Source organism: Drosophila pseudoobscura, chromosome 2, assembly GCF_009870125.1.
Source record: "Drosophila pseudoobscura strain MV-25-SWS-2005 chromosome 2, UCI_Dpse_MV25, whole genome shotgun sequence".
NCBI classification, from domain to species: Eukaryota; Metazoa; Arthropoda; class Insecta; order Diptera; family Drosophilidae; genus Drosophila; species Drosophila pseudoobscura.
The window spans coordinates 10,164,222-10,712,612 of record NC_046679.1 but is presented as its reverse complement, the minus strand read 5'-3'; the positions used below and the strand labels follow the sequence as shown (position 1 = coordinate 10,712,612).

General features: G+C 46.8%; 60 protein-coding genes, 7 long non-coding RNA genes, 1 other non-coding gene and 1 pseudogene across 139 annotated transcripts; 32 read left to right on the top strand and 37 right to left on the bottom strand.

Annotated features, from left to right (window-relative positions):
• The first annotated feature begins 62,229 nt into the window (after positions 1 to 62,229).
• On the top strand, positions 62,230 to 121,686 carry beat-VI (beaten path VI). 3 transcript variants are annotated; one of them, XM_033385881.1, is made up of 7 exons: positions 62,230 to 62,995; positions 88,530 to 88,581; positions 108,315 to 108,518; positions 109,707 to 109,798; positions 110,058 to 110,168; positions 119,069 to 119,338; positions 119,457 to 121,686. In XM_033385881.1, the coding sequence occupies exons 3-7, from the start codon at positions 108,401 to 108,403 to the stop codon at positions 119,835 to 119,837; spliced, it is 972 nt and encodes a 323-aa protein (XP_033241772.1). In that variant the 5' UTR covers positions 62,230 to 62,995; positions 88,530 to 88,581; positions 108,315 to 108,400; the 3' UTR covers positions 119,838 to 121,686. The 3 variants fall into 3 exon arrangements, with proteins under 3 accessions (XP_033241772.1, XP_001358428.2, XP_033241773.1); XM_001358391.4 differs by having other exon boundaries at positions 62,231 to 62,995; positions 108,310 to 108,518; XM_033385882.1 differs by having other exon boundaries at positions 62,891 to 62,995; positions 88,533 to 88,581.
• Positions 121,687 to 135,249: 13,563 nt separating this feature from the next.
• On the top strand, positions 135,250 to 170,300 carry Dhc98D (Dynein heavy chain at 89D). 2 transcript variants are annotated; one of them, XM_003736431.3, is made up of 46 exons: positions 135,250 to 136,784; positions 137,430 to 137,479; positions 138,103 to 138,226; positions 138,292 to 138,398; positions 139,830 to 140,056; positions 141,091 to 141,230; positions 141,311 to 141,939; positions 142,003 to 142,193; positions 142,248 to 142,842; positions 142,916 to 143,222; positions 143,311 to 143,691; positions 144,480 to 145,374; positions 145,437 to 145,790; positions 145,862 to 146,153; positions 146,265 to 146,423; positions 147,428 to 147,580; positions 147,968 to 148,186; positions 148,250 to 148,384; positions 149,588 to 150,009; positions 150,078 to 150,273; positions 151,314 to 151,547; positions 152,029 to 152,134; positions 152,545 to 152,665; positions 153,053 to 153,797; positions 153,852 to 154,379; positions 155,117 to 155,275; positions 155,781 to 155,891; positions 156,413 to 157,246; positions 157,376 to 157,468; positions 157,585 to 157,745; positions 157,834 to 158,158; positions 159,521 to 159,709; positions 159,774 to 160,570; positions 160,633 to 160,997; positions 161,070 to 163,375; positions 163,924 to 163,995; positions 164,777 to 165,242; positions 165,304 to 165,446; positions 165,732 to 166,062; positions 166,141 to 166,272; positions 168,214 to 168,425; positions 168,736 to 168,876; positions 169,013 to 169,117; positions 169,176 to 169,277; positions 169,490 to 169,636; positions 170,023 to 170,300. In XM_003736431.3, exons 1-46 carry the CDS (start codon positions 136,157 to 136,159, stop codon positions 170,170 to 170,172), a joined length of 15,279 nt encoding a protein of 5,092 aa, XP_003736479.3. In that variant the 5' UTR covers positions 135,250 to 136,156; the 3' UTR covers positions 170,173 to 170,300. The 2 variants fall into 2 exon arrangements, with proteins under 2 accessions (XP_003736479.3, XP_001358427.5); XM_001358390.5 differs by lacking the exons at positions 135,250 to 136,784; positions 137,430 to 137,479; positions 138,103 to 138,226; ... (6 more) ...; positions 142,916 to 143,222; positions 143,311 to 143,691 and adding an exon at positions 144,326 to 144,401.
• LOC6897141 (uncharacterized) lies at positions 170,222 to 171,366 on the bottom strand. 2 transcript variants are annotated; one of them, XM_033377037.1, is made up of 4 exons: positions 171,267 to 171,357; positions 171,114 to 171,209; positions 170,831 to 171,061; positions 170,222 to 170,762 (listed from the first exon to the last, which is right to left on the bottom strand). In XM_033377037.1, exons 2-4 carry the CDS (start codon positions 171,183 to 171,185, stop codon positions 170,427 to 170,429), a joined length of 639 nt encoding a protein of 212 aa, XP_033232928.1. In that variant the 5' UTR covers positions 171,186 to 171,209; positions 171,267 to 171,357; the 3' UTR covers positions 170,222 to 170,426. The 2 variants fall into 2 exon arrangements, with proteins under 2 accessions (XP_033232928.1, XP_002137321.2); XM_002137285.3 differs by having other exon boundaries at positions 171,114 to 171,366.
• A 118-nt stretch (positions 171,367 to 171,484) lies between these two features.
• Positions 171,485 to 193,282, bottom strand: Ppn (proteoglycan-like sulfated glycoprotein papilin). 6 transcript variants are annotated; one of them, XM_001358389.5, is made up of 18 exons: positions 192,639 to 193,282; positions 182,704 to 182,764; positions 182,456 to 182,634; positions 181,364 to 182,392; positions 181,002 to 181,305; positions 177,350 to 180,944; positions 177,093 to 177,272; positions 176,584 to 176,754; positions 175,422 to 176,479; positions 175,174 to 175,357; positions 174,918 to 175,118; positions 174,658 to 174,828; positions 173,835 to 174,403; positions 173,620 to 173,770; positions 172,654 to 173,082; positions 172,370 to 172,528; positions 172,189 to 172,305; positions 171,485 to 172,126 (listed from the first exon to the last, which is right to left on the bottom strand). In XM_001358389.5, the coding sequence occupies exons 1-18, from the start codon at positions 192,659 to 192,661 to the stop codon at positions 171,963 to 171,965; spliced, it is 8,745 nt and encodes a 2,914-aa protein (XP_001358426.3). In that variant the 5' UTR covers positions 192,662 to 193,282; the 3' UTR covers positions 171,485 to 171,962. The 6 variants fall into 6 exon arrangements, with proteins under 6 accessions (XP_001358426.3, XP_015037151.2, XP_003736478.2 ...); XM_015181665.2 differs by lacking the exon at positions 172,654 to 173,082; XM_003736430.3 differs by lacking the exon at positions 176,584 to 176,754.
• Positions 193,283 to 193,437: 155 nt separating this feature from the next.
• On the top strand, positions 193,438 to 194,549 carry LOC117183353 (uncharacterized). Its single transcript, XR_004468515.1, has 2 exons — positions 193,438 to 194,264; positions 194,334 to 194,549. It is a non-coding gene; the product is annotated as an uncharacterized lncRNA (long non-coding RNA).
• Positions 194,550 to 194,918: 369 nt separating this feature from the next.
• mIF2 (mitochondrial translation initiation factor 2) lies at positions 194,919 to 197,570 on the bottom strand. Of its 2 annotated transcripts, none has more exons than XM_002137284.3 (5): positions 197,317 to 197,570; positions 197,039 to 197,168; positions 196,411 to 196,979; positions 195,936 to 196,355; positions 194,919 to 195,876 (listed from the first exon to the last, which is right to left on the bottom strand). In XM_002137284.3, exons 1-5 carry the CDS (start codon positions 197,461 to 197,463, stop codon positions 195,043 to 195,045), a joined length of 2,100 nt encoding a protein of 699 aa, XP_002137320.2. In that variant the 5' UTR covers positions 197,464 to 197,570; the 3' UTR covers positions 194,919 to 195,042. The 2 variants fall into 2 exon arrangements, with proteins under 2 accessions (XP_002137320.2, XP_015037149.2); XM_015181663.2 differs by having other exon boundaries at positions 197,039 to 197,149; positions 197,317 to 197,445.
• A 1,506-nt stretch (positions 197,571 to 199,076) lies between these two features.
• Positions 199,077 to 206,529, bottom strand: LOC4801308 (sarcalumenin). 4 transcript variants are annotated; one of them, XM_001358388.4, is made up of 14 exons: positions 206,446 to 206,529; positions 205,626 to 205,855; positions 203,866 to 203,949; positions 203,730 to 203,804; positions 203,379 to 203,663; positions 203,271 to 203,309; positions 202,997 to 203,074; positions 202,857 to 202,934; positions 202,723 to 202,800; positions 202,034 to 202,659; positions 201,648 to 201,969; positions 201,401 to 201,573; positions 200,681 to 201,136; positions 199,077 to 200,609 (listed from the first exon to the last, which is right to left on the bottom strand). In XM_001358388.4, exons 2-14 carry the CDS (start codon positions 205,684 to 205,686, stop codon positions 200,178 to 200,180), a joined length of 2,787 nt encoding a protein of 928 aa, XP_001358425.3. In that variant the 5' UTR covers positions 205,687 to 205,855; positions 206,446 to 206,529; the 3' UTR covers positions 199,077 to 200,177. The 4 variants fall into 4 exon arrangements, with proteins under 4 accessions (XP_001358425.3, XP_015037148.2, XP_003736475.2 ...); XM_015181662.2 differs by having other exon boundaries at positions 203,379 to 203,804; XM_003736427.3 differs by lacking the exon at positions 206,446 to 206,529 and adding an exon at positions 206,206 to 206,357 and having other exon boundaries at positions 203,379 to 203,804.
• A 922-nt stretch (positions 206,530 to 207,451) lies between these two features.
• Cht5 (Chitinase 5) lies at positions 207,452 to 210,193 on the bottom strand. Its single transcript, XM_001358387.4, has 7 exons — positions 210,054 to 210,193; positions 209,156 to 209,795; positions 208,980 to 209,103; positions 208,405 to 208,896; positions 208,131 to 208,307; positions 207,879 to 208,061; positions 207,452 to 207,808 (listed from the first exon to the last, which is right to left on the bottom strand). The coding sequence occupies exons 1-7, from the start codon at positions 210,055 to 210,057 to the stop codon at positions 207,653 to 207,655; spliced, it is 1,776 nt and encodes a 591-aa protein (XP_001358424.3). The 5' UTR covers positions 210,058 to 210,193; the 3' UTR covers positions 207,452 to 207,652.
• Positions 210,194 to 210,643: 450 nt separating this feature from the next.
• LOC4801306 (acidic proline-rich protein PRP33) lies at positions 210,644 to 211,678 on the bottom strand. Its single transcript, XM_001358386.4, has 4 exons — positions 211,529 to 211,678; positions 211,371 to 211,450; positions 210,962 to 211,305; positions 210,644 to 210,903 (listed from the first exon to the last, which is right to left on the bottom strand). The coding sequence occupies exons 1-4, from the start codon at positions 211,550 to 211,552 to the stop codon at positions 210,740 to 210,742; spliced, it is 612 nt and encodes a 203-aa protein (XP_001358423.3). The 5' UTR covers positions 211,553 to 211,678; the 3' UTR covers positions 210,644 to 210,739.
• A 2,521-nt stretch (positions 211,679 to 214,199) lies between these two features.
• On the bottom strand, positions 214,200 to 260,568 carry kmr (pleckstrin homology domain-containing family A member kramer). Of its 10 annotated transcripts, none has more exons than XM_003736424.3 (12): positions 231,888 to 232,038; positions 229,183 to 231,553; positions 226,891 to 228,016; positions 220,336 to 220,646; positions 220,104 to 220,241; positions 219,621 to 219,914; positions 219,318 to 219,557; positions 217,601 to 219,019; positions 217,355 to 217,537; positions 217,201 to 217,293; positions 217,013 to 217,130; positions 214,200 to 214,647 (listed from the first exon to the last, which is right to left on the bottom strand). In XM_003736424.3, exons 1-12 carry the CDS (start codon positions 231,917 to 231,919, stop codon positions 214,526 to 214,528), a joined length of 6,447 nt encoding a protein of 2,148 aa, XP_003736472.3. In that variant the 5' UTR covers positions 231,920 to 232,038; the 3' UTR covers positions 214,200 to 214,525. The 10 variants fall into 10 exon arrangements, with proteins under 10 accessions (XP_003736472.3, XP_033232626.1, XP_033232631.1 ...); XM_033376735.1 differs by having other exon boundaries at positions 219,327 to 219,557; positions 231,888 to 232,037; XM_033376743.1 differs by lacking the exons at positions 214,200 to 214,647; positions 220,104 to 220,241 and adding exons at positions 215,909 to 216,179; positions 221,498 to 225,334 and having other exon boundaries at positions 219,327 to 219,557; positions 220,336 to 220,652; positions 231,888 to 232,041.
• Ubc87F (Ubiquitin conjugating enzyme 87F) lies at positions 256,983 to 257,817 on the top strand. Its single transcript, XM_001358383.4, has 2 exons — positions 256,983 to 257,123; positions 257,197 to 257,817. Exon 2 carries the CDS (start codon positions 257,214 to 257,216, stop codon positions 257,715 to 257,717), a length of 504 nt encoding a protein of 167 aa, XP_001358420.1. The 5' UTR covers positions 256,983 to 257,123; positions 257,197 to 257,213; the 3' UTR covers positions 257,718 to 257,817.
• A 1,828-nt stretch (positions 260,569 to 262,396) lies between the features above and the next one.
• On the top strand, positions 262,397 to 264,104 carry LOC26533867 (low molecular weight phosphotyrosine protein phosphatase 2-like; annotated as a pseudogene).
• A 350-nt stretch (positions 264,105 to 264,454) lies between these two features.
• On the top strand, positions 264,455 to 265,192 carry LOC4801300 (low molecular weight phosphotyrosine protein phosphatase 1). The gene is made up of 3 exons (XM_001358381.4): positions 264,455 to 264,583; positions 264,642 to 264,991; positions 265,058 to 265,192. Exons 1-3 carry the CDS (start codon positions 264,553 to 264,555, stop codon positions 265,139 to 265,141), a joined length of 465 nt encoding a protein of 154 aa, XP_001358418.3. The 5' UTR covers positions 264,455 to 264,552; the 3' UTR covers positions 265,142 to 265,192.
• A 147-nt stretch (positions 265,193 to 265,339) lies between these two features.
• Argp (Arginine phosphatase) lies at positions 265,340 to 266,218 on the top strand. The gene is made up of 4 exons (XM_001358382.4): positions 265,340 to 265,471; positions 265,535 to 265,719; positions 265,790 to 265,963; positions 266,027 to 266,218. Exons 1-4 carry the CDS (start codon positions 265,447 to 265,449, stop codon positions 266,138 to 266,140), a joined length of 498 nt encoding a protein of 165 aa, XP_001358419.3. The 5' UTR covers positions 265,340 to 265,446; the 3' UTR covers positions 266,141 to 266,218.
• Positions 266,219 to 266,238: 20 nt separating this feature from the next.
• Adgf-C (Adenosine deaminase-related growth factor C) lies at positions 266,239 to 268,357 on the bottom strand. 2 transcript variants are annotated; one of them, XM_015181652.2, is made up of 6 exons: positions 268,087 to 268,357; positions 267,524 to 268,021; positions 267,293 to 267,462; positions 267,004 to 267,188; positions 266,811 to 266,947; positions 266,239 to 266,753 (listed from the first exon to the last, which is right to left on the bottom strand). In XM_015181652.2, the coding sequence occupies exons 1-6, from the start codon at positions 268,178 to 268,180 to the stop codon at positions 266,290 to 266,292; spliced, it is 1,548 nt and encodes a 515-aa protein (XP_015037138.2). In that variant the 5' UTR covers positions 268,181 to 268,357; the 3' UTR covers positions 266,239 to 266,289. The 2 variants fall into 2 exon arrangements, with proteins under 2 accessions (XP_015037138.2, XP_002137317.4); XM_002137281.4 differs by having other exon boundaries at positions 267,004 to 267,185; positions 268,087 to 268,356.
• Positions 268,358 to 270,104: 1,747 nt separating this feature from the next.
• On the top strand, positions 270,105 to 272,056 carry Adgf-D (Adenosine deaminase-related growth factor D). Its single transcript, XM_001358380.4, has 6 exons — positions 270,105 to 270,265; positions 270,354 to 270,839; positions 270,909 to 271,078; positions 271,134 to 271,315; positions 271,375 to 271,511; positions 271,567 to 272,056. Exons 1-6 carry the CDS (start codon positions 270,199 to 270,201, stop codon positions 272,022 to 272,024), a joined length of 1,500 nt encoding a protein of 499 aa, XP_001358417.3. The 5' UTR covers positions 270,105 to 270,198; the 3' UTR covers positions 272,025 to 272,056.
• ninaB (neither inactivation nor afterpotential B) lies at positions 271,971 to 274,507 on the bottom strand. The gene is made up of 4 exons (XM_001358379.4): positions 274,368 to 274,507; positions 273,521 to 274,029; positions 272,414 to 273,461; positions 271,971 to 272,356 (listed from the first exon to the last, which is right to left on the bottom strand). The coding sequence occupies exons 1-4, from the start codon at positions 274,410 to 274,412 to the stop codon at positions 272,078 to 272,080; spliced, it is 1,881 nt and encodes a 626-aa protein (XP_001358416.3). The 5' UTR covers positions 274,413 to 274,507; the 3' UTR covers positions 271,971 to 272,077.
• Positions 274,296 to 279,628, top strand: f-cup (leucine rich repeat containing flyers-cup). 7 transcript variants are annotated; one of them, XM_033378780.1, is made up of 13 exons: positions 274,296 to 274,436; positions 274,999 to 275,049; positions 275,670 to 276,079; positions 276,759 to 276,949; positions 277,010 to 277,213; positions 277,347 to 277,470; positions 277,541 to 277,713; positions 277,779 to 278,155; positions 278,214 to 278,519; positions 278,615 to 278,758; positions 278,818 to 279,006; positions 279,074 to 279,259; positions 279,326 to 279,628. In XM_033378780.1, the coding sequence occupies exons 2-13, from the start codon at positions 275,045 to 275,047 to the stop codon at positions 279,429 to 279,431; spliced, it is 2,415 nt and encodes an 804-aa protein (XP_033234671.1). In that variant the 5' UTR covers positions 274,296 to 274,436; positions 274,999 to 275,044; the 3' UTR covers positions 279,432 to 279,628. The 7 variants fall into 7 exon arrangements, with proteins under 7 accessions (XP_033234671.1, XP_015037137.2, XP_033234676.1 ...); XM_015181651.2 differs by having other exon boundaries at positions 278,211 to 278,519; XM_033378785.1 differs by lacking the exon at positions 278,214 to 278,519.
• LOC4801295 (cilia- and flagella-associated protein 36) lies at positions 279,496 to 281,225 on the bottom strand. Its single transcript, XM_001358378.4, has 4 exons — positions 281,035 to 281,225; positions 280,761 to 280,969; positions 280,552 to 280,709; positions 279,496 to 280,491 (listed from the first exon to the last, which is right to left on the bottom strand). Exons 1-4 carry the CDS (start codon positions 281,135 to 281,137, stop codon positions 280,038 to 280,040), a joined length of 924 nt encoding a protein of 307 aa, XP_001358415.3. The 5' UTR covers positions 281,138 to 281,225; the 3' UTR covers positions 279,496 to 280,037.
• An 805-nt stretch (positions 281,226 to 282,030) lies between these two features.
• flfl (serine/threonine-protein phosphatase 4 regulatory subunit 3 flfl) lies at positions 282,031 to 291,023 on the bottom strand. Of its 3 annotated transcripts, none has more exons than XM_033378740.1 (10): positions 290,572 to 291,023; positions 287,549 to 287,957; positions 287,281 to 287,478; positions 286,246 to 287,184; positions 286,000 to 286,177; positions 285,670 to 285,925; positions 285,332 to 285,604; positions 285,123 to 285,256; positions 284,213 to 285,051; positions 282,031 to 284,150 (listed from the first exon to the last, which is right to left on the bottom strand). In XM_033378740.1, the coding sequence occupies exons 2-10, from the start codon at positions 287,657 to 287,659 to the stop codon at positions 284,049 to 284,051; spliced, it is 3,030 nt and encodes a 1,009-aa protein (XP_033234631.1). In that variant the 5' UTR covers positions 287,660 to 287,957; positions 290,572 to 291,023; the 3' UTR covers positions 282,031 to 284,048. The 3 variants fall into 3 exon arrangements, with proteins under 3 accessions (XP_033234631.1, XP_001358414.4, XP_033234639.1); XM_001358377.5 differs by having other exon boundaries at positions 287,281 to 287,468; positions 287,548 to 287,957; positions 290,572 to 291,022; XM_033378748.1 differs by lacking the exon at positions 290,572 to 291,023 and adding an exon at positions 290,316 to 290,548.
• A 174-nt stretch (positions 291,024 to 291,197) lies between these two features.
• PIG-H (Phosphatidylinositol glycan anchor biosynthesis class H) lies at positions 291,198 to 292,115 on the top strand. Its single transcript, XM_001358376.5, has 3 exons — positions 291,198 to 291,728; positions 291,784 to 291,861; positions 291,927 to 292,115. The coding sequence occupies exons 1-3, from the start codon at positions 291,273 to 291,275 to the stop codon at positions 292,077 to 292,079; spliced, it is 687 nt and encodes a 228-aa protein (XP_001358413.3). The 5' UTR covers positions 291,198 to 291,272; the 3' UTR covers positions 292,080 to 292,115.
• Positions 292,116 to 292,848: 733 nt separating this feature from the next.
• LOC4801292 (transmembrane protein 245) lies at positions 292,849 to 297,122 on the top strand. 7 transcript variants are annotated; one of them, XM_033378758.1, is made up of 10 exons: positions 292,849 to 293,088; positions 293,202 to 293,764; positions 293,819 to 294,421; positions 294,477 to 295,017; positions 295,088 to 295,117; positions 295,262 to 295,452; positions 295,513 to 295,922; positions 295,987 to 296,142; positions 296,312 to 296,341; positions 296,870 to 297,122. In XM_033378758.1, exons 2-10 carry the CDS (start codon positions 293,240 to 293,242, stop codon positions 297,012 to 297,014), a joined length of 2,631 nt encoding a protein of 876 aa, XP_033234649.1. In that variant the 5' UTR covers positions 292,849 to 293,088; positions 293,202 to 293,239; the 3' UTR covers positions 297,015 to 297,122. The 7 variants fall into 7 exon arrangements, with proteins under 7 accessions (XP_033234649.1, XP_015037133.2, XP_015037135.2 ...); XM_015181647.2 differs by having other exon boundaries at positions 295,250 to 295,452; XM_003736418.3 differs by lacking the exon at positions 296,870 to 297,122 and adding an exon at positions 296,206 to 296,212 and having other exon boundaries at positions 292,850 to 293,088; positions 295,250 to 295,452; positions 296,312 to 296,825.
• LOC4801291 (aldo-keto reductase family 1 member A1) lies at positions 297,029 to 298,805 on the bottom strand. Its single transcript, XM_001358374.5, has 4 exons — positions 298,589 to 298,805; positions 297,996 to 298,176; positions 297,246 to 297,933; positions 297,029 to 297,186 (listed from the first exon to the last, which is right to left on the bottom strand). Exons 1-4 carry the CDS (start codon positions 298,658 to 298,660, stop codon positions 297,138 to 297,140), a joined length of 990 nt encoding a protein of 329 aa, XP_001358411.3. The 5' UTR covers positions 298,661 to 298,805; the 3' UTR covers positions 297,029 to 297,137.
• Positions 298,806 to 300,942: 2,137 nt separating this feature from the next.
• On the top strand, positions 300,943 to 306,692 carry LOC4801289 (bifunctional purine biosynthesis protein PURH). Of its 2 annotated transcripts, XM_001358372.4 has the most exons (6): positions 302,427 to 302,563; positions 304,435 to 304,503; positions 304,561 to 305,633; positions 305,689 to 306,122; positions 306,185 to 306,311; positions 306,377 to 306,692. In XM_001358372.4, exons 2-6 carry the CDS (start codon positions 304,485 to 304,487, stop codon positions 306,494 to 306,496), a joined length of 1,773 nt encoding a protein of 590 aa, XP_001358409.2. In that variant the 5' UTR covers positions 302,427 to 302,563; positions 304,435 to 304,484; the 3' UTR covers positions 306,497 to 306,692. The 2 variants fall into 2 exon arrangements, 1 of the variants encoding a protein (XP_001358409.2); XR_004468915.1 differs by lacking the exons at positions 304,561 to 305,633; positions 305,689 to 306,122; positions 306,185 to 306,311; positions 306,377 to 306,692 and adding exons at positions 300,943 to 301,793; positions 301,913 to 302,163 and having other exon boundaries at positions 302,278 to 302,563; positions 304,435 to 304,477.
• On the top strand, positions 302,696 to 304,205 carry LOC4801290 (tRNA dimethylallyltransferase). The gene has a single exon (XM_001358373.4). It carries the CDS (start codon positions 302,779 to 302,781, stop codon positions 304,141 to 304,143), a length of 1,365 nt encoding a protein of 454 aa, XP_001358410.3. The 5' UTR covers positions 302,696 to 302,778; the 3' UTR covers positions 304,144 to 304,205.
• Positions 306,679 to 322,185, bottom strand: LOC4801288 (ATP-binding cassette sub-family G member 8). Of its 2 annotated transcripts, none has more exons than XM_015181644.2 (8): positions 322,060 to 322,185; positions 310,135 to 310,271; positions 309,735 to 309,866; positions 308,191 to 309,569; positions 307,663 to 308,132; positions 307,475 to 307,595; positions 307,122 to 307,402; positions 306,679 to 307,047 (listed from the first exon to the last, which is right to left on the bottom strand). In XM_015181644.2, exons 2-8 carry the CDS (start codon positions 310,263 to 310,265, stop codon positions 306,817 to 306,819), a joined length of 2,745 nt encoding a protein of 914 aa, XP_015037130.2. In that variant the 5' UTR covers positions 310,266 to 310,271; positions 322,060 to 322,185; the 3' UTR covers positions 306,679 to 306,816. The 2 variants fall into 2 exon arrangements, with proteins under 2 accessions (XP_015037130.2, XP_001358408.3); XM_001358371.4 differs by lacking the exon at positions 322,060 to 322,185 and adding an exon at positions 318,641 to 319,171.
• LOC4801287 (ATP-binding cassette sub-family G member 5) lies at positions 319,308 to 322,268 on the top strand. The gene is made up of 12 exons (XM_001358370.5): positions 319,308 to 319,388; positions 319,594 to 319,789; positions 319,877 to 319,985; positions 320,049 to 320,239; positions 320,294 to 320,438; positions 320,500 to 320,965; positions 321,031 to 321,148; positions 321,210 to 321,303; positions 321,364 to 321,502; positions 321,559 to 321,750; positions 321,815 to 322,001; positions 322,062 to 322,268. The coding sequence occupies exons 2-12, from the start codon at positions 319,730 to 319,732 to the stop codon at positions 322,173 to 322,175; spliced, it is 1,815 nt and encodes a 604-aa protein (XP_001358407.3). The 5' UTR covers positions 319,308 to 319,388; positions 319,594 to 319,729; the 3' UTR covers positions 322,176 to 322,268.
• LOC4801285 (mucin-5AC) lies at positions 322,060 to 331,439 on the bottom strand. Of its 3 annotated transcripts, XM_015181643.2 has the most exons (6): positions 331,334 to 331,439; positions 330,719 to 330,877; positions 328,347 to 328,570; positions 325,124 to 325,361; positions 324,805 to 325,056; positions 322,060 to 324,711 (listed from the first exon to the last, which is right to left on the bottom strand). In XM_015181643.2, the coding sequence occupies exons 2-6, from the start codon at positions 330,756 to 330,758 to the stop codon at positions 322,967 to 322,969; spliced, it is 2,499 nt and encodes an 832-aa protein (XP_015037129.2). In that variant the 5' UTR covers positions 330,759 to 330,877; positions 331,334 to 331,439; the 3' UTR covers positions 322,060 to 322,966. The 3 variants fall into 3 exon arrangements, with proteins under 3 accessions (XP_015037129.2, XP_033234668.1, XP_033234664.1); XM_033378777.1 differs by lacking the exons at positions 330,719 to 330,877; positions 331,334 to 331,439 and having other exon boundaries at positions 325,124 to 325,325; positions 328,347 to 328,710; XM_033378773.1 differs by lacking the exons at positions 330,719 to 330,877; positions 331,334 to 331,439 and having other exon boundaries at positions 328,347 to 328,709.
• Positions 326,082 to 327,806, top strand: LOC4801286 (uncharacterized). The gene is made up of 2 exons (XM_001358369.4): positions 326,082 to 326,230; positions 326,292 to 327,806. Exons 1-2 carry the CDS (start codon positions 326,228 to 326,230, stop codon positions 327,765 to 327,767), a joined length of 1,479 nt encoding a protein of 492 aa, XP_001358406.3. The 5' UTR covers positions 326,082 to 326,227; the 3' UTR covers positions 327,768 to 327,806.
• Positions 331,440 to 339,226: 7,787 nt separating the features above from the next.
• On the bottom strand, positions 339,227 to 343,309 carry PIG-S (phosphatidylinositol glycan anchor biosynthesis class S). Of its 2 annotated transcripts, XM_002137277.4 has the most exons (7): positions 343,123 to 343,304; positions 341,079 to 341,169; positions 340,872 to 341,011; positions 340,605 to 340,802; positions 340,347 to 340,541; positions 339,670 to 340,287; positions 339,227 to 339,605 (listed from the first exon to the last, which is right to left on the bottom strand). In XM_002137277.4, the coding sequence occupies exons 1-7, from the start codon at positions 343,175 to 343,177 to the stop codon at positions 339,292 to 339,294; spliced, it is 1,611 nt and encodes a 536-aa protein (XP_002137313.3). In that variant the 5' UTR covers positions 343,178 to 343,304; the 3' UTR covers positions 339,227 to 339,291. The 2 variants fall into 2 exon arrangements, with proteins under 2 accessions (XP_002137313.3, XP_001358404.2); XM_001358367.5 differs by lacking the exons at positions 339,227 to 339,605; positions 339,670 to 340,287; positions 340,347 to 340,541; ... (1 more) ...; positions 340,872 to 341,011; positions 341,079 to 341,169 and adding an exon at positions 341,267 to 342,929 and having other exon boundaries at positions 343,123 to 343,309.
• A 4,005-nt stretch (positions 343,310 to 347,314) lies between these two features.
• LOC26534015 (uncharacterized) lies at positions 347,315 to 350,032 on the bottom strand. Of its 2 annotated transcripts, none has more exons than XR_001451667.2 (3): positions 349,540 to 350,032; positions 348,342 to 348,859; positions 347,315 to 347,665 (listed from the first exon to the last, which is right to left on the bottom strand). It is a non-coding gene; the product is annotated as an uncharacterized lncRNA (long non-coding RNA). The 2 variants fall into 2 exon arrangements; XR_001451668.2 differs by lacking the exon at positions 347,315 to 347,665 and adding an exon at positions 347,988 to 348,246.
• Positions 350,033 to 353,372: 3,340 nt separating this feature from the next.
• On the top strand, positions 353,373 to 358,655 carry LOC4801283 (stearoyl-CoA desaturase 5). The gene is made up of 5 exons (XM_001358366.4): positions 353,373 to 353,758; positions 356,592 to 356,877; positions 356,947 to 357,283; positions 357,353 to 357,699; positions 357,784 to 358,655. The coding sequence occupies exons 2-5, from the start codon at positions 356,592 to 356,594 to the stop codon at positions 358,038 to 358,040; spliced, it is 1,227 nt and encodes a 408-aa protein (XP_001358403.2). The 5' UTR covers positions 353,373 to 353,758; the 3' UTR covers positions 358,041 to 358,655.
• Positions 358,656 to 359,014: 359 nt separating this feature from the next.
• Positions 359,015 to 360,207, bottom strand: LOC4801282 (uncharacterized). Its single transcript, XM_001358365.3, has 2 exons — positions 359,605 to 360,207; positions 359,015 to 359,552 (listed from the first exon to the last, which is right to left on the bottom strand). Exons 1-2 carry the CDS (start codon positions 360,110 to 360,112, stop codon positions 359,098 to 359,100), a joined length of 963 nt encoding a protein of 320 aa, XP_001358402.2. The 5' UTR covers positions 360,113 to 360,207; the 3' UTR covers positions 359,015 to 359,097.
• Positions 360,208 to 361,573: 1,366 nt separating this feature from the next.
• On the bottom strand, positions 361,574 to 363,126 carry apn (apnoia). Its single transcript, XM_001358364.4, has 2 exons — positions 362,123 to 363,126; positions 361,574 to 362,055 (listed from the first exon to the last, which is right to left on the bottom strand). Exons 1-2 carry the CDS (start codon positions 362,235 to 362,237, stop codon positions 361,766 to 361,768), a joined length of 405 nt encoding a protein of 134 aa, XP_001358401.3. The 5' UTR covers positions 362,238 to 363,126; the 3' UTR covers positions 361,574 to 361,765.
• Positions 363,127 to 364,275: 1,149 nt separating this feature from the next.
• Positions 364,276 to 365,548, top strand: Osi22 (Osiris 22). Its single transcript, XM_001358363.4, has 2 exons — positions 364,276 to 365,070; positions 365,134 to 365,548. Exons 1-2 carry the CDS (start codon positions 364,368 to 364,370, stop codon positions 365,457 to 365,459), a joined length of 1,029 nt encoding a protein of 342 aa, XP_001358400.2. The 5' UTR covers positions 364,276 to 364,367; the 3' UTR covers positions 365,460 to 365,548.
• Positions 365,549 to 366,472: 924 nt separating this feature from the next.
• Positions 366,473 to 368,023, bottom strand: wntD (wnt inhibitor of Dorsal). Its single transcript, XM_001358362.4, has one exon. It carries the CDS (start codon positions 367,787 to 367,789, stop codon positions 366,614 to 366,616), a length of 1,176 nt encoding a protein of 391 aa, XP_001358399.3. The 5' UTR covers positions 367,790 to 368,023; the 3' UTR covers positions 366,473 to 366,613.
• Positions 368,024 to 369,307: 1,284 nt separating this feature from the next.
• Positions 369,308 to 372,898, top strand: LOC4801278 (glutamyl aminopeptidase). Its single transcript, XM_001358361.4, has 7 exons — positions 369,308 to 370,648; positions 370,708 to 370,805; positions 370,872 to 371,189; positions 371,262 to 371,380; positions 371,448 to 371,533; positions 371,612 to 372,017; positions 372,082 to 372,898. Exons 1-7 carry the CDS (start codon positions 369,376 to 369,378, stop codon positions 372,728 to 372,730), a joined length of 2,949 nt encoding a protein of 982 aa, XP_001358398.3. The 5' UTR covers positions 369,308 to 369,375; the 3' UTR covers positions 372,731 to 372,898.
• A 342-nt stretch (positions 372,899 to 373,240) lies between these two features.
• On the top strand, positions 373,241 to 376,999 carry LOC117183220 (glutamyl aminopeptidase). Its single transcript, XM_033377322.1, has 6 exons — positions 373,241 to 373,473; positions 373,587 to 373,942; positions 374,358 to 374,502; positions 374,559 to 375,092; positions 375,175 to 376,106; positions 376,175 to 376,999. Exons 1-6 carry the CDS (start codon positions 373,282 to 373,284, stop codon positions 376,851 to 376,853), a joined length of 2,838 nt encoding a protein of 945 aa, XP_033233213.1. The 5' UTR covers positions 373,241 to 373,281; the 3' UTR covers positions 376,854 to 376,999.
• A 313-nt stretch (positions 377,000 to 377,312) lies between these two features.
• Positions 377,313 to 387,139, top strand: LOC4801277 (glutamyl aminopeptidase). 3 transcript variants are annotated; one of them, XM_033377307.1, is made up of 7 exons: positions 377,313 to 377,417; positions 377,486 to 377,922; positions 378,786 to 379,156; positions 384,506 to 385,471; positions 385,534 to 385,677; positions 385,741 to 386,232; positions 386,295 to 387,139. In XM_033377307.1, the coding sequence occupies exons 1-7, from the start codon at positions 377,408 to 377,410 to the stop codon at positions 386,968 to 386,970; spliced, it is 3,096 nt and encodes a 1,031-aa protein (XP_033233198.1). In that variant the 5' UTR covers positions 377,313 to 377,407; the 3' UTR covers positions 386,971 to 387,139. The 3 variants fall into 3 exon arrangements, with proteins under 3 accessions (XP_033233198.1, XP_033233199.1, XP_033233202.1); XM_033377308.1 differs by lacking the exons at positions 377,313 to 377,417; positions 377,486 to 377,922; positions 378,786 to 379,156 and adding exons at positions 379,376 to 379,508; positions 382,721 to 383,122; positions 383,905 to 384,391; XM_033377311.1 differs by lacking the exons at positions 377,313 to 377,417; positions 377,486 to 377,922; positions 378,786 to 379,156 and adding an exon at positions 383,816 to 384,391 and having other exon boundaries at positions 386,295 to 387,137.
• On the top strand, positions 378,135 to 378,586 carry LOC26533103 (uncharacterized). Its single transcript, XM_015181642.2, has 2 exons — positions 378,135 to 378,242; positions 378,304 to 378,586. Exons 1-2 carry the CDS (start codon positions 378,215 to 378,217, stop codon positions 378,513 to 378,515), a joined length of 240 nt encoding a protein of 79 aa, XP_015037128.2. The 5' UTR covers positions 378,135 to 378,214; the 3' UTR covers positions 378,516 to 378,586.
• Positions 387,140 to 388,080: 941 nt separating the features above from the next.
• On the top strand, positions 388,081 to 389,533 carry LOC6897132 (beta-1,3-galactosyltransferase 1-like). Its single transcript, XM_002137276.3, has 2 exons — positions 388,081 to 388,326; positions 388,387 to 389,533. The coding sequence occupies exons 1-2, from the start codon at positions 388,146 to 388,148 to the stop codon at positions 389,445 to 389,447; spliced, it is 1,242 nt and encodes a 413-aa protein (XP_002137312.3). The 5' UTR covers positions 388,081 to 388,145; the 3' UTR covers positions 389,448 to 389,533.
• Positions 389,534 to 390,971: 1,438 nt separating this feature from the next.
• LOC26533297 (uncharacterized) lies at positions 390,972 to 391,270 on the top strand. Its single transcript, XM_015181641.2, has one exon. The coding sequence runs from the start codon at positions 391,013 to 391,015 to the stop codon at positions 391,166 to 391,168; it is 156 nt and encodes a 51-aa protein (XP_015037127.1). The 5' UTR covers positions 390,972 to 391,012; the 3' UTR covers positions 391,169 to 391,270.
• Positions 391,271 to 402,480: 11,210 nt separating this feature from the next.
• PK2-R2 (Pyrokinin 2 receptor 2) lies at positions 402,481 to 407,219 on the bottom strand. 3 transcript variants are annotated; one of them, XM_033376489.1, is made up of 9 exons: positions 406,984 to 407,219; positions 405,885 to 405,959; positions 405,284 to 405,819; positions 405,048 to 405,213; positions 404,838 to 404,970; positions 403,944 to 404,142; positions 403,635 to 403,849; positions 403,458 to 403,571; positions 402,481 to 403,384 (listed from the first exon to the last, which is right to left on the bottom strand). In XM_033376489.1, the coding sequence occupies exons 3-9, from the start codon at positions 405,624 to 405,626 to the stop codon at positions 402,698 to 402,700; spliced, it is 1,857 nt and encodes a 618-aa protein (XP_033232380.1). In that variant the 5' UTR covers positions 405,627 to 405,819; positions 405,885 to 405,959; positions 406,984 to 407,219; the 3' UTR covers positions 402,481 to 402,697. The 3 variants fall into 3 exon arrangements, with proteins under 3 accessions (XP_033232380.1, XP_003736463.3, XP_001358395.2); XM_003736415.3 differs by having other exon boundaries at positions 405,885 to 405,926; XM_001358358.4 differs by having other exon boundaries at positions 405,284 to 405,959.
• A 4,142-nt stretch (positions 407,220 to 411,361) lies between these two features.
• PK2-R1 (Pyrokinin 2 receptor 1) lies at positions 411,362 to 418,108 on the top strand. 2 transcript variants are annotated; one of them, XM_001358357.3, is made up of 7 exons: positions 411,362 to 411,912; positions 413,088 to 413,698; positions 413,764 to 413,929; positions 414,658 to 414,790; positions 414,858 to 415,056; positions 416,587 to 416,810; positions 416,879 to 418,108. In XM_001358357.3, exons 2-7 carry the CDS (start codon positions 413,275 to 413,277, stop codon positions 417,629 to 417,631), a joined length of 1,899 nt encoding a protein of 632 aa, XP_001358394.2. In that variant the 5' UTR covers positions 411,362 to 411,912; positions 413,088 to 413,274; the 3' UTR covers positions 417,632 to 418,108. The 2 variants fall into 2 exon arrangements, with proteins under 2 accessions (XP_001358394.2, XP_015037123.1); XM_015181637.2 differs by lacking the exon at positions 416,879 to 418,108 and having other exon boundaries at positions 414,858 to 415,060; positions 416,587 to 416,793.
• A 14,457-nt stretch (positions 418,109 to 432,565) lies between these two features.
• On the bottom strand, positions 432,566 to 437,884 carry Elp6 (Elongator complex protein 6). Of its 2 annotated transcripts, none has more exons than XM_015181636.2 (2): positions 437,727 to 437,884; positions 432,566 to 433,423 (listed from the first exon to the last, which is right to left on the bottom strand). In XM_015181636.2, the coding sequence occupies exon 2, from the start codon at positions 433,408 to 433,410 to the stop codon at positions 432,655 to 432,657; it is 756 nt and encodes a 251-aa protein (XP_015037122.1). In that variant the 5' UTR covers positions 433,411 to 433,423; positions 437,727 to 437,884; the 3' UTR covers positions 432,566 to 432,654. The 2 variants fall into 2 exon arrangements, with proteins under 2 accessions (XP_015037122.1, XP_001358393.1); XM_001358356.4 differs by lacking the exon at positions 437,727 to 437,884 and adding an exon at positions 435,155 to 435,307.
• TRNAI-AAU (transfer RNA isoleucine (anticodon AAU)) lies at positions 433,752 to 433,825 on the bottom strand. The gene has a single exon. It is a non-coding gene; the product is annotated as a tRNA-Ile (tRNA).
• On the top strand, positions 435,509 to 439,614 carry Dic1 (Dicarboxylate carrier 1). Of its 2 annotated transcripts, none has more exons than XM_015181635.2 (3): positions 435,509 to 435,864; positions 438,271 to 438,702; positions 438,768 to 439,614. In XM_015181635.2, exons 2-3 carry the CDS (start codon positions 438,302 to 438,304, stop codon positions 439,213 to 439,215), a joined length of 849 nt encoding a protein of 282 aa, XP_015037121.1. In that variant the 5' UTR covers positions 435,509 to 435,864; positions 438,271 to 438,301; the 3' UTR covers positions 439,216 to 439,614. The 2 variants fall into 2 exon arrangements, with proteins under 2 accessions (XP_015037121.1, XP_001358392.2); XM_001358355.4 differs by lacking the exon at positions 435,509 to 435,864 and adding an exon at positions 438,054 to 438,208.
• A 113-nt stretch (positions 439,615 to 439,727) lies between these two features.
• CheA87a (Chemosensory protein A 87a) lies at positions 439,728 to 440,533 on the top strand. The gene is made up of 2 exons (XM_001358354.4): positions 439,728 to 439,987; positions 440,151 to 440,533. Exons 1-2 carry the CDS (start codon positions 439,748 to 439,750, stop codon positions 440,466 to 440,468), a joined length of 558 nt encoding a protein of 185 aa, XP_001358391.3. The 5' UTR covers positions 439,728 to 439,747; the 3' UTR covers positions 440,469 to 440,533.
• Lip3 (Lipase 3) lies at positions 440,461 to 442,573 on the bottom strand. Its single transcript, XM_001358353.4, has 3 exons — positions 442,467 to 442,573; positions 441,689 to 442,408; positions 440,461 to 440,897 (listed from the first exon to the last, which is right to left on the bottom strand). The coding sequence occupies exons 1-3, from the start codon at positions 442,545 to 442,547 to the stop codon at positions 440,517 to 440,519; spliced, it is 1,182 nt and encodes a 393-aa protein (XP_001358390.4). The 5' UTR covers positions 442,548 to 442,573; the 3' UTR covers positions 440,461 to 440,516.
• An 882-nt stretch (positions 442,574 to 443,455) lies between these two features.
• Positions 443,456 to 444,230, top strand: LOC6897130 (uncharacterized). The gene is made up of 2 exons (XM_002137275.3): positions 443,456 to 443,862; positions 443,918 to 444,230. The coding sequence occupies exons 1-2, from the start codon at positions 443,768 to 443,770 to the stop codon at positions 444,129 to 444,131; spliced, it is 309 nt and encodes a 102-aa protein (XP_002137311.1). The 5' UTR covers positions 443,456 to 443,767; the 3' UTR covers positions 444,132 to 444,230.
• Positions 444,231 to 444,380: 150 nt separating this feature from the next.
• On the bottom strand, positions 444,381 to 448,378 carry LOC4801269 (mucin-5AC). Of its 3 annotated transcripts, XM_015181634.2 has the most exons (9): positions 448,278 to 448,378; positions 447,200 to 447,303; positions 446,746 to 447,140; positions 446,186 to 446,638; positions 445,888 to 446,016; positions 445,500 to 445,824; positions 445,346 to 445,437; positions 445,152 to 445,281; positions 444,381 to 445,089 (listed from the first exon to the last, which is right to left on the bottom strand). In XM_015181634.2, exons 2-9 carry the CDS (start codon positions 447,285 to 447,287, stop codon positions 444,971 to 444,973), a joined length of 1,731 nt encoding a protein of 576 aa, XP_015037120.2. In that variant the 5' UTR covers positions 447,288 to 447,303; positions 448,278 to 448,378; the 3' UTR covers positions 444,381 to 444,970. The 3 variants fall into 3 exon arrangements, with proteins under 3 accessions (XP_015037120.2, XP_033240131.1, XP_033240188.1); XM_033384240.1 differs by lacking the exon at positions 448,278 to 448,378 and having other exon boundaries at positions 446,186 to 446,605; XM_033384297.1 differs by lacking the exons at positions 446,186 to 446,638; positions 448,278 to 448,378.
• A 564-nt stretch (positions 448,379 to 448,942) lies between these two features.
• On the bottom strand, positions 448,943 to 449,436 carry mRpS21 (mitochondrial ribosomal protein S21). Its single transcript, XM_002137274.3, has 2 exons — positions 449,176 to 449,436; positions 448,943 to 449,118 (listed from the first exon to the last, which is right to left on the bottom strand). The coding sequence occupies exons 1-2, from the start codon at positions 449,320 to 449,322 to the stop codon at positions 449,002 to 449,004; spliced, it is 264 nt and encodes an 87-aa protein (XP_002137310.1). The 5' UTR covers positions 449,323 to 449,436; the 3' UTR covers positions 448,943 to 449,001.
• Positions 449,437 to 449,957: 521 nt separating this feature from the next.
• Droj2 (DnaJ heat shock protein family (Hsp40) member A4-like) lies at positions 449,958 to 452,841 on the top strand. The gene is made up of 3 exons (XM_001358351.5): positions 449,958 to 450,109; positions 450,968 to 452,099; positions 452,183 to 452,841. The coding sequence occupies exons 2-3, from the start codon at positions 450,996 to 450,998 to the stop codon at positions 452,291 to 452,293; spliced, it is 1,215 nt and encodes a 404-aa protein (XP_001358388.1). The 5' UTR covers positions 449,958 to 450,109; positions 450,968 to 450,995; the 3' UTR covers positions 452,294 to 452,841.
• An 830-nt stretch (positions 452,842 to 453,671) lies between these two features.
• Positions 453,672 to 456,758, bottom strand: LOC4801266 (WD repeat-containing protein 36). Its single transcript, XM_001358350.4, has 3 exons — positions 455,495 to 456,758; positions 455,002 to 455,433; positions 453,672 to 454,939 (listed from the first exon to the last, which is right to left on the bottom strand). The coding sequence occupies exons 1-3, from the start codon at positions 456,636 to 456,638 to the stop codon at positions 453,765 to 453,767; spliced, it is 2,751 nt and encodes a 916-aa protein (XP_001358387.3). The 5' UTR covers positions 456,639 to 456,758; the 3' UTR covers positions 453,672 to 453,764.
• Positions 456,759 to 458,155: 1,397 nt separating this feature from the next.
• Positions 458,156 to 463,795, bottom strand: CCHa2 (neuropeptide CCHamide-2). 3 transcript variants are annotated; one of them, XM_015181633.2, is made up of 4 exons: positions 463,652 to 463,795; positions 460,280 to 460,360; positions 458,703 to 458,929; positions 458,156 to 458,635 (listed from the first exon to the last, which is right to left on the bottom strand). In XM_015181633.2, the coding sequence occupies exons 2-4, from the start codon at positions 460,353 to 460,355 to the stop codon at positions 458,528 to 458,530; spliced, it is 411 nt and encodes a 136-aa protein (XP_015037119.2). In that variant the 5' UTR covers positions 460,356 to 460,360; positions 463,652 to 463,795; the 3' UTR covers positions 458,156 to 458,527. The 3 variants fall into 3 exon arrangements, with proteins under 3 accessions (XP_015037119.2, XP_015037118.2, XP_001358386.3); XM_015181632.2 differs by having other exon boundaries at positions 463,537 to 463,790; XM_001358349.4 differs by lacking the exon at positions 463,652 to 463,795 and adding an exon at positions 461,002 to 461,287.
• Positions 463,796 to 465,578: 1,783 nt separating this feature from the next.
• Positions 465,579 to 469,106, bottom strand: GILT1 (Gamma-interferon-inducible lysosomal thiol reductase 1). 2 transcript variants are annotated; one of them, XM_033377923.1, is made up of 5 exons: positions 468,920 to 469,106; positions 466,519 to 466,653; positions 466,083 to 466,442; positions 465,895 to 466,023; positions 465,579 to 465,701 (listed from the first exon to the last, which is right to left on the bottom strand). In XM_033377923.1, exons 1-5 carry the CDS (start codon positions 468,989 to 468,991, stop codon positions 465,693 to 465,695), a joined length of 705 nt encoding a protein of 234 aa, XP_033233814.1. In that variant the 5' UTR covers positions 468,992 to 469,106; the 3' UTR covers positions 465,579 to 465,692. The 2 variants fall into 2 exon arrangements, with proteins under 2 accessions (XP_033233814.1, XP_001358385.1); XM_001358348.3 differs by having other exon boundaries at positions 465,579 to 466,023.
• A 1,383-nt stretch (positions 469,107 to 470,489) lies between these two features.
• Positions 470,490 to 470,997, bottom strand: Dpm3 (Dolichyl-phosphate mannosyltransferase subunit 3). The gene is made up of 2 exons (XM_002137273.3): positions 470,769 to 470,997; positions 470,490 to 470,706 (listed from the first exon to the last, which is right to left on the bottom strand). Exons 1-2 carry the CDS (start codon positions 470,916 to 470,918, stop codon positions 470,572 to 470,574), a joined length of 285 nt encoding a protein of 94 aa, XP_002137309.2. The 5' UTR covers positions 470,919 to 470,997; the 3' UTR covers positions 470,490 to 470,571.
• Positions 470,998 to 471,236: 239 nt separating this feature from the next.
• Positions 471,237 to 475,071, bottom strand: LOC6897127 (coiled-coil domain-containing protein 149). Of its 2 annotated transcripts, XM_015181631.2 has the most exons (8): positions 473,896 to 475,071; positions 473,500 to 473,841; positions 473,250 to 473,410; positions 472,600 to 473,190; positions 472,324 to 472,431; positions 472,163 to 472,253; positions 471,972 to 472,110; positions 471,237 to 471,907 (listed from the first exon to the last, which is right to left on the bottom strand). In XM_015181631.2, the coding sequence occupies exons 2-8, from the start codon at positions 473,555 to 473,557 to the stop codon at positions 471,313 to 471,315; spliced, it is 1,743 nt and encodes a 580-aa protein (XP_015037117.2). In that variant the 5' UTR covers positions 473,558 to 473,841; positions 473,896 to 475,071; the 3' UTR covers positions 471,237 to 471,312. The 2 variants fall into 2 exon arrangements, with proteins under 2 accessions (XP_015037117.2, XP_033233811.1); XM_033377920.1 differs by lacking the exons at positions 473,500 to 473,841; positions 473,896 to 475,071 and having other exon boundaries at positions 473,250 to 473,468.
• An 889-nt stretch (positions 475,072 to 475,960) lies between these two features.
• Positions 475,961 to 477,728, top strand: Ccm3 (programmed cell death protein 10 Ccm3). Its single transcript, XM_001358346.4, has 5 exons — positions 475,961 to 476,291; positions 476,401 to 476,578; positions 476,718 to 476,850; positions 476,917 to 477,081; positions 477,517 to 477,728. The coding sequence occupies exons 1-5, from the start codon at positions 476,220 to 476,222 to the stop codon at positions 477,599 to 477,601; spliced, it is 633 nt and encodes a 210-aa protein (XP_001358383.1). The 5' UTR covers positions 475,961 to 476,219; the 3' UTR covers positions 477,602 to 477,728.
• A 1,161-nt stretch (positions 477,729 to 478,889) lies between these two features.
• Rbp (RIM-binding protein) lies at positions 478,890 to 510,053 on the top strand. Of its 13 annotated transcripts, none has more exons than XM_033378482.1 (19): positions 478,891 to 479,287; positions 485,581 to 485,746; positions 485,817 to 485,915; positions 485,971 to 486,201; positions 487,802 to 487,925; positions 487,983 to 488,362; positions 490,320 to 490,842; positions 490,908 to 491,019; positions 494,918 to 495,063; positions 495,143 to 495,343; positions 495,578 to 495,768; positions 495,830 to 496,502; positions 496,578 to 496,855; positions 498,058 to 498,138; positions 499,673 to 500,356; positions 501,043 to 501,360; positions 501,710 to 501,998; positions 505,044 to 505,111; positions 508,514 to 510,053. In XM_033378482.1, the coding sequence occupies exons 1-19, from the start codon at positions 479,178 to 479,180 to the stop codon at positions 509,333 to 509,335; spliced, it is 5,496 nt and encodes a 1,831-aa protein (XP_033234373.1). In that variant the 5' UTR covers positions 478,891 to 479,177; the 3' UTR covers positions 509,336 to 510,053. The 13 variants fall into 13 exon arrangements, with proteins under 13 accessions (XP_033234412.1, XP_033234409.1, XP_033234415.1 ...); XM_033378479.1 differs by having other exon boundaries at positions 490,290 to 490,842; XM_033378471.1 differs by having other exon boundaries at positions 487,983 to 488,407.
• Positions 491,039 to 491,750, bottom strand: LOC117183699 (uncharacterized). The gene is made up of 2 exons (XM_033378542.1): positions 491,647 to 491,750; positions 491,039 to 491,595 (listed from the first exon to the last, which is right to left on the bottom strand). The coding sequence occupies exons 1-2, from the start codon at positions 491,698 to 491,700 to the stop codon at positions 491,125 to 491,127; spliced, it is 525 nt and encodes a 174-aa protein (XP_033234433.1). The 5' UTR covers positions 491,701 to 491,750; the 3' UTR covers positions 491,039 to 491,124.
• On the bottom strand, positions 491,825 to 494,280 carry LOC26533062 (uncharacterized). Its single transcript, XR_004468841.1, has 4 exons — positions 494,171 to 494,280; positions 493,318 to 494,111; positions 492,475 to 493,266; positions 491,825 to 492,423 (listed from the first exon to the last, which is right to left on the bottom strand). It is a non-coding gene; the product is annotated as an uncharacterized lncRNA (long non-coding RNA).
• Positions 494,522 to 494,886, top strand: LOC117183704 (uncharacterized). The gene is made up of 2 exons (XR_004468843.1): positions 494,522 to 494,806; positions 494,839 to 494,886. It is a non-coding gene; the product is annotated as an uncharacterized lncRNA (long non-coding RNA).
• LOC117183706 (uncharacterized) lies at positions 496,808 to 505,308 on the bottom strand. The gene is made up of 3 exons (XR_004468844.1): positions 504,719 to 505,308; positions 504,289 to 504,388; positions 496,808 to 496,899 (listed from the first exon to the last, which is right to left on the bottom strand). It is a non-coding gene; the product is annotated as an uncharacterized lncRNA (long non-coding RNA).
• LOC117183707 (uncharacterized) lies at positions 507,469 to 508,123 on the bottom strand. Its single transcript, XR_004468845.1, has 2 exons — positions 507,795 to 508,123; positions 507,469 to 507,725 (listed from the first exon to the last, which is right to left on the bottom strand). It is a non-coding gene; the product is annotated as an uncharacterized lncRNA (long non-coding RNA).
• A 1,841-nt stretch (positions 510,054 to 511,894) lies between the features above and the next one.
• LOC4801257 (sodium-independent sulfate anion transporter) lies at positions 511,895 to 516,781 on the bottom strand. 2 transcript variants are annotated; one of them, XM_003736406.3, is made up of 6 exons: positions 516,587 to 516,781; positions 513,788 to 514,446; positions 513,386 to 513,722; positions 513,055 to 513,317; positions 512,801 to 512,986; positions 511,895 to 512,736 (listed from the first exon to the last, which is right to left on the bottom strand). In XM_003736406.3, the coding sequence occupies exons 1-6, from the start codon at positions 516,615 to 516,617 to the stop codon at positions 512,377 to 512,379; spliced, it is 1,836 nt and encodes a 611-aa protein (XP_003736454.2). In that variant the 5' UTR covers positions 516,618 to 516,781; the 3' UTR covers positions 511,895 to 512,376. The 2 variants fall into 2 exon arrangements, with proteins under 2 accessions (XP_003736454.2, XP_001358380.3); XM_001358343.4 differs by lacking the exon at positions 516,587 to 516,781 and adding an exon at positions 514,523 to 514,700.
• Positions 516,782 to 518,846: 2,065 nt separating this feature from the next.
• On the top strand, positions 518,847 to 526,050 carry Atx2 (Ataxin 2). Of its 3 annotated transcripts, none has more exons than XM_001358342.5 (5): positions 518,847 to 519,402; positions 521,823 to 522,244; positions 522,309 to 523,242; positions 523,311 to 524,794; positions 524,852 to 526,050. In XM_001358342.5, exons 1-5 carry the CDS (start codon positions 519,326 to 519,328, stop codon positions 525,292 to 525,294), a joined length of 3,360 nt encoding a protein of 1,119 aa, XP_001358379.3. In that variant the 5' UTR covers positions 518,847 to 519,325; the 3' UTR covers positions 525,295 to 526,050. The 3 variants fall into 3 exon arrangements, with proteins under 3 accessions (XP_001358379.3, XP_015037115.2, XP_003736453.2); XM_015181629.2 differs by lacking the exon at positions 518,847 to 519,402 and adding an exon at positions 519,506 to 519,651; XM_003736405.3 differs by lacking the exon at positions 518,847 to 519,402 and adding an exon at positions 521,029 to 521,536.
• A 156-nt stretch (positions 526,051 to 526,206) lies between these two features.
• Positions 526,207 to 530,254, bottom strand: LOC117183668 (uncharacterized). The gene is made up of 2 exons (XR_004468805.1): positions 529,760 to 530,254; positions 526,207 to 526,840 (listed from the first exon to the last, which is right to left on the bottom strand). It is a non-coding gene; the product is annotated as an uncharacterized lncRNA (long non-coding RNA).
• Positions 530,255 to 531,684: 1,430 nt separating this feature from the next.
• LOC4801255 (protein kinase 4) lies at positions 531,685 to 544,895 on the bottom strand. Its single transcript, XM_001358341.5, has 5 exons — positions 544,032 to 544,895; positions 536,134 to 536,227; positions 534,832 to 536,017; positions 534,528 to 534,737; positions 531,685 to 534,464 (listed from the first exon to the last, which is right to left on the bottom strand). Exons 1-5 carry the CDS (start codon positions 544,096 to 544,098, stop codon positions 532,992 to 532,994), a joined length of 3,030 nt encoding a protein of 1,009 aa, XP_001358378.4. The 5' UTR covers positions 544,099 to 544,895; the 3' UTR covers positions 531,685 to 532,991.
• Between the last annotated feature and the right edge of the window lie 3,496 nt (positions 544,896 to 548,391).

Sequence of the window (548,391 nt, the reverse complement as noted above, 5' to 3'; positions counted from 1 at the left end):
TACACTTTCCCTTACCACACTTGCACACACACACAACAGACAAAGCCCAAGTGCACTCACCCAAAGCTGCAAGCTCGAGTTTGTTGTCGGCTTTGGGTTGGTTTTTTCGTTGGCATCCTATCTACCGCTCACCCTTCAGAGCGGTTTACACATCTCTCAAAGTGGCTCCTGGCAGACACTGAGATCTCCGATCCTACTTGATCACTACTCCACTTTCCAGCATCCAAAGTCACACATACAGCGGATATCTCTGGGATAAGACTTTGCCAAAAGTCAGTGCTTCGTTGCCACTGATTTGCCTTACAGGGAAACCACTTTCAGAGGGGTTTATGCATCTTACTAAGTGCTCCCGAATATTCTTGATCCTTTGTAATTCTCTCAGACCTCTCAAGGAAATACAAATTGTTGGGTGTATGTACTTTGAGGATATCTTAACGATAAGGCTTCAGCACGTGCGTGATTTATGCCAAAGTCTGTGTTTCATTGTCCCTGATTGCCCTTTGTTGCCAGCCCCGACTAAACATTCAATAAATAAGGCAACAAAATTATGATTCGTTGATATTTTTACGACGGCGACGTGCGCATTTAAAAGTGTTTTTGATTTGTTGCCATCGCCGTTGCCGGCACATTAAATTTATATGCCAACATTTCACGCACTTCTAATTTATGTGGCTAAAAGTTGATGTTGCAAGTCGTATTCTGCCGCCCAACAACTTTATTATTACGCTTCTTCCCCCCACCAACTGAACACTTGGGCGATGACATTTTTATGTCTGCTATGAAAAACAAAAAGCGCTTTTTCCCCAGGCCAATGAATGGTAAATTATTACACAAAAAAGATTTGTCCCTCAAGTAAACGAAAGTGAAACTACATATTAGCGAAGGAAGGAAGGAAGGAATCTGTTAAGTCTAGAGCCCATTATCATTTGATGATCCACTCCATGATTAATGATTAATGTACTGACACATGAATTACACATATGTATGTATTATCTGTTGAAATTATCTGAAATTGTTGCAAACAAGTTGGAAGGAAGTTGAAAAAAGGAATAAAATAATCATAACAATCAGAAATACAATTTAATTTATTGATCTATGTACTTAAAAACTGATGCATCCTTTGGCATGTGGCTTTATTGTAACATTTAACAGGATAACCTTTAAAAATACGACTAAAATTCAATCACGAAAACATTTTATCCCAAGTAAATAATGCACTTGAAACTTTCAAGTTAGGAAAGCTATCTATTGAAATCAATAATCTATTGCCTCTTGTGGCTGAATAAATTATTTCGAATTTGTGTATGCTGTTTTTTCTCTTCTATGTACGAATAAATTTAAAGAAAATACATTTTATTTTGGTACAAAATAAGACATATTTTTCATTGAAACTATGGAAAAGGAGGCTGTAAAATATGACTATTTCTATAGCTACAAGTATTTGTGGTGCGAGTATATATATGTAAATAATTCTTTTACAAATTTAAATAAAAGTGTTACAACATTTGGAGTTGTATTTGTATGTTGTTGTTGTATGAGTATTTAAATAATTTGACTAGACTTCATTAAGTTGAGACAATGTCAGGAAAAGAATGACAAAAATGAAACTATATTTATACAGTCAAAATTGTGTGTTGTAAGGATACGATTTGCTGATATCCCTTCAAGCCAATTAGGGTTTCCTGTGGCTGAAGGGCCCCAGTGGTCAGAGAACACTTAAGGAATTTTATTTAATATCCAAAAATTTGTAAGAGTTAACCATACAGGAATCTATTTAAAGCTCAGTTAAACTTTCTCTGAAGTGGCTCACATTCAGTCCAACATACCTCACATGCACTCGGTATTCGTGCAACAACAATTTGGAGAAGTTTTCAACTTTTAGTTCGTTATTGCCGGGCGATGTTCCCCGGCACCCTCGTTCCCTTAAATATAATTTTTTCGCTTTCTGCCCCTCCAGCACACACACACACACTGCTCGGTAGTTGTTGTCAGAGTCGCAGCCATAGACATGTAGCCATAATGCTTACCTGAGCGAAAGCACAGAAAAAATATACAAAAAATTTGCATGAAATCGCTTAAGTGCTTTTCCCATAACTTTGGAAGGCAAGAGCGGAGCACAGAGGGGTAGTAGCCTGTTGAGAACTTTTCATAAAAGGCAGAAACAACGGGAAATTGTGTGTATATATACAATATATATATAAATAAAGAAAAGTTGTGCACATGTGATGAGCAATAAATACAGCAAATTAAACAGAATCCAACAAATTAAAACCCCAGCAAGGAATGGTCTCCTTTTCGCTCTAGTAGTTATCGCTTGGTGTTGGACCTGTAGTCAGATCTCCAAGATGGGAAAAACTTCCGCATTGGGGAGTGTGTTTATCCATCCATTCATTCACTCACTTGGAGTTGGGGACCCAAACAGCCTTGAGCTGTTGAGGCGACACTGAATCAAACTTAGAATAAGCAGAATTTGCTCCTTTCCATTGACAATGTGCTTCCGTGTAGTAGCTTCTTTCTATCTTTCGTTGGCGGGGGGTTTTTTTTGAGACTTGCCATCTATCCAGGCAGCCATCTATCTATGTGTTCTATCCTCACGTAACTGAAAGCAGCTGCTATAGTTCTTCCGTAGCTCTCTTCATTTGCTTTTGCTGCTGCTCCTGTCATGGCTCCTCTCTGCCGTGTTGCATTGTCCGTATAGCTGCAGGCGCCATGTGTTTTGTAATTTCCTTTTGGCTCTCTCTCACGGATTGTTGCTACTTTCGTAGTCGCCTCTCCTCTCCTCTCCGTTGATATCCCATTCCATTTCCAGTGCATTGACCGATGGACAACGACCCACTGACACAAACTAATCCCTCACTCGGTCAGCACTCCTGAATGGCGAATAGTGAATGGCAGGAGAACCAAAAAAGAGTCCTATATCCAAAGATATAGGATCCATAGAGTGTGTGGGTGGTTTTGGTCTGTTCCATTGTAAATTAATTTCGTAAAAACAATTAAATTTGACAAAATGCAACGGAATGAAAAGTGTGCGTGGCCCGGTGGTTTCCGCAACCGAATGGAAAAACTCAAATGAAATTTAATTAGTGCCAAAATGTGGAAATATATTTCGCTAATGACACAGCAAACCAATTTACTTGCGGCTCAGCGGCTCCATTCCTGTCACTCTCTCTCCCTCTCATTGTGCCACATTTAGCTGCAATTATTCGTGTTCTGTTGGATTGCATTCCCATTGCCATTGCCCCTATCAATTTAAATTCATTGCGTTTTGTCCATTCATTTGTTTATCAGACAACAGCTTTTTGGCAGTCAATGGGACCGAGCGGTTGGTTGGGTTTGTTGGGTGGTTGCTTGTTGCTTATCATCGATTTTATTGGCATAATCAGCGTGAAAATTTGCATTATCCAACTTTTTGGCATCGGGCCACGCCCAACGCCCGCCACAAAGCGATAAACATTTATCTTCATTATCAAATTTGCGGCAGTCCACGGGTCCACCTTCTCATCCTCGTTCTCCGCCTGTTGTTGAGTTTCTTTTCCATCTTGTCGACCGCCTCCGTCATCATCAGCATCATCGTTGGCAGCTTAATGAAAAACTTTTTGCCTCTCGCGCATAACCCTTTTTAATTTTTATTAAGCAGAAAATTGCCTGTCGGCAAGGGCCCAAGCCCAGGTCCAGGCCCAGGCCCAGGCCAAGGCCCAGCGAAAGTAGCATAAAAATAACAACAGGCCAAGGAACACTGGCCCTTTGGCTTTACTGACATTCAGGGCGCTACTTTTTTGCCGAAGAGAGAGTCCTGTCTGAGGATAGCCTTCTTCGAGATGTCGGCATTCTTAAAGTGGGAAATGGACACACGTAGTTTCTATACCACTTCTTCTTTGGATTATTCTTTACTTCTAATCTTGAAACAGGATCCTTAGAGGTGTTCCTTTTTCCCATTTCTAAGACTTTGACATTCTTTCACTCATATCAAGTTCGAAAATACTTTTGAAAGCTACAGCGCTCTCAGATTTCCTCTAGGCCTGGCCCAAAATCTCCATTGTCTAACCCTTTTTTGTTTTGGGGCCACTTTGCTTTATCAACTTTTGCCTTGTTTATTTTGCTTCGCATTTTTCTGCGCTCTCCCAAAAATCTTTGCCCCAACTTAACATGGGGGCGGGGGCGGGTACATTTTAAGCTGATTTTCCTCGGCACTGAGGCTTGAGATTGTTTCTGGAAAAAACAAATTAGGGAAAAAATAATTGCGTTCTTATTAGCCGAAAGTCCGGTTCAAATATTTTCAATCAATTCAATGACTGGGACGAGGACGAGGACGAGAACAAGGAAGAGGATGCAGACAGGGAAATGAATCGTTTCTACTGGCAGCCCTGGCAGCACTTCAATCGGTGGCACGTGTCGCCTGTTTGCACTTCATTATTGTTAGCTCATCCATCAGTTGATTTTGCTGTTATTACATGTAAATGTACATGCCTGGCCACAATGAATATTTAAATGATTTCCGGTTGCCATATTTTTTTTGCTCAGCACCCGATTTAATTACACTTTTGTGAAAAATGACTCTCGCACAGTGCCTCACTGCCTCACTCTCTTACTGACTGAACCGTGGACAAAGTGTGCGAGTTAATTAAAATTTAATTTTATGTGTCATAAAAATATTTAACCAAATTTAGCAGAGCTTAATAAAATGCTTAATAGTTTATTTAGTGCGGCTAATTGAAATCATTTGCGGCTCACCCGGCGTATGAGTAATGTTTTAGAATACATTTGTATTCGCTTTGATGGATTGAGGCACTTAAGCGATTTAAACGATAATTGATCTGGAATTCAATAGACAGACAATTATATATTCGAATTCGTCTACATTTCATACAGAATATCCACCCTTTATTGCTTCGAAATGGGGATCCGATTCCAACTTGAAGGATGGCGGCCTAAGGCGATGCATTTAATAACCAATTGAGCGACCTTTAATATTGCTACAAATGTTCTCCAGAGCGCTTTGGGGAAACATGGGAAGCAAGAACTTCTCTCGCACCGCAGCAGGACTCTTTGTCATTTTACAAGCAACAAATTTCGACCACGCTTGCTTATTTAGTTAATTATCCCAGATTACTTGCTCTTGATTATTTTGTACCCGTCTCCAGACTTGCTCCAGATCCTTCAGCTCCTGCAGCTTTTGCTCCTTGCCAGCTGTAAAGTCAGCAACTTCGTGGGCCAACAGTTGACTGTTGTCTGGGTCCCCGTCATGTTTGCTTATTTTGACGCAGCATGTGGCCCTGCCAGCGCACAGCAGGCCAATGCCAGCTTGGATTTTCTTAGCTGACAAACGGAAGGACATACGGCACTGAGCGAGGGGGGCGAACAGAGGGGACATCTGGCCGAGTCCGTGGCTTTTTCCTCCAGGCTGCGATTCATTTGTAGCGTCGTAGCCATATCAACAATTAAATTAAACGTGTTTGCCTTACACAAGCGGGGCTTAAGCGTTCAATCAACGTTTCGTAGATGGCGGAGCTCTGCCCCGAGAGCTATTCAATGCACGTGCCGCATTTTAAATTACTAATTACTCGTGTTTCAGGTAGCATTTACCCAGCAGCCCAGCAGCTGCTGGCTGGCTTTCACTCACATAATTAGCTGCAGGCGGAACGGGTCTGGTAGAGAAAACTATGGATTCCTGTGCAAAAGATTCTTGTCGCACGATGCCGACATTCAAAGTCCAAGGTAGGGCAGGGAGCTCTGACAGAAGTATACCCTAATATCATTGAGGTTTATTTCAAAATTATGTCTCAATTAAAGCCTTGAATTTTGTCAGCCTGTTGTCTGCATATTTCACAGGCCATTGCAGTTCATTGATTTCATTTGTAGCCAGTCAGTGGCCGGCACACGTAGGGCGGTCAACATTCACAGGCAAAAGAGGCGCCCGACATCATCATCACCATCATCATCACTCTCAGCATCAGCATTGGTAGGCACACACAAAAACCCCAAAAACCCAAACTCAATTCGCAATTTCGTCGTCATAGTCATGACCATCCATGTCCGGAGCGGTCGGGCACCATTCTGCAGTGCAAATAAATACGCAGACTGCAGTTGCAGTTGCAGCGACGTGGCAACCCTAACCGTTTGGATAGCCCCCGTTGCAAATGAGCGGCAATAAACGCCAAAAGCAGAAAATTCAAGTTAATTACGTTTTTCAATTAAGCACTGGCTCCCAGCTTTAGCTCCATCTACAGTCCCATTCCCATTCCCCGCCCTCGGCTAGTCAGCCCTCATCAGCGCCCCATCGGTGAAAGTCGCCCAGTCAACGTGGTGGAGGGTATGGCAACAAAATTTTGGCATTGAAATTGAATTGATGATGGGAGCTTAAACCGAAATCACTTTACGGGCATTATATTCCTGCGAAAAGCCTGCGATCGGAATGGTACATTTTGTCCATTGGAAATCCAAGGTGTTTTAGAGACTTTCACTAGCCGATAGAGTGGTAGTTCCAGTACTTTTTTGGCTACTATTCTTTGAAAATTCATGAAAAGAGCCTCTAACCGAAGAATTTCGAATGAAAATGTAGACTGCGGAAGGATTTTCTCTTGAAGCCATTAGTGTTGGTCTCTTCCTATTATTGTGGCTGAGAAATTCATCTTGTTTTTGGTTGCAAAGAGCCTTCGATCTGTTTTTGGCTATCCATTGTAGAAAATTCACCACTTTGGTGCTTGATGATGGAGCTTAAAGTGAAATCAGTTTAGAAGTTGTATTTCACTAGAGTAATCCTTCTATCAGAATGGATAAAATGCTTTAAAGATGCCTTGTTCAGTAGCAAGAGGAAAAAGGAGAATGCTTTCGAGAGCATTCTCTACATCGATGCTTGACAAAAGTGGGATTATTGGTGATACTTTATATTTTATTGCTATGTCCGGGGCGGACCAGGGGCAGTGGGGCAGGGCACTGCAATATGTATCCCAAATTGACCACCAAATATAATTCATCATTCATGTGTCCAAACTGACACGTCTGTGGCCGCAACACACAAAATGAAATTCACTTTGTTTGCGGTTTTACAATTGTACCATGGCTTCGTTTTGTATTTTTGTATGCCCTTTACCCCATACATTTTTTTGTGCCCCCTCGAAGCGGAGGCCCCCTTTGTGGCATTAAATATTTATTGCCGAGCATTTTATACGTGCATATATCGGTATAGAATTAATCAGAAAAATATGCGCTCAAGTGGAAGTTTTTGTAATCATCGCGGTTGGCAGTCGATTAGCAGGATGTGTTATACTATGATGAGTACCTGGGAACCTGCAGGCACCTTGGGGGTGCCGAGAAAGCCATCAAGCCAGCTAATAACTCGCCTTGACTGTGTGGCACATTAAAAATTTATATAATTTTAATTTTTAAATAAGCAACTCGATGCTGAAACTTGAAGCGGGTTCCAAGCCACTTCCCCCATTCGACTCTCAGTCTCGCTCGGCAAGGAAGCCACTCGAAGCCGTATAAATCCAAGATTGTGGCCTCCAACTTGTCGCATGTGTGTGTGTGCTCCTGTGTGAGTGTATGGGTCCTTGTGTGGGGGGAGGGAGGGCCATGTGTGAGTGTGTGGCTGCTATCTTGACTTCATCCATGACTGGCACTGGAGCTCAGGCTTTGGCTTTGGCCTGGGCGATGGCCTGCTCCCATGCTCTCCTGCTCCTCTCTCACACTCTACGTTTGACTGTAATTGAAGCAAAATGAAAATCTTTTATTCATGAGGCTATAAAATTGCCCAATTTTCAGGCCATTAGCAAAATTTACGCCTTTTTCTCTGCACGCAGCGCATAGTGGCCATTAAGCACAGTCGCCTGCATAAGTATGCATGCCGCCATTCCGCCATGCCATGTGGTTGCTCTGGTGGGCGTTTAGATTTCTCAATCGCGTCTGCCGTTTCGGGTTGGTTTTTATTTTTAAATACACTGGTCGCTGCTCGCTGTTCGCTGCTCACTGCTCGGCACTTAACACTTTTCACCAGCTCCGCCTTGCCGTCCGCCATCCGCCTTTATCTTCGCCTCCTGCTGGCAGGGGCCATAAACAACGCGGCGTATGCTTGATTTCTGCCTTAGTGCCTCTTGACAGCGGCAGCGTCAGTGCCTAATCCTATTAGGCCCGCTTGCTCGGCTTGTATCGAAAGCAGCTTAGACATGTCAACGTTGTAATTAAAAGCAGTTGAAAACATCAGTCTCAGAACGCCTCAGAGCCCTCAGATCCTTCGTCGTCGTCGAAAATGCTGCCAAGTCACGCGTTGCCTGTCGGCTTTTCAAGCAAGTACTCAACAAAGAGGCCCTTCCATTCAGCCTGGCCTGGCTGGCCAATTATTATGTTAATTTTATGGTCAAGTGCGGCTCATTGAGAGTAATTAAAGTGCAGCCAGCGAGCTGTAAGCTCCACTACCACTACCACTACACCATGCCCATGGTTCAAGCATAATTAGTTTTGTTCTTAGAAACATATTTGCTGAAAAGTATCCGTTACTTGTGTCCTCATCCGGATTAACAGATTCATTAAAATTGTGCTTCGCTGGCTTTTGTCTGAACTTGACATTCCACCAGGAATGAGCCAGGAAACTGGAAACTAGGCGGATAATACCTAATAGATTTTCAATTTCAATTTTCCAGCTATTGAGTAACCACACGGCAAGCGGCAAGCGGCACGAGGCAAGAGGCAAGAGGCAGGGTGTAATGCACGGCAAGGCAAGGCTATACGTGGCTGCCGCACAATCTGCCAACTTTTGCCGTATTTCTGTTTTTATGAGAGTGCACAGGCACACATGGAGTATGCTTTTGCCTTTCGATTGCGTCTGAGCCTGGCTCTGAACTGTGGCAGCGTCAGCGGATTTATAGTCCTTTTATCCTGGTTAGGCTTCGATTCCTGGCAACTGTATCTACACCTGTTTGAGTGCGGATTTAATCGAATTTGTCTTCTTCTCTTTGACAGGCATATGTTCTGCTCTCTATGTTTTTCAATCTCTGTCTCTCTTTCTCTCTCTCTTTCTCTCTCTCTCTCCATCTCTTTGGCTCGTTTAACCATATTATGCATACATTCAAAGACAGGACTTGTGGGCATTGGCCAGATATTACTTACAAATAAATAGCCTCAAGCAGATTCCACATACAGACACTTTGGTCGGCCTCAGCTTAATAAATATTTATGAAATCCCCAAAGCATGCCATGCCATGCCTTTGCCAGTGAGCCCTCTGGCAAATTCTCGGCCCAGACATCCATCCATCCATAGTCTTTTTGTTCTTTGGTTAGTTAGCAACCGATTTAATCTGATCGAATTCGAATTTGGCTTTCTCTATAAGAGTATATGCTTGAATAATATTCAATTCAGTGCAAAATACAGCTCCAACAAACTGCCATTAGAAATCAAACAACAATGGGAAATTCTTCTGCTCTTTCGCTTCCATCCCTCTATGCATTTTCGGGGGCATGGCATGGCTCATGGTGTGGCCATGTTCAACATGCAAACAAATGGTCGAAAAAATGTTTGTTCACACACAGATGCACACACCATACACTATACACTATACACATACACATACTTACAGCGTGGCAAGCACAACTGTTGGCTGTGTGGCCGTGCCACACTCAAAGCGGAAGTATATAGGGGCATTTAAATATGCAAAGGAAGTGTGCACTTAATTTGTGCCATCCTTGTTGTTTGCCCTTGCTGTAGCCGTAGTTGTCGTTGTCGTTGTCGTCGCTTTTGCTTTTGTTTGTGTGGCCGAAAAACCCTCAAAATACGGAAAAAAAAATAAGGGAAAGGAACAGATGAGCAGTGGCCGATGTGACCGTAGAGCACAATATTCACAGCTCAAACACAAATCCCAACTAATGTGGGCCAAAAACTTTTGCGTGTCCCCCTCCCGATCCCACATAGGAGCAGCCGCCGCTGTGGCAGGCCCACAGGCCGGCAACCAGCTGACTCTGTTGACTGTTGAGTGGCGGAGTGGCAACGGGCGGACAGCAGCGCCGAGCAGAGGCAGAGGCTGAGGCAGAGCAGAGGAGGCGATCCGGCGGACAGACAGAGACTGGCGGGCCAGGCCACGCGGACAGCTTTAGTGGTCAGAATGTTGGCCGTGGCCCGCTGCTTTTGCCCTGGTCTGGCCATGTGCCATGGCCGTGCGCACAAGACAAAAGTTATCAGTGGGCCACAGCGTATACTCCCATCCACATGCAACGCCCCACCGTTGTTACCCCACTCGTTTTCCCATTTTCATCTGACAGTTTTAATTGCCTTGAATGTTTGCAAATTTCTTACGATAGGAACGGGGAGAAATTGTTGTACCATGCGGTTGGCTCGACAGACAGACGCCGCCCTCGTTGCTGGCCAAATGGCAGTGGGGAATGGGATTGGCAGCGGCAGGGAGGAGGAGCACGGACGAAGATCTTAAGCTGGTGAAAAGTTGTGCGTTGTATTTTTCTAAATGCTATTGCAAAAGTTTTCAGATACATGCCGTAGATGAAGTGACTTACACTGCAAGCGAGAACGAAACTTCAGAGACACAGAACAAGAGCTGGAGCTGGAAGGAGCTGACGGAGCATCGAGAATGGAAGCTGCAGTTGGCCATCAAATCAGTGGCCAAATGTCCTCATTGTCTAGGAGGAGAGAAAATATGCTAATTATACGAGTACGAGAGTTTTGTGGGTGCATTTCAATCTCCTGAGTGTGCTCGTAGTAGTTCTTAAATTGAATTTAATTTCTGGTGACGCACTGCGTCAGAGTTGATCATTAAAAATTATTGATTGACTTGCCAACAAGCACCCCTTGACTGCTTCATCAATCCTTGCCCTTAGCCGCAGCACGGATACTCGTACTTCTATTGTTTTTATGCCACAGACCACATGCATCAAGGGGCAATGTTATGTACAGATATATACATATCGGTGTCATGTCCCTGCAGTGGCAAGCTCATCAGAATGCCGATGCTGCAGCATCGTCATCCACATTCACATCCACATCATCATCATCATCGTCGTCGTCGTCGACGTCGTCTGCTTGCTAAGCGGTTGGCTCTGACTTTGGTTTATTGATTTCACAATGCAAGAGGAAAACACTTCCACTGCCAGGAAACGCCACCCATCATCCCACCATTCCTGCTAAGGGCAATCCTTCTGCAACACACACAGACTCTGCAACATCGTGTGAACACGGACACATGTGTCAACCACCTTTCCAGGCATGTCCTTTATATGCCATCCACCAAATGACTTTAAGCCACAAGCTTATTATCTTTCACAAACGTTGTTTAAATTACCGTCTGCTGGCTCGAGGGCAATGTAATTAAGTTTTAATCAAACTTTAAGGCACGAGTACTGCTCATCCGCCGTGTGTTACGGCTAAAAAAAAATCAACAGAGATAACAACAACAACAAAAAGAGAGTTGGGGGAATAAGGGGGAGTGAGTGCCAGACAATGAGCCAGAAAGAAGACAAATGTTTGATCATTATTACGCTACCATAAATAAAGCAGACGGATGCGGACCACGGGACAGACAACAATCCAACACAGACAACGACACGAACACCGGAGACCGAAGACCAAATTCCAACAGAGCAGGGACTCTGGCGATGGCGCACCTTTGGCCCACCTGAAAAGCGTAAATGATGACGGCCAAGATGGGTGGGCAGAAGGCTGAATGGTTGAATGGCTGGACTGGGTGGCGGTGGCTGGCTGTGGCCGTTTGAATAACTGCGATTAAAGCGGGCAACAAAACAATTATTGAGGATTTAATTGCTCGACAGAATGTAATTAAGCCAAGGTATCACGTTCTACCAGAGGCCCCAACCTACTCTCCCGCTCCCTCTCTCTCTCTCTCTCTCTCTCTGTGGATGGCGATAAACCACAGGATGGCTGGAACCTTTCTCTTCTTTGTGTCCTTTTCAATGCGATCGCATTAAACGCACTCGGGGGGGATAGTCGTTGCCTCAAGGGCCATACGGCCATAATGAAGTGAAGAGGCCTATTAGGGACAGCAAGACTTCAAAATCGTTTCGGCTGCTGACATGCCAAAAATGCCCCAACCAGCCATCAGCAACGCATTGGTGACAGGTCTTGGCACTTGCCGCGGAGGCACAGAATGCCTTCTGGCTTTGGCCATGGCTTTTGCTTCTGCCACACTGTTAAAACTTTGAAGCAAGTTTCAATTTATTAACGAAATAAAATGCAGATAAATGCTCTGGGCTCTAGGAGGTGCTGCTGCGCCATAAGCCGCAGTTGTTGTCGGAACTTTTGATGGCGCGCGGCATCAAGTTTTCTGGCGAGGCTAAAGTTCACCTCCGGCTGGGTGAAAGTAAAGGTGAGCGTGAATGCCCGCAGCCATATTTATGCATCGCTTGATTGACACTCGACACACATACGAGGAAGTGGCCAAGCCTTATCTTCCATTCCTTCCTTTCGGCCATGTTTTTTGACCAGGCTCCATTTTTGCTGCTATAGCTATTGCTTTGTGCTATTGCCACGAGTACTATATTGCCCCGGTTGCGGGGCGTTAGGCATCAATGGCAACGAAATTGCGGAATTTTATTTGTTACGCGCCCGCGATTTTCAATGCAATTTTCACCAGACACATACAGAGACAGAGAGAGACACAGAGGCCCAAGGAACGTCAGTGAAAGAGCTGCCCCGCCGCTTGCAATCGGATTGCACATTGCATGTGTCTGTTGCTCTACGAATTGAAATTTTTTCAACATCCCGGGGTTTCTCGTATTTATTTTTTTAGTTTCCTTTTCGTTTTTTTTCGAATTTTTTCTAGGCTCAGGCCCTGTGGCCTATGGATGGGCCAAAGGGACTGGCACTGCATTTATTGCGCTGACCAGCCAAAGCTGCGGGCGGCAATAATGCTCTCTGTGTTTGCTTAAACAGCGCAAGGGTCAAAGGGTATCGACTGAATGGTAAAAGGCATGCTGAGGCACACTCTCAGAAAAGGAAGAAACATTTCCCAAAATTTCTCCTTAAAGTCTAGTTAAGTTTTCAGGTCTCAATGGCTGTTTCCCCAACTTTGTTGCTATGGAAATTCCTTTCAATTTGTATTTCAGTGGCTGTGTAAACGATTTGCAACCACTGCTAAAGGATTTTCGCGTTGTATGCCTCACCACGTTGTTGCCCTTGACAGACAGCTGTCTGAGGGCCTAACCGACTGACGTACTGAATGACTGAATGTCTGTCTGTCTGTGTGTTGCTATGTTGTGGCAGCAGCCCACCGCATACGAATGAGCAATGGGTTGTGAAAAGTTTTTCGATTAAAGTTCATAATTACACTTGCAAGTGTTGCAACTACAGAGCAAGAGCGGCCATGCCTCACATATGCTGATTGCCAAAGTAGTTTTAATTGAAAATCTTTAGCATTCAACCAAAAAAAAAGAACAGAAATGATTCTCAAAATTCAGCGCAAATATAGTGGCAGTCAGCCGCCTGCAAGGCGCCATCTAAACTGCAGCCATCTGTATCTCGTAGCTGTATCTGTGTCTGTCTCTATATGTGTTTGTATCTGTATCTACATCCATTTGCGAGTGCATATGTGTGTCTGTCGTTGCATTGATAGCTTCACTTTGCCTTTTTGCTGTCCCTCTGTGAGCTTCCCACACATTTATTTCAATTCCTGGGGACTGTTTAGCAATTCTCCACCCGGGCAGACAGTCAGACAGACAGACAGACTGTCTGCTTCACTCCACACTCGACACTCTGCTGCGTGTGTGTGTGTGGGTTTGTCTCGAACTTGCTTGAATGACTCAAATATTTTAAATGTCTTTGTCTGAGTGACTGACTCGGTAACTGGCTCAGTGCGTTGTCAATCATGTGCATCGCTGGCTTTACGGGCTCCCACAATGGCAAATAGGAAAAGCAGAAAAATGGTAAAATGGAAAAGCTCTGCACACACACAGCCACACAGCCACACCCACGCACACTTATCAGTATCAGTTATCAGTGCATGTTCATCTCCGTGTAGTTTATGGCTTTATTAAGCCACTTATTTGCCTCCAACGAGTGAGAGAGACTCACTTGCATAATGATTTAATGTGCATTTTGTTGACCGTGTCAATATTTTTCCATCATTTAAGTTGAATTTTTTGGTCGGCTCAAATAAAACATGCCGAGCCTCCTTTCGCTCTCCCCGCAGCTACTTAATTTAATTGAATTTGTTCTCGAACCAACTTTTCCATGAAACTTTGGCAGGAATTTAAGAATTTTAATAAATAACATTTCATTTGTCAGTTGTGGGAGATGAAGAGTCCACCGGATAGCAGGAACAATTGCGAACGTAATCGAGTGGCAATCAGCTAAATGTCTTGTTTCAACAATATACTTTTCTATCCCTCTCCCCCCCTCTCTCTCTCTTTCACTCGGCTTATGTTTGTTTTTTGACAGCACCCCGAAAACAAAGGCCTAAGCATCCCCCACAGAAACACGCACACGCTCGCACAGGGATTCCTTTCTCTCGTTTTTAAACGGAATCTTGTCAACATATTAAGATAATACCTTTTTAATCCTTTGCCGTCCCAAGGTCACAGCTCACAGCTCCACCGATGGGGATGATGACAGTAACAAAAAATGCGCTCGAGTTTCACACAGAAAGCCTGGGCACCTGCCACATTTATCCCTTTTGGCTGGCTGGCCATAAAAACCCTTTTATAATTATGATGACAATAAACAAGGAGGCGCCTCGCCTGGCAAGAGTCGGCATCCCGTCCAGCCAGTCAACAATTGTTCCTGTCCCCAGCCCCAAGGCCTGTGTTTGCGATGCTTCATTGGGGCAAAGAATGGAGATGGAGGGGGTTTTGGGATCTCGACTTTTATTAGCTACTTTGCCACGGCATTGTTACACCTTTCATTATGAATCTGGTAGACAGTGGGATGCTATGCGACGGGACTGGGCACGGGTATGGGCCTGGGCCTGCCACAACAATGCCAAGACCAAGGGGATATTTCAATTTAGCAGCTCAAACAGTTGCCACTTTGACGTTTGGCTGTTGTCTCTGCCGCCTGGCGCCTGTTGCCTGCTGCCTTGGTGCCTTCCTTCTTCCATGGAATGTCAGACGTAGATATTTATGCGGCACAATACCGAATACGGAATACGGAATACGGAGGAGAGCCAAAGGTGACGATGTCAGCTTTTTAACAGCTGCGGAATTTGTTGGCTGTCTTTGTCTGTCGGAGGCAGCAATCTCAACTAATCTGCGGTTGTCGTAAAATGTTAGGAGCATCCGAGGTTGGCCATGGGTTTGTGGCTGGCAATGGGAGTGGGAGTGGGGGGGAAGAGTTATCTCAACAATGAATGACATGCCAGCCAGAAAATCCAACCATTTCATCAATCATACCAGGAATTCTTATCGCATTGACGAGTGTGTACAATGTGACCCATAGATATATGAAAAAAGATAGCAATGGGTTTATCTTTGGTATGTATTTGGACTTGGGTTTGAGTTTGGGTTTGGTTTAATTGTTCCGCCAGCATTCAAGTTCATTTTTCATAAGACGTAAAGAAAAGTTTAAAGATGCCTAGCAAGGACTTGAATTGGCGTCAAGGGGTCTGGGTCTGGGCTTCTGCCATTCCTCTTGGCTTTAAAATGATCATCAATCTTGTTTAATGGTTGTCCGCACGATTGAATTATTACATGTGTCAGCAGCTGCGCGTGAGTTATTGATATTATGTAACAAATGAAGAAAGCGCCCAAATAAAAATCAACCATCAAAAGATACACACACACACACATATACACATAAACATTACGAGCGGATGGTCCATAAGTACGGAGGAGTTTTACTGTAACTGTCTATTGATGGATACGAATGAGCGTAGCATACTTTTGTGCGTTATTCTTGCTCTCTCTCAATCGGTATTTTTTCTGTGTGCAACCAGTTGCATGCCACCCGTCAGGTGGTGTCGCTTTTCTGGCAAATTTCAAGCACTTTCAGCCGACCAAAAAAAAAACGAATCACCCGCCGAAATTGCTTCGAGTGCGACATGCCACATAAAATCGATGGCCAGCACCAGCCACCAACAAAAAACAAAGAAAAAAAAGGAAAAATAGAATTCCAACGTGATTTGCATATATTTATTTACTTGTAGCGCTGGGCAGAACAAAAAACGACAAAAAGAAAATGAAAAGCGTAACGAAACGAAAAACGAATTGAGCTGCCGACGTGAATCTGCTGAAAATCGAGCTCAGAGGCAAGTTTTTCCTTTCCACATGGCATAGCCAGAGCCAGAGCCAGAGCCCGAGCCGATCAGGCAAATACTCTTCAAGGCGACTTTGATTGCCCAATGCAATTTGTTCCGTTGCGGCATGGCATCTACTGTCCTGGGAAATATTTCCATCTGAGGGAGCCTCCTCCGTGGCCTTGGCCGATTCATAAACTTCGGAAATTTCTGCAATTTTTTTAGAGTATAGCCAGAATTTTTGGCAAGTCACGTGCTTAACATTGAAGGTATTAAACGAATATCTTAAATTGTCATTTCATATTTTTGGAATCATCTTTACAGTGCCAGAAATAAAATTTAAGCCATGTGCGGTAACTTTATGATGCAATTTTTGGCTTTGATAACCGCAATCCAGGGGGGTGGCAGAGCACATATTTATAGTGCGGTTAATATCTAATGTATATTTATGCCACATCAAACTGTGGCCATAAACTGCAGTGCACTGGTGGCAGAGAATTTGCATAATGTAAATCGGGTTCTGTTCTGGCCAGAATGGAGTCATCGAGCCATCGAGCCAGCTGGGATTTCACTCGTACTCTGATTGCGTTTGGTTTTAATGGATCCACCGAGTTAATAATTGAAGCATTATTTTTGGCCAGAAACAGCTTTCAGCAACAGGCTAAAAGACTGGACACACCGCCGGCAGCACAAGCCTTGGGGGGAAAACAGTGTGGACAAACACAGGGGAAAATCAGTGTGGACAAAAGATAGAACCGGGAGAAAAGTAGTGCGAACAAAGGTAGAAACAGGTGAAAACAATACATAGAAGGCTGTTAGCCGTTCGGGATAGACGATGGGTGACAAGCATTTGAAGCATGTCACAAAAAATTTCATTTCACTTAGCCGCCCCCCCCCCCCCCTCTCCGTCCTGTCACGGACACGGTGTCTCTTTGCATCCATCCTTCGTCCTCTGGTGTCAGCTTTTATTTTGGCTTAAAGCTGTAAATAACATTGAATGAAATAGCCCGTTTTCCGTGCTGATGTTTGCATTACCCTTTACCCTTTCTCGGAGGGTATAATAAGTTGGATGAGGCCTTTGGAATGGAGGGAAGGGTGTAAAGGGTAGAAAAATCGCAAACTTTGAAAATTCCTAGATTGAGATACTATATCAAATCGTAGCAACTACCCATTGACCAGGGTAACTACATCTTCGATCCCTAAAAAGACATGTCCCTATTCCCTTGTTTCCCCTTCTGTTTTTTTTTTTGGTTTTGTCTTTCTTTGTGTTGTTCTTGTTGCTGTTTTTCTTTTAGCTTGTTTTTTTCCCCCTGCACATTTTATCGCTCATTCGCTTTCTCGTTTCTGAAGGCGCGCTAAACGCTTTGGGGCGTGGCACTGATGCTGATGCTGATGCTGGAGCTGTTCCTCGCCCTCGTCCTCGCTTCTGACGCTGTCGCCGGCGCCGGTGTAAAACAGCATGAAAACTCAGTCACAACCAGTGCAAAAACATTTTGACACTAATTTCATTTTGTATATAGAAAAACAGGCACGAGTCTCCCTTTCTTTATCCGCTCCATTCTTTTTTTTTTTTTTGCTTTTTTTTGTTTTTGCTTGCTTTACTGGCGCGTCAAAGGATTTTCCGGGTACGAAAGAGAGCAAAAAAAAAGGTTGAAATAGAAATAGAATAGAAATGTAGACAACGACGAATGGCAGTGGGGAAAATGGAAAACACATTGCCACGGGGGAATTCAGGGACTCTGTCTCTCCTTATAGCACCCCAGGGGTGCCATGTCTTTGAAGTCGTCTGTTGTTGCTGCCACTGCTGCTGCTGCTGCTGCTGCTGTTGTTGCTTGCCACTGATTTGCTAAATAAAAATTTATGCGGCATGCTAATTGAAATGCCACACACAAAAATAACTTTCAGTTTGGGCAAAGCCAAAGCCAAGCCGAAATGAGAGCCGCATGCGTTTTATAATTAACATAATTTGCTCAGACTTTCAACACTTTCACACCTGTGCGCAGGGGTAGACGACGAGGATGAGGACGAGGGACTGTATTCGCCAGGGACATTTAACGCTTCGTTTGGGGCAGGCAGAAATTAACTGCCGTGAAAACATTTAACATTTTTCAGCAAGAAGCCAAAAAAAAATACAACAAAGGGAAATGTTTCGAAATGTACAGGGAAAAAAGTTTGTCAGTCTTCGACGAAGTTTGGATACGCTTTGTTAATCCGGGAACCCATTAACCATATCTGCTCGGATGCCTTAAAACACTTCAAACAGTTCCACATTTTCGGTGGGACCCAACTCTCTATTTAATTGCTTTAGCACTCGCCGAAAAACGAGCACGAGGCAAGTTCCCTCTCCGCGTGTCGCTCCCCAAGGCAGTTGCAATCCATTTACTCGCCCCAGTGGCAACAGTGGCAGAAGTGGCACCAACCAACTGCCAGATAAAATGCGCATGCCAGGCCAACAAAAAGCCCAGACGAAAATTGCAAGTGACATTAAAAGGTCCGTCGAGGGTCCCCAGAGCTCTTAGCAACCATATCGCACCGAACCCTCACCCTCACCCCCACCATCCGCCCCGAAAGCCCCACCGAAAGACAAAGGAGCTGACAATAAAACAGGGGGCACGCGACGGGGCATAGGCAAATCGTGAGCCTCGTAAGAACTTGGTTAATTTTCAATTTGTTGGCCAGGCCGACAAAATGGCTAAGCAAAAAGCGTTTAGTGTGCTGCTGTAGAGAGTTCTCTAAATGAGTTTGGCAAAGAAGAAAGTTTTCTCTGCCTGGGGTTTTCAATTTCCCAGAGAACACTGAAGAGGTGGGCGCAGCAGCAGCAGCAGTCTTATGTTCAAAGACAGAGCACGCACAATTTGGCAAAGAAAACATAAATAGTAGCAACAGCAAACAGATGTATGGTATGGTAAATGAGCTGAAGGATAGCCGCCCTCTCTACAGGAAGGACTCTCTACAGGGAGATGGGGAATTCTCAAAGCATGGGGAGATGTAACTGAGAAAATGAAGTCATGTGCTCCACCTGCTCGATGCATTTCGTGTTCATTTGTATTGTTGTCGTTGCTATTATCACAGCAACTGCTGGGGATAACATCCACCGCTCTCGCCAGCGGCGTGTCTATCGTCGCTACATGAATGCTACGAGTATATCCCCTCAATCGCCCAATCTCTCTCCATATCTCTCTCTATGCGTTTGCTTGTGTGTGTGTGTGTGTGTGTAAACATGATTGGAAATTCGATCACAGCTGCACACGTAGAGCACATAAATCAGCCTAGGACTCCTCGTCCCCGGACTCCACATTGAGTTGAGTCCCTTTCAAGGCTTCGAGGTGCTGCTCGGGTAACCCAAAAGATACACCCCCGGGCCCATGACCACGACATTTGTATGCGTGCGTGCGAGTGTGCCTGGGCCTGTGCCTGTGCCCTACACCCACATTGATATGCAAACGCTCTGTCGCCTGCTGTGTGCGTAAATTAACAGACCGCCTGGCCATGTCCGAGTCCATGTCCAAGTCCAAGTCCATGTCCATGTTCATGTCCGTGTCCGTGTCCGAGTGCAGGCGATGCAACAATTGATTGTTGCATTTAAGTTTTAAAACCACATAATGAATTTATCTACACGTGGTCTGTGGCCCGGCCAATGTTCCCAGGACTTGCTTAATATATGTGAAATCCTCATGGTACATGTGAAAAATCCATAACTTAATTATAAGGTCGAAACAATAAGACCTAAATTTGCAACAATAGCCGTAAATGATGGCTTTTGTGCTGCCGCTGCGGCACAACCGAAATGAAAAGTCAGGAGTGAGAGAGCATAGAACAGAGGAAGCCCGGCAGGACATTTAGACATTTAGTGCTATGAGCAGGCCTAGAGATATGTATGGCTATGCCCTGAGTATTTCCTGAATTTCCAAATGTAAAACATAAATTAAGTTAAATTGGCCATGCACATTGTTGTTGCCTACTGCCTGAGCATTACACAACGAACTAAAAAGAAGGGATATGTGGTGAAAGATAAGACTTAATGGTACCCTCGATGTGTGTGAAAATGAGGAGAATCTTAAGGCTATGATTTTGTCGATAGGCAAGCAAAGCTGGACACGCGCAAACTTCCCCCCAAGGGAGGGAAAGGATAAAAGGTAAAGGTTCAATGAGGTTTTCAATGAGTAATAGTATAAGTATTTCCTCACTATGATCTTTGATTCGACATGGAAATACCGGTTCCTAAGTATACTCCCATAAGATTAATGGCTCTCTATGATCCCTCTTCCCCTCAGATTCCATTGCTCTTCTTTTCGGTATGTTACATACCTTCCAAGCCACACATCATACCTTGCGGAAATCAACTTTACACCAAAAATACGTTGCATGCTTTTTAGGCTGACACTTCATTTTTATATCCACATAAAAATTGTTGATGGAAAATGTTTTTATTTTTAAACAAAAGCGCCAACAAAAAAAACCCAGCGAAAAAATAACAACTTTGGTTGATTATTTTGATGAGCGAATCGCGCATAAGCACAGAACAGTGAACATGGTTACCACACACACTCACACTCCCGCAATAGAGCAAACGCATGCCAACACACATACAATCGCATATATGGAATAGGCGGCACATGTCAATGACTTGAATGGGGGCACAAGCCATAGGCTGGCGCTGGCTAGGTTTCGCTGTTTTGGGCCATGGGTTGGTAGCCAAATTGGCATATTTGCCATAGAAGCAAAGAGCAATTCATTCATTTGCCGCAGACAAACAATCTCAGCTGAAACCAAAAATGATAGTAGTTTTCGATCGCCGAAGACTTCGATGCCCTTGCCAAAAAACCAATCAAGAATCTCGTGAAACGATAGACTACTTTGATTTGGAATCGGTAGATGGCATGCTGTCTTAAAAAGGTCCCATGAAAAGCCAGAAAATTATAAACTGAAGGATTAATTTTCATATAATTTGGCAAACATCGATTTATAATCGTTGGACCCCTCGAAAAGGGTATAATAAGCAAACACACACCAAACAGAGGCACAGATACAGATAAATACGCATATGAATGCGCGTATTACCGAATATTTAAAGGAGCCCTGAGAGCATGATAGAGAGAGGCCGTTGAGAGGGCAGGGGAAGCAGTGAAAGTGAGGGGGTGGAGCGTTGCCAGCGACGACGCCAATGCCACAAACAGCGACATATTTTCAAATCAGTGCAAAATGGTAACTTCCGCTCGTTAAGCAAGTGAAAAATTAACTCTCGGCTGTAATTTGCTTATGGACGGAAGGGAATGGGCATGTGAAAGGGGGGCGTGGGGATGGGAATGAATGACTATGCCACTGGTTGGGGGGAAAGAATGGGTATTGGTGGACTGGGAGGACGAGGGCGAGGGCGAGGACAAAGACGAGGGCGGATCGAGCTGACAATGATGCGGCTTATGTGGTGGCGTCGTTGGCGACGGCGGCAACAACAATAATTCGAGTAACGCTGGCGCCATAGTGCGCGTCTGGGCAGTAAATAAAAATAATTGCCTTCTGCTTCACTTCGTTGTCCTTTTCGGCTCTGTGTGTGCTTGTATCTGTGTGTATGTGTGTGGGATGCGTGTGTGCGAGTCATAAAAGCGTCTACATTATGAAGAAGCGGCTTAAAACTCACGCATGTCCGCAGTAGTTGTAGTGGTATTCCCACAACCCCCAAAACTGGAGGAGCTGGAGCTGGAGCTGGAGCAGTGGATAGCAGGGGCCCCTGAAGTTCGTTTTTGTATTCGTTTGCCTTTCTGTAATAAATGATTACTCTTGTGCCGCTTGTGCCACTTCCTTCTTTTTTTTCTTCGTTGGTTCATTGTTCGTTTGTGTGTCAAATGGCACACAATGAATGCCTCACAGTCCAGTCGATTTTCACTGTTAAATGAAACACGTGCCAAGGAAGCAATTTCTGTGCAATCTATGACACAGACGGCCCTGCGCCTTCGGCTCTTTGGTCACTTTGGCACATTTAAAACGCCACGAGGCTCGAATGGATGGCTCATGGACCATCCATGGATGGGACCATGGATGGGTCCTCGCACACACTCACCGTTTCAGCTCAGCCCGGTTTCGGTCAGGCTCTCCGCACATTCAATTTGGTTCGGCAGTTTCCGGGTTTTTTTCCTGCACTGGCCATCGCAACGAGCGGTGGCGGTTCGAATGCTGCAGGTTTGTTGGCCCAGAGTCGAAGCAGCCACGGCCAGGTCAGAGGGGCTTAGGCCAAACAATTCGAGGCCGGAGTCAACGCCATATCAGCGGAAGTTAATGTTTGCCTGAGCTCAGCCCTAGCCCTGAGCATTGATTTCGATTGCTACGGCTGCTGCTGTTGTACCTCCATGGGGCATGGAAATGAAAGAAGTCCACTTTTTTCGAGGACAGGAGCGGCAGCCCACTCAATTCTAAGTCTTCAATTAGATCCACGCCAAACAATGCGGCAGCAAAAATTTCCTTTTTTGCTTTATTTTATTTTTGGCCAATTTTTCAAGTGTATTTTTTTGTTGTTGCTGGGCAGCAGGGCAGCAAAATTTATGCAAGTTCTTGGCACGCTTTACCAAGAATTCTCATTATTTTCTCAAGATTATGATTTCATAAAAATTATGTGCAGAGCAACCGCCCAACAGACTCTGAATTCCCCGGACTCTCGGACTAGACTCGGCTTTCAAAATGACCCTCGGACATGCACACAGCCACACAGACCCACGAGCAAATAAACACACACACGCATACATATAGAGACACAGATGGGGGGAAAGAGAGAGGGAGAGAGTTCTAAAGTTTTTCTATAAAATGGAAATATTAATTTCCGAGCAAGAAATTTGTTATTTCCGCGACGCCTGCGCCAATAAGAGTGTGGATTGGAGAGGGGGGGTGAGGGGCGGATGTTAAAATTTTAATACGATAATAAATGACCAAAGGAGGCGGAGGTCCTGCAATGCTGCAACACTCCCTTTGCCCCATCCCTAAAGACCTGCATGTATTTAAAATTTGAGTAATAAATTTGTATGTTGCGCTGCAACTTTTCAGAGCCCTGAAAAGTAGACAACGAAAAGTTTTCGCAACAAAATTTAACTCCAACCGGAAATGGGATGACACTAGCCCACGCATACAGGAACGCTTACACTTTAAGTGCAATCTGAAGGATGAACATCATTAAATGGATCTGCAGACACGCATAATTGCTTAAGGCTCTCGCACTCTCTCTGTCTGGTTCTGGGTCCAAGACTGCTTACCATAAGTGTGAATTCATTTGGTTAATTAGAGCAGGATTGCTGGATTACAATGCATAGGGCAGAGCCAAGAGCCCAGAGCCCAGAGTGCAGAGCCCAGAGCCCTGACCGAGGTCAGGTGGTGCCTTGTGCAAGTGGGTAGGAGTCTGTGGTGGCTCAGATAGATTCAGAGACAGTCTCCATGAACGAACAGCTTCAAATGGATTGCGGTGACTGCCACTTCTCGGTTGCGTCTTGAATGGAAACCCTGTACCTCAGCAGGTTGCCATGATTTCGCTTGGGGTGTGATACTTAGCATTCACTAATGAAGCTGCCTGGATACCGTGTCAAAATCATTAAACCTGACTCAAACCCCAACTTTTCCTAATGTGACAACAAGTGCGTGACAAACTGCAAAACAACAAAACAGCAACGATTTTTCACAACTCAATTGTAAATATTTTGAACATTATGCAACAAGAGCAGGCAAACGTTAAAGAGAAGGGGGAGAGCAGGTGAAATTGAATGTTTTTGTTGTGTGCGGCCAGGTACTGGGAAAACTTTATGGCCACAAACACAAATTACAACTACAACATTCAGCAACAATGGCAAAAACAGCAAGAACAACACAAAGTTGTGCCATGCAAACAAGCCAGGTGGACCGGTCCGGCAACTGGGCAGCAGCTCAGCAAACGACGGTGCTCGGAAAACAGTCGCAGCAGGACACGGAGTACACGGTGGATGCCGGAAAGTGCTAGAAAAGTGCGCTGATTTACATGTTCGCCGGCCATGGACTCTCACGGCCACTAAATTAGAAGTTACTCTGATGCTGATTTCAAGCCGGCGAGTGGTGTAGCGGCAGAGTGGTAGTGCAGAGTAGAGAGTGGGGAGTGGGGAGTGGAGAGTGTGGCTGGTGGCTTCCATTTTATCTCAATTAAAAGTTGTCCTTCAGCATGTCAGCGCCGCAGCAAGCAACAGGAGGCGGAGAAGGTGGCAGAGGAGCCACGCTGTTGGCCACTTGAAAGTTTATGCCTTATGAGCCGCAAATGGCCACAGGACACGAACAGGAGAACGGACACGCTAAGGGACGATGTCTCTCTCTCCTGCTCATAATAAAGACACACGGACAAGGCAACAGGGACACGGACAGGAGCTGTAGCAGGACTAGAATCTGGGAGCAGGACCCACAGCCGTAGCTAACTAAGCCGCCTGCAGAGCCCTGCAGACAAAAAAAAGCTGCTGAGTCAACAGGAGCCAACCCCTGACTTGACTGGCTGCCTGGTAGCCTGTCTGCCTGACTGCCTGGATGGCCTCTGGGGTGTTTGCGGCTGCCGGCGGCACTGGCGCTCGTCATTAGCATCTATAGCAGCGGGAGGATCCGAGAAACACCTACGCGTTTGTCTGCGGTTCTGCACTCGCTGTGGCCAAGGTGCAGGGACCAAGCCAACCGCAGCCGCAGCACCGTCAGCACCGCCAGACTCTGTGCTGCAGAATCAGACCCGTGTCCGTGTCCGGGTCCGTGCCTTCGGCGGGACTAGCAGTAACAATAAAACCGAATATGCGCGGGTGTGTGTGTGTGTGGCGCTGTGGTTACCACAGTAAATCCCAAAAAAGTATGCTACAAAAACTGCACAAACTTAATTCAGTTTGTTTTGGGAATTTCTTGTCCGGTGCTTTTTTTTGCGAATATTTTTTCTAACTCATTTCGCATGCAAATAAAATCGCTATGAATTATTTATGCGTGCGTCTGGCTGTGTGTGCGGTTTGGCTGGCATTTGAAATAATAATTTTTTATGTAAACCTTCGTTCATGTACAAATTTTAATTTCTGTCCAAGCGAATTATGTGCAAACAATCATAAGCCTGGCGCTTTGCATCGGACACCGACGGCATCGGGTAGTTGAGTCTCAATACTGCGCAAAAAGTTCGGAGGGAATGACGCAAAAGATATTGTTGCACAAACCACATTATTCTATATACTCGTAGATTATAATATTTTAATTAAAACCAAAGCCTACATACATATATAGTTGTATTTTATATCAATATGCCATGCCTTATGCAATCAAATTGAGCCAATAAACATGCAAATTGAAGTTTTATTTGGTATTACTAATGCGGAATGCTTGCACAACCCAAAATCAGATCATATAATGCTCTCTGCTCTATGACCACTAGGAGCATTATGAGTTCCATTTGCACTTACATGCGGTTTCCCAACTGTGACTTCCAGTCAGCGATTCCTTATTCATGTATTGCATTATTCAGAGCTCTCATTTGGTCGGATTTCTCTCTCACTCTCTCTCTGATATATTTCATATTAACGGCATGTTTAAAATGTTGCAGCTACCCTCTGGCAAAACTCAAAATGTCTAACGGCAGAACAAACATCAAAACAGGCAATCAGCCCGCCTGCCACTCAGTCAGACAGCCAAACTGGCAGACTGTCCAAAGGGACGGCAACGGGTACCTGCGAAAAATGAGCCGCGTCGCTTTGTAATCATTTTTGTGGGGCTGCGTGATGTATTACACTGGCATATGATTGTTCATTTTTGGGAATTTACACATGTTTACATGACCGTGCCCAAACCATCTACCCAACTCCCACCTCCCTCCAAAACACACACACACACACATACAAAACATATGCAAAACTGCTGACGATGATGCCGCCACACCCCACCATCGACATGTACTGCTCAGCCGCGAGTGGAGTCGCTTGTTTTGTGATGATAAAGCATTATACATTTTCTGGTCGTATTATATTTGTCACCAGGCACCACGCTCGCACCTTAAATCCCGGTAATTTTGTTAAAATATTGTTCAGCTTTTGCAGCAGCAGCAGCACCGGCACTACCCCCGGCGGCAGTCCGTTGAGCCACGAATATGTTTGTTGATTTGCGGCTAAGCCGCTAAATGGTGCACGGCATTGTCGTCGTCAGCTTTGACGTGCTTTAAGATTTATTTCCATGCAGTCCATGACTACATGGAGGGATCGACAAAGGGCTGTGACCAGGAAAGGGCAGGGGTCCACGTTTTTATACTCTTTCCAGGGGATTACTATGAATCCAAAAGTATCCCAGCTCGAGTCACTATATTAAAAGGCTGCAATAAGAGCAATCCTTCTGCAAGGTATTTAAATCCTCGTTTCTCCACTTATCCTTTTCCTACCTCTTCTGCTATGTTTGATGCAAGTCGTGAAGGTCCTTTAACTGGGGTTGGCCTTAAGCCTCCCACTAGCTCTCTCATTTACCAACATTTTCCCCTTTCCAACTGGTTTGCCCATTGTCGTTGCTTTCACTTTGTGACCGCTCAGAATATTCGCTGTAGAAATTAAATGAAAGGATATTATGATTTTGTAAATGCATTTGCATTGCATTCAAAAGGGAAGGAAAGCTCTCTGCATAATTACGGAGAAGTTTTTAAAGCAAAAGCACAGTAGACTGAACTTTAAACTGTTGGAAAACACTTTCGCTGCTTGATTAACTTGAAACTTCGCCTAATCCTTAGAGTATCTAAACTTCATCTATGAAATCCGGAGGGGTTTCACTTTGCCGAAGAAAAGGGGTATGGCTTCTGGTTAGGGTTTGGGCCATGTTTTAGTTGCAAGGTCAGCACGTTTTCCGCACGGCTTGGCTGTCCATTAACATGATTAAAAACTGCTTAAGCTATTTTTAAAGCATTCGTTTTAGGCGCACAGATGACAATTTCACTGAGCAAAAGATAAATTTGGTTTACGTGCAACGATTTTCGCTGTGGCACCCGCTACATTTCGCAATTTACGAGGGGCACGGCACGCAGGAAAAACATTCCATGAAGAAAGACAATGTCTTCGGGTGTTGGGCCGCGTACAAATTCTCACATCAGGACAAAGCCGCTTAATCCTTTTAGTGTTAAACGCGGGCCAAGTGGCAACCGGCAAACGGCAACCGGCAACCGGCAACTGCCAAGCGAAAGAAGACAAGAGGCAAGACAACTTTCGCTTTGGGGCAACTCTCAGAGTAGTAGGAGTCCGTGTACGAGGAGAGTATTTCTTTAAAGTGAGACACAGCATGTGATGATGTGATGGGGAGCGGGGGTGGGTATGGGGAGGCATGGACTTTGCGCTTTACACGCGTGTAATGTGCAAAAACGGCGTTTAATGCCTCACTAATCCCTCAACTACAATGCTGCCAATTTACGCAAGTGGCGCCTCAGCTCTACAACTTGCCACTGGCGCTGGCGTGGCCTCTCTGGGCCTGTGGCACTGGAAGTGGCAGCTTTGCTTTGCTCGTAGCCGGAGCAACTTGCCGCATAAGTGTAATGAATGGGGACGTAAGAGTAAGAGCGCACAAGCTTGGTAAAGTAGTAAAGCATCAATTTATTTAAGTGGATTCCAGCAATGCGTATATCCTTAGTTGGAGTACATTTTCTTTTCCGCCATTAGTTTAGCATTAGTTGGAAATTTGACAATATAACAGGAGTATCCATTTTCATACATTTTCCAGCACAATTTCTGGCATGGCATTCCTCTCTGGAAACTGCTGCAAATGTCCAAATTTACCAACATTTTGTCTTTCAATTAACGGAAGCGCAGGCATTTCCCTCCCACTCAACGGTATCGAATGGATCGGCCAGCAACAATTGATGTCGCTATCATTCCCCATTGCCTTACTCCCCACACTTCTGATGAATCTCCCCACACACGGGCAGACGGGGCCTCGCACTCATATCATGTGCAGCGTGTAGCGTGGTGCACCCTTATACCCTCTAAATCATTTAGTTAAAATGAAGCGTTGATTGCCGTGAAGCTGTGCGTGAAAATGCATCAAACTTTGTTTTTGTCTGACCGCCTACCCATTGTCAGTGCTTGTGCGTGGGTGGGCCTGTTGTTTGTTATACAGGGTATAAGAACACCACAAAGGGTATACTGTGTTTTTCAGACTTTCAAGAAAATAAATAGGCATATCTGTCTGTATTTAAAGCTGCATTTTATAAGACATGCAGAAAGCTCGTAAAATTTGGTAAGAATATTAAAAATATTGTATTTTTTCTGTATACATTATAGTATGAATATACGATCTGCCGATCCATCCAAGTTTGTTGCGAACGTAAGCGCATATCTGTTATCTAAAGGACTTCGAATATTAGAGCTGACGATGTATGGCTCTGTGATATACTCGTTTATATTTATTGATATTATAGATAATGTGGATACAAGTAAGAAATGTGGCTTATTCATAGAATTTCTCCCTTTTACAGGTTATGACCTAGTCGTATCATTATCTAACAGCCTTTAGGTTGTTTTTGCTCTAGTGCATTGCGTTGTATCGCGCATATAAATTGCATTTTTAACAAACAAAATTTTTGGTATTGGTATTGCTTTGGCATGCAGCATGCAGCCTGTTTCCTTCTCTTTCTCTTTTTTCAACAGCAGCGCTTCTGTTGTAGAATTTTTCTGAAAGAGTGGCTGGGGGGCCGGCGAGTGTGTTTTAATTGATTTGCCGCATTTTTGTTCTAAATGGCCAAATGTTGTTCCCACATTACGCATACGCCGTGTGCGCCTGTGCGTGCGTGTGTGTGTGCGTGGTATTTCGATGTTATTTCGCTAACGCTTCTTTTTCGCTGGCTGGATCGTTCACTCTTTCGCTCTTTCGTTTTTGTTTCAGCCTCGGAAGTCTATCAAAACAAAATTAATTTGCAGGCATTGGCTGGTATTTGTTTTTTGGGGGTTCGAGTGGAGTGGTAGTGGAGTGGGGATTGCAAAACTCGTGCGAAAATTGAAACGAAACACTTGAGTGCCAGAGCACTTCACACAGATACAGACACCGACGCGCATACAGACATAGGCACACACACAAACGGAGGTGGTACGCAGGACAAGGACATGGCGGAGTGTATTGGTGTTGGGGGCTGGTTGGAGATTTTGGGGTGCAGGGAAAGTTCAGGCCAAAAACTTTGTGAAACCACTTGAAAAGTTATTTACATTTTAAGTTGTTGAGGTTCACACGACGTCAAGTTGTGTTGTGTCCTTGTGATGTGGAAAATATCTGTAGGCAGGCAGGTAGGCGATACACAAAGGAGCTGCTGAATGTGTGTGTGTGTGCGGTCGCCGGTGTCAAATCTGTGGACCACAGAGGCTTACATAGAAAATCTATTAAATTGCGGTGCCAGGACGGGAGTCCCTGTTGCTGTTGCTGCTTGCTGTCACTCCCTCCCCCCCCTTTCTAATGCTGCTACTCCTGTTCCTGCGGATGCTGAGGCTCCTTCTACTACTCCTCCTGCTGCCCCTCTTGCTGGTCGCTGGCAAAGTTTGCAACATAAAACAAACATTGGCGAGATATCCCATCCAGCAGTGCAGATCCCGAGCTCCCGAACGCAGGAGCAGCACCGCGCAAGTCTTGACTGACGACGTCGCACTCGACGCTCTCAATGGCTGACTAAACTTTTGAATAAAGGCAGACAGTTGGCCCGGAGAAGGGGACCAGGTCCAAGTCCAAGACTGCAGCACGAGCTCCAGCTGGAGTTCGGAGTTGCAGCTGGTCTGCTGTCGCTGCTGCGGCTGCCGTTGCTGCTGCCGCCGTTGGCTCTGTTGGCATTGCAGTTCAGCCGGAAAACATAAAAAACTACTTGATTCTTCCTGCTGGAGTGCCAAAAGTAAGCACAGCAGCGCCACATAATAAATAAAGCAGACGGCACGGCACAGCAGGGGCCAAGGCACTAGCAGCAGGAAATATGGCACTTAAAGTGCTTTAAATAACATTAGAAAGTTCTGCTGTTCACTTTCTTTCTGTATGTGTGTGTGTGCGATACGATACCTACCAGTGCGTACGTATATGAGGAGATCCTGTCTGGACTGTCTCCCCAGTCTCCCCCCGCCCCCGCCACTGCCCCATCCCCATCCCCATCATTGTCGACTTTGTCAGTCTGTTTGACTTGTGCGAAAATCTTTCAAGTTGAGACAATCTCAGGCAACGGCAAAGGCAAAGGCAATGCCAAGGCAGGGCATTGCATTTGTTAAAGTTGTTCATTTGCAAGGCAGTTGACAGACGGACAGAACAGACAGGAACGGAGACAGCAACTAAGGAGCTGCCTGTTCCCTCATTGTTTGTCTTGTTGCTACAACGCATATGACACTCGCCACGCCCCCACCGACACACACAGCACTCCAGCAAACGCCCATAAATAAAACATTTCACTTTGTTTTGTCGACTGCCTCTTAGCCTAAATAAACACAGAGAACAGAAGAGCCGAGCATCCCCTGGAAGAAGAAGCATCCTCAGATCCAGCCTCAGTCTCAGGCTCAGTCTCAGCATCAGGCATCAGCATCCTCCTTCCTGTGACACACTTTGATTTGACTTTAATGCACAATAACATTTTATACGGCACTGGAACTGCCTTTGGCTGTTTGTCTCGTGTCTCCTGCTGAAAAATGCACAAAAGCCGGAGCCAAATTGATGATGGAATGACGTTGGAATGCACTTCTCGAGTGCCACGGGGAAACCTCATGAATGTGCCTTTGTTGGCGCCGCCTCATGTTCATGTCTCTGTGCGTGGTGCCACAGGCCATTAATCATTATTCAAATCTGAGCAAAAACATATCCTAATGGAAATGGATACGCATTTAAAAGCCAATTAGAAGAAAATTGCACAGCTTTGTGGTTTCTGCCTTTGAGTCGAATCCGAAGCCACAACAAAGTCATTAAATTACGAAAATTCAAAAGGTAAGGGGTAAAGTTATGCCTGGAATTTGGTTCGAAATATATTTGGGTGTTAGCAACGAAATGCACTTTAAATCAGCAGAAGATTTACAGCATGAGTTGAACCATTCATGAACCCCCATTATTTCTTCTGCAGTTGGAATGAAATGTTTTCTGGCTCTCTGAAAGAACTGCCTTTCTATTCCTAACATAATGAACTACATAATTAGTTGAATGCAAACTTTTTTACGCTGACTGACAACTTTATGGAGCAGTGGCCCGTCCACGAACCTAATGCAAATTTCAGCCGCTCATTCTGTCTCAATTTTTTTGCGGGTGTGGACTCGGAAAACTTTGCTTAATTGGCAAAGAAACGAAAAAAAAAAAACGAAAGCGAAGGGAGACTGCAGAATGCAAAATGCCTTCAGTTTTCATAATCTGCTAGCCGCGAACATGTTTAACTCCTGCACAATGTCAGCGGGCCTGTCGCCGCCTTGGTCTTGGTCTTGGGTTTTTGGGTTTGGGCCCTGTCTCGACTTTGGCTTGGCTACATTTCAGGGCACAGAAGCGAAGAAGAAGCCCTCGACAAGTCGCAGAACTGAGAACTGGCGAACTCTGTGGAAAGTTTTCGGTTGCAGAGTGCTCTCAAACAATTTTTGAAATGCGCCTGGAAATTTGTTGACAGTTTGAGGTCGTTAACTTTCGGTCGCATTAGAGGTGCGCGCTGTTGTGCGGCGGGCGGCGGGCGGCGGGGGCGCCCACCAGTTAAATATTGAAAACGCGCACCGCACCCCAAGTTATTCAATAAATGTCAGCCGGGAAGCGATGTCTGCAACTTGTCAGGTAGATTTTTGGGGGCGCCGCTCGCCGCATCGCCGCATCGCCTCTCGCCTTAGCTTCAGAGATTGGCCAAATTATTGCCATGGGCACGCGCCTGTCTGGCTGCAACTTCACGCACAATCCTCACGATTCTGCTGCCGTCCTCTACTATAGGGAGTTGCTTTTTCTTTTCTCTATTTTTCGGTGGTTTTTCGCTGGTTGGTGAAAGCGAAATCCGCTGTGTATGTGACCTTCGCTCTCTCTCTGTGGCTAAGCAAATTAATGCTGGTGCATGCAAAATTTAAACTTAATTAAACTTTCCCGCGGTGCAAGTGCATGTGCATGTGTGTGTGAGTGTGTGTGTGGACTCCGCTTTTGTGTGGATCTGGAAGTGCAGTGGGAGAGCAAGCGCGAATTCAATTTTAATTATGAACTTAAATCGAAAAACTTTGCATTTACATGATGCCCGACCCTGGGCTCGAGTCGGTGTTCTGTGTCTGTGTCTGTGGCAGGATCCTGTCTGATGTCTGCGCCAACTACCGCTTTGACTGCTGCAAAGGCCCATTGAAACAGACACTCGCTGCATTCAGAGCATTCACTGCGGCGCTGCTGCCACTGCTGCCCCTGCGTTTATTTATGCAAATTTTCGGGTTGTTGCACTTGCGGCGACTCTCCAACGCGCTGCGGCTAGAGAGAGATAGTGCGAGAGAGGGAGCGAGAGGGTGAGATAGAGGGAGAGTTCTAGCCGAGAGCTAATTAAATGTGGCCCAAAAAGCCATAGAAAACCGAGCCGCAGGCGTAGACCGCACCGAAAATATGAGATGGGCTTCATGGGCATTTTTAAAGCTAATTTAAAGGGCTCTCAGCTCCTAGGGGATGGTTTTGGGGCATCGGCATGTGCCACACATCACGTGCCACGCGAAGACATTGCAGTCGATGTTCATGCATACAAATGCAGTCCTGGAAGCCGTGTGGCAGCCTTTTATGACGTCAGTGTGCGACTTTTGCCGATTGCCCCAGAAACTACTGCTGCTGCTGCGACTTTTAGTGTCGCCCTCGTCGTCTAATGCGACGATGCTACAATGTTGCTGCCACCACGCCCATCTTTCTTTACTCCCATTTCCCATTCGCCCCGGTCCTCGGTCCTCGGTTCCATTCCATTGTCGTTTTGTTTTTAAAACAAATTTCCAAAATCAATATTTGCCGAAAGTGTTTTGCATACCAAATAATTTGGCCAAACAACTTGCAAGGCAGCCAACCACCACCAACCAACAAGATGGGGCAAAAAAATGGAATTTGTAGTGGCAACAGCAGCTAAACAAATTGTCAACAAATGATTTTATTTTCCTCCTTTTTTTCGGGGCTCTTTCTGGGCTTCCCACACACACACACACACTCATATGCTAGAGCAGCGATATCCCGGCACTGGCCTGGCCGCAGGGTCCTGGGGCAAACAATGAAAAATTGAATCGAACTTTAAGTCGTATTGGAAATGAAAGGGCTCTAAGAGCACTCTCTAAGAGTCGAAATTTGAATGCTCTGGAAGGCAACGAGCACTTTTAAAACTTGAATTGTTTTTTTTTGTTAATGTGGAAATCGCCAATCAGGCGGTCTTTAAGACGTGTGGAAAGACGTCTGGAAATTAACTTCTTCCTGACACAGTTGTATCAGTCATTCCATGAGGAAGCCCTCTTCCTGGAGGCGGGAGACCTGTAGTCCGGAAATTCCTTCAAAAGCGGAAGTTAAGTTCACTTCACTTCCTGCTTTGAAATGAGTACACCCATCAGCCATTCCGCACCCCCACAGAGACAGTTTAAAAGTTGCCTAAGCAAATAAGTATTATTGCTTAATGTCCGCTCAAGTTTTCTTTAAGTTGTGCCCAGGTCTGTTTTTTACGGTATTTTGCATAAGCAAACAACAAGGGAATCAAGCATCAAGTCATATTTCAAGCGAGCAGCCAGCAGAACAGGGACAGCCCGACGAGGAGGTTCATTGATATATTACGTGTCTGAAAGCCGAGCGTTTGTTATGCCACGGTCCAGGCACCCGGAATGATCCGCGTTCTCCGTCCACAGTGTTGGCCAAACGCTAGTTGGCAACACTTCCGTCAGGCAGTGCAAGTTTGACACGCGCATCAACACGCGCTTTGTCAACCTGTGTCTCCATTCCACCCAGCACTGCATCCACTCTACCCACCGGTTGCAACAGGAAGAGCTCTCCCATACACACACACACACACAAATTCCCTCACGGACACAGACACAGTCACACTCATGGCCTAGTGGCTACAATGTATGTATAGGAAATTGGTTTCGCTTGACTGCACTTTGCTGAAAAACCAATACCAAGAGAGGGATAGAGAGTGAGACTCCGCCGTGCCGTGCCATCGGCTGGCCATTGAAGTCAGGGCAGGAAGTCTTCAGTGACCGCGTCGCACTCGATAATCAGCAATGACGGCCAGCCGACAGCCGGATAGCCGGACAGTCGGCAGGCCACAGGCTTAGCCCAGGTCTGGCCCAGGCGGCACGGCTATGCCGAGGCCGAGGCCGAGGCCTTTCCTTGCCTTCTTTGAACCTACAATTAATTTACTTTGTTTTTCCAGTTGACCAGACATTAACATTACATACTTGACTTCCGTGCGTGCCGTGCCAGGCACACATACTCGTATTCGACGGCCTGGATAGAGCGGGGGGCACAGGGACTCTTCGATTGCTGACCTGCCATATGCCGGCATTTAGCCATTTACTTGCTTTAAGCATCATAAATTATTTTAAGCTGCTCAGTTTACTGAATGCTCTTCTTGTTGTTTATATACGTACGTTACGTGAAGAGTATATAAGGGTATACTATATGTAGGGGAGAGTATGTTACATGGAGAATTTCGACAGACTATTTCTTCACAGAACTTCTCCGTTCAGAACTCTTGCTAAAGGGTTTTAGGAACGAATACTTATTATGTTCCTTAGATCGACTTCCCTCAAAACTAATCCTAATAGCGGGTATCTTATAGTCGTATTATCCACCATAGGGTTATAATGTGTTGGTCTGCTCTGCTCTCTGCCATAAGTGTGTGGGAGTGCGCGTTTTTTTGTTCTGGGGAAAATTCCCTTGAACGCTGAGCGGGGGAGCAAGGAAAATGTTTGGCAATTATGCCACACCTGGTCGCTGCTATTAGGGCGGCTCCTGCTCCTGCTCGGGCCGTCCTCCCACCATCTTACCTCTAATGACAGCCATTTGTGCAGTTTTTGTCAGTTGCGTTTATTTATTACACTTGTGTGTTGGTGTTGCCGCGTAATTTGTTTATTTGTTGCTTTAAAAACTTTTTCCATGCGACATGCAGGCAATTCCTTTCTCTCTTTATTTTTTATTTTTTATTATATCGTGCCGCAATGTCAACGAGAGTTTTCCCATTTCGCGCATTTTCTCAGCGGCGGACGAACATTTATTTTGCTTTTGTTTAAAGCTAAGGGAGAACGAGAGAGAGAGATAGAGGGAGGGAGAAAGTGAGCCAGTGAGTGGTAAAAAAGGGGGCAAGAACGAAGCGCATTTGCATACATTGGATTTAAATATTCATTTGCTGCAAGTTGCCACACCACACAATCAGCAAGCACAATAAACCCCTGGACCCCTCCCGACCACCGGACACTGGACAGCAAACAAAAGCGTGGCGGCGGGGAGGGGTGATGCCGTGTGGCATCATCCTGTGTGGCATCAACGGTTCATTGCGGGTCAGGCCACTCAATTTTCAGTTTGGTTTAACTTCAAACGAGACGCAATGACAGCGAAATTGAATTTGTTGCACGTCAAGTTGAGCCGAGCGACGTTCCTGTGCTAATTGAAAGGATTAGCGGAGCGGATCGAAGCGAACCTGACCTATGACATGCCATATGGGGCAAGGGGCAAGATGCTCGCGGGCCACAAATGGAGAGAGAACAATAAACAAATTAGTTCAATGCAGCATTAATTGAAATGCTTTGTCGCGGATTGAGATAAGATTTTATTGAATTTCCATCGAGCATAAATTTACATTGTTCCCTTGGGACGATATGGAAGCATATACCACCCAAAGAAGGACGCTCCAACTAAATGCCAATTATAGCAACGATACTACTGTTCACGGTTCACGTTGCAAGGGAGCTCCGCTTGTCCAAAGCGGAGGATTGATTCGACTTAAAGTTGGCAACTACTTATTTAATTAGTCGACATTTTAATAGCCGACTTTGCTGCACAGTTTGGCTTAAAGTGGAGTTCTGGAGTTGTGCTTGCTTGGCCAAAATGTTTTTAAAAATATGAAGGGGCAACTTTGCATATTGGCTAATTTGGCCAATGTTTGGGCGTACATTATTGTTTGCCCATTTGCCGGCATAATTGCCATTAAATGTTTGGATGTTTCAGGTAAATATAAATTAGAAATTAGTTAATTTGCAGTTGCTGTTGCAGTGCAGTTTGCGACCAGTGGCCGGCCTCCCGACCAGCAGCGGAGGCATGCCACAAATCAATATGCATGGGCATCCAATAAATATATGCATTGACATGCCGGCCAATTGCAGCAATATTTTAATTAAAAACGTTTGCTAATTTCATAATTTAAGCATATTAGCTACAGTCTTTTTTCCCGCTGTCTCTCTCCTTAAATACTTTTTCGGAAAGCACATTATTTATTTGCCAGCCATTTAATTGATTTTGATATTTATTTCAGTCAATTTTTTTCCACTCACTTCCACACGCAATCAGGTTTTTTCACGTTAATTTACCAATTTGTCTGACAAAAATTATATATTATCATTAATTGAATACACGAATGCATTCACCTAGACATTTACAAGCAATTGGCATTGTTTAGCTACTTAAAGCCTACAAAATAGTATATGCACATATGCAGTATAGTTTTTCTCCTCTTTGGGAATTATTTATGAAGCCTCGACCCTGCCAGTCGGATTGGCCCAACGAAAAAGCTCTCGACTACACATACTTACCTTTTTGGGAGAGGACCTTTCCTGCCATGGGCGGTGGCCACAAATTGAAATGCGAAATAATTTGCCAAAATAATTTCAATTATGAACAGATTTTAGAGAGTGCCTCGTTCTCGCTGTCGACACAAATGGCATTAGTTTTTGTGCTTCAGCTCGAGTGTGATTCAATTAAGCCTTGGACAGCCCGTGGCCCGTGGCTCCACTCGTACTTGTGTGTATGCCACACACTGGGTGTGTTGCAATTATGTATTTTACCATATTCAAGTGCACACTTTAAAGCATTTACAACATTTAAGTTAATTATTTGCTCAGCTGAAGCTTTCCCCCACACTATAAGGGAAAAGGAAATTAAGAGCAATCTATTAGAGTGGATAGAAAATTCCTCCACGCCCCGACTAGATGTAACCTTTCTCCTTGTTCCCTTCCACAACTAATAATTAAGCCCGCACATACTCGTACGTACTAGCGACACCTTAATGGTGCAACTCTGACAATCTCTTTTCACATTCCGGCCATGCCGCACACATTTTGCCACTCTGTGGCCTTCTAATTGATGTAACAAGTGTTTGGGCCATGTATCTGCCAGAATTTATAAGTGGCAAAAGAGTCAGCAGAGACAGGACACAGTCAACAGTCCAAGACGCTTGTCGATAGTTGTGTTGGCCCTAGGTCATCACCCACCGCAGACACACACACACACACATGCAAACAGGACACAGAACACAGAGGACACACAGTCAAACCAGCCATCCCCCCTAAGGATTCACACTCAATAGAAGGCGACACGTAGAGCTGGCCAAGTGAGGCAAGGCGAGCCAGCCAAGTGCTGATGGCCCAGACAACTGCTGGACTCCGGATGGTGGATGGTAGACGGTGGACTTCAGATCCAGATCCAACTTCGGTTCCAGCTTTGGCTGTTGCTTGTAATAAATTTGCTTCAAACATGCAATGCCCCTGGGGACAAATGAGGAGGACTCCTCTCACACTTTGGCCCCCACTTTGCTCGGGTCTTGCTCCGTCCCACAGTCCCACTGTCCCTCTGTCTGGCTTTTGTTCTATCCGTCGCTGATGATGTCGGTTTGCCGTGCAAAGCCACAAATTGCCACTTGGCTGCCCGCTCGTGCCAATCTGCTGCAATGCCTCTTCTTACTGTCGTTATTGCTGTTGTCGTTGGTCTCTGAATAAATCTAAAGAAATAGCATTTAATGTCTATTTGCAGGAGATTAAGATAAAAAGCATTCTATTGCAATGGCAGTCCGGAACGGAATATGGCTGGTCAATCGCCAGGGACTTGCTCTCGGTCTAGGAAGTTGGTCTCCCCGTCTCCATGTCCGTCTGAGTCTCCGTATTCGTATCCATCTTCGACTTTGAATCGAACCGAAGGGCGGCGGGCATTCGTGCGGCTTATCGATCCCGTATTTTGTGCATTGTCTTCTGTCATCTGACCAATCCCTTTTCAAATGGTACGCTCTCGTGGTGCTGCCACAAACAAGTGACACAATCAACACTTGATAGAACAAACACTTCTAAATTAATTAAATTGCAAATATCCTTGAAGCAGATGCAGTGCTCTTACACACACACACACACACACACACACACACACATATACCCCTACGTATATCCTATATAGTTGTCAACGTACTCTCGTCAATACTCTCCGTGCTCGTAGTAAGAGTCTGCTCAAAGATAATCCTGGCCATCAATAATGCAAACAGTTCTTCCTGGTGCGCCCTGGCACCCTGGTGCTGCTCCACCGTCCTCCGTCCTTCCCCCGGTTCGGAGGTGGAAGCGGGTCCCACTTGTTTGCCTTTTCCCACTGCCGTTCGCCTGCAGTTCTTTTATGCATCTTCCTCGGCTTGAGATAGTTTTCCTTTTGTTTTTTCCACTCGGAGTCGTTGCTGGCGGCCGTTGGCCAAAAGATTTCTCAAGTTGAGTTGAGTTTGGGTTAAACTTGAAAATTAAATGAAATATTTTGCAAGATACCCCCTAGCCCCGCGGGGCCTGCTACAATGGATCCAACATCCAACGTCCAACGCTTATGCAAATGCAATCAGAAAAATTCTGCAAAATTTGGTCACCTAAAACAAAGCCAAGGTAGAAGTTCATTTGCCCCCAAAATTATCTCCTTTTGTGACATCAATCAAAAGTTTTTTTTTTTTGGGGGCGTGTATACCCATAGATATAGTTTTTGCCCACCCATTTTCAATAGTGCCACGCCCATGGACGTAAGGACCCAGAGAGAAAATTGGCAAAGCCGCAGACTTGCTGCGGGCTCGGCGGCTGGTTTGGTGGTTGCGATGGCGGTTACGGGGCTGGGGATGGCTGCAATTACATAACACGAATATAAATTATGGGCGCATGTTAATTTTTCAATTGCTTAATGAGCGGAAGTGGCCATCATCGTTATATGTTTCAAGTTGTACATGTCGCTTAAATGAATACCCCCCATGGAATGGAATGGGCACCGAATGTGGTATATGGGCGTGGGCGTGAGCGTGGGCGGTGTTGGGGCGTGGCATCGTCAGGTGTTCCACACTGAACTGCATAATTAATTACAATTAGGCGCATCGTGGGGGTTTGATTGGGGGCGGAGGCCCCAGCCCCTTCCCCCCCGCCTGTTAATTTGTAAAAGTGTTGGCCCGTCCATTGTGTTGAAACGTTTAATTTATGGGCCAGCTGTTAAATGTTGCACTTTGTGTGACAAATAGCCTGCAAAGTTGCATATGCACTTTGTACTTTTCCAAGCAGCAGCAGCAGCAGCAGAGTAATTAAGACCTTGAGTGGCAACCAAATGTATGCTACGTTTTATTAGGAGTCTGAGAATGCATGGTAGTGCTAGAAGGGGAACATCCAGGCGGGGGGCTACTGTACTTCTGAGTGAATTCTTTGTATATAAATCTTCCTTTGCCGACTGATTTATGAAGCCACTAGCCCATTTTTGAACACAACTTCGAGCTTGTGTAAGAGCACGCACTAAGAGTATCCAAATGCGCTAGTGTTGTACAATATAAGAGCCAAAATAAAGGATCCTAGACTGCATAAAGTTTATACATATCAATGAATATTTACTAGGGGACAAGAGGGTACGATAGTAGTAAATTATCTGAAACTTTTTATGTAATAGAGAGATATAGAAACTGACTACCGGGGGTCTGAATGTCGAGGCACGTGTACTTCTATAAAAACCTTTGGACTGGTTGCATGTTAAGCGTTATGCAAAGTCCATCTGTAGACTTGGATTGAAAGGCAATGGGCAAACGCTGCTGCCTCTTGAGAACAAATTAGGACAAATCAGTGTTTGTTTTGTCCTGGATTGAAATGAAAATACATAGGTGACTGGGCTCCACTGGTTACCCCCCCCTGATTCGACCTTGTTATTGGTTGGACAATGCCAACATTTTTGAATTGAATTTCGCTATTATTTTGTCTGAGCTCAATTTCATGGCATTTAGAGCAGATTCGTTTGTAGCCGCCCGAGTGACGTAAATTAAATTATTGTCAAAAACCATTGTGTGTGTGTGTGTGTCTGTGGCAGTGTGAGTGAGCGAGTGAGTGAGTGAGTGAGTGAGTGTCTGTGCGTGCCTGACACGACCGACAAACATAATGACCACCGGCACCAGCAACACTAGCAATGCCAGCGAGCCAGCCAGCAGCCAGCAGCCAGCAGCACCACCATCAACAGAAACAGCAAAAGCAGCACCGCCAGAAAAAGGCAAGGCAAAAATTGTATGCAAATTATGCTTGACATTGTTTCAGCATACTTTTTGGCGTGTGCGCCAAGACAAAAGCTGACATTTAGCCCAAGGAGCATAAAAAGAGATACAAACGGAGGTTCCACAGGCAGTCACAGACAGCGAGAGAGAGAGAGAAGTGAGAGAGAGAGAGTGAGAGTTGGGTGAAACTTTGTGACATTTTTTGGCGCGCACAGCGGAAACGTGCAAAACTGGCAAATTTATAATGAGCCGCGGGTTCAACGTGGCGTCCGCATCCGCATCCTTGTCCGTTTCTGGGTTCTCTAGGAATCTCATCTGCCTTGCCTCTCTCCATCTCTCCATCTCTTCTCTGCACTGTTCTGTTCTCTTCTGTTCTCCCGTTCACCGCCAGCGGCGCTTTCTTTTGCTCTGCTAAGCACTAAGCGCATTTGTCGCACGGGTCTCGACTTTAAGGTTCAAAAGGTTTCGCTTTTGGCCAGAGAGCTAATACCTGAAAATGCTTTTAAGAGTTTTCACGCCTTGATTTATTGGCTTGCACGCACTGGGCTCCTTATGGAGTGAGCATTTGCATTTCAAATCTGCCACAAATTGATGCATGGGATCGGCGCCGATCCCATCCGATGGCTGAGAGCTGTCTGAAATCGGGGTGTGATGAAATTTATTGCATTATTGATATTAAATGCCATCGGACGTCGCTCAATGGGCCTTAATTTAAATTAAAATACGTTCCGAGTACTTTTTCCAGGAAGCTTTCTGCCGCTGGCATTGCATTCAAATTTATTTTTCACGCATAATAAATGCATTTCCGAACTTAATTGCTATAAAGGGGGCATCTTTCTGCCATAAATAAGATAGCAAACACCACAGAGCCACAACAGAGACCGCCATTAACAAAAACAATATCCGAATCAGGCACCAACCTCAATGGGAATATAACACTTTGTGTGTTTCCCTTTTAAGCCCGGCAAGGCTTGGCTTATTTAATTTCCTTCTACCGCCGCTCTACCGCTACTCTCGTGACGCTTCTCTCTTTGCCAATTGCTTTTGGGCCATGTTTCGCGAACTTTGAGGCAAGTAATCAGCTTGCACTTGAGCGGCAGGCATGGGTCTGGGGTCTGGGGTCTGGGCCTGGGCCTGGGCCTGGGTCTGGCCAAGCCGTTGACAACTTGACTAACTTTTAATGCAGCTCACTTAAAAGTTCTCGGCGACTGCAGCAGCGGTGGCAGTCCCGTCGTTTACTTTATTAAAGAAAGGAAAAAACCTTGATGCAATGTCAACTAGGAGCAAAATTTCCATACAAAATGTATCTCTATGTGCGAGCAAAGTGCTTCCTTAAAGGTGTTGGCCAACTATTCTCTTAATGGTTGGAAATATTTCCGGTATTCCATTTTCCGTAAATACTATTTTCACTTTGAGAGCAATTTTAACAGCATTAATGTCGAGCATATGCAAACATCAGCCAGGACATCCAACACCACCGCCCAGCCCAGGAGCCAAACGAGCGACAGACACAACAGAGAGTTGAGTCGAGTCGAGTCCAGAAGAGTCGGGCAGAGTCGATTGCCGGGCACTTGGACACATGTAATAATTCAATTGTGTGAACATCTATTAAGGAAGATTGATGACAAGCGGCGGGGCTACCAGAGAGTCTCTACTGCTGCTGCAAGGTCTGTCTGGACCGCTGCTGCTGCTGCTGTTGCTGGCTCCTCGGTGGACAGTTGCCGACAGAAAAAAGCAGATGCACAGACATACACACGCATACAGCCATGAAATAAATAAATAACAGCAGAGTCAGAGGCAGGGTGTGACGATGGAGGAGGCGAGGGCATCTATCATACGCGCCATGACTGTGGACTCTGGAGCAGCAACGCTTTTCCTTTTGACGACATCACACACGTAGTCAAGGTGTGGTGTGTGTCTGCTACTCATGTTCGGAGTTCCGTTCCAGAGCTTTTTTCCTTTTTGTTTTTTGTTGTTGTTGTTGTTGTATACCGCACAGTCTCGCATGTCAAATAAACGCTGTCAAATGGAAAATAATTCAAGCTGGGTCAGCCATGGCATTCCGCCACGGGGCAGTAGTGTTTAAAGCGCTAACAGGGGACCAGTCATTGAGGCATGATGCGCGGTAACCCGAGGAAGGACCAGCAGACCAGCAGACCAGCAGGGGAGCCAGCAAAAGCTGAAGCAATATTGACTTACTGCCGGGCAGTTTCAACCTTATTAAGTTGACATTGAGATTGAGGCGAGCAGCAGCAGCAGCTTGATTCTATGGCGCTCTTAAAGCTGCAATTCCAACTAGCAAGCAAGTGGAGCGTTTTGGTTGCACTCTCCCTTTATGACAATACGCTTGAGTGCCTGCCCCAGTGGCTTTAAAAAAAAGCAAGCACAAGAAGTGTGCGATAACTGGAAACAAGCTGACATTTATGCAGTTTGCCGGCAAGCCTGCAGGCAACCGCTCAAGCACAGCAGAGCACATACACACTCACACATCTCAGTCGAGCAAAGTGCACATATTTTGCTGTTTCAGCAGCAGCGGCAGCGGCAGCAGCAGCAGCGACTCCGCAGCAACAAAGCCAATACAAGGAACTAACGAGCTTATTTCCAGACACCAGCACACCAGCACACCAGCTCACCAGCACACCATTCAAAGTCGAACCAAGAGCTAGGGTTGAAGCTGTAGCTGCAGATGGAGTAAAAGCCTGGCGGGTACATCACATGCATGATTGACTGCGCAGTTGTGCAGCGAAACGACTGATAGTCGTCGGCCAACGACAGACAGACAGTCGAAGGGATAAAGGACTCAACTCCGAAACGGGGGCAGAACAGGTGCCATATCCCATCGATTGTCATAAACTTCAGTCACAGGCGCAGTCACAGGCGCAGTAACAGTCACAGTCACACTCACATGTCTTGGAGTTTCCTGCCACTTCATTTGTAAGTTTGATCTTCGGCAGACGCAACGGCGGACGATTATAACGACTCAGGTTCGAAGCGTCCACTGATGGAGAGAGAGACAGCGCGCGAGAACAGCAACAAAAGGACGCTTCAGCGTAAACCAATTAGAGAAAGCTGACTTAATAATGGTCTGTGCCGGTAGGACGCAGGTGGACGCAGGAAGATGCTGCAGAAAGATGAGCTGACAGACTGAGGGCCAAAGATGGAACGTCAGGCAGCATCTTTTAATAAAAATTGCATTAAAACTGAAGTGTGTAGGGGTAGGGGTTGGGTTAAGGTTAGGGGTTGGGGTTGGGGTGTTTGTGGGACGAAAGCTAAGGAAAGTGCAGACAAGAAAAACTCTGTGTTTCACGGGCTTAAGCTGCGAGTTAATTAAAAGTTTATTGCAACCCAGGGCTGCAGCAGAAGTTTATCGCTTGAATAAACCCAAAGTTCGATCACAAATTGGTAATTGAGAACAGCGCAGCGTCCCGGTATAAAAATTAACTGTGGAACGTCATAAACAAATAGTGCAGTCACATCCCTGTTCATCCCATCTATCATCCTTTCTCTCTCTCTCTCTTATCTCTCAGGCAAAGTGAGCTGCTGAACAAAGCGGCACTTTAATAAACTATTATTAATTAAATGTTAGTTCTTGTTATCAATTAAAAACGACTGCCATGGCAGCACCAAAGGATAGCGCCGATAGACCGGAGGAAAAAAAAAATACCAAGGATTATATGGGCATTCGGTGTCTGCCTCGCAGTCTATTGCTGGTCCTGCGTCCTGCGTCCTGGGGCCTGCTCAATCATTGCACGCAATCGCCAAACAGAACACAAAAGAGGAACAATTAAGGCAAGCAATTAACAGGCGATCAAATTGAGTGAGTTGCCTTGTTGTTTGTCACTTGTCTTCTGTCCGCTTCGCTTCGAGTCGATTCGTTTCGGTTTTATGCTCTTCTGTCTGTCGCTCTGGTGGAAAACCAATGCGAAAACACGACGATAGCAAACAAGGAAAACCAATAAAATGAACTTGTCATAAAATTAACGCATTTATAAAGCAAACAATGCGGGATTAACAACAGCTCTGTCGCTGCCACTGCCACTGCCACACATCGAGAGCCCAGAGCCCACAACCAGTGGCGCTGCTGTCATCCCATCGTTTGACGACAATGAGGAGCAGAATGGTGGCATAAAAACTGCTGTTGCCTGCCTCGTGCCGTCCTCGTGCTTCGTGCCGTATGTTGAACTAAAGCCATTTATAGGCCATTCGTATTTACATGCTGCGGACGAGTTGCGTGAGAAATAACTGCCACTTCATTTGCACAGGATCCTGCCTCCCGGGCTCCTGGCAAACAGATAAGACAAATATCGGGCCAACACACACAGATCATCATCATCGAATGTTTATGACAGCAGACTCAAAGTTGGTTGACTGGCGGGTCATTAAATTAAAATTTGCACACGATTTGCCTTGACATTTGCTCTGATGTATACTATGTATACTATATGTATACAGAAAAATATACAATGAGTTCAGCAAGAGGTATGCCCAATCTGTTGAATGGAACTTAAAGTAGTTTCTACTTAATCATCGGAAATTGAATCAGGAATTTTACCTTGTTGGGATTACAATCAGTAGTTAAAACCGAAGTGGGCACGCTCTAAGGAGCTTTATCTGGAAAAATTAAGATTGAGCAAGGAGCACACATCATAAAATATTTTTAAAAATTAAGGAAAAACTCAAATGAATCACAAGCCCAAAGAACATTGTAAGAGAAGCTCAACAGTCATTCGTTATGATTTTGTATTTTAATTTGATTGTTTCCTAGTGCAACAAGTAAACCTATTTTTAATGCACTCAAGAGTTACAATGTTATACAATTTTCTAATCAACTTCAAGTTGATCAAGATCAAAATCATATTTGACATTTAATTGAATCAATAAAGTATTTTATATTTTATCTCTTTCCTATTATTTCCTATATTTTGGTTTTTCTTTTGAAAACTTTTTTTTTATTTTAATTTTTTTATTTACTCTACTTTATTATTTTCTAGAAGTAGTAAAATATAAAATTAAATCCTATTTAACTTAAATCTAAAAAATATAATACATTTATTAATATAATCAATAGTTTTATTTATTTGTTTATATTTTTCTTGTGAAAAATTGTATTTTTTTATAGATTACTTTTATTTTATGTGTTAGAGTCCACATAGGAAATAAATTTTAATATGATATGCTCACACTCATGGGAGTGTAGTAATGAAGTTTTTGAAATTACTTCCATTCAGTGTAGGAAGGGTCTCCCAATTTCGTTGTGGCAGAAATGCTCCATATTTCCATTCAATATTCCCATTTTCTGTTGTAGTTATGAGAAAGTTATTGGTGTACTTGTTGTTTGTGTTCTTATGTATAAGAACATGAACATGTACATGAGTGCATGACAGCTGGTGGCGGCGCGCACTTTGCGCCTTTGCCCACAAATTACTGCAGTCAAATTGATCGATTGTGCCTGAAAAGGAGCGACAGAGACGGCCGGATACCGGTACAGAGAGAGAGAGGGGTAGCAAGGGAGACGCTAAAGGGCTGTGCTCGATGTCGTAATGGGAACAGAGACAGAGAAAGACAGCCAGAGGAGACCAGAAACGGCAGAGAGACAGAGAGAGAGCAAGTTTTATGATATAAGGCAAAAGGCACTGAACTGTGGTAAACGATTTGTTGTTGTTTTTGTCTTCCACATTGCATGCCACAAACACGCACACACACACACTCACGCACACGCACACTCATCTGACACACTGCCAGGAGAGAGGCACACACAAGGACTCACACACAGATGAATTGAATTAAATTGGATTCGTTGAGTTTGTGTAAACAAAATTTTAATGTCTTTTTGCTTTTGAAGTCATTCACTCAAACTCAAGTTGAGCTGTGCATCATACAGCACCCAGCACAGAGGCAGAGGCTCAGAAGCGAGGACCCAGGACCAGTACGAGGCTCAGGATCAGGACCAGGCCCAAACTCAGAACCCACTACGCGAGACTGGGGACACCAGACAGAGGCAATGAGAAGACAAAGGCGGCTAAAAGGGGGACAGGATGAGTGTGGGAGTCGGAGACGGAGCCGGCCATGATGTTGATATGTCTGACATAAATTTCATCAACTGTCTAAGTTAATGACAGTAAATTTGTTTGAAAATTGCTTTAAAATGGCAGGGCAACCAAGCAGCGCAAAAACAGAAAGAGCGAGAGAGAGAGAGAGAGGGTATGGGTGTGGGAGGATGAATGGGTGGAGGTGGAGGCTGCCACGTTGGTTAGTTGTTAAGGTAGGCGCACACACACACACATACAGCCAGAGATACTTCTGGCAGATACACACGCATACAACGAAATCGCTTGGGCGCCATGTCGCTCGCGCGCTGTGTGTCGCTGTGACAGCCATGCGCCAAAGACGCCAGCTAGAGCCAAAGAAATGACTGAATCCAACGAAATGTGTCATGATAACTCAAATAAAGAATGGAAGCCAACCCATGCTGAAGCCCGGCCCTGCTGCTGCCGCTGCTACTCTCCTGAGTTCAAGTCATTCAGCCAGCCGCGAAATGCAAAGTGCGCGCGGCAGTCGAGGCAGCGGAAGTAGCACACACATGGCCAACACGAAGGCTAAGAGAAAGAAATACGCAAAAATAAGCAAACAAAAAAAAAGGGATGCCAGAGCTAGGATGAACTTATTACGTAACGGCGAATTTATGAAGTGAAACGAGTTAAATGCCAGGCCAAAAAGCAACGCCAGGGCGTGGCATACAACAACAGCCCCAGACCACCCGCCAAAAAATTTTTAATCTGATGATGTCAACACAAATTGTGGCGCAGAGAGAGTCAAGGGGAATCCCCCCATCTTCTATCACCCGTCGTCTTCCAGGGCAAAACACAACCCGAAAAAAACAGAGAGAAAAATGCCACCACTCTCAAGGACTACACAAAATGCTCCGACGACTGCAAAAGGTTAGACGGGCATCGCTCGCCCTGTGCGCGCCTGTCGAGTGGCGCGCGCGCTAGAACCTGCAACTCAAACTGCCACTGCCACTGCCACAGCCGCAGCCACAGCCACGGCTACTGCTACAGCCACCGCCATAGCCATAGTCACAGCCAGAGCCGAGAGCCCAGAGCCCAGCGCCCAGAACCAGTGCCGTAGCGGCGGCCTTGTAGTGTCACTTACAGCACATAAATTTGCGCGGGTTTTTATTATTTTTCATACTCTGCATTATACAACTGCAATTTGCAGTTGCCTCTTTGCCTGTTTGCCGCTCCGGGGCCACGGCATCGCGCTAATGTAAGGCACCGCAGCATGAAGGATATTTCTTGGCTTGTTGAGAGTGTCGCTCTCGCTCTCGCTCTCAGCTCGTATCTCTCGGCGCTACTTTGGAGGCGGTCGGAGGTGGCTTCCACAGCGAGCGGACATTGTTGAGGGTCTAAGCTGCACTCTCGAGTCGACATGTGCTAAATGATGACGCTCTTCAGGCCTGCCATTGGACAGGTAATCATCGTGGAAGGGATGCGGAATCTTTGCGGTAAAAAGATGGCTAAAGCATTGCCATTTGCCATTTCATTTCCAATTAAATATATCAATATTTACATCGGGCAGTGTGATGTTTGAATGCATTTAATTAAGCCGGAAATTCAAATATGCACAATTACTCGTGAAACGTGCAGTGCAGTGGAGTGCAGTCCGTGGTCGCCTTGGGTTTCCTGTTCTAATGGATGGCACACAATCGCTACGTTTTCGCGCTTTCCCTCACCCGAAAATGCCACTGCCAGTGGCATTATTGCGCCTCGAGCTGCCGGGGGGTCACGTGTGGCATGTGGCATAAGGCATGTGGCATGTGAATGTGTTTCTATATCTCGCTTAAATTATCGGCAGCGCCCGCAAGTATATCAAATTTACGGCACACTCCCAGGGAGCATGCATAACAATGTGTGCGCCCTGTAGGTGGGGTCGTGGGGTTGTGGGGCTGTGGCACTCAGAACCTGCCAGAGGCGATCGGTTACAAATGCAATACAAAGATAACAATGACAGTGGCAAAAACAATGTTGTTGCACAATTAAATTGCATTCCGCGAGAGAGCGCGAATTATGGAAGCAAACTAAATGAAATGGCAAATGGTCGTTTATTAAATTTTAAATCAATGAACAAATGCCGGACTCAGACACGGCCACGGCTACAGAAGACAAAGGGAAAATGGCAAAGGCATGCCATGGCAAACGACAAGAAAATGCCAATGCAGATGGAGGGGCATGGGGCATGGGGCATTGGCAGGGGCAGGGGCAGAGCAGCACAATTTAATGAAAGTATCACAATGATTGGTTTCCACTGGCGACTAAGCAGCGGCAAAAATGTCCAGCATAATGAATGGCATTGGCAAAGACACTGGGCGCCGTCCAGGACCATCGTCGTTGTCGACGACGACCGTCTTCGTCCGAGTTGCATTAGTCGCCAACATGGAAATGCTATATATAAGCCCAGGCAGGAGCAGGAGCCCGGGCTGACAGGCAGCTTAAATCCTGCCGAAAGCGCAAGAACAGAGTAGAGCAGCAGGAGGAGCTGCAGCAGGAGCAGGAGCAGCAGGAGCAAGATGCATTGTTTGGCGTAGAATTTAATTTTAGTTTAACTTTGTAATTTATCGATGCCGTATGTCGTCGACGAGCTCAAGCTGCCACTCCTCCTCTTCCTCCTCTCTATCTGCTGCCACTACTACTATCCTTCGACCGAAAACAACAGCTACAGCAGCAGCAGCAGCAAAAAAATAGACAAGGCTCCGCCGAATGGGAAAAAGGTCCTTTTTTCTGGGATGAGAATGAGCCTTCTGCTGGTGGTGCTCCCTCCCTCCCGGACGGCTATCAAGCGCATTCGCTACGACTACCTTCATTAGTGTTTTGTTTGGCTTTGGCTAACCATGGGGGACAGCCGGGGAATCCCTTTTTTGATGTGGGCTCTCCGCTTTTTGAAGTTCCCGCCACTGCATTCCATGTTGGCCATGGTGCCCTCCAACCCCCCCCGCTTTGTACAGCTGCGCTCTGTCTTGCATTTGTCTTCATCGACAGCCAAGTTGTTAGCTCTTTCATTTTTCTTTTGGTCGCAAAAAGTTTTGACTCTCGCACTGCCACACTGCCACTCTGTTGCCAATCCCACTAGCTTCCAATGGCTGCTTCTGGCTGCCTCTGTCGAGGGGTATCACTGGCTAACTCGTTTGTCTTTTCAGTTCACTTTACGTATACGTAATGACAATTAGAATTGACAGACAGCGCTGCTGCTGCTGCTGCTTCTGATGCCCCGAAAAGTTGCTCCCTCGGACAGCTCGTACTGCTGCCCCAAGCAGCTGTTATTGTTGATTGCATCTAATCCCAAAGATTTTATACTCGCTGCACTTCCAGTTCCAGTTCCAGCAACAGCAAAAGCAACAGCAACATCAGCCCACTCCATTAGCTCTTAATGAACAAGTTGCCATCGTTTTGTGGGGAGAAAAGAAAGCTGACTTTATCTATACTCTGATGAGATGACTATCGTTCTCGGAATCATCAAAGCTGGGGACTCTTCAGTGCATAGAGTACTTGTAGAATAATAGTTTTGGCCCGAACCCAAGCTGAGGCGCTTGTTAGCAGCCGTATTACGTGCTTCATGCTTTTAATTTGTGGGTGTCGGGACATTCAACCCAAATCAGGACCCAAATCTGAACGAGTAGGAGGAGGGTGTGCCTCCTCCTCCTACTGCTCGTATCCGGAAGATACTTTCAAGTGCACTTGAGCCGGCATTTATACTATTTATACGCATAGCCAAGTAGCTCTGAGTCGGAGGCCAATTAATATGCTCGCATTACAAATATGCGCTCAATTACGCATAATTAGTCAAGCACGTGTGGCCCGCCCTGTCCATTACCCATTACCCAGTACCCATTGCCCATTATCCAGAGGCATATCCCTATAGCCTTGTGGAGGAAGCCATGAGAGTGGGGAGAGGCCGCCAGTCTGGCTGTCTCTCTGTCACTCCGTTGGAACGTCTGTCATGTACACGAAAATCCAATTTCGCGTGGGTTTCATTAGCAGCTCGACTCTCCCTTTGCCTTTGGCTTTGGCTTTGCCTTCTGCTGCTGTGGCAATAGTAGATGTCTCCTATGTGGCGGCTGCCGACTGGTGACTCAAGCAATTTGGCCGCTTGCGTTTTGCTACACACAAAAAGGACGAAACCGCAAAAAATAATTAAGCACTCGGCGAATTTTGGTCGCTTGACAACTGACATTGTTGCTCAGAAGCAGTCCCTTCCTCAGAGTAGAAGCAGTAGAAACAGAAATCAATAGCAACAGCAGAAGCAGCAGCAGCGTTATTGAAATATTTGCAGCCTTTTTTGGTTACAGTTTCGCTCTCTCCCCACTGTCACCCCCTTGGTACTGGGAAAGTCTTACGCAGCAGGGAAATTCTCTTGCCACGAGAAATGGCAATAACGGCAAACAACAACAGACATGTGTCGTTTAACATTGTGCCAGAGGCATTCGCAATCGTATTTACATTCGCATTCGCGACGTGGGCTTGCTTGCCATTGAGTTGTCTGCCCATCAGTCAGATAGTCATCCAGTCTAACAGTGGGTTTGTTTGTCTGTTAGTCAGTCAGTTGGCTCGGTGTGCTTGTTGGTCGGAATCAAATGAAGTGAAATCGATGCGCCGCTGACTCTATTCATATCAGGACAAGTACTCGCACAGCCAGGCCGAAGGCAGGCAGGCAGGCAGTCAACGATTCAGTCATCCGACCAGCTATTCAGAAACCAGCAACCAACAACCAGATACCATACTAACAACCATCTACCATCTAGCAGAGAGTATCCTGCTGCGGGCTAGTGCCATGCGGGCAGCTGTCAATGTGTCTATGGAAATGCGCGACGTACATTTGAGTGGATTTGCTAACTGATTTTGTTATATATGTAGTCGACTGGCGGCTGGCTGCGATGATGCTGCTGATTGCGATGCCGCCTCTCGGCTGTCCAAAGTGTCCTCAGAGTCCCCTCCCATATCCCTCCCATATCCCGCCCATATCCCTCCATATCCCTCTGTTTTATGCTGACAATCGAATTGTGTTGACGTGGCTGGATTATTACTTCATAAGCAGGGGCGAAACAATAAAATAATATTACAAACCCAAACCCAAAACGCAACACCAAACCCAACCCTCAATCCTAAACCAAGCAATCGAAATCGCAATGTCAATTATCAGCGATTCCTTGTCAGAGTCGTGCTCCCCGTTCCTTGCCCTTTCTCTCTGGTGGCCCTGCCCTTTCAATCCGACAAACCCATTAACCATTTCATTTGATTTTCGTATGCGAATCTCAATTGGGAATTGCCAATGGCATTCCCTCTACTATTAGCAGCGGCTAAGCTAATTTGCTGCCAAAGACATGGCGGAATCGGAATCTGAATCGGAATCGTGCAGACAACAATCCACTTGACAGACACACCACAATGCCAATTGTCACAGCAGCTGATGGGGCGTGGCCGTCGAATACAGTAATAAGCTGAGAGTGGAGCAGAGTAGTCCTCATTTAATTGAGCTCGAGGATCAAATCAATCAGTTTCTTGGGGCAGACATCGACAAGTTTATCCAGCACACAGCACAGAATACAATTAGTTGGTTACGTGTTAAGCGAATCAAACCAAAAACAACCAAAATACCAGTAGAATTGGGGCACTCGATTGAATCATTAATTAATTTCATTATTTGCCGCCTAAATTTCACCAAAAGTTTTGGTGTGGGCATTAATTAGACTTTGCCACCAAATTAAAACTTTAGAATGTACTTTTCACGAGATCAAATTGAGGTTGTTGGCCTAGATGTGTAGATTACTTCTTCATACTTAAAAAAATTGTAAGTAAAATTTTATAAATTAAAAAAACCACGATTTGGTATTTTTGCATTTTTGTAATTTTTACTCGACATCTGCAGCACGTGTATCCACAGAAATTAATGAGTTAAAAATATAATTGTACGACCTCTCACTGATGTTTTGATTCGTGTCGATAGAGGAGCTATGTATATCAAAAGTTCTAAGGTTTCGAATTTGAAGTTTTCTACCATTTTTAATGGTTTTTTTTAACAATTATTGGAATGTACTGCAGCATCCACTCTTCACCACATTTAATTTCAATGTTGTCTTCGTGAGTCTCCCATAAGAGCATATCTCAATCGTGTTCATTTAACTTTGAGCTCTTATTCACTCATTAATCTTTTACAAGAACGCATTCATCCAGACTTCGCTGCTGTACCTATCATTCAATTTGATATCACTTAAAAATCTACTCCCATCTCAGCATCATCATCATCGTCGTATGTGTCATGCATTTATTTCATTCAAATCGACGTTCCTTGAGCTTTTGGGATGCGTTTGATGTGAGCCACAATGACTCAACCTAACCGAATGGCAACGGAACGGAAGGGAGCGATGCAGGGTCCCAAGGCAGTTATTTCCGTTGGACGGAATGTCCCATCGAGAAGGGGATAACGGAAGAACGGGAGAACTTGTTAAGCACTAAATGTGTAGAAAATATTCGGAAATAAGTTCATTCATATGGTGGTAACGCTGGAGCCTGGAGCCTGCGAGCCGAATCCGACTCGGAGCCTGAATGAGAGGCTTCGACAGGATGAAAGTCCGTGGCCGGAACTTTAAATGGATTTTACGGAATCCTCATTTAAATACACAACGGGAGGGAAAACTGTCAAAATGTGGAACAACGAAGGCGGGATGCTCTAAGTAACAAGAAAAAAGTAATAAAGAAGTAGGTAGCACCAATTAATGCATTTGAAATTAATGGTAACGTCTTTAACTTACTTAAGGCAAGACTTTTTTTAATGGTAAATCTATGAAATATTCCAAATACCCTCTCTTTTCGGTAGGGTATTCATATGTATGGTATTTGTGGTGCATGGAAGCGGGCGAGCCGGTTCAGTAATCGCATGTGCCTGGCCGCAAAAACAACCCACATGCACACATCACACATCAGTGTGCGTGTGTGTTCCCCGTACTGTGGCATTGGGGGCTTGGGGGGTGGCCCTGTGGAGGTCAGTGGTGCTGGCTGGCTGGATGGCTGACTGGCGCTGGACCGGCATAAAAAGCTTGTTCTATGCAGTCGTTTAGCTTAACCGCAACATTATGTCGAATGCTGGAATCTTCAATCTGCTGATGCTGATGCTGCTGCTGCTGCTGCTGCCACAGCTTCTAAGCGAACCAGTGGGGCAGGCAGTGTGGAGTGCCGGCAGATCTGGGCCCTGGAGTTTATGTTTCGGGTCAAGCGTGAAGGCATATTCGCCAGAGAAAGAAAGAGAGCAGGGGTCCTGGGTGCGTGTGTGTTTAATTTTGAGAACGAAATTTCTGCCCAAGAAAACCGACTGTTTGGGGCTGCATTCCGTGTTTGTTGCCTAGACCCTGATGAGCCCGCTGAATGCGTGCGTCTTTAACGCCAATTTCCATTCAAATATTTATACAAGTTTTTCACTTTGAGGAACAACTTAATTCAATTGCCGCTGCACTCAAAAAGGAAGTTTGGGCCCGCCGCCAGATCCTGTTGGAAACGAAGGAGAGAAAGAGATACCTTTATTCGAAGTCACAGGCCAAGAGTCCATTAAGTTGCTTTAATTATTTAGCAGCCTTAAAAGCAGAGCAGAGCAATGGCAATGCCTGGAAAATGCCTTTGCGTTTTTAATGCCGACGAGCCTTTGCATTTAATTATGAGCAATTTTGTCTCTTTCGGCGACTCCTCTCTGTCTCTCTCTCTGCAATCGTCACAGAGTTGGAGCAAACTTTTGACCCAGCCATAAAAGGATCCCTTCGTCGTCTGATGGTCGACAATAAATAATACGACCCCTAATACGAGGGCGGGCTCAAGCGGTGTCGGCAGGCATATAAATTGTGGAAAAATTCCGATGGCTGGCCGATTGGCTTTTGCCACCTGACAGTTCAAAACTTTTGCCCAACGAATGGAGCCCAAGGAGCTAGAGCACATGCACAAAATCATATCCACGCACAACAAACACAAATCTTCCATATACCCCGAACATCCCTATATTATATATATATATACTTATTGATGCAGGATGCTAGAAACTTGAAGGGGGGCCTGATCCCAGAGACGAGAGCTAGCCTTGCGTCAACGGCACAATTTCGTAATTTTTATGGCAAAAGTTCTCTAATCAAATTTAATGAATTGTGAAAAAGGCAACAAATATACGACAACTTTTCTGGGAAAGTTTGTCCTCGTAGCTGATATTTCTTATAAGTAGACGTCACTCCACAATGTACGGACCTGAATGTCGGCTTTGGGATGTGGCTGAGGATGTGGATGTGGATGTCGAGGATGCCGCATCGATTTGGTTTGGCGTTGTAAATTGGCGGATGTGATTTTTGTGGGCTGGCATTATTAAATGCGGCATAAAACCGGGCCCGTAACCATACCCCTACATCAGCATCAGCTTCAGCATCAGCTTCAGAGTCAGGCATCCGCACAGTCCGCTCTCCGCATTGAAGTCTAACAAATGTTCACAGTTAGCAGGGGCAGCCAACAAATTGTTGTACACATTTTAGGCTGCTGAGAGTCCCACTCAATGCCTCAATGGCCTCTGTATGTGTGCCTTTTGTGTTGGCCTTCTCCTGGCATTGTTGAGGCACTTTTGCCCCGTCTAAAAGTTTGTCAATGTAACGGAAAACTGTGTTTAAGTACATTTTTATACATTTTCGGTGTCTGTTTGTGGTGGAAATTTGGTAGATTTGAATATGAAGGGAGATCTATGCATGGGAGATCTTTCATTATGTTAATTGAAAAATGCCGGAAAATGATAGAAAACCTTCTCTAAAATAACACCCTGTATGTGCCTTATGTCTCCCCTCATAATAAGCCGCCATAAATTGTTATATTTTATTAATGGGGGCCTGGCCTGCCTGTGAAAGCGTTGATGTTCCCAGCGCAGCCAGTGTGTGTGTGTGTGCTGGGTGTTGGCCATATGGAAGTATTAATCAAAGCAGAGCATACCAAAAAGGCGCTGCAAAATTTCGGCTATTTTTCATTATATTCGAAGAGGGGGGCTACGCACAATGAGCGAAAGCAATTTACGCATTGCCACAAATATTCGAAAGAGAGCCCGCGCGTATGTGTGTGGCATCATTATGATTACTCATACGCTGCGTTTGCAACAATCATACGGCACGTTATTAGCTGTGTCAGCCTTGCCAGAAAATAATGACAATGAGAATATGCCAAAAATATTTGTGTGTATTTCCCCACCCCTTCCACCACACACACACACACATATACTTCTCTCTGGCTGTATAATACATATAGAAGTGTATGTATGTACATAGTTTCCCAAGCTCGTTGCCAGATGATGATGTCTTAACTCCTCATTGCCGTCGTTGTTAGCGTCTTTTGCCTAACTGAAACGTTGAGATTTATGTCTTGGCCTGATCTTTTGTGCCAGCAGCTAAGAAAATATTTTATGAAACACACAAAAGCACACGCTTACACGCACATGCATGACTGCGAGTATATATACGGATATTTTGGGACGTTAAGTGCTTGCTGCTGCGTCATCTTTTTAGTATTTGCAGCATAATTAGCTTCCAGAGTGCGTGAGTCGAGTCCTGTGTGTGTGAATGTGTCGAGAGTCGAGTGTCAAGTCGAGTGTTGAACAGAGTCTCGAGTCGAGTTAAGTTGAGTCTCGTTTATTGTTTGCTGTTTTTCGGGCGTTTGTTCACTGGGTTTTTGTGTCCTTAAAGCATGTTAATTATAGGCTTTTCATTCAGATTCATTCCGCCTTTAAGCCTTTTGCTATTTCTGTCATGGTTTTCGAATGTCAATAGTCACAAGTCATGTTTGAAAGCCACCACATCAAAGGGGCAACCTTTTGGCCCTGGTCCTAGCCGTTTTTTTTGGTTGTTTTGTTCTCATTCCGAGATGTTTTTGCGAGGGAATTTCTAAGCCAATTAAACGTCAGATGGCTGGTCGTAAAATCATTTCATTCCATTGCAATACAAATGGAAAATGCTGGGCTCATAATTTGTATTTTCTATACTTTTTCCCAGGTCCAAATTGAGTTCATTGCACTTGTCAGAGGCAGGGGCAAGCTGCAGGGTCATGCGGTAGGAGTGAGGAGGCAGAGTACCATCGGCGGCATGTTGCAGCGGCAAGCGCGGCGTATGCGCAATATATGCTGGCTGTGCAGCATTTCTTTGGCACTTGGCTGGCCAAAACGCAGTCAGCTGAACTTTGACAGTGTGCCGGGCTCTGTAATTTATGACTTGTTTTACAACACTCCCCCACACACACACACACACACCCACCCACACATATGATTCTCCCCCTGCCATCGATAGATGGCGCCACTCGCGCAGCGAAAGACTTGAAATATTTATGGAGTTTTCTTTCGGTTACAATTTTTTTTTCGTTTGCGTTTTCCTTTCTTGTTTTTTTTTTTTTTTTTAGCTTGTTCTATCTCTGTGATGTGGTTTTATCTAAGGGACAGGACACGCCCCCACGCCTGACAATCTGGGCTGCACGGGGGCCGGGTCCTGGTCGCTTAGTCAACAGTTGACTTTGCCTTTGTTTATGACATGTCCCCTCATTCATTTTAATTAATTCTAGCTAGCATTTTGCGCCCATGGCAATGACGTCGCAATGCAAACAATAAAAAACCATCGCACAAAGGACGACTCCGACAAGGACTCCGACTCGACTCGGCTTCGACTTGGCTCGGACTCGGACTAGGACTCCAAAGCGTTGGCATTTGAAGGACTGAAGCACTGAAGCACCGAGAGGTCTTGGTCTTATGTAAAAATCACGGAGGCGTTTATGCTGGCCAACTATTTTTATTTTCATTTTCATTTTTATGCTCATTCCTGGCCCTAGCAACATTGCGATGTCGAGGCCATTCGCTGCGGCACTGGAGGCGCACTACGGGGGCATGGGGCATTATTGACGTAGTTTATGGAGCCATTTATGACGATTCAACATTTTTATTTCAACCACAGTGCACAAGGAAGCAAGGGAAACCTGGGGCGGGGGGAGATTCGAGCAAGCATCAACTTAAATTTACTGCTGGTAAAAGCCGCTTGCTCCGGTGTGTGGGTAAATAAAAACAAAAGACAACGGACCTTCGAAGGAGAGCCAGCTCTGAACAATGCCAAAACACATCCAAAGAGTCAGGCCATAGATAAAGCTTAGATGCGCAAAGCGTATCGAGTTTCTATTATCTTCTCGCCGTGGAGGAACCGTCGCGACGTCTGGGAGTCGAAAAGTTTTTACGCAAAAGACAGAGAACTTAAAAAATAAAAAAAAAAAATAAATAAGGCAGGCCACAAAAAGCGCCAGGAGGAGCATCGTTTCCCCAGCACAGCCAGAAGGCACAAGCTGAAGCTGAAGCAGAGGCAGAGGAAGAAGCAGAAGGAGCAGCATACTCACACAAGCGCATAATGAAGCGCGTCATTATCCTTAAGATACATAAACAATGCCAACAAGGAGCAGCAGCAGCAGCAACAGCAGCTGACTGGAATGGAATGGAAGGTAGAGCTATATCCATAGTCATGGCTGAACTATAAGCCAAACAAACAGAAACAGAAGCACAAGCAGCAGCAACAATAGGCCACGCGAAGGAAGCAAGTGAGTGGAAAATACTGCTCCGCTCCTGTATTGTTTTCCATGCTTTTCCCCAGCTTAATTACCAGGCCGAGGAACGAAGAGTAGATAGTTCCTTGAACTGCAGAAAAGTTTAACAGATGGGGGCACATAAGTGACGGAGTGTCGTTATGCAAAAGCTTAAACGGTTCTGCGAACCCACACACCGAAAACCCATTGAATATTGCATGAATAGTAGCAAAACCAATTTACTGAATGCCATCTGCTATGTGTGTGTGTGTGTGTGACCTCTGGATTGATTATGGAATTTCCAATTAGCTTATATAAATATTATTTCAACATCCAGACATAAACACATGAGAGGGAGCAGCTTTTTATTGTGGTCTGATTGGGGGAATAATAAAATTAATCAAAAAAGTGCATAGAATAATATGCATGGGAAATATTTTTAATAGATCAGTTCTCGTTTTAGTGTGCGGCATTTACAAGTTTATTTTCTCAAAGAAATCTCCCCCCTTTGTTTCTCGTCGAGAGCATTTATTGGTTTTTGAATTTTAATTAAAATTTGATGGCCAGCGGCGCCAAATGCAGAGAGAGAGTCAGCCAGGCAGCCATCCCGGCGTCGCCTACACAAATATTCCGTATCTCACAGAAGGGTGCGGCAGCTGGTTTTCCTATTGCAGAAAGAAATGTAATAGGGGCTCACAGATCATATCTGGCCATGAGCTCTGACCACCAGCAGAGAGAGCTCACTGCCTGCCTGCCTGCCTGCATGGCTGCCTGTTGTCTAATATTGTTCAGGATTTTGTTTGGCAGCTGCATTTTCAAGCCACGCACATCCGTACGTACATATGTTCTCGTCTTGCCAATAAAAGTTTATTAAGCCAACAAATGCCGGGCCATAAGAGTGGGCTGATGGATTGATGATAGGGAGAGAGAGAGAGACAGAGGGAGAGTACCTGGAGACCAATCAAATTACGCTGGCGGTGCAGTGAGCCCCGGAGCCACGAAATTTCATTTGTGTTAAGCTGGCTAAATTGTTTTGCTTATTATGTTGCTGCTATTGCATGGTGCACATGGCGTATGAGTAATGTTTATATGAAAATTATGCAAACTGCATATTAAAAAAAAGGGGAAAGCTTCCGCCTGCCGCCCTGCAACGGGTGTATGTGTGTGTGCTGTGTGTGTGCTGTAAAAATGTGAGCCAAAAGCTTCTTAAGGATTAAAAACGTCAGCAATTTTGCGGTACACAAAAAAAGGATACAACAAAAACAAAAAAGAAAGGCCAAAAGGGAAACAAAGCAAAGGCAACAGCCACAAAAATATTTAATAAATTTTACAAGTAAATAAGCACCAGAGCACCAGCCAGCCAGCCAGGCAGCAGCAGCAGCATCAGAAAAGTTGTAAAAACTGCAAAAGCGCAGGATTTTTGTTGTCCTTTCGTGTTGCAGAGCGAGAGTCCTGGATAGTCCGCTCGGATTCCGGGACTAAGGACCAGGGGCCAAGAGCCAACGCCACATGTTAATGATAGTTTGGCAAAGCCGCAGCTGCAACAAATCTGTTGCCACACCGTGGAAGTAAGCAAGCAAGCAAGGGGTTGCCCTGTGTGGCCCTGCTACACAGTTGTGTGGCAGTGGGCAGTGGGCAGGAGGCAAGGGCGAGTGTGTGCGCCTTAGTTGACTGACATGTAAATAAAAGTAAAGTGCGTTGACGGTTGAGGTGGGCGATGTGATGTCCGTGGCCGCTCATACACGGCACATTTGGCTTTAATGCTGCATAATCGCCAAACAATTTCATTTCTCACACTCTGCACTTCCCCAGCCCCAGTGCCATCGACGCTGTCATTGTCGTTGGCTTTTGGCTTTAGCTGTGGCTGCGGTGCTCCTGATTTCCTGCGAGTGTCAACAGTTTTGCAAGCTGCACGCAGGACCATAAACACACAAACACACACACACACAGGAGGAGGAGGAGGCATGAGGTCCTTCAGGTCTTCGGTTGGGCTGGTTTCGGGTCACTTAAGTTTTATGTGGCGAAACGCGTTACCAAATTGCGTTCAAATTGCGCACGCAGATAACAGTTTTTCATTACGGCACATAAAAGCGTTTGCCATTGTTCCCCGTTCATCCTCGCTGCTGTCTTTGCTGCCTCTGATGCTAGTGCCCTGCCAAAATTGTTACGCCAACACGTGCCACACTTTGCAGCTCATGTCAGCAGACAGGACACATCAGCAGAAGCAACACCCACCCAGCCACAGCCACAGGAACAGCAACAGCAACAGGCGTAGCTTTGTCCAGTGTTTAGTGCTCTACTCTCCAATTGCCGCACCCCCACCCCACACTGCCGCTGATGATTCTATGGCACTTGGAATAGAAGCTATCCAAAGGACACGCAGCAGCAGACAGGCGACACCAATCTATTCCCGGGATTTCGCTTATTTACTGGCGCCAGTTGTTGGACAAGTTAATTTTTCAACTGCCTAAGCGGCCGAAAGCCGATTCGAGTCTGTCTCCCCAATTCTGATTTAAATATGTCGCAAGGAGGCACGAAAAAGGCAGCGGGAAAAAATCGGAGGCTGGCAATGCCAACATTTTGCTATGGGAATGGAGAATGGAGATTGATTGGCGCCCGTCGTTAGTCGAGTGTCGAGTCTCTGCCTCAGCAAACGTTTCAGTTGCCATTGTGGGGTGTGGCATGGAGCTTGGGGCATGGGGGTATCGAGCACACGATTTTGGGCGCCGACAATGAAAAACTTTCCTGCTCATCATGCGTGCAAGTTTCCGCCGACATTTTAATTGAAAAATACTTAGCAAACTCGGGTCGTAGTCGCACTCTCAGCCGTCGCCCTACTCTCGCTTCGCACTTGTTGTCTCTGCTCAAGAGAGTGTCAAATGGCAAACACTTGGCCTGGGTCTCAGTCTCAGTCTCAGCATCGGCTCAGCCCTCGCCGTTGAAGTGCACTTAAGACAAGACCATCGCTCCCGTTGCCGCTGCCGCTGCCACTGCCACTGCCACTGCCGCTGCAAGGTGTGAAATGCACACGTATGCCATGGCAACGCCAACGCCAACGACGGCACGGGCCCTAGTCAATAAACCCTGCTCGATTTTAATTGCTGGCTTAAGTTGCGCCCGCTCTTCCTGTCGTCCTCGCGGTGTCCTTTCGCTGTCCTACTAACCTAAAACTCGAAGTTGGATGCCGGTGCCGGTGCCCGGCCTGCTCTTTCCTGGGCCAAGCCGCTCTCTTAGTGCGCGCTCTTAGCCGCCGGCCGACGCGACGATAGTGTTTTTAATTTGGCCAGGATTAGGATGGGGTTCGTGTTTAATTTCAAGAACTGCAAAAAAAAGGGTCCATGATTTTCCAGGAGCGAGAGTGTCTGTGTGCTCCACGCCTCACGTCCCGTCCGTGTGGCACGTCGCACTCTTTCTTATTACGCACTCGTAAAAGGAAACGGCTGGTTGGCTGACTTGTCCTGTCCGTTCGCCTCGCCTCGCCTCGTTTCGACTCGTTCTGGATTATATGCCATTAACTCTGCCATTGCATATCGCTGCGTGATGTCTTTAGCGCGTGCAGTTCTCGGCCTGGCTCTGGCTGGCTCTGACTGGCCTGGCCTGCTGTTTGTCACTGTAATAAACTCGGTAACAAATTGTTGGCTCCCCTTCTATCTCTCTCTATGTGATGTTTAACCCTTCAGCGTTGACGCTAACATTTTGACACGCACGTGTCGAAAAAAAAAACAAAAAAAAAGACGCGCATAAATTTTTAAGTGATTAAAAAAGTGCCATGCCATACACTCCATCCGCAGACAGAGAGAGCAAAAACATTTAAATGCCAGCAACGTGCAAAAAATAAATTGTTGTCAATGTTGCAAGTTAAGTGCCACACACACCACACACGCACACAGCTGGGTCTCTTATCAGTCGGGGAACGATATGGCAGTGGCACACAGCAGCACACAGCATCCACAAGTCCGAGTGCCATTTCCGTTTTGTTCCGTTTCGTTCCACACTTTTCGCAGGACTCGTCGTCTTCGTGGATGCCTTTCGCCCTGTGTGTTCCGAGGATGCCGCACGCTTCGGCTGTGCGCTCGTAACCGTTCGACATCGACTGCAAATCAGTTTGAAAATGTCTTTCGTGCGGTTCGGTTAGTGTAACGGGTACAATATCCATCCAGCTGTCGCTTCGGCTTCCACTGGGAACTGGGAAACAGAGAGCCCAAAAAGGCATGCCATGCCCCAAAAGTAAACAGCAACAAGAACAGCAGAGTTTCGCAATAATTAAATAACATTTGCCCAACACACACAAAATTGTGGCACTCGAGTGCTCGCATCACAGGGGACTACCCCACTACAAAAAACAATAGAATAAACACGATTCGAGTGAATGTATGCCGGCATCTATCTATATCTATGTCCATCAGACATCACACATCACACAACAACAAGAAACAAAGATAACCCGCCGATGCTCCGTGGTTTAGTGTCAATTTGCATTGATGAACTGTACGCCGGCACTCGCCGTGCATACGAAAAGAAAACCCATAACCCATCCATAAGCAGCCATCGATAATCAAAGTCTGCCAAGAACTGCCCCCAGACAGAGTGAGAGAGAGGGAGTCCTTTGAAGTCCTCGAACCTTTGTGCGGTGTCTGTGTAAGAGAGTGCGTTGACCCCCCCACAGTGTGCAAAAGTGTGAAAAAGCGCAAAATAAATATTAAAAGCAAAACGTGCGTGGATTAGAAAGCATAACCCGTAGAGCACCGACCATACGGCCGGGCTGCTGCTGGAAGGATCTGAAAGAGCTCTGCTCTGCTCCCCGCAATAAGGTTGGTATCGCATTTAGATGCTGCACGGTGGGGCACCCACAGCCAGTTCAATGCACTGGCTCTGCCACAGAGCGGTGTACATACTACATTGCCTTTCATTTTGAGCTCTGGTTCTGGCTCTCGTTGTTTGTTCTCTGTTTTCTTTTTGGTATCGTGTTTTTGTTTTCAGTTCCTTCGCTCTTTTCTATTTTTATTAGCGGGCGCGCACGGTGCCGCATAATTTACGCTAACTTTTATTCTGCCACGAGTTCGCGCTCGCTCGTCACTGGACTGGAAATTCTGTCCTCCTGCTGCCCGACGCGTCGTGCAAACAGAAACTGAAATTTGAATTCTCCGCTAAGTGGGTCGCTTGCAAAACTTGCACCTGTCATAGGGGGGGTTTCGGCATGGGGGGATGGGGGGATGGGGCATTGGGCATTGGGCATCAGAGCGAACATATGCCAAAGGCAAACAATCGGTTGACAACACTTCACCCACCTCCCCCTCGATCCACTCTCTCTATCCATCTTTGAGCCGTGAGGGTCCGTGAGTCCGTGAGTCCGTGTTGATTTATGACAATCGAAGATGGTGAAGGAGTTGTGTGGTCCAAAAGCCCAAAGGCCCATGCTCATACTATACCTGTCCCTGCCACCAAGTAGCTGCGCCACAATTTCCGTCCAACTGGAAACTAAATAATTATGTGGCTCAGGTGGGTGGCTGGGTGCTAGTGGCTGGGGAGTGGGAATGGGATGCTGCTCTTTGCCTGGTAGCTGGAGCCCCTGGGTCCCAGTTGCTGTTGCTGCTGCTGCTGCTGGTGTCTGTTGAGTTTAACGAACATTTATGCGAGTGCGGTTGTTTATGCTGAGCTCGAGTTATGTGGCACTTAAGAGGCGTGGCAACCACACACACACACACACACACATGCCTACATATGCAAAAGGGGGTCTCAGTCATACGTGTGCCATGCGTTCGTGTGTGTGTGTGTGGCACTCACAAGGCAAGAGCAACGTTTGCATATGTTCATCAAGAATGAATTAAAAGTTATTTTAAATTCGTGACACTCGCCTAATTTTGCATGTCTCTCAATGTGAGTGCACATGTGTGACTGTACGAGGATGAGTGGGGTCGCTGGCAGTGGTTCTGGCTGCTTTTGCCCGAGTTACTGTGCTTAAGTGTCTGTGTCGGCAGGAGGTGTCGGTGTCACCTGCCAGACTTACTACGTACTCGTCCTCCCAGCCAGCCAGTCTGACTGCTCCACGACTATGATGCTGCCACTCACAAGATCTCACACACACGCACACAGATACATCATATATGTGCCCCACAAGGAGTGTGTGTCGCAAGTGAATTAAATTTCAAATGTTTCCTAATTTACTTTTTCGGTTTCTCGTTGACAGTTCAAATTGCTATAACAAATTTTCTAGCGTTACGCATGCCGTTCATTCATTTCACTTTGCACCTCCGTCCCGCCCTCCCCTACGCCCCAGTGGGTGGGGGAGGGCGGCATGCCGCACACACATTCATAAGTGAAATATTATGTACAACTGTCGTTCGTCGTGTTTGTTTTTCTTCGTTTGGCTTTCTTTTTCGCAGTTTTTCCGCACATTTTTTTCGCGCGTTGCTCGGGATTTTTTCTCCGTGGCGAAAATAAATGAAGCCATTCGAGCGCAATCAGAATTTCGCATTAAAGCGTGCCACACACACGCATTGCCGATGCGATTGTCAGATTGAGAGAATGGCCACACCACACCCCCACCCAAACGACCCAAACATTCAACCAGAACGCCAGGACTCCACGACGCCAGGATACGCATATAGGAAACGCACAGGGGCAGCAGCCATGGCATGGGGCTTAGGGTGATTTCCTTGAGGAGTGTGGCTTACGTCTCTAACTGTTGCGGCTGCCAGGTGAAGATATCGAACACTTAATGGGAATACGAGTACGGTATACGGCTCCTCCGAGGAGGGATCCTTGGGATAAATCGGCTGAATGGAAGTGAAAAATTTCTCAACATAAATTCTGCTTAAGCGAAGATCGAGGTAGACCATAGGATATCCGCTAAATAATGTTATTTACTCTCTGTTTGATGGAGAAATCCTTCTACTACATTCAAACGGAATCACAATATATTTTCATATATTTTTCAAGAATCTATACAAAAATACAAATTTAAAATAAGTATATTGAATTTAAATAAGAAAATATTTCATTTAAATATGACATATATTTAAAATTAAGAGTACAAATTAAAACTTTTGGGCTCAAATTAAATTAATTAATGATACTTAAAGCTGCTTTATCCTCCGAAACTCAGAGTTTACAAAGAAATTAGGTACATTCAGACAAAGGTTAGTAAGCGGACAAGGTTATACTGTAATATATCCTAGCACCTTAGAAACGGAAAATACTCGGATGATACTCGTAGAGAGCTCTCCATCATGGTTTAAGCTCTAACAAGCGGGAGCCATCAACGGAGTGTCTGTCTGTCTGTCTGTGCCTTCGTTCCTTCGTTTGTCTCTAAAAACCATTTACAGTTTTCAGTTAACTCGAAAGGCAAACGGAATTGCTGCGTGCAAAATAAATAAATACTTTGGAAACTCTTTCAGGCAAACGGCAAGGCACTCAGACATCAGCCCATCAGCCATCAGCTATTCAGCAGTCAGCCAACAGCCAACAGCCATCAGCCATCTGTGTGGTGGGGAGTTGTATGGCATCTGTTTTTGCTAAACAGCTCGCAAATTGAACTTAAATGTAGTGCAATGCAATTACAACTTATTTTGGGGGCAGTGCAACTGTCTTTGTTTCCGATGCTGCAGCAGCAGTCGTTTCGTCTCCGAGACGGGGATGGCCACAAAAAGTGCTTCAACGCAAATGAAATTAGTGTCAAAACGCTGGTTCTGCAAGTGCTGCATGCCTCGTCAAATCCATTTCCATGGAAAATGTAGGAGTAGTCGTAGTAGTAGGAGGCTTGCGACAGGATAGCGACAGACTAACAGACAAACAGACAAACAGACAGACAGACAGGCGACAAGGCATGGCCCAAACATTGGGCGTATGGCGTCTACAAAAGTGGGCGTAATCGCTGGCATCATCATGGCTCCACGTCCACGTCCACATCCATGTCCAGGTCTGTGTCCGCTCTCTCTCTCAGAGATAGAAACCAACTGGCAACTGGCTACAACAGCAACTAAAACATCATTTTTCCCCTGGTCTGTGTTTAGTTTTCCTGCTGCTGCTGTTGTTGTTGTTGGGGTTTTCTTGTTGCCAATGCTTTTTAACTTGATTATGGGCCCAAAAAAAAAAGAAAGTAGAGCCAAGAGCGTGAGATGGAGAGAGTGGGGGGGAGGGGAAAAGCGGCGCCGTTGTGCTGAATGAAATTGATGAAGTAGTTTCGAAAGCTGCAACTGCTGCAGCAGCAGCAGCCGTGGCACAGGCAGCAGTGCTTCCTGCCGTAGGGAATGGAGAAAAAAAACCCCTTCCTGACCGAAGGTAAATAAGCCTTGTTTTTGCCTTCTGCTCTTTGCAACTTGTTTGCTGCTAAGTTTTTTTGCCAGAAGCGCCACGCTTTCACGCTGCAAATTGAATGGGATTTCGGGTACGACGGAGTAGGCGGCGCTCTGCTGTGCAGGTGCACGGTGCTCGGAGCAAGGCGGAGTGCAATGCCCTGGCAGATGATCCGGCGTACAACAAGGACAATGGAGTACATGAACCGAAAGCCATTGCGGGTTGCAAAACGGAGGCTTAAAAACTTGTGGCCTCGCGGCCTGGCGGTCTGGCGTTTGATTAACTTCAATCAGCGCTGGGGAATCGTTTTCAAAATTAAAATTTATTGCCAATTTGCGGGAAATTCGATTAAGCTTAGGCTCTCTCGGATACAAAGACCAAGCAAAAAGCAGGGCAAACCAAACCAAAGCAAAGCAAAGCAGGAAAAACACTCAGCTGGACATGGACAGGCAGGACATAGAGTGGAGGAGCACAGTAAGGAAATCCTGGGCATTTAAATCCAATATGTAAATGAAAACAAGACTAGGACGGGGACGAGCACCAAGAGCAGTGCCAGGCATAGGCATTCGCCCCTGCCCCTTTTCGAACTGTTGAAAAGCTGTTGAAGTTTATTGGAAAAATATTCAAATCACGTGGGTGGTCTCAGGCTCATCTCCCTAGCAACGCTTCTTCCTTCGTCCTTCGTCCTTGGGCTGTGTGATAAAAATTGCCAAGAAATTACTTATAGATTGAATGAAATCGTCAGCAGACTGTCGGACTCTGGCTCTGGCTCAGGTTCAGGCTCTGGCTCAGGTTCTGCTCTCTGGCACTGCTCTTGCTACATTTTTGATCAATTTAAATGCTCGGCTAAGACAATAAAAAGTCTTATTGGGGCGGCTTAGCTGGGGATTTCGAGAGGCCACTGTCAGAGGCAAGTCCCTTGGCATCCGGATATTTTTGGCATGCAATTAAAATCGAAGACGCCCCAGCAAAAGAAGCAGCAGCAGCACAGTGCTGCTATGGCAAATGGCTAAATGATGTACACGGACACGGTCCGGAACTCACCAAAAAACTTATCTAATAAGTGTCAGTGGAAGAACAGCAGGAACAACGTGCTGCGGCTGACCCCTAACCCCCGCCATTGAGCACAATGGACACAGTGGGTGTGGGGTCCAACCAATGGAAAGTTTCACTTTCACTCAAGACTTTTGTCACTTTTCCTCCGGGAGGGCTGCTGCTGCTGCTGCTGCTGCTACGGATCAATGGAGTGTGTCCGGAGAGTCACGGAAAATCAATGCCTATAAATTGCTTTACGCCTGTTCTCGCTTATTTATAGCATAGGGATTTATGTACGGCATATTTATTTATGAACAACAATTTGCCGGCTGGTTTAAGGCCTCATTGATGCCAATGCCGAAACGCCTAGAGAGTCAGCCCGAAGCCGAAGAGGCCCAGAGGCGATGTGTCGTAAATTAGCAACAAATGTAAATAGTTCAATAACAGAAAGGCCAATGGCAATGCCAATAACAATGCGTAGAACAGAGACCTGGCCTTTAGGGCAGAACAACGAGTCTAGAACGTCTGGTCTGTCTTTGGCTGGGGGCAGCAGCAGGAATAACAAGGTTGACATGTTTTATTTATGGCCCAAACGTAGACGACGACAAACGACATCGAAAGTAGCTGTTAAAATTGTTTTAATTTGCTGCCCAGAAACGCAGAAGAGAAGAGGGCAACATGACAGCGGCAGCAACATCGACATCGACAGAAGCAACAACAACCAATCATCAAATAAAAGCCCAAAACTGAAGGCCAACTGGAAGTCGAATGGGATGGGTCACTAAGCCAAGTGCCAAAAACACTGAAAGTGTGTTGGCAAATTTGGCCTCTTTGCTGCCAAAGACATAGCTTGGAAAAATCTTTCCGAATATTTTTCTGATAATAGAATTCAGGAGCACATTTGTCATGCTTTGGAAATTACAAATTTCGTACAGAGATGCAAAATTAAATCAGCAAAAAATAATGCAAGGCGGACGAAAAATATCTTCTTTTTGAAATAACATGCCTCGATCTTCGTCTGCCAATCGGTTTCTGTATCGGGAATCATTTTCATAGCCTTGGTTTCTGGACTGATCTGGAGGTTTCTTTTTATATAGAAACTGAGTTTTTCACGGGAAAAATGGAAGATTATCTCGTGAGGATTCTGCTACTCGTATTTCTCGGAAAAGCTTTATTTTTTCCTTTCTCCCTCTGACAGTGTACAAACAAAAACAATGTATTGAAATTAAAGTAATGAAAATTATCCATTCCTCAGTATCCTAGGAGGCATGATCTGCTTACACGAGCTGAAAGGCTCCTCGGCGAGGCGGAAGATACATAAACATGGGTGCAAATGCGTGTTGCGTCCTCACATTGGTGGCCGCTGTCACACACACAACACCCCTGTTGACTGTTGTTCTCGTTGTTGTTGTGGCAGTTGATGCTACATTGCTGATGTTGCTGCTGCCCCCTCTGCTGCTGTTGCTTTCGGTCTTGGTGTTGTCTTGTCCCCTCGTTGGCTGCTGGTTAAGTGACCAAATCGAGTACCAAATGGCCCAAACGTCTGCCTCGACCCTATGTAATAATTCAATTGTGCGACACAGCGAAGCGGCAGAGCGGGAGAGTGGCGAGCGGGGGACTAAGATTCGGGGCAACGCGACCACCCCAAAGATTGATGGCGTGCATTGAGACTTGCTTTTGGCGACATTTGTGTGACGTGTGTGCCAGCGTCTTGTTGAATTATGTATAGATATGTGTGTACGTGTGTTCGAGTGTACGAGTATATGTAGGTTGGAGTGTGCTCTGAGGCGCAAATGTTCGGGGCTAAAAACTTTGCCAACTTCGAAAAACAAAAAAGAGAACAGAACAGAACAGAACAGAAAGCGAGAGAGAGAGAGAGAGAGTTTCGGGATGGATGGAAAGAAAAGCAGCACGTGAAGCAAAGCCAAGGCCTTTCAGTGGATTTAAGTTGGCTTTGAGACTTGAAGTAAAGTACGAGTAAAGGCATGGCATAGCCATCGTCATCTAGTCATAGACCAACACACACCCACACTCGTAGTCGTAGAGCCCCACCAGATAAGCATTTATACGCATTAAAGCGACTGAAAGGCCAAATTTTTGACCAACTTTTCCCCTTGGCAGCGGCAAAGTTATCAAAAATTCCACTTGCGCAGTGAATCAAGTGCCATTTACTGATTGTGCCACGGCGTGGAGCAGCGCCGCCTTGCCTAATCCGCTTCACATTTTATCAGCGCTGTGACAGTGGCTCACAGTATCTGTGTGTGTGTGTGTCTGTATGTGTCGTATCTGTGTGTGTGTGCACGCGCATTCATAAGTTGGCCAAAGCCTGAGCCTCTGGCCTGAAGCGCTTTTAGGCGCTCTTAGCACCATACACACACAAACTTCTAGTGGGTGTGGAAACCGAGTGGAAGGGATGTCCTCGGCAGGACCCTATGGATGGGGTCGTGTTAAATCGACGCCTAATGCCGCATCTAAGCCCTTAACTACAACATTGACAGTTGTCGTTGTTGGCAGGACGAGCACTCTCCCTCTGGGAGCCCAAGGATAATGAATTAATCGAAGGCTAGACACGCATTTACATTTGTGCCACGCCACGACCCCAACGACTGACACTAAAACTATTTGAGGCACGGACTGCGGATTTTATCTAAGGAAAAGTTCCTTGGATGGCTCTACTTTAATGTCTTTCAGGCATGGTTTTTATTTAAAATTAATTAGAAACGCATTAGGCGTGATTGCAGGATTAACTGAAACTCAATTAAATTGGGCTTATGGTCAAACAGAGAGAGAGAGAGAGAGAGAGAGAGGATCCTTCAGCTCCACCCCAGAGATCGTATCTGTAGCAAAATGATTATTCAACATTTTAGTCCAAATGCTGGATTTCCTTTTTGCATTCTAGCAAACATTCACTCGAGAATGCCATGTAGATGGCAGGAGGCAGCACTCAACAGGCAGGCCCTGCGTCGCATGGGGATGTGTGCAGGCTCAGACCACAAAAATAACAAGCGATTTCTGGGGGTAAAATCAAAAATCAAGTCATTGCTTTTGAACTATGGGAAACATGGGACTGACTGCCACTACCGCCTGGGAAAAAGGCATACGGGGGAAAAGATGGGGCATGGCCAACATGGCTAAACATTTCCTCAATTTATTGGTGAAATACGTTCTGTGCCAGGAGACTTTTACGAACCCTGCCCTGTGGTGTGTGCTTTGCTGTTCTGTGCTGTGCTGTTCTATCGTTCTGCTTTGCTGCTTTTCTGCTTTTTTGAGGCATCAGGGCATTTTATGCAAATGTGGCAAGTTTATGGGTTTGTGCTGTTGCACTCTTGTGCCTTGCTCTCTCTCTCTATCTCTCTGCCTCTCTCTACGCAACCGAAGCATATGACTTTTAAGTGAAGTCTGGGGCTGGGGCCATCATTACGCATTACTGTTTCAAAGGCTTTCGATCAAGCAAACATACATCTACATACGTGTATGTACATCCATACTTATTTTTGCATGTCTTGGACCGAAAAATATTGCATAAACATGCGCTTGACCAGAGTCCTGAACGCAAGAAAAGTGACAGTGACGAGAGCCGACAGACGTTGGTGGCTGTAAGGAGCCAAATGGATGGCAGATCCTGCCTCAGTCGAAGAGTCGAAGAAGAATACACAGAGAATACACAGGCAGCAGAGAGCTAGAGCATTCATGTAAATTCGGTTGAGTTGGCAATTGCAATTTTTGCATTGCAGCAGACTTTCGTTTGTCTACTTTCTCTCTGGCTTTTGGTATGTTTTGTGGATTTGAAACATTGTTGCCTTTCTACTGCTGCCTCCTGCATATTGACAGATAAATCAATCAAAGTTTTCGCCTCATCCTACGGCTGCTTCTCCGGAGAAGTGGCAAAAGAATGTGGCACAGAGTCCAGGGTTTGGGTGCACGCATGTACATTGTACAGTCAAAGATTTTCAATTAAAACTCAATGTTTTCTGACTTGCAAACAATAACAAAAATGACTAAATTATCCCTCAGGCACATTGCCACATTGTGTGCTCTAACGAGAATTCAACATTCATTGCATCGGTCTCTGTCTGAGTCTGAGTCTATGGGTGTGGGCGTGTATGTGGTATGTGGCATTCTACGAGTATCTCTTGCCACAGCTCATAGATAATCGAAAAACTTTTGCCAGTCGTAGAATGCTTTGAGGGATTCTCCATTTAATGTAGCGTGCTCTAAAAAGCGATATCCGATCCCCATTAAAAGCAAAATTCATCCCTTTATTTAACGTGCAACTTTTCAACCATAATTAATCATTTCTCTGGTGTGGCAGTGCCACTCGCTCTGTGTAAAGTTTTAACTAAAAAATCGACTCCGACATTGGCATCAATTATAATTAGCTTGAAGCTTGAGGAATGAGGCAGAAGGCATGGGGCAAGGCCTTAATTATAGCGGCTCTGGGGCGGGGTGTACATCGAAACTATGGCTGATTGCCAATAATCAAGTATACGCCGCGTGGCTCCATTCAGTGTCCCGAGGGGTGGTGCGGGAGGCAGAACGAAAAGTTTTAAAAGCTGCGTGATTTGCGTTTTACGCTGCTGCTTTTAGTTCCACAATTTGTCTTCTATTGACGTTGGGGATATTGCGCATTTTAAACAATTTACGGAGAGGGTATCAATATTTGCCGAATGTGTTTTGAATATAAAATGAGACTCGAACACGAACTCGTTTCTGAATGCGAGAGCCCGAGTCCGGGCTGTCCTTTCACTCGGTTCAGGGCTTCAGGGGTTCAGGGGTTCAGGGTTCGGCTTTGGTTTGTAAATTCATTAAAAATTTGCTGCTGCCACACGGCGCGCGACACACAAAACACAAATCCACAGTGCAAATACAAATTTTGCGGCCTGAAAATGCGGGGGGAATGGAATGATAAAAGTCCTTTCGATGGCCCACCGTGGACGCTGTGGGTTCTTTGGGTCTTATGTTGTCTAACCGAACTATTTGAGCGTCTATAAATAAACACGGAAGCTGTTGAAGAGTTTTCTCTGCTGCTTCCTTTTGATTTTCCCCTTTATATATTTTTGTGGGGCGGTTGGGCGGTTGGGTGATTGGGGCGGGGGTTTCCCCAACCATAAATCGGATCTTATTTATTTTCGGTTTTGCAATTTCTTGAGCACGAGTGTTGCTTGCACAGATAAAACGTATTGAAAGCCCTCACCCACAAATCGATTGGGTCTCCGACTGTAACCATCATTTGTTGCCCCGAAAGATGCCTATGACCTTTTTTTGGGGATTCTCTGCCAGTGAAAGCGGAAGCATGGATACTTTGTCATCAAGGTGGAATCATCGGCAATTGGTGGCATGTACACATACCGCGTGGGAAATCTTTAGCTGTGTTGTGCTTTGCCTTTCATCTCGGTTGTCCAATTCTTTTGACTCTGTTTTCAATTAGATTATCCTTAACGGGTTGTCAGTGAAAGGATCGTCGAAGGATAAGAGCATTTGGAAGTCGCCACCAAGTCGCAATCGAGTGCGGGGTGGCGGGGCATCATCCTTTGCATCTTGTTGCTTTATTTATTTGCACACAGAAGCGACAGAGGCGAGGTTTAGCATGAATTCGGGTCAACTTTATGAGCAGCCAGGCGGCAGCAGCAGCAGCAGATTCCGGCGAGGCAGGGGCAGGGGCAGGGGCAGGACCGTGTGTGGGGCACGGTCGCAGTGCGTGCTGCTGCTGTCTTCTGTTGGGGCCTCCCGATTCCTTTGCGTCTACTGTGTTCGGTTTGTTTGTTTGTTAAATTCTGCAAAATCCTTTCATACAGAAAATGGCGAGCAAACACACTCGCACCGCACACACACACACACACACACTTGGGGCAGAGAGGCACACACTTATGGAGAGACAAAAGGGTGAGAGCGCAGCGAATGAATAAATAAATAAGCCAGAGCCCAGTGGCAGCTCATGCTACTGTTCCTGCTCCTGCTCCTGGCAGCTCCCTGTGAAGGAGCACTGCTCCCCAAAAACCCAGTGACGACTGACTGCTTGGGAATTTTTGGACAACGACAACGAGCAGCAGTGGCAGAGTGGCAGTGGCAGTGGCACTGGCACTGGCACTGGCAGTGGCACAAATGGCAAATGAAATGCCGTGCAAGAATTTATAGAAATTTATTTATGCTCCTCTCCGCTGGCGCTTGGAGCTACAAAGTAAACAAATCTTGAAACGTGCCCCACATGGCCGGAACCCACTCACGCATACACAAACACACACATCTGTGCCACATATGTGAATAGTTACGTGCACATCTGTCTGTGTGTGTGTGTGTGTGTATATCCGGCGATCCATGAAAGCGAGAGGCAGAAATTAAATTTTCCTCAAATTTGATTTGAAATGCGTGCGTGGAAATTCATTTAGCGTGCAAATTGCCCAACAATTGCAACTGCTTTTCTTTTGTATTTAATTGCCTGTTTATGCGTCAATCAATTGTGAGGCCTGTGGTTGGCCCCTGTCGCTGCCCCTCCCACTCCCACCGAGGGTGGCATCAACCTTTTGGGATTTCATTCACGTAGTGTCACGTTCTTCAAAATATGAAACGTCTTCTGATTTTTAATGAAGCCAAAGTTCTGTGTTGTCCCAAAAACTAGAACAAGAATCAAATACGAAACAGAGAACACAGAGAACAGAGAGGTCTAAGGGAGTGGGAATTCTTGGAAGCTAACTTCGAAGAGCTGCCACGGTCCAACCGAAAAACTTGCCACAGTCCTCGTCCTCTGATTAATACGTGCACTAAGCGTGTGGCAGTGTGGGGCAGGGCAGCATCGTTACCTGCTGTTGCCTGCGTTGGCCGTTGCCCGTTGCCCGTTGGCCATCTTCTCTCTAAAGTCCTGCTACATCGTTACGGTCATGTACGCAATAATTAAAAGTATCGAAACTTGTGTATGTGACTCTGTGTTCAGTCCACGAGAGTGGAGTGTGTGTGCCGGTGGCGGTAACGGTGGCTGTGGCGGCGGTGGCACTTGTCGCCTGGCCACGCGGCGGGCCACTCACTGCGGCTGATTGCAAACACAAACCAGGACTAGGGTCAGAGACGGGCCCCTTTCTCCCAGTCAAAGATATGCCACGTTACGTATACGACCCTTTGACCGATGGGTGTGTGTGCGGTACGTGCGCTTCAACAATTGTATGGGATTTCTCTGTTTTGTGTACCCTTTCCAGAGGGTACCATACGGAGAACAAAACCTCAAGACTCTATAGTTTCATGCCTCACACAAAAGGGTATCAATAGTTGTGGACACCCAGAAGCTTAACATTTCCCTCTGGTTTTTTCCCTCGAAAATCGAGAGGTTGTGTTGCCGGTTGCCTGGATAGTCAATTTAGGGGCACGAGCACTGGCAGTGGCAGTGGCACTGGCACTGGCACTGGCAGTGTAGCATAGATTGCCACAGAGCGCACGGAACAAAGCAAATGACAAATAAACAAACAAACAAACGAATGAAACGAAACGAAACGTAGCTGTAGCTGTAGCTATAGCCATTGCCATTGCCGTGTGTTGCACACACAGGGAACAGAACGTGTGTATAAATAAAAACTTTGCAACAGTCGCCTGAAGTCTGCAGAACGAGAAGAAATACACAGATTGGGGGCAGGAGACGCTCTGGCTTGACCCCGCCACAGATAGCAGCAACAGCAGCTGACGATGCCCTCACTAATACACAAATACACTTAAGTTATTGTTACTGTTATTTAGTTAGTTTATGCCACTTTGTGCCTCTGTGTGTGTGTGTTTGTTTGCTCTTTGTCTGCGCCCGTATTTGTTCTTCATTGTATTGCATTTTCTTCTGATTTTTCTTGCCACCACAAGCCACCGGAATCTTTCTCCCTTTCTCCCACTTTGCCACTTTGCCATTCTGCCACCCCCACCAAACAAATGAATCAAACAACTCCACTTTGATTTGATTGATTTGCTGCTGCGTCAGCTGCTGTACCCCGCACCCAAGCCCTCCCTCCCGGACTTGGTTGTAGAGTGTAAAATGGAAAAAAACGTAGAACGAATCGAGTGGCGGCTAAAGCAAACAGGAACATGCACAGCATATGGAATTCTTTTCATTTAAAATCAGACAAACAGACAGACGATGGAATATATATTTGATATCAGGTCGAATAAATAAACGCTCTCGAGGGTCGCTTCAAGTATGTAAGTACTTGAAATAAAAGTTGAAACGGCTTTAATTATTCAAACAATAACTCAAGTAATTCATCTCCAAGAAGGATACACTCAGAGCAAAAATGGTAAAGTTATAAGGATACAAAAGAGACATATTTAATTAAATAAACATTTTTAACATTAATTAACTTTGAAGTAACCATTTATTAAAACTCTATCCCATATTTCAAATAAATGATATTAAATTAAATTTGTAGGAAATAATCTAAATATTAAAAAACGTATTTGAATATGAAATTTTTGTATGATAAATATCTATAAAATACATTCTTTCTTTTTACAATCTCCACTCTCTGTTCTAATATAGCGGTATTCATTTGTAAATCTATAGTTATCGATTCTCAGGCTCTCTTTTTTGGGTGTCTCTTAAGTTCTTACTCTAGCGAGTAACTCGGTTTTTTTGTTTAAAGAGCATCATCCGAGCAAATATCGGTTTTCAATTGATTTCAAAGGCTTTATCCTGCCCCACACACACAGACACACACACAAAGACCTATAGGTGTTGCCTGTAACAAATATATGGCATAGGCTTAGGCACCAGACCCCAGTCTCTAGCCCTTCGATGGGGGCCCATCTCCTTTTTTTCGTGTTTTATTTGGTGCCGCTTTTCCCGGGAAACATGAAAATTTACTTTGCATGGAATTTGTGTGTTCGTCACGCTTGATTTTTTATTTATACATCAAACTCTGGCGAAAACCAAATATGTCACTCGGGTGTGCGTGGGCCCGTGAAGGGCTTACGAGGAGCGTAGCCATGATCCCCCAAAAGGGGGGAGGAGTATTTCCGGATAGAATGTGTCCTATTTTCCTGTGATAAATATCAGATACAGAACTTTCTGTTTTTTTTTTATAATTAGAATTGGTTTTGTCATCAAACACAGAACCCCTTTTAGAGCACACCACTGAAACCTACCGGAAGCTGGCTCCAACTATGTGCCTTTGGGGAAAGAAAGGTGTGTGGAGGCGGTTCGAGCACTTCCAACGTAATGTCCTCACCACAGCAGCCACCAAATGTACTTTGGGGCAGGAGCAGCACCAGCAGCTGTTTGGGGCATTAATACGAGGCACGAATTGAAGTGGTCCTTTGGCGGAGTAGAATTGTAGGAGAGTGAAATAGCTTTAGACATTTCCTGGGTAATTAAAAGTCACATTGTGCCACATAAGAGCACGAGTATGCATATGCAGCAACATGTCGAACAATAGGAGCCTTCTAGTGGTAGTTCAGGATTCTATCGGATTGACAGGAGAGAGGGAGAAAGGGAAGAACTGACGTGAAAGTTAGCCCAAGGACAGAAAGTGGAAACTCCTAGCAGGATGCCAGTTGAGGCTTATTAAAATTTTATTGCTCGGAGTCGGTGTTGTCCCAGCTGTCTGACCAGAGGCGGACAGGAGTTCGAGTCCAAGAACAGGACTACGACTACCTGTGCGAGTAGTTGACATGGGGAGGCGAGGCATGAGGCACAGACAGTCATACAATACAATGCCACACAATGGCAAAGGAGGGCGCCCTCGCGGGCGGTGATTGTCCATTGATGGGACAAACAAAAGGCAGGTGCAAAATGCGCACAAAGGAGCACTTACCCGACGTCTTTTGTGTGGCACCAGGTCGAAAGATCATCAGGCCCTGACGATGATGGGGCACTGAAACTTGACCAAGATTGCGTGTGGGGAGTGGCATGCCACGGACGGGAAGAGGAGCGAAAAGAACGAAAAGACCAGACAAAACCCAAAATTAGCAGCAACAATTCCCTCTCCGATGGTGGCGCCACAGTTAATGCTGGAAACTGCGGAAATATTTTAATAAAAATGTCAGCTTATGCTCGTCGGTCGACAGGTCGCGTGACATGCTGCCACAGACAGGTGGCAGTGACACAGCACAGCACGGCAGCGGCAGCAGCAGCAGAAGCCGCTGCACAGTCTCAAGTGTGTGGCATCCCCATCATCATCCGGCCTGATGTATTTATGATGAGTCTCGCCTCCCACGCTGCTCCCTCCATGCAGCATGCCCCATGCCCCACGCTCCACGCCGCCGACGTAGAAGTATGTGAAGCACGTTTTGCGATTTTGTGATTTTTGCGCTGAAAATCCATTTGCGAGTTTTTGCCGCACGGGCTTACAGTTTAGTTTATCTGCGTAAAAATATTTAAAGGACCCACCAGCGTGGCAGCGGCAGCGGCATCGGAAATCTGGAATCAGCGCATGTAGGCCTCATAATTCTGTCAGCGTCATAAACGCGTCGCGTTTGCCTCAACGTGTGGCAGCTGCATGCGTATGGAATAATAAAAGAGATGCCCCAATCCCCATCCACAATCCCCTTGCTCATCCTCTGGGCATCGCTTGCCACACACAAGCCCGTACTCTAGGGGCGGGGGGAAACACGCAACTGCCTGACTTTATGTTTTAATTTGATTTGATTTGTGTTCTGTTCTGTTCTGTTCGGGTGTCGTATGTGCAAATATTGTTAAGGCAACCAAATTTGATTTATCACGTGCCCCACCGCCCCGCCCCTTCGCACCCTTGGCGCCAGCGGGCGGGCATCTAAATTGGTTTTCGTGTGTGCCAGAGAGAGGCGAGAGGAGCAATTAGCTGCACTCCGTATGCCACTGTGCGGCGTGGGAACTTGTTAAGTGCCTTGCCACAAGTAGCAAAAAGCTGCCAAGTTTCCTCCCCAGCCCAAAAAAAGAGAGAGAGAGAGAGAGCGAATGAGACAATTGCCTGGCTAAGCTGCCAAGTGGCGGCCCTGGAGAGAGAGTGGAAGAGTGGAAAAGTGCTGCTGGAAAATGCATTGCCCAAAGCTAAGGAAATTCCATTTTAGAAAACTATTCCACAACTCATGCAACATTAATGGAAATGTATTTCTGTTTTTGGTTTTTTTGGTGAAAATAATTTGGCTTCAGAGATTTACTGGGGGGGATTATTATTATTATTTGCAGTTAGGCCGATAATTTTTGGCTTTTGTACGCAGGACATCGTTTTCTCAGCAGCTGCCTTTTCGGCCAGGATTGAACTGCCATTTAAATTATGCAGCAGGCGGCAGGGCAAGGCAGGGAGCCGACAGTCGACAGTCAACATTAAGGGCGCTGCCTTGCTGGGCCTGGAAAATTAATATAAAATAGCAAAAACTTTTGCTCCACTGCATTACGAAATTGTGCGGGGGGCGGCGTCGTGGGGCGTCGGCACAGTGGCTGCCTCAATGGCAGCTTGTGGCACAAATGCAGCCGCCAACTGCATAAAATTTAACGAGTCAGTCGGCCAGTCAGCAGCAAGAGAGGTTCTGGGCCTCGAGCCTTGAGTCCTGGGCCCCGCCAGCATTCAGAAACAATTTGCTGCAGATTATGAAAATTGCTTAAGAAATTAAATTGCTGCAATGGGCCGCGGCCCCAGACGCAGTCGAGGCTGCTGCTGCGGCGCGGGGGGGGGGCCAAAGGTTGCGGTCGCCGTTGTAGTCGCGGTAACCGCGGGAAATTTGCATTTCCATTTGCGGTTTACGTTAGGGGTCCTGGCTCCTGGCTGTGCCTTTGATTTGCCCGGCACGTAGCCACGAAGGGGCATGGCATGAAATGGTAGAACGGTAGAGCGGTAGAGCGGTGGCACGTGGGTGGCAAATAGAGCAAAAAGGATTTCTGCTGCCTGTCCACTTTCCGCCGCTCTGGTTACTAATTCAATTTGCAGTAACAACAAGAAAGGACCAGCACTAGAACCAGGACCAGGCTCGATGCTAATGCCGATGCTGATGCCGATGCCGGCCTCTAATTATATTGCTAGGGCGGCCGTTTGGTCAGCGGTAAAGCTGCTTAGACCATGAACTTTATTAAAAATATTTTTGGCCATTGCCAGTGCCTCATCTACGCTTTGGAGCGTACGATATCTCTGTGCTACATTTACATTCCTCCTACTTTCTTTGGAGTCCGTGATGCGCGCTGCGAGTAAAATTTTTATGACTTCTGCTAGACCTACATTTTTTGGAGACCCCGAGCACGCGCTGGGCCTATAAAGTTCCTCGATTGCTCGACGGTTTCCTCTCTGCTTTATACATTTTTTTTTTTACTGTTCAATTAGCATAATGGGCGACGCACAATGGGGGTGGGGCGACTGATCCTTTTGGCAAATAAATAAATGCATAAATATAAATACAGTTGCGGTCGGGGGTCGGAGGTCGGCGATTGGAGTGAGGTTTTGGGTTGCGTTGCCCTTTTTTTGCGGGGCAGCGAGGGAGGGAGCACTTCCGTTCATTTGGTCAGCGGACGGCAGGCGGGCGGCACATCATTTCCGGTTTGTTTACGCAAATCGAGACCACATTTCGCATAATTTCCTATTGCCAAAGGAATGGGGAATATGCGTTAGGGATTGAAGCTCTGTTTCTTACATACTCCCTCCACTCGTACACATTGATACATACACATATGTGCGCAATGTTTTTCTTGTGGGGCAAATTTTTATGAAAATGCTTACCAAATTGAATGAAAACATATTGACTATGCGATGACGATGCTGACGATGTCAACGATGGCAAAGAAAAACAACTCCTGCCATCATCAGGACAGGGATGCTCGTGCGGGAGGTCCTAGTTCCTAGTTCCCGGCTTTGGCAAAACGTTTGATGTTCGGGGACCCACTGTAAATACATGTATATTTGCCTATAAATGTGTGTGTACTTCGTATGGCTGTGTTTCTGTGTTATCGCCTCCTATTTGTATTTGTCTCCCGCTGTGTATGTCTCTGTGTGGTTTGCGGGGCTTTTTGTGTGGACTTTTTTCTGGTTTTTGGGGGGCTGAATATGTCTCATTTGAAATTGTTCTCTTTGCTATTTGCATGGCATTTTTCCTTTCTTGCCTTTTTGGGCTCTGCCCTCGAAGATATGCCCCCCAAAAACATTCGCCTTGGAATTTGATTTTCAAAGATGCCCTGCCCAGCCTCCTGCCAACAAAACACTGACCGCAATGGCTAATAAACAACAAAGCGCATAAATTCTGAAAGCCCTCTTGGCTCCTGTCTGGCCGTCTGGCTGTCGGGCTGGCGGTCTGTCGGGATGGCCTACGCCATGGCCAATTGGCTGCAATTTAACAAAGTGCAACGGAGCGAGTGTTGAGAGGGGAGCAGCAGCAGCAAAAACACACACATACACACAAAAAGTATAAAATGGAGTCCTGGCAAAAAATGACGAGAGAAATTTCCGGACAGAGGGAGGAGGAGCGGGCTTACAGGGTTGTTGTTACAGGAATGTTGTTTTCGTTTCATATATGAAAGGGAAGCGAAGCTCTTGAAGAACAGATTGCTATAATAGTTTTGTGTTGGAATTTTGTTCGGTGAGCGGGGGGAGGCGGAAAAAGCTAAAGGAAAATCGACAAGGGTTCTGAGGAATTTCCTTTAACTTTGTTGGCATAAAGTGATAATGATTTTCCCATGCACTGCAAGAGCTTTCTTTTTGTTGTTCGGACAGTAGGATAGTCGCTTCATTTGATTGTCTTTCGTTTCTTTCTCCGCCCCGTTGCCAGATACAGATACACAGATACACAGATGTGCTCTAGTTTAAGACGCCCGAACAGGACATCTCCATACATATAAATAACGTTGAGGCTGTCCTCCCTTTTGACTCCTTTGGCCCCGTGCATAATTAAATCAGATCACATTTTAAAATTCCATTTATATTTACCTCCTGTCTCCTGTTTGTCTCGTCCGCTCGTAAATCATGATTAAAAGCCTTGGGGCGACAGCAGTCCTCCAACTACTATGCCTAACACGTAGCCCAGCCCGAAAAAAAGGACAACAGCACCAGGATCAGGAGTAGGAGCAGGAGAGGACTTCAAATAAAAAGCGCTGCGGCCAGCCAGACGACAAGGCAAGCAGCGAGCTCTTGTAGTAGTTGTTGCAGATACACGTATCTAACGACAAAGATGGCAACTGGGCGAGATTCAATTCTGGAGATACAAGTGGCAAAACAAGCACAAGAAGAGCCACCGTTCCGTGTGCGGTGAGTCACTGCTTCGCACAGCAGCAGAAAGAAACACGAGCATCGAGAAGTGGCAAAGGCAGTAGCCGGCAACAAAAGCGGAAGCAACAAACACTATCAACCAAAAAAGCCAAAGAGCTCTCTGGATATGGCGGGAAAGATGGGGCACACATATGTATATGATGCTCCTCGGGATGTTGTATATAAGGCGAGATAAATCAAATGTGGCGAGAAATTGCAACAACAGTAAAGAGAGAGCGAGAGCGAGAGAGAGGAGAGGAGCAAGAAAAGCAACTACAATGGGAGTCGCCTTCGTTGGCGGCGGCGTCGTCGCAACGCTGCAAAAAATAGAACAGCGAAAACGCGAAAAATTTATCCAATTTGGTAAAAATTTAGGTCACAGCCGGGGTCCTGCCACATGAAAAGAGCAGCAGTGGCTCTTGCCCCATGTCCGTGTGCGAGAGGATGCCGCAGGAAGAGCAACTCAAGTGCAGCAAGTGCTGATGCTGGATGCTAGATGCTGAAGCCATTGTCTCGGTCTCGTTTCCAAGAGCCGAGTACCAGCTATTAGATAGCGTGAAGAGAGCAGCAGACCGGCCAGAGCAGACCGAGCAGCAAACTTAACTGAACTAAAAAAACGAAAGGAAAGGAAAGGCAAGCAGAGGCATGGCATGGAAAACCGAGGCGGCACAAGGCGCAGCCGGCACAAAAGTGAGATATGATAAATATGGCACCACCAGAGAAAACCGGGGAAAATATAAACATAAAACAGAGGAAGCCACTGAAGACTAAAGGCTGAAGGCTGAAGAAGTGCCTTCGGTCAGAGTTTGGAAAAAGTTCTCGTTCTCCCCCTAACAGGCGACACACAATTTACAGCCACTGTTCCGTCCCCTACTCAACGAACAACTACTCGTAATGGCACATGAAATGAGTAAATTATCACACTCTTCGAGGCAGCAGCAGCATCCCCCGTACCCCAAAGGGGGTTTACCAGCTAATTTGCAGTGAAAAGAAAACCCCAACAAGCCACAACATTGCGTATACGTGATATTTGCTCCCTATGTGCAATATTCTCTCTCTCTTTATCTCTCTTTCTCTCCCTCTCCCTAGAGTGGGAGTGGGAGTGGAGATGTGACCATGCGATGTGGCTGCCAGTCGAAAGATAAGCGAAATGCTGTAGTGTAAAAAAATCGAATGCATATTTCACAGAACACAAATGACACGGCAGCCACCGACCGAAGGGAGAGGAGAAGAAGAGTGGAGAGTGTGGCCAGAGCCATGCAACGAGGAGTCAGGAGTCAGAAGCCAGCAGCCAGGAGCCTGTAGCCAGGACCATGCAACAGTGAGAAAGGTAGAAACGGTAGAAAAGCCATGGCCAATAGCTTTTTTCTGAATTATTTCGCACGGTATGAACTCTTGCAACAAGTCTCAATAATTCTTAAGCTGCCAGGCTGGCCAAAAGGATGGGGGTGTGGGTGTGAGAGCGGAGGGTAATGAAAGGAAGCCCTCCAGATCCCAGATCCCAGTGGTCTTTTTGCTGTTGCTCTGCATTAAATCAATGAATCGAATGCGCAACGGATGTCAGTGAGTTGCCATTTTGAGAAATTAAAAGTGCCCATTGCCGTTTTCATTTCCGCTTGTGCTTGTCCCAGTCCCCCCCGCCACCTTCCGCTCCTTCCGCTCTTTCCGCCCTTCTTGTGGTTGGATCTCCCGCGGGGATGTCTGTGTCCTTTCTCAGGTAATTCCCCAAAACACAATCCTATTAAAAAATGCGTAGGATACTAAAATTACTTTTGCTAGAAGGACACAGGCAGCAGCACAGGGCAGCGCAGGATATAGCCGCAAAGCACTCGATAATGATGCCCCAGACTGCGCCACACGATAATAAGCTGCCTAATAACCCAAGGAGCGCGACCTCCCTATCCTGCCTGCCTGCCTGCCTGTCGAGGCTCCGAGACGGTTATGGCCAGTCCCTGGACCCTGGGCGGGCGTGAAGGACCTCCTTTACAGTTCGTCAATTTTAATGGAGGTCCTGGTGGGGGCAGGACACACTCGGAAATCGCTGCTAAAAGTAATTCACTTTTATATTAAAAAGATTTTCGCTATACGCGCGGGTCGGGTCGCTCATTTGCATGGCGCTTGTCCCCCGGTCCCCCGATGGGGGGCGTACACTCCCCTCCCCCCAAAAAAAAGCGTAATAAAATAAACAAGTGTCCTGGAAAAAAAGGAAACACTCTGGGTCTACGCCCAATGTCCCGGACTCCGACAAAATGGTGTGAAAGTGATTTATATTTTAATTCAAAAATGAATTATTTAGCACACTTTTTAATTCCTTTTTAGCTCTCTCGCTGCCCCTCTGCCAGCGCCTCTCATTTTATGGCTCGAATCTGAAATTCTGATTACTTTTTATTTGTGCTTTCGCTTTTCGCTTCGGCAGTTTATTGCATTTCGTTTCGTTTGGGTTCGCCCAAAAGAAATGCAAATATTTCGGCTCATTATTGCGCCACATTTAACGCGGCCCGAAAAGAGGCCTAAAAGCTGTTGACGGTCGGACAAGACAACACTCTCCCATCCTCCAGACAATTTGCTGCTCAAGCGTGCAATGACATCGCCGTGTGGCCAGGCCATGGGTGGGGCACAAACTTCTGCATAACATGCATAATAAAGCAGGCCCTTGGAGGTTGCTCCGTCCCCTTTCCACCTTCCAGGAGGAAATCAAGGAACATCACTAACAGCAACCAGAACTGGGAGCTGGTTCTCTTCTGCCCACTTTATGAGAACCCATAGCCATAACTAGTCCGTGTTTTCCGTGGGTATTACTGCTGGATAAATGCTTTTTATATCGACAGAGAATTTAAACGGCTGCATGCCGCTTTCTCCTACAACCGATTATTACGATGCAGCCCTAAAAATCCTTGGAGCTACAAGGAAAACACACAACAACGAAACAACGAAACGAACAAAATACAAAAAAAAAGGAAGAATAGAATTTGTAGTGTCCTGGTGGCCAGACTGCAGCTGCAAAAAAAATTTGAATATAAAATGCGTTATGCGGTGGGGATTCTTGTGGCGGTGGTGGGGGTGCGGGGGTGGCAGCAGATCCTGCGGCAACAATGAAATTGCGTATGTAAATTTTATGTCGTTACCAACGGCGGCGGCAACATTGCTGAAATAATTAAAGTGGAATGCTGCTGCTGCTGCTGCACCCACAAGAAAAAAGAATCCCGAACGCGGGGCAGTTTTTGGAGGAGTGGAAGTTGTAGTTTTGGTTGTGGCTATGTCCTTAGTCCCAGAGTCCTTGTCCCGTTTGTCTATTGCCAGCTTGGCAGCTTTTTTTTTTGCACTTGTCCTCCGTCCATATGCAAAACAGTGTCAGGCAGCAGCAACAGCAGCCGCACAGCTGCTTCTGGCTCCAGGAGCTGCTCCTTGGTTGCCCCTTCTTGCTGCTTGCATTGCAAATGTGACTCTGACTCTGACTCTGAGTGTGTCTGCAACTCTGACTGCAACTTGTCAAAAAATGTCGCAACAACAGCAGCGACAGCGAGAGCGACAGCGAAACGGGGGAATGGCAAACGCTTTGGCTTTGGTTTTGGTTTTGCTTTGGCATAAATATGAGTGCCATCAAATTAATATGCACGGGGCATATGGCTGCAACGATTTTATGGTACAACATGTTAAGTGCATTCAACGGCAGCTGCTGCTGCTGCTGCTGCATCTCCGGTGCTTGGGGACACTGGGAACTGCATAATGCAGGCAGCAGCAGAACCCAGAGATGACTCCTCGGCGGCAGCATCTTGGCAGGTTTTTCACGCTTCTTGAGTGACAAGCACACGGATGCCTGGCGCATGAGTTATGATGCTTAGCCGCATTGCTGCGTTTTCCACTGCCACAGCGACCCGCTCTCTGCGGCGGCTGTGGCTGGCGTGGCAAAGATAAAACTCACATCCCCTCCAGCGCTTTTCGAGTGTGCAGCATGGGAGGGAGAGAGCGTTTAATTTGACTCGCAAGTTGGCAACTGGCACGGCACTGTCCATGGGTGTAAAGCTTTTAGCGGAATTGTCTGTGGCATGTGTGGCACGGCCCCACCTCAACTCTCTTTGGCACATGTTGCACTGTCAGCTCAAGTGCAACTCCAGGTTAAAAACTCCTCCTATATCGCCATCGCCGTCGCCGTCGCCGTCACCTGTGCCCTTTGTTAATATTTCAAATGGGTCTCTGAGCGCCACACATTTGTGGCATGAGCGCTGTCTTTCGTTGGCGTTCTTCTTAATTTAAAAGCTTTTCATTCTCCAAAAACCTCACAAACAACAGACAAATGTCAAATTTGCAGAGATCCCCAATAGAGAGGCATCTCTTCCAAGCTTTTGCCCATCTGATGATCTATTTAAATCAAGATTAGTGGCATTTTTCCTGCTCAAGGACCGTCTTCTTTTGGACCATGGCTAATGACATGTGAAATGTGTTGATAAAAAGCGTGCGAATAGCACAAAGATATTATAAATTTGCGTTTGCCAAGCGTTTGGCAGCTGTTGATTCGGTCACCGCTTCAACGCTTCACTGAGCAAAAAGTGGGGGCCACTTTCGGCCGCCCTTTCGATAATCCTAGCTAACGGACGGAATCTAGACGGATGCTCGGGCACTGGGAAGCTGGATGAGCCGCAACGCCGTAACGCCCCAACCGTCACGCAGTTGTCCGTTCGGTCAAATGGGGGGCGTGCCCCACGCCGCCACTCAGTGGCATATTAGCCACGCATCAACGAACACACACACACACAGCACAGCCTTGAAAGTGGCCCCAAGGAAGCGGCAGCTGCTGTCGCATTTGATTAGACTTTGTTTGCTCTTCTTTTGCAAGGGGTCCTGTCCTGCCTGCCCCAAAAGGATATTGATAAAGGCATTTGTCTCTCTCTTGCGTGGGAGTGTGTGTCTGTGTGTGTGTCTGTGTGTGGAAAGGTGCGTTGCAAAAGTTGAGTCAAAGGTTTTCTCTTTGACTCGTAATTAATTTGCTTTGTTTCATGCGCTTCGCTGGTCAATAGACATAGGCCATAGACGGTCCCCCCGTCTCAAGCCACTGGCTGTGGCAGGGTGTGGGGCAGTGTCATGGAGCCAGACAGATTCGGACAAGTGGCAACCGCTGCGTCGCAGTGGGGTGCCCCCCAAAAATGTGCCTCAGGGCCGAAATCATAAATTATTTTATTAAGCCACTTCGGCCGGCCCTTCGGCACACCCCAAAGTTATGTGAATTATTTTGCAAAAGTTAATTTCATGCAATAAATTCCAAATCGCGTTGCCAGCCAACATTTCATGCCACACACCAGGGAGCAGGGAGCAGGGACCGGGACCCCCCTTGAGGGGTTTTGGATTTGTTTTTCTTGCGAGTTTTCCCCCGCTTTTCGGGCAGATGGGGAATCGTGTGAAACGAAGCGCCTGCCTCCCAAAAAAGTATGCAACATAATTACATTTTCAGCAGGTGATTAAATGAGGCCGTAATTGTTTCAGCCTCTCGCTCCTTCAGTTGTTTGCCGCTCCACTAATAGCCGTAATTAGTGGCTGATCCCTTGGCGGGGGACCACTTCGCTCCCCAGCTCCCTGTTGCCCCGAAGACTGACTTTAATTTATGCCCGCGTGTCTTCGAGTCGTTTTGTGCCGTGCCCCACGGCCACGTTTAAATTATTTCCATCGTGTCCGGCAATAAAACTTTTCGCTCAAAACAATAATTGAACGAATTTGTTCTGCTCAACGTTTGGCGGCCACTTAGCTTTCCCATAACACTCCTCCTCATACGTGTGTATATCTGTATCTGTTATTTTTATTTGTTCGGGCTACACTCGGAGATATTTAGCAGAAGATATAAAAACTGAGAGAGCGCAGCAACTTATAGAACTACTTGATTCCGATCGGCTCATTATTGAGGTCAGAATGACAGTCGTTTGGCTCTTGGAACACCTGGCTTCCAAAAACGAATCGTAATAATGCGAGAGCAATGCTTTCAGGATAATGCTTGGAAATATTGAAACCAAACGCCTCGACTTGGTTGTGTCTGTTATTTTTCCATTTCTCCTTTTCTTTTTTTCAAAGTGTATAATTTTTTCCGCCCTCTTTCCCCCTTCCCTTTGCATGGGGCATCAATAGGGATCTCTTGATAAATGTCCAATTTAATTTTGCTCTTTTTTTTCTTTTACTTATCTCTGGCGTTCGTCTTCGACTTCGTCTTTGACATCTGCCTGCTCTCCACATGGGCTTCTTCGTTTCATTTGTTCCCCCTCTCTTGTTGCCTCTCCCTCCATTTTCTTTTTCTTCGCACTTTATCTCATTCTTTGCCTTTTCCTCCACCCTCCCGATTTTATTTCATCGCGCGGCCACTTTGTCGGCTTCTTTTTATGCGAATGCGACGACGAGTACGAGTACGAGTGCCATGCCCTGTACCGCCCTGCCCCGCCCTGTAATCGTGATACGAGCGAATGAATGGCAATGGCATCTTCGTTTCCCACTTAAGAAGATAAGTATTTCCTCAGCCATTCGGGGCGATTCGGAATTATGAAAAGTTCAACGGGACAATTGCTCGTATTATTTCACGGTCTTTGCTATTTTTCCGGTCAAGTCGTTTTTTCCTGGAAGTCCTCAATTTTCTTGGAATTGTCTTCAGTGTATCTTCAGGTCGTATTGAGATCCATACATACATATATATAATATATCTTGAACTGAAGTTTTCTTTCCTCCGGTTTCGCCACATCAATTCCATGATTTTTGGTTTTTTTTTTTCTTGGGAAATTTATTTCTTCTTTTTATTTTTCTTTGGGGGCAGCATTTTTTGCAGCTTGCGCTTTAAATGTAATTTAATTCGTCTTCCCATCTCTCTTTTTGCTTGCAGCAGACATCGCCGCCAGCAGACGGCGGCGTCTGGCGCCGGAACTGTCTAGCGGGTAAGAAATATGCTGAGGCTTTGATTTAATTGAACTTGCGTCATTTGGAGGCACCAACAGACACACAGCCACAGCCAGAGCCAGAGCCAGAGATATGGTGCCATGCAGCTGCTCCGTATTTAAAATGCGGTGGCTTATTAAACAGGCAGGCGGGCGGGCGGCCCATGGGCGTTGGTGTTTCAGCTAATGGAAGACACCGACAGTGATACCAGCAGATGGGGAGCCGCCTCCTGTCGGTGGCATGATTTTGTGCCACATGTGGGCCACTGGAGGCCGAGGCAAATATTGTCTCTCATTTGGTATGCTGTGTGCCCTGGCCAAAATCAATAAATCAAAGCATGGGGCGGACGGAAAACAGTGTCCTGAATGCGACGTCACGAATGTCGCACTCTGGCGCGTGCCTTGGCCCCCAGCCGGAGCTTCCAACATATTTGCGTGTGGCAATGCAAACAATGCCGTGCTACTATCCTGCTTCACCATCCCTGAACTATCCTTTCAAGGCCGCTCGTTGCCTGCTTATAGCCGCCGCATTGATAGCCCCCGCATCCAATGTTTGCAGCGCCCTCCTGGCAACAGGTTGACCCGCAAAATCCGAGTCCCAGTCCCAGTCCCAGTCCTAGTTCCAGTTTCTCTACAGCATGCATGAAATGCAAACTTTAACCCCAACCCCAACGCCAACGCCAACCCCAGGGCCCCCAATCTCCAAGAGAAGAATGTATATAGAATATTTGCCTGCATGTCAGCTGGGACGGGGTGCGAGTGCGACCACAAAGGCAAATACGCTTGGCTAAAACTTGAAGCGGCTCAAAAGTTTCACGTTTTAAAGGCTTAAGCCGCCCACTCCCACTGCCACTCCGACTACCCCCCCGGCGACCCCATCATCTATTCTTTAGACCATTCGCAATCCGAATAGCAGAGGCCCCCAGAGTGCGGGGCTGTGCTGATTTTTTATGCGCCGCTCTGTGGGTTTAAAAAGCAATTCCGCAACTGTTTTTGCTCCATGGCCCATATGTAACTGCGAGAGGCAGAGAGAGACAGACAGAGGCAGAGAGAGAGAGAAAGAATGGAGCATATCCACATCCCAGCGGGCTGGCAACAAAGCTACAGGAGCTATCCTTAGTCCCAGATCCTCAACAATGCTGTCGTTATCGTCGTTTTCACTTCAATTAAAAGTTGGCAACTTTTCTTGCCATGTTTACCTAACTTGCCACAGGACGTCGACGACGACTACGACGACGAGTACCAGAGCAAGGATGTGGCTGCAGGAATACGAGTGGGAGAGTCAGGATTGGGGCTGGGCTCCAATTGCCATTATGCAGATTCGTATGGCTGATTACCAAATTACAAACTGTAATGGCAGCAATTGTTTTGCCTGTGGAATTTCCAGCATATGGCATTTGTGGCACACGCAAATAGGCCGTCAGTTGTCACAGCGAATAACACAAAAACACTCAATGCTCCAGCAATGGAACAATGTCATGCAACAACTTGCAGGGCAGACACACCCACTCATCCGCCCACCCATACACCCCCCCACCCACACAGAGAAAGAAGGTCAAAGAAAAGGCTGCTCTAGTCCTTAGACCTTAAAGGCACGTAGTATACGCCGCCGGAGTGGGGGCCGAGCAGTCGACTTCCGTGCTGTTCACGCCCCAATGCGTTGTCTACGCTGCATCGCTGCATCGTTGCCCCTGATCCGAGTGCCTGCCAGGAATTTCCACGAAACGTTAATTGCGACAAGCCAGCACTAGCACTCGGCACCCCAGGGGGAAGACCGAATGGCATCTGCTTGCACCACAGACAGACCGACAGACAGAGCGGCGACAGATGCCGCACACAGGTGCAGACGCAGGTGCAAATATAACAACTTAGTTGAGGGACTTGCGACGCACTCAAAGGAAATACTTAAACTAAAGACTCTGTAGGTGTGTGGCACACACGATAATGTTGCCTGAGAGCCTGAACGCCGAGTCTTTCCAGTGGGGGACTCCATTCCTTTCCATAAAAATATTTTCTACAAAATAATTAGATGGCAGGGCTATAAAATCTGCGGCTTTTGCTACTTTATTGTCGCGGCACAAAAGCTGTACGCCACAGTGCCACACAATGCATATGTTGCAACGTGAGAGGCACGGAGTGGAGGAATGTGTTCGCGCCATTTGCCATTTAATTCTGCCTTGCCGTCTTTCGCACTTCCATGGCCATTGAAGGAGCATCTTGGTATCATTAAAATTGATTTTGCAGAAGGTCTCGCGGAGAGCAAGGGATAGCGTTAGAAGTTGGCTTTTCTATTTGCCAAACGCCAAGGAATTTGCTAAATTGCTTTTCTACTGTGCAGCAGCCACACAAATACACACAAAAACACACCTTGCCACAGTCAGAGTCAGACGCGGAGGCTGAAGCTACAGAAGGAGCTGAAGCTGAAAGCCACTTGGATGTGCGTTTGGTTTTGCAATTAGTTTTTGTACCATCGGCCGCCACAAAAAGCTGCAAGTTGCTGCTAAGTCATACAAAGGGGAAAGCAGTGAGGGGAGCAGGGCGGGGAGGGGAATCGGTGGCGACACACACGCAACCTAAGCATTCTTTTTATTGTGGTATATTGTGTGGGGCGACGGCAACAGTAACAAAAGCGATTAAAACACCCATAAAACCATGAGCCCATTAATAGCCGCAATAATATTATCAGCTTATGTTCAATGCTGCATGCCTCAAACTCAAACACAAACTAAACTTTGTCTCTTTGGGATTTTCATTAACATTTATTGGTTTTTTACTTAGACATCAGAAACATAATAACTTTGTCCGTGCCCCCATAATATAACATCTCATACCATACCATTCCAGTGGCTCCTTCAGAGGTTCCTCTCTGTGTGGCAGCCAGCTTCTTCTTCCAGCCAGCAAGCAGCTCCTCCACAATATTTCGCGGTCGTATCAGCGTCATCATAAAATAACGTTAATGACGGGCAACAAGGTCGTAAAATCAAAATTTCTGCTATTTCAACGCTGAAACCACGGCGCAGAGCAGCGTTGGGAGTAGCTGATGCTGGCAGCTTAGCAACATTGTTGATATGAGACGAGACGATGCCATGGGAATGGGAGCGATGAGGATCAGACGCTGTTCATGGGAGACGGAAACAGAGACCGCGAGTGAGCGCCTGCAACCATCCATTCAGCAGCAGCAGAAGCAGGCGCCAGCTAGCCACACAATCAAACACATACCACATACCGCACATCCTACAGCCAAGCCGCAATGTTACTCCGCTGCTGTACCAAGTGGCGTATGCGTAATACCGCGAAAATTTAATTACTTTAAAGGCGCCCGAAGGTGGTTGGAGGTCAGCGGACTGGAAGGCAGCAATAAAGACATTAAAAAGTTAAACACTGTTGCTTCCAGTATCGTCCTGATACCGACTAAAGAAAGTCGAATCTAGAGGACATTTTTCACATATAAAATCACACAGAAAATCTCTTGATTTATCTGCAACTCCACAGAGAACCCAGAAGAGAAGAGTCATGTGGGGTTTTATTCCGCACTCAATGGAAATCGATTTTCGGGTCTTTCGCCTAAATAAATTTCACATTGTCTGGGGTCCTTTTTCTCTGTGATAGGTGTCCTCTTGAAAATGGTATTTCCAGCCAGGAATATCCAAGCAAATTTCATTTAATGTGCTGCCACAGCAACAGCAGTGGAAGGAGAGTCCTTCCATATATTCTCTCTCTCTCTCTGTGTGTGTGTTCCTCACCAATGTGTTAGTGGAACGTGCAGCATTTTAAATATTCATTAGGCAGCAGGATAGGAGGCAGCATTGCTGCCACACGGGTCAGGGTCGTCCGCCAAGTGAGAAATGATATTTGAAATTAATTTAAATCGTCGAAAATGTGAGCCGCCAATGAATTGGCGATTGGAAATTGAAGCAGCTGCTTCCTGCAATCGGGGATACGAGACTTTCGGCAGCGGCCCCAGCACGGGGCACGGGGCCACAGTGTCTCGGCCAGGGTTTATGGGCCATAGGCCGGGGTTTATGTAATGGCGTTCAGATTTTATCGCGTCGTAAACGTCTGTGCTGTGCTGTCTGTGGCCTAAGTAAATCAGCATAAAATCCAGCTAAATGAAGACAATCAAAGTGTGGCCACGCCTCGAATTGCATATAATATATACACGCTCTCATACTCTCATATATATGTCTATTTAGACATCTGGGAGGACAGCAGGACCCCAGCCACTTCAATTGAGTCACAGAGCAACAGCAGCAGAAGCAGCAGCAGCCGCAGCACTAGCCCTGCCCTGGCTCTTTGCACTCCAAATTATGCTGTGGCTAGGACTTTGCCTTTTGGCCTCATTCCTCGCAAAATATTTGCAGCAGCAGCAGCAACAAAATGTGGCACAACAATATGGTAAACTATATAAAAATCTGCCCAGTGTCCAGGGCAGTGGCCCGGCCAGGCCCCCAGACCGGTCGGTCGGCTGATGGACAAAAGGTCGGGGATAGCGACATCGTTATTGTCGTCATTGTGCTGGGCCTGGTCAAGTGGCTGGCAGCAGCAGCAGCAGGCGCAACCACGACTACGAGGAGCTGGACGATGTCAGGACGTGGCAGGCTACAAGGAAGATTTTTACGGTCCTAATAAAAGACAAACAAAAGGACCTTTGGGTTGCTGCCCCCCACACCATGGAGTGTAGGGGCTCTTTCGTATCGCAATTTTCATTATTTTATTTGCCTATAAACGAAGCCATATTTTTGTGCCAGTGTATGTGTGCAGATACAAGTGTATCTATGGCCCACGCACGCACACAAGCACACTCCACACTCGGCCTCACTCGCCCACACTCCATTTTGTTTATTTGCCTACACTACACAATTTTAAGCAAAATAAGTAATTAAAAAAGTCATAAAGTGGTCGGCTCTTGTGCTTCTACGATGAGTATCTCTTGGCTCCATAAAAATCAATGCCGACAGTCTGGGGCCCCGTGAAGAGGAGAGGAGCGGAGCGAAGTGGAGTGGCGTGGCGTGGAGTGAGTCCTTTTCCAGTGCTGCCTCTGTCCAGTGGGTCATTCGCGCTGAGGTCAATTCACTTGACTTTAAACGATAAACATGCTCCGGCAACAACATGGCAAACAACTTGTAAGCAATTAAGGCAACGTATTGACTCCTCTTCTTCTCCTCTCTTCTCTGGCTGTTTTGCGTGTGGCATGTGGCAAGGGTAGGAGTGGTAAGAGTACGTATATATGTATATATGACTGTGTGCATGTCCGGGGCAGGCTGTCGCCAAGCGTCTGCCGGACAACGGCGTCGATATCGATGTCGTCGACATGACAGATATTTCCCTTTTGCCCCTGGACACCGTTCCAACAAGCAACTGAAATGAAATTGTATTCCTTGATCGATATTTCCCGTAATTCAATATCAAAATCAGAACTCGGATAATTCGATTTATTGAATGGATAATTACACTGAACTGCTGCTGCTGCTGTTGCTGGGCTTTCTCCTGGCTTTCCAGCAGAGTATCTCCGATTCGGCTCCGTTTGCTGGCGCTGCTCCCATTTCCCTGGTTAAATATTAACTGGCGGGCTATTGTTGCTCTTGTTTTTCCCTCCGGAAAAGCTCTTGGGGGGTTATACTAGTGTGTGCGTACAAACAGCATGTTGATCCGCAGTGGATTTTTATTTCAACATTTTTGTGGCACACTGCTCTCTCGGGGGGCGCCACTGGCCAATTAAGAAGAATTTGTTTTCGTCGCTGTCTGCTTTGTGTATCACATATATATCCATGGCATTTTCGGCGTATTTTGATTTATTTTAAATAAATGTACTCTTTTCATTGTATCTATTTTACACTCGAAAAAATTAGATACATTTTATGAGGAAATTTAAGGGAAAATTTAAACTTTTCTACATTTTATGTAAAAACTGTAGAAACTCGTCTTGCAACCAGTCGAAACCCAGTACAAGGTCTCTGTAAATAGAAGCCATATCTGCGAATACATTAATAGTTTTTAAAAGCGAGGTGTTCAAATAGCCAATTGACACATGAGCCCAAAATTTTGTTCTTTCTGGCTATAATAAGGGCCCGATCGCAACATTTTTCCATCTTCTGCACAGGCAGTTTTCTGAAAAATGAGTTTGTCACGATTTTGCTATAGGCAAAAAAATAATTGAATAATTTAATAATATAGAAATTTACAAAAAAAAAAAAATATTTCCCTGCTTGAAAACATTATTAAATATTCTTGCAATTATCAAAAAATATCCTTCATTTTCTCGCTGTATATATACATAGATCTCTCAATATATATAGTAAATTTCGGTCAATGCGCTGCACAAGAGAAAAGCGATTTTATTTTGCATAAAAATAAAAAGTGTTTATGCGCTTGGAAATTGAGGTCGTCGTAGTCGTCGTCGGCGGCGGGTTTTTGGAGTACATGGTAGAGTGGTGCACATGTTCATGTGTGTTGGTGTGTGTGTGTGTGAGTGTGTGGCAAGTTTTGGCTCACGGCTGAAGTGCCGCTCTGCCCGGCCCCCTGCCACCCGCCACCCTGCTAAATGTTTGGCGACATGCACCAGAAGTACACAAGAGTACATATGAAAAAAATGAAAATTCTCCGCCTGTTTGCCACATATTGTGTGTGTGTGTGTGTGTGTGTCTTGTTCTTGCCACTGCCAGTGCTACTGCTACAATTGTTGCCGCGAAGTTGAGCTGTGTTAATGAAATGCGTTTTGGGTTTTTTAGCTGGCACAAAGCGCAACTTGCGGCAGCCACGGCAGAGGCCGAGCACGAAAACTTTTCCGACTGCCTCGCCCTCACACACCCCACCCAACAGTCCAACACTGTACAACCAACTGTAATTAAATGCAGCGCATAACTGCTCCGAGCTGCCGCTGCCGCTGCCGCCGCTGCTGCTGCTGCTGCTGCTGCTGCTGCTGCTGCTGATGCACCATTTATGTACAAGTGCACTAACACATTCGCATTCGAATGAGGGGGAAAGTATTTTTTAAAGTATTTTTTTCATATTTTTTTTTGTTTTTGGTAGCATTTTGACCTAAAATTCCCGCAGTCGCAGTCGCCGTTGCAGTCGCCGTTGCTGTCGCCGTTGCTGTTGCTGCCACCGCACTAATGTCAAGTATGCTTTAAGCAGCGCTGTCACCGGCAGCCGCATATGCGACGGCAATTATGTGCCCCCTTTCAATGGCTGTATACGCCGTGTGGATATGTGTGTGGGTGGCACAAAGACAGTAACAATAATTGCGGGTAATCAAGTAATGCTCATTTTGGAGCCAAGAATAAAGTGAATCGCAATGATAAAAACATCAGAGATGGCAGCACAGTCCCGTCAAATGTGGCATGTTAATTCCAGGCGAACGCACATCACCTTGCCACACGACACATACATACATACATACGTATATGTACACGCCCTGATGTCCCAAACTGATTGAAGTGCGACGCCTCAGCGATAAGGACATTTAACTGTGCAAACGTGTTGGCAGCCCCTCTCGGATATCCGATGGAAAAGTCTGCTGCCTACAAGTGCGATGCGTAAAAGGTGCGACACTTGAGAAACATTTCCATACACACACACAGCTGTGACATACACATGTGAGTGTCTGCGTTAGCCCTGGCAAATTGCGGTTTTATTGCAGTCAACTGTGAGAAGAGCAAACACTGTGAAGGGAAGAGAAAACACAACAAGACACACGCCCCGAAATCCCTCTCCGCATTCCGTTTGGAAAATTCCCAGACAAACAAGAGCCAAGTCAAATGTAAAATGAAACAAATTGCTGCCTTTGCTCATTGCAAACATTTATTTGCACATAAGCCAGTTCGTTCAACAATTTTTTAATTCAATGTTGCCCCATGCTCCCCCATGACAACATTGACAAGTGCTGTTGGAGAGTCCTGTTGCATGGAGGCAGCTGAGGCACAGACGGGCCAGACAGGGTTCTGGCCCTATCAGAATTTTGCAATTGATGAAAGCTGTAATTTGGCTGGCAATCAAGTGCTGCTTCTGCCTCTCAAAGCGTAACCACACGACGAGATTTTTGCCATATTTTTGTTGGATGTAGAAAACATCCGAGAGTTAAAAGATGAATGGAATGGGATGAGCAATCTCATACACTTTCAGGGGGTATTTGGCTTTTCATTAAAAGATATTGTTAGAAGTATTTGGGGAAATTTACAGCACAAAAAGAGAAGTAAGGGCCAAAAAGGCCAGAAATCACACGATAATTGGTCGAATCGATGCCAAACAGGCTGAAGCAATTAATAACTGGCTCAAACTGGTCAGAATAAGCAGTGGTATGTTGCTGTATGTCGGCTGTATGTTTACTAATATTAATTGTTTGAGCCTCCAACTAAGGGCTTATAAATTAGTTAAGGAGCTTCGATTGTCCAAGCAATTCATTTCGAGGAATCTTTTCGACTGGCTTTGAGTTTACAATCTTCGTGGGCTAATCGTACAACTAAGACCGCTTTTCTGCATCAGGATGCTGTACAACAGGATTCGCACACATATGTATATTCACATATAGCACGTAGACAGCAAACGAAAGGGAACATGGTATTGGTGGCTATCACTGTTATACTCGTGTACGTGAGCTGCAGCGCATCAGGAGCCTTGCCGACCGCTGCTGCGGATTCAGCTATTGATCTTTGACTAGACGAATAGTAAACTCTTCCAAAAACTCGTATAATATTTATGAGCTTAATAGTTGTATATCCAAGAGAAGAAGATTCCACCTTAAATAGATCGCTCTTCCAGGATATCCAACAAATATTCGCTACCCGCGGATGGGTGGATCCCATCCTATCTTTTTCTTCGCATTATTTCCATCAATATCCAGCAACTTTTTAGCACCCACCTTCTCCACTCTCCACTGTATCTCCCTACATTTATTTTAATTTATTTGCCTTTATTACAGACACACTCCTACAGGGCACACACACACACACACACACACATATATATATAAGCATATACTCGTATATCAACAACGTAACATCAGCGCTTTGGCAAAAGGCTAAGAGAGTTGCCTTTTTAAAAAAGCAAACTTTTGCTCTGCTTTGTGCAAAGAGCTAAAAAATAAAAAAACAGAGGCAGAGGCAGAAGCAGCAAAATCAGCGGCAGCGGCAGCAGCAGCAACCAACAACAGTTTAGCTCGTGTGGCAGAGAGTGTGTGGCAGTGTGTGTGTGCTGAGCAGCAGGCTGTCAAAAAGTTACTTATTTTCTTTTAAAAACTTGTATGAGTCTTTTGGCGCTGTTTTCGCCCTTATCCCTCGATCCCTTGACTTTCGACCTCGCACCAGCCCCTGGCCCCTCTGTCGTCCTGTCGACGTCCTGATTGCTCTGCCTCTGCCCTGTGCGATGTTTACACAGCTTTTGCTTTTGATAAGGTTAATCAAAAGTTTTTTAATCCATTCTGCATACAGGCAAACATAGACCCCACACGAGCGAGTGCGGGTGCGGATGTGGGAGCGAGAGCGCGCCACAAGAGGGTGCCAAAGGGGGCGAGAGATCATCAGTATCAGATTCGTGTGTCCTCATTATATATTAGTGCCAGAGGAGGAGCAGCAAGGATGTGCCAGAGCAGAGCAAAGCAAAGCATAGCACAGCACAGCACAGATAGCGAGGCCACTTTGAGAGCCCGCGGCTCATTCGAACTTTTCGACGCTGCAAAGTGAATTTCATGAATGCCGAATTACGACTATATGTACGAGAAGAGTATTTGTTGTCTTCAAGTTTTGCTAGCCCCCCTCCCCCGCGCGCACTAACCTCACTCGGCCACACTGCCACACTGCCACTCTGCCACACTGGCACTCGGCCACTCCGTTCCACTCTCTCCACTCTCCAGTTTGCTGTTTAAAAATCGCATAATTTATGTGGCAAAGTTCAGGGAAATCACTTTGCTGGCAGAGAAAACTTTGCAATTAAGCGCTGAGAGACATTTGGCAAGCGGCAAAGTGAATCGAACCGCTGTCGGAGCCGAAGCCCAGTGAGCTCGAACCACTACCTGGTTGCAGGCGGCAGCCACCAGGCAGCCAACTGCAACTTTTGCGATAACTTTAAATCATCTAATTATGAGTAGCAGCCATTGGACAAGCCAAAACCCCATGCCCCATGCCCCATGCCACATCCCACCGAAGGAACAACAACAACAACAGGATGGCATGGAGGATAGGGTCCTCTGGGGGCAACTGCCAGTGGCAGCATTTAATTTCCGCTGTCTCAGCTCTTAGCCCTGGAACCCCCTTCCTGTTAGACTCCCCTCCCCCTCGGCTTTCCCCCCAGACATAACTGACACTTTACTTCATTTCTGCTGACTGGAATTAATGGCTTTTGTTGGCATAGTTTTAACGCTTGAACTTCGGGGTTCGGTTCGGATCGGTGTATAAAATTTATGTTCGAATTTATTGCAAAGTTTATTAGACAATTTCTTGTTTTTTTTTCCCCCTGTAATTTTGCGCCAAAGAGAGCCAAAACGAAGAAGAATTTTTTGTGGAAATTTATGAGCTTCATAAATGACCAAAGCATAAAGACTAGCAGCAGCAGCGATCCGGCCAGAAGTCCGGCCAAAAGGAGAGACCAGGAAGAAACAGCAGCCTTAGTCCCTGCGTATGAGCCACGTGCCAATTGCCATGATATCTGTAACAGAAAGAGACAGCCCCGGGGGAGGGGCAGAGAGAGAGAGAGAGAGGTTGGGGCAGGCACTGACAAAGTATGGTTGGTGGTAACAGCTCTCTTCACATTACGAAATGATGTCCGACTGAATGCAAAAATGCCATAAATATGAATGAGCTGCCGTGCAGAAAGAATCCGAACGAAGCCTTACCGCATCCTCTTCCTCTGCCTTTGCCTCTGCCCCTGCCCCTGCCTGTGAGCATTTGCCCCATTGCTGATGTACTTTATTTGTTACAACATATTTAACTGTAGTTTGCCGCCCAGCAGCCTTCCTGCAGCACCTGCCCCTCTACATCTGTGGCACTGCCTGTGGGGCAGCCTTTTAGTTTCCAGTTTTCTGCTGCTGCTTCTGCTTCTGATTTATGGAGGGCGGCGCAGGCAAAACATTTCAAAAGCCAACCCCAGAAAACCGTGTCAGAGTGTGTGTGTGCCACTTCGGACTCGGGGAAAAGTTCTTCATAACTTTGCTGCCCCTGCCCCCCGCCCCCTGCCCTTGCTGGGCTGTCCATCCGCCTCTGCCACTTGTTGTGTGTGTCTCATCAAAAATGTATTAACGAGCTTCTGCATAGCAAAAGATTTTTATCTCCTGGCGTTGATTTCATTTTGAGCTTAGATCTGCCTGCCTGCCCCGCGGCCACCCTTCTGCCGCTGCCACTGCCCCGTGAGGCAAGTTTTGGCTTAGATTTGTATCGCTGGCGTTTTCAACACGTGCTGCATGCAGCACACAGCGCTGTATGTTGTGGCAGCTGCCACGGGCTGCAAAACTTTTAATGGTGCGCATTATTTGAGGCCATAAATTACGACAAAAAAGCGAGGTATTAACCGCTGCTAGCTGTTAGCAGATGAAAACGGTTAACATTTCGTGGCAAAAGTCGGCGCAAAGTGACGCCACCAATGACAAAGCTCTGTGATGAACCACCACAAGGCGCCGGTGGTGGTGCAGTCTTTTATTTGGCTGTTGATGCAGCGAGCGTAAGCGTGGCTGCTGCAAAGTTTTACTCCTAGGCGGGGCAAAGAAGTTTCAGATGCCACTTTAGACTGCAACTGGAAGGACGGGAGGCTGCAGCGACTGGAGGCAGCAAGGATACACTCGTATTTTATTTTGTGGCATCGCCATGCGAGTTGTCAGGGAATTTATGTGTGGCCATGGCATGGCTGTGTTTCTGCGGACTTTTGAGCAAAATAAGCAACTAACCCACGAAAAAGTTATGGCTACTGTGTCATAAAATGCCACTGCCACCGCCGCCGCAACCACCACAATGGCATTGGGGGGCATGGTATGCCACCTGCCACCTGCATGGCCATCAGGCGTACGAGTGTGTGTCTGTGTCTGTGTGTGGGTGTCTGTTGTTTATGCAGCAAAGCTCATTTCACGCTTCCGCTTTCTATTATGTAAGGAACAGAAAACGAAAAAACAAAATCATAAATTTCTAATAAAATAAATATTCCCTTATCCCACACGAATATACGGAAAAGAAAAGGAAGAAGAGTCTCCCCCTGAAAGTAGAGGCATAACTTCAGCTTAAGCTTACATACAATGCCCCACGCTCCGTGCCCCCAGCTCTGGGTCTTGGGGCAAGTTCAAACAATGTTTTCGTTAACTTTGTAACTTGGCTTTGGCTAACGAAAAAAATTAGCCGAAATTCAATTAAAAAAGCAGGCTAATGAACGCGTATAATCAAATTAAATGCAGCAAAAACAGCAGCCAAAGAGAGAGTTAGCAAAAGGGAAAAACAAGAAGAGAAGACAAGAGTATGACATAAGAGAGTCTGTCTCTCAAGAGGATTTCCATGCCACGCAGCGAAACAAGAACAAACATTAACCCCAACAAAAAATGACTGCAGGGGCGGCTTCAATCTCAGCCTGAAGACTGAAGGCTTCACCAGGCCTTGTGGCTGCCACGCAGCGCGTGTGTGTCGCCTACAATGTGGCAACATAAAACTATTACCACGACGACATGAACACAACTCCTAATTACCGAGGGATTTGCATTTGTCTTGCGACGTGCACACGCACATAGAGACACAAGAGACGCAGAGGAAGATATGTGGCATGTGGGATGCGGCATGTTCGTAGCAAGGGGCGTGGGTGTGGTCGTAGGGCGTGGGGGCGTTGGTGTCATAAACGAATCTTATCTGGCGCTCCCCTTTTTCTACGCCCAACTACTTGCCTGTCTCCGGCATGCATTCGCGTTTCGCTCTTTCTCAGCTTTTTTTCCTATCTGTTTTTCTTTTTGCTTTTCTTTTCTTGAATTTTATGGCTTGGCCGCCATTTGCTTTTCACTTCATTGCCATCGCTGCCGCACACCCCCTTGCTACCAAAAAAAGGCCAGGGGCATCCACTATTTAGCCCCGAAAGTCATTAGCTTGTCTCGTTTATCTTTTAATGAGTGTAAAATACAAATGAGGAGATGTGCGCAAAGAAGGGGGAGGGCGCACCCAAATTATCAGGCTGTTAAGGCTGATGCTGCTGCAAGATCCTCTTACTCTCTCTGCCACATGCTGTTATCAGGCAAGGGGAAACATAATCTAATAGCAAAATGCCTGCTAATAGGAAACATTTTCGTCATTAACTCCGTACGAGTATGCACGAAGGATATGCTGTAAAAACCTATGGGCGAGAAGGTAAAGCGCAATCAAGTGGAACATCTGAGGCGTATGCCATCCTGAAATATTTCCCATATTTTAGTTTTTCTTTAGGGTTATAATTTTTAAAGATTTTGTGCTTCAGCTGCCATCATTTGTTTGGCTTTTCCTGAAGGGCAGCTTTCTTAAAGCCTGATTTCTTGTGCTTTCTTTTGCTGTTTTACTATCATCTCCGTCGACTGCTGCCTGCTGCTGCTGCTGGCTCTTAATCTGCTGCTTCTACTTAACATTAAGCTTCGCCTTTAACCAAACGCTTGTCCACAAATCAAGTATACGCACTGGGGGACTGCCCAGCAATGTTTTAGTCACTCTCTCGGGGACCCCTCTACCGCTCCCTGGTGTAAGCTCTCTCTATATATCTCTCTCTCTCTCTCGCCCTTTCTGACTAGCAGACCGCCTCTTCCTGTTTATACTTAAGCTGCCACTTAATCCAGCCACTTCATCCGCTCCCGAATACCATTTCCATGTTTATAAACAGCCACGCCCCATGATTCGCCCGCCAGCGTGTGTTTGCGTGCGTTACCGGAGTTGCTGTTTCGTTTTTTTTTTCTCTTTTTGTGTGTGTCGTTCATCGATGAGGCAGCCAGTGCTACTCCTGGCTGTTCCTGGCTGCTCCCTGTTGGCCCTTAATTAAATATTAAACGCGCCTAATTGCGCATTTCATAACTCAGGCAACGCAACGTAATTAATTATTTATGTTCAACTAAATTGAGCAGCATCCTGGCGGTGCGCTCACACGCACCACGCGCCCAGCACCACGCACCAGGCATCAAAAGTTTCTTCTTCGGCTTGGTGCCCCCGAGGCTAATGCTGCAGACACAAATGTAGCAAAAAAAGGAAATCTACAAGGATATGTGGCATGTAAATTAATACGTCAGCGGCAGGCAGTCGCAAATTAAAATCTTTTGCGGTTCAATTTGCTCACCTTTCAAGGAGGAAAAGCCGGCAGGGTGGCAGGGTGGCAGGGCGGCAAAGATGTGGCACGAAGAACAACAAACAGTTGACTCTTGCGGCGGGTAACATGGATGACTTTGAAATAGAAGAAACTTATATCAAACGGCGCCCCGAGGGGCATTTAATTATGCAAACTGTTTGGGGTTGCACGAAAACTATGGAAAATGTGGCAATTGGGGGGGGAGAATTTTCATAGGAAAACCGGTGCCTGATTAGCTCTCCCGCCGCAAAACAATCCAAACAGCATCGAAATTAAAACCGAGAGAAATCACAGAGCTGCCTGCCTGCCATGTTCCGTCCATTGTTCGGCCACAATTTGCACAACTTTTGGCAGCAGCGGCAGCAGCCCAGTGGTTGCTGCTGCAGTGGGGAAACTTTCACAACACGAAGCCACATAGAGACACAGAATGAGAGGGAGATGGAGATGGAGATAGAGAGAGAGACACTGGGTACAGATACACTCCGTTTACCAGAGATACTGCTAGAACTTGCTTTGGAAACTATTTTCATAAATAGCGGCGTCGGCCAGTGTCCAAATGCAAACAGATTCAGAGTCGGACTCGGAGTCGGAGTCACCGACTGGCGCCCATCCGAAGGAAGGGCCAGCCTCTGCTTCTCCCTGTCTCCCTCTCTCTCCTGCCTGACAGTCAACGTGAATCCTTTAAGTTTCTTTTGTTCCGAAGCGTAGATCCTAATGCCAGTTTTTCACTCGTGTGATTTATCGGTTTCGTGGTTCAAAGTTCGAGTTTCAAATGCATTTTCCATGTTACCAGAGAGAGGCTGCTGTCAGGGCAGTGGAACTCTGGGCATTCCAGCGGCTACAACAAACTTCGCATAGCTTTGGGCTACCTCTCACTTCACCCCCCACCCACTTTCTCCAGCTCTCTCTCCCTCTCTCTCTCTCTGGTCCTTTGGCGTTTATCTTTTTGGCTTTGAAATTGTCAACTCATTTTGGCTTCGTATTTTTTACGCATAAAGTTTTCTTTTCCCAACAAATTTTCATTATGAAAGTCAAGATTTGATTTGAGTAGAGGCCGCGTTGGATTGTAATTTGATATGCCACACAAGACGATGCCGGCTGCAACGCCTAATTAAGCCCCCATTTGCCTCTGAGGTAGCCCCCAAAGTCAGTGAGTGACAGAAAGCCACCGGTCTCAATATTTGATTAAGTATTGACCTGCAAGCCGCTGGCAAAGCGCGCACTGACCACGTCTTTGGCATCCTGCAAACAATTACGTCTGAATTCATTAGCGAAGGACATGCATAATTAAAGGACACGTCGTGACATCTTCCTAGCAGTGGCTGTGGCAGTGGCAGTGGCTGTGGCAGTGACAGTGGCAGTGACACTCACTCAGGCATGGCCGCACACGCTCTCTTGTGTCTAAGTGGCAGGCAGCCAAGGGCATGGGATCGGATTGATGGGGCTGGGACTTTCGTATAAAAAAGAAATCAATGTCCTTTGCCAGGAAGTGCCTTGGCAATTTGCAATCCTTTGTGCCATTACACAAAGCTTCCTTCCGCTGGGGTCGCTCTCTATCTTTTCGTTACGATGGGGTTTGATCCTCGAGTTTGTGTCGCCTGCAGCATTATGCTGCTGCTGCTGCTGCCGCTGCCGCTGCTGCTGCTTGCTGCAATCAAAGCGTATCGGTGGCTGTTACTGTTTCAAAACCAGCAGCAGGACCAGGACCAGGAGCAGTAGCAGGAGCCGCATTAATCCTTCATTGACAATCAGGCGGCAGAACCTGTGATGAACTCTGCCCCCCAAACCCGAAGCGGGAAAAAAGCGGAAGTTGTAAAAACGCCAACGCCGCACAAAGCACAAACATAGAAGGAGGAGAATTCTCGGTGCTCTCCTCTCTCTCTCTCTCGCTCTCTGAGGCAGTAACCAGTGGCACGGAACCGATTATAGTATGCCGTATTTGGATTCCAGATTCAGTGGCAGATTCCGATTCCGACTCTGGGGCAGATTCCGATTCCGCCTGGAGGGCATTCGTCAAACGACGCAGCAACTGAAGCAATTGTTTCGCCAACTTTCCTTCTTTCTTTCCTTCTCGCTTGCGCCCTTTTGTTCATTATGTACTTTGCTTTCTTTTCTTTTCATTGCTTTTCCTTTATTTTCCTTTCGTTTCGTTTGTGCTTTGAAAAGCGAGAGGCAGGGCAGAGAAAGTGGGGAAGGAGTGTGGTGTGGCATAAACACTGATTGATTGATTAGAGGCTTGAGCCCTCAGACTCTCAGCACCACGCATGTGGCATTCGGGGGCACAGTCTGTGGCACTAAACCTAATGAGCAACCCCTCGAGCAAGTGTCGCATCAATCAAGGGCGCATTTAATGCGTTATAGCAACGATTTCTCTTGATTTGCGATTATTGTTTAGGTGTGTGAGCGCCCTCCACTGACAGACGGCGATTAGCAAAGTGGATCCACGGCGAAATGAATGAATGATTTCCTTCCACTATAGTCCGCCACAGTCGAGTGAATCCTTTAAGCAGCAAAGCCCAGCCCTCGAGTTAAAGTCCAGCCCTCAAGTTAAGTCCCAGCCTAAACGCACCTCTAGGGCCGGGCCAGGCCAGGCCAATGCCTGATGCCAATTTCTTTCGACTGTTATCTATGAAATTGACTACGTGGCCGAGTGGCTCAAGTGTCTGGGCAATCGATAGCCAGAGCTTACCTGATGCTGGTGCTGCCTCAGCATTGTTGCATGTCATGGCTTCCGCCTTAGTCAGTGTCCTTTTTCGCACAGGATACACCCTTAATGCCATTCCGTTACTCTACCTCTGTCTTGTCACTGCCCGGAAAATCATATCATCAATTCGCTCTGGCCCCCAGTTTTCCACACAGTCAGCAGTGCTGACATTTCTCCTTGCCTCCATCTCCTCCGGTAGCTGTGTCTGTGTCGTTCCCCCCCTCTCTGTGCGTATCTGTATCTGTGGCAAGTGCTCATTATCACTTGAAATGTTGTCAATTACGGATTTTCGTTTCGTTTCGCTTTGTTTTGTTTTCGATTTGACTTGCAATTGAATTTCCACTCGCTCTGCTCTGCCATTTGAATATCCCGACACTGGGTCGTCGTCCTTTTGTCGCCGTGGCTGACGTTGCCATCGTCACGAGCAGTTGCCTCCGCCAGCAATCCGCATCCCAATCCCCCTTAAGGAGGGGGCTTATGATGAGCGTTTCCGCTGCCCCTGGTCACATTTTCTTATTGGAAAAACTGCAAACTTTATACATAAAAAATTAATTTAATGAAAGCTTAGATTTGCGTTAATGATGGCTCCCATAATCAACTGTTTTATGGCACTTTAAAAAAGTTGAATCCGCCATACACATGGCCGCCATACCGCTCCTGCCCTTGCCCCTGCCCCCACAGGACATTTTTCATGCTGTAACTTTTTTAATTACAACATTTCCGCGGAGGAAAAGCCATCACCGCAGCCAAACATAGACATGTATGTGCTAAATTATGTTCCTTATTATTTCGGGGGGATCTATTGAAAGCACAATTGATTAATGCCAGCACGCCGCAGGACTATCTCATTACAAAGGCTATGAATGGAAATCAAATATTCACTTGATGCGAGAGATTCATTTTGCCCTTGTCCCTGTCGCTTTTGGTCAGAGAATTTTCAATTAAAATCATAATGAAATATTTTGGAAATTTGCTGTTATCCAAAAACTGTGCGGAAAGCATACCCGAAAATTGTATGAAAATTCCAATGGCAGAACGGCAGAAAGGCAAAAACAAAAGAGGCGGATGTGAATATTAGTTTGCGGCAGGCAGAATGTCCAACGCCCCCCACCACCCGCCGTCGTGGCAACCGCAAAATAATTTTCTCCAACAAAACGAAATACACACACAAAAGGCTATTACTCAGAAAATGTCTGTCTGTTCTAATGTTCTAATGTTCTGCTGTTCGGGGTTCTCTCCATTCAAACAATAACACACCGAAAAACACATTAAAGTTCAAAATGATGACCCGAACATAATCGACTTGCCTAAGAATAATATTTAAATTTAATTTAAATGCTCACATGAGGGCATTTAACAGAAAGAGAGTCCTGTCGTAGCCGCAGCGCCAGCCCCAGCCCCAGCGCCATCCCCAGCCCCAAGCGATGAGCAAATCGATGAGGAGGATGAGAGTGTGTCTGGATGTATCTCAATCTGCTGGACAATTTGCGAAAACGATATGGAAAAGGTTGATGGGCATGGCTGGCATGCATTCGTTTCCAGGGTCCTTCGGTTAATGCGTTTGTTGTTTTTGCGGCAACAATAACTTTCAGTCTTATGCTTAAGGACCCACACAGGGATCCCAGCACAGGACCAGTGGCTAATGTCATTTTATTGCTCCATCGTTGGGAGCTCTGGCTTTGGATCTGTGGCACAGTCTCTTGCCTCTGTCTGTGGCTCTGTGTATTTTGAGGGGAGTGAAAATTCCATTTTAAATTAGAGACAAACGAACATTCATTTGGTTGCAAGGCTTAATGGCTTTGGGTCGCCTTGAGTTAATGCGTTGATATGATGATATCATTAACAAAATTTGGCTCCTTGTGCTCCTTGCTTAGCTTATGCGACCATAAGCTTCTGTTTTTGCGGCCAGAGATATGGAAGCTAAACAATTGCAAGAAACAGTTGCTGATTTTGTGGTCTAATTGATACACAAGAACGACTGGACGGACAACTGGACAGCTGGACAGCAAAACAGGACAAGATGTCCTAGCCAAAAGTTACAAATGCAACGACCAGCAGCATCTGACAATTGTTTTCAATGTTGTGGTCAGCATCTATATATCTCGTTCTCTCTCTCTCTCTATCTCTCTCTCTGTCTCTGTCTCTTTTGTCTGTCCATCTGTCTGACTCTCTCACACATCCAATCTATTTTCAGTTGTCAGTGACACACAGTATTCCTTCAGTTCTCCTGCCCCCAAAGCTGTCAATCAGTGGGTGGCTGCTGATGCATCTGCCTGGGGCATACGCTGCGTATGCTTAATGCTATTTGCCACAAAGACACACACACACACACATCGTTTGTGTAGTGTCGTGTGCTGCTGTTTAGTTAAAGGTTTTTGTGTCTTATTGCAGCAAAGTTTTTAAGCACGTCGAACTCTTAAAACTTACGAACGACGCGTGTCATTGAAAGCCTTACACACACACACAGAGAGAGAAGTTGTCAAAGCAGACACGAGTGACAAGAGAAAAACGAGACAAAAGACAAAAGAGAGACATAGAAATAGACATAGACATAGACATAGACATAGAGGATGGATAAATAGACTAAAAGTAAGGGCAACATTTCAATTTGCAGCTACTGAAACTTTGACAAGTAGCTGGAGAGCCAGTTATCAATAAGCCTGAGAACAGAGTAGAGCACAGCAGAGGAGGAGCGGCATCATCTCAAATATGATTATACGCCTGATGCTTGAAACTTTTTGCTCATGCAATGCACTCTAAACTCTTTACAGCGCAGCAGACAGCCACAGACACAGGAGGAGAAACAGAAGAAATATCCGCAGAAGGAGCATCAGCATCAACAGTAGAACACACACAGGAAAAATGGCCAGCCAGCGGGAGGGAGCAAGATGTGCTTCTCGTCGAGGAGCAGGGCTCTTGCATTCCACATTCAATATGCTGGCATTCAGCTGGATTATAATCTCCGAGTTAATGCTCAGTGGTAAGTGTGCACGGGTCCCATATTGCCTGCCGCCAATCCCTCACGAGTTTCGTGTCATGTTAAACGCAATCTGAATTCCGAATTTATTATGCCAACAGCGTGTGTGTGCGCCACCATTTTGCGGTTAAAATTGATTATTTAATTTACCAAATAAGTGTTTATTATATGCACTGCCAGACCCCAATTCCCAATCTCCAATCCCCAATCCCAATCCGCGCTGTAATGCCATTTCCCTTTTAAAAATGACAAGAGAGAGAATGTGCCATCGCTTGCTTTTGATTAATATTGGTTTGTTCAATTAAAGTAGCCATAATTTGGCCAGCCACAAGCCGCCCTGTCAGCCCTGTCCGTACTGTCCGCACTGTCCGTATAGTCCATCCTGTGGCACCCACAAATCGATGGAAAAAGTCCAGTCGATGGACACTTCATTTATTTTAAATCAGTTTTCATGCCATAGCCATGCCACACACTCCACTCGCAGCACACGACTGTGCAGCATTTTTCCGGCATTCTGATCCGCATATCCGAATGTATTCAATTACGTTGATTATGTTTCAGCCATCGAAGGATATGGATGTAGAAACTATTCCCGAAATGGTCGCAGGATATCCCACATATGTATATCGCTTTACTGCAATTTATTTAAATTTCCCACTTGATGTTGGCGGATAAGTCATCGGATTTAATGCGGATAATTCGTGTGGCAACTGGCGCTCAGTAAATGAATCGAGCCCGAGATGAAACAGAAATGAAATAAAATGAAATAAATTGCATTAAATGCAAGTCAAATTCGGAGCGTCGACCATGGCGTCGCCCAGGGCCACTGTCATAAATTAACACTCAGGGGGGCAGGGGGATCCTCCCTCCCCCTCCAGCAAAAATAGCAGACCAGCAGGCTTGATCCTTGTCCTTTGGAAACTCCCGTGCATAATTGAGTTTTATTTGCACTTTTTTTGTTGGTTTGTTCTCTTTTATTGTCTCTTTGCCTGGGGCATAATCGAATTCAAATTGTTGCCACATGCCGTGTACGAAATTCGCAGTCGAGAACCTCTCTCACTGAGAGTCCTGTCACGAACATCCCTTCATCCTTCCATACATACATACATACATATGTACATATCCGTTTGCGTATGCCTTTCCACTCTGGTTGCTGATAGTGTTTTTGTTTTTGTTCTGTCCCCCCAAAAGCTCATTGCCTAAAGGATCTGAAGATATTCGTGCCGGAGGCCGTCATCATGGGAAATGCAGCGACATTGTCTTGTCAATATGATTTGGAGCAGGTAAGTGACGTATCCTGAAGGAACAACAGCAGCAGCAGCAGCAGCAACAACAGCAGCACCAGAAGCTATGAGGATATTGTCAACGGCGGCATGCTTAATTATTATAATTACTTGCACTTTGTCTTGCCGTTGTCGCCATTCTGTCCGTCCTCTCTGTCCCAGCTGCTGTGGCTCGGCTCATTGTCGCTGCGATGCTGCTGCTGCTGCGATGTCTATCCACTCAGGCTTTTCATTAACGCATTTTCCTTCCGTTTTACAGGCAGCACTGTACGCTGTACGCTGGTACTTTGGCCAGGAGGAGTTCTATCGCTATGTACCCCGCGAGGCCAAGCCCACATTTGTCTTCGCCGTTGCCGGCATTAATGTTGATGTAAGTTTAATTAAGCGTGGAATCTCTCTCCCACACAATGCCCTGGGACTCCTGTCTCCATTGTCTCTCCATTTAATGAACAAATCACAAGAGCGGCAGCCATGTGTTCAAAGTTTTTTCAGACTAACAAATGGGAAAATATTCAAATATTGTGCAAATATTTATGAATGTAGACAGTGTGGCGGTGTTGCAGCTGCCTGAGGCAGTTGCAGGCAGCATCGTCTTTTCCCTCTCTAGCCCCCATGGGCGATCTGTGTGTGTGGGTGTCACACTTTTCATTTCTATTGCTATCCCATATTTGTAGACTTTTATTTACAATATTCGGTGGTGTTTTCCATTTACATATGTGTGTGTGTGTGTGTGTGTGTGTGTGTGTATGCTGCACAATTGGGAAAGTGCCACAACGCCACACAAAGACCCAAATGCTGATACAGCCGCCGCTACCGCCGATGCCGCTGCTGCTGCCGCTGACTGAAATATTGCGAAAAGTGCAAAATAGTTTATGGCGCGCGCGGGCTGGGCTGGTCTGGGCTGCTAGGCAAACAAAAGCAAACAAATAACCGAAAAACCAGAAAACAGCAAGCATCTAAAGGATATGGGTACAATCCATCCTAGTGCACGGGAAATGCTCAGCATTTTGCATGCCATTCCATTCCATTCCGTTTGTTCCATGCAGCGCTCATTAATAAAAACAACAGCCGCAAAGTATGCAATAAATTCGGTGCCCCGAGCAGCAGCGCCGCAAGCGGCGAAATATTTTGGACACCATTTAAAAATCAGCATCCGGTTCCTGTTTTAACCATAAAAACACAACCCACAGAAACCAGACAAGGGTTCCCACTGAATATATGCTGCATATCAGGGAGGATACTCTATGATTCGAAAGGACTTAACCACTAGCAAAGACTGCACTGAAATGGAAGGCCGTCTCTGAAGATAGATGCAGAAAGATCAATTTGGAACCTCCTGTTCCATTTCGGTCATTCCATTAGAGCTCATTAATAAACCCCATCCGCCGCAAGGTATGCAGTAAATTCGGGTAGCCTCAGGCATTGTAATACCATTACACATTTTGGGAAATATTAATATTTAATGGAAAAAATGGACATGCTTAAACGTTAAAAACTGAAATATCATCTAGCAGATCATCCAAGACGTGCAGCTTCCAAAACCAGCAGCTGTAACATCTAGGAATCTTCCCATTCACTGATCCAATGCATAATACGAGTATACCCTGCAAAACCCTTGACAGTGCAGTGTATAAACCTTCTCTCCTCCATGGGGGCGTTCGTTTGGGGAAAACGAATCGATTGTCGTATAATCATAAATAAATAAAATTGAATTTGCCATGAAAAATTTGTGTGCGTTTGTGTGTGTGTGTGTGTGTGCGGGGGAAATATAAATTGAAAACTCATTCGTCCGCACATAAAACTGCAAACTCATTTACAAACACTTCGGGCCACATTTTTCACAAAAATTCGCAAAAAAAAATATATAAGAAAAGGGGAACGTTAAATAATCATAAATAATGGCATAAAGCAAAGGAGGGGGGTGCGGATGATGGAGTAATGTTTGTTTTATGTAATGGCGGGGCTGCTAGCTACCAGAATCGCTCCGATTTCCCATCGGCTATCACAATTGCCCGGTCGCTCGCATCGATAATGGGGCACGCTTGCCACATCAATCAGCAGGGGGAGTGGGGCATGCCGCCGCTGCCGGACTTGATTAATTTGCTTTGATTGTGTCTTTAATTTGCACTCTGGCCCATGCAGCCCTGGCAGTGGGACAAAAAAGCAAAAAGGGAGAATGAGCAAGAGAATGAGACTAGCCGGAAAAACAGCGAAATAAAATACGATAGCAAATAAAATAAAACACGAGAGAGAAATACGAGTGAATACAAGGAGGAACAACTCGGCTGCTGCTCGAATGTTAATTTGCCACTAATTAGCATTCAAAGGCATTTTTGCACTAATTAAATATTTCGATTGCAGCATCACGACGGGGCATAGGGGCCGGGGCAGGGGCAGAGGGCGGGGCAGTGGGCGTGCGGCTATGCGTGTTAATTATTTCCCATTTCCCATTTCTACTTACTTTCCTTTTTGCCTTGCGCTCTCTATCGATTCCTCGCTTGTTTTTTATTTTATTTGGCGAATCGGAAACTATTCATTGAGGGCATTGCTGGGTTAATGTGGCAGGAGAGCCTACTTATGTGAGTGGCACGCCCCCGAGTGGAAATACATTTTAATTTGAGAACAGAGCTCCTTGAGGATGCAATCAGCTATGAACCGCAAACAGGTGAAAAGCGTAAGAAAAGCGAGCTTTGTGGGAGAGGCGGAGGCGGAGGCGGAGAGAGGAAGAAGTGGTCATGGCCCAATGGAGAAAGCCATAGAGAGAAAGAAGAGCTGCGAAGAGAGGGTCGGAGGGTGGGAGGGTCGATTGCATAATGCAAATGATTTAGCCAGCATTCGCCATGCAATTAAGTTTGAAGGTTAGCCCATAGTTTTAGCCACAAGCAGCAGTGGAGCAGCACCAATGGCAGTGGCAGCACCTTTTGAACAAAAATAAAAGTTAACAGCCAGCACTCGGCGCTGCCCCCAGCCCAAGGGGCAGCAGCAACAAATCGAAATGAGGCGCCCCCAACTTAAATTGATAGCAGCTCTAACGAACGGCAAAGCGAGCGTCAAAGGCCACAGGCCAGAGGTCGAGTCCTGGTCCTGGCCACAAATGGAAAATGGAATTTTTAAGTTATGCCAAGGCATCAAGCATCTGCCACTACTGCCACTAATGCTGCCCTGATCTAGATGCAGATGGATGGCTGGCTGGCTGGCTGGCTGGCTGGCTGGTATGATGGCGGAGGTGCCTCGAAATTGTGGCAAGTGCCGTAATTGAGATTAAAACATTATAACTTGACTTGTTTTACTTTTGCTAAATCATTTCAAACAGCTAAACACGGGGCTTAATGAGAAAAGTTCCCGACCCGTGCGCCATTATGCATATGCACATACACCCATACATATACGCTCATATATATGATCATATGAGTGTGTGTGTGTGTATCTATGAGTGTCAGAGGTGGTGCATAAAGGAGGCAAACACTTGAATGGCAGCTGCCGCTGCTTCTGCTGCTGCCGCTGCATCTGCTTCTGCTGCTGATGATGATGATGCCGCTGACATGCCACCATGCCACCATGCCACCACTTCTGGGGGCATGGCCTCCGCTGGGTGGGGTGGGCGTGGCCGAGACCAAAGTGCACTCGTGTCGTCCACTTGAGCGTTATTGGAATGTAAATGTATGCATATTAAGGCGGATAGCACGAGGCGGCGGCGGAGGCGGAGACGGAGGCGGACGCAGATAGGAAGTCGCGTCGTCGACAAACTTCAAAAGTCATTCAGCATAGGAAAAGCAACACGCCCCTCCACTGCAGCAGCAACCACCACCTTGCAACACCACTCCACCTGGCGCACATGTCACCGAGTGGAAACATATATATGTTTGTACGAGTATATGCGAAAAAAGGGGAAAATGAACGGGAAAATCATCATGTTAAATGTAATTAAATTTTTAATTTAGAGACAGCCGCTCGCTTCGGTGGCGAATCTTCAATTAAAAACACAATTACCAGCGAACCACCCGCTGAGCGACAGGGCAGGGTAGCCAAAGGGGGGCGAGGGAGGGGCAAGGGTCACAGCAGGACAGGAATAGGATATGCCAAGTGCCCCTAAAGTTCTGCGGCTTATTCATTGTCCGCCACAACAATAAAAATCGCCAGCAAGCAAGAGGCCTCTTCTCTGTGTCTCTGCCGCTGCCATTGCCACTGGCTTTCGGGCCCTTTTATCCTCTTCTCCTCAGTTTGTGGACTCCCGAAAAACTTTTTGCACACTGTCAACACGGAAGGAATTATTCCGCATTAAGTTTGCGGTAATGGCAGCCAGCGCCAGTGCTAGTTCCCTGCCTCTGCCTCCTGCCACTGCCTTTCTTTGCCGGAATGTCCTGGCGTTTGCTTTTAACATTGTTAATAACCCGACACGCCGGCTCACATTTATGCACAGCAATGTGCCGCTTAAAATTAATGCACTCTCCGCCTGGAAATACCAGCATCAGCAAAAGCAAAAGCAGCCACAGAAACAGAACCCAAAGGCAGCCGAGGGCCAGGCGACAGAAGTGACCAAAAAGTTCCTCCAATGTAGATCCTGTATTTGCCGGGCTTCTTTCGGACTGCAGGACTTCTCCAGGCACAGTTGTGGGGACTGTTGTTAATTAGGATGCACCATGCAGGAGGGTTTGGGGGGGTATGTGGGAGTCCCCTTTACGGGCTTATCCGAAAAGTTGAAAAACTGTAATTGAGTGCGCGATGAAAATCTGCATCACCGATGGAACAAATACACTGTGAAAATTTGGAGATTAAAACATTATAACGAAAATAAGTAAGGAATATCAAGTCTACTTAATTGTAGAGGCAGAGTTGCGTTTGAGTCATGGCCAGAATGAACAAGACAAGTTCCAATAGCCCAATGACAACCTTGGGCTGTTTGAACACCTGGCTTTCGAACACCATTAAGGCTAAAGCGACGATAAATATTAGGTGCTTAAATACAAAACATATTGGAATTACATAGTATTCACTTTGATAACTTTTAAACAGTTTTTTTAATAAATTAAAAACACCTTAATATATATATTTGTGTGAAATATATTTAATCTTAGTTTTAAATTATTTAATTTAGATGCGAGATTTTTTTAAATATTTTATATAGTTCTAAATCAAATATTGTCATATTAATACCAAAAAGTTATGAAAACCACTTTCTTTTTACAATGTCCACTCTCGGAAATATTAAAATACTACAATTTCATTGCTTTTTCCTCTGGTTGTAGTTGTGCAGATAGCCCTTCCATATGTGGACCCTCATCCTATGGGATAATGAGAAAATGTTTTGATAATTATGTGACCACAATCAATGGAAGAATTTGTTGCTCTCCAGGGGTTGGAGTGCACTTCATCGAAATATTTCCAACTAAATATCCTCTGGCCATAACCCTCTTTATAGCCAGAAAGCACTTCAATTACCATTATCCACTCAAGCCAGTCACATGCAGGCCTTCCCTCTCCTCTCCACTCGCCACTCTGTGGCATTTTCCATTTTCTATTTTCCTGGCTGTTGTTTACGCCGTGCAGAGGCGGCCTTGGCTAAAAATTGTTGTGTTGTGTGTATGACAAATGGCAACAAATAAACATAATAAATAAAAGGCGAAATGCATTCCGTGAAGTGCAGGAGGCATGCAGTACGAGGAGGGGGGTGGGGGTGGGTGCACGGTATGGGGACACCAGCGACAGTTGCAATCGGAATCGCAGAGTGTAACTAGCTCTGTCCTCTGTCCGAGGAGCATCCACCATTGGCTCTTCACTGGCGCTGTTGTTGTTTGTTGTCTGCTGCCTGCGCCAACAATGAGCACAATAAAAAGCCATGCATTTTCCAAACACCCAAAAACTGTACGGCCACTGGCAGCCGGTCCTAGCTCCTAGCTCTGCCAGCTCTACTAGCTCCATGGTGCAACAATGGCGGTGCGAGTGTGAGTGGTAGAAGGAGAATAACAACCGCACCGGAAACATCTCATTCACTAAATTTGTGGTCGGTTTTTGCACAAGCGTTAGGCAGTCGAAGTTGTGAAATGCCAGCGGCAACTGGAGGATGGTGCGGGGTATGGGGTATGGGGTATGAGGCATGTGGCATGGGGAATTGGTTGCGAAGAGCGTCGAGCGGTAGTGGAGCGTAGGCAACGCCAACGCCGAACGCCGTTAGTTACAACAATGCTCGGAGGCAACGGAAATTCGGCATGACATAATACGTGCACATGTGAGAGAGTGTCTGTGTCTGAATCTGTGTCTGTGTGCTGCATGTGCGGCATGCGGCACTCGGCGTAGAGTGTGGATGGAATCGGAGTACGTAGCTGTGCATGTGTGTGGCCACCGCGACTTGAGTTGATACAGCAATAATTCATAAAGTGTTGCATGCAAACGAGGCTGCAGCTGAGGCACATACACATGCCGCATGCGACAGAGCGTTGGTAAAATTAAAATTGCTTCACAACAAACAGCGGAAGCTCAGCGAGGAGCCACACACAGCACATGGAGAGTGTGGCACGGGGCATGGGGGCACAGGACAGAGGATAGAGGAAGAGGCAGCGCCACACAACTGGGGGCAACTGCAATGAAATTCATTGTATTCTTACAACTCGACGACTCGACTCAGCCGGAGCTTTCTCCCTTTCTCTGGAAGCGTTTTTTGCTTTAGAGTTATTATTTCATAAAGCCAGAATTATTGAAACAATACTTTACTCTCACACATGCAACTCCTGGCACCACTCCACGTGTCCGCGTGTGTGTGTGTGTGTGTTTGTGGCATGCAAAATTACGCTTTAGTGGCATCATTTTTTTTCTGTTCATGCCACAAAGTTACAGCTGCGGCTACGGCTAAAGCAATATAAAATATAAATAGAAATTAAAAGCCAACAAATAAAAATGCAAAAAAATATATAAAAACAGGAACGGAAAAAAGTCGGGAAAAACTTTTCCACGACAAAAGCAAAGTTAAGTTGAGTTCTGCTACAGCCACTGCTACTGCTGGTGGATGGTTGGCTGAATGGCGGCTTGCCTCTCATACAAAATGGCTACAGTTTCACATGTGGAGAGGCAGCAACTCAAAAAGGAAGCAAGGATATGAGGGTGCACGACTGGGCATATAATTCCTCAAAATGGCAGACATTTGCGTTTTGTTTGGCGCGCTTCCTGGCGCTGCCACTTCCGCTTCCGCCGCCAGTCCCACACAGAGCAGAGAGGCACCAACAAATAAAGTCACATGCAATTAAATAAATATGACAGAAAGCCACACACAAACACTCACCCCTGCAACGGTATGAGGCAGAGCCGCGCTGCCTGTGGCATAAAAACTAGTGAATAAATAAAGGACGACAGGAACAACTTTTGCTGTGTATGCGTATATGTTTGATTACATAATTAGTGTCATTTAATTAGATGGGGATTGAAATCATATCAAGGGGCAAGTGGGAAGTGGCAAGCGGCATGTGGCGCCATGGACAACATTTATTTGTGGCAAAAGTTCAGACAGGCATTGCTTGGCTTTAACTCTTGTTTGAGTGCAAAACTATTTCCATAAACACATCAGAGATGGCCTCGGGACCCAGAGAAAAAAGCCCTGAATTTTAATATTTACATTTCGATGTGCTAATAGCATTGATCCGAGAGTGGAAATTTACATTTTGATATTACGACTATGAAAATATTTAAATTAAATACATTCCACATTCAAATTAAATATTTTTCATATTTACAATGAATAAATCTCTGCAAAAAAAAATATTTCATATAAATCAGTAAGTCGGTTAAAAAGATATAGCGGCTTGACTTTTGAAAATTGTTGAACCTATTCGGTTGAGCGGCACTGTAAAATCAAAATATTTTATATTAAAAAATGTATATTTATTTCATTTACATATCATATTTTACACTTATTTATCTATTTTATTTACTTACATTTCTATTTTAATTAAATTATATTTATTTTCCCTGTTTTTTTTTTTTAACCGAATAATTAAATTAATGTAATTGTGGGTGTGTTCATTTTTACTATGCCATTTTTCTCCGAGTGTACTCATGCAATACGAAATTATAATGTATATGGGCTATGCCCCAGTGCACATTATTCATGCCACACAGCATACACACAAGACTCGTCCCTCTCTGTTGCATATAGAGAACCTTATCAATACGTTTCGCATTTGTTTTCATTTTACGATTGCGTAACGAGATCAACGTCGACAAATCCAAAAGCCACTAGAACCACAGCTGCACAGAGCTATCCTTGCTAGCCCGCGGGGCCATAGGAGATCCAGGAGCCACATTCATGGAGCCAATATGCCAAAATGGCAACCGCGAGGTTGCATGCAGCAGCAGACAGCATTCAGGAGCCAGGAGCCAGAGGATTGTATGGTGCCTGGCGGCCCTTATCGACATTCGCGATATCTGCGAATGAACTGGCAGAAAACTAGAAAACAGCAAAAAAGAAATCAACAACCAACTAAATAGAAAAGCCGGGCTACGGGCGAGCAATGCTCGAAAGTGTTGAAACAATCGTAAAAAGCTGTTGTTCGCCTCGGGGCCGGGCCAGTAGTGGCCAGGATTCCTGGCATTCCATGCGGAGCTGAATGTGCCAATACGAGTAGCTGCATTCGGTGGCGCAACCAACAACAAACAACCAACAGACAGCAATGGCAATGGCAATGGCAGTGGCAACACAGCCATGCTTGGATTAGTACAGATGCAAATGAAACAAAGCGATGGGGCAGGGCAACGTTCGCGCTGGCTTTGGTGGCATATGCAAAACTCGAATGGGTTTGCTGTTTGTCTGAACTTAAATACAAAGGGCCAGGCCTGTGATAAAAGGACTTTCCCCCCAAAATACGCACACCATAGAGGGGCACATTGAACAGACGCTGTGGGGCACGGTAATCGCGACTGTTCGCTGCTGAAGTGGATTTTGAGTAGGATATTGCACAACTGTTTGCCAAGTGGCAAGCGATGGCTGGCAATTAACAGAATATGCTAAACTGTGACAACGATCAAGGGATGGGCTGCCATGGCGGGGGGATACCCCTCACAAAAGGTGAACAAAAGGCCCAACAAAAGCCCTCTGTGGCACTTGCTTCTGCCTCGTTGATTAACAACAAGTGCATTGCTTGCTCTTTTCACTGCCTTCAGTGAAGAGGCCAGCAGATTATGTTGAAAAGCATATAGATATAGGTCTTTAATTCCAATTTCATCACCATTTTTGTGGCAGGTTTTATCTGTGTGCGTTTCCCCTTCCTGTGCTCCTACTTGCAGCTCACCAATTCGGATGCCACGTCCGTCACGTTGAAAGGTGTCACCCGAGAGCTGAGCGGCAGCTATCAGTGCGAGGTCTCCGAGGATGCGCCGCTCTTCCACACCGAGATACGGTCGGCGCACATGCAGGTGATTGAGCTGCCCAAAGATGACCCCGTGATGCAGGTGGACAAGAAGGTGATTGGCGCCAACGACCACTTCAAGGCAGTGTGCACTGTGGGTCCCTCCTATCCGCCGGCGAACATTACATGGTACATCAACGGACGCAAGGTGAGTGAAGGCTAATGATTGGACGCTGAGAGAGCGAGAGACAGAGTGAACAAATATCTACTGATTCTTCCCATTTGCTTCCCTTTCGTTTCGTTGCCTCTTTTCTGTCCTTTTTCAGATTTACAAAACGCCCTTGCAGCGCATCACACAGGATGCGTTTGAAGGCTCGACCACATACTCCTCGCTGGAGATATATCCGCATAGCCAGGTGCTGCAGGGCTTCTTCCAGGCGATGCCCAAGTACCAGCCCAACATAATGCTGCTCTGCGAGGTCTCCATTCTCCATGTGTTCCACAAGAGCGTCCAGCAGCGTATCGGGCTGAGCAATGCGCCGCCAACCACCATTTCGCCCAATCTACTCGGCCTCGAGGGCTCCAAGCGGTATGCCAACGGCGATCCGGATAACTCGGCGCTCACCGGCGCCTCTCAGTGCATCTGCTGCAGCGCCGTGGGCTCTGTCACCCTCGCATTGGCCACGCTGGCGGTGGCCCAGCTGTGACCGGTATATGGAGCAACATAAACAATTATTATTGGAAAGCCAACGCAGAGGGAGGGAGGAGCAGAAGGAGGAGGAGGAGGCGGCACATAAAGTGTAATTAAAAAATAACAAAAACAAGAAACTATACAAAAATATGAATGAATATGTGGATGCAAAGTGCTTAATTGCAACACAAACCAGAAATAATACAACAAAAATATGGAAAAAGCAAAAAAAAAACAAAAACAAAAAATACTGGGAGGGGGTAAAAAGAGGAGAAAAATCATTGTCAGCGGCTAGTAAAATGTCCTTGCATTTAATATTGTTTTTTATTTGCCATGAAACAAGGGTCGCGCCGCACATCGCATCGGTTCATAGTTAAAATGGAGGTATATTTTCAATGCATTCATTCAGTTGCGCCACGCTACATGCAACATTCCGATAATAACGAAATATAATATAAATACATTCATAAGTGAAAGTTGCAAAGAAAGGCTACACTTTTCAGAAGATCAGGTGAGCGGAAAGGCGAGATGTTAAAATAATGAATGTAACAAAAAAAATACAAAAAAAAAAAACAAAAACAAAAGATATAGCATAAATTGAATACGTAACAAGGCGTAACGGATTGTTGTGGATCGTTGGAGGAGCATAAAAATAGGGAAAAGTAATCCATAAATTAAATTTAATTAAAATTAAAAAGAGCCCAACAGCGAAACTAAAGGGAAAAAGGGGGAAAACACACACAACAATTAATAAGCATAAGTCAGAGGTCGGAATGTTTAAAAACTATAAGTACACCCTACCACCCTCCAAAACAAGAGAAACGCAGAGCCTAGACACATAAGCCATGTAAATAATAACTGTAAAAAACATTTACAAAATAATAAATTAATACAAATAAATCAATGAACGAATAGAGAAAAACGAATAACAGGCACAAAGGCAGCAGCAGGACCCCCGTGCGGAGGCAAATATTAATTAAAGCTATGATAAAAAAAAAATAAAAAAACAAACTAATTAGTGGCATAAGAAAAATCAATAAAAACAAAATCAAAAGTGAATATCGAGACAGAATGCAGTTTAATTGGATTTATATTTGAATTTCAATTGTGGCTTTAATTTTGGGTTTCTATTTGTTTTCTGTTTTTGTTTTTGTTTGTTTGTTAATTTAACGGAAGACGAAACTTTGTTCTAGACTAAATTTACATACTAAATGCAAAATATATATATTAAATAAATACAATATATATTTATCTAATATTTAATGTCGAATCGAAAGAATTTAGTGCGTATGAGTCGTATGTGTTAGGATGGATAGGGTTGAGAGTAAATTCTACTGAAAGTAAAACTAAAAGCCAACTATTTTTGGAGATTCAGATGCTAAAGAACTCTGCATAGATTTCACAAAAAAAAAATATATAAAAAATAAATAAAAACATTGGGATAATGTCGACAAAAGCAAAACTATTGTAAATCAAAAACGAATGAAAATCTTCAGAAATAAAATGAAAATTATTTCATCGCAATGTTGCAGAGCGGTCAAATAACTGATAAATCAAAAACACAACAACTGAATGAAAAACTGGAAAACCAAAACACCCAAAAACTAAATTTAAAACTAAACTAAAAAACAAAAACACTAATAATAAAATGTAAAATCAAACTTAAATACAGGAAACACACAAAAAAAAACCAAAACCGAGAAGAGCATTGATGAAGCGCGATGAAATTATATATTAAATATGCATATAATTATGGATAATTTAATGGAAGTTAAGCAAAGGCCCCACAAAACGGTCAAACCCCGAATCAAACCACACGCCCCCTGGAGAGGCAACAAAACGAAAAGAAAAACCAAAAGAAAAAACAAATGCACGCCATAAAATGGGCGTGGAATTTAGCTCAAAATTAAATGCGATAATGGCAAGAATTATATGATGAAATAAATAAATAATAAAAAATGTAAAAAAATAAAGTTTTCTTTTATTAAAAGTCTAGTGGGCGAATTACGAACAACAATATCTTACTGAGTAAATTTCTATGGACCGATCATTAAATCATGCCTTAGCCACTTTGTGCCTAGCTGGGAAATTCTTTGGGATTGATGACTGTTTTTTCTGGTACGATTTCTGGACTCTTGACATTTAATATGAAAACCAAGAAATTTATTTAAACTCATACAGCTTTTTTGTGATCTCTGACTTAATTAAAGAATCCATCCCAAAGTGCATTAAAAAATCATTAAAATGAAAAGCCATTCCCAGGCGCTTTAGCCCTTTTTAATTGTACCGTTTCCCCCTTCGAATATTTTGGGGCATCCTTAAGGCAGCGATAATTAAGACAGCGAACCCGTTATCAAGCAGCGCTCAGACAACAGGGGCTACAATGTTTCCAGTGCCTCTGTCAAAGCGCTGGCTGGTCCATGTTCTCATGTCGCCAGTCAACAGCTGCACTTACATGCAACACCAGCCGGTGACTGAGACTGAGCCTGATACCGATGCCGATGTTGCCACAGCCGGCGAGAGAGTGTGAGTGCTGAGCATACAACACAAATAGCAGGAGGAGAGCATGAGGAATGGAAGCATGAGAGCATGGGGGCAGAGGAGCATGGACTAAACACCGAACGAGGCACTGAGCATCGCTGGCGTCTCATGTTTTGTAAATTAAGCAAACAAATTAAGTGCACTTGGCGCCCTGTTGCCACACACAAGCAGCCCCCTTGGGGGTGGCACGGGGCTCGCTGTTGCGCTCCGTGTAAACACATTGTGATTGTAACAAAAGCATATATCAAAACACGTACGCATCTCTCTCCAGATGAGGGTGGGAGGATCGGCTCGCCCTTGAGCACTGTTACCTCTCAAGGACATGTGTGTAGGGTCCCGTGTGCACGACCCCAGGGAAACCGGGGCACTCCCCGCCGCTCGCACGTTAGTTTGTCTTAATTAGTTGCACTAACAGCAGCAGCAGCAGCAGCAGCAGCAGCAGCAGAGCAGTGCGCGTGGTGGCACCGCCACAAGCCCTGCCACGATACAGCGGCCACAAAATGGCAAAGCCAGAGGCACCAGAGGCACCATTTTACCACACACACGCTGCTGCAACAAAGGGTGGAACCTTGAACGCTACGCCGCGCGACCTGCCACAGAGCTTACCTGCTCGTATTATTTACAAGCCATTGGCTGCAGCCAAGACCCAACCACAATTTCCCCACGCGCCATGCCCTATGCCGCATGCCCCCACGCTCCCTCTCCCACGCTCGGTGCCATAATTGTGCAGTCATCGTGCTGTTTAAAGTTTTACACGTAACCATATTGCCACACAGCGCCACATCTCCCAGCACGAAGCACATACATGGCGTATGCGTAACGCAAAATGAGTAGGCAAAACGAGTTGTGCCCCGCACACACGTGCCACCCAAGCGGAGGAGTAGGAGCTCTTCAATCCACTTGGATATTTTGCTGACACACACAGCTACTAAGTAAACGTGCGGGTTATATCCATTTTCCTGAGTAAATCAACTATAATTACGCGAAAATACTTGCTTCTCCGACTTTTCCCGACTTCCAGGGCAAAGAATGAAGACAGGAATGAAGTGAGAAGTTAAAACTAAAGGAACTTTGAATGAAGTCAGGAATGAATGCTGAAGGATGGCAAAATGAACCACGAATGAATCCCGACATGAAGGCAGAATGAAGGCTCTAACGAAAGCCAGAATGAATCCAGGATTGAGGCAAGAATTTCCAAGAATGAAGCTCAGAATGAACCAGCAATTGATGACGAATGAATCACGAATAAAACTAGGAATGAAGTCAAAATGAACCAGCAGTGAATGACGAATGAATTACGAAACGACGACTAGAATGAAGCCCAGAGCTAAGCCAGGAATGATACCAGAATATAGCACCGGATTAGCTGAAAATGTTTTTGCTGATTTTGCGCAGTGGAACGGGTCCAGGGGGGGTTTCGTAGTGCGTATAAGTAATGCTAATCCAAGCCCAATACTAATGCAAATGCTCGTCCCTTTTAATTAAATGCGTATCGGGGGCTACAAATAATGCAAATGGGATACAGGATACCAGGATACCAGCACCAAAACCCTTGCCAAATCCAAAAAAAAAAAATCAGCTGCAAAATGAGTTGCATATTTTGAAGCGTACGTACGTACGTTACGGAGTCGCAGGACAATGTTTCACACAGCCTCCCCTCCTCCTCCTGCCCATTCAGAATGGTGGGCGTGGCTGGCGTCGAACGATTTGGTTTATGGTCTTTGCATGCATTTAACAACAGAACAGAAAAACGTTACGGGGCAACACACAAACACAGTGGCTATTGGCTGACTGGATGGCTGGCTGGATGGCTGAATGACTAGATGGCTGCTCTGCTGCTGCTGGGGATGGCCGACAAAATAATGTTAAAATGCAGGCAACATTTTTGGATTTATAGCGCGCTAATCGCGGCCAAAAACAGCAACGAGGCGGGGGCGTCCCCGTCCCCATCCCCGTCCCTTCCCGTTTTTGGCATTTCCAAATTGTAATGGAAATTGAAATGCAAATGCATGGCATGACATTTACGAGTGCAACGGGCAGCGGCAGCGGCAGTGGCAGTGGCAGACGCACAGAACGAAGCACTGCCAAAAACTCAACAATAAAATGTTGCAACTAAATGCGGCGCCCAAGGATTACTTGGCTGGCGTGAGTGAGATTTCATTTTGCGGAAATTGCAAAACAAGACGCTGCTGCTCGCCACGCCACGCCCACCGATATACAGCCCATGGATTTACGAGCCCCCGCGCAATTAGTAAAAGATACAGAATCTCTTCCTCGTATCCCTCAAGAAAAGATTCTGCTAGGCGGCGTAGTTTGCGATCTATTTGTTAAAAGTCGACGATTGTTCAGCCTTAAACGGTTTATTGTGGGGGAGAAAGGTATAGCGAATGGTTCGGGTTAGGTTAACGACGAAAGCACGATGATTCTGTTAGATTTTTGCTTGATTGCAAGGCCAGGCGGCCGTTCATTCCCGCCACGCGTTCTCTTTTCCGGTCACTTCGTTCTTCTCTCTCTCGTCGAAAATTGCGTCAAAGCGCTCTCAGTAATACTGAACGTAAAAGAAGATCCGAAAGAAAAATGCAAGCGGGAGAGTGACAGATCGAGAGAGCGCTAGAGAAGGCGAAAGAAAGACGCGAGAGAACGTCTACGCAGCTGCTGCTGCCGTGCGGGAGCATGTGATTATCTACATATGTATGCAGATTACAAGGTGGTACAGTGGGCAGTGCAAACGGGAGAGCGACAGATCGAAAGAGCGCTGGAGAAGACGAAAGAAAGACGCGAGAGAACGTCTGCGCGGCTGCTGCCGTGCGGGAGTATATGATTATGTACATATGTATGCAGATTACAATGTGGTACAGTGAGCAGTGCAAGCGGGAGAGCAACAGATCGAGAGAGCGCTAGAGAAGGCGAAAGAATGACGAGAGAGAACGTCTGCTTGGCTTATGTACATATGCAGATTACAATGTGGTACAGTGGGCAGTGCAAACAACAAACAATAAAAGGGTTTATTACATTTTACTTTACTGCTGCACCATTGGCCATAATCTATGGATTACATATTGCCTTATATTAGGCTGCGTAGACCAACAGATTCTTTCTTGGATTATTTTATTCCAGGCGTGGCTTGTGGCACAAAATGTTTTATGGCATACCAAAAAACCGATGATGAGCTTCTTTTTTATGACAGCCCATCGGATGACGATGGATCCTTGGACGATGCAGCTGTTGACGGCTGCCACGTGATGAATGCACCAGGCGGCAGGCGGCAGGCAGCTCCTTGGGCATCATAAATTCAGAGCCTGACGTTTAGGAGATGCTGCATCCATAATGCTGCTGCTGCAGAGCTACGTGCATTCCATTTGGCTTTGATTTCCGGCCATTGATCACAGAAAGGCGAAAGCTGAAAGCTAAGTGTATTTTTAAAAGCAATAAATATCCGTAAGCCCCAAAAGTTGCACAAATAAACTTCCATATTACAAAACACATGCTCTTTGGCCCCTCCCCGCTTCCCCGCTCCCACGCTGACGTACAAAAGAAGGTGAGTGGCAAAAGTTTTCATGCCACAAATCGTCTGAACAAATTGACTTTCGTTGTTGTGTCAGCCGTTGTTTGGCATTGCTTGGAAATTTGTTAATTTTGCGTTGAATTAAGATACAAATCTGCTTACATTGGGCTTATGAAAAACCAAACATCCCCGAACACACCCCCTCAAAAGCCCAGCGACAGGATAGAGCCAAACCCTTTCATCAGAGAAAACGCTTTTGTTTCTCCAGCTCCAGCCCCAGCTCCAGTTATCCCATTCTCTCTTTCTGTGGCGCCTCCACTTGATTGTTTTCGCATCGGCAATAGCAGTCCGTGTCGGCTACAGTTTATTATTTCTGCTCATCAGTAGAGCTCCTCCATCTCCCTCTCCTTCTCCCCGCCCCGAAATAATGTTGTAGGCACTTTTTGTTTCTTTCAGGCAACACAATTTGTTGCAGAGATTAAAACTTTTAATTTGCTTTTAATTAATTAAGTTGAAAATCAGAGCTGAAAGTCACTGGGATTCCCTTCGCCGCCCTCCCACACTGCTCTCTGCATGCCTCACCAGTTAAGCAAAGAGTTTCAGCTTGCCCCAGAATGGGTTTTACATGCCCCATCACGCCGTCAGCGTCAGCGAGAGTCGTTGATTTTTCGGGAAATGAGAGTTGGAATCCCTGTGCAGTGTGTTTCTCCCTCCCCGCGTTTCTATGTGTGTCTCTGTTTGGTGTGGAAATTCATTTACCTGATGTTTAGTTTGCCATCCACGGCAGTTGGCCCTAACTTAAAGTTAGTTTTGGGCGTTAATTTCAAGGATACGTACCCCAAAAATAATTGCCACTCCACTTGGCTTCGAAAAGTGGAAAAGTTTCCATTCAATTTGCATTTGCCGCACATATTTCACGGCGAATATCAAACAGAAACCATTTGGGGGTGCCTTGGATATTGGCCAAATGAAGAAAATCCGTTTGCACTTTGCTGTGGCAAACTTTCCGGTTTTTTGCTCCGGGTTTTCCCTGTTTTGGTAACTAATTGAAAAGTTCTTCGATCGAAATATGTCTGCTGCTTATTTTAGAAATGAAAGCACAGTTTTATTTGGCATTTTTCGACCACTGACGTGGAAGAAAAGTCGTGTGTGCTGCAGCACACACACGCACACACACACATACGATTGTTGCAGCATTCGATAGCAGGTCTTTGATGCTGCTGCTGCTGCTGTTGCCTCTTGAAAAATGGAATATGGCAGGTTCTACGCTTTCCCTTGTCGACTTTTGGCCACACATTGCCAGATATTTTTCGGTGCGCCGCCTCACGTGCCTTGCCGCTCCTTTGTATGCTCAACGTGACGGAAATTAGCGTTGAATGTGTATCTGGGTGCATGCGACTCTCCTTCCGCTCCTTAGACTCACACACACAGACAGAGACACATATACAAATGTATGTATGTATATTTATTTAACACTCTGCTTCAGTTATGAATGTACAGAAACACACACACACTCGCACACAAGTGTTCTCTCGCTCAATGTGCATCTCTCGAATTTCAAAATTTCTCGCTGCTTATTTATTGTACTCTTTTTCACGATGGTATCCAACGACTGTCGGACGATCTTTTGTAACGGAATGAAACTCTAAGGGTTAAGGGACAAAGTAAAATAATAAATAATAATAAATAATATTAAGGTTATATTATACAATAAGATCATATGAAATTATACTATAATATAATATAATAATAAATATAAATATTTTAAAAAATGGTTATAGCTACAATAATTAATCAATTTCCGGCTAAATACATCCTCCTTTAAAGCCAAAAAAAATCAATGAAAATATGAAACTTAAGAACTTATTTTTCCCATGATTTTATTTTAACAGTGCAGATTAAAAACGATTATATTTCCAGCAACCAAAAGTCTGTATAGTTCGCGTTATTTTTGTCTGGTGCACAAATTAATAAATCAGAAATCAATCGCTTATCGTAGTTCTCTTTGAAAAACGTAACCCGGAAACCTACAAAATATGGACCATCAAGGGTATCTACAGCTGCTGCCTCCATGCGAATATTTTCTTCAGACTTTTGTGCCCTTTCTCTTGCTTGTTCATTGACAGGGTAGGGGACGGGCCCATTCCTTGGCTACTGTGATTGATGTGTGCACGTTGCTGCTGCTGCCGCTGCTGCTGGTGTTGCTGCCCCAAACTCCAGCTCCTTCTGCGAGCCGAGCCCCTTCGCTGGCTTTCGAAAGCCGCAAACCAACATTTTACGTTTGAGTACGCGCCACTTTTGGTTCGGCGCTCCATTTTATTCGCTGATGCTCTCCACCCCGCTCCACTTCAGTCCATTCCGCTTTCCGTTCCACTTCTGCTGCCAGAACACGAATTTGCGCATATTTGCTTTGCCACACACACACACACACACACACACACACTAATGCATATATGTATGTGCAGGGTGGCAGACACACATTTCAATCTTTTATCATAATTTCGATGCTGCATGCCTCATAAATTTGTTTGCGCAAAACATTTTCACTTCATTTATTAGAGAAAACAGACTCGACGCCCCATCCCCAACGTACTTGGGGGATGAAAACGACCCCCAATCCCCACCAACCCGTCATCACACTGCACACCTCACCCCCTCTCTTCACCTCTTTATCTTCATATCTCTCTTTAAGCAATTTTGCATATGAAATTGCAGCCTGACTGTTTTTCCATCTTGGTCAATTATTTGGACAAGGCCGAAGCGACCTTTTATGCGTTAATTGCTTGAAAATTGAAACATGAAATTAAATGAAAACAGCCTTCGTTGTCGCACAAGTGTCTTCCGGTCCCATCTCTCACTCTTACATATATCACGCATACGCCCTGTATCCACCGAAACAGACGACAGTTCGACAGATGGACAGACCGCCGTCTACCAACCGCCGCTCGACCGCTGTCCGCCACATGCAGGTAATTAATAAAAGTTCAGCTCTTGTCCCAGACCAAAAACCGCACCAGTACCGTGCCCTCAATTGTCTCCTTCTCTGTGTATGTGTTTGTGTGTGTGTGTGTGTGAGGCAGACAATCAAGTGAAATTTCTCAACGACTCGGCTGCTGCTGCTGAGGGAGAGGGAGAAGGGGAAAACGTTGGGGAATTATAAAATGCCAGTTGGCCAACGATGTGACGCGATGCGACAGTGCACCGCGTGACAAGTGACAAATAAATGCGCTTTCAATGTGTTTGTTGTCTCCCACCGTCTCTGTCTCTGTCCCTGTCCCTGTCTCTGTCTCTGTGTATCTCTTTCTCGCTCTCTCTTCTGTCCGTTTTCCACTCGATCCACTGACCATCCTGCCCTGACAGCTGCAGCAGCAGGACCATCCTGCTCCAGCATCACTTAAATATTGCAAAATATTTTCCCCGAACGTTGGAAAATTATGAAAAATTCCACCCCCAGCGCCAACCGTATATACCACATGTGGGTGAGCGGGGTGGCGTTTGTCTCTTGCTTTTGTATAATTTCGTGTGTGTTTTTATGCCGCAATATTGCTTGCATATTTTAATGAAACAACGCCGTATGACGGCTGCCGAGGCTGCAGAGGACATACCCCGTGCCTCATCCTCCGATCCCACATGGCAGGACTCTGGGGCTGCATCAGCTGCAGATCTCGAGAAACCTGCCGCTGGCAATATTGAATGACAGCCTGCCCGCCCACACCGTTTACGCACCTGCCACACAAAGGACAGTCTACAATTTAAGGACACACTTAATGGTGTAAATTTTGTTAATGAATGGGGATAATTCCAGGCAGATTAACCGGTAGGTCTTCAACGAATCAAAGCTGTATTTGACCCTTGGATAACATTCTACGAAATTGGTTCAAGAAATTTGTATGATTTCCAATTGATTTCCCAGAAAAAACAAGCTTAATTTTCTGCAACTTCTGTACTTATAAAATCGTTTTCCTCGAATATCTTTCTCGTCGATTTGTAGTTTTCCAATTAGCACAAGAAAAAAATTATTCTCTCGAGACCCGCTGCCTGTTGCTGCGTCTTCAGCCATTGCCAATCGTGGGGATAAGGCGGAAGTTTTCCTCCTCCAATGCACATTCGAAGCACATCCTTTCGACCAATGTTCGGACTAAATTTTATCACAGCAATTGGCTCGAATGGACAGCGAGAGAGACAACCCCTCGCACCTTGCAGCAGCAGCAGCAGGAGCAGAGCTTTCATGCTGGCTCTAACTTTATTTATGAGTCAATGACGTTGCCCCTGCTGCAACTTCCTGTGACGTGACAATTCCCACGAAGCACTTGGCAAAAAGGCGAGAGCGGAGGCGCCAAATGAAAACACGTGACGCCATCGCATCGCAATTGGTAAGCAACAAAGCTTCAAGCTTTGAGTTATGGCCAACACGCAACGGCCGAGGCATATACAAACAGAAGAGAAGAGAAGAGACGAGAGTCCTGGCCTGGCCTGGCTTGGCCCCACAACTCCAGGACAACCCAAGACAGCCCACTGGCCCACGTTTGCATTTCAATTGACTTTTCGGTGCGCTTCGCCTTTTCCTTTCCGTCGCTCCACGTTCACGTCCACGTCCTCGACTGCTCTGCATTTTTCACGATAAAATCATAAATCAGCGCTGGAATCAGGTAAATAAAAATAATGCTCCAACTCTGTATGCAAATTGAACTGAGGGGGGGCGCGCGCGGGGCGGAGCGCCAGAGAATCTCTCACTGAGATTTGACTGTGCAAAAATATGATAAAACTTGGAGTCAGTCAAAAAACTTTTCGACTGTGGCCAAAAGTTGACTTAGCCAATGCTGGAGTCGGGGACGTTGAATAATATTGTTGAAGACAAGTTCGGATTTCTTTTTCCGTGAAAACTCCTCTGTTGTGTGTGTTTGTATGTGTGCGAGGGATGAGAAATAAATGGAAATGTCCCTGCTGCAATCAGAGTAAAGCAATGTTAATTAGCCAACGAACTAAACGGCATATCAAATGGCCAAGAGCGACGACCGAACATCAGTTCGAATTGGAAAAGTCAAGCAACAGCAGGCAACAAAAACCGAATTAATGCCCCAGTAATCGCACAGAATACCCAAATCATTTAGAGTTACTCAAACTAGAGAGAGTTGAGTGCATGAACACACAGCCGAACATGCTCTCAATACTACGCGGTATTCCGTTCCATCGATCATCATTCTTCCGAAAGCGAAAGAGGAACAGGAACACGAAAAAGACTCTCGCTCACTCTCCATTTGATTGTCTGGCAAAGAGAACGAAAGAGAGAGAGAGAGCGCGCTATAAATACGAACGAATGTACAGTTTTTCTCTGCCAGCAAATCTTTATCAGCGTACAGATCAGGGCGCAGCGCAGAAACCAATTTAAATTGCAATAACAATTTTGCAGTTTCTTGCAGTCTCAGTCTCTTCGTCTTTTAGCAGAAGCAACAACTCTTTCGTTTGAACATGTCGGTGCAAGCTCAAATAATGTACAGCCGTGCTGTGAGATTGCTGGGGTTTCTTCTTGTTTGGCGTTAGTTTTTCTTAATTTAAGGTACTTTGAGATTAAATATTGGCCAGTTGCACAGAGCTTGTACCAAGGTCAAACTCTTGTCCAAAAATAGTGACCAGATGGACAAATTGTTCTTGTAATAACTCATTAACACACTTGTGAATTTGTAACTTTTCTGGTTCAAAAAGTTAACCTAAAATATGTATTATAAAATGTTAATTATTCCTTTAAAACCTGATGAAATGATAGTACGTACTCAGCATCTTCATTGTAAATATTTTATATATTTTTGTAGTATTTTTAGAGATTTGTTTTGTTTTTCATTCCATTTTGAGTACTTCAACCGCCTTTTCGAATCTGCGATCTGTGTTGGCTAGTGTAATTCGCAATCATTGCAGCCACAACACACACACACACGTATCCACATCCACTGGGAGGCGGTAAATGAGGGGCACGGGATGGCTTGACCTGCACTGCCCTGCGCTTTATTACTTCAAAAATGCGGCATTTGGGCAATGCTGCTCGAACGCTCAAAGAGATCGGCATCGAAGGGTGGGCATGTGTGTGCGTGGGGGAGAGGGAGAGGAGAGGAGAGCAGCTCTGCAGCATATTTTCCTCGATTGCCGGCCATTGAGCGTCGACTCAGTAACCATCCGCAAAGCTTGGCAATCTGTGCCAGTTTCTGGCGTTCGGCATTTGTGGCAAACTCAACCCGTAACTGTATTGAAATCGTTGAGGTTGCCGCTCTGCTTCCATGGTGGTGCCCGGCCGGCTTGCTGCCTTGCTGCCTCGCTGCCATGGCAATCGAGTGGCATTGCAGGCGGCAGGCAGACGTCGTCTTAAAGTGGACTTCGTTTATTAATTAACACATCCAAGCACACCCAATCCGAAACCCATGTCCAGGACTCGGATAGAATTCCACATCACAGCAGAGACCGCTCCACCGCACTTGGTCTGGATTCAGGACTCAGGACTCCAGGCGGACGGACAGACTCTTGAGCTCGGCTCTGGCGTAGAGCATTACGAGATTTCACTGTTGGAGCATTCGAGGGCATATTCTCGAATGCAATTGCCTTGCTTTGAAGGCATGCACCTCCTGCATCAATTATGGGGAATTTCCAAAATGTTTCAAACCCCGAAACAAAGGCCTCTGCGTTATGGAAATGAAATTTCCAAACGGCATTGTGCCTGTGCGTGCAGGCAGGGCCTCTCCTCATTCGATAAGCGGCTTTCCCTGGGAGCGTCGCCCTCTCCCCTGCACTTATGAGTAGCTGTTTATCTATTGGCCGACAGGTCAGGACCTGGCGCCCTTCGAAAGGCTTTAAGGCAGGAGAGATAATTTGAATATCTTTGCTGAATGTGATTGCAAGGTCTCCGCATGCCTCCAAAGGAGTATCGGGCTATTGAGAAGGGGTTTTCATGCCTAAAGATGGGTATCGTATCGTTGCACTTGCCACTAATTATGGTATGTTTTCCCCAAACACACACACGCACACACACACACTCACATTTTCCGTTTGATTGCGGTCTTTGGAGGAGTCACGCTCGGTATCATTTAAAAGTTATTAAGCACAAATGCAAACAAAGCGCTAGATGCTGTTCGAGATGTGTCTCCTAGACGTAGATAAATATGCAGTGGGACGCTGCCGAAGGAGCAGCAGCAGCAACAGCAGCAACAGCGGAAGGAGCCTCCTCCGCAACAGCGGAAACAGCGCTACACAAACAGAGAGCAGAGAAAGACACTTATAGATGACACACACACACACACACCATGCTACAAACACACCTCACACACACATGCAGAGTGAAGTCAATAAATTCTCATTTCGCTAGATGCGTGGAATATTTCACCTGCAAACAGAGTGTATGTACACTGAGAGAAAGGGGATCTGCTTCAAAATATCTGCCACATATACTTGTCTCTTTTCATGAAAATGTTCTTCATTTTCTCTCAGTGTAGGTACACTCTTGTGCAGCATTCGGTGGCAAAGCGACGCAATAATAAATACAAATAAAAACATGACGCATAAAGATTACAGCCAGCCACAAAACGGAACGTGGGAGACCCCTCTCCAGTCGTCTCCCTCCAGACCAATTCTCATCATCATCCTTTTCCAGGACGCACCCCAGGGCCCTGCGCTCAATACAATCTATATTAAGTATACGCACCGTTTGAGCCATGCATTTTAATGATGCCACCGCCATGGCATGGCCCCGGCCACGGGCACTAGCACCGGCACCGGCACGGGCACGGGCACGTCACCCTTCGTCGTCTAATCTTGTGACCCAAACCCTTGGCTTCAACGACGTAAATGTTCATTTATTTTAATTAGTACTGCCTCCTGCCAGAGGAGGCGGCAGGATAGATCAAGGCGACAGTCAGGAGTAAGGAGTAGGGAGAGCCGTGCCCGCAGGTAAAGTCAACACAAAGATTTTCCCAGGCCAAGGCTATTGAAAAGTACATTAATTTGATAGATTATCCCGATGACGAGCATATGGTAGGGCATGGTATGCCACAGCATGGCATGGCTATAATTAATGAAAATTCAATGTCAATCAGTGAGAGTTTATTTTCTACTCATAATGATGCTTTTTCGAGTGCAAGAGGAACAACATTTTCCTTTGCATTTTCCCTCGATGGAACGGTGCGGAGGGGGCAAACGAGTGTGCACTCTAAGTAAACTCATCAAAGACCTTTGCAGTCCTTGGTTGTTAGGCAATTTCTAATGGCAAAGTTGACTTTTGCACTTGCACTTAGCCACAGAGCCACAGAGCCATCGGATGCATCCAACAGCGACCCCTCCACCTTTTCACTTACTTACTCCATCCACTCATTTTGCCCTGTTGACGCTGCTGCTACTGCTGCTGCTGCGCTGCCGAGTAAATATTTCTATTTATGCTCCACCATACACAGTTATTGAGCCACCGACCAACCAACCAACCAGCCACGTTCCTGTGAACCCCCATTCCTGTGCCCCTCATTCCTGTGCCACGGCCACTTACTATGCGGCGGCCACTTGACCCGGCGCCTGGAAACGAACGTCCCTGGCACGTTGCTAATGTGCATAGCCATTAAGTCGGAGCTGCGTGTTTTGTTTACGCAACGGCGTGTGCCACCCAGTGCAACAGTGGCAGGAGGCAGGAGGCAGGGTACGATTTCCAGACATTGCCATTCCACTGTTGCATGTTGCATGTTGCAAATGCAGCTGACAGGTAGTAGCTGCGCTGAGAAGCAAAAGGCAACAGCAGTCGCAAAGTGAAAGGAAAAGGCAACAGCAAACATAATATTAAACCAATGGATGTGTGGGGGTTGCCTAACGACAGCAAAAGCAACGGCACAGAAGGGGCGAAGCATTTGATACCCTAACAAAAGGTTCACTATATTTGAAGTCAAAGAATTAGTCATTCCAGAGATCCAGAGATTTCAAGACGTGAGGCTTCAAACCAACGATTACACTTAGAGAAAAATAGCATTGTAAAAAGGAAAAAACAGAAAATAGTGAAATTTAATTGAATTTATTTATTTAAATGTAAAATAAAAATATAAATATGTACAAAACACTTTGAAACAATTATAAAATTATAAAATTGTATACGAAAAATATTTAATTGAATTTAATAAATATTTTAAAAGGATATATTTTCATATGAATGTAAAAATGTAATTGAAAACACGATATTTTTTACAATTTCCACTCTCTGAAATCTAACTTTAATATTCAAATTGGAGGGCTTTTTTTCCATATATACAGCTGAAAAAATGATTTTTTCTAGACAAAGCAAACATTTATTTAAAATCATAACACCCCTCAGCAAGTGTATAACAACCAAGGCAACAAAATAAACGAATCAAAACAACAACAACAGTACAGCTAAAACAGAAACAGAAAGTACTAGTATAGCCAGAAAGGGAATCAAAAGAACTAGAAGCGTAGCCGAAATCGAAGACTTGATAAAAGAATCAGAAAATAGTTGATCAAAGTGCACAGAATATTTTGTAAGATATTGATATTTCTAGCTACAGAAAATACAGACGAGTATGCCGTGAAAAATTCATTTTGGGAAAAGGTACCCAAAATAGGTTTCGTGAAGCATTGTTGACAAATTGTGAAGCATCTCGAAACGTGTCCGCGAATAGTTACTGCGTCCCGTGGCGGCGCTTGTGTTTGAATACCGAAGGGATTGAGCCAAAGGCAACGTATCTTCTGGGTATTCCCAGGCAGTATTCATATTTGGTTTTAGACAACGGCTGCCAGTTGGCCAGCGCCGCAGTTGCAGCCACTGCCGCCACAGAGCCGCAACTGTTGTCCTGGGATACACAAAAGGATTTGTAGGACGCCCAGTGAACACCCACACAAACAACAAGAAAGGAGAGGACGCCGCAAGGAAACGAACTTCGCAACGGCAGCTGAAATTGATTGAAAGAACAACAAAAACGGAAAGGAAAGGTGGTTTAGAAGGAGTCCTCACCCCCTCACAAGAGTATAGGTAGGACCCGAAAGAGACAGAGGGAGAGTAGGAGAAATCCCGCGAAAATCAACTCAAACGTTTGATGTGCAGCCGCGCGAAGACATTGCCGTGCCACAGGAGTGGCAGAAGCAGCAGCAGCAGTGGCAGCAGCAACAACAACAAGAGGAGCGAAGCGAAGTGAAGCCAAACAAGCAGCACCGGCAAAAGGCTGCTCAAGAACCAACAATCAATTCAAATAAGGGGAAAGGCGGGAAGGAGGGAAGGAGGGAAGGAGAGAAGGAGGGACTAGGGCTACCACTCCACAATGGCACATTTTCAATTCGAGGCGTCGGATGAGACGCCGATGTCCTACTCAGATGCCGGTAGCCTATATAGTCGCTCCATTGGCCACCGCTCCACGACCTACTCGGTGGGCTCCATTAGCAACGATGAGCCGCGCCTCATTTGGCTCAAGACGATAATTGCCAATACGCTGGGAGTGTTTGAGCCGGTGTATGTGAACGAATTGATATCCAAGAACCAGGAGGCCGTAAGCAATTTCCTGAAGAAACGCTACGAGAGCCAGAACGATCTTCACTATGTGGTGATGTTCGTCTGGCGCACCTTCTACGATCGCCTCATCGAGGAGGAGATCACCGTGCTCGAAGAGGTGCCCCGTCCGCCCAAGCCAACGGTGCCCGAAAAAAAGGGCAAGGGCAAGAAGGGCAAGGGCGGAGCAGGAGGAGCCACCAAGCAGGCACGCAAGAAGGGCGGACAGGATGTCGAGGCAAGTTCGGGACGTCCATCAACCACCGATCTGGACACGGGCGGGGAGGAGGGCACCTACACGGCCGGCGAGACCACCGATGCGGAAATGGAGGCGGAACTAGAGGGGGAGGAAGAAGCCACTGTGGGTGGCAGTGGCAAGAGTTCTGCTCGCTCCAGACGGTCACGTAAGTAGAAATACAAACGGGCCACCAAAAGCATCCATCGCTTCATCCACCAATCCACATTCCAAAAACTAATTTCTGCAGCCAGCTCTGATACGGAAAATGGTAAGGCTTTCCTTTCGTTTCCGTTTCCGTTTTCCTTTGTTTCTGTTCAAACCATTTTTTAATTTCAAAAGTTTTCCTCAGTTTTCGGCTTTTCTTCTGGCGATTGCATAAATTTTGTAGCCCGTCCAAAAACTTAATATCAAACGAAACGAATCTTTGGTCGCACTCTTCACATCATAAATATTTAAGGGCCTCATTTTCGGTTTTGCCTTTGCATTTCTTTTGTAACTTTTAATTTGAATCTTCCCTCCATTCCCTGCATTCCCTCCACATCCCCTCTATGGCCGCCTGTCTCCAAAGATAAGAGGCAAAGTTTCGGTTGTGGGCTCCATTCATTGCATTTAAATGGAATGCCGCGAATGCAGCGAATGCCGAATGCAAATTCCATTCGCTGCACTTTGTTCCATCCCATCAATCTCAATCAGCAGCTCAGTCGCTACGATTTGACACGCCTCCATTCTCCATTCGCCATTCTATCCGCCCTCTTGCACTAATGCACTCCAACGTTTTCCCCCCATCCACACTGTCCCCCCTCTGTAACAGGCCGAAAAAAGAAGAAGGACACGTATGTCCCCGTCTATGTGGAAGTGAAGGTAAGCATTGTGTCGAACTTTCTCTAATTGCAGTGTAACATTCATTCAGTTTACAAATTGAAATTGCCTCTCCGTCGATTCTCTATCGAATGGGCAGGATGCCACACCCCAATTTCCTCTGCAAACATCCTCCATTAGAGAGGTCTGCATGAATGCACTCAAAATGTGACATAAATAGAAATAGAATTCATTCGAGAACGAATTTTGATATTTTTTGAGCGTGTGAAGAGAAATTTACAATAAGAAGAATCAATCACTCGAATCGCTTGGCGATGGTTAATTTTTCGGCCACTGCACTATGGGCAAAAATTCGCTTTTTTTTCTGCAAAACTACAATGATAATTGGTCAGTACTTAGAGTACTTCAGAGCGCATTAATAGTATATTTTACAAATATTTTAGACATATTTATATCAAATAATATAAAATACGAGTATAGATAATTATAAATAACTCTTTATATCTAAAAACTGTCTTTCACACGAGCAAAAGAAATCAGACAAAGTCATACGAATTTGCATTCCAATTCACTCAATCATTTGCCATTTTGAGCGCATTTATGCAAACCCCTTAACGTTATAACCCTTAAGTACTGCAATGATTTTCCATTCAAAATGTCCACAGAAAATGGTGCCAGCATATGTTAAAACTCCGCGGCTGCATTGTCACTTTGGGGAAATGGATTCATCGACTTTGGATCCGAACATTAAATACGTGTACATTCTGCGCAAGAACCGCAGGGAGATACGTAAGTCGCTGACAGACCAGCGCCCTGATTATTAATTTGTTAACCTCAATGTGGCTCCTTTTCAGCCTGGTTCAATGAGATAGCCCAATGCTTTGCGGAAATGCCGCTGCTCTTCCTGTTGGGCTCCGTTCGGGGATCACTCATCGATTCTCTGCGCGACGACCTCAACTTGGTAAGTATTTCAGCCTTCTAGGCCGTAATCGGACATTAAAAGACGCATCACTTAATGCTTCCAAATTGTATATTGTATTCTCCGCAAAATCACTCAAATTTGCACCCGTTTTGCTCATTTCACACACCATAAAACGTTCGCCAATCAATCAGTGGAGACTTTAAGGCATTCAGCAGCTCCCATTGTTTCAAAGGCTCGTGCTCGTGGCATGTCCTCCGTCCTCTGTCCTCTGTCCGCTTCGGTCCTTCCTTCCTTCCATCCATCCATCCATCGGTTTGTCCATTCCTCAACCGCAAAACAAAATGTTGTGACGAATTGTAATTAATTCCCAAAACAAGGCAGTCATCTATCAAAATGCCCGCTGTGCCGCAAAGATTTTTCCGCTTCACTGCACGCCAGAGGATGGATGGATGTGGATGCCCCTTCGATGTGGGGCTTACATCCAGTGGGTGATGGTCTGGTCTGATGTCGGGGATGCGGGCTCGATGGTGGGGCGGTGGGATCACGCCTACCGGAGCCGCCTTAAGCGGTGACCGCCAACGCAAATTGCTTCATCATAGCTTCAAAATGGGCTGCGGTTTCCATTAGGCTGGTTGTTGCCCCCGCCCCATCCGGCTCGCCCTGCCACCCCGCACGACTTGGACTTTTGCAAATTTTGTGGTCCTTACAATAGAGAGGGGAGGGGAATGCTGCGAAAGCCATAATATTAGCTCTTTGCATGGAAAATAAATTGGAATATTTTTGAAAGTTGAAAATCTTTTTTATTTTTTTTTTTTTTTGCAAATTAACGCGAAGAACCAATTAGAAAGTCGTCTATACAGACCGCAGGCTAGAAATACACTCTGCACTTTGCTTTTTCCAACTTTCTCACTCATTCTCCATTTTTAATTGAGAACGGCTGGGCAGATTTGGGTAAAAATTTTTGTTCAGCTATTCGTATTTACCAAGAGGTTTTAAAAAATACAATTTTTAGAAAACCCATCTGCGATCGTCAAAAAATTTATTTTTGTTTTTTTTTTACATCGCTGCCGTAATATGCGAAGGGGCAATATTCGGAGTCATAGTCGACGATCAGTTCCAAACTCGAGATTTTATTCTCCATCGACGAATCAATTGAGCTATCCTCATTTCTTATCTGCAATATGCGCCACATTGATTCAGTCCTTCCGATGCCTGTTAAATATTTATCAGATCCCTAATATACTCCCTAGTTTAAGTTTTTTTTTGGGATCTCATAAAATTGCAAATGAATTTTGCTGATCGAATTGAATTTATTTTTTGGCTCGATTGAGGGAAAGATTTGTAGTGCTGTGATTACAGGAATACTCGTACTCCGGTACTGTGTTTTCCCCCTTTTGGTACATACATACATATGCATTTATGTTTATTTTTCCTCATTCTCATTCTCCCTTCAATCTCTCTACGCTGCAGGTTTACAAAAGCGCCATTCAATATCAATTTCGCGAACCGCCCACAACGGACAGCCAGCAAATGGACAGTTATGAAGGCCAAGCCGGCGGTGGCGGCGGTGGCGGAGCTGGCGGCGCCGCTGGGGATGCTGGCGAGGATGTTTCGAGCGAGGCCAAGGAATCGGGACCGGGTCTATTGGAGCTATCCAAACCATCGGAATTTCGTTTGAAAGCGCTTAAACTACAAAAGTATTTAACTTTTAACAAAGGCAATGCCACGCCATTCGCTCCGTTGCCCGTTGGCGAAATTCGTAGGGCGGGGATCGTAGATGTGTGGGGGGCGGGGGGGATGTAGAAGGATGCCTCCGGTGGCAGGGAAATGCTGCTCTTCTGCCTCGCGCGCTTTATTGGTTTCGGTGCTGAGTGGAGAAATCTCACTCCACTCCACTCTGCTCTGCTCTGGAGTGACTCTCCCTCTTTCTCTCTCACTCACACTCTCACTCTCCGATTGTGAATGTTGGTTTTCTTTCTCCGTTTTTTTCTGTTTTTTTTTTTTTGGTGGTGCAGATTTTTTTGTTTGCCTTTGTTTTGCGTTTATCGCTGGTTACCATCGAAGCGGCGGCGGTGGCAGCGGCAGCGGCGGCTACAGTTCCTTTTTTCCACAGGTCTTGCAGAAGAGAGAACGAACCCTTTTCGCACATAAATTACAGCGCATCCGATAAGAAATTTTTATTTTTAATCGGATTTCATGCTACCATCAACGGTGGCGCCACCATCTCGCGCCTTTGTCGTCGTCGTCGTCGTCGTCGCCGTCGCAGTCGCAGTCCGTGTTGCCGCTGTTGTCTTTTGGGCCATTTTCCATTTGTTTGGCAGGCAGCATTTATGGCAGCATCCTGTGCCCCGCCCCGCCTCATTCATCCTTGCATTGGCTTTGGCCTTTCATTGCGCGCAGCTCGAATGCCACTTGACCGCCGCCAGAGTTAACAATTTTTTTCCCTCGTTTCTGTCTTTTTTTTTAGGGGGCATGTAGATTAAAAAATGCCAACGCAGTCCGAGATCCGAGAGTTGGGTATCCCTCGTCCAGAGCGCATCCTTTGTTACCCCTTTTGTTGCCGATTTGTTGCTCATTTTGTCTCTTATCGGCTGCGGGCTGACGAGGGGGGGTGTGGCGGTGGGGGTGGGGGTGGTGGCTTTGCCTTTCATTACGCTTTGTGTTAATTTCGAATGCCGTTTCGCGGACTCCGTTAATTGTGTTTGTTTGTTCCCCGTTCCGTTTGCCGCAGGAAGAAGAAGGCGAAAGAGGCTCTGGAAAAGAAGCAGAAGAGCTTGAGGCCGCAGGGCGACACGGAGGCCGATGATGAGGATGATGCCGCCCAGGCCCAGGCCAGGGCAACAGAGATCATATCCTCGTCGGAGGAAGAAGGTGAGTGCGTAAATCTTTGCCTTTAAGATGGAGGAAATCTGCCTACCAGATGGTTTCACTCTGTCATTCCACACACACAGAGGAGCATAAGCCCGAGAAGCTGACGATTGGCGAGAGGTGGGAGAAGATGCTGTCGGAGACCAAGGCCAAGGTGGAGGCGGAGCACGCCGCCGAAGAGGCCATACCGCCACGCATCACCCCCATCCAGGGGCGCATTCTCAAGGAGATCGAGGACTTCGATACGGAGATCGCTTGGACCATCAATCACATTGTTTGGGCCTTCAGCATGCCCTCGTCGTATATCCTCCCGGGCCAAGGAGAAGTGGAGTTCGAGGAGGCCCTCATCCGCGTGCCTGTTGATCCCAAGCGCCTGGACCTTGTGCCCTCCTACACGCAGGAGCAACTGGAGCAGGTCGTCGAGGGTTGGATCAAGTACCTCAACAAGACAATGAAAACTCTGACGGATACTAAATTGGATGAGTTCACGCCGATGGCGGAGTATCGTTACTGGCACAAAATGGAGGTGGAACTCTATGGAACCCTCGAACAGCTGAAGACCACCTTTGTCCTCGCTGTCCTTCAGCGTCTTCGGAATGATCAATCCCCCATGATCGACGAATGGGAAAAGGTCTACGAGACGACAGACAATCGTTTCAAGTTGGCCAAAGAAAATTCGGATTATCTGGGGACCATCACGGATTACTTAGAGGTACTGATGCTCTCTCTCTATATGGAAATTTTCTTTGAAATTCTATTCCATATTCGATTGCAGAAAGTACGCAGCTTTGAGAGCTTCAAAATGACTGTCCTTCAGATACCAAATATAATGGTGGGCTTGCGCCACATTTGGACCATGTCCAGTCACTATTGCCGTGACTCCGAGATGCAAGTCCTGCTCTGTGAGATATCGAATGTGTTTGTCCAAAAAGTCAAGAAAATCATCAACTTTGAGAACATTTTCCGGTGAGTTTCCATCATCAAAAAACCCCTTAATTACATGGATTTCCTTGCCGTTAGATACTCTTCAACGTACACCCATGAGACGGCCACAAGCTGCGCCAATCTGCTGCGCTGCTGGAAGCAGGCCTACAAGCTGAGCCGTCGGCATATTGAGGAATCCGGTGCTGGCTCCCGCTGGGAATTCGATCGCGTGGCGCTGTTCAGTGAGGTGAATCACATTCACCGCGTGGCCGTGGACATTGCCTACATTGGCAGGGTGTTCATTCAGTACGAGAATCTGTTTGGCCATCGGCTAAAGGCCCTCATTGCGGACCCATCGATTGTTGATAATCTGATGCGAAAGGTGTACCGCATGCTGGATGATCTGATGAACAGCGTCGACTATGATATGTTTAGGCCGGGGAACTGGGAGAACTGGGAGTACTCTCTGGAGCAGTTCAACAGGCGGCTCGAGTCCTTGGAGATGGAGGCCAGGGGTGTGATTGACCAGAGCATAAATTCCCTGCTCTCCTCGGAGAAGGGTCTGCAGCTGGTGACCAATGCCATGAACATCGATACACGCAAGAGCCTGCAGGAGTTTGTGGCCACCAAGCATGAGAATCTTTTACGGTATTTTGTCACAGAAATCAATACCGTGGAGAGGGTTTTCATGGTGAGTTTTTATCTGTAAAATACTCGTGTCTTCATATTTCAACAGAAAAAACACTTTGTTTCCCTCTCTTTAGAAACATAAAAAATCCCCACCCATGTCCAAACATCAGCCGGCAAAGATAAGTGCCATTAGCTGGGCCCGATTGTTGGGACGAAAGCTGAAGGGCTCTGTGCTGGCTTTCAAGCGGGTGGAGGACGATCCGGCGCTGAAGAACAGCTTCCTCAAGCGCAGCTCCTTCAAGCAGTACTTTGAGCTGATGACCACCATGTACCAGTTCGAGAAGGTGCTCTTCGATACGTACCTCCAGAATGCCACGTTTCTGGTGAATCACACCAATCGCTCGCATATCCTGGCCATTCGTATTTGCAAGTCTGAAACAAGTGGGTCTTGAAATTCAAAATGATTATACATAGTTCTAGTTCCACAAAACTAATCCTCTGCCAATCGCTATCCCCCTTCTCCTGACAGTGGATTACATTTCCGAAGCCGTGCAAACGCTGAAGACGAAAGCTCGCGAGGGCTCCCATACGATCATTAGTTTAGGACAAAGTCCGACGAATTTGCATTCGGTTATCCATAGCGGCGTGAGCCTGGGCACCTCGTTCGGCTCAATGGCTTCCCTGGAAGATGTCTGCGACGATCCGACGGTGGGCGACGATGCCACCAAGACATTGATGTGCCGCATCAATCGATTCACCGTGCTAACGGCCATGATCATGTGGATGGTCAGCAATACGCGGCAGGCCAATCAGCAGTTGCAGAAATGCCTGCAGTTCATTGCACAGTTCAAGGAGAAGAAGGCCAAGGAAATCACGCCAATGGATAGGCATTGCTTCGCCATTTCGGAATGTAAGTAGAGATTCAAACCGACCAGGCTTTCCACCTTTTATGGGGCAACATTAGAGGTCTCCACACAGAGAGACAGACACGCAAGAACATATTCTTGCAGTGGAGAAAAAACCAGCGCAAAGAGTAAACTGCAAATAGGCAACATTCCTTTTTGTTCTCTAACCTTTTGTTTGTAGTTTTGCACGGCACTTTTTTGCTGCAAAATAATTTTGTAGCTTTTGGTATTTTCAGATTAGAGTTTTTAGTTTTCTTTTGGCTCCATTATACACTCGCCCAGGGTAAAAATAGTTCACTCAATGTGGCTTATATCGATAGCCGAAATATCGATAAGATTAATCAAAAGAAGAAGAACGTAAACAAAGCCAAATTAACTATTCCCCTGGCATAACAGCTTTTGTTGAGAATTATGTTTTATTGATTCAGCAGTAGCTGTGATAGTGATCTACTATATAATCGATCGTTTCCAGACTCTTGAGCTTGAGCGTGATTCCATTTTGTTACTGAGTGTTTTCTTCATACAAAACGCAATCACGCTCAAACCCAAAGCAGCTGGAATCCAACTTCGACATGAGCGTTTTTTTCCCACTCAATGGATCTAAAAAAGAGTTTTAAAACACTAGAAAAAAAGCAAAACAGCGACAAATAAAATGAATATTTTTCGCGGAAACTTGAATGTGAATGAGAATAGTTTTAGTTAAGAAAATGGAAAGGTTAAGCAATGCCAAAGATCGCTAATTATGGTTCTGTATGAAATTTTATTGTGAAATTCATGATCTGTTCTTTTTCAGTGATGGAACGCAGCGAGTCGCAGCGCCTGCTGCCCATTTGGCGGGAGCTGGTGGGCGAGAAAGTGCTCATCGAATATGATGCGGAATTTGTTGTTAATTTGAATCGCGAGATTTTCGACGTCCTGTTCGAGGGGCAGCTGTTTGAGCATCTGGGCTTTGAGCTGCCCTCGGTGCTGCGCACTGGGATCATGCGCAAGGATCTGCTGTTCAGGGACTACGAGAAGCTCAGCAATGTGATCAATCGCTACAAGGCCATCATTGCCAATCTATCCATGTCCGAGGTGATCTTCCTGCGCGGCCACATATACGACACGGAGCTGTTCATCCAAATGGGGCTGGGCCGCTACACCTGGATATCGTTCAACATTGGCAAGTTCTGCGACCAGATCAACTCGCAGCTCCGCAAGCTCACGTCCATTGTGTCGCAGATCAACTTCATTCGCATGGACCTGCGCCAGCGGATAGAACTAATCAAAAGCTACAACCTATTCAACCTGGATGCGGAGGCAATCGAGGATAAACACTCGACTGCGAACGTGGCCGTGAACTTCAGTCAATCGCGCAGCTCAATTGGATTGAAAACAGTACAGAGTCGCATTTTTACCTCCAGCACTGGCGCCTCCGTCACCATGTACAAGGACGATGAGGAGGAAAATGAGAACCAGAAACAGGCGCAGTACTGCGGCGTGGAAGTGTACCCGTGTGAGGGATACTTTGAGCTCTTGGAGACTTCACGCAATCGCAAGGCAGCGCAAATGAAGAAACTGTACGACTCGTTGGGACCTGTGCTTATCAAGCTGGAGAGCTTGGTTCTGGGCACATTCACGGGCAGATCGGAAAAAATGAGAACCTACTATGAATTTTGGGAGGAGGAGACATTCAAGTGTATTGTGGAGTAAGTATAACATTCGCTTTTTAGATTAATATGCGATTAAACTCCTTTATGTCCATGGACAGCATGACCTATCAGAATCTCAAGTGCTACATCAATCGCCTGCTCTCGGCGAGTCCCATGTTTGAGGTGAATGCCGTGCTGCTCATGTCGGAGATTGTCCTAGAACCATCTATCCAGGAGCTACAGAACATCATAATCACCGCATCCAAGGATTATCTGTCGCGTCTGAAGATCTTCACCCGCTGGATGGCCGGAACCTGCATCATCTGTCCGCCGATTGAAACCGGTGCCCAGTGGAAATTCAATTACACATACTACGAGGACATTGTCCAGATGAATTCCGTAGTGGAGCTCATCATAAATATTCACGATTTGGCTGGGAGAATTGCCATCGAAGCCAAGGAATTTGTCACGCAGTAAGTGACACAGAAAGTTCTTTCATACCAGTATATGTACATATGTGTGTGTGTGTGTTTCTCCTTCGAAGATTCCGCAAGTACTTCAATCTGTGGGCCTACGAGAAGAGTTTCATATGCCAGAAGTTTCTGATGCGACAAGTGACGCTTATCGAAATCGATGAGAAATTTACATTTTACTCGGCCATTGTTGAAACGATGGGCAGCATGAAGAAGTATCACGACGTGAAGTGTGTGCGCATAAATTTGCAACCATTGCTGCAGAGCATCACGCAGCATGCCCAGGAATGGTGCAACATACTGGGCGAGGAGCTATTGCTCCATGTCAACGAAAGCATGAGGGCAATGCGGAACGAAATCAAAGTGAGTACAGCCAGATGGCAGTCCCACAGCCTGATTGCCAAGTCAATTCCTTGCTCAAACCCTCTCCCTCTCCGTCCTCACTCCCATTGCATATCCTGTGGGGCTGTGCAGACTCTCAGCACGAACCTCAACAAGACCACACGCGAGCTGGAGGACTTTAAGCTGGTCATGCAAACAATCGCCACAATTCAATCGACGACGCTGACCAACGAGCAGAAGATACACGAAATGCAGGAGACATTCACGGTTCTCAGCGAGCATAAAATTACGGTAAGAATTCTCTGCCCGTGGATCTGATCTGATCCCAATCACAGCCAATGCAAAAACCAGATTGAAACGAATTTCCAATGCATATTTTTTTTGGCGCTCTGCCCTCCATTGATTGTGATTCCTCCGCCCCAAACGCCAGCCAGCAACCACCAGGCTGGTGGCTCTTATCCAATCCCTCTAATAGCTCCACATCCACTCATTCCTCTCTGCTTTAATGAAAGTTGCTTAAGTTTGCTAACCATGGCGCTTATTTGTGTATTCAAATGAGCAGTTTTACAGAGAAAATCCCCACCCAAAATCCTACTACGGACGGGGGTAGTCCCGGACTGCGACTGTTTCTATTTCTGTTTACATATGCATATTTGGCGGTGCTGGACGAGGACCATTTCGAAATGGCTTTCCGTTTTTGGCGGTTACATAAATGCAGCAGGACACAGCGATGGAGCGGAGACCATCAGCCAACGACCAGAGTCCCAGATTAGAAGCCAACCAACCAACCAACGAACCATCTCCGGCTGCCAGTGGCTATGCGTTTCTCTGTGCTGTGCTGTGCTCCGCCGTACTGTATGCCATTTTTCGGGATTCGTTTCGTTCATTTATTGATGGCATTTCGTGGCGGCGGCGACGTCGCTTAGCTTTCGGCCAGACAAAACGGAATTAACTTGCATTTTATATAAATTAATGAATGAATGCACAGACCCACACACACACGGATACACACAGCGACTGCCACTGCCACAGACGCAGACACATTGAATGGCGTTGCAATCCGCTGCAAAGGCCAAATGAAAATTTATGCGGTGGCGGCCATGAAAGCTATGCTATAGTTTTTTTCCACTTTCCACTTTCCTTTTGCGTTTTGCGGTGGATGGGTGGGCGTACGGCCACGCCTCGATGGTCGTTAGTGAATTTCGGGCACTTTTCATGATTATTATTTGCACTCAGCGATAATTGAAGGACACTGGTTAATTTTCATGTGCGTTTCCTCCATTTCCCAATTGCAGTTCCCCTACGAGGACATGCTGATGGCCCACCACCTGGAGAAGCGATGGAAGCGACTGTTCCTCTCCGCGCTGTATCGTTCGGAGAAGCTGCAACCAATTAAACAAAAGTTCGCCGATATGACTTCCGTTGAAATTGACGTTTTCTGCGATGATGTAAGTTGTCAGGCGGCCCAGCCGCAGAGCAGAGTAAAGAGGAAAAGGAAGTCCTTAGGGCTGCAAATAGGATTAAGAGCGGGGGCGCAGGGTGCTGTCGACTTTGCATTTCCGCTATTTGGCCTTTCGTTTTTTGTTCTCCAATTCTGTTTTGTTTCCTTCCCCCATTATTATTTCCTTTCAATGGCATTTTAATTGGATTTTTCCGCGCGCTCAACCATTATTGTCAATTGTTAGCGGCGGACGGCGTTGTCGTCAGCGTAAAATGAATTAACTTGAAGTGTTTATCATTTGAATTGAGGCGCAGATGACCAAGGATATTCTAGCTTCTATCTCTTTTGAGACTTTACGCTGCACTAACCTGCGTTTTCTATCCATCGTTGACAGCTGGACGAATTCATCAAGGACTGGGACGAGAATGGCCCTGGGTCGGTGGGCGGCGAGCTGGAGCGGGGCGTACGCCTCATGGATCCCTATGGCCAGAAGATCAACGAGCGCGAGCTGCGACGCGAGGAGCTGGCCAATGCCGAGCGGCTCTTCGATATGCCGATGGTGGATTATCATGAATTTGGACGCGTGCAAACGGAGTACGAGGGTCTTCAGCAGGTCAGAGATACTCCCCTCAAAAGAAGCCCAACGATTAAATGATCCTTTGTACTTGCATTATAGATCTACAAACTGTATAGATCGCAGAAGGCTGCCCGCGAAGTCTGGGGCAAAACCCTATGGGCCGACCTGGATCCCACTGTTCTGACCGAGGGCGTTGAGAGCTATCTGAAAGAGTTCCGGAAATTGCCCAAACCGGTAAGCTCGGGCGACCTCCGGGCGGGGCTGGGGCGGTGCGGGAAAACTTTGCCAATTAAACAAAGTTTTTGGCCTGCTTGGATTTTCATAAAATTACAGACGCCTCGAAACAACAGCAAAATACTTTTGAACTGTGAACTCATCCTCGTTCGCTCACTCTCTCTCTATCTGTCTGTGAATGGAAGGGCGGCTTGGGACAGTCGAACAGAATGAAAGATGAAAGAATGCCACATCTCCTGCTGGGTATCAGCCGTTCGAGCATCTCCACTGCAGCCGTGGTCACCTGAATTCCCCCCGGGCCACCCACACGCCTTGCAGCGACACAATTTTGCACCTAAACTGATTATGACAAATTGATTTATTTACTTCACTAACAAGTTTTTGAGGAATTTCAGCCCCCAAAAGTTTTGTGTGCAGCCAAAAAAGTTTTTCGTGCCGGGGCCTCTCCGTGTCTCCTCGTCTAGGGGGGCAGGTGGCTCAGAGAGGATGGGCTCTGGTATGGCTAGAGGACTAGATTAGTATGGCAAATATTTCATTAGTCTGGTGGGATTAATATAAATAGCGGGCAGAGTGGAGTGCGGTGTGTGTGCACAAATTTGAATATAATCATTCGACATGCACATATTTTAATGCACAGTTTTATCGCGCATAATTTCGGCGGACAGGCACGCCATGGCAGAGCACTGCTGCAAAAGGGCTCTACATAATCAGGCGTTCTAAAATGTAAATCAATTTGTTCAATATTGGAAATAATTAAAATGCCAGCCGGGGGGCTCCACTGGTCCTATCCTGTCCTGGTCTGTCCAGTCCTGTCCTGTCCTGTGTGCGTTGTCCCTTCCTCGACTTGTTGACAGTCCCAGTGCGCTGCAGTTGCCGCTGCCATTGGATTTATGTCCTCGCGTTGGTCGCGAGTGCTATGAATTTTGCATGTGCAAACAAACAGACAGCACTGTGCGCAAACAGAATGCGCTTTTTGGCTAACAACAGCAGCAGCAACAGTAACACCAACAAGAAGAGCAGTGGGAGGAGTTAACCGAGAAACCAAAAACCACCGCACCCACAGGACGGACGCGCGTTCGTCATAATTCAATGCGGGGCAACCACAGGCGGGGCAACCGCACTATTGTTTCAACTGATTTGGCATCACAGCTAACTAACCATCCTCTGGATCCGCCTTCTCTCTCCCTCTCCCCCTGCCTACAGATTCGCCTGCAGCCGGTGGGCCAGCAGGTGGAGCTGCACATGAAGCAGTTCAAGGGCACTGTTCCATTGATGGTCAGCCTCAAACATGAGGCACTGCGCGAGCGCCATTGGTTGCAGCTAATGGAGAAGACGGGTCAGTACTTCGACATGTCGCCGACGCGCTTCACGCTGGAAAATATGTTTGCCATGCAGCTGCACAAGTACCAGGAAATCGCCGAACAGATCCTCACCAATGCCATCAAGGAGTTGCAGATTGAGCGCGGAGTACGCGCCGTCGAGGACACCTGGGCGGTGATGAGCTTCAAGATACTCAAGCACTACAAGGGCATGGAGGATCGAGGCTGGGTGTTGGGACCAGTGGATGAGATTAGCCAGGTGCTGGAGGACAACGGCATGAATCTGCAGTCCATGGGAGCGAGTCAGTAAGTGAAATGAAATTAGTTTATTCAGATCTGAGTTACATTTCCTCCCCCCCATTCGATAAACACAGATTCATTGGCCCCTTTCTGGAGACGGTTAACAAGTGGGAACGCACTCTTGCTCTGGTCTCGGAGATCATCGACGAGTGGCTGGTGGTGCAGCGCAAGTGGCTATATCTCGAGGGCATATTCATTGGCGGCGACATTCGCACACAGCTGCCGGAGGAGGCCAAGAAATTTGATGACATTGACAAGTCCTATCGAAGGGTGAGAGTCTGGAGTCCCGAGTCTCGGAGTCCTCCTTCATTGCCGAACTTGTGTTTGCTTGTTCTGGTTATTTGGTTATTGGGTTATTTGGTTGTTTGCTTTCGACCGGGAGGCCAGGGGCATGCCACCAGGCATACTTAGTATCTGCTACAATTTATTTGAGTTGATTTAATGTGTGCCGACAATATGGCGACTCCTTACTTAACGGTAAACATAATACGCATGCAAACGACTGCTTTCTATAGACACACACACATACAATAACATGCTCCTCAGAGCACACAAACACACGCAAATTACGCATACGCCTCGTCGGCCCAGTACGGATCCAGGGAGAGTCCTTATGTCCACAAATGCCAAGCACTTTCACCTTCCCACTCACTACTACTGCTTCATTTGCTGCTACCTACCAATACCAATACCAATACCAACGCCAATAGCCATGAAATCTGCTTTTGTATGGACACAGCCGTAGTATCTGTGTGTGTGGGTTCGGATGGATGGATGGATTTGTGTTTGTGTGTGTGTGTGTTTGGCGCTTAACTTCACTTAACCTTGCCAGCCGCCACTTGCTCTCTCCGGTTTGCTTTACGTTTCATTTGTAACATTTGCCGCCATATTTGATGCCATTTGTGAAATGATTTATTATTTTGATTTGCTCTCCACATTCGTGTTAAGTTCATACACTCACAATCAGATGAATCTACTCAAAAAATCATTCTTTTAGACCCAGACTAAGAGTACAACTAATGTAGTTTATAATCGATAAAAATAGAAGATAGATTCATGATTTTTGAGGCTAACACTTACTCTTTACGTACTATATTTCATGCCAAGCGGTAGAGCATCTTTTGGCCTGCCTTCCTTCCTTAAATGTTGGTTTGCTCTCTAATATGTTTGATTGTATTTCGGTTTTGGTCGTTGCGCTCATTGGCTTTCATAATAATTTACTGCCCTAACTGGCGTTACCATTGGCGGCCGCTTCACTTCAGTTCTCTTCTCTCCTTTCCTCCTGTACTTTACTTCCTTTTCCATTGCAGATCATGGTCGATTGTGCCAAAAATCCGTTAGTGGTGCCATTCTGTACAATACCCGGACGCTTAGTGGATATACAAGGCTTGGGCATTGGCTTGGAAAATTGTCAGAAGTCGTTAAACGAATATTTGGACTCGAAGCGTCGCATTTTTCCGCGTTTCTATTTCATATCCACCGATGAGCTGCTCTCCATTTTGGGCAGCAGTGAGCCATCTGCAGTGCAGAACCACATCATTAAGGTGGGTACAAATGTGGGGTCTCGAGCTTCAAGTTGCTCTGTGGGTGGGGATCTCCTCCTGTGGGCGTGGAGGTGGGCGTCGGCGTTTGGGCTATGAAGTGGGGGCTTGGTTCGGTTTTCTGGTGACAACAACAGATTTGCCAAACTGCCAGTGACATTATTTTTATGTACGACTGGGCGTGTGTGCATGTATATGAGCAAGAGTCTTGCCATAAAAGTTAATGTCACTGTTTATTCGTTCTGGCCAATGTCCATGGCGGAAATTACGCCAATTTCTGCAACACATGCATGGCACGGAAACCAGTAGTAACAAGAACCAGAACCAGAACCGAACCCACTTCCATCCAGACGTCCCTTGAGCCGTGGTAAATTTTTATGAATTTATTTGGCTTATAAATAAAAAGTATTCCTTTCTTTTTTTGGCTTTTCCCTCTGCATTGATTTTGCAATTTTCATTTTACCCTCGCCAACCCGCTCCACAGATGTACGATAATATCAAGTCTCTGCGTCTGGTCAAGGAGGGCAGCCTGACGATTGTTACCGCCATGATATCCAGCGAGGGAGAGGTCATGGAGTTCCGTCACATTGGTAGGTACAGCATTGAAATGGTTGAAATGGAGCTCCTTCCAGTTCCGTTCTGTTCCATTCCGAACCGATCCGCTCCAGAGCCAAGAGCTTGCCACAATCCAACATTCAACGCAGTACGCACTGATTGCCAATTTTAAAATTGAACTTTTTTATGGCATTATTGTATTGTCTGGCAGTGGCTGTTGCGACTGGCTGTTTGGCCAATTTCTTTTAATTAATTTGAAGCCAGTCCGCAGTTGGCATTCGCCATTCGGCATCAGCATGGGTCCATGGGTCCCGTCCTTCCCGGAGATGATTGCTTCTTTCTGTTCGCGCTGTACAACAGCAATTTTATCGCTGTTGTATACACACTTATTGATATTGGCAACTGGGGTTTATTTATGCGGTTATTGTTTTTGTCTTCTCGCCAGCGAGGGCCCAGGGTCGTGTCGAATACTGGATGAACGATGTGCTGGATGAAATGCGTCGCTCGAATCGCTTCATAAGCAAGACGGCCATCTACGACTTTGGCACAGATCTGGTAATTGCAAGGTAAGTGAGAGTTCGTCCGAACGTCAGCTGGGCGGCATAAAACATATTTTATGCCTCCTGCTTCACATCCTCGACACTCACATCCTTCCTCTGCTGGAACAATAAGTGAGACAATCGGCCGGAGGGGGCGACGGACAAACAGACAAAGAGACAGACAGACAGAGACTTCGGCAGCCAATTCCTTTTATGGCCAGTGATTTACATTGCAAGGAGAGAGAGAGATGTGGACCGGGGATGTGTCCACCTCCCACTCTCGCACTCGGACTGTATAATTTTGTCATTTCGCGCGATTTATTATTTTGTTTGAGCCGCGACGGCGCATGGCTGAGCATATTTATGGCCAATTGTATTAAATTGACAGTCATTGGGCACTTTCGATTTCTATAGACCCGAGTGGCTAATGAACTACCAGGGAATGGTGGGTCTCGCAGCCAGTCAAGTGTGGTGGACCGCCGAGGTGGAGGAGGCCTTCGATCAGGCCCAGAACCATGGCAATATGCGTGCCATGAAGGATTTCCTCAGCAAGAACAACTACCAGATCGAGGAGCTCGTGCTCAAGGTGCGCTCCAATCTGTCGCGCAACGATCGCCTGAAGTTCAAGGCCCAGTGCACGGTCGATGTCCATGCCCGCGACATCATCGATAGCTTTGTGCGCGACAATGTCCTGGATGCCAGCGAATTCAGTTGGGAGAGCCAGCTGCGCTTCTACTGGGTGAAGTTCTACGACAATCTGCACGTCTTCCAGTGCTCGGGCAGCTTCGATTACGGCTACGAGTACATGGGTCTCAATGGACGCCTCGTGATTACCCCCCTGACGGATCGCATCTACCTGACCATCACTCAGGCCCTGCTCATGAATCTGGGCGGAGCGCCGGCCGGCCCAGCGGGTACAGGCAAAACGGAAACCGTCAAGGACCTGGCCAAGGCCATGGGTCTGCTCTGTGTGGTCACCAATTGCGGCGAGGGCATGGACTATCGTGCTGTGGGCACTATTCTTTCGGGTTTGGTCCAGTGCGGTGCCTGGGGCTGTTTCGATGAGTTCAACCGGATAGACATCTCCGTCCTCAGTGTGATATCAACGCAACTGCAGACGATACGCAATGGTTTGATACGGAAGCTGGAACGATTTGTGGTATGTAGAGCAAATTTCTCATTCTACTTTGATTAAATATTGAATTCGTTTCAGTTTGAAGGAGTTGAGATCAAGTTGGATCCCAAATGCGGTGTATTCGTCACCATGAATCCTGGCTATGCCGGACGCACAGAGCTGCCTGAATCGGTGAAGGCTCTGTTCCGCCCCGTGACCTGCATCAAGCCGGATCTGGAGCTGATTTGCCTGATCTCTCTCTTCTCCGATGGCTTCCTTACGGCCAAAGTGCTGGCCAAGAAGATGACGGTGCTGTATGCCCTCGCTCAGGAGCAGCTCTCGAAGCAATGCCACTACGATTGGGGTCTGCGTTCCCTCAACTCTGTGCTGCGTATGGCGGGAGTAATGAAGCGACAGTCGGAGGATCTGCCTGAGGCTGTCGTTCTGATGCGAGTGCTGCGCGATATGAACTATCCAAAGTTCATATTTGAGGATGTGCCGCTGTTCCTGGGACTCATCAAGGACTTGTTCCCCGGCATCGACTGCCCACGCGTCGGGTATCCCGACTTCAATTCCGCTGTGCGTCATGTCCTGGTCAACGATGGTTACATTTTGCTGGCCGATCAGGTGCGTCCGCCAATCGTCGGCTAGTTTCTGCCCTGTCATTACAGTGTTGACAGTAAACACAAACTGGAGACTGGAGGTTGGCCTTTCCTGGACCTGGACCTGGACCTGAACTGCTCCCGGACATGACAGTGTCCTTGTCAGTGTCCTCCTCCTGTCCTGGCACTTTGACACTTTGTAAATTGCGCCATGTCGCATAATCGCAAATGAAGGAAATGTTACAAAGCATTTTGCAGGAAAGGGACCAGGCCAGGCCAGGGCAGGGCAGAGCGGGACAGAGCAGGAAAGCCCACATCCAATTTCAACTTTGCTCTGGCTCTCTACTACTCTCCTACTCTCCAGCTCTCCTTTCTTGCTGCTGACAATTTTCACTAATACAATTTTCCATTTCTTTGGTCCTCCCACTCCTCGCCCACTCTTCCCAATGCTCATCTCCATCTCCTACTGGGTTTTTGTGCCACTTTCATCAAACAAAATGTTGCACAAATGTCGCACAAAACCACCCCGCACTGGACGCCCTGCACGCCATGGACATCGCCGGATATGGACAACTGCTGGACATGTGATGTCGTCGACTCCCTGATGCTGCTGCTGTACCTGGTGTCCGCTCCTGTCCGCCTCCGGCAACATCATTTATGACAACTAAATCCCAACAACGGCAACGCCTTCGGATTTGCTTTGCTTTGCTTTGCCCCACCTCTCGCTCGCTGCACGTCTCTCCGGGTTGTATGGAAGGACAGGAGGACAAAGTGGTGCAAATGTACGAGACCATGATGACCCGGCACTCGACCATGATTGTGGGCCCAACAGGTGGCGGTAAAACTGTCGTCATAAATGCTCTGGTCAAAGCGCAAACCCACATGGGCCTGCCCACCAAGTGCATTGTGCTTAACCCGAAGGTAAGTGCGGACGTACTGGACCCTACTTTTGTACTCCGCCCGCCCCACCCCACACACGGCAGGCAACACTCTCGCAAATTGCTCGACGGCAGGTCCTGCTCTGTATTTTTTCGGTCCGTTTTCTTGTCGTCTGCCTTTATGACCACCGGGGATAGGTCCTTAGGACCGTCCTGCACTTTCCCTTTGTTTTACGTATTTTGCTTTGTCCAATCTGGACTTAAGTGCTTGTGAAATTGTTCAATTGAATGTGCTATAATTAGTTGCCCAATAGATACACAGATAGAGGTATCTCCTCTAGATATCTCTCTCTCTCTCTCTCTCTTTCTCTAGAGTTCAAATAAACCAAATATTTGTGTTGATGATTTATTTCTTTAACACACATCTGTGTATGTGCATGTGCAAAAACATATCCCTTTAAATAAGTATCATTGGGCCATATGTGAAAATGTTTTTCTTACCGCTGCTCCCAGTTGCTGTTATATAATACCTTTTTTTTATACCGCAGGCCTGTTCGGTTATTGAATTATACGGCTATTTGGATATGGAAACGAGAGATTGGATTGATGGATTGTTTTCAAATATATTCCGTGAAATGAATAAGCCCATCGAGCGTGAGGTATGTATGTGGTTGAAGCTGTGGTTAAGAGGGGGGAGTGAAAACACCTGCCCAGGTGGCAGACAACGCCAGACAGAGTGGCGTCGTCGTCGTCGTCGTCGACGTCGTCGTTCCCAGGTGAATTTGAAGTGCAGCATCAGCGAATCTTTTTCGCACAACGCTCAATGTCAGTTCAGATTCAGTTCGAGGCTCAACTGCAGGCTGAGGGTTAGGTTAGATGCTCTCGATGGCGGTGTGCAGTACATCATTCATGCGGAAATCGCGTTCATACAGTAATAAGCTGCGATTGCACAACCACCAACCACCAGTCACCAGTCCAGGGTCCTATCCTATCCATTCGCCTCTGCAAAGTAATCTTTCGCTTTGGCATTGGGATGGATGAGGCTGGTGGATGGTGGGAATGGGGACACCGTCGACGTCGACGACGACGACGACGACACCAGTGACAGGCATTGTATAACACACTTAGGCTAATGCAACCCAACACCATCCACCATCTACCACCTACCACCCACCAACAGGAGCGACGCTATGCCTGCTTCGATGGCGACGTCGATGCACTGTGGATCGAGAACATGAACTCCGTGATGGATGACAACAAGCTTCTGACTCTGGCCAACGGAGAGCGCATCCGCCTCGAGAACTACTGTGCCCTGCTCTTCGAGGTGGGCAACCTGTCGTACGCCTCTCCGGCTACGGTGTCGCGGGCCGGAATGGTCTACGTGGATCCCAAGAATCTGCGCTACAATCCGTTCTGGCAGCGTTGGGTGCTCACCCGACCGGAGCCACAGCGCGAGATGCTCAACGATTTCTTCGAGAAGATCATCGTCCAGGCTATAGCCTTTATAGTGGAGGGATTGGATGGCACCACGCAGGGGAATCCCCTGAAGATGGTCATAATGCAGACGGACCTCAATATGGTCACACAGTTCTGCAACATATACGATGCAATGCTGCCCGTGTATGGCCCGGGCGACAACAAGAACTACGATGAGCCCGTGCTGAAAGTGTACAATGTGGACACCTTGGAGTGCTGTTTCCTGCAGGGTGTCTATGGGTCCATGGGCGCCTGTCTGCTGGAGAAGCATCAAATTGTGTTTGACGAGTTCATGAAGCGTATTTCAGGCTTTCCCCTGTTCCAGGATACGCCGGAAAATCCGGCCAGCGGCGGACAGTTCCCACAGAGCAAGCCAACACTCTATGATTACTTCTGGGACATCGCGGAGAACTGCTGGAAGGCATGGGAGTGGATTGTGAAGCCCTATACCCACGACCCGTCGGTGAAGTTTAGTGAGATTCTTGTGCCCACGGTGGATAACACGCGCACCAATCGACTGCTGGCGCTCATGAGTGAGGTGAGCTCTATTTGTGTGTGTGTGTTTGTGGAAAACCCATTAAAGTGGCTTTGACTCTGTGCCACCTTAATAATGTTTGTATCTCTCCTTCCTGTACGCGTACGCGCGGCTCTCTCCTTTTTCCCGCAGATCAAACGACCCGTTTTGCTTGTCGGCGAGGCGGGCACATCAAAGACGGCCACCATCATGCAATATTTGCGCAATCTCAATTCGAATGTCAACGTAATTGAAAAATCTCTCCCACAAACGTCAAATCCAATGCTAACATGCTCCCCTTCTGTCACTCCTCCACTCCCACTCCCACTCCCATGCCCATTCCCTGCTTCATCTCTTTTCAGATCATACTCAATATTAATTTTTCATCGAGAACCTCATCGTTGGATGTGCAACGCACATTGGAGGCAGCTGTTGAGAAACGCACCAAGGATACGTATGGGCCACCGATGGGCAAGAAAATTGCCTGCTTTATTGATGACATGAACATGCCGCAGGTGGATGAGTGAGTACAGAGGCAGGAGGCATATAGACGAGACGATAGAATGACAGAAACACTTTTTCCTTCTCTTAACTTCCTTTTACCTTCTCAGCTATGGCACCCAACAGCCTATTGCCTTGCTTAAGCTCTTCTTTGAGCGTGGTGGCATGTATGACCGCGACAAGGATCTCCTTTGGAAGAAATTTAAGGACATGACCTTCTACGCGGCCATGGGAACGGCCGGCGGAGGCCGCAATGAGGTGGATCCTCGCTTCATCAGCATGTTCTCCACCTACAACATTGTATTCCCCAACGACGAGTCGCTCATACAGATCTACTCATCCATCTTCAAGGGCCACTTGGACTTCATTAAATTCCCCGATCGATTTATGATGATTGCCGACATAATTGTCGTTATGACACTAAAGTTATTCAAGGTGGGTTCTTGGTTCTTGGCTTTATTGCAGGAGTATAATAATATTATACAGGAGCTATATTCATATTATGTGACACCTTGACTTCATTCAGTCGAAACTCTGTAGAAAGAAATCAATTCCATTCTCGAAAATGCTTTAAAGCCTCTCACAAATTTTATGAAATTCGATTTACATATGCAAATAACGACAATTTTTCATAATCTGCTTTGCTTTTCCCTTTCCCCTTTCCCTTGCCAACCATCCGTCTCTCAGTTTGCTATACAATGGAAATGGAAATTATTCAATGGTCTGTAATGCACTACGTAGTCGAGCTACGAAGCGGCGTCATCGTCGTAGTCGTCGTTCTAGTCCTCTCCATCGTCCTTGTTCTCAATCTCCTAGTTGCTCCATTGGTTTTTCGAGTGCAACTCAGTGCCGGAGCCATGCTATAGCTCTGCTGGTCCCCCGTTCTCCACCACTCCACAATGGTCACCCGCCTCGACTGCTGCCTAGTTGACTGTGTCTGTTTCTCTGTCCCTGTCCCTGTCCCTATGCCTCTGTATGAGTTAGAGTGTATGCCTCCTACCTCCTATCTCTTTCGGAATATCTCGGCCGGAGCAAAATTTGATTATGTTCAAGTATTGAACTGAAGATGGCTCTTTTCACAGCGGTGGGCGTGGCAAAAGTGGGGCAAGGGGCATTAGTTTATGGTCCTTTTAACAATTGTTGACACTAAAATATTATCGCATTTCATTGCGTACAGATAAAAATGCATTTGTCGCCACAATTGCCACAAGAAGCATCCCATCCCATCCTCTTCTCTCTGTTCCCAAAAAATATATAGAAGAAATGATTTACTCACACCTGCAGCTAGAGTCCGACCCGGAACAAGCACCCCATCCCCCATGGCCCATTCCTTCCTCTGCTCCTTCCTGCCACCCGAGTTCGTATGTCTTCTTTACACACTCGACGCGCGCCGGGGCAGGGATATTAATGCGCCACGAAATGGAGTGAAATGAATTATTTGAATAGAATTGCCGTTACTCAGACCCAATGCTGCCACAGCTACTGCTCGGTGGTGCTTCTGGTGCTGCTGCTGCTGCTGCTGTGGCAGGGCTGCAACTCGATAATGGCTGTAAATTCAGCAACTTGGCAATGTCCCCTCGGGCTTGTAGGAAGCCCATTTTGAATGCATATTGCTGGTCGAGATAAAATTGATTTGTGTAGCGTTGCCCCATCCTCCCCCCGTTCCAGCTCTGGCGAAGGGAAGGGGAAGGAGAAGGGGTGCCACTCGGTGACTGTCCATTGTGTGTGCAGTGGCCCGCTGCTTAATGCTAATTGTCGCCTCTGGGTGCTTCCGATTCTCCTCTGGCTCTCCCACAGATGGTAATTGTGGACCTGCCGCCAACGCCCTCAAAGTTCCACTACATCTTCAATCTGAAGGATCTGTCGCGCATCTTTGCGGGTCTGCTGCTGATCGAGCCGACATGTTTCAAGAATCTGAGAGAGTTCATCAGGGTCTGGCGCAACGAGTTTACTCGGATAATATGTGATCGCCTGATTGCGGATCCCGTAAGTAAATCTTGTCTATGGGTAACCACCATGAACTTCTTCATTCCCCATTCTCTAATCCTAGGACATCAATGGTGTTCGCCGTAATCTGGCCAACGAGGTGGAAGAGCGTTTTCCGCCCGAATTCGAGGAGGCACATGGATTCATTGATACGACCACCGCTGAGGCAGAGGCCCAGGCCCGTCTGCTGTATGAGGCCTATGCGGATGATGCCGCTGCTGCCGCTGCCGAAGAGGAGGGCGAAGAGGAGGAGGAGGAAGAGGGCCCTCAGGTGATAATGTCGCTCAAGGACTATGTCCTGCGAGATCCCATACTATTTGGCGATTTCCGTAACTTCACCAACGAAGCGGAGGCGCGTCTCTATGAGGATCTCCTCGACTACGATTCGGTGTGGTCGCTGTTCATTGAGATTCTAGAGGAATACTGCGAACGCAAGCAGAAGATGACCCTCGTCCTGTTCGAGGACTGTGTGGAGCATCTGACCCGAGTGCATCGCACGCTGCGCATGAATCGCGGTCATGTTTTGCTCATCGGCGTCGGTGGCTGTGGCAAGAAATGCATCACCCGCTTGGCCGCCTTTGCCGCCGAATGTGAGGTATTCGAGATCACAATTTCGCGTGGCTACAACGAGACCGCCTTCCGAGAGGATCTCAAGGTGCTCTATACATTGGCGGGCGTTAAGCGAAAGAAGGTTGTGTTCTTGTTCACGGCAGCACAGGTGGCGGAGGAGGGCTTCCTGGAGTTGATCAACAATATTCTGACCGTGGGACAGGTGCCAGCCTTGTTTGCTGACGAGGACAAAGATAACATTGTCAACCAAGTGCGCAAATTCGCCGAAGAAGAGGGACTCTCTGCATCCAAGTGAGCAACAGCATGACCCCTTTTTCTGTTACCCATCCGCTCAATCTTTACTCCTTCCACAGGGACTCCGTTTGGGCCTACTTCCTGCGCACCTGTGCGGAAAACCTTCACGTCGTCCTGTGCATGTCCCCAGCCGGCGAAGCACTCCGAAATCGCTGCCGCAATTTCCCCGGACTGATTGGCAGCACCTACATCGATTGGGTGTTCCCCTGGCCCAAGCAGGCGCTGTATGCGGTGGCCAAGCTGTTCCTCACCGAGCATGCCATGATACCGGCGGCCCATCGGGACAACATTATCGAGCATGTGGTTCATGTGCACACCACCATACAGCAGTACTCAAAGGACTATCTGCAGAAGCTGAGGCGCAACAACTTTGTGACACCCAAACACTATCTGGACTACATCAACACCTACCTGGGACTTTTGGGTAAGCAGTGAAGCAGTAGCAGTAGCGATAGAGCACTATTCGGAGCACTATATAACCCCGCACATCTTACAGAGGAGAAGCATCTGTTCATCACGCAACAGCGTCAACGGCTGGGCGAGGGCATCAAGAAGATTGAAGAGGCTTCTCTGCAGATCGATGAACTGCGGATCATTGTCACCGAGCAGAAGAAGAACGTGGCCGTTGCCTCGGAGGAGTGCGAGGCGATGCTGGTCACCATCGAGGCTTCGACGGTGAAGGCCAACACAAAGAAGGCCGAGGCCTCGGAGAAATCCGTCGAGGTGGAGATAAAGGGCAAACAGATTGCCGTGGAGAAAGAGGAGGCCGAGGAGATCTTGGCCGATGCTATGCCAGCCCTGGAGGAGGCCAGACGCGCGCTCTCAGAGCTGGAAAAGGCTCAGATCACTGAGATTCGATCCTTTGCCACCCCCCCGGCTGCCGTGCAGGTTGTGTGCGAGTGCGTGGCTATTCTGAAGGGCATTAAGGAGATTAGCTGGAAATCGGCGAAGGGCATGATGAGCGACGTGAACTTCCTGAAGGGTCTGATGGAAATGGACTGCGAGGCCCTTACCCAGAAGCAGATCACCGCCTGCCGCAACCACATGAAGACCCAGAACCTGGACGACATGGGTAAGATATCCATAGCCGGAGCGGGACTCCTGAAGTTCGTGAAGGCCGTCCTCGGCTTCTTCGAGGTGTATCGCGAGGTGAAGCCGAAGAAGGAGCGCGTCGACTTCCTGGTGGAGGAGCAAGAGGTGCAGATCAAGCTGCTCAATCACCTGAACGCCGAAATCACTAAGCTTGAGGAAAAGCTGGCGGCCCTCAACGAGAACTATGCCATTTCCATGAAGCAGATGAAGGCCCTCACCGAGATGATGCAGCAGGCGGAGCGCCGCCTGATCGCCTCCGATAAGCTGATCAGTGGGTTGTCCTCGGAGCTGATCCGCTGGAGCGCGGAAATGGCCAGTCTGGGGCAGCAGCTGATCGACAGTGTGGGCGTTTGTCTGATCAGCTCCTCGTTCCTGGCCTACACGGGCGCCTTCACCTGGGAGTTCCGCAAGGCGATGGTGTTTGACGACTGGCTGGAGCACATCTGCTCCCTGGAAATCCCCGTGATTCTGCCGTTCAAGATTGACGCTTACCTCAGCACGGACGTAGAGGTCGCGCAGTGGACCAGCGAGGGTCTGCCGCCGGACGAGCTCTCCGTGCAGAACGGCATCCTCACCATGCGCGCCTCCCGCTTCCCGCTCTGCATCGATCCCCAGCTGCAGGCTCTTCAGTGGATCCGCAAGAAGGAGTTCCGCCACAACCTCAAGGTGCTGTCCTTCAGTGATTTCGACTTTTTAAAGCAGCTGGAAATGGCCATAATGTATGGTCTACCAGTGCTCTTCGAGGATGTGGACGACTACATCGATCCTGTGATTGACGATATCCTGCAGAAGAACATCCGCATGCAGGGAGGCCGCAAGTTCGTGATGCTCGGCGACAAGGAAGTGGACTGGGATCCCGGATTCCGTCTTTATTTGACCACCAAGTTCTCCAACCCCAAGTTCGATCCGGCAGTGTATGCCAAGGCGCTGGTCATAAACTACACGGTGACGCAGACGGGCCTGGAGGATCAGCTGCTCAGCGTGGTCGTGGGCACAGAGCGACCGGATCTGGAGCAGCAACGCGAATTCCTCATTGCCCAGACAAGCGAGAACAAACAGCTGCTGAAGCAGCTCGAGGACTCGCTGCTGCGTGAGTTGGCCACTTCCACGGGCAACATGCTGGACAATGTGGAGCTGGTGGAGACACTGGAGAACACCAAGGGCAAGGCCGGCCTGGTGATGCAACAGCTTAAGCTGGCCGAGGACACGGCAGCCGATATCGAAATCCTCCGTAATGGCTATCGACCGACATCGAAGCGGGGAGCGGTGCTCTTCTTTGCCCTCGCCGACATGGCCACCGTCAACAGCATGTACCAGTATGCTCTGGCCGCCTATCTCGATGTGTTTGTCTACTCCCTGCGCAAGGCCGTGCCGGATACGGTGCTGAGCAAACGTCTGAATAACATAATCAAAACGCTGACTGAGAATGTCTACTCGTACGGCTGCACGGGCATCTTTGAGCGGCACAAGCTGCTCTTCTCCTTCCAGATTGCCACCAAGCTGGCACAGCGGGAGGGAGTTCTGCTGCAGACCGAGCTGGACTTCTTTATCAAGGGCAATATTGCTCTGACCAAGAGTGAACGCTCCAATCCATGCAAATGGCTGCCCGAAAAGAGCTGGGAGGATCTGCTCAAGATGGCCTTTGATTTCCCAGAGCCATTCGGCTCCTTGCCGGATCATTTCGGTCGCTACCTCACCGAATGGAAAGAGGTAAGTTTTGCCACTGCATTTGGCCTTTAAATGGTCCTTTTTGAATGCCCAAAAATGCATATCAACGAAAAGGATTGCTAAATGTTCATGTTTTTCATGTTTTCCATATTTTTTTTGTGTCTTCTTTTCCGATTTTCCACATTTCTCTTTTGGGGCTGCATCATCTTCAACGTCAACGTCAACTACGACTCCGATGCCGTTATCAAATTGCTGTTCCTGGTCCTGCTGCTCCGTGCTCCGTGCTCCGTGATGTTGGTTTTGCTGCTGCTCTTTCCTTTCGGTGCTGTGACGATGCTATAAAATGGCCAACAACAACCACAACAACTTGGACAACGGATGGACGATGGGACTGGTTCTGGTTCTGGGTCTGGTTGTGGAACTGCTTCTGATTCTGACTGGCATGTGGCATTCACTGACTTCCGTTTCGTTGCCGACGCTCATTTTGCCTGCACTTATCGCCCATCGCCCATCGCCCATCGCCGTCGCCGTCACCGTCACCGTCACCGAATGCCCATGAACTGTTCTGGTGGCCGTCCGCCCGTTCTCAGTGGTACGACTTGGAGAATCCTGAGGAGGTGGCATGTCCGGGCGACTACAACATCAATTGCAATGCATTCCAGGCAAGTGCCGGGTTGGGTCTGCTGTGTACTTTCGCTTTGCATGCTTTCAGCTCTCGAGTGGCGGCTCCTGGGTCTGGTTCGGTCTCGGGCCAGAAGCCGCTCCTCCTTCTACTCCTGCTGCTCCTTCTACTGCTGCCGTTGCCATTGAGCGTTATTGGATTTCGTACTTTATGCTCGTTTCTAGTGGATTATTATGTACAAGCCATACCCATACCCACAGAGACACATACCCCACGCACATACCACACTTTACTTTACTTGGGCTCTTGGGCGCTTAGTTTTACTCGACTTTCGCAACGTCCTGCAACTTTGGCGCACATTTTCATCTCAAGTTATTAGCAGCCTGTTTTTGTCAGCCAGCTCTCTCTCTAAGTCTCCCTGCCTGGCTGGTTGGCTGGCTGGCTGGCTGGCAGGCAGTATCTATGTGGTATCCTCTATATGAATGGTGTCTCTGTGTGTGTGCATTACCATATTTTATCAATTTTCCGAACCATTAGATGAGCGGCAATTTGCGCCCGCAGTCGCACTTGAAACCAGCGTCAAGCACTGAAGCGAGCCCAATTTGCACTCGAGTTTTGCTTGAAAACCGCAGCAACGACACCAACGATGGCAACGGCAATAGCAATAGCAATAGCAACATCTGCATAGGGTCCACGGATCTTTGGGCTAACTATGGCGCGGAGTGATGATGAGCTGTCAGGCAGAGCTCAGTGTCATTGTCATTTTGTTGTACTTATTATAATGTCTAATGCTCGACAATCTCCATCTACCGCCCCCTTAGAAACTGGTGTTTTTGCGCTGCTTCCGCGTGGATCGCATCTTCCGCTGCATAAATCAATACATTGTGGAGACAATGGATGAGTTCTTCATTATGCCGCCGGTTGTGAGCTTCTCGGCCATTTATGAGCAGACATCCTGCACGATGCCCGTCTGCTTTATCCTGAGTGCTGGATCGGATCCCACCAACGATCTCATCAAGCTGGCGGACACGATCATTGGCATGGCCAACTTCTGTCACATATCGCTGGGTCAGGGGCAGGAGAAGGCTGCCCTGAAGATGCTGGACACGGCCTTGCGCCAGGGCCAATGGCTGATGCTGCAGAACGGTCACTTGCTAATTCGATTTGTGCGGGAGCTGGAAAAGTACTTGGACAGAATCGAGAATCCGCATCCGGACTTTAGGCTGTGGATAACCACAGATCCCTCACCGGCATTCCCCATTGGTATACTGCAGAAGTCCCTAAAGGGTGAGAGATCTAGCCATTTGTCAGCGTGCCTGATGCTATAAGATGTTTGTCTCCTCTGCAGTTGTCACTGAACCACCCAATGGCCTGAAGCTGAATCTTCGCTCTACGTACTTTAAAGTGCGTCAGGAGCGACTCGAGAGCTGCTCCCATCGGGGCTTCCGTCCCCTGGTCTATGTCCTGGCCTTCTTCCATGCCGTCGTCCAAGTAAGTGAACCAATAGATACTCCAATTTATTGTCCAGGGCGCAGTTGGTCCGTTGAGTTGAGTGTGCTCTTCAGTTGTTTATTTATTAATTTCTTAATTTTGAGTAGCTGAAAGCTTTTCAGACCCAACTGCACCGAAACTGGTTCTCAATTGATGGAGCAGCAATTGCACTCGCAGTCGTCGCTGCCTGCAGCAAATTGTTATTGATCGCTCTGTGACGATGCGGGGGAGGGGCCCTGCAATTAATCTGTATACTCGTAACCGTTCCGTTCTTCACTTCCGCAGGAGCGTCGAAAATACGACAAACTTGGCTGGAACATAGCGTACGACTTCAATGATTCAGACTTTGAGGTCTGCACCGAAATCCTGCGCACCTACCTGAGTCGCTGTGCCGACGATAAGATACCCTGGAACAGTCTCAAGTATCTCATTGGCGAGGTCATGTATGGGGGTCGCGTTATTGACGATTTCGATCGGCGCATCACCAACTGCTATATGGGGGAGTATATGGGCGACTTTCTGTTTGACGAATTCCAAGTGTTCCACTTCTATGAGGATGAACACGTGGACTATTGCCTGCCCGAAGATGAGACCATACTGAAGGAGGACTATATAGGTGAGTGACGAGACAGAGGGGTCGGGTCGGTGGACCCAATGCCAGAAGCTATTTACATATGTAATGCATTGATAACAGCGCACATCGACAAACTGCCGTTGGTCAATAAGCCGGATGTGTTTGGTTTGCATCCGAACGCGGAAATCGGTTATTACACAATGGCGGCACGCAACATTTGGAACAGTTTGATTGAGCTGCAGCCGCAGACTGGTGAGTAGTGGCACACGACCAATCGAATCGAAGCGAATCGAATCGAATATGTATCCCATTTAGCCGCATTGAAGGCATATCTCTGTGGTCTAGCTCTGGGGGAATACCCGTGCATTGATAATTTGATCAGTGCTCGGGTGTGGGTGAAAAAATGATAATAATGTAATATAGATATGCGTTTACGTATGGCCAGGGCCAGGGCCAGGGCCAGGGCAGGACAGTGCAGAGCAGGCCAGGGCCCTGGTAAATGGTTCAATTTGCATGCAACGTGTGCCAATTGTCAGCCGTTTATTACATTTTATCTTGTTGTTGATTTTTATTCGCATGCCGTTGCCGCTGACGCTGCCGCGTGCCCTGGCTTTGCTCTGCAATGTTGTATTTTTGGCATGCTGAATTTTTAATTTAATTTAATTAATTAGTTGCGGTTTTGCAATTAACTTTATTGCATGCGCCATTATTGCAAGCACACAACAGCAATGCACACATTAAAAATTAAAATAGATGCACACACAAATGCAGACATGCCCTCCGACACATTCAGGACACACACACACACACACACACGATGGGTCAGGTTGGAGGGCAGGACAGCGGACACACATCCACTCACTTTCATTCAGTGCCCACAAATCGCAGCGAATCGAGTTCAAACCTCACCGCACCGACCGCCATCAGAAGCACCAAAAAATGGCGAAAACGTCACGCAAAAGTCGATAATTTTTGCGTTGCGAGCTTAAACGTGTTAAAACCGCCATCAGAGTGCACTTTTACCAGTGCACACCACACCCCACCCCACCCCACCCACACATGCGTTTATTTGCTACCCTGCACAGCCACTCACACACAACGCACACGCACCAACTCATGCATATATGTATGGACCTGTAAATAACTGTATATACAATTTCGAAAACTCTTTTAAATATATTCGCACACACGAAGTGACCAAGTGGACACCCAGCGAAGTCAATGCCGGTAAAGTATTCCGCGTAAACAACAGACCCCAACCACCCGCCACCCACAAGTTACCCCTCCTTGCCTGCCCATATACCAAACCAATACCCAATCGAATGAATTCCTTACTCAACCAGCCCATCCACCGCCACTGAAGTTTAAATAAAAATAATAATAATAAGGGCAAATATTTTCACTGATTAAAAATCGAGTTGAACAATTTTATTTCAATTCGCGGAGATATGGCCAAGTACCAATGGACCCAATGCAGTTCGGCTGCTGCGAATTTTAAAAGTGCTACAAATAATTGCGATGGAAATATCTATATTTATGTAGATACAAATCAGCGAAAGCCTATTGACTACCAATAGATGGGAACCCATTTCAATCGAATTTAGGAAAGATTCCCGAAAATTTCAAACAATTAACAGATAAATTATAGATTCGGTCTGCAACCCCCGTAAACCCTAATTAATAAAACATAGCTGCAAACTCAGTTTAGTCCCATTTAAAAGAAGCTTCGAGTATCCCAAAAACCTTCATAGAAAAGGTCATTTTTCCCAGTCGAAAACTCAGTTCAGATTCATTTGATGTGCCTTCGCCTCGCCAATACGCTCGATATTCCATCGAGTAGCTCCCAGAAAAATGGCCATAATTTGCATATTCATGAGCTTTAGTATTTGCTAATTGACACTTTAACAAAAAATAAAGCAGAGCATAAAAAACGTTCTATCGGGGTGCCAACACAAGCCAGATAAAAAGGAAAATTAATAAAATACTCGTCCGAAAAAAATACCAATACAGAAAGCATAAGATAAATGTACATAAAAAAGGAAAACGGAAAAACCACAGCCTCTGCATACATTACAAAGGTTTTTTCTCGCCCTTCTCCTGCCACTTTACTCTACCACTGCCACAATCCTTACTCACTCCTCTCTCTCTTTTGGCTGTCTTGGCCATCTCTGTTTCTGTGTTTGCCCCATGCAGGCGAGGGTTCGGGCGGCATCAGCCGTGACGACTTCATCGACATGGTGGCCGCCGGGATACTGAAGAAACTGCCACCGGCCTTTGAGACGTGGCGCATTCGCAAACAGATCCAAATGAGTCTCTCCCCCACCGGTGTGGTCCTGCTGCAGGAGCTGGATCGCTTTAATCTGCTGGTGATTCGCATCAAGAAAACTCTGGAGCTGCTCCGCAAGGTAACTACTATTAAGAGATTGTCTTTCCGGCTCTGGCTCTGGTTCTGGTTCTGGCCAAAACTGTCAATAGACGCCACACATAAATCCTTCAGGCTTGTTTTGTTGTGCATTCTGTTTATGCATTTGCCATTTGCCATTTGCCAACTTGGCTAAGGACCAAGCAAACGACAGATCCTAAGCCATGGCTGCATTGTGTTGCCAAAATAAATTTACAAATGCAAATGAACTCGAGCCCGAGTCACGCCCACACATGTGCCGCTGGGTGTGCCATTGTGAGCCGCTTTTTAATTTAATTGCATGCTCTCCGCAGGCCATTGCTGGTGAAATCGGCATGGACAATGTGCTGGACAACATTGCCAACTCGTTGTTCAATGGCCTGCTGCCAACATCCTGGAGCTCCCTGGCGCCGGCCACATGCAAACAGTTGGCCAGCTGGCTGGAACACTTGCGGGTGAGTTCTCCAATGCTCCTCCGTTCCATAGTCGTGACATTCGCTCTAGCGTAGCTCATTAATCAGCTTAGCGCTGAATCAATCAAGTTCCTGGTTCGTGTCCACTAATCAGCTCTTTCTCTCTCTCTCTCTGCAGCAACGGTCCGTCCAGTACAAGTATTGGTCGATATCGGGCGAGCCGTTGGTCATGTGGCTGTCTGGACTCCACATCCCGCAGAGCTATCTGACGGCCCTGGTGCAGGTGAGTCGGGGGTTATGGACAACGAACGAACGCACTCTTATTCCTATCGCCTTTGCAGATTGCCTGTCGCAAAAACGCCTGGCCATTGGATCGCTCGACGCTCTTCACCTATGTTACCCAGTATGCGGACCCCGACGATGTCGAGGAGCGTCCCGCAACGGTAAGTGGCATCTACCACCTCTTTTTCTATCTATCCATCTATCGCTCTAAATGCAAAACGATGACCAAACTGTCCGGTGCCGCTGCCGGTGCCAGTGCCAGTGCCAGTGCCGCTGCCTGTGTCCCATGCCGGTTCTGGTTCCGGTCCGAGAGAGGGCACTAATTCCGTAATTAAGAATTCTGTTTGCATTTTAATCGTTGAACTTTTTGCAGGGCTGCTTTGTGCATGGGTTGTACATCGAGGGCGCACGCTTTGACATGTCGACTAATCAGCTGGCGCGTTCCCATCCCAAGGTTCTGGTCGAGGAGCTGGCCATTTTGGCTGTGGAACCCATCGAGGCGCATCGTCTCAAGCTACAGGTCTGTATCGTACGGTTAAGGAGATGGTGGGTGGGTGGTTAGCCGGATAGCTGGATAGCCGGATAGTTGCCTGGAGATCCTGGGTTCGACGCCGTCTGCCAGTGACAAGTACAAATGTGCGCTTGTATCTACATACACATACCTGGGCGAGGGACGGGACGGCACCCAGGGCGTTTCCACGCTGATATTTGTTTAAATGCATCCCACTAAATTAGCAGCAGCTTCCGTTTCCACCCCGACTAATGGGGCATCTGCTGTGCTAATTGTTTCTGATTTTAAATGCCCGGAAGCTTTACTTTTAGCCGGGGATGAAAAATGTATTTTAAAGATGGGACTTTTACTAAAAATTTCGTTGATACTGAACTATGTTTTCCCTTATTTTACAGAACACATTCCTGGCTCCTGTTTATACCACATCCATGCGCAGAAATGCTATGGGCGTGGGCCTGGTCTTTGAGGCCAATTTGGCCACCTCCGAGGATTTGAGTCACTGGATATTGCAGGGCGTATGCCTCACCCTGAACACGGATCTTTAAGAGAGCTTTGTATATAGATAGGATATAGATACAGATTGAAAGACTGATGTTGGATTTTGTTGATATTGATTATTATTTATCGAATCATTTATACTAATGCCAAATAAATCTATGTTTACAGCTCTGTAGCAATGGCAATGGAGATTATCAAGTAGTATATACTCGTACGCGTATAGTATTTCTAGTGCCTGTGCCTGTCAATAACGTGATTTGTGCCTGACTGATAACCGACTGATATGCCGCTGCTCCCGGCATTACCTTCGCCGCCAGCAGCCGAAGCAGCTCCTAAACTTATCCAAAATAGTCGTCTTCATGGAGGGCAACAGGAGCTCGAGATTCTGCGTACCGGCACTGTCGTCCGACTCCAGATCCGACTCAATGGTCATTTCCTGTATGCTGAAAGTATCGGTTAGTTCGTGGTTCGCCTGCTGGCGACGCTTGGCCCGCTTCAGTTGGGCGGGAAAGAAGGATATCTCCTCGGCGTCGTCGCTGCTCTCAGACTTGTAATCGACCAGCGGCTTGTGCTCCGGCTCCCCGGGAATGGTCAATCGATTGATGGGGATCAGAGTGGACGACTGTGTCTTGGTTGTCTGGGGTATACAAGCACACTGCTATAGATATATATAGATTTATATGTTTAATGTGCTGGTGCACCCACCTGCTCTTCCTGGAACTGAGTGTAATTGCGCCTGGCACGCTCGACCTTCAGCTCCAGTTTGCGTTGCAGTATGCGGCAGGTGTTTGGTGGCTCGCTGCGCTCATGTCCGCCACGTGCCTCCTCCTCCTCATCGATTTCTATGGTCGTGGGGGCATACACCTTGCCGGCACCCCTGAACGCCACCTCGAACTCCAGGTCGGACATATGTTTGGGCGCTCCGCTGGCCGTTTTCTGCATTGACTTTGGCCATGAGAGTTTGCATTGTTTCGAGTTCGCTACTTACCAGCAGGCCTGAGGCCCCATCCTCATAGATATTCGACTGCCTATCCTCGCTATCTATGCCGCTATCCTCCATTTTGTGCTGGGAATTGGTTTAACTCTGGATAAATCTACAATTTAGCTACAAAAAAGAACCGCACGCGATGTCAATACAAACAATTTTTATTGTCTTCTTCAATGGTACTCCCAAACCAACTCCAATCAACCCCATGGCGGTGGCAGAGCGCAGGCTCCGTCGAACAGCTGCTGGGGCGGAAAAGGTTGGGAAAAATCAATACGATACCAAACCCCTTGCCGCACAGCGTTGCCAGATGTTGGGACACTTTCAAATGGTATTCGTGCAGCCCCCCTTTATGGAGTTTGTGGAGAAAGGCACTTTTTTATACATATGCACTCTTTATTATGTAGTTTTAATTTATTTACAATTATTTGTTTTAGGCTTAAATGCTTTACTCGTTGCACAAATGGATCGTAGATGCTAAGAAAGTAAAATGAAAATTCGTTTTAGCCGCTTTCCTCGATGGATTGAATTGTAACGTTATTCAAGAATAAATAGGAACACAAACATAAAAAACACTAATACTATTTTGAATTTGTTCTGGAAGTAGGCAGATATTTAATCGTATATACTAAATTAAATGTTCTTTTCGTTCGTTCTTGATCTGTCAGGCTAAGGCTATGGCTATATACGAGTAGGTGTTGGCTTTTTGGTCTCTCTGCTTTTGAAGTGGCCGCCCCGCCCACTTCGTTTCGGGGGTGGGTGGGGTGCCCTGAGGATGCTAATTATTCTTGTGTCGGTGTGCTTAAACTCAATTCAAAAATTCTGCTTCTCTTGTGTGCGTAGTGCGTGGAATTACAGCGCATTGGGATGGGGCTGCGCAATTTGGCCGGCCAGCGTGCAGGATCTACAGCAGAACTGGGCATAGTACTGGTTGATGCAGTACCTTCCCTTCACGATCAGCTTGCAGTTGGCAAAGAACGGATTGTCAATGCACTCGGGCGATACAGGTATGACAGCTAGAAGGACACACAAACGGGAATGTGAATTACCAAACTATGGATCTTGTTTCTTGACTTACATTGGATGGTAACCGTCTCCTGGCTGACGCTGTAGCTGAATGCATTACTAGCCTTGCAGCCGTATATGCCTGTATCCTCGGTGCTCACATCGCTGACAACCAGTCGATGGGGCTGGGCTGTAGTCGTCAAAGGGAATTCGATATCAAAAAGTGTTCTTAAGGAAGTTCTGCTTCCACTCACATGTAATCTGTATGCGCTCGTTGCTATACAGCGGTGTGTTGTCCTTGGTCCATGTCACATTTGGTTCTGGATAACCCTGCACCGAGCAGCTAATGGCGATGGTGGAGCCTGGAGAGTAGCTGTTCTTAGGATCCAGTGCCACCAGAGCCTGGGCATTCACTAAGAGCAGAAAAAAGGGAGAAACCAATTACTACAAGTCCCCAAACATCAACGGGATTTCGAACATAAAACAGTCAAGAAACACGTAAAATCCAAGGCAATCCAAAACATGCAAATCCACTTACCTGTCGGCGGCGGCACATAGACCGGACGAGATGGTCTATAGGGGTAGCTGGGTCTCTGTGTGACCGGCGCCGTGGCCGGATCTATCACATACTGCAAGTACTGGGCATCCTCGTTGGTCAGGGCCCGAGCGGGACCCACCGCCTTCAGCGTGACACGCAGCGAGACGGGGCGTCCCCGCTTGTTGTACACCTCGCAGGTGTACAGACCCAGATCCGACAGCTGGATGGAGCGGAACAGCAGCGAGAAGTCGCGTGCCATCTCAGCCCGTCCACGCTCCCGGTTGCCGAACAGATTGTTGTTGCGCCACCAGCTAACGTGCGGCTGCGGATAGCCACCGGCTGGGCAGCGAATCACCGCCGGTCTGTTCAACTGCACGATCTGAGTAACGTTCTTGTTGCCGTACACGTATGCGGCAGTGTCAACGGGTTCTACCATCACCAAGTCGTCGACAAGCAAAGGGATTAAAAGCAAGCAAGCATGCACACAGAATGCAGTAAAAAGCAGTTAGTTATAAGGCCAACACCAAACACGAAAAATACAAGAAAAACCAATAAGAACTCTACAGTCGATGTTCCGACTGTAATTAATACCCAATGCTCAGATTTCTTAGAATTCAAGGATATGCGATGATGAAATTTTGTTTTATTTCTGGCAGCAGCGAATATTAATTATTCAATATTCTTGAATATTCTTTGAATATTCAACAGGTTAAAATTTAAAGTTCAAAGGCCATGTCTTCAAACTCGTACAAAACAGACAAAAAGGAAAGCAAGTACGCGAATACTATTTTGTGAGAAATATTTGTTCGAGTAATCCAAGCATCGTTTATAAACAGATTCTTCGAATAAGCCGAATCTGAAATTCCCCTTCACAAATATCGACAATAATTATACATTCCATGCATGAGATGCAAGATCCCTTTAGAAGGAAATGAAATGCCTTAACATAGAAAAGTTAGCACGTACCTGTCACTTGGAGGGCAACCTCGCGTCGCACGGGCTCGCCCAGGCCATTGCTGGCCACACAGACATAAGTGCCATCGTCGGTTTGACGCACTTGCACGATGGTCAGATCACCAGTCGAGGTCAAGACATAGCGTCCTTGGTTCGTATCGATCTGTAGAGGATTTTGAACAAAAACTAAAGTGTCTGAAGAGTGAGTTCTGTCTTTGGAGTCGTACCACCACGTTCTTGAGCGACCAGGTGATGTTGGGGGCTGGATTGCCAGTGGCGAAGCATCGCAGCACGGCGATGCCACCGATGGAGGTCTGGACATCCAGCTCCTGCGGCTGCTTGGGCTCCAGAGCGGCCCTGCTCTCGCCCGGATAGACGACAGTTGGGGCACGAGTGCTGGGCCGCTGGGTGGGGCGGGCTGGCTGCACACAGAGATAGCCACAGCCATCGCTGCAGCACTTGTTCTCGCCACGGCAGTCAGCATCGGTGTAGCATTCCTGGGCACAGTTGCTGGCATTGGCCGCCAGTCCGGGGCAGACTCCGGGCTTGTTAATGTCGCGGCAGACAGGCGCAAACTGACGATCTCCCGTATTGGCAATCTCAATGGCACACTGCTGACCCTCGGGGCAGGAGTAGCTCTCGCATGGGTTCTCGCACAGGCACTTCGTGCACTCCGGCTGGGATCGGTCGGCCTCACGGCGAACGCCATAAGGACAGCGCAGCTCACGGCACTCGTTCTCGAAGCTCTCGCAGCGACCCTGTCCAATTTCGTTGTCAATCTCGTTGTCAACGGGCCCTGTGGGGAACGGAACGTAAAGGATCAGCCTTGTGCAGACCAACATTCTGAAGATATCCCAAAGACCCGTGCAATCTTAGAGCTAGTGAAAGTGCACTACAAATCAAGACTACTGATGCTACTTCTAATAGTTCTACTAAAAATCAAGCAGGTTGAAGGTGGGCAGAGTGCAAGGTGCGAAATTGGATGCATTTGGGGGGTGGTGGTGTTCTGGGGTGCAGAGTGGAGTGCATTTAGCTGGAGTGCAGGCTTACTTCCGCAGAGATTCGTGCATGCCTCAAATGAACGGAAGTTGTTCTGATTGCCGGAGCAACCCGAGTAGATGAAGGACACACAGGTGCCGCGCTCATCATCGTAATACCAACGACGCTCCTGCACCGCCGGTCCATTGCATCGGCCGGTTACCAGGGGCAGCAAACATATCTCTACTTACGCCATCGGGGGAGGGGGGAAAACCAAGAGAATCTGTTAACCGATTGTCCCTTTGGGCGCACGTCACTCATCAAAACGTTACCTTTGACAGTACCCACTGACGGCTCCGGCTCGCGGGCCGCAATGCAAACAGTTTGACACTCGTACAGATCACCGAAGCGATTTCCGGTTCCATCGCATCCACCGTAGGTGAACGGCTCGCAGGTACGGGAATCGCGATTGAAATAGTAGCGGGTCTGCCACTGAGTGCAGGGCCCCGTGGTCACTGGCTCATTGCAAACGTCTAACGCAAAGTATTAAAGCACCTGAAACATGAGGTTCCCTATCCATACACTTACCCACTCCCTTGAACTCGCCGCACTGCCTCTCGCACTGGTCGCGCGTCTCGAAGCGGTTTCCGTTTCCGCCACAGCCGCTGTAGGTGAAGGCCGTGCAGGCCATCTTCTCGTTGTCGTAGAACCAAGCCGTGGTATGATTATCGCACTCTCCGGCCTCCGGTGCCTGAGTGCACACGGAGTAGGTCTGCAGGAAAGAGAAATGTTTATTTTTTGAGACTGTCAGTAGTCTTTGCTGATAAAGAACTTACCGGTGCTGGTGGTTGGGGCTCGGATAGTGCCTGATCCCGGCAATAGCCCAGACATTCCCTCTCGGAAACGAAGTTATTGCGATTGCCGCGGCAGCCGGTGAACTCGAACTCGTGACAGGCGCCACTGCGTTCGTCGAAGTACCAGCGACGAGAGATGTCATCGCAGCGACCGCGCACCGGTGGCAGGGAGCAGGTGGTCTGGGCATCATTGCACTCGTTCTGGCACTCCTCCTCGGTGGCATAGCTGTTGGCATTGCCGCCGCAGCCCGAGTAGACGAACTCGTCGCAGAGTCCCTCCTGGCTGTTGTAGAACCAGCGAGTCTCGTTGTCGTAGCAGTTGCCCGATTCGGCGGGTAGGAAGCACTTGGCCGTATCCGGCTCTGAGCGGGGCTCCTCGGGTTCTGGCTCTGGTTCTCCGAAACGATTATCTACGCTGGGAGCGCAGCGAGCCGAGCAATCCTGCTCAGACTCGAAGCGGTTATCGTTTCCGCCGCAGCCGCCATAGTAGAACTGCTGGCAGCGACCGGCAGTCGCGTTAAAGTTCCACTTGAGCACATACTGATCGCAGTCGCCCGCGGCAGCTGGCTGATCACACTGGTGGACAGCAGCAGATGGAGGAGGCTCCCTGGTCTCTGGCGGAGCAGGTCGCCTAGTCTCTGGTGGTGGAGCCTGGGGGCTGACACAGCGCGCCTGGCAGTCTGACTCAGTCTCAAAGCGATTGCCGTTGCCAGCACAGCCGCCATAGTAGAACTGGCGACACGCGCCGCTCTCTCCGTCAAAGTGCCACTTAAGGGTGTACTGATCGCAGTCTCCGACGCTCGCGGGCTCGCGACACACATCCACGGTGCTGGGGGCTGGGGCTGGGGGTGGCGTTGGGGGTTCGGGCTTCTTCTCGCAGCGCGCCAGGCAGGCATCCTCGCTGGCAAAGCGATTCTCGTTGCCGCCGCAGCCGCCGTAGTAGAACTGGCGACAGCTCTCATCCTTGGTGTCGTAGTACCAGGCGGTGACATAGTTGGCGCATTCTCCCACCTCCGCGGGGATCTCACAGATGTCCTTGGCTAAGTCACACACACAGAGGAGGAGAGTGTGTTAATCGAACGTATGTTCTGGCGAGGCTTCGGTGCACACATTGAAAGCAGCCACAACAACATTTAAAGCTTACCAACTTGCCGGGGACAATGGTCCTCGCAGGACTCCAATGAGGGGAAGCTGTTCTTGTTGCCACCACAACCAGTGTAGTAGAAGGGCACGCAGCGCTTCTCGCTCTCGGAGAAGTGCCACCTGGCGTGCCGTTCGCTGCAATCACCAGTTTGCTTAGGAAGTGAGCATTGCTCTGAGGTTTTGGTGGTGTTGGTGGTGGTGGGTCATAGGTTGTAGGTGGTAGGTGGTAGGTGCAGGAAGGATGCAGGTGTAGATTCAGGATACGGAACGGGTGTTCGGATACGGGTATTCGGCATAGCAAGTAACCAAGCAAGCAATCATGCGCATACAATAAACCAAGTTCAAGCAATAGGAGGAAAAGGAGAGTGTAGGAAGAACATACCGTTAACCAGGATAGAGAATCAGGCTTAAGCTTAAGACTAACAATAACCCCAAGCAACACATTGCCGGTAACTCCCCAATAGTACAGAACAGGTAAAACGAAAGATGGAAATAGATCAGATCCCAAACCTTTGAGAACGCCCGGCTGGCGACAACTGTAGCTGCAGGCGTGCTCCGTCGGATAGTTGTTCTTGTTGCCCTTGCAACCGCCGTAGGTGAAGGGACGACAGATGTCGGTCTGGTTGTCGTAGTACCAACGCTCATAGTTTCCGGCACAAGGTCCATTCTCCACAGGCTGTTCGCAGGTGGCTGCAGGCGGAAACAGAAGTTTAGTTTAGATTGGAGGACACAGCCACACCGTCAGACAGTTGGACACTTCGACTTACGGATACTCTCACTGACAGCACATGTGCCCTGGCACTGTTCGAGGCTATCGAATCGGTTATTGGTGCCGTAGCAGCCGCCGTACTGGAACTCCTCGCACCGGTTGCGGTCGGTGTCGAAGTACCACTTCTTGGTGAAGCCCTGGCACGGTCCGACGCTCTTGGGCAGCAGGCACACATGTTGTCCGGTGTACTCCTGGCAGGTGTCCTTGCACTCCGCCTCCGTCTCGAAGCGATTGGCATTTCCATCGCAGCCGCCATACCAGAACCGAGCGCATCCGCCGTAGTTGGTATCGAAGTAGTATTTGACGCTGAAGTTGCCACATGTGCCCGTCTCCTTGGGCAGTGCGCAGGCCTTCTGCGGTGGCTCCTGGACATTCTCGCAGCCGCCGAACTTCTCGTCCGTGGCACTGCTGATGCCATCGGGACAGCAGCCAAACTTGCTCTCCACACACGTGCATCCTTCGAAGTTGGGACCCTTGGCCGGTGTCTTGTCGTCCTCGCAGCACTTGAACTCCGTCTGGGTGCAGTGGCAGCCGTGGTGGTGGGGTCCCTTGGCGAATGTGAGTCCGTCTGGGCAGCAGCCGAACTGCGTGGTCTCGCAGGGGCAGCCGTCGAACTTGGGTCCCTTGGCGGCCGTGATCTTGTCGGGACAGCAGCCGTGCGGAGTGCTCTCGCAGGCACATCCCTCCTGGTTGTATCCACGGGCGGCAGTCTTCTTGTCCGCACAGCAGCCGTAAGGAGTGTAGTGGCAGTCGCAGCCCTCGAAGTTGGGTCCTCGGGCAGCCAGAATATTGTCGGGGCAGCAGCCGAAGGACGTGTCCAGGCAGCAGCCCTCGCCGTTGGGTCCATGAGCCGGTGTCTCAGAGTCGGGACAGCAGCCGAACTGTTCGCGAGTGCAGGCTGCGCAGCCCTCACCTCCAGGACCAGCGGCAGGTGTGCGACCATCCGGACAACATCCATGCTCGGACTGATCGCAGCCCTTGGGTCCTTCTGCTGGTGCGTCACAGCCTTCGAAGTTCTTGCCCTTCGCCGGGGTCTTGGCATCCGGACAGCAGCCAAACTCGGCAAAGGAGCAGGACTTGCCCTCAAGATCGGGTGCCTGAGTGGAGTCTCCACCGGATCCCTCGATCTCGGTGGTGGATTCTGGCAGTGACTCTTCCGTGGTTGTGGTGGGTGGCACGGTGGTTGTCTCGGGACATCCCTCGTGGTCCTCGCCCTCGGCGGCGGTGAATTTGTCGGGACAGCACCCGAAGAGAGTCTCGGCGCACTGGGATTTGGGACAACCCTTGTTGTTCTTGCCTTCGGCCGGGGATACTCCGTCCAGGCAGCAACCGTATTTGGTGTCAGCGCAAGTCTTGGGAATGGGACAGCCCTCATCGAAAGGTCCCTTGGGCGTGGTCTTGCCATCTGGACAGCAACCGTACTTGGACTTGACGCAGTCGCTCTTCTTGGGCTTGCACTTGCGGGGCTTGTCCTTGGTGATGGCCGACTCCCAGGTGTTGGGAGTGCTGGACTCTTCCTCATTGTCGGTGGAGCTCCAAATGTCGCTGGTACCACTGCCAAGCTCCGTGGACTGGGAACTGTCGGTAGATCCCTCAGTGGTTCTATCGGTGGATCCTTCGGATGTACTCTCCTCGGTCGGACCACTCTCAGTGGTGTCAGTGGTGCCTCCGCTTTCTGTAGATTCAGAAGCATCGGTAGATCCCGAGGATCCCGAATCTGTGGATTCGGTGGATTCGGATTGATCTGTTGACCCAGAAACGTCAGTGGATGATGATGAATCTGTGGAAGTCGATTCCGTGGCATCTGATGAGCTTGTGGAACTAGATACATCCTCAACAGTGCTTCCTTCTGTGGTTGAGCCTTCACTTGATCCAGCCTCAGTGCTTTCTGTTGAGCCCGTGCTCGCTGCCTCTGTGGATTCCGTGGACAAGGTTGATTCGGGAGATTCGGTGGATCCATCGCTGGAGCTGACATCAGTGGAACCTTCAACAGTGCTTCCGCCCTCAGTCGTCGATCCGTCGCTGGACAACTCAGTCGTTTCAGTGCTGTCCGAGCCGGAAGAGGAGGAGGAAGGTGTGGTATCGGTAGAGTCTGATGAGCTGCCATCTGATGAACTCTCGCTTGAAGCTCCACTGGTCGAAGAAGCATCGGTGCTGGATGAAGCATCACTCGTGGAGGAAGAATCAGTGGTTGAAGATGCATCCAGGGTTGAGGACTCAGTTGTGTCGGTCGAGGTTTCGGGTGTAGTTTCCGTGGTGTCTTCGGAAGTGGATTCAGTCGATGCAGAAGAATCAGTCGAAGACGAAGTGCCATCACTGGTACTGTCAGAGGAGCTCTCCGTTGAGCTGGAAACGTCGGTGGAGTCGGTAGAACCTTCAGTGGTGTCGTTGGAATCAGACGCCGATGACGAAGCCGCATCAGTAGATGATTCGCTGGTATCAGATGTCTTGTCAGAGGAGTCTGAAGATTCGCTGGATGAGTCCGTTGAGCTAGAAGCCTCTGTGGAGTCCGAAGTATCTGTGGAGCCTGAAACATCAGTCGAGGCGGGCACATCTGTAGAGCTGGAAGAATCTGTAGATTCAGAGGTATCCACTGAGCTGGACGATTCAGTGGCGCTCGATGCGTCTGTCGAGCCACCAGAAACATCAGTGGACTGATCGGTAGATTCACTAGAATCGGATACTGATGATGCGGGGGCATCGGATGTGGCATCGCTTGATTCGCTGGAGCTCGACGCATCTGTGGAGCCGGACACGTCTGTTGACGCATCTGAAGATGATTCAGATGTTTCCTCATCGTCTCCGCTTCCTTCGGTCGAAATACCGCTGTCCGTCGTGGACTCATCGTCTCCTGATCCCTCAACCGTAGTGCCAGTCGAGGCAGATTCATCAAATGCAGTCGTATCGGGGCTATCGCTTAGCATTAGTTCTTCGGTGAAGAGCGTGGACTCCGTCTTGGCTTCATCGTCGAGATCGACGCCGTCGGAAATCTTCTGATCGCCTGGCAGACTATCTGTGACAAATTCCATGTCATCCTCTTCGCAGTCGTCCTCGTCATCGTCCTCAATGGGTTTGTCGGTGCTTGTCAGGGGCAGGATTTCATCTTCAGTGCAGGCCTCGGAATTGCACTTCTCGGATATGGATTCCAGCTTGGATTCGTCGCAGTTCAGGGCCTTGGTGCCATTGGCAAGGCACAATACCTCGCGAGTACGTTCACCTCCGCCGCAGGGCTTGCTACACTCGCCCCAAGGTCCAGTGAACCATTCTCCAGGGCACTCCTTCTCCTCGCCCTCGCATTCTTGCTCCAACTCCGGTTTCGTTTCCTTGTTGCACTTGGTGTCGTCGGTGGCTGGGGTCACGGTTTTGCCATCGAACTCTCCGCAGATGACAATGCGAGACTGAACTCCCTTGCCGCAGGCGGAGGAGCACTTGCTCCACTCCGATGAGAACCACTGAGCCTCGCACTTGGGCGATTTGCAGGGTCTGGACAGAGAAGGTACCTCTGGCTGACAGAACTCCTCTGGATATTCCTTGCCATCCTTTGACCCACAAATAGCGGTGCGGGTCTCCGTGTTCTGGCCGCAAGCATTGCACTGAAAGATAATGCCATATTAGTGGGGATCTAGGAAAAATGTCCCTCTAATACTTACTCCACTCCATTGGGAGATGATCCAGTCAACACCCTCGCAAGGGGTCAGAAGGCAGGTCTTCTCCACCTCTGGCTTATCCTCCACACAGTCCTCGTCGGGGAGGACACGCTTCTTTCCGTTCTCCTTGATAAAGCAGGTGGCCTTGCGGGTCTGCTTGCCCTCGCCGCACAATTTGTCGCAGGGTGTCCAAGGTCCCAAGTGGTACTTCGGGCAGTTCTTGACGTCCCGATTACATTCCTGGGCAGTGGCAGGCTTGTTGCCAACCTCCTTCAGGCACACTGCATCGTCCTCAACCGTATGTTCGCTGAAAGATAAATCTCTATTAGGATTGATCCTTCGATTAATGATTAGCTGAGTCTTACCCATCGGAGGAGATTCGTTCGCAGGTGACGGTTCGATTTTGGAAGCCATCAGAGCCGCAGCCCTTGGAGCACTTGCTCCACTCGCCCTCCACCCAGTGTGGGGCACAAGGCTCTGTGCCGCAGGCCTGCTCTTCAGCGGGCTTGGATTCCTTCTCGCAGAGAGCCGCATCGACCTCCTGGAGGTTGACGCGGTTGTTGCACGTGATCTTGCGCGACTGAGTGCCGCCGCCGCAGGAGGCGCTGCACGGACCGAACTCGCGATGCGTCCACGTGTGGGTGTCCGGCTGGCTGTGGCTCAGGGACTCGGGAATGCTGTACTCGTAGTCGATACTCACGTTCTTCTCCTGCACCAGCATCACGATGAAAATGCTCTCGGAGATGGGGCCGGGGCAGGTCAACTGATCGGGGGCGGCAAATCCCATGGGCTTGCGCTGGTAGTTCCACCACGAATCCGCATAGAACATGGGGCGGGGGAAGTCGATGCGCCAGTTGCCATTCAGGTGGTAGTGGCCCGATAGGTTGCGGCAGGCCAGATAGTTGTTCGACGGCGCAGTTTCCAGGATTTTAATGTTGGTGGCGCCCTGGGGAACGAGCAACAGATCGTTGTAGCCGGGGGCCAGATCACTGGAGCTGTAGGTATTGTGGATTGTCTTGCAGGTGCTGCCGTCGCCGCCGCACTTGCGGCACTTGTCCTCCTTGGCATCGCTGCCCAGCATCATGTCGCAGCCCACGGGCATGCACTGTCCGTTGACGCACACGTCGTTGTCCTTGTCGTTGCAACGGGTGCCGTCGACGACCTTCTCCTTCTGGCGATAGTAGAAGCGCTCGCCCTTGGGCATGCAGTTCAGCTCGCACGGATTCGGGGCACCCAAGTAGGGCACCCACTCGTACATGACTCCGTCGAACCTCTGGTCGTCGAAGCGCGAGCACTGCAGGGCCCTGAAGTCGGGATCCTCCTCCGGACAGTCCTGCGTGTTGCACGAATAGTAGCGACGATTGCCGCCGCTGCACTCTGCCTCGCCATTGTAGCTGATGGATTAGGGACTAGCTCGGAAAAGGGATTCTATAGGATCTGTGGGGCATTCTACTCACTCTCGGCGCAGGCATTCGCGCGTCTGGTAGGACACACCGCCTCCACATGTTCGGGAGCAGTCCGAGGGCGAGCTCCATTCCGTCCACTCATTGGGATCGTCGCCCTCTCCGCCGGGCGTCACGGAACTCTCCGGCAAATACATATTCGCGCCATATTGTCTTTTTTGTCTCAGTCCGGGCTGTGAATGGGGCGTTCAGTGAATGGGATCAGGGAAGGACCTTTAGGGAATCGTTGGGGCTATACTTACAAATCTACTCTGGGAGTCGGGTATGCCAGCCAGTACAATGAATGCTATCAAGGCAGTTGTACTGAAATGAGCAAAGTGGAAATCGATTTAATTAAACGCCACTCAAAGACATAACCTCGCCCAATAACAGAGAGCCAATACTAGGTCCCATTCATTAAACCCAACGACACTGCGTCACGTGTTGACTTGTTGCAAATATTTGTTGACTTTGCCGCATGCTTGGACATCTACAGACTCATTAAAGACGAAGCAACAGGCGGAAAGGGACTGTGGACAGTGGACTGTGTGGACTGTGGGTTGGGGACTTTCTCAAAGGGAGACCACACCACACCACACCACACCAGGCCGGAGCACGTCCAGCGAAGGGGCACAAATAAACTTTTGTGGGGCTTCGGCTTCCCAGCGACAAAAGGCAACATGATGAACTTGTTTATGCTCTCTCTGGCCAGAGCAAGCAAACATTGAACTTGTTTTTGCCACAAAAATGCAGTAGAGGGTGGGGTGCGAGTGCAGTCAGCAGGTCGCTGGATAGCGGGGGCTTGGCAGGGGAAAGGGGGAACAGAATATCGGAAGACTTGGTCAAGTAAAATTTGCAATTTCTTCGGTAACAATTTTTTATTATGCGCCGGGGCGACCATAAATATGCAATGCCACATAAACAAGACATAATTTAGCAGCACTTCCTGCCGATTTGCCAAAAAAAAAGCAAATACGAAAAACGGAGGAGCAGGAAAGCAGAGGAAAGGAAAAGAACAGGCAAATAATAAGTACCACGCCGGAGAATATATGATTATGCCGCAGACAGGGAGACGCCGCAGCAGCAGCAGCAGAGGCAGCCGCAGTGGCAGTGGCAGCCGAGGCCAAGGAGGACGACACGCCCGAGGACAAGTTGCGTGAATATGTCAAAAGCGTTCAATGTTGCACAGGCAACGCTTGCCTCGCTTGCCTTGCCCCATTGTTGGGGGCTTGCCAATTTAATTTCTGACGCTGCGTGCAAGGAGGAGAGCCTTCGTTTTGTTACGCTTGGACGCCTTCGACGGATGGCGCTTGCTCCTTCCGTCCTGGTGTATGGTGCCTGGTGCCTGGTGCCTGGTCCTTGGTGGCACAGCAGGCGTGCTGCTTATGACAGCAGCCGGAGTCAGGGGCAGGACGCCAAGTGTGGCCATAATTTTTATGCTTCTGTGTTGGCATTTTAATGCAATTTGAGCGCATTTCCCTTTTGAAACCAATGCCAGGACACCTATTGCTTTGGCAAGGACCAGGACCAGGACAACGGCAAAGGCAACGGCAACGGCAACGGCAAACGGCACACATTTCACAGTCCATTGAGCTCGCGCTGAACGTGGAGCGCTGGAGGCGGCGTCACCCAGACGCCTCCCATGGCATTGCGTCATAGAAACAGGATATGCCACAGCTACCTACCGACCAGGACCAGGACCACGACCACGGCCGGGACAAACTCCAAAAGAAGCGCTATTAATTGGGCAGTTCCCCTGAAAGCAGAAGCCAGCAGCCAGAAATCTGCTGAGACGGCAGAAACCACAAAATCAGTTCATGATTTCGTTGTTGTACGCGACGGCGGCTGCTGATTACGCAAAATCCTCCTCCATCTTCTACATCCTCTTGCGCCCAGAGCAAGGGAGTCGAGGGAAAAACATTGTTATTGCCACATGTGGCGGATGCCACGTGACACGAGCATAAACAGTTGGCGCAATCGTCAAATAAGTTACACATGTCATGTAAACCCCCGACTGAAGCCAAAGCCCCGGCCACAGGCCACAATCCACAGCCAGCCCCCACATAAATGTCAAACAAACAGAGGAAATGCTAAATTCGGCGGAAACTTTACAATAATACTAGTACAAGATATACTTGTACTTGTACTTGTTTTTCCCTGCCCCACTGCCCCCCCAGACTTGAACAATAAATAGTTCTTTGCACTGCAGGCCACAAAGCACTGCCCTGGCTCTGACCTGTTTTCGGCCTGAATGAAAAGGATTTTGCCCGCTAATAGCCAAGATCAAAGCAGCAGTCGAAGCGGGCCAATTAACAGGCAGGGCAACTGGTAGAGTTTCTGGCCAGAAATAGGGCCGCTTAAGCCCCCTCACAATAGCCATCCATTGTTCATTGTACTGCGGCCGCACAATGGCATCGGGATGGGAGGAGCAGCATCAATAAGTGCTGATAATAGTTTAAATGGGAAACGGCACATAGACTTAGGGAGGAGCATGCGGCGAAAGCTCTGCCCTTTTTTTTTAGATCAGACTCCACCTGGAATCATGATTTCGCGTCTAATCATAGTCATTTGGCCATCTTAAAAGGAGCTACAAATGAGATTTTAAATTGATTGAAAGGAGTCTCTCAAGCGAGTTTTATTTTCTAGATTTCAGAACTCGTTCCCACAGAGCATGTACTGCTTGAATCCCTTGCATGCCGAAGCAAGTAGAAACCAAATCAGGCCACAGAAACACCCCCCGTTCTCATAAGTAGCTCAAAGATACTTTTTTATATACACTTCACATCCATTCCATAGATATTCACGATCGTTTAATTGTTTGTAAATGCCTGGGAGGCAGGCAACAAGTGCATCTGGGGCTGGAATGCTGCAATGCAATGCTGCAATGGCCATCATAAATAAAGCGCCTGCTAATGAGCCGCAAGAATAGCACTGGCTGGCGGCACTTACTCCACAAGTGCGTGCACTTAGCCGCCAATCTCAAGACCGAAAACAAATTACATTTAATTTCATGGCAAACAATAAAGGAACCCAAAAAAGTAGAAGACCCCCAAAAACCAACGGAAAGATACGAGTGTGGTGTGGGGCGAGTAGTTCGAAATCTAAACATTTGTTGCTACCAAGAACAAATCAATTCGTAGCAGATTTCACACCTGTACAGGTCCCAGTGGCGTTTGATTTTATTTAGATGACTCATAGTCGAGGTCGAGGCAGTGAAATGAGGCAACCACCAGATCAACCACTCCGGCAACCACTTCACCAACCACTCCACCACCCACTTGGAAGCAGCAGCAGCCCCCAGAAGAAGGAGCGATGATTCTTGCCGCTGTTTCCCATGCCAATTGATTGGGGAGGCACACAAGTATGCAGCACATCCACATCCTCCTATCCGCCGCCTGTGTCTGTATCTCTGTCTGTGTGGATGAAGCCAATCGAATAGTGAGGCATGCAACATTGCTGTGTACCATGAAGATGGCACAGCTGCCTCTGCCTCCGCCACTGCCTCTGCCACTGCCACTGTTCCCGGGGCCTTTGATGAAGATGGAATGCCCATGGCCCCCAGTTGCCAGCTGCAATCATTTGACTTCTGCCTGGCCCCTTTCGCTTGTTTTTATTTTCTTCTGTTTTATGTTGATTGTAAAAAAGGGAGCAAGCAACACTGGAATTTTTGTTGCAACAACTGATTTAATTGCAACCAAACCGAAGTGCAGCCAAAGGCAAGGCTCTGAAATGGCCCTTCCTGATGAAATGCGTGCTTCCATTGCAGATCACTCCACTCTTAGAGGATATACTTATGCCCACTCTGTATCCTTAAGTACTCGTAATCAGCTTCATTAGTTTGAGGAGGCAGGCTCCAATTGCACTCAGTCTATTCACATTTTATTTGGCCGCAAAGCATCAGCCAGCAATTAGACGAAGATCTACCTCATTAGTTCAAAGGATACCCAAATACGTGGCTGTGTGTTGCACTCAAACACACACACGGCGCACTCATGACACACACGGCACACGCACACAATCACACATTTGTTCAAATACAATTACATAGTCATACAATTATCGCAAGACAAACATAGACTAATGCAAAACGCCAAATTGTGGCTGAGGTGTGGCCAGGTAAATGCTGTTGCTGATGCTGCTGCCTCTGATGCTCCTGCCTCTGCCTCTGGCTCTGCCTCTGCCGCTCTTGATGATGACTCTATGAAGATGCGGGCTGCCAGAGGCTTGGGCGGAGGAGGAGGAGGTGGGGCCGGTACGACGACATTTGTTGCAACGGAAGTAAATGTTTGCATTGTTGAAATTTTAATTGCATTTGCATAAAGCAACGCACACACAGACATATCTATGCCTCTGCCACTCTGCCACTCTGGCACTCCGTTGCTCCGTTGCTAATGCACTTGGCTGCGCCCTTGCCTGCATCCTATGCTGCTCCTGCAGCCATTTTGACTGGCAGCCAAACAGTTGCCACACAGAGCCAGACCTAGACACGGACCCGGCCGAGCAATTATCAATTTCAAAATTAATTTAACTTAATTGAGTAGTGAAAATAATAAACATACGCACGCCCGTGCCTTTGCCCCGAAGTGTTTACACCGAGAGTACTGACTGAGATTATGCAACAGAACAGTCTCTTCCTGCCCATCTCTGTGGCCCTACAAAGTTGCAGCTTTTGGGGCTAAAAGGCACTTCAGCAACTGCCATGCGACCGACAGTGCCAGGCAGCAACAAAGTGTGCACAAATGCCTAATGAAATATTTGTCACGCGTTTGGACAAATGAGCAAACAGAATGCCCTGTTAAGCGCAGCGAGAGAGAGTGAGAGAGTCGGGCCCAGAAAGGGAAAGACCCAGCCCGACTGTGTGAAGATTTTCCTCGGTTTCACTTTGCTTCTGGAGCCCCCGCCCCGTCAAACAACTTACTGACCCATAAATTTCACTCACTGACAAAATGTTCGACTTGTAAACAAATTTTTTATGGCAAATGTTGCACCAGCCACTTGAAGTGCAACATGCGACTGCCACAAGTGCATCCGCACTGTGCCAGGCAGCTAATTAGAGGCATCATAATGCCGCTGTCGCGACAGTGCTCCCTCCTCCCCTGGCCACACCACACCCTCTGTCGATCCCAGCCAAAAGACCCCCCGGATAAACATTGGCAATTTTCTATTTGCCCAACTCATTCGGTTCGAGATTGCAACAAGCTGCTTGACTCCCTCCAAGTACGTATATGTACGTATATTCACTTATAGCTAATAGCACTGGAGCAGGGGAGAAGGAGAGCAAAGCAGGAGAACTTTGAACCCACCACACATTTGAGTAGGAGTATGAGGAGGGATTCATCAGGTCTCTGCATAAACATTTTCGCGACCATTCATGATAAAATAAAAACGAAAAAAAATTCAAAAGAAACTAGCGCACAGGATGCCCCCATGATCTGGCATATTTCAGCACATAATTAGCGCAAACTAGCATTCAGTTCGCATAGAAAAAACGCCAAGAAGTATTCCCAAACAAATGGTATTCTGGGAATTAAACTATTTATAGGAATTAAGTTATGCTTGCCCATTATTTATGCGCTGCTAATTGAATACAGGAATTTATACTCTTATATGAACAATGCAATGAAGTGAATAATGTACGGGGCGGATTGAGGGGGTAAAACTTATTAATCTTCGCATTAAAAACACATAATCCTGAACATAATTATTCCAGAAGGCACTCAACAGCAACCTACTGCCTGACGAAATAAGTCTATATTTAGAGCAAACAAAAACCAACTCCGCTGCCTGACGCAAACAAATTTCAGTTATTTATAATAGCCTTCAAATGAAATGTTAGCCAAGCCAATTGCGTTAAATTTTATCATGCCAGCAGCTAACTGGCAGGTAAAATGTAGAGCAGACATTGATTTATAGCGCAATTACGGATTCCCTGGCATTGTTTCCACTGAGTACTCTTCAGTACTCTTTTCAGTTGTGGCAGTCGCTTCTTTCGAATTCCTCTTGGACAGCAATTGAAGGTGGAGGCTATTGCAGGCTGAGGATGCTGAGGATGCTGGAGAGAGGTCGTCCAGTCACCCTGCGTCCCTGTCCCTGTTCCTGACCCTATAACGGGCATCAATTCGGTCTCCAATCGGTTCATTTTCTGTCATCGAGATGCACATCACGTCCTCTCAAGAGCCAGAACCGATCGTCGCTTGTCGTCAGTCAAAACATTTTTATGGGTTTTATTTTTCGGGTTATTCTGCTTTGGCCTGCTCTCAACGCTGGCGGCAAATGTTTCACTTGTTGCTGCTGCCGCTGCCACTGCCGCCGCCGCCACTGCTGCACGAATGTCTCGCACTCCAATTCTCCATCTCTCCTTCTCCCTGCCACAGCGAGAACAGCGAGTTTTTAGGAACATTTTGCTGCATGTGACGCATCGTTTGTTGGGACCGTGGTCCCCTCGCCCCTCCTACTCCTGCTCCTGCTCCTACTCCTCGTTCCTGAATCTGCTGAAATTTTGGATATTTTTGCAGTCTTGGGTGTATCTTTTTTTGGCCTGCTTATACACTGTGCCCCTGCAATTTTGCGGCGGCATATTTTGGGGCATCCTTTTTATCTTCCGCGTTGCAGCGTACGTCGACCCCGTCTGAGGCGACTATCGAATTAATTGTCTGTGTGCTTGTGCGTGTGTACAGTGCATGAGGATCTGTGTGTGTGTGTGTGTGTGTGTGGGGTAAATATTAACATTAAAATATTTGCCACCGACACCATGCGGCTGGCATTTGATTTAGAGCTGCTCTAGGGAATAATTAAACGCTGCCATGTCGGCAGTCTTTTGTTAATTAAGCATAAAACATTAAGTCATGGGAAAACGATCTGCAGATCTCCAGATCTGGATCTGAAGAACTCCTGATCCCCATGGAGCGCTGTCGCAATCATCCAGCATGCCATGGGGGGGCCCCACCATGCAGCACATGTTGCAAATGCAGCATGCACCATTGCCGCGATGAACTTGGGAGGTAATTGAGCCATGGAATGAGCAGGGCTCGGGGAAGGACTGCAACGCACTCGTACTCGCACAAGGCGTGCCGTTTGTTGAATCATAATTTGCTACTCATTTGCCGCATCATTCGATATTCCAATGAAATCAAATCCATTCCATCTGCAGACGCATTTCCGGAGGCGGACTTCCCCCGAGAATCCCCAGAAGCACCCAGCGGCACCACTCACACATTAGATCAGCGTTTGGCGCTCTCTAATTTATTTATAGCAATTAAGGATCAATTATGCAATCCAAGTGCAAACACGAGCGAATGATTGGACGTGGTTTTACGGGGTTTGGGAAGGTCTTCATTCAAAGCAACCACTGGGGGTCTGCGTGTATCATTTTCAAAGCATAAATTTCGAAAAATTTACTGTTTATAGAAACAGTACGGCAGGGGTATACGTATACGCACACAGATCACCACTCAATAAACAATTTGGAATAGAAACAGCAACAATGTACTGTGTACATGTATGTACAACTATGTATCTAGGTGTTGCAGCATTTTCCTGTTGATTCTATTCCTCCGATTCACAGTTTGTTATTATTGCTGCTGGTCAAAATTTAGTGGTTTCCGCGGAATATTATCGTTCAAACATAACAAACAAAGTGTTGGGAAATCTATCAGATACATAGTTGGAAATGTACATATAAAATGGGAAATATCTCTAAATATACACAAATGGGAGGAGTACTCATGCAAATTCCCCCGAAGTGACTACTGACTAAGCACAAATGCCTTAGCTACTCGTACATTCTGGAAAAATTCTTCTGAACGTATTCCTTCCCAGATCTTCGCATCGTGTGAGACTCTGGAGCTCTGAAGTTCAAAGACGTCACGAGTCACAAATTTTCGCTTAATGTAAAGAGTTTATTCGGCCACTTAATGGCCACACACAGAGCCCGAGACAGAGACATACACTCAGATACAGAGTTACTGATTTACCGAGTGCGTTAAAACGTTTAGTTTGTACCATTAAACTAGAGACATAATGGTGTGCATAGTGTGTATCTCTCTCTGAGTGTTGACCCGCCTGGGCCCTGGGGTCTGGGCTAGCCGGCTGATCAGATCACCTACATACTCGCACATACATAGATGGGGAATGCTGCTTTCAAGCCTCAAGATTCTCAATTGATTTTCTTTATCATCGAACACAATTGTCAAGTTCTCGAGAATTTTTCCATTATATCCGAAAACTACAAAGCCTTGAGAAAATGGTGAAAAATAATAAATAAATAATTTCCGGAGAATTTCCGATTAAATCGCAGATAGCAGGCACATGTCCCCAAACCCAGACTAACGGGTCATGTGTTGGCCACATTTCGTGGCATGAGCATAGCCGTGGCAGCATCATCGTCAAAATCAGCTGAGGCCATAGATTCTTCTTGGCCTGCTCCGCGACTGCCGACTGCCGTTGACAACGGGGCCGGGACGGGCCATGCCGTGCCGTGCCGGGCAAAGAGATAGATTTTCGCTTTCAAGTGGTTGGGCACAGCATAGTTTTCGCGAAAAACTTTAAAAAACTTGACGAATGGATGCGCTAACTGCCAGTCGGCCAGATACTGCCCGAGGGAACAAGTTTCTGGGCTTTTATGTGTGGCTGTCGGTGTCGTCTTCGTTGTCGGGCACCGGCAACTTTATGACTTTGGCCAAAAATAAAACGCACGCAATTCTTGCGGTCAACAGGCAACATCCAACATCCAACCCGGAGCAGCCTCTGCCTCTGTCTCAGACTCAGACTCAGATCATGCGAAAGATATGTCCAGCATGTGCGTGAGAGTCCGTACAACTGCCTCGTCAAGATCTTTAAAGGCATCTCTGCTGGGGGGTAAGGTGAGTGCCATCAACTTTGAACTGGCAGTGCCACTGCCCTGACCGACGTTGTCCATCTCTGCCCCTTCCGAATGTTTCACTTCATCGCCGTCAGTAGAGCCGCAATGGGGTACTTTTTTTTTGGGTGGGGGGGGTGGGGGGCACTTTAAAGCGCACGCACTTCACCTACGCTGGCACCCAATCCGAAGGCAACTCTTTGCATAAATATTTACATTTCCATTCGAAAATTTGATTTGGTTTCTTTTTCTCTGGGCTCCCTGGGTATTGTATTGTGTGTGGCGGAATCGCACACACATTTTTGGAAAGCCAACAAAGACAGTGGAAAAATAAAAAAGGCCTGTCGTGATGGCACAGGTGAGGTAATGGCTTACTTTCTGGGGCACTGTTTGGCGGATGGGGAGGAGGGAGTGGCGAGCGGGGAGGGCCACCGATCAGGCTGTTTGAAGTACATAATTCTGTAGCAGGAAATTGAGATTTCTAAAAGGGGAATCGATCGACCTAATTACGGATTAAATTAGCTATAATACAAAATTCTCTTCGATGCCCTTGCGCTTTTAACTTTAAGCATACACGTATCCTTTGAATCCTTCAAATTTGATTATGCATAATTACGAAAAGTATCTCAAAACAAAATAGCCACAAAATTAGTTACAAATTTCAAGCATAATTGCTAATTGGAAACATTTTACCAGGACTTGGACAATCTGCAATCAAGGCACACCACCCATTAACCAAGAACAGGAATTGGTGGGCAGGGGGCAGGGGCAGGGGAGCGACAGAGAGAGGACTTTGAAAATGGTTTGAAAAATGTTGCAATTTTCATTAACAAACTTCAATTAAGTTGGCAATGCAATTTGGCATGCAAACAAAATGCTGGCCAGGATAATGGCAGACGCGTAGTGTCAATAACGGAGCGGAGCGCGCCTGTTGCACAGCGAGCACGTAGCCAGGATGCTCGTACTGCTACACTCCCACACACTACATCCGCACATGTGGACAGGACAATCACTGGAGGAAAATGCCAAGGATAGACGATGGGAAGAGCTGGGAGACCATCCAGCCAGCCAGGAGCCATGTCAAGTGTTTGCGCATGTAGTTCAAATGAAATTAAAATTCCAATTGACACAGTAATTTGCCAGCAACACAAAAGGAATCAATTTCGTTCCAAACACGACACACAGCTTGCCACTGTATCTGCCACTGCCACTGCCACTGCCGCTGCCACTACCACTGCCACAGTCACTGGTTACAATTGTATTTATCTGGCAGTGCCGTGCCGCATCTGGTAGAGTATTCCCATCCAGAAGATACATGTTTCATGTTTGTCTGATGCTTACCACAACCGCCTCGATAAATCCATTTTGCGGCTCCTTACTGTTGATGATAGCACAATAATCGAACCGTTCCGCGTCGTTGGGGCGGCTCCTTCTCGGAATTTCACGAATTTTGCACGCAAATACTTAAATCGAGGCTTGTTCTGTGTGGTTGACACTTGAAATGTTTTCGGTCGGGCTCGTGGCCACTTGAGTTTTAATTATTTGGCACACTCTTCACAACGAAAATGATTCTGCACTTTGCGCCTGCGCATGGCCAGAAAGGATACGGAATGACACTGAATTAATTTCGATTTCGATTTAAATTTCGTCCTCGGACCCGTCCTCTTGTTCTCGATCACACACACCCGCAGGGTTAGAGCGCACGCCAGCAACTGATCGAGTCGGAGCGTATACGATCGCTCTAATTCTGTCTGCCACTGCCACTGGCACTAGCAGCGAAAGCCGCAGCAGGCCCAACAGCAGTAGTGGCGCAGCCCCAGCAGCGCGCTGCGTCTGCGTCGCTGCCAGCGGCACTACTCTGCCACTGCCACCGATAGGGTCCGGTCCGTCGATGCGATAGCGCCACAAAGGACGGGCTGCTGTTTCCGCTCCTCTAATCGCACCCAAATTGAATGGGATTCCTACACTAGCTCTTGCTGTGAGATCCCCGATAATCAGCATGAAAGCAAACGTGCTCGGGCGAGAGACGCACTAAATATATTAAGTTTATGGCTGTCGCCGATCCTTTAACGTAGCCCCAACCAACCGGCTTCTTTTGGCCCCCATGAGAGACTGAAGATGAGTGCGGTTTTTTTGCAGTCGCTTCGCTGCACACACATCTTCAACTGGTTCTCTCTCCCATGGGGCTGGCTGGCTCGCTGATCTTTATGCGTTGCACGTGTGTGTGGCGGCGATCGGAGTGCTGTTGGTGTTGGTGTTAAAAAGTGATTTACTGTGCCAGCCCTCACATGTTCGGGATGCACTCGGAGTCGAGTCGAGTCGCCCCTGATGAACACATGTCGACAACATTCGTGGGAGTAGGATTTGAAGAAGGATCCTTCACGGATCCTTGTCATAAGTCAACTGCACCAGAAAAACCATCTCATCTCAATTCGGTTTAATTGCAGCCAACACATGTGCGATGTGTTTACTTTGATTTTTCACGCTCCATTCGGAACTGAACGGAAGGGAAGGAAAGGGAGGAGAAGGCCCCAGACAAATATAGATGTCCAGTGAACATGATCTTTGTTCGGTTGTGGGATAATTACTGTCTGGCATTGTCCGTGCGACATTGCTGGCACGGATCGGTTAACCAAAGCATCGATTACACCAAATTAGTCGAGTTCATTCATAAATTCATGAAATTCACATATCCACCAGAGTCTGAGTGACTATTTCCGCATTCCAATTAGAGCTATATATATATAGTATATTTCTAATCCAACTGCCAATCTCAACCACAACTGCTTCCGCCGAATTTTAGTTCCCTGATAGTGCGTACATCGAATTCGGATGAAGCCCCAACCCCACAAGAAACTATGAGTAACGGAAGGAACTCGATGTGGATGCCTGAAGCAGACTGCAAAATGCTTTGAGTGATTTCTTTCATTTCGCTCGAGGAAATATCTTGTGAATGTGAATGTAAATGTAAATGTCCAGCATCGGTTATATAAGCCGTCTGCCGTCACATTCTATTTATACACTCTCTCTTATCAGCGGCTCGCCAGGGAAAGTCGGAACCCAGTTAGCTAATAAGTCGCAACGCAAAAGGAATGAATTTATCCGCATTTCAAGGCGAGAGCAAACGATTCAAGAAATGTAGAGCGCACTTGATATTATACAAATTCGCACATAGCATAGTAGTTATACTCGTATGTATTGTATATACGAATATGAAACAAGTGAAATAAAAAGCATTCATTCATTAATGTAGGACTTGGCTCTAATTGGCTGGGCCTTAGCGGAAATCGTTTATCTGCAAGAAGTCGCTCTGGTCTATGGCCACTGGCTCTGCCTCTGCCTCTGCCACTGCCACTGGCTCTGGGTTGGTGTGGGTGAACTCCAATTAGCATTGCTTTGACCCATTTAAGCAGCTTCCGTCATAGGCGTTGGTATGAACAGCCAGGGGCACTTCTCTCGCTCTCGCTGTCGCTGTCAGAGTGGCTTATCTCGGCGACAGTTCCGTTGCCGCTGTGTATCGGTATCCTAAGCTCTAAGCATGTGGGTGAAGGGTGGCTGTGGCGGTGCCTCTGGGCGGCCGGCAGCAGCTCTAGCAGTGGCAGCGAGATCAACAGGAAGTCGGATAGTGGGATTTGTTTTATATAAACCGTACATAATAGAAAACTATAGATATAATATATATATAATAGCGATAACAAGGCAGAGGCAACAATCTAATGATGATTCTCGAAACAGCGCTCATCTACTAGAAACCTGGATCCCAATCCGTTTGCTGGGCCTCCATGTGCGTGGTGTAGCATTGGAGTATGTCGCCGGCCTGCGGCAGCACCTTTGCATCCCTTAAGCGCAGTCCACACTCCACGTCCTTTTTGATCGAATCTACTTCGTTCTTCAGATGACGCATCGATTCCAATTGTCCATCGTAGACAACTTCACCGTCACGCACCAATCGGAACTTTTGGGCTTTCTTCAGTACGCCCTTGGTGCACCGACACCCAGCCACGGGCACCTCTTTGCGTCCCTCGTTGATGATGAAACTCTGCAGTACGTTGGCCTCTCCCAGAACTTCCTCTACCTCCACAGGGGGCAGCTTGCTGCTAAGTTGCTCCTTCAGATCGTCAATCAACCGATAAATTATATTGTAGCTTCGCACATTCACATCTTTGGTGGCCTTGTTCTGGGGCGTCTCCACAGCAAAGGCGTAGATAATGGCATCGAATGCTTTGGCAAGCTCTAGGTCTCCCTCAGTTACGTTGCCCACGCCATAGTGCACAATGTCCAGGCGGCAGATCTCGTTGCTGCTGTAGGTCTCCAGCACATCCAGTATCGCCTCCACAGAGCCATGCACATCTCCCTTGATGATGACACTGACACGCGGCTTGCCTTCGTTCTCGTCCACCTGTTTGACCCGCTGGCCACCGCGCATGCGAAAGCGTCCTGCTAGGCGACGGGCCTCGCGCGCTGCCCGATACGTGGCCTGATGCTCCTCATCCTTTTTTCGTATCTCCTCGCTGCTGGACTCGATCTTCTCCTGCTGAGCCTCGTGCTCGCGATACTTCAGCACTGCATGGGCTTTTTTCTGCAAGAATTTTCTTGTTTCAAATATGTATAAAAGGGCAAAAAACTTTTCTCAAGTACCTCCGTTTCCACCTCCAGTATAAGATCGCCAGCCAGTGGCAGCTCTCGCCAGCCAAGAATCTCTACTGGGGTACCAGGAGGCGCTTCAGTCAGAGGCTTTCCATTATGGTCGAACAGACCTCGAACCTTTGCATGCGCCAAGCCACTCAGCAGCACAGAACCTTTGCGTAGTGTGCCTCGGGACACTATGGCAGTGGAAAGCTTCCCACGTCGAGGGTCTGTTTTTGACTCCACCACAATTCCCTCGACCAGACCCGAGGGGTCCGACTTCAGCCCCATGAGAGTCGCTTGTGTGCTGACTGCCTCGGCGAGCAACTGCAAGTTGGTGCCCTTTAGAGCCGAAATGGGTATGACCTGGATATCGCCGCCATGCTCCTCGAGAGCCAGACCCATTTGCGCCAGCTCTCGCTTGCTCTTTTCCTGAAAGATAAGCGACATTAGGAATCATTAATATGATAGATCCCCACTGACTTACAATATCCGCCTCGGGCTTATCGATCTTGTTGAGGGCCACGATTATGGGCACCTGCGCCTCCTTGGCCAGCTGGATGACTTCGCGTGTCTGCGCCATGACGCCATCCTCGGCGGCCACCACCAGCACTATGATGTCAGTGGCCACAGCACCACGTGCTCTCATTGCACTGAAAGCTGCGTGGCCCGGAGTGTCGAGAAACGTGACCTGTTCGCCGTTCTCCAGAGTTACAGTAAAGGCACCGATGTGTTGGGTGATGCCACCAGCCTCTCCAGCTGCCACATCAGCACCACGCAACGAGTCCAACAGCGTTGTCTTGCCGTGATCCACATGGCCCATGACAGTGACAACGGGGGGGCGAGGCTGTAGCAGCTCTGGCGGCGCAGGCGGCCTGGGCGTCACATCACGCTCCTTCTGATCGTCTTCGCAGGATGCTTCTGGTGTGGCCACCACGCGGGTCTTGGCTCCCAGCTTTTTAGCTATTTCTTGGATCATTTTGAGATCCGCCAGCTTAGCGGCGGGTTCGATGTTATCAGCGCCTTTTACGTACAACATGGCCTCCTGGACGTCATCTAGGGGGGAGTAAACTCTTTACAAAGTGACTCAAAAGATGGCTTAAGAGTCTACATACCGACTGGCCTTTGCAGCACTTTGGCCAACTGCGCCACGCTCATGTGCCTCCAGATTTCCGATCCACCAGACGGCAATCCATTCGCCGGCTGCGCTTTCTTCGGTGAATACTCTATAATTCGCGGGGATTTCTACATAAATTAGTGAGTCTGTCCTCTTACATAAGTTTATTCTTAAAGTACGCCATCAACGAATCAACTTTTCATTCATAAGTTAATTTTTTTCCTCCACAATTAAAACAGAAATTTATGTATGTTTTCCAATTACTCTCAAACCTACCTTCTCTTCAGCTGTTTTCCGGCGTTTTAGGCGTGCGGCGTCCACATGAAATAACCGAAACGTTGCCGGTGCCTGTTTCCAATGGCTGAAGGATTGGCTGCAGTGCAGTGCATTTGGTAGTCGATATAAACAGCTTATTCTTAACATTTTCTATGGTTAATTTATTTAATTAATTTATTTCTTCACACTTATTTTTTTCACATAACAGCTAAGTGTGACCGTTTTACAATAACAACAGCTGTTTCTAGGACAGTCTTCACTAAACTGTAAGCTGCGCCACCTAGCGTCTTTTTGGTGCAAGCGCCATCTAGCGCTATGAAATTTTGCGTCATGCAGCACAAAAAGTGTACTTTAAGGAATATCATCCCTGACGATTGGCGATTTTAAATCGCGCACGGTAAAGATTTTTTTCAGAACTGAAAAAAATAAAAATAAAGGAAAGAGGATTATAAGCAAAACTTCCAGGAAGCATTTAGCGGCCCGGCACTTGTCCGCCACTTCACATGCCACTACTTTCTTCCGACTATGATCCGATGTATGTCGTCTCGCAAGGAATACCAGGTGCAGCTCATAATTCTCGCATGGTAAGGCCACCAGCAATATTGGCTTGTAACGAATTCCCGAACAATAATTTTTGAAACTTTGGCACACAGGAGAAGATCAGCGTTGAAACGGGCCTCCGCGATCCCCCCACTTGTATTTTGTGGTTAAAAGAGCAGCAGCTGCTGGCCCATTGGTACGGGGCAAGGCAACATGGCTATATATGCACGTCCGATCACAGCGAATAATGTGAGGCCCCTGGTCGATACAGAATCGTTTTGCGCTTTATTGGAGGAAGAAAGCTTTTCGCTGAGCATTAAGGACCGACATCTATTTCGATGAAATGGCGAATGATCGGATTGCTTTGGACAATTTCATCAGCATGACCTTGATCTGGAATCTCCCACAAAACGTGGATCGCATAATCGCAACGGATCGCTGCTGCTGCACAAATGGTTGCTCGATGGATATATACTGCTCGGGTTCTCCAACGGCCAAGTGGTGGCCATTCCCACCCATCCCAAGGACGCGGGCCAGAAGCTTTGGAATCATACAAAAAACACTTCAACTGAATTCTCCTATTGCCCGACATTCGAGATCGTTGCGTCTCGTGGAGATAAAAAGTAAGTGATTGGCTTAATGGCTATTGATTAAAAACATTCAAATTCTGCGATCGACTGCCCACAATAGAAGTTCCAGCCACTACCCTTTCCTTGCGATTGCCGTTGAGGGAGAGACCACTTTTATAGCACTTCCGTCGTACTATTCTCTTTAAGAACCAGGACGAAAAGCCTCGTGAGTGAACGAAACTTCCTAAAGAATGTTACAAGTATGAAGATGAATGCTGAGTACTGTACCACCCTCTGTCCGCCTGAGTTAAATCACTTGGTACACAAATTTAGAGATTTTATTTCGTACCTCTTGTGATTTAAATTCAAGCAATTGCGACATGCTCACACGCACATTTTCGTTATCTTTTTCGATTCGTTCGTCGGTTCTTTCTGCACTTCTATTTCCCATGGTTTTATTCTTTTATAATTTTAAAGTATGCATCTTTAAGTTGTATTTTATCCATCCTAAGGTTTAACAGCATCCAGCTATTATTACAAGTTCTTGTTCTCCAGCCTTCGGGTCGCAAACTCGCAGAACATTGATTCCCAACCAACTTTTGGGAATAAGTAGAAACCCAGACCTTTATTGTTTTGTATTGAAAGACATGATTGCTTGGGGTTTTCTGTTGTTTTTATTCACTTGTGTATTTCACCCGCTCTCACAGTTCATTTTACGTAGATTCTCAGTTCGTAAAAATTGTTGTATTGTATTTAATTAAGTATAATCTTCTGTCACCTGCTCTGCAACATTTTCTGTTTATCTCACATATGCTTAGGTCGTTCATGAATAAATAAGTTATATTGTTATTATCGTCTTCACTGTGTTTGCTTTTATTAAAAAAAGTCTTATCAACTACGACATCGTCGGGGAGTATGCTCAAAACCAAAAAACGAAAAACCAAAAACCAAAAATTAAAACATTAACAATATTGCCTGTGTGCTCAAAATCTGAAATCTCAAACTCAAAACTCTGCGCTGCGCTGTTGTTCTTTACTACTACTTGGAACAATTAAGGGAAAAATCTAGGGAAATGGGGAATTATAGTCGGATGTTAGCCAATGAGGGAGGGGTGTGTGCGTGGGAAGGTTAGATATCGTCGATGGTTCGTTCGCCTTGCTCTCAGCTAAAATAGTTACTTGTTGATCTACTCTCAGGTATATTGTAAAGACCCCCATTTGCTACCTCTCTTCCCTGCTCCAAAACAAGTACAAGTGTGATGTGTGTGTGTGTCTGTTTGCTCTCATTTATGTAATTGGCTTCCCTCTCATACGGCTCTCAGTTCGGTTAAGTGTATTATAAGTATTCAAAATAATCAAAAGATCTATTGCAAATCGGTTGTAATTAATAAATTCTCTAAAGGCCAAGCATGGGCTCATAGCAACCGTTGCTATTTCAAATTGAAAAGTTCTCTCTCTCGTGAGTTCTCTCTTCTGTGTTCTGTCTTACGCTGTTGTTCTCCTACGATCGGGGACGGGGGGACGTTAACAAAGATATATATTCTCTCATATTTGCGGCCCTAAATATGTCCTTTTGCTCTCTCTACTCCTGATGTACATATTTCTCCCTTTCTCCTCTACTCTCCTCTCTCACTATCTTTTTCGTAATTCTCAATAGACGGTTACCGGTGCCGATGTCGATGTCACATTCTCTCTATCTCTCTTTAAAACAAACTAAATGGCAGGTTTTCTCCTCCGAGGGAGAAACAACACCTCAACTCGTCTTTTTGGGATCAGCCTGCGTGCCCTTTCCCTGTCCTTCCAACGCCTGCTGCTGCTGTTTCTCGATGTTGGCCAGAGCCGCCTCGGACATCTTCTTATACTTGCCGGCTAGCTCGGGCAGCTCGTACGAAATAGCCTGGTCCAGCTTGGTGATGGGACAGCCGCGGAAATATGTGCACGTTTCCGTCAGTTTCTTGAACTCGTACAGCGGATTCAGGCGGAAGAAGTCGCGGTATACCTCCGGATCCGGCAGATCGTAGCGCGAGATGTTGGTCAGCGTGGAGAGACCCTCGTAGATGTGGTAGTTCTGCGGATGATCGATGATGTCGTCCGAGATGCGCTTCTTGTTGCCGAACAGTGTCTTGTGGTTGAAGTAGGTGTTCAGATAGCAGTCCACCATCTTGGCGTGATTGCGCACGCGCACCTGCAGAAGAGGAGGATGGATCGTTGACATGAATGTAGACCCGCCGACTTATTGGAATGGCAGAGACTTACAGCAAATCGACGAGCACTGGCGATCTTGTGTTCGATGCGCTTGTCGATGGCCGTTCGTAGGTCACGCAGGAAGGCACGCTCCTGCGCCAGCAGGAGGCGGGCCGGGGCGCCGTCCTGGTAGGGATGCGTCCACAGCGAGGTGGTGTACATGAGTGGCGGCTGGGCCGACGACATCAGCGGCGAGATGTTCCAAATGAGGGCGCCCTGCACGCGCAGCAGCTCCTCGGGATGGACGGTGTCCGCCTTGTTGAGGATGATGCGCGTCTGGTACTCGCGCCCCTTCAGCTGGTCGAGAATGGCCTCCGTCTCGGGGCCCACATCCAACTTGGCCGGGTCGTAGACCAGAAAGATGATGTCGGCGCGATCGATGAACCACTGGCAGGCATCGTTGAAGGGGAAGACGCGGGAGACCTGCTTGCGCACCTCTAGAATGCCGGGTATCTCGACGATGTTGACCTAAAAATGCAAGATGCAGATGCTTAAATTTAGTAATGCACTTTTGCTACTTCTACACTCATTTATTAATAACGAAATTAATGCAGAATGCTGAATGCAGAATGTGTGCTAAAAGCTATAAATTGTGTCTGGCAGATGGCCAGCCATGACTGCATGCAGATAGCTCCTCGCCAGCAGATTCCCCATCGACAGGGCAGCTGCCCTGCCAAGAGCTGTCTGGGAGACGACAAGTTAATACGGCTGTCTGTCTTTCTGGGATCTTACCTTCTCGAGCAGCTTGCTCTTCATCTTCAGACCGCGCAGACGCTCCTCCAGGCCCTGGCCGAACTTCTGCAGGCCGGAGAACGTGTAGTCGGCGGCCAGCTGAGTGCCGTCCAGAACCTCCGTCTCATTGCCCCACATCAGGATATTGAAGTAGGCCGGAGAGGGTTCGGCACCTAAGATATGGATACAAAGATAAGACATACATCATTTGGTTTCTAATTTCATCTGATATTTGTCCGAAACTTACCAGTTCTCAGCGAATTGGGGGTGTACTCGTTGTCGGTCAAATAGTTAAGGATCGAGGACTTGCCACCGGACCAGGGACCCATGAACAGCACTAGCGGCTTGGAGAAGATCTCCGGATCGCTGAAGTGACGGTTGCTCAGGTCGCGGTACTTGTACAGCGTCTCCAGGGGCTTGATGGCGTTCTCATAGATGCGCTTGATGTCCTTCAGGATGATCTCGGCCACATTATCGGTGGCCTTCTCGCGAGCGTTGAACTCCTCGTCCAGCAGCAGAAGCTCTGTGATGTGCTGACGGCTGCGGCGGTTCTCAGGGATGGTACCTTCCTGCAATTACAAGATTCTCCGCATGAGTCCACATAGCGGTACTGGACGTACTCCTAAAACCTACCCAGAGAAGCTCATCTTCAGGTTTTGTGTCATCCTCGTCGTCGTCAGCATCGGCATCAGCAGGGGCAACATCTGCCTGGGGCTCATCCTGGGTCTCCTCAGACTCTACTGCATCCTCTTTGGCGGCTTCTGGCTCCTGTGGAGCTGCGGCTGCCTCTTCTGCAGACTCCTCTTTAGCTGGAGCCTGCTCGACGGGCTTTTCTTCCTCCTTCTCCTCTACCAACGGTTCCTTTTCTGCTTCTTGGACAACTGGCTCTGGCTCTGGTTCCTGCTCTTTCACAGCCTCAACTTCTGGTTCTGGCTCTGGCTCTGGTTCGGCCTCCACCTCGACAGATTCCTCCTTGACGATTTCTTCTTCGATGGGGAATTCCTCGGCAGGACTTGGGGGAGCCTCAATGTCGATGACTGGAGCGGCATCAACCTCACGCTTGCTGCGCTTCTTGACCTTTGCCTTGTCATCATCATCATCATCATCGTCGTCGTCGTCAGCCTGGCTATCATCGTCATCGCGTTCGTTCGGCACTCCGTCGCCATCGACATCGTTGTCGTGTTCATTTAAGATGCCGTCCCCATCCAGATCGTCGTCCTTGTCGTTGGGCACACCATCACCGTCCAGATCTTCATCCTCTGCAAGTGGAAAAACCAAAAAATTACACTTTCATGGAGGCATGAGGGTTGTTATGTTCCTACCGGTATTCGCTTTGCCATCTCCATCCAAGTCCTCATCCTTTTCGTTCCTCACGCCATCTCCATCGAGATCTTCGTCCTCTGAAAATCACAAAATGGCTATTAAGGGTTTTTATTGCAATGGAATAATATCCTACCATGATTCACTTTGCCATCGCCATCGATGTCCTCATCTTTATCATTCTGAACGCCGTCTCCATCGAGATCTTCGTCCTCTGCAGAGCGTTAGGGATATTATAGCTGAGATGTTTCAATATCAATTCAATGAGGAACCTACCGTGGTTGACCGTGCCATCTCCATCCATATCCTCATCCTCGTCATTGGGCACACCATCGCCATCAAAGTCATTATCCTCTGAAAACAACCCAACGGAAAGGATAAATTAGAGACTGATTATGAACTGAGTATCGATATAAGCAAGAGAAGCTCCTGAAAAGCAAAAACCAGATCATTGGATGCCAAAATATCTAGAAATTAAAAAAGCTTTCAATTAATGCGGAACTACTTTGCACAAAGAATACATTTATTGAGTGTTCAGGGATAGACCTACCGTGATTGGGAGTGCCATCACCATCAAGATCATCATCCTCTGCAGGATACACATGGAAAGGAAAATCAATCAATACATATAGCAGGGAAAATAGGAACTAACACTTACCGTGATTTACTGTGCCATCACCGTCAATGTCCTCGTCATCGGCGTTTCGAACACCATCGCCATCGATGTCCTCGTCCTTGGAGTTGGGCACACCATCGCCATCGATGTCGTCATCATCTTCGTTGGGCACACCGTCGCCATCCATATCATCATCATCCTCGTTCGGTATGCCATCGCCATCAATATCATCATCCTTATCGTTCGGTATACCATCCCCGTCGATATCATCGTCCTCGTCATCTGGTATACCATCACCATCAATATCGTTGGCGCTTATTGCGTCCTCTGTGGAATCCAATTCGACAGTTTCAATTTCAACAGTTTCTTTCTCATCAACCGCATCTATCCCACCATCATCGTCGTCATCGTCGTCGTCCCTACGGGGCTGATCGGATTGCAGTTCCCCAGAGCCATCTTTGACACCATCTAAAATGATCGCCGGTTGATTCGCAGGCACTCTACGAGTATATTTGCCGCGGAAACTCACCTGTTTTCAATTCATTTATGGCTCTTTCAATGTAGGGTCGACATTCAGATTCGCTTGGTCCGACATCGGCATTGACAAACCCAACTGAAAGTCGTCACCGAAAACATTACACGGGTCCGTGACAGGTTAATTTGTAATTTAAGTGGGTCCCACAAGAAAACAGCCCTACGAAAGGTAGGGCGGGTGCTATGCTATGCTATTTTGAGTGAAACAATGGCCGCACTTTCTCAGCTTTTTGTCAGCGCCGCGGCGAGGTCATTCTATCTGTTCAAACTTGACATTATTTATGGTACTATCCACAGACACACGGGCAAATGGACGCACACTTCGAACGAACGCTTCTGGTGGATTTATGAATGTTATTTTTAAAAGATGAGAACTCAAACATTCACGAGTACAATATTTCGCCAGTTTGTGGATGAGAGAATTTTCGGCACAATTTTGTTGGCTGCTCGCCCACTTTGGCCTTACTTCTTCATTTTTGTTTCTTTTGGCCACCTTACTGTCCGGCCTGCAGCTCCCCAGCTTTTGAGGAGGCGTACCATATGTACGGGAATATCAATTTTAATATGAATATGACTAAAGTTTAGCTTTTGCTTATGCTTTTCTTTTCAGTAATGGAAGGTCGTGTCTGCCTAGTGACAGGCTCGTCAGAAGGTCGCATTGCTAATTACTTTCGCATTGGCTGGAAATTAGGACAAATGCTCATCGGACATGTCCCAGCGGATGTCGGCATGAGATCAGCTAATGGGCCCACGGAAGTATCTAGGAATGGGCCATCAATGGCACATCAATCGTAGCCCAATTAATGTGCGATTTGGAAGACTTTTTGAATACGTTTTCAATGGGCAATATTTCTGTCAGCGGATAGTTCTTCAGATTTATTGCAAATACCGCGTGGGAATGAAGATATTCGAGCAATTTCGCATTCATTTCTATCCGCATTGATAGAATTATTTATACAAATTTCGGCCTGCCTGCATATTGTGTTTATGTTGCTGCAATCTATTCCGGCCCAACCCATCCCATCTTATAGAGTATATAGCATTTGCGCCATTTCCCCCATTTCTTTTCTGTGGTTTTTTGCAAAAACCTGAGCAAACCAAACAAAATATACAGAGACATTTCTAACACAGAAACACACACACCCGGAGAGATATATACTGTATGAGTAGACAGATATGTACGTAGATAGAGAAGACCCGAGCGCACATAAAATAACTTAGAAATTCTAAATTTATAAATATTACAAACGATGACAACGAAGAGCAACCAAGCAGGCGATCGTTTGCGTCTTAACGAACAAATCAGTTCTCAAAAAAAAAATACAGCTAAATATTAGAATGTATCTGTATCTGTGCTCCTGCTTCAGCTGCTGCCACTAGTGGTTGGCCGGCCAAGTCAAGTGTACACAAGGCTATAGAAAATGTTCGATTGTATTTTCAAAGTGTCGTCCGCTGACGTTTGCAGACCCCAACACACACACACACACACACACATAAACACACACACGGACACAACGCACAAACTCAGAGAAATATTTTTAAATATATATACAATATATTTTCATATATACTCGTATTTTTTCACAATTTTCCTTTTTTCTTGGCTTTTTGTGATAAAATTGCATAATGCTTGGCTGCGTGAATTTTCTGTCAAGGGGAAAAACTTTAAGTGCTGCTGCTGGGCCTTTGCCCTTCGCCTTACATAAGTGGAAGGGGGGCCGGAATAGGAGAAGTAGGAGGCGGATGAGTACTCACCATGATCGGAGACGGCGAGTAACGTTAGTCCCAGCAGGAACCAAATTGTTAGCCGCCCCATAATAATCTTTTCAACAAATTATCCTCGAGTTTCCAGCGCGGTTACAACTTTAGCCACGTCATAAATTCTCCTTTTTTTCTTCGCAACTTTCCCGTAATTATGAACAATTAGGAAAAATTAGTATTAACACTGCTCGTATTCTGCATGTATATGCGCTCGTTTAAATGCACTAGATGAAAGAGTGAAGAATTCAAAAACCAAATATTATTTGAGACCGCACCAGAGCACCGATAGATAGTTCTTATAGATACTTATGTAGGGGTAGTATGTATGGCATATGTGTGGGAATGGGAATGGTTTTCTGGTTCTGGCTCTGGTATTCATATATAGCACTCGCTATAGATGTGTAATTAGGCTCGCACAAATTTTGTCACAGTTTTAGAGGTCTGCCAATTTTGCACTTATTCGTATTTCTTTTCTTTAAATATTTCTTTCACTTTTGCAGATCGATTTGTATTATTTATTCTAGAATTTATTGAATTGTTTTATTCGCGGTGCCGTTAGCAAATTTAAACCAACAATCATCGGCTGGGTAATCCTTAGTGTCCCTTTCGACGATTGTTAGCCAAATAATTTTGCTTATTTGTGGCCGTTGTCGTGGTCGAAGTCGTCGTATTCGTCGTCTGTGCACGTCGTGTGCGTGTCGTTTTTTGAACGGGCCGCCTCGAATTTGGGACCCAACACACATCTATTTTCTGTTTTCTGTTCCCCAACACAAATTCTGAAAGGAGGAAATTTCGGTGTGCCTGCCTGCCGTACACGAGTATACGAGACGATCTCTCCCGGTCCAAAACCAATTCGTAACTCAACATGCATATACCATGAATTTACCTTGTGACCGCGAAAATTATTCGATTTTGATATTTTTGTAGCACGAATTTTTGTCAAAAGCACACATAGTGAGTGCGCGAGTGAGTTTTTCTCTGGTCTCTGGTCTGTGGTCTGTGGTCTCTGATCTCTTTTCATTTTTCTATTTTCTTTCATCATCACGCCGGGTGGCGCTCTCTTCTCGATGGCTGTTCGGTTCGGATATGTTCTGCCCGGTGATGTTTTTCGGGTCTTATGATAAACCCAAGACGGATAAAGTGCCTAAATAAAGGAAAAGGAATGAGTCTATGCTGTCTAGAATCAAAGAAATGCTTTTCCATCTAGAAGTTTGATTTGAAAAAGGTTTTTACTTTCTCAGTTGATCGCTTTTGGAGGAATGTTTAATTATAGACAATGCGGTGCTCATTTCGCATTCGACTATTACTCAGAGCAACTAAATTTGAGCTAAATGTTATCCGCATACACTTTTTGGTAGGAGGCAGCTTGAGCAGCATTTTGGGGCAGAGCCAGAGCTCTAGGCGATTTGTTTCGTGTCAAAAATGTTTAAAATTCACTCTCTCTCTCGCTCTTGCTCTGTATGATCTCTATGCATGACTGCTGCATGAATTGAGATTATAGAAATCAAATGTTAAGGATCAAAATTGAACATTTCGTGTAGCATTATTTATCATCGCTCGTTGGTATGGTTGATTGCCCAAACAGCTGCTCGCTGTGTGTGTTGTCCAAGGCTGCGATGATGACGAGTCGGTAAAGTGCAGCATGTCCCAAGTCATTGCGTTTATTGGCGTAATTAGGAATGGCAAATTCTCGTTCAAATTATGGCATTACGTATATGTACGTAGACCTTTATTTAACGTCAGATTATGCAAGGCCCAAGGCCTTGCTTTGTTTTGATTTGCCTATTTGTCCCACAAAATGATGATCACACTTTTATTGAACGGATCATTAAGTTCCATATTTATTTGATTCGAAACTCATATACTCGTATATTTTTATGGGTTTTGTCTCGTGCAGTAATCTCTTAGACGCACCTTATAACCCTAGGAAGATATTAAATTAAAATACTCTTACAGCTAGTCCTATTCCTATCTTATGCTAGAGTTGTTTGCAATAATTTAGAATATGTTTTAGTAAGTGCTTAGTGGGCTTCATTGCCCCGCTTTTTCTGCTTGATTCGGGTGCAATAATACCGATCGCTGTTCTCGATCCAATCGCAGACATTCAGGACCGTGTGGAATGCCGTCCCCTCCTTGCACTCGAACTCCACGGGCTTGCCATGGACACAGCGGAAATACTAATGCAAAAAATAGAGAGAACATTATTCGATTTGTATCTCTGGCCTATTCTACAGTTTGAACTTTTACCTTTCGGCAGTTTGGATGCGGCACAAAATCGCGATTGGTGCAATCGATTTCGCTGGGATCGAACTGCGGCTCCCCTGGCTTCTGTTCAGGGTCGACAACTATTTCGGGCTCCTCCGTAAACTTCTCCGGAGCAGACGTTGTTGTGGTTGTGGTTGTGGTTGTCTTCTTGGGCTTCTTCGGTTTCTGTTGGAATTTGGAGTGTGGACAATTTCATTAGAGATTCAGCCTCCGCTGGCACTCCCAAATATTCACCTTTGTGGTTGTCTTCTGGGTGGTGCTGGTCAGGGCTGGCGCCGGCGCTGACGTTGTGCTGAGTGGGCCTGAAGTTGGTTTTGGCTTCGGTTTCGGTTTCCGCGTCGTCGTCTCACTCTGCAGCACCGGGCCCTCGTCCGGATTGGGCGAAGTGGCGGGCGGCTTCGCCCACTCTGGCTGCAAATGCAATAAAGCAGAAAAAAATGGAAAACGAAAAATGAAAAATTTTATTTGCGTTCGCACGCCATTTGGCAGTGGGCCCGCCGTGGCTCACCCGCGGCGTCGTCTCCCGTGTTGGCTCCGGCACTCGATAGCCCCTCATGTTGTCGTAGAGTATTTGCATGAGCCCGTTCTTGCGGCCGCAGAGTCCGTGGAAGTCGTCCATGTCGATGGCCCAGGTCATGGCGCCCGCATAGCCCCGCTGCTTGATAAAGTCCATTTTGATCTGCACCGAGGCCTCGTTCTCGTAGCCCACCCACTGGGTGTCCTTGTAGGTGAAGGGCACCATGCCGGCCTCATCCCACTCCACGGTCCAGCCCTTCGACTTGTCCATCACCTCCGTGCATATCTCGTAGTACGCCAGGAAGCCACTGGCATTTGTGTAGGGACCTGGCGCCCCGCCACCCGCCTCCTTGTTGATGTACGTCCCCATGTTGTAGTTCTTGTTGGAGTTGCTCAGCGTGAAGGTGCGTCCGTAGAACGGAATGCCGACCACCAGCTTGTTCGCCGGGCAGCCCATCTCCTCCCACAGCGCGAGGCCGTCATTCTTGAATGGCGATGCTAATTAGTTTGGCACAGGGAATGACAGTGGAACGATGGCAATCGCAGAGCAATCGCACTGGCACTCACCACATTGAGGCGCTCGTAGGCGTACTGGTCATGCTTGCGCTTGTAGAGCGGACTGTGTGTATCGGCGAAACCGGCCCAGTTTCCGCGCAGGTCATAGGTCATGGCATGAATGGCATCCAACAATCTGCAAGGACCCAGGGTTAACTCTTTGCTAAAATCAAGTGCTCCAAACTTACTCGCAGAGCTCCGGAACGTGGTAGCCCTCCTGCAGCCTGAACTTGGCCACCGGCACTGCCATGGTGATCTCCCAGCCGCGTCCCTCCCGATCGAAGGCGCGTCGCAGCTCCTGGACAAAGTACAGGAACTTGTCCTTGTCCCCGAAGGTGCCGCCCCGATCGGTGGCCCCCGGGTACTCCCAGTCCAAGTCGAAGCCATCAAAGTTGTACTGCCTCATGAACTGGATCACGCTGCGGATGAAGCTCTGGCGACGCTCCCGGACAGCCACCATTTGCGAGTATTTCGAGCCACCCTCGGCCCAGCCGCCGACGGCTATCTGCAGCTTCAGCTTGGGATGGGTCTTCTTCAGCTGCGTGAACTTGCTGAAACCCTCCTGGTCCACATCCAAGTCGGGATCGATCACCAGCACATCCCAGCTCTTCTCCTCCACGCCTATGAAGGAGTAGATGAGATGCGTACAGAGATCGGCGGGCACATCCTCCAGGCCGTAGCGTCCGATGCCCGGACGGTACACTGCCCAGTTGCTGAAGTAGCAGACAATGCGAGCCGGCTGATCGCTGGCCAGGATCACACAAGGCCAGCCACATAGCACGCCCAGCAGCAGCAGCAGCGGCAGCGGCAACATTCCGTGTTGATGCACTAGTCGAGGGGTTAGAACAAAGAACTCGGATTGAATTTACTACGAAATCGATAAAGATCCCTCAGAGCCGCAGTAACGACTCGTTTTTCGAGATCAACGCGACTTGCATATATAATTCTAGACATGTCGACAGTCGTCGTTCCCTGTTTTGTGTTGTTTCGGTTTATGGTGGTACTAAGGCTGTGTGTCCATAATGCTACCGCCACTCAAGTTCGTTCACCGATCGATGCCCACTCTGTATGCAGGGACAGGCTTACCCATTTCTTAATGCTCCAACACGATGCTCTGGCGACGATGGTATGGGAACAACTGGACGGGACTGGACTGGACTGGAGCCAACGATTGTGCGTTGTGCGTTCTTCTTGCGACGCTCGTTTGGCGTCAAATGACAGTCAAACTCTCGCCCGGCTTAGCTTTTATAGGGGGAGGCGATCGCGACTGGAGGCGAGTCCGGTTCTTTGTTCCTGCGTAAGGTGCGTGAGAGGCGCGACTCTCGTCTCGGACGATCTCGATGACAACGAGAGTGGGTTAGAGGAAAGAACGAATGACACTGGCAATCTGAACGCTTTTGTGCTGTGCTGTGCTGTGCTCATTTCAAGATCGGGTTAACTTGTTTGTTTTCGTTTCGTCTGACGACTTTCTTTCCGATTGTTTTGCATTCGCATTTTATTTTACTGCCAGCTCTTAAGACTCCACTCCCCCGCCCCCCACAAGCGTGCGGTTATTTATGCTCTAGAATTACCATATTTCTGGAATGGACTGGCACTGGGAATGGACTGGACTGAAACGATCCCTGTAAGGGGCCTGGCATGCAAGAGTGCATCAGGCTAATGGTAATGGATAGATGTCTTGTGGTTAAGGCAGCAGCTTTAATACCAGGCAATATGTAGATAAAGCAGAATGAGGTCTTAGGTCTAGGTACGAGTATACATATGCACAATAGCTAGCCAATGCGTATGTCAATGGCCAAGGGGCTGTCTTCTGTGCTGCTGCTCAAGGGAGGCGCTACAGTGGTTGTCGTTGTGGATGTTGCCGTCGCCGCTCTTGGGGGAGCTACGCTGCTGGTGCGTGTCTGACTGGGACCTGGCCGGAAGTCACCATTATTGTCTGAAACGTAGTGAATGCTTTTGATAACAGTTTACAGCATCTAAGGGGTATGCCTTACCCTTAAAGGGCTCCAGTTCGGCCTGAAAGGGACGCTGGTGAATGTCGTGTCCGGGCGGACCAAAGCCAGGGAACGGCCCAAAGCCGTTCGGATACGGATCGAAGCTTTGCGGTGGTCCATGGTGATGGTCCGGACTAAAGCGCTCGTGGCTGCCGTGGTGGCAGCTCGGTCCGGGGAAATGGTGATCCCAGTGTCGCTTGTGGTGATGGTGTCTGTGGCTACTGCTATCTCCGTGGTGTCGCCGATGTCGCTTGTTCTGGACATGGCTCAGGGCAGGCGCCACCTCTTGCTGCCAGGCCACGGCCGCCGATTCCTCGGCCAATAAATCTTGGCTGGTGAAGGCACTAAAATGGGAACAGAGATGATGGCGACTGCAATGGAAACGCGACTAACGGTTACTGATACTGACGCATTCTCAATTGCTGGAAACGGTGCTGGGGCGGCCTGGAGCAGCATCTGCTTCTGGCTTATCACGGCCAGCAGCGCCAACTGTGTGAAATATGGGATTGGGATGGTGTTGGAAATTTACGGCACGCCAAGGGATAAACCCTTTATATATGTACTTACACAGGCGGCGACGTGGGCTAACATAATCCGTGGGAACCCTTGAAACTCGTATGTACCTCGAACCTCCTCACTCTTTAGACGCGCAGAGTCGACTAAAGCTGTCTTGCTTTAGTCTCACTTTGCTCCGCACAAATAATGCCGAGACAATGTCGCATATCGGGGTTTTTTTCTGTCTTTATTTCGTATATGTACGTACGTATGTATTTGCTCCCTTACTCACTCAGATTTTGAGTTGTTTTTATGCGCATCATCAGCGTCCGACGCCATAAACCTGATTGGTTAATGATAATTCAGGTTTCCTCATATCTATACACATGTTTAAATACAGCCACATATAGTCTTCGGGCGTATTGTAATTAGCTTGAATGCAATGGGCCAGTCGCTGACCCTGCTAAACGCACTTTAATTGCCAATTGCCAGCTAATGTGACAAGTCTTTGTTAATTTTGCGGTCGAACATTCAACTGAATCACCATTTGACAGTGTTGAGAGAAGAGAGTGTGAAAATGGTACAGATTAACGACTTGGCATACTCGTAGATGAATATGTATGTATATTAATTGGGCGATCCCAGATCACTCTCGATGTGGGCGAGCTGCGAGTCACGATTATGTTAATCGGATATTGAAATTTGACCGCTTTTAGAAAGCTACCGAATGCTCTACATTTGACCCGATACACCCACCACACGCCACACGCTTTCTGGGAAACGAATCCAATCCAAGTACTGGATGTTGCGCACTCTTTCGGCTGTCAGCAGCCAGCGGCCGGCGCGGCTCATTGTGATTCATGGCAGCACTTGGAGGCTAGGCTCCACCCCTTAACATTGATCTTGAATAATGCCGGCAATTGAGGCGGTTCCTCTTCCGTGCAACCTTCGAGCTGTAACCAGACAATAACCAGACCCCTTGGGTAATTTGAATTTTCAACTATAATCTTTATTGATAACATTTCTCGTTCGTTCGCAGTTTATCGTCTTCAACTCTTATCATATTATGACGTACAGTTTGTATATGTATTTGTATATTTATTTATATGTATAGTATGTATATAGATGTATGTATATATAGTATTGTATGTATATGCAATAAATATTTGTTGTGTTTGTGGTACGAGTATCTAGGGAGTACGAGTATGCGTGCGTTCTATGCTTAGTGCAATTGCAATTTCAATTGTAACCCCGATAAGCCTGACAATCTACATATATGATTGGACTCTGCCTAAATGTTTGTGTGTTCCGTGTGGGTGTGCACGAACTTAGGAGAATAACTTGAGAGCAAATAATTTACATATGTATACACATTCCATATAGCACCGCGAAATGTACAAACAACTTGCTGAATCTTGGGGGAACTTAGTGTTAAAGATAAAATAACCTTAAACCATACGTAGCGTAGCAATTAGATAAAACATAATCATCGCGATAACAACTAAAAGCTAACAACTTAAAATATATTTTTGTACAATTTTTGCGTGGATTGGATACATAAGTTTACAGTATATTGAATTTATATTCATCTCTCTATATATTAACAATTTATCGTTGTTGTTCTTGTGGGCTAGGACGATACGATATAAATGATTACTCATGCATATATGTATGTATGTATGTACTCGTATATGTATGTATAATTGCGAATAGCTAATGCGACTTTCAATAACTTTTAAAGTTATATAGACATTAAATTCAACCAGCGATTGCGTACGAGTATAATTATTAAACATATCCATATCTGTAGCTGTATCCATATCTGTATCCATTGACTTGCATTTGTTTAAAAACATCCATCCAGCCATCAGCATGATCAATGCGTGACCTCTCGTCCCCTCGGAGCTCTTCTCTTTTCACTTTAATTGCCTGGCTAATTGACCTACATTTAAATAATTATGTGTACGTGTGTATTTTTATAGCATTATGCCTGTTTAAATATGTATCTTTCATTTAAAATTAATATATGCATGTCGTAGTTCAGCGTTGCTTTTTCATTTATCATTTTCTCGTTTAAATACAATTTAATTATATTTGCCGTCCCTTCATTTATTCATGTGTAAATATTATTCCATTATTAATATTTGCGATAGGTACATTTTGGAAAATTTTTTGCAAAGGTCTGAAGTGCTTTGAGTGCGCTGTGCGTTCCCCTTCCCCTCTCTCTCGCTCTCTCTCTCTCTCCATAGGAATGATGCTGAGTGAGTTCTGATGTGGAGACTCTATTGTAACTATGCTGCCCCATGCTGTTGCTGATCTTAAAAACTTGGATTGTATCAAATGCATTTAATATTGGCTCCAAAAATTGTTCAATTGTTGTTACTGGTTGGTTGTTTTGGTTGTTTTTGTTGTTTGTTTGCGCTACCCTTGAAAAGTCCGTTACAAAAGTCTTTAAAGTTATTGTTTTTAGTTGCCATGAATAAGTTTTGACCATCTGCCCATCACCTCTAACCTTTCTAGTCTGTAAGCCTGCACAGGAACGTGTTTGATTCGACTCATCCATTGCTGATACAGCTGATACAGCTGCTGATACCCCTACAAACATACGCAGACATAGCAGATACTTCTACGAGTATATAGACCCTTTTCCTACAGTTCAAGAACGGCCGCTAATTGTGTGTAATTGATATCGTTTGAGTGACTTGCAACACGCTTACATTGATATGTTGAATCTTTGATTTCCATATTGTATATGTTGTATATATATATATATATCAGTATCTGTATCTATATTTCATAATATGCATTAACAATCAATCGCGTACTGACTCTCACAAAAATTCGTTAATTTCTCCCCGGCTCTACTGACTTCGATTTGTAATAGAATAGTCTCCGATATTCAACAGATATTCCCATATATAACTCAGTCACATTAAGAATTGATACGATTTTCAGTTAAAATTTTTAGCAAATTTCCTAGTTTGATTCTGAAGATAAATGCAGCGCATATTGTGCTTGATTATTATACGAGTATTCGCTAATCGGAGTTAGTTATTTAGTTGATTTCGTTTAGCTGTAGAAGTTATCCCGTTGCTGGTACAGCGGCAGTGATTCGGTCGGTGAATCCGATCCTCGCTCCTCGTCCTCGCTGCCCTGGCTCGATCTGTTGGCCGCCTTTGACATGGCTTTCTCTGTGGGTTGACAAGAAATAAAAGAGTTAGTTCCACTTCGTTCCAGGCTACCATTTCCGTTCCCGTTCATAGGCAAAAAACCTTCTTCCCAAGCGTGCTGTAAAAGTTTTCGAGTATAAAAAAAGTACACCGATAACCAGTTCTATCCAGTATCGTATCTGTGTTTGTTGGCTTTGGTTTTGTGTAGGTTTTATTTTGTAAAAGGTTGTGTGTCTGTTGTGTTGTGTATCTGTTCTGCCGCTGCTCCTTGTGCATCGGGCATATACTTACTCATATGGGCAGCGATTTAGCGCCTTCTTGACTCTTTTAGACAACTTTAAACGCATTTTAGGCAGTGCAGCAATTTTGTTTAGAAACTAAGCAATTGGCTTGAAAATTTGAGTTAAAAACTTTCGCAAACATCTATGGTAAAATATCTCCTTGACTTTAAAGTCCCTAAATAATTTCAATATTTTGATGTACCAATATTATTGATCCTTATATTAAACTGAATTATTTTCCTACATATATTCGAATTGTTGCTTCAGATATTAAGTAGATTTAATTTAAAAGATTTCTTCAAATGATTTTGATTTCTTAATATTTTTTTTTACCCTAAAAATGTATTTCTTAAATTTCAAATAGTTTTATTTTTTAATCTACATATATCTCCCTATATCCCTAAATTCCAATCGACTTGCTTTTCGGTGCGGACTCTCTATAGAGTGTTTCTAGTGTTTTTGAGTGTTTGGTTAGTTTTTCTTTGCGTTTGTGTGGTGTTTTTTGTGCCTTTTCTGGTTAGATTGGGTGTTGGGGTGCAATTTGAATATATAAGTAGATTATATAGTTATAGATAGGTATCGTTATGGCGTGCAGGCTGATCAGTTAGGCCAATGTGGTTTCTAACAAACTAGGCAGAGTTTTTTAGGCGTGATTATGGTATGGCATGGCAAGGAAGCTACGTACAGGACACTCGTCTCCAATAGTAGTGTACGAGTACTACATTTATGAATATTATATATATGTGGGGTAGGTATGTTTTATCGAAATGTGTACAAACCTTGACTTACGGATTCAAATCGTATTTTTCTGTTGTTGTTCTTGTGCTTGTTGTAGTTGTTGTTGTTGTACTTGTTCTTGTTGCTATTGCGTTGCTGTTTATTCTTGTTGTCGGTTTTTAGTATTTTTGTTGTTTGTGAATTTTTGCGTTTTGTTTGAAGTGAGTTTGAGTTTACTTTTGAGTGAGTTTTGCATGCTGTAAATCTCAACTGCTGGTGTGTTCTTGTTGCTGTTGCTGTTGTTATGGCAGTTACTGTATACTTAAGTGTACCGTTCTATGTATGCATAGTATAGTATAGGTATTTGCTGTTTTGATAGCGCGAACCGGGTGAATATACGAGTATCGTGATGAGAACGAAACCCTCCTCACAATCACAATGTATGTAAATGCATTCGAGTACGGGTACGAGTACAAATAATAAACACAAAATGTGAACAGAAACAACACGACTGGTCTACTGGGACAATTAATTAGTTGTGACTAGTGGGATTGCCTAGAAGAATGCAAAACAAATAAAACAAATTATAAGAAATGCAAATAAATTATAAAATAAATTAAACAAGTGAATGTAAATGTAAAAAGTCCTAAAAGTCTTCAGCTTCTGCTTGATATGTACTTGGTGTACTGCCATTCGCGAGTTCATAGAACTCGCAGCGATTGTTACTTAAGTTATGATTAATTAAAGTACATCAACTGGACAGGTGCTATGTACGTATGTATGTATGTATGCATGAGAGGGCAATGTGGGCCACAAGTCTGAGGTGTATGATTGACTGCTGCAAGTGTCTGAAAGTGTTCTGTGTGTGTGAGATTTTGAGTGTGGGTGAAAGGGTTATGAAGTTTTGAACGTCGCCGATGAGCTCGCAATGAGATGGAGGGGAGATGATCATAGAAATCTTATTTAGAATGGGGCATAACGCATTTGATTAGATGGTATGCATATGATATATATTATCATTAATCATCTAGAAAATCAGAAAGAGTTGAAAGACAGATATATAGATTAGAAGAGCATAGAGTTGACAGAGTTTTTGAATGGGGGGGAAAACACAGTCGCAGATAGTACAGGTGGGCGTGGGGCGGGGTCTCTGGCGTGAACTCTGAGATATATACATATTCATACATATTACATAGTTCTATTGGCTTTGTAGACATAACGATTTGGAGAGCGTATTAGTAAGAACATAAACATTGAACAAAAACTCAACTTGCAAGGCATTGCATTAACATTTGAATGGGGATTTGCTTAGGATATCAATTAGAACTTAACACAAAGGTATGGTATGGTATGGTAGACCTATCTGAGCCATTGAGTACTGCACTTACCGGCCACAATCTTGCTGACTTGCATCACCTGCTGGGCCAGGATCTGGTTGAGCTGCAGCAAGTGCTCGCGCTGCTTCTTTTCTGCTGTGATTTTGCTCGGCGGCAGGCTCTCGTTCTCCTGTAAATATACGACCGATTAATCGATACATTAATCGATAAATTGAATGACTGAGAGCTTGAGCACTTACGTTGCTGCTAATAGGCGCCTCGGCCAGCATCTTCTTAATGGACTCGACCTTCTCCTGGCGCCGCTTCTTCTCCTCTGGCGATAGTTCGGGCGTCTGTGGCATAAATCAAACATGTAAATGATTTGGTCTCAAATTGTTTAAGTGCAGTACTCACTGTTTCTGGTATGTAACGCTCGGGAATGACTATTTTGTTGGGGGCCAAGAGCAAGTTATCAATGGTATTCTCAGAGATCTTCTCTCCCTGTCCCAGTGCCGAACGCACCACATCGGGGGCATTCATGCGCGGCCTCAGGGCCACCTCCATGTCCAGATCATCGCGGGCACGCCAGTTTGTGTTCTGCAAGGATCGGGTGACCAGTTAGTTGTGATTCTTAAGAACCCTTGTGCCTTGGCTACTTACATTGCGATTCATGTCATTCTCCGCCTGCACCTTCTCCATGGCCTTCTGGTTTACATTGTTGGGTGCAGTATAGTGACGTCGCTTCTCGCGGGGCACTGCCCGTCGATGTTTGTGCGGCGGCGGCACCTTCTCGACAATCTTCTCGGTGTCCTCCGACGCCGAGCCAGCGGACATTTCATTGATGATCTGACGAGCGGCCACGCTCTGGAACACCGGCTCGGGGCTGATGTCCGTCAGGCTCTTGTTGAGGCTCTGCAATGAGTCTGTCTTGGTGCGTAGTGCCACCCTGGCACTGTCCCGCGAGGGATTCGCCTGCTGCTGCAGTTGCTTGGCGAAATAGGCATTGGCCAGAGGATTCAGATGCTCCCGCTGCTGCTGGTGGTGACTCTGATGATGGTTCTGATGGTGGTGGCCATTGCTCTGTGGTATGGGCGCCGATGACGGTGCTGGTGGTGGCGGCGGCTGATGCTCGTAGTTGCTGTTCCTGTCGTAATCGTAGCTGCTGCCGTTGTAGTGGTGGCCGTTCTGCTTCACGGCTCCACCGCCGTTCATGTGGCGACTGTTCCTGGGCTTCGGGGGCTCGCTGTAGTTCCGCGGCAACGACTTTGAGCGGCTATGATGTCCGTTGGTCATCTGCTCCTCCAGGCTGTGGCCATACAGTTGCTGCTGCTGCTGGTGCTGAGCTAGCTGTTGCTGCTGCTGGGCGTACTGTTCCTCCTCCAGCACCTGGTCCAGGTTCTGTATGGAGCTGCTGAGACCACGCTCGCTGCGATCGCGATGACGCCGCTCCGACTCCCGCTTCACGATGCGAACCGTTTTGATCTCCTGCTTCTCGAGATTGCTCAAATTGGCGAACGGATTGCTGTCCAAGAAGCCATCGCTGTCCACGCCACTCATTTCCAGGGCATCGCTGCTGCCGCCTCCGTTGTAGCGATTGTAGTCGCTCAACTTGGCCGAGCTGTTGGTGTCCACATAGAGCGGTGTGGACAGATTGAGGGTCGAGTCGTTGAGGTTCTGACGACTGCCGTTCCACTGCTGCATATTGGCATCCAGATCGGTCTCTGTCCAGCTGGTCGAGTTGCTGCGCTTCTTGAGGCTGCCATTGGTGGAGCCACCCCCATTGACGGCTGTCATTTCCTTGTTGCCAATCTCCTGGTACAGACGCGTCGAGTTCTCCGTGAGTTGACGCACGGCCGAGCTCAGTTCATGGCGCTGTCGCTGCATGTCGCCCACCAGGGACTGCACCCGCTCCAACTCCGACTGCAACACGACAGCTGTCTGGTCGCCGCCATTCACATGGGACCCATCGTTGGCCAACATGCCGTTGCTGGTGCTGGCCCGCGTGGCCTGTACCTTCTGACGGAGCAGGAGCAGCTCTTGCTCGAGACGGGCATTTCCGGCTACGGTTTGCTCCAGTTTCTGCAATACAAGATTCGGGGATGATTAATCGGTTCAACGCTTTGGCTGTGGCACATGCAGATGAAAGGCGGTTGGTAGAAGTCTTTTGCATTCAATCGTTTGTCACTGCACCGAGGGAACGAAAACGAACCAAATCTCGTGATGACCTGAAGACTTTTTCCCCCAAGCGAGGAGCTCATTGGAATATTAGTTTATGTTAGACTTTGGGTTTTACAATGATTTTCATTAGTTACAGAAGCGACATGCGAAGTTCAAGCAGACAAAAAACACGTAGCTGCAAAAAACTTCTACTAGGCACCTTGGCTACCTTTGAGTTCTCGGCCAGCAGCTGGTGGACACGCGACAGTTCGCGCTCCAGGATGTGCTGCTGCTTCTTGGCCGCCTCCAGTGCCATGGGAGTGGCGTTGCTGTCGTGGATGCGTGCCCGCAGGCCGCCCAGGGCCCTCTCCAGGTCCTCCTTGTCGCGCTGCAAGCTCTGCAAGATGCCCGACTCTTCCTGCAGCAGCTGATCGAGCTGGTACAGCTCTCGTACTTTGGCCTGAATCAACAGATTCGATTCAACATTAGAACACTTAACAAATCGAAGGTGAATCGAACGCACCTGCAACTCTGCCTGATTGGGGCTGAGGCGTTCCCACTGTTTTTGCTCCTCCTGCAGCATCTGGCGCTCCTGCATTCGCTGATTGAACTCCAGGCGATCCAGAGTGGCCGGCTGGGCCCGCCCGTTGGCATCGTTGCGGTACAGAGAGCCCAGCTTTACCATGTTGTCCACCAGATTGACCAACGGCTTGCTCTTCTCGTACTGCCGCTCCAGGTCGAGCAGGTGCTGCTTCAAGTAGTCCAGTCGCTGGATGCTCTCTGCCCGGGTCAGACCCTCGGCACTGCGCAGGCGGTTCTGTAAGGGGTTTCCATATAGAACAAAGTGTTAGTCTAAAGTGGTGTCTAAAGTAAAGGCAGATCTCAAGTTAAGTTAAGTTTAAGATAAGCGAGATGATTAGTCACAGGCAACCATCACCGTTAGTTAGTCAAAGACAACCCCCACCCCCAACCACCGACAGACATAAATAATCATTCGGGTAGCCACCTGAACATCATGTATATCGCTGCAGCACTGCTCGATGGCACGGGCTGTCTGGCTGCTCTGGCGTCGCAGCTGTATGAGCAGCAGGACCAGCTCCTCGTGGGTGCGGCTCAACAGATCCCCAGCCGACACATCCAAGTTCTGTGGGTGGTGCGAAATGGTAAGTACTTGACTGGATGCACTCGACCCCGACTGGTACATCCATCAGTGCCCCTTCCCTGGTGTGGCAACTTACCCTAATCTGGCTGCTCGTCTCCCGCTCTAGCATATCGATTTCCGCCCGACTGCCAACACGTCGCATCCGGAACTGCTGCTGCTGCTGCTGCTGCTCCTGCTGTTGCTGATGCTGCGGCGTGGATGTGGATGGACCAGCTCCAGAGGCGTAGAGGCCGCGATCCGTCAGCACTGTGGCCTTGGCGTATTTCGTTTCCGCGGCACTGCCATAGTAGGGGGCAAAGGCCGACTCCTGCTGGCCATCGGATGGATCCGGCTTCACTGTCAGATTCCCCATGGGCAAATTGTTCACATTGCGCACGGAAATCGAGGCTACAAGTCGGAGATGGATTTATTAAACAAATATTTCAGACTGGGAGCGGGGCTTAAAATAGTTTCAATGCGTGCGCGAAATATTTAGGAAAGCAATCAGTAATCAGTAATCAGTATTCGGTAATCGATAATCGGTAATCGGAAAGGAATTCCCAGCAGTTTCATTTGCAATTAGTTTGTTGCCTCATTTTTAGAGGCACATAGAACAATAAACTACAGTCTAAGCTAAAAGCCAAGCGGTAACTGGTGTATAAAAAACGTTTTGGTTTTTCTGCTACTGCTTTTGGTAATTGATAAATGGTAATTGGTTTAACTGCCCATAATAATACAGAATATAATACAATTAACGTATTTATGGTGTTCAAAATTTACAGCGTGTACATGTGTGTGTGAGATGGGTGCTTCTGTGTGTGAGAGTGAGGCGTATTTACAGGCGCTTTAATGACTTAATGAGATATATGTATAGGATTGATAAAAGTTGAAATTTGCTTACCAGTTGATTAACTAAACAAAACAACATAACAATAATGACAACAACAACAACAACAACAAAACAAACATATCTCTGCATAAATACATGTGTGTGTGCATCTGTATCTGTGTGTGGTTTTTGAACTTCAACACTAAATGTCTGTCTAAATTTACAAACGAGTGCAAACAGAAGTACACAGAAAACAGAACATGATGAGCAGGCAGGGCAAATACACAATAAAACTGGACAACAGAACAGAACAGAGCAGAGAGTGCGAAAACTAAATGAGAAACTACGGAAAGTATAGCATATTTTGTCGGGAACCGTGTTCAGTTGTTGTTCCGCGACTTTTGCACTTTGGGTGCTGGGGAGAATCCCTCAATGGGATTACCATTGTCATCGTCGGTATTACTTTGGCCACTGCCATTCAGCTGCTGGATGATGGAGCGCACACTGCTGGTCAGCGGCAGGCTGACCTTGGGCCCACTGCCACTAGCACTGCGTGTGGATGTGGGTGTCCTGGCTGATGTTGCCATTGGCGATGCGGTCTCCACATTGTGGCTGGTGGTTTTCATTAGGCCACTTGACATGGCATCCCATTGGCGGATGGTTTCGCGATCCAGTTCGTTCGATTTGTGTGACAGATTCGAGGCAGTGTCCTCGCGCAGCACCTCGTACACATCCGAATCGGTCTGATCCTGGCTGTGAGTGGTCTGAGAGCTGTTGCCCATCAGCTGCACATAGACATCGTGCTCGTCGCTGGCCGACTGTTGGTGCCGCTGGGGAGGCTTCTGGCTGTCATTCACATAGGTCACCTCACGGCTGAGCTTGGTCTTGGGCGTGCTGCATATGGGGCCGGCGGTAATCCTGTCGAGATCGTCCAAGGAGCGAGCATGCCGCTGCGAGACGCGACGCAGACTCTCCCGCCACAGGGTGTCCTCCTCCCAGAGCAGCTCGCCACCTAGAACTGAGAGTTGATTGCCATTATTGCATGTCACTCGTCCTGCTGTTAGTAGTGGGCCTCCTTCTGGGCCAGCCGACTCTGCAGAGGGTCTGCACTTGTCCACACCCACACCATGAACGTTAACACCATCGTTACCGCTATCGCTATGAGGTCCTTCATCCAAGAGGCTACCACCAATCGATTTACGAGCGAGATTTGTGTTTTTAGTAGTTGTGAGAAATGAATGGGCTGGGTTTAGTGGATGGCTCTGGGTCCCGCTGCTGCTGGGGCTGCTGCCGCTGACCCCGCTCTCTCCTGCCGGCCCCTCCACTGCCTCGCCGCCCACAAGCTGCATGTTGTTCAGCTTGAGCTGCGCCTGGCCCGCCTTCAGGTTCAGGTTCTTGTTGCTGCTGTAGCTGAGCTTCTCGTTGTTGGCCTTCACGCAGTACAGATTCTTGCTGTCGATGGCCTGGTCCTTGTCCACCAGGGCATCCATATTGAACTGGTGCCGATCGATGGGATTGTGAATGTGGGCAATGTTCAGGCCATGGGCGTGGATGTCCCGCTGGTTGTTCAGCGGCAGTGGTGCCGGCAGCTCGGAGTAATAGTACGGCGCCGATTGCGTGGATATGTTGCTGTTGTTCCGGCTGTGCATGGGCGTGAGGTAGGCAGCCGCTGCCGCTGCCACAGCCGCTCCGCCCTCGCCCAGCTGCTGGATGGAGTCCGTGGAGGAGAGGAAGTGGATGTTGCCGTAAAAGTGCTGTTCCCCGTCGCCGTCATCCGCGTTGCGGAACGTCTTCGGCGGCTTGATCAGATTGGTCAGAATATCCGCGCCGGCCGCAGCATTGGCATCGTTCAGCAGGTGGCTGGTGGGCGTGGCATGACTAGTGCTCGTGTGCTGATAGGGCAGCAGATCCCTGCCCTGGAGATGGCTCAGGTACGTGTCCAGCTCGTGGCTGCTCAGAGTCTCCTCGAACTGTTCGCTCAGCGACTCGATCTCACTGATCGACTCCTGGGAGAGCGGTCGCCGCGACCGCTGGCGATCCAGCTCCGAGTCCGACCGCTGCCTAAACTCCACGGACGACTCGTTCTCGCTGCTGTCCCCCACATAGCGCAGGGGCAGGGAGTTATTGCTGGGACACCGGGCCGGCGACGGACGCTGCTGTCCTCGCTTCCGATAGAGTTCCAGGTCCGAGGAAGTACGCGAAGAGCTGTTGTCCGTCTGGCAGCTGTAGTTCGAATCGGACAGAGTGCGGGCGTGATGCTGCTTCAGCAGAACAGTGGGCGTGGCAGTGCCTTTGGTGGCCGTGGCAGCAGCCCGCGATGTGGTGCCGCCACGCCCCTTGGCAAAATGGTCGGGCAGGGAGAGGCGACTGCTCTTCAGCGTGGTGCTGGGATCGGTCTTCGACAGATTGAGGGACGTATTGCTGGCATGCATCTTGGGCAGCTGCTCGTAGGACAGGTTCACCTTGCTGTCGCGCCTCTTCACGGTGTCGTAGTGCTCCGAGGAGAAAATCTCCTCGGTCTTCAGCTCCTCCATGGGCGGCGGGGAGTCGGGAATGGGCGGCGGGGGCAATATTTCGCTATCCGAGCTCTCCGCATAGTTGTTCAGCGGCGTGGAGGCGCCCAGGTAGTAGGACGCCGGCCTAAAAGTGTCCGACAGACTGAAACGCGACCGCGAGCGCAGCTTCTTGGCCTCCAGCTGCTGCCTGCTGCTCTCGTCGTCGGCGTCTGAGCTATCGCTGGCTAGGGCCAGGGCACTTTTGGCTGGCTTCAGTATATCCGGCATGTCCTTGCCCTGCCTCTTCTTGGACTTCTTCTTCAGAGTCTCCGTGCCGGATTTCTTACCCTTTTTCAGCGTAGAGCGACCTGAAGAGCAGTGTGCCTCTTCGGCTGCTGTGGCTGCTGCCGATGCCTTGACCCCTGCCAGCTCCATGTAAACAGGCTCCGCTTTGGTTATTTTGCTGCTGCTAGTGCTGGCAATGCACATGATCTCGTAGTTGTTTCTGCCATCCTCGTCCTGTATGCCCTTGGTCATTTCCACATAGTGATTCTCCTCCTCCAGGTAGCTGTCGTGCGTGGCCACCAGGCTGAGGGTGCCTGGTTGACCCAGTTCCACCTTCTTGGGTGTCATAGGCAGATAGTGGCTCTCATCGAACTGCTGATCCGTGGGCGTAATGGGCTCGTTGACATAAAGCTGCTGCAGCTCCTTATCACTTGGGAGGTCAGTCATGTCAGCCGACGACGCCTCCTTCTCCTCATAATCATCATCATCATCATCATCTTGCGCCAAGGCCTCGTCAATGTCATCATCTGTGTACTCCTCACAGGCAGTGCTCTCATCCTCATCATCCTCCAATTCATCTGCATAGGCATCGGAATCGGCATCGCCATCCCCATCTACCTGTATATCGTCTCTCATTCGAGCTGCATCATCATCATCATAATCTATAGAGGCCTCTCCTAGTGGAGGCCTGCTTTCTGCCGTTGGCGTTAAATCGTCCTCGGTCTGTGGCTCCTCCTCCCTCTGCTGCTGCTGCTGTTGCTGCTCCTGCTTTTGTGCGGCCTCTTGTTGCTGCTCCTTAAACAGCTTTAGCTGCATCAGCATTGGTGTCTCCTCGGGATCATTAATCGCCACACTATCCTGGGACGGTGCCTGTGCCTGTGTATGTGCCTCTGCCTCTGCCTGGGCTTGGACTGGGCTCTGAATTGGCTTGCCAAATTCCATGTTTTCGTAGTTGCCGCTGCTGACCAGCTTATTGTTGTATACGGGAACATAATTGGCATTCTGCGGCGACTTGGGCGCTGTTTTCTTTGGCAAAATGGGAACGGGCTGCTCCCCATCCTCCCCATCTATGTCCGCCGGTGGCAATTGCAATTTCAGTTTAGGCCTCTCTTCGGGCCGTTTGGGCTGTACCTGAATAATGGGCGTTCTGCTGGCCTCGTGCACTTTCAGAATGGGTTTTAGATGGAATTTTGCATTGATTGTTGGTGTTGTTGTTGGTGTTGTTGGCGTTGTTGGTGTTGGTCCTTCTCCTCTTCCTGTTGAAGTTGTTGTTGGTGTTAAACTGCTTAAGTTGTTGCTACTACTAAGTCTTTCTAATGTTGTTTTGTTCGTTTCTAATGCTATTGTTGTTGTTGTTGTTGTTGCTATTGCTATTGTGTTTCCTGTCGTTGTTGTTGTTGTTATTGTATTTTCATTAGTCGTTGTTGTTTCTGTTGTAGACCTTCCTGCCGCGCCACCATGATACCCTGTATCATCCACAGTCCCATCTGCGTGTTTTATCGTGCGTTTTTGTTTTATGTTTTTGCAAGTATTTTTTTAAATCGATTTTGATTTTTTTTTTACATTTACAACATTTACAAATTGAAAAATTGTATTTTTTTCGTTTAAAGAGAGCCAAAAATTAACGTATACACAACGAGAATATTTATATTTTTTATGTGGAAAAAGAAGAAATATAAAACAAATATTTTTATATCTTGCTGGTTTTGTAATTAAATTCAATCAAAATGGGTGTTCGATTGCGCTATGATCCCAGATTGAGTTTGAGTTGAGTTTTATTTGGTTTTTTTTGTGGTATTTTTTTTTTGTTTGTATTTTATTGGGGTTTAGTGCGAAGTTTACAGCGGCATTTAGTAGTAGAAATACCAATCACCCAGTCATGTACGAAGACGAAAATGAAATTAGCTACGCTAGAGATGGAATGCATTTTGTGGAATATTTTTGGAGATGTTTTATACCATTTGCAAAACTAAACCCATGAAATAAATACATGTACAAATAAAGAAAGAGAGAGAGAGAGATATATAGAGAGAAAGAGAGAGATGTGACTACATAGATATTTGTTCATGGATTATTCCGTTTTCCATTATCCATTTTTGTTGAAAGAATGAAAAGTAAAAATGTACAAACAGACGCTGTCGAGGGACCGCCTGCGTTGCCTACTTTCGGGCATCGTCTTTTAATTATTCTTTATCATCATTTATCGCATTTGGAAGTTTCTATTGTGCATGAGTGTGTGTGTGTGTGTGTGTGTGTGTGCGTTGTGTTTGTGTATTTGTGTAGCTGTGTGTGATGTGTGCGGACGGCAGGAAGGTTTCTTGTTTTTTGTTTCAGTTTCGATTCGGTTCGTTTAACTCGATTATTTCTGGTTTTCCAATTAACTCTATTTATTAAATCATAAAAAATGCAACAAACAAATTGGGGCTGCTACCCCAGCAAACAAAAAAGCTCACAAACATTAAACTACTTGAAGCTTTTGTGTTGTTAAGTCTGGCCATGATAAATTAGCATTGAAATGGGGGAAAGCTTACGTATACTAGGTTAATGGGAAAAGGATTGGCTGGTAAGGTTGGTAAGGTGGAAAGTACGCTGAAAAGGGCTTTTAAATATTGTCTTAAAGCTCAATTCAGAATGGGAACGCAACGGTTTCCAGCCAAGTGTAAGCCCTGGGCTTAGCCCGGAGGAAGGAATTACGCAACTACAAAACAAGAGGAGCGGGAACGGGAGCAGGAGCAGGCGCAGGAGGCAAAGTAGAGACCGTCTCGGTAGGGACAACATGCAACTAATTGAAAGCAAAGCAAAAGAGCAAATAAAAGTAAAAGTAAAGAACGCAGCACGCAGCACGCGGTTAGCAACAGCTACAGATACAGATATAGCTACAGATACAGATACAGATACCGATACTGATGTACAGATACAGATACGGAATAGAGACAGATGCAGAGAGATACAGTCGTAGTACATAGGAGGGACAGACAGAGTGAAAGCAAAGCAAAAATGGGGAATACGTATGGGATGCGATCAAGCCGGTGTTTGGACTCACCCTCATCGTCCGAGGAGTAGCTGTTGTACACTCCGCCGGGTCCCACATTGGCCTGAGTCTCCGATCTGGAACGTTGTATGCCTCCGACTGGGGCCGGATTGGCTCCTCCACCAGCGGCAGAGCTGCCGCCGTTCACCAAGAGGCCCGTCTTGCCGGCCTGGGGGCCATAGCGGGCGCCACTGGCCACCGCCGTCGAGGAGAGCAGAATGTTCGGGTTGCTGCCCAGCTTCGACATGGCGGACATGTTGCTGCCGCCCTGCTGCACGCCCTTACGGGTGAGAGGGGACTGCAGCATGCGCTGCTTCCACTCCAGAAGCCGCTTCATTGACTCCTCCCGCTTGCGCTCCCCGTCCTGAGCGTGCTGCGGCGAGGGCACAGCCCCCGATGTGGGCGATGTTGTGGTCGAGTTGCCCGCCGAGTAGTCGTCATCCATGCCGCCGCTGCGCTTCGGTAGCCGGGCACTGGCCGAGCGCAGGAACTGCTCGTTCTTGCATATGATCTCCTGCGTGGACATCGAGGGCGGGAAAATGGAGCCCGGATGCACATTGAGTGGAGGCAGCTCCTCCGAGTGCTGCTGCTGCAGCTGGTGCTGGTGCTGCTGCTGTTGCGGCAGGGCGGAGGCAGAGCGGGCCACCGACCCACAGCCTGCCCCCTGGCTGGCCGAGCGACTCATGCGTGGCATGCTGCTGGCGACGCCACCCTGGGCCTGGGCCTCGGCCAGCAGTTCCTGGCGCTTGTACGCCCGCTCGTAGGGATTCTCGTATCCAATGGTGTTCACGCCCGACCCAAAGTCCCCGGCTGCGGTGCGATAGCTGCCCGCCTGCTGTGGCTGCGCTGCGCCCGCTCCTCCGCTCTGCAGGTAGAGCGCACTCTTGCGCATCTTCTCCGCGTAGCTGGCCTCCGAGTAGTAGAAGCTGTCCGGAGTGCGGTTGATGTCCAGGCTGGACTTGGGTCGCGGGGCACGTCCGCTTTCGTGCTTGCTCTGGGCCACCGCTGCGGCTGCCGCAGCTGCAGCGGCCTCGGCACGCGCCTCATACTCCAGAAAGTCAGCCGAGTGTGGTCGCACGATGGCCGCTGCGGAGCGGGCACGCAAGTCCATGGTATTGATTAGCTGATCAGCGTTGGCCTGCGGGGAGGAATAAAGAGAAAGAGCAAGCAAGAGAGGGGGTTATGTTATGTTATGTAATGGTTGGGTGGCTGGGTGGCTGGCTGGCTGGCTGGCTGGCTGGCTGGCTGGGTGGCTGGTAGGGCGGTTGGCATTTTAAAACTGCCGCTGGGAGATTGGCGTGGCCCGTAACTTGTTCGACACTTGGCACAGGCCAAGGCACACACACGGAGGCACAGCTGCTCCTGGCCAGGCCCAGGACCGGGCCCATAAATCATGCACGCTACTCATTTCCTGGCCGTCTTGGCCGTTTGACCCACAAAGCAGCTGCTCAAGTTCCTGCTCCTCCTCCTGCCACGTCTGCCAGTGCCTCATAAAGTTGCATTTGAAGGAAATTGCAGCGCCCGCCCCATGGGTGAACAAATTTCTGCAATTTAGCAACCCACTGACACACTAACGTCCAATTAAAGAGTGCGCGCGGGCAGCCAGCAAAGTGCGGGGGCTTGAGAGGCGTCTGAGGGTGAGGGTGGGCCTCCCAGCCGACTGCTGCTCGAAACGGAAAGTTTCCAGCTAAGACTCTCAGGTATTCTGTTGGCCAACAATGTGCATGGGGACGGGGAATGGAGAGGGAATGTTGCACTAAAAGGGCACTTCAGCCAGATGGACCTGAAATACGTTTTGTACTCGGCTTGATGGAGTCCTTCGCTGTATCATCCTGTGCCGCAGCTCACAGGCATCGTGTATCTCACAGGCAACAAGGCAACAAGGCAACACAGCAACATAATCAGAATTTATTCCTGCCCCTGCAAGGGCAAATAAAAGTGAAACCCTGCTACGTGCTGAGGTGGAATTCCGGGAAACTTTCGAACTAGGTCAGAGCCCCTCTTGGAACCCCCGTTCGTGCTGCACTTCCAGCTCCATTCATTTGCTGCAATCAGACAACATCAAGTAGCATCGCAGATGATTTGATGGGATGACCTTCGCCCACGTTCACGCCCACGCCAACCGTAACGTCAACGCCAACGCCAACGCCAACGCCAACACCCCCAAGTGCCCCTAAAGTTTCGAATGCGAAGGGATGCCATGGATACCATGGATATCAAGTGGCAGGTAATCAGAAACCGTGTGGCTGGAGCTGCTGGTGGTGGCATGCAACTTTGATTGCCTTCGGGGAGAATTGCACTTACCTCCAAGTGGTTGGGCGTGTATCGTTGGGGCATGGCCGGCAAATGCTTGCTGCCATCGTAGCTGGGCGGGCTAAGGGGCCGTCGGTAGCTGGCCGCCTCCTGCAGTAGAGCCTCCTGGGCAGACATGGGCACTGCTCCACCGCCCCCGCCGCCCAGTTGCGACATGTTGTAGATATCCTCGTAGTCTGCTGCAGCTGCTGCGGCAGCAAAGAGGCGCTGTTGCTTGGACCGTCCGTAGGCATCCGGAGTGCGTCGCTCGGCCTGCAGGAGCTGCTGCTGGGTGGGATAGCCGCCGCCGCCTGCGGCACGCTGCTGCTGTATCAGCTTCGCCATGTATATCTCCCGCTCGCCGTAGATCTCCTCGGCGGCCCGCTGCTGCTGCAGTCGGACAATCTGCTCCTCCATGTCTAGCTGCTGCTGCTGGAACTGAGCCTCCAGATGATCCAGATTGTACTGCTGCTGGGCCTGCTGCAGCTGCAGGGCGGACGATACGTGGCCCGTCCTCGTGTCGTAGATGGCATGATGCTGCTGCTGCTGCGGCTGCTGTGGCTGCTGCTGAGATCGTTGTTGTTGCTGCTGTTGTTGGTGCTGCTGCTGCTGCTGGTAAAGCTGCTGCGTGGGCGACATCAGGCGGCGACTAGATGACTGCTGCTGCTGCTGCGGCTGTTCGTTGTGCTCCGGTGATGGGGAGGAGTAGCCGCCGTCGTTGGTGCGACGCGGCTTGGGCGGAGCATTGGCGTACAGGGGCTGGGCGCCACCGCCGCCAGTGCTTCCGGCGTTGTCCGAGGACGGCGTCGGCTGTCCCTTGCTGGGCTGCGATTGCAGGGTGTGGATGCCCGAGTCCGAGTTCTCCCCACTGTGGTTGAGGGAGGAACTGACACTCGGCTCCGATTCACCGCTGCTAGGAGCCTGCATCAGACTGGCCGCCGCCAGGGCTCGCACCCACTGCATCATGGCGTCGGCACTCTCCGCCGCCAGCCAGTAGGTTCTCATGTTCTGGTGCTCGCACTTGAAGGCAAACTTGCGGTAGATCTTGTCCTCCGGCAAACAGGCGGACACACGATACGAAGGCAACAGCACCGACCCCAGCAGCTTCTCCTCCTCGGGCCCCTTGTAGTAGTACATGCAGTACTCGGCCAGGACGAACCACCGCTTGCGCCACACCTTCAGGCCATCGGAGCCCTGCTTGTGCAGCCAGCCAGACAGAGTGACGGGCGAAGTGGGTGGCCGCTTGGTGATGGGCGACTTGAGAGCCTGAATGGAGCCCGCGCTCTTCTTGCGATCGAGTGGCGCGTGAGTGGGACTCTTGGTAGATGTGGATGAGGACTCTTCGGAGCTGGGCGTCGCCTTGGGCTTCACCGTGGATATCTGGGTCTGACAGGCCTGGTTAACCACGTGTCCGGGATGATTCTGCTGGATGTAGACCGTCCCGTGCTCGCTGCCTGGTGTCTGGAGATCTGCTTTATGGCGATGTTGCTGCTGCTGCTGTTGTTGCTGTTGTTGTTGCTGTTGTTGTTGCTGCTGAAGCTGGAGCTGTTGCTGGTGAGCATAAAGCTGCTCCTGGTAGTGTTTCGGCATCTGCGGTTGCTGCTGCTGCTGCTGCTGCTGTTGCTGCTGCTGCTGTTGCAGCTTCAACGGACCCTGCGCCGGCTGATATTGATTCTGCAGATTCAGCGTGGAGGGGGGAGCCCTCTGCTGCTGCTGTTGCAACAATTGCTGCTGCTGTTGCTGCTGCTGCTGAGTAATGGTCGTCATGTTGGACACCATGCTGGGGGACTGACTCATGTGGTAGTGGCCTGTCGGTGGATTGATGGCCTGCCGCATAGCAAAGGTTCGCTGCTGCTGGTGGGCCGCCTCGTTCTGGGTGGCCAACTTGGCGTGCATCTTGGCCTGATGCAGCTGCTGGTACTGGGCCTGCAGCGCCGATATCGGATTGTGTCCGGCCATCGCATTGCTGGCCTGCAGCCGCCCCGCCGCCGCCAGGTAGGTGCGCTCCGTGGGCGACTGGTAGATCTGCTCGCCCGTCCCGCCGCTGCTCGAGTATGACTGATGATAGGGGGAGCTGTGGGAGCTGCTCGAAGTGCCCCCGTGGCCGTGCTTCATCAGATGGTGGTGCTTCGACTGCGGCTGCATCTCGATGGGGGAGAGGGGCCCGCCGCCGCTGGAGCTGGTGGCCGTGGGAGATTGCTGATACAGCGCTTGGTGGTAGATCGCCGCCGGCGAATGTGTGGCCGTGCGGTAGTCCATGAGATTCGTTTGGTACGCCAGCGGCAGCTTTTTCTGCTGCTGGGCCAGTATGGCCGCCTCCTGCAGCTGCTGCAACTTCTTGGCGTCCATGGTGCCGGCCGTGAAGAGCGGTGGCGCCTCCAACCTGCAATGAGATAAAAAACCAAGCCGTTAAAAACTTTCACTGCATGTGTGTTTGGTTACGGGACAGGCGTAGAGCCGTAAAGCTGTAAAGCCGTAAAGCCGCGGCTGGGCCCTGCAATTTCGCGGAACGGAAACCCCGTCAGCGGAAGGCAGGTGCACTTGCTTGTCGCGTAATTGACCGTAATTGATTAACTGCAGTCGCAGCCACAGGCACAGACAATGACGCTGACGCTGCTGGGGCAGCAGACACATGGCTGACCTTGCCGTGCCGTGCCGCCCCGTTCCGTGTTGCAGTTTCGCAGTTTTCTCAGGGGGAGAACCGTACGAATACTCACCAATCCCACAGCTGATAGATGCAGCCAAACATTTTTGCACTTTTATTCCCGCGTTTGCGTTTTCGTTTGCGTTAATTCAATTAATATCTTTAATTGGCCTTATTCCAGCTTTCGATTTGCGTCGATTGAATTGCACTAATTTCTTTACCTTTACTCCTTCGCCTCTGCTTTTTATTCTAATGATGGGTTTTGATTTTATTATTTGATTGGATGCGAAAAACTCAATTAAAACTTTTTCCCAATTGAATGGTTTCACAGTCTTTTTGTCGCGTATTTTTCCCGTGTGATATGTGGTGGGATCTTTGCCTTGGTTTGTGCGGGATTTTGGGTTCTTGGTGGCACTGCGAAAGCTGCGAAAATTGCGAAATGCATCTGCCGCCTGGTGGCGAATGGAAACTGTGAGAACGTGTCTATTTTTATTGGGGCATACCGCAGATTTAGTATCGCGGGCAAAGGAAAAACGTTTCGACCAAAGGCTCACAAGCGAAAGCGAAACGACGAGAACGGCCAACAGAGAAGGCGAAGCGGAGAGGATGGCCAACAAGAGAACCGGAGAGGACGGCCAAGAGAGGAGGAGCACCACAGAGAGAAGGAAAATGTGAAAGAAAATGCTAACCATTTATTGGAATGAATTTTCCGATTCAATTACGAGTATATTTCCGGTTGCCATATTCAATTGGGAATCTCCGTGCTTTCTCCATCAAGAATATAAAAGAAAATAAAACATATCCAAGGAGAAAATTAATTTCCATTGAAAATACCCGTTAAGTCGCACACGGATTCGAGTTTAATGCCAGATGCGACCCCCTAGCCAGCCCACAACTACAGGTCGTATACGTAATCGTAACACTCGATAATTGCGTTATCGAATGCCAGTTTTAATACAATTTAACGTTGACTGTTATGAAATTAATACGCGGATGGATAGCTGCATCTGCAATGGGCCATCGCTTCGAATCCATTGGCCAAATGAATTATAGATTTTCCTGGTTCGCATACACATGTGTGTGTACATGTGTGCGTGTATGCAGAGCAGGGCAAAGAAAGATACAGGGAATGGAAATGATGGCCGCCCCATGTTCATGCCTGTCCTGTCCCGTCGTGGCATGCCCCCTCCACTCCCGAGCCCTGTCTGGGCTCCGGCACAAAGCATATCCCTTACAACGACAACAGCCATCGAACTTGGCTCAAACAACGACGACGTTTGTGCATTAAAAGCAAAGTCCTGTTGAAAATGTAGCACAATAAATAAGCAATTGATCTCTCAGCGTTAACGGCAGCCACTGTTCTCCTTTCCCTCATGTGTGTACGTGTGTGTGTGTTAGCTGGATTTTATCGAAGACTTGCCCATTAGTTAGTTAAGGGGTGGTGAGAGGGGAGGTGCAGACCTAGACCTAGACCATTTCACGCTACAATCAACTTTGGCCAAACAATTTTATAATTGCCTTCCAGCCGGGCCACAATTTGTATGGCTTTCAATTAACGCCCGAGCATGGCCAAAAGCGCAATCGTTGAAAGAAAGGCAAGCAAGAGACGTGGCCAGGAGCCAGCAGCCAACAGCCAGCAGCCAGGCGAACAGGAGCCAAGAGCAGAATGTACAATAAAATATTGGCATCGGAGTAACAATACAAAATCAATACCGATTAAACGACAAGCAGCCACGTAGTCGAGTCCGACAGTCTGCCGTTCTGGCGTTCTGCCCAGGACTCCGATGGCAGGGCATGGAACGGCTTGGCTCTGGTTTTTTTTTATTTATGTATGCGGGCGGTGGGGCTACACTTCTTGATGTTGCAACATTGGCAGCCCCACCCGCTCGCTCTCCCCACTGACAGACGCCGCTAATGTGAGCATGAAAAATTACCGCAAAAATATTTTATGCACACAACAAGAAAGGCAGATGGAGATGAATCCTGCCCCGAGAATATGCCAAAAAATATGTGCATATAAATGGCCCACATACCCACAACACACAATCCACAATACATAGTGGATGATTACAGCGAAAGATGATATATGTAGCGGCAGTGTGTATATCTGGCACAAAGCCAGACCCAACAATAATGCTGATGATGACTGGGGATGCGATGGGATGCGATGTGATGTGATGGTAATCATGCTGATGGCGATAATGATATTTATATAACAAATTATAATAGAGCCGATTAGAGGTCATCCTCGCTCTCCCCTCGATGTAGTTTGTGTTTACATTACAACTGGGAAGCTCGGCAGTCCAGCAGCCCAGCATGGAGCATTTTCGCTTTTATTTCGATTGTTTTGGATCCAGACCTCGACTCAATTTCAAATATTTGAAAGCTGTCCGAAATATGGAAATGATAATGACGCGAAACTAGTTCGGTCGGATTTGATTCATTGACTGGCATTCGTGATTGGCAGATGGAACATTTTCTGGACAGCAATTTTCCATAATATCGCGCATACGCAGTGTGGAATGCGGTGCTGTTTCCGGGCGGTCGGGCCTTAGTAGGAATTCCATTATTGTTTGATGGCCCTGTGATATCTATAATTAAATTTTCAGGTCATGTCACATCAAAAGTGTTAATTTCTCTGTAGAAAATCGTCCGAAAGTATATTGATTGAGGTCTAAATACGAAAGCGAATAATTGCCAGCTTTAAAGCGTCCTCGTAGACGTCCTCTGATGTAAGTGTAAGTGCTTGCTACATATGCAACAGACTGTCGCCCGCGATTGTGGCTACAATTATGGATTCCGTATGGACAGCCACCTGCCAGCTACCCCGTAATCGCGGCCACGGACTGGCCGCAATGACGTCATTACGAATGGCGGCAAGTGCCACTCAGGGCCAAGAGGGACGTCGTCTACCAGCCACTCAACGAGTCATTTCAGTTCAGAGCTTGAATGAGCGGCAGTCAGAGCTGAAGAGCGTGGCCCACGAACTGGCCAACTTAATTAGTATTGAGACCCGCCCGCTGCTCTCCTTGGGGCCTGGACTCTTGTAATACGTTAAGTGCAATTATAAATACTCATCAGGCAAAGAATCCAAGTAGTTAAGGCGGCAGCAAAAGAAGTGGGACAATAAATAATGCGAGAAAAGTACAGCAGCAGCAGGGGGAAGGAGGAAAATCAATAAACAGGAAAAGCAAAAGCAAAAGCGGAATCGGAAGCAGCTAAGGAAGAGGCAGGCAAAAGCGACCCAGAACACAGGCAAATATTTGAAGGCGTTGCTGAAAGTGTGACAAAGTTGGGAATGGAGAAAAGTGGCCCAGGCACACACACACACACACAGACCAGGCACACACATAGATACACACAGAGAGAGAGAGAGAGAGTGTGTGAGAGTGGCAGATACAGATACAAAGCGACTAAGAAATAAGTCCTTGTAGTTTTGGTCCCATTTTCTTGAAAGCCCCTGGGGTATTTGGCACATCATGACCTTGCCAGTCCTTTTTGATGAGTTGTCAATGGGAGCAAAGGGCCCAAAGGAACAGGAAAGGCAGGAGCTGGTAAGATAAGTATTTTGGGGCAAGAGTGTTGCATAATATTTGCCCGAGGCCGTAATAGCCAGCAATTTCACACACACACACACACACACGATTTACACTCAATTTCTAGGAGAGACGATTTTCATCTCATTTATTGTATCGTGTGATTTACATTTTGCAAAACAATTGAAGGCAATTAAAAGCGAATCAATCATTAAATTGAGTGCAATATGCGTGGGTGTGTGTGGGGGATAACTTTTAATCGCATTCGACTGCAATCTGTTTTTGTGGTGCACCACGCGGTGGAGTGGGACTGAAAATGGATGCTACCATGGGGCCATAACTCGATTGGCTTGCCCCATAAGAACGTTGTATCTGTTACCTGAATTCGGAAACTGAATTTGGGATCAAAGTTTTCTAAAACTCTGCCAAAATCGAGCACTTTGTAAGCACTTTTGTAGGCAACATTTTGTTTAAATAACATTTATGGCCAGCAGCAGTAGCAAAAGCAATTCAAACTTGCAACACACTTGATTTGCCAGACAGTACGAGTACCCATACACGCATGCTTTTGGGGGCAGGAACAACAGGCAACGGTTGACGGTTGACGGTTCAACCTCTCTTCACCTCTCCGGCTCTGACTCTGGCTGTGGCTCTGGCTCTGACTCGGGGCCGAAACAACAGCCAAACATGCCGAGAAGGAGGTTCTGACAACAAAGCATAAATATTCATGGGAATAGTTAGAATCAGAGAGAGAGAGGGAGAGAGAGGGAGAGGAAGCGAGCGAGAGATGCCCATGGACAGATGCCTCAATAGAGGAGCATGTGGGTCCATCTGTATGTATCTGCGTCAACTTCCGCCCAGAATGACACTTGATGATGAAGATTTTGTTGCTTTCACTTTTCCCGTTCCCGCTCCCGCTTCTGCTCCTGTTCCCCGTTCTCGTTGCTGTGGGGCTGTGGGGCTGTGTTGCTGTTATCCTCACAGCCGGCTGACTTGATTGGCATAGACGGCAGACGAGTATAGAGACATGCATGCATCATAGTGGGTGGATGGATATGTTGGGGCAATACTTTTTATCTCCATCCATTCCGGCGTCAAGATCCTGGGGCACGTGCTGTGTCGGTGGCTGTGGCGGCGGCAGACGACAAAAGGAGCAATGAGAGCAATGGGAGAGGTGCAGAGGTGTCAATGCAGCTGGCAGCCAAAATGGCAAACAGCAGCTGTCAGGCGAAGGCAGGAGGCTCCTCCATTAGGCACGCTCTCGGGTGATTATCGTACGAATAGGCATACCTATGAGCACACACATGAGCAGAGGAGGCACACAAATTGAGTAAGCCAGATGAAGCCAAAGTTCAGCACTAGAGAAGACTCTTGGAAGGATGAAGCAGAGCGAGAGAGCGCTAAGGAGGAGGCTGGCTGAGTCGTTGTCGTTGGAGAAAATGTCATCAAGCCATCAGCAGGAGGCTGCCATGGATCCGTGGATCTGCCTAGGCATTCGCTAATGCTCGCTTTCATTGGCGCCTGGCAAAAGTTAAAAATTCAAATCAAGGCAAGGACACCCACACTGGGGCATGGGCAAAGAGTTTATCAGGGAAACATGAGTGATGGCAATGGCGGCTGTCATTCATGTTGCATACTAATTTAAATACTTTGCACGCGCAGGAGCAGCCTTCACAGGCGGAGGCATACAGGGATACAGTGATACTGGGATACAGGGACACGGGGGCAAGGACAGTGCCAGCAGCAGTGCCAGTGCCAGTGCCAGAGCCAGTAAAGGAAGGAGGCAACACACACACCATTACCATCACACATGCGGTGCTGTTACCCATTTCCGCTTCTGGCAGCAGCAGCACAAAAGCCACTCCATCCCGTCAGCCCGTCATACCGCCCCATGCCTTCAGGATGTGTGCCATGTTTATAGCCCCCACTCGCTCTCGCTCGCTCTCTCTCTCCTTTGCTGGGTATATCTTCTGTCCTTATCCCACTCTGCTCTGTCTATCTCTACCTTCTTTTCTGCCTCGTCCTAGCCCTCGCCCTCGCCCTCTCTGGTTGTATGGAAACAAAGACAAGCAAAAATATTTTGCCGTTTTTAGTTGTCGCAAAAGTTTGCCCTGTGTTTGTGTTCGTTTGGATGTATGTATCTGTGGGAGTGGTACTAGACACGTGAGTGTGTGTGTGTGTGTGTGTGTATCTGTGTATGTTTAAGAGCTTTTGTTTATTGTGTATTTGTTTGGCATTTTCTTGCTGTCCGAAAAGAACGAGAGGTAACGAGAGATGGCCAAAAATGGGAACAAAGCACATCGAATGCCATGGGGAGGAATTACCCGAGAGGCGGGGCAGGGCAGGGGTATAATTTTTATTATTGTTTTCCGCTCTTCCTAATCCAAATTACATTTTCAATCAGTATAGAATGGCACTCCACTATAACGAAGTGGGGACCCATTCTAGGTTTCTGTAAATTAAAGTACGGACACTATGAAACCCAGTCATAGATTGGGGATCCTCGAGTTATGGTTCGGCACAGAAATAACACACTCTTCACACAAAGCACTTTCTGGCCTCTTCCATGGGTATTCATCGACCCATCGTGCAGCCGTTCCTCCCAATATCCAGCCCTGCCTTGTGGAATTTTTGTTTTTATTTGTTTTGTGAGGCTCGTACATATATTTGGGTCTGGCTGCCTGGAGGGGACGTCGTCCATTGTATATAAATGCAAATTGTTATTGATTATGCTCCACATAAAACTATAAAAGACATACCAACTGTCACACACACCCATTCGGATCCACATTCCCATTCCCATTCCCGGAGAGCTACAGCCGCATGCCGTTTGAACATTCTTGGATTTTGTTGTGCTCGACGGTAGGGGGGGGGGCCTTCCGTGTGTGCCATAATAAATTTTAAACATTTGCAATTTTTGACCCAGAACCTTTGCTGTTCCCTTTTGGTCCCGGCAACAGTCCCTGGGGGGAATTTATGTTGAACAAATTCAATACAATACGAATCGTAAGTATCGAGGAAGCAGACAGGCCAAGACAAACTATTTTCATTTGCACGCCAGTTTAGGCAGTAAACTGAAATATTACACATACGCCACGACAGCCAGAACGGCCCCATACTCGTAGAGGCAGTCGTAGTCGTACTCCTATAACCATAAATTCATTTTCAAATGCACTTTGACTGCTTGACTTTCCGCTCAGCCGAAGACGAAGCCGAAAGTTGAGCCCCTCTGGGAGTATCCAGGGTCATATATTATACAAGAGACGGAGACGGAGACAGAGACAGACTGAGAGAACAGGGAACAGGTTGGTGGAAAAGAGATGGCGTGAATCGACAGCAGGAGCCTGTCATGCAGAGTTTGGCAAACAGTTTGCTTGCGGCTGCAAAACTCAAACAGTTTAGCAGAAACTTTTGCCACTGACATTTGCCCCGACAGCAGAAGTTGCCGCACAGCGCACAGCGCCAGCCCATGGGGCAGGGAGGCCTCCACGGCTTCCTGCCTCCCCAATCGGTGACGCAGATACATAATGACTTTTGTAATTACTCCCCGATCCTCTCTGCCACTTGCTCCTCCATGCAATTACCTGCTGAATCGGCGGCTGTCCAACTTTTAATTGCTGATGCATGCAAAATCCAAAATCAGCGAAATCCGAGGAGGCACTATCCGAGGCACTACAACAAACCGCAAAACACGCACCAAATTAAGTGCTGTACGAGTACTCGTATCTGGGGGTCTGGAAATCCTAGTAAATACGACTCTAAGAAGTAGGTTGCGCCAGAAGAGAGAGAGACATCCCCCTGAGTGGTTCAGGTGATTGCAGTTTCGTGCACTTCACGTGACGCGTGCAAATCTAATTTTACATTTAACTCGAGGAGCATGAGAAAATTGCGGAATGAATGAGGCGTGGCAGCAGGCCGCCAAATGCAAAAACTGTATGTCTCTGCCCCGCTCTGCTCTGCGCTCTGCTTTGCTTTGCTTTGCTTTTTGCTGCCACAAAATTAGGCAAGGCCATTATGAAATTATGAAAATGATGAAATTATGAAAATTGAAATGTGGCAGCCTCCGCTCTGCAAAGCATGTGAAAAAGTGGAAAGAGAGCTAAGCAGAGGGGAAGAGAGATTGCTGTGAAGATGTGGAAATTGATGGGGAAATGGGCAAGAGTGAAGGAAATTCAGTTTCACTCGTATTCCAGCTCATAAATTATTAAAATTCTGTGCAATACAATTACATATTCGCATGCGGGGATTAATTTTCTTGGAAATCATTTGCGTATAGATAAAAAATTCATGTATATCTGGCAATAAGCCGCAGTCTTTTGCCAAATGAGGTCACAATGCGAATAAATACTGGAGCCAATCTTTTCCCAAGTGATCCAAAGTCAAAGTCTAGTATTCATTTGAAGCTGGAACTGCTTCTGTTGCTGTTTTTCTACCCAAAGAGGCTTAAATAAAAACTTGCATTAAAAGCCAAGGCTCACAGAGTTTCTTAACTTTTGAGCCACTCACAGGTGGACTCTGGAAACTTTCGTGAAACTTGCAAGCCCCAAAACGAGAGCCACAAAACACCAAAAGCCGATTCATCCGCTGTGCGTCGGGGTAGAGGTTGAGGCAGAGTGCGCTCATATTTCCATTCCCAGGCTACATCCCTGGCCACATTCGGATCCATGGGAGCGATATCGAGGGGAGTTTAATTAAATAAACCGTAGTAAACCGCTGGACGGGCTTTTCATTCAATTTGCCATCGAATCCGGCCGCACTGCCGCTGTACACCATGGCCGGTCCATGCCGGGTCGGGCCGCCAGTCAACACAACTTTTACGAGCGCCAATTAGTCGAATTAATGCTTAAATTTGATTTGTATTAAGCGCTCGAACAGTTGTGCCTAGTGTCTGTCCGGCTGCCCGCCCATGTGCATCATGGCAATCTAGGAACAAGTGGGGCACACACACGATGTCCTTGCCAGCGCAATGTTGTTGCCGTCTCGTTAATATGCATGAGACAGCCCTGGAATGGCGAATATGTAGATACATTTTTTAAATAACTTATTCATTAGATACGAGGCGGGCCGACAAGGCTCCTCCAAGACTGGGTGCGTGAGTGTAGGTGTGTGTGTGTGTGGCAGGATAAATTATTCGCTTTCAGGCATAATAAATTGCTTTAAAAAGGAGCCCAGCCGATCCGAGCCGCCAACAAAGCTGCCAAAGATAGCGCAACTTGGCAACAATTTAGTTGCCTTTTGTCCTCGTTGTTGCCACATTCTGCAGGTGCTGCTTTGTGTTTCCGACACAGCCCATGACACACACACCCAGAGACAGGCCCACTCATGTGTGTGGCGGGGGCGCGCGAGTCGCAGTCGCCCAAAAAAAAGGATTCGCAAACAGCAAAGAGATGGAAAGAAAGATAGAGGGCACAAGATGAAAAAGTGTTACTTTGTGTCAAAAGGAAAGGCGCGTAGGAGGCGCTCAGAACCTGATGAGGGCCCCCAGCACACGGAGCAGTCGCCAAACTTTAGTGTCTGTGCCCAGTGGACGATGAAAACGTGAAGCAAAGGTGGACACGGACACGGGGCGAGCCCCAGAACAGGCACAGGCACAGGCACAAACACTGTGGGCTCGGCTGCCACATCTCGGCAGCTACGATTGCGACTGGGACTCCGAGGACGAGGACGAGGACGATGACGACGAGCAGGGTCTTCGGGAGTCGCTCCGTTTCTGGCACATAATCATTTACATAATATACGTGAGCACAATCAGCACAGCCACAACCACAACGAACAGCCAGAGGAGGAACAACACAGCGACCAAAGCAAAGCACTGCCAGGATAATTTCACTCTCACAGGACGCGTTTTTTTTTTTTTTTGCGTTTTTTGCTTTTTTGGGGAGTATATGTGTGTATATACAAAAATATTGTTTCGTTTATATAACGTCGGCGCGCACATTTTCTAATTCATTTTACTTTTAGGATTTCGCGTGGCTCTCGATGTGGAGCCTCTGCCTCTGGCTCTCCAAGCCCCCAGCACCACCGCCGCCCCCTCGAACCGTCGAACCCAACGGTTTTGCGTTGCCAACTGAGCGACGTGTGAGCGCGCGCGTTCTGCCAACGTCCTGCCGCGTTCTGTTTCTGGCCAAGTTCGTGGGGAGACTGAAGAAAATGGTTGCGACCACGCTTCGTTCGGCAAAAGGACACACAGCCCAGCACAGGGCCAGGGGGCCAGTGTGGGGGCATGACTCGAGTGAAAGCTGCACTTCGGGAAAGCTCGGCGAAAGCTTCGTGGGTTGCTTGAACAGTTGGCAGGAGCCTGCCTCGTCCCGGAGTGAAATGAGCTTTCTTTCTGTACAGTTTCACTCGAGAGAAAGCTCCTGCACCCACCTGGATCCCACCTGGCCCCCACCCCTCAACGCTTGTTGTTCTCCTGCTTATGCCAAAAACGCATCAAAGGTGAAGCTTTTATTTCTAATTTAGTCAAAGCAACTACGGAAAAAGTATCTCCAGCAGCCGCATAAAAATGAATTACGAACGCAGATACCCATTCCCGTACAAAGTTTCAGTTTCTGTAGTCTGCAGTCGCGCCAAAAATCGCTTGGGGCGACTTTTCGGATGAGCTCGCTGTGTTTTTTTGGTCTTTTGGGGGTTTTTGGAGGTTTTTTTGGGGGGGTAAGCGCGTGCGAGGTCATAAAATCGGTGTTAATATTAATAATCTAGGCCCCAACTCGTGCCCGTCTAGCTGTCGGATGTCTGGTGTCTGGATTGTCTGCTTTAATTATCATCGGAGCGCATGCGAGGCCAATTAACCGAACCAAACTGAACCGAACCGAACCTCTAGTGGGGCTAATAACTCAAAGCCGACAACTCACCTTTGGGGTTATGTGTGTGTGTGTGTGTGAGCCAATCAGTTCAGGCGCTGCTGCTCCGTGGCCCAGCCATCATCGAGAACTGCAAAGAGAGTCCAAAGGAGAAAGAGATTCATTAGTATGCAGCCGCAGTAGAGTTCGAAGGGGAGCAGCCAAGAGCCGAGAGCCGAGAGCCGAGAAATCGTGTAAAAAACGCGTATGTCAATTAAAAGCCTATAACAAAGCAACAACTGAGGCCCCAGCCGACAAACGCTACACGGATGGGTACACGGATGGAAACACGGATGACACGAGAACCTCTGGCCAAGAGGCACAAATCAGCTCTGGGGCCTCCACTACTAGCACACAAATCGTTGCACGCAAATGCAAAGCGATAGGCGGCCAGTGAAGGGGAGTGGCAATGGGAATGGATTTGGATTTCGAATAGGAATTGGAAGTTGAAAGTTGGGTGAGGAAAAGCCAGCGCACACACATCAGGCAAAGGCCTTACCTTGCCCACTTACCCACACAAGTCACGTGCTGGCAAAAACGACAAAACACGCGCTGCCAATGCGCCGCACATGGAGTGGGGAGTATGGAGTATGGAGTACAGAGTGGATCGGTATGCTTCGACTTGTATGGGGCGAAGGGGAGAACTCTCGGATTCGAGATGGCCATAAAAATGCATTTACCTTTTGGTGTTTGCTCCCACAGCGAGTGGGGGGCCGGGGGGAAAGGCCTGCATTGAATAACCAAACGGAAAGGGAAATATGGTTTGGTCATTTGAATGCCTGAACCAATTGAGAGAACCAATTTTATTCATGGATATGTAAATCTAAGAATGGAAATTTGTCGAGTAATTTAACGGAAGAGTTAAGGAAAGGAAGTAATCGAATCAACGAACGGAAATGTGTGTTATTGAAAAGCAAATTGGGTCAAAGTCAAGTTAATAAAGTTCAGGAATCATGGAATTCGGACGGGCTGTCATGACATCTGGCAAATATAATTGAAACACTTCCCCCTGAACTTTCACAGGCAATTATCCTGAGGTCAGGCTTGGGCTTCAATTACTTGTTGGGTGCCTCCGTGCAGTGGCAGTGCGGCAGTGTGGCAGTGGGTGTGTCTGTCTGTCTGTCTGCTTGTGGAATTGGAAACAATTAGCAGCAGAGTGTGCAGGAGATTTAGAGCGGAATGTCATAGCCCTAATTGCCCAAGAGCACATAAGCACACACACAGAGAGGGTGCGAGCAGAGGGGAGGTGCAAAATTTAATGCCGGAGACATGCAAAAATTACACATCCTCAATTGCAAGAGGCAGACATCGTTGTCAGCCTCTCACACAAAAGCCCCCAAATTCAATAAACAAGGCGCTCGTGCGGGCCAGGACACGGACACAGACACGGACACAGACACCGACACGGACACGGACACACTCATTTGCCTCCTCCAGCCTACTGCTGGGGCCGGTGTGTGCAACGAGGCGTGCTGAGGTCTCTCGAGGGGATCTCGGAGTTCTAGTTCGAGTTCGAGTTGGAGACATTGTCGGGATATGTGCGGGCGAGAGGCAGAAACAGCTTAGGCGCAAAACAAAATCAATTGCAGTTTCACAGTCCTGTCCGCAGCTCCTTGCCAACACCCCCAAAAAGTAGGCAATATAAATTTGCCCACAGCTGCCATGCGTCTCCCACACACACACACACACTCACAGACTGGTGCACACATTAAGCCATTACTCTGCGCAGTGTCCAGTGGCCAGAAAACGACGACAGAAACAGCAACAACATTCATCCTGGCGGATTTTGGTCAAACCCCTGCGTGCTGGGCTGCAAATTCAATTCAAATCTACACAATGCCCACATGCGTGGGTTAAGCCATCAATTGCCACGTACGCCACTCTCTTCCGCATCCGCATCCCAGCCTCTCCTATTCTGTCCTCTCCTCTCCTCTGGTGCACTGAAGTGTGAGACCAGCGCCTGCACTCCACTGTCACGCTCCATTGAACGGCCACATCCACATCGCAACCAAACGCCGAACGTATTTTGCCAATTACACATCGACCACCTTTGACAGTCCTGAAGGCCTGGAGAGCAGGGCGCCAGAGCAGGGGCAGCGCTGCGGATCTCAAGGTGGAAAATGGATGGTCGAAAACAATGGAGACTGATTTAATGATGCCACCGCCTGGACAGTTGGTAAGCTGATTCAATTAATGCATTTGCATCTCCTATGGAATGGCTTTTGGGTTTGTAGTCCACCATGTTTGTGGCATCGACAAGAAAGCTAATTTATCACCACAGACTTTGGATGTACTTTAAGTAATTCAATTGGAATCCACCTCTAGTTCGGCAAGCCATTTCTCTACAGTCTTAAATGGTATTTAAACAGATTTTCAGGGAATTTGTGAAGACTTGTCCATCCAATATTCAACAGTTTGCACAGCTGTCATAAGCGGAGCTTGGTCCTCTAACCCCCGCCTGCAGGCTGGCCGCAAAGTTCGTTGAACCCCTTCTTCCTCTTTACTGGCTGTCGATGCGGCGCCGCCTAATGCATAATTAAGTGTGTGCCAGTGTGCGTTTTGTGTGTCTTTGGGAGAGAGGGAGAGACAGAGGGGGAGAGGGGTTCAAGTATGCGTGTAACTGACGCCGCTGCTGGAGCTGCACCTTGTTGTTGTGGCAGCAGTGCCAGTGCAGCATGCAATTTACTGACACACTTAAAAGGGGTCCCAGTCCCCCAGTCCTTCCCCTCCAGTGCACACAACTCTTAAAGCTGCAATCTCCGCGGCGATTCATTTAAAGGCCGTAAATGCCAGAGTCACGTTCGCTGGAGTCGCCGCCAAACCGCAAGCATCTGCTTTTCACATTTGACATTTTCCAATGCGCCGCCATTCTCCGTTTGCGATGTCATCGGCGGTTAACTATGCAGCAGGGGCAGGGCCAGGGGGCAGCCCAACGGCGGCAAATGGATGGCTGGAGATTCGCGTTCACAAATCGCGCTTGACTTCCGTTCAACGTTCCGTTGATTTGCACCCATCGTAGGGGCAGAGGCAGCGGCACAGTCACTGCCGCAGGGCATGCTTGTACTCGTACATGCATTACACAGTTACTCAGTGCTTTCGTTGGATTGATTTGTACCCCAGCTGCGGTTACGATTTTCTTCTCCCCATCAATCAGAGGCTGCAACATCATTTGCCTCATTATGCACAACAGCAACAGCAGCAGAAAGCGCAACAACGAGGAGAAGCCACTCTTTAAAGTGGGTCAAAAGGTGATTTCCCCGCGCCTAAGACACTTTTTGTGCCGTTTGGCAAATTGCCAGCACCGTCAAGGCTTTGTGGTTTGTGTGACAGAAGCATTTGGTTGTGAAAATGCCAATTCCGAGTTTCCCATCATCGGCATCGGCATCGCCACCATCAGCACTCATCACTTCCTCCGATCCAATCCGTTTCAATCTTTTGGCTACCGGGTAAATTTCCATGGCAGGGGGCAACAACAATCACTCTAAACTTGAACTTGATCTTGAAAAAACAAAAAACAAAAGCAAAACGCCTGGTTCCATATGCCTGGCCATGCATGCACTCATACGCCTATTCTCGCTCCACCCGATTATATCATATTTTCCTACGCATTTCCACTCCACTTAATAACAAATTATCTGCAGGGGCACTGCCACACTGTGTACTGTGTACTGTGTGGCAGTGGCACTGCCAGTCGCGTGTTGTGTTTTCTGTTGTGTGTTTTGTCTGTGCTGCGAGTGGATTTGGATTTTTGGTTCGTATCTTTTCAGCGCAGCTAAATGTTTCACGTCTGTGCGCTGTTGCATGTCGCCTCATTGTTGTTGCTGTCTGCAGTTTAGTTGTTGTTTTTTCTGCCTTTTTTTTTTTGTTGGTGTGTATGTTAGCCGAACAAGCGCATAATTAGAGCGCTCAAAGTCGCGTAACACCCGTCCAAATGCCGGCAACTTGGCAGCCACATCGAGTGCTGCCAAATGAGCAGCCGTTTAGTCCGGATCGTAATGTACACATTTGTGTACGAGTATGTGGATGTTAGTTGTTCTACCAGTACCAGAGGGTATTAGTGGGTATAATCCAGTTCCCAATTGCCTAAAATATTATATTCCATGGCACATGGAAACACTTTCCATAGAGTTCTCGTATGTGGCCATTTATCAGATATCTATGAATAAAACCCGGCTAATATTTATCGAATATTCCATTCCTTTTCCAGGGTACTCCCACATTCGGAACCCTCTAAGCCCCAGCTTCCTCTTTTGCCTTAGTTTTTTTTGCATTTACAATTAGGTTTTTTTTGCAGTCAGAAGGTTTTTTATGTTCATTTTGCAGCTTTCCATTTCAATGAACGGAATGGAATGACATTTTGTGCGGGACCCAACAACAGCAACAGCAAGCCGTATAATAGCTACAGCAAAAACGCGAACTGTTGACAGCCTGGCCACGATCTCGGCCAGGTTTTTCAGTGGAAAAGTCTCACATTGTTTTTGGCGCAATTGCGCAATTGATTGGCTTTGCACCTGCGGAGCCTGCAAGCTCGGAGCAGGCTTGATCGAATCGATCGGGTTCGACGATCGTGCTGGCCAATTTTGTTGTCTGGCCAGATCGCTGGCCGTGGCTGCGGCTGCTCTCACCTGACTGATGCCTTGGCCATAGTCGTATAATGCTGGCAATTCCGTTACGAGTATTTCTATCTGCCACGCTTCATTAAGCAATTTCCCGCTCGATCAGCACATTTTGTCTTGGCTTGTACTCGTATTACCAACTCCCTGCCTTCCCTGCCCTGCCCTGCCCTGCCCTGCTCTGCCTGTCTCTTGCCAGCGTGTCATCAGCAGAGTGCTCGTAATACTCGTAATCAGCGTTTTCCAACATTATATCTATGGCAGCACTTTCAGCTGTCTTGGAGTCCGGGGGCAAGTAGACAAGTAGCCCGCTTATCAGCTGGCTGGCTGGCTGGGCTGCCCCCTTCAAGTGCCCCGAAATCACGTTGCAAAATGCAAGAGACAAATTTGTTGAACAGCGCCCATGCCGGGCCAGACCAGGCCAAGAGAGAGGGCCAATTCCATTGCAGCTGGCTTTTCGAGGGAAAATTGCATTGCCAAATCGTTGAATGGGAGCCGGAGCCGGAGAAGGCGGAGGCAGGAGGCAAGAGGCAGTAGCACTTGGTGGCACTTGTCTGGAACTCAATGCTGCCATTTGTCATGCGATGCCGCTTTTCCCACTCAACTCGACTCGCAGTCGCAGTCGCAGCACGCTGCCCTGGCAATTGCAATTGCAATTGCAATTGGCGTTGGCATTTGGGTAATTTTAATGAGCGGCGCTTGTAAGAATTTGCGACAATTTGACAGCAAATTGCTAGAGCAGCAGCCCAGAGAAGAGAGCCCGAGAGGCAGACAGCGACAAGAGCAGCTGCTGGAGTGTCTGCTTAGCACAATTTTACAGCACATTTGTGTCAACATTTTCTACTTGCAACATTTGTGATGCGCTTATCAGTCGAGAGTCGAGAGCCGAGAGTCTAGAATGTGGGGCAGCCTGATAAGGAGAACAAAATATTTGAAATGAGGCAATAAATTGATTCAATTTACCCGAATAAATCAACCAAAATGATGTCGACCAAACAACTTAATAATGTTCCAGCGCCACCGTCACGACAATCCCCCTCGCCCGGCCACAAAGTGTTCCAAACATTTAGTCAAGCGACGCAGTGCGGACCACACCCCAGACCATGGCTCCAGGCCTCATAGCCCATTCCCCATTCCCTTTGCCAGTTTATGCGCTTGGCCAGTAAACAGTCGAGAGACGACAGTCGTCCACAGTGTCTATGGGGCTACGAGGCTAACCGAACGACCAGGCCAACCGCAACTGTTACAATTTGCTTAAAGTGCTCGCCCTCTCCCTCTCTCTTTCTCTGCGCCCCCCACTTCTGCGTTTATGACCCTGCCAGCAATGATATGGCGGGGTGTGGTGGTGCCACAGAACCCCAAATGAATCGATCAAACTTCTGGGCCCCCGTTCTGTGCAACTGCATTGATTTGTGCAACTGCTTTAATGTGAACTCGGGGCTGGAATTTCGCCTCCCCCTCAGGCTCTGGCTCATAAACGCAAATCCCATTTGGGCACTGGCCCCCCTACGAGGAAGCCCTTCCACTCCATCCATACCAAATCAGACCAATTCGATACGATTCAGGCATCGAATCGAGACGAATTTTATTCATGGCGGATTTGGTATAAACGGCGTTTACATATTGAAATCTCAAATATAAAATTTGAAATGTGGAAATCTCTGCAAATGGAAAGTCGCAGCACAAACACACACACACACGCACGTATGTGTGTATCTGTGGCATTCCCATGTGTGCCGAAGGGTTTTGGGCTTATAAACTTGTTGTAAAACTCATAAAATACGACGAGTGGAGAGAGAAAATAAAATGAGATGAAAGAAAGAAATTTAGTCTGTCATACAACGAAGATGAGATGCACTCCTTGGAGCATATCTTGATATGGGTATTCCCGCATTGGCTTTGCTTTTGATTTCGTGGCTCAGCTGTTTCCTACAGGGTTGCACAGGAACTGCAACAATGTGCTGGAGGCTGATTTATTGCAAAAAATAGATAAAACTATATTGCTTTGTTGCATTTATATGTTTATTTCTTTCAAATTTATGTGTTTTATGAAGCATTTTTGTTTGTTTATTCAAGCCCATGCAATACACACTCTTCGAGACATATTCGAGGGTACCTCTCTTCTGTGTTCCAATGAATGCTTAAATTCTAAACATTGCTTATCATATATTTTTGGTTTTAAGATTGGTGGAATAGCACTCTTTGCCTGAATCTCACTCTTATCGCCCTGATATAGCTCAAACTTTATCATTTGGCGCTAAGATACTGCTGCAATCATTTCCCACTAAAGTAACACACAAAAGCTGATAAAAAATAAAGAGAAACGGTTAGTTTTTCATAAAAACTTCCCCTAAAGTGTATACAAATTCGACGCGTTAAAAAATAAAATAAAAAACGCCCACAGCTGCCAGCAAAAAAATCTCGCTTACATCAACACAGAAAACGAGTTTTGTGTAAGCCCAAAATCAATGTGCGCCACCAAATCCCCATCTCACGACTCCCGCCTCCCCCCACAACTCCCCAAGCGAGAGAGAGGGAGAGGGAGAGAGAGAGACTGGCACCGTTGGGGCACGCCGCTGCATTTCACCCAACATCGGCGACGCAACAGCAAATAATTGAACATTTTTTTGGTGACCCAATTTAAGGCGACGCGTACAACAAATTGCTGCACCGGGGGCACGCCCCCTGCCAGCGGTCACGCCCCTGATTTTGAAGAACTGCTTTAGAGCCTGCCTTAGCCCATTTCAGTCCCAGGCCAGAGCCAAGTTTTCTTATTGATTTTGTCGCAACTCTCGAAGTGGAAAGCCAAGTTAAGGTTTTTTTTTTTCTCTGCGGCCCCGCAACCTCAGCCGCCAGTCGGCAGTCACCAGACTTGCTGACACGTTTCTCAGTTTTCGAGTTTCTTCTGTAAACGAGAGTGTGTTCGTGTGTGTGTCCGTGTGTGTGTGTTGCAATGGAGCGCCCACTGTATGTACGTACATGTCGATGGAGAGCAGCGCACTTGTGGCCAATAACTTTCAAATGGCCAAGTTTGAAAGTTGGTAAGAGCCCGGGTCCATTGAATGTTACCAATCATTGTTGCTGGCAGCCGAGCAGCGTAGCAGAAGCAGCTGCAGATTCAATTAAACTTTGGCTTCACGCTTTCGATCAGTGAAAGTGAGTGCCACTGCCACTAGGCCCGGGACCAGGCTCTGCCACATCCAGTTCAATCAGCAATTGCTAAATTGATGCAGCTTCAGTGACAGTGGCAGTGGCCGTGGCAGTGGCAGGCAGTGCCAGTGTCAAGTGCATTGGCAGCCAAAGGCCACCGAACCGCATCCGAAAGTGAGACCTGGGACTCTTGGCCAATCGCCTTGGCCTCCCTTTTGACCATTTCCATTCGACTCACCAAGTTCAGTGCCTCCTTGTGGGGCAACTGCAACCCGAGACGTCTCAATGCAGCAGAGCAGCAATGCAACATTTATGAATTATAATTCTGCAGTCCGCAATTAAAACGAACATCAACATCCGCCTTAAATTGAAATCGAAACTCTGTGTGCAGGGGGGGAGCATGGGGGGGGGGACCGGAGACTGGGGCTTGGCAGTGCATAAATCTAGCACAAGCACGAGCGGCCAGAACAATAGAGGAGGCTGCCTCCGGGCGGGGCAATACACTGCGAGAGGCCGGGGTCTGAGGCCGTGGCCGCCGCTGGCTGCTGGCTGCTGCCTGGCGACGGTGACGCTTAGTTGCATGCAACAAGAGGAGAGCAGCAGCACGCTTGGGCAACGCTGCGTGATGAAGTGGCCATGTGTGTACGTACGTATCTCCTTCCCTCGCCGATTCTTTACAGGCCTATACACCCTATACCCTACTATATATAGAAAATTGGCACAATTTATTCTCTTTCAGCGAAGTTCAGAGAAGCGAAATGGAACGCACTGGGCTGTGCCCCAGGGCCACAGAACAATACCAGGCCAAAGACAACAGGAAATGCAGGTTAATGTGATAAGATCAATCGGATTTCTTTTACATTAATTGGCAGCAGAGAAATGCTAGATTTATGAAGGAAGTCTGCCCTCAGGCGTGTCCACAGATACGTCTTCTGTAGCTCCACTTCCAGAGAGCACTCTTAGGAATGCCCTGACAATGGTTTGTGTTCCCAATCCTCCATCTTAACGGAAGAGATATCTTCAGCGTATCAAAGCCTAACTGTAGACTAATGATACCTATGGGTATATTTGCAACGTCATCTGATGGCTATTTAGACCAAAACATAATCCGCTTTATAGGTGGGCCACCACCTGTCTGCACCCTATCTACCATCTGCCATCTGCCACTGGCATCATTTCCCATCCACGACTCAATTCCAATGAATTGTCATAACACAGAGAGAGAGAGACAACCGATTGTTGTGTTGTTCGGAGCCCAGACATTGGAGGGCCCTCCTCGAGGCCAGTGGTGCCTCGAGTGCCGGTGCCGTGCCACCACCTATACCCAAGTATCTGTGTTAATTTCCGCTCAACTGTTAGTTTTATGACTTCTTCGAGACGTTATTCCCACAGAGCCTAAGGTGCCTCGTCACATCGCAAACAAAACGAAACCAAATGCAATGAAAGCCGCGGGTCAGTTTTGAATTTGAATAATTTATAGGAAACCGAGTGAATTTTTGAGCATTTCCATGTCTCCCCACTTTGTTTGTTTGCTTTGAAAATGTTAATTTAAAGGCTGAAAACGAAACTTTTGTACAACTGGAACTCACAAAGGCGGGCATTGTGCGGGGTATGTCCAAAAGAAAGCTAATTAGATGGCCCCAATCGGTGGTCTCCAGAGTCAGAGGCAGGGCCAGGGCCAGGGCCAGTGCCAGGTCAGTGGGCGAACATCGAAGTCTTGGCCATGTCTCCACGAGACAATGTCAAGGGTTCGTCGCTTAATTGTTAACAAGTGAAGCGACGGCTCCCTCTCCCATCGACACGCTCCACTGAACAGGCAGGGAACAGGCGAACAGCAGGGGAACAGGGGAGCAGGCGAACAGCAGGGTAACAGGGGAGCAGGCGAACAGCAGGGGAACAGGTGAACAGGTGTACTGGCGAGGCAGAGAGGAAACGAATGCAAATTTGCCGGCTGTAATTGTGTGAATAAAAGTCAACATTTGTGGCCAACGCCTTGGCACGCAAGCAGGTCCGCCCTTCCGTGTGTGGGGCGACTGGCTGTTGCTTTCATTTGCCGCAAACGAAACGAAAATGAATTCATTTCAAAAATCTGCACAGGGCCCAAGATGAGAGCAAAGAAATTAGCATAGTTTTTGTGTTCGGGTCGGGAGGGAACTGTGCTAATGTTACAAAGTTGCTTGGCTTCCTGCTTGGCCCACAGATTTATTCCCCTCTTTTTCGCCTAGACTTTGTATACAGTTCATTAACTTGGCCACAATGATGGAATGGTGCAGACGTGAAGACCAAGCCAAAACTGAATTTCACTTTTTTTGCGCACAATTTGAAGTTCAACGAGCACGTCCCCTGCCTGCTTTCTTCCCATCGGGGGGTGCCGATGCCTCTGTGCCTCCTCTGTGCCTCCTCTGGGCCTCCTCTGTGCTTGCCAAGAAACCAGTTGAGCGAGCCATGGCTCTGAAATTGCAAATTACCGCCTCATAACCTGCAGGTCTAAATGCCCATTGAAGGTCCCGTCCGGTCCGCAGTGAAGCGGAGGGGGGAGGGCATTTAATTAAAATACTTTCACTGCCTGCTTACCGCAAGCAAATGCCAAACTGTCTGCTAGTCATAAATTTATGCCACTCTGTTGTACATAATTATGAGAAATCCGGCAATGCACAAGCGACAGTTGGCCAAGAGTTGCTGCAGTCACGATGGCAGGATGTCAGTTAGTACAAAAAATTAGAAAAGAGAGACTCGGCTCAGTGGCTTATGCCCCAAATGACGTTGATTCGCTGTACAAATTTCCCATATTCGCAGATGGAGGAGATCTGTCTAGGATTAATGCATCTTTCGTTTCCTTTCAACTTAAGATATGAGATATGATGCCTTCAGATTTCCTGTGCGATGTGTTAAGGGAAACAAACTATTATCTAAGCCTCATCAAATCAAAACTAACTTTCGTTGGCCCCCATATACCATAAAATTTGTTACAGTTTCAATTGAAACCCTACAACTATTATGGCCATGATAGCCCCTTCATGGAGAGGAGTGAAGAGTGATGCCTGCCACATAATTAAACTTAAAGACTGTGCTGTTATGGCCTTTGTGCTCCCAATGAGCCCCAGCCCCCCAATAAACAGAATACGAAACAAACAAAAACAGAAAAAGTATTCAAAAAGCGATATAACTAAAGGTTGGAAAAGAGCTACAAAAACCGAAGCTGAACCAAACAAAAAGTCGAATCGCTTTTCGCAAGCAAACGTGCTGTCATTAAATTTAATAAGCACTTTTTTAGGCCAAGCTTGGATTTGTTTTTTTTTTGTCCAAGCCCTACCCGGCCGGCCCCCCCGTTCTGCTCCGCGTTCTGCTCACCCGGAACACGAAAAAACGACAAGTCAAGCATTTAAAAACGAAATGTTCATAGCAAAATATAGTATGAACAAAACAGAAGAAAATAAAGGAAATAAAAACTACAAATAGCGTCGGCTCTGAGTCTTTCCAGCAGAATTTTCTTGGTAAAAGGGCAGCGTCGCCGCGGAGTAAATGAACTCTGCGAAGAGGCCCATCAGCGCTGTCTAACGGCTCATCTAGGGGGGCGGGGGAGGGGGGGATAGCGGACCGGACCCCAGTAGCACACTTTTTCTCATTTGTTTGCCAGAGTCTCAAGAGTTATGAAATATTGTACGCATAACGCCTTACATTTCACACATGGCGGGGTCTGGTCTGGTCTGGTCTGGTCTGGGCTCTGGTCAGACAAATGAAGTGTTTCTTGGGCAAATTACAGACCGAATACCCCGCACCGTTAATGAAGCAACAAATTGAGTGATTATGAAGGGACGGACCGGATCGGACTGGACTTGGCCGGCGTTAAAGCCCCCACAAATTATATACGTAATCGTGGATAGAAGGAAAATGCGCTTTTAAATGCGGTCGGTCCCGTTTGGGCCAAGAGTCTATCTCTCTTGACGGAAGCACTCATTACGGACCACATCGAGGAAGGCTTTTGTCTTTCGGGCGGCAGTGCACCAGATCCCCAAGCGTCTGGATGCCTGCCTGCCTGTGTGCCTTTCCATTTGAATGCATCGCACAAAAGGTGGGTCCGGGCTGCGGTCCCGGTCCCGGTCCCGTCTGAATATTATGAGAATAATAATAACACTAAAGGAAATATGTATAATAATATCGCGTTTCAGTCGAAAAGTGTGCAGAACTTGGAACTTTTTCGCATTCAGTGCACACGGCCGCACAGCAAACTCTCAATTGCAAAACCCACTCCACCCACTTCCACTGCCACTAGTTCTGTGCTGCCACTGGGGGTACTGGAATTGTGGAACAGTGCACTGTGAGTGGTGCTGCTGGTGGCAGCTTCGGCTCCAACTGGCAACTCAATTATAAACCGAGGAGCAACGCACAAAACACATTAAAATTGCAAGTGGAGGAAAGCTGCTTGTTTTTTCTTCAGCTTCAGCTTCGTTTTTGCTTTTATTCTGTTTCTGTTTATTTTGCGTTCTTTCCACTTTTCGCTTTTCTGCAATTTATTGAGTTCCCCCTTTGGCATTGTTTTGTTCTCCACACCCCCAGTTAGGGGTAAGGGGTATGGGGTAATGGCCAACTCTGTGCACAGCAATTTTTTCACATTTTTCTGCATGCAATTGGAAATTATGTCCGGAGCACAAGTGTACGAGTGTATGCGAAATGGGAATCCATAACTCAAAGCGCCAATAAAGAGCTGCAATCCTGTTGGTCACTCGCTTAACTCAAATTTATGGGAACTCTAGAAGTGCGGAGAGAGAGGCGCCCTGGGGCCACTATTTTATTAGAGAATGCTTGAGAAGTGCACCTCGGCTTGAACTATTTGTATACCCCCGATGGCCTGCTGAGAGACGATCCATCAGCAGGTTGCAGCACCAGGGCCACCAGTGCCCCCAGTGCCACAGTTGCTCAGTTGCTTAGTCATTAGGTGCAGGAAGTCATCAAGAACTAACCGCAATACGGGATCGATGGTGCACACACCTCTATAGGGAGAACGGGCCTCGATGGGAGATGAAAAGCAATTTCAATTGATCGACGCCGTCAGCTGTTTTGACGAGCCAGCAATTTGAGGCACGCACACAGGGAGCCAGCCAGCACCTGCTCTCCAGAGCGAGCCCAAGTCCAACAAAAAAACAGAGAATAGAGTATTTGTTGTATGCTGGTGGTCGTGGCAAGTTGGCGTGTTGCCGGAAGTGCAATTGTCGCATACCGGGGCACGCCCACCGAAAAAAGAAAATAAAAGAATAAACGAAAACGAAATTGAACGTGCAACCCCCGCAGCAGCAAGCGGTGCTCTCCGCTCCCCGCTCCCCCGCCGTCCAATTACAGAGAGATGCCACGGCAACGACCCGGGCGAGTGGGCGTTGTCTGTTGTGGGCGGGTGACGGGCGGGCGGGCGTTCGTCTTAATGAATATTGAAAATCAATTCGACAAAACGGAATGAAACGAAATGAAATGAGTTGAAACGCCGCCGCGGAGTCAATGCCACTTTATCACTTTGAACGAGCGACACTTTTCCCCCGGCTAAATGGAAATACGAGTTCCCCTCCTTGGTGGCATGGTGGCACGATGGCATGGCACGTGTGACTAGCTCTCGATGGCATCATATCATATCGCTTTCCCCAGTGCGCCTCCGACATGTGGCACTTAAATGGGCATTTGTTGAGCGGAAGAACCAGAAGAGCAGCAGCTGTCAGTCTTATGTGCGGCTGTCGGTTGGCCAAACATGTTTTCCATCGTTCTCCAGAGAGCCTCGAGATGCATTCTCCTGGCCTCCTCCTGGCATGTGCCTGATAATTTAGCAAATTTCGTATATCTCTCTCTCTCTCACACACTGTGTGTTAGAAGCGTACACATGTTGTTGCTGTGGCAGCAACGACTGACTAGGTAAATATTACCACTCAAACTCTGCTGGAATGTGTGAAAACGCGCTTGCTGCTGCTGCTGCTGCTGCTGCATGGAAAACTTGAAAAACCGGCAATGCCGAAACGCCAAACGGCAAGCCACATGAAAAGTCAGCCACAGATACTGGTAGTACATCCACATCCACTCGTACTCGTACTCGTATTCGTATTCGTACCTCCACAGCTCCGTGGGCCAGCGGGCAGGCTGGCAAAGAGACATTAACAATTCACACATTTGCGGCAACATAATTTTCGGGCTGGCGATAGTCAGATCTCCCCCTGGGAGTGGTAGAGCGGCAGAGTGGGGGGGGCTCGAACGATGGGGGATTTTGAAATGCCAGCAAAACGGCGCAAGTCGAAAATGCAATTGGCAAAAAAAGCCACAGAGACGGAGCGGGAGGGGGGATAGCCACATGTCGTGGTCGAAGTTGCAACTCTGTGTGCCACAACTATGCGCAATTACGAAAGCCGAGAGCAACGGCAACAATGTGGCAGCCATCATAACTTCCATTCAGCCAGCACGACGGCCCAGCAGCCAGGCAAAAAGGCAAAAAGGCACAAAGGAAAAGCAGTAGCCAGCCAAGTAATTTTAATTTTAATCGACTAAAAGCCTGGGACACAAAAGCAAAGAACTTTCCTTGGCCCCATTCCACAGGCCGCAAATCGGAACTTTCCAAAACATTCTTACGATTGCTACAAAGTCCCCGCCAACCTGCCACCAGCTTCAAATTTAATACCGATTGGTCGCACTGGCTAGTCCACGAAATCTAACGAGAATAACGAGTCTAGAGAGAACCTTAGTATTAGAAAGTGTTTACACTGGGGCTGCCTCATGCGTCTTTACACAGGATAAGCATGAAGGCCTAGTGGTGGCCAAAAGGTGCGTCCTTTTCGAACGCAGGTGTTCGATTATTTTTGCGACTTACAGCACATTTCTTTGATCTTTTCTACCCATCAAGGCACCAACAATCAGTGTATCATTAGATAAGACATTTCTGTAATCCCCTGCGGCCTTAAAGACACTGCTGTATAAATGGAAGCAGAACATCGATGGTTCTCATGGTGTGGGGAAGAACTCCCACAAAATGTACTAACAAAAATCTCGAGACTACAAAAAATACAAGTAATTTTCAACTGGAAACAAACAGGGCAGCTCTGGCAGTATCTGTTGCCTGTGGCATGCATTCGACATAATTCAGAATTACAGGAAAATAAAAAAAACAAAAAAAAAAGATAGACTCGAGCGCAAAATTCCAGTAAGTAGAATTCGAATAATAAATCCGTCTCAAAGCACCTCAAAGAGGCCACTCCATGCCCCTTCGTCCGCAGTCTAGTACCATAGCAACATGTCAGAACAGCAAGCATCCCTACTACTGAGGCGCCAGCTTACAGAGCTTCACCGCAATCCGGTTGAGGGCTTCTCCGCCGGCCTGATCAACGACGCGGACATCTTCAAGTGGGAGGTGGTGATCATTGGCCCGCCCGAAACCCTGTACGAGGGCGGCTGCTTCAAGGCCCATCTCATCTTCCCCAAGGAGTATCCGCTGCGGCCGCCGACCATGAAGTTCGTCACCGATATATGGCACCCGAACATCGAAAAGGGCGGCAACGTCTGCATCTCCATTCTGCACGAGCCGGGCGACGACAAGTGGGGCTACGAGAAGGCCGAGGAGCGCTGGCTGCCCGTTCACACCGTGGAGACCATTCTCCTATCGGTCATATCGATGCTCACCGATCCCAATAGCGAGTCCGCTGCCAATGTCGATGCCGCCAAAGAGTATCGCGAGGATCCCGCCGAGTTCAAGCGGAAGGTGGCCCGCTGCGTGAGGCGCAGCCAGGAGGAGATTTAGACCCCAGACACGATGGTGGGCGTAGGGCAGCGTTCAACATGCACCAACAAACAAGAATTATAATAAAGTTGGCGAGTTCATTAAAATCTCTCTCTCTCTCGCTCTTTCTGAGAACATTTATATATCCATCTAGCGAAAGTGGCAAAGACGAGGGCATCAATGGTGCTGGCATAACTCTTAATTGGCAGCTCTTCTAATTAGGCTGCCCCACAGCACCCCACCCCACTGCACCCACTTGGCCTGGACGGAAATCTCTTTGAGCTTGCGCCAATTCTGTGACGTCTGTCGCCACTAATTAGACTTAATCGCCCTCAACATTGAGGCGTTCGAGAATCGCTTCTTGCCCGCTTCGATGCCGCCTCTCACACGCTGCTGACCAGGCCAAGCGATCCTAAGCCGCTGAGCTTAATAGGCTTAGACCTCTTCCACTTGCACACTGACACAGTTATGGCCACTTTTGCAGCCACATTGGCTCTAGATCTGGTGAGCGGACGCAGCTGGCAACTGGGCTGCTTTTTTTCTGGTCTTCACATGGCACTCACTTCAGAGGAAGACCAATGGAAAAAACTGAAAAACAAAAAAGTGCTGTGACAGGCGGTGGTCGGCTTCTACGAGTGTCCCTGGCTCTGGAGCTGGCTCTACCTTTGGGGCCTGCTGCCTGGTGCCGTGTGTGCTGTGTGCTCCTGGGCAACGACTTGTGAGCATTTTTGTGGTTAGCTGAACTTGTTTCTGTTGCTGTAATTGTTGTTTATTAGCAACAAGTTTTGCATTTTGATTTTGTTTTTTCTCGACCGTTGGTGTGGCTATGGGTCCGAAAGGGTTGGTCGTGTCCATGGGGCTCCACAACAATGCTCCACTGTCGCATTGTTTGGGGTTGAGTCAATGCTGAAGCGGGCCATGGGTGTGCCGTCCCGAGACCCGATTCAGTGTGTGTCTGGCTAAAGTATTCAAACGATCCGAGTATGATTCAGCAGCACACTTACACACAACTCACAAAGCCGCAGTCGGACAGAAAACGGGCACAAATCGGTGAGCGATTCGGAAAGTGGGTAAATAAGGCCATGCACCTTCTTGGACGGGGGAAGCCAGCTAGCCAGCCAGCCAGCCAGCCAGTCAGCGAAGAAAACAAAAAATCGCCAATAATCTTGGCGGCAATAAGCCACAGCATCATCATCAGTAGAGGCCAGAAGCACAAGCAGAGGCAACATGATCAGCAAATGGTAAAAAACGAAAACGAAACGAAAGAAAACAAAGCCAGAGAAAAGAAAACAGCACGAAACCAGCTTGAGATACTCGTACTGAAGAGGAGACGACCCCGGAGACCGAGAGGAAGTGGAAGAGACTCGGGTAACCGCTCGAGAGTCGGAGATGGAGATTCTTCATCGCAGTAAAAACTCACTCAGCCAGTAGAAATTGAATTGATGCTGGCCCCGCCAGACGGACAGACGGACAGATGGACAGAAAGACAGAAAGACAGCCAGACAGAGAGACATCCAGAGAGAGAGAGACAGGCCAAAAACCGGCTCTGGGGCTTCAGCCTGGGCCCCAAACGCACAGCGCAGCGCGTAAGCCGTGGCTCTGGACGGGACACGGCGGGACAGGGACAGGGACAGAGACAGGGGGCACGACACCGTCAGGGGCAGCATTTATAAATAGCTTTCGATATGTGGTAGGGAGATCTTCTATCGGCTAATGGGAAAACCTAGCTGCACTGCCGCCGAGGGTCAATCCAAACAGGTAGCTGGCCGCGGCGAGGCAGGTCAGCTTCATTAGCCAAGCCGAGCGAGGGTGGAAAAACGCAGCTGAAAACTGAACAAGTGTTTGCCTGCATCGGCCTGATAGCAGATCGGAGAGTGTATGTTTTTCATTATTTTTCTTGAGAAAACTCAGCTACGAGCAACCGACCAATTCTTGACTCTTGTGTACCTACCCGGACGATGTGAGAGTCGTTTCGTGTCGAAAATCCAATAGACCAAGCGCTGGGCTCCGTTTTCGAGATGTTTTTCGTGCTGGTGGTTGCTGGTAGTGGTGCTGATTCCAATGATGGTGGTAGTAGTGGTGCGTCGCATACGTGTTAAGTAAATTCCAATATGTGCTCTGGAGCTGCCTTTTTGTATCTTACAGATACACTGGCTCAGATACTGGTTTGTGATTTCGTAAAGTTGCTGTAACCGCAACGAGCATGCGAAAGAACGAGACAAATCACTGGGGCGGACACTGGGACACTGGGGACCCGAGAAACCACCATGAAGCGCAGTGAAATGTCGTCGTCGTCGTCGTCGTCGTCTCTGGGTCTTCTTCTTTGGTTACTCCACTCCAATATGCCGATATGCCGATGATGAGTAATCCCGAGATGTGGCTGCGGCACTGGGCACTAGAACTCGCACTCTTGTAGTAGCTGGAGAGTGTAAACTACACTACACTACACTCCCGTACTTTGTACTTGCTTTTGTTTAGCAATCTATAGCTCTTTAGCCGGATGGATGATTTTGTTAGCCATAAAACCCGCGACGAAACAACAAAAATGATCGAAATCTACCTGACGCGCGCCATAAAACTAAAGACAAACAGACGGCATACGGGGGGACTCGTAGTGTAAGTTGCTTTGTTTGTTGTCGGTGGTATGTATTTTTATAGCGCGGTTGCTTCGATTCTGTCTACGCGCCCGCGTTCGTTCGTTTCGTATCGTTTTGTTTTGTCCGAGAGGTAGCTCCGCACACGTCCGCCTCGGTTCACGTTTCCAAGTAAAATAACCCAAAACCCAACTAGTACTACTGAACGACGTTGAAAACAAGTATTTGTTTGAACCACTGCACAGTGGGTACAAATATCTTTGTGCTGCGATAAATGTGATATATGATGGTATGCACTTTGAATTCCGTTTGCAAGACCTAAATATGCCCTAGTGCCTAGCATTTATCTATGATCTATAACCTTTACACAGTTATCGTAGTGGTATTCCTCGAGACTTGACTGGAATTTATATATTTATAATTTATTTGTTTATAATCGGTGACACATAAATTGATCGTTTTATATATCATATGCTTATCTGGTTTTTAGCTTAGATTATCAGTGAGATCTAGTGGATTAGCAAAAACAAGCAAACATTTTGTGAGAATAAGGATCTCATTTCCCTCCCTCCCTTTCTAAATTTGCATACACCCATAGGTAATTTAAATATTTCTACCAGCACAAATTTTCGATATCGAAAGATCTTCTGCATCGACCTAAGCATCGATTTTTGAACCACGGTTGCTGCTGTAACAAGTCGGAACGAGATAAATGCACACAGACAGTCAAATGCAGTTTGTTGACAGCACACATACAAATGCAATTTTGCTTGCATGGTTGCCGGCATGGTATAACCATAAAAGGTATGACATCTCCTGCTCCTTGTGAGGGTTGTTGAGGGTGTGTTTTTTGTGGGTGAGTAGCAAAAACCGTATTCCCATTAGAGTGCAGGATGGCTACATGTGGTACCAAAAAAAGAGGGGGTAAAGTGTTTGTACCTTCTATAGTTGTACCATGGCTGCCGGCACGAAACGAACTTTGGCAACATTCCCCACTGCTCGGCAGCATGTTGACAGCAGCCCCACTTTTGTTGCTAGAGTTTGTTGTTGCCGGCTTTTTGGCTGTGCCGGCTGCTGTCTCTGTCTCCCCTCCCACACCCAATAAATTGCAGGGTAGTTTTACTGTTTTTATACCCCTCAAACTCTGGCTGTCCGCAAGGGTATATCGGGTGGGTGAGAGTGTGGGAAGATTGTTTTTCGTGCGTAAATATATTTACCAGCGGAAATGGATACGACTTAAGGCGCTTGCAATATTTTAAATGCTTCATCTTTAATTTATCAACAATTTCATTAGTAGACCTTCAGGCATTCCCTTATCTTATGTCGAATTTTCGCTGTGCCTTCCTTTGAATCGAAATATGCATTTTGAAAATTAGTATCTTTAGATCTCCTTAGAGTATAAAAACAGTCGAGTCTTGATTCGCACTTTATCAAAGTGGTTATCCAAGCTATGCTATGTCCGTTTTGTATTTACTTTCAACGAGCACAATGCTCCTATTTGTATTTCCCCGGACCTGCCTCCCTGCCTCCCTGCCACCAACGCCACTCCTCCTCCAACGCCTGCCTGGCGCTAAATATTTGATGAAGCTGCAGAGGACAGACACACCGACAGAAAGATACAGATGAAAATAAGCACTCCGCTAAACAGAGATACAGATATGCCGAGAGATATGTACAGACAAGTTGTCTGCCAGCTAACTTGCTAGCTTTTCCGCTTTTCATTTGCCAAATGCAAAATGCAAAATGGCTGTTGGATGCTCATCTGTTCAAGCCGAGACATGTTTGTTCAGAACTGTCATCTCAGCGGGATAGATGATTGTCTTTTTACCTCTTATCATTTGCCTCATTTGCACTTGAGAATCTATTTCGTTTTCATTCTATTTGCACTGACCTTTCCCGTAGTATTTGTCGCTCCAGTCCGTCCATGTTGTTGACTCTGCAGCTGGCACTGCCGGCGTTCATCTTATCCGAGGAGACGTCATCGTCGCCGGATGATGATAGCCCCGACAACGCCTAGCCTCTGCCTCCTCTTGTGGCATACATATGTATGTATGTACTCGTATGCATGTTGTTTCTGCGGTGGCTGCCGTGTTTGTTGTTGTTGTTGTTGTGGGGCACATGTCTTTGCATTTCCATTTACATTTGCATTTTCAACAATTGTCAATTGCGGAGGACGCACTGCAGCAACGCCATCCATCCATCCATCCAGCCAGCCAGCCAGGGACATTTGCATATGTAAGAGTGTGATGAGAGTACGTAACATTTGTCTGCAATCCGACAAGCTCACTTTGATGCCGTCAAAGCCGCCTCCGCCTCCTGCAAGTCCCTCCTGTCGTCGGGTCCCAAAAACAACATGAACCAACAAGAGAGAAAACTATTCTTCAGGACCAGACGCTTTTGATACTCTTCCAGAGGGGTCTGGGAGAGAAATATTCGCTCGTATATAAGTCCCGATTTTGTTGGTTCCAATCTGTACACCGAGTGAAATGGTCCATTCTAGACAGCTTTGGAAGATGGCCATCTGGTCACAATCCTAATACCCTCTGCAAGGGTAGTACAACAACTACAAAATCTTGGCAAAGCTTATGTACAGACATACATATGTACGTCTGGCTTTTGTTTGCCTTAATGGTTGGTATACAATTTGCATAAAACTCAGTTTTTCCTCTCCAAAAACAAACCAAATTTATTTTAAAAGCAACTTTATTTCAGGCAGACACCATGCCTGAGAAACGAGACCCCGGGACCTGGCCAGGTGACCAACCTGCTTTAGGGCTTACCAACCAGAGGGCAGGCTCTCTTGCTGGCAGTGTCATCGCCTCCTTAAAAGTCATTAAAAATTTGGAATCCAGCCTGCTCTTCGGGGGAGGCGGATGGTGCACAGCGGATGCAGCCTCTTGCATATTCATGGGCAACCAGAGAGAGAGGACAGTGCTCATCACCTCTTCATTCATTCCACTGGCAAAAGTGGTACCCGGAGGACAGATGACCCCGTGTGTCCTCTACAGATGAACTTTAAATACATTTAAAACATTAAATACGGAGCGTGGGTAAACAGGATGCAGTGCAGCAGACAGCAGGCAACAGGAAGTGGCAGAGGTGTGATCCAGAGAGTTACGTTTTTCCCACTTGACACCACGTAACGGCCCAAACTCTGCTCAGATCCAATGTTTATTTTACGTTTTAGTAGAATGAATGTTTACTGTAAGTAGGGATACAAATATCGGGACAGTTTTGTTGTAGATTGTTTTAGAAACCATTATACATTTCTTGTTCCACCATTCCTATCCTCACTACATTACAATTTCCAAATATTAAACCATGTCGCGGACATCTCAGAAGAAGAACGTGCTGGTGGTCTGCGTGGGTGCGTAGAGCATATCCCTGAAAGAATCCATTAATTAAAATGCAAATGCAATGCACACGCATTGCCGCTCCCTCATCGCCGCGGCTGTGATGCGTGACTTGATTCCCAGGGCGGGGGTGCAGAAGGATTGGCATGTAGAGAGCGCCGCGACAGAGGGTTGGCACCACGGCTCCAGGCCGGACGAGCGTCTGGTCAGTCACAATATCGAGTGCACCAGCGTGGGTGATTCGACTATATTTTGGGCATGGTTCGGAGCAATATGGCTTCCCACAAACGCCTAGCCCAACGCCAAGATGCTGCTTCTTGCAGATTTCGGCCTGAAGGCAGACGAGGGTAGCATCGAGGATCCATATTACATTATATGTATAATGATTTTCAGCTGATGAACATGGCTACATTTGAAAAGATATGCGAACCATTCATATTGTACCATTGAATAAAATTATTGAAAACAACATCAAACGAATTCAAATTTGGAGCCAATTTCAAATGAACGTAGAACCTGAATCATTTGGATTAAACAGTTAAATCAATTCAGCAATCAAAATGTTATGGTATATTTGATCTAATTGAAAAATAAGGTCGATTTTCTGTAAGTATATCACACATAAAAATCGAGGAATATGGTTTCCAATCCTTGACGGAGAACGATTAACCCATTGTAGACCAAGGGGGTATTTTTATATCCTACCGTAAACAATGAAAATGTAACGCAGTTCAGGTAAAAGATATCGTGTTTTTTGTAAAGTAAAAAGGAAAGATAGTATGGATCTACAATAAGAATTTACAAACGACACTATTTTCCGCGGTTCAGCTCAAGTAGTTCACCTGTTTAAAAGTTGGGGGGTTACGCGGGTTAATCAACAGCCGGCACGTGTAACATTTGTAAACAACGATGGTGCAGAAAATTCTAATGATTTGTTTGGGTAAATAATACGCTTCTAATAGGAGCGTTGATGTAATTGACAAGCTTTCCGTCTGCAGGGAACATCTGCCGCTCCCCAATTGCTGAGGTGGTGATGGTGGACACTTTGGAAAAGGCGAACAAGAAGAATGTTGTGGTTGACAGTGCAGCGATTGGGTCGTGGCATGTGGGCAATCGGGCAGATCCCCGGGCCATAAGCACGTTGGCGCAGCACGACCTCAAATGCACCCATATTGTGCGCCAGATCAAGAAGCAGGACTTTGCCGAATTCGACTACATTTTCGGCATGGACGAGGACAACATGAGTGAGCTGCGACGGCTGGCGCCCAAGGGTTCGAAGGCGGAGCTGCTCATGCTGGGTGACTTCGGACTGGAGGCCAAGAACCGCATCATTGAGGATCCCTATTATGTAAGTCGGTTAGCTGCAATCAAAGATTTATGACTTACCCTTGAATTGTCCCCTTTGACCTTGCAGGAGAGTGGAGCTGCTGGCTTTGAGACCGCCTACCAGCAGTGTGTTGTGGCCTGCGCCGCCTTCATGAAGGAACGTCTGGTCTAAATGGATTTTGTGATATACTCATAGTTGAAGTAATAAATGTCTGGTACAATGCGCGAACTGGTTTTATTATACCCTTGAAGAGGGTATTATAAAATTGGGCAAAAGTTGGTGACCCATCCCCGACTCACAAATTATATATAGTATATTCCCCGATCTTGTAGCTGGGCGTTCGAAAAAAGTCCACGTATTGAACGTCCACATTGAAGGGCATCTGATATTCGGCACGCCGAAGATAGATTGTGAAATTCTTAAATGAGTCAGCGCACTAATCGTCGGAACCTGCAGTTCGTATTATCTCCGCCGCGATGAAGGTTCTGTTCGTGTGCATAGGTAAGCAAATGTACATAAAACAATCAAATGCATATTAATTTAATTTTAAATTGTGCATCTAAGGCAACACCTGTCGCTCGCCCATGGCGGAGGCTGTCCTGAACCATTTGATAGTGAAACATCAACTGGATGACTGGCATACGGACAGTGCGGGCCTCAGGGATTGGAATGTAGGCATAGAGGCTCAGGGACGTGGCCAACAACTGCTAAAGCAACATGGTCTGAAGACAACACACTTGGGTCGAATGGTAAGCGGATTGTAAGGTACTTAAACACATATTACACAATTATCTGTAATGTTCTATCATTGCTTTTCAGATAACGTCGCAAGACTTTTACGAATTTGATTACGTTCTTGGCATGGACAACAGCAACCTGTCGGAGCTTCGCCAATTGGCAGCCAGGCTAGAGCCTCGTCCTCAGTGTAAGATAATGCTGCTGGGCAGCTTTCTGGGCCGCAAGGAAGATGAGATCATTCCGGATCCATACTTTGTAATTATCACCAAGAAAGCATTTGAATATTGTACCAAGATTGTGTCTTGTATCTTTTCACAGACACAAGGCATGGCTGGCTTTCATGCTGCCTACTTGCAGATCCAGGAGAGCTGCGAACGATTTGTCCAGCAGCACACAAGAAAAGAGAAGGATCTGTTGGCGGGCTCTCCATAAAATCAATCGGTTCCCCTCATACAATGAGTGATTTTCAGAGGCTTAGATGGATTAAAAAATCGATGCTTTACACATAAATATCCAAGAGTATTTTTTAGTTTTTTTTGTTATTTAATTAGTATTCTGTAGTTTAATGGCAAGATCTGCAATTAGAAGACACTGCCCTGCAGCACTTTGTCAATAAATCGCGACCATGTCAGCTCTAAGATTTGGTAGGCTCGCTTTTGTTCCTCCTCTGTGAGCAGGGAGTATCGCACCGAGTTCCACACGAGACTTTTGAGCACTCGCAGTCCAGCATTATTGGGAGCGAGGCTCATGATGGCATAGTAAAAGTCGTAGCTCAATCCCTTGGCATTCCAGAAACCAGGATCATCGTTGCATATCACCATCGGGACGTCCAGCGCCATGTACTGGGCACCCGGATGGTTGCGCATATCCCATACCAAGTGCAGCACCTGATTCGAGATGGGGCTCACCTCCACGGCTATCTGGCGAGTCTTGACCGCATTGAGGAGGATCGGATGCTTGGCTAACGCATAACCATGGCCGATTCGGGTGCTATTGAGAAGTAGTGCATCGAGCAGATTGATGTCCGTTGAGGCCCCAAACCAATCTGAAACGAGGCATATCTTGCTTGATGACCTCATGTCAGCTCCTTCGATCCACTCACTGGTCTCTCCCGCGTGCAGGAAGAAGTGTGCTGTGCGCGGCAAGTCCCTCAAGGCAGGCAATAGAGCATACAACGGCTTGCCATTGTCCTCCTGTCCCACCAGATCGAAGCCAACCACAAAGTTGGGAAAAGCTTTGCTATAAAGCAGGGCAAGATCAGTGAGAACCTCCGCTCAAAGCTGATTTGTACTTACTGCAATTGCCGGAACTCCTCAAAAATTTCACTTATTTTATCGACATCATGTCCGCGATAGACGGCATAGATGAGTTTGATGCCCAGGAAGTCTGGATGCAGGCGTACGAATTTCTCGTTTAGAGCATAGAACTCCTGTATAGTTCGCTCCCGCGAAAAGGTCCGTCCACTGGCGTCGTACAGCTGCTGGGAGTGGTAAAGAGTTTAGTTTAAGTATTGATAATAGTCATTTGATAAACTAAAGGACTCGAAATGATCACAAACTATATCTTTAAAAAAAAGTCCTTTACTGGTTTGAAGCTGCTACGAATCTCCGCGTACATGACATTGTCGTTGTAGAGCTCCTCGAGCATCTGCCAGTGATAGGCTCGAAAGGCTGGCAGGTATCTAATGGCGTCCCCAAAAGTGTCAAACATGTCTTGGAAGCGATCCCACACTTTGGTGATCGTAGGGTACTCCACTGAAAGAGTGAATCAGTATCTCTGATGAGGGTTGCTAAAGAAGTTTCCCCCAAAACTTACGCTCCGGAACCGGTGTGTACAGATTGATGAGACGCTCAAAATTCTGATCATAGACCAGTGGATCAATGGAACTCCGCCTCTCATCGGAGACACGCACATACTGCGACTGGCACTCGTGCTCCTTGGGAGCTCGTCGGAACGTTAGGACACTCCGACCCTTATCAGTGGTGCAGCGGAGCATACCGGGCATGTAGGACATGTTCTTCACCACCCACTTGGAGCTCACCGAGGCAGAGTTATGCAGGTGGAGCACAGCTCCCTTGGGCATCTTCTGCAGGAAGCGGAAGACTCCGCTCCGGTCGATCAGCTGCTTGGCCTTGAAGAAGTGCATGGCAGCGGCATTTTGCTCGGCATTGCGGAAGCCCTGCGCCAGCTCACCCAGCTTGTACTGCATGAAAATGTCGTCCGCCTTGGCCTCCTCGGTGTTGAGATACGTATGGCCGCCCGTCATCAGCTCCTCCTCTGCCGTGAGCACCGCCTGGCGCGCCTGCTCGTAGCCTGGGCGTGAGAAGAGAAAGGGTTTAAGCTTCGAACAGGCCCGATCGAATGGAAGACGCATATACTTAGCGCACTCTCCGTTTGGGCCATCAAGTGCGGCACCAGAAGTAGTAGCAGCACCGAAAATCGCTTCATAATGGTGCAGGACTTTCTCGACATTTCGTGTACTTTAACCCAGATAATGAGTACACTATGCAAATATTGACTTGAGTCGGACACGTTGACTTTGTTTGCTTTTGGTTTGGGGTTTGGTTTGCTTTGGTTTGATTTCGGATTTCTTTTCTTTCTCCGCGCCACACGCCCGTTCGATAGCAGTGCCCGTTCTGAACTGCGAGTACCAAGACCCAAGCCTCGTACTGAAAATTGCCAAAAATGCAATAAAAAAATAACTATAATTTCTACACTTTGTAATCATTCTAGGAAGCCCCCCACCCTTACATTGGGGGTCTGCAATCACCTCATTAAAAGATAAACCTGGAATGAATCCAGACCCAGAGTGGGAGCTGGTGGTGAGGCTCTTAACGGTTGACAACGCACTCGCTCTCGGAATTGCCGAAAACAATTTGGTTCTGTTGTTGTTTTTTTTTTGTCGGATAGTACACCTCCCGTGAATATTAAGTGATTCAAAATGACGACGGCGCGCGCCCATCGCTCGCTGATATTTTTTCTATTTTGGCAAATTTTCACTGACGTTTGCGGACGCGCTTGTTGGTTTCTAGTCCCATACGGCATTGGAATTACAAGTTCTATCTCTAGCTCCCGTGGCCCCGCTGGGCGTGTTTTTGGGGGGTGGCGAGGCGTTGCTAGGTACGCGGCATTTACGGTAATTGCAGATGCCACAATTATCCCCGGTTACAGCCAAAAAAAGGTGAGCACTTATTCTTCTGTTGGAAGCCCATGAATTGGGCTTGTAATGTTTATTTATTTTCCGATTAGTATACAACTTAATTGTAGAGTGAATAAAACAAGTGCCGTCAAGCGAATTTCAGAGTAAAGAACTAGAACTTTAATAGAATAGTTCCTAATTGTAGTAAGACCAAGAGCAAGAGCAACCTAAACGGACAAGGACTTGACTTTCACTTTCCCTTGACGCTTTCTAGCTCCTCTGGCTGACTATTCCGCGGCCCTCCTCCTCGATGGAAATAAACATATAAATCAATAATATAAATTGAATATAGCTCCAATAATAATGAGAATTATTTTTAGTCCTTTATCCTTAATCAAAGAGGTGTTTCTAACAAAGGTTTTTTTTGTGTATTCTGTTTTCCATCTAATAAAAGAAAACCATCCAAATCGGAGTATAGGATCATTATGAAATATCTGTAGTTCTTAAAGTCATTGCATACTTCCAGGCGGTCATATGGAATTTATTTGCTCAGGGTACCAGCTGTAAAAGAAGGTCTTAATACCAACTGTACCAATTTGATAAAGATTTGTGTAATTTGGATGATCAGAGAAAGCAGAGAAACAGGCTGATTCAAAGCCCATAACCCTGAGAGACATTCTCTTGGCCAGAGAACTTTCCAACATGATGGACAGCAGACACCCCCTCTCATAGTCAATGTCAAGCATCATTTTAGTGAATCAACATAACAAATTGGGCAAGTAAACAGTACGCAAAAAAATTACCATACACTCAATGTGCTTGCAGAGAAAAACAAAGCACTGCTGATAAAGCATAGCCAGAGGGCATATGCGATCCCAGAGATGCCCTACACGCTCAGGGCTTACATTTTAATGGAATTTATTGTGCAATGATTGAGACTTACGTGAGAGTTACAGAACCTTAGAGATCCAGCCTCTTGTTGTAGGTGGGGTAGGGTATGGGTGTGATGGTGATGATGCGGTCATGAAATCTATGTGCAAATTCCCCCACGCCAGGCCAGGGCCAGTGCCAGGCGGGAAAGAACGTTCCAAACATTTTGCAGCCTGTAGTATCCCATCGGAGTGACATTGAACTGCAGCTGGAAAGCTGCAAAGCACCAAAGCGAACAAGATCATGAACAGAATATATATTGTGGAGAGTGTGGAAATTGCACAAAAAACAGTGCGACAAATGATATGGGTCAGCCAGCAGGGGCTTTATCAGTTGGCTGGCAAACGCCGAGCGACGAGCATCTATTAAGTACAAATACGGCGTATATTTTTGTGAACTGGGAACTGGGAACTGGGAAGCGATGCTGCTGGGACTGCTGCTGTGCCTGGTGCCGCCTCTTCTGGGGGGACTGCATGCCGCGGACTTACGTAAGTTCCGTCCGATTGTCGGTTCAACAACATCAACAATCAGAAGCGATATACCTAATATTGAGGGGACCCGTATTGGATTTCGCAGCTTACGAGACTCTGAGGGAGCAGATCATGGAGGCGGAGCGTCTGGCCTCGCTGGGTGGCAACATCTGGCTCACTTCGGACGAGGAGAAAGCCAACAGCATACTGATGAACGCCAAGCGTGCAGAGATTGCCGAGGGCATTAAGACGCCGGAGAAGTATCCCCCGGCCATGCATTTCTTCCAGGGCAGGCAGTACGTGCGACAGAGCGAGGTGTTCCGATTCATACAGAAGATGCCGAAGGGCGCCTTCCTGCACGGCCACAACACGGGCATGGTCACCTCCAAGTGGGTGATCGGCAACCTGACCACCACCAACAATCTGTACACGTGCCGCAATGTGGACGGGCTGCTCATCTTCACCTACGACCAGAGCGGCTGCCACAGCGAGGTGCAGAATGTATGCACGGAGCGCATCAACGCTGAGGATCGCGGAAAGTACGAGCGGCAGCTCGAGAAGCACATAAACATGCACCGCCAGAAGCCAGAAGGTGGAGTGCCCCACACCCATCCCTCCCTTTCAAGCTTTAAATCGATACATTCTCTCCTTCAATCCCCAGCTCTCTTGTCCCAACGTAAAAAGATCTGGGAACGCTTTGAGAATATCTTTACGACTGTCGATCGGCTCTATAAGTACAGACCCTCCTACTGCGCCTTCCACAAACGACTGCTGGAGGAGCTCTGCGAGGACAACATCATCTACGCGGAGGTCCGAGCCTCCCTGTCGCCTGTGAGTATTCTTCAGTATACTGACAATTATATAAGCTGTATGCCCTTTTTTCCAGCTGTACGACGACAACAATCGCACCCTGAGCACACTGGAGGTGGCCAACGAATTGGAACGCATCGTGGAGGAGTTCAAGGCGAAGCATCACGACTTTGTCGGCCTCAAGGTGATCTATGCCAAGCGGAATCGGGCCACCGAGGAGGAGATGAGCAGACGCATCACAACCTTCAAGCAGCTGCAGTAAGTCGAAGAAACCCAGAGGCATATCTGATAAAAACCTAACTCTGGCTCTCTTGCAGCCACGCAAAACCGAATTTTGTGATAGGATTCGATTTGATTGGACAGGAGGACACGGGTGATCCGCTCAACAAATACGTGAACGAGTTGTCCGACCTGCCCAGCACGGCAAACTACTTCTTCCACGCGGGCGAGACAAGTGAGCCTTTGAATACTGAGGATACGATCCCTTTAAGTAATACTTTTGCCCACAGATTGGCATGGTCGCACTGACTGGAACATGATGGATGCCATTCTGCTGGACTCGAAGCGCATTGGACACGCGTTTGCCCTGCCCAAGCATCCGCAGCTGTGGTCTACGATCAAGAAGCGAGACATTGCCATCGAAGTGAATCCCATATCCAATCAGGTGCTGGGCTTTGTCTGGGATCTGCGCAATCATCCGGCCAGCTTCCTGATTGCCCAGAACTTTCCCATTGTGATCTCATCCGATGATCCCGGGATGTGGGGTGCCAAGGGCCTCAGCTACGACTTCTACTATGCCTTCATGGCCATGGCCCCTGCCGAGGCGGATCTGCGCTTCCTCAAGCAGCTGGCTCTCAACTCCATCAAGTATGCGGTGCTCACCTCGGACGAACGGCGCAAGATCAATCGGATCTTTCAGCGGAAGTGGCGCGAGTTTATTGCCAATGTCTTGAATCCAAAGTTCTAATCTAATACACAAAACTCAGACTAAGAGTGATACATTCATGCGTACTTCTGGGCCTAGTTCACGCTCGGTGCATACCATCCGTGCAGGCACTTGGGCACTGGTCCGCTCGTGTGGAAGTCGCAGCGTCCCAGCTCTGTCATCGTCTTGGCACAGAGCACTATTAGACCCACATAGTGATCGTTGAGACCACCGCCCAAGACCATTGATGCCAGGATGATGCCATCGTCCTCGCTCTGTGGCTGCGGCGAAGGCACAAAGATGGGCTCGCTCGGGTAGACATTGTCCTCGCACCAACTAAGACTCGTCTTCGTCCACACGTCCACTTTAAGAAGCTGCAACGGAGGATTGAGTGAGGATTCTTCATGGATGACATGGGATACGATACTCACAGTGCCAGGATTGGGTGCATCCACATCGGAGCTAATGGCATAGAAGTAGCGATAGTTCTTCCCGTTGTAGATGTCATAGTTGATCCGGGGCGTCTCACAGCCCCAGTCGCAGAGCATTTCGGGACGCAAGAATATGCCACTCGGGTCTTGGTAGGCTTCCGCTCGACTGTTCTTTAGGGTCACCAGATTGATGCCGTCCTCCACCTCGTAGCGGCCTCGCTTGACCTCTCTCTGAGGTGCCTCTTCGGTAGAGTCCTCTCTCTTGCCATTGGTGGGCATATAGGTAATATCCGCGTACTGGGAGGCGGAATGCTTCATTGTTTTCAAGGGCTGCGCAGTGCTCAAGCCCGCCAAGGAGAAGGACTTTATGAGCCCCCGTCTGCTGGACCCGGACTTCGTGTCATGAGCGTGCACTTTGGCTCCCAGGGGAAGTACAAACCTCAGGGGGCGACCGCGAAAGAGGGTGGCGTAGTTAGGATTGGTCTGCATGTTGGCAATGGCCTCCAGGTACATGCAGTTGATCATCTCGGGATTCTTGTAGCTGCAAATATCCACCACCACGTGGCCATCTTGCTCGAAGCAGTTAATGATGTGCAGATAGAAGAAGGCCTCCGACTCGTAGGACTGGACCAGCTTCCCGCTGGTACGCTCGATCAGGTGGAAGAGCGTCGGCCTGTCCTCGAACCACTTCAGACAGGCGGAGAGATTCTGGTTGGACAACTGGGCCTTGATATACTCCGTGAGGGACACGGAGAGCGGCTGTTCCACAATAACGAAATAGTTCTCGGTCAGGCCGAAGGTGTGCATGTAGCCCGGATGGAGTTTCCAGCGGCATGGCAGCGTGGCCACCACGTGAGCATCCTCGAACATGTGCTGGCCCTTGGGGAAGCAGATGATCGTATAGGCCGGACCGGACTTGGTCATCGCTGTGCCCAGGTTGTAGACTGTTCCGCTGGGCAGCACATGCGGATGCGAGGTGTGATTGACCACGCCCACATAGTCGCTAATGCAGATCCGCCCCTCTGTGGCCAGAGTGCAGGAATTGATGCTGCAGTTGGGATGGTCTCAGAGAATTACAAGAGAAGTGGATAAGATATATGTAGCTACCGATGCATAAAGGGTGTCTCGGTGAAGGTGTAGTATTCGTCGCCGAACGGATAGATGGAGATCATCGAGTTGTCCGTGCCATTATCCGGCCGGAAGATGGCCGCGAACTTGTCGAAGATCGAATGACAGGGATCCGGCACCGCTGCGGTGCCAAACTCCGTGACCACAATCCTCTGAGCCGACCGATTCTTGCGCAGTGTCTCCGTGTTCACGAAGCGGCTCTGGTAGGTCACACGGCCATTCCGTATGGCGAATCGATGCAGCAGCGCCGAGCAATCGAAGAGGTGGCCAAAGCGCATTTCGCCCACCTTCCAGCTGCCGGGACCGTTGCGCAGAAGGCTGCCGTTGAGCCACTTCGGTATATGGCCGCTGCTGTGGCCCTCAAGGGGATCCACAATCTCCCGCTCGCAGGAGCGCAGCCAGACATCCGAGGAGCAGTTGGGATAATACCGACCACTGCCATCCAGCCGTTGCGCCTCGGGATCGTGCTGCTTGTCATCGTATTTCACCTGTGGGAGGAGGGGTGTTGAAGCTATTGATTGCCATGATTGGGTACCCTAATCCAAAAGAATTTTTGCCGTGGATTAATGTGGATTATTCTGTCGGCTGGCGCTTTTCCCACATTCCATGCATACAGTACATATCCCCTTACCAGCTGTGAGCGTTCTCAAGGAAGGTCTTTTTGATTAGCTCAAGCTCAAGCTCAGGCAGTGGAAAGTAAAATCAATCTATCATTTTAAATTCTGACAAACACTTGTTTAGGTAACTTTTCGGAATCCTTTTGCCAAATTTGAAAAAATTCTTTCGTTACTAATTTTGAATATCGCGTAGTGACCAATCGACTGACCGCGAAGATATCCCGCATAAAGCTCTTGAAGACCCCAGCCGCCATTGCCACAAACGGAAGTATATCCGGGTGAGTGTGAGAGGTAAACGGTCCTCGGCTGATGCAATTTCAATCCAAACCACACAAATCCACGTGGGCCACCTGAGTGCTGTTCCGTTCTGTTCCGTTCCGCTTGCACTGAAAACCAAATGACAACTGGCAAATGGCAAGTGCTCCCAAGTGCTCGCACCTAGTCGCCGCCCAGCGTAGCCGCAGGGATGGCTTATGAGGGTGGCGGCAACCAATTGGAGGCAACTGACCCTACGCCATGCGCCAGCGTTATTCATAATTTTGATTGACAGTCGACGTATGTAGTTAGCGTCGTTTGTTGGCTACACCAGACCCCCGCCCATGCCACATACAAGTGGGGAAGGCAAATGCCGGGGCTCAGCATTTTTGCCGCTTCGTCGGACTCGCTTGAGGCGAGTGGCGTAGGTGTGCATTGGCTGCAAACACCAACATTTTGCACCGGGCGTAGAGCAGCTAGGAAATCCAACACCACACCCCTGACGAACCGACTGACTGACAGACTGACTGACTGACTTCTGTGGCTGACCTTGGCTGCTACAATGTATCTCGTATCTCCCCACAGAGGAAGCCCCAGCGGAGCAAGACCAAAGCAAACCTAACCCAAGAAGATGAAGTAAGTACAACCGAATTAAGCGACTTAACCCTAAGCCTTTAAGCGGCTTGCGGCCTGCACACACACATTATGCATAGATTTAAGTTCATGATCAAATCAATTACTCGGCCTATTCGGAATAATCTAGAATCATATGCTGGGGGAGAACAGGTGCAGCTTTCTCGAGCATTGCCCTGAATCGGGCTTCTTAAATTGATTTTAATTTCTGCAGCTGTGTCCTGCATTTTTGAATCTATTATATGTAATAGGGATTTCGTTTCCAATTAAATTCTGCCTTTTGCAATGTAAACCTTCTAAGATTTGGAAGTTTTTAACGTAATGAGGTAAATTTGAGGCGTAGCCATTGCCCCCTTTCGTAACCGAATATATGGCGATGATATTTAGTTTATTGCAATTACTTTAATCTAAAACAACAGAATATCTCGATTCAAATTTGAATCTTCATTGTCCGTTACAATTCAATAGTCACTAGAGCAGTGTTGTAAAACACACAAATGGTGCATCGAACAGCTGAGTCGTAAAAAATAAAAACAAACGACGCAAAATATTCGACATAATTAGAATTTGAGGGCAATTGAATGACTGTTTGACACCTTTTCCCTCTACCTGTGCCCGCCCAGCTACAGTAACGTGGAAGACACTGCCGCCTTGTACGCATTCAACAACTTGCCCAAGGAATGTAATACTTCGACATCCAACGGCGGCTACGATTTTGACGACTGCTCCTGGTTCACTTTCTTCGGCAATCCCAACGATATGAGCGAAGACTCTTTGCCCAGTAATGACCATAGAAGTGGATCCACCAGCAGAATTCCACGATGTGCCCAACGACCGCGCCAAATGGCTTCGGCCAATCGATTCCATCAAATGGCTGCGTCGCCACGGCCATCTCCCCGGCCAAACTACTCTTTCCAGCCGGTATTCCACGAACGTAAAACCCATGAAGACGATACAGTATTAACCCAGGAGCTGTGGAAGCTGGCGCGCAAGTCGGGCACCCTGAATCTGTCGAACAAGGGATTGGCCAGTGGTAAGTAAACCCCATGCCATGCAGTGCAGTGCACCCATGTGTAGCTTCAATGTTAGGCAGGAATGCAGTGGTGTCGCAGCAGAAATTGCAAAACTGGAGGTCAAAGGTGAGGCCTCGCGCCGGGGAGCCACCCATGGAGCAGCAGTATAATCATCAATCGATGTACACCGGTCTCGTCGACAGCAGTGCATTATGGTTTCAGTTCATGTGAGACGATCGCGATCTCGAACTTGGCCTTGCCGGCCCCTAAAAGGAGTCGAGAACATTTGCCGCTTCAATAGGTAGCGCCAGCGCCTGCAGTCATATCATAAAGGTGTTCCAGACGTGTGCCAGTCATCGTTTAGTTTGCGCAGCGTGCTGGCTGCTCTCGGATGTGCCCCAATCTATCCAAGTCAAAATCATCCATCAAAATTGCGTCCTCCAAGCCAACGCGAAAGAAGCAGCTCACTTCGTTCTGCATGTGTGCTCCGCACCCGCGGCGACGAAGCTACTACCAGATCCGTGAATTTCAAATGGCCTCCTCGGGCGATGAGCTGGAGAGCGAGGACCCCGACGATGAGCTGGAGCTGGAACTCGATCTGGATGAGCCAGCGCCGCAGCCCAGCGAAGATGCCTGTAGATTAGTGTACGCCATGCCACCAACAGCCCTCTAATTGATTCCATGATTTGTCTGTTTCAGTGCCCGAGCGTCTCTACGACATCAACGAGGCCGATGCGGAGAGCAAGGCGGCCACTCTAGAGCAGCTGTCGATCAAGGATGAGGATGCCTGGTGGAACCAAGTGCCATTGACTAATTTAGATCTGAGCTCCAACGCTTTATCGCACATATCTCCAAAGATTGAGAATCTGCAGTCGCTAACAGTCTTGATTGTATGTACAAATGCTGGCATCCTGAATCCCCATGCCCTAACCCTGACCCTCTTCTTTTAGCTCCATGACAACGCCCTGGTTGCTCTGCCGGCGGAGATCGGTAAGCTGGAGAAGCTTATGCGCCTGAATGTGAGTCGCAACAAGCTCAGCGATTTGCCGCGAGAGCTGTACAGCCTGCCGGAGCTGCGGCATCTGAATATCAGCTATAATGAGTTCAGCGAACTCAATCCGGATATCAGTGATCTGCACATGCTGGAGTTTCTGGTGAGTGTAGAACCTCCCTCACGTTGAATCTGGTTGTGGTGTATTATTAATTTAAAAATCATTGTAATCGCCCTCTAATGACTCCTCTAATAACAAATACCAACTGCTTGTTAACCAAAATTCTAAACAAAAGGATGCCGGGCATAATAGCATAAAATCCTTGCCTGGCGGTATTGGTTTTCTGGTGCGATTAACAGCCCTCTTGTTGCCCTATAACCACATTAAGGATCTCCCACCTGATCTGGTTAACATGCGCTGTAAGTTGTGTGCCACCCCCCCCTCAATAACAGTGCTCGTCCGTCTATTAAATGTTGATCCCCCTCGAAGCGCTGCAACGGTTGGACCTGATGCAGAACGACCTCACCTGCTTGCCGGAGGACATGGGCCTGCTAAGGAAGCTCCAATTCCTGTACATTCAACATAACGACATCATGGAGCTGAGCGATTTCGAAGGAAACGAGACACTGACCGAGCTGCATGCCAGCAACAATTATATATCGGTAAGAGGAGGGCGAATTACTAGTACTCTTTCCCAACGGATAATCACTGTAAAACCTCCACGTAGAACATACCCATAAGTATGTGTGAGAACTTGCCGCATCTGAAGGTGCTCGACCTCCGGGACAATAAGATTACACAGCTGCCCGATGAGCTGTGCCTGCTGCGGAATCTCAACCGCTTGGACGTATCGAACAATAGCATCGACACGCTGCCTGTTAGCCTGGCGGCGCTGGCCCATTTGATTAGCCTGCAGGTGGAGGGCAATCCCATCAAGTCGATTAGACGTGACATCCTCCAGTGCGGAACTTCGCGCATCCTGAGGACTCTGCAGGAGCGTTCCATGGCCAAGAGCAAGGACGAGGGGGAATCCGATAGTGGCGCGGGAGCCCGCCTATGTGGCGGACAAGCGGGCAACGACACAGCCGCAAACTATCCCGACAGGTATGTACAGTAGACCCTGAGCCAAGCCAGACCAGCACATTGATCCACGCCGCAGTAGCTATCAGCCACAGCATCAGCAAAAGCACTTCGAATATCAGTTTCAATATCGGGCCCAGGCTCATATGCAACCGCAAGCCGAGCGCTTCAGAGTCTACGAGCCGCCGCACAACTGCCCGCCGTACAGTCGCCAGGGGCAGGAACACGTATACGATCAAGAGAACTATGAAACAGAGAAAAAATTTGACTATTCTGGCCAATATATGCAACAGCAGCAACATAACTTTCGATTCAATGGCTATTCAGCCATGTATCAACAACAGCAGCAACTATTCTACGGACAGTGCGTCGTCTGTCCGCGATGGGTGTAGTGTATCACGCTGTTCCGAGTTTTATATATAATATTCTTTTGCCCAAACGTATCGCAGAGGGAATAACTTGAGCTTGGTTTCCTTTATGCAGATACAAACTACGTCATACCCGAACATTGGCCGTCAATTTGGAGGAAATAACCGATGTGCCCGAGGAAGTCTTTCAATTGGCCCAGAAAGAAGGCGTGCATGTAGTGGACTTTGCCCGGAATCAGCTAAGAACCGTCCCCGACGGGTAGGCCACCACGTAGTCCCTATGGATATGCCTTTAACGAACGCCTCTTTTCTGTACAGCTTGCAGCACATGCAGAATATTGTCACGGAACTGGTCCTCGCCCACAACCGCATTGGCCAAGTGCCGCAGTTCATCTCACAGTTCACGCGCATTACGTTACTGAATTTATCCAACAATCTGTTGACTGACCTGCCCAAGGAGTTTGGTGTCCTGAACACGCTACGCGAACTGAACATAGCCAATAATCGGTGGGTACAATGAGATCCTTGCTCAATTGCATCGTCCCATAAGTCTTGGTCTCTGTTTCGCTTTCAGTTTTTCGTTTCTTCCCAGTGGTTTGTACGACTTGCAGGGTCTGGAGATACTCATTGCCAGCGATAATCACATCAATGAATTGAATGTCGCGGGGCTACAGCGCATGCCGCGTTTGTCTACATTGGATTTGCGCAACAACGACATTGATTTCATACCGCCAATATTGGGTACCCTGACCAACATAACGTAAGAACATTCGCTGGAAACATATATCTTCATTTGATTCGCTTTTCTTTCCCCACCCTTTTGCAGGCACTTGGAGCTGGTGGGAAATCCATTTCGACAGCCTCGCCATCAGATCCTGATGAAGGGCACCGAATCGATAATGTCGTATCTGCGGGATCGCGTACCCAGATAAAGCAAGATATCGCAATCTACACCTTTTTATTTGAGTTTTTCAGCCAATTTTCACTGGTATAATGTTTTTTTTTGGGACAAACATAACCGATACTTTACCAATGCTCCACCACGCCCACACACATCCATACTTAAGCTATAAGTCTGCCTGTGTGTGGACGAGGCGGAGATCGCGCAAGGAAGGTACCTTATAACATAGAAAGCATCCCGCATTTACCATCTACTCTACCAACTGAACTAGTCAGCGTTTGGCAACACACGGCGCACCACCCTGTTAAATTCTGGTTTAAAATTTTTAATTAAAAATAAAAAACAAAATCTAATCTGTGTTAATGGATTGAGAGTGGTTATCCCTAGGGTTTTTATAGCATAGTTCGGTATATCTAAGGGGGAATCCAATCGCGTTATAGCCAGAAAAAATAGCATTGCGATTGCCACTTTTTTAGCCAATTTATAGATGTATAATATTTATTTGGTGACAAGCGATATAGCCGATATTAATAGTGGAGGAAAGGAGCGGTGCAAGGTACCTTATAACAAGGAAAACATTCCGCATTTAGGCAAAGAAGTTTTTAGTTAAAAAAAAAAAGGTAAACCTTTCATTCGCTTAGTTATTCTCCACAACTTCACTGCGCAGGCGCTTGGCCAGGGTGCGGCGCAGCTGGAGTGCTGAATTTTCCTCGCTGTCTAGCGGCGCAGAGAGCTCCATGGTCTTGCCGCCGTTCTCGAGCAGCTGCTGTGCCACTTGGGCGGAACTGGGACGGGCGCCTTCGGCGCCCTGGGGACTGTCCCGGGCCATGGTCTCCTGCAGCTGCTTGGCGCGCGCTTGCTTCTTGATCTCCACGATTTTGTCGCGTTGCTGGCGCAGATACTCCTGACGCGACGTCACATCGGTGGGATCCACCCTGTCCTCCTGCTCGAAGAACAGATTCAAGCGCTGAAACTTATCATTGACCAGATCAAGACTAGCCTCCTGGTCGGGGGTCAAGGCTGCTTCTGGGCTCTCCAGCTCATCGGCCACGGTTTTGGCTATGAGTTGATCCACATCGGCGGCTGCATCGCTGTGGTATAGGTATTCGTGAGACGGGGAACATTTATTCACATTCATTGCCCCAACCCACCCTTGATCCGAGCCCGTGGCGCTGTTGCTATCAGCCTCCTCCAGAGAGTTTTGGGCCAATTGGTTTTTCTCTATCAGATCCAAGGCCTGCAGCTGCAGCTCTACGTTGCGTTGCGTCATCATTCGTATGAAGATTTTTACATCATTGGCGGCCCATATCTAGAGATCGTTCATTAACCGGACGATGGGACGACGATTCCGTTGACCTACCTGCTGGAACAGGACCTGATGGAACTGGAAGGGATTCTCGCCCTGGCCCTGCTGACGGCCCTCCAGGCAGGCCATTTCGAACTGTTCCGGTGATATTTGCATCTCCTCCATGAAGCTGCCCAGCATGTAGTCGACCAAGTTCTTGTATTCCTCGTGGATCTGTAGGATTTCCTCATTGTTCTCGTCTAACTGCAGATTGGGATCGAAGACTGCACCAAGGTCGAGATGCACGGAGGTTAGGAGATGACGTGGCCCAAGGTCCGGCTGGTCTTACCCAAGGATCTCTGCTCGATGAAGGTCTGCAGGGGTGCGTTCCAAACTGGTCCATGGAGGAAGCAAACCAAAGAATCAAAAACCCAAGAGTCATCCACGGACATTTTCGATAAAAGTACTCGTAAGTTGTTGAAGTGGCTCTGCGATAACCACTAATGCCGTAATGCAAAAAGTGTAGAAACATTTGTTTGGTCCTTGAAAGGACGTCGCTACCATGACGACGCCCACGACCACCCGAGAGACCAACAACCAACGAGGGTTGCACATAAATGGACAATAAAAACGCTTGAGAGAGCTTCGACAATTGTTCTTCTGTTTAAAAACTATTAAAAACTATTATTTAATTTACTCATAATCATAATATAGTTATATATATCGGTTTTTACGCATTGATGTTTAAACAACTAAATAAAGTATCCAAATTATATATATGTAATGGGTATGTGTGTGTGTGTGTGTGTGTGTTTGTGTTTGTGTGTGTTAGGATTAGGGATTAGACGACGGCATATCATATGCATATACAATACACACGATTCATATAAATACTATGTATAAACTATAGTGTTGTTTGCTTTTTGTTAGTTTTCTTATTACTTTATGTTCCTTTCTTCTCTTTTCCCATTTTGTTTCGTATATTTTATTTATCTCTTGCTTGTTTTTATGTGTCCTCGCGCATCGTCTATGCGCATGTGTTCTGCATTTTGTTTTGTATTTCTTGCAGTTCAATCAATCAATCAAACAAAACCAACAACTTGGAAGGATATATGTATCTTTATCTGTCTCTGTATCTGTTCTGTACTCCCCAGCTATACTATAGGGGTGCAAATGTGTCTGGGGTGTGGTGTGGGAGTTGGAGGGGAAACGATACGATCGGTTGGTGGCTCCAGGGAAAACGAAACCGTTTGCGGCGAGAGTTGCTTGTGGATTCTTAGTTGAAATTATGCATTTGTTTAAACACTAAAATAAATAAATGTAGTACAGTACGCACACGCACATGGCAGATACGATTATTAACAAATAACTTTATTACTTCTGGCGATCAAGGACGAAACGTCAGTCAGTGTCTGGGGATATGGTTTTTTTTTTGTGTTTTTTTTTCCGGATGTGAGTGAATCAGGATCGGGACTGAGGCTGAGGCTGGGGCTAGGGATGTGACTCCGGTATGTGCCGCCTCCCTCTACATTCGTTTAATACAAATTATGTTTTATGCTATATTTAATATGAAAAAAACTTACATGGAAAACGTAAGAAGACTATTTTATTTGTATTTTTATTGTTATTTGTTGTTTGTTTGTTTGTTTGTTTGTTGGTTTGTTTCCCCCCACTTTTATAATTTACGTTCTATTTGTAATCATTATAATTAGTTACTTTTTCTTGCTGTCAATGATGTGTGTTTGCGTGTGTGTGTGGTTCGATAATGGTTCAAAGGTAACGCAACAATTGATTAATTACACAGTCAGACAACGCTCCTCCTTTCCTTCTACACGGATTCCTACAAAAGCGAGAGATTGTTTCTAGACAATTCCATCTTTCAATCTGCACGAAACCATCCTCAATTTCTAGTCTTACTGTAACTGCAACTGTTACTGTTACTGTTACTGTCGCGAGTGGTGCAAGAACAATTATCGTCTAATTCGATATAGAGGCTGACTAAATTATATACAAGGCTCATTGGGTCGAGAGTGGGCTGTTTGATGTGATACTAACTGAAGGTATTAACAGAAATTGTCAAGCTGGCCGGGCCGGAGGGGGGGGAACTCTTGCTGGTATTTACAAAACAATTGCACGCTGTACGCGTATAGTCTTAATCGGAATATATATATATATAAATGTATAGATTTAATTTCTCTGCTTTGCTTTGGGAATTAACACTTTTTTACAATTATATGTGCATATTTTTACTCTGCTTGAAAACATTACAGCGCTGTCTACAAGATCTGTATTACATCGTACTACAATTCAGTGAGATAAGCCTCAGCCTCTGGGGGAGGCTGGACCTTGCCCCAATGATTTGTTTACTGAAAGTGTCGTTGTTGCGTAGACAGCGCTTTAATATACAAAAGTATAAAACTGCGATTCGCAGGCAGACCAGACCTGTCCAAAAGATAGGTTAGATTATAATGGAAATCAACTCTTAAAATATAACTACGATATAGCAATTGTCTTTAAAATACCACAAAAAATATTATCCAAATATTGCACAAAATTTTAGATTTCTCCACAACATTCCTGCCACCAGCCAACTTCACAGGATCTGTTAAAGGATCTTTTCTATTCTATCCACTCATTATCCATTATCCTTCTTCTTCTTCTCTCTCGTCCTGCGTTGCGCGCACATGTGTTTGTGTTTTTGTGTGTATGTGTGTGTGTTGCAAGTGTCTCTGTTTTACTACTAAATACATGTTTATTTTGGTTTCTTCGTTAATGCTTTTCCAACTTTTCCAACTTTTTTCAAACAAAACGCACACAACAGAGCACGTAGCAAATTTGTGTAGGATGCCTCTGATCGCTGATCGGTGATCGGCTATGTGCGGCTGGACACACATACATAGTTAATTGTATTTTCATATGCATATATATTTGAATATATATGTATATACATATTCATATCTATATATGATATATATATGCTTGTTTCGTTATTAATTTAGTAAAGTAAGATTTATAATTTCTTGTTTTACTTTTAGGTGTTCGCTTTCCTTTAAAATAAATTTTTATGCTAAAATTTAACTTTATGTTTTCTTGTTCGATCTTACATCGTACCGCTATCTCCCGTCTCCCGTCCGCTGGCTGTCTGCCGTCTACTGTGCCTGTAGTTGCTGCAAAATGCATTACCAAGCTGGCTGACCACCGATAATCGAAGTCCTTCTGGTCGGCTCCTCCTTCCCCACGTTCCGTTCGTTGGTGTTGGTGTTGGTATTGGTTTGTGTGTGTGTGTTAGTGTGGGTGTGTAAGTGTGGGTTATGTGTGTACTAATTTATAATTGATGCCGCCCTGCTGCTCCGCATCTGTCAACTATGCCAGACGCGCGCGCTTTTGTGCTTGTGGCCCATCAGAGTCGTCCTCGTCCTCCTCGTCATCATCCTCCCCGGAGTCGCTCTCATAATCGACCAGGCCCTGTAAGCAGCGAAAAGGAGATGTTACAATATCCATAGATTTTTTAATCTATTTGGTTTTACCTTCTTGGTCGTCGACTTGTCCGTTTCGCTGTTCGCAGAGTCCGTGCTGGCGTCGATGCTGGACGCTACCAAATCCTTCTCCGTCACAGTCTGGCCGAGAAGTCCATCGAGCTCGCTTGTGGTGCCGGGAGTCGGCTGTGAGTCGGCGGGCTCAATGTCGGGATCGGCCGCAGTGGGTGCTGGAGCCAGATTGGGGGCAGCCGATGTAGCTGCCGCTGTCACGGACGCTGCGATCGCGATCGTTAAAAACTGACTGGCCACCACCTGAGCTACTGTCGCCGAATCGCAATGAGAAGCAGCTGCCGACGTACTCGGCGGTGACGATGAGGACGAGGACGATGACGTGGACGCTTCAAGCGATGATGATGATGACGACGATGATGATGATGAAGAGGCGTTTTCTGCGGGCGACGGCGAAAGCACCAACTCTTGATTCTGCGGCGTCTCCACACCGCTCAGCTGCTGGTGCAGTTCTGCGATCTCAGGCTGTGTCTGCTGTTGCTGGAATGGGTTATGCTGCTGCTGTTGTTGCTGCTGTTGCTGCTGCTGTTGTTGCTGCTGCTGTTGGTGATGCTGCAGTGCAATGTTGGCAGCCGCCAGATGTACTGCAGCCTGGGCCTGCTCATCGACAATGCCCGCCTCTGGGCTGCTGCTTCCACTGGCCACGGGAGCAACTGCTGCCGATACAGATGTGGCAGTGGCAGTGGCTGTTGCTGTGGCAGTGGCTGTCGCTGTGGAATTCAGATTACCCAGTAAACCGCTGTGGGGTGACGTACTGTGCGGCGGAGAAGACTTCTGCTGCGGTGATTGGTTTTGCGGGCCGTTCTTTTCGCTGACGGCTGAAAAATTGCATTATGGTTGGGGACATTTAATACCCAGGAGTATCTCCAGAGTGGGCAGGACGACTTACATTTGATGACATTGTTGTATGTATCGATTTCTTCAGTGAAATCATCCTCTTCATTGAACCACATCTCTTCCTCTTCTTCCATTTGACGCTGATCCCGACGAAACCGTCCACCACTTCGTATGATCGGCAGGCCACTAAATCGATTACAGAATCGAAACAGAAAATGAGTTAAACCATTTACGAAGAGTGAAATCAAGGCAAACACCTACCCATCTGTACGGTTTTCCATCTTGTCGCGATCCTTGAGCCGATCCTGGTACTGATCGTAGCGATTCTTTAAATATTTGAATGTCTGCACATATTCGATTTCATCAAATATCTTGCTAAAGTTCTCCACGAAATAAACGCACAATGTGCGGATATCCTCGAGTTTTATAAACTCAAACAACTCCAGGATGGCCGACTCCAACAGATTGTAGCGGCCATTGTTACGAATAAAGGCATCCACAACCGGCGCAAATAGATTGCACTTGACAATGTGTCTGTCAAAGGAAGAAGGCATAAATGGTTGCACTAGCTCTAACATATATCCTCTGCCATTTATTACCTGTTGTAGAACTCATCTTTGAGTGCGATTATCTTGCGCAGCAGTCGCAGGGCGCCGAGTACAAGGAACGTGTGTGAGCTCTTCATCAGCACCAGAATTTTCTTGAGGAGATCCTTTTGCAATAAGAAATTCTTAATGTGGTAGCTATGATGCTCCACGCAGAACGACAGTATGTCCAAAACAATGCCAAGCAGCTGTGCAGTCTGATAATCTTCGTTTTGCGGACGGTCACCCAGCGTGTTCACAATCAGCGGAGCTATGGAGCAGAGATCGGCGGAGATCGGAGAGTTGTTATCCCGGAAATCACTATCGAATATTGTAGGTGCTTACCAACTAAAGTCTGAACACTGTATTTGTAGAAGAAATTGAGAAAATCCCCCTTCTCGGTGAGCATGTTCTCCGGCTCCAGGAGGATCTTAACGATCCCCATCAACTGCACCGCAATCCCCAGCTCCGGCTCCGAGTCGTTCAACATTTGTTCGATGGCAATGTTCAGTAGCATACGCTCCTATATATACATATAAAAGAATTGCATTACTCTATGGGGAAAGCACTCGTTTATTGGTGGAAACTTACGCCCTCCGGCCGATTGACCTGATTCAGAGTGTAGTTGCGCACAACCAGCGGCGAGAACTCCACAATTGCCGTGAGTATGTCGATGGAGGCCGACTTGGTTTTCTTTTCGTTCATGACCAGCGTCAGTTCTAGCGCCTGCAATATGCCCAGGCAGGTGAGCGTCTTGTAGAACGAGTCCTTGCCCTGGGGCTGCAAGTTTTGGGCAAAGTTGCAGAACTCTTTCAAAAATAGGACCGTGTCGCGGCGCTTTGTGTCGCCAGTGGTTGGATCCGTGAGCACTGCAAAAATGTCGAGCAGGAATCGCTCGTCGTCCTGGATCATTGTGACAATCTCCACCTTGTTGAAGAATATAAAGCTGGAGAGCGTGTTCAGCATGTTGTCCTCGACGAAAACCGACGGCGTGGGTAGAATGATGTCCTGTATGTACTGCACACGAAACGTCTGATGGATTTTGGCTAGCAAATCCGGGTTTTTGATGGGTACAGCCTCACGGAACTTTGCCCAATGCTTCAAGTACTGGCGATGCTTCTTCGGCTGGGCCACACTGGGATCGTACTCGAGGCACCCGACCACATCGAAGATGGTGTCATCGGCGAACATAATCTCGAACAGGGCATTCTTGTTCAGCAAGAAGATGTTCTTGAATATTTCGAACAGATGATGCAGCCCCTCGGTGTTGTCGAGATCCTCGCACACATGGAACAGATTCAGCAGCTTCTTAATGTAGTTCTCCGATTCCAGGGCCATCGACAGCTTCTCCTTGCGCAACGGCGTGGATAGACAGCTCTGGATTGTCTCCGATATGTCCTCGAGCCGTGACAGCTCGCACGGAGGCAACTCGATGGGTGGTGCAGTGTCCGACATGTCTTCGAAGCGTTCGTCCTCCGACTCCTCCACAATATCCTGTGTAATCTCCACCGAAGGATCCTTGCCCTGGACCTGCAGCAGTTAATGGAAGAGCGAAGAACGTATGACAAATGCCATCGACATTGCAGGAGGAGCAGATCCAGCAGGAGCACATTTACTGGTACTAACCTGACATATCTTCTCCCAAATCTCGTCACAACCAGCTTTTTCCTGAAAGCTCAGAGCCAGATCAAAATTATCGCCTTCGGACCAGACAATCAACGTGTCCTGCTGTTTTTGGTATGCGGTATCGGGTTGTATTTTGCTCTCCAACAGCAGCGATCCATCCGATTCGGCGCGCACCAGTAGTGAAATACCTGCAAGATCGTTTGGGAGGAAAACGGCACTTAGCTTAGCCCATGGCCCTATAGAACACAATGTAAGCTATATACTTACCTTTCAATCGGTCGACGTATGTCGAGGAGACATGCCCCGTGCCACGATCGTCCCACTGCCGCTCCGCATTCAGTGCGTACAACTTGACGCGTCGGCGGGTATCCGTAGTCATGATTAGGCCTTGGGTTTGGGTTTGGGTTTGGTTTTGGGTTTTGGGGTTCTCGTTCGTAGCTTTAGGATTCAATGTGCTTTTTTCTATGCTTTTCTTTTACGCGTTCTGTGGCTTGGAACCACAATTTCTGGGGCTAGGCTAGGCTACGCTACTAGGCTAAATTAAATTATGATTTTGAATTTAAAATTCAAATGATTCGGCTAATCTCTATGCTTGACTTGTACATCCATGTTATGCTGATAGTTCAGCGCCGGTTGGAGGGGGGTCCTGTTCCGGACCGGTTGTACACAATGCCACGCTGGAAAGAAATTTAAATGCGGATTATTAAGATTTGCAAAAAAAAAAAACAAAGAAGATCCCCATTCAATACGCTGCACTTGACAAGTCGCACGGCGGTGACGTCATTCTGATGCGTCTGTTGCACGAATCGTTGAATTTTTGCCACATTTTAAATGGAATCTCGCAGAAAATTCAAAAATGTATGAATGAAATGTGAAAGCTGCTGCAGCACCTCTATGTTGTCGTCGTGTCTGCGTGCCTGGCCATGCATTTATCGGTGTATGGGTGCATTCAAAGAGAGAAAGAGAGAGAGAGAGAGAAGCCCACGCCGAAATGAGAAATGCCAAAAAAAAACCAAAGAAAATTTACTTTTGCCCGGTCTGTTTACAAACATTAAAACAATTTTCATTAGATCTCTCCACGCCAGTAGCAAAACTCTCCACAACACAATCTTCGCTCTTCCCCGGCAGCATACTGTGTGTGGGGCCAGCAGCGAGACCAAACACGCGCGCGACGAAAACAAACAGCGGCGAGAGTGCGAGTGAGAGAGCGGGTAAGTGGGTGGCATGGCATCCACCCAGTATTAGACTATCGTACAGACACGGCGAAAATCAATGAGAGCCAGTGTATAAAAATACTGTGTGTAAACAGAACGAAAAACGAACGCAAGCTACGTCATCGATGGGGTAGTGTGCGTGTGTGTGACCGTTGTGGATACCACATACATATTTGCGTCACCCTAGATCACTACTCATCGATATCAAACCTTAACCGAGGCGACAGGCGCACTTCCCCCCCTTCAAGGTTGAGTGATGAAAAAAGATGCGTGTTGCGCCGCTCTAACTCGGTTTGCACGGCGATTACGATGGGGAGATACGAAACGGTTTACGGTACACGGTATACGATTTATATGGAATACCCGCTACATATTTTATGTATGTAGATGTTCCAACGAAGCGGCATAGGCCAATTCCGTGCTGATAAGACGAGCACCGGGGTCTAGCGAGCGGCTGGCGAAGTTGTACCAAAACAAACGCAGCAAGGCAATTCAAAACAAATGCTGCGAGAGAGGTTTACGCAATCAGCTGCACACAAAAAAGATATGTTTTGGGCAAGTGGGGTTATTAATAAACGGCAGTTGGACTATTTGAATGGCTGCCAAAAGTGAGGCGGCTCGCGAGCCTGGAGTCATTGATAAAAGAGTGAGAAATGGCCAGAATGACAACTCTGCTAAGCTTTATTGCCCAGCAACAAAGAGAACATGGAGATAAGTGAGGGGAACTCGAACACACACACACGCACACATGAACACACAAAAGCTGCAATTGGCTGTGTATGCGTTTGAAGAAAGCAAGAAGAGGAAATAAGAGAAGAAAAGAAAAGGTAAGCATAAAAACGAAAGGATGCAGGACACCATTTGGGGGAGCGCGTCTGTTTCTTTCGATTCCGCTTTGTGCCAGCGAATTCTGGCTTTGCGGGTTCGCTCCGGACAATGAATGGCACAGTGCGGAAAAGGGCATGGCGGGGAGAGAATGGGGAGAAGGAGCCTGTTTAACGGCAGCAGTTACGAGCGCGTCGTATCTTGTTTTTGCATGCATGGCAATGTGTGCAGAATACGCGCGCGCTCCTGCTCCACACATTCGTAAATGCGCGTGTGTGTGTCTGTTCCTGTATGCACATTTTGGGGTGGTATTGGGACGGGGACGGGTCGTGGCAAGAATTCGAAAATTCAGAAATAAATACTACCCCGATGTCCCATTCTCGCCCAAATGCAATGTCAGCAAATTTCAATTTTTTTTTTTTTAATTTCTGTATTTTCATAAGCGATACACACACAAACTCTCACTCAATCACGCACACACAACACACACTAACACACACACATGCACCGTCTAGCAAGTACATCGGTTTTTTGCCGTCTCTTTTGCGGTTCATTCAATGATTGCGAATTATTGCGAATGACAGGCACAAAACAGAATCGCAAACATTGCAGCGTATTCAGCGAAGAAGAAGCGAGAGGTACAAGAAAAAAAATGCCGTCTTCCCCCAAATTAACACACGGACACACACCCACCCACAAATTGTTGTGACACATGCAATTCTTGTCAACGGATTGAGTTTTGATTTGACGCTGCAGCGCATTTTAAATGTATACCGTTGCCCCGATCCCCGATCGACGATATTCGCAAATTTTGGATTTAATTGAAACGCACACGAAAACGTAAGAAAAACATTGGGTACACACCACAAGCGCACACAAACACAGCCAAGCCAAAAACTCACCTCAATTCAACACACTACAGAGCGAAACTCAACACACGGCGACGTCGTTTGCGTTGTTGCATAAATTTGGACAAAATAATAGCAAAGAAATTACCTCCAAATTTGCAATACCCCCAGACAGCGGCAAGCCGGAAAACCGAAGTAGGGATTTGGTAGGATTTTTTCCAATTTTGCTGTCAGGCAAGGCCGCAATCATACGCGGAGTACGTGAGAGAACGAATCATGTACACACAAACACACTCGAAAATACACTCGCATTCAATCACACACACATGGGCAGAGACACGCTCAGACAACACAGAAGCCGCAAGGGTAATATTGGATCTTTTACCAAAAAGTTTTACACTCACGCTGCAATTTCTTGTTTCTGCCTTTGTTTTTGGTGTCTGCGCTTGTTCGCATTCGTTTAGCTTTGATAAAATTTACGCTTGCGCATATTTATTATTTACCACGCGCTTTCTAACAATTTATCTTTCGGATAATTATGATTTTACAATTTTCCGCGGAACGACGCTCGAGCGTTGACTGACCCGACCACGACAAATTTGTGGGGGGGAATATGGTTATTGCTCAAAGACACTCTGGCTATTTGCGCGTCTTGGAATGATTTTTAAAACCGAATTGAAGCACAATTGTGCTCTTGCCTTTAACGTGATTTCTTCGCGTCCACAATTTTATGAAATTTTTCACTTGAATCAACGAATTCATCAATCCCTTTTGCTACCATCATTTACTCGCTGCGAAATTGGCGTGGAAAAAGAGGTATGGACAACATGCAACACGGCCCGGAAAATACAACGAGTGCAGGGTAAAATACACCCCTTTTGCCTAACATACCTTGGCATACAAATCGGCATTTTGTCGTCAAGGTATATTGTTCGTCATAACACGCCGAGGTGAGGTTCGTACAAGCGTAGCAATAAGCCGTGACTGTTTTTGGCTGTTGTCCATACCCCTTTTCTATAGGTCGACTCATTTATTCGTTGCAGAAGAGAGCAGCAGTGTGACCGTCTGCCCCTCAGAAATATCGTCAATAAATATAAACAAACAAATGGAACCGGAATTGACGAGAAAACGATTTTACAGCCTGGGTGCGAAATATGCCGGCTCTACAGAAGAGGATCTGGAAGTGTGCATCAAAAACTATGGAGGGGACGTGGTGCGAATAGAGCTGGTGAACCGCCAGCATGGGGCCCAGTTTCAAAGGCAGCTGCATCGGTTTCTGCTGCTGCTCTGCGTGTCGACCGTCTATTTTGTCTGCGTTTGGCGTCTTGGGGACATAATTAGCTTTTGGCAGCCTCGCATCCTGTCACCCATTCTCATTGTTACAACTCTTGCGATTGCAATCATTCGCAGCGCCTTGGGTCTGGTTAAAACGGAGAAACTATTCTACAGTTGGGATATGGCCCTGCAAACAGAGACGGTGCGATCCTTCGGCCGGGAGTCGGTCTTTTGTGTTCAGCGCGGACACATCCACGACATAGTTCTCAATGAAGTGATTGAAAACGTACGACAATCATTGTTCAGCTTATTTTTAATTCTAATTGACATTTCTATTGTAGTTGGATGTGAAGTATATGTTAATATTGCGAACTAGAGGCAGCATGTTCAAGAAGCGACCTATAATACCACTGTTCCATGTGAGTCTTGCGCTTCAATTTCTCTTTCTCAGCAGTATGTGTATATTTTCGTTTTGCTATTGCAGACCCAGTCGCCCTCGTTCGAGTGCTTGCAGCATATTTATAAAATCCTGCATCGATACTGGCTGAATAGCGATAAGGATCGGTCGGAGCACGCTTACAACAGGGACGAACCCATCAGTGTGGCCTGGCAGAGTTCCTCCAATTTGTTCAACTGATGATTATGATGTTTATTAAAGAGAGTCTGTTAGTTACAAGTTTTCTTACCTCTAGCATGGGCGTGTATTCCTCCGGCTCGGTAGGAATTGGATCCAGTTGGGGTATATTGAGCTCAACATCCATTATTTTGCACTCGCCGTTTAGCTAAAAGTGTACGAGTTACTCATTTAAAGAGCCATAGTGAGAGCGTTGCGGAAACCTACAAAATTGCGGAGATCTGCAGTATACAACTTCTTCATGATTTTGCGATACAAGTCCAGATAACAGGCGGTGCTAGTATTCGAATCATCTTGCACTTTCCGCAAGTTGAGTACTTGTTGCAGGGATAGATCTGCAAGTATTGAGCTATAATTCCTGGTAAAATTGTTTTATTTATTGATTCTCACCCATGGCGTCTCGAATCGGCGTCTTTGTTTTGAAAATTAGCCAGCAGTGTGACCGCCGTCCGACCCTTAGAAATATACCGAAACATACAGATATACCAAAAATATACCGTCGGCTCATTTTGGACCCCAAAAAATACCGAAAAGTATCAAAAATACCGTAAACGGTCACCATGCTAGAACCGGCGTCTTTTGTTTTGCAAATTAGCCAGGGCTAATTCGTGCATTTTGTATCGATATGTGCCTATCGGGGAACTGCCACAACTAGCGATATGTCACCTCTAGGTGATTTCGAATCTGATTCCAGGTCTGTATATTTCCGGTATATTTTTAAAATGAGACGGTATATTTTGGTATATTTCTGAAGATCGGACGGTATATTTTAGGTGTTTTCGAAACTGGAAACTGACGTAATTTGGCAGAAACAACAACGTATTTTTGTTTATGTGCACTTCCCCCGCCCCACCCAGCAACGAGAGTAGGATCCCACCTACCTCGATGTCTGTTGCCCGCGTCCAGCACACGAAATTGGTAACTGCCACAGCCTGTTACCCCATCCGAATCTTTATCCACAGCCTGCAATGTGAATAAACTGCTGTTGATTCGTCCACAACGTCAAATTAAAGTAAGTTCCGCCAAAAATAGCCAAAACAGGCGTGGCCGCACCCACATATGGGCATAGCGTAGCGCCTGTTTTGGTTTTCGGCTTTTAGGTGCTAATCACGTATTCATTTCCAGTTCCTTCCTGATTGTAAACACTAACAACGGCCTTTAGAATGAACCGCTCGGAACCCATACCCATTCGACGAGAGCGGTCCTTCGACAGCGTGATGAACAGGCTGTTTCGAACGCGGTCCCAGAACCATGAGAGCTTTCGCGCGGCAATGTACAACTTCCTCTTCGTAGTGGGCGTGTGCGCTTTTGTGGCTGTGTGCTTCATCCTGGGACCCTTTGTGCGCCCGTTGCTGTGGGCCTTCCTCATGGGCGCCGTACTCTTTCCGTTCAAGCGCAGGCTGGCGGAGAGCGTTCACAGCTGGTTTCAGCGGATGGAGGAGCGAGATTCCAATGTGCTGGTATCGATTTTTCTGTCCCCCGTGGAGGCGACGGAGCACTGCGGCCGCTTGCTAATTGGATGGCTGTGCGAGCACTGGCAACTTCTGCTGGCAGGCTGTGGTGTGGCAACCAGCATCAAGCTGCTGGTCCTGTACGCACCAAAGGGCTTCATATACGCCATCTGGCATTGGTTCACCTTCTCGCACGGTCTGTTCGTGCGGATCATTGGCTTTCTGAATGTCTTTGTGGTAGGTTCTAGTTCTAGTTTTCTGCAGCAGCTGCTATACCTTTCTATGTTCCAGATTATCGCCCTAGTGCTGGTCTACCTCACTTGTGTGCATTTCTTCTGGAGTGCAGAAAACAGCACTCGCTTTGTTGTCGCCGGTCAGTCCATGTGGATAGCGATAGCCGGGTACTTGAGCAGCTTCCTGGGCGCCCTCCAAGTGCCCGTCTTCCTGCTGGTGATGGCCTACGTCACCGCCTCCACAGCCTACCATCTGAAGGGAAGCGAGGGATCTGGCTCCTATCTACACCGTCTCAAGATGTTGTTCGATAAGAACGACTTCGAGCGATCGCTAAGTAATTTCAGTCTCTGTGGAAAAACGATCAGCGACCGGCCGGATGTGCTGCAGTCGGATGTGGAGGATATTTCTCTCAGCGATACAGTTGACTCCACGGATACGTTTGACGGGAAGCCCACTGAAATTTCTGAGGGCCATCAGAGCGGTACGATGTTGAAGCTGCTCCTCTACGCCTGCCTGGCCAATGTGCTGTACCGAAACATTTGGATGGTCATCCTGGCAGCCGTGCCGGTGCTGCTTCACCTCATATACAAATTCGGAGCGTACACGGGCATCACTGACTTTGTCTGTGGCAAGATCAACGAATTGTACTTGGGATTGCGGGTAAGTGATCTGAAAACATTTAATAATAATCCCTAATGTTGTTGTACAACTGCAGGCCTGGGCCATTGAACATCATTCGGCTGTATTGCCGCTATGCCTGCCGGGGGTTCTGGAACTCAACTACAGGATCCACACTATTGTGCGGGATTCTTTGAAGTCTTCTGTAGAGTCGGTCACCTCCATACTCATGATCATTGCCATGCTGTTCTGCATAATCATTCTGAGCGTGTTCTTTTGCGTCAACATTTATTCGGAGACCATAGAAGTGGCCTACCTGACAAAAGATCTAATTAACAAGACGATCACAGACCGTCCTGAGCTAATTGATATTTTGCCGGCCAATATGCAGGCGTCCATTGATGATGCGCTCGACAATGCGCACCATTATGGTCGCCGTAAGATAGAAACCTACATTGACGATTGGCTTGCAGATGCCGATAAGGTGCATGCCGCCAAGCTCAAGGATCAGATACTCGACGTGTGGGACAGGCTCATCCAGTATTGGGTGGATTTCAATAAGAGGGGCACATCGTACGGGCCGCGGGTGCCCACGGATGCACTGAAGAGCACTTTCGGCGAAATTGTTGATAATCCAGGTAAGCGCCCATATCCCCACTTCTCTTTCCCCGTTCCTGTCTTTATTTTTCCCACGTAACAATTTAACAGATTTGTCATTATGTTATCCTGTACTTTTCCGTATGTATTGGGTTTTTTTCTTTTGTGTTTGTTGCATCCTAACCCTTTCCGTAACGTTCGTCTGCGTCTCTGTGAAATAACAACTCATTCTATGTTCCATCCGCTAACCTACGGACATTTATTTAACAAAAGGACATTTTAAAGAGCTAGTTTTAGTGGCGAAACAGGGTATCATTGGCTGGGCGCAAAGCAACACGCAAACTATCCTGGAGGTGGCCGAGTCCCTGTGGCACATAATTCGCACGAATCTATCGATGATTATGGGAGTGACTGGCGAGATTCTGTCGCTGGTGTTGTCTGGAGGCCAAGCCTGCATCGAGTTTATTCTAGATATGGTAAGTGACCAAATACTTAATAGATCTTGAGACACCTTTAATCATACTATCTTCTTTCAGATTGTCTTCTTCACTGCTTTGTTCTACCTGCTCTCCAGCAGCAAGGAAAAGTATGCGCCGCTTCAGATAACAAAGTACCTTGGCTACTCCTCCTCTGGATCTAAGATCGCCGATAGCATGGAGAACTCCATTACTGTAGTTCTAGTCTCAATGTTCAAGTGTTCCATATTCACCGGGCTGTTCACGTGGCTGGTCCACACGGTGTTTGGGGCCAGAATCGTGTTCTTGCCCTCTGCCTTGGCAGCAATTCTGGCAGCGGCACCATTCCTGGGTAGCTACTGGTGTGCTGTGCCCGCTTTTCTGGAACTCTGGCTGGCTCAGGACTGCTTCTATACGGGACTGCTATTGTTCCTGCTGCAGTTCTTTGTTCCCTCTACATTCGAGACGGCCATTTATGCCGATCTGAAGGGGTGAGTGGCACATCCAACACGAAAACAGCTGTTTATTGAATGATTTTATTCTGATTTTGAGCAGAGGTGGACATCCGTATCTCAATGGGCTGGCCATAGCAGGGGGCATGTACTGGATCGGTTGGCAGGGGGCCATATTGGGTCCCCTCATGTTGTGTTTCTTCATTGGCATTTTCGAGGTGGCCGCCTTGGCCATGCGCTCAAATCAGGATCCACCCAGGTACTTTTTGATTTATGGTTTTTTGCATGAAATTTAAACTTTGTGAATATTGTGCGGCGGAAGAACTTAAGTGAGTGACAATCTCTTTTTGTTGGCTTTTGTTTGCTTGGACAACCGAAAAGTGTATTTTTTGCCGGACTAATGACATCTTCTTGGTGCTGTATTTCAGGCGCAGCTCAGAGGAGGAAATGCGGACCACGTGAGTTGGCATGGAACAGCAACGAACTACGAATTTCATTCTAATACTCGAACTACAAAAAGCTTAACTAACAAACGCTGTGGCCAAAGGCTTGACAATCAAATTGAGATTGGCCCAATATGATATATCATACCACTCAGGATGGCACGTTCCATTGAGGACAGTTTTATTCTTCTGCTTTTTCAATTATTTCGTTTCGTTACGTTACTATCGTACTAAAATTAAAAGTATTTGATTCCGTCTTAACAGTCCCCTTACCATATAAGCAACTTATTTATTAATTTTATACAATATGTACCTCGAATCGAACTTTTTCTGTATATAGTAAGAAAAGTCTTTAAAGCGCCTTGTTACCATTTCCGTAGCTGATTATGTATCGATTTATTGCTCGCTACTAATTGCTTACAGTAACCATGTGATTTGTTTAAGCTTTCAACAAACCAATTTGTTGCAAAAATAAATTCCTTTGTGTACTAACAATAAATCTGTTTCCAAGCCCTAACTAATCTCAGAGGTCGTTTCCCCCAGCTCAAGCGAAACGAACCCTATCCGAACGATCATAAACGAGGAAAAGCCCAAGCCAGAGTTAGCGGCGTCTAGCGGAAAACCTGTTGAGCTGAAAATCATAACCAAAACTTTTCAGCTGCTGCCGAGCCCAAAGAAAACCAGTTAAGAATATAATACATATTTGTGTGTGCTACTATTTATGCAGAACCGGTAACAGTGAGAAGAGAAATATAAGAATATATAATATATATGGTGCATGTGCATGTGTAGAGCATTCTTTAGACTTTCTTTATTTAGTGTACTGGTTCTTAAACGTGAATTCTGGATGTCTCTCCACGCTGAAAAGAAGCAAAATGGGTTAATAATCAGGTCATGCAAGAATTTTCTACTGTCGTACCCATGGAAGAAGGCAAAGTCACACACGCGAATGTTCTTGTCCAGGGCAAGCAGCTTGGCCACCTCCTCGTCGCTCAGCTTAAAGTCAAACACATCTAGATTTTGCTTCAAGCGAGCTGGATTCGTGCTCTTGGGAATGGCGCACAGCCCTGTGTCGATGATCCAGCGCAAAAGAACCTGAGCCGGGGACTTGCCATGTGCAGCCGCAATCTCCTTGACCTCGGGTATGTCCATTAGATCGGGCAAATCGCGTACAATTCCAGCACCTGCATTGAAGGCGGCAATACCCTTGGAGCCCAAGGGAGAGTATGCTGTAACGGAAACGTTCTCGGCCTTGCAGAAGTCCACCAGGTCACGCTGCTGCAGGTACACATGGTGCTCGATCTGATTGTTGGCTGGGCGGATCTTGCAGTTCTTCAGCAGACGTGCCACCTGATCCTTGCTGAAGTTCGAGACTCCAATAGATTTGGCCAGGCCCTTCTCCACCAGCTTTTCCATTTCCACCCAGATGGCAGCATGATTTGTGGTCGGATCAACCTCAAGCAGACCCTCTGCATCGACCTTGAAGCTACCATCCTCGTTGATGTTCAGGGTGAAGGGAGTATGAATAAGGTACAGGTCCACATAGTCCAGCTGCAGATCGGCCAGCGACTTCTTAATGGTCGGCTCCACTTCGTGCGGGCGATTGGCTATCAAGGAAAGCGTCTATTGAAAGGTCTATATGTGCATTAATTGTATTATAATCACTTACAAATGGGAGGCAGCTTGGTCACAATAAACAGCTCCTCACGCTTGACCTTGCCAGCATCCAGCCAGCGCTTAAGAACCCGCCCAATGGCCGGTTCGTTGCCATAAACTGGCGCCGTGTCGATATGGCGATAGCCCGCCTCCAGGGCAGCATCAATGGCCGTCTCGATTTCCTCATCGGAGGCCTACAATTGGCAATTGAGTGTTGTGACGAAATTGTGGTTAAGTGGTTTTAACGATAAGACTTAATCTATGATTCAAGTATATTGTTTGGACTCTCTAGTATGTTCCAAGTAGTGTTTGCCCATTTGGGACTTTTGTTTGGTTTACTCTTCACAATGTTCAGAGAAAGTCGATTCCAAACGGTCTATAAATGACGCTCTATTGTGCATGAGAAACCGGTCTGCATCATTAAGCACAAAGCACGAAGAGATTCTATCTGCCTCCCTGGGGGGGGGGAGTGCATCCGACGACTTGATCGTGTCGAAAAAGTGGAGGTGGGTGACGTGTCGGCTTCTTCTTCGTCTTTCCTTAGTTATAGGAACAATTACCTGAAAAGTTAAGCAACTAATTCTATAATTATTAATAATCAATTACCTGCCATGTTCCGACGCCAATTAAAGGCATTTTTTGCCCATTGTTGAAGGTCAAATACTTGTCGCCAGCCATCTTTTAGTGAATATTTAATGATTTCTTAACTGGAGAAGCTTAGTAACCGTATAGATCCGAACGAGCCGCTTCACAACCTGTCGCTTCGACGTTTGGATAAGAACAAAACAATATCTAAGCTTTACAAAAATGGTTTAATGGTCACGTTGCCGGCATCTACTTTGGTACACGACCCCCAAAAGCTGGAGCATGTGGGATTATGCACATTTTAAAATACGGTCTGACTAGTTGGAGGCTCTAATGATCGAAAGATGACACGCTTAGCTGCATGTAATGCTGTTCGGTTTATTGTGGTCGTTGTTAAGGGTACACGGACTTAGTTTTTACAGACTTCTTCTGTACTTGTCACAGAAATGGAGCCAATTACAGTTAAAAGCCAACGGAACATTCATTTAATTCGTTTAAAATTTGAATTTGGTTCGTGCGCGAAAAATACGTTCCCACTGAAATAGTATGTACATGGTAGCTACACATTTGCTACATATCAACACAATAGGAGTTGAACGGAAAAACTTTTTGTTGATTACGAAGAAACAACAAAAAGCAATATTATCAATTTCTCGCTTAAAGCTACAAGGCTTTGAAGGTGCGGAGTATCCTTTTCCGTGGAGCTCAAATTGTAACTGCGCACAAGATCACAAAAACACAAACAACAGTACTGAAGACATCTAAGATCAGATGGCAGCAGCACACCCGCCGGCACCGGCGCCGATACCACAGGCAAGTAATGCGCCAGGTGGGGGAGGCCCGACGCATGGAATTGATGGCCAGCGGGCTAGAGCCGCGAAACTAGCCGCTTCTGCGGCAGAAGTGTTCGCCATCATTCAGCGTATGTTTCTTGATCCAATACCGAAACCCGCCCCTGTTGGATGCGCCTGCATGCCTTGCGGAACAGAGGTCGTGACGTGCAAACTAGAGGACGACTTCAACAAGTACAGTCCAGTCATGTGGGCCGACCCTTTGCTGATAACGGCAATTACCATCGACGCCGATGAACAGACGATTGACTGGCTTCCTGCTATTGGCGTTGACGTCAACAACTCTGTTTTCATGTCACTCCCAGACTTGCCCTTTTCGGCACTGGGTACACAGCTGAAGGCGATAGTTGACTCTGACATCTCCCAGACTGGTGCAATACGGGCCATGATACCAATACGCGGACTGAAGTCGGTCGCCACTGTTATGCATGTCGGGGATGTTGAGTCGATCCCGCTATTGGATGAGGCCGCGTTCGTCCGGCTCCTTCTGTATCAGGCTCTGACCATGGAGCCATCCCAGCAGGTGCAAGTTTCATCGGCAGTGAACGAAATCAGCCTGAACACATACATACGTTCCACGTGATGGAAGCGAGCTGAAGTGGACTCCTGCACTGTCATCATCGGATAACCTGCAAATCGGGACAGCATCCGAGACGAGCACCTTGTACTTCAGAACAATCGACGAGTACGCGGCACTGGTCTCCGGCAATACCACAGACAGCGTCATGATTAAGACGAAAGCGAAAACCGATGTTGACATCGCCAATGTGGTCTTTGTTCCAGTCAAGTCAGCATGGCGTGGTCAGGCGTGGTTACTCCCGTACATTATGAGCTTCACAACCACAGCATGGTGGAATCACGCCGTCCGCGTTGTGGCAAGTTACACTGTGCTTGGAGACCAGAAGACTGATGGCAAATTGATGAAGATGGCTTTCATACCCAAGGCAGCCACGGTGTACATACCAGGTAACTACGAACGCATCTGTCTGGTGGTTGTCGATTCAACAGCAGTGACATTTCCATCAGCCCAAAACTTTGTCGTGTGTAAAGGTTTGGCTGCATCCCGATCAGGGGAGTTCGACTTCGCCAAGAAGTTGTATGCTGCCATTGGTCGCGTAACGGACGCTAGCATCAGACCGATGAGTCCAACGGACGTCGTGCAGGCGCTCAACCGCATGATCGAGTTTATGTGCACGAGGGCCGAGTTTCTGGTGATGCAGGTGAAGGCTTCCATTCTAGCAACATCCAAGATGAATGGTGTCGGCGTTCACCCATCCCCTGACAAACCACCGAAACAGGGTGACAGGCAAAGAGACCATGTGCGTGGTCTGGCCGAGTTCAACTCAAAGGATGGTATCATGGTTGGAGACTTCTCAGCGACGGATCTGGCTGGCATGAAGAGCGAGTCACGCCTGAGCCACATCAAGGCGTACCAGTCATGGCGGACTGACCCACTTGGGTACATGGCGTACGGGCAGGTCAACTGTAAAAAAGACACCGCACACTATTACAAAAGCCTGTCGATGTGTACAACACAACGCTGTCGTATGGAGCGCTGATGCTGGGGTTGACCAACTGGGCAGCAACGGAGCTTGGGGTGACTGTCTTTGACCACAACCGACTCGGACGTAGATGGCGATGCTTACCTGATGACTACCTGAGTCTTTGGCCGCTGCTCACTAATGGCTTTGTGATTGAGACTTCGGAGCACACTGACAGACTAGTCGACGAAGTGGACTGGCAACACCGTTGGGGATGGCTGATGAATCAGTGGAAAGATGTGGCAGACGTAAACTCAGCCTGGCTAGACACACACTACAGCTGGAATGTCCCTTGGTGGTACGTCGCTGCAGTCGCGGATAAATTCGGGCACAAGTTCACCTGTGCCACGGACCCTGACGGTGAGCTGATCATGGATGAGGACTACTCGTTTTCGGACAACATGTTGGGTTGGCTAATAGAACCAGCTAAAAGCACCCAATTCGATCTGAGTTTGCTGACATCATCCAGCCAGTACGAGAAGAGGGTCAGCAAAAGCAAGCCAGCGTACTTCGACATACTGACGCCAACGAGTAACGGCAAGACAGAGGCGTACCACATGTTGTCTTGGAATCCGTATTTTCTCCAGGACACCAAGAAGTTGCAGTACCGTACCAGATCAGCGGTATCCAAGCCAGACTACAACGGCATAGTGGAGCTGAACATCGTGGTATTTCCAAGCGCCAGAATCGGAAAAATGAAGACGTGCCCACGGGCGTTCGTGTCCTCAGAAAACCGTATCGATGGTTCTGACCCCAACACGTATCCGTTCGTCACAGGCGGTGTAGCCGTTATACAAAGGCTGCTGGTGGGCGATTACATCGGAGCGATAAACGGTGGGTTATCTGTAATAATGGACGCGCTCAACGACTGGAGATCCTCATCGAGATTCGGTGGGGATTCCTTTCGTGAATAACTCCCTCACTAGCCCACTTGTTGTTTCGTTTACTTCCAGTCATACCTAAAAACAGCAAAGGGCAGACAGAAGAAACAGCTGAGTCTACGTTACGGTCAGCTAGTATTATCACTTATCATGTGCGAGAACATAACATCAGCGTTCACTCTAATCTTGGCACCAGCAAGGAAGTGTTCAGCACTGCCGACTGGGACAGAGAGGTTGATGATCAGACATGTCGTCCATGCGGACAGTAACATTACCAACCATCCTGTCGGAGGTGTGACCATTTGTGTGCCGGAAATACACAAGTAAGTTCAGATAAGGAGGTTAATTAAGCACACCCCAGACATACTCATATCACCAGACTTATCCATAAAACCGAACTTTGATCAAGCGCGTCTAACGTGTTTGTTACGTTGCAGATCGGTGTACTCGAAGACACATCCACACAGCACGTTCGACAACCCGATGTCGTGTTACCTTTAGGTTCTGGAAGAGGTCATACCTGAAAGGAATACTTTATAACATTTAGATATCCTTGGAGTCTGAGATGCCATGAATCGAACCCATCCCGAAGAGAGCAAGCCCGAACTATACCCATCATATACTGAAACTCACTTTCGACATCAAAATATACCGAAAAGTATATAAGCGGTGTAAACGGTCACTCTCTCTCGACAACGTTTTTTAAACTGTTTCGCGTTTTTTGTAAGTTTTTAAACAATTATGGGACTAAATCAACATTAAATATTAGCATTATACAGAATTATTAATAAGAAAGTGGTGTCAAACATTTATTAGCCTAGAAAGACTAACAATCGGACGAATCAACAGGTGGTTAAGATTCGTGAGTTCCACACGTGCCGCATAACGTGTGGACTCTGTTTAGTTTTTTTTTCAATTAAATTCAATTAGTTGGAAAGATGATTCGCAAAGTGCCTCTTATTGTGATACTTGGTTCGACTGGAACTGGCAAGACAAAGCTCTCTCTGGAACTGGCAGAGCGCTTTGGGGGCGAGATAATTAGCGCAGATTCAATGCAGGTCTACACAAACCTGGATATTGCCACGGCCAAAGCAACGAAGGAGGAGCAAGCACGTGCGAGGCATCATCTGTTGGATGTGGCGACACCGGCTGAGCCTTTTACGGTAACCCATTTTCGCAATGCCGCCCTACCGATCATCGAGCGGCTGCTGGCCAAATCCACGCCGCCCATTGTCGTGGGCGGCACCAATTATTACATTGAGTCCCTGCTGTGGGACATATTGGTGAACACGCAGGATGGGGATAGCAACAAGAGCCCGACGGCGGACCCGTTGGCAGATGACGCGATGTCCGCGATGACAACGGCCGCACTGCATCAGCATCTGGCCAGCATCGATGCCAGTAGCGCCAATCGCATCCACCCCAACAACAGACGCAAAATTCTGCGCGCCATTGAAGTGTACCAGGGCACCGGACAGACCCTGACGGAAAAGCTAGCGGAGCAGCGCCAACGGCCAGGAGGAAACCGTCTGGGCGGCCCCCTACGCTATCCCCACACAATCCTTCTGTGGCTCCGATGCCAGCAGGACGTGCTTAATGAACGGCTCGATGGCCGGGTGGATGGAATGCTGGAGCAAGGACTGCTCAGGGAGCTGCGCCGGTTTCACGATACGTACAAGGGCGTCACTGTGCAGGCCTATACCTCGGGGGTGCTGCAAACTATTGGCTACAAGGAGTTTGTGCCGTATCTAGTCAAGCACAACGAGCAGCAGGATGAAAAGATTGAAGAGTATCTAAAGACGCATGGCTACAGATTGCCCAGCAAAGAAGAGCTCAAGGAGGACGGTCTGCCCGACGGCATCGATCTACTGCGTACCTGCTGCGATGAGCTCAAGTTGGTCACGCGCCGCTATTCGAAGAAGCAAATCAAGTGGATCAACAATCGATTTCTAGGCAGCAAGGACCGCCAGGTGCCCGATCTCTACGAGCTGGACACCAGCGATGTCAGCGCCTGGCAAGAGAGGGTCTATCAACGAGCCGAGTCCATAGTCGACAGCTATCGCAGTGACCAACTTTGCGAGATTGAGCCAATGGCCAAGCGTGTGCATCCCGGGGCCGATCTCAACGAGGAGACGAGCAACTTTTGTGCCACCTGCGAGCGGCACTTTGTCGGCGAGTATCAGTGGGGGTTGCATTTGAAGTCCAACAAGCACAAGCGTAGGCGGGAGGCAAAGCGCAGAAAGGAGAAGGAGCAGGAGCAGGAAGGGGAGAGGGAGCAGTCGAAAGCTGATAAGGAATTGTAAACGAAACCCGACCCCGGAGACACGGCATGGCAATAAAGGCGTCTACGTGAATTTGAGAGATATGTTTTGTTTTTTATTGAAATGATCTGCTGATGCAAGCGGTTTGGATGCGAATTTGATAACCCCACAGCCTGCAGCTGTAGCTGGGGGGGCTGCTATTTGTATCAACGACAAACCGCAGCCCACAGCGGAGGTCGTTGCCTAGGCGAAAAAGCGAAAACATGTTTGTGCAATCCCAAACCCAGCCTACGTCTCCAACTGATCTCGCTTCGTCTTTCATTTGCATTTCAGTCGCCTAGTGGATCGGACGTAGCAACGCCTTGAAAACTACATTCAGAACCATGAGCTCCAGCAAGATTGGTGAGTCTCTCGAAGGTTCTATGTGAGTGTCCCCCTTTTACACATTTTTATCCCTAGCTCTTCTTAGCGTTTCGGACAAGACGGGTCTGGTTGACTTGGGCAAGAAACTAGTGAGCCTGGGCTTCGATCTGGTGGCCAGTGGAGGCACGGCCACAGCTCTCCGAGGTGCCGGCCTCAAGGTAAAGGATGTGTCGGACATCACTGGGGCACCCGAGATGCTCGGCGGACGGGTGAAGACTCTGCATCCTGCTGTGCATGCTGGCATCTTGTCGCGCACCACCGACAGCGATCTCGCTGACATGTCCAAGCAGGGCTACGGACTGGTGCAGCTGGTGGTGTGCAATCTGTATCCTTTTGCCAGCACCATTGCCAAACCAGATGTTACGCTGGCCGATGCTGTGGAGAACATCGACATCGGCGGAGTCACGCTGCTGCGTGCGGCGGCCAAGAACCATCAGCGTGTAACCGTGGTCTGCGAGGCCGTGGATTACGACCGGGTGCTAGCCGAGATCAGCGTCAAGGGCGATACCACTCTGGAGACCCGCCAGTCTCTTGCCCTCAAGGCTTTCACGCACACGGCCAGCTATGACGATGCCATTTCGGACTATTTCAGGAAGCAATACGGATCGGGTGTGTCCCAGCTGCAGCTGCGCTACGGCATGAATCCGCACCAGAAGCCGGCACAGCTGTACACCCAGCTGGCGCAGTTGCCACTGCGCGTTCTCAATGCCTCGCCTGGGTTCATTAACCTCTGCGATGCCCTCAATGGCTGGCAGCTGGTGAAGGAGCTGAAGCAGGCACTTAAGCTGCCGGCGGCCACTAGCTTCAAGCATGTGTCGCCCGCCGGGGCCGCTGTGGGTGTGGCCCTTAGTCCGGCGCAGGCCAAGCTCTGCATGGTGGACGACCTGTATGAGCAGCTGACTCCCCTGGCTACGGCCTATGCCAGGGCACGTGGAGCGGATCGTATGAGTTCGTTCGGCGACTTTGTGGCCTTGTCCGATGTCTGCGATGTGGTCACTGCCAAAATCATATCCCGCGAGGTATCTGATGGCATCATTGCTGCCGGCTATGAGCCAGCCGCTCTGGAAATCCTCAAGAAGAAGAAGAATGGCAGCTACTGCATTCTACAGGTGGGTAAAAATGAATGTGAAATGAACTGTTATCTAATTCCAAAACTGATTTTAGATGGATCCCAGTTACGAGCCAACCGCCGTGGAGCGCAAAACCATCTTTGGCCTCACGCTGGAGCAGAAGCGCAACGATGCCGTCATCGATGCCTCGCTCTTCTCGAAGGTCGTAAGCAAGCTCAGTCCCCTGCCAGAGGCGGCTGTGCGGGACCTGATTGTGGCCACCATTGCCCTGAAGTACACGCAGAGCAACTCCGTTTGCTATGCTCGCGATGGACAGGTCATCGGCATCGGAGCCGGCCAGCAGTCAAGAATCCACTGCACTCGGCTGGCCGGCGAGAAGGCCGACAACTGGTGGTTGCGTCAGCATCCCAGTGTGGCCGGCATGAAGTTCAAGGCTGGCGTGAAGCGCGCTGAGATTTCGAATGCCATCGACAACTACGTGAATGGCACTGTCGGCAAGGACATGCCCTTGACCCAGTTCGAGAGCATGTAAGTGAATAATTCTGAAAGAAAGGTTAGCGATCGAGTCGCTAAACTCTCTTAATCTACAGGTTTGACAAGGCGCCCCAGCAGTTGACAACGGAGCAGAAAGTGGAATGGCTGAAGCAGCTCAGCGGCGTGGCCTTGGGATCCGATGCATTCTTCCCCTTCCGCGACAACATCGATCGCGCTAGCCTGGTAAGCTGGAAAGCTGTTGGCGTTGGTATACTCTACTTTAACACAATTGTATTATGTTTTTACAGAGCGGTGTATCGTACATTGCCAGTCCTGCGGGCTCCACCAATGATGCTGGCGTCATTGCCGCCTGCGATGAGCACGGCATCATCATGGCCCACACCAATCTGCGTCTGTTCCATCATTAAGGACAGTGAATCCACCCAAAAACAAGCCTAGATCTACAAATACCAGTTTCAGACTGTAATATTCGGGTATTTTTCGCATTTGTAGTTCTATAAGAAATACTATCCTCAACTCTGTCGAATATACAGACCCAACCCTGACTGCCTCTTACCCACATTCCATGCACAATAAAAATAGATTAACCTTTAGTTAGTTAAACGAACGCTGCCTCGACTAAACACTATTTATTTCAAGAATTAGTTGCTATTGAATGTACAGTTCGAAGCCAATCGTGTTCAGATACAGATCCAAATCCATGACCAGCTGCAAGTCTAGGGGCAGCCTACCGGCTGCGTTGCTTGCGACAGGCGCTTCGACAATTGCACAAAAAGACGATGAAGGTGAAGCAAAAAATGAGCACAGAGCCCAGGACCAGGGCCACGGAGGTGGTCTGGTCGTAGGTGAGCGTGGGATCGAGCACATGCTGCTGCGGCAGCAGTTCAAAGTCGACTAGCACTTGGGTGCCGTTGGGCGGCGGGCAGGGCTGCTGCACAATAATCTCCTGGTGCTGGACCTGTGATAAGAAACACCACCCCAAAATATGAGCTCCTTTAGGTATTGTAATCTTTTTTAATGGGAGAGACCCACCTGTTTGTTTCGGCATAGCTGCAGTCCAGCCGAATTGGCCAGCGTCTCGGCACTGTACTCGTCCTGCACCAGGACGGGCAGCAGCCAACGCTCCGGGGATACCAACTGCAGCCAGGACCAGAACTTGGCCAGATTCTGCGGATGCACCAGATAGCCACCCACCGATGCCAGTGCGAGGCTGATCAGACCGTTGACAATGCTTGCCGAGACCTTGCACGGGAACAGATGCGCACAGAACAGGGCCAGGGTCTGGACGAGGGTCAAGTAGAGCAGCATGTAGCCTGTAAAAACAAAAGCAAAGGGTTTGTTCAGCAGGGCGAATGCCAGGTTTAGGGCAGAGCCAAATATCTTACCCATGTACAAGTAGATCCCTGTATCGCTGCTGTTCGAATAGGTGTAAAGCCCGGCCATGCTGTGTGCCGGCAGAAGATATGCCAGCCAGATGCACAGGCTGGGAAACAGTCCCAGTAGACTCTGTTCGACCAAGAGAAAGCTCTATTAGTGCTCTTTCTTCCACAGTATAGTCATTATAGATATTCACCTGCACAACGATGTAGAGACTGCGGGAGTACAAGCCCAGTCGAATGTCTCGCTCCGCATGCCGTCGATCCTCCTGTGTGTCCCGAATGGTCAGCATGACCAGCGGCCAGTAGACCAGCACCATGACGCAATGGTGGTAGCCAAAGCGATCGTTGTAGGTCAGCTGTGGATCCGAGGCAGGCACGTCCCAGAAGATGCAGCCGATGCAGAGCGACAGCACGGCGGCAGCAATCAGCTTGCTGATCCACGTGAGCAGCGAGCCCGGCTGCTTGTAGCCCGCAAAGCGCTTGATCAACGCCTTCATCTGCCCAAAGAAGCCCGCCTTCATAGTGAAGTTGGGCAGTGAGGCGGGTGGGGCGGCCAGCGGGGGCTCCGAGTTGATCTGATCCCAGGCATTGGCCAAGGATTCGATGCGTGCAGAGGACTCGAGCATTGCTGCCGCTGACAGGTCATCCAGGGTGACCAAATCCACTGAAATGACAGAAGGTTGAAGCCTGAACGAGATTGAGAGAAACGGCATCCCACTTACAGTAGTAGTCGGCTGGGTTCTTGAACGGCGGACACGGATAGCCCAGTTCGCCCATGTGTCGTGGCAGGTCGGCACGACTGCCCGAGAAGACAGTGCGTCCGCCGGATAGCAGCAGAACTCCAGAGCACATGGAAAGTATCTCGAATGTTGGCGGCTGCAGAGTCATGATAACAATGCGTCCGCCGCTACACCACTGCCGCAGATACTCCACCAGAAAGAACGTGTCAAAGATGTCCATATTGCTGGTGACCTGGTCGAGAATCAGCAGCGAGGACTGCGCCAACAGCTGGCATGCCACGCTCAGACGCTGCTTCTCCGAGTGCGTCAGCGAGGAGACATTCGAGGCGCGCACCGTGTTCAGGCCCAGATCCTCAATGAGCACATCCATACGCTCCTTTATATCGCTGCGATCGATTGGTCCCCGCAGCGCCGCATGGAAATTCAGCGTGCACTGGACACTCATGCGCGGATCGAGGGAGGACACCTCCAAAGCCGGCACATAGCTGCACAACTCCCGCAGGCCGTGTCGATTCACCTGCTGCCCGTTGATCAATATCTCTCCGCCCAGGCGTTCGCTCAGTCCGGCCAGACACTCGGCCAGGGCGCTGCCCTCGCGCTGCGATGTGGCCATAATGGCAAACAGATCGCCGGCCTTTGCCTGCATCGAGACGCCGCGCAGGCAGGGATTCACGTCGAGGCAATGCACCTGGATGTTGGGATAGATCAGGCCCATGCCCGACTGCTTACGGCTATGGACGTATTGCTGCGGATGCCGTGAGCTGGCGTAGATCCGTGACTCGTTGTAGTCATACCCTAGACCGAGGCCCAGACCTCCGTCTACGCCCATCCCGCCCTGGGCCCCCAGCAGATCCGCCTCGCTGTGAGAGCGATGGCCGTAGTGCTTGCCATTCGTCATGTACTGCTGCTGCTGGTGCTGTTGATGCATCTGCTGGTGCTGCTGTTGGTGGTGATGGTGCTGGCCCACTGCTATGCTGGCCCTGCTATTGGCCTGACGCAGTGCAGCCGCAGGGACGCCTCCGCCATGGGCCCTCGACTCGGGACGCGAGTGCGGCATGCCGCCAATGGCACGGAAGTCGGACTCGCTGCGGTACTTCCGTAGATTCGGTGGAACCCGACTCCGCGTCGTCTCGTTGTCGCTGCTGTCGTAGCCGCTGGATCCTGCGCCCGCCGGTGCGCCCGAACTGTCCCTAAAGCCACGATTCACGCGGCCCCTTACGCCTCCCAAAGCACTGGAGCCACCCGGTCCTGGTCCTGGACCCGGACCCGGGCGATGCGAACGCTGTGATCCGGCATTCGGTGGAAAGACGCGCGGCAGTCCAAACTTCAAATATGTGTACATATTGGAGCCCAAAGGAGACCTGCAATGGGGGGATTCGGATTAATTGCATGGCATATCTCTGGCAAATCAAATACCCCAATCCTGAGCTCATCTTTTAAAAGTATTTACCGACTAATAGATGATGGAACGGTGGAATTGATAATAATAATTGGTAATCTTAAACAATATGTGACTCTTCACTTACTTGGGACCGTAGCGCGGATGATTCAAGATTGATTGAACTGTGGTATCGCGTAGCTGGAAATTTCCATATGGCAGCGGTGATTTGTCTGACGATCCCAGCGCTGAATCGGTGAAGTCAGAGTTCAGATTTTGCCTGAGAGAATGGAGAATAAAAGGGAGTTGCATTAGTTGGCTGCTGCTGCTGCGGCTGTTGCGGTCAGCTGGACATGATTGGGGGGCTTGGTCACTGCAGTGGCTGTTCAATTAGCTATTTATGGCATTTTGAACTTCCGCCTTCCGTTGCGGTTAAATCAAGCGTCAAAAGTGTCCGACAGGTGCAGCCGCCTCTAACGCTCCATTGAGCAGTGGAGACTGCACCCAGAGGCCTCGGTTCCCTTCGCTTCCCATTCCCACACACTCACCTGTAGATGGACCAGGCATGCAGATCTTCGGATGCCGCTGGCGGCAGCGGTGTATTGGGTCCATGTGGCACGGAGTAGCGACGCTCCTCGCGTGACATCTTCTTGCTGTTCGAAAAGTTGCTTAGCTCCATGATGGTCTGCAAGTAGAACGAATATTTCGGGTCAGAGAGTCAGTTCAAGAGCTCGAGCCAAAAACGTAAGCTAATTCCGAGTCAAACTGGGTCAAGAATACTCGCTACCGTCTCTGCTGCTGCTGCTGCTGCTGCTATTACTCATAATTGGCGGGAATTAGCCTAATGACAATGCCGGTGCTCACATATCCCCACACGCAGCAGGCAGCATTCTCTGTTTGAATCGGAATTGGAGTCTCATTCAGAGTCAGAGTCACAGCCATTGTCAATTCATAAAGCGGGAATTGTGCCCGATTCTCGGCTGCACGGACCCTCACAGATATACTGCATGATTGTATCTTCAGATCTTCAAAGAATATTCCTACATTTATTATGCCAGAAGTGAGTTTCACCCTTGAACTATGTATATCATGTGTCTATTTGGATCTTGGCGTCTATAACAGCTAGAGAGCGGATAGATTTGGAATGTGGATGTCTCTGATGCCCACACAGGTCGTGTTTCCAGTGCCATTTGTGGGCTTTTCCCTTCCGTTGCCACAAAGCAAAGGTAATGATTGTGGTTTCCACATTTTTGAATTACCATTCGGTACCATTAAATGATCTACTGAGGTAGATTACAGCAGAGGATACGGCACGAATGCACCTCTTTACCGAGTATCTTTCCTTGATTTTTGTTGGTTCAAAACGCACTCTCATTAGCTTCATCTGTTTGGTAAATGCACGGTCACCACTGGATTGGTTACTTGCTCGACAAGTGCTCGTAAAGAACCCTCGTAAAGACAATGAAACCTAATCGGGTGTTCGTCTTTCAGTGGTTGAAGCTTATTTCTTTGGCCTGAGAGGCAAGAGAGAACAAAGCGGTTGCTTTGCTGCTGATTTCGACACGGTCGCTGTGTTTTTAATTGCCAAAAAAACAGAAAAAACACAAGAAAAACTGGCATGCAAATGAGCCGCAGAGGCGCCCAAATGTGGCGCATTATGCAATTCAAACAACGGCCAAACAAACTAATGCACTCCAAGTGCACCTGCCCCAGACTCCGGCGGTGTCTGTCTGGTTTGTGGATTGGTGCAGTGCACCGAGGCGTGTGGATTTCCGTTTGGGTGGAAGTGTGGCAGCCACACACACCACACAACCCCACAGATTACGTAGTCAAGTGTTCTACGAGGCTCGGAGATGCCGATGACGCTGCCTGGCGAAAGTGAATGGCACCCGCCGCAGACCAGACCGATGTTTGCCACTTTTTGAGATACTCGTACTCGTAGTCGTACTCTCAGGTACTCTCCACCGGGTAGTAATTACCACAGATGCTAGTAGGCATCTGAAAGTGAAGCTGTGCGCTGGAAAGGCGGTGCCGGAGAAAAGTTTGGCGCCTTGATTACAGCATACCTTTCCCCCAGCTAAACTTTCAGCTGGATATGATTTCTTATTAAAGATTGTTGCCTGGGTATAAACGCTTTTAATTGCGTGTTAAATTCGTTTTAATTAAAATCGTTTGTGGCATAATCGCATAAACGGATTTTTCTACTCGCTTATTGCCAGTTCAACGCATTTTAGTTGATTTTTGTTTGTTTGTTTGTTTCTGTTTGTTTATTATTGTTGAATCGTTTTCCTCCACAATTACAATATTTGCTGGGGGTTTTTGTTGGTCTTAACGTTTTGCCTGCACTTGGCCAAGTACAACGGAGTGAAAGTGGAAGTTGTGGCTGGCGAGCCGTCGCCAGCGGCCAAGCAAAAGGTTTTTAATACCCGCGAGAGCCTGGAACTGACAACCCAAGACAAGCCATCCATGCCACACAGCTACAGATACAAAAACTGCTGCAGATACTGCTACAGATACATACGTAAGTGTGTGTATCTTAAGTGGGCAGACTTTGGGGGCACAAAGAAATACAGATCTGCGGCATCTAAAGAGTCGCTTTGTGTGTAATGCATGTAATGAATGAATGGTATTGGGGGCAATGATACGGCCACGACTGCGACTACGACTGGGACAGGCGGCATTGATTTATGCGATCATGATGCTCTGCCGACTCCAAAACAGATATCAAAGTAACTCAATGTACGCGTATCTATGGCTCCATTGTTCGCACAAGTGCGTGAAGCCCACAAAAAAAAGCCTACGCCACTATTGCCAGGTAGCATTGGATGGATGGATGGATGGATGGATGGAAAGGAAAGTGAATTCATCAAAAAAGACTTTTAGTTTCAAACTAAAGACATCAAATTATCAAAAACTGATGGTCTTTCAGTTCGGGTAGGGAGTGCCACTGATTGATGGTGGTTGTTGGTGAAGATTAATTAATTCGAAGTGATTAATATATGATGATCAGCGGAGGTGAGCTTTGCCGCTTGAGCACGTTTCAGTTTAAGATACATAAAAGCAGTTGTCGGACATATTTTCGATGGCTTAAATCAGTTCTCAGTTAGTGTTTTGTCCAGCTATTGGGTGGCCTTCCGTTGAGTTGCTATCTGTTTCTGATTGTAGTCTATAAACTGGCTCTGCTGGTTGCATGCCACCAGCATGAAAAGCGAGCTGCAGCTGTGCAGCCCAAAAATGCCAGCCTCCAAGAGAAGCAGTTCCGCTGCAGTCGAGGAAACCAACTGAGAGTTACAGTTGCAGTTGCAGCCGGGCCAGAATTATATCATAGACTTGATTATTTCTCGGCCATAAGCAATGTGCCAATGTGGCAATGCGGCGGCCTGGCCAATGTGGGTCAGTTGTTGTTGCATGATTCCATTGGGACCCCGACTCCATTGCCGTGCAGCGGATATTCGCCTGTCAACGGAGTCAAGCTGGTGTGAATAAATCACAATGCGCTAAGTAATTGACCAAACGGTTATTGGCAACAGCTTAGCCACAACGATTAGGTCAATTGGCATTGGCAACTGGCCTGGCCAGCTGGCTGGAGCCCAGTGGAGGAGAGTGTTACATGTTGCAGAGACCCGTTGCTGTCATGCTGCATTCCCGTTGCCTGTCCTGCATTTTGAAGAAGGCACAGATACGAGTTCGAGTGTACTTGTCCGAGAGAAGTGGTTGTCGGTTGACAACTCCGAGAGAACCGTTGCCTGTCTCTCTGTCTGTCTGGCCAGAGACCTAGTCTTGGCCAGAGTCAGAGTCAGAGTCAGAGCCATGCACATGGCCATTGATGCAAAACTGCAGTTAGACACGAGCATCAACGATCGCGACGACCAAGAAGACATTGTCGACTTGGTTTTTCGGTCACTGATCGCCGGCGCACACATTTTATGATTTAATGGAGCGCGCCCAAGTGGTTCCCGGCCATAACAATTTGTTGCTCTCTCTCTGCTGGTCGCTGGTCGTTTGTGTGGCACTTGGCTGGCCGCAAGTGGTGTGCGTTTGCGTCCGCTTGATTGGATTACAAACGAGAGGCAGACAGCTGCCCTCCAAATGACCTGCGCAGCGCCCCAGATGCCCTCAAAGATGCCGAATCTTGCAAAGATTTCCATTCCCACGCAAAAGCCAATTAAACTGGGTTAACAAATGAGCTGTTTCCCTTGCCCAGCCTGACCCGGTACCCGGTACCCGGTATCATGTCTCCAGCTCCGGGCAAGGGGCCAGGTTTTCATTTCACTGCCTGCCTGCCCCAGACCCCAAACTTGTTCCTCGCTGCAACAGGTAGGTCAGCGACAACGAGCCGACAGGCTCCCAAATCAAAATCTGGCCTTTGATTGCCACTGACAGACTGTCCAAGAGAAAGAGAAAGAGAAAGAGGCACGGGCTTTGCCTAGTGAGAAAGTGAAACTCTTGTGGCATAATTTGTGGCTGTGGCGCATGGGGCGTATGATAAATGCCAGCAAAATATTTCGCGACTGGAGCGGAGGCTGTGTCTCAAAAGTGGGTCGGCTGCAAAACTGCAGTTTTGTAATTTGCAATTCATTTGCACAAAGGAAACGACATTCACATCGAATCGAGGCATACTCTCAAGCCCCCACTAAGAGGTATTTATAATGCCCCATTGAGTCATTCCATCAAATGTTTAAGATTCTTGATCAGAAACCTCAGAGATAAATGGCATAATAAAAAAAAACACACCCATGTTTTGCTCTGGGTGTACGAGTACGAGTACCGACTGACTGAATGGTTATTATTAGCCAGAGAGAGCTCATTCCAATTTAATTTATTCAATATTTTATGTCCAAACGGGTTATCCTGAAGCCATGCATCTGTTATACCCTTTTTCAAGACTTTCCACAAATACGCCGATGGGCGGCAACGAGATCTGAATACCTCCCAGCCTCCCAGTGCATACCAGAGCTCTGACTAATGCCAAAGCCAGGGGTAATTAACAGACTAAATGATAGCCCGCTTGTGGCCAACATTCCAGCGTTTGTTGAACTTGTTCCACCGACGAAACGAAATTTTTTCTGATAAAACACCCCTCCGGCCCTCTCGATGCGCGGCATTCGCGATGTTTTGTGTGTGTGTTAATTGAACACTCGAGTTTTTCGGAGATTTTTGTTCGGGGTTTTTGCTTGATTTTTAGCACGTTTCTTTGCCTGTATTTCTTTCTGGACGAGTATGCAAATTGCCGATAGATACAGATACACAGATCACACTCATACACATGCTCGGGCTTATGAAGTGTCTGCCAGATAAACGACATTCAGTCCGTCAGAGTGACGGCCACGAAGAGAGGGAATCTTGAATGGCAGCCGAACGGAGACACATACTCGTAATTTGTGAAAGTTTTGGGGCCGAGTAAATTGATTATGAGTGAAAGATATTTCTGGGGGAAATGCGAGCAGGCGCTCAGGATAGCAGGTGGAAGGAATCTGATGATCTGTTGCTGTGCCTGAGAAATAGTCATTAATCATAGGCGCTCTCCTGTAATGCGTTTCCGAACCGTCTTTGAGCTGACCCAAATCGTTGCTCGCGTACTAATGGATTTGGCACACAAATTGTCATTAAATTGAGCAATAGCCGGGTTCCGGGGCACGGAGCCATAACCAGAAATGAGTTAACCAACAAGCTGGCAGAAATGCGAGCACAAGAATTCCGCCACTCTGCTGACGTCGTCGCTCCGTGGCTGACTGTGACCCCAAAAGAGCGAAAAAAAAAACGCTAATGTCAGCCGCCGTCAACGAATATTCGTCATGGCTGCATAGCCCCCACGACTGAGCCACTGCGGTGGGTCTCATTGCGGTGTTGATTTTCATCATGCGGCTCGGCTCGGCTCGGCTTTCAGCTCTGGCTTTTCAGTTTTTCGGTTTTCGGTTTTCCATTTTCGCTTGTGCGGTTAGAAAATTGAAGCAAGGTCAGTTTTATTAATTGCCAAAAATGGTATACAAAACTCTGCCTCAGTTTTGAGCATCTTTACAGGCAATTAACGCCGAGCAACAGCAGCAGCCCAAGACAAAGGGGAAACACTTTCCTGTGTTGCAACACAACAGACGACTTGTGAAAGTGGCCAACAATTGTGGGTAAAATTTGCATGCCAGCGGCACTCCCCTTTTGCCCACACACGCTCTGGCTAATTGACATAAATTCCATGACAAACAAAATGGAAGGAAAGACAGCAGCAGTCCCTGTCCCGTTCCCTGCGTTGCCATTGCATGCATAAAAATGCGACAAACAAATGTACGAGGGAACGAGTATTTGGCCAAATTCCCCCAGCACACACACACACACACACACACACACACCCATGTATGTCCCCTGAGATGTAGACGAAGACAGAGCCCACGACCTGGTCTCTGGGTCTCTTTCTGTTGAGTGACATGGATTCGAAGTCCGAATTATTCGGCTCACGTTCGAGCCTCGCTTCACATCTTTGAATCCATCCTTCAAACGGGGTCTATCCATGATTCTATGTCAGTGTTGTGGCCCTGTCTGTGTGAACTGCCAAGTGAAATGAAGTTCTCTTTTCTTTTTATGGCCGCAAAAGTCACGAGGCAAAGATGTACTTTCTTCGCCTAATTATGCAGCTGTTCTGCTTCTGCTTCTGCCGCGTCTCGTGTGTTAATTTAATTATAATAAAAAGTAAATTAACTTGCTATCTGGCCCTGTGCGGCGTATCTATCAATGCATACGATTTTCATGGTCGCAGCTTTTATGTGCAGCTGGGGAATTTCGAATTTAAATTTCATACTCGTTAAGTTTTCCCTTTGGCCAGCAAGCAGGTCTTCATCCATGCCATTGGACTGCCGCTGACTTCATCCGAGTGAGAGCTAGTCAGAGCCGTTGATCATTAAATGCAATGATTCATTCGTCTCGGAATAAACCAGCTAGCATCCACACATCCCATCACATCACAAACTAAGGTTCAATTGAGGGACAGCAACTGCGACTACGACTGGGAGCTGGGAACTGAAAATCGGGGTACCCAGAACAAGAACAAGTTTTGGCCAGCAAGATGCAGCCACACCTTTATTGAACCAAAAACTTGCCTAGACCCCAAGACAAAGACAAAGACCAGCCAAAGATAGCCCCACCAGGCCCCAGTCCTCCCCAGATCCCGCTGGGACTGGGACTGAGACCGAGACTGAGACTGCGAGTAGCTGCCAAACTCCCCACAAAGCCATAACTGACAATCAATTCGAGTTTAAGCCGCCGCCGTTGTCTGCCGTTGTCTTGGCGGCCGCGCCTTGGCTCTTGGACTCTTTGTCTAGACCTCCGAGTTGCTGTCTTAAGTCTTTCGATTTTCATTGGAATTGGAGCTGAAATTGTTCGAAATTGAATTACGATCGCTCCAAGATACCAGGTTATTGTCAGTATTGTCGCTTCTAAGCACTTTTTTGGCTTTGTTCTTTGGGTTTGTTGTGTTGGTTTGGTATCTTTTTTTTCTAATTTTTTTGTGGAGGGGGACGTAAACAGCAGCCACAAATCATCATCAGGGCTCCGTTAACAGCTATAATAATACTGTTAACTAATTTACGCCAGAACCACAGCCACAATAGGGAAAAATCAAGAAAAACAAAACAACAAGTCAGCGGCCCAGCAGCCCAGTGGCCCAGCGGCGCACAAGAACAAGAAATCAGTTTTCGGAGAGGGCCATCGGCCCCCAAAAGAAACCTTTTTCAATGGACTTGGCCATGGCTCAGCAATCTAACGGTACGGTACGCTCCGTCCACGTCCAAGACATGACGGGGTAATTAGGTGCGAGTAATTTCCGAAATGTAAGCCTAGTGGATGCCAAGAATCTGCATTGGGAAGGGCCGCAGAGCCCACGGCGACAATGATTTACGGCCTGGCCCTGAGAATGGTGTTAAAAAAAAAGAGTTCTGGGGGCTGCTGATTGGGGATCAGCGCGGCTCATCCGAATGGGCCGAGAAATCAAGTTTCACGGCGAAAATTTTGAAAGTGATTGTGAGGCAAAGATTGGCAGCTGCATCGAAAATTGCAAAATGAATGTGAAAGTTGCTTAGGACAGCCGCTCGCTGATTCTGTATACATATGTATGTATGTATGTGCCGCGGTAGAAGCTGTATATATAGCAGTTACGCTTATATACCTTACATATTTTTATAGCTTCATATAAAACTATCTTCAGGTGGTGCCAAACAAATAATGGCAGTGGCGTTTATGGCCGTTTTCAGGTATAGCAAAGAGGAAATGCCAAGACGGTGCCGGGAGCAAACAAAAAATGATCCCCGGAGAGCACTGAGCCACCGAGCATTGAGCATCGCGCATCGAGCATCGAGCACCGAGCACCGAGCACTGGCTAAGCAAAGGCAGCCGGCCAAACAAACAAACAAACTGAAACTTGTATCTGAAAGATACACACTCGCAGAACCGAACAGAAAAAAGAAAAAGAACAGAACCAAACCAAACAGACAAGACACACAAGCTCGCACACAACAGTTGGGCACTTGGCCATGGCTCTGGCTTTGGCTTTGGCTTTGGCTTTGGCTCTAAATGGGGGGCTTGGGCCGCCACTTGGGTTCTGGTTCTGGAGGGCCCCACAGCGAAAGAGAGTGGGCAAGAGAGCGAGCAATAAGGTGGAAGCAGTGGAAAGATAGAAGCCAGCAGAACAGCACAGCACAGTGCCGAAGCGTTTGCTAGACAAAACCCGCTTGTGGGATCTTTGACCTGCGATGGTGACGACCGAGAGAGCAGCCGCAGCCAACGTGGAGCGCTGGCCCGTCAACGCCTTGGCTGGGGCCTGGAACAGTGGTGGTGGATACTCGTACTCGCCTCGAACCTTAGAAGAGGTATCTTTGTCTCTGAGCGGGTTTTGCAGAGAATGTGTGTATCTTTGAGAGGTGGCAAGTGTTGGTCTTGGCGTTGTTTAATACAATTAACAGTAAATACCAGTTGTACAAACTCCAATTAGTTGTCCACCCAGAGATACATTTGTAGATTTACTACGTATTGTCCCTTGCTGTTCGCTTCGTTTGCATCTGCAACACTTACATTTCTCTTGAGGGGGGCTCAGCTCCTTTCTGGTTACAATGTTGGCAGTTCTGTTGGCAGCAGTTACCTCAGTGTCTGCATGTTCCACATAGATACAGGCACACACACCACACTCACACTCACACAATCGCACAATCACACACGCACTCTCGCGTCACTTGTATCTTATTTGGCGTTTCTGATGGAACCACTTGTTGTTTTTTTTTTTATACTTATTTTTGTTGTATTGGCAATTTTATTTGTCATAAGCCAACATTTGCATGCACTTCCACATAGCCATTTGGAATTTTGCACTTATTGTATTTCATTTGATTTTGTTTTCTGGTTACGCCAACAACATTTCAATTAGATTTCCATCCGCGAAACACCACTTTTTTTTTGATAATTTTTTTTCTCTGCTTGGAATTCTGAATTTAGTTTTCAAGCGCCGTGCGCAGGCAGCAAATGTGATCGGATCGCACCGAACCGCGACTCTGCAGAGGCAACTCTCTCGCTGCTCGGTTGGAATCGAACTGAACTGAACTTGGCCTCCGGACGCCATCTTAGCCCGCTTGGTCTCTGGCTCTGGCTGCTAGCTGTTGGAAGCGATTCAGTCGGAGAGTGTGTACTTCCAGTGAGAACGGAGTGGCTCTCTTTCCAGCCTGCCAATTGGAATGACAGGCTTTGGGCTACCTCCGATCGGTTCGGGCCATCAGCCACAGTTTCAGTTGGAAGATCGCGCTCAGTTGGTTTGGACGTATTCGCGGAGGTTAGCGGTATTCTATACAAGTGATTTTTTTTCTTGTTAAAAATATATAATTTGATATAAAATCAAAGAATATTAATATAATAATTAATAGGTTGTTACATTTTTACTGCTAATGTTAGTTCCAAGTGGTTTTTTTATGAAAGTGATTTCAGAATACTTATGGTAGCTTCCGCTCTCTGCCTCTCTCTCTCTCTTTCCTTGTTAGTTCCAGGGAGAGCACAGCCAACTACCACTTTTGGAACATTTGTTTTTGAGCCGCTCTTGAACTACGGACAGCGTGTGAGGCATAGAGCAGGAGAACAAGAAACAAACAAACCGTTCTTGTTGTTGCTGAAGTGGCTATGAAAATGATTGGAAGCGACTATGTACTGGAAGCGCACAACATATTCCACACCACCGAGGCAAGTGCAGTGGAATGCAATCCACCCCGAAACACATCCACTTCTTCCACTTCCAATGAGAGTCTTTTGTTTTGGTTCTCCCAACAGGTGGATGGCGGCGGCTGCTTCAATGGAGCCGGCAATTCGGCCCTGGTGCTCAAAGGCGTCAACCTCACCGTCCACAGTGGCGAAGTGATGGCCATACTGGGCTCAAAGGGTAACTAAACGATGAGAACGAAAAGTTAACCCAATTACCGTTTTGTAATTCACATGATTTCAGGCAGTGGAAAGAGGGCCTTGTTGGATGTCATTTCGAGGCGTGCCGATGGAGCCACCCGCGGTCAGGTGCTACTGAATGGATCTCCGTTGTCCAAGGCCTTGTTCCAGCAGCGATGCGGCTATGTGACACAATCCTGCACCTTTGTGCCCGGCCTGACGGTGGCCCAGACCCTCCACTACACGCCAACGATTGTGAGTGTTTATCATTGCCATATAGACATCAAATAATTATGGTATACGATGCAGTTGAGTGGCTATCTAAAGAGTTCCAAGGTGCGACAAGTGCTGGCTGATTTGGCCCTATCGCAGGTGGCCCACAAGCGTGTGGAGTATCTGAACATCAGTGAGGCGAGACGCCTGGCCATTGGCATACAACTGGTCAGAGATCCAGGTGAGTCCATCCACCCTTGATTGCAACGGAATGTACATAACCGATTGTGTTTCTCTCATAGTAATGCTATTGCTGGATGAGCCTACGCATGGACTCGATCCCCTGAGCGCCTATCTGCTGATATCCATTCTATCCAACACGGCCAAGAAAACTGGATGTGGGATTTTACTTTCGCTAGAGAAGCCACGCTCCGATGTGTTCCCATTCTTGGATCGTGCTCTGTTTCTGTGCCTGGGCGGTGTTGTGTACTCTGGTGGCACTCGCGCCATGCTGGAGTACTTCCATGGCATTGGTTTTCCCTGCCCCCAGCTGGAGAATCCCCTCATGTATTATCTCTGCCTGTCCACTGTGGATCGTCGCAGCCGTGATAGGTTCTTGGAGTCCAGCCAGCAAATCGAGGCGCTTGTGGAACGATTCTCCAGAGAAACTCCTATCTCTGATGCGCCATTGAATAACATGGGATCGGGCAAGGTTCCACTGGCCTACGGAAAACCGGGAGAGCTTAAAGTCTGGGTTATGCTGTACTTGTAAGTTATCGTAGAACAATCGTAGAACATGCATTTAGATGGTAATTTGCTATTTCTTTTCTAAGGAAACTGCTTGCATCCACCTTCTCCTGCGGTCTGGTTGGCATGAAGACGCTTTTCCTCCGACTGCTGCTGCTTCCCATAGCCTTGAGCATTCTTTGGGCTTTCTATACAAATGTGGGGGTAAGTAAACAGATCAATTATCTGCTTGTATGTCTCTTAAATCAACATATGTATTTTCCAGGATGATGCACATGGCTTCTTCACCAGAAATGGCATGATTCTGAATATATTGGGATTGTCCTATGGCTGCGGTATTCTGACCACCATATCTCTATGTAGGTTTTTGGTTTCATCCTTTAAGATTCGCGCTAAAAGTTTTTTGTTGACTCTTGTAGTTCCAGTTTGGCGAAAAAAGCTCTCACAGGACACCCCAGAGGGTCTGTACTCCGGCACCACACTTCTTATTGCGTACAATGCCGTATCCATTCCATTCTCTGCTGTATCCGCGGTCATAGCCAGCTGTGTGGTGTATCCGTAGGTCCCGCTAAAACATGAAACAAGTTCAAAATTAAATGTCTTCTTAACCGTAGATTGCTGCTGGATTTGAAGTACAACAACGGCATAGTATTTGCCTACCTTTTTGTGGCACTTTGGTCCAGTTTTGTGCTCGCCGAACAGCTCACAATTGCCTTTCTCCTGGTGGTCAAGGTTCCCTTCAATGCAGCCATCGCGGTGACCTATGCGCTGGTCATCAGCATTGCCCTGGCTAGTGGTACAGTGCGGTGGGTAGCACAATGACACACGACCAAATCGCCATACATTATAGTTTCGATGTTATCTTTACAGATCCTTCAAGGGGCTACAGCCCTGGCTGCAGGACAACACCAAGGGCACACATACGCGCTACGCATCTTCCCTGTTGCACAGCATCGCCTTCCAAACGCGAAAGTTGAATTGTACGCCCACTGCCTCCGTAATTTGCCCCAAGCCAACGGACTTTATGCACGAGCGTCTGGGCTTGCCACATCCAGATGTAACTTATACGCATTCTAAAATCTATAGAGCAACATTTATACATCCTAAGTACTTACAGGAAACCATTGATGTGGCTGCTTCTTGTGCGTTTGCTGTGGGCCTGGCTGCCTTTAACATGCTCGTGTATTTGTTCCCCATGCCGCGCTGTGTGCGACAAAAGTTTAAGGACTGATCTGGCGATATTCCACACTGCACAACATGACTAACTTTATTTATTTTAAGTGTACTTTTCAATAAAACTAAAAACATAAACATTAAACACCAATGGCGCGAGCTACATCGATACTTTTCAGTATCGATAGTCAAATGTGTATCGATATTAACGATGGTAGTAGTCGATACCACTATTTAAAAAGTATCGCCAACGACATATCGAGATCAAATCAGTTTGGCGCCCAACTTAGTTAATCGAAAGATATTCGAGTTTTATGAATTACATATCATTTTATTTACAAGAAACCTTAAAGTTAGAACAATTTTGTAGTGAATTCATTGAATATTACACAACAAGTACAAAATCAGCCACTCTTCGATTCAAATTTCGCTCCCGATTTGCTTCATTTTAACAATTGTCTAACGACTAAACATATACTTTTTTATTTAAATAACTAGATACACGCATGGAAATTCATTAGAACGCATCTGAAATCTGATTGAATGAATGTACGCGAGTGTTAATGGGTGCTAAGCAGGTCATTATTCGATATGCATATGAAAGATAATGCGAGCGAGTGCAGGCGAAACGGAGCTTGGATGATCTTTAAAGTACTGTGGCACCTATGTAGCTGCTTCTAGAAAAATGACGCTGAAGATATGGATGGATATGGATGCTGGATCGTTTACGCTATGAATAGTAGTTAATGGTCAAGGCAGTGCAAAATGGATTTAAAGGTACAGTTGTGTAAGTAGTTAGTTCGAGTGCTGGGTGCTGGGCTAGAGGCCAGACCAGCGAGCGGATGTAGCTCAGTCCGTGTCGTAGTAGGCATAGTCGTAGCTGGTGTCCTCATCCGCATACGGTGGCCGCTGCCGCTTGCCGGCTGGCCTATCCTTCTTGTCCAGCTGCTTCTCCTTTTTGCTCCTGGCCGACTTCTTCGCCTCCACAGGGGCACTTGTCGTGCTGGTTGTGGTCGTCTTCGTTGTGCTTGGAGTTGGTCGCCTGGTGGTGCTGGTGGTAGTGGTGCTGGTCAGTTGGGTGGTGCTGCTGCTGCTGTAAGTCGTCGGCCTGCTGGTGGTCTGGGCGGTTGTCTTCGGACTAGATGGCGTTATCTGCGGACTGTACTGAGAGTTGTACTGCTGCGACGTCTTCTCCGCCTTGTAGATGTCGGCCCGCAGCTTGTTGATGCTGGCAGCGCCAAAGTTCAGCGATTGGGCCGTCTTGAAGAGCTCATCCTCGTCACTGAGGTCCGACTCCCGCTCCTTCTCCTTCTGATAGGCGGACTGCTGCTGGCTCTTCAGATGGCTGTGCGCCTGCTGGAAGTTGTGGCTGAAGCCATGCGGCTGCCGGCTAGACGGCGGAGCACTTGGCGTGGTAGTGCTCGTGGAGCTGGAGGATCGGGTGCGCAGGAACTTGAAGCGATTGCGTGGGAAGTCGTTCTCATACAGCTCCGGATGGTACTGACCGTCGTCCTCATCCACATTGTAGTACGGATTGGCAGTGGTAGGCAGAGCTCCAGCCACCGTCGCTGCCTTCTTCGTCGTACTCTGACTGGGACGCTGTGTCTGCTGTGCCTGATAGAAATTCTGCTCATAGAGCTTCTTGTATGTTGTGGGCTTGAAGGTGGTCGGCGTGAATGAGTCCTTGGCCGCATGCGTTACCTTCTTCACGGCAGCGGATGCCGACGTACTGGCCGCTGTGGAGGGGAAGAGCAGCTCATCATCCGCATACCGTTGGGTGGTGGCCTTGTAGGTGATGCTGCCACGGCTGGTAAATGAACGCGGCTTTGCACTGGGCCCCGAACTGGCGGATGCCTTGAAAGGCGCCGGCTCCTGGGTGCCCACTCGGGAAAGCTGTTGAGGCTTGGGGCGCTGATAGTGCGGCTCCAGCTTGTTCTGCGTGGCCTGGAAGGGTTGCGGCTGCTGCACCTTGCTCTTGGGGATATCGACGAACTCGTTGTGGTTTATATAGTTCGATTCCTGGGGTCCCAGTTTCTGTTTGCGTGCCGCTACCGTAGGCTTGTTCCTCTTGGTGGTCTCCTTGTCGAAGTCCTGGACATTCTTTCCCGTCAACTTTGTGGAGCTCGATGGCTGCTCCGTGTACTTGGGCGGCGGCGTGCTCTTGAAGCGATAGGCGCCGCTGTTCGGATTATAGGTGGTTGGCTGGATGCGCTCCTGGGTCTGGTAGTCGTTCACGCCGAAGCTGAAGCGACTGGTGATGCTGCTGCTGGGTCTTGGCGTGGTCGTGGACCTGGCTTGTGGCGTATAGTCCAGGAAGTCCGTGTTGAATGAGGCATGCAGAGTGATCTTTTTAACCGATTTGGTGGTGCTTGGAGCTGCGGTGCTTGGGGCTGTGCTACTTGTAGGGCGCTGTCCTCGGGTGGGCGTGACTCGCGACTTGCTGGACGCCTCCGTGGTCTTGCGATTGTAATCGCTAAAGTCGTTGGGCTTGGAGCGCACTCCCGCCGACGATTCCTCATCGTACTCACGCCCGCCCTGGCGGTTCGAGAAGAAGTGCGAGCTATGGGAACCCTTGAAGATATCATCAAAGTCTTCTGCGGAGTGGAGTGGAATAGAGACAAGAGCGTGATTAATTTGAGTAATAATTTTGAAGATTCCATTGTTTCGTATTGTTGTTGCTGGCTTACGCTTTGAGTCGTCGTTGTTGTTGCCGTAATTGTTGTTGTAATAGCTGCGCTCCGTCGTGGATGTCGTTGTGGTGCTTGTGGTCGAGGTGCTGCTCGATGTTGTCGGCGTGTAATAGCTGGAAATGGGTCGCTTGGTGGGTTGCGTGATCTCCAAATTGGGACTCGAGCTGGAGCTGGAGCTGGCATAATTATGTCGCGGGCGTGACTTCTGCTCACCGCCGCGGCTGTTCTCCTTAGATCGACGGACATCGCCTGCAATTACGCGTGGCCCCGCGATGAAATTAAACTTAATTGCTGGATAAACCCTGGAGTCTCTTACCTGTTTCGGCACGCTGCAAATGGAACGTGGCCTCCTCCTCGTTGGCGCCCTTGCTATCGCCGTCGCGGTACAGATCGTTCAGATTGTTGTTGTCGTAAAAGGAGGTGGCCTTGTCACAGTCCACGTCCGCCCAATTGGCGCAGATCTGCAGTTCCTGGTCAAAGGCCGTCGTGTTGGGGCAGAGGAACCGATAGTCCTGCACCTGTTGGACAAACGGATTAGCTCTTCGATGTAGGAGCTGCACACACAGCGAAATCATCAAAAACAGCACCACAAGATAACCACAGAGCAACATGCAAAATTCAATGTTATAAATGGATTCAATTTTAGCCAAAGCATTAGAGCCAAGACCAAGGCAGCAGCAACAACAACAGCAATAACAGCCATAGCCACAGCCACAATTGGAGCTATCAGCCAAACCACAATTCAGGTAATTGAAACTGGCACAAACTGAACTACACCGCGAAAACAAATAATAAGTATCTTCTATCGCAATCGCATTCTCGGTCAAGAACCTCGGTCTCGACACGACATTATGTATATTTTCTTGTTGCCTGTCTTTATAAAGAATAAAGAATACTTCCTTATTTCGAGATATATACAAATATTTTTTTAGTACTTTCTGTATTATTAAACTCACAAAACTAGCTACTCAAACCGGTTTCTATTTAAGGATTTTTCTCTCAGTGTATGTTGTTTTAAATTGAAGCCACTTTTGCCTACCTACTGTATCATCCACACGTCCAATCAGATGCTTCCTTGTGAGGCGATGATAGTGCCACAGTACACCCCATCCCCCAGCCAGATATCAGGTTGCCTGCCACAAACTTTGGCATTTGCAACTGCCACTTGACATTTGCAGTGCCCGCAGTGGCCCCGGGGTCCCAGGTGACGATGCCGAGAAGTGAACGTTCTCGGCCTGGTTCTCGATGCCGCTAGGGGCCCAATAGTGCAAACAGTAGGCCGATGACAATCAGTTCAAAATCCATATGTATAAAATATAGTGTAGTGTTCATTCCAATAAAACTCTCACTCCAACACGTAAATAACACAAAACATAAAACAGATTAAAAAAAAACACGGCGGTTTGTCGCATTTGCAAAAATGGTAAGTGACTCGAACTTCAACTTCAACTACTGCCCCAACGACAATGCCAATTCCTGTCTAGGTAAAGGTCTATCTGTTTCGTAAGCTGCATGCCCTCAGCCAGTTGCAGAGGGATGTCTGGGAGGAGGCGGTGTTCGAAGTGGTGGAGCCGGTGCTCAGTGGCAGGACCAGCACCGTCGTCAACTACGGCGAGACCATGGACTACGGCACTGACGAGAATGATGTGATGGCCCGGATCTTTAGCGATTTGTTCAGGAATGTCTACACTCTGGAGCTGACCATGGAGGTCAACATATCTATCAGGCACGTGGAGATCAATGGGGAGCGTCCAGAGTCCACGGGTGACATGGAGGGGCAGGACCACAGGCCATCCAAGCAGCACTTTGTGGCAACCACCGGTGATGTCTACGCATACATAGACAGGGTGATGCGGCGCTTGCCTCAGAGCCGTGTGCTCTTCACCCTCAACGTGAGGCAAACGAACATCGATCAGTCGAGAAAAGTCTACGGCAAGCTGCAGTTTATTCACCTGAAGAGTGCCTCTGCGGACCCGGAGATGGTGGACAGCTCTACGTCCATGGGCTCCTTGCTGAAGCTCTTCAAGGCCCTGTCCCGCAGCCCCAAGACACACATGCGATATCACAACATCAACTTGACGCGACTGCTCCACGAGGTGCTGGCAAGTGCCGACAGCACTGTGGTAATCAACTACACAGAAGCTTCTGTGTGCAACACAGTACTGATGGCGCCGGCCTGTACTCCGACATCAGGCCATGCCAGACGTGAGTCGTCTGTCGAGATGTGGAAGGCGATGTACAGACAGGAGCAAACGAAGTATCGATTCCTGAAGGAGAAGGTGCTCAGCCTTGAGTTCTGCACCGGCGATGAGGAAAAACGGCAGCTATATGAGATGATGGATGCTCTGGAGAGCGATTCCGAAGAATACAACGATTCCAGCAGTAGCAACACGGCCCTAGAGACGATGCAGGCTTGCCAGGACATTGGGATGCCCTACTATATCCCTGTGTCCAATCAGAAAATGCATGAAATCCGAATGGAGGCAGAGTTGACTATCGAGGAGCTCAAGGAGCTGCAGTCGACAGTCGAGCAGCTGTCCAGCAAGAACCAGCAACAACACAAGGAGCTGCAGGAAAAGAACGAAATGATAAGCCAACTCAATGGGGACCTAATCAAAGCTAACGAGGAGCTGCTCCAACAGAAGATCTCCTTCCAGCAGAAGCTTCAGGCGTACACGGAGAGGTTCAATCAACTTTGGCGGGATCAGAGCCAGGTCATCCAAGCGCGGGAGATAGAGCGCAAAGAGCAACTGTCCAAAATGCTCGACAGCTACTGCAAGGAGATGCAGAGCTCGCAACAGCGGCAGCTGATCCAGCTGCAGAAACAGACAGCAGAAGGATCGCGAGCTCCAAATCCAGGTTTAAAAAAACCAACTGGAGCTCCGGGCTGCACAAAAGCCGGCAGTTGCCCCACAGCTGCCGCAGCTGTAGTCAAGGAAGAGCCAAGTGAAAAACTCTAAGCATGCAATAAAGAAACAAACACAAAGCCCACACTTAAAGGTCACCGATCCGATCCAATACGATCCGAGCGCTTTATCTGCGCTGTAGCAAAGTCTTCTTCAGGTCTAAGTATCATCCGGTTCGGGCCAGTCACGAAGCCCCATCACACATTCTCCTCCTCCTGCTGCTGCTGCCGATGCCTGGCTGTCCAACTTTGCCATTTAGCTGGGACTTTGGCACAGACACAGACACAGAGACAGCATAGCGCGCGGGGTTCGAGTCAGATCTCAACGAGCCTGCAAGTTCGTTGCCTAAGTCTTTCGTTTTTACCGCCAATTTATCGACTCTGTGTGGTGGGGAGGGGGTGGGACTTGAATCTATGTCTAGAACAATTTTTAGAACAGAATCTGGCATTCGAATTCAGGGATTTAAATGTCATACAGTTATGAAATTCGGCTATAGATTATTCATATATCTCTCATCTCATATTAACAAAGAGCATTAACCATTCGCTGTGGCATAGGATAGCCTTTTTTGAGCTGGATCTGCTGCTGCCTTAATCCCAGACTGTTGCACTTGCAAGAGCAGACAACACTTACCCCGATTCCGGGAAGCTTCACGCACACGTGGAACATCTGGCACTGGGTGTCGGGATCGGCATAGTAGCCGCCGAGTATCTTGTCGTGGCAGGTGAACTGAGTCTTCGGCATATTCTGCAGACTGTACGTGGGCCATGGCCTGCCGAAAGCCAAGTCATCGTCCTCGTCGAGCAACTGCGCCTGGCCGAGTCCGAGGCTGCCCCAAAGTGTCGCCGCCGTCGTTGCTGCAAGATTCAGAAACATAAAACGTGATCTGGTTAGGCTTACGCTCATCAAATGGAAACTCAAGTAGTGCTAGAATTGGTGCTTAGGCTGACACCGAGGCTGGTGCTGGTGCTCGAGCTGATGCTGAAGCTGACCAGTGGACGAGTGACCTTCATGTGGCCGACGCTCGCATCACTTTCGCTTACATGAAGCCAGCCCGATCTCGAGACGAGCTCATGATTTATGTGTGCCGGAGCAGGCACTTGTGGCTGTCCGGCTGTCCAAGGCTGAGCAACCTCCAACATGGTTCTGCGTGTGCCTGTCTGCTTTTTATTTATTTATTTTGGGTCCATTGATTGGTATTTCTGATACCGAGAGACATCATTAACATTTCAGTCAAACGGCAAACAAGACGCCGCATTCCCATAGCGATATATGATCACTCTGGTCAGTCCGGCTGTCAAATTAACCATAAAACGGATCCACTGATCTACGGATCCACTCTGCTCATGAGGGTTGTTCAATTAAAATGCCAAGTCAATCACTTTTATGGATATACCTTCCAGTGCTTGTCGTACCTGCGTCGGACATTAAAAGCTAATTAAACCCGTGACTCTTCCTAATTGCCATGACGCCCATGTATCATGCCTGTCTCGGACTCTAACTTCGAGCAGTTTTTTTCCTTCAACTACTTATTGTGGTATATGGCAGCCTGGCAGCTTCTGTTCTTGGCCAACCCCACCAGCCAGCAGCGGAAGCTGAGCAATTAAAGCAATCGTAAATGCAATTTTCAACTGCTGCTGCAGAACAAATGCTGCAGCCGACATGGTGGCTTCGGTTCGTCTGGCCCGGGCACAAATTGCACTCGCAGGTTGCATAATCTGCCATTGCGCCCCATTCATCATGCCATAGCCAAAAAAAAAAAAAAAACAAAAACAAAAACAACATAAATGCACAGAAAAAAGGAAAAACAGATAAAGAAAACCCAAAGTACCGAACAAAAAGAGAAAACAAACTATCCAGCCTAGTTGGATGGATTCAAGAAGAAAGACCGTCGTCTGTGCAGCAACCCGACTCTGATTCGCATTTAATTCAAATTCAAATGAATTTCAATTTCAGCTTGCCTCCCCCCCTCCACACCCAATCGTGCAGGGGCATTGTGTGGCAGTGAACTATGACTGGACTGACTGGACAGGGCAGCTCTTTTGTTCCCTTTCCCCCCTAAAAATGCAGATTGTTCGATGCCGATTTCAATTGCTTTTGTGGGAAGAGAGTGAATCTCTAATTTTGTGCCTGCCCCGACAAATCGCACAGAGCTCAAAGCCCAGTCAAGTGGAGTGGGTCTCACGCAGAGTGGACTGGCTGGAGTCCCCTCAAGCTTCCGTTTTTGGGCGTTGTCCCAATCCACTCTCCAATCATCTATCTCTTTTCCAGCTGAAAGATAATTTACAATGTGGTAATTATGCAGATGACCTACTCTTAGCCATAATTGCCATTTCTCAGCCTTGTCTTCGTTTCGCCCTGCTGCGGGAGCTGGCCAACAAATTACATTTGATTTCGAATGTGATCGATATGAAACTCATTGAATCCCATTAATTTCTTTCGCGACCGATGGACCTTGAACCAGCATCAGCAATAACAGCAGCCCATCATTTCTATATGAAACATGTTCAGAAGACAACCCAACTAATGAGCATCATGCGATTTTTTGCCCAATGCTGCGATACGATGGGATCTTTTATGTCCAAGCACAATATGCGATTGTTCATGAGTCATTATCATGGAGAAGGTCGATTGCCACAATCAAAGAAATACTGCCGAAGCTAAGGTACAAGTTTACCAAGAAAAAGACAACAAAAGCCTAAAAGAAAGTTACTCCCCTAATCGATATCCGATCAGGTATTTTCTATAGAAATTTGTTCATCAATGAAATTCAAAAGCAGGTCGAAGCCAGCAAACTAAAGGCATGAAAATGAACATTTTAAATCCTTTAGACAAATTAGATCAGAGCTCATGCAGAATATCAATGACAGAAACCCCGAATCATCTATAAAATTTCAATATTTGTTGTTCTACGATTTTCAAGAACATTTTGTGGAATAAATTACCCCAAAAATTCTTAGAGAATAATCCCAGTCCCAGTTTTAAGCCTAACGTTTTGTACTCACCCAAGATGATGGCAAACATTTTATAATCAACACTCAACATGACGGTTTATGGTTTAGGTAATCCAATTCGAGTGATTCTGTCAAAAATCAGGATGTTATCCAATAGGTAATCCAAAGCGTTTAAGCTGCTATTTAATGTCGATTTTCACATGGATCGCACTGCAAAACAAGACAGAATAGACACAGCACCAGAGAGATCTCATGAGTATGGTAAAGGGATTTGATTGGATTGGATTGCAAAATCAAAATGCAAAATCCCACAAGCCGCACAAGATGTTCGTTTCGCCTTGTTTCGCTTCGCTTTTCACGAACTAAACACCGCACACCAAAAAGTGTCCGTCATGTAGGAAATGAGCGGTGGTCGGTGCCGACAAGACCAAATAAAATGGTTCTTCTTTTGCTTCGCAGATTCAAGCGTATGTAAATGCGTACGAAAATGTGTTTCGCAAGGTGCGAAAACTACGGAAGAGCCATTTAGAAGGTGCAGCGAAACGTTGAGAGACGTGGACGTGAGGCGTCTGCCTCACTTGACTGGGCAGACGGAAGAAAAAGCACAGAGTCACAGCCGCCACTTGCAACAGGGCACAGGGCACAAGGCACAGCAGAGGTACGAACCGCACGGAGGAGACAGGCGAACCAAGCGAGCCAAGCGGGGCGCTGCGATGCGATGCGCGATTTGTGACTGGATCGTTTACGTTGTCGAAGCGAAATGATTTCGGAAAGCGAAAGGAAAAACCACTTGGAGCCCATCACAGTGGTGCCGCAGTGCTGCGGTGCTGTGGCACAGCGGCAGAGACGCTGGCACCACCGCAGATCTCCGAGCGAAGCATCTTCGTGCTCGTCTCGTGTGACCCGACTCGGTCGGTTTGCTCTTCGTGCTCGTTTGTTCTGCGGCTTCTTTAGTCTGGTCCCCTAGACGTATGCTTAACGCAGATTACGCATACGCAGCGTGTGACCATATGACACTTGTCTGCATTGTGCCCTGCTGCAGTGCTGCCCCCTTGGAACGCAGCTGCACCGCTGCGCCGCTCCTCCGCCTGCCAGGAGTCGTCACTCATCATCACTTACGTCAGCCGGCCGCAGGGCCAGCTCATGATTGTGGGCAAGCGCTGGCCGCACTCTCACTCCCACCGCAATTACACCCGTACCCGTACCCGTACACGAACAGTTCACGTAGCACAGCGCCTGGTCTCTTGGGTTGCATCTTCCGCTGGGTATTATGTCATAGTCATGGCGGGGCTTTGTCATTTGCTGGCCCATCTGCTGTGGATGTTGTTGGCTGCCACTGCCGCTGCCGCTGCGGCTGCGGCTGTGACTGCGGCAGCCATGTCGGGGCAAAAGTCGCGATGCCACCGACAATCCGGTTATGTCTATATGGGTAAGTGTGGCACAGACTGCGGGGAATGTGCGGCATTTTGTTGCAGTGTGGGAATTTACACGCCTGCAGTTTTCGGCCAAGATCTTTGCATCTTGGGCGTTGCTATCATTTGGGCAGATTCTTCATATTTTCCGTTTTGATTCGCAAAAAGGTTGCGCCCAGATAAAGGCAAGCAACAACCCCAAGCTGTCACCTGGAACTGGCAGCTTGGCATTTCAAAGTTGAGGTTGCCTGCCGGAAAAAACCAGACACCGAAAGCAGGGCAAAGGCAAAGCAAAGGCAAAGTCATGCAAAGCAGCTGCCAGACTGCGACTGCGGTACAAAAAATGTCAACTTTAGACGGTGGAAAAGTGAAATCGAAACGGAGGACGAGCCTGCGCGACTGGATGACTTTCAACCCGGAGCCACATTCACCAAAACTTGTGGGAAGTGGCATATGGCAGAGGCAGAGCCTGTGTCTGCCGCCATTTTTCTAATTTGCTGCTGATTGTGATTGTGTAAGAGATGGCAGAGGAGTCCCAGTCGCAATCCTCGTAATAAATGCTCAGTTTATACTCCTGTGTGTGCCAATGACTCACGCGATCTGCTGCTGAGTGCTGCCTCCTCGGCGGCCTCTATCTGCCCTCTGCGTGGGAAAGGCCAATAATAAGGAAGTACCAGTGTCCAATGCCCCAGCACAAAGCTCAACCAAATGTCCAAAGATGACTCCAGACACGATCTCAAAGGCGATCGCTGCATGGGCATGGGTCTGAATAGATGTCTGCTTGGCATTACACAGCATCTAAGCGGATTGGATTCTAATTAGCGACCACCTTCAATTAAATACACATCAGCTCGAATGGCCTTAGATTCCCCGCATTGACATTGATAAATGTGTTCCCCGACAAAGACACGAATTCGGTGTTTCACTTGGCAGCTACAAGTGCTCGGAAAACAGCTACAAGCCCCGCTGCTCTCGACTCATTAAGAATCCGTTTGCGAGGTAAATTATTTAATTTTTACTCATTATGTAAGCTTTGCCAGCTGCCTGAATGCCTGGTGGTGTAGTAAAAGTGCCGAAAGCATTTGCACATCGTGTGGGAGCCAATGGAAAATGCATTCACCCAAAATGCATTCACCACCATCACCATCACCAGAAACAGCAGTGGCACCAGCAGCTGAAAAACTAAAAATTCAATTAAGCTGAAGATGCGCCTGAGCAGACTCCTCGTCGGGCAGAGTTTGGTCTGGCATTTGGTGCCATTCCAGCGACAAGTAACGCGCCAAAAAATGCCAAAACCCTGGCAGAAGCTAAAGCAGAAGCAGAAGCCGAGGCAGAGGCAGAGGCAGCCACAGCGGCAGGCCAACCACTAACGAGTCGCGAGGATTGCGATTGGGATTGAAGCTGGAATTGGAATCGCAGACGAGGAGACAGACAGACAGTCAGATAGACGGGCAGACGGCCATCCCAGGTCGTTGAGTAATTGTGCAGCAATGAGCATGGGCTGCCAGCAGATTTTCCCGTTGATAAAGTGCAGCTCTCGGAAAACCTTTACCAGGCAGCCGCTCATAATAAGAAATTGCATACTCGTATACCTCTCCATACCACATATATTGTGTGCATATAATGTGTTTACACACATATAATTTCGCATTGGCTGGGTTCGGATTCGGATGGGGAGGCTGCACGTGGCAAATGCTGCCACAAACGGAGACGGAGGCCACAGCTGTGCAATTTACAGTTTTATGGATGCCACGCTGCTTGCGAAACGCCAAAGCTTTTTCGGGATTGGGAATGGGTCAGTCAGTCAGTGAGCGGCTCCATCGTTGAGTGGTCTGCCTGGCTAATTTGACGCATTTGCCTTGATGCGGCGGCATGTTTAAACAAATCCAGCGAGACGAGACGCATTAAAATAACCAATAAGACGAAAGACTTGAGCAACGAACTTGTTTTTGATTAAAGTTATAAGGATTCCGGTAGTCGATTGGAGCGCGGTATTTCTAGGATTTGTCCTCTTTGAAGATCAGGCATGGGTTAAAATGAAGTTGTTCCTGCCCTGTACAGATGGTTTCACTGAAATTCTTTTGCACTATTTATTTATTCCGAAAGAAATTGGTTGGTGTCTAAAAATTCATTGATCTGTTCTACGTCTTATAAACATCTAAACAAAATTTAGAAAATGAGTAACTTGAAGATTGAATACAATTTTGTAATTTTTTTTCCGATCTGACGGCTTTGGCTATATAACTCTCTAAATGTTGTTCACAGTTGTCCTTCATTTAGAACTTTGTAACTTTATAACTTTGTAATTTAATTGGAATGAATTCGAGATAAAAAAACTTCAGAATATATTCTTAATACATACTTCCGAGGCAATAATGGCCTATTCCCTGTAGTTCAGTAGCTTGACATCCAAATCCTCTGCTGATCAACCTGGAATTGTCTTAACCTTCATCTTAACCTTAATTGATCTAAACATAAATCACACCATAAAGAGTATTAAATATATAATCAAGAGTAAAGTTAAATTAAGTTAGTTAGTGTATATAGCATCTATTAAGAAATCCACCAACCGAATTTACTTATACAACTTTATTTATAGAACATTCCATTAAACAGATTAAAGACTTAATCCGCCTTAATCCACATCCATCGCTAGTCAATGCACTCAAGCATTCTAAATTGTATTTTCTGGCACTCGTGGACTAGCCTCACTCTGCCATAAGCACAGCCAACACACACACACACTGCAGATCGCTGCAGTGGAAATTTGCATAAAATGTGCATTAGCCGCCCACCCCCGCTTAGGCAACGGCCTCGCCACCACCACCACCACTAGCAGCAGCAGCAGCAGCAGCACCATCATCATTATCACCATCCACCAACAGCCTCATCGCATCCCAGGCCAGGCCAGGCCTGGTTGTATCGGATCGGATCGGGCCGGGCCAGGCCAGACCGGGCTGTGCCACACCAAGGCGCAACTTGTGCCGAAATCTGCACGACGAAACGTGAGAAAATGTTATAGACATTGCAGTTGCTATGCCACACAGACGCACACACACACACACACACATATATACTAGATACGAGTATCTATGCTTACATAGATGGATCATGGTAGGAGCGAAATAAAAACTAAATAATAAAAAATATTTGGTAAATTATGGGAATGAATGAGTCGAAACGGTGTACTGCCGGCGGTACTGATGCGGTGATGCTGGTGTTGCTTTAGGTGGAGGTGGTATTCGGGCGGCAAAGAATCCAGCTTGCAGATGCTGCACCAAGAGCGGTTTTTGCTGTGTGCTGGTGCTGTACGAGTATCTGTGACTAATTGCATGCCCATACAAATGCATTTTTCGTAATTATTTGCCGTACTGCTGGAATATGTGTGAATTATTATGCAGTCAGGGTTTCATTGTAATCATGTTAATGAGCTTTCGGCTCGTCTGAGTCGCAGTTGGATCAAAGCCGAAGCTGAACTGAAGCTGAAGCTGAAGCACCGGCATTGTTCGTGAGTCTTCTGGAAAAAAAGAAGAATAAAATTCTAAGTCGCCAAATGCCAAATGCCAGAGCCAGAGCGATGCTACACGGCTAATAGATACTAATGCTGACCAGGATGCTGAGCTAAACGCTAGACACTAAGCTGAAATTATGCGCATTTTCAAGACAACTTTTATTTTATGGTAATTCAATTAGACGGCATCTTTTGTCACCCATCACCCACAAACAGCAGCAGCATAACCCACCAGCAACATTGCCTTTTGCCTGAACTCTGCCCAATGCTGTCGTTGTGGCCGACTGTGGCGGCGGAGTCTTCTTCATTTTGCGGGAAACATTTTGGCAAAAACGTTTTTTGAGGAGCGCCACTTGCTGATCGTTTGTTTGCCCAAAAAAAAAAAAACACGACAACAACAGACAACAGACACAGCGGCAACAGCGACAACAGCAACAGCGGCAACATCTACAACAGAAACTTGGCTGTTTGCTGATTTATGCGTTTTGCAGCATTTAAATTGGCATTTATGTCAAACTGCGGTAAGGGTAAGTAATATTTTGTATAATACATTTCGCTTTATTTGTTTTATAACCCAGCCAACCAGCGTCCTTGGGCTCTGTCCGCTTCGACACTTTTCCAGCCAGCCCCAGACCCCCAAAAGCTGATGAGATCTCTTTCCCATGGCTGCCACTCGCAATAAGAAGACGAAGATGATGATGCTGATGCTGTTTACGTTCGCTTTCAGTTTATTGAGCTGCGGCAGGGCATTTGTTAAACAAATTGTTTAATTGTTCCACAATCACTTACGTAGAGGTATAGGAAGGCCCGCATGCCCCCATGTTTTGAAATGCAACTTTGTCAAGCAACCAAAGAAGTCCCCCCCGTTCTAGTGGCAATATGGAAACTGAACTTTGTTCTTCTAACATTTCTGGCTGCTGTGCTTCCTCCACTCAAATACGAAACGAATAAAAAACGAATCGAAAACTTGAAATTGTGGAAACTGCTAGATGCTACTCGTACTATAACTTGCAATTGGTCGATCCGCTCTCCAAACGGCTGTGGATCGTCAATACCTGTGCGAGATATGGTGGCAGCAGCGGCAGCATATGCAGACAAAATGCCAGTGGCCTTGGAGCAGGCTGAGAATGTTGCAGAAGCAACAACAACAACAACAACAAGAGTAGCAGCAGAAGCAACAGCAGCATCCACTTCCACTTTGACGATGGCTGAATCTTTCGAAAGCTGCCAAATCCGTTCGGCTTTCAATGGCTGTTATAGTTATAGTGTGTTTTTTTCTAGTTTATGTGAAAAATCACATCAGCAGCAGCAGCAGCAGCAGCAGCAGCTGATGTCTGCGGCGTCTCTGCCGCGGAATTACCCAATAGGCAGCAATGAAAATGTGTTGGCGTAATTAATTAAACAAATTATGTGAATTGCGCAGACGCATTTGACGTTTTTGGTGCAGATCTCGCATCCAGGTTCGGGGCATTCAAGTTGATTGCAATTTTTATTAATTTCACTTAGCGGTGGGAATGCCGTGGTGCTATAAAAAGTGCATCAGCATCAGCATCAGTGCACTACCAGCAGCAGCAACAACAACCACTCTCATATGGTCAACAGTGATTACAATTGCAGCAGTAAACATTTTGCAATGTGACTTTTACGTGCTGGCTCCTTATAAGCAACTTATGGGCACACCTGGCTCCAACAGCAGCCCCCAAGCTCCTTGGGCCAGGCACTGGCACTTGACGGCGACGGCTCATTGTGTACTTTGTGCCATTTTGGGCGAAAAATTCTTCGATTCTTTGCTGTCTGCAGCTGTCCAGACCGCAATCAACGGCCACATCGCCGTTACAATCGCCATCGCCCCGAGTGCCTTGTCATTCATTGTTTGGGAAAATTCAATCAATTATTAATTACACGCCTTGTTGCATTCGAGTGCCCCCCTCGATTGTGAGCACCGCCCCCAGACTGGACCAGACCAATAGTGCAACATCTTCATAGTGCCGTGCCTCTTCCCTGTCACATTTTCCACTTCGGCCAACTCATTTAATCTGGCAAAGTGTTTGGAAATACTTAACAACCGCATCGAAATTAGTTTCGTTATTGTGTTAGCCTTCGGCTCATCTCATCTCGTCTCGTCCACTCTGACTCTACCTCTGCCGCCGACTCCGACTGAATTGATTTTTGACGTGCGTGCGGTTGCCGTGACGGAGGAGACCGACCCGTCCGAGTGCGTGTGGGAAAATGGGATTTAAAAGGCAATTCTGCGGCGGGGTAATGGGCAATATATTCCGGAAATGCAGAGAACGGCCCTTGCGGCAAAAGCGGTTACGAGGCTGCTGCTTCGGTGGCAAAGGGTTAGATGTGTAGGCGTCACCAGTGGCTGCAACAGGCTCGGTTCGGTTTCAGATCCGCCATATGCTGTCGCCTGACGAGGCAACGCCACAACAATGGCACCGAAACCATGACACAAAGCCACTTGGCAAGTTGGCGGCATTTGGCGATCGCTAAAAGTCACATTGTTGACCTTTTTGCGGTCTTGGGGCTGTAGCTCCGGCTCCGGCTATGGCTGGGGCTCTCTATCTCTCAGCCTCGCACATTGGAGAAAAGGTTTCTGTCTTTTCTGAAGTAGTCTCCCCCACCTGCCCACCAGCCCACCTACCTACCCAAAGCAAACTCCCGGCCATAGCCATAGCCTCCGACAACAAGCGCGGCTCATTAAAATAATATTTAACCTTTGAATAAGAGACAAATACTTGTTGAATATCTACGAGTACGAGTATGTCTGTGGAGATTCGGTTCGGTTATGTCTTTGTCTGTCCCGTCTGCCGAGCGCCAACGAGCCGTGAGCAATTAAAAATTAACTATTTACTTTTAATGCGCATAGTTTGACGCCGACCGCTCCCCCTGGCTCTAAGCCCCGCATCAGGCGCCCATTACCAATTGAATTCCATGTTTAACGAGTTTTGACAGCCCCGTATTTGCTTCTCTTTTCCCCCATTTGTATATTTGCAATGCAATTGTGAAGACTCTAAAGCAGCAAGGGTATACCTCTGTGGCTAGACAGTTTCGAGCTCCCCAAAATGATGTGAAGTTACAATCCACCAATAGAGACGAAAGAGCATTGCTGCTTTGGCTTGCATCTGTTGGGGTTTGGTTTCCTTTCTTGTTGAGGCTGGCATTCATCCGGCAGCGACTGCTGCGTCTGAACCTGACCTATCCGCTCCGTTCACACGCTGCGCTGGCTGCGATCGGCCCCCGAGGGGTGCGTACCATCGTCAGCCCTGACATCCATTGCAGCTCGAAACATCAGGGAATGCTGGAAATGAAAAAGGTGTCGAGCATTTTGCTGTCAGACGATGCCGGAAAGTGTTTGGATTTAGTGATCAAAATTCAATTTTTAAGGCCCGACGAGTTCGGATTCCCGGCTTTCTGAACATGCTGAAACGGCTCTTGATGACCTATGTGGCGTGCGTCGTAGTCTACAGCTTGAATTCCAACTGCCAGTCGGATCCGCCCAAAAAGCGTCAGCGCAAAGAGCTTGACGATGAAATGTACCGAGTACATCCCAAATGGAATCCGTAGCCTTGATGAATTAGATTAAGTTATCAAGAATAGTACATCCCAAATGGAATCCATAGCCTTGATGAATTAGATTAAGTTATCAAGAATAGTTTGGTTTTAATTGGGAGTATTAGCCATTCGTCGCGGCTCGTTTACTGCTGCTTCTCTTTCCGAATGTTTTGCAGCACTCTGCGTAGCATGTTAAAGGAACTGAGCACAGGCACCAAGACGGGCAGGAAGAGTGGAATGTAAATGGCGTACTTCTGCTCGTCTGGAAAGTAGAGCTGCGCCAGCAAGCTGGCGTCGAAGAAGCCCCGCTCCGAGGCCACAAAAGCGCGCTTAGCCAGTGCGGAAGCGTCGTCCAGTCGATGCTCCAGTAGAGCGACCTTGGCGGCCGAAATGTCGGCATAAGAGCTCGTTATGGCTGCGGCCACTTCGTCGTTTATCACAATATAGCTGATTTGATCTGAGGGCGAGAGGAAACGATTGGATTATGGATGGCCCAATTATGTTGGTAATTCAAAGAGTACCCAGCAGGTTAATGAGGCTCTGCAGCGTTCTGCTGGCCGTGGCAATGTGGCGAATGGCGCTGCGTCTGAGGTAGGCCTCGTACTCCCAGCGACGCGGGGCCAACTGCTCGATGTCTACCGTCTTGACGCCCTCCAACTGAAGCTCGCTGCTGATGTCGAGCAACTTGTGCAGCTGATCGAGCATCACCTGCATGTTGTCCGTGGTGCTGACGTGGTAGGGTAACGGCTGCTCGTTATTGGCATAAGCCAGGCACACGCTCTCCGGGGGATTAGCAATGATGACGCCACCCCAGGGTGGAGATATGAAGGCATCCACTCCGTTCCGCGTCAACCGCTGGTACTTGCTGTTGTAGATGTGCAGGGGCGCGGTCTTGCATGGCGGAATATAGACCACCAGATTGATGGCCGGCTTGTCGGTGGTGCTGGCGCTCAGATTTTGCGATATGGAGGTAAGCAGGTGCGGCAGGTCCGTCTCCAGCAGGGCATAGTGTCGACCCAGCTTGGTCTCGTCGCGCACCTGCTTGAGATCGGCTTCGATGGCCACCCGATACTTCCATTGCGAGCGCACCGTATAGTTAGATATGTCCGACACCTGGGCCAGCCAAGGCTCCACATACGCTGCAAATAGAAATGAAGCAGTTAACGTCCGCAGCCGGCCCTGAATGTCACAATCATACTCTTTACAGCCATAGAAACGTTCCACTGGGCATAGGTTAGACGCGGCTTTGGGTTCAGTACGGAAACAATGACATCGTAGGCTGGCTGTGGTGCCTCAGACTTGGCCCCGAATCGATCATCTGCGCTGAGTATTTGATTGATGCGATACGACTGCAGGATCTTTGAGTGCAGCACCTGAGCCAGCTTGTTGGCGGCTGTAAAAGTTGAAAGACATATTTATAATCGGCTTCGAGTGCATCGGAAGCATCTAGACTCACTTGTATCGCTGCGCATCAAAGCCGAGCGCTCTGTTGTCAGCAATATTTCCTCTTCTAAATTGGGCCACTCAATGAACATAAAGTCCCCCACACTCTGAGGGTGCTCCTCCAGCAGCAGTTTCTCCAATGCTGCAGGCGTATGCGCCTCATGGGCTCTGGCCGGTGGCGGCATATGCTTGAATTCCACAGCCCATATTTCTGAAACAAAAAAAAAAACATTGAGAGTCACTCTAATGGATGACTGACGGCCATGCAAATCACTCTTACCGCTATCGCTAAATGCACTTTGCAGTTCGCTGATGAGCAGCTGGGCGCGACTGGAGCCCTGTGTGTAGATGGCCACCTGCACAGCCGTTTTGATGGGTTTCTCGCTCAGACCCAGTATGGCGTTCGATGGCAAAGAGACTCTGAAGGCAATGATGATTGATTTGATTGATAGGTGGAAAGTGCCGCAGGCATCCATCGGTGACTCACCTGTAGACTGTTGTGGTTTTCCACCACATCGGTACGCCAATCCCAATGATGACTACGATGAAGGCAACCGTGGCACCGATGCGATATTTATCTGTAATGGCAAGCAGAAGCAAAAGTACGAATTATTGTAGTGTGTGGCTTCCCTCAAGGCGGGGTCGGGCGATGCGCGTGCACAAAACAATCGGAAATGCTATTTAGGTTTTTCTACATCATTTATTCGGTAAATTAGTTCTGTACATTAGACCGCTACGAATGTATATAGTCCCAGAAGATTGTGCGCGAGCAGCATCGACTACTACTCCTTGTAACTGCAGGAAATTACAAAAACGGGTCCCTTCTCCAAGGGCGTATTGCGCGACACGTATTTGGTAAACTTGGTAGTGCCCTCGCAGCGGTAGACAATATTCAGGGCGTTGTCCACGGGCGATATGGTGAGCAGAACAGAATCGTCCTCTTCGTCATCGGAGCCCGTCTTTTCCTTCTCATTGGGGAGCTCTCCGTCGGGTGAGAGGTATGTGATAACTGCAGCTCCTTCCGCCGCATTCAGGTAGTAGACCAGGTCGAGGGTATTCTCCTCGCTCACCAGGCCGTCGCCTAGGACAGTGTAGTTCCCGTGCGACCACCGCTGCAGCTCCACGCTGCATTTGGGCCTCACAGCATCGGGGCCACTCAAGTCCAGATCGGTGAAGTCACGTAACAGGTCGAACATGGCGTTGCTGCGGAATAGCTGCAGTAGCTCCTGGATCGTTCCCCTGGCTGTGCTCAGATCCATGACTTCGTAGTTGTGCGCATTGGCCGGGCCCTGCCGCCGCCAGACCAGCGTCTCGTCATCGCTTAAGAGTTGCGCCCGAGCCAGCTCGAACTTTTCGCGTTTGAAGAATTCGTAAAGGCAGATTTCCGAGTTCTCCTCTATACGCTTTTGGATGCTGCGTCGCGTGGCCGTCTTCAGGTAGACATTATTGAGCAGAAGCCCTAACGGGGGCTTGTTCAAGCTATCCGGCTGAAGGTAGCTCAGACGGGGAAAGGCGCGCATGGAATCCGGCACGAACGCCTCGTTAGTTTCGCCGTGAAACCAGCCGTTTATGGTGAGACGCGGGTAGTCGAATGTGGTCACCTCGCCGACCTGATGAAAGGAGCGCGATCCGACTTTGAAGAATGCGAACTGGTTATCTTTGGGGGCAATTTTGCGGTGCACTGGGAACTGGGGAAAGCACTGGTCGTCGCTGGAGAAGATCTCCAGACTGCCGCCTTGCGTCTCGCTCCACTCTTCCGCACCCTCCCAGGGCGACAGATAATAGATGAAGGCTATTTGTCGGTCCTTGAGCAGGTCGTCATGCACCAGCAAATAGTCGCCGCAGGTGTACATGCTGCAGGAGGCAGATACGTAGTCCAGCTTCAAGTTCGTCACCTTCTCCAGCCAGGGTCGAACTTGTTTCCGCAACACTTGCAGGAAATTTGTTAGCAGCCGGCATCTGGGCATGTTGGACAGATCTGTGCTTTGGTAGAACTCGTACAGGTCCATCTGCTTACGCGACCATGTAACTTTGTCAATAATTTCAGACACTAGCGCTTTGCTAGTGCCTTCTGCCATCAGGCCTGGCAGCAGGCAGATCTGAAAGGGATCACCAAACACTTGTGCGCCGGTTTTCTCCTCTTTGACGGTCTGGTCCGCCTTCTCCCATGTCGTCTGTAGCCACTGCGTTAGCTCCTTTTGCTGATAGGCGGCATTTAGATGTAACTCCGGCGCTGCCAGAGGTTTGTCCAGTGTTTCACCAAGACGCAGTAGCTTCCTCTGTGGCTCGCCACTTGGATCCGGCCTCTGCTCCTCCTTCTGCCTTTCCTCATGTGCGTCTGCAAGGGCAACATAATGAATGGTATTGCATTAAGCATGGCAGACACGGGGCATACCTTAAACTGTAATAGGCCGCGCTATACTAGCCACACCATACGCGTTATCAGAAATATTCACACGACTCTTTGTGCCGGCACACCTCGCACCTCACCCAGCGTTTTCGCTTAGACAGATTAAAATGCTTTCACTTACCTTCGGATTTATCTTTTCGTTTGGTTTTAACTGTGCTGGCGCTTGTCGTTTCCATATTTATACTACTAAATACCTTAATACTCAGGAAATTCTTAAGTTTTTTCAAGAAAAATATCAAAATTGGCTTGTGCAGCTGCAGCCCTAGAGATACGAAAAAACGAACTTAGCCCACTTAAGCCCCCCTATTTAAACAGTTGTACGACTTGAGGTCAATGTCACAAATATTACTGATTGCAAATTCTTATTGTAGACCCATACTATCCTTCCTCTTTACTTACAAAAAAAAAAGATATCTTTCACCTGAACTGCGCTAAAATGATTCAATTCTCATTATTTTCGGTGGATTTTTAAAATACCCCCTTGGTCTACAATGGGTTAATCGTTCACCGTGAAGGATTGGAATCCGAATTCCGCGATGTTGATATTCGATTTGATATTATTACTAGCTGGCTAGTGATAAATAATTGAAATAAGGTTTAAACAAATAAAGTCAAAGCTAGAAAGTCTGGAATGTTACGCCATTGTTGCTGGCCAACAGGTATCCACAACGAGTATGGAAATATTTATACCCTATTTCAGCTAACATTAAAATTCTGTTTTTCAGTCTTAGTTGAAACATTAGTAATGACTTCCTCTCAGATTGACATGTCTTAGACCTATTCATGCATTTGATTCTTTTCCTCTATATTTATATCCTGATTCCTGGTCGTTTAAATATCTTTCAACAGAGACTGCCTCGTGCCTACATATATTGGCGCCTTAAATTACAAACATTTCCTCAATTCTATAACATCCTCTTCCCTAGGGTATGCAGAATGTTGCTCATATCGTGCTAATGTTGCGGGGCAATGTAGCACGTTTATCGATAAGTGTAAAAACGTAAAACCACAAGACACGGCTATCGATACTATCGAATGGGTATTGTTCGCGCCGAATAGAAATTGTTTGAAAGTGAATGACAATATGAGTTCTAATTTAATAGATTGATGAAATTGATAAAATACACCATTATATACCACTATACCGTAAATGTTCTCCCTAGCTACATACGAATATTTTCTCCTGATATGGCAACCACGAGTGCCAGACCACCGCACAGTGGGACAGATATCCGAAAACTGGCCATACAAAAAATTCATTCTTTGAAGTACTCAAACTAAGATATCTCTTTGTATACAAAATAAATTGGTACATGAACGGACATGGCTATAGCCAATTTTATAACAAAAAATTACACAATATATTTTATACAAAATATTAAAAATTAATTATTTCAATATTAAACATTTTTATGGTTTATTAAAAAATACTTCAAGCCACACAATATTTCCTGAAACTTTTCCAAATTTTTCAAAGAGAAAAAATGCCAAACAAGTGTTCGTAACCGTCTACCGGCTATCAGTCGAAGAGCTCTGGCACTATTTAATGACAAAATGATGTTTTCCAATACGCACGTCAAGTAAAATTGGTTCCGAAAAGTATAACAATCCATTACCTCTGTCGCAGCGCTGCTTCCAGCCTAACTGGAAAGCCGAGCTGTGACGCATATATGTATGTACGTACATATATCTCTCGATCTTGCGATAAGACTGTATTTGTTGTTGCAGTTAGTCAGTTAGCAAAGTCTAATATCATATGGGCATAAGTACTTATGTCATCATGTCGAGCCCCCTAGGGAGTCTTATAACCCAGAAAGCTGTTGGGAACGTAGGTTTGAGATTGAGCGAAAAAAGAACAGCTCATTTACTAAGATCGTAAAAATCCCGAATTTTTGGTGATATATTTTGGAGTTGACTGCTTGTCCTCGTTTTTCTGTGGCAACGGAACCCTATAATCTTGTTATTACGTCCTGTAGGTAGAGAAACTCTCCTTTTAATGTTTTCTGAATTTGTGATGTCAAACACATCAAAACTTTTTAATACATTTGCATTTGGAAGAATTGCCTGATCAAGAATGGGAAACAAATAGTCGGGCTTTCTACGTCTTCGAGTTTCAAATAAACTGATGTAAATGTTATTCCAAGTATTACAAACACAACATCCCGTACCTACATATGTACATATTGTACAATAAGTGTTGTACGTAACATGAAATAAATCATATGAAACAATGCACCGGAATTGCGTCACGAGCTAGAATTCTGAGGATGGCTACAGGGAGGCTGCACTAGTTCCAGTTGTACTTGATTATGCATTTTAGTTTTAAAAATGATGAACAATTCGCAATATTTTGCTGGTTTTTCTGAAAATAGTTTCCTCCGCCTTGTATGCGCTGGGCTTCACGTAGCTTCGGAAATACCTATAGTTTGTGTATCGATAAGCACATTATACAGTCGCACACACACTGTCCTATTGAGGTCAAGTCGCTGAGTATAATATGCAACAATTAATTCATGATAATGCCAAATCAACGTCAACGAAGCGGACCGGACCCAACCAGGAAATAGAAGACAATACGAGTAACAAAACGAGAAGACGCGCGTCGGCGCATTAGCTCGATCCGATCTCCGATACGATCCGATCCGATCTGTTCGGTTCGGTGGCGGGCCGGGCCGACTCGGAGGGGCTCTGCTATCTGCGGCAGAAGTTTTGACCCTATGCTATGCTAAAAATTGCAAATAAACCAACCGACATTTGCTAATGGCTATAAAGTTTTCTATTTTGATTATGTTTATGCCTTGGTAATGCCATGACATGCCGGTCAATGCCGTTTTTTGATCTAGTCTTAGGTAATTTTTCTAATTTTCGGTTTCGGCTTTGGGTTTTTGAACTTGAGCGCTCTTTGGCTTTGACCCAATGACTGAGCTGGGCCAGCAGACTGCCGCCGAATGTCGAATGTCGAATGCCGATCGTCGACTCTGGTGGGTGGCGACCAATCGAGTGTGTCCAGCGTAATAATTGCGGCTTCGGGCATCCATCATCTTGATGTACTGCCGCCAGAATTGCCCAATCCAATGTATTCCGCGTGCATAAAACCATAAATTCGTAAAAACAGCAAAATAAATACACTCGAAGCGCAATTCTTTGTTGCATGCAAATGCTGCAAGCGAGTCCCTACAGCAACACATAAACAATGTTTAATGGCCCCCCAATGCATACAAAATGTTTGGACGCTGCCCGATGTCCCAGCGCATAAACGTACATGCATACAGTGTGTCGAATAAGTGTTTTTACATGGTTACAGTACCGCCCGAGCGTAGAGCCCATTACAGCTGTTTCTTCACAAAAATACCACAAAGATTTAGTGCGCGTTCACGCGTGAACGTTTTACACGTGCTGAATGGCTCGGAAGAAATCAGGAGGCCATTCTGTGGCACAGTCGAAAGTTCCAGAGTGTCTCCTGGTTGATAAATCCTCCGATTTATGTAATCATTGTTCTTTTTAGTATATCCAGAGGATTTTTCCAAAATCTGACCTAATTCGCTGACAAGCCTTGAAATTGTTTTGGTTATCCAATCGCTTCCTCGGGCTTTACAAGTAAAAACACTTCTTTGACTTACTGTATACACGCACTACATGGACATGTATGCACGCATACGAGTATGCGTCACATTGGCTTCGATTTATAATTTCTCGGTCAAAGTCAATGTCAATGCAAATGGCAAAAACCAGCAAGCGTCCAGTTCGAATTCGCAGTCGCAGTGCTGCGCCGCGTCGTAGCCAGCATCGCATTATTAACGATAATCAGTCAATGGGGCTATCTGGCCCACTACCATCGCCCCACTGCCCTCCCGCAGACCGGGCAGCCATGGGTCGTGCAACGGTCCGAATGCGAACAAGTTTTGGTCACTCAGCCCGCTTATCAATAGCGTCTGCCTTTGGGCCGAGAACTCGTTTGCTTTGGGCCCTGTTACAATTTGCTTTTGGCTGCTTAGCATTTTGTATTTCCTGATATTCAATCAGCCAGTTGAAGACGAACCGAGACAGCAACTCGATTTTGGGGTTCACTTTTTCGCACCCTACCCAGAGGGTATCACGATTGGGTACAGCCGATAGCCTACACAGCAGATATCGTTCGGGATCTAGTACATATGTTTATTCTTATCATGAAAGCGATATAGTCAGGGTCATGTCAGGTTCATAATTATCTGGATGAAATCTGAGATTGTACGTGTATATAGGAAATATTTCGAGCCATTGGAATCAAATCAGTATATCAAAATTTTCCAACATACAAGTTCTTCGACTGAAGGTTCGTTTAAGCTTAATTAATTCAAGTTTTTTCCCCAATTGGTTTGTAATCAAAAAACATAATATTTTTCGGATACAAGGGTATTTGAAGCTTCGTAAAGACTTCCTTTCTTTGGTTTCGGTTTCTTCTGCCGCAGAGACAGAAACATACTCGAGGTTAGCTTGGAGTTTGGGTTTGTCTTTTTTTCGCGCAACATTGGCCTTTTTGTTTGGCTTTGTTTCATTTACATATTTTAATTGATATGGATGGTCGATCGGCCGGAGAGATACATTGGAACTGGTTTACTGTTACATCTATGCGGAAGTCTGCCAAGCGGAAGTCCAAGTCCACTGTCTAGATAATGTGTAATGACCTGTGGAAATTTAAATATCAAATCTGAGTTACTTCGAATCGAAATTTAGGAACTAATAGACTACTGAAACCTTGCCCATATCAAAGGTAAAGGTCGAGAGGTTAAATGTAAATGGCAGTTTTGAAGAGAACAAACATATAATCTATTATATTTAATTTTCGCTGGTTTCGACCTGTTGTATTAATACACTGTGAGCTCACAGTGGCCGGTCTCGTGTTGGCCAAAACTTGTTCTGCACCGAAAAGAATTTCTGACAATTCGATCAGCTATAAATAAATCGTTATTTATTAAAATACTTCTGCTATCATGCTCCAAGCTAGTGCCAGAATTTCTACATCGGCGTGTGTCGACAGGAAAATATTTATTTACATTTTCTAGGTTGATTTACATGATTTACACAGCCAAAAGATAACTATTGGTAAACATAGTTCAATCTCGCACTATCCTGGACTGATTTTCATAGCCCTGATGGTTCATAAAGCGGACCAACTGGTTTCGCCGAGTCCGAACCCAAACAAAAAGGGCCGCCGAGAATATGTTCTCAGGCTGGGATGGATTTGGAATCCAGTGCGTACAACGATCTACGGTTGGACCAAGAGATATATGTACATGCATATTTATGCAAATGTATTACACACAATGAAAGCTTTAGAATAGAAAACCCAAAAATACATACCCGTATACATATCTGCGACCTGGCCTAAGGCATTTTTGAACGCCAAGCAGGTTTGCGAGCCCCACAGAATTCTAAGCAGGCTCTCGGTCTTATCGATGCTAATCATGATCAAGTTGTTAATGAAAAGAAGCGAGCATATGGTGACGAGTTCTTAGCCAGCCAACTTCGCCGGACACGCCGAGAATCTTCGACTCCAGGCATACGGAAATGCTATGCCCGCTGGGCCAGCGCCACCTCCACCGCCAAAATAGAAAATCAGAGTCCGCGTCCCCGTCCGAGTTGAGTTCGTAGAAATATTTCGGGTGTTGTCGAGCAGAAAAAGTCACAGGCACGTGAGCGATTTGCTAATTTGTCCAGCATTTCGACTCCATTTCGGTTTATGGCTTATCAATGTTTTGGATTATCTTTCGAAGAATGAAAAGTTTCCCGCGTTTGGATATCGAACGGGTAATGCTCTGCGAGTGCCTCACGAGCTCTTGCCACAAATTTCGTTACTTTGTCGTTGGGCTGCTGCTTTTCTGTTGGGAAACACTTGTGTGTTAATTAGTTGTAATGGGCCATAAACTTTGTGTTTATGTTCCAGCAGAAACATAAGTTATTCTAAGCGAGACATCGCTCAGCCTTCACCGCTCATCAACTGGCAAGTTTCATTTTCTTTTGAATATTCAAAAGATAATAGATGAGAAAATTAAATATTACGGAAAAGACTTTGAATGTAAAAATTCCCTATTCCATAAGCGAACTAATACTCTTCCACACAGTAAATTATCTTAGTAGAAGAGACATCAATCAGCCCTCACCTCCTCACCAACATTTCACTATATTCCCCAATACCCACAAACCTATTGAGTTAGTCTTAATGCCGAAAGAATTGTCTATGAATAGCTGTACAGTTTTATTATCTTGCGTTAAACCCTAATGGATTTGGGTTGTACGAGTACTCGTACTCTAGTCGACAAGCACCTCAAAGTCGTAAAAGCAATGTTTGATGAATTGGCCAAATGAACGGCCTGAGAATCGCAAAGCGGCCAACGGACACAGTCACAGCTCCAACAGGGGCGTGTGCTGAGTGAAATTCTCATTCGAAACAAATTTATACGATTAGATTTTATGCAGATTTCGTTGTTGGGTTGTGACAAGTGACATTGAGATAGCCGATACCTTTGGGTATTGCAAAGTCTATATAGTATGTACATACCTACATCCCGTGTTGCCCTGAGAATCCATTTAGGCCGTTCTCCTTATCCGAGCCCCCATCTTTATCTGTGTGTGTGCCAGTCGCTGTATCTGTATCTGAGAGTGGGTACGCAGTAACGGACATGTAATGAGGCTTTTGTTTGAGTTTGAGTTTGTTTTTATTTTTCATGGCACATTTGATGCGAATGTTGACGTGACATTGCGTTCTTCCTGTGGCACATTTGGCGTTTGCATAAATATTTGGTTAAGGCGATCGAACGCACCTGGAGCTGGAGGAGCAGAGCCTCAATGATTCGATTTTTCACGCACTTTGCACTTGAAACCGTTTGACTTTGCCTCCGGCACGGAGCCTGTCACTTCACTTGAGTCACAGACACTTCAACAACAATTTCGAAAGAGTCGCAGGCGTGCATTTCAATTAGCTGCAATTAGTTCGGGCATCACATCACATCAGCTCATAGTGTTGCCGCACAAGTGAAATTTAGTTTAAGTTCGTTGCGACGAAGTTTCGTTGGCTACGGCCAAAAGGTTACGGCCATGCTTGGTTAGCCAGCAGGCCACAGGCAGTGATACAGCCAGCAAAACGGCTCAAGACCCTCACACTCGTAGTCGCAGTCGCACTCGCACTCGCACTTAATTGTGTAATTGTGGTTATTCAAGAACCTCCCAAGAACACGGCGTGGCCTTGACAGCAGCACTCAGACACGACACACAAATCCCTGTCCCATTCCGAGATGCCACTGCCACTTTGCAAGTCATGTGTGTCGTTTTAGCCGCAGAGTCTCAATGACAGCCGTTTAGCCAACTGTTTTTTCTCACAATTACACAGATGCAATTTTCGAAGAAGATATCGGATCGAGATGCATTCTGGCACTTGGCTGTTCATTTTTGAAAACTGCAGCGCACAGTGGGCAGCAACGCAGGGAACGGGCAATATCGGAGCCAATATGGGAGGACTGCCTTTCCTTCTTTCCTCCTCTTCGAACATCTTACTCAATATGGAAACAAATATAAATAAACCAAATAACCACACAGAGTGCACTTTTGTTTTTATTTTCTTCGCTATATGTGACTTTTAGTACAGGAAATATTACCACAAACGTTAAATTTCCGCGAAAATTAGAGGGGTTTTCCTTTTGCAAATACCATCTATGAGTACATAATAGTATATATACATATGTATGTATACATAGTACAGTATAGTATAACTACATCGAAACTATCATTATGAACATAATTAGTTCCTTATTGTCTAAAATATTTGTTGATCCTGCATCATATTTCGAAGTTGGTATAAATATTGTATCAGTAGCTGATGGGATTGAAGCATTGCCGTCTGGTTTTCTTAAGAACAAATACATATTTACGTTAGCAAAATTTGTATTCAAGTCTAATGTATTCAATATTTGCCTCTGTTAATGGCAATTCTATTGGATGAAGCTCACGTACTCTTTTATTTAGTACGGCGACCCGTTCGTCAAAATGCCACTCATGCTTGAAGCTGAATCGGACTCGGAAATGAGTTAAATTAAATTATAAATTATAACAATTAATCGCACTGATTTCTCGCGATGAATGGCACCTTTTTTGAGGGTGTGTAGTCTACGATTAAAACGTTCCCATTCAGCAAAATGCTCGACGGATATTGTAGCTTTATGACTCTTTAGTGGGCACGTGTTGAAAATAAACTCTCGTATTATGTTGATTGATATTGAAAGTAATTAAGTCCGCACACTCACGTCGTATTGGGTGTCTAGTGCGTTTACAGTCTACTTTGTTTTTCTTTTTGGAAAACGTGACACAGAACAGTTTTCGTCTTTTCCTGTGATAGTGTTAGGTTCTCATTTCAGTGTGGATATATTTCTCATGAGTATGCTACAAAAACATGGGATATAAGGATACAGTCAAACCCAAACGTCGAACAGCTCCCAGGGGCTCTTTATGCCACCCATCTCTATTTTCTATGGCAACTCCCAATTAGGAACCAACTAAAGTATTTTATACCACAGTTCCATTCGAACATGATGATGATTCCACTGAGATTCAGACGCTCTAACGTGACTGCAAATTTTCAGCTAATTTAAAAAAAAAACCAAGATTTTCTGTTCTTTAGCCGTGAACTCTTAACCCCAAAAATCATATTATATATGATGGTTAACATTTTTCGTAAAATTTACGAAATTTCGATCTATTTCAAAACAATTTGCAACATTTTTTAACTTTTAAGCCAAAAAAATCGATTTTTAATATTTAATTGTACAAATCCCGAAATTCTATTAGCGAATAGCAGTCAAGGCATAGAGTCCGTTCTCGTATGGAAAATTTGCACAACGAATCAATGTCTTTCGTATGATTCGGCGAATGTGTCCGAACTTAAACTATTGGAACAGGTTATCCTTCCTGAACGATCGGGAGTTTGTATTTGTATATTTAAAACTGGTCACAATAAAAAAAAATCGCCTTGACTTCGGGGTTGGTGATTCAGCCACAATGCAATGATGCATGATGGCCCGGTTTGACCTTCAGCTATGTTGCCACAAGTGGCCACCATATGAAGCCTTCGCCGCGAGGTTTTTGACATCGCAGAGTTGGCGCTGGTGTTGGTGTTGGTGTCGGTGTCGTTGTCTTTCGGCGGATAGATGGCAAACAATTTTACTTGCCGCCACTAAACAAAATTAGACACAACTCATTTCAACTTTACGCTGGGTGTGAAAACCCAATATTCGTCAGAGACAACAGTAACAAACTGTAAACATACATATTTTCGGGTCGCTGGGGCAAGGCACAGTCACAGTCACAGGCACAGGTCTTGCGGTATGGTATGCGGTAATGGCTGTTTGTCCAGAGGCCTCTGAGAACCGAGCTGAGTCGCGTAAGCCAATTATTGGCCCATTTTAATCATATGTATATGTGTGTCAGCTTGGCTTCGCTAGCCAAATATTGGTGCGGACTAAACAGCAATTAAAATTTGGCCATGCGACAGGAAAGTAGGAAAATAAAGCCATTTAGAATCTGTGATGGTGATGATGAGCTTTGGACGTCAGGGTGGATCATCGGTGAATATGCATGGAGCATGGAGCATGGAGCACGGCAAGGCCAAAGTGGCAAACTGGTTAAACTGTTTGGCGTTTGCCGTTTGGCATCTGACATACATCGCGTAATATATGGCCCAGATCCGGAGTGAATTAAGAACATTAACATTATATAATGCGGATAACAAGTTTTCGAGCATACAGTAGACTTCATTAGTAAGCGGTACGAAAAAGAAATCACCGCCGAAACGCGAAAGACGTGCTCGCTTGACCGATAGTTTGATCTGCTTGACCCGCGACTGCGTTGGGCAAGTACGAAAGGCGTTCGAAAGGCTGGCAAAAAGTTGCAGGGCAGGTTCGTGTGAGATCTTCTCGGGGCTGCGGGTCGACGTGCGTGAACTTGTCCAAATCTGCGCAATCGCGCGCTCACTGGCGGTATTTCCCCTTTCCTGGTGGAAAGTGTAAGTGATCTGGAAACCGCAACTAGATTATTCTCGTTCTTCGCTGATCTCTCATCCCCACACGCACACTTGTCCCAGAGCCACGCGCCGCTCATCACAAAACACAAACGCACACACACACACACACTCACACGAACACACGCACATGCTGAAGCATAGGCGACCCCGGCCCCGTCTTAACGATCGATCGATCCGATCGTCACAGCCCAAGAATCGCCGACGATTCGCAGCCGCCGACGCCGCCGCAGCAACAGCAACAGCAGCAGAGCAGCAGCAGCAGCAGCAAAGTGGAGCCGCCGTGGAGCGAGGTGAAGCAGAGAGACGGCTTTAAATTTCGGTGTTGGAAAACATTTGAGACACTGTATCCGAGTGCTCTCTCAGCTCAGCGCGTCTAACACTCGGCTGTGCGAATTCTTTAACCTAGGCGCTTAAAAAGCACTGCCACTCGATCCGTACCCTCATACGCCGTGCATTCATCGCGCCTCGTGGACGTGCCGTGGTTGTGTGGCCAAAAGAAGCTGACAAATTTAAAAAACCCCCCCATCCGAACGAGCCTGAATATCCTTAGATACTGGATACGAAACGAACTTTTGTGTGCCCTGTGAATTTCGGTGTTGTGCCCATTCGAACGGTTCTAAACGAAACTAACCAAATAGTTTCTTGTGCGTGAATTTTGTATCCGTTTTATCTTGGATTTCCCCTAGCTGTTGCTACACAATCCTTAAAGGTGAGTGTGAGGGCTAAAATCGGTTAGGAATGCTGAAGAACATTTCTTGAAAAACTCTCCCACCTGACATTGATGGTCTCGACTCTTGATTACGCTTTGCGGAAGTCAATCGAGTCAGGAAACCAAATCGAAACTATCATAAAAGTTTAAGCCGAATTTCAACAGAAACCCGCTTGCCAAAGCATCAAAACCAAAACCACTTCAACAGACAATCGTGCGATGTGATTCATCTATAGGAAATCGCATTCAGCAGAGCAGTAAAAAGTATTTATGAAAGAACCATTTCGGATATTAGATTTGGATAGGTGCTTACGCAAATCCAAATTTTAAAGATCCAAAAACACTCTGAGTAATACCCCAGCAGAAGCAGAAACAATGTGCCGCCGCCTCACGTACTCCTCATAATACAATAATTATGCTACCCTTAAAAAGACCGAATGGAACTGTCTAGATAGACAGAATTCCACGGCTTGGGCGATGATCAAGGCGACAAAATCGAGGAGACATTGTTTCTATGGGAGAATCCCAATCCCCCGAATCTCTTTGGCGCACGCGCTAATTGCGAATGCGGCAGAAGTAACCAAGAATGAATATGGATGCCACGCATAATGCGAACTGTGCACGGCTATCGGCTATATGCAGCTATAAGCATATTAAAGCTCCCCTCCGCATATAGAACAGTGACCAGGCCAAAGTCACGTTCCCAATCCCCAGTCTAAGTCTGAGTCCGGCTCTGGCTCTGGCTCTGACTCCGAGTCCGAGTCCAATTCTGAGTCCCAATGATTCGATTTTGATATGCGGCAGGCGTCGTGTGTTGCGTGCGCTGAACGAATCGATCAATGGAAGCTCTCTCAGTATCAATCCGTAGAGCCACAGTAGAGCCACGCCACAGTGCCGCATTAGATTTGAGTTTTGAGTCAGGTTCCGTAGCTATTCACATTTGTATTATATTTATTACTATTGCTTTCGTCTCTGGCTCTGTCTCCCTCGATGTCTGCTTGTCTGTTTGTCCGCTATGACGTGGTTCGGGCCACCGACACCGACCAGCCAAACTTCGCCCCAAGACATGTTGGAGTCAGCACACCCTGAAAAGATTGGGACAAGAATCGAGAACTCCGAGCTCAAAGTCAAAGTTAAGCCGAAAGCTCAAGGCAAAAACCTAAACCCCCCAGAACTTGTTGCCGCCGAACAAGAATTTTGGTCGTCGGAGACTCTGGAGAACCCGAAACAAAAGCAGTTCTATACATAAATTTATCGCGGTTACTTAACTATGCTAATATTCCGGTAAGGATGATTGAACGTCGTGCCTGATCCGAGCCAAAGTTAAATATAATACGAAGCGGATTCTGCCACTCGGGCTCGTGTGGCCCGTGGCATAACTAGTTTACTTTTGGATGCGCGTGGCTTCTGCATGAAATTATCCGGGTCTCGCCGCGACAAGTCCCGGTATTCCTCAATGGATTGATAACGAAATCGAATTACAGTACTCATCGCATCGACTTGTAATCAGTTTTTATTCTGATTCTAATTAGCTGTAAAAAGTGTTTAATGCCAGAGAAGGACGCACGGCCCGAGCCCGCACCTTTCCACCAAACTTGAACTGAGCGGCAGCGGCCCCAGTCAGAGCCAGAGCCAGAGCCGTCGGCGAATAAATTCAAGGCACACGACTTGACATTGAACCATGACAACAAGTTAATGGCTCGAAATCTACGCGCACAGCTCGAAAGCCGCTGCCAATAAGAATACTTTTGTTTGAATCAATAAAAACATGCACAGGCTGGGAGGTCAACCGGTTGTCTATTCTAGAGATTCTAGAGGAGGTGAAGATCAGCCATTTAGGCAGCTGGCAACTGGAACTGGCTTCACTGCTGTTCGAGTATCCGAAAGATACAAAAATCGAAGGCCTAGATAATGCCAGGCTTGCAAATTACTGCCTTTGCAGTTGGTGTGTTGGCTCTCAAACTCAAAGTGCACAATCCTATGCACAATCCGAATCATTGTGCAGTTTTGGTATCAACGAACCCTCAAGGCGGTTGGGCCATGCTTTGCTTGAACCCTGCGACACGCGCCCGTTCATGAATTAATTCACCGCCTCATAGAGTCCAATGATATTCAAATGTGCCTTCGTCGTTAGACTACCTCAATCGCTTATGATTTAAGAACGCCTAAGTTCCAAGGCTCTATTTTCCTAGAACTTTCAACTTTGTTTTCGAAAAGTTTTCCCTTTATGCGCAGCGAACAGAAGCTTCGACTAGGGTACGAGTACAGTTTCTATGAATATTGGAAGGCTCTGGATTTCAATAGAACAAACCGATTGATAGAGGAAAACATTTTTAAAGAATGGATATGCAAATAAATTAGTCGTCGTGTACAACATCACATTATTGATGGTTTTTGGGGGGGATTTTTTGGTTGAGTTTTGATTTTTCGGAATTCTCTTTGCGTTTCCGGCTTGCTATCTTTGTATCAGCTTCGAGTATCATTGAAGCTTGGAGCTGGCTAGCGGCGAAGGTCGCGCTGCTCAGGCAGCTGCTCTGCTCTGCTCCGGCAGTCACCTCAATCTCAATATGGTCCATAATTAGTCGTGTGGTGTGGTGTACTGCAGCTGGGGATGCCTTTTATGTGGAAGTGCTGGAGGAGCCTGCCTCGCATACCAAATGAGGGGTGATGTGTGGCAGCACCCACCGCCCGACAGATTGATTTGCATCTCTAAGGTGCACAGATTGAGACGACAAAGACGGCCCGGCCCGGTTGACAGGCCATAAATCAGGAAGCAACCTGTGGGAATGCCAATACTAATGGGTGCGTGCTCTCCGTTCCGATCGTTTTGCAGATGACGCCCAACATAATAGGCAGCACCTTCATACTGGCCGAGACGGCCATTGCTGACGGCAACAACAACAAGATGGCCGCCGCTCCCGCTTCCTCAGCCACGACCCCGAAGGCCGTGAAACAAGCGCCCGCCAAGAAATCGGAGCCAGTGGCTGAGACTGAGAAGAAGCCCTTCCAAATGGAGATTGTTTGGCGCAACGTGGGCCTCTTCATCGTCCTCCACTCGATGGCTCTGTACGGTCTCTACCTGGTCTTTGCCGAGAGCGCCTACATGGAGCTCTTACCCGGTGAGTACAACCAGGATCTCGCTATAGGCTTGTGAGACTTTTACTGATTTCGGCTGATTTCGTTCGCAGTGTACGCGACCATGTTCCTGGGCGGTCTGGGCATCACGGCCGGCGTCCACCGTCTGTGGTCGCACAAGGCCTACAAGGCCAAGCTGCCGCTGCGCATCTTCCTCATGCTGTGCCAGTCCCTGGCCTTCCAGAACAGCATCTGGGAGTGGACCCGTGACCACCGTGTGCACCACAAGTTCACCGACACACACGCCGATCCCCACAACTCCCGACGCGGCTTCTTCTTCGCCCACATGGGCTGGCTGATGTGCAAGAAGCACCCGGACGTGACCAGCAAGGGCAAGCAGATCTCGATGGCCGATATTGAGGAGGATCCCGTGGTGATTTTCCAGAAGAAGTAAGCTCCTCCCTTCAGACCTTCAGATCCCCACAAATTGTTTGCTAACAAATCTGCGGTCCTTTCCAGATTCTACTTTGTTGTTATGCCCATCTGCTGCTTCGTGGTGCCAATGATATTCCCCTACTACTTTATGGGCAGCTCTCTGCGCGTCTGCTTCTTCACCTGCTCCATGCTCCGCTTCTGTCTGTCGCTGCACTTCACCTGGCTGGTGAACAGCGCCGCCCACTTCTACGGCATGAAGGCTTACGACGTGAATGTCAGTGCGAGGAACAACAAGCTGGTGTCGACCCTCACCATCGGCGAGGGATGGCACAACTACCACCACGTCTTCCCCTGGGACTACAAGGCAGCCGAGCTGGGAACCTACAGCTTCAACTGGACCACTGCCTTCATTGACGTGATGGCAAAAATCGGTACGGTCTCTAACCCACCCCCCAAATGAAGGACAGACGTTTCAATAATGCCGCTCTGTTCTCTGTTCCCTTCTCCATCCACAGGTCAGGCCTATGATCTGAAGTTCGTATCGCAGGAGATGGTGTACAAGCGGGCGCTGCGCACTGGCGACGGCTCGCACATTGCCGCCCTGATGGATGCCAACAACAACAATGCCATCCCCACCAGCGAGCTGGTGGCCCATCTGGACCACGAGAAGGAAGAGCACGCCATCTGGGGCTGGGACGACAATGACATCAGCGAGGAGGACCGAAAGAGCGCCTCCGTTGTGAACAAGGAGTCCGACTGCAAGCGAGACTAGGCAGGGAGGGCCCCATCGAGTGGGTCAGCAGTTACCAATCCTAACTAAGCGAACTAACGAACAAATTTCTTGTTTCACAATCGGGTCTGCAGTATTTAATAGTAGCAAATAATGGCTCTGCTCCATACTGCCTACTCATAAGTGGTGTCTGTTAATACGAGTTTGGGGAAGGAAGTCCGAGCAGCGGAGCGACGGGAGGCGAGACGCAGACCCGATTGCAAATTTTGAAGGGTTCCACAAGAAACGTTTTACAAATCAATGGCTTCAATTCCAAATACAACCAAGAAGAATACTATTCGAGATTAGTCAAAGCTACATGTGCAAAGCAACAAATTGTTAACAAAATCTGCACGTTTATTAATTTTTTACACAACCTTATCTCGCACTTGTCGTTCAAGGCTGAACGCATCTGCCACCCTCTCTCTATCTCTATACCTACATATAAATAATTGTATATTTACGCAAGAGGTTCTAGAATTAAGTGTACCTACTAAGCTCTACTCTAAGCATCGACTTTTATGCGTGTGTACATTGTGTTAGTCATAAAGGTCCCAACTGTACATTTCAATCCAACAATTGTTGCGAAACTCTACAAACAAAATTATATAAAACTTACAAAAAATCATCAATCGTGTTTCTTTTCGATGTAAACAAATTTCAGCATTTGAATAGATTGATTGCAAGGCAAAAAGAATAGCTTCGAAAGCATTGATCAAATGCTCAAGGATGTTTTGAACAATCACAAATTATATAAGAAATATACCTAATTTGTACTGTAGAACAATCCTACAAATTGGACCCATATGAAGCATCAAAAAATGGTATTCTATAATAAGGTTGTGCGTATCTAAAGTGGTGGCAATGCATTTTTATATGATCAAATATATCCTTTCCTCCCAGACCGTGGATACTGCCACCCACCCATATAATTGAAGTTTCCGCGTGTTTTTTAATGAGTTTCTAAACTGGAAAAATGAAGCCATAACACAAGAGACAGTCTTTATTCGGAAAGTGACAAGTGTGAAAGGGTGAAGGTTAGCGTTCACTGATGGAAGAGCTAACTGTAGCTGATGTGCTGCTGCTCCTCGTGGGTGTTGAACTGGGTGCGAGCGGCGTAGAGCAGGGCGGCCAAGAAGGCGCCATTGTTCATCACCAGCGACATAATGGTGGCCATCTTGAGGGCAGGCAGGATGAAGGGCAGCAGGCTGCCCAGCAGGACGATGGGGAAGATCATCATGGGAACGGCCACCTGCATCATGGTCATCTTATTGGAGTTCTTTTTGTGCTTCCGCTTTCTCAAGAGTCCGCCGCCGATCCCGCCACCATCTTCGGCACCGCCACCGCCCCCGCCCAGGAGCCCCTGTTGCTTGGAGTCGCCCTCCGCCTCCGGCTCGTAGTTCTCCACGCTGCCGCTGTTGCCGCCCACTCCGCCAATCGAGGGAATGTTCATAAGATTCAGCTCAAGCTCCTCCGTTTCGCGTCGTCTGGCACGTCCCACGCGGGACTTGCCAGCTGCAAACGAAGGATCGTCAGTCAGCTGACAGGACTTCGGTTCAATACTCACCCTTTTTCAGGGAGAACTTCAGCTTGTTGTCCTTGCTGGGGACGATCTTGACCAGCATGCCGGACAGGAAGTGTAGCTTGAGATCGCGGTGCTTGAAAAAGCGCTGGAAGTTCACGACCAGCCGCTGATTCAGCTCCTTCTCCGACATCTGCTGGTACTTCTGCGAGATGAGGCTGCCCATCTGGGTCTCCTCGCCGAAGAACTGGTCGAGGAAGTCCCTGGTCAGGTTGCCCGAGCTGGCCATCTGGCGTCGCTCCTCCATCTTTTGCAGCACATACAGCTTGGTGCAGTGCAGCATGCTGGACTCCCGCAGACACTCGTAGATTCGCATTGGAATCGACGCCCTAAAGTATGACACACTATTCGCCGAGTGCGACCGGGGCTCCGACGGGTTCGAGTCTTCGCTAGCCTCTGCCAGAATCTGGGCCGACGCACGATCGAGGCTCAGCAACAGGCAGAGTCCGAAAAGGACTCGCAAGGCTCTGGTGCTGGTTGAGGTGGCGTGCATTTTTCAAAGTACTATTAGCTTTTCCAATGACAATTGCTCGGTACACAACACAACTGCACCTCAGCAGTGACAGTGCAGAACTGAAATCATTGCCGCGCTCGGACCACCAGCAATCCTTGGCTGGACCAGCCAGTACCCCATCGCATTGATTTCTTGGCCGCTTTCCTCTGGCCAACTGGTTTCGGCTCGCCAACGCTCGACTGACGCTCAGATTTAGTTTAGCGGGTCAAGCTGCGGTTGCACTTGCAGTTGCTTATATCGCTGTCGCTCTCCACTTGCGTTGCCTTGCCGTGCCTTGCCTTGCCCCATTTGCCTGACTTATGGCCGGCCAATCCGTTTGTTTACCGCCGAACTTCTTGGCCTAGTCAAAACATATCCATTCACACCTGGCTAAATCACCCATTTCACTGATCTCCGCTCCCATTTGTTCTCTCGCTCAGCGGCAATTCGGCTGCGAAGTGGTGGCACTTGTCTCATGTATCAGCCAGGCTAACTGTGTCACCGGTGCGTCAGCAAGTAAGAGTAACCCCCTTCTCTTTCAGTAGTGATGCTGTCTGCCTAGGCATTAGAAATTTTCATACCCTATCTAACAGAGGAATATCTGAGTGATAAGATAACAAGGGTGAGAACCATATCGAGAGCACATTTGCTATTATTGTACCTTAAAATCTGCTTTATTGACCATATCACAGTGGTTTAGTTTAGTTTTCAACACACCAATTCAGTTGAACGGCACTGAACATAATATCGACTAGATGTTTGGAATGTGTAACCTTTTCTTTTCTAACTGAAACAGATATTCTTCATGAACCATTCGAAACATCTAAGAGTTATCACAGGCTTCAATAAATAAAGCATTGAACCATTTGAAAAATGAAATCGGGTGTGTAAGAACTCAAACATTCTGCTTATGGAATATTTTTCAGATATTCAAGCTATCCGTAATTAGTAAGGGTATCAAACCGACTGTGAAGTCACCCAAATGCTTTACTTTGGTGACAGAGTGCAAAATTGTTAAATTGGCGTATAAAGTGGAACAATTGAAGCCGGATTCGAGATGATGATTGAGAGGCTAGATGGATAGAAAAGTGATGCGTTTTCAATTAAGTGACTACTTATCAAGTGAGAGTCTAATTAATTAATCGTTGGCCATAATGAGGCATGAGTGATATTCATCATATGTTCAAGGAGAAATCCATCCCCAGCCAGACGGGTGGGTATGACCCATTTCTATCGCTGTGGCTTCGGGAGTGGGGCTTTGCTTTCTTTCAACGTCTGTGTGGACGAGCACGTCGCAGTGTCCAAGTCGGGAACTGGCACTACGGAAGGGCAGTTAAAAGAACCGTAAATCAGCGACGCCCTCTGCTGCATACCCAATGAGGCGGAGGCGGGGCGGAGATTTCACTTTCCATGGGAAGGGGCAGAGGCACAGACACAGACACAGGCACAGGCACAATCAAATGAAATCAATGCTTTCCATTCTTTACTTGTTGTAATAAATAAATAATTTAAATAAATAATTTAAACTAGTCTTAAATTATTATTTGGTTGCATGCTCGCTGAGATTGAGGTAAAACATGGCCTGCTACCAGCTCGCTTTCTCGTCCTGATCTCGATCTTTGGCCCCATTCGAGCGCCGTATCGATTCCATCTCTACCACTCCTTCTCCAGCCAGACGGGCTGCTGGGTGTGCGAGTGCGAGTAGACGACGGGCACTGGAGCCGCCACGGGGGCGGCAGCATAGGCGGCTGCCTGGACCGGCAGGGCTCGCGACAGCATCTGTCCGATGGCCAGCACCAACAGGATGACGCCCACTCCCAGTCCCTTCATGGAGACGACCGTCAGGGCCGCCAGCAGGGTGGTGATCACGCCCACCACGAAGGCTCCGGGCACAAGAGCGAAGCTGATGCGGCGCAAGAAATGGTGGCCGAACGTGCGGCTCTCTGCAAGAAGAACAAACTGGTTAGCTCCTGTAGATATGGCTGTAGAGTCCCTTCCTTCTGAACTGACCGGCAACATCCGAGTCGGAGTCCGAGCTATTGGCGGGCTGCTGCTGGCCCAACACCACGTTAAAGGCCAGGCATAGGCACACGATGGCGAACACAATTTTCTGGTTGGCGGCCATTTCGAGTTCTTTCGTTGATGTTCGTTTAGTCCTTCGATTCGGGAATCTGGTAATCCGTTGGGCTCTGCTCAGCTCTGCTCAGTTCTGGCACCGGACGACTATTGAATGCATGGCCCACACTGACATTCGCTTTTATCGACGTAGGTGTTGGCCAGCCCTCTGGGCGGCTACTTGAAATTCGACAGCCGGACATCGGAGCGTCTCACGGCACGAACGTGCGCCAAAACAAGCAAATCGTGCCACAGTGCGAGTACAAGTATGTCTCCGGCTCCGACTGGCTGACTGATGCCGAATCTGATGGCGTACTTCTTTGAATATGCATGCAGCCCGACGCGAGGGCCCTTTTTGGGGGGCCCAGCGCAACGCATTTGGTGCTACATAGGAACTTGGACTTGGACTTGGACATGGGCATTCTTTCACGACGCGTGTCTATATTGAGGGCAGCCGCCATACCCATGCCGTCGCCGCATCTACCCGATCGATTCGCTTTCATTTTTCGTCGCTGGCCGATAATGATTTATCAGCTAATTAATAAGCAGGCGCTGCATTTTAATTTTCAATCTATGCCTGTACTTAAAATGCTTTACTCGACGGCATAGTAACGGAACGGTCATTCATTGATGAGTGTCTGGCGCAGGCCTTACCCTCACCTCAACCCACACCCCGGCGATTCACTTTCGTTTACGGCATTCCGAAAATGATAATGATAATAGTACAAGCTAATTTCAGCATTCAAGCAGGTGTACAGTAATAGTTCTTTATCTGACATCCAATAAATAATGGCAGTATGGCAGATAATCGAAATTAGTTTTACTTCCCAAAGGGCACCTTCATAGAACGTATCTGAATGCAGTTGGAAGTTTTCCACTTCTCTAGAACTTTTCCATCAATTCTGCTTTGCATTGCCTATTCATTGATATTTACTTTAATATACCTATTCTGCCATAAGATGGATCAGATCTGGGAGATATTGTATTTGTATTTATTTTTTGTATGCTGTGACGTATCTGGCGGATGGATTACTGGTCACTTGTTTAGCGTTTTTGGACTGATACTATTTATTGTGGATTATCATTTTACAGATAAGATAAGATCGGGGATTTTGCGACTGTCGGGACATGGATTGACATAAATGTTATCGAGGCATGAGATTACAGCTATGGACATACATATATCTCTCATGCAAGGTCCTCTTTCTTTCAAGTTTTAACTTTGTTTCTTTTGCTAATTGGCTGGCATCACTGCTAATTGTGTGAAAGTAAATTAAGATACCTAATATGTGAAGCGGATTTTTCATGCGACCATCGATAGAATTTACTTTCTACTCTGGATTTTCAGTCTTAGCGCCCCTCCGCCCGGACACCTTGCAGAAGATCAGCTCTCTGTGCGCCAGTTTTGTCAACAACTTTCTCATGCAATCGCCGTCAGAGTTAATTGAAGGCGTCGCTGGGACTGGCTCTGACTCTGTTTCGGCCTGCCTGTGGGCCAAAGAACCAAGCACGAACCGTTAGCAGGCTACTTAACGATTCGGTATTATTTATGGCTAATGCTGACGGTGTTGGTGGTGGTGGCGGTGGGGCCATGTAGCGGTGGCGGCGGCCAGGGGCAATTACAGCTAAAAGAAATCAATGAGCGAGATCAGTGAGAAATTGCAGGCCTACTCTAGATATTTTCTTCTTTCGAACTCGCAACGGGCCAGCAATGTTTTGACCAAGACCAAGACATAGACATAGACGTCGACATCGAAGACTGGCAATTTAATTGAAGAGGATTCTGTTGCAAATCCAGCGCAAGAATCGTGTTCTATCGCTGGTTGGGGCAACCTGTTGGTTCTGTGGCAGCTGTGTTCCTGCTTGGCGGCTACCTGGTTGCTGGTTGTCGTTGTCCGGCTGCTTGTTGGACGCTTTGCTTGGATGTGCTCAATTCCAATGCCAATTCCAGCATCAGAATGCCACTCGTCTGGCGCTGGCACTGGCAGCAGCCTGGCTCTCGGTCTGGCTGCTTTCTTCTAAGTTGATAAAACGCTTGGCGTCCGCTGATCGTGCCACATTTTGTGGCTGGCCAGTGCAGCGCGAACACATCGAGCGGAGCAAACAATCACAGATCGGCGACGGGTGACATGCAGCAGAGATGAGCAGCCTAGTGAGATTCCTTTTATTGAGTGTGCTCTGCACCGCCCTAACTAGGGGGCATGATGGCGGACAGGAGACGACCAGTGAGGCAGCGTCTGCCACGGAAGCGGCCCGAGGGCTGGCGAGTAGCTACGAGCCGGAGGACAAGCAGTCCCTGAGGAAGAACTCGCACATCTTCATGGGCATCTACAAAAACTACAAGAGCACCTATCTGGGCAACAAGACGACCAGTGAGTACAAAAAGCGTCTGAGGGACCGCGTGGGTGCTTCCCAGATAGCCAACAACGAGGCTGCCGAGGGCCCGGAGCCACAGAGCGACCAGGAGCAGCTGGAGGCTGCAGATGTCCTGGCCCAGGAGCTGCGCCAGGAAGCCAATGCCGAGGCCCTGCTCGAGGCCCAAACCGGGACGCCCATCTACGATGACAACGAGACGTCAGCGGGCAAAAAGAGACGCAAACGCAAGCGCAAGGATCGCAACAAGAGGCGTGAGGAATCAGGTGCAGCAGAGACGGGGACAGCGACAGGGACAGAGCAGCCCGATATGCAGTCTGAGGATGAGACCATACAACGCTACTTTGTGGGCCCTGGCCTCAATGTCAGCCTGGACATGAGCAATGATATCGTGCACGTGAAGCTGGATGGCGAGAACCTCAAGGAGATCATGGCAGCTCGTTGGCTGACCACGGATAACAGCGAAGAAGGTGAGTCTGCTAATTTATGTAGGAGCAAAGCTCATCCCACTCAAACCCATTGAATCGTTCTAGGTCGCGGCAAGAAGTACGACATGATTACCAAAGTGCTGCCCCTCTTCATCCTGCCCTTCCTCATCCAGTCCGCTATTGTGCCGTTCCTGGTGACGAAGCTCAAGCTGCTGCTGGTCAAGTCAATCCTGGTGGGCAAGCTGGCCATCTTCCTTCTCATAATCTCGGCCATCAAGAACGGCAACAAGATGGTCCAGAGCTACGAGGTCCCGTCCTACTGGGCCGGCGAGCCGAGTCGGAGATCCGAACTGGCAGCTGCCGCCTCCTCAGCAGCCGCCGCCTACAACGGATATCGGGTGGAGGGCAAGCCGACCACTTGGATTAGCTAAGAAGCACCGGACAGTTAGTACAACAATCTCAAAATGCATTAAGATTCGATTTTAGGTTCTTTGGAATAAACATATAGACATCGGGTTGATTAACGTGTTTTTATCAAATGATGTGTGGGACTCGAAAGTTGCAGAAATTACAGAAGTTATATATGTATCTACTGTTCGGACTCAATTGGTTCTAGATCAGTCTTAGAATTTGGCAAGCATTTGTAGTAGTACCCCAATAAGTCGCCCTGATTTGTTGAGCCGCATAAACTTCACGATTCCTATTAGATCCACTAGAAACTATACAGCATTGTCCCTTCCGCTTTGCAGATCCAATTATTCCTTGCATGAACCGTTTAGAATTTTATTCTCGAATTATATTTCCCTTTACCATATTATATCCAGCACTAGTTTCCTTTCTCTTATTAAATTACTAATACTCACATACTTTTCTCGTAATTAGAAATTGTATTTGTAAATTTGAATGCGAGCGTAGCTCTTTTAGTAAGTTTAGTTCTAATTTTCGCTGAATATTAGTTCCGTTAACACGTCACGCGACTTGCGACAGCGTCCATCGGTCGGTTGGGCGGAAGCAGGGCTTTTGCCTGGTATCCTCACGTCTTCTGCTGGTGTCAGGGGCTACTTGATGGTGCAGGGCTAAGAACACTTAGTGGTAATTCTTGTTCAACTAAAATTTCGCTTTGACCAATTATGTATTTAATGTTAGTGGATATACAATGGTGCCTTTGCGTTTCAGAAATTCAAGTAGCAGTCTACTTTATGGCGTTGCAGATTTTTCTGTCTGACAATACCATCCTCCACCTGTCGTACACGTTTAGTTTTTAGAAAGCCAGAATAGTTTGCTGTTTAAAGGTTGGGTTGTACGTTCGAAATAGAAAGAAAGCATTTTGTAATCAGTGGAAATGGCTCTCACCTGCAGCCAGGCAGGCAAATTCTCTAACCATTGCAATTGCTCCATAAATCAGTCTGTCTTTTAACAGTTTCAATGAAAAGTAATGGCATTATTTTATGTTTTACTCGTAAATTACGTATTTATTGATGGTGTTTGTGGTAGAAATAAATAAACGGTGGAAACAAATAAATTAATTTAAATCTAAGTTTTTGTGAGGCTTGACCAGCGCCCCGCAGTCCAATTCTTGGCACCCCTAGTAGCAGGTGTACTGTCGTTCCAGCTGGACACAAACGTCGCACTGGAGCCGGAATCCCCAGACAAGTTTGCAGTTGCAACGCCGCTCGCTGCGCACGTGCTGGGTGCGCACGCGGTAGCCACAGACGCGGCAGAGCTGCTGGCAGGAGAGGCGCTCCTCCACCGAGCCGCTGCCATCTTTGGAGCACTGGCGGCCTCGGGTGCCCGTCCAGCGGCCGCTGGCCTCTGGTTCGCAATAATTCGGCGAGTCCTGCATGAAGACGAGCGAGTCGAGGGGAATGTTCTCCCACATGATCTTTAGATTGCTGGCAGTGCTGTCCAGCTGGATGGCGTCGTCGTACATCTGCAGCAGGTCCTGGGCCACCGCCTCGAACGGTTTCAGCACTTTGACGCACTCCTCCTCGAGGCACTTGCCCTGCGGGCCGGGTTGCTTGCAGCGGCACTCCTGCACTAAGGACTGCTGCAGCAGGGAGCCGATCACCCTCTGGTTGTGGGCAGCGGCACCCGAGCCGCTTCCAAACCGCTTCTCGTAGAGTTCCACGGCCTTGAGCGGCTCATGGGAGCAGGGCACGTTCAAGGCGTTTCCTGTGCATCCGCAGCCGGCGATGACTCCGTTGGCGCAATCCTTGGTCAACGTGTGGACAATGGAGGCCATGGAGATGGCGGCCACGTAGACATCCTCTCGCTCCGGCGTCGGCGTAGCCGGTGCCGTGTGCCGCTTGACAAAGTCCGTGCTGGGGCAGTTCCAGCGCTGCCACTTGAAGCTATCCTGGCAACTGGAAAGCGCCTGCTTCAAGCCCGCGCTGGTGATGGCCTCCCACGAGAGCGGTGCCTGGAACTGGGTGTACTGGTAATAGTTCATGGGCTCAATGACGCCCGCCGATGAGCCGGTGATGGCCAGGATTAGGTTGAGTATGAAGAACATTTTGTGTGGCGTGTGTGGTATGATGTGTTGTCTCCGTGCTTTCTCTAGCTCGACTGAATGGTGAATAGAGATGGCCTGCGAATTTATACCAGGAGCCAACGCCATCCTGGGCCGTGCCCGTGGGAAATTCGGGCCTGGCCGAAAAACCGGAAATTTGTCTTCGGTTGGGATTTTGTGGAGAGACAAAAACTCCCAGCCTCGCACAAATAACCCACTGGTGGTCCAAATTGCGGAGCAGCCCTGTTTCATCCGGACCTACCTGCTCCACGGTGTGTCCGTGTCCGTGTCCGCGGGGGATGCTCTTCGCCGCTCTCAACTTTCCCACGCTTAAGCAGGTAGACCTCATGTGGCGCCTGACGTGCTCATGAATGAAATTTGTCCGATCTCATTCAGTCGGCGGGAATTCCCCGATTCCCACTGGACAATATCAATGCCCGTTGCCCGATGCCGATGATTCGGAATCGGGTTTGTTTGGGTTTTGGATCGTGTCTGTCCTCTCTGTCCTGTCTGGGTTTGTATCTGCATTTGATCCTGTATTTTGCCTGGCGGCAGGCTGGCCAGGCAAGCCAATTATATAACAAAACATATGACAAATAGTTTTTAGTGCTGCAGGCCTGGATATAATTTGGGAAATTAATTGCGCTTTGTGGTAAGCTGCTGGGAAGAATACCCAGCCAGGACTGTTGCTGTCCTTGTTGATGCTGTTGGTATTTTCGGCAAAAGTTAATACCCCGGATTAGGCCAAATGACGCTTAAGACCATTGTCCGCAAGGCGAAAAAAAGATAATTTATGGTAAACTGATGAAAGTCGTGATAAGAAATGGAGATTGATAGTAAAACAAAGAAAGATATTTACGTAGATGTATGGATGGTGGCCTCACACAAACAGACATGTGCTCTTACAGTCTGAATCCTCAAGATATGAAGAAATGAATGGAATAGTAATGAACAAATCGAAGAAATTATATACAGATTAATCTTATCAATGAACTCATATTCGTGGTACTTTAAAGATAATTGAGTTATGATTATACATACAACAACGTTTCCCGTAAATAGCTCGTCAATAGTGAACTTCGCATTGAGGTGAACCCTTCATCAAGATAGCAATAAACAATAATTTACAATGTTGATTATTAAGGAACTTCACTCAACGACAAAGTCATTATAAATACACAAACGATACGGCGAGTAGTATGCCAGGCGTTGCGAAAATGTGTGCGGAAATTTGGTTGATTGGGTTTTAACACAATGAAAATACCGATTCTCTAATTAGGTCGAAAATCTTGCGGCACCGGAAAAGGGTTTTTTAGGCCTAAGCGCCGGATAATACAGGGAGAAACAGAGAGAGGGCGAGAAGCCGGGCAGGTAGTCTGAATTTTGCTCAATTGGTCTCCGTTTTCATATGCCCGGAGACACACACATGGGCATCGGCGATGTGGAAACTTAGAGAAGTGGCACTGGGAGTTTCTGGGCTCGGCTCAGTAGCCAGATTGGAATTTCGGATGGAAGAGGAAAAACGCGACAGATCTTTGGCATTTCTAACTTTAATCAAAGCGAAGCGTGCTGCCAGCGCTCGGCGCCATGACATGACAGGGCCAATAAATTCGAACGATCCTCGGGAGTACATATGTTTGCTCTCCGTCTAATACCAGTCGATGAGCCGGCGCACGATTAGATTAGCAATCAGCTACGAGCGGTATCACCCGTGTCCAATTAAGATATAGGGGCCCACTCGAGGGTGCTCGTGGTTACCTGGCTCCCAGCCCCATTCGACTGGGCTTAGTGTCGCTTTGGATGCGGGCCGTACTGGATTAACGCGAGAAAGATTGAGCATGATTATCACAGCGAAACTGGTGGCCATCGGCCTGAGCCTCGCCCTCACCGCCTTCACCGTCTCCACCATTGTCCTGGCTGTGCAAAAGTCCAGTTTGAAGAGCGATCTCCGCGAGGCCCAGGAAAAACTTGATATGCTGGAGGCGGGCCTGCAAACGACGTCAACCAGCACGGTGGCTCCTCCGAGCACAGGAACACCTTCCGAAACTGACCCATCGAGCCCTACCTCAGCCCCTCAAACCACAGCAGATCCGATCACCACCGCAGCTCCGGTCACCACCGCAGCTCCGATCACTACCGCAGCTCCGGAAGAGAAGATTGACTATCGCCTCCCCAGCCGCTTGGAGCCCACCCACTACGATCTTTATCTGTTCCCCAATGTGGAGACCGGAGAGTTTAATGGGCAGGAAACGATTACCCTTACCGTCCACGAGGCAACCGATACCATTGTCCTGCACTCCCTGGATCTGAACATTTCGAGCGTGTCTGTCCTTAAGCCCGACTTTTCAAGCGTGGAAGTCTCGGAGATCAGCTTCGACGCGGTTAGGGAGTTTCTGGTCTTGCAGCTGGCAGAAGAGCTGAGCGCGGGCATCAACGTGGACCTACATCTGGGATTCGCGGGATCCATGGCCAACAAGATTGTGGGACTGTACAGTTCGTCGTATGTTAAGGAGGATGAGAGCCGCAAGGTGATAGCGACGTCCAAGTTCGAGCCCACCTATGCCCGCCAGGCCTTCCCCTGCTTCGATGAGCCGGCCCTGAAGGCCACCTTCCAGATAACCCTCGTGCACCCCGTCGATGGCGACTACCATGCCCTGTCCAACATGAACGTGGAGTCCGAAGTCAATCAGGGGGCCTACACCGAAGTAACCTTCTCCAAGAGCGTGCCCATGAGCACCTATCTGGCCTGTTTCATTGTCTCTGACTTCACCGCAAAATTCGTTGAGGTGGATACCAAAGGCATTGGCGAGACCTTTACAATGGGCGTTTACGCCACCCCCGAGCAGATCGGAAAGGTCGATTTTGCCACGGAAGTGGGCAAGGGTGTAATTGAGTACTACATTGACTACTTCCAAATCGAGTATCCCCTGCCCAAGCTGGACATGGCAGCCATTCCCGACTTCGTGTCCGGTGCCATGGAGCACTGGGGCCTGGTCACCTACCGCGAGACTTCCCTTCTATACGATGCCGAGACGAGTTCTGCGACCAACAAGCAGCGCATTGCCTCCGTCATTGCCCACGAGTTCGCTCACATGTGGTTTGGAAATTTGGGTGAGTCCTCGACCTCCGCTCCATAGTCAATGAGTCCAGCTCATCTCTTCCGTTCGTAGTGACCATGAATTGGTGGAACGATCTCTGGCTGAACGAGGGCTTTGCCAGCTTCATCGAGTACCTTGGCGTGGATTCAGTCTTCCCCGAATGGAAAATGGCAAGTCGGCACTAGGATTGCTTGGATTGGTTGATTCATCTAATGATTATCCATATGATTCCATAGCGGGACCAGTTCATTTATAGCACATTGCATGCGGTTCTGACCTTGGACGGAACTTTGGGCTCCCATCCAATCATCCAGACCGTGGAGAACCCCGACCAGATCACGGAAATCTTCGACACCATCACCTACTCCAAGGGATCCTCTCTGGTGCGCATGGTGGAGGACTTTCTGGGCGAGACCATCTTCCGCCAGGCCGTGACCAACTATCTGAATGAGTACAAGTACACAACCGCCGAGACGTCCAATTTCTTCGCCGAGATCGATAAGCTGGGTCTGGACTACAATGTGACCGCCATCATGCTGACGTGGACAGTCCAGGTGGAGCAAAAAACAACGGACACAGATTCGCTAGAAAAATATTTCTAACCAGTTTATGCAAAATATTTTCAGATGGGTCTGCCAGTTGTCACGGTGGAGAAGATCTCCGAAACTGAATACAAATTGACTCAGAAGCGCTTCTTGTCGAATCCCAACGACTATGACGCTGATCACGAGCCCTCGGAATTCAAGTGAGTCGTAGAACTTACTGCCCCATTCGTATCTGATCGAAATATTCGCACATACATTACCTTGCAGCTACCGCTGGTCAATACCCATCACATACACCACCAGCGGCGAGTCGACTGTGCAGCGGGTCTGGTTTTACCATGACCAGAGCGAAAGTAAGTGGTGCCATATGTATGCGAGGCAGCGCTCGTTCCCGGTTACCGATCTTCTCATCTAAGCGTCTTGATTTGCAGTCACCATTACTCTGCCAGCTGCTGTGCAGTGGATCAAATTCAACTCTGAGCAAGTGGGCTACTACCGAGTAAACTATGCTGAGGCGCTGTGGGAGTCGTTGGCCACAGAGCTTGTGGCCACGCCCAGCACCTTTAGTTCCGGAGATCGCGCCTCCCTGCTGAACGACGCCTTCGCCCTTGCGGACTCCACGCAGCTGCCGTACGAGACCGCTTTCGACATGACCAAGTATCTGGACAAGGAGGAGGACTATGTGCCCTGGAGCGTGGCCGCCTCGAAGCTGACATCTCTTAAGCGTACACTCTACTACACGACCAGCTACGTGAAGTACAAGAAGTATGCGACGGCTCTGATCGAACCCATCTACACGGCCCTCACCTGGACAGTGGGAGAGGATCACCTGGACAAGTAAGTGAGACTCTCTCTCAATGATGCATCCTTTCCACGAAACGTTGCTTTATCTACTCCTCAGTCGTCTTCGGGTGACAGCCTTGAGTGCCGCCTGTTCCCTGGGTCTGGAATCTTGCCTCAGCGAGGTGGGAGAGCAGTTCAACAGTTGGCTGGTTAAGCCCGATGAGCGCCCCAAGCCAGATCTCCGCGAGACCATCTACTACTACGGCATGCAATCGGTGGGAAACCAAGAGATCTGGGAGAAGGTCTGGGAGCTGTTTGTCAACGAGGCCGATGCCAGCGAGAAATCGAAGCTAATGTACGGCCTAGCCGCTGTGCAGGAGCCCTGGATCCTGCAGCGCTACATTGACCTGGCCTGGAACGAGGAGTACGTGCGAGGTCAGGACTACTTCACCTGTCTGACTTACATTGCGGCCAATCCCGTGGGCGAGTCCCTGGTCTGGGAGTATGTGCGCGAGAACTGGCAGAAGTTGGTGGATCGATTTGGGTTGAATGAGCGGTATCTGGGCAACCTTATACCGTCGATCACGGCTCGCTTCAGCACTCAGACGAAGCTCGAGGAAATGGAGTACTTCTTCGAGAAGTATCCCGAAGCAGGAGCCGGAACTGCGGCACGCGTGCGCGCCCTGGAGACGGTGAAGAACAACATTGTCTGGTTGGCCGAAAATCTCGAAGCCGTCGACGCCTGGCTGGACAATCAGCAACTGTAGATCGAGGTTGAAGCGGACGAGAATGAGTCCAGAAAGTGGCCATCATCGTACATTGGTCTTTTTTTTAGCTTGTACTCATATAATGGCTGCTATAAAGCAACTATGCTTAACAACTGAGAATAAAGATAATCTAGTTTTGGGAAAAAACAAAAATTACAGCTCCATAAATAATAAGCAATTATCCATTCGTCGATTGCGTTAGTCCGTTCCGATAACCAGGTGCACTGCACTAGTGAATGTGTGGATGTGGGTGTAGGCTGTAGTGACTGTAATTGATCCGATCCCATTTGATTTGATTGCGAAAGTTCGAATGCCATGCCGCCTCCATGATGATCCAGTGACGGGCCTTTCCTGTATCGCCATGTTGGCCATAATAAAACCTATTTGGCTAATTATCGACGTTGTTCATAACGCTTGTATACACGAATATAAACTTCCAGGGCGCACAATCAGAATTTGTTATATGGCAGCTAATCGCTAGAGTTGGACGGGCCGGGTTGGCGGACTCTTGGTTGGCTATTCAGTCGTTAGCGATTGTTGGGATTGCAAAGATGTTCTTGTCGCGAAATTGGATGCAGGTGGTCCTGGCCTGGGCGGTGGCGGCTTTTGCCACGGCCACCGTAGTGGTTGCGGTGCAGAACGCGAAACTTGAGGCGGATCTGCGCGATGTACAGGAAAAGATTGACATCTACAAGGATCTAGATGTGCGTCCAACCCTCCAGCGGGAGAGACGCGAAGATAATGTGAGTTATACTTTTGTATAGGTATATGTGCACCTGTTGCTACACACCTTCCTATTCAGATAATCGTTTGTTTAACCAATTTTCTGAAATTCAATAATATACTTGATCTGTAGATTGACTATCGCCTGCCCACTGCACTGTTGCCCAAACACTACGAACTCTACTGGCATCCGGACCTAAATACTGGCACCTTCACCGGCCAGGAGAAGATCACCATAAATGTCGTTGAGGCCACGAATCAAATCATTTTGCACTCTTACCTGCTGGATGTGACGAATGTTTATGTGCTGAACCGAGAGGTAGTGGAATATGTTTTGGAAGTGGAACGACAGCTCCTGATCATAACGTTGACGGAGGATCTGGTAGTGGGTTCCAGCATCACCTTGGGTATTCTCTTTAACGGAAATATGACGGACAAGCTGGTGGGTCTTTACAGCAGCACCTACAAGTCGGAAGCGGGAGACCAACGGTAAGTAATTTTTTCTGGGATTTGAAATTCATTTTGATTATACTCGACATACGCTACGCGACATCTACATGCGAGCTACATTTGAGGTGGCGACACCTGTTGGCGCCACTACATAAATTGTTTTAAAAATTATCCGTTATTTGAATTTTCGGCTATTTTTAAAGGCAATTTCTTTGTAATCTTGTCCAGTCATTGTGGGGTTGGAGATGGATGGGGCGTAAAAAAATATTTGAGTATATTGAATATTTCTTCAATTTATAAAATATGGTATAAAATTGAAATGGTTTCAGAAAACAAAGAAATGGAATAGACGAAATTAAGCAATATATTTTGTATAAGCTACATAAATCAAAAGACGTCACGATTGGTTGTAGTTAATTATTAATAATTCATTTTCATAATCTTTGTGCTGCAGCAACATTTCGTCAACGCAATTCGAGCCAGTCTATGCCCGCCAGGCCTTCCCGTGCTTCGATGAGCCGGCGATGAAGGCTACTTTCGCCATCACAGTGGTACATCCCACAGGATCTTACCACGCAGTTTCCAATATGAAGCTATCCGTAAGCATAGTCATTATTAAATACCGTTTCCCAGCTCATCTAATAAAACCATTTAGGAATCCAATTATTTGGGCGAATACACGGAGGCCATTTTCGAGAGCACTGTATCAATGAGCACGTACCTGGTGTGCATCATTGTTTCCGATTTTGCTTCCAAGTCCACCACTGTTAATGCCAATGGGATTGGCGAGGACTTCACTATGGAGGCTTTTGCCACTCCCCACCAGCTGAACAAGGTTGACTTTGCTTTAGAGTTTGGAGCTGCCGTCACGGAGTACTACATCCAGTATTACAATGTCCCGTATCCACTGACCAAACTGGATATGGCTGCCATCCCCGACTTCTCCTCCAATGCAATGGAGCACTGGGGTCTGGTCACTTACCGCGAGACGGCTCTACTCTACGACGAGAGCTACAGCTCGACGCTCAACAAGCAGTCGATCGCCGCCGTTCTGGCCCACGAGATTGCTCACCAATGGTTTGGCAATCTAGTTACCATGAAATGGTGGAATGACATCTGGCTAAACGAAGGATTTGCCCGCTACATGCAGTACAAGGGAGTAAACGCAGTGTATCCAGACTGGGGAATGGTAAGTCATGGGTCACCATTATAATAAATCGTTTGTAATGATATTCTTCTCGAGACTAATCATATTTTAATCTGCCACGTAGCTGGAGCAATTCCAAATAATCGCCCTGCATCCTGTCATGGTATATGATGCCAAACTCTCTTCGCACCCCATTGTCCAGGAAGTGGAGTCACCGGCTGAGATCAGCGCCATTTTCGACACGATCAGCTATGAGAAAGGTGGCTCGGTCATCCGAATGCTTGAGAACCTTGTAGGTTCCGAAAAATTCGAGGAGGCTGTTACCAACTATTTGGTAAAGTATCAGTTTCAAAACACGGTCACGGATGACTTCCTGAGCGAGGTGGACCTTGTGACAGACTTTGATGTGAAGCTCTTGATGCGCACATGGACCGAACAGATGGGCTACCCGGTCCTGAATGTGTCCCGTGGGGATGCTGGCTTCCTCATTACTCAGCAGCGCTTCCTCTCCAACAAGGCCAGCTATGAGGAGGCTCCCGAAGACAGCGAATTCCAGTACAGGTGGAGCGTGCCCATCACATACACCATCGACGCTTGGGAGGCCGACAAGGTCGAGAGCTTCGTGTTCGCTTACAATATTGACACGGGGGCAATCGCACTGGACGCTGATGTCCAGTGGATTAAGCTGAACGTCCATCAATTGGGGTATTATCGCGTTAACTACGAAGATAGTCTCTGGGATGCCCTCATCAAGCAATTGATAGCCGATCCCGCCCGCTTCGACGTTGCCGATCGCGCCCATCTTTTGAATGATGCCTTCGCCTTGGCCGATGCCAGCCAACTGTCCTACAAAGTTCCGCTGGAGATGACCGCCTACCTTGGCCAGGAGCGTGACTTTGCGCCCTGGTACGTGGCGGCTGAGAAGCTTAAGGCGCTGCAACGCAGCCTGATGTTCAACGAGGGCTACGTTTCCTACTTGACCTATGCAAGGACTCTGGTTGACACCGTCTACCAGGAAGTGGGCTGGAGTGTGGACGCGAATAACCACTTGAATAAGTAAGCACTGACCCCCTTCTCAGCCGATGATTCCCCTCTTACAATTCCTTACTCTTCCGACATTACAGTCGACTGCGGGTGTCCATCCTGTCCGCGGCCTGTTCCCTCGGCCTGCCCGACTGTCTGGACCAGGCAGCTCAGCGCTTTAACACCTGGCTTCAGAACCCCACCGCCGCCAACCGACCAGCGCCCGATCTGCGCGAGATCGTCTATTATTACGGCATGCAGCAGTCGACTAGCAACTCCGACTGGGATAAGCTATTTGAACTTTTCTTGGAGGAAACGGATGCCAGCGAGAAGCTGAAACTTATGTATGGGTTGGCTGGTGTTCAGGACGCCCAGTTGCTGTTCAACTTCCTCGTACTGGCCAGTGACGAGAGTATTGTGCGCTCCCAGGACTATTTTACCTGCGTGCAGAACATTGCTGGCAACCCCGTGGGCGAGCCCGTGGTGTGGGACTACTACCGAGAGCAATGGCCCCAGCTGAGTGCTCGTTTCGGGCTGACAAATCGCAACTTTGGCAGGCTGATTGCCCAGATCACGAAGAGCTTTGCCAGCCAGGTCAAGCTGGAGGAACTGCAGCAGTTCTATGCCAAGTACCCAGAGTCCGGGGCCGGGGCCAACTCCAGGCTGGAGGCGGTGGAGACCATCAAGTACAACATCGAGTGGCTGAAGCAGAACAGCGGTGACATAAGCGACTGGCTGAGTGGCACCTCCGTTCCGTTGACCAGGGAAAACCGATTGTAAATATGGTCTTTACTGTACAATAAATGTTCATACGTAAATGTTTTAGAGCTAATTGGCAATTAGAAGGAATTGCATAAGAGAAAAACAAAATTTCCGCTCAAGTTCAATAAAATAAAGTTCCAAAATCAAACCATAAATAAAACCAAGAATTTCCTTTATTTTATCCAACAATGTGGCGATTTCTATGGCCCCAAGAATCGTCGATAACCATGCACTGGCTGTCCTAGCGCCAATCTTGATGGGGCGCAATCATCCTGGGTCTGCGACTGTCCGGCAATAAACTCCGATATACAACCTTGCAATAATATCATAAAAGTCTACACCCTAATGACCAGGCATAAACCTAAAGACTAAAGACTATTTATCTGGGCCCTGGGGATCGTGGATCGGGGAACTATATGGCATGTCTAGATATCGTCCAGCAATCTGGCCGCAGTTTACCAAGTCCAAATTGTTGGGTCAAACTCGCAGTTTGCATTTAGTTTCCAATTTGGCGCCCAGCGCAGTGGAAGCAATTGAAAGTTCTCCTGAAAGAGCAAGGATAATAAACTAAAATGGTTGCCTGTGAGTCCATCCTGATAGTTTGATTGGAGAACCGCATTGTCATCACGTATTTAATCCGAACCCTTTAGGGCTGACTGTCAAATTTGTGGCCATCTTCCTGGGCCTTGCCACAACGGCCTTCTGTATTTCCACCATTGTGCTGGCCGTACAGAAATCCGATCTGGAGAATGATCTGCAGGATGCCCTGGACAAGATTGATGCCCTTACGGCAGATACCACTTCGACCTCCACCACAACTACCACAGCCAATCCCAACGTGCCAACTGGCGATGGTGCCACCACACCAAGTGGGGGTTCTACAACTCCTGGCGGCGGTTCAGAAACCTCCCCAGGCGGTGCAACTACTCCTGGAGGTGGAACAACTCCTGGAGGTGGAACAACCCCTGGAGGTGGAACAACCCCTGGAGGTGGCACAACCGCTGGAAGTGGAACCACTACCACCCCCGCAGCTGGAGTCGATCCCATCTACCCCACACTGCCACCAGGACTTCCTGATCCCGATGCGGTAAGTTCAGTGCTACAAAAAAAGTTAGCAAAAGCTTAACAGAAACCCAAACCAATTGGAAAGTACAAACTTTCCTGTTGGTCGTCATAAAGTCGGCAGTACTACCAATTCGCGTTTTATCATGTTCCCGAGTGGTCATTTCTTAGTCATTTCAAATGCTTATCGCTGGGTCTAAATTGTGTTGTGTTTTATCAAAGTAGAAATTGTTGGCCGAAGGGAACCTAGCCAGTTTTAGTGGTCAGTCGAGGCAGTTTGATTGAGGACAACGCACTGCTCGGTGTAAAGATCAGAGATGGGTTTCAAGTTGAAGAATACAAAGGGTATGCATCGAAGCTAGTTAACGGAAAGAATTTAAGGATCACTATCTCTTACGTGTATTAGACTGGATCACAGCGGAGCGAGTAGCCATATTCTTTGGTCTGCTATCCACCTGCCTGATTGTGGCTCTCGTGGTAGTGCTTGTCCATAGGGACAACTTGTGGCTCCAACTGGACGAGGCCCAGCGCAAATTGGACGTTCTCGAGGACTACATACAAAACCATTTGCGGACTGGCACTCCCGAGCAACTGTTGAATTCCAGAGCCAACAGATGATTCTTAGGTCTACAATAGTTTAGTTTTTCGTATATCAATGGCGTCAATAAACATATAATTCCACAATTAAATGACCTTACTCGTAAATGCACTCACACTCGTATAATGCTGAGGCTGACACATTCCGACGAAGTCCATTTTTTACGACCTGACCACTATGGGACAATCTCTCCGTATCGTATCAAGACCTTATCAAGCCATCGTTTCATTTATGGAAATGCTTATTATCGATGATGGATATTTAATAATCTTTACAACCCCTTCCCCTAGATTGAATGGCGTCTGCCCACTGAGCTTAGGCCCATCAAGTACAAGATATACATTCATCCCGACCTGCAAACAGGCGGCTGCGAGGGCACCGTGTCCATCCAGTTCCAGCTGAACGAGGTGACCAATCTGATAGTTCTGCACGCCAAGGACCTGAATGTGCACAGCATCAGTATCCTCAATATGATGGCACGCATGCGCATCGCCATTGACGAGTACTATCTGGACGACACGAGAGAGCTGCTCCTGATTAAACTCAAAGAGGTGCTCAGTATGAACAAGGCCTATACCCTGTCCGCCAGCTTCGACTGCAACCTCGACAGTCTGACGGGCAGCTACAGAAGCAGCTACACAGATGCCGCGGGCAATGAAAAGTGAGTACAAGTGCAAGTTAAGTACTGAATACCGAATACCCCAAATGCATGCTCTTGGAGTTGGTGTTGATTCTCAGCTTGCTTCAAAGCCGGTCTCAGCTGTTCAGGCGAGCTTACACGAAAGAATCGAACGCAAAAAAAGCTCTCTCTCGCTTTTTGGTGTGTGCGACTTTTACAACACTAGGTTTTTCTTATCGAAAGTTTATGATTTGAAAGAGCTCGAGAGAGAGAGCGAATAAACTACCTTATATTTTCAAGCGCGACGGTTGTGAATGCGCGCGTCGCGTCTTTTATTTCGAACCCGATCTCATCTCACGTCGCGCGCGCGCTCCTCTTCGCCGATTTGAATCAAGTACGAGTATAGCTGAAGGCAGTAGAGCCAAATGAACTGCTGGTCATAGGCCCAGCGAAGTAAATTAATAATTAACTCCGCCCACACTGAGATCTCGCGAGATCTCGCGCTGTCACTGTCAAGGTTGTCACTGCAAAACGTGAAAATAATACGAGTGTGGATCAAAACATATACCGTTTAAAGCTCCACCGGACCGCTGTCATCGTCATTGAACCGATCCGTTATATGTGTCTCTCTGCTCTGAGTGCTTGCGTTCTAATTGGGCGCATTGAGGCGGCAACTAATTTTAATATTCGCGCCGTAATACGAGTATTCGAGTCGTGGTCGAAATGCGGCCACGGAACTCCATGGAATTCTATGCCAACTTTGACTTTCAACAATGAACACGATAAACAAGAGCCGCCGATAAATAACAGCGGGCAGCAGAACACCGCATGGGCACGGAAAACAGGTTGCAACAGCGCATGCGTCCCATCTCTCCACCTCCACTCCTCCTCGGTTGCAAACTGGCTTGGAGTCAGCCCAGGCCCCTGCTCCCTGCCCCCTGCCCCTGCACTAGCCCCGTGCATACACATAGTTCACTTGCCGCGCAAGTTCTTGGCCTTAAATCGGCCAATACACTCTGAGCTGGGAGCCGCCAAGATGTTCCGTTCGCCTCAATGGCTCAAGTCTCTTGCTCTGGCTCTGGCTCTATCACTGTCTCTGGCAGCCGCTGGCCGATGGTCGCCTGAGAAATTACTTTCTTCCAAAGCCAAAACGAAATGGGTCGACATCATTGACTGCCAGCTACTTGTCGTAGTATTCTCTTCTGCTTGCCCCTTGCTCTGTCTCTGTCTCTTTCTCATTTCTCATTTCTGGTTTTGTTTTGTTCTTGAAAGTTTGGCCGAACCCGAGGCACACTGGTCGAATATTTTGAATTTTTTCATTTTTCATTTTCATTGACACTGATTTCTTTTTTGTTTTTTCCTTGGGCGAAATTTCGTGTTTAGTGTGGGAAAAGAACCTCCGACGAATGGTCAAAGAAGCAAGCAAAAGCTTGAATGGGATTTCAGTGCTAATAAAGCGGGATCAATGGATAAGGTATTTAACACCTTCTGAAGTGTGAATTTAATGGACCCGAAGCTCAGATGTCTATTCAACTCTTTCTCCTTTATAGCGCCCTGATTTATTGGTTTCTTCGATAAAAGAAAAGCTTTGCTAATTAATTGGCTATATTGCTGTAATCGCCCATTCAATATCTATGGGTCTGCCTTTGTGCGATCTTATGCAACCTCCCTGATTGATAAACTTACGATATTTTGCATTCCGTTAACCTCAAACACACAAACTGTGGCAATCATTTCTCTGTCTTTGCCCACTATCTCCTTTTATATTTATTGCTGTTTTTTTATTATTTGATTTTTGTTTAAATATCAGAAATTGCAAGCACGTAGAGACGACCTTTGTCATGTGTCATCCCACTGCGGGAGTGGGGGTTGGGTTGGCTTTTTGTTCATTTTATCTGGGCTGCACATGTCACGTAAATGCCAAACGATTTGCATTTGTGCTGCTAACGCATCTGTAAGGTGCCGTTTCGTGAAAGTTATGACCTTAAAAAGGGACAGCCAGAGGCACGTGTTTTTCATAAACGTACTCCTCGTATATGTATGTATTTCAATTTCAAGAACTCTAAACGTTTGCATGAAACCATAAACCAGAATGATCCAAGTGCATTGAACTGGCCGACTTACAAGTGAAGTCGAATACACTCGTATTCCTCACTCATTAGAAGCGCAAGTTTTTGACATCTGAAACCATAAACCAGAATGATCCAAGTGCATTGAACTGGCCGACTTACAAGTGAAGTCGAATACACTCGTATTCCTCACTCATTAGAAGCGCAAGTTTTTGACATCTCCCCCCGTGGGTGGGCGATCATCAGCCTCAGAATGCGCAGAGCAGAGATGCTCATGTATTCTGGTTGATGCGATGAGGCGTGTCAGATTATGCAGTCACTGATATTGGTACTGGTACTGGTACTTCTACTCCGCAGCTGCCATTGTCTTCTGCTGGCTCATAAGGTAGTCATGCAACTGCTGTTTTTGTGGCAGAGCGGCGCGGCTGCTTTGTGCGCGCCTTAATTGAGTCAGCGGCAGAGTCGCTGCATTGCATCATCAGAGGCTGGCGCTGGCTCCATGAAATGATGGGCCTGATCGGATAGCATGGGGCGGGATGTCGGGATGGCGGGCAAGAGACAATTGCCTGGCAGCTGGTGAAAATTAGCATATTCTACAGTCTTGAATTCCTCATTTCGCACAATTTGGTGCACTCTGAAATGAATACTGCATAAATTACGAGCACAACGCAGCCGCATCCACATCCACCTACGGGTGAATGGTTCTCTCAGATGCATCCTGACATAATTGTCAGTGGAGACGTGTCTCATGGGCTTATGGCCAATTCAATTCATTTTTACGGCTTATAATCTGCATCTGCAACTTCTTCCCATGGCACTAACTCCGCAGATCGGAGTCGGAGTACAGAGAGTATTTAGAGATGCCAACCACCTTTGCCATGCATCCGTCAATCAATCGCACACCAACGCCCCTGTAGAAAGTGGCCTGTGGTGGACGGATCATTGCAACAACCTGGGGGATTTGTAATGCGACTTTGCGGTTAACCAGCTCCAACTCTGAGCCATGGAATCGTGTTGCTCCAACTATTTGAAGTAACAATTTCATGAAATGACCAACTTCATTACGTGACCATGCGAGGGGCAGAAATGGCAGTAATCTGATTGATCTGCAGCGAGACAAAATTGAGGCAAGCTCCATCGCGGAGAGGAGTAAATTATGGCCGACTCTCTGTATCTCTCTATCTCTATACCCCTGCCCCTGGTAACCTAGCCGAGCCACAACCATAAAAGCTGTGAAAACATACCCGGGTTTGTTTATAAGTAGCTCGAAAATATAAATAGTGATGATGGTAACGGCGACGCATGTAATTCGGTCTGGGCTGTTTATTGCGCTCTCAAATTACCCCTGACGATGACACAATGGATTGGAGCAGGAAGGGCTGGCAGCTTCGGTTTGAGATAAAACTACAGTTAAAATTGTGATTTAAGACAGAGCCAACGGGCTCCGAGACAGCTTCTGACAGTGACATTTTGCGATAGTGCGGTCTTAAATCAAACCAAGCTCAAATTTAAAATCTACCTCTTTTGCCAACAATAGCCAGTCGAGTCATTCGGCAACCGTCTCAGTGTGAACGCGTCTAGTTGAGAGCTTAATTTAATCACCAGAACAAACAGTCAACGGCAATGTATGCAACAAAAAACGTGCGCCCACGCAGCAGTCTCTCCACAGACGATAACCACCGCATCAAGGACACCAACCGGCCCCACAAGGCCCCGGGCAACACCATCCTCACACTGGTCGCCTTCTGCGTGTTCCTCCTGGTGCTGTGCGGCTTCCTGCTGGGGGCACTCGTCTATGTGGGCAAGAACATAGCCGACGAGCACCAGAGGCAGCAGGCGGCGAACAGCACGCAGGCGGCCCTGAATGCGACCATACGCACCGTCTATGTGGACCGTGATCAGTTGCTGTCCACCAAACCAATTCTGAGCGTTTTGTCAGGTTGGTCCTTCATTGACAATTCAAATAGTAAAGTGCCAGGAAGATAATATTTTTGCAATTATTGAAAGGAAAAATTTGTAGCTACAGTTTCGGGCCGTGCAAAGATATAAAATTGATGAGATTATAGGGACAAAGTTCCCCAAAAATATTGCATTTAACTCCTTGCTCATTCACTTTCAAACAATTTCTATTTAGCGCGCACCACTCGTATCTAGTCGATAGTATCGATTACCGAACTTGAATCGGGTAAGGTTCTCTTTGAACCGGTTCGTTGCAGGCAAAATTAATTTGTAAACCGTGTTTTAGTCAAAATACACTAAAAGCAAGGACTAAAAACTAACCAATCTTGTAGAAAATTTCTTCATCAATAGGATAAATTATGTGAGCCAACCTGAGAGATCAAAATAGCTAGTAATATTCGACGGAATATCATAATCAGAATATGTTTTCAATCCTTGATGGAGAACGATTAACCCACTGCAAGCCAAGGGGGTATTTTAATTTTGCACAGAAAATAATGCTAATTTTATAATTTTATCGCAGTTTACGTGAAAGAAATCGTGTTTTTTTTTTAAGTTCAGAGGAAAGATGGCATGACTCTACCAGAAAAATGTACAATCGTCAATATTTTCCGCCATTTACTTCAAGTAGTTGAACTATTTAAATAGAGGGGGCTTAAGTGGGCTAAGTTCGGTTTTTTGTTGTTTTTTTTTTTGTTGAGGAATCAAAATTAAGGCAAAAAAGATTCATTAATTGCTAAAAATTGCGAATATTCACATTAGATATTCGCGCCCCCACCACTCAAGTGCCTTCCAATACCAAATCACGCACCATGGCCACCCTCGCGCCCGCCGTTAGAGCCGCAAGCAAGGTGCTGCAGAAACTAGGCTACCGGCTGCCAAAAGAGCTGAAGCCGAGCAAGTACACCATGCAGCTGCGGCCAGATCTCAACAAGAAGAACTATACGGGCAATATAAGTATCAGCCTGGAGGTACTGGAGCCGATTGCCTTCATACCCGTGCACATTAAGCAGATGAATGTGAGCACTGTCGATGTGCAGCATTTGGACGAGTCGGGAGCGCCGCTGAAGAGCATAGCCCCGGCCCTGACGTTCTCCTATCCCGAATTTGAGTACTGGGTGACAGAGTTTGAGCAGCCCCTGGACGTGGGCAACTATACGCTGCGCCTGAACTTCAACGGTTCGTTGACGGATCGCATCACAGGCCTCTATCAGAGCTCCTACTGGGACAAGCTGAAGAATCGCACCAGGTAGCAAAGCTACTAACACCCGCCCTTCCCTTGCATGCACCCAATTTACTTACCATGCTTGAAGCACGTCTTTGCCATGATTGCTCTGCTAAAGTCTTTACATTTTCCCTACAGGTGGATTGCCAGCACCAAATTCGAGCCCACCTATGCCCGCTGGGCCTTCCCCTGCTTCGATGAGCCAGCCCTGAAGGCCCAGTTTACCATAACAATTGCTCGACCCAGCGGCGATGAGTACCACGTACTCTCGAACATGCCTGTGGCCACCGAGTATATCGATGGGGATCTGACTGAAGTGACGTTCCAGGAGACTGTGCCCATGAGCACATATCTGGCTGCGTTCGTGGTTTCGGACTTTGCCCACAAGACCACAAATTCAGCAGTAAACCCTTCGATTGAAGTGCGCTCATTCGCCCCAGCAGCCCAAGTGGAGAAGACTCAATATGCTCTTGACATTGGAGTTGGCGTCCTCGACTATTACATCGGCTACTTCAACATCTCCTATCCCCTTCCCAAGCTGGATTTGGTCGCCATTCCCGATTTTGTATCCGGGGCTATGGAGAACTGGGGTCTGGTGACCTTCCGCGAGACAGCGTTGTTGTATGATGAGGCCACCAGCTCCAGTGTGAACAAGCAACGTGTGGCCATCGTCGTGGCGCACGAGCTGGCGCACCAGTGGTTCGGCAACCTGGTCACTATGAACTGGTGGAGTGACCTTTGGCTGAACGAGGGCTTTGCCTCATTCGTGGAATACAAGGGAACGAAGCACATGCATCCAGACTGGGATATGGACAATCAGTTTGTCATCGAGGAGCTCCATCCAGTGCTTGTCATCGATGCCACACTGGCCTCCCATCCAATTGTGAAGTCAATTGCAAGCCCCGCTGAGATTACCGAATACTTCGATACAATTACTTACTCAAAAGGTGCAGCCTTGGTGCGCATGCTGGAGAACCTTGTGGGCGAGACCAAGTTCAAGAACGGTACAACTCGCTATCTGAAGAACAACATCTACTCCACAGCCACCACGGAAGATTTCCTAACCGCCATTGAGGAGGAAGAGGGCCTCGAATTTGATGTCAAGTGAGTGCCTCTATCTTCTGTTGTTTGTGCGGACGCATCCACTAATTCGTTCTCACTCACAGGCAGATCATGGAAACGTGGACAGAACAAATGGGGGTGCCAGTTGTGGAGGTGGAGAAGAATGGGAACACCTACAAGCTAACCCAGAAGCGTTTCTTGGCTAATTTGGATGATTATGAAGTCGAAGCAGAGGCCTCTTCTTTCAAGTACGTTTAGACTCACTCACTATTGCCTTATTGAATCAAACGATCGTTTGTTGCCGTTTACAGTTATCGTTGGTCAATCCCAATCACCTACACGAGCAGCATCAACAGCGAGGTGCAGTCGACGATATTCAACCACAACGACAACGAGGCCAGCATTACGCTAGCTAGCGAGGCCAGCTGGATCAAGTTTAATAAGGACCAGGTTGGCTATTATCGCGTTAACTATGCGGCAGAGCAGTGGGCTGCCCTCACAGCTGCGCTCAAGGCATCACGGGAATCCTTCAGCACCGCGGATCGTGCGCATTTACTGAACGATGCCAATACCCTGGCCGCTGCTGGACAGTTGAACTATGCCGTGGCCCTCGACCTGAGCACCTATCTGGAGAGCGAGCAGGACTATGTGCCCTGGAGTGTTGGCACCTCGTCGCTAGCAACGCTGCGGAACCGCGTTTACTACACCGATCTTTACAGCAACTTCACCACATACGCCCGCAAACTACTAACGCCCATTGTGGAGACGGTCACGTTTACCGTTGGCACAGATCATCTGGAAAAGTAAGCAACTGCACACGCAAAGCTGGGTTAGTTTATATTGTTGACTTTGGTATATTTTACAGCCGCCTCCGCATCAAGGTTCTAAGCTCTGCCTGCGGCGTCGGGCACGAGAGCTCGCTGCAGCAGGCTGTTACTCTGTTCAACCAGTGGTTGGCCACTCCTGAAACACGCCCCAGTCCTGATATTCGGGATGTCGTGTACTACTACGGTCTGCAGCAGGTCAACACCGAAGCTGCCTGGGACCAGGTCTGGAAACTGTATCTGGCCGAGACCGATGCGCAGGAGAAGCTGAGGCTTATGAACGCCTTGGCTGCCGTAAAGGTGCCATGGCTGTTGCAGCGCTACATCAATCTGGCCTCGGACGAAAGCAACGTTCGCCGCCAGGACTATTTCACGCTTCTGGGCTATATTTCGGTTAATCCCGTGGGACAGAGTCTTGTCTGGGATTATGTGCGCGAGAACTGGGAGCAGCTGGTAGATCGCTTTGGCATTAACGAGCGAACATTGGGTCGCCTTATTCCGACCATCACGGCGCGCTTCTACACTCAAACCAAGCTGGAAGAGATGCAGCACTTCTTCGAGAAGTATCCTGAAGCGGGAGCTGGAACCGTGGCCCGCCAACAGGCCCTGGAAACCGTCAAGGCCAATATCAAGTGGCTGGCACTGAACAAGGATCAATTGGGCGAGTGGTTGGCCAACTACGCGGAACAGTCTACTGTTACCAATAGTATCAATTGATTCGCATTGCTTTAGCCCCCTGTAAAATACAATAATGTAAAAACTACCAATGGAATTGAACATAGTCTTACTCGTAGCCAACTAAAGCAGCAAGTGCTTTTCAAATGTGAATGAAGAATTGTGAATACGTATGATATTTTGAAGAAACTAATAGATACAAAACTCTGCATTGCTTTTCTTTGTTGTTGAATGGGCTGAATGCCTGATTCAATGGTAACCTATCCAGCCCCATGCTAGTATCCTGGAATTTATGTACATTTATGCAAAAAAGCTAATTAGAAAAATTTCGTTCAGATAGCTTCCATAGAAATATTCAGAGGGATTGCCATCCTGATTTAAAATATGTGTATATATAATACATACTTTATTAGGTCGGAAATTATTCCTATTTTTAAATAGTTATTTTACAAGCAAAGAACAAGACTGTTAGCAAAACTTCCAGATTAAGGAGATAGCAATGCCCTATCTGTTAACCATTCATCAAAATTAGAGTACGTGTACTTTATCCACATTTCAATCTTTAAAAAATTGCAGACAACGAATATGGCAAGAACTTTGAGAGCTAAACGGTGTTCTTCCGTTCCACTAAGGTGGTAGACACTATGCACTAAGATCTTCCAGAGGAGACTAACCAAATGACAAACAATATTTACACTAAAGTATAGCTTGGATGGGCTAATCAAAATAGTTGTATTTAATTTGCAAATAGGCTGTCCACATGGTTAAACAATTGTGATATTCATACGATTCAAGAGGTACTCAAAGAGGACCAGGGTATATTGATTTCGTGGTTATGTATGTGACACTCAGGATATAGCGTCCGTCACCAGCGTGGACTTCCGTTCACAAGCCAATTTATAATTATTTACTATATTTTTGAACGCTAAAACATATATCATTAAGACCAGTCTGTGCATTAGAAGGGCCTGGCTTGAATTGATACAAAAAGGTGGCGACTTTAGATAATCTTAACAATTTCGTATTGAACCCAAGGGTAAACGGTTATGCCTTTACGAATTTCATATACTCACTTAACTGTATCGTAAAGGGTAGTATTAGACAAATAATAAAATTGGTTGAATCTTTCCAGCGAAGCGCGTATCCAGGCCAGCTTCTATCCTCTTCAGTTGGCTTTAGAAGCAGCGTATAGGTGTACACTGCAACCTCCGTCTGTCATGTACCCAGGAAAAGTTAACTTAAACTATTCTGCTGTCAAGTGGAAGCTTACACAATGCCAAAGAGCAGCCCCAATAATTTTATTTCGAGGTTTCTTTTTCATCCTGATAGCGCTTTTCCTCTACACGATGTACCACGTTTTCCAGTTTATCAATTATCAGGAATTAATCAAGCGCAATAGTACAGTATAAACATGTGTACCTACTTCCTATTCAAAGTGGGTTAACCTCTGCTTTTCAGCGCCTCTTTCGGACTGGACGATTGGCACGTCCCTCAACCTGAGTGACTACATCAGCCCATTGGACGATACTGCTCTAATTGTGCCTCGTGGCTTTTGTAAGAGCAAAACTCTTCTACTAATTGTCGTGGCGTCGAGCGTAAACGGCTATGACCAACGCCAGGACATTCGGGAGACCTGGGGTAACACCACACACTTTAACTATCCAGTCTTTGCCAAGCTGCATAGCCACCTCAAGGGATCTTACCGTCCGCCCATGGAGAGCCGATTGCGCCTCTACTCGGACTTCCTCAGTGGTGAGGGCGAGACACTAACGGCCTCTGTGCAAGTCGTGTTTCTCATTGGCCGTAGCAAGAATAGCTCCCCTCGCGACAACGAATCTCTAGTTCAGGTCTGGGAGGAGGCATACCGATACAACGACATCCTCCAGGAGGACTTTATAGACACCTACAACAATCTGACGCTGAAGTCCGTGCTGGCTCTAAAGCACGTCAAAAACAGTTGCTCCGAGAGCACAGCTTATTTCTTTAAGTGCGACGACGACACATTTGTTAATGTTCCCAATTTGCTGCAATTTATCCTAGGTGGCACTGTACCGCTATATAACGATAGCATATTGTATACGTCAAGGTGGCAGTCCAGCCTGAGAGCCACCAAGGGAGTGATGATAGGGAATAAGTTCACTGATTCCCAACCCATTATCAATGTGAACAGCAAGTGGTACATGCCCTACTACATGTATCCACACAGCACATATCCAGAGTATCTTTCGGGGGGCGGCTACCTTCTCTCCATAGATGCGGTGCAGCGCCTGTACGAAGCTGCCTGGTCTACCAAAATGGTTTACTTAGAGGACATTTATGTCACTGGACTCAGTGCCCAGCAGGCTCACCTGAAGCCCAGGCATAGTTCGCTATTCACCATTCTACGCACAACTAGGTTCTGCTCGTTCAAGGCAATGATAATTCACCATCAGGTGAAGGGACGCCAATTAAGGGATGCGTGGAAGTTCTTTACTGACTTTAGTGAAAAGTGCTCGCCGCCAGATTCCATCGTTGATTAGAAACGTGCCACCGAAAACGAACCTTTACAGGTATTCAACATGTATTGAGTTAAAAATGGAAACTGACTTTATTTCTTAAAACCTGAGTGAATTGAGTGTTTTATTATTATCCCACGGAAGTGATAAATATATAGTTACTACGGGTGGTTTCTTGGGACTACTTATGGATAATTATGTGTATTTGCTATCCTACTCGTTGACTGCTTACAGATCTCACTATAACAGAGATAACTTATTTTCCTTTTTATACCCGATAATCAAAATGAGTATAGGGGTATATAAGATTTGTGGTGAAAATGGATGTGTGTAAGGTCAAAAAGGAGGCGTTTCCGACACCATAAAGTATATATATTCTTGATCAGCATCAACAGCCGAGTCGATTGAGCCATGTCTGTCTGTCTGTCCTTCTGTCCGTCCCTATGAGCGCCTAGTTCTCAAAGCGTTTAAGAGCTAGAGCCACGACATTTTATATTCGAGCTTCTGTGATATGTCACTGTTACAAGTATATTTCAAAACTTTGCCCCGCCCACTCTCCTGGGATATCGGACCTTGACAAGTTAGTTTAAAAATAATTATTCAATAAATTCATCAGACACGCTCAGACTGATTTTCTGTCTCTCTCGCACGCACTCCTTGTCGTGCTTACTCTCCTTACATTGTTCTCTAATTACAATAAATGGTCTAGTGGTAAAAATTTAATATTATTTTCGATTTGTATGATACAAATCCATTGAATCAAATCAATATAAAAATCTAAAATTTGACCTATGCACATATGTCCTTTAAGGAAAAGTTAAGGAAAAGTTAAGCGGCCCCAAGAAGCCGAAGTCTACGGTTTCCCAGGGCTGGGCATTCCTACTCTTCCTCGTCCTGAAAACTATTGCAGACGTCATAGGTATGCAGAGAGTCAGAGATTAGACTTGACGGAATGCTCGCCATGATGCAGTCACAAAAGCCGTTCGTAGGAATGTCAGGTTGATCACGACCCATGCATGTGGAGCACATCCTCAGTTTGTGGTCTTATTGGAAGACAATTTTCGGGTGCACTCTCCTCCGACTGAGTCTCCTTTCCGTCTTCGTTTTAAGAAGGTTTGGTTGGTTTCCCAGCCGTTTTTGTAGATGAATGGTGTTATCCCTCCGGTACTTTAAGAGCAGTACCAAGCTCCTTTGCATGTTGTTGTTTGGACAAGTTTGGACATGTTTGGAGAAGCCCTAGCCCGAGGCACCTGTACCCCAGACCGAGATCACAGCTATGACGAGCCAACCCGTCATCCATTGATGCCCCTGTAACACTCGATGGCTGACGGCCTAGTGTAAATAACTACTCGTAATAAAAGATGAATGGCCATAATGATAATTATGATCTCCCACGCGGACCACACAACAAATATTTAACTGCTTAGGCAAGTTGCACCTAAGCAAACATTTGCGCACTGCCCAACGACTTATGATTCCGGCTTTACGTAACATTGGACAGCGCTACAGAACTGTCTGGGAGCTCGTATAAATAGGAGCCCCTTCGTATCAGGTGTTAGTTCAGTAATTAGTTCAAGCAACCATACATCATGCAGTCTTCAACATTCCTGATGGCCATCTTGGTGGTGGCTTTGCTCATGCTAATGAGCGCCCCTGCTACTGAGGCCACCTTTTTGATTATTGCTTGCTTGTTGCGGTCTCCATTGTGCCCATGGGCCACAACAGCCAAATCCGCGTCAAGCTGAGAGAGAATAATACCATTGACAACCCATTTGGAAGCACGATAGCAGACACTCGAACACAATCTTGGAACTCATAATAAATAAAATGGTTTTTTTGTTGCACTGAATTGATTTATGTTTCATTTTCAGTTTTCAGAGAAGAAAGTTCCATTAAAACCATAACACACACCTGACTATAATACGATATTATCCAATCCATAAAAATCTCGTGTCATAGTGTTGTAGTTTAAGGTTGCCAACTTTTGGCTGTAGAATGAATAATGCAAGAAAGATGCGAAATAGACGAGCAGAAAGCACAGACGAACGCATCCAACAAGATAATGAAAATGTACATATGAGCATCTCAATTAAAAGAGGCACGAGATGAACAAAATCAACTAGACAATCTACACAGAGAAAATGAGAGACAGCGACACCCTGCATATCGAGCATTTAAACTCGCTTCGTTTCTTGATCCCCATTCGATTACGACCTAAATATTAAACATTTCGCTCATCCGAAAGTGCTGATTGATGAAATTGTACGCTAAAATTTAAACGGTAATCAGCTGATATGGCACATGTGGAAAAGTCGAACTATCTGAAATTGAGATACCACCGGAACCATTGAATGACTTGCTCATCGGGACGGATTTAGGCTCAAACATGTTCCTGATGTCCATTCTCCCACTCAATAGAAATAGTTCACACTGCTGCGGAAAATGGTTTGGTATTGGTATTTTCCCCTACCTCATTTGTTGGGTTATAAAGTTAGAAGTGCAACCTAACCAAGCAACCAAGAAGTGTGTCATGTGGAGTAAAAAAAACCTTTTCAAAACTTTGGCTAAAATGTAACTATTTTACAATATGCTTGAAGAAGGGGATTTCCGGTTTTCTCCATTTCTTTAGAAAAGTTCGAGCTCAGCTTTGAAGCTCTATTAACTCTTTGGCACAAAACTAAAGAAACTATTATTTCAAACCAGATTTCTGATCAGATCAAGGTCATAAATTCAACATCAGCACGCTTTGAGAAAAGTTTAATAAGCAACTTCACGTGTTTCATTCTGAAAAAAGTCCCAAGTCACACTAAATAGTTTCTTTCGTTGGATAGCAGAGTAATCAAATAGGATGGCTGTGGGACCATCCTTCAAAAGGAAGTTATCCGAACTTCGAGCTGCCAGTTGGCAGGCAACCAGAACAATCATAAATGGCTTCTTATACAGATGCAAAATGAAAGGGTAAGTGGACATTGAAGATAATTAAATCATTGTTTTGCTGTAAAAGAAAAATAATTTTAAATTAAATTAAATTTATTTGGGAGTACGATGATTATATTATGTACATATATGGCCTGGTGATTTTTTGTTTCGAAGACAGCCACATTATGATGGAATGTTGCGAATAAAACCAAAGAATCCATTGCGCTTGTAATGTAAACAATTTACAAATATACATTTTGATTGAATTGGTTAATTTCGTCTTATATTGATTAGTTCCGCATGGAACTACTCCTATACCCTCCCATGGATTAATGTGCGACCTTGAACACCAACTTTGTCCTTTTGTATAGATTTTGTATTATTACAACCATAGATAGTATTATATCCAACACGAGAAAACCATTTCGTTTCATATTCCCGAGCTGAGATTCCAATGAAATTGCGGAAACGGAAACAACTAAGAACGCACCAGTGTTCGCTTAATTCCCTTGCTGTGGGCTTTTATGGGCACTTTTATGCCCGATTTTATATGGCCCAAAGTGTTTATGCTTTGTGGGCTGCAGAAGGACATCAGAACCGTTGCGGACAGTTCCCTACGAGACCATACCGACCAGCTTTGGGCATAAGCAATGACGTAAACAGGATATTGTCAGAAATTGTTTACGGCTGGAATTGATAACATTGGGCACAGATCAGATGGCGGCTGTCTTCGGGGGAGGGGACGGGGGGAGGGACAGGGACGGCGCTCGAAAGTCAATCAGAATCACTCAAATGGCGCGTATCCAATAGGCAAAAATGATGACGACATCCCAGCGGAGCGCATAAATTCCGATTTGGCCTCGCTGAGTTATCGCCAGCATTTGCACTGCAAATTACAGATTTTTTGTAGCAGCCAAGCGCCATGGCGGGTGCGCCAATAATATAAAGCTGCCATGACGACGATTTATCTTTATGTTCGAGTATTTCGATTTGATTTGGCTCGTCTATGTCTGGATGGTTCAGGAGGCCTGCACAACTACAATTTAAAGTAACCTGCTAGTTTCGTAAACTCTTTAAGAGACTGGGCACAGGCTCAGTCATAGGCCAAGGTCAGCGAAATGACAGTCTGGCGGGACAGCTTCCACTATTAGTGCAATTGAGACAAGATAATGAACATCAGGCCGAATCAGGCAGACGACCAACTTCTAGAGCTGTAACAGCTGCAGGCGTTTAAATTGGCATCCAGGCGGGGCCACACCAGAGATGGGAGTCGGAGTCGGAGCCGGCTTCCAGTGCACGCCATCTAATTCGAGTCTTTGTCTATGCCCCTGTGTGCCATAAAGTTTCCCACTCTGCCCCACTCATCCACAGATACGAGAACCTCGAGCATCCGTACGATTAGTTGGCCCTGGGCAAGGCAGACATATTTAGCCTTGTCTACCAAACGAGCACAATCGAGTCATTTGTAATCAAAATAAAAGCAACTTTAAGCTAAACTCTTCCCAATTTATAATTCGAAATATTTATGCTCTCCATTTCACTTGAAAAGAAACCCGGAGGGGCTTAATTCAATTTAAAACTAGTTTAAATATTTACACACGTTTTTTCTTTGAAATTTTCAGTAATATTTTCAATTTGTATAGCATCCGAATTTATGGCCCACAGAATGTCAATGAAAATGGGCAATGCTGCCGAAATATACGAGTATTTCTGTTTCTTATTGCCATTCATATGCACTCAGCACTCAATGGCTGTTCGGTCAATAAAAAATAATTGCGATGCTCCCGAAATGTCATAAAATCGTAGTGTCCTGGGCCTCCCGCAAATCTCGGACCGAGAGAATATTGTTCATTCGCCTTGCTGCCCTGGTACGTTCAAGTGTTGACGTCTGCTCTGGGCCATCTGTAATGACAGTCAGAGTCACATGGAATGCTGCGTGGGAATTTGTATCGCCTTGGCTCCCATTTGCTGCAGTGACATTTTTATGACCACAAACCTGTTGAGGCGCCGTGTAATGGCTTAAGAATAAAATAAATTAATTGGCGACCTGATGAAATTACTTCATTAGCTGCTAATTGAATTGACTGTCCTGTGGACTGTGCTGGGGGAAATCAGCCGGAATCGTGCCGGGTAGGTGGGCCCTCGACATGATTAATATTGCATTTTGGCATCGACTAAGCAACAAAACAGCTCCGTTAGAGGGGCGGACAGGCAGACCTCGAGCTGAACAAGAGACAAAACAAGGTTGGCGGACCGGAAACGGGGGTGTGTACATCTTTCCGACCCGAGCTTCCATCGTTCATGTTATGGGAATGGAAGCTTCTTTTCCGGTCCGGCTACTCCCTCCCACTAGCAGCCATTAATCTCAATTTGAAGGGCAAACATTCAATCAACCCAGAGGCGCCTGCCGAGCGGCCTTACTAATTAAAGACACATTAAGGGCTCGTTAAAATTAAAGTGCCATTTAAAGGGCTCAATGGGCCCTGATGCCATGGTTGCTAATTCGAAGAGGATATGCCGACATGCAATTCGAAAACTATTCACAATACGTCAAGGAGGCTGCAATGAGGCACAAAAAAGAAGTAAATGATGCATGCATAAAGCTGAGAGTAAAATGCAGACTCCCAATCGGCCTAGTCGACAGCGGTGAGCACATGACTAAAGCCAATTAAGCCATTCAAAGAATGTTCATTCGAATCTTGGCAACAAAGCAAACCAGCTCCAAAAATAGAAAACAAAATCGTATATGAAGAGATTGTGGATTTTGCTCAATAAACTTTGTTTATCCATAAACATTTTCCTCATTTTAGACGAAATTCTCTATCTGATTTATTTATATTGTTGAGGAATTTGCCGCTGAGTCTCTTTGTGAATGCCAGGTGCAGAAGCAAAGCAAAAACAAAATACATATTTCAATTGAAAAACAATTAAGGCATAGAGTGGCGTTTGGGCCCAAAATGTACACAAAAAAAGAAAAAACTCAATAAAAAATCCGAAATTTTAGTTTTTTAAGTAGCAATTTGCGATATCACTTGGCCATCGTCTACTCTGGTCACATGTACATAGATTAATTCAACGGGTGCGGTACCGATTCTACTATCTGTCTGATCCTTGTTGGTGCTGTGAAGTGAAAGTGCCTGAGATTCCTCTGGCAGTAAAATTGTTCGCAAAGAAGTGCCATTAAAAGCGTTTAATGGCGCGACGGTCTGTAATTAAAATCTTACACGCGCTGTCGCTCCCGTTCGCTTTCTGCAAATGTGCATGTGGATACATGTCGTATACGTGATGTGAGTGAACTCCAATGCCAAATGCCCAATGATGCGACTTTTAAATGCATTTCGAGGCTTTTAATTAAATAGATACAATTTGCATTGCCTTTATTGTATTTAAGAGTGGTCGCTGCCTCTCACTAACCGTTTGCCGTTTTTTGTGGCATTTTTGTTAGCTTGTCTGCCGTTTACATGGTGGAACATTGTCTGTGGCCGGAATATGACACTTGATTTATGGCCGTTTGTTTTTCGCTTTCCAAACAGGCTCATAAATACAGCAGAAATGGCATAACAAATGGCAAATAGTGAGTAACAAATGGCAAATGGCAAGTGGCCCAAAATGTAGAAAAAATCCGCTTTAGTTGCATATAAAGGAGTCGCTCTTATGCAACGCTCAGTGCAGTGATTGCCCACAAGATAGAAGGAGGGCTAATTTAACTGCGCTGCAATCATTGCGTGCACTGCGTATACTTAATATTTCCTGAGGTAAATAATGGCATAGAGATTTGGGGAAAGCAATATCCGTTACCGCTTTTTACATTATCTCCACTCGAGCACAGTACACTATTGTTTCTTTGGTGTGCGTGCCCGGTACCACCGATAAGTCCCTTTTATTGGAAAAGTTTCGAGCAAGGCACCCAGCATTCGACACTTATTTAAATTTATATCCCCGCAAATTGTGCGACGGCTATGGCTGCGGCTCTGGCTGCGCTTGTTGCATTTTAATTAGAAGCGTCGATGCAGACACGGCAATCGATATTCTAAGGCATAGAGGAGGCGTATAAATAACGCTCATAAATCCCAGATCAGGAGCTACGCGGCCACAATTTGACGTCTTGTGGTCACGCCTGTCCGGGCTCTGACAACTGCGGGTGGTATTTCATTCACAGAAAATTCATTAACATTTACAAACGTTTCATTTTTAATGAACTGACAAATCGGGAGGCTGCCCTGACCTCTCGCCAGCCCATACTCGTAAATAAATCTTCACTCTCGCCCAACTCGGCGCGGTCGCATAAATCTTGTTTACAAAATTACACAGAAATTTCTCATGCGTATTTATATGCAAATTAAGATGTTTACAATACTCCCGATTTCTACACTTTGATCCGGGCCAAAAAATGCGACGGCACTCGCTGAGTGGCGCCCGGGAGGTGGTCTGTGGGAGGTGTGAGGGGCCGGGATACAATGAATCATAATTTTATTGACGGATGAGGTATTTGACTCTAGCGTCGGAGGCGGAGACTGTGGCGGTGCCGGCGACGGCGTCGGCGTCGGCGTCGGAAAAGTCCCCTCTTCCACGGAAAATGTCGGAAAACATGCGTATACATATAGAACTGCATGCGAATTTAACAACACAATTATGTTTGTATGTATCTTGGAATGGGGCCAGCGAGTCATGTGAAATTTGGAATGCTCTTTAATGGGTGATGAGACAACAAAAGAGGATCTATGTTTGCAGTTAAATTTAGGAGCTTACTATAAAAATACATTTAATTAGGCAAATTTTATATTTCCACTTAACACAACATCAATCTAAATTTCCAAAGCCCATCATTTCAGAATATCTATCAGCATTTCGCCCTGCCAAAGTCCTTCCTCTTTGAGTATGTTTTTAAAATTGTATCTCCACCCACAAGCGGCATGCCACAATAATCATTCCCAGTATTAGTCGTTCGACTAAATGTTTCTGGAACCGTCTTGACTTAACAGCTTGTTTTCCGTGTCGGCGTAAATCAAATGCCACTTTGTTGAACTGCCACGACTCTCCGAACTCTCAGCCACGTCTCCCCTTTCGTCTGGCCCTGATGCGGGGAAAATTCAATCAAAATATTATTGCTCGTGGTACAAATGGGAAGCGTCGACGAAGTCGTCACGTCACTCTTGGCTTCGCTCCGAGGCTATGCCTTCGATACCCCTGCCACAGAGCCACATGTCCTGTCCGACGCCCCCTAGATGGGTTGTTCGGCGTCGGGTTTTCATGGCTTGTTTACAATTAATTAGGATTGTTATGTCGCCGTTCGATTCAACAATTTCTTTGTGCTTTGCGTTACTTTTTAACAGCCCGTCATAAATTTGCGGTCTGTTTTGGTAGCGAAAATTACGGGAAGACGTATCCGCCCTGCATTTATAGCTCACGTCACGCCCACGCCAAGCCGATGGATCAGCATTCGCATCGGTTTCCCATTGGATACACAGTCTCAAGTTGAATGCTCCAAAGTTTCCATTAATTAGCAATCTTTTGCACTCAGAGACTCGGAATCTTTTTCTCCGCCTTCTTCAGAAATCCGATTTCTCTTTCCGAAACTGATTCAAAAGGTAGTTTCACAGCCAACGGTTAATATGCATGAATGGTCGATGTTGGGTTATTGCCATTTCCAATACCATACCAAACTAAACTAAAACAAAGCCTTCCGTATTCCACATTTAGTGCAGTGAGTGACAGTTTAATGCTTTGTGATTCTTGTATACGAGTGTGTTCAATGAATCATAACATCGCCGCCTGTCATATGATATTACCTGAATATCATTCTAAGCTCTTCGTCGGAGTCACTGTTGCCACAAGTCGAACGTATGTGTCTGAACAACTTGATTGAATATTTTAAAATCGCATAAAACACAAATACATTTATACATTTGTGTGCGAATAATCAATGACACGTGCCATTTGATGAACTGACTTGTTTTTTCTTTGGTTTTTTGCTTAAATCGATGGGCCCCACCCACGATTCGTTTTGTACATCATTTTTTCCATACTTATTATTAATAAAAAAGTATTCGCACGATTTGTATTAGAGAACTAGTTTTTATAGCCTTCCAAGGCAGTTATTTATTGTGTATCTCTTTTTGAAATTTGTGGATCTCAATTTGCAAGGAAAGAAAAATGATAAATAATAAAATATATTCAGTAGTAATAAATTTTATATTTCTATAGAGTGCACAATGGCTAATCCATATAAATTCCACCTTTTCTGTTGAGGATGATATATAAATATATAAATATACCTTATACATATGAAAATTGAAATGAGGCGGTGCAAATCCCATGCAAATCTCTATTAGTAAAAATACATTTCAGAAATTCCGCATGCTACCAGAATTTTTTGTGGCTCTTTTAAAATACAAATGGAAAACTTTATACGCTGCAAGAACATGCCAAATTCAAAGCTGACTTAATATCTATGCACATACATACAGGACATACATATACGTACAGGTATTTTCGTGGGCCAGTTACGAGCAAATATATGCCCAGTGGGCTGTTACAAATTTGACCAAAGTGCATACTAAATTCAGAATATTTTTCAGAATATTCTTGGATACGTACGTGAGGAGAGGGCCTGTGGGCTTGTCGTTGTCTTCGTTGCGTTGGTTCCAAAACCATTGCGGTCTAGGTCTTGAGGCAATGGATCGAAAAGTCAGTAAAAATATTCTATTGAATGTGTCCGAACTTCGAACAGACGACATGCAAAAAGCCCCAATAAATATGTAGATAGTTCTAATGAATTGGTTTGTAAGCTACGCCTAATCCCTCGTCAGTTTCACCGGAAGGAGCACATACATACAGACATATGTATGTATGTATATCCTGCTACACTGTGGAAAAAATCTTCGTAGAGAAAATTCAGGATTAGCCACTAAGAAAATTGTCATAAATGTTATGGTTTATACTTGAATGGTAAACAAATTATTATTTTTTTCTGTGCATCCATTGCCTAGGATAGCACGAGTCGGCAATTGAATTTCGTTTAGTTGGTTCTTTGGCAATCTAACCGCATTGTACTCGATTTTCCCTGTCAAACCCGATCAAATTCCTCTTTTATGAGCACACACCCACGAGCAGTAACTAAGTGCAAAATGCTGCCAACAATGCCACTTCCCATTGCCAGGACACCGCCCACGAGTGTGGCAAGTAAAGAGAGGGGGCCAGGCACTGTATCGAGTAAATATCAAGTAGATGCACAGACCCAACCCGAGCCAAAAAGTCAAGCATATCAAATCGTAGCCGCATGCCTCGCCTTAGCATAAATCCCGAATGGCAGTATCCCCGCACCCGTACGTGCCAGGCGGAGCTGGAGCAGCCCAGACATCAAGCTACGCACTGCCCGACATGTTCGGCATCCCGAATAATCGTACGTGTGAAGGCATGTGTTCTTTTAGGTATTGCCACACGCTGTGACTTGTTTAAGAGATATCGGAGCAAATTCCCAAGGACACTCTAATTGCAGCTTGTCCGGCAGGCAAACGGGGTCTTAATTGGTAGAGGGTTATGCAAAGCAATCACTGCCCATTAAGTGGCTCGGTCAGTTTTTTTCAGCTACTATACTCGTAAATTCTGTTTAATTTTCCCATCGATTGCGACCAAGGCCCGGGGCCACATGGATCGCTGGCCGCGAAAAGTAGGCAACGATATTTTACGGCTTAATTGCCGCGGCCTCACGATGCACCACGCCCACCTCATAACGGCCATATGTGTATGGGTGTTTGGGTGTATATTCTGAATATAGTGAATATCGCCACACATCGTCCATTTGAATTGCAAACATGGCTCATACATATAAATGAAATTGAGAGTTTATGGCATAGTCACGGGCTTATTCGGCTGCCATCGTCCTGCCATCGTCCTGGAGAGAATTGCTTATTTATTTCATATTTATGCGTTATGACGGTCTCTGGGGCTGTGTGGGAGTTCGTGATATGAACAAAGACGTATTAGTGGGTTTAAAATAAGAGGGAACGGCTTTTAGGCCGTCGCGTAAATTGAATGCCTCAATTGCTTTCAGTCTGCCTGCCAGTCGTGGTGCTGTGGGGCCATCGAGACAAGTGATAGTAAATTTGCACAAATGAAACGCACTCAAATTTATTGCGTGGTTGCCAAGAATCGGGTATCTATCTGTATCTTTTTCTCTGTCTGCGTGTTGGTATATGGTTGTTTTTGGCAAGGCCATAAAAATGATGAAGTTCATCGAAACTATTTGACAGCCTTTGACTTTTATGTCGCACAAATGATGCCCATCCACCAATTTGTGGGTAAAGGTCTAGCCCGAGGCCCCGACCCAGACCCAGACCCAGACTCAGACCCGTTATTGTTGACGGCTATAAAAAGGAGAACGTATGGGCGTGTGTTGCCGATTACCATCTTGTACGAGTATATGGCATTCAGAACTTAACAATATTGTCTAAACAGAAACATAAGCACACAGCCTTAACTAGCATTAAATACTTTTGCTGAAGTTCCTGCGTTGTTAAGTCACCTGAATTGTTTTCATAAACTAAGACTAATTTGCTATAGAAATAGTTGGCTCCGGGTAGGGTAAAAGTTTGAGTATGACATAACAGTACCACAAACTAATCTGTTGTCTGTGAGAAAGGAAAAAACCCCCTTCAAAGTTGTTATTAAATGTTGAGGAATAACTTTCAAAGTCTGCTTTACCACTACATGCCATTCAGACGGGAGAAGTTAGAAAACTAAATCATAAACAATAGAGTTTTCCAACACACTTTAGGACAAATTATAACTTCCCAGAGGAGGAAAAAACCTCAACAAAAAATCCATATCTCGTCGAATAGTGATGGAAAATCATCTGTTTAATACCTAAATATATTATTATAGCTGGCTTCCAGAACTAAAATTCGTAGTTTAGTACTTGTTCAAATCCAAATCAAGGCAGATTCAGATGGTAGTTTATAGAGACCAGAAGGAAACTTTTTTCTGTGCGAATACCTGAGAAGCTCTACATATTTCTAGTGGCTGTTTTGCATGTCTACTGTTCGGACACATTCAACAGAATATTTTTCCAATCCATTTGTTTTTTATTTTGTTTACTTTTCACCCTATATTACTTTTTTTCATCATGTCGTTACTCCACACGAAGTGTACCAATTCTCATTGGACTTATTTTGCATAATGGACACCCGGAACTGTATAAAACGATTGCGAGATTCTGTTTATTCTGTTTAAAAATGTTCCTTTTAGATCCATCTTTCCCCTTTACTTGGCAAAAACAATCATTGTGAAATCTTTCACCAGTTCGGCGTAGTTTTGCTTAGTTTCACAACACATTTCCCTTTAATGGGTTGAGAGTATTTAAATTATTCACTTAAATCTGAAGACAATAAGTTATTTTGCCAGTACATTTCTGTGGGGCAAATGCGACTTTAATGCACTTCAAGTTAAGTTCATGAAATGGCCGAGGTTTTGAGGAATGCTTCTGTTAAAGTTTCGTAAGATCTGAGGCAGGAATGAAAGCCCAGTTTGCATGACTTGGTAAATATGCTGCAAAATATTGTGGTGACCAGTTGTAGACCACAGAGTGCAGCTGGAAAGTGCACATTAATTCCCAGAAATTAGTTTGAATTACGTTAACTTTCTGTGGCAACAGTTATTCATGGTTGTCACATCTGGCCCGCATATGCTGCAGTTTATGAATTAAGAGCCATTTATTTCTGGGGCACCCACAACATTTAGTTGCCTGGGGCGAATTAATTGCATTTTGTGGAATTAAAACTAGATGCGACGCTATGCTAATTAGTCAGCCACTCACACATTCAACCACATACTCCTACCCGTACTCACCCCGTGCGTGGACATGCACTCAGCAGCTTCGAACGAATGCTGTCCGTCGTTCGCTGGTCTCATTTTGGGTGTCTAGACTCCAGAATCCGGAGCGAGGAGCTTATTTGTGCTCTTGATAGACATCTTAATTGCTCGGGATTATGATGCGGAGGGAGATGCTCTCTGTTTTAAGTGCAGCACGCGCCCGGCTCCGAGTAGCATTCATTAGTCAGACGTGCGTTGAACCCGTTTTTTTATAATATCCCAATCATATCCCACATCCCAGTGACACAGCCAAAGACAGTTGAAGAAATACGAGTAGAACAGACTAGTTTATTGGGACTGGGAAAGGTCTGACCATGACCATGACCATTGATCTATCTACAGCTATGTTCGTAAATTATGACTATGGACAACTAATTGACCGAACTTGGAATATTTGTCTAGAAACAAAAGCAAGCTGGAGAGGACTTGCTGCTCATATCACAGTAGTGTGTCTGCCGCCCGGACCGAGCCCGGTAAGCGGCTCCTCAGTAGCCGGCTCGCTCACTCGAGACCTCGCCTGAGCTCGTCCTGGTCTGTGGCTTGTGGCTGCCTTTGCGTCTGGCACGCCAATTCAATTTGGCCCTGAGACTCTTGAGGGCACTGGAGCTCTTGAGCGCTTTCGCTTTTGGCTTGCGCACTTTGCCATTTGCCTCGTTTGCCACACCGCCAATATCTACGCCCCCTGGCTGCGAGAGCTGATGGCCTCCCCGCGTTATACGCGTCAGTTTCAGGCGGGACCGAGAGACTCCCACATCGTCTGCCCCCGACTGACAGCTCAGCTCATCAATGGAGCACATGGGTGGTTGCAGCTGCAATTGCATTTGTGTCGCTGCTGCCTGCTCCTCCGGCCACTGTAAGTCCGCCTCCAGCAGCGAGTGGGCATCGCCCACCGATGACAACTGCGATATTTGCGATTGCAGAGTGCGACGTGGGTGCGAGTGCGGATGCGGATGGGACTGCTGTTCAAACAGATCCTGCCTGCTGCGATTCTGTGCCTGGCTCTGAATCTGACTCTGACTCTGACTCGGAATCTGACTCTGCGAGCTGTCCAAGGAGATGCGATTCAGGCGCTGAGAGGAGCGCCCCAGATTGCCCGCGGCCCCATTGCTGCTGCCATTTAGCACGGTTGTCGTAGTTGTCGTCGTAGATGTCATCGTTGTGCGAACGCTATCCTGCAGGGGGAGGGGGAGATGGATAGCAGGACACTGCAACAGAAATTCCAATGGCAGCTGCATTAATATTCACCGTTGTGTGCAGCCGTAGAGATCCCGTCTGATTGCGCCTCAGCGCGCTGTAGGTGTGGGGCAGTCCCCGGCTGGGGTTCTTGCCCGAGAGTCCAAAGTGGCGCGCCAAGGTTACCTGCGGGCGGATTGGCTTCAGTCACTCAGGGGAAGCAATTAAGTGGCACCAGCAGAATCTCACCTTGAAGGCCTCGCGGAACTTGTGGCTCATGATGTTGTACAGTAGCGGATTGATGCAGGTGGAGAGGAAGTAGAGCACGCCGGAGGTGTAGTCGAGAACGCTGAACACATCGTTGAACCACTGGGACTCTATGCCCGAGGAGGAGCCATAAACCGCCATCAATCTCTGTGCATGAAAGGGAGCCCAGCAGATGAAGAAGGCCACCGCTACAGCCACTGTCGAAGCGAAGAGAAGAGCAGAACGGAAGTAGAAAACCATACATTATCCCGGCTCCCACAAAGATGCCATCGGCAGATCTCCCCAGCTTACCCAGCATCCGGATGACGCGCGTCTGGGCGCTTATGCCACGGTTAACGTCGAAGCACCGTCGTGGTAGTGCCTGCAGCAGACGGCTCCTCTTCAGCTTCACCCCGATGAGGACGTACAGCACACAGATGGCTGTCATGGGACCGCCAAAGAAGAGGAAGCCCGACACAGCAAACACATGGGCAAAGAAGTCGTTTTTCATCTGTCGCAGGAGTGTAAAAAAATATAAAATATATACATATATCATTGCAAAACGATATGGAAATATAATGTTACAGCCAGAGCCGGAGGGCTCTTGGCATTCGGAAGCGTAGACTATCAATTTGATTGCTGCTAATTGACTCAACCCACATATACGTATATGGCAGCTATTTCTTTAAAAGGTTTAAAATATAGGGAAAAAAACGATATAAATCTCTCCCATATTTTACAAAGTTTGCATAACTAATTTTACTTTTTTGTCTTTCGTTCTTTGCACTTTTTTATTCAGGCTATCTAACTTTTTCTAGCTTGGTATCTTGATTTAGAATACAGCTTATAGTCATATTTTAATGTTTATTATTAGTCCGTCGGATTTATTTATTTTAAGACAACTTTATGCCTCTCTATGAATAGTCTGTGGTATTTATAATCTAATAAGCTTGGAACAGTTCCAGTTGCATATTTAATTGCTTCACCAATGGTTCCATCTTTAATCGGACAATTCTATTCTCTTAGGCTCTTTTAGGGTCTAAAATGTATTTTACAAATTGATTGCGTAATACTTTCCGACCCTTCATTAAGCCATCGAATGGCATAAATATTTTCCTGAAATCCTGACATATAATCGGTACTACCGACAACAATTAAAGAGTTTCCACAGATATGTTTGGGCGTATAAAGCGCCATCAATCATACCGTGCACGACGATCCCACGCCCTGCACCACCACCGAGAACTGGATGGCCTGTGGGAGGGCCAGCAAGAGGGCGGCAATCCAGATGGCAAATATGAACTTAACGGCGCGCGACAGCTTGGACATTGTGTGTTGCCTGTGTGGGTGAATTCAGAAGCAATTAAGCGGGAGAAGGGATAGTGGGACGGGACGGAGTGGGTTAATAAAGCTCACCTGAACGGATGACAAATGGCAATGTAGCGCTCCACTGTGAAGGCGGTTATGGTAAGGACCGTGGCATTAGCCGCTGTTTCCGAGAAAACGCTCTCTAGGATGCAGATAGTATCGCTGAATGGATAGCTGTCAGGGTGCCAGAGATTGTACAGATCCTGGGGCATGCCTGTGAGACAAACAAACGCAATCAGTTGCAGCCAGCTATATGGTACGTGACTGTGTGGACGCAGACCCACCTGAGCAGAGAAGGATCATGTCGGATACCGCCAGGTTGAACAGGTAAAAGTTCGTGGCCGTGTGCATAAAGTTGTTGCGAGAGATCACTATGCAGGTTATGAGATTGCCCAGCACCCCGGCGACGAAGATGAGGCCATAGCCCACACTCAGAGCGGCCAGGAGGGACATTGGGGGTAGCGCCTCCTGTGTTCCCAGGCCCTGCAGTAGGCTTGTGAGGTTATCCGCCGAAATGTTCAGCTCTTGCGTCAGATTAAAGAGGAACTTCTCGTTTTGAAACATCTGAAAGTCGGCTGCCAGGGGGCTGAAGCTGGATGTGTTTACGGGCAGCATCTTGACTGCCATGGACCTGGACGAGTGTTTATTTTTCCTTTTGTATCGTTTTAAATTCGAATTGATGGAAGTTTGCGCTTTGTCGTTTTTTCAGACGGTTTTTCTGCTTATGTCTTTTCGATTGAAGGTTTCTCGCAAACAATGTTTTCATAATGCCCCGAACTGGGGCTCATCAAATTCGTCTTAGGCCAGAGCCAGTGACAACCTGTTGTCATGGGTGCGGGATTAGCTTGAGAGGGCGTGTGAGTGTCTGTGTGTGTCCTTGTTTACCTGGCATCCTGTGGCATGGGCAGATGGGCAGTCAGGTGACTCCTAGGAAAAGACGCAGAACAGGCCAGGTGGTGGCTGAAAATTAATTTGAATTTCTAAGTGGCATTTAGTCAAAATATTTGTACACAATTTAGGTGTACTCAAGATGAATTTGAGGATATTTCTCCAGGGATCCCAGGGACCTTACGGAGCAAACAAATTAAACTGCTCTGCTCTCAAGGTCATCCCAGTGGAGCGACTGTGAGCTGGGTGGAACTGCTGGAGCACTCCTAATGGGCGACTAAAACATTCACATAGTTGTACTCCATTCATGATGAGTATCTCGGGCCGTTGATGGTGACCGCTGTTGACCGTTTTTGGCAGGGTTTATTATCATTATCATACGAGTATAGAGCTTGGGTTGCTACAAAATATGCACGGTTCAAGAATGCTGTCGAATTTGGTTTTATTATTTTGTATATTCAATCAAACTGGTTTTCGTTTTCGGTTTTCGGTTTCTGTTTTTTGTTATTTTTTGTTTTTGCTGCGGTGTCTAACGCCCGTACGTCGACTGTGTAGCATCTCACCAAAATTATGCACTGCCCCTACCCATTAAGTGTTTGTATGTTCGCATAGATTTGCATATTCCATGTCACTCGTCTGATTAAGACTCACAGATCGACTGAGAGACTGAGACACACACACTACCACTACGCCATTGCAACATACGGAGCATTACGGGGCGCGGGTCAACGAATCTCCGACTCTGCAGAGATGATCTTGGCAATTAACAGATTCCTCGGATTCGATATTGCAACTCTGACACACTGCGTTTTGCACTCCGCCTAATGACAATTAATTATACGTTTTTTTCGCTCTGCTGGGCTGGCTATCGTTTGTGCATTTAAAACACGTTTAATTTAAATTTATCAAACGATGCCTGCCACATTTTTGCGAATGCATTTATTTTTTATTATTTTGAACTTTTTGATTTTTGTCACTTTTTGTTCATTATTGCTGCTGTCTTGCTCGTCCATTGCACTCAACCTGCTGTCTCTCTCTCTGTCCGCCTCCTTTTGTCTCTTTTTATTCTAATGCATTATTGCTAATACGGTTTTACCATGTGCTAAGTGTTGATTAATGACCGTACGCTGTGGGGGTTGGTTAGCACACACTCGCAATTATATTGGCCGACTACAAGATCATATGAACGTACAACGATTCTTGGAGGCACAATAATGACGGAAAACACGCGCTACCAGTACGCCGCAATTCGTCCGGTTCTTTCCCCTGAGCTTCGTTCCGCAATCGTGACAGCGACAGAAACTGGCCGCAGCATCCGAGAGACTGAATTTGGCCAAAATATTGGCCGGCACGGACTGTTCGGGCCAAGACGATAACAGCGACGCAACAGAGATGCCGCGGCCGCAGTCACAGTCGCTGCCACTGCCTCTGCCGTTGCCGACGCAGCGCCAAGAACTACCGGTTGCTTTTCGGCTCTCTGCGACGGCGCTCTCTCTGCGTAGGAGGAGGGGCCCTAAACGGGGGTCTACGGACCAGGCCGAGGGCAAGGGCAATAAAAATGCAAATAGTATCGGAGTACCATGCACTTTATCTTATTTAGTGGCATATTAATTTGGCCGAGGCGGCAAATTGTTTGATTATTATGTTAACAGACCCAAAGGACAATGCAAATGGCGACCTTCGACGCCACCCATTCACCAATCCAAAGCGTAAAGGTGAAATGGCCGACGCTAGTGACACCTACGGGAAAAGAATTAATTTCAGAATCCCCTTTGTCGATGCCAGATTACAACCGTCAAAATCGGATGGCCTAGGCCTAACTCTCTTTCGTTTTATGATCAGTCAAAGGGAGTTTTTATTAGACCCCGGGGGCTTACTTTTATGGCCATGTGCGGGAAAATCTATCAGAGCTTTGCGGCCCATAAAAGTCGTGTTTTCCTTCAACGGCCATCCTCCGGCTAGTGGTGCAGCATAGAAATTTATTTGTATCTATTTTTATTCGATCTGAAAAAGAAAAATAGCCGAACAAACAATCAAATCCATTGCAGCAATTCAATTTCTCAATTTTTATGCAAATAATAAGAAACAATTTTTTTGGCACTCAATCAAAACAAAGACCTAAGCAAACAAAATGGAGATGGGGTCGGGGGTGCTGACTTTGTGTGTTCACAGATATCTGACTGCCATCTCGCTGCCCTCCCTTAGGGCTCTTGTACGATAGCTAACACAGAGCACGTGCTGCAAAGGCATTCCCAGTCGAAACTTTGGCTCCCGATTATTGACACGAGAGGAAGTCCTGGGAACGGGGGGTAGCGTCTTCACTTGCTTTCAGTTGAACTGAGGAATTTCGTTTGCTTTGCTCTTTACGAACACGAGGCATGACATCAGATTCAAGGCGCCTGTGGAGTCGAGTCGCACTGTGTTGGGCATTTTGAAGTTCTGCCATCGGAGCCCAGGACCTTGTCATCAGGCGGCGGCATCCTCGTCAGCAGTTTGGTTGAATTCTCTGCAAGTTTCCAATTCATTTAGTTTTATTGCAAGCCGAAAAGGGCAAGCCGAAAGTCATTTGCAGTTCGACCAACCCATGTAGCCCTGTCGCACAGAAACTGGCATTATTTTGTCGTGTTATTTGAGCTTAAAAATCGCTCATTAGGAGGGAGAGAGCGAGCGATATTGATGGGGCCATTTAAAGGGGCCTTTCGGGTACGGTCCGTCCTGCATTGAACTTTTTACAGTCCTGCAGATCCTCAAACCCCTGTTAGGGCATTGATGTTGCGGTGCTTGGGGTTTTCCTGCGTCCCGACCTCAATTTATTGAACTCTCGCACGCGCTCAACAAGGCGTTGACAAAATTTCAGTTCTCGTGGCTAATTGTAGCCTTCGATTGGCACCGAAGTCCCAGATGTAGTACGCAGCCTTTCAAATAATTGAATTCCCCAAAAAAAGGTGTGCGTGTCCGGGTCCGAGTCCGAGTCCGAGTCAGAGTCCGGCAGGGCTTCATTTGGTTAAAAGCCCCGCAATGGCCTCCATCGGCAATGGCATTCCCGGGCAGCTTCAGAGCCACTCGAGATAGCCAATTTCGAACGTCAAACATAAACTTCAGCCCACGGATTGTATGAGTAATGAAGTCCAAATAAACTTCATTCCTGTGTGTGGGAGTGCACTAAAGGCCAACTATGTAAAGCGACACGTTCGTTCTGACCCGGTTCAACGCTCGCCCCGAACCGGACTAGGCCCACTGAAAGGCCAAGGACACTCGCATTTAGTTTAATTGCACTTAATTAGCAGTAGCTCAAATGACTTGACGCATTCGAAGCCGCTCTAAATTACATTTGCAGCCATCGTTCATCAGGCCAAAGACGCAATCAGGGGCTGTGGCTGTCTCATTGCACTCGTAAATCGGGGTAATCTGCACAGGACCTAGAGCCAGCCCTAGACCAACTGCTGGGCCATCAAAGCTGTGGTCGACCCTTTTCGATTAGACTCCATCATTTGCTCTCAGTCGGTGGTCCACATGTGTGTCGGAGGGCATTATGCTAATCAGCAGTTGCCACAATCTGCTGGCCAATTGAATTATCTCGACTGACAGACAACACGGACACGAACAGGCACACGAAAACGGGCACGGAGGCGGCAACGTTGCGTATACGCAATGCGCAGAGGTCAGAAATTGAAGCCCTATTATTGATGGCGATTACGCTTTCATTATTCACCCTCGAGTTGAAGGGCTCATGAATAACCCAGGAGCTCGACCACCAAATTCAGATTATGAGCCGAGATTTTTTGTGCAGAATTAATTTAACGCCCGCTTAATCGTTTTTATGGGAGATCAAAGTGTGTGGAAAATCTGAATCTGTTTGTGAGACCACACCATTGTGTCGAAACACCATTCGGTTGCTTTCAAATTACTTTTAAGGGCACTCGTGTAAGCGGGATTTTCTCGAGATTCCTTCCATTCCCAGATCGACCACTATGTGAGGCATTTCCTTAATGGCTTAAGCCTCTTAAGCTCGCTCCAGACCCTGACCGGATTGTGGTCACGCTTCAGATATTGTGCATATTTACCGCGAGCAGACAACCATGCCGAATTACACTCAAAATTTGTCGGCGGTTGAACCTCTTAAAGTCAGCCACAAGATGGCTACAGCTCTGACGCCGTTTCCCGTATTTCAATTGGATTCGAGGCCCGAGGCAGTCGAGGGAAAATGAAAACAAATCCACAAATCTGCGGGCGAAGGCCAAGGCCTGAATCGACATTAATATGCGGTTTTTTCTTCTTTCTTCCAATGAATAGTAGTTGAATGCGAAGGAGAAGCGGGGCAGGAGAAGGAGCAGCCGGCAATGGGTCATGTCCTGCAAAACAAACACATTTCTCGCCGACTTTACGAGCGCTTGGGAGCTGTCGGCCAGTGGTAGCCAGAATGGCTTAGATTTCGCGGAGCGTTGATTGCTGCAAGACCACCCCCTCCCTTCCCTTCCGATTCGCTAAAGGTCAAGTCAAACGCCAGTTAAACACTTTCCAGGGGCGGCGCCACTAGCTATAAATATTAAAAGTAAGTGCGAGTGGTTCGGGCCATTTGCAATTTCAATTAGCAACTCAAAAACTAACCATTCAGACCATTCAGTGTCATTCCATTCAATTGGATCGACTGCCATTTATGGCCGCGCTCCGCTCCGTGAGCAGCTGCCCGTCTGCCCGGATATTACTCATGCGACAAGTATGACATTACTTACGGCAGGCGGACGAGTTCATCTTGGTGCGGGACAAAGTAAGGTACATGAATTTATGAATGAAATTAATTCCCGATGTTTGCGTACCTCAGACACACCAGCCGAGAGAGAGAGACAGTCGTACCGGGAGTGAAAGAGAGGGATAGGGCGGCTAGGACAAGGCGAGAGCTGTTGGTTAACAGAGCTCGCGCTGTGGCTAACAGCAGACGCGAAGTGCTGCCTCAATTGCCGCAAGGCAACTCAGTCTTCAACGGACTACGCTGAACTCCGGACGTGCGCGAGCCTGACGAGCCTTCAGCCGAAGGATAAACTCAAAACTCTCGGAAATCTTGTCACAAATTGTGATTGATTGAAATGTGAAATCAAGAAATCGAAAAAAAAGAGATATAATAAGTTGCATAAAGAAATAAGTGTGCAGTGTTCAAATAAATACTGATCAAATTTTTGATGGAAAACACAGCAGTATTCCCAGAATTTAATACATATGTATGTATTTGTCATAAATTAAAATTAATTCAAATCATGCTAGAAAAATAATTGTTTCCCAACGTACATATATTAAGAAAACCTTATTCGGGAAATTTGAAAATACTTTTAAATAAGTAAAATAAAATGTAATTACAATTAAATATTTTTAAACAAGTGTACATATGTACATAGAATTTTAAAAAATAATTTATTTAATCAACGAAAACTGAAAAAAGTGTTGAACATATTAAAAGGACTTCAATTATAGACATTTGTCAAAAACAAAGAATAAAAATAAAATCGAACAAAATAAATGAATAAACTTATCATGTTATAAAAACATAATCCACAGAAATTTCGCTGAAATATGATTGATCAATGAAGCACATGAATAAATTACAATAAAATCGAATTTAAGCGAAAACATGAATTAATTAAAGAACATTGATTAAAACAATACAACAGAAAAAACCCAATTAAATACCAAAACAATGAATCGATGAATGAATTAAGTGATTGATATGTAACGCAATATAAATAAATAACTATAGCTGAATAAACAAAAGTTTTTTGAATAAATTTAATTTAAAAACTTCGTAAAAAGTGAATTTTTTAGTTCACAGATATCCCAATCAGTCCCAAGCGATTGACAAACGCTTGAATAGATCTCACTGATTGCCCAACAAAGTGCAAAACTAATTTTCCATTCAGTGACTCCATTATATCGGAAAGAAACACCCAAACACTTCAACACACCTTGTGGATGTAATTCTAACAAAAGAAGAGCCTGAACAAATACGAATACAAACGCAGCTGTTGACCCGGAGGTGAGCATCGTCATCTCTGAATACGAGAGCTGGCTTGATTGAAATTTACTCAGGACCTGCACCCAAATATATATTCCCCAGTTTCGAGAGGAACTCGTTTTCTAAATTGCTCAATATTTTCGGATACCGCAGAGTTTAATTAAAAAATGTTGAAGCCCCTCGTTGTCACCTGCTCGTGCTCGTTTGCGGCCTTCACTCTGGGAGGGGAAACACGAAAACTAAAATGGAATTGGCACCCAATAATATGGTCCTCTTTGGGATTGGTTGGCTGATTGGATGGCGCAGCTAGTTCTATAAATTCGATGGGGGGCAATTCGATATTTGTATTGCCTGCTGCTCTACTGTTTTCCTCTGTAGTGCCGAATTATATCTAAATCAACTTTCACACCTGAGCTGGCAATTCAATTATTTTTCCAATTAGTCAGCGTCAACAAGAGGAAGAGGCCATGCCCTACTCTTCTTAAAAAGTCCTGTTCCCATTCACATGCGTAGCATACTTTTAAGGGCACTTTAAGTACTACAGAAAACCATCTTAAGCAAGTACATCCGCTGAACAACGTCAAAACATAATTAATTGGAAGTATCAAGCACAAAAATGCGGGCCGAAGCCAATAAGCCAGCCTGGTATTAGCTTCAACATGATGTTCCATTTATTTGACTCCTGACCTCGGAATGGGGCTCTTACGTGGCTGCTTCTGTTTCAGAGGCAGAACCCCATTCAAAACGTGTCGCTGGCATAATGAGTGAAATATTAGCTCGGCTCCCGATAGCCATTTCTCAGACATCTTTAAATCGTCGCATGTGCCGGGACCTATTATGGGCCAAGGGACATTTGTGTGGGTGCGAAAAGTTTCCCATTTGGAAAAGTTTGGCGCACATGCAATCAGTTTTCGCTTCAGTCCGAGTACTCGACGCAGTCCGAGCAAATGGAAAAAGTTTGGGGCCCACAATTGTATTGATTGCCAGCGATCTGTATAGATTTATCTGGAGATGCTTACGAAGTATTAATAGAGCAAAGTGGCCGTAGTCGTAGTCGAGTGGTTGGGGGTGGTGTAGTGGAGACTATCATCTGCCCGACAGCCACCTGTCGCCGCACCGTTTCGTAGCCGGGTCGGGCCGATTCAATTTAAATTCATTCCTGAGTCTAATGACTTTTAATGTTGTTTGCTTCACAGGCGAGTGCACAATTTGGCCCTGTCGTCGCCTGCTTATCAGCCATGTGCCACCGCAGCAGGGGACGCGCAAACAACACCGCCGCCAGACAGCATTAATAACGCATTGACACAAGACGACGGATTTCGGGGCTCCCGTTGGAGTTGGAGCTGGAATTGCCGCACCCGCAATTAATTGAGGACTGCTAGCATGTTGCAAGGCGTCAGCGCCATCACCCATGACAGCAACGATGATGGCCTCAATCAATCATTCATGGCTCATGTGTCGCCTGGCGCTAGTCTTGCCCCCAATCAGAGCCCGTCCTCCATGCTGCAGAATGACAAATTCCTAACACATGTCGCCCATCTGCTCAACATAACGACCGAGAATCTTTCGAATCTGCTCAGTTCAGACAAAGGCACCAATGGCAGTGCCGTGGCCGCCGACTCGTCGGCCGACGACTCCCTGGCCCTGCTCACCGTGCTCACCGTCTGCTACGCCCTCATATTCGTGGCCGGAGTCCTGGGCAACCTGATCACCTGCATCGTGATCGCTCGGAATAACTTCATGCACACAGCCACCAACTTCTACTTGTTCAACCTGGCGGTGTCCGACCTGATTCTGCTGGTCTCAGGTGAGCGAGGTCAACCGAGGCACACTCTGCGTATACGTAACGTTAAATTCTGCCATTTCCCCCAGGTATTCCGCAGGAGCTGTACAATCTGTGGTACCCGGACATGTACCCGTTCACCGACGTCATGTGCATTATGGAAAGCGTGCTCTCAGAGATGGCTGCCAATGCCACAGTCCTCACCATTACCGCGTTCACCGTGGAGCGATACATCGCTATCTGTCATCCGTTTCGGTAAGCTTCGACCCCGACAATGATAGCCAGATGCCAATTACATTCTCTTAATCATTCAAACACCATTCATTAACTTTATTTCATTAACAAAGTGTATAAAGTATAAATAGAACAGAACATAAAGAGATCAATACGAGATATGGCCCCAATGAAAGCCATGGATACGATGCGATAAGGTTTAATGAAAGTGATAGGCATAATAATTATAATTATTTATTGTCAAACTGACAAGTTATGAAAGGACAATAAAGGCCTTACATTGAATGTCAGCTCCGTTGATTAATATGAACTAATATCGACAATCAGTGATTCGGAATATTTGTTGGTGTGTATCAACGGTGTTTTTTTGTGAACGCCAACATGAAAATAGCGACCACGTCCGTACCAGAAATATTAAATCTGCGTTTTTCTACGAAATTTGAAGCTTTTTTGAGTGTCATTTCGGGGAAATGTGCCTTCAACTAAGAGTCACTTTGAAAATGTACACATATAAATAAATACGAGTACAGTCACTTGGGAGCTTTGTGCAAGCTGACGGACATGAAAAGTTGTCAAGGAATTCCTGGAGTCGGTTCCAGAGGTCGGTGGTCAAGCAGGCTGGAGCTGCTTTCCTTTGAGTGTCTCGAGGTTTTGAGTTCATTCCTTCATAAACATTTACATTCAATTCACTTTAATATTGGCCATAAAATGTGGCATCCTAATCTTTACATTCACTCCATCATTTTCAGGCAGCACACCATGTCGAAGCTGTCTCGCGCCATTAAGTTTATATTTGCCATTTGGCTGGCGGCCTTCCTGCTGGCCCTGCCCCAGGCCATGCAGTTCTCCGTGGTCTACCAGAACAACGGATACTCCTGCACGGTGGGTGGAGGCACACTCAAGTTCACACCATTTCGGGCGTAACTGACTTTACATCTCCCTTCCCCAGATGGAGAACGACTTCTATGCCCACGTGTTTGCCGTGTCCGGCTTCATCTTCTTCTGCGGACCCATGACGGCCATCTGCGTGCTGTACGTCCTCATCGGCGTGAAGCTGAAGCGGAGTCGCCTGCTGCAGTCGCTTCCGAGACGGGCCTACGACGCCAACCGTGGACTCAACGCTCAGGGACGAGTCATCAGAATGTTGGGTAGGTGAGTTGGTAGGCGTTGAGATGGGGGCTTGATTGAGGCCGGGGCGTTCCACCCACCGCCTGTCAAAACTTTTTGCCGAAAGTCTTAAATTGAAATTCACTGTCAACATATTTGCGTTGGCGACATCAAACAAGAGATTCGTCATACCCCACTCCTGCCCCATGTCCCACTCTCTTGCACAGCTCTTTTCATTTAGCACATGGCCTGTACTCGTGCGAGTCGTGCGAGTTGAATGTGCCCCATGGCTGGTGGGTGGTGGGATGGGAGAACTTTGCGGTGTCGTTAATTTTTCGAATGCATCAAGTGCGTCTTCAAAGCCATTAAACGGCTATCAGCTGACTGTGCACAGCTCGGAGGCAGGTGGCATCTCAAAGTAATCAGCTGGGGACACATCAAGGGAGTCGTGAGGGTCGTGAAGCGTGGCAATACATCTCTCTGGGGCCCAGGCTAGGCATTTGCCAAATAATTCACGGGGTAAATACTCGTACTTACTAAATGAGACGTACGCACCTCGCCAGAAACCATTCTGTGGTTCATTTTATTAGAAATGTACATACATGTATTTTTTGAAGTGCCATCGTGAACATGTCCAAAGTTCAAAGAAAAATATCTAAGCAAAAAAAACATACTACAGCCATAGAAAAAATGGCCTCGAACGCCGAATAGTTGGATTTAAATGTTTGCATTATATTGCACCGTGGAAAAAAATATTTAAAAAAATATCCACTTAAAATAAATATTTTCATATTGATATTAAGTGGGTATATTTCCTACAAATTTGATGTATTTATTTATTTTAAAGTGTTTGATATTTTGATTAAATAGGATCGGTAAAAAAATTACTTTTTGGGTAAATGTATCTAAATCTAGAGAAATTTATATTAACAATTTACGTTCCGGCTAACGATGTACAAATCATTTTAAGTCTTTCGAATCCCTGATTTGTAGACTTGAAAAGCCAACCTTTCCTTAATTGTATATGTATTATATTTAAAGCAATTTAAAACAATTTAGTCGAATTGGGGTCCAGGTACAATCGATCGATAAACGTGAAGAAATTCAACAAGATAAAGGCTTTCTTTTAATTCAATTATGTTGAAACAAATTAATTGAATTACTTTTCCTTGGAGCTCGCTTGTACAATTTCGGTCACAGTTTGGGGCAGGCCTTGAAGGCCTCCGAATAAGCTCCTATTAGCCCCTCATGTTGGGGATGTGATTGAAGCCACGAGCTTGTCTATGGTTCTGGTAATTAGTGTCATTTTACCAAGTGTCCTGGCAGGACAAGTTCATCCCAAAACCAACCTCAACCTCTGGGTAGTCCATGTACATAAACATTTTTTGAATGATTGCCCGAACGATGGGATTACCTGGGATACAGGGATACAGTCCTTGTTGTGCCTTTTGTTTCCCCAACATTCCCAGCAGTCGCTGGGAGGACACTGTTCAGAGAAAGTCACTTTATAGTCGACTACTTGGCAATGAAAGAGTATTTAATATGTTATTTGTCCTTGCCCCTATTTGCAGTAGCTGTAGCCGTCGCCTTCTTCCTCTGCTGGGCTCCCTTCCACGCACAGCGTCTGATGGCCGTGTACGGCCTGTCGCTGATTAACATTGGGATCAACCGGGACGCCTTTAACGATTACTTCCGCATACTTGATTACACATCCGGAGTGCTCTATTTTCTGTCCACCTGCATTAATCCGCTGCTGTACAACATCATGAGCCACAAGTTTCGGGAGGCTTTCAAGGTAAGTGCCGCGGTCCGCCGCTCCCTTAATTGGCCCTGAAATGCGACCGGTTTCCCGCCAATCCGCAGATCACGCTGACGCGCCAGTTCGCCCTGGCCAGGAACCATCACAACCAGCAGAGCCAGCACCACCAGCACAACTACAGTGCTCTGCTGAGGCAGAACGGATCGATGCGGCTGCAGCCGGCCAGCTGCAACAACAACGCCCTGGAGCCGTACGGCTCCTACCGAGTGGTGCAGTTCCGATGCCGGGACGCCAGCCACCAGCTGTCGCTGCAGGACAGCATTCGAACCACCACCACGACAACGACGATTAACAGCAGCAGCATGGGCGGAGGCGGCGGCGGCGGCACCAGCAACGGACCCGGCAGACGCATCCGCAAGCAGGACTTCTACGGCGCCGGCACAGGCAGTGCTGTGCCCCACCGCATGCTGGCGGCCCAGGTCTCTCAGCTGTCCTCGCTGGGCGACGCCAACTCCCTGCTAGAGACCGAGGTGGTGGATGTGGGTCGGCACTACGCCTCGGTGCGGGCAAAGCGCGCTTTAATGGCTACCAAGAGCGGGGCGATGCTCGTGACGCCCTCGCCCTCGGAGCAGCCAGAGAACAGCCAGCCGGCCACACGCCTCAAGCTATCGCGGGTCATAAGCCGTCGCGACGAAGCTGTGGCAGCGGCCACGGCTGCCACGGCTCCCTACAGTGGCAGCCACAGCCACAGCCTCCCCGACCCAGAGACCCTCCAGGCCGGAACGCCGCGCGAGTCGCGCAAGTTTCCCTGGCGAAAGCGGAGACAGAAGCGGGACGACGCGCACTCCTCCCAGTGAAGGGCGCAGGCAGAGATGGCCGTGGCTATGCTTAGTTAGGCATTGTTTAGTTAGCACAATAAACTTTCTGATCTGTGGACGAGTCGAGCCGCTTGTGAAAAACTTTGTCCGGCTGGAAAAAGGGCTCGAATCGTGGGCTTTGGCTTTGGCGATTTGCATGCAAATTTCATTTTGCCAATTGGCCATAAAAATAAAATCTACGACGGCGATGGAGAAGATGGCGACGCCTGCGGTGGCGATGGCGGCTTCGAGTGGGCCAGACGATTTATGTGGGGCATAAGCCCAGTTAATGAGGCATCGAAGTGACGTGACAAACTTTCTTGCCCCCGCCACAGACAGAGCCTCATAGCCCGTCGTCGCCGCATCTACCGCATCCTACAGTAGTGCAGTCATAAATTAAGTGTTAAGTGTTAAGTGCTGAGCTACGAGTAAATAACACGAATAAAAAATAAATAAAGAAAATGTTGCCAACGTTACAGCAAAAACCCCTCCACTTCTTTGCACAATGCGTGCCAAAAACATTCAGCTCATCTGCATCTTGAGTTCATCCTCTCGAGACACGAAAGGACAAGGAAGAACGCTATTGTGGAGCACTAAGAGTAGCGACTAAGGGATACCCGCTACCCGATCGACTTGGACTTCCACCAGCATCTTAAAATATTCAATCACTTCAAGAAACCCCCTTTGACCCTCTACTAAATTTTGTAGGAAACGAGTTGGCAGCCTGCGGAGCGCCTCTTTCATAAATCTACAAGAAAAGTGTATACCCCTGAACCAAACGCCTGGTGCGTGTAAGTAAGAGCTTCTCACCTGTGCTCGCGCTACTCGAACAGGAATTCCAGGCACTCTGTCCCCGCCTTGCCCCGCCATTGTTCCTGGGAATTGGCAGGCATTTTGCCAGCGACTTCTAAAGGCATCCTCGCCATGCATCTGCATCTGCCAGCTAAGCCATTTCAGTCTGCACTTGGCCAAGTGGCCGAGAGAGACCCATTACTCAAGGAGGCTTTCGGGGAAGCTCTGTATTAAAATTGAAATGGATGTGAGTGCAGTACAGTGCCAGGAAAGGGCTTGTAATCCGGGCGTATTGGCACGTGTTGGATACTCCTACCAGGGCTAGAATCAGTAAATAAATCAAGTTCAATCTTAAATAAACGGGAATTATGGCTTCTGCTCTTTGGGCATTATTATTAATGATTTTTCGAAAGCAGTGGATCCAGATTCACGAAAAAGTTATTGGGAAATTTGATCATGGAAAGGCAAACGACAGATCTGTTAATGTGTGACTTTATGCATACTTACCCCTCGAATACAAATTAGCTTCTTTGAATAGATTCTCATACGCCCTGTTGCCGGGGAAGGAGCCTGGTGATGTGCTGCCAATAAAATACAATGGAGCGCCATCCTCGTCCATCATCGTGGAGTACAGGGCTTTTGAAAGGAGCAAAAGGAACTTCCAAAAATGGACAAGAGCGGTTCTTTCATCAATAAATTGTGTGGCCTGCCGCCTAGTCAATCATAATCTGACACAATAAAGATATTAATCAGAGCCATAAATTTACTCACGGTCTAGACAAGCAGTTTAACGGCCAACAGCTCCTCGCACAAAGCTCCCTGTCAGAGACGAAGACGAAGAGTTCTCTGATTCGCATTTTTTTCACCCTTCAAACAGGGCTTTAATAAGCTGCTGGAGTCGGAGACCTCAACAGTCCGCATATTGTCCCGGTCATTACGCACAGACATTTCAGATTACTCTTCCAGTTTATGAGCGACAAACTTTCACTTTCCAAAGCGGCAGATTCATTTGTTGTTCTGTCAGAGGGAACAACAAATAACCATGACTCAGAGTGGCAGGCAGACTGTCTATAAGCCGGTCATGTCCATGTCCAGATTTTAAAGCCAAGCACCCTCACATGCATGCCGCATGCCGCATGCCGCCCGGTCATTCTGCACGGGTCCTTGTCTGCACCTAACGAGCCAGCAAAGAGCTGGACAAAGTTCCCCCAGCTCTCATGGTGCCCATCATCGTGTTAGCACAAGGGCCCTCCAGAGTCCCCTCTTACCTCTTACCTCCAACCCATTGTTATCAATGCCAAACGGATCAACTTATGCCGTAGGCGAGCAAATTAGAATCTGGCCAAAACGTCTCAACTAGCCTTCAATTAAATATGCACACTGTGGTCGAAAAAGAAATCAACAGATTTCTCCGGCCCGATGCGGTTGGTCGAGTCCTCAAGTAAAGCTGTGCAAACAGGACTTCAGGCTGTACATATATGTACGTTCATCTATATATAGCGTAAGGCCCTAGTCCTGGTCCTTGGAAAAATATTTTGCTGAACCCAATTGTTCCTTTGTTGTCATTGTTGTTGTCACGAGGTCAACTCTTGCTGTGGCTCTTGCTCTCCTTCTGGCGATGGCGAATAAATATTATTTTTGATTTGTGGGAGTTCTGGTTTCGGCTTAGCCAGATTTCGGTGGGATAAGTGTGGCTCTCCAGGAATTTCGGAAATACGCATTGATATTTTCGAATCAGGCGATTTAATTAAATATTAATTGCATGCCAAAAGGGAAAATGCGGTATCCTTGATGTGGCAAGTGCGCAATAAAAATGGTAAACATCGAAAGGCTCACAGCCTCTGGCCCTGGCCCTGGTCCTGGCCCTCGTCCTGGCCACAGAACAATACTGCAAATTAAAATGAAAGGCGGAATGTTGAAATCCGAGCAGCAGCCAACAGCTGGCACTGGCAGCCAGCATTTGACAACAAATTAGACGGGTGTCCTGCCCTCCGACCCCACCCGGTCACAGTTCAACAAACGAAAAGTGCTTGCTTTATGGCCTCGATGTGGATGTACTCGACGCACTTGAGGAAAGGGCTTCCAGAACCGGCGGCACCCGCCTGCGGCTGCGGCTGCGACTGCGGGTGAGGGTGCGGGTGCGGGTGACGGTGGGCGGGGAAACAAAACAAAAGTCGAAATCCCCGAAAAGCAGACAACTCGAGATTAGCTGCAGCTCAGTCGGAGTCCAGGCCACAAGTCGAGGGCCAAAAATAGCTCGGAATACTGGGCTCAATTGCAGCCAGCGAAACAATAAAGTGTCTTAGCCCGGACCTTGGACACGGAGCATTGAGCATTGGGCATTGAGCAGAGACCCAGACCCAGACTCAGTCCCAGACTCAGTCCCAGACTTGAGGTCTGTCTATGTTTTTGTTTGCCCTTACCAGTCGGTTCCTCGGCCCCAGCAATTGCCCTTAAAGCGCACCAATTTAAGGATTCGACAGAAGTGTTCCTAGAACGAGAGCTTAATCGTGTTGCCCTTGGATGTGTGTGCTTTTTGCCCTGCGGAACGTGTCCGGGCTAATTTGTTTGGGATTTACCGTCATCATCGTCCGTGCGGCTCATTCAGCTAGAGTTTCAGTTGACGTCAGTGGAGCCGAAACTAGTACTGAGTCGACTTCCACAATTGAAATTAAGCCAATTTGCATAGATTTCATTAATTGAGGCGCCACTCGTGCAAGAGAACGGCAGCCTCTCAGCGCCAGTTGAGAATCCTGCTCAACTCGGAGACAAAAGTAAAGTTTATTAATTAGCATTCGCCTGGGAACCAGCCAAAGTGTCCTTTTCGTCGGACGGCAGCTGAAGAGCCAGCCACTCCCATCTGGCAAGTCAACAAGATGCTTTAGGTGAAAATGTTCTTGTGGGCGTATTGAATATTTAATTGCAACGCTTTTCACTCTGGTACTTTTTGTAGTTATCCGATTGCACTTCCGATTGAAATTCGGTTTTATTTCAATTGAATTAACTGCATTTTAATTGTCACTATAAATGGAATAACGTACCTCAAAAGGTACAAATTGCATTTCACTAATTTAAAAGTGAGCAATGGATTTCATTTAATTAATTATTCCAATTATTTGTGTTGACCAAAAATCAGCCTGTCAGCTGCGTTTAAAAAGTTTCAGACCTTAGGGGAATGCCCCACCAAAATATTGTCCAGTTTGTAATTAGTGAATAGTTGAGGTTGTTGGGGCATGCCACTATAATTGTCATGCATCAAGGATTTCCATGCCACCAGGCAAAGGAAAAAAAACTTTTAATTGATTTATTGCAAAAGTGTTGTAAAAACAAGTCGATCACTAGATTGCACTAAAAAGTTCTGCATGAGATTATTATAATCGTTTATATTACAATGGAATTGTAGCTCGTCCTCCGGCTGCTTTTCGCCATTAAAAGAAACAAATTATTTCCACAGACTCAGAGAATAAGTAGACAAACATCAGATCGATTAATGGGAAAACTTATAAATGAACTATAACCAGTGCCCTTTCATTCAAGGGCGTTGGCTCTGAAATAAGAATGGAAATAGGGGAAAATGAAGCGAATGAGTTATTTCTTTGATATCCCATCTTATTTTTCGCATTGCTCATTTCATTGAAAAATCCTAAGAACCTCCAAAAGTAATAAAAATGTACTTGTTGTGGTTTTCAGAAATTGCAGCTAAAATTCCACCAATAGAAACAAAAGGCTGAATACTTCACACATGTATAAGTAGATCTTCTTATTCTTGTCTTGTTCTTTTCCCCATTTAACAACTATTTTCCATTGTCAACAACAGCGACATTTGGTCGACGCTTTTGAAGGAGTGCACATGCAATAAAAATCGAGTAAAAGGAAACGCCACTCTTAAATGTTCTTTGTTACTTTTCTAAGAAAAGTACCATCCAAGACTGTACGAATCTGATATGCTGTAAAAAACTGACATTTAGGCAAAATAAACTGAAAGTTCAATAAAATTTATTGCATCTAAAACCGTACTTTGTTTGCAATATATTTATTTATTTGAAAACGCCCTAGCAGACCTTTTCTTGCGTTCTTTTTTTTCCAATCCAACAGCACATAATTGATTTAATTTATTTAATCAATTAGTATAATCCTGACCATAAGAACACCAATGTTTCTAGGTGTGGCGTATCTTTTCATTTGTTACAGTCGCCGCAAATGTTTTGACCTTCCACAAAATGTTTGCATCATATATTTAATGATGTTTAATTACTTAATGGAGTATTTACATACTTAAATGCATACTTCAGATTACAGTATGGATACCACACTCTAATAGATCATCAATGTTTCTTGATAAACTCATAGGTAATGAACAAAGCAGGATTCTCAGAACCAGAGCAGAAAACCGACAGAACAACAACAGCATTCCATGGAACTCGACTTTTTGCGCCAAACCGCTTTCAGCCAGCATCGTGGCCCCAGGCTTCTCCCACAAACTCTGACAGATTGACAGTTAAAAATGGCAGTGAAATATATATTAAAATCCAACTGAATTGGCATTTAGTTTTCCTTAGAATGAAAATAATAGTCCTATGTTTTCCCTCCTTCCTTGTTTTCTTAAAGCTTGGATAGTCGCAACGTCGAAGTTTTTCCCAGTATAATGTGGGTAACAGTGAACTACAATAAATACAATTTTCTATTTAATTTCGAAGGCATGTACTATCCTTATCCTAAGCCACGACAATATGGGGTGAAATATCATTTTGGATATCCAAGTTTTAAACATTTTTCTTCTACCATGCTTTTTGGAAGCATGCGATTTCGCAGGACTTACCAAAACTGGCACATTCATGGGACCATCAGAATAATAAATAAATATAAGAAATTATTAAATATAAAGTGAATTGCTCTGACGATGGCACTTATTCCAACATCCATTATGTGTGCTTGAGTGGTACATTTTTGTGTTATTTTTTTTTCATTTTAATGAATCTTGCTATTGGCCACGTCCACACATCCACATGTGGGAGCAGCGAAGAGCTTCCTCTACGTCGATGCTCAACTGGAGATGATTTCGAGTCACGTTCTCATGAATCCCAGTATGAATATATTACATTCCACTTTTGGTGCATGACCATACAGAACCATTATCTAGGAATGCTTTCATTTCCAGTTCGAAGTGAATTCCTACAATGAGCAAATTGCAGTCGAAATGAATTCAATTACAGTATAAACTAAAGCATATCGTTGTACGGATTAAATGGCAAACAACTGCTGGAGAAACAAAAGAATTGCAACTATTTCGGAAGGAGTTGAAAGCCTCGTTAGGAAGGACCTGTGTGTCTGCATTTAGCGGGACATGTTGCCAACATCCGTTCCACAACAAATCACACAAAGGAGCCGAGCCGAGCCGAGGCGAGCCGCACACGCGACCGGTGCACAGCTGGTGGTACCGTGGGGCCTTCATGTGGGGCCTGGCATGGGGCATAGGAGCCGTTGCCAGCGTCTGGCACGTAGCTTTCGGTCTGCTGGAGCAACACGCGTCCACATGGCAGAGGCAATCGTTACACTGCTTGGCTGAGGCGATGTCTGACGCTTTAAGCGGCATTAAATCGTTGATTTCTTCCAGCCTGGCATGTGGTCCACATTTCCATTGCGGATCCCGCCTAGACTTGGCCTAATTGAAATGGCTTACTGGCGTATTGAGGACATTTTCTTACGTTCAGATTAGACAAACGCCCCTAAAGACTGTGAATGAGAGGACAGCTCCAGACAATAAGTACACGCTCATTTGTTATGCTGATGAGAAAATCAGCAGACAAGTGCACTGCAACACAAACACAAACACCAAAGGTACAGGACAACAAAGGAGCCCGACCTGGCGTACAAATGATCTGCAAATCTAGTCAAATTCATCACGAATCACGCATTCCTTGGTCACGAAATCTGGCTGACTGACAGACAGGAGCCATAATATTTAGAGTGATTTTCACTGCTGACACAGCAGCCAGATATGCAAACTAGCCACAAGCCAAGAGGCTGGGGAGCCCATACATCAAGTGACCTTTCGTCAAGACACGCCTTGACCGCGTCCGAGTCGGATGGACTCCGTCGCGCCGGTCCTCGTCCAGGCCACAAATCAAGTGCAGGCTACAAAAAGCCAACTGACGAACAAACATCGGTCTGGACACATAAATAGCACGCCCACATTTAAAACACTCAATGCATAAATCAATGCTAAATAAACAATGGGGCGGGTCACGGACCGGAATAGTGGAGCAGGAGTGGGGCAGAGGGCAAAAACGTGTGCGCCCCCAGGCAGGCTACACTTTTCCTGTTTGTGTTTCTGCCTCACTCATCATTATGTAACATTTTGCAGGACAGTCGGGGCAATAATGAGAATTTTTAAAGACAAAAGGCGCCAATACATTGTGACCTCGCACAATCAAGGCAACGAACTGAATTAAATGGGAATGAAAACAGCAATAAGTCAACAGTAAATCAATTGGGGCACATTTTAACGCGATTTCCGACTGATTTATGCGCAAAGAAGCGAGTCGAGTCCGAACACCATCACCATCCACAGCACAATTACTGTGCCATCCGATAACTGAAGAATCTCGCTGGCATCTATATATGTATACGGCACTTCACCGCCTTGTCTGTCTATTTTGGTTCAGACAGTACAGCCAGCAGCCTTGCAGCATATGAAAGCCAAATTGGATAAGATAGGATTACAGCTTAATATAATCTCCACGGCATAACCGACCATTAAACGGCTTTAGCAGAGGACGGTTTCCCAGGACCTTCAACAGAATTGCATAAATGCAAGCGAAACAATAACAATTGTATCCAAATGATTACACCCTTTTTTTATCCACTGGGCTTTATTATCTCTGGAATTATCCCAAAAACTCTCAAGTCTCAGCATTGCTACGTCGATAAAAATACTTTTACTAGCGGGGTGATTCTTTATATGATATATAATCTAAGATAGTTTTATATAATAATTACATATGTAGACTGTACAGTGAAATTGTTATTCTTTTTTAAGAACTAATTAAAACCTACTTCAGAGTAATGGTAAGGAGCCGTACTCGAGCTGAGACATCCTTTACAGATTATTAGCAAATCTGCAATGAACATAAAATGGGTTTCTTCTGCAGCTGGCACGGTGCAAGCCACCAAGTTAATTGCAAGTTTCAGAGCGTACCGAGAGGAAACGACCACAAAACCACCTCTTCCGTCTTTAAAATACAACTTGGCGCCAGCATGTGGTATGGTGGCAGGTTCCTCTTTAGCTCCTCCACCACTTTGGCAGACGCACAGCGGTGCAGGAAAGCGGCGAGATTTAATTGTTTCTTGGTCTGGGCTGCTGTTCGTATATCGTTTGTCGTCTGTCTCCTGTCGTCTGGCCCGGAGTGCTACCAAAGACACAACCCGGGCAAACAATGCATCATTTGTGCCTGGCACAATGCATGTAAATTAAGCGGCTAAGTAAGCGTAACGAGACGCGAGAAGCCCCACGTGCTCCTGCCACAGACAGCGCACCGGCACGACCTGACGCCAGGACAATGCGAATGGGGTCGCAGATGTGCGCTGAACGTGTCGCTAGTTCCTTCCTCTCCCATTCCAGGCCCCAAATTAATCAGCCTGAGGATGAGGCCATGTGTATTCTCGAAAATGTATCCCTTCAGGGCCCTAATTAGCAGACAACTAGATGCAATTACTCAGGTGAGAATACAACAATTATACATATGATTAAAAGGTATATTAAATTACATTTACAATAATATCTTCTATCTGCAGTAAGCCGTAAGCCGTCTATAGCTATAATTTATAAATATAAATTGTTGGTATTTATCTTGAATAAGTTTGTCAACAAATATTGATATCCCATCAGCAAGAGCGCTTCACAAGTCCAATCTTGTTGCGGTAGGTCAGATTTTTGCAATATTTCAGCAGGCACAGCCACAGCCCGGCCTCAAAAGTTGGGGCACAACGTTAATGGCCAAAATCTATGCCAACGCTATTTGTCTTATCGCCATCCAAGCAACTCCTATGGCTCCGGCTTTGGCAGCCACTCAATTTGCATAATTTTGTGTTAATTGAAAAAGTTTTGCCGTCCAGCGAATTTATTGCCCAGAAGAACAGAACTCCCATCTGCTGGCGGGGAGCTGCAAACTGCTTAAAATAAGAACTGAGAGTGATGTGATTAATAATATAATTGAAACACTGGGGTGGGGAGAGCCTAGGCCGGCTATTTAGGCTAAGCATGGCCAAAGGCAGCCAAGGAGACACGCGCCCGCATCGAGGACTCGCCATCAAAGTTATGGCTCTGCTCTGACTTTGGCAACAGTTCGAGCAGAAGTGTCTCTGTGCGTGAGTCTGTGGCTGGGGCTGTGGCTGTGCATGTTTCTAGGCCGCAGAGTGGGTGGCCACGTGTTGGGGGCCATGTCATACTGTGGTTTTGTATTTCATGGCAACAACAGTAGCTACAACAGCTACAGAAGCAGGACTGAAACAGCAACAAATTGCTTACACTTACACTTTTTGGGCCGCACATTTTATTTAATTTGATGATTTCATTAAACAAATTGCCCAGCGACCGGGTGCTCCTTCCTCCTCTTCTTTCAGTCTACTTCTTAATTTTAACTCTGGCGTCTTATACCAGTATGTGTGGCCCTCGAATTTTATGCTTGTAGGAGCTCGGGCCTCCGACTGGCGGCTGTCTCGGAGCAGGACAGCTCTGACAAAGAAATAATTAAAATTAGTCAAAGCTAATGGAGGAGCCACATCGGGAGCAACTACTCGTACAACTGATTGCAGCTAATGTCGAGTGACCTTCATCTTCATCAGGCCCGCGCCTGTCCACGCATACCCACATAGCACCGTGGTGGGCGGGGCTCTGCCCGAACAACACCATCCACTAATTTTACCCGCTGTGTCTTTTGCCATTTTGGCTTTTCAAGTAATCTGCTTTAATGCCTTCCATTATCATTCGCTGTGGTTTGGTCCCTTTTGCTTCCCTCTATCTGTGTGTGGGTGAATGGGTGGGGCTGTGTGTGTGTGAAAACCCTCTTGTTTGCTTTTGCCTTGCTATTCTGTTTCCGTTTTGCCGACACATGAAAATTACAACACGCGACTCTCCATTTCAGACAGTTCATACATTCCTCGGCCACCTGTGTGAGTGTCGTTTACACACGAGAGTGTGTGTACCTACACTGAGGAAATCCGTAATGTTGTAAGACTGGCACATTCCGGCTTTTTCTCCCCAGCAAGACGTTTCGTGGTACCACACCGTTCATCATTGAACCGGCAACAACAGAAGGGTGCCTTCAACACTTTTCATATTACTTTTCTCTCAATGTGCGTGAAAATACTCGAGGGCGTAACACTCTGCGGGGGCCTTGCCAAAGCTAGCAAATGTTGATATTCGCCCACTGTCGGCCGCCCCTCTTTATCTTGCCCCATTGTGCAGGGGCTGAGGGTGTGCAAATTTACTGCAACGCCAAAGTTTTCAGCAAAATTACGGCCATAAAGTAGGTGTCGGGGCGTCAGCACAAAGCACACGCAAGAAGCAACCGCAGGAGCAAAACACAATTAAAGGTACAAGCATTTTGTGGAGCATAATTCTGACAGCATTCTGCCCAACCAATGCTTATCAAATGCAGAGCTCACTGCTCGAGTCCTTGGCCATAAACATTAAATTTTTTTATTATATAAGTATATAAGTGGCTGTTTTACTAGGACGTCGACTCTTGACTGCTTTAGTATGCCAAGCAGGATGCGACAGCGGACACGGGATGCCCGATAAGCCCAGCATTTGTCAAATAAAGATCAGATCGAGTGGCTACGTGACGGTAAGTATTTTGCTCAACTTTGGATACTGGGCATTTCTTCGAGCTTCCCTCAAGTTCAGCCTACATAACAATATCAGTTACTACTATACATATATATAGGAAAATTTCAAAGTCGAAGTGCTGTAAAAATATGAAAAGATTCTTCAAAGGCAATGCCTTTGTGTCGCCTCTGCGCATCGGTCTACGAGTATGTTTAATGTCTGCCAATCTGTGCTAAAATGTAAATTCCAATTCCAAAGTGCCCCTCAAAATGCCCCCTTTGTTACAGCTGAATGGCGCTCTTTCGTTGGTCGTCCGTTGCATCAGTGGCGCGGGCCACGTGTTGCTGCCTCCGATTCTGATATGCCAGTTGTCCTGGGCCTTGGACAACGATGGTCAGAGCCAAGGCCACGCCGAGGGCATCTTTATGACAGCCGGGCAAGCCATAAAAAGTGTTTCTGCAAATAAAGCAAATGACCCGACCGGACCGGACCGGACCGGACTGGACCGACAAACAACGCGAACGATAGGGCAGCCAGGGAATAGGAGATTTTTATACAATTTGCTGGTAACGAGCCATCAATATCGTATCTTTCTATGTTATCCTCGGACACTTTTATGGCACGGAAACGTCCAAGTCTGACCGTGCATATCGAAATTGGTAATTGTTTGGCCCGCGTCCATGCTCGTGTCCGTGTTACAGCCTGTCCCGTGCCCGCTTGGGAGTCGGAGTTGAGTTGGAGCCCAGAAAGATTGTCACACCATTAGATTGAGTTTTCAATTTGCTTTGCGATGCGTTGCGTCGCGTAGGTGCCAGGCTATAGAGCACTTAGCTGGGCTCTAAGCCCGCCCCGCCCACGCCCACGCCCACAGGCCCGAGCGCCCCCACAAAGCCATCCAACCGCATAATCGTGGCACAGCCCACATTAGAGTCGCGACTCGAATATCCGAAAGAGTGTCAACCCACATTGAGTGCCACCTGAAGGCAGGGCCAAAGGCTGTGCGGCATGTGTGGCAGGAGAGTGGCAAGACTATCGCCTGGGGCAGGAGCAGGAGCCGCTGGTGAGGCTGTATAGGGCGCCAAATGTTGTGTATACGCCGCGCAATCAATTTGAATGCTTTCCGGTTTATCAGGCACTTTTGCGTCTCTATTCGGGTGGCAGTCACATCGCGCATCGAGCGGCAATGCGATTACTGCATCTATAAATTGTTTGGCCTAATGAAAGCACCCGATTATCAACCAGAAATTGTGGCGGCATTTCACCGCGCTACGAGAGATTTAAAATAAATCCGTTTAAAACGCGCCTGCGAATCCACCTTCCGCGTGGTCCCCCCCAAATATTTTGCGCACCAGTGCACTGGCATTGGCCCGGCCCGGGATGCTGCGGCATTTGAGCGAAAATTATTAAATTCGTTAGCGCCCATTTCGCTAAAATGTATCTTTAATTGCTTTCCCGGAAGCGGAACCGAAACGGGAGGAAGCCATGCCAGGAAAAGTTTTTGCCAGCGAAAGGGGAAGGCGGGGGAGAGCACAAAGGACCCCCTAAACAGTTGAAAATTTTCCTCTTTTCTTTTTGCCAGAACACGACGAAAATGTTCATATTGAATTAGTGAAATTGCATGCATTTTCCTTGTGTTTTTCCTTCTTGCTCCGTCGAGCCAAATTAAATTTAAAAAAAAACCGGAAAACCGAAGTGGACAAAAAAATGTCACGTTGCTAGAGCTGCGATTTCAAGGACACAGAAATTTTTATTTTAGTAAAGCGATCAATCTCTTTGAAAAAAAAAACTCTCTTTTCAAGACTTAAAGCTACAAAGTTCCGCTTATAAATATATATAATATGTACATATTTTCCAACCCAATGCCACATCCTTTTCACCCGCTAAGGTGGCCTTTCAGCTCTAATAAAATTTATGTTTAGCAAATTATTTATTAATATAAGATGCCAGTCGCTATATGCATATGCTTCTTTAATGGATTATACACAATTAGTTCAAGTTAATTTAGTTAAAGTGTTGGCGAACTGATTTGCCTTTGCTTTGCCCATTTATATGTAGATTTAGGCTGCTTATCCTGTCTGGGAAACAACTCTTTGAACAAGTCGTCTTAGAGTTTTCCTCTCAGAAGAGTTCATGATGCCAAAGGATGTCGCGAGACGCTGACACTCTAAAGCCCAAAGTATCTGAAGTGTGTGCGGTAGTTAAATAAATATTACGCACACGCCATGTGGGGGGCCACAAAAAAGATGATGGGCCGAGAGGAGCTGCCGATAACTCAGCGGGAACGCAACGACAAAGTGGCGATGAAAATCGAAAGATATGGCGCCATATCAGCTGGCAAGCCAAAGCTGAGCCGAGACCTTAAAAAATTGATGCCCTTTTTCAGTTGAGAAGGGTGAACAGCGAAGCCTTCGCGCTGGGGTTGGGGTAGAGTATCGTATGATGCTGAGGCCTAGGCTGACGTGGTCTGACGTGTCTGTGTTCGTTTGCCTGGTCATTGTACTCGAACTGTTGGCTCCCCAATTTCCAGGCCGGACCGCACTAATACGACGTTATTATCATTGATGAAAGGACGGCCCGGCCCGGTTCGGCCCGGCTCGGCCCGGCGAGCCAAGTTTATGTTTATGGCGCTCCTATGTGAATAAATTATGGGAGGCGGACAATTTTTTGGTCTCTTTTTCTCTCGATGCCCTATTGCTATTGTCATCGGCTCGCGGTCCAACATGGTAAGCCCACATCTACATATTCCTAAATGCCAGTATGTATACATACGAGCTTGTGTCTGGTTATTAGGCAGCTGCATGCCCAGAAATATTGCGGCCGAGAGCGGTCGCCTGTGGCCCGTTCATTTCCGATTGTGCCCGAAAGTACGGGCATGCAACAGAAATTGTACATATACTCGGTCGTATGTAGCTGTGTTATTAGCATGGCTCTGAGAGAGGCGTGCCTGCCACAAGCCCCCTCAAAGTAACATCCTCTCGTACTTCATGTTTTTTTGCCCAGTCATTACACCCACTTCCCGCATGTTGCTTCTGATGCGACTAAGGACAAACCGGCAATTGGATTTGGCCCTGTCCCTGCCTCCGCCCCGACCTGTGTACATATACTTTTCTGCTTCCGGTTCCACAGCCTTTCGTCTCCATTCCTTTGCAGCCATCTCGAAAGCGATAGCATATTTTGCGACTGGATGGCACTATTGGTTGGAGTCCCCGTCCACGCGGATAACTTCCAATGAGAAACCCTTAGCGCTCTGGTGCACAAAAGCATTTGCGTAATTAATGAATTCATCTGTTGGGTTTGTTTAAAGGCAATATCTTCGTGTACGCCACGGAGAAATGCAATTCCCGATTCACGCATGGCAGGGTCTGGCAGCCATTGGGGGGTTCTTCGATGGCAAATTAATGAAAACAAAATTGTAGCTCTGCAGCAGACAATGAAGGCCACAAGTGTTCAAAAATGCTGACATTTGCGGGGTTCCTTTATTGGACAGTGTTCCGAAATCGGGTGCTTATGAAATCTCCTTTATTTCTGGTGAAAATTTGTCTTTAGGATCTTTAGGAACCCTCCTGCGCTCTTTTAAGAATTTCCAGATATTACTTGAACACACCAGATAGCCAGTCATGTTATATGATAGCAATCCCGAAAGATTAAGCGCGTAGTTTAACAGTCAAACGAAATACACATTAATCAAGTTCAAAAGATAAACTTAACTTTTTCGACAATAAAATATTAAATTTCTTGTAGAGATTCTCGCTCGAGGGACGACGAACAGTGCGAAGATGGGATAAGTTCTCACAATTAACGAAGTGAAGGGACACTCGGGAGGCTATACGTATTGCGATGTGGAAACTCAATCCAGTGCAAAGAAATCGCAGATATAAATAAATCTTGTCCAGAGCGGAGGACCGACCTCAAAGTCCGTGCCACCCAAGCACATTTGAGGAGCAGTTAATCAACTTTTTTCTGCGTTGTTTGGTAAAATTCAATTGCCAGTTTTATTGTTTTCTTTTTCGGCGACGTCCTTTACCATATTGGGGGCCTAGCGCTGTCCAGCCCCGGCGAAAGTTTCTCGCTCTGAACTTTACTTTGGGGCCAGCCGATGGCCGGCTGCTGTAAAGTCATTTATACTCGTCCTTTATTGATCGTGACCAGACATAAATTCATCATTATTCCCTCATCAATGTGGCTGGTGACGTCAACAGATGCCACCAGATAGCAGAAGGACAAAAGCAATTACAACGAACGAAGGAAAACAACAGACAGCGACATTGACGAGAAGGCGTATTGCGATGGCTGATTGAAAGTTTGGCTGCGGATCTCAGAATATAGAAAAACATGGCTTTATTAAAATTCATACAAATAATCATATCAAATGGTAGCTCGGAACTGGGGCCCCGGACCGCGGCTAGACTTTCACTCCCACCTCGCCGGGGGTAAACACCTTGACATTGCGATCGTTGACCTTATAGAGCACCTCTTTGCGTGCCTCCTCGCACGCATAGCTGCCCTCGTCGAGGACCCTCTCAATCAGCAGCTTGCCGTCGACCTCCCGGAACACGCCGCTCTTGAGCCTTACGACCTGGATGCGCACTTGGCCAAGCTTAGCCACGTTGTTGTCGGTTGGCTGGTAGATGTCGCTGTTGCTCAGCTTGGTGATGACCGTCAGATTGTCGCGCTCCTTGGCAAGGGAAGCCAGGTCTTGGCAAAACTGCTGTACCTGCAGTTTGCTGGCACCGAGATTGAACAGGATGGACAGATTGTCGATAAGTATAGTGTAGCTGTTGCGGTTGGCGTAGTTGCTCTCCACCTGGGCACGGATGTCCTCCACCAGCTGCTCGGTCAGCGTCAGCCCGTCCGGGTTCTTCAGCCATTTGCAGGATAGACCCTCGCTGGCCATGTCGCTCAGCACGTCGATCACGTTGAGGGTCTTGCCCTGGAAGATGTTCGTGTTGTAGCCAAGACGCATGCCCGCGTTGAAGTAGTGCTGGTAGTGGTGCTGCAGGCAGACGAGCAGGGTGCCCGCGTTCGAGATACGCAGCCGCTGGCCCAGGATGCAGCTGATCAGGAAGCTGCCATCCACATTAGACTCCTCACTGATGTGTACGAATCCCGGCAGCTTCTGCTCGTTCAGTCCGCAAGCTAACAGCACTGAGGTGGCCATCACGTTGAAATATCTGAAATGAAGAGTCGACTTATAAATGCCATCAAAAGAGTTCAATTAATTAACTGGCTGGCCACGGGATGTCTGGCCAAGGAGGTTAAAGCACTCGACTTGACCGGAGCAAAAACTCCTAAGTAATTTATTGAGCAGGAGAAAAAAAAGAAAAATGAAAATAGAGGAATCTACATTTTGTCACTTTATCATGGCTGTCAGGGCCACTCGTGGATATAAATCGGGCAATTACTAGCGGGTAGAGTGTGGGAAAATATGTCAAGCAGCATCAATAAATTATTAAGCATTTGAAACAGCAATAAATTAAGAAAAAAAGGAAAAAATCAGTCTGGCCCATGAGGGGATCGAACCCGCGACCTTCGCGTTATTAGCACGACGCTCTAACCAACTGAGCTAATGGGCCGCTGGACGAAATCGCGACAAACTCAAAATTGAAACCCAAAGCTCCTGAGCGAAAGCTTTTTGGCAGAGCTTTATTCTCACAGCTAAGTTGTAAACACTGCCTGGCCCAAAGTTATATTTAAACAGAACTTAGCACTTGGGCAAAAGTTGCTAAAAATTGCCGGCCACGGCACTACTTAAAGTGTTAATGCACATGTACTATAAACGTGCGAGGAAATATTTAAATTTGCTTTAAACATGCCCATAATAACAGCTGATGAAAATATTTGCCAATTCATTCGGCTTTTGGGGAGCCAGCTCTTATCGCTGCCTAGCTTCTCCATATCTTCGAGAATCAGATTGCACACCAGATTAGAAACAGATTTTGTATTGGGAAGCGCTGCCTGCTTATAGTGCCAGAAAGTCGCAGGCAAATAAGAACATTCTAATTAAACCTTGACTCCGAAATGCATTTAAAACCAACTATGAGCTTTGCTTCTTGTGCACATACTCGCGTTGCTACATTAGTGCATACAACAGCGGTCAAAATAACAGAGCTGATAGTAGAAATAATGCATAAACTTTCCTTATTCTTTTCAAATCTGGCGTTACTCGCCAATTTGCATAGTGATTAAGAATCACTATATTTGGAGAACAAAATGAAAACAATCGATCGTACGGTATGTACCTGTCGTTACATTACGTTTTCAGTTTGAGTTACAAAATTGCATACGAAGCTGAAGAAGATTGGAATGGAATTATATAGTTGGACCCTTTTTCAATGTTTTTGGATATTTGAATGACTTTTTGAAACTTTTTCTCCGCCTAGGAAAGAACATTTGAACACCTCAAAGGAAGCTGTTAAATGCTATCCTAGTTTTTTGACCGCAGCTGTATAAAAATTTAACTCCTAATTAATAAAATTTTTCGAGCAATTGAGCTAATGTCTGTCACATGATTAATGCCCTTTACCTTGAACTATTTTGGGAAGGCACATGCCTGGATTTCCTCTGATGACGTAAAGCAGATGTACTCGGACAGGGCGTGGACAAAAAGTTCATAGTATATTTTCACATAGCTTATGTATGACGAAGTGGGGAGGATGTGGGTGGATTCGATATTGAATTGAATGGAGCTCGAGATAATGGAACGGTCTGTTGGCACTGGAATGCCTGAGTGGCCATCCAAAAGTTTATTCTACTGTCTGTAGGGAGGTGTAACCAATTCGATTTCATTCTTGAGCAATTACACAAAATGTCTATATGTTTATATTCTCTTATTGTACAATCATAATGCACGCACATACACACGAAGCTTGGAGAGCAAACGCGCCGTAAAAAACATCTCTCACCAGTTTTTATTTGTTGCTTACGCTCCCGCTCTCTGGTTGAACACCGCTTGCTTAGCTTTCTCTCTGTCCAGCCGTCGCTCTCTCTCTCTGTCTCTCTATTTCTCCGTGCCTCTCTCTGTGTCGGCGTTTCCACTTTTGCTTCTGCTTCTGACTGGCGAACCAGCAGTCTGACAACTAACTAACTAAGCTGATCACGATCCCGATCCCGAACCCCGATCCCAGAACACTTCCCATGTGCCCGCCTTGACCGCGCTGCCACCTCGGCGGGCGATAAAACAAATCCAGAGTCGGAGCGAGAGCAAGAGCGCATGTGTAGGGTCTGCTGGCAGCCGGCTGATGTGTGGGCTCCGCTGGCGGTGATCAGTACGATTTCTGTGCTCGACCGTTACGTTACGTATACGTGCGCGCCTAGCCTCCAGCAGCAGCAGCAGAAGCAGAAGCAACCCTGACCAACCCCAGAACCCAGAACCCAGACCCCAGACCAGTTTTCGTGGACAGCAATGACGTGCTGAGGTCGTCGCTCGCTCCCTCCCGGCTCGCTCTCGCGCTGCGCTCTCTTCAGCGTGTACTTGTGTATTGGTGTGGCGTTGCCAAAATATAAAATTACTAAAAAGTCTTCTTAACGGAAAGCGGCAGCAGCAGCAACAAAAGAAGGCAGCAGCAGAAACAAGAACGGCAGCGAACACACACGGCAGCATTTCTCGTTCAAGGTAAATTTCAGATCAGCTGTGACCGCCGCTGCTCTTCTCTCGGGCGGGACGTTTCAACTGCAGTCGTTTTAAAGTGCAATTTACGCCAGTTTATTATTCAATTTTGCGGTACCGCGAATGCAGGGCATCCAGCGACAAATAGATAATCTCCCTGGAATCATTGAATTATCACGCGATGTTGCGTGCCAGATTTAATGATCTAATCTAGTCTAGTCGACACGTGCGAGGCCCCAAAATCGGCTGTTCCCAAGTGGAAGAAACTGTATCACTGCCCCCGATCTCCAAACTTTTTTGGGGGCTCGGTTTGGCAAAACAACATTTTGTATGGCAGCGGATCATGTGATACTTGCGCCGCGTTATTGATTCGACTTTGACCAGCATTCAGTTTTATATTCAGATAAAATTTAGCCAGCCGGAGACGAGAATAAACCCAAACGCGCAAAAATAACAAAACTGTTTGCCGAAAAGTCTTTCGCTGTCTGCATCTAATTTATGGAGCAATCGTGGCACGTGGAGGATGTTCAACTGCAGGCCCATTGTACACATATAGTAATTGAATAAATAAATAGACGGCCGGGAAAACAAACACATGCTAACAACAATGTTGCCGGCTGGGATTTCGATCAGCGGTAAACACGGTATCAATCCATAAACAGGGACACAACAACAAATCGAATGTTGATAAGTTCAGGAAGGCCAATAAAGATTGGTACCCACAGACCCGCCTCCAAGTCCAGTGTTTATTTATGGCAACAAGGCAACCGGCAAAAGAAAAAATCTAACTTTATGGATAGATACGAACTTTAGTCACATCGATGTATTGGCCAATTTCTCTTAGATAAGTCGAACCCCAGCGAACTTTTCTTCAGATGTAAGCGACTTTGTACTTAGGTACTTAAACTCTCAAAATACTGGCAAAAGAATGTATAGCTACCATCGGGGCCAAAGCGTGAAGAAATTCAAGAAAAGCCCCAAGAGCCGTACGTTTTTACGAGTACAAAGTTGACACGCGCGCTTTTTGAAAAATTGACATATTTTGGGAAAACCAAATAGTAATAGACAATTTAGAAGCGTATTTTCTTTGCCTCTGGGTTACTTCTACCAGAAACTCAATTCTATATCTGAACCTCTTTTAAATTTGTATGAATATTACCGACTCGTAACATACTCGTTCCTATAACTATGGTATTCCAATTACAGTTATAGATTCTAATATAAAATACTCCATACGCCCAAACATTTGGCTCTCCCATTTAATTCAGGTTTTTCATATGTGGGACGGGACTCATAGGTTAGCTTTTAGAGAACATTAGATAGAAACGTGGACGTATCGATGCAGAGCCAGCAGAGACCAATGTCGAAATATCTTGATCATTGATAAATATATGCCCGTTGTACACAAATGAAATGAATGATAAACATTCTTATCACTGTTGTCCGATCTACCCGATAACCCAACAGGTACATATATAAGTACTTATGTGTGCAGATGTATGTACATAAGCTAATAGGTCGAAAAGCATTTAGCTCACATGCATAATACACATATACATATGTACATACATTAGCAAATAGCATCATTACAAAACCCGCACAAAAATTAACCATTCGGAAGACTTTGTCACGCTCTCTTTCTCCCTCTCTCACTCTCTCTGTGCTTATGCTGAGGGTCTGGCCCCTCTGGCCCCCAGAATCAGCGCCAACGCGGATGCATTTGCGAAAACTGCAGCGTACACTTAAAACAGAAACTGGAGACGCTCGCCCGAAAACCTTGCAGACTTGTGGGAAAGGGCAGTGCCGACCGGCAATGGCGACTTGTTGCGCAAGTTCACGGGTAGCAAACACTCGCTGCAATCACTTACCAGTGGAATGGGCGGGCACGCGAAACTCGGGAACAGTTTATAGACTGGGAAGATGCACTTTTAAAGATTAATTTTCTAAACAGATTTAAAAAGTTCACAAAAAAAACATGTTGATGGGGCTAGTATGACCGTAGAAGCAGCCATCAGCTGTTTGAAATGGTGGTTGTTGACACGCGCATATCGTTCTGTTAGGCGCTGGAAATGTACTGTTGTGCGCAGAGTGTGCTACTAGGCGCAAAACGTTAACGCCATTTAAAAGTGCGCGCGCGCGCAATTGCAAAGCTTAAAGCTAAGCCTTCCAGGCTCCGTTAACGTCACGGGTCAGCTGTTGCCGCTGGAGCCCGACTTCCCGTCAGTTCCTGCGTGTGCTTTGTGAAAAGACACCATCATGACATAACACCTCTGCCGCTAAATTGAGTTAAAATGCCGTCCCGCGATAGGATATAGCGTCTTCTAATGTAATTTAGATACGTTTTTACTAGGTAAAACCAGGCGGAAAAGTAGCGGTCCGGCATTAAATGGTTCTCCACGATTTCCATTGCAGCTAACAGTTTCGAAGTCCACACTCAGACGAAATGACCACCAAGCAGAAGCAGTCGCGATGGTACTTCGGCGGCCTGGCCAGCGCTGGCGCTGCCTGCTGCACCCATCCCCTGGACCTCATCAAGGTCACGCTGCAGACGCAGCAGGGCAAGCTGTCCGTGTTGCAGCTGGTCCCAAAGATCATCCGGGAGCAGGGCGTGCTCGCCTTTTACAGCGGACTCTCAGCCTCCATGCTGCGGCAACTTACCTACTCCACGACGCGATTCGGGGTCTACGAGGTGGGTAAGGAGTACATCAAGACGGACACGTTCGCAGGCAAGATTGCCCTGGCAGGTCTATCGGGCCTGGCGGGCGGCATTGTGGGCACACCCGCCGACATGGTCAATGTCCGGATGCAGAACGATGTGAAACTCCCACCTGAGCAGCGAAGAAAGTGAGTCCCGAACGAATATCTAGCTGATTGACCGAATTCCAATCAATAATTTATACCCCCGATAGCTACAAGAATGCCGTCGATGGCCTGATCAAGGTGTACCGGCAGGAGGGATTCGCACGCCTCTTCTCAGGCGCCACCACGGCGACGGGTCGCGGCATCCTCATGACCATCGGGCAGATCGCGTTCTACGACCAGACCAAGCTGTACCTGCTGGCCACGCCCTACTTCCAGGATAACCTGATGACGCACTTCACCGCCTCCCTGGTGGCCGGCACCATAGCCACGACCCTGACCCAGCCGCTGGACGTGCTGAAGACGCGCTCAATGAACGCCAAGCCGGGCGAGTACAGCGGCCTGTGGGACATCGTGCGGCACACGGCCAAGCTGGGACCGATGGGCTTCTTCAAGGGCTACATTCCGGCCTTCGTGCGCTTGGGCCCGCACACGGTGATCACGTTCGTGTTCCTGGAGCAGCTGCGTCTCAACTTTGGCTACGTGAAGTCCAGCTAGCCGGGGCAGGGCCCCAAATGGTTTCCTATTAGGCAATAAGCTGGCTGAGAGGTGTTCCCAATCCCCATCGCAATGCTAACATTCCAGCTGCATTACTTAACAACATGAACGACACTTCACTACACTGCACTGCACTACAGTACAGAAAATAATTTAGTTTTAGCCAAATGTTAACCGTTAAAGGATGCTTTTATTGTTGCAAATCGAGTGTGTTTTAGCTTTTTAGGCCCATCTACTGTCGCAACGGAGCTGCACTCGACGCGTCGTTGCGCATACTTTATCATTGCCGTGCTATTAGTAATTAAATATACATATAATTTGTTGGGCTTCTGGCTGTTGTTGCTTTCTGTGTAAAGACTGTCTGTCATGCAATAATTAAATAAACTAAGCAAAAACGAATTGAAATTGGATATCACTAATCTATCGACACCCCAAACAAGCTCGCATCCGGTACGATACTTGTACAAGCTGAACTTGTAGCCCAGCGAGATCCTTATAAGGGCCCGCCAACAGGCCTTCACTCAACAGTGAAATGACTTATTCTGCCGGGTCAGTGTCAGTCCAGCAGATGCTGCTTCTGGGCCTAGTCCTGCTGGCCGCCACCCCAATTCGAGTTCAAGCGAAGCACACGCTGAAGCTGCATAGCCTGGAGAAGCTGCACGAAGATACCGACGATCTGGAAAGCGTGTTGCGCATAGCCGAGGACGAGGAGAACCTGGTCAAGGTCAGCGGCGAGCTGAAGCAGCACGTGACCATCGACAACGAATGGCAGGTATGGAATCATCTCTGCAGGGGCCTTCAGAATTAATCAAAGGATGTCGTCCCAATTCAATATACGGACTCTGCTCCAGCTCAAATTAGTCCCTTACTTTTAAACGATATTTGGTTAAAGTGTGTGTATATTATTCATCCATTCACGGGCGTACCCTTTGCAGATCCACTTTCTTATATCCCGCGCCAAAGAGCGCGACGAGGAGTACGAGGAATTCTTAAACATGCCTCGGCTCGGCGTCTGCGACGTTATGAAGACCTATTACAAGGAGTTCCTGTACGAGAAGCTGAAGGAGCACTCGAACGCACCGCACCCGGACTCTTGTCCCCTGCCGCCGGAGCACTACCATCTCAAAGACTATCCCCTGGACGTGCACCAACTGAAGAAGATTCTGGTGCCCGGCTACTATCGTATCGAGAGCAAGTTGCTAAAGGAGGACCACATCAAGCTGTCTTATATGGCGGTTATCGAAGTCGAGTGAAAACAAGTGCACTTTTCCCGCATTGATTTTATTTTGGAATTAGTAAACTTATTCGTGGGACCGCATCTGTTTCAAGACCTCATCGTACACGTATTTCTTGGCTTCCGTTCCCCAGATGAAATCCAAATGCGCCCATTTCTCGAAGGGCACCAGGTAGTCCAGGCCCAAGTTGGGAAGCTCATCTCGCAGCTGCCGCACATCGCCCACGTCACACATCCAGTCGTTCGCTCCATAGTAGAGCATGACGGGGGACTTGGCGTTGGCTAGCTTGTAGTTGGGGGGGAAGTACGATCCGTACTCGTAGGGGTTACGCAGAGCGGTGTAGTCGAACTTTCGGAACTTGCCCGAGTTGTACTCCTGGCAGAAGTGCAGGTTCTGGTTGACGGAAGCACCAGCCGGAGAGGTGGCCTTGATATGCTCCAATAGTTCCTGAAAAAAGTTTCATATTTGAAATATAAATGAGAACCGCACACGAACCTTCATCATGCAAGAAAGTGATATGGAGAAGGTGGATAACAGAGAATTCTGGATTTGAAATCTCAGCCATAACTACTAAGACACACTGGGAGAGAGCGAGACTGCGATGGAGAGAGAAGCGATCCGATCGCAACCGTCTTATCTTATCTTATCTAGTAGAAAAGATCATTATTTATGACTCTCGGTTCCCGATTTTGACCGTATCTTCAATATTATGAATAACAAAAGATATCGTATATGACGCGTTGTAGCTATACACTTATTTTAGTGTGATATTACAGGACCCTCCCTCCACACAAAATCAGGTAATTTAGTCGTTATAGTCTGTGAGATTTAGGCGCTTATAAAGTCTGACGGCTGGAAAGGTATTTCTATATCGATTCGACTATTGATGCTCAGGAAGAATACACATATACCAGAGGTCTGAGGTTTTTTTTTTCTGGCCTGTACTTTTTGAATAGAGGGTATAAAAAGCGCGAACCATCACATTTACAGGAACAGGGATAGCTAAACTAAATATATACAGTCCTGATTATTGAATTTTGATTCTCTACACTGGACATTCTGCAGTACGCATTAGTTCCTTCAGAGACAGAAGGGGACTGGCACTTGTTAGTACGGGTATTAGAGCAATCGGAACACCTAAGATGGTTCTATAGTAATACACTATTGATACTGATACGATACTGATTATCGTTTGCAGGTTAAGGTTCGTTGATATCATATATAAATCATATACTCACATAATCCAGCTGATCGGAATCGTAGCCGCCGATTAGGAAGATCTCGTTGGCGCACATTTCGGCGTAAGGGGAGGTGGCCTGGCACATCTCGATGCCCAGAACCTGCTTGAACTTGTTGCTGGGCATGAACTCCATGGAACCGACGAGCTCCACCATGGCATTCGGCTGGCCGAGGATAGGTGCAAAGGCGCGGGTCATGGGACTCTTCATGTTGCCCATGTAGGCGGCCGGACCCAGCAGATGGGCGGACTTGATTTTGTTGTTGTACTCGGGCTTCTCGGAAACCATGACCAGGTATACGGTGGTACCCTGGGAGTGTCCCACGTACTGCACCTGCGTCTGTCCAGTAACCTCCAAAGCGTAGTCGATCATGGCGGGCACGTCGTAGATGCCAATCTCGTTCCAGCTGAAGTTCCAGAAGAGCTGCCAGTAAGTGGGCCAGTACTTGTGCGCCTTGGAGTAAGTGTTGCCGCGCGCATTGCCCATCCAGACATCGTAGCCTGCATCGGAGAGGATGTAGGCCAGCGACTTCTCGGGTCCCATCAGAACCCAATCGGAGGAGGAGCTGAGCATGCCGTGCATCAGAAAGGCCACGGGTCTGTTGGGGGTATAGCCCGTCTTTGGGGAGTAGGGGATGCGATGCATGGTCAGGATGTAGTTGTCGCTGGTGGTCACCGTGTGGCGCTCCATCGGATACCCATCGTCCTCGATGCGTTCTCCCTATAATAATGTCTGATAATAGCAGAAGTGCCCTCACTCGAAGTCCCTGCACACTTACGCAATCGGAGATGGGTCGGCTCCCAGCCAGGACCAGGCCTAGGCCGATCAGCACTATGGATAATTGTAGGGTTCGTCTCATCGCTCAACTGTGGTCCGAGCACCCTCGGATTTCTCCTTTTATAGGGGTCGGCTGACCATTATCTTCAGATACGACTAGTTGGCCGCAATCAGATTTATTGTCTGCTGATATAGACGCGACTGAAGCTTGTTCGAAGTGACCCCCCCGAATCAGTTAAATATATATTCGTAATATAGTATGCAGAGAGATAGATAGACTTTGGTCTAATCAGTTTCTTGTTCTGATCGAAATCATTGGTTTCCAATTTACGATCGAAAACCTGGACCCCCAACCCAGCACCTGTTTTTATTATCATTTTCCAATTATTTTGATACCCCCCATTTAGAACGAGTTCAAGGGCGTATTACACTTTTCATTGATGGATGCAACAGGTATAATGGTGTGAAAGAATGGGAAGAGTAAGAAAATGATTAAGTTCTCTAGCAAACCAACTAATATAATATTATAGTATTATAAATGATATAGGTGCATACAAATAATAATAGTAAAGGGATTCAACTCTCTTGACAACCTTGACGACTGACAATCTGTCATTATGTTGGGAGATATTATGTAATGAAAGACATGGAAAGGACTCCTTTTCGAACCAAAAAAAAAATCTATCAAAATAATATGCCCGGTTTGTTTTATAGATATAATATAAAGAAATAGTGAAGCTTAAAGCATTCAAATAAGTAAGAGATACTCTTAAGAGGTCACTGAGAGACGAGTTTTGGCTATAATTTAATTGAAAATTAAATCTTCACTAGTGGGTATCTTATAGTGCATATAGTAGTCAAACCAAGCAGAGTATAGTATAGTATTTTGACTGGCTTTTGTTTTTATATTAACTCGTTTATGCAGAGATAACTGTTAAAAATAGAAAGTGCGATTACCAAAGACGACACTTTCTCAGGAATTTCTGTGCGCACTTCGTCAGCATGCCTCTGGGTTCTTGGCCACATTTTGGTGTAGGGCTTGGCAACATTTCTGTTAGCAGGAGTTATTTTTCACGGCCCTTAACTGAAATCAGAGCAAATTGAATATTGATTTCTGGGGACCACACATGATTGGTGGTCCGCTGTCTAGCACACGTATGCCGTGGACTGGCTCCCCATGACGACGATTGACCACAACATTGCCTCCTGTGTGGGAAGTGGACATGTCAGAACGGCCACATATGACATTCGAAGGTACATTTTTGACGCGAGTGGAGTAGAACTAGCCAAAGAGATCCCAAAATGAAGAATCAGCAAGTGTTGGTTGACTACTGGACCATGCTCAAGACCTCTGGGCTATGCCTACTGCTGGCCTTCTGTGGATTCGTACTACTCAAGTAAGCGCGAGTCCCCTGATGGGAGAGCTTCCTTGTAACTCGGAGTTTATTCCAGGATGGTGCAGACTGTATTCTGGCTGCCGGGGCACCTGAAGAAGAACCAACAGCGGCTGGAGGAACTGGCCAAGCAGTACGCCAAAGAAATTGGGGACGACGAGCGGGCCGAGATCGAGAAACTCTTCAACAGCAACGAGCCGTTGACGGAGGAGCGCATCAACCAGTTGCTGGACAAACCGGCGGACGCGGTCGAGCCCAAGAAGGACCAGTAGACTAGATCACACGCATGTTTTATATATATATATATATGTATTTTAGTGTATAATCGATAATTCTTGATACAGGTTCTAGTTCTTATTTGCATATCGTATATGTAACTCACAAACAATCAATCGGTTAACCAATTCATTAATAATGCACAATAGCTCAATTACTGCGGGGAGAACGTATAATAGGTGTTATTATTGTGTCTGCTGCTGCTGTGTAGGGAGCAGCTATGTATGTATGTATATTCGCTACTGATATATGCGGACTCAGAGCCCTTTCCTGCTTCGTTACCAAAGATACTCTGCTCCTGCGACCTCCTCGACCGCATTGTTCCTAACTAACTCATATCAAATACAAGCAAGTGTACGCAGTAAATATTCTACTTTAGATTGTTAGATAGTGTTAGATTCATGTTAAAAGCTCAAAGTAGCGAAAGTCTCCATCTGTTGAGGGTTTCAGTAATTAATTTTGCTATGGTTCCTAAAAATACCGTGTACTTAAGGGGGTTTCTCTGTCTCGTCCTCTGCCTGACAACAAAAATATCACGAGAATATTTTGCTATATTACACATAGGATAAAAACATATCCATAAATCAACTTGGAAGTGCCAATCGACCGGGTAATTTCGAGTACTCACAATAAAAAGCATAGGGCTAAGTCGAATGAAAGAGTCCTAGGCAATTCCGAGAGAGAGCATCTTCAAATCTGTTTGTTAAATGTCGATAGCTGATAGCTGGTAGCTGATGTGGATTATGCATGTATACATTTATATATATATATTTATATATAGATAGATTTATATTATTCTGATAACTTTTGCTAAAGCGCTGCGCTACGCCGCGCTCTACTGGCTGGGAGTATGCATTGGAAGCCTGTAAAATGGATTGGCCAGGTTGACCCGTGCTGCCGGCAGCAGTTCTGGATGCTCGGTCAACGTGTCTGACAAGGCGCTAAGCAGCACTCCTGAAACGGAATTAATTGAGAGATTCATTAATTTATTCATCTTGGGTGATAGCCGGACTTACGTAATACTTTTTTCTGCAAATCAACGGGTATAACGCCTAGGTTGCCCTCGTGCTCCAGGAACTCGGTTAGCTTCTGCAACTCCATTTGTGCCTCATCGGATCCATGGGCCAGGGACTGGGCAAACATCACCTAATCAGGAAGACAATCAATCGTTTAATAGAGCACTCAGAGCTAGGCTATTTCGTGTTGCTACCTTTGCCAGCTTGTAGAGGATCTCCTCCAGGGAGTACTCGTTGTACAGGTACTCCACTATCTTGGCCCGACCCTCGTCATAGTCGGTTAGGTCTAAGAAAATGGTACAACGTTGAGGAATCTAAGTATGCCTTATATGTCTGGTTAATTCCCACCTTGTTGCACCTCATTATCCATATCCTTCAGCTTGTTCCAGAAGTTGAAGCTATCAAAGGTTTTCACTGGCACGGCTCCTGCCTGCGGCGCAATCCCCTCCGCAGCATGCACATCCGGGAAGGGTTTCTCCGTAGTTGTACTCGTGGTACTGGTAGTTGTTGTTGTTGTGGATGTTGTTGATGTCGTGGGGCTGGGGGGACTATGGCGCTTTAGCTGGTTCTGACGGACCTCCTCGGGGAAAATGCGGTTGGCATAGGATCGCTGCAAGAACTCAATGCCCAAACGAATATCCTGCAAGAACTTGAGAGCATTCTCTCTGGTGATCTGGGGGATAGAAAGATAAACTTGAGAATCGGACGGCCACGGAGAAGATGGGTGATAACCAACCACTCTTCCACTGACTAGTTCCTCCACTGCCTTGACTACAGCCGTCTCGTCGCCAGTCCAAAATATATACTGAGCCATGTCGAATGAGGAGTACTGTCCATTAGGACTGTGCAGTAGCCCCTGGACCGTCTGGAAAACAGATTCGCAAAAAGATTCGATTAGCAAGAGAGCGATAAAGGTGAGCTACAAAAATGACTGGATTGAGGTTAAATTTTCGCTGAAATCTGCCAATTTATTGCCAATCAATGGTCAATGGTCTGTGATCGGATATCGGTTATCGGTGATTTGTCATAAAAACCTTGGCCGTTATCTTCGGCGCGCTAGACCTCCGTTCCGGATTCCATGACACCACATCAAAGATGATGTCCCCAATGGTCTCCTTGTTGCCGTCGTGGTCGTGGCTGTGGGGTCCTGCCACCTTGGGAGGTGTCAGGGCGGTCAGTTCTGTTTCCGCTGCAGCTGCTTCGATATTATCTGGCACGGCCGCATCCCCTTCAGACTCGGATTCGGGTTCGTGATCAGGTTCAGGTTCAGGTTGAGATTCGGCTGCTGCTTGGGGCTCAGTTTCGGGCTCAGGCTCGGGCTCGGCCTTTGGTTCCTCAGGTGGTGCTGGAGTTGTTGTTGTGGTTGTTGTTGTGGTGCTTGTGGACGTGGTTGAGGATGTTGGTAACACCTCCGGATTCTGGCCGAAGGCTAGACGAGCTGCACCGTAAAATGCCTGTTGGTTTTTGGGTGGTTTCGTGGATATACACTTGGATTTTCAAAAGACACATTTGGTGTTTACAAGGCGTGAGAGAGAGAGAGCAGGCAAGCCACACTACCGACTGGGAGGAGGGCTGGGGCTGGGATGGGGCTTACCTTGGCATGAACCGTCGGCTCGACCACCGTCTTGACGGCTGTCTTCGGCTCCTCCAGCTGTGAGCGTTCGCTCTCCTCCTTTGACGTGGCCGTCGTGGTCGTGGCAGAGGTACTGGTGGTGGTTGTAGTCGATATCAGCGGCGTGGCCACCTCCAGCTGCCGCTCCAAATCCGGCAGGATGTTCACGTTAGCACTTTGATGGGGCTCGGGGGCGGCGGCACCCTCCTCCACGCTCTCCTTGGTAGTAGTGCTGGTGCGGGCGGTGCTACCGTCATGCTGCCGCTTGCTCACACCCACCTGCTCCTTCCGCAGCTGGTCCAGCTCGCCGACATCGTCCTCTATTTGGGGGAAAACCGCATCGTTGCGCTTAACGGCATGGACTTCGTGCGAGGGATCTGTGGAAGGCACCTGGATTAGCACTGGGTCCACTACGGTGCAACGGTTCGGTTCTCACTGTAGATATAGGGCAGCAGGGCCGGGTAAGCCTGCGCTATGCCGAAGCACGCCAGCAAGAAGATGGCCACCAAGTTGCTTGAAAACATGCCGCGTATTCCAGATCTGAAAGTCGCATTAGACATAATTTATTCGATTACCACCGAGGGCTCGATTAGGCGCACACCAACACTAACATCCGTGAAGATGTAACGGCCCGGCCCCAAAAGGAAACACAAAATACAGCGGACACACACACAAATGCACATATCCAAATCACGCTAAAAATAACACAAGAAATCGATAAAACAGCACAACAAGAACACAGCCAAAGTAAAGCAGTAAAAAAGCCAGTAAGAACGCAGTAATCGACTAACAGATACTCCCTACTCGGATTTATAGCGTGTGCACTGGTCGGAGCCATTTGGAATTCAACAGGCACAAGCCTTCCCTTTTCCGAAAAAGATTTGCTGAAGAATGTTTCCACTTAACGGAGGGCTGAATTTCAAAATTCAAACGACTATCAAAGCTGATGAAGAATAGCCTTTTTAAGTTACTATGTCAGGGGCCCTCCTTCCTCTTGTTACATCTGACGAGCGCATATACCTTGTTCTCTACGAGTACCGGGTATTTAAAGAAGCGGGGCGAGAAGGCGGACAACAACAAAGCACCAAACATGCCAACTTTCGCTCCCACTGCGCCATAGTCCCATCGGACTCACACACACCACAGAGAAAGCTTTTCTTTTGGCGTGAATTGGGTAAATTGGCCGCATAAGCGAATTATCGATGTCATTGGAGGAACACTTGAGCACGTTTTGGAATCCCAGTTGTGGGCGCTATAAAAGAGCCACCAGAGACTGAGGCAAGTGTTTGCAGCGCTGCTGCAATTGCACCACACACACACATACAACAACACAAACACACATGTACAAACACATGTAAAAACAAGAGCCCGCTCGATGGGGCCGCAACGCACTTTATCGAACAAATAAGTTCTTTCTATAATATTTCTGAAAAGTATGCTACATATCTTTGATTTGCAAAATTTACAAATATTTGGCAATCGACAAAACTTCTTCAAGCCAATATAATTTTTACCTCTCAGATTTAAGACAAAAAAACACGTCCGATGCGTTCGAAGGGAGAAAATGTATAAACCTATGAGTACCGTTAGTACTGTGGGTCCGACAAGGTATAAGAAACTAGGGTGAGGCCTCATGACGCTCTTTTAGGGACCAAAGTTGTAAAGTGGCTTTTTCTCTTTCATTGCGACAAATGTGTTTCGCCCCACGAAGCCACACTATCCATGTAATCTGCATAGTACGCTAAAATCGAATCAAAAAAATTCTGAACAAAGAATCATATTTAGTAGCCACCATTAAAGCATTTATGAAGTTTGTGTGAGCCCAAACAACCAAACCAGTGCTCCCACAGAATTTCATAAGATTTAATTTAATTTAAAAGAAAACTGTGCCATAAGAGGCGCTGATTTAATTTAATTGTTTGAATAGCCGTACCCTTACCGGGTAACCATCAGCAGAGTAATATTTAACTGGTCAGATGTTTGTAACGCATCTCCGACAAGTACATTTCTTAATCAAGATGACAATTTACCTCAACCATGTCCATCTTAATGTTTCTACAGAAGCATGTCCCCCATTTCTTAAGCTATATGGATGCACTGAAATAAAGAAGGATGGATTTCTCACTGGCTCACCGCTATTTGAGATCCCACATGTTCTAATCAATGTAAACATCTTCCATTTACCAACAAGTTTTCTTAGATTTATTACATTAAGAACAGTACGAAGAGACTAGGAAACTAACTGCAGCCGGGGAAAGGTTCAACACGGTTCTTGCGGAGCACAAACTGTATTTTGCGGTTCATGTCTTCATTGTAGATGGCTTTGCACTTCTCAAAGTTCACACGGCGGCGCACCTAAAAGAGATCAATCAGAATTAACGTATTGTTTAGATATGTATGAATACCACCCACCTGGTAGGGCTTCTCATAGAAACGTGTGCGGCGAAACTGATCAAGAATCTCTTCCTTTCCCAGCACGCGGTTGAGCATGCGGCAGGCCTCTTCCACATTGTTATTTTGCACTAGCACAGTGCGGGCCAGGAACTGGACGTGCCTCATGTTGTCCGATTACAACTTTTATTTCAATTTTCAATAAACAAATAAATATTTATTAAGTAACCAGGCGGCAGTAGTTCGATTGTTTTCACAAGAAAAATCGATAGTTGGTTCATTTAATTCAATTGATTCATTTGGAACCATCTTAGAGATGCTGCAGTTCAACATAATATGATTTTCTTAAATTGATCAAACAATATAATATAATATATTGATAATAGTTTAAATATTTAGAAATTCACAATTATTCCAGCTGCTAGAATATTGATATGGTACAATATTCCATATTCTGACGTCGAAATTTCAGCTTGGCGTGGAGCTGTATTCGATAGTATCGATAGCCGTCAAAAGGTTATTGGCTCCGACGAGGTGTCTTCCACACACTTCGTTCTATGCTTTGACCTTTTTTGTTAAAACGTTTTTTTTTTAATAAAACGCAATAAAAAGGAGTTTATTTTAACATATCTTTTAGAAAATTGATCTATTCATCGGATAAAATTATGTGTTCAGCTATAGAAGACATATTTAGCTAGGAATATTCGACGGAATATCAAAAACGAGGAATATGTAAAATATAACTTGAATTCGTCAGTATATTTACGGTATATTTTGAAAATGAGGTAGTCTCGGTATATTTCTGAGGGTCGGACGGTATATTTTATCTCATTCCAAGCGTGGCGAGCACGGAAAAAGTAGTCAGTTCTATAAATTATTGTAAAAAGTGTAATTATTAATAGCAAAAGTTAGTTTTGCTAGACACTCGAACACACGGCAGCAATTGATTTCAAAGGTAAGTGGCGACTCTGCAAATAATTCCGTTGGTCTAATATGGCAGGTTTCGTTTTGCATTCCCATTGTGTGTGTATTTGGTGGACTTCTCTTGCCTTTCCGCTTTTGTTAAGTAATCAGCGATAATTAATTTTTCGTCAGCCAACGAGATGGGCTGCGAAAATTGCATTTTACACATTCTTTTGTAAAATCGATTGAACTTGTTCTTTTCGCTCTCCCATGTGTCTCGTTCATGTTCGTGCAAATTATTCTGACGCAGCGTCTTGCGCGGCACATGTTTGTACCTAGCACACACACAAAGGCCAATGGGTGTGTGTGCGTATGTTCATGTACTTAACTTTATTTTGCGAACATTTATTGGCATGGTTTTCAAGAAACAGGAAGGCAATCAATTGAAAATTGAACAGAGTAGTTTCTGCATTGCCCTTTATTCTGCTTTTCACTTTGTCCAAGTGCTGGGTGATTTTTTTTTTCTTTCATTATCGTGCTCTTCTTTGCGGTCGCCGTTCGCAACGGCGCGGTGACCAGGGCTGCCAAACGCTGACGAAATTTTCTAGAAACTCTGGTGTGTGTATGCGTGTGTGCGCCCGTGTCGTCGTGATGGGGCAGAAGGGCAGGGACGCAAGGTAGCGGCGTCAGCTGCTCATCGGTCGCCGACGGCATATTGAAATAGAAAAACTTCTAGAAAACGTGGACTGCGTCGCAGTTTTCGCGTACTACTGCTCGGCGTTAACCTTGAACCGGGCCTTCCGGAAGCAGCACATATGCACACACTCATCCCAGAGACATAAAGGCATCGCACCGCCCGAGGTAGAGGGAATCGTAGAACTCTATAGTAATACTTCATTTCTGCTTTCAGTTAAACAGGTTCAATATATTTATACAAGATGGTCAAGGAAACCGGATACTACGATTTGCTTGGCGTGAAGCCGAACGCAACTCCCGACGAGCTCAAGAAGGCGTACAGGAAGCTGGCACTCAAGTACCATCCCGACAAGAACCCCAATGAGGGGGAGAAGTTCAAAGCCATCTCGCAAGCCTACGAGGTGCTGTCCGACGTGGACAAGCGACAGGTGTACGATGACGGCGGCGAGGCGGCTATCAAGAAGGGCGGTGCCGACTCTGGCGACTTCCGCAACCCCATGGACTTCTTTGAGAAGTTCTTCGGAGCCGGATTCGGTGGCGGCGGCGGTGGCGGACGACGTCGCGAGCGTCGCGGCAAGGATGTGGTGCACCAGATGTCGGTGCAGCTCGACGAGCTGTACAACGGCGCCACGCGCAAGCTTCAGCTGCAGAAGAACGTGATTTGTGACAAGTGCGAGGGCCGTGGTGGAAAGAAGGGCAGCATCGAGAAGTGCGCCAACTGCCGGGGCAACGGAGTTGAGGCGCGCGTCCAACAGATTGCACCTGGCATCATGCAACACATCGAGCAGGTGTGCCGGAAGTGCTCTGGCACCGGCGAGGTCATACAGGAGAAGGATCGCTGCAAAAACTGTAACGGTCGGAAGACGGTGCGCGAGCGCAAGGTGCTGGAAGTGCACATCGAAAAGGGAATGCGTGATGGTCAGAAGATCGTATTCACAGGGGAGGGTGACCACGAACCGGATTCTCAGCCGGGTGATATCATTATACTGTTAGACGAGAAAGAGCATTCACTCTTTGCACATGCTGGCCAGGATCTCATGATGAAGATGCCGCTGCAGCTGGTAGAGGCGTTGTGCGGCTTCCAGCGCCTGGTCAAGACTCTGGACGGCCGTGATCTGCTCGTGTCCACGCAGCCCGGTGAAGTTATTCGCCACGAAACGACCAAATGCATCGCGGAGGAGGGCATGCCCATATTTAAGAATCCAATGGAGAAAGGAATGCTAATCATTCAATTCGAGGTGATTTTCCCCGACGTGATCAACCCGTCTGTGGTACCGACGCTCAAGCAATGCCTGCCACCGGCCCCAGAGATCAGCATTCCATTCGAAGCAGAGCAGACTGTTTTGGTAAGTAGTTAATATAAAGTGAAACAGTTATCTCCCTTCGAATCTAGCTGATATCATTTGTTTCTTACGTGATGCCCAAACAGGAGGACTTTGATCCCAAGCAACGCCGCCAGCAACACCAGCGCATGGCCTATGACGAGGACGATGGCGGCTATCAGGATGGCCCCCGAGTCCAACAGTGCACATCAAGCTAAGCGGTTATACATACTTACTAGTACACCAGACACACCCCAAGCCCAACAAATCCATACGGCGTGCCAGCGCTGTACCCACACTGTAGCACACTGAGCTTGTAATGGCCGAAGACCAGCCACACAGACCCAGTTGCGTGTTGCATTGTACTACTCCAAACACTACACTCTACACTACACTACACAACATGAAACCAACCAATCCAGAAACTAAAGTTATTTCATCTGGCCACGAGATATGCGAAGCTACGATAACGATATTTAAGTATAAATCAATGGAAACTTATCAGATGTGCACTATGGCTATAACGCGTGGTTGTTCGAAAACTAACCAGAATATATCTTCTCAATACGTTTATGTTGAGTTACGATTGTCGTCGATGAACCCAAAACTGAAACTGAAAACGCTAACAACAAATCAGTCGCCACTAGAACCGTATCTAAGAAACAACGTCTAGCAACAAGTTTAAGTTATTTAATTCCAGCATAAATAAAAGCGTTAGTTTAAACGGATATAACAAATAAATAATTAATTCACAATTTCAACTCAATCCTTTCTTCCAAAGGTCGTGTCGCCATTTGCCTCCAGTCTGCTGCAGCTATCTCTCACTCAGTTATCGCTGCACCGTCATCCAAAGCATGATTCATACGCCCCTAATCAAATATACTAAATATGGCAAACCGTTTCAAACCCGCACAACGTCATGGCAGATCCAAAGGGTGTAGCCAGTCTGGTCGGGTGACCTGTGTAGGCCCTAGGTCCTCATGGGTCTCCTTGTTTTTGATGAACAAAAATGCATTGGTGATGGAACGTAAGATGGAGGAGGTTTGGGCTGCGTTTCTGCCTGGCTTCGTCTTAGTGCTGCATGGGCCTTTTGATGATGCAGTTATTGTAAATACACCTTTAGTTTCAAAAAGAAAAATGTTTGCCGAATTTCACTATTGGACTTGAGCGCTTTTCCGTATGGCTTCCATAAGTCCAAATTGGTTTGTGTAGGCATTTATATGGAAGAAGCATGTGTTTAATCCACAGTTTGATTTCTATGCCATAGCTATGGCCCATGTTACTCTTCTCGTGCTCACCGGTGCCACCTCTCGACATCTTGCCAAAGTCCTATATAAGACACACAGAATACCCACTTAGTTGCCAACATATGCATAGGCCAGTACATCTCTTTCGACTTTATATTTATCCTCCAAGTGAGTATTTTTCAAATGTGAGGCCAAGATATTTTATCAAATCTGCTATTAGGATTTGATTACCATTCAGGCTTACAGAATGAGTTTTCTAAAAGCATGCAGTTGCTTCTAAAGAATTTCGGAAGCATGGGTAGGATTTTGCCCAGACAGCATGTCGTCCGCTATTACGAAACTAGGAAGGTTTTTGTCGTTTTGTGTGTCAATTTATTTACAGCGTAAATGGATAAAAAAACTACAAATACGAGTAGATGGGGGTATGGGGGGAGACTATTCACTAGTTCGCAAAGTTACGTAGGGCGGCTACCACGCCTGTTCCGTAGGTCAGCTTACTTTCGACTCGATCCCAGGCCTGCTCCTGCACCCGCGAAACAGTGCGCAGTGCTCGGACCAGGTCGGGGGACTCCGTCAGGGTGAGGCCGTGTGAACGAAGAAAGACGCTCAGGTAGGATTGGGCCAGTTCAAAGTTGAGGTTGGTGCTGAACATGAACTCGATGAGCTTGAGGAACTGCACCATAGCCAGAAGGGTTCCGCCGGCCTCCGGATGCAGCGATTTGATCTCAAAGTCGACCATCGAGGGACCCAGCTGGGTTATGTGAGTCACGGCGGGATTGAAATCGCTGCTGGTGGCAGTTGCCTCCAGCAACTGGCCGAAAGTGGTTAGATTGTTGAGTGTGGAGGCTTGTAAGATGCGCGAGCTGTCCTTGTCTGAGGCCGAATTGGTCACATCGAAGCGCATTTCTAGGCCAGACACAGTGGGCAGGAAGAAAGGCGCCTGCTTCGGCGCCTTGGGTGGGGCCTTGGGCTTGTTGCGCTGCTTAATAAGCTCCAGATCAAGAAGGTTTTGCCAGCGTGAAGCAGCCAGGCCCGATAAGGTGATTAACTCGGGTGCCAACTGCTTTGGTGTCTCGTATTGGGCATCGATCGTCTCGCCCAGTTCTTCGTCATCCCCATCGATTTCCAGCTCCTTCATGCCATCCTCCAGATCCATGGCATCGCAAACGTTTGTGGGCAGTCCGACATATGGGGCTGGTTCATGTGGGTCAATGGAACGCAAGGAAATCTGATTGAACAGCGTCTTGTTGGCCCAAAGGTAGATGCCCAGGAGATTGACGTGAGCCGTGGCCAGAAAGTCGCCATTGGGAGACATGCTCAGCGATACGCAAGGCCGCTCGACACGGAAGTGGTCAATCATGTACGAGGAGGGTATGTCCCACACCTTGATTGTGGAGTCCATGGCCGCTGTGATCAGCCAACGACTGTCCGGACTAAAGGTTAGATCGTTCAGTTTGGCTGTGTGGCCCACAAACTTTCGCACAATCACCCGCGTGTGCATGTCGATGACGTACACCTTGAAGGTGTCCAGCCCAATGGCCAGCATCGAGCTCTCTCTGTGCTGTCGCATTATCGATATACCATCTGCCAAGCGCAATATGGCCAGGGGCTTGTCAACTGCAGAGCGAAGAAAACTTATTAAAATAATTGAATCATTTTCCGAGTGCAGGGGTCATTACCCTTTCCCTTGAAGGGCCAGAACTTGAGCAGCCCCTCAGAGCAGCCAGAAATCACGCACTGATTGAGATTGTCGCTGGCCAATCCGCGCACGGCCTTCTCGTGAGCCGGCGCTCCGTAGCTGGCGCGATGCAGTCCCGACTGGATGTTGAAGCGCTCGATGTCGCCACTGCTGTATCCAATGATCACAAAGTTGCCGCAGTGCGTCAGGACAATGCACGTGGTCTCGCTCTGGAAGTTGACGCGATTCTTGTTTTGGAATTGCTTCGGCACCAGGCGGTGCTCGCCCATGCGGCTCTTGTCGAACGTCCATGTGGTGGTCTGTATGATGCCCGCATGGATGGCGGCTATGTTGTCCCACTCCTTCTCGCGCGCCGTGTCCGAGGTGAACTCCAGAATCGGCGGCATGCTAAACTTGTCGAACTGAAAGCGATCTGCAAAAGGGAATCGTTTCGTGAGAAACTTTTAATGCTTTGGAGGATCATTCTGACTTACTCTTATACTTGGTGGCCTTTGGGTTGTAGGAGGCCCTGCCCATACTCTTGTTTAGAGACTCGGAGAGGGTGGAAAAGACCCGCAAGGTGCTGTCCTCGCCGGAGGAGAGTATGGAGACGCCGGAGCTGCCGTGATAACGTATGCAAAGCGGTGGCTTGGTGTGCCCCTCACGAATGCGCAACTGGCGTGCGCCCCCGTCGGGCATGTCGAAGACAAAGAGCTTCATGGAGTTGTCAGGGGAGGTGGTGAACACGACCGGCTCGCTGGGAAAGCAGATGGCCGTGGTGATCTCCTTCTCATGCGCCTGCAGTTGGCCAGCCAGCTTGCGCTCTTCCAGATTCCAGAAGGCCATGTAACCGTTTCTGCAGGCTGACACCAGAATAGGAGGACCGTCCGTGCGGAAGGCTAGACTGGTAACCACGCCCCAGTCCTGCTTGAAGGCCATGAGCACCTCGTCGAACTTCAGATTCAGCACAATGATGGCGCCATCGCCATGCCCCACAGCCACCACGTCCAGTGCTGGCGCCGGCTCGATGCACGTCACGCGGCTCTCGTGGTGATTAAAGGTGCACACAATGCTGTTCTTCTTGATGTTTAGGATCTTGATCTGGCCCTGGCGGGAGCCGAGCACTATCTTGTTAATGTATGTGGGCGGATGAGCCACAGCCGTAACCTGGAACTCCTCCACCTTGAACGGAACCTCCAGATACACATCCTCGGTGAAAATGTTCCACACTTTCAGCACGTTTTCGTGGTCCACGGCAATCAGATTCGAGCCGAAGGGCAGCAGAAGGTGCACATCCCGGTTGTGGCCACGATAGACATGGCGTATGTGCTTGCCAGCCCGCCAGGCGTAAATGCACTTGTTGCTCGCCGTGTACGTGTGCAGCCTGTCGGTTGCCAGGGCCGTAATGTCGTCCGGGTGCAGGCCACTCACATGGAGAAGGCGGAAATGGCTGGCAGTGTACACCTGGAAGGAGCGCCCGATGCAGGTGATCACCAGCGTGTCTCTGCGGCGCTGGACGTACCGCGTCACTGCGGGTACATGGTTGCTCACATAGCCCAGGGCTCGGTTGCGGCGAAATATTTTGCTGCTCTCCTTGAACACGGCCCGTGGCTCCGACTCATTATTATCCTCTGTCATTCTGTGTATTTACTTTTTTTTGCAGTTTTACTCAATAAACAACATGCCGCGACGAAGCACGTGCAGTAAATATACGAAATATACCGTAAATATACTGACGAATTCAAGTTCATATTCCTCGATTTTAATATTCCGTGGAATATTATTAGCTAGATAAAACATTTTGACATGCCCACATAATTTTTTCTGATTATTACATCGATTTCCTACAAGATTGGTTAATTTTAAGTTCTCATCATTATTGGATTGTTTATAAAGCAAGGTTTAAACAAAACCGGTCAACAAAAATTTCCACTAAATTCATTTAATTACATAGTAACTATACGCTAACTACACAGTTGCTACATATTAACTACATATTTATGTAATTACCAAAGGCGACACCTGAAGGAGTACGTTTCAAAAATTTTTGGCCGTTTTTTTTCATATAAGCCCCATGGAAGCGCCAGTGTGAAAAACCTCCGTTACCCACTTTTTGACATGCCTTTTTTTTCCGACATTTTTGAAAAAATTGATATTTTGATGACAAACGATCAGGAATCCGATTCTGATCACGAATTAGTATTTCGATGTGGCCTGGGACATGGCTCTAAGTGGAATTTCTACACGGTTTCTACATTGGTGCATTGGACAAGAGGGTGAGTCCATAACGCGCCTTAATATATACTGGAAAATACTAGAAAATACTATGAAAAGTATACAAATTGCGAGGTGTGTGAGCTAGACGTGGTGGCAAGAAAATCCGATAAGGTACGGTCCGACCCTCAGAAATATACCAAAATATACCGTATTATTTTAAAAACATACCATAAATATACTGACGAATTCAAGTTCTCTTATACATATTCCTCAAATTTGGTATTCCGTCGAATATTACTAGCTATCTGGATTATTTAGCTATGCCCACACAATTTTCTCCGATTGATGAATCAATTTTATACTTGACTGGCCTATTTTAAATACTTGCTTTTATTAGATTTCTATATACCGAAATGAAAAAAATGAAAAGTATATTGTACACTGCGCAACACTAAAATTTACATATCATAAACTAAGTGGGCACAAAGCTGGCTGCTACAAGCGCATTGGCGGCGAAAGAATCAAGTTTAAATTTTGTTTTTCACCAACATGCATACATGTGGTCCGGCAAACAGTAAAATAAAAACCAACTACTAATTCCATTTTGTTGCTTCTCTAGCACATTAGCTTATTTATTTAACCACTTTTATCATTATAAATAGAAACTCTTGTGAACATTTTATAGGTTGCATTGTCGTAATATAACATTTATACACTTATAACGATTAATGATTAATGATTAACATACATATACAATATACCTTACACGGCCTTCCGCTGCCACATGGAGCTCCAAGCATTGATGGTGCCGTGTGCCTTTGGAATCCGTATAGGTGATATATAAAGTAAAATTACAACTACATATAGTCTTTCGCTTTCCTCGTTAATAAACATAAATAGTGTGTGTGTATGCATAAAGATATTGAAACACGATGTAATTGAATTGTATCGGTTTTATTCATCTCTCGACTCCTCTATATTTTTTTGTGCACTGAAATCCTTACCAGCCCCTAAAAATTTCAGTTATTTTTCATGCGCTCTAAGAGTTGAAGCAGAAACATTTGCTGCGCTATTTGTAGACATTTATCAAACATTCTATACATTTTGCGGAAGTATGTAAATAACACTCATAGTAATTGCTAATGTCATAATGTTGCAGGTGTTGGTTGTGGCTCTTCTTAATGGTTTGGTTACTTTTGCTGTCGGTGCAGTTGCTGTCGGTGCAGTTTGTGTTGGTGTTGTACTCCATTGGATCGGGTGTTACTGATGCTGATGCTTGTAGTGCTTGCAGTTCGTGTGGTCAGTGGTTCTTAGTTCAACGCATTCATCGGCCCATCGCGGTTGAACAACTCTCCGGAGTTGGTCAGGGGATAGTCCAGCTCGCTCAGACGTGGGGACGGTCGGCGTGGACGGTTAAACTGCAAGAGGGGAGCCGATTAGCCGTTAGTCAAGCCGTAGCCGGCGGAAGCCCTGGCCCACACCTACCCATGACTTCATGATTTTGTACAGCGCCTGACGGGCGGGGTAGTCATCAAACTCGCCCTCGGGCAGGGCCTGCGCCTGTTCGTTTGGCGCCAGCATGGGCAGCAGGCCATTCGGACGCACATACTCCTGCTCAGCCGCAGAGTCGCCCGCTCCGGCTCCTGTGCCGGAGTTCAGGGAGCGCTTGCCGTGGCCCCCATAGCACACATGGCCGTAGGCCTGGCATCCCTCTGTAAGAGTGGGAGGGTGAAGATCGAAAATTAATTATCCATCGGCAGGTGACCAAGAAATTGCAAACGCTTCTAGCGGGCCATCTAATCGATTTCAGCGCACAAAAATCCTATGACCCCATTCCCCGATCCTAGGCCCGACCCCGACCCCAGCCCCGAACACGGGCTGAGGCACGACCTGTGCGTGTGCACTCCCCAAAGGAACGCACCACACACAAACTTTGTACCATTACGAGTATGTGGGTCGGGCAGATAGACTGCCGCTCTGACAGCCGAAATCTTTAATCGCTCTCCAATGCTCGGGAGAGACATCTTGTGATAACCATTTGACCCTGCCCGTTCCGCCGGGCGTCTGCGAGTGAGCGAATAAACTTTTGGCTGCCTGCTATTTTTGAATTTCCGCCCACACAGGCAAACATAAATTTCCCCTCTGCCCCCGAGGGAGTTGTCCTTGACATTAGCACAGCGCCGAGGAGATTGTGGGGCAGGGTAGAACGGATTCCTCGGGGTCTCTGACTGAATGCAAATATGGCTTGATTTTTAGGGTATCTTTCACATCGACGATGTGTGGATTTCTCTTGTCCCACAATGTTTTGCTTGTATTCACTTTGGGAGCCTGCGAACAGCCTACTCGTAAATGCTATTTCAAAGGCAATCAAATCGAAAAGTTTCGGTAATTGATGCGAACTGGGACTCAGATGATCATCCAATTATGTACAGACATACGCATATCCCAGAGGCAGCACAAATGCCACTCTATAATCGAGAATATTCAATCAAAAGTGAACTGAATATTCGAGGATACAGACGGACCACAGAAGTGCAGGGAAACGGAAATTGCAGACCCGTGTTGCTCGTGCTCTAAGTTTTGGTTATCATTGCTATTTAATTTTGATTCAATATTATATTCAAAACCCGTTCTAGCGCTATCCTTGGCAGTTTCCTCCCCTTGACTCCTCGTGAATAGTGCTCGTTGTACGACAGAATGTACCACACATGACTTCTGTGGCCTTTGGGGGCACCACAGAGGAGTCAGGAAATGGAAATTGCACACCTTATAGCCCCACTGGCCCAGCTCCGCACTTGTCGTTCCCGCAGCTGCATAAACAAAGACTCCGGGGTCCCTGTCAATGGCTGTCGTTGGAAGAAGGAGAAGGGCGGTCGGTTGCCGTTTGTTTGTCTTGCATTAAACTGCAACAATTGATGCTGCCAAGGAGGGGCCTGGATATGTGGCATGTCACACATTTATGGCTTTGTTTTTCGCTCTTAAATTGAATGCGATATTCATGCGAAACGACTGTTCCCGCAGCGTCCCATTTAAACTATGGATCTCTAGATGCGGCTACTCACTTTTCGCCTGGCTCTGTTGAGCGGCCAGGACCACGGTGCAGATGACAACCAGCAGCAGCGAAATGGTGGATTTCATGATAGCTGTAATAGAGAGAAAGGGGAAGAGTTAGAGAGCTGGGAAGCGGAGGATGGGCACCTGTTGAGGACGGTGCCTGGATTTGACAGAGCGCGGCCCCGGAGGGTGTGCTACATTAATTAGGAAATCCGAGCACACGACGGAAAAGAGTCAGAAGTCACACAAATCGCACAAGTCAGCATGCATTTAGGGAGCTAATCCTGGGCCGCAAAAGTTTTTGAACTATGATTTATGTAACGCCCCCACACACTCGCACACACACCCACACAATCGCACACAAAGACAATTAACTTGAGGGCAAAGTGGCAAACGTGGAACCTCGGCAAATGTTTGTTTATTACGTGCTTTGAATTCCCAGAACATCCAAGATATTCAAAGATGAAAGATAAACTCATTTAATTTGCCGAGACCTGCATGAATCCTCTTTTAGAGTCTGAGCGTGTGTGTGTGTGGGCCTAAGACTGAAATTAAAATTTGATTCCAGATGATGCCGATGCCGTGGCCGATGCGGATGTTTGATGGGTTTTACAGTCCACATCAATCATGCGGCAAGTGTGCGTAATTAAGTTTATTGAGAACCGAACCCGGTCGCGTGTCACACTCGGATGCGACTGCAGTGCCGCTCCAGAACGGGGAATTCACTAACCTTAACTGATTGTACACGTAACTCCCTTTGTTTTCCCTGCTAACAGGTTGCCGTTGCCTTGATAAACCCTGTTTATCAGCAGCACTGGCACTCACTGGCAGTCACTGGCACTCACTGGCAGTTCGCGCACACTTGGTTTGAGCTTATTTTCAAATTTTATTCGCCTGCCCTGCCTCGGCCTACAATCTAGGTTCGATAGATGGATGGGTTCTATAATCACAGACACGACCGCGGTTGGGGCGGATGTTTTTGCCAGTTTCACTTGATCTGGGACCCTCGAATGCGACTGTTCTCAACACCGCGCCACCATCAGCCGAATTCTTGAGCACGATTTCACATTTTCAAGCACCCGCCAGCGACTGAGGCCGATCCGCCGACTCGCCCCGATCTATATGCCACATTGAAAGCCCAGCCCGGCCCGGCCCGGCCTGGCTGATAACTGATAAGCCGCGATCTACCCGGTAATCTCCGCGCAATCCGTGTCACGCGTGCTCCTTCCAGCTCCCACTCCCACCCCCACGCCCATTTCCACCCCCACTCGTAGTCGCAGTCGCGCCCCATTAATATTTCCATTCCTGTCGTCTGCCGGGCTATTTCGAGGAGCTGTTCGGGCTAAATTTATGGTCGGCCGATAAGTGATTATTAATATGTGGAGTGCTACTGTGGAGTGCAGGAAAAATCAACACCCACACCCACGCCAGCGCCAGCGAAAACAATAACAGTATTTTCATTACATAAACAACATGATTACCGGCGGAGGGCGCTGGACGATGGTTTATCAATTTTCCCAGCTATTTAGTCATCATAATGATGCCTTAATGAGTTGGTGCTGACAGAGCCACTGTCACTAATACCCGTTCGTGCGGCTTCAGGGCATCGTAAATCACATTTGGAAAACTTTCCACAGGTGCTGCCGAGCTGTGGCTAGATATGGGTGTACCCATAGATCCCCCTCGGTCCAATCCCAATCCCAATCAACATCTGCCAATGCAAAGTTCACGAACACCCGTTCGATCGGTTTCCGTGTGAAATTTTCTAATCGCCAGCTGATAATCCGAACAGAACAAAGCAAAACGATGCTAGATGCTAACCAGGTCAGCCTACAGAAGCGTGCCTTCGGCATGGATGGGATGGAGTTGGGGACAGTTGTACTGGGATCGATTTAAAGATAAAGAGATCCACATTCACCCAGGTATTGAACTATTTTTAATTATAGCTACGTAGTCTTTGAGTCACAGCTTTCTGTGGTCTGTCCACACCACGTTTAAAGTTGTAGCAAGAGGTACCAAAAGAGGAGACGAAGTTACCGGTTTTCAGGTGGAAGTTTCGATTAACTAAAGAATTTAAATACTAATTGGGGTTCCTATGTAAGATGATCATTGTTTCTGTGAACATTTTCTATATTTAATAATAATTGCCTTTTCTTTAAGATCTGCTCAGAGGAAGCAATGAAGAACTGAACTTTTTCAGAGAACGGTTATATAAAGCCATTTGGAGGATAATAATCCGATGGTTTCTTTTCTTGAAGAGCATTGATTTGGATTCATTCTCCAATTATTTATTTGTTCAAAAACTGTAAAGACTTTTGACTGATCCAAAATCAAAACGAAGTCCAAAATCATGTACATTTTTAGTCTTAATATTCTTATGCAGATTTAAATTTTAGAAATCTTTCCAATTGATTATTGGTTTATCCCGGTTTGACAATTTCATTAGCATTAATTTGCGAAAGTATTTTTGGAAAAGCACTTGGTGTAGAATTAAATTAAGTTTAGAGCAAATTACCATCTGTTTAAGACCTAACCTCATTAAGCATTAGAAGCTTGAATGAAACTAAAACGGAAAATTTTATTCAAGACATGATTATGTGAATCCTATCTGTTAGATGTCAAATGGTTAGCATTTAGAATGCTTCTGCATGTGGGATTCCCATAACTGCTGCGACTATAAATCACAGCAAACCAATTAAGTAGCGAGCAAAACTCGGGAAAGGCAAGGAAAGTCCCCAAATCGAGTTAAAGTTACACAACAAGTCGGTCCTGAATATACCTACTGCCTGTCTTTCTGTCTAGCATCTGCCTGCCTGACTGCTCTTACACTGCTATGCATGATTTATGCAGCTGCTGGCTTTCAGTAGGAGCTCTCAACTTGGTCCTGGGTAAATGAGTGATTTGATAGCGTTTCCTAGTTTCAACTTTGGCAGAAAGTGCGTCCGGCCCGCGGCAGTTTGGAGAGGGAGCGGGAGTGGGAGTGGGAGTGGGTGCATTATGAAAAATAAATCAAAGCGGATTATCGTCGGGGGGTCGCAGGGTCGGAGTGTGGGCTGCAATTATGAGCTTTAATCTAATTTAATTTAATTAAATTGAACAAATAAACAAAAAGCCAAGCACACGCCTTGCCGCAGGGCAGAGGCAAATTAGTTGGTCCTGGCAAACGGCCGACAATTAAAGCAAACAAAGTATCTCGGCAGTAATCGGAGCAGCTTATCTTATGGATTCGACAGGCATCTTCGGCGGGGGTGGGGCCGCTACTCACCAAGTGTTTTTAATGAGTATAAGTTGCGAGAAATTTTCGAATAATTTTCTTTGGTTCAACACAAACTTTTCACTTGTTTGCCCTTAGATTAGATTCGCGACGATGGAACACCTACATTCACTTCACTGGCCAAAACGACTGACTTTCTCGTCCTCCTTGGGCTGGGGTCCTCTCAGGATGGTTCTTCTCGACGGGATCTCGGCGTTGTTTGTGTGGCTCGACTGCAGTCCGGAGTTCTTGTGATGCCGCCGGACGCAGACGGCCCTGCTTTATACTGCAAGACGGGGCCCTGTCTGTGTGCGCGTGGGTGCGAGCGTGTGTGTGGTCTACCGCGTGCCAGCCAATCAGAAGCGACCGGAAAGCCGAGTGGCACACGAAGTGCTGGCTGGCAGCGGGCGCCTAGATGTATGCAATGACACTTTGGTCGTTTCGAATGCCATCGGAGGGAGGGGTGGGCGCTCGTAAATGCGTGGGAGCTGTAATGCGGTGGTTTGGTAGTGCCTATCCAAAGAGCATTTCCTTTGAGGCATGGTCAGGGCAGGGCGGGGCAGGGCAGGGAAAAGAGTGGAAGAGGGCTGTGCCGGGGAACGTCAAATTAGCAACGCGCTCAGATTTATTTGCTCGGCAATACCTGGTCCTCTGCCATCGCAGAACAGCCAATGCCACAGCCAAAGCGAGCGCGTCACTTCAACAGATATGAATACATGAATGAATGAATCCATTTTGCACCTGTTTGCCACTTTCCGCCTGCTGACGCAGATGCCACAGTGCCGTGGGCCCAGTCAGAGTGCACTGCGAACCTTACCCCCCAGATGATGCCCCAGTACATGCCCACGTGGTGTCGAAAGCGCTGGCCATTTAATTAGTTTAGTGCCCCACATTTGGTCGATTCACTTGAGGTGCTTTTGAATTTTCCCCTAGCTCAGCATTTGGTGTAAACGAAATCTCACTTGCATATCAACAGCGGCCGCAAATTGATTTGCTAATGACTTGTTTACAACAATTACCCGACTCCGCGATAGCCTCCCACCACCAGTCCCCCATCTGCTGTAATCTATCCGGCGAACGCTCCTCCCTGTTGCTGCCCAGCCCCAGCAGCCCTGCCGATTCCAGGAGCCTGGCAGCGCAGCTTATCGCCTCGCACCAAAAACAAATTACACGATAAGCAGCTGACGCTGCTCCGCAGAGCGATCAAAATATTTGACAACAAACATGTGAATTACGGGTAAGCACCCACCTATGCAGGGCTTCCTCGTCGGCGCTCATCTCCCATCTCCCATGCTGCCATCACTAAGGTGCATCATCCGCGAGGACTTTGGACTCATTCAATCATAAACACATAATTTCTAGAACTGGCAGCACCCTGACTTAACCCGGTTCCTTCTCAGAGATTACGCCTACAACTATATTTAAATTTATAGAGAAACCCCGAGATCCATAGGGCTGATTGGGATGATTCTTGAATCGTATTAAAATGCAGCAAGGGAGCTTGGGTTCTCCAGGAATGGGCTCCATTTACCATTATACAAATAAGCTCTACAACATGTTGTTGAGAGAAAATCATAATCGTAGTACCATGTCTCGCAATTTCTTGAAGATTCAATGCTTTACTTTACAAATAGATTGAACAGATCTAGAATCTCTATTGCAATGGTCAGGGGTGAGGACATCAAAGACTAGGGACAATGCAGTCATCAGAAAAAGATCGTGGAACGACTGATCCTAACACTTTGATGGAATGGACCGTCATCATTTATACTATCATATACAACATGTAATCTTGAGTCCAAGTCAAGCAGTTAAGATCGCATATTATTCCTCTACAATGTCCTGTTCCGCGCTTTAGCATCCAAATTATTTCATGTTTTCGACAGCGTCAGGTCCAAGTTTACTCCTTCGTGTGTAATCGGATAGTTTTTTTATGGTATTTTATTCGTGGATGCTTTTACGATAAAATACAAAATATTCTGCGGAAAATGTTAAAAATATTCCAATACTCTCCATAATATCTAAACTTTTACTCAAAGAATTTCCAATTTTTCTGTTTTTAACGATTTATTTAATTGTTACATTTAAGAGCACTCCAGCTCTTGCAAAATAAGTTTGATCTCTGATATATATGTATATTGGAGCTGGACGATTGGACGGCTTGGGTTTCAATTGGCCTGGAAGCAAACCAGTAAACAGAACAAAAGAGAAAAACAAATCATAAGACATTGAGATTCCCCATTGCACGGAAGTTGGGGCGGAAGCAATTGAAGATTGAGATTCAGATTCAGATTCAGTTGGAAACTTGACAGCTTAGTAGAAGGAGCGGATAAACCAAAGACCCAGCAGGGAGCTTAAGATGGCGCTTACGCTGGCCAGGCTAGGGGTGGCGGCGGCGTTGTGCTGAGCGCAGATTCTGGGCTGGGGCGCCGAGACGTACTGGCAGAGGGTGCCAATGAAGTTGACCTGGGCGCGGTCGTTGACCTTCTTCTCGAATTGCTGCAAGACAATGGAAGATGTGGTTACGTGATCAGCTCGAGGAGTGACGATGCACTCACCTCGTTGAAGAGAATACTGGGCACGCTGGTGAGGGGCTCCTTGAGCCGCATGGTGGCTTCGCCGGCCTTACGAAGCAGCTGACTGCCCTCGGTGGTGTTGGCGCAGGTCTTGATGTTCTCCCAGTTGTTGATGTGGTTCTCGGTGGCACATCGCTGGCCGGGGTACACGTTGTCCGGGAAATTCTTGCCGGCCCGCATCAGGCAGTTGATGAAGTCGAGGGTCAGCGACTCGCGCGTGTACTCAATCTGGTAGGAGTTGGCTTGGATGTGCTCGATGGCGCAGGCATGCACCTTGTTGCCGTAGCACTCGTTCGGTCCATGGTGGCAGGTGAAGGTCACCTCGGCGCCCTGCGTGAAGAACTGCCGGGGCAAACAGATACCGATGCAAATGAGCCATTGTCCTGGTCGCCCCCGTGGCCCCTGCCACAGCACTCACCTGGGACTTGCCGAACGGCACAAATGTGAGATCCACCACATCGCGCAGCTCCCCCTTTACGGCCGGATAGAGCTGCTCCGTAATGAACTTGGCGCTGTCCGGGCACAGGGACTCGTAGTAAATGGCAATGGGCACCTGAGATGGAACACAAAATGGAAAACAGTTGTTTAGGCGGCATTTGCAATTTGCATTTTTGCGAGAGTCCAGCCCAGTTGTGGCATGCAAATCGTTTGCAAATCAGTTGCGGCTGAGTTGTCAACTGCACAATATTATTACTCTTTGTTTGTCGAACGGGGACAATTGCCACATGCCTCATGCCTCACTTGGCAGTTGAAAATTTTGTTCAGCATTAACCAGCATTTGTTGGTGGACAAAGAAGGCACAAGTTCGAGTAGATACAGAAAATATAGACGTATAGACGTATGTATGTACTATAAGGATGGTGCGTACACAACTCGAAATAATATTTGTATTTTAATACATTCTCTAATATTGCTTTTTAGTCAATGCTCCAATTGGAGATATTACTGCCTAGGCCCTAGTCTCTAGGGCTCTCTCTAGGCCCTAACAATGAATTGACTGCTGGTTTTCTATGAAATTTCGCTTCTCACCGCGAAAAGAAAGACGGACATATATTTCTTATATTACCCAATCCCGGCCCGTGGATCAAATAGTACCGGTCGATTTTAGATTATACCTTATTTCGAAGAAAACCAAAAAATTATGAAACGTTGATGGGTTAGTGGATACAAAATTTGAGCGACACTGTCTTCTAGGACAGATTTTGTTTCATTGTGAAGTTTCTTAAAAAGAAATATGCGTATATGTATGTACAATGTACATACATACACACATTCGTATGTACCTATACTGGAGTCTATAATTGGCTTGTATGACTTTGATGTACAGATGTTTTTACATATGTACATAGTATATATTTATTGGATTAGCACTTGAAATGTGGTCTTATACGAGTATGTATGTCGAGTGCCTCAATTGAGGGAATTGACGACTCATTCGATTTCGCCGATCCCAGCTAATGAATCTGCTCTCAGTTCGTCTTCCAATTATTCTCCCTCTTTCATTTCGATCAATTTAAGTGGTCGTACTCCCAGCCTGAGTCACAGATTCAATCAAAGTAAAGCTGTTTCCGTTGAGACTGAGTACAGTATGCACCAGTTACAATATACATAAGTACTAGAAAGTATTCTGTCTCTAAAATAGCACCGGCTTTTAGAAGAAAGAAACTCCAGTAGTAAATGCATATGCATATATAATTAGTAAATGCCAACAATGGAATACTAGAATACAATTGAGAAAATATACAAGTGACCATAAATACAGTGGCCCCACAATACAGTGGATTCCAAAACTAGCCTTACATATTTGTGCAGCCTGCTTAAAGTCTTTCGTTATAGATTTTATATTCAATATTAAATTCTTCTTGCAAGGGATGTACTGGCTTATATTATCTTGGAAAGTATTTAGCGAGAGTTCTAATTTACAAACGTTCCTATATGACGCCACATTTTTGCATGTTGTGTTGATATTATTAACAAAACTAAAGGTTAGGGCTACAATAAACTATACATGCACACAAATTTAAAGTACCATGTGTTTAAAGCTCCCTCCAATCAGGGGATATCATTTGTACAAAAAATTACTTTTCATTTTGCCAAACTAGTGTTGTATGTCGTGACTAAGGAGCGGCAAATGATGCGCAATAAATTTAACAATGACTTCTAAAAAATAATAAAAATAAACGGAATGGTGTGCACACACATATGCAAATTATTTTCTGTTTTTTCCACGAACAAAGCGTCGGAGTTGGGGCCAAAGTTATATAAATCCGGTGACACACGGCTGGAAGAACCATACCATACCATTCTTTTTTTCGCTGGAACAACCACAACCGAAACAACTACACCAACAGGTTGGTGGGCGGGGGGCGGGGACGAATGGAGTTGCAGTTGGTCGCCGGCGTACACCGGTTCCCACTATTCGAAACTGGTATCAGAACCGGTTCGCATCACAAACAACAAACGAAAATACCACCAGAGCAGAGTAGCAGAGCTGTACAATGGAAATTATGCTGAATGATTTTCCGTGGCATGGCATTTTCCGACAGCCTACAGTTCAGTCAACCCGTGCCACTTGTTGCTGCCCCGAAAAGGGTGCAGCACCACTCTATAATCACTATTCAGAGTTGGTATTTTTGGTAACTATTTCTTTTCATGCACTTTTCCACCTAAATACTGGCACTCGTGCATACTGCGGCGTCTTCGGGGGCCCTGACACGCTTTTTAGTTGTGCAATCATTGTTTTTGCGCGCTGATTCGCGTGGCCTCGTCTAGGGCTTGACCACTTAAGATGGATGGGCTAGATGGGGCCGGAGACTCACCTTAGCAGCACTGTGGACGGAGGCGACCAGGCAGCCCAGCAGCAGGCAGACACCAATGAATTTCTGACTCATTTCGCTTTTTATGGAATTTTCGGACACGTAACCAGCGGCAGTTCTGTTGCGAGAGACGTCTAAGCGCGATTTGTTTGTGCTCAAAGCTTGACACGCTAGCTAGCCCCCCAAAGAGTCAGAGTTGGCGTCTAGCATGCATAATTGGGGCTGGGCAGGGTAAAACTATAAAAGGTAAGTCCACGTCGCGAGAGCTCTCCATGGGCCGTCGGCTCTGAGAGCTCTCAGCTTGGCTCTGGGTCGAGCCACGTTGCGACTGCATTTGAATGTATGTACATACATATGTATGTATGTACATCTGTGTGCAGACCGGTTCTCTTGGGAACTCTCGCAGCTCTCTTGTTGATACCGTAGCATCTACATACATATGTACATATATACATACGTTTGGTTAGTGGCCCTACCTAAAACAGATATACCTCGGGACTGGCTAGCGGCTAGCGACTAGGATTAGTTAGAGATGGCATACAACTTGAATTGAATAAAGAAGATCTAACCTGCAGCGACAAAGTTAGTGTTCACTATTTTTAGAGACAGGACCGGCTGTAGGTGCTATAAAACGAGGCGCCCTATGATAATAATACTCGCTTCGGTTTTTTTGTTCTTCTGGGATGAACAAAATAAAGAAAACGAAGCCAAAACTTGCGGATATTTAGTTAAATTTTTATTATCATATTGCAAACAAAAACTTACTCTGCGTGCTTTGACCTGAATGAATTTTTTTATAATTTTCGAAAAGACAACCAAGGAGTGGTAAGACTTGATAAACTTAAATTATGAAAAACTTCGCTACCCGCTGGAAACAGTTACTGGCAGAGTCAGAAAAATTCGGAGAGAACCCCAAATATTGCGAATGACGTCTGCAGTACAGCTCAATTCAATAGGTTCAAAAATGTTCAAATATCAAAACCGCTATAACTTTATTTTTCCAAAGAAAATGCCCTTTTATTTCAGCTGAATAATATATGTTCAAGGCAATGATTTTAGTTAGTGGTTATTCATATTTGAATTGAATTTTGTTGAGATTTGTCGCGAAAAGCAGTTGGATAGCCTTGGATAGCCTTTAAAACAAATACCACCCCTCGGAAATTTGGCGCTCCTGTTCAGCTGGGTATATGGGTGAAGTGCTCAGTTGTCGTCGTCCAACAAATTTACCATGATCGAATCTCCCACCAATTAATAGCTATTTGGGGACTCTGCGAATGCTCATTAAAATTCTTTCCGGTACCTTTGCACTCCAGATCATGTGGCTCTCCATAAATGTACAATCAGCGTTGCGCCATGACGTGGCACGCTTCTTTACGGTTTTTCATTACGGGATCCAATATCAGGAAGATATTTTCTTCCAGCGTTATCTGTCAATCAGTATCGTGGGTGTGCGGTATTTTCATTCCTCACAAACTGAACATCCAAATGTTTTCCAACTTTTCCACCTGGGGAAATCAATCTCATGAGGCTGCAATGTTTTCCACGCACGCAAAAACCAAAAAGTGGCACAAAGTACATTCATATACAACTTTTATAATTAATGGAATTACAAATTAACATGCACAAGGTTTCAGCGTAGTATGTTGCCCACTCCATCAGTCGCGAAACCGAAATCCCTTGGCAATCAAATCTTTGCGGGCCTCTAGAATCTCAGCCTGCAGTTCCTTTGCCGCCTCGGGGCAATCGTTGAAGGTAAATGTCCGGTACAGCACAGTCCACACGGAGTATAGCTAGGGTTATTGGACAAGATGGGAATTAACTATGATTCCTTCCATGAATTCCCTCCACTTACGCCAAAGAGAACCAGCAGCAGCAGCGGCAACAGCTGAATGTGCAGCAGATATTTGATCGTAAACTGCGTTTGCACTGTGCCCAGCACTACAGAGAGGTAGGGCACTGCGAAGAGCGTTGCGTAAAAAAGCCAGCGTTGAAGGTTCGTCATATTTGATTAAATTATTAAATGTTTATTATTAAATATTTTTAATTCTGCGGTTCTTTACTAAGCGACAAAATATACGGTCTCACCCTCAGAAATATACCGAAATATACGGTCTCATTTTCAAAATATACCGTGAGGCACGAACTTATCCCACTTAAGCCCTCTTTATTTAAACAGGATAACAATTTGATTTAAGCCGCGGAAAATAACACTATTAATAATCGGTGGGAAACGCAGATCCCAACATTCTCTTCCTTAATACATATATTAATTGTAGGCGTATATTAATATATATATATTTAATAATAGAACGGCATCTTGTCAACATTTACGATATGGTTCTATTAAAGTCCTGTCTTGGGGAAAATATATAGAAATATGGGACTAGATTTTGCTACTAATGGATAATAGAGGCCACATTCTCTGCTCTTATAGTGACCAATGCCTCGTAATCGCGCAGGTCTAGCTCATGCAGTGCCTTCTGCACCAAGGTGGCCAAATGCGGTGGCAAGTCCTTAAGATCTTCCATTCGCTCTCGGGCCACAGCGCTGGAAATGCGCGGCGTACCATTGCTGCGGGTGCCAAAGCCACAGTTGCCGGAGTCTGTGGTGGCCGACGATGATTTATGGAAGTCCTCCCTCTGCACATCCACTTCGTAGACGGATGAGTCCACCGATTCAGCTGACAGCGATGACAAGCCATCGTCAGAATGCTGCAGCGTCTCGATCCCATTGCAGTCACTTGGTTTGTGCTTGTTGTGTTCCTCCGGTTCCGGAGTCAGAGTGCCGCCAGCATTATCTGGAGCACTGGACGGAATGCTGCTAATGTCTATGTCATCAACCATAGCGGCGCAGTAGCCATTGAGCAGGAGCTGCGAGGGGGCATAGCCGTAATCCTCATCATCCTCCTGATCCGCATCAGCACTATCTGCATCCCCGGCCAGGAGTTGCTGCCAGCGTTGCTCCAAGTCTGTCATTTTACCAGCGAGTATTCTGTGGAAATAGAGAGTTCTTTGAATGGAATTCTCTTGAATAGTTATCTCTGAGTATCTCTCACTTGTTGGTCTTTTTCTGATGCGTTAGAGCCAGGTTCTTGTCGTTCAGGTTATCGAGTAATGCCAAGCACAAGGATTTCAGGTCATGTATGGTCTCCGTTTTCTGTGGCAAATCAATGCCGCTTTCCAGAATTGTCTTAACTAAAAATGAAAGCATTAAAGTGGAGGTAATAGGAAGGCTACAGAGGCTTACCCTGCCTGGGGCTCAATATGGTTTCGTCGTTTGTGCTGGTGCCGCCGCCAAGTTTCACAATTCCTTTTTTGCGCTTCGCATCTAACATGGACTGAGGGGCAGGTTAAAAAGGGGTTGATTGTAGTACAGAGTCGATGAATTTACGTGATTTGTTTTGCTACCTTATATTTGGAAATGCTCTGTTTGGTTAGATCCAGCTCGCCCTCCTGGATTTTAACACGTTCATGCAGGTACTTGTTCTCCAACAATACGCCATCAATATCGAGCAGCTGCAAAACATTATGAGTTTTAAGATTCGAAAATACCAAAATATTGCATCAGCCTTGGGCAGCTGAGTCGATCCCAGAATCTAAGAACAATATACAGTCCGAAAAACATCGAACTTCTTTTTGGCCATGCAAAAACTTGGTATTGCTTGAACCAAACAAAAACCTCACCTTGGGATGCGTTTTCTTGGCCCTGAGGGCCACAAATAGTTCGTGATTTAGGCGATGCGCCTTGCACTTGTACGCATCCCGCTCTGTAATCAGTTCCTCCTTTTCGTCAATGATCGCCTTGAAATCAAACGCCAGCTGCGCGTTTTTCTTCTTCAGATTCTCCAGATGGCAAATGAAGTTGGCCCGCTCCCGCCTCCATTGCAGCTCCTCTTTGTTGCGTGCCGCATTCTCGCTGGCCATGGCCTGCACCCGAGCCTTGTTGGTGGCTTCTGTCTCACGCAGCAGCTCCATGTCTCCCTGAATCTCGTTCAGCCGCTGCTTCAAGCCCTCCACTTCGGTGTTTAGTTTGAGGTTCTGCTCCCGGGTCTCGTGTAGCAGTGCAGCAAGACTCGAGTTCTGGCTGAGGGGGCCGCATCCGTTGCCGCCCACGGTCACGAGTTCGCTATTGTGTTTCAGGGCAGAGTAGCGCAGCTGCAGGGTCTCTGCCATCAGCTTATACTGATCCCGTTCCACGCGGAATTGCTCCAGCTCCAGCCGCAGTATCCTCAATGCCTCTACTTTGCTCTGCAGCTTACGATGAACGGCGGAGGTCTGCAAAAACACAGTAACACCTTTCACATATGTAAATTTTTAGGCAGGGATCGTCTTACCTCAACGTTGTACGTGTCCATATGGTCTCCGTAGGAGAGCTCGTATTGGCTGACTGCTCCTCCACTGGCGCCGGCCACATCCAAGTCCAAGTCCAAGTCCATGCTGAATGTCTCCATAGGTTTTGCAAGTGTCTGACATTGACTATACAAGTCGAGGCTGTCTGGAATTACAGATATCACAATATCTTTGCTTCAGAGGGCTCCATTCTGGCCAAACACAAAGCCAAGAATGAAATGAATCAATTTTTACCTGCGCATGCGCTTAAAGCGCCAAAATGTATGCTCCATATGCTGTTTATCGATAACATGTGCAGGAACAATCGGATTAGTTTACATTTGTTGTATTTATTTATTATTTATAAATATGATTCAAAATGTTTCTAGATGTACGGATTTTTATGTGTCAGACACACTTTCGAGAACGTGATTTTATTGAAATCGTTTTCGCGGCGGCGCGGCTGCTTGCAGCCAAACTGAAGGCTCCTCTGCCGTTGAATCAGAGCGCTCCTCACAAGATTACAAAGAATCTTCACATCCGAAACTGTCTCGCTTTTGATTTCCAAACTTTCAACGCTCCCCAAAATGTTTTCAACTGATGGGCCATAGTCTTAGGAGTCATTTAAGTCAGGGATTTCTATTTACATACCCCTTTCAATGAGCTTTTGATGGCGAACCAGATCCCCATCTAGGGAATACAACGACGCCGGAGCAGGAGCATCGCGGCCTCCCCTCTGTCGATTATCCAAGTCAATTTGGAGTGATTTATACAGCGCTTGTCTGTCCCATGATACGTCAGTGGAACATCCGGCCGCCTTGGCTTCTTTTTGCGGCAAATAGCCCTCCGTCGTGGGCTTGCATTGGGTCCAGCATATTTTCTCAAATGTGGCCGCCTTGCAAGCCTCACGATGTGGGCTCATTTTGATTGGAAAGCAAGACCGAGGCGCGCGCAAACGTTCCATTTCTTGATCAATAGAATTCATCCTTTTTCGCACGCCAAGGAGTTGCGCTGAAGCTCTTCGTTCACAGGCACCATTTTCCTGCCAGACAGATTTTCTAGTCATGCCAAGGAGTTGCGTTGAAGCTCTTTTTTCGCAGCAACCATATTCGCTCAATACGGACTTTGTCCTCGGTCTTCGCTCTAAGGCACCATTTTCATTCAAGACAGGTTTTGTTTTTACGCCAAGGAGTCGCGCTAGAGCTCTTTCTTCGGAGGACCCGTTTACGACCCTTACAGATTTTGTCTTCAGGAGTTGCTTTCCAGGTCCTTGTTCACAGGCACCATTTCCGTTGGGGAGCGCCTTGACCGCACGGTTTGGTTTGATTGATGGTTTGATGGTTGATTGGTCTGGTCTCCGTCTTTCTTCGATTAGCGACTTGAGAGTCTTCTCGTTGGCCCTCAGCTGGGCCACGACATTTTGATTGGTCCGCACTAGCTTCTTGATATTGTGAATCTGATCGCTAAGCTTGTTCCCATACATTTCGACCCTTTGCAACACATTCTGCATGCTGTCCACCTGTCGTCCAAAGTCCGTTTTACTTTTCGTTGATGTGGTCTTCTTCTTTTTATGTTCACTCATGACTACGTCTTCGATGGTGGTGCTGGTCCGCAGGTTGATCTAAAATTTACTAGGAAATTTCCCTTAATTTTTATATTGCTTTTGATTTGAGTTTTAGTAAAAAGACTACCATACGAATTTCACAAACTGAGAGCTGGGATCTCTATCAATTCCGAATTATATTGATGAACCTGATGCACAACATTTGTCAGTCTGGCGATAGAAAATTAACTTAAAGCTAGCCAACACCATGCACCATCCTCTTATGCTCCTATCCTCATCGACAACTCATGGCATTGGCTATGGTTACCATTTTGCGCACCACATTCGAGTTGGTGCCGTAGTAGGGGTCGATGTCCTGTTTGCCCATCGTCACATCACATTCCATGCGTGTGGTAGTGGGCGCTGTATAGTCCTCGCCGGCCGTGTCCATGGCAGAGGCGTGGAACTCGAGGCACCGACTGACTGTCAGGATCTCCTCTAGATTGGCCACTTTGATGCCAGCTCCAGGCATTATGATGATGTCCCTATGATGTTTGGCGATCAACTGAGCGAGACAATCGGCTCCCTCGGCTGCCGATGGCCGGAAACCGCTGCTCAGGATACGCTGAAAGCCCAGCTCCCGCAGCAATTCGACATGTTCGTGCATACGCTTCTGGTCGGTGAGATCAAAGGCCCGGTGAAAGGTCACGGGCAAGCCACCAGATTGCTGCATCACTTGCCGGCACTTGTTGGCGTCGATGGTGCGATCTGTGTTGAGGGCGCCAAAAACAAAGCCGTCGGCGCCATGCTCTCGCAGCAGGGCCATGTCCGTGAGAATGGCCTGCATTTCCTCCTCGCTGTACAGGAAGTCTGTGCCACGTCGGGGTCGCAGCATGCAAAATATGGGCAGCGTAAACGAGTCCTTCAGCGTTTTCAGCGTACCCACGGTGGGTGTGAGGCCGCCCTCGCCCAGTGCCGAGCACAGCTCTATGCGCGAGGCACCTCCAACCTCGGCGGCAAATGCTGAACCAATCGAGTCCACGCAAACCTCCAGTTTTATGTCATGTCCTGACATTTTTTGTTTATAAACAAATATATTGTTGTAGGCGTACTAGCGGTGGGTCAACCAACCGATGCCGATCAGCTGTTTATGACCGCACATCACTAGGAGCACGAGTGCAATCGATATATCGAGTGACCGATATACCAGCTCGAGTGCATTGTTGGCAACACTGTGCCCATTTTGTTGTGAACAATTTTTGTTAATTTTTTAATTTAATTTGTGCAAGTCGTGCGAGTGCAGAGCGTGGCCCAGATAACGGAACCATTGAAGAAAAGTGCAGCATGCGCCAGTCGACATAGGAAGTACCATCAACGCAACGCAATAGGTTGCAGCCAGATCGGACGTAGGCAATAGACGAAGTACATAGAAATGACCATGGGCGAGCGTGAGCCAACTTCGTCTCTCGTTCTGCCCGTTATACTGCGGCCTATTTTCTCACAGGTATGAAAACCCAAACGGCCAAACAACGCCATGCCAGTTAGTGGAAACTGGGGGGCGGATTGCCAGATTTACGGATGTTGCATAAACGTGTATTTAACTTAATTTTCAGCTGGAGCGACGCGATGTTGGCGCAGCTCAATCTCTGCGCTCGGCCATACTTAAATCGGAGCAGAACAATCCGGGGTTTTGCTACGACCTCGTTGCGACGATCGTGCGACGTGCTGATCTAAATGTCAACCTGAATGAGGCCGTCTTGCGATTGCAGGGCAACATTACAGAAGCAGACCGTAAGTCGAACAATGCAAACAATTGAATGCACTTGCATACACCAATACCATACCCATACCCATGCGCCTGTGCTTGTGCTTGTGTGTGCATTCACCTTTTGTGTTTGTTCTCACGTTTATATTTATATATTTATCGCAGTTAATGAATACCGCTTGACACGCACCGAGGAGCCCTTCCAGGAGCTGAACCGCAAGTCAGTGGCCCTCAAGGTGATCCTCAGTCGCATACCCGACGAGATTAACGATAGGAAGACCTTTCTGGAGACCATTAAGTGAGTACCTACTCGTATCTATCTATCGTCACGCTGTTTAATTGTGAATCATCCATCTGCTTGCAGGGAAATCGCCAGCGCCATAAAGAAATTGCTCGATGTGGTCAACGAGATCGGCTCGTTCATACCGGGCGTTACGGGCAAGCAGGCTGTGGAGCAGCGGAAGAAAGAGTTTGTCAAATATTCCAAGAAGTTCAGCACAACGCTGAAGGAGTACTTCAAAGAAGGACAGTAAGTGTTGTGACAAAGACACTTTGTCTATGTATCATTTCTGTAAGGGGCTGCGAGCGAATTTTACCCGCCTGTCTGATAGCCAGCCGGTTTCTTTAATCGTCTCATATCTGGTTTCTTATCGTTTCGGGCCAACCGTAAGAATGATGTCATGCCATAGGCGTTCCGGGTTTATGTTTATCAGCTGTTGGAATGGAATGGAGTAACTCTTCTACGAGTGGGGTGGGGGTGGGGCATTTACTTTAAATTGCAAATCGAACTGTAAAGGTTTCGATTAGGCACTAATGCTAACCGGCCTTGAGATAATTGGCCTGTCCCCTGTCGGTACTGGTGACCTTTTCCGGACCCTGTCCAGATAATCGATTCAGAATAGTAGAGTATGAAGAGGATATGCCCCCGCACTAATCAACCATCAATGTTTTCTTCTATTTCCAGACCGAATGCAGTATTCATAAGTGCACTTTTTCTAATACGGCAAACGAATCAAATAATGCTGACAGTTAAGAGCAAATGCGAGTAGAAAATTAAATGTTTGAATTATGACAAACCTTAGTGGCATTTTAAATTTATGTTTAAATAACCATTTAACTACACCCACACACACACACACACAAATCAAATAAAATCGAGAAAGAGATAAGCGCATATGCATTTCATATGCATGAAATGCAAGCACACAAATATTACACACACTCCTTCGCCCCAAAAAGAGCCCGAAACAAAAGCAGTCCGAGTTAAATGTTTAAACGAAAATCTGTTGCAACTATCTAGTTAAGCCTAATCCTAATGTACACCATATATATATATGTATGTATGTATATGGATATGTAACCACTAATCGGAGACTAAACCCAATGCTTAAAAATGCAAAGGCCCCAAGCATTGATTGTAATTTATGATTGACAAAGAGAAACTATTTGATGGAGAGGACGACTGTGTGCATGTGTTGTTTATTTTTCTCGTTTACAATTTATTGTAAATAATTCATTCTTTTTCTGTTAACAACAACAACTGCAGCCGTTTGTTTGCTTTTGTTTAGGAAAAGCGCCTACGAATAAATTTAAAATTAGTGAAAAATGAGAGCGACACAGGAAATGTATGTAGACCAGAGAAGAACAAGACGATGAATAACCCTTGAATTTTTAACTGTTTTTAATTGTTAGAGTTTGAAATTGAACAACTATACATAATAATAATCATTTACTTGATGATATGTTTGATTTGAAAATGCGGTAGCGAAAGACAGTAGAGTAGGTGGCCGAGAGGCAAACTATCAACAGGATAATGAACGAAAATTATTTTATTTAAAAAATGTTATACAAAAACGAAAAGAAACAAATAAAACAAAAACTCATAATGTAGAAATAACAAAAACAAAAACGACAAATAAATGTATTTATATTCCAAGAGGAAACTTTTTGTTTCGTGTTACTATGGGTCAAAGATCGTTGCACACGAAAGGATGGAGCTGAAAAAATGGATCATCTGTACAAGGATAGTGGTTTATAGTTTTTGATGTATTGTGCTTACTACAGAACGTTTTTTTATTTAGTTTAATTTGGGATTTGTGGGATTATTTTTAATATTTTAGACTACTTTTGACCTATCCGTTCGTAAGAAATTGTAGAAATTACTTTCTTTTGTGCCTAAAAAATGACTACCCCTATAGTAGGAATCTCTTGTGTTAGCTGCGGCTGTTAGCCTTAACAGTGGCAGAACGTTAACAGTTTCAACCCCAAAAGGGGAGAGAGAGAGAGAGAGAGAGCGCCAACGCCAAAGTGCGGAGAAAATTGCCCATTTTTCAGTGTCATTTGACAGAAAAATCGATTTGCCGTGCACACTGGGCCACTCCGGGCAGGCAGTCGGGCAGAAATCAGAGTACAAACCAGCCGAGCAGCGCGACCGAGATGACCCACTTTTCGGTTTTCGCACCAACAGAACAAGAGCCCAACTGCTATCCGAAAAAATTGTGCTTCTAAATGGAATTAAATTGAATTTTTTTGTGAAAAGCAGTTGTTAACTAAACTCGCGCGTAATATATGTAGCTTAGTTTCGATATTATGTACAACTCGTAGCCGTAGCCTAGTGTAAACTCTATGCATTTATGTGAATTCGCCAGAGGAAACGTGGAAGAGGAAACTTGGCATAGGCGACCTGAAAAAGCACCAGCAGTGAGCAAGAAGAAGCACCAGAAGCAGCAAAAAAGGTTCGCATCCCGTACAAAGTCCCGTTTCGTTTCGTTTTCCCCCATCCATATCCAGTCCAGTGATAAATCCGATACAAAAAGTGTAACATTTTTCCCCATACGAGCGGGGAGCCACCGTACTGGGCGACTACTGGACTCCTCAAACGGTGGGTACGGAAAGAAAAAAAAAATTAATGAAAAAAAGTCATGAAGCGTGCTCACGGAAAATTTTGCTCTACACCAAATGTTTTTCCCCAACAGCGAGCGCTAGGCAGCAGCCGCCTGCTGCTGCGTGAAAATTTTCATTGGGCCCCATAAAAACGCAAAAAAAAAACGAAGTTCGCGAGTGACAAAAGAGTTTTTCCTAAATGAAAATGAAAAGTAAAGTGACAAAAGTGCAATACAAAACTCGCAGGACCTCTCGCAGAAGGGGAAGTGTGGAAAAGGGTCCGCAGTGAAAAGTAAAAGTGTAAGAGGAGCTTATCGATGAGGGGAAAAAGCAACCCATCAAACATACATACACGCGGACACATGCATGCACACATGTGTATGTACACGTACGAGCATGCAGATATGCAAATGAGAGTAATCGAAACGTTGAATGAAAATGAAATTCGCATAAAAAACTGCTAAGCGGACTGTAAAGTGCATAAACGAAGGCCCTCTAATTGGTTAATAAATCAAATCAACTGCATTTGGGCGCGAATACTAACACAATCACACCCATTATACTACACTCGCACATAAAGCACTTTAGAGCGAGAGGTAAGTTGGTAAAGCAGTATGTAAATGGCCCCTGAAACTGGAACTGGAGCACAGGGAGGAGAAGCAGGGGCTCTGCAGTGCCCAGGAGATGTAGGAAGACCAGAGGCAGGGTAGCACGAAGAGCAGAAGCAGAGGCAGAGGCAGAAGAAGAGCGGTGTGCTTACCGTTTGGCGTTCGTGTGTTAGCGCGTGTGTAGGTGTAAACATTGTACATACATATTCATACTACTATAACAGTGGCTGCCGTCTCTCTCCCACGCCTCTCTCCGACTCCCTCGCACTGCTCAATGACATTTACTTCTGATTGAATTCCGTTGACGTTTAATTTTGCCCACGTTTTTGTTGTTTCCCACGCATTTTGTTTGTATTTATGACGGGCCTAACCTTTTGCTCTGCTCCTTCTGCAATGATCGGAAGTCACGCGCCGAACGACAGGAATAACAAAATCAATCAATAGCAGCTTAGTTATAGGGTCTTGTTAAATGATGCGAGTCCTCTGGAGTCCTTAACCATGTGGATTCTAACTATCCCATATACATTTTTTGTTATAAGATCCTATGATTTAGCAGACCCGCCCTAGATTTGGCCTTCGCTTCTGCTGGCATCTTAAAGAAAACCTATTTAAGTTCGTATACTTATTTTCCTCGCCAAGGATTAATCGTTGGCTTTGGCCAATTTTGACATATGGCCATCATTCAAATAATTCATTCGCTGTTCGGCTTCGGCGACCCTGGTTGAGTGGCCGCATGAGATTTCCGCCGGCTCTAGCCCCCACTTTCCCCCATAGCTGCGCTATGGTTTTGTCTCCATGAATGGCTCTCGCACGACAAAATTTTTACGACTATGGCTGTGAGTGGGTATATAGTTTGTTATAAATAGGCTGGATAGTTTTTTTCCGCGTTCGTGCTCTTTTTCCGTTTCGGCATGGGGCCCGCTTTTCCTTGGCGGCTCTGCGATTGAGGTCAAACCATGAGAAGGATAATGAACTTTTCTCACATCTCAAAACGTAATTGATTGACTTTAAAAAGTTTCCGTTGTTTTTGTCTTATTTTGAAAAGTTTCACTCTGAGGACTTTCTTTGAAGGTTCTGGTCTCCATTCCATGGTTGTATGTATATTTATGCATGTAATAGTTCTGGTAATAGTTTCTGTAATTGCTGGTATTAGAGGTACTTACTCGTTAAGTGTTTTCGACAATGCGAAGAATTTAATTTAATTGAGCACGCTTCAAGCAGCGGGAAAAACTTTGAAAAAACTCTACGCAAACGTAATTTTGGGAAATGTTCAATAAGTACAAATTATCTGCCAAATGTTTGCGTTGCTGGGAAATTCGTGGAGCAATTTGTCAAGGCAAAGGCTACCGATGCGATGCCAGCTGCAAGTTAATTGCATTTCTTGCGAAACTTGTCCGTCAACACCAACACATAACCGGAAGGTAGAGCAAGTGCCACTTTTCAGTAAATGAATTTTTGGGGTGGCAGAACAAAAACCGAAAAACAAAGAAGCCAGAACGACCTAGAGTCGACTATAGGGATACCCGCTGCAGAGCTATCGGTTCAAAATCTTCAAATCTTGTTCCGAATCCGAGAAAGCTGTGTCTGAAGACTAGTCTTACTCAATTTCCCCCACTACAGATCGGCATCTGTATGTCGCAAGTTTGAAACAAACTTAATCTTCATGAGTGTATCTCTAATGCTCTCCGAAATCCAGGTTTTATGTACCATCCGATAAGTAATATGCAAGGCTAAATGGATTATTTATGGTTTGGGGAACTCTCTAGTTTTTCAGCTTGTTGCATAAATCTGCACAGGTACCAATATACCCCTGATGTGCACTATCAGTGCCGTGCAGAAAAACCGAGGAAACTTTTTAAATTAGTTTGCAGTAGTTTGTGGCCAACGAAAGTTGGCAGGACCTGTTCCACTCGCTCGCTCCCCCCTCCCTCTCCCTCTGCGTTTGCCTTCTCCTCTGCCATTCCATAAAAAACTTATCAAATATTGTTTTAATTACGAGTATTTACACCATTTCTTGCTGCTGCTCTGACAAATGCATATAGAAATGAGCATTCGCCGGAAATGAAGATATTGAGGTATCCTCCGACTGCAGCAGAATGAATGGGAATTTTCCATTTCATTTACTCCGCTGGCCTGGCCAAAATGTGGGTTAATAGAGTGTAAGGCTGCGCTGGGGCATGCCGCAACCTAGTTTCCGTTTCGGGGAAGGGAGCGTGGAAGCGTGGGCCCCGGAGAGGCTAATCTGCACTTTAAGAACTCATTAAAATTTCAAGCTTGTGGCCGACATTGATGGCTCAACTATGCGGAAACGCAGCTCTCGGGCTGGGGCTCTCTCTCTCTATCCATCTGTCTCGTGGCCAGCGGGGTCTTCAGCTGTTGGCTAAATGTTTAATTGTTTGTTAGCCAGTAGGCTTCAATTCCAAGATGGAGCCTGCCGACAAACAAGTCGGATATTACGTAGGCTACCCTACACTGAGAGAAATACAACATAATTTAACTTTGTTCATTAAAATTTGGTAACTTTTTAGCCATGTCTGAATGAAATGAAATGTCTGGAGCTAAATTATTTGACATATTAGAATCGATTATTACATATATTTCTTACAGTGTAGCTTTGTAAATGTATGGGTAGTATGTGAGCGAGTGTTGGTGTGTGTGCTTGTACTCTAGGGAGATAAATGGTGCCAAGCACTGCTGCTTCACTGCTACAGACCCTACTATATGTACCATACCATACCATCGCCCTCCTCCTGCGGCAAGTGTGAGTCGCTTGAAATAGTCACCGACAGGCACGGCACAAAACAGATACCCTGGCGATATGGGATGGGGGGTGGGTATGGAGCTGGGGGCTGGTTGCTCTTCCTGTTTTTCTTTGGGTTTAAAGGCAAACAAGGAAATGACAGCGGCCCGATAGCAATCTGAGGCTGCTGCTACTGCTGGACAAAGTAAAGACCAATAAAAATAAAGAACATACACCCACATTTTCACAAAGGCCTTTGTGAACACGAGGCAACAGCCATTGTGAAATTCATGCCATGATGTCTTCCATCATAATTAAAGCAGAAGAGAAGACTTTGTACCCTTGAAGAATGATCTTCCTGTAAGAGATAGTCATCCGGTTTAGTCACGCGGTTTCTTCTGCAGGAGAAAACAAAGATTTCCAAAAGGAACAGGGATATGGCTATGGTTCTTCAATCATCTGTTGAAAGTCTTAACACCCTCTTCAAGGATATAGCATTCAAGTCTTGTGGCCCAAACTTTTAAAATCAGTCTAACAGCAGCACTTTACATTGTGTTATTTACATGCTGTAAATGTGGCGCTGTTAAGCGTTAACAGCCTCGCGCACATGCGCAGGCGGTTGCTCTCCGAAGGGACATTTACTCACGCACTCTCTCTCGCTCGAGCCATATAACCGACTCTCTCACACAACTCCAGACGGTTGTCTCTGTCGCCCATTCGAGCAGCGCGAGCTTAACAGCAGCGGCCGCAGTAACAGTGCCAGTAACAGCAACAAAAAGAAAAGCCATCCCCCTGCATAACAGCAACTAGTGGCCGGCTCTGCGAATGTGAAACCTGGTTGCGCCTCGCTGAGGGCATTTCCATCCGAGTCGGGCTGCGCTGAGGTCGAAGTGAAGTGGGTATTTATTTGGTGCATGTGTAATATGCAGAGGGAAATGTCAGCAGAGAATGCGGAGGAGGAAACAGCAGCGGCAGGAGCAGGAGCAGGCAATTAGTAAGTGACAGTGATTGCTGGCTGATTTGCCAGTTAATGAGTTGATGACAGTGATTGTGATTACCAATGGGGGCAGCGCAACAAGAAATAATACGAGTATTACATGTGGGTGCCACAAAGGCGCCAGGCAGCCAGCCAGCCAGCCAACCAGCCAGAGGGACGGCGTGCCGCTGCATTGGACAGGTGGTTTTGGTTGGTTCCCTTTGATGTTCGCACCGGAAGGGGCGTAAGTATTGCGAAATGGCAAAAGGCTTCCGTTTTCCATCGGCTGAATGCTGTCATGCTCGCCCACCGTGCAACAGGGCGGGGCAGCAGCACCACACGCTGGAGATAAAGGCATCAGGCATCAGCCAGCAGAGGATAAACGTTGTCAAAGCTTTTAAATGTCACACCGCCCATACAGCCATCGCTACCCATAAACACGGCAATTGACAGCCCACTCCGCGCCCAACCAAACTGTATCTGTGTATGTGTGTATCTGTGTAGGAGTGCGTGTGGGTGTGTGCGTGTGCGTGTGCACAGGATTGGATATGGATGCACCTGAGCTACGCCCTAGCTACGATATATTAATAAATCTTAAATCCGTGCAGCATGTAAAAGCTCTTTCTACACCTACACCTACACCTACACTTAACCGTACGGCTACGCGTGCGGCGGCCATATCCTAAATAATTGGATTAAGGTTTCCATTACGGCAAACTTTACTGCACTTTTCGTTCACTAAAAGCCCACGTGCCGAAGCCGCAGAGGAGACCTTTCATCTGGCCAATTAAATTAATACTTTAGCTTCGTTATTTTTCGCATCCTGACTGCAATATCCTTACCTTAAAGACTCCAAGTTCCATTGCCAGACGAAAGTGCACTCTTCTTTATATGGCGAACCATAAATTTTTCCGCGTTAAGCAAACATTTCTCATCTACACTTTCACATCCTTCCTATTCTTATAGTCTTGCCGCCGTCTAGACCATCTGGCGCCCTGGTCTTTTCTCGTTTACACTGAAGAAAAAGGATATTCCGTGAGGGAAAAATTATCTCACTTGACTATTTTATGCCCCAAACTATTATTAATTATTGAAATCATTCGGAAATTGGTATAGAAGATATGCTATTCGACCTGTGGATATTTAGATACTGTTTTTTTTTCTTAGTGTACATATGTACATATATCTAGAATGGTGTATGAGTAATGTTTTGCTTGACTCATCCTGGGACTGGCTGAGAGTGTTAGATATGGGGTTTTGATAAAGAGAGGAAGAGAGTCCCCTTAAAGCCAAAATTTTCTACATTTGTTGAAGCATTACAATGGTATAGGATTCTCCCATATGAATCCTAGGGTCCAGCATCTCTGAGAGATTTGACAGCTGCCTGTGACGGGGCGGTTGGCTGGATATCCAAATGAGCAATCTCTCAACAAGTCTGTGGAGTGCGATGAGTGGCTGTACTGGCAACGCCTCCTCCGAGCCTGTGCGTGGCTATAGTACACAACAATAAATCCCGGTCAGCTAGGCAATTAACCTTAAGGTCAAAGTTCACACCCTCAGCAATGACCCACAGACACGTGCGTGGTGGCGCCTATTGAAAGCCGCCGCAGCACCAGCAGCTGACCTATTTCCACACGACCACGGCGTGCACATAAATAAGTAAAATATCCAATGCAAAGGATATCAAAAACAACAACAAAATACTACTATTTATAAGAGCTAAATGGAGTCAAGTCGCAGTCGAGACCCCCGCCGACTGGCTTTTATTTATCGATGATTGAGAGAGAGTCTAATCCTCCATTGTTTTCCTTTGCATTTCAGTCGTCATAGGGGCAGCCACAGCATGCCGTACGAGTCGATGCACCACCATCAGTCGGCGGCCGCTGCCGTGGCCGCTGGCACCGCTCCCAACGGAATGCTGGACTCCCTCAGCCTCCAGCTGCGGGACTCGGAAATGCGACGCACAGAGATTGAACGGGCGCATCAGGTAGGGGCATCCCTAGGGGCATCTACAACCTAAAAAGCTCCCTGTACTAGTCCATTTGTGCATTCCCCAGGAAACCCTGGCACAAATTCGCAATCTAAGCGGAAGCGCTCGTCCCGATGCCGAGGCGGTTGAGAACCTACAGTCGAGAGCCCGTGAACTGGAAAAGAAGGTATGTCTCAGACTGCTCTATGGACCACCATGTGAATGATTAACTGTTTCTTTAGGTTTCGCTGGAGAACGTGCACTGCGAGGAGCTGCAAATCGAGCTGACGGCCGCCTTGAAGGCCAAGGCCGCGCGTTCGGGCCAATCCTCCCACATGGGCAGTGGCGCTACGGGGTCCGGCGGTGGACCCATTCCAACATCGGCTAGCAGTTCCACCGTCACATGGGCACCGACAATCAGTCACCAGGACCAAGGCTCGGAGATTGATATCATAATGGCAAAGATAGAGCAGGTAATGGGCAGTCAGAAACAGCCAGGAAATTGATTTGGCTAAGGGTTCCCTCCCATTACTGATACTGTAAGGGAACCCAAACTTAGATATTTATTTTATTCAACGCAGAGGACAATTGTTAAAGATATGTGGGTAAGGGTGTGGGTGTGGGTGTGGGTGAAACATCTGGTAGGGTTTTGGTGTAGGATCAGCGGAGATGGTTTACTCATACTCGCTGCTTGAAAACGACTCATCATAATCGTTATCCTTGCTCAGAGCCTCTTCTATGAAACGATTGACTTCGACCTGGCTGACCACCGAGCAGCCTGATAGAGAATCGCTGTCGTCGACGCCCTGGGACAGACACGACATAAAGCTAAACATACTAGACTCATCCGAAGTCCAGTCGTTCAGATCAGACTGCGTGGCGATCTCGTTGGTCTCGTGGGGTTCCGGTCCCTGGGGGAATCCGCCGTCATTGTTGATCTGCAGCTGGCAGCGCATCATCTCGTTCTCTCCAAAGAGGCGGCGAATAAGCTCCTGGTTTTGACCGGTCTCCAGATCCTTCATTTGGCCGAGGATTTTGATCAAATCAAACATGCGATCGATGCGCTCGTCCTGCCCGTTGACAATCTCCTGGAGACTCGCCATGTATTTCTCACGGAGGTTGTAGCTCTCCAAGAGCATGTCGCCCTCACAGTGCTCCTTGTACTTGGCCACGATCGTCTGAACGCCGTCAACGTACTCCTCCACTGTGGCCTTCAGTTCCAGGTTCTCGCGCAGCTCTAGCGCCTCCTCGTCCTTATTCGCCAGATGCTTGATGAGCTGCTCGTGGCGGTAGTTGCAAGAGCTTAAAATTTCCGAGTCGACTACGTGGGCATCCAGCAATAGCCCATCGATCTGGATGATCAGTTGGCCAAAGCTATCGGACAGCTCGCTGGCCGCCTTCATGAGATCACTCATAGCTGCTGAATCCTCGGTGTCGCTCATTGCGACGTAGAACTCCAGTTGATTTATTGCTAACGTTTAATTTCGAATTCTTTTCTCTGTTACTTCTTTGTTTTCCTAGCTCCTAGTATTGAATACTGTTCCGCCAGCCATCCAAGGGTAACAATGTAACGTCCTACTTTGATCCGAAAATATTGGAAAAGGAAAGTAGGAAAGGCCTACTTAGACTTGAAAATGCATAAGCGAAAGCGCTCTGTAGTAGGGTCAGGGCAGGCACGTACCAATAGTGCCATCTGTAGCATCTCAGCTTCGCTAAGGGTCTAGCTCATGATGCATTTAGTTATAAGGTGACGTCTTCCACTGTGGTGAGGACCATCCACGCTCTCTTGACTCTCACAACCGCTAGAGAAACATAGAAAACGTTTTACGCTCTGCACGCTTACATGCAAACTGACAACCGGATGGTCCTCGAAAGAGAGAAGATTTGCTGACGACATCACCTTATGACTCAATTCATCTTGGTCTAGCTTGCACTGCCTGCGAGCAGCGGAATGAGTTCTAGCGATCAATGAGAATGAAGAGTAGTAGATCCTAGTAGATCCTTTCTCTGCGTTGCTTTTGGGTTTTATTTATTTACAACTAATTATTATCTTGTTTACTTTGTGGTATTCAGGATAATCGTGTGCTGGCCGAGCTGGAACAGCCTCGCACCTCGGCCAGCGCCAGCATGTCAGCATTGCCGCCCAGTTCCATGTTGAGCACGGTAAATAGCGAATTTAGAACCATATCAAAGAGTGGTAAGTGCCGTCCCGTAACACGGTTTTCCATGAATTAAACATACATTTCTTTTGCAGAACTCGAAGAAGAACTGAATCGTTATAAAAGGGCCGTATTAGGCGGCACCTCGAGCGGCTGCGTCTCGGCTTTATCCTCCGGCTATTCGAGTCTGCCGCACTCCCTGGCCTCCACGCTGCCCAATGGTGCCAGCACCAGTTTGAGCGGCGCCAGCGTTGGCTCGCAGAGCGTGGCCGCCGCCGTTGGAGCTGGAGCTGGGAGTAGTGGCCTCCAATCCATATCGGCCCTGGTGCCCAACTCAATCAGCGGCATATCCTCGAGTCTAAGCAGCCATGCCATACAATCACTGAACGCGGCCGCCTACGGCGGCATTGGCCAGACGTCCGTGGAGAAGCTGCTGAGCGGTACTAGTGGCATCACTGGCATCCCACCATTGCCGGTAAATATTCACACGATGAAGGCTATGCCAACGGCATTAAGTCAGGTAAACCAACTATTTTCAATCGCAATGCATCTAACTACAACAACAACCAGTACAACAGCTGCAATTTCCAATAGTATTTGTAAACTTTCTCGTAATCCCGAACCGATCAAATATGCTTTGAAGCTTTTTGGCATCGCCACGGCATTGGTTCATTTTTGGCTTGCAAAAAATATCTAGAGCATCACCGAATCATAAGATAATACTATTTAATTCTTTGTACCCATAGCGATCATAACTTAACTGCTTTCATTCGTTCGTTCGTTCGTTTTTTGATCGTTGATCCGATGATCGTTCATCGTCGATGAGGCTTGGCTCGGCTCCTGCAGCTTCCGACCGACGAATGACGTCTGTGTCTCAGTGTAAATCTCACAAATTGAGTTTGGTTGTAGTTGCATTAGTGATGAAAATATACATACATCCACACACAGCCACACACACCACCCACTACGACATAAACAGCCACAAAAACAACACACACACATAGATCCTAAGACATCCACTAGATTTTTTATCAGATCATACATACATACATATATCCAATTCCATGCTAAAATTTATTGCTTACTCCATTTAGTCATTACCACTTGTTGACCTTTGCAGCTATGAACCATTAACGCTTTTGCTGGCATGCTAGAAAATGCATTTTATCCACACACTCATGTAAAGATCATTATAAACTATACAAAACATATGTAAAGTATGTCAGGAAAGTGTTGTCAAGATATGTAATACCAAACAGAATGTAAATTCTAAAATTTCTTTGGGTGGTGTTTGAAAGGGGCTCCAGGCTTTCTTCAAAGCCACCCACGGCTCTCTCGTATGAGTTATGAGATAGCTAACGACTAAGTTGTTACCATGTGCCACCTGTCAGCTCATAATATATCGTATGAGTGGAGTCATTAAACAGATTTGATTTAGTTGGTTCTCTATAGCTTAAAGCACTTCCCTTACATACTGCTGTACATACACCTGCATCACATAACATTTCCGACTCCTCTTAGTTCCCATAAATCGACACATATTGTACATACATATATAGTAAACGATACACATGCATATCTGTACAAAACGTAAAAAACCTAACTAAGAATTTCATTTGAAAGCTTCCCGTTCGTTGTTGATAAACGTTTTTTGATGATGTTAATGATGATGATGATGATGATGATGATGACGATGATTGGATGCTTACCATTCCATACCCGTACATACAATATATATTGCTTGGAAACGGCTTCAGTTCATAGCAGAAACTAATCGTACTCGTACTCGTACTAACCCATTTCATGGCCCACATCAGATCAGATCAGTGTATTATCCATACCCAACCAATCCATCGTATTTATGATACGTTTGTCTTTCTCCAGCCGAATAAACGTGTACTCTCTGTGATCTCTCTTTTCCCATTTTATGTGCTTTCTTTCTCTCTCTCTCTCTCTCTCTCTTGTTTCTTGTCTTCCCTCTGCTCTCTTCCTCAATCTCTCCTCTCGACGTGTTCTTCCACTCGTGTGTGATATATTCCATGTGCTTTGACTCTGATAAATCTGCGGTTCGATCGCACACCGTCAAACGCCAATCAATTCGTTCTGCAATCAATCTATATGTATGTCTGCATCTGTATCTATGTACATCTCTCTATGTGTGTGCGTGTACATACAACCAAACCCGTGTCGTGTCTGTATATCCTTATAACTAACTAACCCCAACCTGTAAAATAACCCAAAAACAACAACCAATACAAACCCAAAAAACTCACAAAAACCAAAAAAATCGCCTTGTAAATTCGAAACACCCGAAACAAAATCCAAAATTGCAAAACACACCTGCAATCGACACTGAATTGATATTGAAACTGAATCTGAAATCTGAAATCTGAATCGAGTAGCGCGGAACAATACAACTGTACAATTTACAGAGCACAACCATGCCCCTCCTGTCACTCAACTCGCATAACCTGCCGCCCGCTGGCTCGAGCAGCTACTCCGGTCTGGGGCTGGGTGGCAGCGGTGGCGCCGCCGGCTCCTCGCTGACGCATCCCACCCTGGGCAACATCAGCATGCTCGATACCAGCGCCCTGCTGGGCGCGGCCGGACTTGGTCTGGGCGCCGGGCCAAGCGGCAGTGGCATCACGGGGGCCACATCGCTGTATGGCCTGAGTGCCGGAGCCGCCGGAGGATTGGGCAGCTCGTATGGTCCACCGTTTCTAGATGTGGCCTCGAGCGCCTCGTATCCGTTCACGTCGGCTGCCCTGCGTCAGGCCTCCAAGATGAAGATGCTGGATGAGATCGAGATACCACTGACCCGGTACGGCAACCGGAGCTCACCCTGCTCGCCAATACCGCCCAGCAATTGGGGTCTGGACGAATTCGCAGATGGCCTGAACCTCTGCATGATGCACAATCGGGGCGGCCTGGCGCTGGGTGCCCTGGATCTCGACAGTAAGTACAGTCGTCACATAAACCTATAGGAAGGACCATATCTATAAACATTATTCTATGAACAGCTCGAAATCATGGTTTGAATGGAGCTAGCGAACCGCAAGTGGATATGCTGGATATTCCTGGAAAGGGCCGCTGCTGCGTGTTCATAGCCCGTTTTCCGTACGATCCACCCGAGTAAGTCCTTCAAATTTGCATAGTTATTTGTATATACTTTATATAACCTTTCAAGTAGTATGTATATACTTTATAGAACCTTTCACTGGCTAGGAGAGCCCTTGTTTAAGGTGCCGAATTGTTGGGAAAGATACAGGCATCGACAACTTCGTAAACACTTGAGACATCGAAAAATTTCTTGAACGATTCCTTTACGCATTGCACCGCATTTTCGTGTTCACCACCGCTTATTGCTTCCTGGAATCTTTTCATGACTGGAACTAGATCCAGGACCTGTGTTGCAACTCCTTTGACACAAGAGATACCACCAATAACTGCATTTAAGACCAAGCCCGCACAGGCGAAAACAATCTGACCGGCTATGGTCACAAGCTTTTCCAAGGCGGACAGAATTTTATACTCCAAATCTGCGAGTCCTATGCTACAATCCACCACTTCTCGAGTTAATGCTGGCGCTTTCTTGACGAGTTTGTTCAGCCACGATATAAAGCACATTATATTCCTTGGGTCCAATAATCTTAGGGCGATGGCAAAGGTTGACATATTCGCGGAACTTATTGTTTCATCCTCTGCCAACTGCAAGGGATCGGCGATTAGCCAAGATCTTTCTAGTTAAAGGCTTTTTACCGATAAAAGAGGGAACAAGCACAGCGCAACGGCCAGCACAAGATGGGTCTTCATGGTGAAATGGCATTTAAGCCATAAATGAAAGAGTCTTCAGCTCGCAGAAAGACATACATACCCAAATAGATTTGCTTCGGAAGATCTGCACATTAATCTACCATAGTGAAACGATTTCTTACACTTATGTATGCATTCATTTAATGAGAGCTTCTCATCAGGTAGCCTCGAATGCATTGTTTAGTCAAATAAAGAAATTATTTTTTTGTAGAATGGCTTATCGGTAGGAGGCTGGGTAGTTGTAACAGGTTTAGCAGTTGTTGTCGTAACCGGAAGGGAACAGCTATCGATGACTTCGTAAACACTTGAAGCTTCGAAATATTTCTTAAAAGCCGTGCTCGCGCACCCGGATTGAGTGTTTGGTCCACTGTTAACATCGCTGTTGAACTTTTTCAATGATCCAATCAAAGAGTATGCCTTTTGGACAAATGCTTTCACACAAGATGTTCCACCGACGATTGCATCCACGATTACACCCTTACATGATTCAAAAATAGGCTCGATTCCTGCGACAAGGTCGTTGAAGGCGGTCACTACGCGAATTGCTTTGTCGCTAAATTGTTTGACACATTTTGCCAACTCAGAAACTATATTTCCTGAATTCTTGACAAGTCTGGACATCCAATATAGGTAACACTTCATATTGGTAACATCCGTCAATTTTTTGAAAATTTGAAAGCTTGACATGTTTGCGGAGCTTATTTTTTCGCCATTATCTGCCAACTGCAAGGGATTGGGGATTAGCTTATATCTTTCTAGTTAAGGGCTTTTTACCGATAAAAGAGGGAACCAGCACAGCGCAAAGGCCAGCACAAGATGGGTCTTCATGGTGAACTGACATTTAAGCCCCAAATGAAAGAGTCTACTACCCGCAGGGCGACAGACATAACCAAATTGATTTGCTTCGGAACCTCTGCACATAAATCTGCCATATAGATACGATTTCTTACACTAATGTATGTATATTTACTTTATGGATTCTTTTAATGACAGCTTCTCATCGGGTAGCCTCGAATGCATTATTTAGTCAAATAAAGAAATTATTTTTTTGTAGAATGGCTTATCAGTAGGAGGCTGGGTAGTTGTAACTGGTTTAGCAGTTGTTGTTGTAACCGGAAGGGAACAGCTATCGATGACTTCGTAAACACTTGAAGCTTCGAAATATTTCTTAAAAGCAGTGTTCACGCAGCTGGATTCATTGTTTGGTTCACTGCTCATCTCCTTGTTGAACTTAGTCAATGATTCCACCAAAGAGAATGCCTGTTGTGCAAATGCTTTCACACAAGTTGCTCCACCGACGATTGCATCAACGATTACACCCTTACAGGAATTAAAAATAGGCAACATTCCTGCGACAAGGTCTTTGAAGGCGGTCACTACGCGAATTGCTTTTCCGCCATATTGTTTGCCACATTTAAACAACTCAGAAACTATACTTCCTGAATTCTTGACAAGTCTGGACATCCAATATAGGTAACACTTCATTTTGGTAACATCCGTCAACTTTTTTAAAATTTCAAAGCTTGACATGTTTGCGGAGCTTATATTTTCGCCATTATCTGCCAACTGCAAGGGATCGGGGATTAGCTAAGATCGTTCTAGTTAAGGACTCTTTACCGATAAAAGAGGGAGCCAGCACAGCGCAAGGGCCAGCACAAGATGGCTCTTCATGGTGAACTGATATTTAAGCCCCAAATGAAAGAGTCTACTACCCGCAGGGCGACAGACATACCCAAATTGATTTGCTTCGGAACCTCTGCACATAAATCTACCATATAGATACGATTTCTTACACTTATGTATGTATGTATATTTATTTTATGCATTCTTTTAATGACAGCTTCTCATCAGGTAGCCTCGAATGCATTGTTTAGTCAAATAAAAGGTAATAGTTTTTTGTAGAATGGCCGATCAGTAGGTTTGGAAGTCACTGCAGCTTTAGTAGTTGTTGTATTACCCGGATATATACAGCTATCGATGACTTCGTAAACACTGGAAGCCTCAAAATATTCTTTAAGCGCAATCTTCGCGCACTCGGTTTTACTTTGTGGTTCACTGTTAACCTCGTCGTGGAACTTTTTCAATGCTCTAAACAATGAGAAAGCATTTAGTGTAAATGCTTTCAAACAAGCTGCTCCACCGACGACTTTATCCACGATTATACCCGTACAGGCCTCAAAAATGGGCCTGATTACTGCGACAAGCTCTTTGAAGGCGGTCACTACGCGAATTGCTTTGTCGCTAAATTGTTTGACACATTTTGCCAACTCAGAAACTATATTTCCTGAATTCTTGACAAGTCTGGACATCCAATATAGGTAGCACTTAATTTTGGTAACATCCGTCAAGTTTTTAATAAATGTATAGCTCGACATGTTTGCCGAGCTTATTTGTTTGCCATTATCTGCCATCTGTAAGGGATCGGGGATTAGCTAAGATCTGTAAACAGACTTTAAAGGCATCCTTTTACCGATTTGGTGGCGCAAAAGCAAAGCACAGCGACTAGACCAAGATAGAACTTCATGGTGAACTGGTATTAAAGCCATAAATGAAACCATTTTGGAGCAGTACCCGAACTGATTTCTATTGCGAAAACCTGCTAATTGATTCGACTTATTCCAGTTCAAAAAACTTCACCAGTTAGGTCTTATTTATTAATTATAATTTAATTAAATGAAACATCTTGTATAATAGCTGTATAGGATGTTTGGGAATTTCATTAATTGGAACAGTTTCAGTAGTGCTGTGTGTGGAAGCTGAGATATATTCTTTAAACGATTCTTTCGAGCATTTAGTCATACTTAATGGTTCATTGTTGATCCCTCTGAGGAATTTTTTCAGCGCTATAATCAACAATGAGCCGTTCTGGACTCCTGTCGCTTTTGCGCCATAATCTTTGGTGCAACCGACCGAATCAAGAGTCAATGTTACTGAATTCTGGACAAGCCCGGCCACCCAATATAAGAAACACTTTGTTGGAAATGGCCAGACCTGAAATATTCGCAGGACTTATTTGTTGTGGTTCTTTATCTGCTAACTGCAAGGGTTCGGGGATTGGCTAAGATCTTTACAAAGACTTTTAAGGACTTCTTTTACCGATTTAGTGGTGAAAAAGAAAAGCACGACGGCCTGAACGAGGCGGACGTTCGTGTTTAAACCATAAATGAAACCGTTTATGAACCATAACCATATTGATTCGTTTTACTTAATTTTTCAGGGAGGCTGAGGGCGAGCTGTCTCTCTGCACCGGCGACTATCTTCTGGTGTGGACCAGCGGCGAGCCCCAGGGTGGCTATCTGGATGCGGAGCTACTGGATGGACGACGCGGCCTAGTGCCCGCTTCGTTTGTACAGCGCCTAGTGGGTAGGGGTCCTCGATTGACACTCACTTTCTCTGTCCTGGGCACACGGTAACCTTTCACTTTGTTTCCTTGTCCTGGCAGGCGACGATCTGCTGGAATTCCATCAGGCGGTTCTATCGACACTGCGCGATGCCGAGGACGGCTCGATGCAGTGCGACACAACGTCGCTGCCCTCCTTGCCGCCGCACAACCCATTGCTCACACACACCCACGAGGACCTGGCACGTTTGAGTGAGACGCACACCGATCTGGAGCACGACCAGGATGACATTAGCGATAATGGTAACTATTGCCCCTAAGCCTCCGGCCCGAAGGGATCATATTTTTAATCTTTTCGGTTTTTGTGGCGATCCGCGAATGCATCGCTCTTTGCATGGTATGAATGTGAGCATTACTCTTGATTCCTGAGACCAGTAGCGACAAAACCCAGTCCCCAGTCCCAGGCTAGCAGTCATCTACAGATTGAGGAGCTGCTGACATTCATCTAATCGTTATTTTCTCTCTCCCGTGACACAGTTCCAGCACCCAAACACTTGACGCTGGAACGGCAGCTGAATAAGAGCGTGCTCATTGGCTGGTCACCACCGGAGCCAGTGGGCTACAATCTCATCGAGAGCTATCATGTCTATGTGGATCGTGTGCTGAAGGTCTCTGTGAAGGCTAATGAACGCACACGCGCACTAATCGAGGGCGTTGACTCCACACGGGTAAGGCCTAAGCCCTTTAAGGCATATCCTTCAGGATGAAACTTACTGATTCCTTCCACAGCCGCATCGCATCAGCGTGCGGAGCGTGACCCAGAATCGGCAGACGTCCCGGGACGCCGCCTGCACCATGATCATCGGGCGAGACACATCGCATCTGGGCCCCTCGGCGGTGCGCGCCTCGCACATAACGTGTTCCTCGGCGGTCATCTCGTGGCAGCCGGCCAATTCCAACCACCAGCACGTGGTGTGTGTGAACAATGTGGAGGTGCGCACCGTCAAGCCGGGCATGTATAGGCACACCATCACCGGTCTGGCGCCGAGCACCCAATACCGGGTGACCGTGCGGGCCAAGCATCTGCGAGCGGTCGGGCAGCAGACGCCCCAGACGCCGGGCAGGCCCGGACAGGAGGAGGCACCCGGTGCCTATGCAGATTTCCGCACCCTCACCAAGGGCCTGCCCGATCCGCCGCAGGAGATTCAGCTTGAGGCTGGCCCACAGGATGGTACCATTCTGGTGACATGGCAGCCGGTCGCCAGGCCCACCGCGACTGGGCCTGTTACCGGCTATGCTGTGTACGCCGATGGTAAGAAGGTCACCGACATCAATTCGCCCACCGGCGACCATGCCCTCATCGACATCGGCAAGCTGGGCGTCTTCAATCCGCGGGCCGTGACCATACGCACCAAGTCACGGGACTCCCAATCGGCGGACAGTGCGCCCATCTTGATACCAAGTGAGTGGCGACGTGAAGAGCGCAGAAGAAACGACCATCCATATCCCTAATCGAATCTGATTTGATCTGTTGCAGACACTGTGCGCAATGCTGTTGCTCGCCGGGGACCAAATCAGATGGGCATGGGTCCGCAGCTGCCGCAGGGGCCACACGGCATGCAGCAGCAGATGGGGGGCATGCCCGGGCAGGTGGGACAGCAGCAGCAGCCGCTTATGATGGGCCAACAGGATCCCCACGGTCAGTACGATCCCAACCACATGCAACAGCAGCAGCAGCAGCAACAGGGCATGCAGCAGGGCATGCAGCAGGGGATGGGACAGCAGGGACAGCAGCCCGGTCAGCCGGGTCATCAGGTGAGTGTCCAGCCGAAGGCGGTGCCCTCGGGAGTCCGTATACACTGTAAATAATGTTCTATGAACTTCGTTTTGTTTTATCATTTCGATGCAAATTGGCTCTGAAATATTCTAAATTCTATTATATAAACTTTAAAGCCAACACACCATCGAAGAATGTACATACCATTAAGATATCTACGGATTGTAGACATATACTCCATATACTCCCTATACTATATATACGTCCGAATGCTACACGATCAAATCATCCAATGAAAAACTTTGAAAATTCCATTCCTAACAACTGCTTGCATAACCACAAACCCTGCACCATCAGAACGAGATTGAATAAGAATCCTTAAACATCACACACTCCCTATAAGTATATCCTAAACGATTGCATCTCTCTCTCTCAGAGGAGAGGGTCCTGTGTTGTCTTAAGTTTTACTTTACATCTTTACCTTCTCTCGCTCTGTTTTCTGCTCCTAACTTGAGATCTATTTTTGGACTGCCTTTATTTCCAACTACTACTACTACTACTTTCGGTCGATTTGTTTTGCAAATGTACCACATTATATACATACACTGAGAGAAATTCTGAGACCATCGCACCAAATTCACACAAACAAAGTACTTACTAAGGGACTCCCATAGAGTTCTCGATCCTATGTATGTGATAAGAACCAAAGCAATTAAAAGACCTTCTCCCAACCCAAAAAAAAAAGAAGAACCTTGTATGTATGTAAAGTTATTTTTGATTACTTTTTCTTAAGTTTAAGTTTCAGTTTTATTTGAAGAGATATTTGCCCCAGAGTATGCCAACTTTTGCTAGTATTTTTTCCATATATCATTTCAATTCTTGGGTTCCTTTTAGTTGGTTCCGAGTAAAGTTCACAATTATTGTAGCATGTCTTTGGATTGCAATTAAAATTGCAAAATGATATAAATTAAAATTAAAATTAATAATAATAATAAGCAAAACCCAAATATATTGCAATATATACGATTTTGAACTTTGTTAAGTTGATTCAGATTTCAAAATAGAGTTTTTATCTAAGTATTTGAGCGGAAATGAAATGCCGACCGATTTTATTAAGGAATATACGCAATGCAACGAACAATTTTAAACAAAACAAGTTACATATTCATTTTCATTATATGAAACCAAAAAACTGATACGATCGATATCCGATCCATACCGATCCGATCCGACATAACAGCCCGACGGAGGCTCCGGCTTGTTAGGTGGCCTGCTCGGTGGCCTCTTCTCGAAACCCACACAGAGTCAAGTGAACCAGAATGTAAGTTTTACCCACAACATCTCTCACATATTACCACACACACTCACACACACACCATACGGACACACACTCACCCACACTATAGACATAAGTTAACCGTTAATTGTAACCGTAACACTTGCGTACAAGTACTATATAGAACTATAGAACATATGTTGAGTGTTCGATGCATACATACTCGTACATATTTTGTTTGGTCAGTAATCTCTAGCCTAGATTTCTCGCTTTCAACTCCAAAACAAAAACTGGATAATTGAACCTGTATATTGAAGTCGAAAACTGAGTAATTTGCAGCATTATTGCCTATACTATAACTATAACCTGTGAAAGCCTTTGATTTTGTTTGAGTTCCTTATAGATTCCTTAAACTTTTTGGTTTCCTTACTAAGTATCTTTGTATATGCCATGCCTCTAGGGAAATTATTTAGAATATTATCTGGCTTGTAAGTACCAAAAACAGGATTGTTTGAGAAACTAGGTATACAAATCCCTGCATGTTTAAGCCGGAAATACTCAGTAATGGCCATATGACATTAGAATCTTTGGTAACTGACTAACTGGAAAAACAGAGATAGCCTGATGGGTGCACGCAGCATGCAGTGAGAGCGAGAGATATATATGCCAGCTGTGTGTGTTGGAAAACACGTAATAGTGAACCCAAATAGTGACTCAGTTCAGCGAACACTAATTAGGCGTTTTGTCTCTGTTCGCAGCAAAGTTATCAAAGTCTAATGTCATAGCACTATAAATAATCTAAGCCATAGTTTCCAGCCTACAGCATAGAAACATCGATCGATATTTATGGGGCAGATTGAACTTTATACATAGGTCCGATCCGATACCCCAGACGATCCTTTGTACAAAAAAAAGTCTTACTGTTGTGATCTTAAATTGAAAAATACTTATAAACTAGTACCCACCATATATCCTATGTAAAACCGCAGTTGCTGCTAGAAACACAAAAACACACATACCACTCGCAGATACCGCTACTGTATCTGTATCCATCCACCCACCAAGATACTCCGAACTCGAATCCGTGCTTTCTTACTTCCGATATTACCATTCCTAAAAACATACTACTTACTGCATTACCTGTACCTGTACCTGTACCTGTACTCGTCTAGCTTCGTACTCGACTATCAGCTATAGATACTTGATACTTTTCAGTTGTTCGTATATAGATCGTAATGCGCCAAACACACATACACATACACACATATATACATATACATTTACATACAGTAAAACACATTCAGCTTTCGTACTTCCTTAGTTGTCTAATAAAAAGAGAAAAAAAACTTAAAAGTAAAACCAGCTAAACGCAGACGCCACCACCTTTGCTACTAAACCGAAAAACCTCTCTAAAGACAATGTGAATGAAAAACAGAGTACAGATTAAGAACCTGCAACATCCTCAAAAGAATCTAAAAACATGCTAACAAAATTTTAAATTCATTCAAATTAATTCAAATTCATGCGCGTGCAAACACGATCAACGAACGACGATCCTTGGCAATCGAATATCCTCCAGGGATACCAGCCGGGGGCAGCAGGAGCTCAGCGTGGCATGGCGCCTTTGCCGGGCAGACCGCAGGGGCCACAGCAGCAGCAGCAGCAACAGCAGCTACAGCAGCAGCAGTACGGTCCCCAGGGCCCCAGAGGAGGGCCACGCTTTCGAGGACCAGTTCCCGGGCAAATGAACATGCAGGGTCAGCAAATGCAAGGTCAGATGCCTGGACAGATGCAGGGTCAGATGCAGGGTCAGATGCCTGGACAGATGCCTGGACAGATGCCTGGACAGATGCAGGGTCAGATGCAAGGTCAGATGCCGGGTCAGATGCCGGGACAGATGCCTGGACAGATGCCTGGACAGATGCCTGGACAGATGCCCGGACAGATGCCTGGACAGATGCCTGGTCAGATGCCTGGTCAGATGCAAGGTCAGATGTCTGGTCAGATGCCCGGACAAATGCCCGGACAGATGCCAGGACAAATGCCCAATCAGATGATGGGTCCACGTGGTCCCCTCAACCAGCAGCAACAGCAACAGGGCCAGCACCAACCTGGCGGCCAGCAGCCGGGACAACAGCAGCAGCAACAGCCGAAGAAAACCCGCTACTTTGTTGCCATGTTCGACTACGATCCATCGACCATGAGTCCCAATCCCGATGGATGCGACGAGGAACTGCCGTTCCAAGAGGGTGATACGATCAAGGTAAGCCACGCTGATCCCCTTCCAACACACACAGAACCACCAAAACACTTTCCAGCTGCTGCCGCAGTTGATAGGCAGATCAGACCCCGCAGATCAGATGGCGATGTGATGACGATCCACCCACCACTCGTACAACGGTAACCGAGAACCAGATATGAACCAGATATCGTCATCAGATTGAAGATTGGATGCAATTGGATGCGATCTCGATATCGATCTCGATATTGATATTGGCTGCGCTTGCTTGTTGCGCTAATTGAATGATCAGTGCATGTTTTTCCTTCTGCCCACCCACCACTCACCACCGACTACTCGACTCCCACCTCACTGACTCACTGACTCGCAGAACCACTCATCAGACTCGTTGAGATCTCGATCGAAATCAGTTCAACCGTATTCTGTATCCGTACCGTACCGTTATCCGTTTACCCCTGCAACTACAACTACAATCTCTATATCTATATCAACCCATACAGTAATCAAATACTACCCACTAAGTAGACGTTGTTCTCTCTCTCTCTCTCTTCTACTAGTTCCATAAATAATCGTTAAGCTAGCGTTATGCACCCAATACACTTTTACCCACAATAATCTCCATGCGATCCCATACCGAAACTCTGCCCGATCTATACTCATGTCTCCCCATCTCTGGCTCTTCCACTCCGCTCTCCTCTGTCTTGATATAGGTCTTTGGTGATAAGGATTCCGATGGCTTCTACTGGGGCGAGCTGGCCGGTCGGCGAGGCTATGTGCCGCACAACATGGTCTCCGAGATGGAGGACACAACGGCACCGATGGCTGCAGGTGGTCAGATGCCTGGCGCCATGCAGGGCGCCGTTGGCGGCCAAGCCCAGGTGATGCCAGGTCAGGTAGTGCCCCAACAGAGCATGCGCAACGTGAGCCGCGATCGTTGGGGCGACATCTATGCGAACATGCCGGTGAAGCGGATGATTGCCCTCTACGACTACGATCCTCAAGAGTTGAGTCCCAATGTGGATGCCGAGGTGAGTCGCGGGAATGGATCGCTTGAAAGTAGTACTACTCCTGTGACTGAGTATCAGCTTGGACTCTTTTGTTTTTTGCGCCTCTTGTTTGATCTGTGAATGTGTTATCTCCACTTAGCGCAGGGCAAGCCGTGCGGGGAGTGGTCTTATGGGTGGTCTGTTGGGTAGTTTTCTGCCAGGCTTCCGCCAGGACGTGGCAAGTGAAGTGAGTGTCCCTCAGCCCCAGCCACCTCCATAGAACACCGCCACTAGTGCTAAGACTGCTATACCGATCCACACTTTCTGTTTGTCTAACCTTAAACCAAAAACCAGCTAATGGCTAATCCCGAACTCCTTTGCCCATATCCAGCAGGTGGAATTGTGCTTTAAGACGGGCGAGATCATATTGGTCTACGGTGAGATGGATGAAGATGGTTTCTACATGGGCGAACTGGACGGCGTACGAGGCCTGGTGCCGTCTAACTTCCTGGCCGACGCGCCCGACCAGTACAACAACCAGATGGGTCCCAGCGGCTCGGCCGGCCGTGGTGGGCTCAGTCAGCGGGGCAGGGGCCAGGGACCCGGTGCGAGAGGACCACCGCCGCCGCCGCGGGATAATATGATGCCTGGCGCGGCCGGGCGTGGTCAACCAGGTAAAAGTAAGTAGTCTTTTGTGACGAACAGAACGACAATACATACTATATATCCGCAATTTTTCACATTTTCTTTTACGTTTTGTGTTTTTTTTTCATGTATTTTCGATTTGAGTTGAAAACGAATTAATCAAATCCAATCTAATGATCAAATGATACCGAAAACTTATTCGAGAAAAAAAAAACCAATCACCGGCTTACAAGAGATTTGAATTTTATTTTCCAAGTCTTTGGTTCGGTTCTTCTGTTCGTACGATTGAGTTTTCAAAATTCTGAAATCAAAAATATCACCCAAATAATACAAAAACATATACTTTTATCTCGAAATCACTTTATAAGATGAAATAACTACTATGCAGGTTCTTCCAGACTACATAAACAATAATTCCAATTCCACAAAGCAGGATAATGTACTGTGTATACCCACAACTATAGCAAATCCATTTCTGATACCCCCCTCCTAATATTTTGAGTTTCATATTATTTCTTCGTTTTGTGTTTGTGTCTTTCCAAATCTTCCCACGAAAACTAAACGATATTATACCACTCAGCCGAACAAACACAGAGAATATTTTCCACTCTTTCTCTCTACTATTTCTGTCTCGACTCTCTATCGCAAAAACTTCAAAATGAAACAAAAAAAACAGTTACAAGTTGAATACAACAAATTCTGATTTTGAACGCCGCCAAAATTTGATTTCCATTACGATTCCGAGCGAAACTTTCTTATGTGCAACTCTTTTTCTCCCATTTCTTTATTGAATTATTGAATTAATGCGATTTCCGTTGATGTACAAATTAAATGATTTCCAGCACCAATCAGTTTGATATATTTCCAATTATATATTTACTATATATATATATATCAATATTCCTTCATTGTTTTGTATGTTGTTTTGGTTTTGTTTTATTTCGATTCAAGTGATATATAATTCTAATCAAAATACAAATATACAATAGATAGTTGTTGTTCTTGTTGTTGTACACACACAATATATTATATCTATATATTTCTTAAGCATTCATCACACCATCAATCCATCAACCCATCCATTCATGCTCATACTCCATCAAAGACTAAAGAATTCAACGGATCAGTAAGAAGTATATCTGGACTTTTCGATATTTATTTTGAAATTTAGTCAGGATCATCAATCATTGACCCTCATTGCCATTACTTTCACTTTCATTTGTCATCTCATTACGACTTTTGTATATATCTTTTCACCTAGCTTTTTCTTCTTCTTCTTGTCTATAAAATTCCAAAATTCTTAAGTTTATTTTCTATTTTCTATACTGGTCTCCTGTCTCTTTGTCTTGCGTGCCTTTCTCTAGCCGTGTAAAAATTATAGTTGGTCTTTGCATGTCAATTGAATAATGTATTTTTTTTATACAGTTTAACAGATTATACTCCTTACTTTGGGTTTTTGTTTTTAACAGTAAGGCCAAGTGTTTGCATTAACAATACTAATAATTAACTGCACCTGATTGCCGAATGAACTTGAAATATGCCTAGTAGATCACCCACCAAAATGAGACATAGAAACCAAAACCAAAAGACAACCAGCCCAGCCAACCAGCCCCTTGAACCAGAATTAGTGAATGATCATGTGAATGATCGATCGTATCTGTAAATACTGTTGGTAAAGTGCCTCTCTCTGACAGACAAGACAGATCCCGAACCCCCGACTAGCAAGCAAAGGGAAAACGAAACCTCTGATTCTTTCGGATTGTAATCCTCTGGGACCGCCCCGAAGATCCTTGTATCCCACAAATACAAAGAACATTTTTCGAGTACCGTTAAGTACTCTCGTACTGGTATCTGCTTCTCGAACTACAAAAATATTTCTTTTAGCGTTGCTTTCCTCTCGTTGATTTTTGGACTTTTTCGTTTTCTGTTTTTCTTTCGTTAAATGTTTTCCTTCTGGTTTTTCTGAATGTTGGTCTTGTTTGTTTGCGAATTAGCTTCTTCGATATATATTTACTATTCGTTCATATTTTTGTTCAAGATATAACAACAAAAACAACAACAGCATCAGAAAAGGGCTAACCAAAAGCACCAAAGAAAAATATACAAAAAAACCATTAAAAAAATTCAATTTCAAATAAATACGAGCCGTCGTCTCTTTTGTATCTAATGTACATCTTTTTGTAAAATACTAAATTTAAATTTAAACTTTAACTTAACTTATTTCCAAATATACAAATACAATATATAAATATACTACTAAGCCACCTAAGTGCCCGTCCAACTACTACTATTTATACTACCAATACCAATACTACCTTTACTTACCCCAAAAATAACTTGTAAAGTGCATACCAAATGCTTTAATCGAATCCCCATCCACTATTCAGAAATATCAAGCGCTATCCAGGGCTATATTTCGTTAGATCTGAAAGGTAATATTTAAAACAATTTTAATCTACATATTGTATGTCTGGACAACAAATATCCCCAATAACAATAACAATCAAATCAAATGCAAATCAATTCTCTATCCAATCCGATCCGATCTGAAACCATTTGGCGCCTCTCTTCCTCTCGTTTTTGCAAAGCTCCAAATTTTCAACAGAATGAAGCCCGTATTTTATTTGAAAATGATGTGAAACAATTTAAAATGTTTTTTGTTTTGTTTTAAGTTCGATTCTACCCTTTTTGTTATGAGTTTTTCAATTGGTTTGTTTTTTCTGAACTGCGGTGAATTATAGAGAACAAGACTTACCCACGCTGAGGAGACCAACCAAAAAAGCATATCCTGAATAGTCTTTTCAACCCACATTGAATCACAGATCCCAGAACAGATTCAGGCAGCTTCAGCAGTCCTTACTCGAACTCTTTATCGAACTCCAAATCGAAATTGAACGCGACTAAATTTCCATATATTTCGATATAAAGTTTTGGTTTTGTTTTTTCGATCATTTGGTTTTGATTTACGTTTGGGTTTCCACCTCTTGCGTTCGACTACTACAACTACTTCTTTCGAATAATTTTTTGTAATGGTCTGCTGTGGTAAATGTGAAGTCTTTATGTTATATTCGTTGCTATAGATGCTCGCCCTGCTTCCCCTACACTGTTAGACAACACGGGCCATCCTGCCCCCGATCACCAAACGCAGGTAAATACTCTTTCTCTTTTGTTTCCTTTTTGTTTCGAAATATTCGTTATAGCGAACGTATGAAAAAAAAAGAAAGAACAACGATATACAATATTTTCGTTTGTTTTTCGAAAATAACAAAAAAAATAAAACTGCTTAAACTAAATTAACGAAAAAAAGAGTTACGTATACGCCAAAATGTATCCGCAATTGTTCACTAAAAATACCCAAACAACAAAGCCTACTTACAAATACTATATTATTATTACTACAACAACAACAACAGCCACAAACTACAACTACTTACAACAGCTAAACCTCTATACCTGTACCTATACCTATACCTGATCTTCTAGCTATACCTCCTACACCTTGCTATATCTGTCACTCATTTACTTTTCGGTTGAAATTGTCGGACAAGTCCAAAGTCATTCATGAGACCCCGAACCCCATCCTCAGATACTCAGATACTACTGACATCGACAGAACAGTACCAACCCAACACTCTATCTGTCCCCTTCCAATGACATACTGCTATCGCTTTCGTGCACACACACACACGCCACTCCAGTAGCGTCGTGTTGTTGTGTTCCGATCTCTTTTTCATACTCGCCAATATTCGATTCGATTGTCCATTGTTTCGTCCTCTCTCTCTATGTCTATAACTATTGTACGCATACTACTACTACTACTACTACTACTAATCCTCATCCTAAACCTAATCTTGCTCTGTCTATATAAACCCTTTATGTGTGTGTGCCATAACGTATATTCAGTCCCAAGTCAAACGCTTACAGTACAGTACATGAACATTCCGATATAAACGCTACCAATCAACAACCGATCAATAGTACATATGTATAGCTAGCAACATGTTTATCTTGTAGTTAACATCCAAGACAAAAAAAAACACAGACATTTTATATATACCAACATCCCAAAACAGAAACAACATCAGCATTCAGCATCGACCACAGGCTCGTCCGTGTAAAGATCGTTGAGAGCATCCATATAGCCTGAAAACTCCGCACTTCATGTTGATATACTTGAAAACGAACTACAACACTAAGGAACTATTATGATAATCCAGATATCGTGCTTGTGTGTATAGCCTGTACATATATAAGAGTTCCATTCCCGAGGAGCTTCAACACATTTCCACAGCCACAGTCATTCACATCAATTTCCTCTTCAGTTATTAGTTCTTTTTATTTATACATTTTCTTTTGTTATAAGTTTTCCTTATACCGTCTGTTTTTGCCCAATGATTGGTCAGCTTATGGACTTTCTAGCCTAGAGGCTCGTAGAATATACTTATACATAGGGATATACTGATTAAGGATTCTTAATTGATGCTTTTTCGATGACAATAATTTGTCTAATTTAAAAATGGAAATCCCTTCGGGATGAAATTATTGAAAAATACTTTAAAGTCCTTAAAATTGGTCTTACTTTTCTCCTTCATAACTATTGTATTTGTTCTACATCTACGAGCAAGCTTCTCCAATTTAGGAAACAAATAATCCGAATAAGGCTTTTAATTTTTAAAAATGTCAATATATTCTGATTCCAATTGTGATCTGTTATCCAGGTCCTGGAATTTTCATAACATACCAGCTGCTGCCCCAATTCTATATCTTATTTGTTTTATTTTATTAACACTTTTTATGGGAAAGCCACGTTTTAATTTCTAAGATTATTTTTTGTTAGGGGTATAAAATGAGAATTATTTTACTTCCACATGACTACTCTATAGATACACAATTTACAAAACTAGTCCGAACCAAAAGTGTAGATAGGGCCTGGTGTACTTCTAAACGTCTTCCAGAGCAAACAAAAAACAACTTTCCCCCAAATTAAGATAAATTCCCAAAAACGAAAATATGTACAGATATATATTCAAACAACATCCAACAAAAAAATACAAACATCTTATCTAAGTATTACCAGATATACGAGACACACACTCCAGTAAACTCAAGTATTGCTGATAAGAACCAACCCATAAATATACATACATACATACATATATACATAGCATATATATCTATATATGAATACATTTTAGTTTCTTTACTGGTAAACGCTACTAATTATATTAATTAATTGCTACTACTACTATTGGAATATTGGATGTAATGTGTACAAACTTCTATGTGATTCACTGTATGTGTAACTCTTTGACGTTTTTTTCGTTTCGTCAACTGATGTTTCAGTTCTATTCTACCTTCCACGCCTCCTAAGTTGAATCCCAGAACCACCCGAATTATGCTTTTCACTACATAACCCTCATATGATTTTATTTTTGGCTCACCTTTACGTTTTTAGAACTGCATTTTGCTTTATGTTTAGACAAGAAAGAAAAACACAGCGATACGAAAACGGAATTTAATTTGATTTTGTTCATCGAATCCATTGGAGATTGACCACCCAATCTATCTCTAGATGGTTTCTGATTATGACACAATCGATCACAAAATACACACCTACTATACTTATCCACATGTCTCACTCTTCTCATCAAGGTAGTGTAAATATATAGCGACTAGATCTACTTAGCGAAGTCCGTGCCACCCTGGGTCCAGCATCGAGAGTTTTTTTCATTCTTTTTTTTACAAGACAGAATACCACATATCTGTTGTCGAAAGAAAAAATGTTGCCACATTTTTTTTTTATTTTTGTAATGCGAATTCTTGTGTTTTACCTTTTGGCCCTAGGCCCCAGTTCATTTTGCGTTTAAAAACTATTAAGAAACGTTGCTAGTTCTACATTGTTTTTGAGTTGTTCTTTTCCAAACAAACAAACAAATTGTCGATCCCGTCGACAAATGTGTGTACATTTTACATTTCGCCGAATAACGTACTCGTATTGCTACTGGTATTCGTTTTGATTGAGAAGACGGAATACCATCTTGGAGCTCATTGATTTCTGCTGCACAGGATCCCGCTTCGGTTCGGTTCGATGCGATTCGATGCGGTTCGATTCGGTTCTTGAGTAGCCATTGCCATTTCAGTACAGTAGTTAAAGCATGTAGTTGCCATTACTAACATAACCAAAACAAAAACAAATACCAAAAACCAAAAACCAAAAACAAACAACCATCTCAAGTAATCTCAGCAACTACTGCTCGTGGACGAGTCCAAGTGCAACACCCATATTAGAGTTGTTTTTCACTGCTACAAACTAACCAATCCCTTGGCCATTTCGATTAACCACTTGAGAAAACAAAATGAAAATGATAATACCTACATATGAAAATATTGAGAAAATTTTACCCATAAATATACTATACGTACAATATATAAATATTTGAACAATTAGTTTGCCATTCGTTTGACGAGATTACCGTACTGTATCCCTGATTGGAGCCATTCTTCGACTAACTCGTTCTCTTTGGTATATTCGATAATCGCCAACTTGCAGGGGATGATCGGCCGCGTTGGTAATCAGCAGCAGCAGCAGCAGCCGTACGGTCAGCAACAGACGCAAATGGGACAACAGCAACAGCAGCAGCAGCAACAACAACAGCAGCAGCAGCAGCAGACACAGCAACAGCAAATGGGACAACCTGGAATGATGGGCATGGGCCAGCAGCCGCAACAGCAGATGGGGCAACAGCAGATGGGCGGCATGGGACAAATGGGGCAAATGGGCCAAATGGGTATGGGAGGACAACAGCAGCAGCAACAGCCGCCGGTGACGACGCAGGCGCAAACGGGTGGCCTGTTCTCCGGCGCGACTAGCCTGCTCTCTGGTGCTACTTCGGCTGCCACCGGTGGTCTATTTGGGTCGAAGCAACCGCCCAAAACGGATCCAATGCAACCACCTGGCGGTGTGCAGCCAACGCAGCAACAAGCAAATGCCTTTGGTGCACAGCCCGGGATGCAACAGCAGGGCATGCAACAGGGTATGCAACAGGGCATGCAACAGGGTATGCAGCAACAGGGCATGCAGCAACAGGGCATGCAACAGCAGGGTATGCAACAGCAGGGCATGCAACAGCAGGGCATGCAACAGCAGGGTATGCAGCAACAGGGCATGCAGCAGGGCATGCAACAAGGCATGCAACAGCCGCAACAGCAGCAGCAACAACAACAACAAGTGCCACCGCAAGCCCAGCCCCCGCCGCAGGGCGGCGGTCTGCTGGGCGGCCTCAAGGGCATTGCAGCGGCGGCGCCCGGCGGCGATGTCCTCTCGAAAGGCAAAGATCTATTTGGCAAATTTGGGTTCGGCTTTGGCAAATAACCCCGGTCATTCCATAGGGTCCTGTTATATTATTCGTAGATTAGACCTATTATTACTACTATGATTATGATTATAATTATTGCTACTGATTATAATTATGATTACTAAGCTAATATAAAACAAAAACCAACAAAAACGCTAAGAATGATAACAAAAACATAAAAATTAAATAAAATGAAACCCAAATCCCCGGTCCACAGTGGGCTAATGTGAAAGTTGTTGTTGTTGTTGATATGATAAAACAAAAAAAAACAAAAACAAATGATATGATAAAAAACTGCAACTAATAGTACTAATGGTAATATTTTTTATTAATTAAATTGATAGAAAAATATTATGAGTGACAGACAACAACAGCAGCAGCATCCCAGGGCGGCCACAAAAGAAAATCCGACAAATGAATTGTTGTAAAATTATTTAACAAATACAGAAAGAAAAACAAAAAACAGAATCAAAACCCATTATCCCAAAGACATACATAGATATCGAACACACACACACACAATATACTGAATACATATATACAGAAAATACAGAACAAGAGATGGGGATGCGGATGGGAATGGGAATGGTATGGGATGGGGATGCGAGGGTGGAGAAAAATACATACATATATATATTATACATATACATACATTATATTTACAATTATTTGTTAACGCACATTGTTAAATTTGCTACTGTTGCTGACCAGTTTATAAATATTAAAAAGAAAAACAAAAAAAGAAGAAAACCCAAAAAACGAGAATAAATGATAAAAAAAAGGCAAACACATAAGATAAACTAAAAACCAAAAAAACATAAAGATACATATATTATATGTATATATTGAAAGTATATTGAAATCTAACAAATGAGATATACTAAAATTACGTTTATAAATCAAAGAAAAGCAAAGAAAAAAGAACGACCGCATGTTGAGTGTAATGTCAGAGGAAGAACAAATATACATACGAGTACATACATTAAAACTAATGAATAAATGATATGATACATATTTACATACATACATACATATATACGCATAGACTATATACAAAAATTCGCATTCAAGCCAATCGGGAGCGACCTTTACTTCCAGTCCAGCTAAAACCAAGCCCCAAACGCCCCAAAACGTCCCAACCCCCTAGCCACACATTTTCGATGATAGATTTCATCTTTCGACTGTTCTCCTAGCTAATACTATTCGATATTCCCTCTCCCCCCCACTTCTTTCAGTGTTTTGATGTCCATAGAAGCATATATGCGATAAATATCAGTGTAACTTAAAGCAAACCAAAGACCAAGAGAGATCTACTCCTACATATTGCATATGGGGGATACGATTACCCATAGCCCCATGTGGCATATATGTATAAATAAATAAAGTACTTAAAAACAAGCACAAGAACTTAGCATTAGATACAGGAGATATACAATGCCCCCACCCCCCCTAAAAATTCCCTAAAATATGGAGAAACTTTCATTCGTACTTTCCTCTTTCGCCCCCCTTTGCTACTAATGCTATCTATCCAAGCCAATACATAAGTACTACTCGGAACCCTACTTTACCTATTCCAGATGTTAGATTAACCCATTGCTATTGCCTTTGTTTTTCTCTCCGAGGGCTCCGAGAGAGAAAGTTTTCTAAGGTTCCAAAAATTGCTTTAACTCAAATCTCTCACACACTCACACACACACACACACACACATACATACATGCGTACCTCTTGCTTTACAAAAAAATATAACAAAACAAAAAGAAAAAGAAAAAGTACATATATTAAACGACAAAATTTACCAAAAACAAATACGAGTATATTAAACAAAAAGCATATTTAAAAGAGCGCATACATGTATGTACATATGTATATGTACGAGCATATGTATGTGCTTGGATGGCAATGAATTGTGAGCAAAATATTACTTTACATACACACACACACAGAGAAACACACGCAGATACAGACACAGACTAATGCAAACTAAGAACTCAACTGCAGGTTGACACCACTGTACATTGTACGATAAACTGGCAAATAGTAGTTTTTGGGCAGACCAGACACTAGATATCAGGATCAGAACTAGTCGAATGATAGCTAAGAAATGTTGAAATGTGTACCCCCATGACGGGGGGGTGTTACGAAACAAGTGTTAACTTTTCCCACGTAAATGATTTATATCATACAATCAAAGAGAAAATACCATTGTATTATTTAGAGACACTTCCGAGGGACAAGCAGCGCAATCGACAGATCAGAAAATGACAAGCAAAACTTACAGAACAATCTTACGAGAAGAAAGCCCCAACTTCGGCTTCCACCACCGGAGTGGCTATATCAACTGCAGGGATATACCGCGGCTACACAGATACTTATACACAGTTAACACAGAGATACACTATATAATCACCACACATACAAGTACACACGAGTATATACAACAATTTATTTCAATGGAAACCAGAGATAAATACCAGAAAAAACCGAAACCCCACACACAGACAAACAGGAAGATAATAGCGGAAAATACTATGACAAAAAAAAAACAAAACAAAAAACAAAAAAATGAAAAACCAACTAAATTGTTATACTGTATTATTATACTTTTTCTATAAATTATAATTTCCTTATTGAACAAACAAAAAAGCGAAAAAAAATAATAATTAAACAACAATTTCAAAGAAAACAATATGGCTCTCAATGGACTTAATTTCATTCAGAATTTTCAGTGTTCCAGCAGAAAAAATTACTCATACGACGTGTAGATGTTGTTTTTTTTATGTGCCTCCACCTGCTGGGGAGTGCCATAATCTTTACAGCCGAACAGAGCATACAATATATAGTTAAATAATGCAATTAAGTATTTACAGAGCCGCTTACTAAATAACTTAATCTACAGAGCCAACCATAAAAGCATTTGCGCAATGCCTGGCCCGCCCGTCACTGGCAAACGTCAAACGGTGGCAGTTCCCCAGAAACATTTATCTAGATACAATACAAACAGACGCTGACAGGATGACTGACGTGGGTGGCAGCGGGGCTTTAGATAGGAACAAATATTCAAAGTTTCGCTTCGAGCTGCGGCGCCGCAGACTCTTTCTCCTGCTGCAGGTGACTAATCAACTGACTGTCCTCCTGGCAGAAGCGTAGATTGCCATTCACTGGCAGCATTTCCTGCACTTTCAAGCTCATGTTCTGGAGGATCAACAGCACATCGTTCTCGGCCATCTCCTTGCTAACTGCCGTCAGCATCTCTGTGAAGGTGGCATCGAACTGCATGAAGCGGGTACAGTCCAGGACGACGGGGAAATCGTTGCGATAGAGCGAACAGGCACCTCTCAGCTCCCCGCGGAGAGTGTCCACGCCCGTGTAATAGATGTCCGAAAGAGGCACAACATGCACATAAGTTAGGGATTCGTGCTGTAAAGACAGGATATATCTTAGGCATAAGAGAATTCCGAATTTCCCTTCTTTCGGGTCCTACCTTTTTCAGGGAAACTTCTATTTTAGGATTACCCAGCCGCAGCAGAATGAACACCATGCTCAGAACAATGCCAAAGAGCAGGCCCAACTCCACACCCGCCACCAGGCAGATAATGAAGCTGCCCACCCAGCTGAAGAAATCCTTTTTGTTGGTCTGCCACAGCTCCCTCACGGGGGCCACATCAATCTGTGGAAATATAAATATATATATATATATATGATATGTGACTATGACTACAGTACAAATCCACCCACCATAAAGATCACGGCTGCAATGAGCACAGCCGAGAGCGAAGCCTTGGGTATGTACTGGAAGTACGGCGTCAGTATGCTCAAGGCGGAAAGCACAATCAGGCCCGTGTAGATGCCAGCCATAGGTGTGCGTACGCCCGAGGCCTGACTGACCGCCGAGCGGGTGAATGCCCCACAGGTGGGCATGGCACTGAAAAAGGAACCCGCTATGTTGCACAGGCCCAGCGTGAGCATCTCCTGCGAGGCATCCAGATTTCCATCTTTCACTGCAAAAACAAACCACACCCAAAATGAGGCAACATTCGACAGTTGATCGACCATTACGTATACGTACCAAAAGCCTTGGCAATGGCCACATTGGCCAATACGGCTACAATGGGGACGACAATGATGCCGCTGCCCAGCTCATGGAGGATATCCGTGAAGACATAGGTACGATTCTGGTATTCGAAGGCGAAGGGCGGCAGCTTGATCGAGGGCATGGCCGAGGACACTTTGGAGGAGAGGGCAAAGGGTACCGCTTCCATGGAGCTCTTCTTCACCCAAATGAAGACCAGCAAGCCGGTGAAGAAGACCACGAGGGCATTGCGCGAGATGCTAATGTACCACAGCACCTTCTTCAGGCGACGCGTCAGCGAAGTGTCCTGCTTGAATTTCACTTGAGAAAGTAGCTGTGGAGCAAAAGATATAGATTACTCCACCCAGGGACTGTTTAGTAATCTCTCTCAAAACGTACACGCAACGACAGCAGCACGCACAAGCAGGATATGCCCATGGCGGCATCCGAGGGTTTAATGCTGCTAAAGAACTCCCCGATCGAGGTGAATCCTTTCATGCGAACACCCAAGAGATTCTTGATCTGAGCAAACACCACAATCACAGCCGTGCCGGAGGTGAATGCCTTGGTCACGGGTCCCGGAATGAAGCTCACTATGAACCCCAGCTGGAACACGCCCATGGCCAGCTCCACCAGGCCGGCAAGGAAGGCCAGCACGATCACAACCTGAACCGGCTTATCCGCACAGAACTGCAGCGTGAGAATGGCCATTAGGCTGGTGGGTCCAATGGAGACCTGCGGTATCGTCCCAAAGAACACGTAGATGATGGATCCAATGAAAGCCGAGTACAGGCCGTACTCGGAGGAGAGGCCCGCGAGCGCCGCATAGGCAATACTCTGTGGTATGATCGTCAGTCCAAGGGTGATGCCCGCTATCAGATCGGCAAAGGCCCGCTCCCGATCGTAGTTCCGTATCCAGCTGAGAATGTAGATGCGACGCAGTAGCCAGTGGGCCTCATTGGGCTTCGTGTACTTCCCCTCCACGTCAACGGAATGAGACTGGTCGTAATAGTCGTCGCCATTCTGAAGCGTATACTTTTCCTTCTCCTCGCAGTTGGCTGAAATGAAGGGACAAGTGGACGGCTCTTCAGTGAAAGTTCGAGTCTCAGGATGGGGGGTATCAGTGGCTCCTACGATCGTAAATGGTGGCCACTGTTGCTGGCCCAGACTGGCCCTTAGATGCTACATCACTCCGTTTGCCCGTGGGCCACAAGCCGAACGTGTGCTTTCGCGGCCAACGCATTTTGTACTGATTTGTCTGTTTCAGTTTTCGGTTTTGCCAATGGGCCAAGTACCCAGCACCGCGCTCTCTCCCCAACGAATTTTGTTTGATTTTTGTTCAAGGCAAGGGGAATTTTTTAGCATTTTAACACGGAACGAGCAGCAGCAGTCCGGCTTGCCCCGAAGCACAGCCGATATAGAAACAAAACACAGTTTAATTGTGTGAAAACGAAACGTAATTAAGCACATATGCATGCTCGGATGGGTGTATCTGTACCTGTGTAATAGTTATAAATACCCGAGAGATTCTTTACTTCGATTGATAGACATTATCAGTCCAGTCGGTTTCTCTGTTTGTTCCGGACTCGGAAACCAGTTTTAGCTTCCTCAAAATGTACCGAGCTGTTATGCAAATTTTGATATCGTGGCCCCGAGATTTGTAGCTTAGTTTAAATTGTGTCCGCAAATCATATAGAGCAAACATTACCCGGAGACATGCCCGATTGTATGATTAAAATTCACTAGAAAAATGCAAGCTGCAAATTAGCACATTTTGTACTATCAAAAAAGACCGACTCTTTTGGGAGACTGTGAGTCATCAGTCTAACTACAGGAACAATTGATTCGAATTGGGTGTTAGCTTTGGCACAAATTGCGCTAAAAGATTGTGCCAATATTATTCCATAGTTGTACATCACGGTTGTATCGGTTGGGTAATTTTATTTTAAAAAAACAATTCATTTCCAATACCCAAGAACTGCTCAACCCTTTTTTCATTCATCTAATCAATAAAATCATGAAATATCCGTATAAACAATCAATGGGAGATACTCGCACATTTATCACGCTTCCAGCGCATGTAGAGCCCTGCTGTTGACTCTCTACCCAACTGCTTGTTAAAATATAAATATACTAGTAGTAATTATTATAACGACGCCCAACCAATTTAAGCCCTAATACAATCAAATCATTATATGATTTCGCTTTTGTCATTTCTGTGGTCGATCTGTTTGTAAAATTTAAATATATTTTGTCATAGCAGCAATATTTATCGGTCATGTTGAACCCAAAATAAAAACCAAAAATTAATGTTAATTTGTAACATCAGGCCAACAATTTTTAACAGCTTTTGTTGGCCAGATTTGCAGCTTTTCTCTGGCTGCTAACTAATGCGGGCGATCGGTAACAGGTATAGAAATCGCAGGTGTAAACTGTTTAGAACTAAAGAAAAATGTGAGGGATAGATGTGCAGGTCAATGTACATAATCCGAGGAAAATAATTGTTGGAATTTTGAGGTTTTGTTTGGATGAAATATAAGGCACAATTATCGTGGAGGAATACAACCAGCGGATATTCCGAAGGATATGAAGACTGATATACACTCAGAGAAAAAAGCTCAGAGGATCGAATAGTTCCACTTTGATTTAGAAATGTTTAGCAATATGGTTACACCGAGAATGGAAGTGTTTTCACTTGCATTTTAGCATTACTATGCAAATATTTGATCTAAATGTATTTCATATTTATCTAGATGTATTTCATTTTTAAAATAATAAGCATTAGCACATTTAGCATTAATATGAAAATATTTGATCTAAATATATTTCAGATATATTTCATATTTAAAATAAATATATTTTAGATATATATATTTATTTTAAATTGTTTTATATTTAATTTAAATTTTGGCAGCACTATGAAGACTTTTTAATACATTTATGGGTATTTAATTAAAAACAGAAAATTTCTTTTAAAGATGGGTGGGTGTGTTTATTTGTACAATACCATATTTATGTCAGTGTAGATGACCACCGATATAGAGACAGTTGCAGGACCAAAAGTTATAGCCTCTTGTTTCAACATTTCACTTGATCACCACAAATCCTTAACCAGTCCAACATTGTTTAATCCATAAGAATCCACACTTCGTGTCTATACGCACAACTTCGTTGCAACTGCTTTAAAGCTTAACCTACCATCAAAGGATAACTTCTTAACGATCGTCATGATGCACTTAAGCGTATATACGTAAAGCCGTTCGATCACAGGACATTCAATATATTTATCTGAAGGATATCGTATCTGTTTGTATATTCCTGTAGGCTTTTCTGTTACACCCGAGTGAACCCAAGTGCACCGTTCCGCAATCTAATGAAAACTGCCGAATGGGCGAATTTCTGAATGATAAATAAGCTGGAGACGGGCAGAGCAGATTTTTCTGATAACACAAAAAATGAAAAAAGTCAAGAAAACGACAAGCGACAAGCAATCCTCCTTCTTTCTGCTCGAGATCAGCGCAACAATGGCACACTTAACGCCCCATCCCATTCGGCAGGCAGATGGGCACACAAACAATGCGGAGAGGCTGGGCCCACAAATAAATACACTATATAACTGGATATGTCAACCGGGAGCAGCATCGCCATGTGGAGGGAACTACGACGATATCGCGGTCCAAGTACGTAGCGGGGGGGAAAGGTGAAACTAGTGGGTTGATAAAAATTTCCGCCACCCCACTGGTTGTGGACCCCAAGTTATTTTCCATCTCGGTCTGCTGGTCAATTGGAATTCTCGACAGGCAATATTTGGCTTTGAGTTTAGATACCCACAGATTTATTGTGTACTTCAATCAAACGGCGACGCCTGGTGACAGTCTTTTGAAAGGCTCTTTGTATCGGGTGCGAAAATAGCTGCTATAGGTAGATTATGATTAGATTTTGACCCCCACCTCGCCTGGAGGCAGCTACATAGGTGCTAACTACCCCCCAGCCCACAGGGTATATATATTACAATACTACATGGGGCGCGTGGGTCTGTCTTGGCAGATATACAGCTTCGTTATATCTTAACGAGGCTGTTGGCGAGATGGCGTCGTAATTAGTATCTTAAAAATTATCTCTTACGGAATAGCCACAGTAGCTGCTGGCAAAATATGAATTTACGACTGACTTTGAAATGTTTAAAGTGCAAAATTGCTGCTTAAAAGGAGTTTCTCTTGGCCCCAAGGTCGTGGGGCGTCAGACGCTTATCTGAGTGTGGGGTAAATATGCGGCGTTTTTGTATCTAGACAGCCGCAGAAAGCAGTCGCATCTATTAATAGGCACTTTAATGTTTGTGATCTAGATTTGAAACAAATATTTGTGTGGGTGTCTGACAGCGCAACTTAGTTTTTCCAAGAATGTGTCAGGGCGTCGCAAAGCTGCCTTTAATTTTAAAACATTTTAGCGCGCAGAAATTCAAAAGTGCCGTTGTAGCTCCAAGTGTTTGGTAGCGATGAAGTATCGTTCTTTCGATAGATGGTCTATCGCATAGCTGTTAATCAAATATATCGAGTATACACAATTCGGTCGTACCACCGATTGCGGTATATTTTATACCTCTCTGTATATATTTTGACGTCGAAATTTGGTATATTAAATAGCATAACGAACAAAACTTCCAATCGCAGAATTTTTTAATTTTCGCTCTCTCCAATCGTGCTTCCTGCATCATTTATTGCACTGGATTGCATTCATATCCTTGTCACTCAATCACTTTCAAACTTAGCCTACATTCCTGCATAAGGATATCACAGAATTGCGGAAATGTTTGCCATATCAGGCTCCAAGGAATGTAAGTTAAATATATTTACGGAAAAGCAACAAATTCATGAAAGGGTGAAAAACAATTCAATCTGTGGAAAAGTCTCTATAACATAAGGTTAAAAGCAGCTTGGAAAACAGTACTGCAATAATAATTTCGAAAAATAGGGTATACAAATGTTTATACTCCTAGCTTAATTCCGTTGACCAGCAGAAATGACTTAGCATGTTCGAAACTTATTTTAGACACATTCAAAATAGAAGAGGATTAACCAAAATTACCAAAAATCTAGTAGAAAATTGATTCGTCTGCCGGATAAAATTATTGTTTGAGTGCTGGAAGCCCTGGCTTGCTAGTAATATTGTGCCGAATATCAAAATCGAGGAATATGATTTCCGATCATTGTCAGAGAACGATTAACCCATTGTCGACCATTGGGTAGTTTAATAACCTCCACGAAAATTAATAATCCTGAGGAAGTAAAAGATATCGTTTTTTGTAAGTAAAGAGGAAGGATAGGACGGATTTCTAAAAATAACAATTATTAGCTTAACTTATTCACCTGTATAAAAAGAGTGGGGATTAAGTGGGCTAAGCTCATTTTTTTCATCAGTATATTTACGGTGTATTTTGAAAATGAGACCATATATTTCGGTATATTTCTGAGAGTCCGACGGTGCAGGAGGAATTAAAAAGATAACAAATACTCTTCGCGTGAAAAGTTTATAAATTAAATAAAGATTTTTTTAATTAAACCAAATTCGACCTATATTTTTCTCGTATCATTGTTCGGTGCAAGTGCTGCAAACAAGCAATGGTAACTAGGGATGGTAAAATATCGACATCGAAATCCAACCTTGTCAACTCGTTATCGCTCTCGTACGCAGGGAAAAAATAAATTTAGCAACAAAAGCATATTTAGCAGCAAAGTAACCGTGCTGAACGCCGCCAATATTGCTTTTTTTGGCTAGAAAACGTCTCGCGTCGTGTTAAAAGTGACCGCCCACCACGCGATTATATCAAATATAAATCAGAAAATAGCCCAAGCAAAGGAAAAACGCAAAGTTTCATACGTTTCATCGTTCGTCCACTCTTCTGGTGCTGGCAATTGGCTTGCACTCCCCCAATCTATTATGAACAACAATAGTAAGCGGAAAACTCGACCTAGTGGAGGAGGTGGCGGTGGCGGAGCCAGCGGCGGCATCTCAAGGTAAGAAGAAGCACCAGCTGCAGTGGAAAAGCGAATGCAAAAAAAGACAAAAGCGACAGACACAAGGAAAAAAGAAACGATACGAAGCGAAAGAAAAAAATAAAACACACACACAAGTGTAATCGGTCGTGTGTTGTGTGGGGCTGGTTTGCTTTTCGCTGCTGCTTGCCGTTGCCCTGACAAATTGAAAACCCGACGACTAAAAACGCCACTGAAAGAAAGAGCGCTCTCCCGGTCCGGTCGAGAAAGGTGAAAGCGCGTCTCGTGTCTGTTTCGTGGTGGCAGCTTTTGTTTTTGTTATTCTTTCTAGTGGCTGCAACTAAATCGAATCAAGGAATTCCTTTCCCGTTTCGTATTGTCTGAAATCATTCTGAATTTTTGGAAGACCAAATCGTAAATGCAAATGGCGCTTATATAAGAGGCCCAGCTGTGTGCTTGTGTGTGTCAAATCAGTGTGTTTAGTGTTCATTGGTGTGCGTTTATCGGTGTCAGTGTGTGTGTCGTGTGTATGTGTGTGCTTTCAGCATCAGATTTTATGCTTTGTTTACATTTCCCTTTCGCCAGAAAAAATTAGTACAAAAACATAATTTGTTTAAAGGTTTCCGTTGTCGCATTAGTGGCTCATGTTGTCCCCAAAGAGTGCCTCCGCCTCGCTCGCTCGCACCCCCAAACAGTTGGACCCAGTTCCCCTTTTGCCGCGCCGCCGCTGCTGCGCCCTTAAAATGTTCAATTGAAATATGACTGCAGCGCGCCGCACACACACAACTACACACATCCGCATTTGTGCACAGTTCCGGGCATTAGTATTGGCACGGCTCTGTATGTAGCTCTCTCTGTCTCTAGAAACGATGGAATGTGAATAAATGTTAAAAGCAGATAAAAGGCAGAATTAATGGGGTTCCTAGAGTTAAACATTTTCAGTCGTGCCAATACTTATCGCCATAGCTGTTTATGGTACACGATCATTATTTATTTATATACCAACACACATGCATGTGTATAATTGTGAGTACTGTGGGGCCTGGCGAGGGCCAGGCCAGGCCAGTGATGCACGCACACGCGCGCACGTATTGTACTATAGTTTTTCTTTTTGTTTTCTTCGTTTGCCTCTTTTTCGACTGCATTTTCTTGCACAGTAAGCGTTTTGCAGTTCTGCCTCTGCCATTGCTATGACGTGCAGCGGCTGCGCTGCGCTGAGTTTCTTTTGGCACACTTCGTCTCCCCCTTCGCTCGGCCTCAGCCTCTGCCCCTCCCTGTTGGTGTTCCGCTGGGCGCTCGAAATTTGGGTCACTTTACAATTTGCTGACCGAACGATACATCGCATCGCTCTTGTTTCCATTCTACTTCTATGCATATTTATCCGCTATTCTGCCATGCACACTTGCCTTTCGAGAGTGTGCCGTCAGTGCCTTCGTTTCGCTTCAGCCTATTTCTGAGAGCAGCTCTTGCTCTTAACCGTTCTCTCTCTGACTGTCTCTGGCTCACCTTATCGCCACGCATGATTCACTCTTTAAACGCAATCAATTATTTGTTTTCATTCACGAAAATGTGCACAATGCACGCCACTCCTGCCGCTCCCCCTTCGCAGCGACTGCTGCACACCCACGCCCGTTGCTTGCTGTTGTTGCGGCTGTGTGCGTGGCCGGGTTCATTGTGCGTTTCGTTGCGCATTTCACGGTCGTCGATCCTGCACGCAACCAACACCAAGTCCATCCATCCCCCCAAAAAACAAAACGAACGCCACTGGAAACCGAGCTGAACCGTGATTAAATAGGTCCGAGACAGAGCAGAGTCAGCAGAAAAACGAACGTCGCTTAAAACCATAAATATTTCTGAGAATTCTACAGTAATTACTCACTGTTTTAAACACACAAGCAAAACGTAAACAAAGAGCGGAGGAACCAGATACCCTGAACCCCCGAAAAACGGAATCAGTCCCAGAGGTGATTCCATTTTGTTTCTTTGGCCACACTGCAGTTTTCGTACGGTAAAGCAGCAGCTGGTTGCGAATATTCCTGTGGAAAATCTATCCAATTCGTTATAAAATCAATTTAAGCGGCACAACGAGCGTTTTTGATTCGGAAACCCAGTCGGTGACTTCCATAATTCATTTAGTCGCATAGCGCGCGTATCGGTAAGTTCTAAAAAGCGAACTAAAATGAACACACGCACACACACCAACAGACAAACACACAGCCCCATTGTGGGGGTGGGTCTTTAGAAGGGGCGAGGGTCGTGTCGTGTCAGAGTTTGCCAACAACGAATCGATATCGCTGACGTCCCTGAAACGCTTTTCGCTTTGTCTTTAGCCTGGCTACTATATGGCTATGGCTATCACTCTCGCATCACATGAATATTGGCAGCCCCGAGCCGGAGAGACGTTTAGCTTGTGAATAATTTGTGCCGTGCCATTCTTCCAGATACAACGCCAACGACAACAGTCTGAGACCAGCGAACAATAAGTCAGGTGCGGCTGGAAACAGTGCAGGAGCAGGAGCAGGAACAGGCGGAACAGCAATTCGACCGGTGGCGCAGGGCGTCTATAATAACACGTTTTTCATGCACTCGGCTACGGCGCTGGTGGGCAGCGTTGTGGAGGTGGTCCTGCGTTCGGGTAATATCTACGAAGGCGTATTCCGTACATTCTCGGGCAATTTTGACATCGCACTGGAGCTACCGGCGTGCATTAAGTCCAAGAATCTTCCGGAAGAGGGCAAGGTGCCAAAACACATTATATTCCCGGCCGACACTGTGGTTAAAATCGTGGCGAAGGACTTTGATTCGCAGTATGCCACCGCTGGCGCTTTTAAGACCGATGAAGCCATCTCTGATAAGTGCAATGGTATGTCCTATCTAGTATTCAAATCCTTTCGTCTCCAGTGCTTATCATTTGCTCTTCGCTATAGGTGCGCGTCTGGACGAGAAGGAACTGGAGCCGTGGGACTCTGGCGCCAATGGGGACATTGATATAGAACTGGATGGCGCTGCCAATGGCTGGGATGCCAATGAGATGTTCCGCAAAAATGAGAATACATTCGGTGTGACTTCCACTTTCGACGACTCTCTGGCCACGTACACGATCCCACTGGACAAAGGGGATTCGCTAGAGTTCAAGGAGGCCGAGGCAAAGGCTGAAAAACTTGCTGCCGAAATTGAAAACAATCCGACGTGCCGCGACCGTCTGGACTTGGAGAATGGTGATGAGGAGGCACTCTTTGCTGCTGTCGAGCGTCCGGAGCAGGACCATCGCCGCGATGGTGACAGGGAGCGCGAGCGCAACGATCGCGACAGGGAGCGTGAGGAGCGCGACAGAGACCGTGACCGTGATCGTGGCAACAAGCCGCCACGTGGCGCTAGCGATTTCCAGCTGCGCGAGACCATGAGCAGCGATCGGTATATTACAAAGCAGACGCGCGGACCCCAGATGTCGCATGTGAGCATGTCCTCGCAGGGTGGTGGCGGCGGTGGTCGCGATCGTGATAATGGTCTTATGATGCCCGGGGTCATTAGTGGCGGCGGGGCTGGCCAGGGTGGCGCTACGCAGTCGGCTGCAGTTCTATTACTTGCAGGCGGCCTGAAGGCCTCTGGGCCAGCCTCGTCCGCCAATGCGGCCGGAATGGACGCCTCCGGCAAGTATTCGATGGTTAAGCGCAAGACGGTCACCCAAGGGGGCAAAGTAATGCGCGGCAATGTGCCCCCCAACAGCAGTGGCGGCGGCAATATCTCTGCCGTTCAAGGCGGCAACGGCAATCCTGTGGGCCAGAGCAAGGGCGGCTATCAGCCCACCATGGTCATGCAGAACCAGTATGCGTATCAGGGCAACTCGCAAATAATGCACGGGTAAGCAAACACCACAAGCAAAGGCAAGTCCTTCAATATATTAATGTAATTGTTTCGCTCTCGCGCAGGTCCTCTCAATACCGGAACCCATCTCACATGAGCGGCGGCCCCTCCAAGTTGAATGGCGACGCGAACGCCAATACCAATAAGCCGCTTCCCCAGCGACAGATACGCCAGTACCAAGGCTCTCAAAGCAATTCGCTCAACTACGGAGGAGAGCCACAGCCGCAGATGGGAAAGCCCATGCATAGCTCCCATGGCGGCCATCCTGGCCAAAATAGTAATTCACCGCCGCTGCAGACAGGTGTGCAGCCGCAACAGCAGCAACAGCAACAGCAGCAGCAACAGCAAGCGCCACAACAGCAGCAGCACCAGAGCATGGCGCCACAGGGCCAACAGCCACAGCCGCAACGTCAGATGCGGTCTCGCGATAATCAGCTACAGGATCTGAGACAGTTTGGCCAGGACTTCCAGCTAGCTCCAACAAATAATTCACCGCCACAGCAGCAGCCGCAGCAGCCACAGCAGCAGCAGCAACAGCAGCAGGTGCAGGTGCAGGCTCAGGTGCAACAGCAGCAACAGCGTGCTCTTCTGCAATCGGCATCGCCACCGCAGCAGCAGAGCCAACAACAGCAGCAGCAGCAGCAACAACAGCATGTGCCCATGCAGCACCAAGGGCCACCACCTCATCTGCATCAGGCAGCTCTATCACAGCCACACTATGTGCCTCAACCACAACAGCAGCAGCCGCAGCCTCAGCAGCAGCCACCGCCTCCCCAACAGCAGCAGCAACAGCAGCATGTACCGCTGCACTTGCAACAGAAAGCTCAGCAGCCGCCACAGCAGCAGCAACAGCTGGTGGAGACCCAACACCAACTCGTGCCTAAGCAGCATCAACAGCCACCAGCGCAGCAGCAGCAACAGCAGCCACAGCTGGCGCCGGAGCCATCCCAGCAGCCGCTGCCTTTATACCATCCAATGCCACCGCCACAGACGTCGCCGGTAGTGATTACGTCTCCGGTCCTATTGGAGGCGCCGCCGCCGCAGATACTGACGGCCCAACAGCCGCCGCAGCAGCAGCAGCTGGCGGCCACACCCAAACCAGATGCCTCTCCGGCACCTGGCAGCAACACCACAACGCCCACTGGCATAGTCAGTACGCCCACGACGGCGGCTGCCTCCAGTGCTGGGTCCGAGAAGTCCACGCCTGCTGCTGCATCGAGTGGAGCCACCAGTGGAACCGCAGCCGCAGCTGTCGGCGCAACTGGTGCTACTGGCTCTACCGGAAGTACGCCTGTGGTAAAGAAACATGTGCTCAATCCTTCGGCCAAGCCTTTTACGCCGCGGGCGGGAGCCGGCACACCCAACCCCTCGCGACCCCATACGCCACAGACGCCGGTGCCAATGCCGGGCATTTATACGACCACGGGCACACATGTACCGGCGGCGGCGACCAATCAGCCCATATACGTTGTGCAGCAGCAGCATCCATTCCCGCCACCTACACACCCACAGGCCGGACAGCCACCGCGCCTACGTCGCAATAACTATGGTGAGTCCTACGCACAGTGTTTTTGGAATAAAAATCGAACCCTTAATTGTATTACAGCTCCAATGGGAGCATCGCAGATGCATGTCTCGGCAACCACGGCCACCGGACAGCCGCTTATGGCCGCCGGTCCCATGACGCAGTTCATCCAATACCCGCACGCACCACAACAACATTTCCAATCACAGGGATATGCGCCCATGCCGATGCGCTTGTATCCGGATCAACAGCCGCAGTTGCAGTTCCTGACACAGACGCCACAGTCGACCACGCCATCGCCAGGACAGCCGCATCAGCCGTTCCATCCGCCACCACAGCCCTCCCCTGCCGGCGGGGGACCACAGCCGGCATACACACCGCCCACACAGCAAACATACCAGCTTATGTGCTTGCATTCCCAACACGTCCTACCCAATCCATATTTCCAACCACAGCCGACGCCACATCATGCGCCGCAAAATCCACAGTATCAGATTGTGATGCAGCAGCATCACGCACAGTGAGGATGCCACCCAAACAACAGCAACAGCAACAGCTGCACCTCCAGCTGCAGTGCCAATGGGCAGGGCCAGGGGCAGGCATTGTCGCGCTGTAAGGAACGGAATCTGTACGGGCAGGCAGCCAGTCATCAACAAGCCACATTTACACACCACATAGCCACATAGCCACCAGCATACAAAAATCGCTACACCATCCTTCATTCGCATTCAACCTTGAGTAGGCGCGCGCGGCTTTTGTAGTCGCTCCAAGCGATCCCCAAAAAAAACACACGCATCCAATCCCATCCCATACCCCAAAAATCGTATGCCATGTGCAGGAACGGTTCATTCTGTAGTACATCTCACAGACCGAGACAACAACTAGGAAATTATAAAATACAATTAAAAAAAAAAACAAAAACAAAAAGGAAACTAGTAAATTTTGAAATTGCAAGACTTCTACAGCGCACGGAAGCGAACAAAACAACAAAAAAAAGCAATCACTGAACAACAAACACCAAACGTATAGAAACTACAAAAAAACAAAATAAACAAAAACAAAAACGAAAAAAAAGCAAAGTTAGAGATGAAGAAGCAAAGCTAAAAGCAGAAGTCGAAGTCGAAGAAACCCCAAATTTATTTGTTAACAACAAAGTGTATAATGAAAGCAATGAGAGGAGCGTTTCCAGCCCCCGGCTCGTCCCGCCCACTTGCGCCCCTAGGCAACTTCCAAATCAAATCTGAAGATTGGCTATCACAAAATTAATACAAAAAAAAAAACATAAATCGAAAATCGATTAGCGAAGCGAAAGAAGCGAAGAAGTCAAATCAAAAGATTCAGCAAAAAGTCGAAATAGGACGGAGGAGCTACATTTTGTACAACATTGTTTTAAACATTATCCTTAGATTGCACCTTTTGCTGTCCTATAGTTTTATCCGATTTGGCGCGCCTCACCAACACACACCCCATACACACCGAAACCACACATGCCACAAATTTCCCCCCCAGCCGCACACCCAAAACCCCTCCCGACGAAGAAAGAAAGCGACATGCAGACTCACACCAAAACCCAAAAGTCATCATTCCAAGTTGAATTTTCCAAAATGTGCAGGCAGTTGTAACCCCGCGATGGATGGGTGGATTGATGGAGGCCCAAGCCGAAACCCTTTGGGCTAGCACTGCGGGAAATGAAAAAAACGAATGTGAATTTCTAGAAAAGCAATACACTTTTATTTTGTTCCCCCTCATTTTTCTGTAAAACTAATTAATTTGATAGAAATTGAATTTTGTTTTGTTAGCCTTTGTTTTGCACTTAATTCTATAGCATTTATTGGACATGTTTTGATACAATTTTCCTTGGCCATTTTGACCAGGATATAGGATCTTGTGTCTCTGGCTTCTTTCTGGGTTTTGAGTGCCGCCTCCGTTGTCCTTTTACAAAACTGAAGAAGAACAAACCGTATTAATATACTTTGCCGGTCATCAAAAATAACAGTTTGATTATAATTCGTATATGATCAATAAGAGCATCTGTTGTGGTCTGTTTTGTTTTGTAAACCTTCAAGTTTCCTTAAATGAAAAAAAAACAAGATTATAAAAGGTAACAATTATTATAAATTTAAATAAAAACAAAAACTAAAAAAAAAACGAGAAAAACAAAAAAAAACCAAAAAATATAAAACATGTGTGTATCCTTATTTCCGGTAATCTTGAGCTGGCGGGCAGCCCGTCATCATTTTTATCCCGGGGAGTGGATCGGATCGGATCTGAAAAGAATGGATTGTTAAGGGGGCATTTCATGTTGAAATTTCTGTACCCAAACTCGTCAAAATGGCTGTGATATGATTCAAGAGTACATAAGGTCACAAACATTTTAACGACATGGTATAAGAAAGATGCTTTCCGTCCACTCTGTGCTCCATCCTGCCCTGCCCCGATCGATGATGGATTGCTGGCCATTCCACACGAAACTCATCAAAATGGCTGTGATATGATTTGATAAATGCAACATTTCACAACCGTTTGATGGGTTACGTAAGTATGGGGATGACGGTTTTTTTTTTGTCCAAAAAGTACGAGCCGAACACTTGTTGGGCCCATGGGGCTGGGGGCTGGGGCTGCACATAGGCGGGGTACATACGAGTATGTACATTTCTTGTGACGCGAAACTGCAATCGATGCTCATTGCAATGCCCATCAAAGCTGGCTGTGATACGCTTCAAATGCAAATATATCTTTCTTCAGCCATTTTTGATGACACTGAAAGTAAGGATACCAAGTGCCGATACGCACGCACACACACACACGCACACGCACGCAATACACCAACACCCACACCCACACGCGCCGCAATGCAATGTTCACGTAACTGTGGCGGCGGCAACGTAAAGTGATTTTGGGCGTAATAACGTAGCCATTTACATACGGGGCACAACGCACAGCGTAGAGTAAATAACGTAACACATAGGCGGCTTTTCTGTCGTAAACATATACATATGTATATGTATGTATGCATGCAGTGGGGGTGTGTGTGTGTCTGAGCGAGTGTTAGTGGGTTGTATCCTGCTGTAGTTTTTCTTATTTCCGGCCTTTCAAATTACTCGTCTTATTTGCGGGGGAGAGGTTGGAGCTCAATTCGAGTGAACTAAAGGATTAAATTAGTCTGAGTTAGTGTGTGTGTGTGTGTGTATGTATCCGCGCGTGTCCAATTGCGCGGCTCGCGCAGGACTCCTGGTATAGTATCCTTCTTCGTTCCGTTCCGTTCCGGCTTGCTATGCGATATTTCTTACGTTTCAGGGTACTTTTTGTCTGTATCCTTCTTTGTGTTCTGTAGGTTAAGTAGCCGAAATATGTACGTTGCATGTTGCATATGGATCCCGCGATGTGTGCTCTGCCATGCACTCGCATGTGCCTGTGTGTGGCAGCGCCGACTGCGACCACCGCCCTCTGCTGCCGGCCGCTAAAATGTCTGCCATCCAGTCTAACTGCTGTGTTGCCTGTTGTCTGTACGTCTGTCTCTCCGATGTCTGGTGTGCCGTACGTACGTACGTACGTACGTACGTTTGCCGGAGTGCGTCAATGTGTGTTTCTGTGTGTGTACGGCACGGAGTGTTCACCCTTAACATGCCCTTCCCAGGACCCAGACGGCAACAACCACCATACCATTCTCTCTTTCTCTCTCTCTCTCTCTGCCCAAGCGGGAGAGTATTGCGGGGGAAAAACGAACAATTTTTCAAAATTTAATTTTAGAAGAGAGAGGAGCAGAGGAGCCGACTGGCCATGTCCATTAACCGCTAGTTTGGATACATTCTACTGCGAGGAGGACTGACTGTTATTCCATTTGATAATAATTCCAAAATCAATGATTTACTGCGCATTTATGTATCCCTATGTACAGGCAAGGGTGTTTCCCCAGTCGGGCTGATTGATTTGTGGCCAGAGTCGGGTTTGTTGTTGCCGCGTCTGCTGCAGTTTTTGCAGTCGTCCAAATAGTACAATACTCCTTGTACGCATACACACAAGCCAATGTATGTGTAGAGCAGGCGAACGACCGACCATCCCTTATTTTTCTTCTTCCTTTCCTGCTTCTGCTGCTGCTGCTGCTTCTGCTCCTGCCTGGCACTCTTTCTCTACACGCCATCTGCTATGTGTGTGCGTGTGTATTACTACAATCGCAGACGGACTTTTGGGCTTGCCGATGCCGATGCCACCCACCCTTCTACCAAACAGCAACCTCATCATCATCATCGTACGGTACGAGTCCTTCCTTCCTGACTCTCTCTCTCTCTCTCTGTCGTCCAAGCAGTTGTCCTGGTGCTAGTCGGCATTTGTCGTGTGTATACCGAAATTCGTAAAATTTCATTTATGGCTAGGGCTGATTGTTGTTGCTGCTGCCACGGCTGACGCTGCCTCTGCCTCTGCCGCTGCCGCTGCTTTGGCTTTGTTCCTGTTTCAGGGCGACGGCCGCCGACGCCGCCGTCTTCACCTTCACTGTCGCAGCCTTTTTTTTGGGGTGTTCCGCCCAATTCAAAGATGGATTTAATGCGCTTTTAATTGAGGGAATCATTGAACTCTACTCCCACTCTTATGCATGATCCTTCTGCCACCGTCCCTTGAGGGTGCTCCTGTGGACAATGTGGTATCGTTCCTTCTGTGTCCGCTCTCCTCGGCATCTTCTGTATCCTGCGGACAGGCATATTGTGCCATATACAAACTTTTCACATCCGCTCCATGTATCCTGGATCCATCGCCAGCCTACCCAGGGACATGCCAGGGCCGGGCCCAGCCTTTTGCGCAGTTTCGAATAATGGCCGCAAAACAAAGGAGAAAGGAAAGTCGTGGACAAAAAAAAAACGTAGTTTTCACCGTTTCACTTGAGTTTTTCACAGCTTAAGCCATTTCCTACGCCATTTTCGTGCACACGTACTGGTACGCTGCGACCTTTTCGATTTTTGGCATAATCATTTATTTATTTATTGTGCATTTTACCGTTCGATTAGCAATAATTTATTAACCGGTTTTTCTCGTGACGTTTTCGCCTTTTTACAACCACACAGAGAACGGAACGACGACGGGCCAACCATCGTAGAAATATTCAAAAGGATGGTTTGGTTGTTTTCCACCCTCTCTCTCCCTCTCTCTCTCTTTGCCTTCTCTCTTCGAGACAATATGTACAGGCGGACGCAGGGTATAGCACTATTGGTGAGGGACAGGTAAGCCACTTTTCGCATTGTTACTTGAGTCGGATACTTAGAGCCAGAGTTGAGTGCACCTCATGATTTATTGTACCTTGCGGCCAACTGCCACTCGTGAGTGTGTGTTTGGGTGAGAGCGGGAAAATTTGGCAGGACCTTCTCTTTTTCAGCGCTCTCTCGGCCCTGCCTTCGGCCTTCGTGTGTAGTTTTCAATTACAACTGCCGATTGGGTGCGCGCGCGAAAAAAGGGCAAAAAAGGCGCGCCCCCGCCCGCCGACCAACAAAATACACACAAAATGTATTCCGTTTTTGTTTCTTCCATTTTCACTTTCGACAGAACTGCGCTGACGCATTGAGAGCGGCTCTCACTCTCAGTGTCCCCAGAGAGAGAGAGAGAGAGAGCGCGGATGTATGGGAACTGTACAATGCCGAAGGAGAGATCAATGCACGTATAGGATTCGTTCAACCTCTAGACAGTGACAATGCCAAAGTATACTTTGTGGCAGTTTAATAGAAAGAACGTATCTTTTTTCGCTCACTACCGGTAGTATCGGTAGTAATGCTTTGAATATAGAAATTTATAAATAATAAAAACCAGAATAAAATTGTATTTCATAATTTTCCTTATACAAATAATCCTATAAACCTTACGATCCCTGCTTTTAGTGGTAGATAAGTAAGAGTTATATGGATATGGAGTGTTACTGTTTCCATATTAAATTAAATTGAAATACTAATGGTATTCCTGAAACATATTTTTGTTTACATATGAACACTATCCATTCTAGGAGCTTCTTGCTTAAAGACAAGAAATAAAACACAACCATTTATTACAAATATTTATAAAGTATTCTCCCTGCTATATTGAAAACACACTAATAACACAGAGCAATAAAAATAAAAATTTTAAAGTATTTGCACGAGACAAAGCTTAGGATGTATGCCCAAGCGAGTGGATCACATCCTCATACTTAGAATTGGCAATATGTATACCTAACCTTTCTTATTTACCTACAATTAAAAACCTCGATTGTGCTATAAATGGATCAGAAAATAGAGGCCATGATTGACTAACCTTGCTGTTCAAGCATTTGGTCCACTCTATTTTAAGCCGAGCTGAAGACCCCTCGGATATGCAAAATAACCATCGGCGCTTTCTGTTCTGTCCTTTGCCCCACGTACTCCTAAGTAGAGATATTGGCACATTACTGTAATTTTTGGTTGAGGAAGTGGAGCTCTTAGCACAGGTCCTCTTATGCTTATGCACTCGAACTAATTGCAAGGATATATAAGCTTTGATGCCGCGAAATGATGCCCATTCTGCTTATTTTGAAAGAAATATTGTAATTTATTATGAAAGCCTCTTTGCATGCGATTTTGCGTGGCTTTACCTTTGCCCGCCATCAGGGTTGAGATCGCCGATAATAATCGATGATAATCGCCGAGATCCTCGGGGGAGATCCTTGCCCTTGCCGGCCACCAGCTGCTTAACGGCCTTGACCTTGGGCTTGGCTATGGATTCTGCGAGAGTTTGATTTTTGTTTTTTGACCATACCCCTGCTTTTCTTTTAGAACTTATTTCATTAGATACACATACATTCCAATTTCTTTATTTACTTTTGATATCCAATCCAATCTTTATTCCTGCATAAATTCTTTCAGCACAAAGTATGTACCCACTGTATGGTAATATGGAATCCCAACAGTATATATTGAATATAAAATTGAATGTGTCGGGTTTCTTTATTCATTCATTCATTCTTTTACAATAGATAAAATGTTCAACAGCAATAAAAAATATTACACAAATTTTAAAAATGTAAATAAGTTGAATAAATATTGTACGAATTACGCTGTGCACGTTGTTGAGAGTTGATTCTGAATCTGATTCTGTGAGGCAGGACAGCGATTAGGGGGCTGAGAGTGCGCGAAGGTTTGGCCCTAATCGATGCGTTGGTTGTGCCTGCTGTAATTTTTTGTGAGGAATATTGGTTCCGTTCCAGCCACATTGGGGCATGTAAAACAATTAACAAGATGCGGAACCCGTTTCCAGGGGAAGGTAACGTGCTCTGGTAACTGGTAACTGGTATTATGTATTATCTGGGCGTGCGTTCATTCAAAAAGGTGTCTGGGTCTGGCAAGTTAAAACTAAAAACGAGATACATATATTGTTCCTTTTTCTTTTCTTTTCTTATCTTTTCTTTTTGTTGTTCCTTTTGTAAATGGCATCATGTTCAAAATGGTGAATGGGGTCTCTGAACACGGCCGATGTTATTCCTATACTATATATTTTTATAGTGTACATATATGTAGTACGATGTATGGTGCAGATTGGATGCAGGTTATGCGAATGTGGTGTGTATGCATGCGTGTGATTGGTGTTGAGATACATTCATTGTACGATATACATACATACGTGTATAGTATGCATAAATAATGTAAGAACTGTGTTAGCGTTAGAGCTGAAAAATCGAAAGGCATATTATACTACAACATACTGCGCTCTACACATACCATAAGATTAATCGATATTAATATATGTTCAACATGAGCTTAACACGTATTGCAACAGGGCCAGAGTTTCCAAAGTGCTAATAATAAATTTGTAATTTCATCAGCGTTTTTGGGATCTACTATACGATACGATACGATACGATACGATACGATGATGATTCGTGTGAGTCTTAGCGGCTAGAGGGATTGTAAAATGTTGTGTGCTGGGAGTATGGGAATGCTAGGCCTAACCAATGTATTTGTATGTATTGTGGGGGTGGGGGGTCGGGGGTCATTATAATTACATTAACGATATTAAATGGTATAATAAATAACTATAATTAGCATACTACATAGATCCCTTCCTCTCTCTCTCTCTCTCTATATATATATAGCATGTATGTATGTGGATGTTGTCTCTCTTTATGTTTAATGTTTTATCAAATGCATACTCTTCATCTCTTCCTCCATCTGGGAATAGTATCTTCCCAGTTTATGCCTATCTATATTCCGCTGCTGCTGATTAGCGACTGTCATTCGGCATTTTTGATCTCTGAGTTAAGATTGCGGCAGGCCTCTCTCTCCCGCTCCCTTTCCCGCTCGCGCTGCTCCTCCTCCAGTTTGAGGACCTTGCTCTTCAGGCCACACAGTATCTCGGCGGTGGCTATGTTCTTGATGGTGCTCAGGTCCAAATGTTGGCTATGATTGTTGTTGTCATCGTTGTCGTGCTCCCCGTGGCTGTTGCTGCTGCTGTTGTTCTTGTTGTGTTCCGCTTCCTGCTCCTCAGCATGTTGCTGCTGCTGCTGTTGCTGTTGCTCCAGTTCCAGGCTCCGATTGATCGCGCTGAGCAGCTTGTGCTTCCCCAGAGCCAAAGCTATGCCATTGTTGTTGTTGTTGTTGTTGTTGCCGATGTCGCCTCCTCCTCCGCTGCTGCTGTTGTTGTTGTTCGAGTCCGTTTCCATGTCCATTGCGCGACTATTGTTGTTGTCGTCGTACTTGCGCTCGTAGCCGCCGGAGAGCAGTTCCTCGTCATGGCCATTGTTCTGGGTGGCCTCGCCCGACAGGTCGTGCTCCACTTCGCGTTTTATCAGCTGTATGTCCGGCGTGGGCGTCGATGTGGGCGTGGGTGTGGGTGTGGGCGTTGAGCGTGTTGGGGTTTGTGGGCGGGCCCGGCTGCCATTTGCATTCGGGATTTGTACGAGATTCAAGGCTTCTTCATCATCATTTTGGCAGTTGCTGCCACTGTTGCTACTGTTGTTGTTGTTGTTATTGTTGTTGTTGTTGTTGCCGCCACTGTTGGTCAGATGATGACTCTCCACGAGGCGTATCTTGAAGCTGTTGTTGTGCGTGGCCGGTGGCGGCGTCTGTGGCACAATTGTCGTAATGGGCTCCATGATGTTGCTCTCCTGCTGGCTGTGGGCGTGGCTGTGGTTATTGTTGAGGGCGTCGTCATGCTGCTCGGCGCTCGGATACCGCTCCCGCTCTCGTTCCATCTCCTTGAGCCGCTTCTCCGCGCCCAGCTCCGTGTTGTAGTGCATCAGGATCTTGCGCTTGGCCAGATACTTGTGCTGCTTGCGGGCCGAGTCCAGCATCTTCTTGCTGTTGGCCTGCAGGATGGCAAAGGAGTTGTTGCTCTCGGCCTCTGTCAGATTGATGCTGCCGCCATTGCTATTGAAGTTGTTGCTGCTGCTGTTGTTGTTGTTGTTGCGATTGAGATTCTTGATGAAGGTCTCCGCCAGCGTCGCCTTCGATTTGATGTGCTCCCGGAAGCCGGCGTAGCTGGCAGCTCCTCCGCCTCCGCCACCCCCGCTGGAGAGGGGAGTGGGACAGCGGTTGGGGCCATTGTGGGACGGTGACGGCGACGACTGGTGCTGGGGCTGTCCGCCGTAGCCGGCGGCATGTCCGCTGGTTATATTGACGCTATGTGTGCCCCGCTCATACCGGCACTCGGTGCCGTCGCTCTCATGCGGCGAACTAATGTCACTGGCATCGCTGTCCAGGTTTTTCTGCAAGTGAAAGTCACATTTGAATAAAAGCGCAGATAATCCCCAGGCCATGCCCAGACCCACCTCTGTGTGCAACCCCTTGATCTTCATGGCCTCGGCCACCTTGAGGAACACCGGCAGATCCTCGTATTTAACGTTCACCTGGCCGCTGTACATGAAGTCGAGCAGTCCGGCCATGTGACCGGCCTCCACGTCCGCCATCAGCAGGATGGGGTGACTCGATGGGTTCTCCAGGAAGATCTGCTGGAAGTAGGGACTGCAAACGGACAGGACCTGCAACGACACAAGACAAGAGCGAAAAGAGAAGGGCGAAAGGAAAGGGCATTGTATGAGTGCGGGAGTTCTTGGGAGTGCGCCGCCTGTTTACCAGTTTGTGGGCCTTGAATATCTTGCCGCCGGCCGCAATGGTGACGTCCACCATTTTCTCGTCCTTCTGCAGAGAGTGGAAGCCGCGGCACATGTTGCCGTGGAAGTTATTCCACGACAGCAGATACTGGTCGATGGTGTTGGGATCTGTGTACGGCTGCTGCTGCTGCTGCTTGAGCGTCTGCTGCTGCTGCTGGTGCTGCTGCTGCTGCTGGTGGAGCTGCTGCTGGGCGGCCTGGTGCTGGGTGGCCGTGATGTGGATCTGCTGCGCCGTGGTGGGCGGCGAGCTGGGACGCGGCGTGGGCGGTTGATGGGGATGAGCGAGCTGATGGTGATGCTGCTGCTGCTGCTGTTGCATGTGCGATTGCGGTGGAGTGTGTATCTGTGCCTGGTACGCTTGCTGGCGCGCCGCAAATTGTTGCTGCTGCTGCTGCTGCTGCTGTTGCAGGGCATGCTGCAGGCCCGGTGGCGTCGACGAGGACGACAGGCGGTGTGGATGCGGCGATAAAGCCGGCTGGTGGCTCATGAACCGCTGCTGTTGCTGCTGCTGTGCCTGCTGCTGGGCCTGGTGGTGCTGCTGCTGGGCCTGCTGCTGGGCCTGCTGTTGTTGCTGTTGCTGCTGACGAGCATGCTGCTTGATCTTGACCATGTTCTCCTGCTGCTCCTGCTCGCGCTGGCGCATCAGCTCCTGCTTGATTTTGTACTGCTGCATGGACAGATCGTCCACGCTCTTGGACAGCTTCACCATCTCGCTGTTGCTGTTGAACTTGCTGTTCGGGAGCATCGGCTTCAGCTCGTATTTGTAGTCGCCAGCGGCTCCGCTGGCAGCTGCCGCCAGCTTCCGCTCGGCAGCCAGGGCGGCACGGTCCTTTTGCCGCCTGATCAGCTCATCGATGTCCATGTAGGCGCCGCTGGTGGCCGCGGCAATGGCCGAGGCGATGATTGGATCATCCTCGAAGACGCTGTCGTCGAGGGTCTCCTTCAGGGTCTTGGTGGACGAGAAGAGACGCAGCGAGGGATCGTTCACCTGGTCGCTGAAGTAGACATCCATCAGGGTGAAAAAAGGCCACTCGCGGCGCTTGGGCTCCTCCGACATCTTGATGGCCTTGTACTCCTGCAGGAGATTGTTCCATTTCTTGATGATCTTCGACAGAGGCAGCGGCACATTGAGCTCCCGTTCAACCACGCTACAGATCAAAGGGAAAACAGAAATGGAAGTGCAAATGGTAACAGAAATATAGAGTTATGCAATCACATAAGCTTCGATTCATAAGCGTATCTGATGGATTGTCTGTCTACTTACGCCCAGGCATATTTGGAGGCATTTCGCTTGCCCGTGAACAGAGGCGACAGTTCCGCCCGTAATCTGATCAAAGATTTGACTTTTTCTGCTTCCCCTGCAAAATGAAAAGAAAAGAAATCAAATCAGATCAGATCCAAATTGTATAAGAATGCGCCGTGGCCATGGAGCCGTGGGCCGACCGACTGAGGGCAATGATCTGAGAGGCTGTTGCAACTTTCCACCTGCCACCTTCCAAATGCAATTCAAGTTTAGACCCCGCTTAAGACCTCTTGGCCATATAAAAGCGGCAACAAATTATAGAAAACTGCAACAAGCGGCAGCAAGGTGTTCAATGAACCCAAGGAGAGTGAGTCCGAACCGAAGTGCGACTGGCAATCGGAATCGGGTGGGTAATCACAGCAATCATCTGAGACAGCGAATCGATAGCGATTGATCGGTTCGGCCCGACCCGTACCCGTATGCCTGCTATGCCTTCTGGCTAATTGCTTAGCAACTTTTACCCAAAAGTCCAAAAATCGAAACTGAAACTGAAAAATGTAGCCAAAAAAGCCAGCAGCCTGGCTCTCATCCATCCAGAGATGAGCATGGGATGAGCTTGGGGGGCTCTGCCTGGTTACATGGCTTAAGCCCATACATAGGTACATACATACATAAGTATTGTATGTATGTATGTATGTATGTACAACAACAATGTCCATAATGACTGAAAACTATTCAACGTTGAAGAATTCATTAGCAGATTTCACTTTCGCTCATGACGACGACGACGACGACGGCGACGACGACTCTGGCAATCGCTTGTTTCTCTTCTCTTTATTTATTTACCGTAATTTCTACTCGTTCACTTTTTTCTATCCACTCGTCTCTCTTTCGGTGGCTTTTGGGGGCTTTCGGGCAGCACTTCGGCTCTTCGGTATTTCTTGCCTTTTGGCTGCGGTTGATTTCTTGCTTTTTTTTTGTGGCTGGCTGCACTGCGTCCAAGAAGTCGCTGCCGCCACCTTGCCTGGGCCTTCGATGTGAATGTGAATGTGGATGTGGATGTGGGGAGAAAATTGTTTGCCGTTCGTCGAAGTCGAAGCCGGATCTAAGAAAGAGCTCCAGCTCAACGAAAGGCGGCTGCTTTTGATTTTTCTTTGGGACCCCCAGACAAACTATAAAATTTTGTTTGGTCATTTCAGAGACCATTCTACAGACTACAGACTGCACGAAAAAATGAGATAAAGAATGCAGGGAAGATGCCATCGGGGGCTACTTTCTAAATTTGAGAGGCATGCCCTGCCCCTGTGCCCTGGGGGTCGGACTGGATGCGTCACTCGCCTGTGGCGACTGGTCTATGTCAAGGCAAGGGCCTTAGATTTGGCCAGATTGACATCAATCTTGTGGGATGGTTGAGCAATTCCCAAGCCCCCATTCGATACGTTTAACAGACTTATAACCTAGCCCAACCCCAAAAAAGACGCGGCGCGATCGTTAACAGACAAAAATCAGCAAGAAAACGAAAAAAAAAAACATAACAAGCCACAAAAAATATTATTCGCTGGCCAAAAGCAGGCAAACAACGCGCGGCGTCGTCTTGCCAAACAACCTCAACCTTCTGCGTTGCTCTACGCGCATGATCGTGACATGCTCAGGTTCCATGCTCCACGTTCCCCCCCCACAGCCAGCCATAACTGGAGGGGGAGGGGGGGAATCGCTGAGTGGTGGAGCGCTTACAAAAGTTTCACTTTCTTTGCAACAAGTTTTGTGCGTCTGCGCATACAGGCATGCCCCGTACCCCGTACCCCGTACCCATACCCATACCCGTACCCATACCCATACCCGTACCCATATGTGTGCGTGAGTGTGTGTGTGTCTCTGAGGTTGGCTTCTTTCGGTTTCTACTTTCCGTTTGCGCCCTTTTATGTAACCCAAATCCTCGAAGCAGCTCTTGCTCTTGCTCTTGTGGATGCTGCGGTGGCCACCGCTGCTTCTTTGGCAGACAACAACCCAATGGGTCTGTGTCTTGGCAGAGTGGCTATCAGGGGGCTACAGCAAGCAGAAGAAACAACGTTTACCGTTAGTTTCTCTTTTGGCCTATATTTTGACGGAGCGAAGCCACAGTCGTCGTCACCGTCAGCGTCGACGTTGAATGGTTGTTGTAGCCTGTTGTTGTTGTTGTTGTTGCATGCTGATGGGTTCTTTATCTCTCTTTCTCCAACTCTATCTTTCACAGTGTGTCTGGTTGTGTGCTCTGTGTCCACTTCCGTTTTGGAGGAGCAGAGCACTTTCGTGGGTCGAGAACCGGTTCTATTTTTACGCCACGGAACTGCAATACCCATAGAAATACTACGCTTTTCGGGGTATCGCCCACATATCATTTGTAGAGGAACGGTTAAGGGGAGGGATCTTTAAACATGATTCTGAATCGTTTTTTGGTGTTCCAATCACGTCGTTGGCTTTATAATTGTCGGCCGCCGACTGATAGAATTCCATGTTTTATTGCCTTGGACTATGGCTACTTAGAATGGCTGATGATGGCTGATGATGGCTGGATGGCTGAATGGTTTGTTGGTAAGCTTCTTTGGGGCCCGGTTTCCATTGTGTCTCCGGCTCTGGCTCCGTCTCTGGCTCTCTGTGCTGCGGTTCGTTTCGTTTCGCTTGCTTTCTTTTTGCCACGCTTATTTGGCTTCTTGCACTTTTCTTTTTCTTTCACTCGGGCGCAGAGTCAGAGCCAGAGCCTCGTACCTCGTATAGAAACGTAAATTGTGAAGGCTTCTTGCTTAATTCTTTGTTTGTTTGATTAAACGTGGAATTGTTAACCGTGACGTTTCGTTTTTTTTCGTTTTACTTCTTTTCTTTCTTTCTTTTTGGTTTGCATCTCTCCTCTTTGCGTGAGAATTTCTAATTGGGTCAGGATTTGTGTAGGTTTCTTCTTGGTTCTTCTGCTCTCTCTCTGTCTCTCTCTCTCTCTTTCTGACTGCCTGCATGCCATACAACGTTGCAGGCAGGCTGAAATTAATGAAGCATTTGACGTGCCCTACTCTCGATCAGCTCTCGGTACTGAAAGTGATCTTCGGGAGAATGGAACTGGCTTCGTTTCAATGGCATGGTACTCGAATTCCACTTGAGATTGGGATTGAGATATGGGCATTTCGTGCGACATTGATTGATGGGGAGATGGGGGGGACACAGTGCTTATCAGAATAATTGTTGGACTTTTACCTTTGAAAGCCCAACCTGAACTTCAAAAACTCTGCCTGGAAAAATGCCATTCCTTAAACGAATGCAGGAATTCCTATGGGTATGGAGCCCCAACTTGGGCATTGATATGGTAACCCGATCTCCATGCCGAATCCCAAAGAAATTGTTGCCCGAGCATGAGGCGGCTTTCCCAGCTTAGTTTTCTTTTACTGCTGCTGGTGCTGGTGCTGCATTTCCTTTTCCTTCGCTTCGGTTCGGTTTGGTGTTTTCTCTCCAGCAGCCAGCATTGAAAATGCGCATACGCCCCATACGCCAGCTCCCAGCTCGAGCTTCAGCTGCAAGTCATCGACCAGGCAGCCAAGCAGCCAAGCAGCCAACGGCAACCTAGCGAGTGGAGTGCCATTTAATTCTTGGCTTTTACTTTCTCCCAAATGATGCACAAATGAGTCTGGAGAGGCAAAGCGAAACGGCAAAGAAAATACGAGCGGCACTCGTGTTTATTATGATTTTTTCAAAAGAAAAGTCAGAGCTAGAAGAAAGTCCCGAGAGTCGACACAAAAGACAAAAGTCAAAAGTTGCTAATAGGCTGGAAAAATTCGCTGGAAAATGGCTGCAAAATAGATGATATAAAACCGAAAACTGAGCAGCAAAGCAGCGGTGGAGCGGAGTAACTTGTTGTTGGGGAATTTTCTTTTGCCAGCGGACTTTTCTCTTTGTGTTGCTGCTTTTCCATTGCTGTTGCAGTTGCAAGTTGCAGTTGAATGTACGCTAACCGACAGTGGAGTGGAAATTCCGCACCACATATAATCATGACCAGCCAACGTCATGATCATGATTATCATCGTCATCATAACGAGCCGCATCATGGCTGGCAATCATCGTCATTATCATGGACATCACATCGTCAGAAGTAATTTAGGAAAAATCATTTCTTTCATTTTTCTTTCTTTTTTTATGCCCTCCACTTTGTGCATTTCTCTGGCTGGTTTGGCTTTGGGAAAATTTTCGCTGAACTTTTCATGCATGCAGCATCGAGTCGAGTCCCCGTAGAAGGCAACAAATTTTGTGGTAATCTCATTGTTTGCGAGAAGGTTTATGAACCTTTACAAAAAGATTTTCTTTTCGCCCCTCTCTGTGATGTTTGTCATGCACTTGATACTTTGTTGCCTGCCGCATATTTTCTACAAAAGTCTCTGGCTTTTCGAAAGTGCAACAGCGATTGGTGGCAGCAGCAAACATTTACCATTTACCAATGGACATTTGCCTGTTTGCATTTTCTAATTGCTGTTATGATTTAACGGACTGCTAATGAGGGGAAGAGCGAAAATCACTTTTGATTTCAGCAATTTCAGAGTCCAGTTGCTCCCCCCCATTAATATTCTTATCATGGCGGGGCATATCATTGGCACAGCCAACGCTAACTGTAGGCGAGTATATAGTATATAGTATCTACCTGATTCAAGAGCTCTCGGCTTGCCGTTCGGGTTCGGTTCGGCTCACATGAGAAACTTTCACTTTGCGCCGTCAGAAGCAACAGCAAAAGCGAAGCAACAATAAAAACCCAAAGCTCTAATGTTAATGTAAATAGCGGTAAGAGCCGCCAACCCGTACACCCATACACACGCACACACAGATACACACACACACGCACACAGATACACATACGCATAGCATTACGTGCTTGAGATACGTCAGAGCAGATAGATACTCTCGTTTATTGAAACAAAGAAAGAAAAAAGAAAAGAAACCCCAAACAGATGCATTCAAATGCCAAATCATTTATTTAAAAAAAAACTATGGTTGGCCCAACTTCAAGAGAAACACAATAATAATAAAAATCAAATTAAATTGCGGCATCTTACATAAAAAAAAAAAACTTAACCTTCCCCACACACGAAACCCACAAAATGGTTTCATATATAAGTTTTTTTTTCGTTTTTCTCTCTGGGTTTTTTTTTGCGCCCTCGCCCTCGCTCCTACCACAATTATCCACTCGAAATGTGGAATGACTTGTACTTAATCATAAATATTCGTATATGTATTCGAAATTAGTTTGGTAACTTTCTATCGTTATTGGACAGGCGACTGCTATTACTCATCTGGTCTATGTCTGTTGTCCCGATTGGATCTCTCAGCATCTCTTCAATTTCTGGGTCACTTCTTTTTGCCTATTATTCAATTGGCAGACCACAAAAGGTGCTCCCTGCCACGGTGGAGGCACTCTTCCGCTGGTGGGGCCCACAATTGAAGAAAAACCTAAAGTGAAAGTTCTAATAAACCAGCGGGAACGAGCTCCGGCCGGCCACAATCAAAATATGCAACAGAGCGCGGAAAGGGGGGCCTGGAGAGGGAGCTGCCACTGTGTTGTGGTAGTCCGTGGAGTAGAGTGTGCGAAAGAAAGGCAAAAGAAACACCGATGAATGGAGCGGATGGTTGTTAAAATAAAATTAAGCATTTCTTTTTGCGCAGAGTCTGTATTTTCTATTTTTGGGCGAACAATGCTGTCTGATTCTTTCTTTATCTTTCAGTAATTCCGAACTAATTGCAACTTCAACAGTGAAATGTATCCCTTTCGCATCGATCAACCCCCCCGCTTCCTGGTGCGCGGAAAGCCTTTTTCCCTGCCACTTCTTGCAGCGATTGCATAAAACATACTGCTGGCTCCCAAAAACGCAAGCATTATAAAAGAATTAATAAGCAATTGCATAATGGAGGAGGCTACGTGTGGGACTAGGAAGCGAACTACCAAAACCTAGAAAAGAAAGAAAAGAAAGCAAGAGCTGAGGGGTATCTGCAGTCGCATAGATCGGGCTACAACTTTTCCCAACAAGTGGAGTGGCTAATGACATTGGCCAGATAGATCCGATGCTGCGGTAACTTTCGAGACGAATGACAAGATACAAGATACTGCCAGGTATTGCATAATGTGCCATACGAAAATAGAAAACAGAGAAACAGAAACAGAAACATCGACAACAGCCGAAAAACAGGCGAAAAAGGGGGTAAAGGGGTAAATAACGCCGCTGAAGAAATTGATGTATGTCTGTCAGTAATATCATTTGTAGCGGTTTATCAGCCAACGGTATTATTGGGCAACCTCCTCCACTCTCCACTCCACTCGACAACCCCCTTCGATGGCCGCCAAACGCCAACCGCCAACATTTAAACTATTTTCTTGTTATGTACTTCAGCCGCAAAAAGACACACATTTTGGCAACACTTTGGATTTTTTGACGAACACAAAACCCGATGAGTCATTCTAGATAATTAATGATAAACAATAAACAATAAAATCACAATCGAACGACCAGAAACCCGAAACAGACCGATCAGACAACATTGCGTATACGCAACATGGGCCAGCATCGTGTTTTTTTCTGGGAGTTCGAGAGAGATCCACACGCGTCGCGCAGGAACTGTTGCAATCCCCCTGGCCTTTCGGTCTTTCTGTGGGACATTGAACTCGAAACAGCAAAAGTTTTTGTAAACAAAACTCGATTATGCAAGAGCCTTAATTATAATGGAAATGGAAATGCCACAAACATACAGCAGACATACAGAAACTTGCAGTTTGGTTTGGCTGCTATTTCTGCCTCTGACTGACTCTGGCTTTTGTCTGTTGTTGATTCGAAGCCAAAATTGAAGGCTAAGCGTGTTGAGATTGAGGATTGGTAAGGGATACTCCTTTCTGTTTAGCCATTTGCATGGCCCTGAAAACTGGGTCAATTTTTGACAGGACCAGGACTCATGGACAACATTCACCCCCAGAGAGAGAGAGAAGAAAACAGAAGAGAAGCAAAGACTTTTAATAGCCAAGAGAAGAGAAATTAATGAACGGCACAAAGGAAACATAAATTCTGCAGCTGGAAAGGGACTCACAGAAGCCACAGATACAGCCAGAGAGGCAGAAGGCAGAAGGCAGCGTCGGCTGTCGACGAGAAAGAAAAAAACGAAGAAACGAAGCAACGAAGCAACAACTTTCACCTATTAATATTCGTGTCGTACAAACGGCAGAAGCGAGCTGCCGTCAGGCAGTGAAAGAGGCAGCGGGCAGAGACAGCAGACGGCAGCGAGTAGAAGCAGCAGCAGCAGCGGCAGCAGAAGAAACGACAACGACTGCTGCTAGTCGACTGCTGGCGATGCTCAACAAAAGCCACATCGCATCGCATCGCCATCCGCCGCTTGGCTGGCTGTGACAGAGCCTCCAAACTGGCTGCAGCTCCAACTCCAACTCCGACTCCGATTCCGATACCGACTGCCACTGGATGAGCATGAGAGCCGCCCACCCCCCTTCCTCTGTGGCATGAAAACTTTCTATAAAAAAGTTGTTTTTGCTTTTTGTTTTGTAAATTTCTTTCTTGCTCTGCAGGTTGCCTGCTCAGCGGCTCGGCGGCTCAGCGGCTCGGCTTGGATTGTTTGTTTGTTGCTTTCGCCGTGCATTCTGCGGAATGACTTGCAAGAGGGCAAAACGTGGGGGAGGAGAGTGTCTAATCAAGCCACCCCTTAACCCCAAGTGTGGGAGTCTCTAATTGATAGAACAAGTTTGGTTAAAGGACAGTAGATGGTTAAGAGCAGCATTGGGTAGTATAAGAATTATTAAGTATACGCCACCAGGTACTCATATCTAAAGGAATCATAGTGTTCATAGTGTTTCGAAGGCTAGGACCTCCTCTGTCTCCCTCTCTCTCTCTCTCTCTCTCTCTGTGTGTTCAACTTACAACAATATCTGGTTGAGTACTGGCAATTTGCATTGACTGTTGGTGTCATAATCTCGTTGGCAGCCATATCCAATTTCAATTGCCACAGGTTCTCGATGATAGTATCCTTGCTGTATCCTTGCTGGCTGGCTTGCTGGCTGGCTGGCTTGGTGGTAATCCAAATTTCTTTGATTCGATTTTGATAGTTTTCTCTGAGGCTGAGACTTATTTGGTTTGCCTGCTGCTGGTTGTCATTGTACGATGGCAATATTTATAATTCAAGTGGCACTCACGCACACGTTGGAGCAGCCCCGAAAAATCACTTTCACTTTTGCCTTGGCGTTTTGATATGCGGAGAACACAAGACGACGACGATGATGATCGGTCTGGTCGTTACCAAAGACTGGGTAGATAACTATAAACCATCCGCAAAGTCAAGAGAAGTCAACATTTTGATTGCATTTCGGATGGCATGGTGCTGCAGATGCACACCTTACTATATATACAATATACAATATTTTTCACACTGGTTGGGAGGGTGGTAGGGGCTGTAGCACACTCTTTCGCGGGGGGGGGACACACTTTTCTGTATAGATATTTTGTTCGTCCGGCTGTTGGGTTGTGTTCACTGCGCAGGCGCGACGCTACTGAGGCGGACTTTCTACGAGTGCTTCGAGTTGTAGTTCTTCACGCAGTTCCAGATGTTGGTTTGGTTTGGTTGCTGGTTGCTGCAGCAGCTTTTTGCTTTGCTGTGGTGCGATGGAGATTCTTGCGCGCCGAACGTTTTGAACGTAACGTCTGCCTCGAACCACTGTCGACGTCTGTGCGGCAGCGCACAGTGAAACCAGCGCTTATCCTCAAAGATCGCCTAAGAAATTTCATGCCCATTCCATTTCGTTTCTCATCGGCAGCAACAGCCACAGCAACAGCAACAGCGACGCTTTCGCTTGCCACAGACACACACACACACACAGATGCATGGCTAGATGGTATGAGTTCTTCGGTGTGTGCTTTTACCATTTCTTTCTCTCCATCTCTCACACACACACACCCCGAGCAGAGGGAAGCTCTCGGGTTCGTGTTCAAGTTTGGTTCTTCGTTGAAGTCTTTTGTTTTGGTCCGCACTTTGTGCTTCGCCATGTGCTTCGCTTCGCCTCGCCTCGCTTCGAGTAAGAGTTTCGCCTTGGGAGCCACCACACACACACACACACACACACACTACCCAATTATTTACAGTTTCAATTCCAATACGTTCCCCGACTTTTATAACTTTAACTTTCATCGCTGTCGCTGTCGTTGTCGCTGCCGAAGTGGAAGTCGAAGCCTCGCTTCTAAGCGACAAACTTCGGGCTTTTCGGTTGCTTCTTTCTCTTCTCTTCTTTCCTTTCCCTTCTTTGCCTTTGCCTTTGCCTTTCCCTTCCTTTCCGTTTTGCTTGCGCTTGTTGCAAATTACAACTTTCGTCTATTTTTGTCAAGATTTTTTTGATAATTATATAATTTAAACCGTATTTTTTGTTGTTTGTTTGTGGCCTTTGTTTCCAGCCAGACACAATTTTTATTTTTGCGCTTGCCTTTCCATGGAAGCCATTGTGTGGCTTCAGTTTTTACTTTTCTTTGTGGCTAATTACGCACAAGGAGAGTGAAACTCCATTAGATTCTTAATTATACTTTAATTGCCCCCCAAACAACGGAGCCCCAGCCAGCCATCCAGCCAGCCAGCCAGCCAGCAAAGCAGAAATTATCTTTCAGTATTTCTCGAGTGCAGTCGGTAGTTGCATTTGGAAATCTTTCACTGGCTGCATTTAGTATCTGTTGTTGCCAGTTGCTTTAGTTGCTTTAGTTGCTTTAGTTGCCTGCCCCATGCTCAGTGAGCGTTGCAAGCTCTGGCTCTGGCTTTAGCAGGAGGCTCCATTTTAAGTATCTTTTGGGAGCTCTCTGTACACTTACAGTTGTTTCTTTTGTTTCTTAGCTCTTGCTGATGCTGGTGCTGCCCCTCTGCCTGCTGCTGCTGCTGCTGCTGCGGATGCCTGCACTGTCGTTGTAGTTGTGGAAAAACTTTCTAATGTAGAAGATGTCTGCTATACACCACACACCGCATGGTGTACATTTTCCCTGGCTCTAGACGATTGTGCCGCCGCCGCGATTGAATTGCCCGCCGCTGCTCACACAGTAGGCCTATAAGGCCTCTCTTTGTTCTGCGTTTTTTTTCCATTTCCTTTGTGGATTTTTCTCACAGCTCAAAGAATTGTCGAAGAATTGTCCCAAGTAAAAGCGCTACCAATTCTATGGGTCCCAATGCCATCGATTGATGATAATTCTGCTGCGTCCGCTGCTGCTGCTGATGGGTGAAAGTTTTATGCTAAACCCAAGGGACTGTTACATATATAGAGAGATATAAATCACTTCAATACGTGCACTTTTCCCCATCTAAGAAGCAGAATGCAGATACAGATGGAGTTTCGAAATACTGCCCGATCATGGTGTCATCTGCCAGCCCCAGAGACTTTCCAACCATCTAATAGGCCCAAGACCCAAAACCTAAAACCAAATTTTTTTGTATTTACATGCTAATATGGAAACGGAATATTTTGTTGTTTCTCTTTTGATTTTGATTTTGATTGCCAAATGATGGGGCCAGCAACAATAGCAGAGCTAATTGATTTAATTGGAAGCCCGGTTGGTTATATAAACCTGAGAGCAGCCCCAGAACCGCAACGAAAACTCTCAACAAAGATACAGAAAGATACGAAAAAGATGTATCTGTATCGCTGGGCCAAATGATTAATGCAGCCAAAAGCCGAGACCTCAAAAGCCAGAAATCGTATTTTCACTTTTTAATAATTAACATAAAATTATTAACAAGACGCGCCAAGACGGAGTCAGAAAACGCCCGAAGAACCAAAAAGAAAGAAAAAAAGAAGGAAAAAAAAGAAACGATGCCAAACGCATTAAGCCAGAGAGCACCCCAAAGCCAAAGAATAAGCCATGAAAGTTGTAAATTTTCAAAAAGAGTAGAGAGAGATCTCTCTGGGTGTGATTTCATAAAGTCTCGTAAAAGAACGCATGACTAAGGGCCAGCAGCAGCAGCCGAGAAGAAGACTAAATACACTCGAACATTAAGCCAGGCCAAAAGAATTTTAAGTGAAATGAGTTTGAAAAGCCTTTCCCGAAAGCGGCCATCGTGGGGCCTGACCCAATTACCCATTTAAGCCCAAAAGACCAAACGAAATAACCAAAAAAGAATCGGAGAAGAGGTGGCTGGTGGATGGTGGATCGAGAGCGGGATGGAGAGCGGCAGCTGGGGCACAAGACGAGTAAGTAACAGTTATGTGACGGGCAGACAATCGAAAGTTTATGTCATGCTGCCGACAGCAACAGCAACAGAGCGGCAGTGGCAGTGGCAGTGGCTGTGGCTGTGGCAGTGGCAGCCTGAAGATACGAGCATATATCTGTGGCAAATCTGACAGGCGTGCAGGAGCAGCTCTAATGGCCCTGGATATGGATGGATACTCGTAGTTCTTTGGGTAGCAGGGGTTTGGCTCAAGAGACACACACAAGATGGGATCTGCCTTTCCCAGCCACAAGCGAGTGAAATATAAAATGATGTTTTTTTGTTTTTTTTTTTTTCGAAAGTCATGCCAACAAAATAAATGGTTCTTGTGCGAGTATCTTTCATAGGCCTACCAGTAACAGTAACAGTACCAGCCAGCCACCAGCACGAACAATTGAGAGCAATAAAGCCGCAAGAAAAGAAAAAGTAACTTCACACCAACAACAAAGCGCACACAGATACACACATACACCACACATATGTACCATCATCATACAATGGGCAGCAGCGTCCGTTGCTGACCAGCAAATCGAAAAGATACACGAAAAAGAGAAACAGAAAATAAAAATAATAAAATCGAAACATGAAACATTCTGATTGTATGGAGCAGAGCCCCTGGATGTAGGTCAAGCAGCGACGTTGCCGTCACCGTCACCGTTGCTGCCTCTGCCTCTGCCTCCGCTGCTGCTGCTGCTGCTGGCTTCGTCATCGCCAACGCGCTCTTGGATTCGGCTTTGGTTTTGGCTTTGACGCTCGATCTAGCAGTGGGTCTCGGTCTCGGTCTCGGTCTTGGTCTTGGTCTTGCGCCTGGCCTACCTTCCGCTGCTGCGGCGGGGGCAACACACACACACACACAGACACAAGGAGAACAAAATAAACCAGACACAGATACAGATACAGATACAGATACAGACACCGCTGACGGAATACTTAAGCATCCGCGTCCACTTGCACTTTCTTTTTCCAGCTCTGCTCTGCTGTGGCTGTTTGCTTTTTGCTTTTCTCATTCTCATTCTGTTGCTTTTCCAGTACCCAGTACCCAGTCCCATG

Bases quoted from the DNA above. Each gene is read 5' to 3' on its own strand.
- Ubc87F (XM_001358383.4), top strand. From the start codon at position 257,214: ATGTCAGAACAGCAAGCATCCCTACTACTGAGGCGCCAGCTTACAGAG.
- beat-VI (XM_033385881.1), top strand. From the start codon at position 108,401: ATGGCCAGCCAGCGGGAGGGAGCAAGATGTGCTTCTCGTCGAGGAGCA. The intron at 108,519-109,706 runs GTAAGTGTGCAC...TCCCCCCAAAAG, and splicing joins CTCCGAGTTAATGCTCAGTG to CTCATTGCCTAAAGGATCTG. The intron at 109,799-110,057 runs GTAAGTGACGTA...TCCGTTTTACAG, and splicing joins GTCAATATGATTTGGAGCAG to GCAGCACTGTACGCTGTACG.
- LOC4801266 (XM_001358350.4), bottom strand. From the start codon at position 456,638: ATGACAGAGGATAATAATGAGTCGGAGCCACGGGCCGTGTTCAAGGAG. The intron at 455,434-455,494 runs GTAAGTCAGAAT...TCCCTTTTGCAG, and splicing joins AAAGGCCACCAAGTATAAGA to ATCGCTTTCAGTTCGACAAG. The intron at 454,940-455,001 runs GTAATGACCCCT...TTCGCTCTGCAG, and splicing joins CTGGCCCTTCAAGGGAAAGG to TTGACAAGCCCCTGGCCATA.
- LOC26533103 (XM_015181642.2), top strand. From the start codon at position 378,215: ATGGGTTTCAAGTTGAAGAATACAAAGG. The intron at 378,243-378,303 runs GTATGCATCGAA...TACGTGTATTAG, and splicing joins CAAGTTGAAGAATACAAAGG to ACTGGATCACAGCGGAGCGA.
- LOC4801300 (XM_001358381.4), top strand. From the start codon at position 264,553: ATGGTGCAGAAAATTCTAATGATTTGTTTGG. The intron at 264,584-264,641 runs GTAAATAATACG...TTCCGTCTGCAG, and splicing joins AATTCTAATGATTTGTTTGG to GGAACATCTGCCGCTCCCCA. The intron at 264,992-265,057 runs GTAAGTCGGTTA...TTGACCTTGCAG, and splicing joins TCATTGAGGATCCCTATTAT to GAGAGTGGAGCTGCTGGCTT.
- LOC4801269 (XM_015181634.2), bottom strand. From the start codon at position 447,287: ATGTTTTCAAGCAACTTGGTGGCCATCTTCTTGCTGGCGTGCTTCGGC. The intron at 445,825-445,887 runs GTTGGTTATCAC...TCTATCCCCCAG, and splicing joins AACTAGTCAGTGGAAGAGTG to ATCACCAGAGAGAATGCTCT. The intron at 445,438-445,499 runs GTGGGAATTAAC...CCATTTTCTTAG, and splicing joins GGATAATGAGGTGCAACAAG to ACCTAACCGACTATGACGAG.
- LOC6897127 (XM_015181631.2), bottom strand. From the start codon at position 473,557: ATGTTATCGATAAACAGCATATGGAGCATACATTTTGGCGCTTTAAGC. The intron at 472,111-472,162 runs GTAAGCCTCTGT...TTTCATTTTTAG, and splicing joins CATATTGAGCCCCAGGCAGG to TTAAGACAATTCTGGAAAGC. The intron at 471,908-471,971 runs GTGAGAGATACT...CTATTTCCACAG, and splicing joins CATCAGAAAAAGACCAACAA to AATACTCGCTGGTAAAATGA.
- Elp6 (XM_015181636.2), bottom strand. From the start codon at position 433,410: ATGGCCACCTCAGTGCTGTTAGCTTGCGGACTGAACGAGCAGAAGCTG.
- LOC4801306 (XM_001358386.4), bottom strand. From the start codon at position 211,552: ATGTTAGCCCACGTCGCCGCCTGT. The intron at 211,451-211,528 runs GTAAGTACATAT...TATTTCACACAG, and splicing joins TAGCCCACGTCGCCGCCTGT to TTGGCGCTGCTGGCCGTGAT. The intron at 211,306-211,370 runs GTCAGTATCAGT...TTCCCATTTTAG, and splicing joins TTTCCAGCAATTGAGAATGC to TGCCTTCACCAGCCAAGATT.
- wntD (XM_001358362.4), bottom strand. From the start codon at position 367,789: ATGAAACAGGGCTGCTCCGCAATTTGGACCACCAGTGGGTTATTTGTG.
- PK2-R1 (XM_001358357.3), top strand. From the start codon at position 413,275: ATGTTGCAAGGCGTCAGCGCCATCACCCATGACAGCAACGATGATGGC. The intron at 413,699-413,763 runs GTGAGCGAGGTC...CATTTCCCCCAG, and splicing joins CCTGATTCTGCTGGTCTCAG to GTATTCCGCAGGAGCTGTAC. The intron at 415,057-416,586 runs GTAGGTGAGTTG...CCCTATTTGCAG, and splicing joins ACGAGTCATCAGAATGTTGG to TAGCTGTAGCCGTCGCCTTC.
- Adgf-D (XM_001358380.4), top strand. From the start codon at position 270,199: ATGCTGCTGGGACTGCTGCTGTGCCTGGTGCCGCCTCTTCTGGGGGGA. The intron at 271,316-271,374 runs GTAAGTCGAAGA...GCTCTCTTGCAG, and splicing joins ACAACCTTCAAGCAGCTGCA to CCACGCAAAACCGAATTTTG. The intron at 271,512-271,566 runs GTGAGCCTTTGA...TTTTGCCCACAG, and splicing joins CTTCCACGCGGGCGAGACAA to ATTGGCATGGTCGCACTGAC.
- ninaB (XM_001358379.4), bottom strand. From the start codon at position 274,412: ATGGCGGCTGGGGTCTTCAAGAGCTTTATGCGGGATATCTTCGCG. The intron at 274,030-274,367 runs GTCAGTCGATTG...CTCCTCCCACAG, and splicing joins TTATGCGGGATATCTTCGCG to GTGAAATACGATGACAAGCA. The intron at 272,357-272,413 runs GTGAGTATCGTA...CCTCCGTTGCAG, and splicing joins ATGCACCCAATCCTGGCACT to CTTCTTAAAGTGGACGTGTG.
- LOC117183220 (XM_033377322.1), top strand. From the start codon at position 373,282: ATGTTCTTGTCGCGAAATTGGATGCAGGTGGTCCTGGCCTGGGCGGTG. The intron at 373,474-373,586 runs GTGAGTTATACT...CTTGATCTGTAG, and splicing joins GGGAGAGACGCGAAGATAAT to ATTGACTATCGCCTGCCCAC. The intron at 374,503-374,558 runs GTAAGCATAGTC...AAAACCATTTAG, and splicing joins TTTCCAATATGAAGCTATCC to GAATCCAATTATTTGGGCGA.
- GILT1 (XM_001358348.3), bottom strand. From the start codon at position 468,991: ATGAGTCAGAAATTCATTGGTGTCTGCCTGCTGCTGGGCTGCCTGGTC. The intron at 466,443-466,518 runs GTGAGTGCTGTG...TTGCCCCGGCAG, and splicing joins TGCCGTTCGGCAAGTCCCAG to TTCTTCACGCAGGGCGCCGA. The intron at 466,024-466,082 runs GTGAGTGCATCG...ATTGTCTTGCAG, and splicing joins CCAGTATTCTCTTCAACGAG to CAATTCGAGAAGAAGGTCAA.
- LOC4801308 (XM_015181662.2), bottom strand. From the start codon at position 205,686: ATGGGGCGGCTAACAATTTGGTTCCTGCTGGGACTAACGTTACTCGCC. The intron at 203,075-203,270 runs GTAGGTCTATCC...GGTTGTTTTCAG, and splicing joins TGATGGCACTCCCAATCACG to AGGATAATGACTTTGATGGC. The intron at 201,970-202,033 runs GTAGGTTTTAGG...TTGTAATTGCAG, and splicing joins CTGAAGATGAGCTTCTCTGG to GAAGGTACCATCCCTGAGAA.
- LOC6897132 (XM_002137276.3), top strand. From the start codon at position 388,146: ATGTACCCAGGAAAAGTTAACTTAAACTATTCTGCTGTCAAGTGGAAG. The intron at 388,327-388,386 runs GTACAGTATAAA...TCTGCTTTTCAG, and splicing joins GGAATTAATCAAGCGCAATA to CGCCTCTTTCGGACTGGACG.
- Ccm3 (XM_001358346.4), top strand. From the start codon at position 476,220: ATGACCATGGGCGAGCGTGAGCCAACTTCGTCTCTCGTTCTGCCCGTT. The intron at 476,292-476,400 runs GTATGAAAACCC...CTTAATTTTCAG, and splicing joins TGCGGCCTATTTTCTCACAG to CTGGAGCGACGCGATGTTGG. The intron at 476,579-476,717 runs GTAAGTCGAACA...TATTTATCGCAG, and splicing joins CAACATTACAGAAGCAGACC to TTAATGAATACCGCTTGACA.
- LOC6897130 (XM_002137275.3), top strand. From the start codon at position 443,768: ATGAAGAATCAGCAAGTGTTGGTTGACTACTGGACCATGCTCAAGACC. The intron at 443,863-443,917 runs GTAAGCGCGAGT...AGTTTATTCCAG, and splicing joins TGTGGATTCGTACTACTCAA to GATGGTGCAGACTGTATTCT.
- LOC4801283 (XM_001358366.4), top strand. From the start codon at position 356,592: ATGACGCCCAACATAATAGGCAGCACCTTCATACTGGCCGAGACGGCC. The intron at 357,284-357,352 runs GTAAGCTCCTCC...GGTCCTTTCCAG, and splicing joins GTGGTGATTTTCCAGAAGAA to ATTCTACTTTGTTGTTATGC. The intron at 357,700-357,783 runs GTACGGTCTCTA...CTCCATCCACAG, and splicing joins TGACGTGATGGCAAAAATCG to GTCAGGCCTATGATCTGAAG.
- LOC4801287 (XM_001358370.5), top strand. From the start codon at position 319,730: ATGAAAATGATTGGAAGCGACTATGTACTGGAAGCGCACAACATATTC. The intron at 321,503-321,558 runs GTAGGTCCCGCT...TCTTAACCGTAG, and splicing joins GCCAGCTGTGTGGTGTATCC to ATTGCTGCTGGATTTGAAGT. The intron at 321,751-321,814 runs GTGGGTAGCACA...TTATCTTTACAG, and splicing joins CTGGCTAGTGGTACAGTGCG to ATCCTTCAAGGGGCTACAGC.
- LOC4801285 (XM_033378773.1), bottom strand. From the start codon at position 328,619: ATGAGCGTAAGCCTAACCAGATCACGTTTTATGTTTCTGAATCTTGCA. The intron at 325,362-328,346 runs GTAAGTGTTGTC...CTGTGTGTGCAG, and splicing joins TGAAGCTTCCCGGAATCGGG to CTCCTACATCGAAGAGCTAA. The intron at 324,712-324,804 runs GTAAGCCAGCAA...TCCACTCCGCAG, and splicing joins CAACAACGACGACTCAAAGC to AAGACTTTGATGATATCTTC.
- LOC4801257 (XM_001358343.4), bottom strand. From the start codon at position 514,631: ATGCGTTGGCCGCGAAAGCACACGTTCGGCTTGTGGCCCACGGGCAAA. The intron at 513,318-513,385 runs GTACGTATACGT...TTGTTTTTGCAG, and splicing joins GGCCATTGCCAAGGCTTTTG to TGAAAGATGGAAATCTGGAT. The intron at 512,987-513,054 runs GTGGGTGGATTT...ATATTTCCACAG, and splicing joins TTGCAGCCGTGATCTTTATG to ATTGATGTGGCCCCCGTGAG.
- LOC4801290 (XM_001358373.4), top strand. From the start codon at position 302,779: ATGATTCGCAAAGTGCCTCTTATTGTGATACTTGGTTCGACTGGAACT.
- Lip3 (XM_001358353.4), bottom strand. From the start codon at position 442,547: ATGAGACGAACCCTACAATTATCCATAGTGCTGATCGGCCTAGGCCTG. The intron at 442,409-442,466 runs GTAAGTGTGCAG...ACATTATTATAG, and splicing joins GCCGACCCATCTCCGATTGC to GGAGAACGCATCGAGGACGA. The intron at 440,898-441,688 runs GTGAGTATATGA...AACTTTTTTCAG, and splicing joins ATTCCGATCAGCTGGATTAT to GAACTATTGGAGCATATCAA.
- flfl (XM_033378740.1), bottom strand. From the start codon at position 287,659: ATGACTACGGATACCCGCCGACGCGTCAAGTTGTACGCACTGAATGCG. The intron at 287,479-287,548 runs GGTAAGTATATA...TTCCTCCCAAAC, and splicing joins CATACGTCGACCGATTGAAA to GATCTTGCAGGTATTTCACT. The intron at 285,605-285,669 runs GTAATAAATGGC...TTCCTTTGACAG, and splicing joins AAAGATGAGTTCTACAACAG to ACACATTGTCAAGTGCAATC.
- Argp (XM_001358382.4), top strand. From the start codon at position 265,447: ATGAAGGTTCTGTTCGTGTGCATAG. The intron at 265,720-265,789 runs GTAAGCGGATTG...ATTGCTTTTCAG, and splicing joins CAACACACTTGGGTCGAATG to ATAACGTCGCAAGACTTTTA. The intron at 265,964-266,026 runs GTAATTATCACC...ATCTTTTCACAG, and splicing joins TCATTCCGGATCCATACTTT to ACACAAGGCATGGCTGGCTT.
- kmr (XM_033376743.1), bottom strand. From the start codon at position 231,919: ATGTTTGGCTGCATCTATCAGCTGTGGGATTG. The intron at 228,017-229,182 runs GTAAGTGCAATT...TCCTCCCCGCAG, and splicing joins ACACGCCCAACCACTTGGAG to GCCAACGCTGATCAGCTAAT. The intron at 216,180-217,012 runs GTAAGTGCAGTA...GCATTCTTCTAG, and splicing joins AGTCAGCAAGATTGTGGCCG to GCAATCCCACTAGTCACAAC.
- LOC4801255 (XM_001358341.5), bottom strand. From the start codon at position 544,098: ATGGCTGCCAACGAGATTATGACACCAACAGTCAATGCAAATTGCCAG. The intron at 536,018-536,133 runs GTAAGTAGACAG...TTTGATCTGTAG, and splicing joins GCCTCCAAATATGCCTGGGC to CGTGGTTGAACGGGAGCTCA. The intron at 534,738-534,831 runs GTAAACAGGCGG...GTGTCGTTGCAG, and splicing joins TATTCAAGGCCCACAAACTG to GTCCTGTCCGTTTGCAGTCC.
- mIF2 (XM_002137284.3), bottom strand. From the start codon at position 197,463: ATGTTAAGAATAAGCTGTTTATATCGACTACCAAATGCACTGCACTGC. The intron at 196,980-197,038 runs GTATGTAGACTC...ACTCCCCCCTAG, and splicing joins AGTGCTGCAAAGGCCAGTCG to ATGACGTCCAGGAGGCCATG. The intron at 195,877-195,935 runs GTACTTGAGAAA...AAATTCTTGCAG, and splicing joins TACTGGAGGTGGAAACGGAG to AAAAAAGCCCATGCAGTGCT.
- Dhc98D (XM_003736431.3), top strand. From the start codon at position 136,157: ATGGCACATTTTCAATTCGAGGCGTCGGATGAGACGCCGATGTCCTAC. The intron at 145,375-145,436 runs GTAAGTATAACA...GTCCATGGACAG, and splicing joins ACATTCAAGTGTATTGTGGA to CATGACCTATCAGAATCTCA. The intron at 163,376-163,923 runs GTAAGTTTTGCC...GCCCGTTCTCAG, and splicing joins ACCTCACCGAATGGAAAGAG to TGGTACGACTTGGAGAATCC.
- mRpS21 (XM_002137274.3), bottom strand. From the start codon at position 449,322: ATGAGGCACGTCCAGTTCCTGGCCCGCACTGTGCTAGTGCAAAATAAC. The intron at 449,119-449,175 runs GTGGGTGGTATT...GATCTCTTTTAG, and splicing joins TCTATGAGAAGCCCTACCAG to GTGCGCCGCCGTGTGAACTT.
- Ppn (XM_001358389.5), bottom strand. From the start codon at position 192,661: ATGGATTTATCGAGGCGGTTGTG. The intron at 177,273-177,349 runs GTAAGTCGAAGT...TTCCGCCTGCAG, and splicing joins TGCTGTCAGTGAGAGTATCC to CCACCTGCGAACAGCCTGTG. The intron at 175,119-175,173 runs GTAAGTGTATGG...ACTTTGCGTTAG, and splicing joins CGGCGAGTTCAAGGGAGTGG to ACGTTTGCAATGAGCCAGTG.
- LOC4801291 (XM_001358374.5), bottom strand. From the start codon at position 298,660: ATGGCTGGCGACAAGTATTTGACCTTCAACAATGGGCAAAAAATGCCT. The intron at 297,934-297,995 runs GTAAGTGATTAT...TTTCCTTGATAG, and splicing joins GACCAAGCTGCCTCCCATTT to CCAATCGCCCGCACGAAGTG. The intron at 297,187-297,245 runs GTACGACAGTAG...GCTTCTTTTCAG, and splicing joins GACTTTGCCTTCTTCCATGG to CGTGGAGAGACATCCAGAAT.
- Osi22 (XM_001358363.4), top strand. From the start codon at position 364,368: ATGAGCAGCCTAGTGAGATTCCTTTTATTGAGTGTGCTCTGCACCGCC. The intron at 365,071-365,133 runs GTGAGTCTGCTA...GAATCGTTCTAG, and splicing joins CACGGATAACAGCGAAGAAG to GTCGCGGCAAGAAGTACGAC.
- LOC4801277 (XM_033377307.1), top strand. The intron at 379,157-384,505 runs GTGAGTACAAGT...TTTTCCCTACAG, and splicing joins GATGCCGCGGGCAATGAAAA to GTGGATTGCCAGCACCAAAT. The intron at 385,678-385,740 runs GTACGTTTAGAC...TGCCGTTTACAG, and splicing joins GCAGAGGCCTCTTCTTTCAA to TTATCGTTGGTCAATCCCAA.
- Droj2 (XM_001358351.5), top strand. From the start codon at position 450,996: ATGGTCAAGGAAACCGGATACTACGATTTGCTTGGCGTGAAGCCGAAC. The intron at 452,100-452,182 runs GTAAGTAGTTAA...ATGCCCAAACAG, and splicing joins AAGCAGAGCAGACTGTTTTG to GAGGACTTTGATCCCAAGCA.
- LOC4801278 (XM_001358361.4), top strand. From the start codon at position 369,376: ATGATTATCACAGCGAAACTGGTGGCCATCGGCCTGAGCCTCGCCCTC. The intron at 370,806-370,871 runs GCAAGTCGGCAC...ATGATTCCATAG, and splicing joins TCTTCCCCGAATGGAAAATG to CGGGACCAGTTCATTTATAG. The intron at 371,534-371,611 runs GTAAGTGGTGCC...CTTGATTTGCAG, and splicing joins TTACCATGACCAGAGCGAAA to TCACCATTACTCTGCCAGCT.
- LOC26533297 (XM_015181641.2), top strand. From the start codon at position 391,013: ATGCAGTCTTCAACATTCCTGATGGCCATCTTGGTGGTGGCTTTGCTC.
- f-cup (XM_015181651.2), top strand. The intron at 277,714-277,778 runs GTAAGAGGAGGG...ACCTCCACGTAG, and splicing joins CCAGCAACAATTATATATCG to AACATACCCATAAGTATGTG. The intron at 278,759-278,817 runs GTAGGCCACCAC...TTTTCTGTACAG, and splicing joins CTAAGAACCGTCCCCGACGG to CTTGCAGCACATGCAGAATA.
- Cht5 (XM_001358387.4), bottom strand. The intron at 208,897-208,979 runs GTGAGTGCCAGT...TCGCCATTCAAG, and splicing joins CCTACGAGCGCCTCAATGTG to AATGACGGCCTCGCGCTGTG. The intron at 207,809-207,878 runs GTAAAAGTTCAA...TTTTTGCATTAG, and splicing joins CGCATCCAAACTGCCGAAAG to TATTTCCGCTGTGTCCATGG.
- Dic1 (XM_015181635.2), top strand. From the start codon at position 438,302: ATGACCACCAAGCAGAAGCAGTCGCGATGGTACTTCGGCGGCCTGGCC. The intron at 438,703-438,767 runs GTGAGTCCCGAA...TACCCCCGATAG, and splicing joins CCACCTGAGCAGCGAAGAAA to CTACAAGAATGCCGTCGATG.
- LOC4801288 (XM_015181644.2), bottom strand. From the start codon at position 310,265: ATGGAGCTAAGCAACTTTTCGAACAGCAAGAAGATGTCACGCGAGGAG. The intron at 309,570-309,734 runs GTAAGTGAAGAG...CCCCCATTGCAG, and splicing joins CATCCGCGCTACGGTCCCAA to GTCTCCTTTGGGCTCCAATA. The intron at 307,048-307,121 runs GTGGGTCTCTCC...TTCTTATCACAG, and splicing joins AGCTATGCCGAAACAAACAG to GTCCAGCACCAGGAGATTAT.
- Adgf-C (XM_015181652.2), bottom strand. From the start codon at position 268,180: ATGTCGAGAAAGTCCTGCACCATTATGAAGCGATTTTCGGTGCTGCTA. The intron at 267,463-267,523 runs GTAAGTTTTGGG...TCACTCTTTCAG, and splicing joins GTACACACCGGTTCCGGAGC to TGGAGTACCCTACGATCACC. The intron at 266,948-267,003 runs GTAAGTACAAAT...CCTGCTTTATAG, and splicing joins GAGGAGTTCCGGCAATTGCA to CAAAGCTTTTCCCAACTTTG.
- Dpm3 (XM_002137273.3), bottom strand. From the start codon at position 470,918: ATGACGAACCTTCAACGCTGGCTTTTTTACGCAACGCTCTTCGCAGTG. The intron at 470,707-470,768 runs GTAAGTGGAGGG...CAATAACCCTAG, and splicing joins TGCTGCTGGTTCTCTTTGGC to CTATACTCCGTGTGGACTGT.
- PIG-S (XM_001358367.5), bottom strand. From the start codon at position 343,177: ATGGAAACGACAAGCGCCAGCACAGTTAAAACCAAACGAAAAGATAAA. The intron at 342,930-343,122 runs GTAAGTGAAAGC...TTGCCCTTGCAG, and splicing joins ACGAAAAGATAAATCCGAAG to ACGCACATGAGGAAAGGCAG.
- apn (XM_001358364.4), bottom strand. From the start codon at position 362,237: ATGGCCGCCAACCAGAAAATTGTGTTCGCCATCGTGTGCCTATGCCTG. The intron at 362,056-362,122 runs GTCAGTTCAGAA...TTCTTCTTGCAG, and splicing joins CTCCGACTCGGATGTTGCCG to AGAGCCGCACGTTCGGCCAC.
- Rbp (XM_033378467.1), top strand. From the start codon at position 479,178: ATGCATTTATGTGAATTCGCCAGAGGAAACGTGGAAGAGGAAACTTGG. The intron at 490,843-490,907 runs GTAAGTACAGTC...TTCTATGAACAG, and splicing joins GGGTGCCCTGGATCTCGACA to CTCGAAATCATGGTTTGAAT. The intron at 498,139-499,672 runs GTAAGTTTTACC...AATATCCTCCAG, and splicing joins AGAGTCAAGTGAACCAGAAT to GGATACCAGCCGGGGGCAGC.
- LOC4801282 (XM_001358365.3), bottom strand. From the start codon at position 360,112: ATGCACGCCACCTCAACCAGCACCAGAGCCTTGCGAGTCCTTTTCGGA. The intron at 359,553-359,604 runs GTGAGTATTGAA...CTTCGTTTGCAG, and splicing joins GAAGTTCTCCCTGAAAAAGG to CTGGCAAGTCCCGCGTGGGA.
- PK2-R2 (XM_001358358.4), bottom strand. From the start codon at position 405,626: ATGGCAGTCAAGATGCTGCCCGTAAACACATCCAGCTTCAGCCCCCTG. The intron at 404,971-405,047 runs GTGAGCTTTATT...TCACCCACACAG, and splicing joins GCCATTTGTCATCCGTTCAG to GCAACACACAATGTCCAAGC. The intron at 403,385-403,457 runs GTGAATATTAAT...CTCCCCCTGCAG, and splicing joins CTCTACGGCTGCACACAACG to GATAGCGTTCGCACAACGAT.
- LOC6897141 (XM_002137285.3), bottom strand. From the start codon at position 171,185: ATGGAGGATAGCGGCATAGATAGCGAGGATAGGCAGTCGAATATCTAT. The intron at 171,062-171,113 runs GTAAGTAGCGAA...AAGTCAATGCAG, and splicing joins ATGGGGCCTCAGGCCTGCTG to AAAACGGCCAGCGGAGCGCC. The intron at 170,763-170,830 runs GTGGGTGCACCA...TGTATACCCCAG, and splicing joins CTCAGTTCCAGGAAGAGCAG to ACAACCAAGACACAGTCGTC.
- Atx2 (XM_001358342.5), top strand. From the start codon at position 519,326: ATGAACAACAATAGTAAGCGGAAAACTCGACCTAGTGGAGGAGGTGGC. The intron at 523,243-523,310 runs GTAAGCAAACAC...GCTCTCGCGCAG, and splicing joins AACTCGCAAATAATGCACGG to GTCCTCTCAATACCGGAACC. The intron at 524,795-524,851 runs GTGAGTCCTACG...ATTGTATTACAG, and splicing joins CCTACGTCGCAATAACTATG to CTCCAATGGGAGCATCGCAG.
- LOC4801295 (XM_001358378.4), bottom strand. From the start codon at position 281,137: ATGTCCGTGGATGACTCTTGGGTTTTTGATTCTTTGGTTTGCTTCCTC. The intron at 280,710-280,760 runs GTAGGTCAACGG...AACGATCTCTAG, and splicing joins ATCAGGTCCTGTTCCAGCAG to ATATGGGCCGCCAATGATGT. The intron at 280,492-280,551 runs GTGGGTTGGGGC...CCTATACCACAG, and splicing joins GCCACGGGCTCGGATCAAGG to CGATGCAGCCGCCGATGTGG.
- PIG-H (XM_001358376.5), top strand. From the start codon at position 291,273: ATGGAACCGGAATTGACGAGAAAACGATTTTACAGCCTGGGTGCGAAA. The intron at 291,729-291,783 runs GTACGACAATCA...TTTCTATTGTAG, and splicing joins TCAATGAAGTGATTGAAAAC to TTGGATGTGAAGTATATGTT. The intron at 291,862-291,926 runs GTGAGTCTTGCG...TTGCTATTGCAG, and splicing joins CTATAATACCACTGTTCCAT to ACCCAGTCGCCCTCGTTCGA.
- LOC117183699 (XM_033378542.1), bottom strand. From the start codon at position 491,700: ATGAAGACCCATCTTGTGCTGGCCGTTGCGCTGTGCTTGTTCCCTCTT. The intron at 491,596-491,646 runs GTAAAAAGCCTT...GATCCCTTGCAG, and splicing joins GCTTGTTCCCTCTTTTATCG to TTGGCAGAGGATGAAACAAT.
- LOC4801292 (XM_015181647.2), top strand. From the start codon at position 293,240: ATGAACCGCTCGGAACCCATACCCATTCGACGAGAGCGGTCCTTCGAC. The intron at 294,422-294,476 runs GTAAGTGATCTG...GTACAACTGCAG, and splicing joins AATTGTACTTGGGATTGCGG to GCCTGGGCCATTGAACATCA. The intron at 295,453-295,512 runs GTAAGTGACCAA...ATCTTCTTTCAG, and splicing joins TCGAGTTTATTCTAGATATG to ATTGTCTTCTTCACTGCTTT.
- CCHa2 (XM_015181633.2), bottom strand. From the start codon at position 460,355: ATGAAATCCACCATTTCGCTGCTGCTGGTTGTCATCTGCACCGTGGTC. The intron at 458,930-460,279 runs GTGAGTAGCCGC...CCACTCTTACAG, and splicing joins TCAACAGAGCCAGGCGAAAA to AGGGATGCCAGGCCTACGGC. The intron at 458,636-458,702 runs GTAGGTGTGGGC...CCCCTCTTGCAG, and splicing joins ACAAAATCATGAAGTCATGG to TTTAACCGTCCACGCCGACC.
- LOC4801289 (XM_001358372.4), top strand. The intron at 306,123-306,184 runs GTAAGTGAATAA...CTTAATCTACAG, and splicing joins TTGACCCAGTTCGAGAGCAT to GTTTGACAAGGCGCCCCAGC. The intron at 306,312-306,376 runs GTAAGCTGGAAA...ATGTTTTTACAG, and splicing joins ACATCGATCGCGCTAGCCTG to AGCGGTGTATCGTACATTGC.
- CheA87a (XM_001358354.4), top strand. From the start codon at position 439,748: ATGACTTATTCTGCCGGGTCAGTGTCAGTCCAGCAGATGCTGCTTCTG. The intron at 439,988-440,150 runs GTATGGAATCAT...TACCCTTTGCAG, and splicing joins CCATCGACAACGAATGGCAG to ATCCACTTTCTTATATCCCG.